Source organism: Vulpes lagopus, chromosome 5 (genome assembly GCF_018345385.1).
Source record: "Vulpes lagopus strain Blue_001 chromosome 5, ASM1834538v1, whole genome shotgun sequence".
NCBI classification, from domain to species: Eukaryota; Metazoa; Chordata; class Mammalia; order Carnivora; family Canidae; genus Vulpes; species Vulpes lagopus.
This window is the reverse complement of record NC_054828.1, coordinates 115,450,033-116,026,748: the sequence shown is the minus strand read 5'-3', so window position 1 is coordinate 116,026,748 and position 576,716 is coordinate 115,450,033. Positions and strand designations below refer to the sequence as shown.

At 47.2% G+C, this 576,716-nt stretch overlaps 1 protein-coding gene and 1 pseudogene across 6 annotated transcripts; both read left to right on the top strand.

Moving 5' to 3' along the window:
• Positions 1 to 236,762: 236,762 nt before the first annotated feature.
• Positions 236,763 to 237,163, top strand: LOC121490564 (annotated as a pseudogene).
• A 20,104-nt stretch (positions 237,164 to 257,267) lies between these two features.
• KLHL29 (kelch like family member 29) lies at positions 257,268 to 561,726 on the top strand. 6 transcript variants are annotated; one of them, XM_041756129.1, is made up of 15 exons: positions 257,268 to 257,623; positions 293,708 to 293,876; positions 340,129 to 340,236; positions 421,810 to 422,142; positions 499,327 to 499,468; positions 501,875 to 502,387; positions 538,620 to 538,758; positions 547,506 to 547,708; positions 548,402 to 548,661; positions 550,466 to 550,664; positions 550,809 to 550,991; positions 551,196 to 551,376; positions 556,685 to 556,878; positions 557,192 to 557,336; positions 559,539 to 561,726. In XM_041756129.1, exons 2-15 carry the CDS (start codon positions 293,826 to 293,828, stop codon positions 559,720 to 559,722), a joined length of 2,835 nt encoding a protein of 944 aa, XP_041612063.1. In that variant the 5' UTR covers positions 257,268 to 257,623; positions 293,708 to 293,825; the 3' UTR covers positions 559,723 to 561,726. The 6 variants fall into 6 exon arrangements, with proteins under 6 accessions (XP_041612063.1, XP_041612068.1, XP_041612064.1 ...); XM_041756130.1 differs by having other exon boundaries at positions 257,269 to 257,623; positions 421,813 to 422,142; XM_041756134.1 differs by lacking the exon at positions 293,708 to 293,876.
• Positions 561,727 to 576,716: the final 14,990 nt, after the last annotated feature.

The window sequence follows — 576,716 nt, the reverse complement described above, 5'->3', positions numbered from 1 at the left end:
AATCTATATTGTAAAGGATCTGGAATACTTCTCTGAGCCTGGCCATTGAGAGTTTGTAAATCTTTTCCAAACCCTACACCTCAAGCCACAAGTCTCTCCTTTCTTCCAAAATCTTCAAGTTGAAAATGGTGAAATAAGTGTGGCTTCCAATTAACAAGAATTATTCAAGCTAATACCTTTCAATTCTATAATTCCAAAGATTCCATTATCTGGGAATCAATGAAAAGTCAGCATGAGAAAGTCTATTTCATAAACATCAGCCCAGATCTACACAGAGTTCAAATAAAAAGGAATCAGAGATTAGAAACTCTCAAGTAGGTCTGAAGCCACGCCACTGGGCTAATGGAGGGTGCTGAGGCTGGTGCTGAGAACAAAGGCTAGAGACAGAGTATGTCTTTATATCTGGTAGAGAATTGATTTTCAAGCCATAAAAATGTTAGTTAAGGAAACACTGACATGAAGTAGGGCAGGGTTGGGGGGAAAAGAAGTTGGAAAATAGCAAGTGCAATTTCAGGCTTATGAGAAATGGAATTAAAGTTAAGAGAAGGAAGGCAATCTATTGTTGTCCAGAAACTGGCAAACAGCACAGCCACTGCATCATTATAGTGGCAACGACCTGCTGTGTTCATTTGTCTCTGAGCTGTCTGATCTAGAAGCTGGGTGATTTATCTACTTTCCACAGCTTCAGCTGGGCCAGGCCAAGAGGATAACTTGGAGAAAGAGGTGGGGGTGAGGGTGGTGACACTCAAGTACCAAGCCAACGAACTCCATATGTCTTGTGTTAGAGAGCACACTCATATATCAACCAATATCACACATTTATTTCACACCTACTATAAACAAATCTCTGTGCTGGAAAGATGCTGGTCATGCAAAGCTTGAAAAGGGCATTGGCCTTGGAAAGCTTACAATCTAGTGGCAAAGATTAAACATGCAGAAAACAAATTAATATATGCTGGACCATGGCTAGAGACAAGAGCAAACAGAATACAGAGAACAGCTGACTTTCATATCATGGAAGGCTTCTGAGAGGAAGTAGCACTTGGATCAAACTTAAAAAGTAAGTAGGATTTGCAAAGGCAGAACAAAAAATGAGAGTGAGCATTTGAGGACAAAGCAATTAGCAAAGCTTCAGAAGCAGGAATGGATCAATTATATTTTGAGAAGGGTAGCACTGTCCATCCAAGGCCAAATTCATGACCCAGAATGTAGATATGATGTGTACAGTCTTCAAGCTCTCCACATCAAGGGACAAAATCTAGACAACAATGAATGCTTAAGGCTCTGTACATTAGTACTGAGCTGAACAACTTTGTCAAAAATTGAATGACTTCCAGTATCAAAATTAAAGTTTTAGATTTCTGGCCACAGTAAAATATGCTGATAAAGTACATAGACATATCCAAACCAAACATTCTTTCACCCTATGACTCTCCCAGAAAGCTATCTATTAAGTTAACTAGGACAACACTTCTTTAAACTATTGTATTCTAATCCTGGTAAATAAGAAAATTTAGTGGTTAGTTCTGGCAGGAATAAAGATTCCTATGGATTCTTCAAAGTCAGACAAATAACATTTTGTTTACCTGTATTGGATTCAGTGACCTCACTGCCAACTTGTTATTCCAGCTAGGTGCATCACATTCTCATTACAAGTTAGGCTACCTCAGATAGCAACCACCACAGCACAACTTACAGAATCAGAAACAAATCAGAGGGTAAAAGGAAAGCCAGGGAACCCTCACAACTTGAGGGAAAAAACATTGTATTTCTAATTCTAGACATATTTCTAAAACATATCTAATTTTTATTTCTAACTCATGGAAGGAAGAACTAAAGGAAAGAAGTCAGGATAAATATTAAGATGCCACATCTCAGAGGCAGCCGTTCTACAATAATCTTTCTTGCATCACAACAAAAGGACCTTGGGTCTGCGGAAGAGAGGCAGGAGCAAACATGGAATTTGGTGTTGCAAACAACCTGCAACAGAAGACCCATCTTGAGGAAAGCTCCAGGGTAGTACATCTGCAAGCAGATAAAACTAAAACAAATGAAAGCAAAAAAGTAGTTAGCAAACTGGCAATATTTGGCTAGTGGAAATTCTAGAGGAAAAACAATACAAACTTCACTCAGAGAGTAGAGCTCATCTGGACACAGACCTCGCCACACCACTGAGAACACATTCTATAACTTGCTCAGTGATTCCCAATTGTCAATTGCTGAGCATTCACATGTAAGAAGCATTCATAAGTCATCTCACTTGATGACTTCAATTCTGAGTTTCCCTGATCCTCTGACTTCCTCCACCAGCACCTTCTTGGTTCCTCCTCAATATTTTCTAGCAGCCTCTCCTCCAAAGTCTTCAGGATGCTCTTTCTCCTTCTTGATTGAAGGTGGTCCCCTGAATGCAGCTCTCTCTTTACTCCCTTCCCTTGTTAAACTCGGTCCCTGAGACAGAATAGCAGAAGGCTTAGAATTGAATCACAGGGACCTCCAGTGACAAGCTTTGGCAATGTTAGGCAATGTACTTAACCACTTTCAATCTGTTTCCTTATCAATCAAATACAGATAATAATACCTTCTCAGCTTATGTCAGTTGACAATTTTGAAAATCATCTGAGATGATATAAGGGAGAGTGCTTTGAATACGGTAGAGACTTGTAAGCTGTTCGTCTCTAAGGTAAGATGGGATGATAAAAATTGTAGCAAATCCTCTTTCATCTAGACTACCTCCCCTTCCAGCTCCTTCACTGTTTCTCTTCCCCCTGACCTGGCTCCAAATGCAATCCCTGTGTATGATCTAAACATGCCCATCCCTCTTTTCCTCTCCCTTTACCTCCATTCTACCACTCTCAGACAACCATAAGAAACTCTTTACTGTAAGACATGGATTAAACAGATGTTCTGCTAAGTTCAGATAAGGCCAGAAGCTGGGCTAATTGTAAACCATACTGTTGTTCTACCGAGAAACATCTCAATCTTGTATTTAACCATGAGAGCTCTGAAGTCATACCTCATGAGTTCAAATTCCACCTTCCTTAGTATTACTTGCCTTTTGACTTCAGGTCAATTGCTTCACCTTCTTGTGTCACAAATTCAACTCTAAAATAGGCATGTTAACAGAAGTATCAATCTTATGGAGCTGTTGTGATGTTTACATAAAATAAGATGTAAATTATCTGAAACATTATAAATATGGAATATTTGGTATAATTTCACATAGAGGTAGTAACATGAACTCAATCATTCAACAAATATTCAAAAATTAATTAGAAATCTATTTGCTCCAGGAACTGGGGATACAGAGAGAATAAAGCAGAGATCTATTCAAGTTTATTAGAGTCTACTGTGGAATAAAAATAAGCAAATAAGAAGTTATAGAGTGGTAAGTGCCATGATAAGGAAAAAATGAAGGATGCTATGAAAACACATAGGAAGGACATCTTGGAAGGATGGGAAATGAAAAGGGAAAAAGTAATAAGGTATTATGGATTGAATTTTGTTAACCCAAAATTCATATGTTGAAGTTCTAAACCCCAATATCTCATAATGTGACTGTATTTGGAGATAGGGTCTTTAATGAGGTAATTCGGGTTAAATGAAGTTATTAGGTAAGCCTTTATCCAATACAACTGGTGTCTTCATAGGAAGAGGAAATTAGGACACATGTGAAGACACAAGGAGAAGGCATCCATCTACAAGTCAAGGAGTGAGACCCTCAGAAGAAACCAATCCTTTTTTTTTTTTTATTGAAGTTCAATTTGCCAACATATAGCATAACACCCAGTGCTCATCCCATCAAGTGCCCCCCTCAGTGCCCATCACCCAGTCACCTCCACCCCCCACCCACCTCCCTTTCCACCATCGCTTGTTCTGAAGAAACCAATCCTGCTGATACATTGATCTGGGACTTCCAGCCTACAGAACTATGAGAATATAAAATCTTGTTGTCTGAGGTACCTAGTCTGTGGTTGGTACCTTATTATGGTAGCCCTAGCAGACTAATACATGGGGGTATGACAGTGGAAGTCTTCAGAAACATATGGCCACACATCTGAACCTGAACCATGAAGACTGAAGTATGAGGGAAGATGGCAAAAGGCCAAAAGAGAAAGTCAATGCCACTACTTAATCATGATAAGATCTTATATTTGTATACATTCTAAGTTCTTTGGGAGAACACTATTAACTATTTTTGTCCTTACAACAGCCTTAAGGTGGTTGGATACATCTGATTTGTAACTATATTTTACAGAGATCAAAACTGAAGCCCAGACAGCTACACGAAAAAGAGTGGTATGGAGCTGAACTTGCCTTACCAAAGTTAGATTAGTGCAAGAGTGAAGATATTATTGAAGGAATAAAGCTAACCTTTGTATTTGATACTGAATATACTTTAGCTTTACTGATGTCATTGGAATGGGAAAAAATAAATTCTCAGGGTAATCTTTTAACATGCAGAAACAGCTAAACCATACAAGAAAATAAGTTTGGAGGCAGATGCAAGTGTACAATTTGAAAAAGACAGAAAGAATGGTTGTATGTGGGCTTACAGATGAGTTAGGCCAGTAGATAAAAATGGAAACTGGATATGACAAATGTTTTGGAGGGACTGCGGGTGGTAAGTGAATTTAGTAAAATCTGTGTGTTCTTTTCAAGGAAGGACAGAGAGGTGAACAGTGAATCAGTCCTCTCTCTTTAGTCCTCAAACGTCTTCACCAGCAATTTAAGCAGTCTGCATCCCACTCCCAGCACATCTTCCTTGAGTTTGACCCTGAGTTGAGTTCTTTGAGCTGAATCTCCACCACCTGAGAGCTTCCAACAAGTGACAAAGTAAAGTCAGCATGGTGTTGTCACTGTTCTGACACAATCTGGTGAGGGGACACTGGGTGAGTTAACTATGTAAGCATTCTTCAAGCATTACATCAGTCTTCTAATCTATGAGATAGGGCCTCATTGAATGTGAGAGTTAAAGAAATGATTTAGAGGAGGGGGTTAATGCCTGTTAAAGCGTTGTGCCCGGCACAGGGCAGGACCTGGATGAATGGTGGATTTTTGCCTCATGTTTTAGGTGGAAAGTTGCTGCTTAAAACTTGGAAGCTGCAGCACGGTTTAGATACCAGCAAGCTCCCTTACCACTCTGAACTTCACAGTATTCAAATGCATCAATAACAAATTCACATTTCCATGACTATGTGCTCCCCAGAGCAGACAAAGACAGCTGGCAGCACCCAGCATCACCCTCCTACTTTCTGAGATGAGCAAGCTAAAGTTAAAAGAACCTAGTAATGTCAAGTAAATATATTTGAGCCTGTCACTGGAAAGTTCCTAATAAGGTTTCCAAGTGATTCATTTGGTGATGGGAAGCATCTGACTCACCCAGTCTGCCCTTGTACACATCTGCAGATTTGATGGACAACTGGCCTCAGCTAATGCTTTTTCAGAGCAATCCAAGGTGTTCTTCACAGGGCATCAAAAACACAACAATGACTCCACTGAGAAATGATGAGAACCAAAAATAACAATTGTATCATCTTCACCAACACAAGAGCACTGGAAAGATGAGAACCAGTATTGCCCAGAAAGAAAGACATGCTATTTTTCAAGTCATTAAGGGGTAAACACCAGAACCACCAGATTCCCCCAGGAGTTCATGTCAGTGGGCTGCACTTGACTATACAGACATCGCGTGCCACATTACAGGGAAATGTCACTAAGCCAAAGGATCTCAGACAGGGCATCCAGTAAATTCTGAGCAAAGCTAGTGGCTGTATCTGGCTGGACTCCAAAAGCAAAGCATTTGGGAATGTGACCTTGCTACATGAAACCTCCAGATGGTGAATTAGAGACAGCCTGCCACTCACAGTTGAAAGGTTCTCCTGGACACCCTGTGCAAGTGTGGTATCTTCCAACTGCGCCCCCATCGCTTCCGTCTGCACCCATACGGGTTCCTATACCATTTGAGGCACTCCCTGATGTTGATGTATTATTTGATTTTTCCTAAAATAATGCTTTTAAGGTTATTCAAATGTTCTGCCTCCCTTCCTAAATTTTAAGTTTTTCTCCAAATCCTCATGTCCTTCTCTCCTCCAAACCCAAGTTTCAGCCCTAACCTCACCATAGGGCCCCACTCTAATGCCTGTGCTATGACTCAGAGAGAGGATTCCTGTTAGCTTTAATCTCAGAGCACATGGGATGCCCAGAAGTCTTCATATATGATATTGGTCAAGAGAACTGTCATGCACAGTGTCATCAAAGTGTTCACTCTTGCATATCAAACTCTTGCCTATTGCACAAATTTCTAAGTTCATTAAAATAGCATGCAACTTGCTTTCCAAAGTGTGATATGTTTGTGACAACTTGCAAGAAATGCAAAATGTGGAAAAGAAGACAACTGTTGTTAATAAGGGCCAACTATTGATGATGATGATGATGAATGCATAAATGTGTTTTGTGCACATTCCCCTTCTCACTTCATGCTGACTTTGCTAACAAAGAAGATTAAGAGACTCAAATAGGGAGACAGAGAGATCTTTGTAAAGATACAGAGCTTCCCTATCCACAGTTGGACCCTGGAAAAATTGCACGGTTCATACCTCTAAACCACAGACCCAGGATTTAAAGGCCTGCTTCAGTATAAGGCTGTGATTGCTGCTGCTAAAGGGTTTTCAGAATAGTGATATCCACAGGAAAGATCCTATAACCTGGGAACACTCCTTTGCACACTCCTAAACAGTCCTGGAGGACTTAGAGACACATAAAAAGAGAAAGGCTTTTCTACTCTCCTGCTTTCATCTTTTCTAGATCTTTCCTCCTTTCCAAATTCTACGTACATACTCATACTCAATGCACGCTCAAAAAGAACAGAAAATATCTCACCAACTCTGACCCTGTTCCTGAATTATTTGCCCAAAAGGAATAGAAGGTAGTAGAAACCTGAAATGTTTTGTTAACCAGAAAATTTGCATCTATTAGTTAACTATGATATCAGTAAGTATTCATCATAAAAAATTAAAACAATGCAAACTAGAAAGATAAAGTTTCCACAAATGATGGTTTATGAAGATTTTACAAATAGAATAGTCAACATTCTCCTTTACATATTGAGCTACAAGTTCTGATTTACCTCCTGAAAATAGTGTATGATTAGAGCATTTCTGGAAACTTATACCATAAATTGATAGCCATAATTGCTTCTTGGAATAAAGAAAAACGTACTTTTCCTAATCTTTTATACCATTCGAATTTATCACTATGAACATGCATTGTCTTCTAAAACCAAAGATAACAAATTAGACAGTTAATCAACTTGGCTAATTTTTTTAAATTCTTCTTATTAAGAAGACATCAAAATTCAGGCCTTCAAATTAAAGTTCTTTTTTAGTTTGAGGATCTGAAAACAGAGGCTTTGGTCCCAGATCTCTCCTTAATATGTCTCATGACACGTTTCCAAGTCATGAACACAGAATATCTTTTCTATTTTTTTCTAAAATATCTTTTCATATATCAAATTTTGTAGTTTTATATGGTTCTTGTACATATCTTGTTAGATTTATACCTAAGCATTTCATTTTGGGCCGTTATTGTAAATTATATTTTTAATCTGAATTTCAATTTTGTTAAGTTGAATTGGTATATAGGAAAACGTTTGACTTTTATATATTAACTTGTGTCCTATGACCTTGCCATACTCATTAGTTTAAGGAGATTTGGCTTGTTTATTAGCTTTTTGATTCTTTGGAACTTCTGTATAGACAATCATGTCATCTCTAAACAAAGACAATTTTATTTCTTCATGCCCAATCTTTAAAACTTTATTTCCTTTTCTTGTCTCATGGTATTAGTTTAGATTCCATATAATGTTGAGTAGGAGTGACGAGAGATATCCTTGACTTGTTCTGATCCTGGGGGGAAATTCTCTCACCATTAAATATAATACTGTCAATTGTCAGTTTTTTATAAATATTCTTTATCAAATTGAGGAAATTCCCCTCTAATCCCAGTTTGTTGAGCGTTTTTAACATGAATTGGCGTTACGCTTTGTCAAATGCTTTTTCTGTACAGTCAATACTATCATATGATTTTCTTCCTTACCTGTTAACATGATGGATTACATTGATTGATTTTTCTAATGTTGAGTTAGCCTTGCATACCTGAAATAAATACTATTTGCTTGTGGTGTATAACTCTTTTTATACAATGTTGATTCAATTAACTAAAATTTTATTGAGGACTTTTATTTCTATGTTGATATAGCTTTCCTTTCTTATAATATCCTTATCTAGTTTTGTTATTAGATTAATGCTGGCATCATAAAATGGTCAAGAAGTATTCTTTCTGTTTCTATTTTCCTGGAAAAGATTGTTGAAAAGTAGTGTCATGTCTTCCTTAAATGCATGGCACAATTTACCAATGAAAGCACCTGGAACTAGAACTGGTACTTTTTTCTTAAGTTATTAATTATTGATTTAATTTCTCTAAGAAATTTAAGGCTGTTCATACAATCTATCCTCATAAGAGTTTGGCAGTTTGTATCTTTCAAGGAATTGACCAATTAAACTAAATTATCAATGTTGTGAGCATAGAGTTACACATGGTATGTCTTTATTATCCTTTTAATGTCCATTAACTCAGTAGTGATAACTTTTATTTCTAATTTTGGAAATTTTGTGTCTTCTCTCTTTTTTCCTGGTTAGTATGACTAGATGTTATTCAATTTATTAACATTTCAAAGAACCAATTTTTGGTTCATTGATTTTTTTGCTATTGTTTTCCTATTTTCAATTGTATTGACATTTGCTCTTATTTTTATTAGTTATTTTTATGCTTATTTTAGGTTTAAATTGCTTTTTTTCCTCTAGTTTTCTAAGGTGATTTAAGATTTATTTAAGATTTTATTTTCTAATATATGCACTTAAAGCTATACATTTCCCTCTAAGCACTGCCTTCACTGCATCCTACAAATTTTGATTTTATTTTCATTTTCATTGAGTTCAAAACAATGTTTCATTTCTCCTGAGACTTTTTCTTTCATTCATGTGTTATTTAGAAGTGTTTTTATTTCATATCCAAATATTTGAGTATTTTCCAGTTATTTTGGTTATTGATCTCCAATTTAATTTCATTATGGTCTAAGAACATAATATGATTTCTATTATTTTAAATTTGCTAAGATGTATTTTGCATACCAGAAAGAAGTCTATTTTGGTGAATGATCCATGTAAGCTTGAAAAAAAATATGCATTCTATCATTATGGGATGGAATATTCTATAAATGTCAATTAGATCAAGTTGATTGATAGTGCTGTTCAGGTTGATTAGAGCCTAACTGATTTTCAGCCTGCTTTGTCTATCAATTACTGCAAGTCTCCAACTATAGTAATGTATTTTCCCATTTCTCCTTGAAGTTGTGTCAGTCTTGCCTCATGTATTTTGGCACTCTTTGGTTAGTTAAATATACATTAAGGATTGTTATGTCTTCTTAAAGAATTGACCCCTTTATTATTATATAATGTGCCTCTTCATTGCTAATAATTTTCCTTGTTCTGAAGTCTGGTTTGTCTGAAATTAATATAGCTACTCCAGCTAGCTTTTGATTAATGTTGGCATGGTATATTGTTCTCCATCTCTTTACTTTTAACATATCTGAGTCACTGCATTTAAAGTGGCTGTTTTGTAGACAAAATATAGTTGGGTCTTATTTTTTTTTTACTCATTCTGGCAATTTCTATTTGTTATTTAGTATAATTAGACCATTCACACTAAAGTGATTATTGATATAGTTCAATTAATATCTATTATATTTGTATCTGTTTTTATTCATTGCACTTGTTTATTTTTCACACCTCTTTTATGCTTTCTCTGGTTTTAACTGAGCATTTTACATGAATTCATATTCTCTCCTCTCTTTGCATATCAACTATTTTTAAAAACTTAATCTTTGTCCTAGAATTTGAAATACACACTTTTAATTAATCTAGGCCCACCCTCAAATAATAGTTGCATTGCTTCATGTTTAGTAAAAGTGCCTTATAAATATCAGAAATGCTGCTCTCTATCTCTTATGAGAATGTTGTTATTCATTTTACTTATCCATAAGCCAAATCATACAATCACATAGTTATACAAATAAATTATTACTACAATTACTTCAACAGCTATCTTCTAGATCAATTAAGGATAAGAAATATAAAGAATTTTATTTTACCTTTGTTCCAGGTAAGAATATTTCAGTGTGATTTTTCTGTATTTATCTGTCTCCCCAGATTTTGAAGTGATGGTTACTCTACAACATCATTCTCTAATGTTCTAAGAAAAGTCAGTGATATTTTTTTCCAGCTTTTTTCTTGTTGTAAGGATGGGAATGATTACTTCCAAGCTCTTTACATGTAGAAGCTAAAACTGGAAATCCCTTGACTTGTGTTTCAATAGTCTCATCTATAAAATGGAAAAGATCCTGTGCTAGAGGCTTCAAGAGCAATTAAATCATATAAGGAGAGGACTTTCAGGAGGATCATGAGCCAAGACCTTCTATATGATCTATTAGCCTGTCCTTCGTTTTATCAAAGTTGATTCCTTTTTCTTTTTTTTGAATAGGCTTTATTTTTACAGAAGTTTTAGATTCACAGTAAAATTGAGAAGGTACAGAGATTTCCCATACACCCCTGGCTCTACATGTCACAGCCTCCCCCACTATCAAAACCATGTGCCAGAGAATCAATGAACCTTCATTGATACATCATAGTCATGAAGAGTCCATAGCTTACAACAGGGTTCACTCTTGGTGGTGCACGTTCTATGGATCCAAACAAATGTGTAATGACATGTATCCATCATTATAAATCATACAGAGTATTTTCACTGCCCAAAAAATCTTTTTTCCTTTTCGTATTCATATTGTAATTTTTAAACATTATAAGCAGGAATCTCAAGATATTATATCCTGAATTTTATTTTTTTCATTCTATCCATACATAATCATACAGACTTATATACCTTTGCCCACAAGGATTTCTGAATTAAGTCATAAAAGTACTAGATTATGTATTCCTCTTGATCTCTATATCCTTGACATTTGCCTACTCTGCATTTTTACAGTACGGATTCTACCTAAAATATACCTAGGCTCAAATTAGGAATAACAATGGGGGTACTCAGGAATCAGATGAGTTATAGGTTATGGGATGAAAAGTGCAAGGTTCAAAAAAGGCTGGGGCAATAGAAACAGCATATTCAATGTTAGAATGAAGCAAAGCATAGATGAAGAAACAACATCGAAGGGTCTGTGACCCTCACTACCCTGGGATAACTGTCTTTCCTTGGGATTCCAACTGAACCTCTGGTTGTCAGCCTGCCTGCTTTCTCTCATGTTCAAAATTACCACTATTCTTAGAATTATAAAATACCCAAAATGTAATGAACATGAGAATTCATATAGTCTGGTCAATCATCCAAGGCAAGAATCTTTTCAAACTGAGTTATATTACTAAAACCATATCCAGTTTTGCCCTCAGCCAAACCTCATCTTACAATTTTCAAATCTTATTGTGTAAGACTTCACATTCTGAGGGAAATATGAGAATCCTTCAATTGAGAATCACCTGAAGGCTTCATTAACTTGAATGATTTACTCCTCACCCAACTACGAGCTGGATAAACTGCCATCTGCCCCCTCCTTTGCCTTGGTCTTCTGGCCACTCTCAATCCATGTGGCAAGGGCCCATACAGCCAACCTGCCCCAGGTTTGAAATAAATAATATGAACCCTGGTGCCAAATGCATGAGTAAAGTTCAAAGATTTATGCTATCTTTTAAAATTGGGCCAATTCCTGTGCACAAGAAAAAAATCGATTGTTGGGCCTGCTTTGTTCTTAAAAAAAATCAATCATGGTTCCTGCCAATGATCCCATTACCCTCTGGATGCCGGGGTCCCTCCTTCACAGGCCCCATTGCATGTTGACATCAGCTGTACTGAACTGCATTTCCATAAGACTTCTGTTTTGGTTTAAGATTGAAATCACCTTTTATATTCCCTTCTCTTCTTAGCATCTTTAGACCCTATCACTTTTCCCCAAAATAACTGTAAGTGTGTGAACTAATTAGCTTAGGAGCACAGGCTCCCTTAATGCCTTCGGAATCCTGCCATGTCACACTGCTTTTCCTATGTTCTGAGCTGCAAAATAGCCCCTCACTTGGTTTTGGTTTAATTATTCTTCAAGGTCATCCCTTTGCCACTTGTGTCCATGTTCCTTTTCTTCTCTGCTTCTGTTTTTAAGAGGATTTTTAAATAGGTTTGGCAGCTCAGCCGTTTTTGAGTCATTACTAGCTTCAATCCCCTTTCGCACTTATTACTTGGCCTATTTTTTCTCTAGCCTCGCCTCTTTCTCTGCTATATTTGCAAGAGTGTTTCTGATTCTAACTCCTTTGCCAGGTTGGAATTGTTCTGTGTTTTGGTGGCCTGTATTATTTCCCCACAGTTTGAACAAATCTTGCTTGGTCTTGATTTGGGAATTGGCCCTTTCCTTCTATTTACAGCACAGACAGACCTTTTACTTCAACATCCAATTGCTCCTCTAGGAAGCTGGGCTGAATGTTCCCTTGATCTTCAGGATGCTTACTGGACAGGTAAGAGCCCCAAGAAGACAGTTTCCCCATTCACAGGTGTTCCACAGCACCCTAGCCTTCCAGATTTCCAATCCACCTACTGATTCATTTCTATGTTCAACTTTGACAGAAACCAGAATTGTGGTTAAGAATAATAAAACAAATACAACAATTATAATAACAATGCCACCTCCCACCAGAGAGCACTGAAGTATTTTCAAGCACTTTCCTATAAATTATACAATCCATAACACATTATATGTATAACAGACTTTTTTTGCTTTCTTCCAATTATTATTCTAATTTTCTATTTGCTTCCAACCTTTTATTGTAATGTTCTTTCCCACTTTGCATTATCAAGCATCACCTTGTAGAGCTTTGGAAGACACTTCAGAGATTAATGTAGACTGAGGGGTTTTGAACTCCTTAAAGTAGCAGAACACAAAGTTAATCCTAAAACCAGGGCTCACATCCTATAAGGAATGTGGAGGGATAATCAGAAAACTGAGGATTAAGACCTCACAACTGAGCATGCCCAACAGAAACTGAGGAAATATCACAACTCAGAGGTACAAAGAAGACCCAAGAATCACTCAGTAATGCCAACAGCAGGCTCTAGGCAACACCTCATTCCAGACATTGCAGACAATGGAAATAGATTCTTAACTGAGATTTAGTATAATTTTCAGGTGGGACAAAGTCTGCCGAGTATGTGCCTCTTTGGGTAGAAGGTCTGGACATGCTATCAAAGTAGAGTGCCAAGTATAGAGGGAGGAAAATAGATACCCAATGATGAAGCAAGACAGAAGACTCAAAGGCCAGGGAAACACATCTTTGGAAGTGCACTGTTATGGTCTAAATTGGAGATAGAGCCTTTAAAGAGGTGATTCACTTAAAATGAAGAGACAGTTTGGGTGGGCTCTAAACCAGTTGACTGGTGTTATTATAAGAGAAGAAAATTTGGACAGACAATAAGATACCAGAGATGAGCATGCACATTGGAAAGATCACTTGAGGATACGGGAAGAAGGTGGCAGTCCATAAGCAAAGGACAGAAAAGAAACCAAATCTACCACCTGAATCTCGGAACTCTTGCCTTAAAAAATTGATTTCTGTTAAGCCACCCAAGCTGTGTTCTTTGTTACAGCAACCTAAGCAAATGAATATATTCACCCACAGGATAAATTAAGCAGAAAACTCTCAAGTCATTTGTCCTGAGTTGAACTCTCACATGATCTCTTACTTGCTATATGACCTTGGGTAAGTTATGTAACCAATCCATTCCTCGGCTTTTTCATGTTTAATGAGGAGGTATCTACAACACTGTCATGAGGATTAAATAAGTAAACCCTTGTAAACCAGTTGGAAAACATGATAACGTGCTATGTGTTAGTTGCTGCCATCATCATCATCATCATCATCATCATCATCATCATCATTTAACATGCAAGGATTTTTCATGGATTTCAGGAAAGGCAGAAGAAAATTGATGAGACTGGGGCAAACATGTAAATAGAAATGGATTTTTGAAGCAGAAAGTTTGTGACCGAAAGCTTCTACCAGGCAAACATCAATAGCTAATTCTGGGAAATGAAGACAGTCCTGGAAGATGGAGTATTTCTCTCCCCTTTAATTCACACACATTGTCTGAAGCATGGGCTTCCCAGAATTCAAAAGCATTTCAGCAATAAACATTAAGCACCCACATCCTCAGTAATATGGAGAAAAAGAATAAAGATAAATGCCATCATTGCATATGTGCTATGGGGCAGGCTTGATGCCACCACACCCAAAAACAGGAGAAAAAAATTCTGGAGTCACATCAATTTTTTATGTTAAATTTCTACATGTTCTTTTATGTTGTTGCATATGAGAAAACTATGAATGTTCCCTTTCCTTGAAGAGAAGCCCTCTTCCCACCCTACCATGACAGAGATAAAGTGGACAAGAGTTAGTGTTCAAATTGTTGGATAGGGTTGGAATGAATCCTTTTTTAAGCAATGATTTCCATATTTTTAGACAAAAGGGTTATTTGTCTAAAAAAGTAAGCACAGGCTCTATGATGTGGTAATAACATGGGGAACTATATATTTGACCCTTTGAGTTCTCCAGTCTTCATTTCAGCCTGCTTAGGAAAAAAAAGGAGATTGAAACCACATTCCTGGAAATGTCATATTTATCGACAGTGATAAATTTCCGAGTCCGAAGGACTCATCCGCACTTACTTTTGCAGCAAAGACTCAGAAAATGGGCAATTGCTTCCCCAACATGAAAAAAGCATCCTAGAGCCGAGTATTTGATTGGAAAAAATGAGACCAGCCTACCAAAGATGAGAGCTCTGGGAGATCGTTCACGTTCAGAAAAGAAACCAAGTGCGGCTAAGAAAGGCAAGCTGACTAGTCCAACAAGAGGAACTGAATAGAGTCTGCATATTACACATACAGGGAGTATGTCTCATTGTGACATTTTTTTTCCATCACTTAGAAGACTAGTATCAAAACACTTATCTCAAAATTCTACCGGTCTACAAATCTATCTCAGAATTCCTGGTTTTAGTCCTGTTTTTCTAAGGCTCAAGAAAGACCAATGTTGGTTTGAAAAAGAGATTATTTCAAACTATTTTATTCTGATCCCCTGAGAAATCAGATTTCTGAAAATACCTCAATTAGATTTGTACTTTTGTGACCCTTCAGCCCTAACAACAAAGTCTAGGAACTATGAGTTATGTGTCTGCCAAACAAGTTAAGGAAGGCTTTTAATAAGACCAAGAAGGGCAGAGCACTTGGTGAGGCAGGTAGGAATGGAATGTATACGCGGTTTGGTGGCTTAAAGAATTTTTGAGGATGTTTGCCTTCTGCAGCCATAAACTACCCCATGAGTGGCTCTACTCTATATCCTGTTTGATAGACTGGTTGATCTATCGTCCACTCCTACTCTACACAAACTGGCCAGGCTACATAGCTAACCCAAATTCTGCAAACACTGAGACCTGTTGGCATTACTTTTCCCCCCTTGTTTATTAGTATGTGTTGACATCCAGACAGATTCTCAGGCAGGTCCTGTAGACTTCAGATTTTCACAATATTACAATTTCAGCAGGCTGAATGTTAAAAAATGGAAATTGGACAGACTGTTATCAACTTTAATCGACCATTAGAGCATCAGAGCCTGAAGGCACAGTATTTAACGGTTGGAATGGGGTGGTCAAGTAAAATGCTGTCTCTTTCATTTGGAATCTGGGAATAAAGCCAACCCAGATAAAAAGGGAAAAAAAGCCATTACTCTGACAGCTGTGGCAGAGCACAAGGATCCGCGTTGCAAAGGAGGCCAAGATGCAAATATTGCAGTACACTTGGGTAAGGTTTGTCTGTGAGTTCTGGTTTGCAGATTTTGTACATAATGGAGATAAATAAGCCAAGGAATGAGATACTGACCTATCAGAATGAAGGCCATTATCTAATATCAAAAATGGATACTGTGACATCATATTATATTGCCAGCCTTGGCCTCAAAATGTCATCACCTTTCTGTGCAGCAATGGCTGTCTTCTTGGAGAGGCAAATAATTTGCTGCTCTGGTTAGGCTTCTCTGCCTCAGCCCTGGGTTTAGAGAATGATTCTGGAATTAAGGTTTTTAACGACACCGGTACTAGTGAGCGTTCACCTGTTGGCAGCCATCTTGTTCAGACCACCCATGAGAGGAAAGTTGCTTTACTGTAAGTGAAGTCCCCATTCTCCTTTATGCCTCTGTTGGCCATGCCAGATTCCTTCCCGACACCATTTACTCTGCTAATGTGGTTTTGCACATTATGAACTTTCAGAATGTGAAACTGAGCACAGTTTTCTTTTAAACAAAATATATTGTTTATGTAAAGAGTCTAATGGCCCATAGCAATCCAATTTACATGTAAAGTACAAGATTTCATATTGGATCAGTTTTATTACCTCACATATGAAAGATATTGAGCAGTGGTAGGTATATTGTATTTGTATCAGAAAAATACAAGGGCAGATTTATTAGGCTTGTGCTTAATAATATTAGAATCGATTATCCCAATGAGACGTGAGACATCTGTTCATGGTGGGGAGAGGCATCATTTCCACCCCTGCTGCTTTTCAGTGAACCCTGTCCCCTCAATCAAGTAACCATACCTAAAGGGTTAATAAAGCCTCCCAAAGTGAGGACATGAACTCTCTATAAGCAACAAGGGAATATTGTTGATATCATTTAAAATTTATTAAGCACATTTAGTTTGCTGGGCATTGTACCAAACCCATAAAACATAAGATATTTTATCACTGGTTGCTTTCGTATGCTAAATATGTTGATTTGCTTGACCTCTCAAAAACTGGATTTAATCTTTCCCATATTTCCTACATTATGAAACCCCAAATCTATTTTTCTTTATACTTTAGCTTTTCTTTCTGTGAAACTCCAGTCACTAGACAATCCCTTTACAGAGTAATCTGTATTCTCATAAACTATAAACTATTTGAAATACCTTAGGAGAGAATGCATCTTTTTTATTATTATTAACTTAGAATGTTGTTCTTTAGGCACTGTGGTTGAGACAGAAGAGCTAATCCTTTTGAGTACTACCAACAGATTTTCTTGATGCCCTCTCTCCGTTTGCCACAATAGTCATTCAATACAATTGAAAGTTCCAATCAATATCACTTAAATCATATGAGGATAAACCATATTCTTGATTTAACAAAAACTAAAACAAGGAGGCAACTTTGTAAGGGACACATAAATTTGAAATGAAACTACTACAAAGGTCAATTTACCCATAACATCCTGCTGGAAATTTTGTTATGTTTTTGGATAAATGATTTTGTTTTATGAATTTTCATCTCTAAACATTTTTTTTCTTTTTCATGTTTTCAAAGTTGGAAAAAGCTTTCTTTTCCAACCTAAGCTGCTTCTTGGAGTAAAAAAAATGTTCCCTAGGTGCCCATGTCTGAGTGGATGTGATTGTGCTTTTGGAGTTAGATACACAAGTTTTCCACGGCCTTCTAGCCTCTAGGCATGCAGGCAAAGTTCGAACACAACATCTCAAATAAACAAAACTAAACTGAACAGCTAAAGCCTTCTTTCAAGGAAAGACAAACCCATTAGCAAGCAAAGGCCAGACCACAATGTGACTCTTGCCTATGCCCCAAAGATAACTCACCCGTGCTCATCCTAGAGAGAAAATGTATTGTCTGTGCGTGCATTGAGTCCACACATAGCTTACACTTTCTGAGCCTTGAACAATGTGTCCTCTAGCATGGATTAGTTGTATAGTCATTACACTTGTGGATATTGGTTACATGAGTATTGTCTTGCCTTGTGCAGAAAAACAATGCTTAACTAAAATACTGAGTTTACATTAAAAACATTTCTTCCACAATAAATCTTCCTCTCTACACATTCCCAAGTCTAGGCTTAGTGCTAAGTCCAACCTTTGCCAGCACTGGTGCTCATCAGGAAGAGAGGGAGCTGAAGCAAGGGAACTACTCCCCAGACAGGAAGTGGCGCCTCCCAGCTGGGTCATAACTGCACAATGACTGGTCTCCGAAGGTCACTAATATGCATCCATCAAATTAAGGAGCTCTCAGGTGCTCCTTTCTCTTCAGATATCAGAGACTAGGATTCAAATGGGAGAGAAACACACATTTAATCAGTTGATAAACTTACTTCAAACGGGCTTGCCCCATGCCTTGACAAGGAATTTCTATTTCTCATGTGTTGCCACTTCTATTCTTAATGCATTAGATCTACCCTCTTTTGTTGATCTCCAACCCTTCAGGCAAGCATCCATGGCACCTTACTTGTCAGACACTAAAGCAGCTGTCTTAGTCTGTTCAGGTTACTGTAACAAAATACCACAGACTGGATGACTTATAACCAGTAGAAATTTATTTCTCACAGTTCTGGAGGCTGAAAGTCCAGTATCATGATGCCAGCATGGTCAGGTGAGGGCCCTCTCCAGAGTCCCATCACATCCTACATGGTGAAAGGAGCTGGGAGCTCTGTGGGACCTCTTTCCTCAGAGCACTAATCCCATTCATGAGGACTCCACCTTAGACCAAACTACCATCAAAGGCCACACCTACTAATGCCATTACCTTTGGGGGTCCAAATTTCAACATGAATGTGGGGAGGGCACAAACATTCATACCATAACAGGGAGATAAGATCCATAGTGATATAATTATTAAATAACACAAGGAGATGTGTGATTAAAACATCAAAATGCAAAGCTATTGAAGTTCAGGGAAACAAATATTCCATTATATCCATTATACTCTATCACCAAGGCAGAAAAGCAGATGAACATATTCTTGAAATATTTCCAATGGTAATTGAAATAATAAGAGTTTTCCTTTCCTTGCCCGTAAGCAGAAAATTCAAGTAATCACATCACGTTGGTACCTTGTCATTCCATTTACTAGATGAAGCAAAAGAAAAGCATCAATAATGCCCCCATTTTTATATGAATCTAAATGTCTTTGGTTTCCACCTTATTTCCTTTCCTAATGCAAAATGCATTTTCCCAAAGAAACAATGTTATACATGTGACAATTAGTACCCCTCTACTGCAGCCCTTTAAATGCATCTGACAAGCCCATGTCAGCTGTTAGAAGAAACTAGTAAAAAAAAAAAAAAAAAAACCAGACTCTTCCAAAATATATCTCCAGGTTCTCTCCAGCCTTTGTAAGAGCCAAAGATAAAAATATATAAAACACAAGATGCTGGAAGGAATCAGAGATCTCTCTGACTAGAAAACTTTCTGAGCAAGAGCAGTATTGTAAAATATCTGTTTATTTGCATATCTTCTCTATTGGTGGTAAGCTCTTCAAAGAAAGGGGCAAAGACTTCCCTATCTCATTCTTGTACAGTGCCCAGAAAAACAACCCACAAATGGTTGCTTAATTAATTAATTAATCCATGCTTCAAGGTTAATTAACTCCCCCAAACAAAACTTCTATTTATTCAGTTGTCTCAACCAAAGTTTAGAGGGAAAGCAATCTAATTGAATTAATTCACCCTAAGACATAAATTATTAAAAATACATCAGTTTGAAATAGGACTTGACAATGGTATTTCTTAAAATCTCAGGAGATTTTCATGAGCAGCCTAGCTTGAGATTTACTGGCATAAAATGTCCTCTGTGCTGTGGGCCCTGCTTCTCTCTGCCGCTTCTCCCATCATGTGCCCACACATAGACTGAAATAGATGTCCTTTTACATGCACACTGTACTTTGCCAGACCCCCAGGTCTCTTTCACCATAGTTGGAGAACCTGGAAGTTAGAGGGTTGTTACTGTCTCCCTCAATGTCTTCCTACCACTATTATTTGCCTTTTATGGTCTGAATGATTATGTCCCACCAAAAACCATGTTGAAATCTTAACCCGCAAAGATGACGACATTAAGAGATGAGGCCTTTGGAAGTTCTTAGTCATGAGAGAAGAATACTAATTGATGGGATTAGTGCCTTATCAAAGACTCCAGAGAAATCCCCAGCCCCTTCCACCATGGGAAGACACAGTGAGGAAGCACCACAGTGAGAGGCCCCAGGGAGGAGGGCCTTTACCAAATGAGGCCACCCTGGTGCCTTGATCTTGGACCTCCCAGCCCCTAGAACTCTAAGAAACAAATTTATGTTGTTTATAAGCTACCAAGTCTGTGGTATTTTGTTATAGCAGCCCAAACAGACTAAGACATTGCCTCCTAAATCAGAGTCTTTTATTCCTGGAAATGGATGTCAGAAATTATGTTGCATTATGCATATTATTAAATCTTATTCATTATACAAGAGCTGAATAAGAGTAAGAAAACTAAATCAGAGGCTACTCTGGAAATTAGGTGAATGTAAATGAGAAGGACAGACAGAGGTAAAGTTCTCTAGGATTCTGCAGCAGCAGCCCATCCCCGTGGTGGATAGATGATGCTGGTATTGAGTTTTCTTCATCTTCAGGGTAAAACTCATTGTCTAACTACAGAAAAGGATTTATTGGAGTTGCCAGAGGTTTGAAAGGGGGTCATAATTCCTGACACCTCTTCCCATTTTTTCTTCATCCTCTAGCATAAAATATCCAGACAATTTGGTTATGACTTAGTAGGTACTGATGGTAGAGCTTAGGGTTTCATTTTGATGGATTCCAACCTGACCCATCCTGCTGGATTTGTCATAACAGAGGAGGTCACAGAGACCAGAGTGAGTTCAGGGCAGTTTTAAGGTCCATAAAAATGGATGTTTCTCATGAAGTCAACAAAATTGTATTCTCTGATGATAGATCTGCTACACGCATTGCTCCATCTGAAATATTTAGGGCTTATTCTTTGAAGATTCTCCTGAAATACCCCCTCAGCCTGTCTTCCACAAACGTGCCTTCTTGAGCAATTTGGTTGCAGCAGGGGAAAAAAAAAAAAAGAGGTAGGGGGATTTATCAGGATTAATTAATACACAAGAGGAAAAGAGATGTAGGTGATTAAACTAGCCTCTCAGGTCCATCATAAATATTTTATTCATTTGTGTATCTGCAATCCTGTCTTAGCCATCTAGGAAATGGCCCTGAATGTGAAACCCAAAGCCTCATATGAGTGAAAACAGGGTGCAAGCACTCTTTTAGCCAGGACCACAGATGGAGAAATTTAGAGCAGTAGGATTTCATCAGAAGGGAGATAGGAGGGGTCACACCCTTACTGCATGCCCTGGATAGACTCTGAATGTCTGTAGACAATGAATTATAGGAAATACAGAGGAAAGTCTTGGTGGATGGAAGACAGCTCCCAGAGAAGCCAGTGAACTGGATTGGTACCCCTAAACTCTTCTTTACCTGGGCCTCTCCGCTGGCCTCTGGAGATGCACTCAGCTTTTCCTCTCTAGCACATTCACTATTGTTTCCACACACCATCCCTCTGCCCTCTACCATGTGATGCCTTCTCTTTACCCTCCACCTGTCTGCCTTTTCCAACCCAGCCTCAGAAATCAAGCTCCAGTGTATCTCCACAGTGAAGTCTTCCATAACAATACTGGTTCAGCATTATTCACATTACTTGTAACCAGAAGGTTTTGTCTCAGAGTGGGGCTGATTTCATGAAGGAACATTTCAACTGCCCAAAGTAATTAAAAAGGAATTTTATTCTCTACTCACATCTCTCAAAGGGCATGAAAAGGTCTTCCAACGCATAGTTTGTAGTAATATTTATTAAAACCCTCTTTTATCAATTGCCTTCCCATTACTTTTTTTTTTTTTTTCGCCTTCCCATTCCAAAGCTACTCCAGCATCATGCTCTTTGGCCCCTCCCCAGAAAGCTGCCCTTCCTCCCCCAGCCCATGAGGCTTTCTTTCTTCTTTTACTGCATGGGAAGAAGGGGTAGGGGTCCTAAGCGTGTGATTCTCTTTAGAGTTCTGGAAAGAATGTCTGCGAATATGCAGAAGTCATGAACTTGTATCCCATCATCTACTCATCCTATAGCCTCATTTTTTGACATTTTTTCCTGTGTCTTGATCTTGTCTTCCCAAATCAATTGTGGATTATTTAAGGCAAGAAGTATGGTTTATTCATTTTTGTATTTTAGCACAGTGTAGGTTCTCAATAATAGTTCGTGGAATGAATGAAAGAATTAAATTATATAAAAGTCAAAGATTACATTTTATATTTCATTAATTCCTTCTGCAAATATCACACATTACATACTCTGTTACTATTTGCTGATGATAATAAAATAGGAAGGCAAACCAATCTCAGTGAAGAGCTAGAGGGAAGGGAGAAGTTAATTTTATAAAGACTGGAAGAGGAAAAGATCTGAGGCCCTGTTCACAGAATAGTTATTGGTACTACCAGCCCACACTGCCCTCACTCCTTCTCTGTGCTCTCTTTTGGTCCAAGCCAGTAGTCCTGATATAAGTTATGGAATATATGACAAAACACCCAGTTTCCAGGAGCATTTTCAGTTGAAGAGGTAGCACTCTGAGACCAAAGATCCAAAATAATGTCTCTTAGCTGATGAATTTCTAAACATGAGGAATATCATTGACTTTCAAAAGTACATTACAAGAAGGACCTCAGGAGTTTTTTATTCCACTCTAAGAAAATTCCTTTCTAAATTATCTCTAGCATGCATGGACGAGCTGTCAATGCCTCTTGTTCAGAAGATAGGTAGAAACTCAAGAGATCCATAAAGAATTATGTCGCACCATGAACCCTCTTGATTTCCCTGACTCATTCCCATACACTCAAGTTGCACAATGCACTCTATACACGTGGCACCCTGAATTGAGTGCAACTTTCCAAGTGTGGCTTGACCAGTACAGACTACAAATAGGATAGGCATCATTCCAAGGTCTAAGCATGTACCCTTAGCAATGCCGCCAAAGGTCACGTTGTTACTTTTGAGACTTCATGACTTCCACAGGGTCTGGAAATCTTTCATTATAGAAAATATTTTCATTACTTGGGGTCTGCAGATTCATGGTTAGTCAAGGGAAAATGATTTAGGAAGGAAACATGTCAGGAATCCCATGACTTCAGTATCACTATATTGGCTTGGATAGAAGGGTTCAGGAGGAATGGATGGTCCAAAGGCAGTCTTTTACCCATAAGGAGTTTTTAGTCAACTAAACTTCTAGGGCTTCTTCACCCAAACAGTTATCATGTATTTAGGTACTTTTCCTTCTACCATGAATTTGCACAACTTGTTATATGAATCTTAAAAAAATAATAAAAATATGGGGATCCCTGGGTGGCTCAGCGGTTTAGCGCCTGCCTTTGGCCCAGGGCGCAATCCTGGAGCCCCAGGATGGAGTCCCGTGTCGGGCTCCCGGCATGGGGCCTGCTTCTCCCTCTGCCTGTGTCTCTGCCTCTCTCTATGTCTATCATGAATGAATAAATAAATAAATAATCTAAAAATAATAATAAAAATATTTTGCTTTGTTTTGCTTTTACCCGTGCTAAAATTGATCTTATCAGATGTGATCTGTCCTTTAAGTTCTTTGCAACCTATTTGGTTCCTGGGTTTGTTATACACCATCATCCCTATTCTCCAAAGACTTGATCAGCATTGCTCTACCTTTTTGTTTTTAGTTGCCTTCGTATTTTTTGTTACCAATAACATCACGAAAGAAACTTGCTCTAACCACAGGGAATTGAAGGTTGTAATATGAGTGACAGGTACATATATGCAAATGCATACATATGAGTATGTGCCCCCTCCTCCCACATAAAACAGGGGCACATGGCGTGCACTTCTCTGGACACACACCCAAATACACACCTCAGTACAACATCAAAATCAGTCCAGAGCACATGATAGCTATGAAGTAGTCTATATTAGGTGCTAGCTGGTAAGAACTGAGAACACTTGCTGGGACCAGAAAGAGAGGAAACATAAGCACACAGTCGGACAGGAAGGTGTAGCTTCTCAAGGCATGGCTTGAATAGCCTGGACCAGATATTGCTCTCATGGAGCCTCATGGACAAAAAGTTATCAGAAGGGAAAGCAGTAAAAAAAAAAAAAAGAAGAAGAAGAAGAAGAAAGAAGAAAGAAGGAAGAAGGAAGAAGGAAGAAGGAAGAAGGAAGAAGGAAGAAGAAGAAGAAGGGAAAGCAGTGCCAATTCATTGAGCTCCTATCACCTGACAGCACCTTCAGATGAATTTTCTCTTAACTGTCACCAAAACACAGTAGTATCAGCCTTACCACCTTCACTTTGTATATAAGAAAATCAAGGTCCATATAAGTTAGGCCATGTGTCCACATAACACATTGGTTAGTAAGCACCAAAACCAGGTATTTCCTTTGGGGCAATCTGATCCACGCTGCAACTGCCTTGAGGTTGCTGCTTTGACCCCAGATAACCTACTGGCAAACCCCAACTTGCTATAACCCAGACCTCAGCTGGCTCCTTCCCTTGACTGGCCACTGCACTTGTCCTGAAAGCAGCCCACAGCTTGTAGAATGACACCCATATGAGTCTTCTGTCCTCACTTGGACCACAGGGCAAAGCCACTACCTATCTACAGTCAGCTCCCACTTGCCTTCACAGCAACCCTGCTAGGTTTCCATCCTCCTCCTCCTCAGGTGAACCCTGCCTCACCCAGCACCTTTTCTACCAGATGAAGAACTCAACTTCAAATTCACTTGCTTTGCTTTTTGCCAGCAACTTAGCAAGAGGAGCCAGACTGTCTAAATCTTGACCCTCGACTTTCCAATGGTGTGACTTCAAGCAAGTTATTCAGCCTCAGGTTCCTTATCTGTAAAATGAGAATAAGAGCAGAGTCTCTCTATTGGAATTCCTAGATGATGTGAGTGATTTGATGCATGTAAAGATTTAGAGCAGTGCCTGGCATGACAAGCACAGGAGACATGCTAGTTCTTATGTGTGCTGCTCTGGGGTCCAGGAGGACAAGAAAGCACAGCTTCCCCCACTGAAATCTAAGACTGAGTAAAGGGGATGCTTAGCTCACAACCAAAAAATAACTAGAATTGAGATGAGTACTATGAAGGAAATGAGAACATCTACTAGGAGGGTCAGGATGAATAGGAATCAGCTAGATTGGGGTCAGTAAACCATGGTTGTGCTAGTTTTAATAAATACAATTTATTGGCACTTTTGTCTATGTATCATCTGTGGCTGCTTTTGCTTCACAACCCTAGAGTCCCAGCAGAGACCTGATGGTCCCCCAAGCAAAAGCTATTTACTATCTGGCCCTTGAAGACAATGTTTGGTGACCTCTGAGCTAGATGAAGAGGAAAAGGGAGATAATCACATAGAGGATGTAGGAAGGCTGGGCAAGGAACTGGGGAAATGTACATCCCTCAGACATGAGCTCCCCCAACTTCCTGAAACCATGAACCCACATCTAAAAGTGTATCTATATATATAGCCAGCTTTCACCTTCTTCCCCTGGCCTCTGAGGAAAAAGTGAACCCCCTAGACTCAAGATGGCAACTCGCTCTGTGCTCAAGCATTTCTCTAAGCGCTCGCTCTCCCATGAGCAATCTCTCTCTGGTGTTTCTAGTCTCTTGCTCTTTACTGGGCCCTTGCTCTCACCTCTCTCTAGTGGAGTCTCTCATCCTTCCCTTCACTCACCAGTCCACCCAGGCCAGAAACCTACAAGTCTTCCTTGAGAGCTTCTGCTTCACCTTCAAGAGCCCCATTCATCTCCTTTCCATAATGTCCCTCCTACTTCCTGCCTCACCATTTCTATCTCCACTGCCTCCTCTTCTTCCTCAGCTCTGACCAGAACCTCCTGCCATCCCTCTTCCCACACACCTGCTCTTTCTCTTTCCCCACCCTGCCTTCTGGGATAGCCTTCTAAAATGTAAATCTGACCCTGTCACACCCCTGCCTAAAACCCATTAGTGCCTCTTACCTGTTTATGGGGAAGGATCCAAACTTTTAAACAAGATAATACAAAAATCTGCATAATTTATCTCCAAGACATCTCCAACTTCATCCCCTGGCAAGCGAGAACCATCTGTGCTACTGTAACAATCATGCATCTTTCTTCTTTACCTTTTGAACACCCATCCATGTTCCACAAACTCCTCACCTCATGAATTCTTTGTAAGAACACCAACCAGATGCACACTTTCCCAGCTTCCCTTGCAGCTAGGGTACAGGATGCCTGATGTGACCTCAGTTTCCCCAGTCAGATGAACCCAAGTCAGATTCTGAACCTATGGCCAGCAGTATGAAGGATGCACAGCACAGAATTCATTCTGGTGGGGCTGAGGACAGCAATGTCCACGCTCTATGTCAGTGCCCAGGGCCCAGCACTGTGGTGTCAAGAATGAAAGCCACCATGACTATGTCCAGCAAAGGGGCAATGAATCTCCTCTAGACTACACAGTTCTGTTGTACAACTTTGAGAATGATTCCTGGATCCCACAGTGTCAAGCCTCATATTTCTGCACTCCTAGAAATTCTGTGAGGTCCCTATTTTTTAATAAATTCATTTGTGTGCTTCGAGAGTTAATTTCTATTGTCTAAAAGTAATCATTCTTGTTGATATACTTGTGAAGTCTTTTCTTATACCTTGTTCCCACTTAATAGAGAAAACCAACTTCTTTCTCTTTAGTAGTCCCACTGTGCCCTAATCTCACACATACACACATATACACACACAGAACTGCAAGACATGTATGACACTTATATTCATGTCTGCCTCCCTCTCTACTATAAACTCATTCATTCATTTATCAAACATCATTATGTTTCTACTAAATGCCAGACACTGATGTGGGTTCTGGGAATATAGCAGAGAGCAAGACATAAAAGGTCTCTATCTTAATTGGGCTTGGTTTTTAGAAAGCAGATGTATCTTATTTGTATTTAAGTGTCTAGTGTAGTGACTTTTGAGTTCCAAGCCATTCCTGTGTCTCTCTTCAATTTGACCTACTGGCTAAGATCGCATGGCACCAATGACCTTCATCCTGAGCATTGCTTTAACATCAACACATGACCATAAAAGCAGGGGTAGAATGTGCCCTGATCGTGTTTGCTAACTAAATCCCCAGAATAACTATCTTGCTCCTTTTAAGTAGCATGAAGATGAAAGATGACTGCATAGGTCTATTTATGTGTTACAGACGACCAAGGGTTTTGATTTACTTCCTTGTGTCCCTTTTAGCCTAACTCTTCCTAAGACTGGGAAAACAGTAGGTGTTTAATAAATTTAGGTTGAATTTGGCTTAGTTGTTTTATATATAGATATGGATATCCTCACAAACAGAGCTTGAGAAGTGAGTCACAGGGTCTAATTTTTGCAGAAAAATTCAGAACAGCTTCTGATTAGTGAGTTGGTTCCATTTCCCAAGAAATCACCTTAACCTTTAAACACAGAAGGTCAGCGTCTCCTCTCTCTGCTCATGCATAATTCCCCCTGCCCTCTGCTCTTCAGTGCCTCAGCAACCCACCCGAGAGAGAGACCGAGGGAGAGATGGAGTCAGCGGGAGGAAGAACACGGCCGCTCGGAGGCCCAGGCTGCCTCCCCGGGATTGACTCAGCCCTCAGAATATGTTGTCTCATTTGCTACATTATTAATAAAATTGCAAGAAGTTTGGGAGAAAACTTTTTTTCCCACCTAGAAAAATTAGCATTTACGCCACACACTGTGCAAACTTAGGAAGATGAACATCAATAAAATAGAAAATGTTCCCTTTGAATCTTATTCTGAAGCCAGTGCCAGCAGAGCACTTTGAAACAGTGAGGGAGTCAATAGCTCAGGCTGGGTAAGTCAGGGTCATCTGGGCACAGGGGGCAGCCCCAGTATGGGGGCTTGGGACAATCCAGCTAGCCCCCACTGTCTGCACCATTGTCTCAGATAGTGGGGTGCAGTGTTGGAAGTGATCCATGACAGACTTTGTTGTGGGGGCGGTGATAGCTCACAAGAGTAGAGAAGATGCAGATTTCCTGAAATGAGGCCAAGGTCAGGCAAGTTGGCTTGGTAATTTCCTGAAAGGCCCAGCTGGGCCTGCAGGGCCGAGCCTGCAGCTGGAGGGAGTCAGGTGAACTTAGGTGGGTAGAGGCGTCCAGGCAGGTCATTCTAATTAGTGGAACTAATTCATCATAGAACCCAGATTTCAGTAGCTTTTTTGCAGCCACATCAAACAGCTAATGGGCCAAATGTGACCTCCTCATACAATCTTCTCTGACTCCCCCATTTAAAATAGCACCCCATTACATTTCCCATTGCCTTTGCTCTTACCACCCATAGCCAGCTCATACCATAAACCCTACTTATTTGTCTTGCATAGTGTGTACTATATATCGCTTTGCATTACAGGACTAGAATGCAAGCTGCATAAAGATGATGTCACTTTATTCACTGCTGTGTCCCCAGCTCCTGGATCAGTGCCTGGCACCCAATTAATATTTACTGAACTTATAAATAAATATATCCTGAGCTAAAACTCCTAAGTCTTTCCATGTGAACTGCTCATACACCAGCTTCCACTCATCTGTGTTTGTGCAATTTTGAGTTTTTAACCAAAAATGCAGTATTTTATCTTTCAGGTTTTGATCCATTTAGCCAGTCTTTCAAGATTAGTAAGTCTTGATTCCAAGACAATTGTGGATCCTCTCACACTTGTTTCAATCCCCCAAAACCTTAACAGCATGCCATTATCCCTTATCCGAGCCGTGGATAAAATAATGACCATAATAATAAGTTTCCTGCCAGTAGATATGTCCTCACAAGGCCAGATTAATTGTTCTCAACCAGTTAAGCCAGGAATCAACGAGACAGAGACTCTCAGCCCTGGAATGGGACTACAAGACCAAGTTACCAGGCACACTGATTTTAAAGATAGTGCCACAATGGGGAAATGAGTGACAGTGACCTCTCTTTGACATCAAAGTATAGTGATGTTTTGTCACCCTTTCACTATTTTTTATACTCCCCTTTGAGTGAAACCATATAATGATTGTCCTTTTCTGATTGACTTGCTTCACTCATCATAATACCCTCAAGGTCCATCCACATCGAAGCAAATGGTGGGTATTCGTCATCTCTAACAGCTGAGTAATATTCCAGTGTATACATAGACCACATCTTCTTTATCCATTCATCTGTCGATGGACACCGAGGCTCCTTCTACAGTTTGGCTATTGTGGAAATTGCTGCTAGAAACTTTGGGGTGCAGGTATCTCGGTCTTTCACTGCATCCGTATCTTTGGGGTAAATCCCCAGCAGTGCACTTGCTGGGTCATAGGGTACCTCTATTTTTAATGCTTTGAGGCACCTCCACACACTTTTCTAGAGTGGCTATTCCAGTTCACATTCCCACCAACAGTACAGGAGGGTTCCCCTTTCTCCACATCCTTTCCAACATCTGTTGTTTCCTGTCTTGTTGATTTTCCCCATTCTCACTGGTGTGAGGTGGGATCTCATTGTGGTTTTGTATTGTATTTCCCTGATGGCAAGGGATGCGGAGATTTTTTTCATGTGCATGTTGGCCATGTCTATGTCTTCTTTGGTAAAATTTCTGTTCATGTCTTTTGCCCATTCATAATTGGATTGCTTGTTTCCTTACTGTTGAGTTTAATAAGTTCTTTATAGATCTTGGATACTAGCCCTTTATCTGATACGTCATTTGCAAATATCTTCTCCCATTCTGTAGGTTGTCTTTTAGTTCTGTTGACTGTTTCTTTTGCTGTGCAAAAGCTTCTTATCTTGATGAAGTCCCAATAGTTCATTTTTGATTTTTTCCCCCCTTGCCTTCATAGATGTATCTTGCAAGAACTTGCTGTGGCCAAGTTCAAAAAGGGTGTTGCCTGTGTTTCCCTCTAGGATTTTGATGGATTCTTGTCTCACAGTTAGATCTTTCATCCATTTTGAGTTTCTTTGTGTGTGTGGTGTAAGAGAATGGTCTAGTTTCATTCTTCTGCACATGGCTGTCCAATTTTCCCAGCACCATTTTTGAAGAGACTGTCTTTTTTCCAGTGGATAGTCTTTCCTGCTTTGTTGAATATTCGTCGACCATAGAGTTGAGGGCCCATTTCTGAATCCTCTATTCTGTTCCATCGATCTATGTGTCTGTTTTTGTGCCTGTACCACACTGTCTTGATGACCACAGCTTTGTTGTACAACCTGAAATCCAGCATTGTGATGCCTCCAGCTATGGTTTTCTTTTTCAATATTCCCCTGGCTATTCGGGGTTTTTTCTGATTCCACACAAATCTTAAGATTCTTTGTTCTAACTCTCTGAAGAAAGTCCATGGTATTTTGATAGGGATTGCATTGAACATGTAGATTGCCCTGAGTAGCATAAACATTTTCACAATATTAACTCTTCCAATCCATGAGCATGGAATATTTTTCCATCTTGTCTCAATTTCTTTCAAAAGTGTTCTGTAGTTTTTAGGGTATAGATCCTTTACCTCTTTGGTTAGGTTTATTCCTAGATATCTTATGCTTTGGGGTGCAATTATAAATGGGATTGGCTCCTTAATTTCTCTTTCTTCAGTCTCATTGTTAGTGTATAGAAATGCCCTGATTTCTTGGCATTGATTTTGTATCCTGCCATGTTGTCAAATTGCTGTATGAGTTCTAGCACTTTTGGGGTGGAGTCTTTTGAGTTTTCTACATACAGTATCATGTCATCTGTGGAGAGAGTTTGACTTCTTCTTTGCCAATTTAAATGCCTTTTATTTCTTTTTGTTGTCTGATTGCTGAGGCTAGGACTTCTAGTACTATGTTGAATAGCAGTGGTGAGAGTGGACATCCCTGTCATGTTCCTTATCTGAGGGGAAAGGCTCTCAGTTTTTGCCTACTGAGAATGATATTTGCTGTGGGCTTTTCATAGACGGTTTTTAAGATGCTAAGGAAATGTTCCCTCTATCCCTACACTCTGAAGAGTTTTGATTAGGAATGGATGCTGTATTTTGTCAAATGCTTTCTCTGCATCTATTGAGAGGATCATATGGTTCCTGATTTTTCTTTTGTTGATATGATCTATCACATTGATTGTTTTATGAGTGTTGAACCAACCTTGCATCCTGGGGATAAATATCACTTGGTCATGATGAATCGTCTTCTTAATGTACTGTTGGATCCTATTGGCTAGTATCTTGTTGAGAATTTTTGCATTTGTGTTCATCGGGGATATTTGTCTATAATTCTCCTTTTTTGTGGGGTCTTTGTCTGGTTTTGGAATTAAGGTGATGTTGGTCTCATAAAATGAGTTTGGAAGTATTCTATAACTTTCTATCCTTCAGAATAGCTTTAGTAGAATAGGTATTACAATCCAATCATGAAATGGGAAAAAGACATGAACAGAAATTTTACCAAAGAAGACATAGACATGGCCAACATGCACATGAAAAAAATCTCCGTATCCCTTGCCATCAGGGAAATACAATACAAAACCACAATGAGATCCCACCTCACACCAGTGAGAATGGGGAAAATCAACAAGACAGGAAACAACAGATGTTGGAAAGGATGTGGAGAAAGGGGAACCCTCCTGCACTGTTGGTGGGAATGTGAACTGGAATAGCCACTCTAGAAAAGTGTGTGGAGGTGCCTCAAAGCATTAAAAATAGAGGTACCCTATGACCCAGCAAGTGCACTGCTGGGGATTTACCCCAAAGATACGGATGCAGTGAAAGACCGAGATACCTGCACCCCAAAGTTTCTAGCAGCAATGTCCACAATAGCCAAACTGTGGAAGGAACCTCGGTGTCCATCGACAGATGAATGGATAAAGAAGATGTGGTCTACGTATACACTGGAATATTACTCAGCTGTTAGAAATGATGAATACCCACCATTTGCTTCAATGTGGATGGAACTGGAGGGTATTAGGCTGAGTGAAGTAAGTCAATCAGAGAAAGGCATTCATCACATGGTTTCACTCATATGGGGAATATGAAAAATAGTGAAAGGGATCATAGGGGAAAGTAGAGAAAATAAGTGGGAAAAATCAGTGAGGGAGACAGAACATTAGAGACTCCTAACTCTGGGAAATGAACAAGGGGTAGCAGAAGGGGAGATGGGTGTGGGGATGGAGTGACTGGGTGATGGGCACTGAGGGGGGCAGTTGACGGGATGAGCACTGGTGTTATGTTATATGTTGGCAAATTTAACCCCAATTTAAAAAAATATGCAAAAAATAAAAAATTTTAAAACTATAGTGATGAGTTCATAAAGCCTCAGCTTCTCAGTGATAAGTAGGAGCTTTCATAGCAACAAACTTCCAAGGTGGCCTGGGAGGAATCCTCCATCAACCATACCAGAAAGGTAGGTTCCATCCACAAAAGCAAGCTCTTCTGTCTCTTTTCCCATCTAGGTGTGGCCATGAGCAATAGCTGGCAAGACTGGGAAGCCTGCCCTAGACCCTTGGCCTTGCACTTCCTCATCCTATCCTTCTTCTCCTTCCTGAGTCTGCAGTGCTCTCCTGTTCTCTTCCTTCTCCACACCCAAGATGTGTAAACTTATTTAGATAGAGCGGAAAGCCAAGATACACAGCAATAAGCTAGGCCAACAGATACTTAAAGAAAAGAGAGGTTTCTTGATGCTCTTGAGAGCATATAATTCTTTGGCTATCAGTGACTAGTACAGTATTTAAGGAAAATGTGTCTGAAAAGCCAGAAATGTCAAGGTATAGGGAAGAGCCAGTCACAATATGTATTTGGTGAATGAGTGAATGAATGAATGAACGAATGACTTTGCTATATGAAACAAAGTAAATGGAAGTAATAATGGAAACTGTTGGTGTTCTCTTAGACTTATCTTGGTCTGTGTGGGGACACCAGGAGAAATAATGGCCACTGCCTCCATACTTCAAGGAAAGCATAGGCAAGGAAAGTCCAACATTGGGGTACAATTCACATTCCAGAGGTTGCTGTGGGGCAAAGGGAGCTGGCATGCAGCTGAGGCCACATCCTTCCTTACCCTTCTTACACTATTCTGCTTTCCTTGTACCCCCTGCTCCCGAGAGCACCTCCTCCATAAATCACATTCTGAAGGATCTTGTCTCAGGTTCTGCATCAAGAGGACCTGACCTGACCTGACACGGCATGCATCCACAACACAGGACCTAGTGCTTTGTACTAACTCTGGCCCCTGACCCCCCCATTAAAATTCCTCCCACCCTGCCCCCATCACTGATACCCAGAGCTCAGTGTCACCAGGCTTCTACTTCTGCCGACCTCCCAGGCTCCACAGCCACAATATGATGGCAGATGGACCATTCACTCACCATAACACAGAGACATTCAGAAGTAGCATCTGGAGCCATAGTCTCAAACCCAAGATGAGCAGCTTATCTCCTGAACCCAAGCAAGACATAAGACTTCCAGTTATAGGAGCAGAACCTGCTGTCCCAGTCATTAATTACTCATGGAACAAATTTGGGGAGGAGGGAGGGACAGGTGGTAAGACCAGAAATATGAAAATGAGACAAAAAGAAAGAGTCACACAAGCTTATCTTAAAAATTCCTGGGTGGGGGGATCCCTGGATGGCTCAGTGGTTTAGCGCCTGCCTAAGGCCTAAGGTGGGTATTCGTCATTTCTTAATTCCTGGAGATCCGGAATCAAGTCCCGCATCAGGTTCCCTGCATGGAGCCTGCGTCTCTACCTGTGTCTCTGTCTCTCTGTGTGTGTGTGTGTGTGTGTGTGTGTCTCATGAATGAATAAATAAAATCTTAAAAAAAAAAACTCCTGGGTGGGTCTCCTCCCCCCATTTCACCCGGGAAAGCATCAACTCAGACTGCCTCTGCCACTGCCACCTCCCCTGGATCCCCTCTGGAAGGCTGAGAAGGAAGCACATGCTCTGGGGTCAGAAGATCTGACCTTTACCCGTTCAGCTACAGATTCAAAACAACTTCAAATTACAGGCCCAATCAGACCACCCAATATGGTCTAGAATTATGCGTGCGACCCAAGCACCGAGACCCCTCAATGCTAGCGGCTCACCCCTTCCTCCTCCACCGAACACCCACCACTCACCCACCTGGTTTTCCACCACCTTCTTCATCCTCCCACTTCACAGAACTGTACAAGACAGCAGACGAACTCCTGAGTCTCCTGTTTGCATACACACACAGCACATCCACAGCCCCCACAAATAGACATACGACACACACACTCCCTACATCTCCACCCCTGTCTCCTCCTAAAAAGGTGGAAGGGGGCACACCCACCTTGCCTCCTGGCACACCCCCTTCAGGTGCCTGCCCTTCCCTCCCACACCTCCGACCCCTTCAGCTCTGCAGGCTCCATCCTGGGAGAATCTTACTGTGCCAGAGTTCTACCCCTTAAAAAAAATTGGAAAGACTCACAGGACTTGTACTCACCTGCTGCCTGCAGTGAGAACAGAAAGCGCCAGATGGGCGCCCTCACCTTCCTCCCCCACACACACACCTGGTGGATCCCCTCCGGCCGACACCACGAAGGGCACCTCCTGTGCTTCGGGTCTGCACCCCACCTCCTAAGCCAGGTCTCTTTTCTCTCTATTAATCCTCTCTGAATATTTAACTTTTTCCTTTGCCAGCTTCTCTTCCTCTCTGCCTCTTGAAGTCTGGTTCTTCAGCCTCTGGCTCCCTGGCTCCCAGCACGTGTACCCACAACCCCCCACACCTGGGTCTCCAGCCAAGCCTCAGGCCTGAGCACACCACAGGTGTGTCAACTTCCCCACAGACAGGGACCTTGAATAAAGCTTACCCAGAACTGAAATTCTCCCCCACACCTTGCTCTTTATCTGCAATGTCACATTTTAAGAAATTACCATTTCCAGCCAGCCCCTTGTCCAAACTAGAGACACCTGGACATGGTCTTTGCCCCTTGACCTTTAACCTCCTCCTCACTTAACCAATAAACCTTCAAGTCTTATTTCTAGGTCTCCAGATACACCTCTTCCTCTGCATTAGCTGAACACCCCCCCCCCCATCACACCCTCCAGCACTGAAAAAGCTTCTGTCCTAGCCTAGCCAGGGGCCCACCCCATTCCCACTGCAGCTAGATGGCTCTAAAATAGGAATCGCAGCTTTCTACTGTCTCCTTAAACCCTTTCCTGAGTATCTGCCCACACCCCCAACACACAGTCCTCCTCCCAGGAGAAACAGACTCAGAGAAGAGAAATTGAGCAGACTGCAGCAAATCCAGGGGCAGGAAAATTATTGATTCGTGCATTTGTTCGTTCATTAAATTATACCTTCAGAACTTGGAGTTAGTCCTTCTGGGAGGCTCCAGGCCCAAGCACTTAGTTTCCCTGTTGATTTCCTTCATAGCACTTACCTCCGTTTGTTATTGTTCTCTTTGATTCCCTGTTTTTGTGCTTTTTAAAAAATCTATCTCTCCTCTAAGAATGTAAGCTCCTTAAAAAAAAACAGGTACAGGCTGGGTATCTGATAAAGGTACCCACAGCCCCTAGAACAAAGCAAGGCATAAGGCAGTTCCCCAGTAAGTGTTCACAGAGTAAATAAAGGCATGCACGAATAACTAAACCGACACATGGCAGTTTCCGTGCACAGTCAGTTCTAACACCGTTTGCCATCATCTGTCGCCAATTATATATCAAGTACCTACCATGCTTGGAGCACAGGTGGCATGAGGTGGCACCAGCAACACAGATACAGAACATGTGATCTCCACACCCAAGTCTGTCTAGGGAGGGAGAAAACTGTGATGTAAAGGCTGGAGCACCAACATTGTGACCAGAACCCCCCAAGCCCAGGGGTTGGCCTCCCCTGGAGTATGCCCAACAGAGCGGCCAGCCTCAGGGAGTGAGCCACTGCAGCCCAAGGGAGCAGGGAGCAGGGAGCTGGGCCCTGGGACTGTTCCCACTCTCCTGCCTTACGTTTATCCAGACCCCAGATACTCATTCATGGGCCAGCCCCCAACAGCCCTTAGCCTCCTGTAAGGACAGAAGAACAGAAATGAGTTAAAAAAAGAAATAAAGAGGGGCGCATGCATGGATTGTGGCTCAGTTGGTTGAGTGTCCTACTCTTGGTTTCAGCTCAGGCCATGATCTCAGGGTCATGGGATCAAGCCCCATGTTGGGCTCCTTGCTCAGCAGAGTCTAGCAGAGTCTAGCAGAGTCTGCTTGAGATTCTCTCTCTCTCTCTCTCCCTCTCCCTTTGCACCTGCCCCTACTCACAATGGCTCACTAGCACTCTCTCTCTCTAAACTAAATAAATAAATAAAGACATTTTTTTTTTTTTTCAGTGCAGAAGTCACTCCTATGCTTAAAACCCTCCTCGGTTTCACTCAGATTGAAAATAAAATCCAAATGCCATGTTCAATCTCCAAAAGCCCTGGATGATTTGGTATCTGCCTCTGTAGACTGGCTTCAGCTACACATCTCTTTTTTTTGTACGTGAAAACACCAGTCTTTTATCCCCAGGGCCTTTGCCCTAGCTGTTCCCTCCACCTGGATGGCTTTGTCCTCTGATATTCACCAGGTTGGGTCCTTCTTAGCATTCCACTTACACGTCACCTCAGCAAAGGGTATGCCTCCTTGGCTCCCCATAGCATCCTCTATTACATTCTTGGGTTTTAGTCGACTTCTACATAATCCTTACCACCATCTGAATCTTTCATGTTCAATTTTTTTTTTCTGAATTCCCCTAATTAATAGTTTTCTATTGCTGCATCTCAAATCACCACAAACTCAGCTGCTTATTCTGTGCATCAGAAGTGACTGAGTTCTCTGGCAAGGTCTCACGAGAGATGTCAGCTGGGCTGCATCCTCATCTGGAGCCTAAGGTCCTCTTCCAGGCTCCTATGGTAGTGGCAGGATTTGCTCCCTGCAGGTGTGGGACTAGGGTTTCCATCTCCTAACTGGCTGTCCCTAGAGGCTGCCCTTAGATCCTAGGGACCGCCCACCTTCTTTGTCATGTGGTCCTTCTACCTTCAAAACCAGAAACAGAGAATCTTCATCACATCCAGCCCCCATCACACTTTGAATCTCTCCCACGAGGAAGAACTAAGTCCATTTGGAGGGATTACCTAATTATGTCAGACACACCCAGAACAACCACTTTTAAAATCAACTGTGCCATAAAATACAACCTAGTCACAAAACTGAAAGTCCCATCATATTCACAATCTACATCCACACTCAAGGGGACAAGGTTCTACCAGGCATGTACACCAGAGGTAAGAATCTTGATGGCCGTCACAGAATACCTGCCACACCTGCTAGAGTAGAACTTCACTTGCCTTGTTATCTATGCATCCCAAAGCCCAGGACAGTGCCCCCAACCATGCAGAGTAGGTGGGGAAAATGAGAATATTGCACAGCACAAAGTGGGAAACCAACAGAATTACTCATTGACTGGAGGTGACCAAGGCCCAGGAGCCTGACCAGCCCATGCTGTGTCTGTCCAGCCCAGGGACCAAGAGAATCAGAACGCACACACCAGAACCAGTCATGGTCCACCCATGTACTGCAGCATGTTATCAGCTGCCTCTGGCCTAGAATAGTTCCAACATGGAGAGGATGCTCATTAAGTATTTTTCACTTATGAATGGAATAAAAGGAGGAAAGTGATATCTTCTGGAAGCTAGAGATAGAAAGAGTTGGAAGGATTGGAGAAGGGGAGAAGAACCGTAGCTGTGAGCCAACCAAGTACCTCTCAGCTCTCACAGACTTCTCTTACAGAGTCTGTACAGGCCTAGGCAACACCTGCCTTCCAAGTACCAGCTGCCAGCCAACCCCACCTCCTCCAGGAAGCCTCTCTGACTGCTAGCCCAAGGTCCTCGCACAGAATGCCTACCTAACACACGTGGCCCTCTTCAGAGGGCTGCCTTTTGACATCTCTCTCCTATTGTGAACAGCAGGCCAAATCCCATGTGCTATTTGTGGTTTGCCAAGCCTGTGTCTCAAGCCTCTGCCTCATCCCCACCTTTCTTGGGAAAAGGGCGAACTCACCCAACTAACTATGTCTCTACCCAGGGCACAGTGAGTACATTCTGGATGGGCAGACTCTTTGGGACCCTCTTGGTGGCTTGGAATTGAGATCTGCCGCAAGCAGCAAGTAGGTACTGGGAGTTAGCCTGGCCTGGGGTAGTCATGGGGCTAAGTATGCTGGGCAGGGTGGTAGCGAGCAGTGAAGACCAGAAGATCAAAGAGGGCGTGGAGAAGGAGAAGGAAGAAGGCCACCAGACCAAGAGAGCTAGTTATTGTTAGAGCAGTGTGAGGACCCACATCCAATCAACTGGCCATCTCTGCTCATTGCTTTTGCCAAAACCTTTCAGAAGGGCCACAGGCACTCGGAATTCAAATAAGAAGGGATTCTCCTTCAAATAAGAAGGGATTCTCCTTATTTTCCAGTGGAAGTAGTGGTCAGTGTTGGAGACAAAATGTTGAAGATAAAATGATACAGTGATATTGCTGATGGGGGAGATTTATCTTGCCCTCAACATCCAAGGGAATAAAGGAAAATGATCTGATATGCTAGTAGGTTAAAAGGTGACTGTGAGCCTGTGAGTGAGAGTGTCACCAACACATAAGGCCCATGTGGCTGCCCGAGCAAGAAGGTAATGCTCATGCTGTGGGTTCAAGAAAGAACCTAAGATGGGTCAGAAATACACTGTACTCCCAAGTCTGATTCTGGGCTCCCACCAGGGACACTGGCACTTATAGAGAGGTCAGAAGGCAGCCTCAAAGGTGAGGAGCAGGTGGCAGCAGAGCCTGGGAGAAAAGGAGGCTGGGATTATTCATCAGGGGAAGACAGGCAGACCGGATTTAACACAATCTTCAGGTATCAGAAGAGCTCTCAGGCAGTGCAGGATAAGTCTGGGCAGTGGCTACTGAGGATGGAACAAGGAAAAAAACTTAATCCACAGCATAAGGGATTTAGGATAGAATTTCCTGATGGTGAAGGTTGTTAAAAGTTGCAATGAATGGTCTAGAGAGAGATTCAGGTCTGCTCTGGAAGCTTTTACAAGTAGAAGAGATTATCCTCTGGCAGGGCAGCTTATCTCTAATCCTGCCTGAAGGCAGGGGAATGGACACAATGACCTCAGGGTCTCCTTCAGACTTGGAAAGCAGGTCTTCTCCTCTGCAGACCAGCCAACACTGCTATGCAGGTGATGTACTGTAAGGAAGGCCCAGAGCATTCCCAGAAATAAAAGAGGAGCCGACCCATGTGAGATATTCTTTCCTTTTTCTATTTTGTAGCCACAGCTGCCTTGCAGCGATGACCAAGTTCCTCTATAATCTCAGCTCTGATCAAGGCAATTTAGACAAGAAAGCCAAAAGTAGCCACAAGACCATGCAGAGGCAGATTACACTGTGCTCTGCAAAGCACCCCAGACAACTGAGCCATGGTTGTGGTCTTCTCCATGGAGGGCTCTGCCTCTAACAGGCCACATGAAAAACATGCTGGCCCAGCCAGGTTGGAGCAAGAGGAAACCCGGGGAATTTCCAGCCTGAGGCAGCCAGCCTAGCTATGCTCCAATCCCACTTCCTGTGAGTCAAGTGACATGCCTTCTGAGAATCCCACCTGCACCCAGCTATTCAGCATGGGGGCTGGGGAAGAAAAGGAATGGTCGTATGCATGAGCTGGGAGACAGTGCTATGAGTCATGGCACAGATGGAGAGCACTAATGGATCTGCAGAGCACCAGCTGGATGCCCTCAGAAGGCTTCTGGGCTGGTACTGAGCTCAGAGGAAGGGTAAAAGTGAGGACAGAGAACACCAAGAATTTTCTGAAGTGGTTTTCAAAGATTCTGCACACATAACTGAACAACTCTAAGGGCCATGGCTGAGTCGATGTTTTCTGTAAACCAGAAAGACAAAGAAGGCACGTCCTTTGGCTTTCTGGAGCCTGGGGTCTGCCTCTGTGCAGTGTTCAACCAGACAAAGTTGCAAGAGGGCACATCTCTTATTTTCAAGTCTTACTTTCAAGTGAAGAAGCAATTGCCAAACCCCTAGCCCTTTATCTTCACTGAGCTGAATTCTTCATCCCTACTGTTTCTTTTTTAAAACTCAGCTGATGTCCTTCTGGTGCCTTTTCTTTGCCCTTCATGTCTAGGCTTCAAATCTTCTGCATGATTCCTACCAGCCCCACCATTGCTTTCCACCAGTCAGCACTTAAAGTCCACAACTCCATGCTTCCCTCCCCCATGACAAACTGGGCCTTGGGGCCAGTGCCCTCCCTTCAAGGGCACTTTTCCTTCTGGAGGCTTAAACACCAGTCTTCTGGACACGTCTATCAACTGCACCACCCTCAATTACCATAGGTTTGGGACTATAGTAAATGACCATGGATACATAGCAGAAAGAAGCACAGAAATGTATTATTCTGCCCATTGCAAATGCTAGGAACAGGCAGGAACTTGTTGCAAAAGCATATTAAGCATGCAATCAGCTGCATCTTTGTGCCCAAATAAAGCTATTTTCATTTCATAAAGCAAGAGAGAAAGTCAAGTCATTAGGGAAATAGAAATGGGGAACTTAACTGCCTAATTGGAAGCTCTATTGCACTTGCAAAGTACCTTTGGTTTTTCTAAAAATTCAAGGGAAACACATTGAGCTTATAATTGCAGATAGATCGATGCCACATTCCTTCCTGCATTAGCACACAAGGAAAGTCCCTTCCTGTGGGCTCATCCCAGCCCCTACTAGCCGTGTACACAGCAGTGTGGGCCCAGAAGGAAACAGGCTGGCTCATAAATGCAGGAAAAAGTGAGAGGAGAGCAAAAGTTGTCTTCCTTCCCACGGAAGGCAAAAGCCCATGGCCACAGTACTTTTCTAGCTGTTGTAGTGTTAACTCTTCTTCATCGTAATAAGAATTTTAGTGTGTCTGGTTTTTATATTAGACATTTCCTTTGTGCATGGTGCAACTCAAGGCTAAGCTATCTCTCCGAGCTTCAGTGACTTCATCTGTAAAATGCAAGGGTCAAGCATGCTCAGTGGTTACAGCCCTGGATTCCACAGAAGTGCCTTGGAAGCCACTGAGGGGTGGGGGCCACATGGGATATGGGACCAGGAAAGGGACCAAGTTGATCATATTCTAGTCCTTCCCTCCCTGCCCACTCCAGTAAGAATGCACCCCACCCTTTGTACCTGTGTAGTATTTTGGAATGCCTCATAAGATATTATTTGGTGGGGGCAGAAGGCAAGGTTGCTTAAATACACACATTACACACACAGGGAATCCACTGGACATGATAGCTTCTGTGGTCAACTCCAGGAGAAATTCAAGCTTGAGGTTCCTAATATCACTGAGTTGCTGAGAGAAGCCCTTGTTTAATGGCTTAGAAGCCTGTTTATAGAACCCATTTGCTGGTGGAATCTCTGAAGCACATATCGCAGGAGCTCAGAGAGTAGGAGGTATGCCTAGGAGTATGCTTCCTGAGAAGGTCAGGCTTGACCTGCTGGTTGATCCTGCACAAAGGGCTGTTTTGAGATAGAACAAGGCCATTTCCTGCATCACATACTTTTTCATGGAGAACTCTAAACTTTTTTCCCAATGCATTTAACATAAGTTGAGGAAATGAGAACATTCAGATTTACCTGGATGCTCATCTAAGCCGGTCCTCATACAGATAAGGTCTTTTTATCTAGGACATCTCTGTCTGAGAGATTGAGGGGCATTTATCAGCACAGGACCTTCCAATGAAGAAAAGCACATGGCATCAGCAGAAAGTACCAGATAAATATTCCTCTCAGAGTTAACATAATTTCTGAAAATCTCCAAACAGCTCCCAAACCCAAGGAATGGAACTCATTAACAGTTGAATATCGGGTACTCTGGGTGCACATGGGAGGGACATCTAAAGCCTCTGGGCACAATGAGCTGCCATGTCCCCTCAAAAAGCCAGCCTTGCAAACATAAAAGGGCTCAGCCTTGCCTCTGTCTTCTGATCCCCAGGGTGGCCTCACATTGCATGCTGATGGGCACCTCCCCACTCTGCAGCCACCTTTATTTTAGGAGAGGAACAGATAAGAAGATAAAGTTAAGAGGCCCTTTTTACCCTGCTCTCCAGGAATGACGCCCAAGCCTCAGGCCTGTGGTTGTAGGAACACACATTTCCACCAGAGTGAGGGAGGAAACCGGGCCAACAGGCACCTGTCATGCGACCCTAAGTGTGATGGTCCCTGACTGCATCAGAAACAGAACCATGGGCATATAATGAAGAACGTGAGGCCATCCCACCCAGTCCTCTCTGCAGCACACAAGCTGGGCACTCACTTTTTTTTTTTTCGGTATTTTTTTTTTATTGGAGTTCGATTTGCCAACATATAGTATGACACCCAGTGCTGATCCTGTCAAGTGCCCCCCTCTGGGCACTCACTTCTCCGTCCTTAAGCTCACCTGTAGGGAGCCCTGCATGGTCAGACGCTGGACTGCTCTCCCAGGTAGGAGACGGCTGCATTTGCACGGGCAGCAGGCACTGGTCTTATAACAACCAAAACCGTAGGTTCCCACAAAGATTCTAATCCGAACAGAGACAACACGTCCCCTGGAGAAATGAAGGACGTGGAGAGAGGAAGAGGAGAAAACCAGAAGGAACAGTGATGAATGGCCAGTCTTGCTTGCTGGGCTAGTTACTCCTGAGCCGTTTGCCGGTTGGCCCCATGTATTTTTAAAGCATACAGTTAAGGAGCATTTATTAAAATGTTTTCAAGTTGTCCTTCTAAAGAAGAGACCCTGACAGGCCACTCAGGATACTGCGAAGCTGGGTTAAACACTATTATCCCTGCAGCAACCATGGGGAGACAAGAGTATAATGGATTACCTTAATTTCCCAGAGACACGCGGTGAATTCATTACAGGGAGGAAGAAACGGAAAAGAAAAAGACAATCAGATTAAAGAGTCCTGAAGCTGGGCCGCCTTGCCAAGAAAGCCAACGAGTGTGAGGCAAGGAGAGCCGAGCCCCAAACCTCCGAGGGTACTGCTCCAAAACGCAGCCCTTAGAAACACAGACGCCTTTGGGAGCTCCAGATTCAAATGTGCAACAGAAACAAATGCACCACACACAAACCGTGAGGGCCCAGCAATCTGCCTCGCACCGCAGATTGGAAGAGGAGGGGGAAAATCATCCAGATCCTAATTTAGTTCAGGAGCTTGTTTTCTTACACTGACAAATCCTTCTAAAAATGATTTCCTGATTAGAGTCAAACGTCCAAGGCCAAAACTCTCGGAGACTGCGGTGCCGTCAGCATATTAATGGTGTTCCTTAGCAACTCTCTCCCCTCCACTTTTAGAAGAAACAACACCTCTGCCAGGACCCAGAAGCTGGAGAAGCCTCAGCACCTCTGATGATGCAGGCCTTGGAGGAAGGCACACCCGCTGGCTGGTGGTGGGACACAGGCAGGAACCACCAAGGCAGGTGCAGGGCTGTGCGGCCAGACGGCACAGGAGGACAGGTGAGGGGCCGCCTCATCTCTGACTCTCCACGCTTGCAACTGTCACCTGCAACCTACCAACTTGAAATGCAAATCCTGATCTCACACAGAGCTGATGTCTTTTTCTCATCACACCTAAAGATGTGGAAATCGCTAAAGGAGGTCAAGTCGGTGACGAGTAAAGGAAGAGATTTCCCTGAACTGATTTTGTTTTTATAATGAACTTTGGAATTTTCAGAATTCACTTGGAAGGAAATGAAAGTCAAGACTTTATTCGTCCATCAATGAAATACTTATTACACATGGGCAGGATGCCAGGTATTGCCTTTGTGTACTCTCAGTGATCACTGAGCACTACCAATAAACCAAAAGCTAGAAGGCACCATCAACTCCAACAATCTCATTTTCCAGATGAGCAAACTGAGGCCTCCTGAGGTTGACCTCCCGGAGACATGTGTGATGTATTGACAGATCTAGAGCACGAAGCCAAGTATTTCCACCATGACTACTAATGCTCAGACCAGATGCTACAAAACTGGACTTGGATAGTCTCACTTTGAGAAGGGGAGAAGTGAAATTCAATTTGCCAATATTCACATCCTTAGAGGAAGTGATATTCATCTTAAGCCAAAACATATTGGTAAATTCTCTAATTTAGTCAGATGATGTCTCACTTTACATGATAAATGTTTCTAAAAAGTTGCATGCAAATCAAATTTTGGTAAATTGAATTACTTTTTAAAAGCACAAGACAGATTGCTTTGTAAAGGAACCCTGGGCTGAAAATGAGAAATATTTCTGCAATTTAAATAATAACTACCTCCATAATTTATCTCTTCTGTAATTCATAATTTAATATTCTTTGGTTTTGTTTAGCATCACTTGTTTAAAACAAGAAAGATCTGTATTTATGCAGCTAGTGCCACCATGAAGTTTGAAGTACATTAATAATAGCTAATACTTTCCTTCTACATATCCTTAAGAACTAATAGGGAATTGGTATTCCCATTTGGCAGATGGAAAAAGTCAAGGCATAGAGTAAGGATAGATCCAAGATAGATCATGGAGAAGGTCAATAATACAGATAGGAAACCCATATGTTTTTGGTTATGAATCCTACATTTTAACCTACTGGGTTAGGACATTGTGGGCAGCTATTTTATTGTAATGCTCTAGAGAAACAGAACCAATAGGACACATGTAGCTATATGTAAGGGAAGATTTATTACAGGAATTGGCTCACGTGATTATGAAGGCTGAGATATGCATGATATGCCATCTGCAAGCTAGAGAACTGAGAAAGCCAGTGGTATAATTCAATCCAAGTCTGATAGCATGAAAAAGCTGGGGGGAGGAGCTTTGCAAGGGAGGCAGAAGATGGGCCACTAATGTAACTTCCAGAGTCTGAAGGTCAGAGAACCAGGAGCTCTGATGTTTGAAAACAGGAAAAGATGGATGTCCCAGCTTAAGAAAAGAAAGTAAATCCATCCTTCTTCCATCTTGTTATTCCATTTGGGCCCCCAGTGTATTGGATGATGCCCCACACTGGTGAGGGTTGGTCTCCTTTACTCAATCTACTGTTTCAAATACTAATCTCCTCTGGAAACATCTTCACAGACATACCCGAAATAATGTTTTACCAGCTATCTGAGCATCCCTCAGCCCAGTCAAGTTTAAAAATTAACCATCACAACTATTTTCTCCAAGGGAGACATTCCCCACATCCACAGATGTGGACTCCAAAGAAATTCATGAGCCATCTCAAAGGCGTATGTTTCAGAAATTCAAGACAATCTCATACTCTCCTCTCTGCTCAATTGCTTGACTCACTCAGGAACCATGGAGAGAAAAAAAAAAAAAAAACCTCTCAATCAATCCATGACAATGTATCTCTATTGATTCCCCATCACAAATCCAACCCTCTGATTGTAGAGAAGAAAAGGGAAGAATACAGGCTCTGCCCTCAAGGATCCTTTGTCCACTTAAAGAAGCAAGGTCCACACACAAAATTACATTACAGTCCACACTGGTCTTTCCCACTAGACTGTAGAACCTAAGCTAAAAGACTCTCCTCTTTTGGCAGATGGAAAAAGTTTTTGTCATATTAGCACCTTTCCTTGGAAAAAGTCAGTACCCAGAGAATTTTTTGTCATATTAAATTATGAAAATGTGGGGAGATTGGGAAGGATGTTATTTGCAAATATCTGGAGAGATGATTACAATATATAGAATAAACATATTACTTGTACCTCCAGAATGAAATGGTCTCCTCTGCAATCTAGGAAGAAAAAGAATGCCAACGTCACAGAGTTGTGTGGCTTAAGCGAACTAAAGCACTTAGCATGTCATTGGCACACAGTGAGCACTTAATAACTTTCATTTATGTTGCAAGGGTCACAGACTGTGGTCACAGAAGAACTGGTGATACATCAACATGAAAAAGAATTTTCCAGAAGTATTCAGAGCTGCTCAGTCATGGAAGTTACTACATGGGCAGTGAGCCCTGCACAGAGGCTGGATGTTCATCCCTCAGTGAAGAATGTCAGGAAAAGTCCTGCTCTAGGTAGTAGTTGGCTGATAGCGCCAGTTCACTAACCTGGCTGAGATTCAGAATCATATAGACAGTGTTTTAAAAATAGACAGGTCTGGGCCAATCCAGACTTCTTCAGCAATTGTGGCAAGGCCCAGAAATTTGTGTTTTAATAAGCCTTCCAAGTGATTTTTATGTAGCTGATCAAGCAGAGTTCTAATTACCTAAGTTTGAGAACCATGTGTATAGATAAAGTGCATGTTCTCTTCCAAACTCTGAGGCTCTACACATCCTTCCTCTATCCAGAATAGTGTCATCGAAAATTATACAAGTTGATAAAGTCAGAAAGATTGCATTCAAATCTCTGCTCTGCCAATTCCTATTTGTATGACTTAAAGCACCTTGATTATTGTCCCAAAGCCTCAGCTTTCCTCTCTATAAAATAGAGATAAAGAAGACTATCTAGTATGGAGGTTCTAGGGGGTTTTCTGGCCCATAATAAGTGCTCAATAAATATTTTATGAGCCTGATAGAAAAGTGCCTCTCAGAATTTGAGGAAAACAATAGGGATTTAACAAATGCCAGTTTCCTTTCTTCCTACCATCTCAGGCTTATGTATTATGTAGAGGAAAGTGAGTTCATCCAAACTAAGGAGATGGACAAAGATGAGAAAGTGAGACAGGAGAATTACGCATAGATGGAGATATCAGAAGAGCAGGAAAACAGATTGGAGAATTCCCAAAAAAGTCAAGAGGATTCCCAAAATTAAAAAAAAAAAAAAAAAAAAAAGAACAGGGATAGAAAAAACACAATGTATTAAATTTAAGTAAGAAAGTAAAGAAAAATGAAAGTATCATATATCTTTCTGGATTTCATTGGGTGTTCTCAATCATTAAATCTGCATTTAGAAATATTTATATTTGTTGAAAACCAAGAGCCTTGGCGCTCAGGGAGAATGAAAAGAGCAAGGGACGGGGTTTAATTAATCATCAACAGGCTGTCACTTTGACAACCAGAAGAATTGGAAAGTTACAAAGTACCAGCACCAAACAGCATCAATCACCCAACGATGGTAAATAAATTAATCAAAAATCATTGGGTACCAAAAGGTCTGGGGGAAAAATAAAAGGCAGAAGAGAAAAATGATCAGGAGCAGTAGGCAAGCAAAATAGCAGAGCTTGACCCTGTTAAAACAGAAGCCATGTACCCTGGCAGATGGCCAGCCCTCTGCCCGCAATGCCTCGCCCACTCCCAAGGAGAGGGCCAAACACAACTGGGTGCTAATGTTATAATGGGTGCTGCTGTCTTCACACTTATCACCCCTTCGTAGTGAATAGGAGATCCACTCAGTATCCCACACCCCAACAAAAAGGGAAAAACCATCATCCTTGACCCTTAGGTCATCCTAAATATTACTTGGCTCAAAACCATTCCCTGACACATTCTTAAGCAGCCATATTTGTGTGTGAGGCAAAACCCACCTAACCTTCTGAGAACCACTTATGAATAGCCCCAAGCCAGCATAGACTACAAAAATCTCTCCTCTGTGATGCTTAGGGCCCTCCCTGATCCAGAATTATAATACCTGGCCCTACCCTCCCCAACCTGGCCTATATTTCCCCAATTAATTCACTTTTTCTTTACCTGGCAAACAAGTGGCTGTAGAGGATATTAACCAGATCACTGACTTTTCCATTTTTTCCCAATCAGGATTTAGATATTTACGCTTCCAAGTTCATACAGGATTCACAGGGCATGACTATGAATTAAAAGAATTGAACACCTGGATTTTCTTTGGACCACTCAGGTCATGAAATATTCCAGGGCAGCTAAACATGTGCTAGGGCTTGTACCCCACATTTTTTAAAGATATTTTTGACATGCCAGATCACACATCCTTTACAATTCACCCACAACTGGTAATTTGCCATTTAATTCTACTTAACAGATACTCAGTGGGTACCCACAGGGTTCCGGGGATGATACAGAAATGAGTAGAACTATGTCCCTGTATTCTGAGAACTCATAAACTAGTAAGAGAGACAACGCCATCACCAATGACATGTTCTGGTCACTATGACTATGGTGACCACACAGAGACATAACAACGCACTATGGACCTAAGGACAGAAGCAACTCTCCTATGAGGCATCAGGAGAGGCTTGCTTGCTGGGGCGGGGCGGGGGGCAGTCGTTGTAGGTGATACAAGAATTTGACAGGACTTGGGACAAAGTCAAGACATAGGCGATGGAGATAGAAGGAAGGCATTTAAAACACAGAGATTGGGGGCACCTGGGTGGCTCAGTGGTTGAGCATCTGCCTTCAACTCAGGTTGTGATCCTGGCGTCCTAGTATTGAGCTCTGCATTGGGCTCCCAGCACGGAGCTTGCTTCTCCCTCTGCCTATATCTCTGCCTGTGTGTGTGTGTGTGTGTGTGTGTGTGTGTGTGTGTGTGTCTCATGAATAAGTAAATAAAATCTTTAAAAAGTAAAAAAATAAAAATAAATAAAACACAGAGACAGGCTCAAGCAAAGCCTCAGAGGTGGGCAAATACAGAATATAAACAGGAATTGTGAAAAGGCTGGCTTTGCAATACAAAGAAAGGAGGCTCATGACTGGGAAACAGTGAAGGGCAGATGGGAAGTGTTAGGGGAGTACTATAAATACAGAAGTGTCCCTCTGCCCCGAACAGTGCTGACCCTCTGGGTGCACTATACTCTCTCTTCTCTAGATACCCAGGGAAGTCATGTGGGGCAAGCTTCTAAGGTGCTGAGGAGCCTTTCCAGGTGTCTCCTAGAACTGCTCATGATCTGGAGTGTCCAAATGTGAGAGGAGCAGCAGTAAGCACCAGAGGCTGCACAGAACCAGTCCCCACAGAGTAGTGCCCATATCTGAGGCCTAGCAAGGGAAATACCACATGATATCTGAGCATACATGGGTTAGGCACAGGTCATGTACACCCAACCAGGTGATAGACAGGTAGGTATTGAAAAGATAATGCAGATGAATCTATTTCAGAAAGTGAGATACTATGTACATTTGACTGATTAATGAACGAACCAGACTTGACAGGTCCCAAGCAACAAGAACTGACTTCTCTGTCGCAGCTGCCCCCTTTCAACCTGTTTGTGGAATCATACCTCCCTGCTCCTGAATGAATAGCCAACAAATCTCATAACATTTTCTGTTCATGCTCAGATAAAAAGCAAATAACCTCCTCTGCAGAGCACATTAAGGAATCAAGTTCTATGTAATATTAAAATTCCAAAATCTCTTCCAGTTTACGATTGCACTGGTCAGGCCCAATGGTGGTCCTTGACATCTGGGGGAGAAGTTAGTTCTTTGGCTCTTTTGTTTTGCCCCACACCCTCCTACACACACACACAAATACACACACACACACACACTATACAGTGCTTACTTGTGAGTACAAGGGAGAGGAGGGAAAGAAATGGGCAGGAAAAGTCTTCCTGGAATGGTGCAGATATAATCCAGCATCAGTGCTCCTGGAACACAGGGAATTTCATCACAAGCTAAATTCTTTTATTTATGGGGTGCTTCTCTGGAGACCCCAATCTCGCAATCTCTTGCATAAACAATGCTTCCTGTGACCCTCAAGTCATGTGCATCTTGTAGTCTACCCCATTCCTAGGCCCCTGACCTCTCCATGGGGTCCCTGCGGCAGCTGGACCCTGTGTAGACCTCCTCAGAACTCCCTTTGTTCCATAGGAAATTCACACCCTGGAAGGGCAAGCTATCCCCAAGGTAATTCTGATTCTTTCCTCTCTGCTCTCTCCACTCAGGCTAACCAAGAGTCCATTTGCTGGGCCCTGCCATAGGCCAGAGAACACAGGAAAAGCTTCCTGAGCAGCCTCCTTGACTAAAGGAAAAGCCTCTACCCCTCCTTCCTACTTGGGATATGTGGGAGAAAAAAATCACTATGTACCAACAACTTTCCCCAAAGGCATCCTGTCCTTTCCTCCTATCTTCTACTCTTTTCCTTTATATCTTGGAGATGGGTGATGAGCTAATGCTGACAGAAGAGACACCTCTTTTTAGAGCCCTTTATAGATGGCCAGCATATCACTTTAAGTTGTAAGGGTACTTGGCATACCTTTTCATTGGATTTTGAGCATCAGCTGAAATTCAGCCAAAAAACTCTTCTTATTGTTCTGATACATGACTATAAATCACTGATTTATGGAGGTTCAAGAGCCCGTAGAGATAACTCAGTGACCTCCACTCATTTTGTATATTAGGAAACTAAGACATCTCCCCTGCCTCTCATATCTCCTGCAGAGGGGATACCAAAAGCTGGAGAAACACTGAACTGTTGCTGGCAGAAGGTTCCTCCCTAGCTGCTCAGGCAATGTCTCTCAAGCTCTGAAGGGAAAAGGGCCTTCGAGCAGAAAAGGCCATAGGTGGCTGGGACATGCAAGCCTATGTTAATCAGGAGAGGTCCATCTTTGCTGCTGTAAGGGATAATCCCTGAAATCTCAATGGCTTAACAACACAATGTCAGTTTATTGCTCACTCACTCCAAGTTCTATGTGGGTTGGTAGATCTCCCAAGCAGCCCTCCTCCAAGCAGTGGTTCTGGGGTCCAGGCTGTTCCTTTCCTTTGGTTCTGCCTTATCACATAGTTGTGGTTGCCCTTCAGGGTTGTTCAAAGGCCAGCAGATGGGGGAAAGGGAGCAGAGGAAATCACAGGATTACTTAGCCACTTTAGTCCATATTACCTGTGCCCCCAATTTCATTGGCCGGAACTAGATGTAGGGTGAACCTAAATCAAGTGAGGGCAGAAAAATAGAGAAGGCTAGAGAAATCCGAGTAGGATGAATTCTGCACCACCCACTAAACATGCATTTCATTCTACAGACAAACGTACCTCTCCTCCTTATTCTGCTACCAAAGTCTACCTTTTCTGATCTGAAGCCTCATTTCTCTCCATGTTATGATTTGGTAAGGAAGAGGAATTTTATATTCATAATCAGAGGCAATGTGGTATTGAGATTAAGAGCACAGGTTCTGGAGTCAGAATGCCAGGGTCTGAATCCATGTTCTGCACCTGTTAGCTAAGCGACTTGCAAAAATGTCCCAGTGCAATAAGTCACTAAGCTCTCTCATCTGTAACATAGAGATAATAATAGTACCTACCTGGAATGGTTGTTGCAAAGATTCAATAAGCTAATATACCTATGGAACCTAGAAGAGTGCCTGACTCATAGCAATCCCTATAAAGATGTTTATAAAGATGTTTGCTGTTAACATTATGGTTATTATTATTCTCCAAACCAAACTGTTAATTACAGTTGCTCTTGGCTCTACATAATTCCCCATTAGCAGACAGCACCTTGCTGAAAGATGCCAGAGCACTATAGCTCATTGCTTTAGGGAAGAGGACAGATCCCACTGTCTGCAAAGCTTCCAGGTCATTTTTCCAAAACAATTTTCTAGGACCAGGCACGGTCAGAATAAAGCCTTCACAGTCACGTTCCAGGGGGGGAGAAATGCTCCATGCTTCAATAGCTCAACGGCCTCACACCAGCTTTCAGTGGCCTGCAGCTCTCTGAAGAAGGAACTATGTCCTAAGGGTGAAAAGTTATTTAGTTTCCCCGCCTGACATTCTAGCTCCTGGCCTTCTAGAAACAGAGAAGCTGTTGTCACAGTGCCAAGACGTGACAAATGATGTGGAGGGAGTGTTATGATACAGCCATCCATCCGCTGTCAGAGGCCAGGACCACAAGGGGACGGAAATGAACGAGGAAACTGTTAATTGTATAGCTCTAAAGCTTTCCCAGAGAAACTTCAGAGGGAAGTATGTTTTGCCCTCACCCAGAAAGGGAGAATATGCTGAAAGCTGTTAGGGGACATGTCACCAGCTAATCAGAAGACAGGCAGAGCTGGGGGCCGGGGGGGAAGAAACCACCCCAGAGACAGCAAAAAGAGGAATACTGCAGGAAAGGAGTACTGTAGACAGAATCATTGCAAAATCAAGTGTCTGTTACACTTGGAAAGAGAACTGAGGTTACTCTTTACAAGACCCTGGGTAAGTCCTTTAATATTCATTATTGTCAGAATATGTAAAATGAAAATGATTATAAAGATGTAAGTAAGATTATATCTTACTTTCTTAGAGTCGGGGGTCTATTCTTGAGGACACTCCAGAGTCTAAGACTATGTGCTCTTTCAGCACGTGATGCCCTTTCTTCCAATTGTCTTTGCCTTTGGTGTAGAGTTGTTTATTTGATAAATGTGAAATAGGGATTTCATGGTCCTAGATTTAGTCTCATTCATAGAGCTGTGAGATGGAGAAAAAATACGCATATAACAAAAGCCCTCTGCACAAATCACCTCTTCTTTCTGAAGAATCTTTCTACCATCCTCTTTCTACCATTACACACAGACATCTGCCATGCCATGAGGTTCCAACATGTGGGATGGATCTTTCTGGAAGAAAAGACCTAATACATGCTTTCATTCTTTGTGATCATTCTCTATGATCCACAACAGAGACTCTATTGAAAGGATTAGTACTTTGACTCTAACATGAAGTTTACAGAATCCACATCAAAACAACAGTATGGAATTTCTTCTTCTGCCCATGATGGAGTAAGAGAACCAAATTTATCCTCCTACCTGAAACATACAAAACAGAGCAAACAAAAAGGCAACACATATGAAGCAATGGTTTTTAAGGCTTAGTACATCTGAGAATTAGGACAGTGGTCCCTGAAAGCAGAAGAACAAATGAGAAGAGCCTCCTGAATGTCCCAGTTACATCATGTCCTAAAGATAGGGACCTAGTCAAGACCAATACATAGCCTGAGCAAAGCAGGTGGACTTGAAAGTCCAAGGGACCTGGACTTTTTTTTTTTTTTTGTATATTTTTTTATTGGAGTTCGATTTGCCAACATATAATATAACAACCAGTGCTCATCCCGTCAAGTGCCCACCTCAGTGCCCATGAACCAGACACCCCCCGCCCACCTCCCCTTCAACTACCCCTTGTTCGTTTCCCAGAGTTAGGTGTGTCTCATGTTCTGTCGCCCTCACTGATATTTCCCCACTCATTTTCCCTCTTTTCTCCTGTAATCCCTTTCACTATTTTTTATATTCCCCAAATGTATGAGACCATATAATGTTTGTCCTTCTCTGACTGACTTACTTCACTCAGCATAATACCCTCTAGTTCCATCCATGTGGAAGCAAATGGTGGGTATTCGTCGTTTCTAACAGCTGAGTAATATTCCATCATGTATATAGACCACATCTTCTTTATCCATTAATCTGTCAATGGACACCGAGGCTCCTTCCACAGTTTGGCTATTGTGGACATTGCTGCTAGAAACTTTGGGGTGCAGGTATCTCGGTCTGTCACTGCATCAGTATCTTTGGGGTAAATCCCCGGCGGTGCAATTGCTGGGTCATAAGGTAGCTCTATTTGTAATGCTTTGAGGCACCTCCACACAGTTTTCTAGAGTGGCTGCACCAGTTCACATTCCCACTAGCAGTGCAGGAGGGTTCCCCTTTCTCCACATCCTCTCCAACATCTGTTGTTTCCTGCCTTGTTAATTTTCCCCATTCTCACTGGTGTGAGGTGGGATCTCATTGTGGTTTTGTATTGTATTTCCCTGATGGCAAGGGATGCGGAGCATTTTCTCATGTGCATGTTGGCCATGTCTATGTCTTCTTTGGTGAAATTTCTGTTCATATCTTTTGCCTGTTTCATGATTGGATTGTTTGTTTCCTTGCTGTTGAGTTTAATAAGTTCTTTATGGATTTTGGATACTAGCCCTTTATCTGATATGTCATTTGCAAATATCTTCTCCCATTCTGTAGGTTGTCTTTTAGTTCTGTTGACTGTTTCTTTTGCTGTGCAGAAGCTTTTTATCTTGATGAAGTCCCAATAGTTCATTTTTGCTTTTGTTTCTCTTGCCTTCATAGATGTATCTTGCAAGAAGTTGCTGTGGCCAAGTTAAAAAATGGTGCTGCCTGTGTTCTCCTCTAGGATTTTGATGGATTCTTATCTCACAGTTAGATCTTTCATCCATTTTGAGTTTATCTTTGTGTATGGTGAAAGAGAATGGTCCAGTTTCATTCTTCTGAATGTGGATGTCCAATTTTCCCAGCACCATTCATTGGAGACTGTCCTTTTTCCAGTGAATAGTCTTTCCTGCTTTGTCAAATATTCATTGACCATAGAGTTGAGGGACCATTTCTGGATTCTCTATTCTGTTCCATTGATCTATGTGTCTGTTTTTGTACCAGTACCACACTGTCTTGATGATCACAGGTTTGTAGTACAACCTGAAATCCAGCATTGTGATGCTCCCGGCTCCGGTTTTCTTTTTCAATATTCCCCTGGCTATTCGGGGTTTTTTCTGATTCCACACAAATCTTAAGATTCTTTGTTCCAACTCTCTGAAGAAAATCCATGGTATTTTGATAGGGATTGCATTGAACGTGTAGATTGCCCTGGGTAGCATAAACATTTCACAATATTAATTCTTCCAATCCATGAGCATGGAATATTTTTCCATCTCCTCTCAATTTCTTTCAGAAGTGTTCTGTAGTTCTTAGGGTCTAGATCCTTTACCTCTTTGGTTAGGTTTATTCCTAGGTATCTTATGCTTTTGTGTGCAATTATAAATGGGATTGGATCCTTAATTTCACTTTCTTCAGTCTCATTAGTGTATAGAAATGCCCTGATTTTCTTGGCATTGATTTTGTATCCTGCCATGTTGCCGAATTTCTGTATGAGTTCTGCAATTTTGGGGTGGAGTCTTTGGGTTTTCTATGTATAGTATCATGTCATCTGCAAAGAGGGAGAGTTTGACTTATTTACCAAATTGAATGTTTTCTATTTCTTTTTGTTGTCTAATTGCTGAGGGTAGGACTTCTAGTACTATGTTGAATAGCAGTGGTGAGAGTGGACATCTCTGTCGTATTCCTGATATTAGGGGAAAGGCTCTCAGTTTTTCCCCGTTGAGAATGTATTTGCTGTGGGCTTTTCGTAGATGGCTTTTAAGATGCTGAGGAATGTTCCCTCTATCCCTACACTCTGAAGAGTTTTTATCAGGAATAGATGCTCTATTTTGTCAAATGCTTTCTCTGCATCTATTAAGATGATGATATGGTTCTGTTTTTTCTCTTATTGATATAATCTATCATGTTGATTGTTTTATGAGTGTTGAGCCAACCTTGCATCCCAGGGATAAATCTCACTTGGTCATGGTGAATAATCTTCCTAATGTACTGTTGGATCCTATTGGCTACTATCTTGTTGAGAATTTTTGCATATGTGTTCATCAGGGATATTGGTCTATAATTCTCCTTTTAAGGGACCTGGACTTGACTATATTACATGTGAGATAATATAATATTATTTGAAAGTAGATAGTGATAACCTAAAGATGTATTCTATAATTTATAAAGAAAATTTTCTTTATATAATTTATAAAGATGCATCCTATAATTTATAAAGAAACAAGACAAAGAGATATAGCTATAAGTCAACCAACAAAGAAGACTAAATAGAAAAAAAGGTTAAGTGCTCCATTAATTGAAAATAAGGTAGAAAAAGAGGGAAAGGAGAACCCATAATAGATGGAACAAATAGAAAACATATAGCCAGATGATAGATTCAAACTTACCCATATCAATAGTCATATTAAATATAAATGATCTAAACACTCCAGTTGAAAGGCAGAGATTACCAAAACCAGACAAATAAAGTACAAAAAATAAAACTACACACCAATATTTCATGAATTTAGATACAAAAATCCTCAACAAAATATTAGCAAATTGACTCATGATGTACAAAAAGAATTACATCCCATGACTAAATGGGTTTTATTCCAAGTATGCAAGGCTGTCTCAACATTGAAAAATCAATAATTTATATCAACATGCTAAAGAAGAAAAGTCATAGGACTTCAAATGATGCAGAAAAAATGTTTGACAAAATCTAATATCTATTCACAATAAAAACTCTTAGCAAACTAGGAATTAAGGGGAATAACTTCAACCTAGTAAAGAGCATCTACCAAAAAAAGCCACAGCTAACATCATCATACTTATGGTTAAGACTGAATGTCTGAAATGGAGGACAGATTGGTAGTTGTTAGGGATTAAAAACAGGGGTAGGGTGGAGCAGAGGAAGGAGAAACATGAAAAATCTTGGTGTTGATTGGGGAACACACACACACACAGACAAATAAGTATAAGCAAAACAGGAAATCTGAACAAGTCTGGTGGACTGTATTAACATCAGTATCCTGATTTTAATATTATACTATAGTTTACAAGATATTATCAAAGGAAACTGAGCAAAGGGAGCAAAGGATTTGTCTATATCTACAATTATCTCAAAATAAAACTATTTTATAAAGCAGAAATTTTCAGATTGGAAAAAAAATCTAAGACCAAATTTATGGTGCCTATAAAAAGTATTTTAAGTATAAAAAACATAAATGGTTAAATGTAAGATAATGGAATATATATTACATGTACATTTACACATATGTGAGTATATATAAATGCTAATATTAATGAAAAGAAATCTGGAATAGCTATATTAACAACATATGAAATAGATTTCAGAGCACTGAATACTATCAAAGTTAAAGTCATGTCATAATGATAAAGGGGTCAATTCACCGGAGTCACAGAACAATCCTAAATGTTTATGCAACTTAGAGCTTTAAAATACATGAAACAATAACTGATAGAACATCAAGAAGAAATAGACAAATCCACAATTACAGTCAGAGTTGTCAGCATTCATCTCCCAAAAATTGATAGAACAACTACAAAAAGTAATTGGGAAAAAAATATAGAATACTTGAACAATGCTATCATATGTACAAGCAAAATTTGTCCACAAATGTTCATAACAGCTTTATTTATAAGAGCAAAAACTGTAAAAAAAAAAAAAAACAAACCAAAATTCCCATCAACTGGTAAATATATAAACAAATGATGGTTTATCCATACAATGGAACACTACTACTACTTAGCAATAAAAGAAATTAACTAGTTATACACATAAAACATGGCTGAATATCAAAATAAGTATGCTTTGTGAGGAAAAGCCCAAATAGTACTTAGTATCAGATTCCATTTATATGAAATATTCACAAATGCAAATTTATTGTGGCAGCAGGTCACCAATTACCAGGGAATAGGAGCAGACAATGGCAGGAGTGAGGGATTATAGAGAGGCTCCAAGGATCTTTTGTGGATGATAGATAGTTCATTGTCTTGATTATAGGAATAGTTTCATGAGTGTACATATCCATCAAGCCTTATCAAATTGTGTACTTCAAATATGTGAAGTTCATCATATGTCAGTTATACTCCAATAAAGTTGTTAAAAACACAGTGTGACCAGCACCCATCAAAGAGCATCAACCATTGTCCCCAGCAGTGATCTTGAGATCAGGAACCCTGACATCAGGGTCCCTCCTCTACCTGCATAGGTCTGGGCCCAAGAAGTCTCAGTTAAAACACTGCTCATTTTGTTGATGAATCTCCCACTGAGAGATCTCCCTCATGAGGCTACTCTTCACTCTGTAATGACATGTGATTAATTTTTTAAAAGAAGAGCGTCTTCTGTGTTTTGGCCTTTGTCTCTACCAGGGTCCGCTGTCAGAGCATGCCCCAGGAAATGTCCTGTGTGCCTGGAAGAACTATCTGCAGGTGGCTGCAGTGCAGTGCTCACTGCAGAAAACAAGGGACCAAGGACTGCTTTGGTCCTCTCTGTGCTTTGCATACCCCAGGGGTCCAGCAGCCTTGGCAGAGAAGCCACGTGCTGCCCTGTCATTACCAGAGCCTCAGAAGATAAGACAAGCTCTAGTGTCAAGTAACTCCTTGCCCAGATGAGTAAATCAAGGCTGAGGAGGTCATGTAGGCAGTTCTGGGTCACTCACTGAAACTTGCTTCTTCATTCTGACTTTCTTTGTGTTTTGGGCTTTTCTCAAGTGATGAGATCATAAGGTAAATAGAAAATACAGACCTCTCGCTGCCCCCAGCCCATCCCCACCTTCATTAGACTGAAAAAGGGTCATCGTAAGTTCTGAATGCTCTGCTACAGATGTTCCATGCTCAAATTTCCCATCATTTGGTTAAAAGTAATTTCCTCAGCATTTCACAATCCAATCAGCTGGGCTGGTTTTTTTGTTCTTTTTTTTTTTTTTTTTAAGTCAATAGGCTGACAGCCTAAGAAGTGGATAAAGATATTAGCAGGAGGCCTGCTGGTTCCAACAAGCAGCAGACAAATAATGATCAATAGTTTTTATCTTCTAATGACTGGATGGCGATTGGGTAGCCTCCAGCTAAGAACTTCATTGACAACCCCAGTGTTGCTTCAAGGAGGGAGGGGAAACCAATTTTTATGAGACCTGAGGAGAAGTATAGCCTTCAGAAACACCTGGATCCCAGTCACTATGATCCTAGCAGTTGACTTGATCTGGATTCTTCTCTCTGTCGTTTTTAATCACAAAGTTCTTATCCCAAATTGTCCCCACTCTCCATCCCTATAGTCTCCACACAGGCCAAGAATTACCTCAAACATGTCTGACAGCAGGCAAAGAGGCCCTGGTTCATGAAAATTATTTACATCCTAGCATGTCCTCCCCGGAGGTCTTTAAGGAGGTCCTGAACACTTTTCACAACTATTTCAAACCGTGCAGTGAGGATTGATTGTCTTCCATTAGCTGTCCTCTAAATTTGTTCCTCTATGGCAATGTTCTTTCTTCTTTGTCAATTCATCTCCCCCGTGCATCAGCCAAGACGTGGAACATGCTTGCTCTCCACCCTTCTTCCATTCATTAATATTTTTCTTCCTTGACATTGCCCAATTGGCTGCCTCCAGCTACCAAAATTTTCACTTCAAGTTCTACCAGAGGGCATTATGATGAACTCACTTCATTTTTAGACCTTCCCTCTCTGTCATTCCCTATTTCCCAAAAAAAACTACTGAACTCCATCTCACTCAGAGATCACATTTCTGTGGAGTTGGTGCCATTCCCTTTGGGATAAATTGTCCAATTAATTCCCCAACAAGAGGCAGGAGAATGTCTTTTGGACAGAAGAGGCACAGGATAGGCATTTGGTATGCTGAATACAATACATGAATACATACATGGAGCACACACATTCATAGCTACACCACATAGCTTAGTAAAGCACTTCCCAGAATGTGTCCAATGGAATGCTGATTTCCCAAGATATTAATGGGTACCTTAGTTTTCTTTTCCAGGGTTTTCTAGGCTGAATAAGCATGGTCAATGTTAAAAAAACAAAGTTAAAAATATTACTTTGCAAAAAGAAAAAAATATTACTTTGCTGCTGAAAATCTCACTGCCTTCCATATGGTCAGATTAAAAGTTTTCCCCAAGAAGGAGGCATATTATACATCACTTGCAAATAATATGATCATGGAGCCTCTTATTGACAAAAGTATCTCACAGGGTTATAGCATTCTATGAAGTATGCTTGCTTTGTGTAACATTTCCCTAAAAGATCCAGCACACAGATTCACTTAAGTACCTGAGTGAGAATCTATTCTTTGCATATCCCCAGTTTAGCAAATCACATCACGGTTTTTCTCAGCCTAATCATCACATGGTCCCAGTACACCATGTCAGTCAGTCTGCTTTCTTTTTTTTTAAGGAACACAATAGAAGTAAAAACAACTACTGGCAAACATTGAAATCAAAATTATCCCACAGTAAGATTACAGCATAAACATCTCCCAGCAACAAGCCAAAAGGCAAAAAATAGAATTATATCTAAAAATCAAACTGTACCCCTACCACCTGTTCAGCAATCAATACATTATTACCCTGTCTACAGAAGTGGTTTGTCAGCAGCCATTCCCAGGCTTCAAAAGGAATAAGGCAGGGTTGCAGAACTACTTGAATTGCTTGCCAATCCATAGTAGAAGCTCAAGATTGTGGACACATGCCTGGAGAAAGCATGGATTCCATGACCCAGGCAATAAGCAAATGCAATCATACCATCCAACTAACCCTTAAAGCCAGCCATGGAGCCAACTGAATCCTCTTCACAGCCAAGGGGAGCTGGAAACAAGATACCAAATGGGACCCTCCGCTCTCATCCTTTAAAAATTATAGCATTGCCTATTCCTTTGCATAAGCACTTAAGCCAGTCAAACGGTCAAGAAGCACACAACACTTATCAATGAGATGGCAACAGAATAATAAGGTATCTGAATTATAGGCAACAGTGCTAAAGGAAATAGGAGAATTTAGCCCAAAGGAGAAAACTCTGAATGTCTTCCTATATCTGAACAGCACCCACGCCAGGAGCATCATTATGGTAGCAGTTACAAGGAGGTCAATCTGGACTTGATAGTAAGAAAACTTTCTAACTCTGCAGATGTCAGCAAGGGTTATATTGCTCTTTAGGATCTATAAAGATTGCCTCGGGCAACCATTGCATAGGTTTTGAAAAATCCAATTGCCTTCCCTAGAATTACTAACATGTATGGCAGAATTACTAACATATGGCATGTATGGGGAGGGATGCTGGGTTTACACATCTCTGAGTTTCCTTCTAAAAGTAAGAATACATGTGTCAAGTATGCCCTTTATGTTCCACCGAGAGAGAAATAAACTGGGGTTTTTACACATGTGAACCACAATGAAAGGCACCTGTTGGCAGCCACTTGCCATGGAAAAGTCCCTGCACTGAAAGATAGGCATGGTCCAACTTAGCGATGCTTATTGGGAATCTCTACTCAGTGAAGGATGGGGAGAAACTCTCTCAATACTCTGACCTGAGAGTATGTGCCAGCAGCTTCTCTGAAGTTAAAAAGTATCCTCCTGGAATGTTACTTCTGCTTAATGGAAGCAAGAAACTTTCAATCCAAATAGCTCAGTAAATTTACATTTTGACATTACCAGTCTGGCTCCAAATATGTAGCAACGATCTGTTTAAAACAATAAAAAATATATAGCTGGGCTCAGAAACAAGTAAATATCTTAATGGACCAGAAATAAAACAGCAAATCCAAAACAAAAAGAGCTGGGAAATCACAGTCCCAGACAAAGACTGCGGGGACCCAGAGTTCAATTTCTCTGGGACAACAGGACGTGAGAAACAGGCTCAATGCTTAAAGTTTGGAGGTAGATCCTCCCAACCCCCCCACCCCCCACACACACACACAAAGAATATTTAAGAAAGGAAGCAGAAAAGAACTCCCATGTACTCTAGGAGGCATAGAAATACAAATCCAGCCCAAGGTCAGGAACAAAGCAAAGCACCCACATAGTTGAGGAACAGAGTTAATGATTTCTCTGATTACGTAATTGCGCTCTGGAAACTACTACCCCTGCAGGATCTGTTCAGGATCACCGATTGGGATTATGTAATGGCAACCACACAACCACTCAGATAGGAGTGAGCCTTCGCAGGAGAAAAGAGAGAGAATAACAAAGAACCAATAAGATCCCCCTTCTTCAAAATGAAGCCATAAATCAAAATTCCAAACCATGTAAAGAAATATTACTCTAGGAAGGCAAGCAAACAAAATGAGCAATTGAAACACAAAATCAATCTATATCCCTTTATTGAAGTGTGGAAATAAGCATGTTTAGGTGGATTAATGAAAGAATAACAGCCTTTCAATGAACTCTTGTTCTATGGTGAAAAGGCAAAAGTGAAACAAGAAAATGATATGAAAATGAATCAGTAAGAAGTGTTAAAAATGAAAATTATAGTAATGGATAGAAACAGGATTTTTAAATCGATAAATGAGAGAAACTCTAGCTCTGAAACAGAAGTAAAACCGAAATAGAAAAGGCAAAGGTGGTGTAGGAAAGTGCACCCAGAGGCTGCATTCACCGAGAGAAAAAGAGAAGAAATATGATAGATCCCTTAAGAAAGATGGAGTAAAGAGGAAAGCACAAACAGGTTGAATGAGCACTCCAGAAGAAGGAAATGGAGGTGATGGCACAGAAATAATATCTGGAAACTGAGAATTTTCCAGAAGTAAACAAAGACAACTTATTTCTAAAGATTGATTAATTGATTGATTGATTTTAGAGAGAGACAGAGGAAGGGAGAGAGAGAGAGTGAGGGGAGGGGCAGAGGGAGAGAATCTTAAAGCAGACTCCCTGCTGAACACAGAGCTGAGGAAGGTCTCCATCTCATGACCCGGGGTCGTGACCTGAGCTGAAACCAAAAGTCAGATGCTCAGCTGACTGCAGCACCCAGGTGCCCTGAGAAAGACAGAAATCTTGAGAATAAAGTGCCTTCAACATATCAGGAGGAGAGAAATAAAAATAAATCTATACCTAGACAAAGCGTAGTGCAACTACAGAACATTACAAGTAATGCAAAGAATCTTAAAACCTATATTTGAAAAGAAAGCTATCACATGTAGATTGAAAACAGGCTTCCCAAAGTCAAAACTAGATCCCAGAAGAGAAAGGAGTAACACACTCAAAATACAGAAGTAGAAACACTTTGCAGTGTTTATAGCCAGCTTAACTCTTATTCTAGGAAAAAGGCAAAATAAAGTCACTTTTCAGACAGAAAATTGAAACCAGATGGAAGATATGATATGTGAGAAACAATTTTGAGCACAGAAAAGAAAATTGATAAGAGTTATCATTAAAAATAAATACGTCTTAATATATATCATTATAAAGATAAACTGCCTGTTGGTTTGTAAGCTGGTCCCCGTCCTGGGAGGGCAAGGAGGGAGCAGAAAAAGAGGCAGGCTACTCCAGACTGGTAGGTAGCAGGTTTAATACCCAAAGGAATTTACCTAAGAGGTTTGTCTTAGGCACCATAATAGGAGGAGATCTCCAGGCCTGCAGGCCAGAATCTTCAAAGTTTATACCCAACGAACCCAGACATTAATTGGGTTCATTGGGTACACTGTTCAGATAGTCTCAACCATCTGAAGCTCTCTCGGGGTTGCATCCTTGACAGTGCTCTGGCTATGGGAACAATGGAAGGTACATTCCAAGACAGGGGAGGGAGGAAGGAGCCTCCTATTGCCTAGATTGGGCTCACATGTCCTCTGGACGACCTCCTCCAACACTGCACCATTTTCCTAAAATAAAATTTACAGGTAATCTAACCTTTCTTTTCCACACAACCTCAAAAATATCACTATAGGTAAACCTTCACATGGCATCAACCGGGGCTGGAGGAGGGAGAAATCTCTCAGCATGTGAGGAGCGGCGGGAGTTTGCAATGATCAGTCAAAGAGATGGCTCCTGTGGTTGAGAGATTAGTTACATACAAGGTGACTGAGAAAATAAGTAAATAAAGATACTCAAACCAGGTTTCTCTCTACTGAGAATAGGGGTACAAATATGGAAAGGAAAATGTTCAAATAATCCAAATGATGTTGGGTAGAGGGATACTAATGTGGACTTACGGTTCCTAGTAGATAGATAAAAATACACATCTAGAGAGAAACAGATATAGATATGCAGCTAGCTAGCTAGATAGCGAACTATTCTAGCTCTGTCTGAGAGGCCTGGAAGCAAGAGACACCAATAGCAATAGCACATCCAGTATCAGATCATAGTTTTTAGAGGAAATCAGGAATTCCTGGGGGCGGAAAATGGCTGATTCTAGGGCTGGGGAAGAGAATATACAAGCCTGGACCATCTTGTGCCAGAATGATGGGAACATACCCAAAAGATATGGATCCAGCTTGACAGCTGTCCCACTGGCCAAAGGGAAGACAACTTGAGCACCAAAATAAATGATGATGGTAAGGGATTATAACACACTGAATAACACAGAAACCCTTGAGTACACACATACATACATAAAGGTTCTACCTGACAGGAGACTGCCAAGTACACGTAGAAAACAGCCATTCGGGAACTGACTCAGGTAAGATTCACCAAAAGATACTCACGCGCCAGGGCAAAATTCAGTTAAGGAGTTAAGCTTATGTACATAGTCTCAAAGAACCACCTTTTAAAAATACCTGCCAATTCTATAGAATAATTTGACAGTCATATCTTAAATAAGTGGCAAAGCTCAGTGTTTTGTCTTTATCAGTAATGGGGACACCGACATCATGTGCCTTCCAAAATTATACACCCGGAAGAGCACAGCATCACTTCTGTGACACTGCTGCCCAAAATGCATGATCTGATGTAATGCACTCCATGCAGGGAGCCCGAGGCGGGACTCGATCCCAGGACCACAGGATCATGACCCAAGCCAAAGGCAGATGCTCAACCACTGAGCCACCCAGGAGCTCCAAAAGTTTTGCTTTTAATATATAATTATTATTTACGCCTTTACATATGTGTTTATATGTGTTTATTTCTCTGTTTATTGAAAACAACGGATAAAACTTTTTAAAGAAATAATGCTTTGCAAAGCCAAACTGATGTACTAATGTGCATCTAACCTATATTTCTCTATATTTACCGAGGAAGCATCATCGCACAATACCCATCTATGGAACCGTCTTCCAAGTAACTGATCTATCCTCTTAAAAACTGTCAAGGTGATAAAGACAAGGAAAATTGAGGAACTGCTACAGGTTGAAGGAGACTAGAGAGCCATGACAACTAAATGAAATGAGTGTTGCTGAACTGCACCTATAAAGAACGGTGTTGAAACGTGCAAGGTCTGTACATGGGACCCATGGCAGTACACGTGTGTGGTGGTATGATATCAATGTTAACTTCCTGATCATGCAAGGTGTAGTGTGGCTTTAGAGGAGAATGTCCTTGTTTTTTAGGAAATGCATACTAAAGTGCTTAGAGGGGTATCATTGTACACATAATCTCAAATGTATTAGAAAGAAAAGAAGTGTGTATGTGCATATATAGAGAGAGGGAGGGGGGAGAGAGAGAGAATGGTAAGGCAAATGTGGTAGTGTGTTTTAGGGAGAAAAAAAATGCAAAAAGGTTACAGAACACCCAAATGAAAAGTAAAACACTTGGTAGGAAGTTGAATTTTAGACCAACCGATCAATAGATAAATTTTCAACTGATATTTACCTAATTGACCTTGAGCCAAGTCATGCGGGTGTCTAAGGAAAAATAACGTGACAAAGAAAGCTGGATGCCCACGTTGACCCATGAAGGCTCGAAAGCAGATGAACTAGTGCTTTCTTCACTCCAGAGAACGCCTACACCAAGGCTTTTCCTCAATGCCTCCCCTCAGAGAGCCCTGTCAGAACCAATGTTCCTTTTATAACCAGCTTCCAGTCATGCTCCTCCTTTACTATCCCGAAACAAAAGTCATGGATAATATATCCTACCAATATAATTTTTAAAAAGGGAAATATATCGTCCTGACTATAAGTGGAGAGATTAAAGGAAATAATTTACAGTAAAATACATACGTAAGTGATCATGATTACACTAGAAGACATGAAGTCATCAGATGTTCACTCCTGTATCTGAAAGAATCATCATGAATGTGACACCTAAAAATGCTGGCAGATTCAAGTGTCTTCTATTTATGACTGAGATAACTGGAGACTGTTCCTATCAGTGAGCTCATTTTTCAAGATGGTGAAAAACTGGTAAAGTCCTGAGCACAACGAAGTACAACCTTACCTCATTTCACAAGAGACCTGCATTCTTAGGAGAAAAGATTTCTTTAAAACACGCAAAGACAATCACCAATAAAATGAACTTACTACAATGTAGTGGCGAAATAGATGGAAAACAACATACAAAATAACATGGTTTTCAAGCTGCAGACACACAGGAAGATTCCCTAACTAGGAGAAATAAAGAAGTGGGCAGATGCTTGTGTCTTTACATAGACTCACCAGGACTGAGACAGCTATGAGAACAGATTGCTCCAGGTATGTTGTAGCACAACTCTGATACCATGAGAGGCGTTGCCATTGGTGATAATGATTTTCCATGATCAGAATGATATGAACAATTCTTGGTAAATTTCTTGGTAAAATTCTTGCAATTCTGAAATTGCAATAAAATGCAATCTTTTCTCAATTTGCACAGTAGAAATAGTCCCCGAGAAAGTCAGTGCAGACCAGAATTGTGCACAAAACACACTTTATGCTAAATGTAGAACAGTTAAGATCTATGCTCAGCTAATTAACAAGAGTTTTTCCATATACATCAATATCCATCGAAACTCTGGAGATTCATGTAGGATGTAGGACAATTCCTATATATAGGACCCATCCCTACCCCTCCTGCCCACATCATGGGGTCAACCAAAGGCCCCTCATTTATTTCCAAATGCCCCTCAGGGGTGGAATGTCTCCAGAGATCAAGGGTACTCTGTAAACAACTGATTAGATTGAGAACAGAATCACGATCACATGGTCCACAGATCTGGGAACCCCAGACAGATAGCATTCAGTCCTACTCCAACAAACACCAATGCTAAAGAAGTTTGGACATTTCCACTCAGAACATTTGCTTGAAGCCCTTCTGCAATGATGCACCCACCACAGGCAACTGATAAAACTCTATGAATGAATGAGCAGGTCACTTTTCTGATTTGCTGTAACAAATAATAACAGATGTTGTCTGGAAGAGGTCAGCAAGATCAAGTAACACCAAGTGTAAATAAAAAAGGGAACACACCCTTAGATGCACAGTTACAAAGAGTCAAGAGTCGCAGCTGGGAAACAGAGCCAAGGTTCAAAGGCATCCGTGTGGCGGCGGCTGTGGTCACTTCTCAGCTATTAGGCAGGTCTGACTTTCTTGGGTTTGAGGGCCAGTGCCAGTTCTGCTGGCTTACTCGAAAGAGGTCCCCAGGAGCTGTCCTCTTCAGTTCCCTCCTGAGGTGTGGCCATGAATAAAAATGGAAAGACATTACAGGGTTCTCCTCAGAGCAAGAGGAGAGAGGGGGCAGGATCTTTCTGGAACTTCCCCTAGTTTGGCTGGATAGGCTTCGCAGAACACTGGGAGCAGTCATAAAGATCAAGACCTAGAAGTTACAGAGTTGCCAGAAGCAAAATCACAGATTCTTTCATTTTGTCTGTTGAACTTGATGTAAAATCCTGAGTGCTTAACATATCGTGGCTGTTCAAAAAATTTGTAACCATGATTGTTATTATTTCTATCACTTGCTATTTGTGGACAAGTGAAAAATCAACCACTTCTTATCTATTTCCTGGGCCTCCAAATTCAGTATTCACAAAATGAAACCGGGTCCACAAATCTGTGAAGATCTTCACCTGATAAACATTTTACTGTCAATCTTTCCTCATGTCTTTTACCAAATTTTTTAAAATGCAGCAAACCCACAGCAATTTAAGCAATTAAGAGCACTAAATAGAAGTAATTTCCCAAAGACAGAGCCAAACAGATTGTGTGCATGAATAAAAGATCACAAACTGGATACCCTAGAGAACCACCTCCCATTTGGGGAAGGGGGAAACACTCATCTTTCTTTGGATCCATCAAAAATGCAGCCACGCCATTGGCCTCTCTTCTTTCCTATTTTCCAAGTATCCTCCCACCCTCTGGGGGAGGATGAGGGCCCCAGGAAAGAGCACCTGAACAAAGTTTCTTTCGCCTGACCACCTGGTATAGATTTTACTCAGTCCTCTGAGTAAATCTCTCTTTCCTCACAACTCTCCCCACACCTGTTCGTATCCCTGCCAGGCACAGTTGTGGGCAGAATCGGGACCTCTTTCAGATCCTTCCAAGGTCTGAAGCCACTCAGCACTGAGTAAACACATCTACTGCTTTCATTTCAGACAAGAATATTTATTTGCAGTAAATGCATCTTTTGCAGCAAATGCATCTTTTTCTGGGCCAGAGCCCCAGAAACTCTAGGGTACATTCAAAAGGCATTCAACAAAGGCATGTCTGAGTCTTGCAACACTGATGCAAAACAGATGGACCCCTGCTTTCTCCATCCAGGATCCTGGTATTCAACATAAACAGAATATTCCTTTTCCTTCTTTGTGCTGATTTTGCTCAGCAGCTAGACTAGTTAGGCCTCTGAATGAACGTAGAGCTGAAGAGTGATCATGGCAGGATCCAGGGGGCAGCTGTCAAAATGGAACCCCCTCACTCCACCTAATGAGCATCCAGAGCTGCTTCTCCTCACTCAGGTCACTCTTGGGGGAGGGGGATGTGAGTATGTTGTGTGTTATCTGTGTGGGGGGTCTCCCCAGACTCAAGGGCAGAGATATCTTCTAAAAATCTGTCTTCTCTACCCCACCCCACACATAGCTCTCAAAACAAGGAAAGACACACATTAGCATCCTAAATCATGTTGAACAAAAGAATGAGTGAAATAAAGTACATTTGGCTCTATTCCCAACTCTGGAAAAATAACTCCAAGCATATGCCCTCCCAGCATACTTGCTGAAATGTCTCCGTGAGACTCAGATGTTCACTGCTGAGCTCACAACCCTTGTGCCTCTCCCTCTGTGCTGAACAGAAAGGAACCGGGTGTCCCCACCAATATCCTCCGGTGCCAGGACACAAGGGGTAACAGTCTTCACAGATGTGCCAACTGACCCTGAGAGAGGGGGAGGAGAAATTATTGAAATAAGTGTCAATTTTGGAAATCATCCCACCAATGCAAAAATGCTCTTGTGCTACCTTGTGAGCTGTAGCAGGTGGCAGACACCATAATTACTGCAGACCGTACATATACACACACACATGAATGATGTCAAGGCAAATGAAGGTATGGATGTACTTTATGAGCCCAAAATCTTTGAGTCATGAATAGACTGAGAGTCTGTACCTGGAATATGTCTTACTAAACATGTTAACTACTGCAAAGTAATCTAAACAGTTTGCTGTGACTGTTTCAGATGAATCTGTTATAAAGAAGTGACTCAATGGCCTACTTAGTGTTAAACTTCCCATCATAAGGAAGGTCAGCTCACAGCTTGATCAACAATCAGATGAAAGCCCAAGAAACACTCACGAGCAACATTTTCTTTTTCTGAGCATGAAGAGGAAAGTTCTCAGAGCTCTAAGTGCTCAGAGATCCCAAGGGAGGGTCATGATGACTTCCAGGAATAAGAGATAAGAAAAAGAGATGAATAAATCTTGGGGGGAAAGACAAGCCAAAAAGCATTTCAGCCAGTCAGCCAGCAGAGAGCCAACTAGTAAACCAAGAAGTACTTCTGTTTGGCCCACCACACCAGTCTACCAAGTATACAACATGTCGGAATTCCATTGGTGAACACCAGTCGGACTTAACTATGATCCCACTATATGCCATAGCGCAATATTCATTATTGGATACAGATTCAGTGTCCTCAAGAATCAGGCATTCAGTAGATAGAGAATCGTCCAGGTATGAACAAAGGTAAGACATTTGCAATGGGCACTATTGACTTTATAAAGTGCCTTAGTCACTGTTAACAATGGGCCTGTCAAGCCAAGCATACTATTGAGTTTATGCCAAATGACTGATTAGGAGTGAGATTTAAATGGTCAGTAGGTTAGGCTGGAAATGAAGTACAGTAGACAGTCTAAAGTTTTTGTATCTGTGAGAAGATACTCAGTGTTCAGCAGCAGCACAATACAATCAAGCATGTTTGTTTGTTTGTTTGTTTGTTTGTTTGTTTGTTTTCCACAGACCAAAGCATGGTTTCTCATGAAACAGGCACCAAAGAATAGATGTTTCCTGAAGCAAAATTGTGGAGTGCAACCCATAAATACCAGATGTGTCTTGAAGAGAACCTAAGCAGAGCACATAGTCAAGAAAACTCTAGAAAAGCAGAAGACCTAGTATAATGCTTAGAATTTGTCACAAATTCCAACATCATATAAAAGGAAAAAAAAAACAGAAATGAAATGAAGCATTCCACTTAAACTGCAGCTAACCTAAAGTTGCCCAGAGCGGATCAGTTTGAAAGAATTATTATAATTAGAAAACCCCTCTGCAGGAAAGGTGTACTTGAGTGGGCATGCAATCATTTACTTGCACAGTGATTGTCTAGGCGCATGTGCCTGAATGGTAAGGGAAATAAATAAATATACAACTGCATGCATCTGTTGAAAATAAGAATTTCATTCTTGAGTTCTAAGTGTTGCTCTCTTCCATGATTAGAACCATCCAATCTCCAAAAGGATGTGATAAACCGCCACATAGGATCCTGCTGGGATAGTGAGACCAGACATAAAGGAAGGCCACTGTGTACTATTTAATGAAGTGTGAACTATGGCAAATGTCACTAAAAGACATTTGTCTTAAGCACCCAGGCCTTGAACATATGTTTCTTTGAGATTTTCTTTTTTGCATGAAAATGCTTCACCATTGCCTTCTAAGGGTGGTTCTAGATGTTTAGTTCTAAATGCTTACTTCTGTTGATTCCTGACTCCCATGACCTCAAAAAATGGATCTCTCTCAAGAAGTAGATGGGTTCCTCATACAAATAAGATACTTGTGATACCGCTCATCTGTCAACCAAGCATACATGATGAATCTGAACGCTGTCGGTGAGCAAAGATTGGATTCAATCTATGGCCCTTCACACATTATTCACTAATGCTTGCTGAGTTCAGATTTGGGGGACAGGAAGAGTAAGCAGATAAATGTGTCCTGAAGCAAATTCACTAAGTACAACTCATAGAAACCAGAAGTGTCCTGGAGACACAAGGAGGACACAGAAGGAAGGAGAGGGTTGAAGAGATAGGACAGGGCCCCTGTACTACAAGGAATCCACAGAGCATTTGGGTGAAAAATGTACTGATGAAACAAGAGCAATTCAATGCTGAGTGTAAGATATAAACTAGGAGTTCTTTACCTTGGTCATACTTTAGAGTCACTGGAAACCTTTTCGAAAACACAGTTATCCTGGGCCCATCCCAAGAGATTTTCCCTCAGTTGTTCTAGGTTGAGATGCGGACAATGTCACTTAAAAGCTTTGAGTATTTCTAATGCGTAGCCATGGTTGAGACCAATTTCTTCCAACTGTAGAACCTGAAAAGCTCAGATGAGAGGGAGACTACTAAGGGCAGGAGAAGTCAGGAAGGCTTCCCAGAAGGACAGGCGGAGAAGAGAAAGTGAACCAGAGTTGGAGGGAGGAGAGATCTGGAACATGCCCAATGATAAAGCCTTGAACACCAAGCCCAATAACGCAAACCTGATCTGATAGGCCACAGGAAGAAATGACAGGTCCTACCACGGGAAGGCACACCTTCATATCCACATCACTTTTCAATTCACAGGGCACTTTTGCCTCCAGGATCTTATCTGATCCTTTTAGCAATGATATGAGGTAGGCAAGCAGGGAAAACATAAACATATCCATTTTAGCAATGAGGAAATGGAGGCTCAAAGGGTTTGACTGACTCAGTAAGAGTAGTGTTTTCAGAAAATTAGTCCAGTGATAGCATGCAGTGTGAATTACAGTGTGGGAGAGAGAATTCCAGGAGGTCCCTGAGAAGACTAGTGCCTTCCCATAAATGGGAGATAATATAAATCCATGGCATGACAGAAGCCTTGGGAAACACAGCGGAGAGAGGCCCTAAGAGCCGCCCTACTGCAAAGGCCCTCTATTTGCGTTTGGTGCATCGCACTAATTTTGAACACAGTAGGTTAAAGTTGGAACAACCATGTCTGTGCTAAGAACCAGGGAGGCTACAGAACGGAGAAGACAGAGCACACTTGAGCAGATGGGCCTGAGAACTTGGCCTGCCAGCCAGGGAGCCTTCTTACACAAGCTGATCTTAGAGGTAGACGAAGCTTTGTCTCCATTCCTGATGCTTCCTTGCAAGTGGCAGGAACTCTATCATAGACAGACTCTAGCCTCTATCTCCCACACCACATCACTCACTCATTTGATTGGTGAATCGAGCATTCAGGATGCTCAGCTGAACTCTAACTATATTATTTATGGGAACTAGCCAGTCCAAGGACAAGGAGATTTCCCAAAACTCTGGCCTGGGCGGCCCTCCCTCTGTGAAAAGCCCTGTCTCATTCAGAGCTACATGGGGTAGGTGGCTGAGCCTGCCTCCACTCTGGGGCTTAGAATTAACCAGTCCACGCGTTAACAGAACTATGCCTGTGATCTCCAACTCAGCTATTAGCAGTGGTGCATTTGGAATCCATCCCTACTCCTGGGTTCATAACTTCTTCAGAACCACAAAGACTGGAGGATTCCTACTCATAGGAATCTCCCTTAAAGAACCCAATAGATGACAACATTACAGATCAAGAAGACAAAGAGATTCTTGGCACGAACCCCATGGCACTGGCAGCTCCAGGTTGGGTTTTCACCCAATAGCCACACAAGGAAGAGATTGGTGACAATCCTCCTCCAAAGGAGCCCCAGCAGCTTCATTCGTGCCAGCCGCATGCCCACTGGGGGCACTATCTCTACTTAGGCTCTGGGACCCACTCTGGGAGAGTCCATCAGCTACAAGAACCCAAATTTTGCAGGCATTTTGTTTAGTTACAGACTGTTGCATCCATCAAGCTCATTCATTCAAGCAGCCAAATAAATGATTGACAGGCTCTATTCTGTGATTTTTATAGCACTGAGAAAGTGTCGAAGCCAAGACAAATATTTTAATATTCTTTACCTTGTTAAACAGCCTAACAAGCCTGCTGATTACACTTTTCTTTTAAAAGGCAAAGATGTAAAGGATCATTTTTTTTTTCGGAGATGAGATAATTTTGTAATTCTAGTTCTTTCAATAAGGCTAAAGTCTGTGCCTTTTAGGGAGCAAGGGTCGATATTTGTTCTCCATCTTCCACAGGTCTCAAGATTAAATGATTAAGTTTCAATTATATATATACTCTTTGAGGGACTTTTCACAAAGTCTTAGATCATCTAGAGGCTGTGGCTACCTCCTGGTACCTGGAAATGTGTCCTCTTCACATTGGTTCATGTGCTCATTTATCAATACCATCTTCTTTTACCCAAAGTTCTGAGATCACTTTCTGCCCTAAGGAAGATGTGGAATAAGTGTCCATCTTCAGCCCCAAATACAGTTATGTGATGTCATGGGTGCAAGAAAACAGAAATTCAAATTAGGGTTTATTGTGGGTTTTGTCATTTTCTTTTACAATTTTTATTTTAAACATTTGGTTTCAGTAACATGCTTTCAACTTACCCCAATTACGTGTTCAAGACCCCACCTTATTAGCTCACTTTGGTTGTGTATCTAAAGAAACTTGGCTGAGGTTCAAATTTATACCAATTTGTCAAGTTTGTGTCTTTTTCTCCCTTCCTATTCCTTCAGGCCGAAAGGGAGGTAGGCAAGGTAGGTGGAAGCAGGGTTTTGGAGACTTAAAAGATTAGAATTCAGGCAAGAATTAGTGCTCTCTACAAGCATATTCCCAGAAGTGTGGTGCCAGGAATGAGGTGGCTGCACATGTGAAGGGCCAGAGCTCATAGGAAGCCCAGTGCTATAGAGAGGGGACATGCTGTCCTAGCTCCTTGTTTCTTACACTTAACAAGGCCCTAGAGAGAGGATTTTCTTCCATTATAGGAAAGCTAGGAGGGAGCTGCCACCACTTGCAGGGTTCAGAGCCCTTTGCTGGCTCCTTGGTACTTAAATTTCCTCCTTTCCTCTCTACATTTACCCATCTGTCAGTGTCCAGTTCAAGACTTGCTTCCTCCAGAAACCCTCTCAACTACACCTGCTAGATGTAATCACCCATTCAAGGATAAAGTTCAATCTTCCAAGAAGCACGTATCACCTTACCTTCTTGGCCCTACAGGTGACACCAACATTAGATTTTAGCTATCTGAAGGATTTTTCCAGACACAAACAAGATAAAGCAGAAAAATTACAATTTAAAAAAGTGAAACAGCGAACAAGGAGCAACATGAGTTCAGACTATGATGCTTTCAGATGAAAAAGAGAGACTAGAAATAACTGAGAATCGTGGAGGAACATCATGATTCATCTAGTTCTGAAATAAATAAATCCTTCTAAAAAAAAAATGAAACAACATTTCTAACAAGCTTCCATGCTGGTCCTACTTGAAACCTTATGGAGACAGAGGAAGCACTTCCTTCCCCAGCTCACTTCTGGAACATCTCTGAAAGTCAATATCATTTCCATTGGTTGGCTTAGAGCTTCTTTCCTTATGTGATAATGGAACGATATTATTAAGCTGACCTCTTCCATTCATCCTTTCATACCATCTACCTCTGTACAATGTCAGTACAGAGTGCCTGTTTGCTGATTCTATCACTCGTCTATCTCCATCTAACTACTAGTACCTACTTAGTACCAATGTCCAACAAGATGGATGAAATTTCAACAGGCCACGTCCTCCTGAGCACCTGTAGCTTTTATTGCCTTACAACCAGACAGTGAAGTTATTTGTGTGTTTATTCATTCAATACTTTATCTGGGAATATCTGCAATAAACCAGGCATTGTTCTTGAAACTAGGGGCTCAATAGAAAACAAAAGAAGCAAAGTTCCTGTCCTTTTAAAGAGTCTGTTCTTTTTTTTTTTTTTTTGTAATATTTTTATTTATTTATTTGAGAGAGAGAGAGAGACAGAGATAGTGAGAAAGCAGGAGCAGGGAGGAGAGGAAGAAGCAGGCTCCCCACTGAGCAAGGAGCCCAACACGGGGCTCGATCCCAGAACCCCAAGATCATGACCTGAGCCAAAGGCAGAGCACCTTCCAGGCGCTCCTCAAAGAGTATCTGTTCTAATGAGACACACAGGAAATTATAGCCATTCATATATAATGTAGTGATAAGCGCTAGAGAGGAAAATAAGGTAGTATCAATGGATGGACAGTGACTGAGGATGTTGATTTCGGGTGGTAAAAGAAAGTTGAGAGGGGGACATTTGGAGAGAGATTTGATTCAGTGGAGAAATGAACTACGTGAATATCTGAAAGCAGCAGCTTTCAGTGGGAGGGAACACCTAGTGCCAAGGCTAAGGTAGAAAGTGTGTTAGATGAATAAAACTAAGGCCTATCCATCTGGAAAACAGTGCACAAGAAGGAGGCAGAGAAGAAATGAGGTCAGGAATGAGACAGGGTTCGATCAAGGATGTTAAGTGTATTGAGGCCACTGTTAGTGTGACAGGAAGCCATTGAAGAGTTTTGAGGAAAGTCACAGTCCAATGTGAGTCTCCAATGCTCACATTGGCTGCTCTGCAGTGAACAGAACAGATTGCTGAGGACCCAGAGTGGAGGCTGGGAGCCCAGGCAGGAGGTTCTCTTGCTTGTTCATGCTGCTTCCTGTGTTTCATCTTCCAAGCTCACTTGCAATCTGTTCCAGGGAAGACTGTTCTGGTCTGTCTGGAAACCCCACTGCTTGGCTCCAGGGAACCTTCTAGGGCCTAAAACAGCTTCCCTATAATCCCCTCACTGTGCTTTTCTTTCCTTTGTAATGCAAGCAAATATGCCCATTCCACTGTTTCCTGGATACCATACCCTTCCTGCAAATGTTAAGTCTGCCCTTACCCACAGTCATATCCCCCACATGGTGCTAATGGACTCTCTAACCTCACACACGGATTCTCACGAAGGTGCCTTAATGTCTGCCCAAGGGACATTTCTTCAGCTCCTATTCCCAAAGAACAGACCTCTAGCAATGTCATTTCAGAAACCACAATAGACTTTGCACAAATACGAAGACTGGCAGGATGATAAGCCCTTTGTAGCAGTACAAGAGAAAAAGTGATAGCATCTCTTTCAAATTTGAAATTTTCTCAAATTAGATGAAGAACATGGAATTCATCCAATGCCTAGGATGGCAAAGCCGTAAGAGGCTGTTTAATGGGGACAACCCATTTTATGGATGAGGGAGCAGAAATCTCCAAATTGGAAGGCATCAGCAGGAAACTTACAGGATTGGTTTGTCCTAACCTCTGAAAGTTGCAAAATGGATAGAACACTGCTGATAACTTTTGTCATCATTATTATGCTGCTAATTACACTCCAGGGAGCCTTTCACCATCTTCTCCAACATTTCCTTTCTGTGGAAACTAGTGATGCCTCAAAACTCACTTGGCTTCTAGAGCCAGGTCCTTGCAGCATGGGTAGATAAAATCCTACATATCTGCATTTTGACTCACCCCCTCCAGCATACCCCACCCACCCCTAAAAGAAAAGGTTATGTGACTTGGGAAAATATGCACTGGTCCCTAATACCAATCATTAAGCAGGTCATCCACGTTGGGTTACCTGGGACATTTAAGAAAACATAACATTTTCTCAAAAGCCAACAGAGACAAAGGGAAAGCCTCTTTCCTTGCCTTTCACTGGGGCTCAGTTTTAGTTTGGGTGCTGGGCTTTCAGAGGACCATGGTCACCTTAAAGAATTTTATTCTTCCACCCAGAGAAGGAAGGATCTCATGTTCTAGAGTCTGAGTGATGGTGACACCACTGAAGCAGTAGATTAAATATTTTTGTGATTCCATAAGCAGAAAACAAACTGCTCGATGAATGACAGGCGCTGCACAGATGCCACCTATTAAATAATTAAAATAAAGTAGAAATTAGAAATAAACAGTGGGAAATGATTTGAAATACATACAACCAAAGGAAGCAGAAAGAGTAACTTGGGAATGAAGAAGTGAGTAAAATTAGATTTGAGTTATTTCTAAATTCAATTGCATCTAGATTAACTGGCTGTCTTTTTCCCATTGTCAGCATGAAATAAACAATACCTTCAACTGAGAAATCCTAGAAGCAAGTGCAGAACTAATGCAGCAGCCATGGCATCTCTCTTGATGGGCAGGGAAGAGCCTAGATTTTGCTGATTAGGACAAGATGGGCCCACATAACATAAGATACAATGAAAGGAAAATGAAGACGGAATCTGTAATGGTCAGCAAATGCTGTGTAATGAATAACCACAGAATCTTAGTAACACAACAATAAACATTTACCTCTCTCATATTTTTGTGGGTCAGTTGTGAATTTGCTGATCTGTCCTGGGTTTGTCTGGGTGGCTCTGTTTTAAGCTGCCCATCGGGCTAGGACTGGTGTATCTCAACTGATGTCTGTGCTCTGGTCTATTCCATGAGTACTTATTCTGGGAGATAGGATGAAACAGCAACAGGAATGAAGAGGAGGCATCATTTGTGGTAATGACAGAAATCTCATAAAGACAGGCAGAAACCCATCAAGCCTCTGACGACTTAATCTGGAACTGGCACACTGCCACTCTTACCTTCATCCCAATAGCCAGTGCAAGTGCCATGATCAAGACCTTCACTGCACCCACTCTACTAACTGGTACCACAAAGTCACATGGGACAGGTTGTGACTATGGAATTCCAATGCAAGAGACCGGAAGAACCGCACATAGTAATTCATTCTACCACACGTTTGGTTTAACATGATACTTTTCAAAGCAAATTGTTTCTCAGGTCCTTCAGAATGACTTGGCAGACAATGGCCCACAAGTTACGTTTAGCATGTCACCTGTTTTTTATGTTCTGCAAACTAAAAATGGCTTTTAAATTTTAAATGATGGGGGGAAACAGTCAAAAGAATGATTTTAGAGGGAGAGATTAAAATGATGAGATATTCAAATATCAGTGTCTATAAATAAAGTTTTATTAAAACAGCCACTTTCATTTGTTTATGGATTAGCTATGCTGCTTTTATAATACAATGGCTGAGTAGTTACAGCAGACACCATGTGGCCTGCAAGGTCTAAAATATTTACCAGCTGATCCTTTTTTAAAAAAAAATATATTTTTTTAATTTATTCATGAGAGATACAGAGAGAGAGGCAGAGACATAGGCAGAGGGAAAAGCAGGCTCCCCATAGGGAGCCTGATGTGGGATTCGATCCTGGGACTCCAGGATCATGTCCTGAGCCAAAGGTAGATGCTCAACAACTGAGCCACCCAGGGGTCCTAACCAGCTGACCAAGAAAAAAAGAGAGCTTGCCATTTGCAACAACATAGATGGACCTAGAAAGTACAATGCTAAGTGAAATAAATCAGGTGGAGAAAGAAATAATCCCATATGACGTCATGCATAGGTGAAATTTAAGAAACAAATGAACAAAGGAAAAAAAGAGACAAATAAAAAAGCAGACTCTTAAATACAAACTAGTGGTTGCCAGAGGGGAGGCGAGTGAAATGTATACCTGAAACTAATATAACACTGTATGTTCATTATACTTTAATTTAAAAAAAAAAATGTTTGCTGACCCTGGTCTTGACCACTGCTGTCCAATAGAAAAATAATGTGAGCCACATATGTAACTTTCCATTTTCTAGTATGAATGCTGTGATACTGTAATTTAAAACAAGAAATGCATATTTGGTCTTCATCTCATTTCTGGCATACAGCTTCTAAAATTCTTGGAATTTTCACCAGCTGTGGTACAGAAATGTTGAATAACTATATTGTACATCTGAAACTAATATTATGCTGTATGTTAGCTAACTGGAAGTTAAACAAAAACTTAACAAAAAAAAATAATTCAACAAAACTCTTGCAATTTTCTAAATGATAAGAGCAATGAAGATGTCTGGATATTCCCCAGGCCCTTTCAACCACAGTGGAGTTTATGTTAATGAGGTGACTTTTAGACTGCTCCTAAAGATGGAAGCTGGTTGCCAGGGGAACTCACCCTGTGATCCTGTGATGGACAGTTGGAATTTCTCACACCCCCCGCCCCGTCCTCCAGGGAGGGGGTCAGGGCTAGCAACAGAATCAATTGCCAATAGCCAATGATTTAATCGATCACGCCTATGTAATGCAGTCTCCCTAAATACCCAAAGGAAGGGGTCCACATGGAGAACACATGGAAATTTGGGGAGAGTGGTGCCTTTCTCAGAAAGGACACAAAAGTTCCATGCCCTTTCCCACATACCTCGCCTTATGTGCCTCTTCTACCTGGCTGATCCTGAGTTACAGCCTTGTGTAGTAAATTGGCAATCTAACAAGGAAAATGTTTCTCTGGGTTTGGTGATCCCCTCTAGAAAATTAATCAAACCCAAGGAGGGAATGGTGGGAACCTCCGATCTGGCCAGGCAGTCAGAAGCACAGGTGATGAGCTGCACTTGTGATCCACATCCAAAGTGGAGGCCGTCTTGTGGGACTGAGCCCTTGACCTGTGCGATCTGATGCTATCCCTAAGTAGACAGTGTCAGAATTGGGTTAAATATGAGGAACACCGAGCTGGTGTCACAGAATTGTTTGGTGGTGTGGAAAAACCACACACACTGAAATTGGTGTCGAAATTGCACACACATTAAAAAAGGAAAAAGAAACAGGTGAAATTAATTGTGATCATCTATCTAATCAGATATATCCAAAATAGTACATTATAAAAAAAATTAATGAGATATTTTACATTCCTTTTTCACACTGAGTCTATAAAATCTGATGTGTATTTTATACTTACAGCACATCTCATTTCAGACTAATCACATTTCAAGTGATCAATAGCCATCTGTGGCTGATGAAAACCGTACAGGAAAGCAAATATGTAGACCGCGTTTATCTCCCCTTTGAGAAGCTGAATCCTAGTTTTTTTTTTTTTTTTTTGCCTCTTAAATCTCTTCTTAAATCAACACTTTCCAAAAATCTCTTATCTTGAATGACTAGAAGATGTATATCTATAGCCAACATTATGCTATCTTGTGCCTTGAAAAGAGCCCGACCCATCGCAGTTGCTCAAAATTGTTTTTTGGATAAATAAATACACAAATGTATGAGGTACCCATCCATATCATGTTTCTGGACTCATTCTTTGATTTCTCCCTGTGTTTGATTCCTGTCCCTCTAATTAAACAGTCTGCTCCTTAAGTATGATGCCCAGGTATTAAACCGGCCCTCCTGCAGATAATAACTATAAACTAGAAAAGATTTTCAAGACAGCTACATGAGGGGATCAAGAACAAGAAGAAACATAAAGGAGGACTACACTTGGAAGAAAGGAATAGCACTGGGTTAACTCTCCACTTTTACTTTTTTTTTTTTTTTTTTTTTTTTTTTTTTTTTGCCTGAAGGCAGACTTCTTACAGCAAGTAGAATGGCTAAAACTTGGTAGGAACCCCATAAACTTACCGACCTGAAGGACCAGAGGACAACATTCAGGGTGCCTGTAGCTGCTGGAGAAGGGGCTAAAGGAATCGTACAGGAAGTGAGCTGAGGAGGGGAAGTTCTATGTAGTACATGTAAATTCCATCCCATTCTCTGGCTGTCCCCTAAACAAGACAAATGTGGGACAGACGCCAAGACTAGAACAGAACAGTCATGCTGCTGCCTACACAAATGGAGATAGAGTTTAGAGTTTTAGTTCAGGAAGTTAAACTTTCTATTTAAGAAAAGAATATCTGAGGAATTAAACAGCATAATCCAGAGTGTCTCCCATGTATCATTTAGGAAGTCCGGGGTACAATCCAAAAGACTAGACACTCCAATCCTCCCTATCTTCCTGGAGGATTCCTTCAGGATCCGTGAAAATATCGGTTTTATTAAGAAGCGATTCCTGCCCTCACCCTTAATCATTCCCTCCTTTGCCCAATCTCCGAACCTAGGGTATTCCACTCTGTCATGATACATATCGCAATTTAGAATAATTTATTTCTTCATTAATTCTGTCCCTCATTACACCACGAGCTGTATGAAGGCATAAACCTAACCTAGTCCCTCTTGGCACCCCCAGTTCCAAGCCCCATAGTAAGTGTCCAGTCCATGTGTGTCTTGCATGGAGGAAGAGAACGAAGAAGAGAGACATTTTTTTTTTCTGAAAATTAAAGGTCTAAATAATTTTGCAAAATCCTTTTGACTCTGATGTGAGCTTTCCCTAATTCTTGTGAAACTAGAGTTTTAGGTAACAGTAATAGCTCACATTTCTATAACATTTATAATTTATACAGCACTGAACATAATTCTACTTAATCTTTTGACAACCCAATTATGTATTATTATCCCAATATTACAGTTGAGAAACCTAACCAAAAATGTTGATTTATACAAAATCACTGGCATATGGCTAAAAATGAACAGAACTTTGACCCGAACCTAGGTCTTTGGATTTAAGGTTTGTTTTGGTTTGTTCTTACAACATGTAGCATTACTGGAGGATAAATTAAGCTCATTGCCTCAGGGTGTGGGCAGAGCCTTAGTGCTTCACTCCCACAGATATGCCAGCCATTGTCAGCCCTGACCAGGGCCTACTAGACGTGGAAGCTTCTAGGGGCCCAGGTACCACGAGGTCTTGCCCTAAATCCAAGATCCCAGGATAGGACCCATCTTCCTCATCTCATGGGGCCAGCATTGTCCTCAGGCTTAGCTGTGCAGAGCTGGCTGTTAATTCTCCTCTGATTCTTACTACCATTCAGCTCTACACCTGACATGCTTGCATAGGAGGCTTCTGGGAGGATGGAATGTGAGATGAGTCTTCATGGATTGTTAAAAGCATACACAGAGGGGATTGTGAAAAGCGATGCAGAAAGATTTTGTAAAACAAAACTGCAAAGGTAGGAAAGTCCATAGTTTACTCTAGGAGTTTAAAGAAGTTGCACTACCACTATCATGACCTCCTCTGTGGCCTCTTTCCTTCCAACCATGTCTTCCACTCACCTTGGGCATGAATCTGAACATGGCTTTATGTCAGGCAGATAGCTCTGGGGGACAAGGGCAATGTCTCCAGGTACTGATGCAAAATCAGAGCAAGTCTCAGACACCATCCAGTCGGCTTCACACCCACCCCTAGCAAGGAGCTGCCTGCCGTACCTGTACACAGGCCTGGTCCATGGGGCTCTATCCCAAAAGGGAGCCCCCAAAACTTCATAGAGCATCTTGAAATGGCCTTTCTGGGCACTGGGAACTGCCTGCATCAGAATCACTGTAGACAATTTTTAAAAACTTTTCTCCTGTGATAATTCTGACTCCCTAGGTATAGAATGGGGCCTTTAAAAAAAAAAAAAAAACACAACTCCCAGGCTCTATACCAGATTCAAGCTCAATCACAATTACCTAGCTAGGCTGGTTGGGAATCCCAGAATTGGAGTATTCTATTTGCCAGCCTAAACCTCCATCTGGCCCCTCCGCCTGTCTCCCCTGGTTCTGTTCTCCACAGCCACCAAAGCTTCCAGGGCTTCCTCCTCAACACACCTGCTCAATGTTTGAAAAATAAAAGCCTCCATCTTCCCTAAGTCTTTTCATTTAAGACTAAAAGGAACATCACAGCAAGAAAAAGAATGATTTGTCTGCTAGGAGCCTCCCGAAATTAGTCTCAAAATAGTATTTGCTGCAGGGATTTTTTTTATTATTATTATTCAGAAACAAAGTGTTGAAAGTGTAGAGAGAAGTCAAACTGATTTGTTTTACCTATGTATCAATGTATTTGAAATGCTGAGGAATTTTTTATTTATTTATTTATTTATTTATTTATTTATTTATTTATTTTATTTTATTTTTGTCTCAGAGTCAGTTTCATTTTGGCAAGTGACTCTGTAAAACAAAAGGAAGTGGTTCAGGCAGATCCATGAACTGCCCTCAAGTGAGGCTTCATTTGAAGGGTTTGGAACCCTGGCTCTTCCCAGCAGGGAAGTGAAGGGGCACCCCCTTCAGAGGCAGCCTTCCCGGCAGAGCCACGGTAGGGCAAGGTGAGATGTTCAGCTTCAACAGGGTTGGGCTCTGGATATGGGAAAAGGAATCATCCCTCCTGGGAACCTAACTGGAGCAGAAGGCTGAGGACATCCACAGGTGGCAGTGTACAGATCACATCCCTCAGTCAGAGCCCTGGCACGTGAGGATTATCCAGTTCAGGGATGGAAGACTTGAAAGGCAGAGCTACCTGGATGCAGTGGTACAACATGAAACACAGGAGCTTACACCTTAGACTGGATTTCTCTCTCCACTGGTCAAGCGTAGGTCCAATTAATCCCAATGGGGTAGGAGGAGGGCAGGTTTCCCCAGTGGCGTCCCCACCGTGTGTTGATCACCTTTCTTCCCAACAAGTTTGATGTTTAGCAACAACTTAATACCAGATGCTGGAAAAATAAAGAAGGGTGTTAAGAGAAGTCATCAAACATAACAACGTTTATTTACCCTTGGTGGAGACAGTCAGTACAACATTCCTGGGATCTCAAAATTGTATTACTGCCTGAGAAACGGGGGCAGGGATAGATTAAGAATTCCTGCCATGAGGGGCACCTGGGTGGCTCAGTGGTTGAGCATCTGCCTTTAGCTCAGGGCATGATCCCAGAGTCACACACGATCCCAGGAATCGAGTCCCACATCGGGCTCTCTGCATGGAGCCTGCCTCTCCCTCTGCCTATGTCTCTGCCTCTCTCTCTGTCTCTAATGAATGAATAAATAATTTTTTTAAAAAAGAAAAAAAAGAATTCCTGCTGTGAATAGGGATACTTTTCCCCTAATATTTTCACAGTCCTCAAACCCTTTTTCATGCTTTCTACCAACTCAATGTCAGAAAATACAGTTCTATAGACAAGCTAACTACTATTACAGTAGTTTCCCCTTACCCGGGGGACATGTTCCCAGATCCCCAGTGGATGCCTAAAACCACAGGTAGTATTGAACCCTATATGTACTATATTTTCCCCATATATACACACCTATTATAAGGTTTAATTTATAAATTAGGCACAGCAAGAGATGAACAACAAAAATTGATAATAAAATAGAAAGATTATAAAAATATATTGTAATAAAAGTTATGTGAATGTGGATCTCTACGTCTCAGAATATGCGGCCCTGTCCTCATCCTTCCTCTTGTGATGATGTGAGATGATAAAATGCCTACACGATGAGATGAAGTGAGGGGAATGATGTAAGCACTGTGATGTAGTACCAAGCTACTATTGACTTAATGATGATACTTCAGAAGGAGAATCATCTGTTTCCAGACTCTGGTTGACTCTGTGTAGCTAAGACTATGAAAGGCAAAAATCCCAGATAAAATCAATTTTACAGGTAAGAACATTGAGGTCCAAAATTCATATCACTACCAAAAGTAGCAGAGGTAGAAAGTAATAGAGCTGGAACTCAGACTCTAGTTCCCTACCTCCTAGTCCAAGCTCTTTTCAAAAAATGACCTTCCTCATGAAGCCTAAAGGGACTATAAACTAGGGCACCCTGGAACCCAGGAGCCTCATGCCCTCCATATTCAAAAATGCCTGTTCTAAAAGTATTGCCTTTCCTGTGGTCAGCATGGCTTTGTTTCCAAGAACTGCCTGGGATCACAGCTTCGATGGATGAGCAAAATCCTGAGAAGAGAGAAACCAGCACCTCCTCTGGCCATCAGCAAATCTCATCCAAGACGTCTGGATTTGTAGGCTCAACAATAGGACTTACACATTATGAGGGCCTCCCCTCTGCAGTCAGGGGCAAGAGCTACTGTTATTCTACTGCCTATGAGGATGGGGAGAAGAAACACAGGTCCTTCAACCCCAGGAATATTTAACAAGCAAGACTGGACGGGCAGGAAGGAGCTTCAACTTAAGGAAATCAGAAAAAGGAGAGGTCAGAAATGAAAACAGTAAAGGAAGGAGCTCAGCCCCTGACTGACTCTGGGGAAAATAGCTATGGGCATGCTTTAAAGCTTCTGTAGCTATATGCTCTCCCCATGGCTGTTAATTTTGACCTGATTCCTACAATTACTAAGTGCAAATCTCAGGGTTAAACCAAGAGCGTGGGTGAGCGAGGATGAAGGATGTTCAGCACAGACCTGGAAAGGGGACACAGGAAGGGCTGGAGAACAGGTGGAGGTGGCCAAAGAGATCTTGAATCACAAGCCCCCTACTAGCCAATATGATGACTTTGTTTAAATTATAAAGAAATGGCCCTTGCTTTCTCAAGACACTTTATGGCCATCTGCTGGAAAATTGTCATAATGGTGATATAAACTTGGGATGACCAGGAACATGAATGGTGCTTCCTGCGTCCTTCAGGCATGGCACACAAATGCATGGGCCCCCTACCTCTGTGCCAGAGGGCTGTGTCATCCATTGGGGGGCAGCTCATGCAAGCTGGGGAAGCTCAGCCCCCCCTTTAGGGCCTCCTCCAGTCCACACTCAAAGACATCTTATCCCTACCACAAAGGGGAAGGTATAGGAAAACAAGGAGCCAAGAAATCCTGAGATTCTTGTCTATCTGGTTATATTAGTTCTTGCCAATGTCTTCCTCTCTCAAGCCTTGTCTGCTGTATCAGACACTTGCCTCCAAGTTCACGCTGACATTCTAGCCTCCATCCCAGCCTCCATTGCAAGGGCAGAGCAAGAGATGCTCAGAGGATAGGACACTTCATCCGGATATGATTCCCCAGGGCATACATCATTCATTCTTTTCTAAAAGTATATCTTTCTCAGGCAGCCCCTGTGGCTCAGCGGTTTAGCGCCACCTGCAGCCCAGGGTGTGATCCTGGAGACCCAGGGTCGAGTCCCACATCGGGCTCCCTGCATGGAGCCTGCTTCTCCCTCTGCCTGTGTCTCTGCTTCTCTCTCTGTTCTCTGTGTATTCTCATGAATAAATAAATTTTAAAAAATTGTTTTTTAAAGTGTATCTTTCTCTTCTAGAGGAATGGAAAAGAAGGGCTCTTTGGGGAATGGGGGCCGAGGAAAGTATAGAAAAGGGAGACCAGAGATGCATAAGAATTTAGAAATCAAGAAATCAACATGTGACAGATGGGGGTAGGTGGCATCTGGGACTCATCTGGTCCAGCTGCCTGATGAAACTAAGGCACATGGAGAGGAAAAGCCATGCCCCAGTCCCCAATTTTCTGCTTGTGAGGAGCCAGGATTAACTTATCTCTTAACTCCCTGACCAAAGCTCACCCCTGAAAACTGCATTTTGGGGCTTTAAGCTGCACCAGGCAGCTGAGTTCCAGGAGAGACATAAGTTGTGCTTGAAGGTTCACAGAAGCCATAAAGAGGACCCAACCAATTATGCCTCAGGCCTCCAGCCCACAGGCACCTGCCAACAGACACATGTGTCATCCTACAAATGCATACAAAACAGAAACATGCCACCCAGACACCAATAGCACACAGGCAGATGCATCCAACACATGTCTGCACAGGTGAGTTAAAATAACACAAGCTCCATTTATCAAGCTTCTTAAATGTGCCAGCCTCTATCCTGGGTAATTTATAGTCATTATCTCATTATCCTCCCACCAATCCCACCGCTTAGCCCCACTTCACAGACAAGGAGGCCGGAAGAGCCTAAGTGACTTACCAAAGATCACACCCATGCTAAGTGTCAGAGTGAAGTCTCAAACTGCCTGCCCCCAAAGCCCATGTCTTTTCAATTAGACCATGATTCCATATATAAATACATACGTACACATGCAACATATGTATTACAACATACATATAATAACGATAATACGTCATGGTACTCTCATGGCGATATATAATGGTGATATAATGTAATGATGGGGATGGTCATAATAACAGCTCACTTTCTAAGGTACTGTTCTAAGCCCCTCCCATGAATTAATGCATTTCATCTTCACAGTAAAACTCTGAATTAGGTACCATTTTATAGAGGAGAAACTATAGCCCAGAGAGGCTGAGTACATTTTCCAAGGTCCCCCAGCTGGTAACTGGGAGATCCTGGATGTGAACTCATTCACAGGGCTTCACGCACATGAGGAAGAGCAGCGATGGCCAGGCCATCCCAGGGCTCTGGATCTGGCCCTGAGGGCAACCCCTTCCATCCCTCCGGGCAGGCTCTCTTGGGAGGAATCCCTCCCACAAGCTCTCTGTCCCTGGCACCAGCTCACCTTCACTGAACTCGCAGCTGCAGCCGCCAGCTCAGAAGCAGAGCTTGGGCTCTCCTGGGAAGGGGGCAGCAAGTGAGGAAGCAAGGCCCCCCTGGAAGCTCCATGTCCCCACAGAAGGGGTCAGGCTGCTTGTTGGACAGCTGAGAGCTTTGGCACTCCAGAGCACAAAGGCGCGAGGCCACTCTCTGGGCAGCTGAGGGCTGTCCCTGTGCCGCACACGCTGCCCGCTGTCCCTGCACCTGGCCCCCCAGGCTGTCTGTCCCCACGTGCCCCTCTCTCAGCCCCTCTCTTTCAGTAGATCAATCCATTTTGCATGAGCACAAGAGTGAGGAAGAGATCAAGCTACAGAGACTGAATGCAAGGCCCGATAAGAGAAGCAAGAACCACCATCTGCGGCACAAGGGGGTGTGGAGGGGATAATAGCCCAGACCTGTGTTCTGTTCGGCCGCACAATGGGCCACATTGAGCAGTCGCCCTCCTGGTCTCTAATCTAGCGGGAAGGGCACATGTGTAGTCTATTAGCATTTATTTTCCCTTTCTGCATTGTACTGATAACCCAGTTTCTGACCCAACCTCTCGCTTTTCTTTTCACTCCACATTATAATTCTGCTTTCTTAAAATCCTATTCAGCTATATTTAAAAAAAAAAAAAAAAACTCTAACTCTCTCTACCTTTTCAAAGCACATCAGTAATTTTTTTTTCCAGCTGAACCAAGGTGACTCCTACAAAGGATTTGCCATTCTGGATCGTAATGATGGTTCAAGAGCTAAGGGACAGTAGCATTCTTCAGGCTGTATTTATAAATTCACTAATAGAAATCAACATAAAGGATGAACCTGGGCAGCAAAACACACAGCTGTCACAGAAACCAAATACTCAGGACAGGCAAAAGGTTCCCAACCAGCCCTGCCTTCCAAAGAACCTGAAACTGAATATATCACAGCCAGACCTGGGCTGGACTGTCCTATGAGCACCCAGTGGTCACCAGTTAGTCACCCTTTATTCATTTTTAACAGGCTTTTCCCAAAGTTAAACAAGAGTTTAATCAATGGTTAATGATTCTGAAAACAGACGTTTCATGAAACCCTCTTGTGCTCTTCGGAGAAAACTAGTAAATTGCTTATAAACATAGAAAGTGACATCCTCTGCCACTAATGCCTTTTGTTCATCACTGGAGCCTCCCAGACAAGAGTTAAACATACAGATCATGGGAATGATCTAAAATAACAACCGGGTAAATGAGGAGATGCCAGGCTATGACCATAGTGAAGGATGTAGAGATTGCCGTCTGAGCCCGAGTTTTATGCCATGCATGTGCTAGTTGGTGTTGTCTATTTATATTCCTTCTGTGATTTAAAAATAACCTACCAACAAAACAAAATGAATAGGCATTTTCAACCCAGGGGAAATCTCCTGGGCTCCATGGCTATGCTGTATGGTTGTGGAAACATTAAGAGAAATTCTGATTCACAACTTCATCTTAGGGAGTAATTTCTCACAGAAGTCTGACCTCCTGCCACCCTTGAGAAATATAAAAACATCCAGGAAATTGGCCACATATAAGAAAGAACAAGAACACAGGATGAGTGACGCCCTGATTCTGACCCATGCTGGCTATTTCTTCTCCTGGAAGGCCCCCAGCTTCCAAGCACAAAAGTGTGATGAGGCTGAAGAAGTAGATTTCAGAGGCCTTCCTGCCTAACACTAGCATCCTTTGGTCAAGGGAAGTGGAGGAGAAAATGTTCTGGTTGTGGTTGACAACAAAAAGCTTGACACTTGGGCCATGATTTCTTCCACGTAGTCAATGTAGCCCTGGGCAGATGACCCTAAAGGCCAAATCGTCAGGACTGACATGTTAAATCATTGCCTCAGGCATGAAGGCTATGGTTGACATTAGCATTCACCCTCTCTTCACCGAGCTCTTAGGAACCTGCCTGGGAAATAACCCAAGAATATACTGGGTTGTGGTATAACATGACCAGGCCCAAAAGGGGACCAGACACTGGCCATCAATTCTCCACAGGCTATTTAGAACTGGAGCTCGAGCCTAGGCTGGTGATAAGGGAAAGGTGCTGGGGAAGCGTCCTCGCCACATGCCAGCTCATAAGGATGGTCTGTAGAAATCCAAATTGGCCCAGGTCTCAAACTCAGAGGCCTACAGAGGCCAGGCAGGTAATGCAAATGAGTGAAATGGGCTGAGGAAGAACCTTCTGTGGCCAACCAGACAGCAGGGTCCTGGCTTAAGGGCAGCCGCTGCTCAGTACTGTTACCAGTGTGTCGCTAGACAGGATTACAAGTCCTGTGCTGCCAGACAACCAGACTTTCAAGAGACACAGAACATCTATTATGTTTTATGTTGTCAAATAATTCAAAAAATTTTAAACATTGTGCAGGCCAGATCTGGACTTCAGACTGATGGTGGGCAACTTTGTTCCAAAGAACTTTAAATCTGTGATTTTTATCATTACCAGGCATCTCCCCAGTATCTTTGGGCCCAGAACTTGTTTCTCCAATGAAATCAGGTAAATGATCCTATCTCTGTGGAGCTTGGTATCCCCTGTGTAGAAGACACTTAATTCCCAACTGCAATTCCAGATGTTTTCTTTCAGGATTTATTCAGGTATTCAGAGCGTCCTAAGCACTAGGGGTAAAACACTGGTAGTCAAGGGACTTGCTCTCATGCAACTCACATGTGAGTTGGGAGGGTGGGAAGAGACGCATAAAATATATCTCCATCCATCCGTATATACATACATATGCATACATAAGCACACATATATGTACATGCACAAGCATATCTCATACACGTACATATGCATTGACATGGTAGATGGATTGAGGTATGTGTTGTAAGAAAAGACAAGAGGATTTGCAAATGGTTTGGATGTAGGAGAATAAAAGAAAAAAATAACATCAAAAATGGAGCTTAGATTTGTGGCTTTTAAGTGGTAAATGAGGCAGGCTGAGGCATGAGCAGTTTTAGGGAAGAATCAAGAGTTCTATGTTGAACTTGCCAAGTCTGGGTTATGTATTGGATGCCCAGTGGCGACATGTACAGCTCTGCAGAATATGCCTATGAAAACAGAACCATGCTGGATGGTTTCCTCAGTGCCACCTAAAAAGTCAGTGGAAGTAGATCAAAAATCTATAAGATTACTTGCAGTAACATAAACACTTACCATACATAATGGCACAATTACCCAGGAGTCAGAGTTCATGCTCGATATCACCAGTTTCTCAATCATGAGATTGAGATGTTGTTGTCCTCACAGATCCAGACAATTATTCCTATGATTTTATGATATGGTTGTGGGAAACTTGCCTCTTTAAGATTTTATGGGTCTGTTTAGACATCTTACTAAAGAAAGTATTTCAGTCCTTCACTAGAAATCAGCCCTGGAGTTAGCCTTCCTCACTTCACCACCACAGGCCAAACCCAAGGCACAGGGGGTGACCTTGCCACCATGACCCAGGGAACAGGAAAATATAAAGAAGTGTCCTCTCCAGCCTGCCTGCCTGTCTCTAGATGCACACCTCCTACGTACACTGGGGTGCATGATTGCCTGTGAGCATGAGGAGCTATATGCTGATCATTAATTAAAATTATTATTACTATACTATGAAAAGTGCCTCATTTGCTCTGGCACTGTAACCATGCCCATGGTGCTTCCACATAACAGAGTCCAGGGATTTACAGCAACTGCAGTACTCCTTGCAGTAGCTGTGATTTTTGACAAAGCACACACTCACCTCCTCCTCCTGATTTACTGAGCCCTTCTGCCCTCCAAAGTACCCTGTCAATGTCTAGTGATTTCTCAGCTCTCTTCCCAAAGGGTATTATGGGATGTTAATATACCATGATCAGGAGTAGAAAGCCCTAAACCCAAACAAAGGCAAATTGAGCCTCCAGAAGAAGTGAGACCCCAATAGAGTAGAAGGTGCTCTTACATGAAATGGGTGGTAAATATTGGGGATCATTCAAACTAGTCATCCCTGATTACAGAATGAAAAATGAAGAGGACCCTCTATTTTGTGAAACTTGTCTCCCTCCCCTGACTGTCTCGCTCTAACAAAAATGTACAGGGGATGCCCTGGTCTCCATCATGCTGCAGACCTGGTTTGAACCATTGCTTAAAGTCAGAAAGAAAATATTTGTTTTATTAAACCCCCCTAACCAAAATCAGTCTATTCAGATTAATATTGCTTCCCGATATTGCTTCCCAAATGCTAGAAGCAATGACCTGAAAAAGTGAAAAGCTTTATTTAAGAATGTTGATGTCTGCATCTATATGGATGGATCTTTGGATGTCAGAAGACCAAAACAACCATTGGCTGGAGTTTAATAATCTTTCACTGTCCAGAGATGAAACCTGCTATTTCCCACAGCAAAGACTTCTAGAAAGCCACACTACAAAACACAGATATTGAGTTTAGAATGCGGAAAATCACAGAGGAGGGTCACTTCCGTGCTAAAGGTTGAAGAAGCCAGATAAGCTGTAAAACTGTAGTTTTTGAACCCATCAGAGAGCTGAAGATGTCAATTAATCTACATGAATTAAATTCCAGAAAGCAATGAGCACTTCCTTGGGGAATAGAGACCCAACATTTGCTCTCATCCTTGGCAGCATAGTAGGAGAAGAAGGAATTCAATATAGACAAAGGTAAGGAGAAAGCAGCCAAACATTTTAGAAGTCTCTCATGGCCATGTGTAAGAGCTAGTGAGATAGGAAGCCCATGGCATCCCTTCCAGAAGATCACTCTGCACCCATGTGCCATTTCTTTCTCATAGGCCCTCACCAAGTTTATGGGAGTAGTATATTAAAGGCTAGGGGCAGGGCAGAGACCAGAAAGAAAGCTCCCCTCCCAAAGCATAGGGGACCTTCCTTAAGCACAGGACAAGACCTATTGCAGAGGCCCAGCAAGACAGCTGAGAACATCTCTCTGAGACATCCTGGACCTACATCCAGTGCCCAAGTGCAGGCCACTGCAGGCTGAGACTAGGGAAGCCAGGAGAGCCAAGAGCAATCCCTACAAAGGCTCTGAGGAGCTTCACTTGGCTCACTGGAATAGCCCTCCAAAGCCTGAAAGCAGGGGAGCAGGATAGAAAGGACCTTCCCAAGGAACAGAAAAGCAGCAGGATTGGGAGAAAAAATAATTCTCAAATGACCAAAAAAATGGGCCAGTGGGCTACAAAATGGACAGATTCTCCTATTGTTCAGAAAGCTGTAAAGTTTAAAGAGAGCTCTTGAATCTCACTTCTTTTTTTTTTTTTTTCTTTAATTTTTTTTTGTTTTTTTTTTTTTGAATCTCACTTCTGTTCAGATTCCCAGCCCTGCTGAAGGGAGAGCCTTGATCACACCTCAAAGCATCAAATGCCAGAAGTGAACTAAATCTAACGAAAGCTGCCACAAGGCCAGGCCCAGCTCAACTGGATAGTGGATTTTCTCCTCATCCGACTCTACCAGCCCCACAGAAGGGGCTTCCCCTTTTCTAGATGTGCAGCTTACTTACTTCTTTATCTTCTGTCCCTCTATACATATGTCCTGGCAGAGAGTTAAAAAATTAGGTAACACACAAAGAAGCAAGAAAATGTGGCCCATGGCCTAAAGAAGAAAAAAGCAAAAGAATCAAACTGTAGAGAGAAGGCCCAGATGTTGGCTTTATCATACAGGGACTCTGAACGAAAGAAAATCTATGCTAAATAGGTTAAAGGATTTAAAAGAAATCATCAACAATATGTGTGAAAAGATGAGGAATTTGATCAGAGAAATGAAAGCTAAAAAATGGACATACGAGCATACACAATTGCCAAATCCCATCAAATTAAACCCCCTTTAATATCTATGCATTTTATCTTGTATGAATTAAATGTAAGATATGAATAGATGAAAATATGGATAGATAATATTCAACACATTTACTGATATCTGCAGGTGGCAGGTACTTCACTACAAGATGGGACTATAAATTGTTTCAAAGTATGTACACACACACACATATATACACACATATACACACATATGTATATTGTTTTTATAGAGCTTACATTTCTTAAAGGAATGAGTTAGCACCTGTCTGGGGAAAAATTTAGAACTTTGTTTCCTCATATGAAATTTTGAAAAAAAAAACTCATATAAGTGTATGAGTTGATGTGACACAGGGGAAAATATTTGGGGCCTACTTTATACATCTGCAAGGGTACACTAGGCCCCACATATCCCTCAGGCCTAAGCTATGAGGTGAACAGAGAACCTCAGCCACCATTTCCCCTATACCCTGAACATTTGGGGAGAAGATATGGCACTGGTAAGGCTTCCTGCTCATTCCCTGGGGCAGGATCCTCCAAAGATCCAGCAGTCGGGTCTGACTTGCCCTGCCTCTGTCAGGAAGGGTTGGATAACACAGTCCAGAAATTCTAGGGACCCAAGGTCCCGTGGAGTGAGTTTTGGCCAGAGGCAGGAGCTAGGAAAGGCCAACATATACATTTCCTTCCCTGCCCCCTCCTCTTACCACTCCATCAGCGACCCCCTGGATTGTTCTGAGACGCATCATTCCATATAGCCCCTGTGGGGACAAAGGGCTGTGTTCTTGTGAAACTGGGACATACTGAAAACCTCACAAAACTCCCGCCATCACAGACTGTCCTTCCTTCCACGCCCTACCTCCTCTTTTCCCTCACTCCTGCTACCTGGGGAGCAGTGTTCTAACCTCCCCCCTTTCCAATAAACCACCTCAGGAGCTTGGCCCTGGGTTCTGTTCTCTAGTATCCAGGCTTATACTAACACAACAGTGAGTCTGAAAAAATAGTACTCTAGTAATTATTGGATCTTTACTACATGTATTATTCAAAGTGCTTTCCCTCGCTTAACCCTCTGCAAGCCTCACCATAGTCCTAAGCACTGAACAGGAATTATACCTAGTTTACAGATGGGAAAGCAGAGGTATAGGTAGGTTAGTAACTTAGAAGCCTACAGAGTGAGAGGCAGAATGACTGCACTAAACCCAAGCAGCCTGGTGCACGAGCCCTCTTCTTAATCACCATGTCATCCCTCCTACTTAATATTCAATGAGATCAGAACAGTGAACACACATGGCATGATGCCTCTAGTTTATATGAGCTTAATAAAGAATCCAAATGTCCAAAAGGGAGCTAGAAACTCAAACTTGAAGCTCCAACCAGACCTGCATACTGCAGCCAAGGGCCTGGAAGTGTTTCCCCTCACTTCATGAGACCTTGTGTATAGTGAGTGTGTGCACACCACACACATTCTCACATGAGCAAGAGTCCCAGCGAAGCCCACCTACTACGCTGGATGTGGAAACACAGAACAGTTCTCTCTCTTTCTCTCTCTCCATCCTTCCCCCATTCCTGCAGTCCCTGCAAAGACGTTAAGAGACTTGTCACACGATAATGAAAAACTGAAATGTGACGGATTCAATTACAATTTATATTTTCACTTAACAATCAATTACCTTCTCCTTATTGAAGGAACATCATTAAGCTATGATACCAGCTCTGGAAAGATACTGTCTCAGGGAGGGGCGCAGCTGGGAGAGCTCAACTGGTCTTTTAGTCTCCCAGGAACCCAAAGAGGAAGAAAAGGAGAGGGAAGGCACCGAGCAGGAGCAGGAAGGGTGGATGAGGAAGGGCCAGCTTCCTGGGGCTGTGCAGGCGTGGGCAGGGAGCTACTCTCCGCCTGGCAGTGCCGAGAGAGAGGAATAAGGGGATTCCCTCCTTCCTCCTGGCCCTGTGCATGTATTTATGGGTGCTGCCCCACACTCTAAGACAAAAAAAGAAAACTGAAGCCCCCACTGCATGTCCCCTAGGAACAGCTGATGTCGAAAGTTAAATGTTTGCAAAGGAGAGGTGAAGGAGGTTGGCAGCAGTACTGAGCAAGACAGACATGTTGAGGACCAGGCAACAGTGCACAAGACAGAGATCACTTCCCGTGCGCAGCCTCTGAGGAGATCCTTCAAGAGGTCTGGGGTGACCTGTGTGCTCCTGCTCCCCAGGTGGCCTTTGTAGAATTCAAGAGGCTCTGGGGTTCTGTGTCTTGGAAGCAGCAGTGATAAGCCCTGCACAGATGAAGCGGCCTCCAAACAGTAGCCACACAGGGAGATGAAAACTGAAATCTCAGCTTTTCCTCCGGAGGACACAAAGAAGAGAGGGAATCCCAACGCAGTGCTCTCCCTCTGTCTTCTGCACATGCGTGGAGCATAGTGGAACAAGCCGCTCTGCTTCCAGCATCTCCCCTTCCAAACCTTTCCCACACTGCAGCCAGAATGCCTTTTCAAGCACACAAATCTGACCAGGCCACTTAAAGCTTAAAACCTCTCAGCCCATAAAATAAAGCCCAAACTTCCTAGCATGACATTTGAAGGGGATCAGAAGACACCGCCCCAGAACACACCACATTGTCATAAGGATTATTTTGAATGTAAGGCCACTGAGAATGAACAGATGTAGGAAGATTTCTCTGTCCTCCCCTTATTCACTTATAAATAGGACATATATTTCCCTTCATGAAAATGTTTAACAGCCCACCCCCACCACTACCTCCACCAATACCAGGAAGGGAAGAGCGACTCTTGTCACCAGAGATAGTCAACACTGAGATGGGTTTGCATAAACAGGCCTTACTAAAATAACCGTAACCTTTCATTAGTTCCTTTTTATATGTTCTAATTACTTCTTCATAATCTATTGTTCTTGGAGCCCAACCCCTCTTTCCCATATTAAAATGGAACATAGGCATCCAAATCTAACCACTTCAAGTTTCACTTCTTTTCTGTGAACTTCTAGGCACATAAATATTGATAAAAATTATTCATCTTTCCCCCTTCAATCTTTTCTTAATGTAATATGCAGTTCCCAGGTACTGAACCTAAAAGCGTAGAGGAAAAGTTTTTCCTCCTAACATATTCAAAGTCCTTCTCAATTTTGTCTCTATCATTTTACCTCTCAGCCCCATCCCAAATTTGGTCCAGTGGTACCTCTTAAGTGTCTCCTAGAATTTACACACACTCTTACAGCTTCTCCATTTGACCCAACCCCTATTAAACCTTTAAGGTCCCTTCAAATATTACCCTCTCCTGCGAGCTCCTTTCAACACCACCAGACAATAGATGGCTTGCCCCCAAAGCACATTACTCTATGTGCTCACACACTATTGTAATAATTATAGTGTAACGTACAGTGCGTAGTGAGGAAAAAAAACACAAGAGTTCTAGGAATGAAGGGGAAAGGAGAGAAAATGAGTGGGAAATATCAGTGAGGGTGACAAAACATGAGAGACTCCTAACTCTGGGAAACAAACAAGGGGTAGTGGAAGGGGAGGCAGACGGGGGGGTTTGGGGTGACTGGGTGATGGGCAGTGAGGGGGGCACTTGACAGATGAGCACTAGGTGTTATGCTATATGTTGGCAAATTGAACTCCAATAAAAAAAATATACAAAAAAAAAAAAGAAGTCCCAGTTTAGCCTTTCTCTAGCTATGTTTTGTCTATACTGTGTTTCCTCATCTGTAAAATGGGATTGATAGAAGCTACCTTATGTCAATAAGGTGGTTGCAAGGATTAAGGGAGTTGCTGCACGAAAACCACTTGGATCAATGTACAACACATAGTAAGTGCTCAATAAATGTTGGTCAATAGTTACTTGATTTTGCTAAGAGTTTTATGAAAATGTCAGTTAAATATTCATGATCTTTGAACCTGATGTCAAAAAGAGCCTATCATGAAGCCTGATGTTTCATTAGTTACACACACACACACACAAAAAAAAAAAAAAAAAAAAAGGAAAAGAAAAAGAAAAAAACATGTAGAATAAATGAGCAGTCACTACGCAGTAGCTGCACGGTGAATGCAGTAGCTGCTGGTATTCCAAACTGTGGATGTGTGGTTTGTGGAACATTTCAATGGCTGATCCTGTCAAATGTGCTTACATGTAAGTATTGTGAAAACACTTTAAGGGCTGATACTGTCAAACGTATTGAGGAACCACTGTGAATGTTGACATTGTCAAATGGGGTGTCAAATATGGTTATATGAAAACAATGTTACTGCAATGTATGTGACATGCAGATCTATATTAAAGATATTGTACCAAGAACAAGGTTAACGCAAAGCATGGTCCAAATAAAATACAAAGTCCTATGTTTTGGCTCATTATCTTAAAACCACTTGTGAAACAAGAAACTCGCCACATACTAATTCTTTTAAGAACACAATGTTGTCCTGAGTGGGGCAGTGAAGGGGGCCCTTAAGGATGGGATCCCAAAGGAGAAGCAAAGGCACGGACTCCACCCACAGCGAAGAAGGTCTCTCCTAAGCGAGGCTTCTGCACAACTTTCTAGCTGATTTCATGGAGCTGGAGGCAGTGTAGGCAATGAGTTAGGTGTGGCCCAGGTATTCAGATAACAGCCTGGGTCTTGGGTCATAAATGTTGGAGTCTTCCATTACTCAAGCCAGCCCCAGTGAGGGTCAGGGATGAGACACCTCCTGTCCCCGTAGAGCCCGACCTGGTAGTGACAGTGGGGCTCCTGTTTAAGAGTGTGGATGATATGACTCTAGCCCATATTTCGCCCAGAGCTCAACTGCACTGCTGTCACAAATTCTGGGACATGAGATTATGTCTTACACACTGTATCAGTTCTGTTCCTGAAAGAAAACCGTTACTTTCTAGCTTAAAATCAAATCAAACACAAAAAGATAAAAATACCCTTGTGTTTATACTGAGTTAACTGGTCTGTTGTATCCCAGAGAGAGAAATCATGATTTTGTTTTACATCTGCTGCTCTCATTAGATCTGAAATCCAGTGTCCAGATTAGGAGAGGGAATAATAGTATTACCTACAATTTCTGGTAATATATATCAAGAATCATAAAAATGTTTATGTCCTCCGCTCCACTAATTTCAAATCTGGGAATTACACGCAGTTTCTCACATTTTAACATTTTTGGAATTTGGTACACCCTTGCAATCAATATACACACGTAAGGAAGTGGGATTTTTTTCTTCCCCCACAAAGTACGATTAAACCGATGGTGTTTCTTAAATCAATTGTATTGGTGTGCTTGGCTGCCAAAATATCACAGATGGAGTGGTTTAAACAAATGAAATTTATTTTCTCACAGATCTGGAGGCTGGAAATCCAAGATCAAAGTGGGGGCAAGTTTAGCTTCTTCAAAGACCACTCTCCTTGGCTTGTAGACGGTTGCCTTCTTGCTGTGCCCTCATGTGGTCTTCCCTCTGTGTACTATTGAGGTCTTGGTGACTCTTCCTCTTCTTATAAGGATATCAATCATATTGGATTTGGGACCACTCTTATGTCCTTATTCATCCTTCAAATCTCTTATCTCTTCAAATGTCCTATCTCCAAATACAGTCACATTGGGAGATTCAGGCTTCAGCCTATGAATCTGAGGCAAACAATTCAGTCCCTAACATTAATGATGACTTAGAATCAAGGATATATAGTATAACCCTCATAATCAAATTTTAAAAATACATGTTTGTTGAAGAAAACAAGATATACATCATCACACCTTCCCTGACAGCCGCCATGCTATGGCAGCCTGGGTGACCCATTGTTGACCGCCTCTGAGCTCCAGACCCAGCCACCAGTGGGAAGTTAGAGACTCAGCTTTATTCTTCCCTCACACCCCTTGATTCAACAACTCCCCCAGAGGGCCCAAGGGCCACAGTTTACCCCTATTATAATTTAGTATTTTCTGAGTAAATTTTTTCTTTCCTTAATCATAGGGTAGCCTTCTCCTATCTAACTTCTATTCCCACTTAAAAACATAGCTTGTCATCTGCTCCTCTGGAAACTTTGACTGTACCCCCACAAACAAGTATGGGGTAGGTGTCCTTCTGAGAGCTCTCAGAGCCACTGGAGGTTTTGGCCTATCTACTTCCTGGTGTTTGTCACACACAGACTCACACACACATATGCTGGAGACTGAGTCTTAGTCAACTGTCCACCTCATGGTCCAATACGACCTCTTGTTAGCTATATGCCCTCAGTGCCTCAATTTCCTTCTCTGTAAAGAGGGACAATCACATAACTTAGATCAGAGGATGGCTGTGCAGACGAAATGAGATGATCAGGTGCAGGTGGTGCTTGGTTCAGAATTAGTGTGCCAGTGCGACCGGTGATGATTATCATTACGATAGAGCAGCACTCAGAGGATGGCAATGGGTGAAAGAAAGCTTCATCTAAGCAAGAGTCATGTGTTTTTCACCTGTCCCCTCCCCATGAGACCTATCCACACAGGTCTAGGTACAGGAACCATTTCCTCAACAAGATTTAACGTAAACAAATGACTTGCACTCCACCCTACCTGAAAGGTGGCAGGGCTTACTGTGGCAGACAGAAGTAGGCTCTCAAGAGTTTAACCATAACTGATCATGGGTATAATCAGTTAAAAGATGAATAGGCATAAAAGATGAATAAATGCCCTTTCTGCATAAGACTTTGAAAGCCAACTCAATTCCTTCATGACTCTTCATCCTGGTGGACAAGTTGCCTGCAAATAGCCAAGCATGGCCTTCTCCTGTGCAGTGTGGCTCTACCTGTGAGCTGTCCTCAGGGGGTAGTCCACCAGCACCTGCAGGGAGTACCCATTACACAGCGTGCAGTGTGCACATCAGGACCACTGACAGGAAAACATGGTCACGGCCAACAACAGCCACTCAGTCTGGCTCTGAAATCCCACCCTTGGGAATATATCTGCAGAACATTCTCCATAAGAAAACAACTACACAAATGAAGATGTTCACTACAGTAACATATATGATCTGAAAAACACAAAAAACCATATGAGGACAGTTTGGCTTGCCCTGACAGTTACAATAAAATATTCTGTAGCTATGAAGAGGAGTAACTGGAAGTCCATACTTACCTTTAAAGGAGAGACCAAAGCTGTATCAACACTATGATTTTAGCTATGTAAAAATATGTATAGATGCTGTGGCCAAAATACAAAACATGCCAAGAAAAAGCTAGTTATCCTGTTAGAAAGCAGGAGTTGGGGAATTAGGAACATGTCTTCCCTCTTTAAAAAAAGAAAAATCCTCAGTGCTTTAATAAGAAGGCTTACATATGAAGAAGATGCCCTTCATCAGCCAGTTCCCAGCTATTTGGGAACACTCCTCGTGACTCGTGAGGATTAAGAGTTCAGGCAGCCCCTGTGGCTGTCACTATTCCAAATAGTCCATAAAATTCACAATCAGAAAGAGTTGGCCAAGAACATTCTCCAGTGTGGATGAGGCTCATACCAGATGGTGGCTGCCTGCTGCCTCTTTGGGGTTTTCCCAATTATAAGATGCTTAGGAAAGTCTTCCTTTTGTCTCCTCCTTGTTTTACATACTTTTGCCATGAATTTAATCAGCCAGTGCTCTGTTTCCAAAGACCTTTTCCCCTTGTTTATGTGACATGGGTGACACTGGATGCTGCCCTTTGGCCAGAGGAACTGCAAGAGCTCAATGCAGTGCACTCACTGAGGGAACCCAGGAGGTGCCACTGGTGCTCACAGACTGGCTAGCTCAGTGCAGGGGTGGTTTGAGTCACTGGCTACTCTGGTGCCAGGCTGGGAGGAGAGTGGAAAGAGAATGCAAGCAAAGCTACCTAACTCAATGTTCGCTTGCGGTTCTCAACAGGGCACAGGTGGACCTCTTTGGAGCCACCCCCTTCCCTCCAAGCTTCCCTAAAATGGGAGGATGGAGGTCCATCTTGCAATAAGGATTGCACAATCTCTTTTTGTGCAAATGGATTGAATGTGTTCACCCCTCAAATTCCTTATGAATTGAAATCCTACCTCCTACCATCAAGCTATTAAGAGGTAGAGCCCTTGGGAGGTAATTAGGCCATGAGGGTGGAGCCACCTTGAAAGGATTAGTGTCAAAAAAAAAAAAAAAGAGTAGGATTAGTGTCATTACAAAAGAGGCCCCAGAAACCTCCTCCACCCCTCCCACCATCTGAGGACACAGCCAGAAGACTGCCATCTTTGAACCTAGAAGCAGATCCTCATCAAGCGCTTGATCTGATAGACTTGATCTTAGACTTCCCAGCCTCCAGAGGTACGAGAAATAAATGTTTCTTGTTTGAGCCCCCCAGGTGTATGGTAATTTTGCTGTAGTAGCACTTACTAAGATGCTGAGCCCCTGCACATTCTGGTCTACCATTGCTACAGTCCACCACCCATTGGGCAACAGGCATCACAGGCAGGATACGCAAGCCCAGCCATCACCACATTGTCTGCTAGACCCATGGAAAACACGTGCCCTCTTGAAACACCCAAAACATAGACATACAAACTCTTCCTTGCTCACCTCTGTGTTCACACTGCCCTCTCTCCCTGTTTTTCTATTCTTCTGCTCTTCCAAGAGAAAGGTCAGATCACAGAGCTGTCAGTCTAAGCAGACACTTAATCTGGAGTTAGAATATGAACTTTATCTTCTTGTTATAAGCATCCTCAATTCTCTTGATCCCCTTCACTTGACTGGGGGGCTGGAGTGGAAGGTAAGGTATGTGCCTCACAATGACCGTGTGCAATGATGACTTCCTCTCTCACATATAAACCGAGGAGGGGCTTGTGACAGAGTGGATGGCAGTGGGACTAGTGTTGGCCCCAGATGTCAGCAGCTATCTCTAGCATGCACAGCACTTAGCATCTCTTTATCCTCCATTTGAGCCCCACTCATCAATGCTGGGTCAACAGGAAAATCCACTCAGCTTCCTGTTACATGCACAAGTTTAGATTTGGGCCTTCTATTTCTTTGGGGCTTAGTACACATTTTAGGAAAGGATAGAATCTGATCTTATGCTGTCCAAGCTTTGGCTAAAGAGTGAAGCACAGGGGCAGCTAAAACTAAAGCAGAGCAAGAGGAGCCTGCTTGGTGCAGCATGGGCTGGGTAGGGGGTGCAGAAAGGAACAGGAAAGCCCCCCATTCCCCTATCCATGGAACCACCTGACATGAGAACATGCTGAGACTTCCAGAGCTCCCTAAAGGCTCCATTCTTCAGACACTTATGGCTGAGTCACAGCTGACCTCATCCAGGCAGAGCATTCAGCATCTTTCACTGGAACCAGAAACTGCCAAACCCTTTTCAATTTGGATGAGGATAAGGAGTTTAGTAGCAGTGGGGCACTCACTCCTGCCCTCCATAAGCTTTGAGCCAATTATTCATCTCTTTAGGTTTCAACTTCTTCTGGGAATTGGGGGAAAACCATATCTACCTCAGCAGGATGCCAGAGGACTAAGTGAAATGACCATGTCTGTGAAGCTCATGGGATTGTGCTTGGCACATGGTGGACAAAGTAAATCCCCAAACCATCCTGTCCCCCTCCCCCAGAGAGACCATAATGACCAGGAGATAAATGGTTCCTCTGCCTTCAAGTCCATCATTATCCAGCCACTTCTCATCATGGCCACCACATCACTCTAGTCCAAACCACTGTCATCTTCCCTGGCCCACTGCAGTGGCCTCCAGACTGAATCCCTGCTTCTACTGCTGCTCCCCACAGTCTACCAGAATGATCTTAATAAAAGGTAAGCAGATCATGATGCCGTTCAAAACCCTGCAATGGCTCCTGTCCTCGTCAGAGTGAATGCCAAAGTCCACAGAAGATCACCTGCAAGACCCTATATGTTCTGTCCCCAGTGGCTTTCCTGCCCTACTGCTTTCCCTTTCCCTGTAACCATCCCACTGGCCTGCTCTCTGTTTCTCAGACACAGCAGACCTATTCCTGCCTCAGGGCCTTTGCCCCAAACAGTCTTTCTGCCTAGAATGTTCTTGCCTGTGATAGCCACATTCTATCCCTCAGTGCTTTCAGGTCCTGCATCGAATGTCCTCCCCAGTGGTCTCCCCGACCACTCTATTTAACATCATGTCATCCCCCCACCTGCCTTACTGGCTATCCTAACCCAGTCCCTATAGCATTTGGTTCGTCTCCTTCTAACATACCACAGACTTTACTGATTTGTATTATTATCTGTCCCCTTTATCCCCACCCACACATTAGAATGTAAGTTCTATGAATGCAAGAATTTGTGTCTGCGTTCACTGCTGTATCCTCAGCATCCAGGACAGTGCCTGGCACACAAGCCTCCGTAAACAAGAATTGAATGGATGCCTAAATGAATAAAAGGCCATGAGGGCTCGTAGGCGGGAAGGGGTAAGACCCAGCTAACTGCTCAAAGCACTAGCTCTGGTCAGTTGTCAGTGTCGGGTGGTGCTAACAATGAGTCAGGAAGGATGAGATCATCTTAGATGAGTGTCCAGACTGAGTAACTGGTCCCCACCCCTGCCTCATCCCAGTTTGGACCCAACACTGCACATCCATTCAAAAGCACCTTCTTAGGCATTCTTACCACGTGTTTCCTACAAACTCAACTTGTCAAGGAGCCAAAGAGCAAAGCTCTTGTACACAGAAGCTACGCTGGACACAAGAGAAATTCGATGGCATTTCATCCATTTTGACTTTGGAGAGCAAATTCGCCTCAGACTCACAGGTACCTTCTGGCTCAGACCCTCCCTGCCCAAAATTTGATTCACACCTTGAACGGAAGAGACACAATTTTATCATGCGTGTGGATCTTTTCTCTTCACATGAACTGCAAGCAAAGCCAACACTGGGTGTGAGACAACTATGATTAGCTGGCAAGTGCTTGCTCCATCTAAAGGCTTTGAGGCATAAACAAACGAATGAATGAATGAATAAATAAATAGACCAGTGAAGTCAAAGAAAAACACTTAAGACCTGCAAACCGCAGGCTTGTCGGTCCAGTCTTGATTGCAAGCTGAGACCCTACAGCAATGTGGAAATATGGTAGACACTTAATAAACACCTGTTGGCTGGTGACTGACTGTTGGCGGCATAAAGTACCAAGTACCAGGTCACAGAAAGGAGCCGAGGCCAGTACAGAGTCCTGCTTCAGGGACTGAGTCTCCCACTTTGCAGACATGGTATGTGGAGTGCAGCTTCTCACCCCTCTCTCCCATGGTCTCATGTGGAGTATTGGGGAGGTGCTCATACTCTCTGGATGGAGGCAACAGTGAGCAAAGGGAGACAGAGCAGAGAGATGCAGGTGGGCAGGGAAGGGGCCGGGGTTCTCACTCTAGCAGAGCTTCTGTCCCATGTCGGGCTTTTTAATTGGTTTAAAACACTTCCCTCGAGTCTGTCCAGTCCATGCTTCCCAGCCACATATGCGGGTGCATGTGAGTGTGCATACATGTACATACACACCCCAGCAACCTCTCTGATTGGCCTTCGTCCTTTCCTTGGCTGGCTCCCACTTGTGCTTAACCTACTCAGTAGCCTTTAGACATGCTCAGGACATTCGCAGCACTGAAACAAGTGTATCTCCACTTTACTGCGCCTGTATTTCCTGTAAAGAGCAATTTCATTTTGTGTCTCCATTGTATTCAATCTGGCTTTTGCACTCAGAAACTTCTTCAAACAAAGCTCTCCTTGTAAGGCAAGAAACACAGCTGACAGCCTCCTGCTCTCCCAGTATTTTTTCAGAATGAGAAAAACGCACAGAGCTTGTGAGCTGGAGCTGCTGCAGCCCAGGGAAGAGAAGGGAAAGCACCTCTGCCAGCTGAGAGCAGCAGCTCCCCAGGCGCAGTGCCTGCTCCAACTCCACCTACTGCCTGTAAACACAGACCCATGAGCAGGAGAATATTTGCATTATTACAAGAGCCCCTTATGCATCCTCTGACCCTGATGTTACCTGCATCAGCATCATCCCCCACCCCAGCCTCCAGAGTGGTCACTCGTGCCTCTCATGGTTCTCACGCACAGGACCACCCAGTACCCTCGGGATACATCCAGGCTTAGCACAGACTTCACTCATGTGATGCCGAGTGTTTCCCCTTCTCTCATGCTCACTCCCCTTCATTCACCCTCCAGCCAGATCCACCTTCACTCATGTCAGGCACATGCCATAGTCATAGCTCCCTTGATGTTTTGGCCCTTTGTCTCTATACCCAGAACACACTCCCCTCCCCCACTTGCCCCCTTCCAGTCAGTCTTGTCCTTGGTTGAGTAAAGAAAGGGGTGAATAAATGGTCATGTGGAGATGTCCAGTCTGTGAGAAATATTTGGGTCATGGATTGAACTTGGGGGGTCATCATGTGACCCCTAAGACTTTTATTAGTCTATGACTAAAAGAGCAGCGTCAGTCGGTGGGTCAGGGAGACACAGAAGGTCCTCCAGGACCTAAACGGTGCACCTCTGAAAGAGCACCAATGAGAACCGCAGGAGCAGCATCCCAGGGCTAAGTGGCTTCTCCCTCTCCCCAGTCCCCACCTCTCCTGTGGCCCGTCCAGGTCCTCAGCTCACAATCAAGGCTCACCTTCCCTCCCTTCAGGAGCCACATCCCACCTAGGTCTGTGAAGGAGGGCTCATTCCACTGGTGGGAACAGCCATTTTCGGTGAGCTTCTAACCAATCACTGCTTCTAGTCCAATCAGCAGTGGCCAGTAGCTCAGCCAGAGTAAACCAAAGCCTTTCATCCCTGCTGCATGTTCCACTGGTGGGGCACAGAATATTCACATCAGAATCAAAATAAAGCCCATTAGAGAAAACTATGGGGTCTGAGAGGGAAATAGCTCAGACATCTGGAGAAGGAAAAGCATTACCCTTGCATGCAGTTTCACTACATCCAAGGGACAGGGTCTGGAGAAGTCCTTAGGGGGCCGAGGAAGACACTCCCAGATGGCCCAAGGAGGTGCTTTAAATATCTTTCGGAGAAAGGACTGGTGTAGGAGAGAGAACACTGTGGCTACTTCATTTTCATCAGAAGTTTCAGCACAAAAAATGTTTTATGACAAGAAATGGAAAGAACAAAGATTTTCCTTAAATAGTTTTTCTCAGCTTGAGAGCAAATACGAACACACTTGTTATGGGTTGAACTGTGTCTCCTCTAAATTCATAAGCTGAAGTCCTAACCCCCAGTAGGGCACCACAGCAGAATGTGACCTTATTTGGAAATAGGGTCACTAAAGAGATACCTAGTTAAGATGAGGCCATCAAGGTGGGCCCTAACCCAATATGACTGTGTCCTTACAAAATAGGGAATATGGACACAGAGAGAGACACATGCACAGGAGGATGCCATGTGTCGATGAAGGCAAAGATCTAGTTGATGCTTTACAAGCCAAGGACACCACAGATTACCAGCAAACCAGAAACTAGAAAGGAGACTGGAACCGATTCTCCCTCACAGCCCTCAGAAGGGCCCAAACCTGCCAAAACCTTGGTCCCAGGCTTCTGGCCTCCAGAACTGTGAGACAATAAATTTCAGTTGTCTAAACCGCCCAGTTTGGAGCCCCTTGTTATAGCAGCCCCAGCAAACCAGTACAAAAAGCAAGCAGTGTTTCTCAAAAACATTTTCCAACTCAACATCCATGCCAAACACAGTGAACCACCTCTGAAAAACGTGTATCAACACTGTAGCAGTCCTGGCCACTGAAGGCTTCCAGAACCTGTGGGTGCTGCACAGGTCAAAGGCCATGTCTCACTCCTGACCATTTGCAGCATGTCCTTGACCATTGCTGTGACAGAGGGACAGTGAATTAGAGTCATTGTGCATGGGGACTTTGAAGCCAACTATCTGATTTGGATCCCTCTCCTACCACTTCCTCATTTCATAGCTGGCACAGCTGGTTGCCATTCCTTTTTTTTTTTTTTTTTTTTTTTTATTTATTTTTTTTAAATTAACTTTTATTGGTGTTTAATTTACCAACATACAGAAAAACACCCAGTGCTCATCCCGTCAAGTGTCCACCTCAGTGCCCGTCACCCATTCCCCTCCAACACCCGCCCTCCTCCCCTTCCACCACCCCTAGTTCGTTTCCCCGAGTTAGGAGTCTTTATGTTCTGTCTCCCTTCCTGATATTTCCCAACATTTCTTTTCCCTTCCTTTATATTCCCTTTCACTATTATTCATATTCCCCAAATGAATGAGAACATACACTGTTTGTCCTTCTCCGATTGACTTATTTCACTCAGCATAATACCCTCCAGTTCCATCCACGTTGAAGCAAATGGTGGGTATTTGTCGTTTCTAATTGCTGAGTAATATTCCATTGTATACATAAACCACATCTTCTTTATCCATTCATCTTTCGATGGACACCGAGGCTCCTTCCACAGTTTGGCTATTGTGGACATTGCTGATAGAAACATCGGGGTGCTGGTTGCCATTCCTTGCCAGTGACACGGCGCTAGCAGCAAGGCCAGCTTCATAGTGCTTGGGGAAAGCACTTGAGAAAGTACAGGGTAAGTCATAGATCCTGCACACAGGGAGCACCAAGAGATGGGAGCTGGCTCAGGAAGATGAAGTGAAATTAGGAGTTATCCCTTAGATCAGCTAAGCCCTTAAAGGTACAAAAAAAAAAAAAAAAAAAAAACCCTGAAGACCTGAGATGCAACCACCTAATGCTGGGGACTGACACGGCGTAATGCGCGCCTCTACAGCATCTGCAGGCCCGACAGAGAGTCCACCCTCAGAGCTGGGAGGAGGAAGGAGCGGATGGCTGGCATGGCCTACAGGGCCCAGAAGGGAAGAGGAACATGAGGGGCTGCAGGTCAGAGCAGCTCAGCTTGTGGAATCACAGTGTCACCTCAAGGTAGACCAGACTCTTCCCTCGCCTAGGGGACACAGAATCCCTCCCCAGCAGGAGAGAACCACAACCTGCTGCACACCTGCTGGAACAGAGAGATGAAGGGACCTTGGGTCATGCCACCTCAGGAGAGAGGTTGCCTGGAAGTCACCAGAGGAAGTATGTCAGTCGTAGCAAACTCTGGGCATTTCTAGCAGAAAGCTAAGAAAACCCCACCGTCTGGGGAACTCTGTACGGATGTATGGGTGTATGTTTAACAACCGGGTGGGACCATTGCCAATTTTCATGGTGTAAATATTCCCACCACGGCCAATTAGACACTATCAAGAAGATATCAATCAGTTCACCAAGTTGCCAAAAATTTCATAGTTGGCTCTTGGGAGCTTAGATGCTGGCTACCACACACTTACCCCAAAGTGACATTAGGACAGCCCCTTCGCCCCCACTAATCAAGATGCTACTGGCTGCCCACCTTCCATGCCAGCGCTCTCTAGCCACAGCAGGGAGGGCCACCCCTGTGTGGGCTCCTGACCTGCTCTGCCACCTGTGTGTGCCGCCAACCAACTCTGCACTCTCTCCTCCTGGAAGGACTTGGTACCTTGGGATAAGGGACAGAGCCATTGCAGGTACAAAACTGGATCCCAGCCCTCGTTCCACAGGTGAGGAGCCATTCCTAGACACATCCATCCACTCTCAGTGCCTCAGGGAAAGCCTTGCTTGGTGCAGGGATGTGCTGGCTCTCCAGAAATGGGATGTCTGGAGGGTTGGACAAAAGAACCCTGGAGGGATCTTCAGCCCCACGCCCTGCATTCTTCAGGCTAGTTACCAGGATATGATGCGTGCTTTAGCTCCCTTCCATGCTGCCCCTTTGCTCAGGAATGAGCAGTGCTCTTTGGCCACCCCTGGTCCATCCCCTTGTCCGGATATACACTGACGTCCACCATGCTAACCACAGGCCGGAAGGTGCTTCTCTCTGGATTGATGAGAACCCAGCAGAGCCAATATTCTAGACCCACCCAGCCAGCATCAGGTCAGCCGCCTGGTACATCCACATCTGGATTTTTCCCTGCTAGGGCAAGACCCATCCTCAGTTTACACCTCCCTGCAGGCTACTTAAAGGGTAGTTCAAGGAATTGACAGGGAGCTGTTCTTTTCTTCTCGGGTAATTAGGTCCAGAGGCAAACTCGATCTCCTGCCAGCCTGCCCGGCCAGCAGGTGAGGTAAGCCTCCAGCTCGGACCGGACAATGTTCCTGAACGTGTGGCTGCCTGCAGCCTGCCCACTGGTCAGCGCTCATCAGACACGCAGGGGCAGAGAGCCAGGTCAGGAGAGCTTCTGAGCCTTGAGTTAAGTGAGAGGCACTGGAGACTATGCCACGCAGGGGCAAAGGCCCTGGGCCAGAAGCCGAGAGCCTGGGAGTCTATCTGTCCCCACACTAATTCACCAAGACCTTGGGCAAGTCACCTGAGTCCTCTGGGCTTCCGTGTCTTCACTGGCACGAAGACCCCTTCTTGCCTCTCATATAAAATTATCAGAAAAAACACGGGGTATGAGGGGCGTAAAGGTGCACCAGCGATGATTTACAATCAGCATTCCTTAAGATGCTGTTTACAAAGGCAAAGTAACGCAGGGAATTTGCTGGAGGCAAAAATGGAGTTTTATCTGAAATGCTTTATTGATCCTCCAACCATTGCTGACCTCAGTAAATCCCCAGCCTGCACAGATGCAGCCAAAATGTTGAGGCAGTGAACGCCTCCCCAAGTGCATCTCCCAGCTCGATAACACTGTTAGGGCTACTACAACTACCCCCCCGCCGAGTGCCCAACATATCCAAACAGAAACCAGTGGTGAGCAGGAACCGGGTGGTGATGCAGTCTAAGGGAAATCCTCCTGCCCAGCACCCTGCCCCCCAGCTCCACCACTAAAACAAAAATGGCCATTCTCTGTGCAAGTGGGGAAATGGGCTTGGCTAAGCAGGAACGAGGGCTGTTTAAGGGGAACCAGGAAGCCCTTAACTCCTTTGGTTTTAGGAGTGGGCTTAGCAAGGACCAGCTGCTGGGATGGTGACAGTGTCATGCTGGAACCTGAAAACGCCAAGGCAAGGCCATTGCATGACTTCCATGGACACTGCGTAGCTGAAGAATCCCACCCCCATCTCGCTGAGACCAGCTGTCCACCCAGTGCCTTGGTTTGGCACGGCCTGACCATCAGATGTTTGCATAGTGGGGACACTGCCTATGTCCATGGCCGGAAGCAACCCTCAAGCCTATGGATAGCCGAGGACCATTATGCAGGCCCAGCCCCACTACCCACCTGGATTTTCCTTAAATCAGAATACACAAGAGCTTTGCCTTGTAGCTGGATCCCAGATGGATCCCAGCAAGTCTCCATAAATCAGAAGGGGAAATTATTCTGAAGCAAAAGTCTTTTCCACATAACAGAGCTCAGGCAGATGGCAATTATTTATTCCAATTAGCAATAAGAATAGATAAGCTTAGCGAGCACATTCTATGAGCCAGACACTGTTCTAAGTGTTTTATGTGGATTGATCTCATTTGTCCATTATTTCAACCCTATGAGATAATGAAATAATGACTTCCAGGATACCCAGTCTATAGATAAAGAAACTGAGGCAAGAAAGGTTGATTTTCCCAACATTATACAGTTAAAGTAATTCCATTCATTAAGTAATGCTAGCTGCTGTAATAAACCCTGCAATCTTACAGGCATGACATGATAGAAACTTGTTATCTTACTCATGGAAAGTTTTGTTGGTAGAAAGATCAGATGCTCAGTCACACACAGTCATTCAGGACCCCACTGACAGGTGTAGCCTGTCATCCTCACCAGTGTTATTCTGGGAACCTACCTCCAGAACATATGAGAAGTGGGGGAACATGGAAGGTGCTTATGGGCCGTACGCAGAAGGGGCATATCACTTCCACTCACGTTCCAGAGGCCCAAGCTCAGTCACATATACCTACCTCGATGCAAGTAAAGACTGAGAAATATTGACCCAGGCTAAGTGGCCACTTCTGATCACCATTCTATACTATGAAAGGGAAACACAAGGCTCAGGTGGTCAGCAATCTCTGCCACAGTTTTGGAGCTGGGATCTAAACCCAAGCAGCCTGGCTCCAGAATCTGTCCTCCTCATTGTGCTACTTGGTCTGGGTTCAAGAGTGGTCATTGGGCTCAGCTGGAGTTGGGAATTTGAACAGGGCTAAGATTGAGAGGCAGGTGGCACTCAGCTCTCCAGTGCCTAGCACTAAACAGCCTTTCTCAATCTCCTCCACACACCTGTCATAGGACCTAAAATCCCACCATTAGCATGACTTACTTGGTCATAAGGCAACAAAATGTAGGAGTTCCTACAAAGTGGCAGCTACCTCTGAAAAGGGCCAAACTCCAAACCCTCTTTATTCTACAACTTCCCTGAATGAGCTTATCAGATGCTTTTCCAAAGGGGAGCCCTGGGTGAGTCCACTATCCAGTAGGAATTGGAGAGCCTAGAAGATGGAGGGAAGGTACTGTGGGTAGGAGAAGTGAGGGGTGTTCAAAATCTAGGACTAAGTTTCATATGGCCTCAACCCAGTGAGCAGCCCAGTGTATATAAGAAGACAGAGCCTTGTGCTGGGGGATATGATGGCTTTCCAATATGGCCCCAAATTCCCGGATACTCCTCTCTTTTAAGAAGTGGAAACCAATTCTCCTTCTCTTGAATATGGGCTGAACTTGGTGACTTGCTTCTAATGAAAGGAATAAAGTAGAAATGATGGTGCATGACCCTAGAGACCAGGTCATAAAGGACACTGAGGCTTCCTCCTGGTTTTCTCTTACCCTCTCAGAGCACTTGCTCTCAGGAAGTGATATGCCATGTTGTGATGATGGTTAAGCAGCCACGGAAAACCTACATGGTGAGGAATGGAGGCCTCCTGCCAACAACTGTGGGAGGGAGCTATCTTAGAAACAAATCCCCCAACCCCCACTCAAATTTTCAGATGACTATTCCCACACCAACACCCTGACTGCTACCACATAAGAGACCCTCAACTAGACCCACCCAACAAAGCTTATCCTGAATTCCTGGCCCACAGGAACTATGATATACTCAATTATTGTTGCTCAAAGCCACTACACTCTGGGGTAATTTGTTTTGCAGCTACAGATAACTAATATGGTATGGGAGAAGAAAGGAAACCAGTAGAGGCAACGGAGTCTTGAATGCCAAAAGCCAGCTTTGGTCTTTATGTATTACTGGGAAGCAAGGAATATTACAACACATGACATGAAGCAGAAAAATAAATAAGAAAACATTCCTTTGGCCACAGACTAGAAGGAAACTCAAGCTCCTAATGTCTCAGGCCAGTGATGTGCCTTCTCTAGCCCAGTGGTTCTTAACAAGAGTGACTTTTCTCCACAGGGACATGTAGCATCATCTTGAGATATTTTGGTTGCCACAACTATGGGGATACAATCACTAGTACCTGGTTGGGAGAAGCCAAGGATGTAAGCTTACTAAAATGCACAGGTCAGCTCCCACAACAAAGGACTATCTAACCCAACTGTTGACAGAGCCAAGAGAAAGCCTGCTCTAACCTTTGCCTTGAAACTACTGTCTCCCTTAAAGCATCTATGCCTCTGGGCCTCTCCACAGTTAGAATCACCATTCGGATTCTCACATTTAAATGCTTCCCAGTTTTGAAGACTCAAAATAGGAAAATAACCTTGGTCAATTAGAAAGACCTAGGCCAATTCCTGGAGGTCAGGACATAGCTGTGGGCTTAGGACTAACCTTTTCCACAGATTCTTAAAGCCAAGAAGTCACAATAGGATAGATTATACTGTATTAGCTAATTAACTCTGAAATCTCAGTATCTTGACACAAAAAAGGATGCATTTCTCATTCACATCATAGTCTACTAAAATGAGAGGAGTCTCTCCTCCATGCAGTGACTCAACCTCCAAGGCCACACCCATATCTGGTTATTCTATCTGCTTGCATTGGTCTTGTGCAATGGTAGGTGGTGGAAATAGAGAGAAAGGAAGATCATACATAGAAGATTCTGTGCCAGTCTTGGAAACGCCTACATTTCATTGGCCAGAATAAGTCACACGGTCCCATCTAGCTGCAAGAGGGGTTGAGAAATGTAGTCCAACTATGAGCCTGTGAAGATGAGAAAAATTGACATGGGTCAGCACCAGCAATATCTGTACTCTGGTATAGTCCCTCCCAGTCCTTATCACTGAGCCCCACACTCAGGATATAGGCCTGGACCAGAACCACTGGTACAATCCCAAGAGATTCCATCATTAAAGAATGAGGTATTAAGGTGCTTATGTGGCTCAATCAGTTAAGAATCCAACTCTTGGTTTCAGCTCATGGGTCATGAGACTGAGCCCCACATCAGGCTCCACATTCAGTGAGGAGTCTGCTTGAAGTTGCTCTCCTTCTGCTGCTCCCCCTACTTGTGTACATTCTCTCTCTAAAATAAATAACTCCTTAATAAGAAAAACAATGAGGTATTATCTGAGGTCATGACATGTCCTCATAAAGAAGATGGAAGGTGGCACAGGACTCCTATCTTTGCCTCCACTCCACAGCTATACAAGGGTCCTCATTACTCTTGATTCAGGAAAATAATGGGTGACCTACTCCCATCAACCCCCAACCATAGGCCAAAATCAAGTAAGCTCTGGTTACTGGAAGAACCCTCTTATCAGCCATATTTGATTATAATATTGTATCCTAGTTCTCAATTCCACATGAAAGATTTTTTAACTTCAAATCTGAAAGTTACTTCATGCAGTCTTCTCGAGTCCTTTAAACCTTTAGCACTAGAACATTGTGCAGTGCTTTACAACCAAGCTCAAGTAAAGGTATCATCTGAGCCCATGCAAACGCTGAAAGCTTAATAATTTGATAAAAAGGAGAGGCTCTTGGGGATCTCTGGGTGGTTTAGCACCTGCCTTCAGCCCAGGGTGTGATCCTGGAGTCCCGGGATCGAGTCCCACATCGGGCTTCCTGTATGGAGCCCGCTTCTCCCTCTGCCTGTGTCTCTGCCTCTCTTTCTCTCTCTGTGTGTGTCCCTCATGAATAAATAAATAAACTCTTTTAAAAAAGGAGAGGCTCTAAAGGTGGGGGTTAAAGAAAAAATGGAAATTCAACTGCACACCATATATATTCTTGTGAACATATATTTCATTAAAGATTTTTTTAAAGCCAATTCTGTATTCCCAATTTAATGTAGTCAATTGAATACAGCATTCTTGGGATAAAAATGATAGTAACTCCATTTGACATGTGTGCCCCAAATGGAATCAACTCACCCCAGCCCATTTCTTCTTAGCTTCTGTTCAGGAAGTTCGGGGCCCATTTATTCCTCTCTTTTCCTCCCAGGCCTGAGAAGCCACCACCCTCTCGGCTACCTGTCACCCATGTGAGTATGCTCTATAATCCTATAGAGCATCCTGGAATGCAGTTGGAATACAAGATGCTGCAGGTAATAAAGTTTATCAGAATGGCTTGTCATTATTTTTGCATCATTATACAATGACTTCAGCTTTGGAAGGTAATAAATCACTGCACAGGTAACAAATTGAGAAACTAAGAAGGACAGTTATTCTCACAGATAAAGCAACTGCTGTCACTAACGAGATGTGGTGACTTGGTGCTCAACCTTTTAAAAAAAAGTTCTATGGCCCTGCGAGGTGTCAATGAGAAAGTCATCCACATCTGAAAGCATGCCAGGTCTACTGTCAAGACTGCAAAGGAGCTTGAAATTCCAATGTCTCTAAAAATTAGTGCCCCAATTCACTCCTTAATGGCCCAGAGGGAGCATAGTAACACCAATAACCAAACTCCAGTGAGTCTTAACTTCGTGGGCTCAGCTGTAAATGCCAGGACAGCCCATTTCTCATTTATTCTGACACAGGGACATCTCCAAGGAAGCTTGTGTCATCCCCTGTACATCCTGCGTGTGTATGCACACAAATGTGATCTAAGGTGCCTAAGTACTAACCTGTCTCTGCATAATTCCTAATACACTAAATTTTGTCTTGTTTTATTTACACTTATGTAACAAAAATCGGCAGAGCATATTCTCTACACACTACAAAAATTAGATATCCAGGCTAAATCAAGCAGGAAATGTTTGAGTCTAAGAAACAATTATGAAGAATATGAGGGGTTTGGGAAAGGAGAACAGGTTCTAGTCCACTCTGATGCTGGTGGCTGCTGCTGGTCGAAGTGCTGCAGACTCTGTCCAAATTTATCAGTGGGTTCCAAGAGTACAGGAAATTGCTAAGAGGTAGAGAGAACCTCTTCCAGAAAGTAAAGTCATATATTTGGGACCAAACTGCGCCACTAAATAAGAAAGCATGTTTGGTTTTGATGAACAAGTCGGGGGCCTGGCAGTGGGAAATTCTGGGTCAGAGAATTATGCTCCAGAGAAGGGGATCTCAAAATGTGGTTCCCAGAGCAAGGGCATCAGCACCACTTCAGAACTTAGTAGAAATCCAAATTCTTGGGGCCTACTTCAGATCTAATAAACCAGAAACTATAACCTATTAATCAGAGACTACTAAATCAGAAAGGATTCCCAGGCTCATGCACTTCTCTGAAGCACTGGGTCAGCCTATTATCCTGAATTTTCCTTTTATGCAAGATTGCCACATCTGGATGTGCCAAATGAGTAATACAAAATTCTCCCCAACAACAAAACAATTAGGAGGTTAAAATATAAGCCATCGTTGCTCCTAAATCATTAGTTTAATACACTATACATGTCCTGAAAGTATGTAGGTTTTTTTCCTAATAAACACAAAGATATCACACAGCCTGTCAACTCATGTCATCTTCATCCCTTTATTCAAGTAGGTCTCAACCTTCAGGATGAAAGAAAATGAGCAGCAGGTAGAAATCAGAATCTTATCCTTCCAGATGGATGGATCAGCAACTCAACCAAAACTGGTGACTCCATTCTGTATAGTGACTTCAACTCATTAAAGCCAGGTTCTTATGGTCAGTCTCGACTGAAACTAAAAAGAATTACAAGACAAAACTCTGACGTTCATTCTCCAACCTACACCCATCATACACTTGGAGGTTGTCAAGTATTGAAGGAATTTGGGGCCCCTAGATAAGTCCAACACCAGGAAATCACCCCAGATGATAATGAGGCCATGTGGGGTTCCCACAGAGCCCACATAAAGAGGTCTTTTCTCACATGGCGAAAGGCAACAGGACATATTTTATAAGCCTCAGTGACTCTCAATATAAAGCATCAATCCTTTCATCCAAAAAACTTCCCAAGGTCCAGGCACCTCCCAAGATAGGCATAACCTCCTCTCCACATTAAGTGCACTGGAAAGCATTCTGTTCTTCCTCTGCAATCAACACTCCCAGGAAAAACAGGTCATTGGGAGGTGGCCCAATTTGAGCTTGCTCACTCCTATGACTCCATAACATCATTGGGAAAAACCCACCAGATTGGTGGGATTGGAGAGGGGAGTTACTTCGTTCCAATTGTTCACCACATGCAGAAAAATGATCATTTTGTATGTTACACACTGAGTAATCGATTCCAATCCCCTGGAGATTTCCGGGGTCTGCTGAGCACATTTAGTCTCCTGTTTCTAATCTATTCCTTTGATTTGCACAACTTGAACATACTGTCATCATTTTGAAGGAAGGGAGAGAAGAGGAAATGAGAAAGGAAGGGCAGAAGGGGCAGGGGAGAGGGAGGGAAAAGGAGCTTGATCCTGTCATTCCCCAGCTAGAAATTCCCCTTTCCTCTACAGGACACAACGCCTATGTCCCCCATTCAAGACCTTAACAGCCTATCCCCGGAACTTGCCTATAGGCGTCTGTGCTGAGTTTTCAAGGTTAAATGTAATGACAATGATAATATAACAGTATCATCATTATCATCAGAGCTGGGTTGGTCTAGACAAAACATAAGAGCGTGCCTGACACTCAGCTTCAAGACTCACAATAGTCATATGAGGTTAGTTACTATTATTATCATCACTATTTCATTAGCTTTGAAATGGGAAATCTAGGATTGGATCCCAGCAATCTGACGCCACATCCCCCCTGTTTCTAATTACTATGTTAAATGTTAAACTTTTCCTGACATGTAACTCCCACACCCTTCTGGGTCCTGGGCTCCCTGCACATCTCACAGTGAGAGATCAGATGGAGTCACAATTCAGGAATGAAATTCCATCCTTGAGCCATGACTGCCCCCTTTCTCAGCCTCAGCTTGGCGTGGAAGGGTGGGGGGTGGGGGAAGAGACCCTGTATGTACAGAAACTGGACATAAAGTAATCAAGAGACACAGGCAATCTCTTGTTCCAAGAACCTCCTGAATTCTGGCACCTAACACAAGGTTTCACAAACTAATTGCTCAGTAAATATTTGGTCAGATTCATGTTCAGTAAATTTTTGCATAATTATATAGCAGACAATGTGCTAGATGATTTCTTGAATGTTACCTCATCTAAGCCTTGCAGGAACTCAGGGAAGTATTTGTGCCATGTTTTCAGATGAGGGCCCGGGAGCTTAGAAAGAGAAATGGCTTCTGCTGTCTTGCCTGGAGGTTGTGACAATCTGTGGATTCATATGGGAGGAAACAAAGAATCTATGAAAAGCAGGAGCCACGTGGGGAAGCCAGACTCTTGGCCAAAGCAAATCTGACTACTTTATATCCCAGCTCATATCTTTCCCTCATTGCCCATATTTTTACCTCACTGCTGAATTCCATTCCTCACATGGAAACAGCTTAAATGGTGATATCTCCATAAGCTTTATGAGATGTTCTGGTAATACTGCTGCATAACAAATCCCCTCAAACTTAAAATACCTCTTTTATTTTACAGACCATTTTATGGGTCAATGATTTGGGAAGGGCTTGTCTGAGAGGTTCTTACTTATGGCCTCTCAGGATGTTCAAGTTTGGGGTTGTAGAGAGATGTCAGCTGGGGCTACAACTGGTTAAGACTTGACTGGACTGGATGTCCAAGATGGTGCACTCATATGGGGAGTAGTTGATGCTGGCTCTTGGCTGACAGCTTAGCTGAAGTGCAGACTGGAGCCCCTTTATGTGGTCTCTCCACCTGGATGATCAGATTTACATGGGCACCAGGCTTTCCCCTGAGCAAACATCTTGAGAGAACCAGGAAAAAGCTTCATGGCCCTTTTGATCTAGCCTTGAAAGTCACCAGACTTACTTCCACCACATTCTTTTAGTTAACCAACCACATGCCCACCCAGATCCAAGAGAAGACCATCTCTCTAGGAACGAATATCAAAGAATTTGCAGCCATTTTTTTAAAACCATACAAGGCTATTGACATTCACCCCAGGAAAAATTTAAGTCAGCTTGATTCCTTTGTGGGAAAGTCAGTCTCCAAGAATGGCCACCATTGACTTCTTCCCCCGCTGTTACACACATGTCACATCACTCATCAAAGGTACTACTCTTTCCCCCTCCCCTTGAATCTGGGCCAGCTTTATCAATACAGCATGTGGTAAAGTGGCTCTACAGTAATTGGTCTAGTCTTTCAAAGAGCCAGCAGCTTCCACTTACTCCAGGAGAAGTTGAATACCATGTACAATATCAAAATACTCTGAGTCCACCATGCTGTGAAGAAGCCTAAGCTGGGCTCATGAAAAAGCCACACGGAGGAAAACCAGAGAACCAACCAGCAGCCAGAAGCAGAATCCTAAATATATGATCCCATTGAGCTGCCCCAACCAGCCCCTGGCCATGTGAGCCTTTCCAGTCAAAATCAGACATCACAGATCACACATATACTGTCACCTGTCCCCATATCCTTTCTCCAAATTCCTGATCCACAGAAGCATGAGCAAATAAAATGATTATTGTCATTGAGCATCAGCAGATAATTTCCTTAACCACTTCCCAAGATTAGCCACAAGGTGGTTTTGAAAGGGGAGAACAGGAAGGCACAGTGTTCAAAGAGCTGAGTTGGGGTGTGGAGTTGTCACATTGGCTGAGGCAAGAGCTCCGTGAAGGTGCAGAAGGGAACGTGGAGGAAAGTCAAGGACATATGTACCTATGTACCTTGTTTGAAAGTTTTGTCCCCAAAAATAAGGGAAAGAGGATCCTCTTCCTTCTTTGGCTTCTCCATCATCTCCATTGGCCCACCTCCCAGGACATGGGGAGGTCAGAACATTATGCATTAAACTGAATTTTTAATCTATTTTATTTTTACTTATGAAATATTTCAAACATACTGGAAGAGAAAAAGGAAAATAATTTAACAAACGCCCTTGTACTTACCACCCAGCATTTAAATAGCCTTTTGAGGAGCAGTCGAGAATCATAATCAGTTTTCACAGAATTGCTATTTACAGGAAAATACGTTTTACATTCTAAAAAAAAAAAAAAATTCTTGCAGATGAATTCTTGGGATATCCCTGGCAATCAGGAATGGGGTTGAGTATCTGCCTCCCAAAGACCTCAAGGTCCGGTAGGCCCCAAAACAAAACCAGTGACTTCTGTTTTCCATATCCATGCCCACCTTCACCTGCCTCTCCCCTGGCATACAGAACAGTTACACACACAAAGGCCCCCAGGGGAGAGCTCACCCAGACTGTTTCTCACTGAATCACCTGAGCTTCACTCTTAGCTTCTCACTACTACTATTTCCACCTTACCAATAAAATGTCCTATCCTGTGTGCCACCCCTGAGGTAGCTAATAGCCAACCAATTTGATGGACATCTCAGACTGTTTACTAATGGCTAAGTTTATCACTTTCCCAAGGCTAGATGTTTATAAGTTAATAGGTACCTTCTAGAGGTTGTGCAGTGCAACATGCAGAAGTATCCTTACAAGAGGGGTAATGGGATGCACTGGCATCTTCCATTCGTAACTTCCAGATCTGTCTTCCACATTTCTCTCCCTGGGAGGCTGGCCTATGTTTATTATATCAGGGTCTCCCCTGCTCCGAGCTTTCTTTGGGTAACCCCAAAAGAAAAAAAAAAGTTATCTAGTGTTAATCACTAGATAAACATCCACAGGGGATGAGAAAAAAGGAAGAAAGTTCAGTTCAGGCATTTATCTTTCTGGTACCCTCCCCATGGAGTCACCACAGGCCATCTCCAACCAAAGCCTGAATTTCTGCTCAACAGACAGCCCATACTTGCTGTGTGGGTTGCCTGGGTTCCAGAAACTGCTCTCTACCCTTACTGTTTAAGGCATGAAAGAGGTAAGGAGCCCCACTGTTCCTGCTCTGGGAATCCGTACCATGCCCTGTGGGGAGGGCATCCTGCGTACCACTTCGCACAGAGTCTATAAAGTCCCCTCAAACCACTGATTTGAGTTGTCATCCAACTCTGCTGTGACTATAACAAAACAGGAGAGAAGTGAAACCACTCAGTACCTCTAAAACCCTGCCACATCCCCTCTCATGGATAGGTCACCCGGCCAGGAGTCACCAACGTCACAGGAGAAGTAGCCCTACCCCACGCACCATCAGGGAAATACAATCCTGATGCCTTTCTCGGCTCCAGTGCCCTGAGGTCTCTGCCCTTGGCTGCCCCAGGCATATGGCATAAGCACAGTGCTGCCAGTGAGAACACCTCCACACTCCTGCTCCCACTAAATGAAATCACCCCAAATTCAGAGCAGCTCTCTTATGCTTTATGCTTCTTCATAAAAGGATAGGACGTATTATAAGCAAAATAGGCTTGCTAAATATAGTCTATTCAGCCTGGGGAAGGCTAAATTATTCATAACCAGACCAGGATATACAATGCACGCTAAACACAAATCCATTTTTGATTTTGGTATTTTTTTCTGGGGCCTGTGTATTCAGCGCCCCTGCATTGATCTATAACTGCCCCCCTGATGCCAGCATTTGCTCAGGATGAAGATCTCAGCATCGGGGCCAATTACCAAGCTGTGAATAGCCCCAGTCTCGCCCTCTGCAGGACAGCAGCGACCACAAGGTCATCGATTGTCCATCCTGTGCAACACGGTCCTGGAGGCATGTGCATCTTGTGAAAGGATCATCAGCTCCCCACAGAGCCCCAAGGATAAACAAGCCCGAAAAAAGACATCACCGAAGCCAGGACAGTTCAGGATCCATTGTACCATGAAAGGCAAGATGGAACAGTGTGTTGGTGACAATTAAAGCTACTGAGTCCTCGATATGATCAATGCCTGGGAAAGAATGCACAGTCCTCTCTAGAATGGAGGTCTCAGACTGGGCTCGTGCGTTTCAAATTCTTTTCAATCCAAGCTCTCTTTACCTAGAAGCTGCTGCTTAGCTTCTTTTTGTTGTTGTTGTTGTTTGTTGGGGGTTTTTTGTTGTTGTTTGTTGGGGGTTTTTTGTTGTTGTTTTTTTTAGTAAGACTCATTGTCCAAAATACAGATGTCTCTGAGAAATTCTTCTTTTCACTACTAGTGTTTTCCAAATAAGACAAAGTAGAGCCATGAAATAAAATATAGATCTCAGCTATTCTTTTCTTTCTGAATGTCACTTTAGGAGCTCAAGACTTAGGCAACTGACCATGACCTACAGGCTTTGTTGGCACTGGATGTTCGGAGTGTTCCACGAGAAAATGAGGGAGGATAGTGGAACCAGCTATAATCGAGGGATCCCTAGATAATAATCTGCCAAAACAAGGCATTTCTGTCCTAAAAGATCAGAAAAATCTATCACAAATAGATTATCTCACTACGAAAATGGATACAGATTTTATGAACAGTAGTTCGAAAGAGGTTTTATCTGAGGACAGAATGTGATATTCAGGTGGAAATAAGCAGTGAGGTTGGTAATGTGCATATCAGGTACCCTACCATTACCTACGGCCCTTGAGATAAGGGAAACTTCTACTTCCTAGACATGCTCACAGGTTGTACAGATTCAAAAGGCAAACCCTTCTGCTGCTCAGCTCCTGTGAGTGATTTGCACAGCAGCTATAGGCTTTCTAGAACCTGAGGTCAGGGGAATGTCATTGGATAGATCCACCTGGATGGGGAGCAGTGAGCAATGGCCAAACTCAGTGCGCCTTTTCTCTCCTGACAATGTAGCTGCTACTAACAGCCCCGGAGATGGGCCCAGACCTCAGGCTGTGTGTCATCTTGCAAATTATTGCCTGTTTCCTTTCCAGTGTGAGAAGAGTATGCTTTATCGATCAAAGAAAAGAGCCCGTGATAACGGATTCTGCAGGACTCGTGGAGCAATCAACCCTCCTGGATGCTAGTGAACATTTTGTTCCACTGCCTACATCACTAGATAAAGAGCTCCCTGAAAATTCAAACCAGTAAAACAAGTCCCATCCAAAAAGGAAGTGTTGAGGGGTAGGGGCCCATGTGGGAGAGCCGGAGCTCCCCTGCTTGTCAACAGGGGTCCTGACCAAGCCACCCCACCTCTCTGCAGCTAGACAAGAATCAATAATACCTACCTTGTCTATTGCCTGGGAAGGTTGTAGAAGAATATATGAGAAAGTATTTTGTGAACCGTAACACATACACAACTCTAAGAGAGAACCAGCACTGTCACACGGGAATCCATCACAGCCTTGGAACTGTGACAGGCCTGTATGATGTTCCCTGAAACCAACTCTCAAAGTGCAGTCCTCGCACGTTGTTAATAATGCAAATGATCAAGACCCAGACCCACTGAATCAGAAATCCTGGTTGGGGGGTGGAGAGAGGAGGAAGGTGAGGAAATCAGGGTTTCACCAGCCTTGCAGGTGATTCTGATCAAGCGTCAGATCACTGCCCAAGGGAATTTGTGACCTGTCTGAAGCAGGTGTGTCTCCACCCCAAGATGAGCACTACTACCTGGCTTAGCCCACTGGCCCTCTTCCACCAGGACAGAGGAGGTGAGTGAGATCCAGGGAAGAGGAGGGCCCATCACTGTCCCAGCCTTGTGGGGAATTCAAGCTAAATGGAGCAAGAACTGCATCCATACACAACTGGCAAATGACCAAAGATCCCCAGACTGTGTGACCCACTTGCCTTGCAGAGACTGGCACTGCTACAGGGGCTGGGAGGGTATGGGGCGGATAGCAATGAGTCTCCAGGGATACTAATCGGCTGTGAAAAGGCAGAGATGAGGAAGGGCACTCTTGTGTGTGGTTGGGAGTCGGAGATCAGAGTAGGTGGGAGGGGGGATAGGAAGGAACCAGCTCTCTGGGTCCAGGTGATTCCCTTAAGGGCCCTTCTGAGCCAAAGCTGGTTTTCCTCATTCAGTTCAGATGCAGATCCTCTTAAATTAGTAAACGGCGAAGGCCCTTCCAAGTTACACACTGTGCTTAATCCTCAAGCCGCCCCTAAATCTATCTTTTCCCCCCTGCCAACTGCATCAGGCCTATAAATAGAGAAGCTTCAGGGGAAGGAGTGGCTGAAATTGCATGGTTTATTAGGATGATTATATATTATTTATGTAATAATTACATACGTGATTATATAGCATTATAATCATGCCTACATTCTAGCTTTATTAACCATAAAATATCATTTTTGCTTTTAAAGTTTTTTATGATTTTTTAAAAGATTTTAATTATTTGTAATTTTATTCGAATGCACCCTGAGGTTTTAGAATGAAGAATGCTGCTCTAAAAATCTAATAGATAAATATTTGGTATCTACTATTATTTCAAGAGATTTAGCCTAATATTAAAAGGTGTGTTGTCCCGATGTGTAGTTGAGAAGGATGCTGTATGGCTCAAAACCATCATGCATAAATTATTCATGTATTCATTAGTTCAATCAGCAAAAATGGAGTAAAGAAGCATCTCAGGATATGCTTTCCCTATACCTATGACAGCTTGAGAGGGGCTCTTGGAAATGTACCCAGCCCAAGGACTTTGGGTTCTAGTGACAACTCTGTCACAGGCTTTCAACAGATTGTATTATTTTGCTGCACTCTAAAACAAGGTAGACTGTAAGTCCTTGTCCTCTTTATGGGCACTATACTGGTAACAGGTATTCTAATGTAGGTCACTAGACACAGAATAGAAAAAAAAACATCCAATTGAGGGATTTGCCTCCCCAGATCCCTGACTTTTCAGGGACTGGAGCCCCGCCAGAAGTTCTGAAATGCAGGCCAATGACCCCAACCCAGGGGCTATAACTAAAGTTCTCATCGTCTCCTCTGGCCATTTTTTTCCCTCATACCTTTCTCCCAGTTCAGGGCCACAGCTCTAGTAGAGCACCCACTGGCCAGGACACTGGACACCATCAGGACACCAGAAAAACAGAAGCACCAAAATAGATGTTTGAACCAATTTGATATTTGAAATACTTTTAAAGACATCCAAATAGGGGATCTCTGGGTGGCTCAGTGGTTTAGCACCTACCTTTGGCCCAGGGCTTGATCCTGGAGTCCTGGGATGGAGTCCTGCATCGGTCTCCCGGCATGAAGCCTGCTTCTCGCTATTCCTGTGTCTCTGCCCCCTCTCTCTCCCTCTATGTCTTTCATGAATAAATAAATAAAATCTTTTTTAAAAATCCAAGTAATCATCACTGGGGAAAGAAGAATTTTGTTGGATCTTCCATTTTATGGTTTAGTGTTTAATTGCATACCAATACCAACAGTTCTTTTATCTATTTAGTGTTTGGTCCTCTACTGGTTGCCTTAGCAAAGGAAAGTAACCTAAGCCACACTACGGTGTTCATGACTCCCCCTAGCTTAAAACTCTGGGTATCTAAGGAGAATTCCACTCAATTCTAATACTATTTACCCAGAGATAACATCAGATTTCACAGGAGAAGAGTTCAGCCCTTGCAAGAGTTACCCTCATTTCCACTTCAGATGCCAGTTGCAAACCCAGGTTGCTACCCGTACTTCTGATCAACAAGCTATAAATCAGAGGTTCCCAAGACCCCTGCCTTAGGTTTGATTAATTTGGTAGAGTTGCTTACAGAACTCAGAGAAACATTTTACTTACCAGATTATCAGTTCATCATAAAAGGGTATGACTCAGGAATAGCCAGATGTAAGAGATGTAAAGAGCAATATATGTGGAAAGGACATGGAGCGTCCACACCCTCTCCAGGTACACTGCTTTCCCTGAATTTCCACATGTTGACCAGCCCAGAAGCTCCTAAACCCTGGCCTCTTGAGTTTTTATGGAGGCTTCACTACATAGACATGACTGATTAACCCATTGGCAACTGATTCAACCTCCAGGTCCTCTTCCCTCCTGGAGGTCTGGGGGTGGGAGTGGAGATTGAAAGTTCTAACCTTTTAATCACATGGTTGGCTCCCCAATTCATAGGTTCTTTCCAAAAATCACCTCATTAACATAGCAGAAGACATCTTTATCACTCACAAAACTTAGGAATTCCAAGGCTTTGAGGAGCTGTGGGCCAGAACTTGTTGACAAAGACCAAATACACATTTCTTATAAATCACAATACCACAGGGTTAATATCCAAAACATATAAGGAATTCACACAACTCAAAAGTATATATACACACACACATATATACATCCCAATTAAAAATTGGCAAATTATTTGAATAGACATTTCTCAAAAGAAGACCTATAAAAGGACAGCAGATATATGAAAAGATGTTCAACATTACTAATTATCAGGGAAAATGCAAATCGAAACCATATTAAGAAATCACCTCATACCTATCAGAATGGCTATAATCAAAAAGACAAAAGACAACAAATATTGGCAAGGATGTGGAGGAAAGGGAACCCTTGTTCAGTGTTGGCAGGAATGTAAATTAGTATAGTCATTATGGAAAATAATATGGAGGTTCCTCAAAAAAATTAAAAATAGAATTAGCATATGATCCAGCAATTCTGCTCCTGGGTATATATCCAAAGTAAATCAAATCAGTATCTCAAAGAGATGTCTGCACCCCCATGTTCACTGCAGCATTATTCACAATACTCAAGATACAGAACATTGTGAGTGTCCATAGATAGATAAATGGATAAAGGTATTATGACCATACTGGATATACATACACCATACTATATGTACATATATACATATATATATAGAGAGAGAGAGAGAGAGCTGTACCATACTATGGGATGTGCACACACACACACACACACACACACACTGGGATATTATTCAGTCTTTGAAAAGAAGGAAATCTGTCATCTGCAACAACATGGAGAACACTTAGAACATTACACTAAGTGAAATAAGCCAGACACAGAAAGAAGAATGCTGTACAATCTCACATACGGTATCCCAAAAGCAAAATTCATAGAAACAGAGCATAGACTGGTGATAGAGGGAAGGGGTAGGCGTTAAGTGAAATGGGGAGATGTTGGTCAAAGCTGCAAAGTTTCAGTTATGTAGGATAAATAAGTTCTAGAGATCTAATGTACAGCATGGTGACTCTAGTTAATCACATTGTATGTCTAAAACAGGATAAAAGAGTAAATCTTAAATGTTCTCGCCACACATACTCACAAAGGTAACCATGTGAAGTGACAGGTAGATTAACTACCTTGGATTCAGTCATTATTTCACAATGTATATGTATATCAAAACATCATGTTGTATACCTTAAATACATACAATTCTTATTTAAAAAAGGGAAAAACCCAAGTAGAGAAGCATAAAGATGAACCAGATGAAAGACGAGAAAGTACAGGGCTGCCTGAAACAATATCAAGTCTACTAATAATGACATGCTAAGTAAATGCACAAATTATTACTTTTTAATGGTTATGTGATATATTCCATAGAATTGGTGATACATGTTTTAACATCCCTTTTATCAAAAAACATTGAAACCATTTCTAATTCTCCTATTAAAACCAGTGTATCGTTAGTATAAATACACAAAGAATTGTATATGATTATAACAAGTTTATAGAGTGAACCTTGTAATAATAAAATATTCGATTTAAACATACATATGAATTACGTGTGTATGATATTTACAGATATTTAAAGATATGAATATCCCTGAGAAATCATATTTGATAAGGCCAAGAAGTCTAAAATGACTTTTGTAGCACAGACGAGCACAGAACACAGAAGAAGATGTCCTCGTTATATAGAAATAAAGCCCTGGCAGCAAAAGACAAGAGAATAAAGTGGAACCCTACGGGAGAGTTTTCCCCTAGTCAGATGTTCCCAAGATACTTACTGATACCACACCAAAAGACAATTGAAAGTTAAATCAGACCCAAAAATGTATAGTGAATAGAGTTACATATATGTACTCAGGCTTAGGATCACTGATTAGTAAGCTCTACCGAGACTTATTTCATAGTGTCCTCAGTTAGTCACTTGTGGTCATAAATCAGCTTGAGTTGAAGAACTGGTTTGGGAATTTTTGTGGATAGATTATCTCAATTAGGAAGCTCAACTGGCAAATGGAGTCACAATAACAAAGCCCCAAGTGGGCAGAGCTGGTCAACATCGTTCTCTCCCATAACGGGGTCAAAAGAAGAGCCAATTCTGTCCGAAATGTGCTTCATATTATACGTATTGTATGAGTTCCAGATCTGAAAAGGGAATCAATATTCCAGGGGAAACCTTACCTCCGTTGTCTTCAGGGCAAGTTAACAAAGGACATCTACCCCTAGAAGGTAAGTGGCATGTCTTCAGGTCCCTGGCCCCATCGGTTTCTCAGATTTGATGCTCACCAGGTCTTCCAACTCCCTCCACTATTCCTGGTCCTAAAGGACTTAGACCAGCACTTCCCAATAGAAAAAGAATGCAAACCACATATAATTTTAGATTTTTTTAGTAGCCACACAAAATTAATTTTAGTAGCATATTTTGTTTCACACAAAAAAATTCAAAATATTATCATTGCAACATGTAATCATCATAAAAACTTATTAAGAAGTGGGACAATCCTCATTCTTTTATACTAAGTCGTTGAATCTGGCGTGTATACGTACTATACACGTATAGCACACTTCAATTTGGACTGGCCACCTTTCATATGCCCAATCACCACATGTGGCTCCCAGGCTCCCTTTTGAGCAATGCAGGATCCATAGTTGCCTTTAAAAGTTCTCCACACTCAGCTGGGATGTCCTAGACCAGGGCCAAGGCAGAGGCCAGTGTGCCCCACCTGTGAGCCCGAAATGACCAAAGAAAGCCAGTCCCTGTGCCTGTAGGACCCAGTTGGGCAAGTCGAGGCTGACTCTGCCCTGGCCCAGCAAGCCAGACCTCACATCTTACCTAGGATCTGCTATCTGAGCTGCCCTTCTGAGTAATGATGAAACAGTTAAATTCTTTTTAAAAATTTCTGAGAGGATGTCTTATTTCTTCATGTGAATTAGGAAAGACTATTTTTAAAATCAAAGAACAGTCTTTAGGGGGAAGCAGCTTCCTCACCAGTGACCTGTGTGCGCACTTTGCACTTGTGAGCGCTGGTCTCCAGAAGGAAAGCTCATCACATCTCGGGAAGGTGAGTGTCAAGCCCTCTTGCAGCCAACTAGCCATCCACAGGTCGTGGGCAGCCGCCAGAGAGCAGGGAGATTAAAGCAGGTTCCTAGAGGGGTAAGTGGGAAAACGTGCTTGAGACATTTCTTTGAAAATCTAATCCAGGGTGTACAGGAAGCTCAGAACCTCCTGTACCCAGAAGCAATGACTAGATGATGCACAAAATGACTTAATGGCCCTGTGACCTCCTTACAGGGCTCAGCAATGCTACCATTAGCACCTCTGCCTGACACTTAAGGCAAGATAGCCCAGGAGGAGATACTCCTCGTCACCCCAGAGTAAAGAAGGCACCTAGATGCGGTTCTAAACAAGGGAAGTCAGGGGAAGAATATAGGAAGCAGATAGGACGTGTTGGGCAAATGTCACTTGGTACCCTCTCAGTGCGGGGCACAGCGCTCAGGGCTAGACCTGCAACAGAGGGGCACTTGAGGCTGAGGCAGCGATGCAGGCACAATCCACTCTTTGGGATCCTTTGGGCCCCTTCAGGGGCTGCAAGCCACCATCAGCCTGACTTCTCCACCACCTGCCTCCAGCCTGTACAAAGTGACCCAGTCTGACCTGGGGGAAGGCTGAGCAAATTCTAGGTTTATCAATCAGTCCACCTATTCACTTGTTCAACAGATGCGTACTAAACACCACAGTCCCAATCAGTTCCTTTAAAAGACCATTTACTCCCCAAACAGTTGTGTTTTAACTTGTCATTTGGTATCCTAAATCTGTGACCCTTCTTTCTCCCTCCCCCTCTTTTTGTTTACCTGGGCTGCTGAGTATGACAAAGTGGTGGGCACATGGGGGAATGAAGCCCTGTAGAGCTGTTGGCCAAAGCTTCTGAGCTGTGACACAAAAGCCAGGTCTTAAACATCAGGTGGGAGTTCGCCATGCAGAAAAATGGGGGAGGAATGACCTACGCAGAAGATGTGATGGTCGTAAAGAAAGGGAGCAGAGGGAAGGGTCGGTAGGAGGTAGGACAACTGCAAAGACTTCACACGCTGCCCCAGGCAAGCCCAGAGAATGGACCAACTCTGAGGGTCCCCCAGCTTCCGCAGGCTTCCTTGGGCATGTGCTAGAGTTGGGATATGTTTGGTCTCCTCCATGATTTCACCTACAAACATGTGGTTCCACACGACTTTTTTTTTCTAAACAGGCACAAAAATAATCCCCAAATTTGACATGCCCAGAATTTATCCCCAAATCTGTAAGCTCTTCTTCCAAACAACATAAGTGACTTCGACACTTCCCACCAACACAGCTGAAGCACTTTTAATGTTTACAGTCCTATGTCACCCTGGGTCTGAGATGCTCTTCCAATTAAACCCTGGTTACACTTCTCTTTCCAAGTGCGAAAGAATCCAATTAAAGTTAATGAAAGCAATCAGTCTGCAAGTCTCGGGGTGTCCTGCCCCATTTGTGAATACAGGTAATAATACCACTGACCTCATGGAGGGCAAGTAGGCACCATCGTTCTCTGCAAATGAGCCAGACCTGAGCCAACCAGGGAAACCCAGAATTAGGCGGTGGCCCTGTTTGGCTTCCCCACAAAGCTCAGGATCTCATTAAGCCTTAACTGTGGGGATCTGTTCTTTCAGGAGTTTCAGACTCATTTGATGGCCATACCGCTGGAGCTTAGCAGTGCCTCCCATAAGCCTAAAACCCTAGGATACCCTATACTCATTGTTTAGAAGCCATTCATTGCATTACCCTTGACTGTCTATCTGACTTTCGAGAAGCAGCTCTTGAACCCAAAGAATAATACCATTAGAGCACTAAAAGCCCCAGAGGTTGAATTTGCCAAGTCCCCTGAGTTCACCTGACATTCTCCAGCCCTTGGTGCTGACTCAGAGCCTCATTTGGACCTGCTGGGCTTTAGCCCAAAGGGTCAGCCTAGGACCCTTCAGAAAGCATCAGGAGGGTCCATATCCCCATGACAGGGAAGCTATGGGGACACACCCTCATACACTGTACACAGATGTCATGAGTCTTATCTATCACCATTCATTCCCAAGGGGACCTGTCCTCCCCCTGCCACTCCTGCTACCCAATTTCAGTTGAAAAGCCACACACCCATCTGAGTTGCCTTTGTTCCTCACTGTTCTCTGTTTATTTTGAAAGCTGATTCACTTGACAGTCATTTCTTGGCAGAATCGTGCAATTTTGACCTCAAAGCAATTGTCCCTTGGTTTCTCTTTCCTCAGCTCAGTGCCCTAAGATGTGAGAATCTGACCCTGGCCCCATCTGACACCAATAAATGAGCCTGTCCCTATTCTTGGGGAGCTACGGCCCTGGCTGGGGAAACAAAGCCGACACTTGCAAGCAGTTGGAAAACTGAACAAGGCAGTAAATAATTAAGTGCTACTCAATTACATAATTGATTAATTATAACTAATTGCTACTTAAATGAACTGCTCTAGCCCACATTGATCTTCCTCAGCTCTGACCTCATGGTCTGAACCACTCACTCTGCCACTTCCACATTGTCCAGAACATTCTTCTCATCATCTCATGGCTAAGTCTCCCCTCGTGTGACTGGGAGTGTCCCTAAGGCCAGGACCAGATCTTTTCAAGCCAAAGACAGGCCTTGGTTTCTTCTTCCACCTTCCCCCAGAGCAGAATCAGCCTATCAAAGCATAAGGCTCTTTGGATAATGAACACTCGCTGATTAATGTCAAAAACATAAACCAGTGTTCGTATAACCCAGCTTCACGCACCTATGCACATCAACTAGGATCATCATGAATTTTGCTTCACAACTTTAGCCCCCTTAGTATGTCCTTGGACGTGGCCCATGTGTGCTCTGTTGTTCTTCTGCTCTATCTTGTGAAGCCACTAAAATGGCATCCCCATGTCATAATCATGTGTCACAGGCCACACTGTCCTGCTAGGATCCATCCTTCAGCCACCACTCTGCTTATGCACATCCCTCCTCCCCTTAAATGTTGTCTGATAGATATGGTGAAAGAAGAGCAAGCCAGGGAATCGTCTACATACTCTTTCTGCCTCTACTCCTTTACAATTCCAGGTTGCTCACTAGGCTCTGAGTAACTGGAGGATTCTTTACTCATCACTGGGTTCCCATTGCAAGAGACCACTGTGTCACCTCAGGCTATCATAACAAAATACCACACACTGGGGGCTGACCCAACAGAAATCTATGCTCTCACAGTTCTGGAGGCTGAAAGTCTAAAATAAAGGTATCAGCAGAGATGCTTTCTTCTGAGGCTTTCCTTCTTCCTCCCTGGCCATCTTATTGCTGTATCTTCACGTTGGTCTTCCTTCTGTGTATGTCTGTCCTAATCTCCTCTTCTTAGAGGGACACCACTGAGATTGGGTTTGGGCCCATTCCTATGGCCTCATTTTACCCTAATTATCTCTTTAAAGGCTCTTTCTCCAAAAACAGTCATATTCTGAGCTACTGGGGATTGGGACTTCCACATATCAATTAGGGAGAGGGGTACATAATCCCACCCATCACAACTGCTAAATGCTTAATTAGTGTTGTGGGTTTGGGGCACCTGGGTGAGCATCCAACTCTTGATTTCTGCTCAGGTCATGATCTCAGGGCCATGGGATTGAGCCTGGAGTCAGACTCCACACTCAGCAGCAGGGTGGGAGTCGGGGGTGGGGGTCCTGCTTGGGATTCTCTCTCTCCCTCCTACCCCTTCCCCCAGCTTGGTCGAGCTCGCTCTCTCTCTCTCACTCTCTCGCTCTCTCTCTCAAATAGTGGATAAATCTTTTTTAAAAATAAATATAAATAAATAAAAGGGGGGTTGGTGGAATGTGGGGGTTGGATACAAAAAGACAGATGGATAGACAACAAAAGAGAATGGCTGCTAAACAGGTATCTGAGGAGACAGAGCCAAAGGCAGGAACAAGGAGCTGGGAAAGCTTGGCCCCTCTCTTCCCCCACTGCACCCCTGCCGAAGCACCTGCTTGATGATTCCCTGCTCCTTTCACAGGCCCAGGACATAGACACAATGTTGGGAAAAGGATGAAAGTAGTGATGAGGGATGAGACCCCAAGGTGAATGTGGACTGGGGGCGCCGCCTCGGGGGAGCAGCCTGGCTCTCTTTTGGGGAAGGGTGAAGATGCAGAATGGGCCATGCTTTCCCACGTGTCACGCAGAAATTCTAACTCGACACTGAAATGAAGACTTTGTAAATAACCAACATCTAAGAGGGAGACAAAGGCCTGGAATCATTGGGACCTTTTTCTCTTCCTATTCAGCAGAATCCTTACTGCTGGAGAACAGGACCTGACTCCCAGCGGCAGGAGAGGCCCGATGATTACGGCCGGGCTGGAGAGCGCTTGGGGTCAGCAAAACAAAGACGAGGAAATTGCCTGCACAGATTGGCTCAAATATCAGGTTCAACGAAGGAGAAAACACAATTTGTTCATTTGGAAGATGACTCCGGTGACGTGAACACCCTACACCTTGTTGGAATTCAGGGGGAAACAGGGCAACAGCCCCCAGGGAGGCAGCTTGCTGCTTTTAGACACAGAGACAATTCTGTGAGCCCAGCAAGTGGACCGCAGAGAGATCTCCTGCTGCATTTATGAGTTTAGAGTCTCTGCTCTTGAAGTCAGCACGTCTCTGAGGACTCGGAGCCTTTTTCTAGGGGCCGTGTCCTTGGGGGTGCCTGGCCTGAGCTCCCATGGGCATGAGCAGGGCACAGGACCCACTGAAGCAGAGCTGAGGGTGCTGCCAGTGGGGCTCCTTCTCATCAGTAAAGTGGGATGTGTGTGTGAGCTCACGGCTGCATCTGTATCTGTCAACCACCCCAGGACCTCTTGCAAATCTACATTTCCTCCTCTGCACAGAGGGACATATAAATTTGCAGGGACCCAGTACAGGGGAAATAGAGAGAGCCCTGAGCATCACGGAGACTGCCCTCTTGCTAGGTGGCTCCTGGATCAGACTACCCACTTAGTTCACCTGGGTTGGTCCAGGCTTGCACCTGTGGTCCCAGCATCATCATTTACATCCAAAGTGTCCACATTAGAATACTAAATGAAGTAGACACCTTAATCCTCTGGGTAGGAGAGGACATAATCCCATCTGTCCGTGACTTTTAGCCATGACGTCCCCGAGAGGTCCAAGCTCTGCCTGGAAAAGGCACTTGATTCAGATCAGGGGCTGCTGCACAGGGCCAGGGGTCCCGCCCTTGAAGGATTATGAATATAGGGCCAACTAGAAGATCAGTACAAGTATGAGACATCACCCAGCCCGGTGCTCAATGGCTCACACTGACCACATTCCGCTATTGTCAAGTGGCTGGCAACCCCACTGAACAACTCAGGCCTGCACCCTGTTCCAGGGCTGCTGAATTCCTTGAGATAAGTCCTCTCTCCACTCACTCCTCATGGTCTCAAGCACTGCTGCCACAAAGCCCCATCCTCAAATGTAATACAGACAGGGGAGGGTAATAGAATTGCTTTTGTGTAAATTATGTAGTCCAAATTTTTTTTAATCTTCGCCTTAATACTTGTTCTTTTTGTTTTATTTTGAATGGTCTGCCATCACGGCCCCTGTTTTTTGTCCCCCCAGTTAAAGATTTATGAAGGCTTTTGGTCTCCCTGGGAGTGGGGCTGAGGCATGGAGGCATCCAGGGCTTACCTGTACACTGACTTGAGACCAGTTCAATAAAGTGCACACCTGAAAGAAAAAAAAAATCCAGACATGCCTCTCTCTTTATATCCTGTCTGTGCTAAGATTTAACTGACCCTCCCCCAGATATGGAAACAAATAGCTATTTCCAAATTATAACTAGGGTTCCTGTCATCACTAGGGATGGGCAATGATCAGAGAATTGGAGACAGCTGTGGATAAAGGCACTGGAGTTGGAACCTAAGGAATAGGGAGGCTTTTAATCTATAAGAAGGACTTGGGGTGGGGAGTGAACACAATGGCAAGGATGGGGAAAGATGAGGAACCCAGCCAACAGGAGCAACTGAGCTGGAGAGGCCCTGGGGAAGGGGATCTGAGTCCAGGCCCGGCCACAGCCCCAAGGAGCCAAGGCACCGCAAGCTCGCTCGCAAGCCCCCATGGATGCTGCCAGCTGCACTCTTCCATTTAATGATGTTGCCCAGGGATGCCTGGGTGACTCAGGGGTTGAACATCTGTCTTCAGCCCAGGGTGTGATCCTAGGGTCCTGGGATTGAGTCCCACATCGGGCTCCCTGCAGGGAGCCTGCTTCTCCCTCTGCCTATGCCTCTGCCTCTCTCTGTCTCTCATAAATAAATAAATAAAAATAAAATCTTTTTTAAAAAAATAACAATACCACCCAGCATTTAATTGACTCTTAAACATAATGCTGCTATTGTGAACAAAGTTTAGTTGTCACTAATGAAGTCATTGAAAATTAAAGAGCAAAGACTGAACTACTTGCAATCATTCAGGGAAATAGAATGACCTCATAATCTGTACAAAACAAAACATGGGACACGCTAAGTCTCCTCCCAGGAGTCTCCAACCAGGCCGATTGGCTAATGTGTGAGTGGGCTCAGCAGACCAAGGGAGGCTCGTGGGATCTGCTCCCTTTAGCATTTCAATTTTTATTTTAAATCCAGTTGTGTTTGTGAAAGGGCACTCAGCAGCATAGGATGAAGTTGGTAAAGACAGTATTTCCTTAGACCACCTGAAGAAAGCACCGCAAAGTGGGTAATACCTACCACTTTAGAAACAGAAAGAAATCGTAAAGGATCTCTTTTTAATCTCAGCAGCTATTTAAAAGATAAACAGTAAATACGAGTGGAATTATACCAACTAACCGTATTACTACCAGTCAATTGCTGTGGAATAAACATTCTTATTTCCGGGGCATTCTAATATATTCAAAGACATGGAGAATGGCACCAGAAGAATTTATCACTGACATTTGCTAAATTAGATATTCCCGAGGTTTGCCTATATGGATGACAACATTTTTAGCACTTCAAGGTCCTTGCAAGAAAAAGTCTCTATAAAAATTCAGGACAGTATTGTTATCATCAACACTTTAAAATTGACTGTGATTGTTACAGTAGTTTTAAAATCAAAGAGACCTAAAAAGAAGGGGAAAATTATATGTGTATTCTATGTTTGAATTTTGATACATGAGATTTAAAGCATAATATTGTGGTGTTTATTTCAGATAAATTCATTTTTACCAAAGACTTTTTCCTGCACCAAAGTCAATGCACAGTTTAGCAAAGACACACCAGCCAGAAAATACCCATCAACAACCCACCAATTAACCAGGGCACCAGGTTTGACAGTTGGGTTCTCTTCTTATTCAACCATGCATTCCATTTTGGCTGCTGTCCTAATTAATGACTAATCTATAAAACAGGGAGAGTAATACATACCTCATACATGCCACATACATAATTACAAGGACTGAATCAGATCACATGTGGTACCAGGTGTGGTAAGTGCTTTGTAAATGTTTGGATTTTATATTTCTCTTTATTTTTCCTGGACATTCCGTAAATGCTTATGGTCTTGACTCTTCTGTTTCCAATGCTTTTGAGAAATAAATAATAACAAGATTAAAAGATTTTTGGGTATGATAACATCTTCTAATGTGGACATTTTCCAAAAGCCATGGAAAGGGATCAGAGGTCTTGACTATCAGTCAGTGGCTCTTTGGCTGGGGGGCCCGCCCCACAATGGCTCAAGACCGAACTCCTACCACCTCTGTGGCCCATCTCTATCCCAAAGGACAATCAGATTAAAGTCTAGAAATGGACTGACTTTGCAAACATTTTTGAAACCATTTTCCTAGAAATGTATTGGTGTTCCCACATCATTTTTGTTTCTTTCCTTAACTTGGATTCTCAATATTCCACTTTAGGAAAATCCTCAAAATTATGATGAATTCCCCAGCCTCCCCTTAGCAGCAGATCTGGGCTTCCTGATTATCTGTTCCCCAATCTTTCTCTCCCTCTCCCTCCTCCAGTGATCCATCAGCTGGACTTATCCCTCTACTCAGTCTGTTAACTAAAACAACGTAGTATGTTTTTGTAATTACAAACAACCTCCAGAATTCACAAAAAACTAAATTCCTTAGGGCAGAGGCTACAACCTGCATTTGTTTAAGACCTTCTATAGATGCTGTCATAGCTGGTTCTCAGCTAATAATCTTTGAAAGGAATTTAATCTTGTTTTTAATGCAGTGCTGCCAACAGATAGTAACAATGCCTAGACTTGGGTCTAGGTATTTTGTTGGTGTCTCAAGTCAAGCTTACTTTCTGAAAGATGAGCCTTATGTAGACCACCTCAGCTCCAGGCACACCTGTCCCTTCCACAGTGCCATATGCAAACATGAGCCTGGGGCAATGGATATGCCAGTTTAGCCAATGATACAACCCTCCAACTATCAAAGATAGCTGTTAAGAGGGCCACCCTGAAATTTGTAAACTTTATATAAAGCTTAAGTAATAATTAACTTTGTTATTATTTGAAGGTTTTATCCCTCAAATTTTTATTGTATTTATACTTACATGTATACATGTAAGTATGTATATGTGTATACATGTATATATGCGTATACGTGTATACATGAATATATGAATATATACACATATATAACTGATATGTGTATACATGTATACATATATAACTGATATTACCCAACACTTTATGGACACATGGAATCAGCTTATATATCATTTTTTATTTACAACATTCAATATGAGCCACAAACTTGGCCTTACAATGATGCAATAAAACACATCACTCTGCAGCTATATCCCTCAAAGTCCCATTCCGCTCCCAGAGCAGGACACATAGGGATTTGAATCTTCAGTTAATGTTCTGATCTGTGGGTCATTTCCAACCACAATTTAAGTTTAACCACCATAACTTCTTTGGCTTTCTTCAGCAGATGACCCACAATGCATAAAAAATAAAGGATTTCATCTTGGTTTTTCTCTCTAGGGTATGTCTTTATGCGAGGAGATATTATATGCACAGACCCATGAAAAGGGCTAGGATTAGATTTCTGTGATTGTTTCATGGGTTGAGGACATGTATGCATCCTGAGAGGCCAAACCTGGCAGAAACCTGAGCCCGGACTGCATTTGTCACAGCAGGTTCTTGTCTTCGACCTCTTCCATCTTTCATGTTGGGACATCGTTCCACCTGCTGACCAGGCATGGAGTATGAAGCTCTCCGTATGCCATGGGCACCTGCTCCAGAGTGTACCTTCTTAGCTTTCATTTACAAACGAGACCTTCCAATGAAAACAAAATCACAAATCTCAGAAACCTCACCACACAATAGTCTCTCTGGATTTTTAACTCTAAGCTGTAGCCATTACACTAAAGTAACATGCAATCCACCATGAATGAAAAATCAGAATAGGAGACCTCAATTATGTTTTTGTGTGTCACAAATATTATGCCTAGAAGTGACTTTGAAGATCTCCCCAGTCAACTCCCTCGTTTAACAAATGAAGACACTAAGGCATGAGGTACTAGTCAAGAGTTCTACTCAGTAAGACCTTTATACTCCAGTCCTGCTCTCCAGACACGTCACCATGAGTTCTTCCGCCCCTCTCCAGTGCCAATCACCTACTTAATCAATTTGCTCTAATGTGCCAAAGTGATTTTTCAACCCTGAGTCTGTATTCTGTTATGTTGTAAATATACTAACTTCCCACCTCCCTTGATGAGCATACATAGGTTAGAATTCTATGGCATTGACTGTCTTATAAATTAATGGTTTTGTTAGATCCTTCCAAATAGGTGCTGGCAAAATAAGCATGAGTAACCCTCCACGTTAGGCAGTCCTCTGCATTTTATAAAACATTTATCTCACTTGACCAAGTAAGTAAACAAAAGCTTTCTCTGTTTAAGGAAGAGAGGAATGTAAGAGGCAGAGAAAGATGAATAACAGAGGGGCCATCAGGAAAAAGAGAGAGAGAGAGATTCAAAAACTATGGGTGGGGGATCCCTGGGTGGCGCAGCGGTTTGGCGCCTGCCTTTGGCCCAGGGCGCGATCCTGGAGACCCGGGATCGAATCCCACATCAGGCTCCCGGTGCATGGAGCCTGCTTCTCCCTCTGCCTGTGTCTCTGCCTCTCTCTCTCTCTGTGTGGCTGTCATAAATAAATAAAAATTAAAAAAAAAAAAAAACTATGGGTGGGACAAAAAGGAAAAAAATATATATATATATAGTTTTATATATATCTATATAAAAAATATATATATAAACTTACTATATATATGTATATACATATATATAGTATATATATATACCATATCTATGTCTATATCGATATAGATATAGATATGGTAACTGGGGAGGTAAAAACTCCCTGGTCATTTCCCTATCATGGCCTCCCTTTTGAGGAGTTCAAGCTTGAGCATCTGTCTGAAATAGAAACTATAGAAATTAACCTGACCTGTCCTTCAGTTATTGATCTCAGAGCCTCAGAATCCCCCATGCTAGAGTTTGCAAATCAAGCTCCCCAGAACCCTCAACACTCCTAGGAGGTCTGGCAAGGTAGAGGGTATATTCAGGCCAAAAGTAGAGATTCTGATCACAAAGGCTGGAATCCAAGAGGCTGACCAAGGCAGATGAATTGCTCACTCAGGGCCCATTGGAATTTGTGTGTCCAAAGATCAAGGTATCTTTTTGTCATTTATGATGAGAAAATGTTTATATGTCAGGAGAAATATGATGCACAAACTCCCACTATCTAATCACATCAAATTTACATTTCTCCATAATCTCTGGTCTTTCTTAACCACATACACATGTGTTTTTTTCACAGCCACAAGAAGAGTCCAAGTAAAATTGTGTATCCTTCTTTCTCATGGTATTATTATCTGTTTTGTATTTTTTCCAAGTTCTACAGTTTCCATGTCATATGGTCCTGATTTTTATAATCTTCATAATTTAAGGGGAGAGATTTGAGATAATCCCTAGATTTATAAATAAAGGGAACTTCCAGGTATAAAACTAGTAAATTGGGTTCACAGGGAAGAGCTAAGCCAGCCACAAAGGAAGCCAGGATCTGAGTTGCTGAAGACCACCAGCATGACCAATATAGCCTCAGGGAGCCAGGGCTATAAAACAACAGCTTGAAGATTCAGGATGTATGTCCAGCAGTACCTGAGAGAAATGCCCAGCACTGGGGACAGAGACATTTGGCCACCAGAGAGCTGGCCTCCTCCATGAGCTGGGAGTGATTCATCAAACTCCACCAGGGCTCTTGGCTCTAACTCCTGGGTCACCAAGCAGTTTGAGGTGACAATCCATCCTTCCAGAAATTCTGTCCAGAGATGGGACTGCCCTGGGTGATGAGATGAAGCTTCCTAATCATCATCTAGGAGTCTGCGATGGTAAATGTATGACCTTGTGCCCACTTACACATCAGGCTCACAATGGCATGGTTAGTGTCTTCATCTCTGAAGGGATGGATCTGGCCACCTCTGTCTATGAAGACAACATTGGGTTTCTGGGCATGCAGAACTGAACAGCTACATCAAGCTGCATGACACCAATAAGTCTCTGGTTAAGGGCAAAATGGCATCCCTCCAGGGCTTGGCTTTTTCTCTATATATAACATATGACACTCCCTGGAGTAATGTAATCAGGATATGGTTACTGTTCTCTGGGCCTGGTCATATTGCTTATTCATAGCTTTATGTTCTTCTAGATATGATGGACATAAATACCCTTGTGCCTTTTGATTTAAAGGATTGTAAGGATGACTGAAGATCATGTTCCCACATCTCAAGGGGGGTTTGCCCACAAAGCTAAAAATTACAGAATGGTGATTTACAGAGTGTCAGAAGAATCCAAGAGTGAAAACAGTTTTCATTTTTAGTTCAAACACTCAAACTCTGACACATGGAAGTCTCTGAGTCCCATGGGCAGTGTCTATGGTACCGTGACATTGCACCAGCACCCCCACCTGGAATGTCATTCAGCTAAACTCCCATATGCTGTCCCTCTGCCCTCACATAGGCCTGGGCCTAACCCACAAGAAAGTGTGAGCTCCTCCAGACCCAGACTGGGGCAATGCCCCTCTCATCTTAAAACCTCCATCCCTATGAAATTTAAATTTGAGTTATACATTTTGCCTTCCCTCCAAATAACATTGTCATCTGCAATATGAAATTAGATTGAAGTGAGAGGAATGATTGCTGAGCTGTTTGAATTTTGATCATGAGACTCAAAGAAGAAATGGTATCTCAACTAATTCTTCATCAAAAGTACTATATTTCATCCAAAACAGAACATATCAGAATAAAATGTTCTTGAGCACATTTTTATGGTACATGTTCTTTAAACAGTGTAAAATTCAAATTTTCTGAAGTATATTTTACCTTTTAATAAGATTAAAACTAATGTGGCTGATTGTCTTGAGAAAAAAGTCATCCTTTTATATATCAGAGGCCAGCAGCCCATGACCAGCCTGTCAAAGGTGACCTGCATGGGGATTCAGAGACATGCCAGGGAACTCACACTGCATTGATTTTCCTGACTTGACTCTCAGCATTACTAAGGACTTTGGCTTAGGCTCATTGCTCTGGCTCTTTTTCCTCCTGGCTAACTCACAGAGAATCCCTAAGGACCAAGTCTGTCCACAACTCCCTTGGCTACAGTCTGAACCATGTCTGCTCTGGCCCACGGTGGGGGTTTGGACTGCATGTGCCTCCAATGTAACACATCCAAAAGGGAATGCATCATCTCCACCATCCCTTCTGCACAAGCACACATAACACGTGCACAGAACAAACACATTTATGCAACACATACACACTCCTGTCCCTATATTCACTATCTCTATGACCTCACTATGCTCCTAGTTAGTTGCTAGAGCCAAAATCTAGATAATTCTAGAATCTTCTCTCTTCTATTCCCCAATAGCCATGAACTCTAAGCACTATCTGTGCTAACCCTTGAAAACCTTATTCTATGCCCCATGACTAGAGTTCTTATGATCTCTCACCTGAACTACTGCAGTGTCAGGAGACACTATAACTAAATGAAAGAGATTCCACAACACCTTAAAATTTTCAAGCAATTGAGTAATTATCACGAGTACCATGCTGTGCATCATAGGAGCATTCCTGACTCAAGTAGTTCACAGTCTACTTAGATGTGTGTTGCCTAACCATGAAGAAAAGAGAGAAGGAAGCAATGTAATGACAACCAAATATAATCAATCCCCAAATGAGTTCTCTGGAGGGGCAAAGACTGATGGGGCAGTATTATCAGGAAGGCTTCCTGGAGAACACAGGAATTTGAGCTAAGCCACCATAAAAGAGCAGAACTTGAATCTGTGAAGTAGTAGGAACAGTGGAGCAAAATCTTGAGAGCCAGAAGAACCATGGGCTACACAGAGACAGAGGAGAGTTGACTCCATGTTGGGGGTGGAAAGAAATGGGAGAAAACAGAATGGATCAGAATAAGGAGGTTCTGAGCATGGGTCTTGGCTTCTGAGCATGGTCTTGGCAATTATGAAGACCAGGAAGATAAAGCAGAGGCCGAAGTTCCTGGAGAAAGGTGAATGAGTAGGTAGGTGGTCTCCCCTTGCTGAGTTCAGAAAAAGAAAGTAAGTGAGTATGCAGTAGACTAGGCCTGGAATCAAAACTACTGTCTCTGGCTAAAGCCACCTCTTTGGTTGAGGACCCTGTGTCTTATTTTGTCTGCTGCCAGCCTGCCCAATCTACCGGGGAAAGTGTCAGGAGCATACATCGCTTCCCCCAACCAGTGGCCAATTTCTCCTAGGATCCGGAAAAGCATCCACTCAGAGCTCTAAAATCTATAAATTCAATAAGGTCAATGTGTGCCACGTGGACATGTATGGGGTTAACAATGAGGAGTCCAGGAAGAAATTTCCAATAGAAAAAACACTTTATTCATTAAGAAGAAGAAAAGGTGCCTCACTTGGCCCATGGAAGCAAACACTTGAGCTGCACATCCCTTCCAGCTTGGAAACCAACAGAAACAGGCCCAGGGCATTCAAATTAGTACCCAAGCAGTGGGAGAGGGAAATTAAGAATTTACTTCCTGGGGCCTGGGGGAATGAGCCAATAATAGAGGCAATGTTTATTTTTCAAAAGCAGGTGTTTTCCAAACCACTGGGCAGATAATCCATGGGGAAGCACTGATGGCCTCCAGGGTCATGTGTGTACCTCCAAGTCAGAGAAAGCAGCCAAAGGCAGCCAGGGCAAGAGGCTGAAATGAGACAAAATGAAGGGGGGATGAGGGCACTCAGACTTGGAATTAGGGCTTCATTACTATTCCCCCAGCCTGTGACAGCACAGATAGAACCATGGTTGGCACTTGGGACACCTGTATTTTAATGCCTTTTCTGCTAGTTACTTGTTGTGGTATTCAGTGAGGTTGCTTCCCCAATATAGGCTTCAGTATACTTCCTTGTAAAAAAGGGGTTACAAGACCCCCACACACACACGCAATCACCAGCACTGCAGAGGGCTACTAAAGAGTGGAATGAGCCAAAAGCCAAGGAAGCAGGTTTTCACTGTGTGGTCCTAATATGCTCAGAGGGTGTGTTCTCATCACGATGTGCTCACCATGACCCCAGCCCAGAGAAGGGGACACAGGATCATGCAGAGTGTGGCACTGCCCTCCAGGAGTTTGTAACCAGACTTGGAAGAGAGGAACATCACTGAGAGACAATCATCAGACTGGTTAAACTGTCCCTTCCATGCTATTACGTGCTGTGGGAAAATGGTGGTAGGTGTAACCACAGAAGATATTCCTGAAGAGCTTAAACAGAAGCTGAGCTACAAAGGATGGAGTAAAATTTGGAAAAAGGGAAAAGATGAGAATGGAAAAGAAAAGGGAGCCTACAAGCATCAGAAATGTGGGCCAAAGCCCAACTTTTTAGAACTCATTCATGGCTAATGGACATGGAACCACCCAGAGCTGTCATCCTTTTTATGTATTTATTTTCTCTATGAGCAAAGTCCAAAAATCTGAAAATTCTAAGGGAGGAAAAAGAACAAGAAAATTAAGATTATCTATGATTTCGTCACTTGGGATAACCAGTATTATGTTATTACATATCCTTAAAGTTTTTTTCAAATATTCTCCTATAGGATCATTTTTAAGTGACTGTATAAATTTGATTACAGAAATGTAAAACAGTGAACTCATTCCCCTATTGTTTATATTTCTAAATCATATAAACAATATTTCGAAGTTTGGGAATGTGGATTCTAAAAAGTAAGAGTGACAGGGCACCTGGGTGGCTCAGTTGGTAAAGCATCTGACTCTTGATCTCAGCTCAGGTCTTTTTTTTTTTTTTTTTAAGATTTTATTTATTTATTCATGAGAGACACAGAGAGAGAGGCAGAGACACAGGCAGGGGGAGAAGCAGGCTCCCTAGAGGGATCCTGATGCAGAACTCCATCCCAGGACCCCAGGATCATGCCCTGAGCCAAAGGCAGATGCTCAACCGCTGAGCCACCCAAGCGGCCCTCTCAACTCAGGTCTTAATCTTAGAATCATGAGTTCAAGACTCACACTGGGCTCTACCCAGTGTGGAACCTACTTAAAAAAATAGTGTCTGGATTCAAATTTTGTCTCCATTGTTTATTATCTGGGTTACTTTGGATGAATTTACCTCTATCAACTCAGTTTCCTATTCTTAAAAACTGGGACAAAAACAATACCTAATATACAGAATTGAAAAAAGTTGTAGTAATATTTACACAATATGATACTACTCAGCTATTTTAAAAAATGAACTACAGATACATGAATAAATCTCAAATAAATTATAGTGAATGAAAGAAGCCAGATAAAATAGAGGGTACATATAGTATGTCTCTACTCGCATAAAATCCTAGAAAATATCATCTGTAATGACTGAGAACACATCAGTGGATGCCTGGGATGGGGCTGGGACATGCAGGGGCAGGAGAAAACTTGGAGGGGAGTTGGGCGTGTTCAGTATCATGACTGTTGTGATGGTTTCATTAGTGTATATGTATGTTAGATGTTATCAAATTGTACACTTTAAGTGGTATATGCCTTTATGACGCCATGCACAGTGTACAGTGTGCAGTTTCTTGTGCTAATTATACCCCAATAAAGTTGTAAACAATATATGTTTTTTAAAATTTGTGCTAAAATAAATCACCATCAGGAACATAATGGCATACCTTTTGTCTTCTCCGTCCCTAACACTGAGGATTCCTTTATTTTAAACACTTTTGCCAAATTGATCAAAATAAAAGTATCTCATTATTATCTTAAATTACCTTCTGTAATCACAAATAAAGCATAAAATATTCACTTTTCTGTGTATTTGCATTTCTTTTTTATGAGTTATATGTTTGTATGCTTTGCTCATTTTTTTTATGTGTTTATCCTTTTTCCTTATTTACTTCTCATTGTGATTATGCAAGTATATCTCTAGACTCTTCCCATGCAAATACATATACTTTTTTTAAAAAATAGATTCATCTTTTACATCCTATTTTGTAACCCACGTTTTATACTAACGTAATACGACTATCTATCCATGTCGATAAATGTGACACTATATCATAGTTGTAATGGCTAGAACAGCAATTCTTAATGCTGCTCCTTAAATTATTTTTCAGTTTCAGAAAACGGAATGAGGTTCTCCCTCATTTCAAACAGAGTTGAGAATAACTTCACAAATCACATTTTATTTGCTACAGCATCATAGAAACTACAGCAGATTCTTCAATGAAATGACAACCAAGAATCCTCCTCACCCTGAAAGGAAACTTTATGAAACTGACTTTTGCTAACTTTTTTTTATAGTTTTCCTACAAGTGCTGATAATGAAATTTTCAGCTAGCCAGTCTTCACTGGACATGTTGTAAAGAGATCAATTTGTCCCCATTAGCTTCCACTTCATTAGTATCCAAAATGAGGTCCACTCTAGTAAACAGTGAACAACCTTTGGCTCAAGTAGAGATGTCTCTTTGTCAAGGTCTTAAGAGAAGTAAATCAGCAGCCTTTCCTTAAAGTTCAAAAGGAAATACTTTGATTAAAATTAAAAAGCTTTTCCTCTTAAAGGTCAGACAAAAAATTGGTGGTGTCCTGTGAGAAATACAATTATTATTCAATGCAATGCACATTGCGATGACATTGGGGTTGAGAATTTAAAAGTGACACAGTTTAGGAATGAAAAGTTACGGTTTATCCAGCAACAGTAATCTATCTGCTTGCAAGTTACCTCTGAGTGACACTTAACATCCAGGCTCCGACATTCAATGGGCTGAAAGACTTTGTCAAATTGGGATCAGTGGAATCTCACTTAAAAGTCATCATTCCATTCCCTTTTGGACTGTGTTTCAAACAAGTCAACCATACAAATGAGGAAATATTCAGTCTGAAGGTCAGATTGACTGACCACGCTGGCTGAGATTTTTATGTTTTGAAACCACTAGTCAGAAACAAAGCATCATTTTTGAAAAGAGAAAACCAGAAGTGGGTTGCAGTAACCAGTCCGTGGCAGCCCAGGCATTTCAAAAGGCTTTTTTCCCCTCCTGATGATTAGAAAGCCACAGAGCATTCAGCAAACACTGGAGCCTCCCCGGAGCCCTACATATTTCTGGGCACTGTAAAGAATGTGAAATTAAGCACACGTGTCCAGCATCATCAGCTAAGTGGATGAAGAGATGGACCCGTAAACAGCTGTCTTCCTGACAAGGCCAATGGACTTGGGTATAATCAGAAAGAAACAAGTTCGCTGCGAGCAAAAAAAAAAAAAAAAGAAAAAAAAAAAAAACCAGTGATGGAGACTGGTCCAATATGGGCTAAGGCTTTTTGCAAGAGATGGCATTTCCATCTAAGGAGAGAAAGAAACATGACAATCCAAGCCCACCCATCTTACTACCTTTGGATGCATACAACCAACACTGGAAATAACTTTTGTGAGCGATATTTTTAAAATCTCAATGATCCTTAAAATAAATCAAGGGGGGGGGGGAGTGCGTTTCACGTAGCTAGGCTAACTTTTTCCATTAAAAGTGATAAAAGCAATTACACCCTAACAGAAAAGCTCTTCATCCCTGAATGTTTCCTCCCCGAACTTAACACTTTATCAAGCTCCATACAAATATTAGATGTTTCCAATAAACTGGAAACACACAGTTCATTTGAGAGTGAAAGGAATCTTCTGCACAGCAGGAGCTACCTGAGTGGAAGAACCCTGAGGAGTGAGGAGCTGGGCACCCTTCAGAGCTGGAGCCAACATGAGTGTGCAGGTGGGAGACACAGCAGCACTCCTGAAGCACCCCCACCCTGGATGACAAAGACAGTCATGACACAGAAATCAGGGTTGAGACTGGAGATATGACACTCATAGGCTGTGAGGGACTCTGGCAGACGCGTCTTTTCGATCATCCAATACATGGGTGCAGTCAGGGTGGCCAGAAAGACCCCTCAACTCCCTACATTGTGCCCTGCTGTCTGTAAACCCAGGGAAGGGTCTGGGATTAGGGAATGAGAAACCCAGCTTGGGAGAGGAGGCTTGGGGGTCAATTTAGGACCCTTTTCTGCGATCTGAGTTTGGCGTGAAGGTGGATGGAACATGAACTGAAGGACTGAGGGACAGAAGAAATACTGACAACCCCACAGGGAGGCTGTTGCTGCAGGAAGGCTAGCCTTGGAGCTTGAGCAGACTCCACAAGGCAGGGGCCACACATGCCCTTGCAAATATGGTTATGCCTGGGCCAAATCCTGTCATTCTATGCTATCAACAAGGCCTCTCATCAGAGGCAGGAGAGAGAATGCTATGGGAGAGGGGCGGAGAGCTGGCCCATGTGTACTTAAGATAACTACATTAAAATAATTGCAAGATAATAGATATCATCCAATGATGATAATGGAACAAAGGACAAAGGATAACTGGTATCTCTGAAGTAGAGACACAATAAAATGATAGAAAACGAATTCAAGAGATAATAAGGAAAAAATCTTTCCTTAAATGAAGGAAGAACTGAATCTACATAACTGAAAGACCATTCCAAGTAGACCATGTTGTAGGAAATCTGAGACAGAATGAGCACTACCGAGACCCATCCTGGTAAATTACTGAACATAAAAAGTATTGAGAGAATCCCTTAGGCATTTGAAAAGAAGAAACAACAACAACAACCAAAAGTACCTAAAAGGCTAATGAATAAGACTAGCCTCATAATTCTTTACAGCAACATTAAAATACAGAGGGGAAGATGGAACAATATATGTGAGTTTCTAAAGGAAAAAAGTGTGATCCAAAAGTTGTAGGCCCAACAAGGTGTTGTTCGGGTAAAAAGGTGTCAGACATGCATTCACAGATTTGCAGGAACTCAGGAAAAACAGCACTCATTAGTCCCTTAAGTAAAATATTTTGACGTCAAAATCTAGCCATTCAAGAACAAATGAAGAAGTTGTGGTCAAAGGACCTGTAATGAGCATTGAACCCCCCACTTAAATGGAAGCTATATATATATATGTATATATATATATATATATATATTCACAAATTGGAAAAGTGCTATAAGGGAAATAAAGAATATGAGGTATATGGTTAATGCTAGCTATCTCTGAAGGCAGAGGCAGTCAAAGGGGATAGGGAGAGACAATTATAGTTTTTTTCTCCCTTATCTTGTTTTTTTTTTTTTTTTTTTTTTTTTTTTTTTTTAAGATTCCACTTATTTATTCATGAGAGACACAGAGAGAGAGGCAGAGACATAGGCAGAGGGAGAGGGAGAAGCAGGCTTCTTGCACGGAGCCCAACGTGAGACTTGATCCCGGGACTCTGGGATCAAGCCCCAAATCACACCTTAAGCCAAAGGCAGACAGACACTCAACCGCTGAGCCACCCAGGCGTCCTTCCCATACTCTGGTTTAATTGAGGTGTAATTTACATGTAACAAAATGCATAAATTTTAAGCATACAGTTTGACTAATTTTCACAATTTTCTGGAATAGTTGCAGAATTGCTCTTATTTTTTCCTTAAATATTTCTAGGATTCAAGAATGAAGCCATTTGGACCTAGAGTTTATTTGTGGGAATTTTTTTTTTACCTACAAATTCAATTTTTTAATATATTATTCAGGTTATCTATTTCTTTTAGAATAAACTTCAGTACTTTGTGTCTTTTGAGGAGTCTATCCATTTTATTAAAATTGTCAAACTCATAGGCATAAAAATGTTCATAATACCTCTGTATTTACTTGTGAAGTTTGTAGGATGTTGTTGGGGCGGAGGAATTTCCTCTGCCCTTCAAGATCCTTGATCCTAGCTGGACTTAAAGTCAGATTGACAAGAGACAGATCAAGAGGAGAAAATCTAATTTAATAGGATATGTACAGCGAACCCACACAGACATGGAAGTTCCAAAGTCAGTCAGACAACCTGAGGCTCCTAAGAGCTAAGGAGAAGAGGTAGACTCAGAGGATACAAAAAAGGGAAGACTACTAGCAGGAGGGTGGAAAGGGATGTTTGGAAAACAAAAGTTGCTCTGTTATGTAGATGAGTTGGCAGTTGAGGGCAGCTAAATTTTCTGGGGTTGATTGCTTTTAACTCAAAACAATGTTCATGCTGAGGTGGCCCATCTTGGGATGGCTCCTATAATCTTTATGATGTTTCCTCTCTCACTTCTGATACCAACAACTTGTATTTTTTCTCTTTTTTTCCTGCTCTATGTGTCTTGAAGTTTGTCAATTTTATTGATCTTCTCAAAGGACCATATTTTAATTTCATTGATTATGCTAATTTTTTGTTTTTTCTATTTCCTTGGTTTCTGCTCTTCATAATTTCCTTCTTTCTGCTTACTTTGTGTTCATTTGTTCTTTTTCTAGTTTCTACTGTGGAAGCTTAGGACAGGGGTGGCAAAATTTTTTCATAAGGGAAAGTAATTATTTTAGTCTTTGAGATTCATATGATCTCTGTTACAACTGATCAACTCTGTTGTAGCATGAAAGCAGCCATAGACAATGCATAAATGAATGAACATGGCTGTGTTCCAATTATTTACAAAAATAAGTAGTGGATTCAATTTTACACATCTGCCATAGTTTGACAATTCCCAGTTTATATCATCAATTTAGGCTTTTTATCTTTTCCAATACAAGCACTTGGTACTATACATTTCCCTCTAACTACTGTTTTAGATGCATCCCACAAATTTTGATCTGTCATATTTTCATTTTCACTGAGCATGGAGAAATTTTGGTCATTGACAATGAATCTGATCTTACTGTCGATCACCACCACTTTCATGAGCTCAAAGTTAACCCTCACTGTATTGTTACTAATTGAACACAGACCAGCCATGGTAACTTCCACTGCTGCTATCAAGGCTTCTGTACCCTCCCTTCCCTGGGCCCTCCATAAGAGGCGGTGTCACGTTCCACATTTTGGATTTTTCTTTTTTTTTTAAGATTTTATTTATGTATTTGAGAGAGAGAGAGAGAGAATGAGAAACTGAGCACAAGCAGGAGGAGGAACAGAAGGAGAGGGAGAAGCAGACTCCCCACTGAGCAGAGAGCCTAACTGGGGGCTCCATCCCAGGACCCTGGGTTCATGACCTGACCTAAAGGGAGATGCTTAACTGGCTGAGACACCCAGGTGCCCAGGTTCCACATTTTTCAAAGACACCAAAATCCCAGGCACCTTTCCAGTCTCCTTTCACCAATTAGGATCTCCACTACTTCTTAAATAAATAACTTGATCCCTAGCATCAACAAACCCCATTAGCAAAAAGTATTGTGAGTTTACTTATCTCTGAAGATGGATAGATAGAGGAAAGGACTACATTCACTTAGAGCCCTGAGAAGAAGACATCAAAAGGGGATTAAACATAAAAGAGATTGGATGACAGAGCAGGAGAACGAAAGGTGCATCTTCTGATTATGATGGAGCTCTGACAATTCTAAAAGGAAAGAAGAAAAGAAAGAGGATTCTGGGAGGAAGAATCTTGGACTGCAGCACAGTTTCAAGAAAGATTCAGCCAGGGTTTTGGAGTACTTAAGCCAAATTCGTTACTTGGAGCAGTCCCACATCACTCTTCCTTAGCACCCATGCTATGGTTAGTTGTTGGTTGGGAGACGGCTTTAGGAAGTATGACCTTAAAATTAATGCAATGGTAGATCCCATAAAGACCTTAGAAAGAACTTTCAAATTGTCCATAGCATCTGAATTCTATCTCCTGTTAGTAAAGAAAGTGGATGGAAAAAAAAAAAAAAAAGCCAATGCCTTTATTACTTGTTGGTTTATGACTGCTGCAAACACCAAGAAGCAGAGCTCATTCCTCTCATCATGTCACTGTGCCAACGGAACCACCCATCATTGAAAGACCTTCCACATCCCAACCATGCTTGCCTTCTTTAGCAATGACAACTGTCAAAACAATACTTGACAGACATAACTTGCCTTGTTCTGAACTGCATGAACCACAGAAAATTATACTTGCTCCAATAAAACATCCAATGTTATTATAAAGGCCACTACGTGTACTTCTTGGTACTTTATCAGCAGAATGCACCTACAATAGTGTGTGCTGTTATTGGCATCGCAGCTATGAATTTCTTGACTGTTGCTCAATGTAAGAGCCACTGAAGCATTAGAGGATGTGGCCAAGGCAGTGATGGGTGAGCACAAATTCTGTGCCTGCTTAGATGGGAACTCAGATTAGGAAAAGGCAAAGCAGATTCAGCTCACTGGACCTTTTAGTCTTCACTGAGGATCAGTGAATCCAGAGTAGCAGAGACTAAACCAGCCAGAACACAGGCAACCTTACATAACTTCAGGAGCAGTTTTCTCATACACTACAGCAAACTTCCTAGAGACGAAGAGAGAAAATGCCTCACTGACTAACCCAAGCACCACTCTCTCAATCCCTCCTTCCCTTCGAATGTAAGCTATGGGGCCACATCCCTGCCCCCGTTCAGCAGAGCTATTACTATTTGGATGTGGCCTCCCATGATCACTGAGAATCTAACAGGTCTTGGTTTCTGATTATAAACTCTGCCCCCCGGTCATTCAAATGCCTCAAAAACAGCTTTCAATCTTGGAAGGCTCTGTAGTTTCCCATCTGTTGCCTAAAGCTGGGCTCTCTGAAGGTGAAGGGGAAGGTAGTAACTATCTGCACGGATCAGCCCAGGGCTCTGACCAGCTCCTGGCAGAGGCCAGAGTACAAAATTGAATAAACAATTCCCAGGGACATTTATTAATGGTATACCTGGGAGGCACTTTAACAAAGCACTTGAGCCTGCGGAACTGACAACATGCTATTTTAAAGAGTATTTTCCTCTTTATTTAATCCTTTCATGTATGCATCATATGCCTACTGAGGTCCTTCCTGCTCTGTACAAACCCTCCACTAGGTGCCTGGGACACAGGGATGAACAAAGAGCTGACGCAATAGTTCAAGGAGCGACTTGGACCTGGATGAGGGTCAGGGAAGCTGAAGGGAAGGGATGTGGGTGCATTAGAGAGATATTTAAGAAGACTAAGACCCAGCCACCCCTGAGCACCTACCATGTGCCAGACCTATAGCTTGTCTTCAGCAAACTACAATCTGTAGGGCATTTGTGACACGAAAACATAGTAAATGCAGGGCCACTTGTTCCAAAGCAGGAAACAAGTGCCACTTATTCCTCCTTTCTACCTCTCTAGAGACCATAACACCATTCCAGAAAGGCTCAGCAAGGCTAAGCAGAGTCTCAAGCCAACACAGTATATGGGAGGAAACTTGATCTACTAGAACGGGCTTGCCCTATCGATACTCATGAGGCAAATGCAGTCCATCACAGGGGCCCGTCTTGTGACTCACACCCTCTCCCAGGTCCCCAATGGGGGCTGACAGTGGCAGATGTTCCTGGGTTGAGGCAGGAACTGAGCAGCTGAGACAATGCCTGGGTGATGCAGTGGAAGGGAGGGACCTCCAATGAGTGCTCCATTGTTCCACTGGACTTCACTTACAAAACACAAGTTCAAAGATGATATTACTAAGACATTCAAGTTGCCTGACATAGAACATGAAACCTCAAGCACAGGGCTCTTCTGAGCACAGGGTCTTTGGCAGCTGCACTACTCACACACCCATGGAGCCAGGCCCAGTGTCAACCACCACATTACACTCTGTGATAGAAGAATGAGTCAGATGCAATCCCTAGCCCACCCCCACTGGGACAGGGAAGAGAACCACAGGATACTCTTGGGACTTAAGGGAGATTTGACAGAGGAGGTGAGGTCTAATTGAAGTGTGAACTATAACTGGCTGCTGGGAGAAAGGGGAAGTGGAGGGGAGGAACCTCCCAGTAGCAGGAGCAGCAAGGGCAAAGGTCTCGAGACAGAGCAAGAGAAAGCAAGGTGAATCTGGGGATCTACTGCAGAAGCACGCAGTATCCAAAATGAAAGGGGAGTGGGACAGAATGAGACTGGAGAGGAAATGGGACAGACTATAAAGAGCCATGAAAAAAGATGCTCGGAATTTTAAAAAATTTCTCCTAAAAGTCAGGAGGAAACCCTAAAAAGTTTCAAGTTGAGGAATGACTGAATTATATCTACGCTTCAGAAATCTCATTCTGGAGAGCATAGTGGAGCTCCTTCTAACTGTAGGAGCATGAAGCCCAGCAGTATGGCATGAGAAGTTCACGCAGGAGGAAGTGGTGTCATGAAAGTGGAAGAGAGGAGCCATAGGTTAGAAGATCTGGAAGCCATGCCTAGCCTGCCTCCTGAGAAATGAACCAAGGCTTGTAGGTAAATGGGACTAGGGTGGGGGGAAATGGTTCCAGGCAGAGGAGTCTGTAGAGGTGGGGGGTGGAGAAATGATGTCTTCTGGGAACTAACTCTTCCACACGGCCGGAGCTGGGGGGTGAAAAGCAAGACCAGCCAGAGATGAAGATGGACAAATGTGCCACTGTCAGAAGCAATGATTGAGAAGACTGGTCTCTGTGCTGAAGACAAGAAGAGACCAAAGACAAAAGCAAATTTCACCCCAGATTGGTTGCTTTGTCATATGTGCAGACACTGGACTGCAGCTGGGCCAGACTGGAGACAAGAAGCCCAGCTGGGAAACTGGTGCAATAATCCAGATCGAACATCCTGGTAGCCTGAAGAGGAATGTAGCTATGGGTTTGGAGAGGTGTTAAGAGAGTGGAACTGCAGGGCCTGGTAGACAAGAGACTATAACAGATGGGAGTCAAGAGGAGGGGGTCGCACAGGATGTCCCCATTCCCAGAGTCTGTGTGGACAGTGGTGTCATTCCCTGAGCTAGGGACCACAGGGGTGGAAGGTATGGAAGAAGAGGAGAGGAAGAGCTGATCTTTGCTGGGTTCTGCTCATTAGACATCTAGGTGGGATGTTTGGTAGACAGGACATACAGGGATCTGGCATCAAGTGAGGATTCTGGACGTGGCTATGAGGTTAAACGTTTTCCACATATTCTTGGTAATGAAACCACAAGGCAGTATATGGTCTTCCCAGCAATTCTAACCCCAATCAGGGGAAAAGCAGTCTCTCTGGGTGAGAAGAAGCACCATCACTCCTGGTTTCAAGTAGGTACTGGCATCACATGGGCTGAGGTGAGATTGGACTTCAAGGCCTCAAAATCCACTCAGTTTAACCTCTACCTCAGAGCTTTTCCCACTCTCTAACATTTATTTTCCTTTCCAGATCATAGGAAATTTCAATACAACTTCAGACTCAGGTTTTCGAATGCTATGGCATCAAAATTACACTTCTGTAAAGACTGTGTGCTGTCTCATGCTATCTTCCAAGCTTCTCCTCTTCTGGGGGAAACCCACCTTCTCCTCTCACTTTTTTCTTCTTTGTACCCCAAAACTCTGATCTTCTAGCTGCTACCTCCCTTCCCCACTAGCCTGCCTGACTCCTTTCTGCCTGCCCTGGTAATTCCCATCATATATCTCTGTGACTGATGAACAGGGAGTTAATCAGAGTGCAGTCAACTGTACCCTCGAATCATGGACTCATTTTGAGTTGTCTTAATTGAACCATCTCCCTGGGAAAGATGAACTGCAGATAACAATAAGGAAGGCTTGTGCAAAGGGTAAAGAGATGGGTCTTCTAAAATGAATATATGTCACAGTCAGATGACAAGAACCTTAGGTTCACCTAAAATCATTCAGCCCGCCAATCATCACTCAGCAAACGTTTACTTTGTGCCCCATGCCCTGTTGGGATCTCCAGGACTTCAGGTTTCTGGCTGTCTCTGCCCTCAAACTATTTTTTGTGCCTTTGCCTAGCTTGAAGGTGTAAAAGCTTGAAGACTCTTCAGGGAAGGATGAGTTTGGAGGTGACTCCCTCATGACACCGAAGAAACAGGTGATGGGCTGAAAAAGTGGCCTAGGTATGAAAAACCTCTCAATGCAGCTTAGTTTCCTCAGCAAGAAAGAAGCCAAGGAGGTTATAGCAGACACTGGCCATTTTCCAAATGGTTTCCCATGCTTTGCCAGGCATAACTATGTTCCCCATCCTGCTTTGCCTTCAGTGTAGGAGAATTCTGGCCACGCAATTTCTCTGGTGTCAGGTACACTCAGGCCAACACTTCCCCAGGTAGTGCACAGCTGTGACCTGTCCAGAGAGTACTTCAAAAAGCAAGGTCTTTCTCTCATAGGCAGAATCTGTGTCCAGGTGAAGCCAGACTCTGCAAAGTCCATTCCCACTATTTCAAGGACCAAATGGGCCCATTCTACCTCCCACATAAAGGAAAATTTAAAAAGTGGAATCTGTAGGCAGGAGAGCCAGGGTACTTCTTAGACTCTTGAGGTCTTGCTCAGTCTCTGATAGTTCAAAATCAGAAGGGACAGAGGGCAAATTCAACTAAAACTAAATTCTGGCCAACGTCTGCACTCGGAAGGAGTAATTAGTGAAGGCAATCAGGTTCTGTTTATCCTTCTATTGCAAGGAAAAATCATTGGTTACCTTCAGCAAGCCTTTGTATCACCATTCTAGATGCCAGTCCCAGAGAATGCTAATTTGGCTTGGGCCCCTGCTATGAAATGCAACCCAGCTGATACTCAAACATGCATAAACATCGTCATTTGCTAATAGTGGCTAATGGCTTTAATCATAGAATAAAACAAATCAATAATTAACCTTAGCAGTAGAAGTGCAACTTGGATTCAAAAATAATGAATTCACTAATGGTTTTTGTTGCCATTAGTACATATACGTCAGGGTAAATATGCAGAAACATGCCCATTTCTAAGTAGCTAATCTATTCATAAATTATCAGATTATAACTCCAATTTGGACATGAAGGGGAGCAGTAAGCAATACAGCTATCAAGGTATCTCTAATTTATTAAGAAAACGATAAGCTTACATGTGAAACCACTTATTTACCACTGTTACTCACATTATATGTTGGGTCTGTGCCAGAAGCAGGTGGCAGAGAGTAGCAAAGTGACCCCTCTGGCTCAGGGAGCCCACATCCCAGTAGAATAGGTAACTACAGCTATGTGATAAAGGCTGCTTTAACGTTGGGGCTGCACACAAGCAGACGCACGTGAACTGCCTGGCAAAGCCTGGAAAAGATAGTGATTATAAGAACAACAATTGAGTTAGGTCTTGAAGGATGAACGGAGGTTGCCAGAATGACAACAATGAAAGGTCAAAAAATAAAAATAATAAAGAAAGGGAAAAGAGCATCTCTAAGACACTGCAAGTATATCTGGGTGGCTACAAAGTTAGGGACTCATAAGGATGCCATAGGTAGTGGAGCTGGGGAGTTAATAGCAAGCCTGCTCACAGAGGGTCTGGGATATCTTGCTGAGGTTTTTAGTTTTTTCCTAACAGGCAATGAGAACCACAAGAAAAAAAAAAGAAGAAAAAACCTGATCTGCAAGTAATTAGAAATAAGATACACAAGCACTGAGAATTTTGTTCATATGCTTTTTATAGATAGTAGAAATAGATTTTATGTGAGGAAATGTATGTTTATCTTGTTTGTCTCAAATCATAAGCAGTTTTCCTAAAGGCTCAAATTATTGAATAATTCTCAGGATTTAGAAGTGCTGAGCTGGACAACCCCCATGACAAATGCAAAGATTTCTACCCAAAGGCTAGCCTGGACTTGGATAATTTTCAGTTTTATTTACATCTGACTATGATTTGTTTTGTGATGTTTTGTTTTTAAGATAAGATTTGAATAAGTCCAGAATCTTTTAAGATAATCTGGCAGAGTCTATCTCCCTTTTATGAAGGGTCATATGGCAGATATCTTTGTTTAGCTACCCAGAGGCCAATTCCCCCTTCTTAAGAGCCCATCAGAGCTGGGAGGGCTCTGATGTTTCTGTGTCTTCTGCTCCCCTTCTGACTGGAGTAAATGCCAATCAGTAAAAGCCAATCAAGAAGATGTCATTCTCCTTGCCAGTGATTGACCTATGACCAAAGTGTGGGCAATGATATGTACAAAGATACCTGCTGGTGCTTCTCAGGAAAAATCATTCTTTCTGATAAAAAGGATTATACCCTTTCTTGTTTTGTCTCAGGAATTATCAGGAAGCTATCAGTTATTGTAAGGGGAAACAGCCTAAAGACAATACCAGTTCTGGAAGATAGTAGAGCAAAAAAGATGAAAAGAGAGAGCCTGAATCTTCCATTATGCAGCTGAGTTACTAAAGTAACCGACTAGGAGCCACCTAACCTCCAGGCTTCTTATCTGAAATAATAAATTTCTTGTTTAAGCCACTGTCCCATCACATTCCTGCTGTCATAGGTGGTCTACAGCAGGCCTAGCTCAGCTAGTACACACCGATGCCACCATCTTGGTTGCTATGACTGGCGCTCATCAGACAGGTCAGAGCCTGTGCTGATAAATATTTCATTACTCTTTATCTAGGGGACCAGCCCTAAGTCACAAAGAAAGAGTTTTGAAAACAGCAAAAGAAAAGGGACTTCTCACATACAAGAGAGCCAATAAGATTATAGGCAGATTGCTCAGCAGAAACCTTGCGGGCCAGGAGAGGGTAGGGATGATATATCAAAAATACTAAAAGAAGAAAACCATCAACTAAGAACACTATACCCAGCAGAGCTGTCCTTCAGAAATGAAGGAGTGATAAAGGCTTTCCCAAACAAATAAAAGCTAAGGGAATTCATTACCACCACACTTGACTTACAAAAAAAAAAAAAAAATGCTAAAGGGATTTCTTCAAGCTGAAATGAAAGAATGCTAATTACCAATGTAAAAACATATGACTGTATAAAACTTACCAATAAAGGTAAATATGTAGTCAGAGTCAGACTCTCTAATATTATAATGGTGGTATGTAAATCATTTTCAATGCAATTTTAAAAGTTAAAAAACAAATGTATTGAAAACAACTATAATTTGTTATTGGGTACACAATATAAAAAAGATATAAGTTATAACATTAATAGCCTAATATGTGAGAAGAAAAGGCATAGTTTTCATATGTTATCAAAGTTAAGTTGTTATCAGCTTAAAACAGGATGTTATAACCATAAGATATTTTATGTAAGCCTCATGGTAAACACAAAGGACAAAGCCATAGAAGATACATAGGAAAATGAGATAAAGGTATCAAAGTATACCACAACAAAAGTCATTAAATCACAAAAGAAGACCCCAAAAGAGAAAGAAAGGAACAACAAACCAGTGAGAAAACAATTAATAAAATGGTAACAGTAAGTTCTTACTTTCAACAATTACTTTAAATGTAAACAGATTAAATTCTCCAGAGACACAAAAAAATCGGTTTTTAAAAGAAAGATCGAACGATATGCTGCCTGTAACAGACTCATTTTAACTTTAAGGACACACATAGGCTAAAACTGAGGGACAGAAAAAAATACATTACAAGTTTAAATGGTAACCAAGAAAAATTTAAAGAGCAGAGGTAGCTATACTTAGACAAAGTAGTCTTTAAGCTAAAAATGGTCATAAAAGACAAGTTCATTGTATAATGACTAAGGGATAAATTCATCAAGAAATTATAACAATTATAAATATTTATGTACCTAACATCAGAATACCTAAATATTTAAAGCAAATATTATCAGAACTAAAAGGAGAAATAAACAAAAATACAATAACAATAGGGGATTTTAGTGCCTACATACAATAATAGATAGATCATCTAGACAGAAAATTAATAAGGAAAGAGAGAATTTGAACAACACTATAGACCAAATGGACTTAGCAGACATACATAGAACATTCCATCCAACAGCAACAGAAAACACATTCTTCACACATGCACACAGAACATTATCCAAGAGGTATCATGTGCTTTAAGTGACAAAACAAGTCCTGACAAATTCAAGATGATAGAAATTACGTCAAGTATCTTTTCTTAACACACGGCATGAAACTAGAAATCAATAACAGGAGGAAAATTGGGAAAATCACAAACAATGGACATTAAACAACACACTCCTGCAGAACTAAAGGATAAAAGAAGAAATCAAAAGGGAAATCAGAAAATATCTTGAGACAAATGAAAATGAAAATACAACATACCAAAGCTTAGGGGATGTAGCAATAGCAGTTCTAAGAGGAAAGTCTATAGCTATAAATGCCTACATTAAGAAAAAAGAAATATCTCAAATAAACAACCTAATGTTACACCTCAAGGACTGTAAAAAGAAAAACAAAATAAGCCTGAAGTTAGTAGAAGGAAATAATAAAGATTAGAACAGAAACAAATCAAACAGAGTACAGAAAACCAATAGAAAAGATCAACAAAACCAAGAGCTGATTTTTTTGAAAGGATAAACAAAATTGACAAACCTTTATCTAAGCTAACCAAGAAAAAGAAAGTGGGGGCTCAGGTAAATAAATGAGTGATGAGTCATTATAACTGATAACACAGAAATACAAAGGATCCTAAGAGCCTACTATAAACAGTTATATGGCAGCAAATTAGACAACCTAGACAGAATGGATAAATTCCTAGAAACACACAATTTAGCAAGACTAACTCATGAAGAAGTATAAAATCTGAACAGACTAATAATAAGTAAGGTAATTGAATCAGTAATCAAAAATATCCCAACAAAGAGAAATTCAGGACCAGATAGTTTCACTGATAAATTCTACTGTATATTTAAAGGTTTTTTTTTTTTAATTTATTCATGAGAGACACAGAGAGAGAGGCAGAGACACAGGCAGAGGGAGAAGCAGGCTCCATGCAGGGAGCCCGACATGGGACCTGATTCCAGGACTCCAGGATCACACTCTGGGCCGAAGGCAGACGCCAAACTGCTGAGCCACCCAGGGATCCCCAAATTCTACCATATATTTAAAGAAAATTAATGCCAATCTTTCTCAAAAGCTTTCAAAAAATTGGAAAGGAAGGACACTCCCAAACTCACTCTATAAGGCCATTACCCTGTTAACAAAGCTTGATGAGGATATTACAAGATAACTGCAGGTCAATATCCCTGATGAATACAGATGAGAAAATTCTCAACAAAATATTAGCAAATGGAATTTAATATAATGGAATATTATTCAGCCATTAAAAAGTAGGAAAATCTACCATTTGCAACAGTATAGATGGATCTTAAGGGCATTACACTAAGTGAAATAAATCACACAAAGACATATAAATACTGGATGATCTCAGGTCTAGGTGAAGTCTTTAAAAATTAAGTTATAGAAACAGAAAATGGATTGGTGGTGGCCAGAGGCTAGGGGATAGGAAAAATGGGGAGATGTCGGTCAAAGGGTACAAACTTCCTATGGTAAGATGAATAAGTTCTAAGAATCTAACATGCAGCATGGTAACTATAGTTAACAATACTGTACTATACCTGAAATTTGCTAATAGCAACATACCACAAAAAAAGTCGGGTGGATAACTATGTGAGGTGACAGGTGTGTTAACTAACCTTATTGTGGTAATCATTTGACAAAATATACAGATATAAAATCATCACATTTTTATACCATAAACTTACTCAATGTCATATGTCTGGGGGAGGGATGGGTTAAAGAAGTGGTTGGAGCCAAATCCCAGAAGACCTACAATGAAAATATGATATTATATTTCAATAAATTATATTTCAATAAAGCTGGGGGAGGTAAAGAAGTGGTTGGAGCCAAATCCCAGAAGACCTACAATGAAAGTATGAGATTTACTTGTATTTTGAAAACACAAAGTGCCATTGCCAATTTGCAGCTGTCCCATGGTTTCCTTGGAGCTAACTAACAGACAACACATTTGGACTCAATGGCCAGCTTTGGCCCCAACAGCCCCTACCAGACATGACTCATCATACTGACACTTCTACTCCATGTCTCACCCAGTGGAACCTAAGGATCTGGTCAGGGCCAATACCTGATCTCTGCCTCATCTTAAGAGAGGCAAATAAGATAGGTAGGAAGATCCTTAGAATCATGGAGAGCCCCCAAAGATTGTCTAACACCCAACAGTGCAATTGAGATATAAGAGGCCAAAGGGAAAATAACTTGCCTGGGCCACATTGGGATAAAAACCAGAACCAGACCTGAAGCCTACCCATTCCCAGGCCGGGGCTTTGTTCCAACATAGCACTAGTTTTACAAACCTGGTCTTGCAAAATAGCCAACCACAATCCTCAGGCCATCTACCTCTCGAGGGTCCCAGAAGTGTCTATGCCTGTATCTCTGTGTGTGCACGCATATACAGGACAAAGGCATGAAAAAGGACTTTCAGAGGACATTTACAGGGACATAACACAAATATCCCTCCAGCCTGGCAATTTCCCACCTACTCAGATCATTCGTGGGAAGAAGTGAAAATATGACAGCCCGCTTCTAGACATAGGGACAACAAAGCTATTCTGACTGAAAAAAACAATTAAAAAAAAAAAAAACACTCCCAATGCTGATTCCTAAAGTTCTTTCCTTCCTCCTTCAGACTGTGCCTCTTGTCCTGTCGCCACCCCACCCTCCAGCATTACTCCAGTGGCCAGGCGGGTGAGGACTAGTGGTTAATGCCTAGCGAGCTAAGGTGAAAATCTGTCATGCCCTTTTCTCCAGTGTCTCTGCACTTATTTAAAAGCCATTTCATTACACTGAAAGCCCCAAGACACTTGTAACTATATTGAAAATCAAAGCCACTAAGGAACCTGGATAGCAGAGATGGCTAGATTCTGGTTTGGAGTAAGGTACAAGGATGGGAAGTGGTCACCAAAGTTCAGGTCATTCATTGCCAGCTTGTCCTGGGCATGGCTGCCAGGACATGGAAATGAAGCTGGAAATGGAGACACAAGTCTCTCCAGAATGACCGTAAATTTCAGGCCATCTGCTCACCATGCAGTAAGGAGAACAAATGACAAGGACTAACTGGGCATTGACAGCCAGCCGCGGCTCAGTCTCAAGAATGTGCCTCTCCCTGGACAAGCATTCACAGTGTGCTGCATGAGCCTCCTCTCCCCAAGATGTTGACTGTGAGTTCTTTAACCCTGCAGATAGGGAAGGACTCCTCTCTGGGCCCTTTTCAGGCCCTGCAGAAGCTTTACCAGTGCTCAAGACACACAGTTTACCATGCTTGTTTTGGTTTTTTTGTTTTGTTTTTTTGTTTTTTGTTTTTTGTTTTGTTTTGTTTTGTTTTTTTAACCATGCTTGTTTCATTCCCAACCATGCCTGCTTCTCCCTCCTGAGAACCCAGAGACTTTGCTTGTGATATCTTCATCCTACTGGGATATCACTTTGCTGTATGTACATCTTATCTCATCTTAAGTCCCCCCAAACCCCTAAAAGGTAAACCAGCAATCCTCACCCCTCGCAGACTGACTACTGTTATGCTGGGACACAGAACCCTCAGGCAAATGAATGAACAAAAGAGGCTTTTATATAAATTGGGGCTCCACTTTCTCTGCAGTGGTCTTATCAGACCACTCTTGAGTGTCTTTCACAAGTAGGTATCCAATGAGTGTTTGTCTATTGAAACAGAAAGCCACCAGACTGATCACTGTGTCTGCCTCTGAAAATCCAGGACAGGGGTGAACAAAGCCAGTTAGAGGCCCCTTGTCTGTGGGAGTCACAGTGTGTTTTTCCAACTGCAAGGAAAGGGAAGAAGTAATGTCTGGTCAATTCTAAACTAATGTTAGGCAATTAAACCCAGAGGGCCTGTTGTAAGGTCAGAAGTCAGTGAAACCAAATTTCCAAACAAACTTGGAATACATTTAAAGAAGCTTAAAATCTCCAAAGACGAAAATAGCTGAAGAATGATGTTTGAGGAATTCAGATTTAACTCAGCAAGTGACAGTTCAGCAAGAGGAGCTGTGAGCTGGGCAGTGAGACAAGCTGATGAGCTCATCCTCAGGCCACCCACAATCTGACCCAACCTGCTGCGGGCAAGAGAGGTGGAGGCCCATATTGGCTTCTTAAAAGGTGGAGAGAAATGGATGTGACTCATCTGACCCCAGGGTCCGGAGCAAAGGCTTACTGGGACATCTAATGCCGCTGGTTCCGGATAAGATGTGGTTTTGAGACAGGGGTGGTGGGGGAGGAAGTCAAAAAGGAAGGATAGAAATGCAATTTGTAAAATCCTTGAATTGTGATAAAAATCCAATACAGTTGAAATTTCATCAGTTCTAGGAACCATCCCCAGAGTGGAGGGGAAGGGGCTGGGTTTTATCATGTCAAAAAGTCAGCAATAAAGGAACTGTCCTGCGGTCAGGGCAGAGCCAAGCTGACATTTCAGCACAAGATGCATTCCTTTTAAGCGCCAGGATTTTAAAGAATGTGCTTTTCAGCCTCTCCCACAAGCTCACACAGGCACTGTGTCCAGGCAGAAGGAGCAGCGAGATGTGTTTTTCTCATTACCCTTAGATGCCTTTCAAGGCGTGCTCCCTGACTCCTCCCTCCTGGCACCTCTTCCAGACAGAGTGGGCTCGGCTGCAGGGTTGTGAAAGGAACACACTTGGGGAGGGGGGCGAGAGAAAATGTTTGCAGGTCTAGCTATGCCGGGGACTCACGGAGTGTCATCTGGTCACGTTATGGCGAATGTGTAAGTCAAGGGGAGAATACTGTCCTGCTCAGAAATCCACAGATTTGCCCTCTGATGTGTACAAAGCTCAAGTCTGAACATTGCTGAAGGCAACCTGGCATGCATGCATGCATTCATTCATTCATTCATTCATTTATTTAACACACACTTCTCAAAAGCCTCCTCTTCACCCAAATACACGCAAAAGAAGTCATGTCAGCCCTGAAGCCACGTCTCAAATGATCACAAAGCAACCACTTATCATGTTTTTCTGGTCATGGGCTGCAATGCTTTTTGCTAAACTCTGCTATGGTCTATCTGTAGAGTAAAGGGAAGGGACTGGGGACTGGGAAGACTAGGGATGACCAGAGCCATATTTTAGTTGTCTCAGCCAATCAATCGACCAATCAGTATAAATTGAACATTGCCTGTGAGTCTATGAATCAGAATATATATCTGATTAAATTGAAAATACGGGTTTGGTATATGAGATTTCACTTTGTAGACACGTTTGATAGGGATGGCCTAATCCTGGACACTGGTGACCAAAAAGCAAGTCATTTTAAACCTTCTGGACACAATAGAATCTTCAGGATAAGTTTATTGGTGAACATTTATTTCTATTGCTCAGTTAAAACTAAACTTTTTCATTATAACAATAGAGGTCCTTTTGCTTTGAGCTTTCCATATTCAGCCACCGAGATGAAAAAAATCTCCAGGTAATTTGACAAGTGATTTCTGCATTCGTACCAAAATTACATATCAAACTAAGTCCAAGAAAACATTGCAACTAATCAGAATGTCTTAAAATCTCTTATTATTCAGAAATACTAAGGACAATGTCTAAAGCGTACACATTTTTCCAATCTCCAAATTAGTTCATTAACATTATTTGCATTTTTAGTGTAATTAACAGTTGTTATCAATAGTACATACCTGCACAAAGTTACACAGCTTTTGAGGCAGAAGCCATATATTTTTTGGTCTTTGCTAAAAGAATTCTGGACACTAAAAGGCACAAACCATGCTTATGAACACATACATTCACATATAACAAATACCAATTATTTGTGAGAACTCTAAGAACAGTAGAAATTCATCATTATTGGAAAGTATATCCAGTGCTCATTGCCTTCAGATAAGTCCCCATCCAAATTATCATCAGTCATGTTTCCTACACTATAATGTATAGATATTAATAGGTATGAGATATTATCAGGTATTAAAATTTAAAATATTAATAGGTGTTCCACCACAGAAAGGTGCCATGGTCAACTAAGTTTGGAAAAATGGTAAATTAAACCAAATAAGCTGGCATTTTGTTTGTTGTTTGTTTTCATTGCTGATCATGAAGGAGTTTTAATGCATTCACACACACTGTGAATTCAAGATGGGGACAAAGTATGCTCCATTTTCTCAAATTCATTAGCCACAGAACCCTTTTTGTCAGGAGATACCAGTCTTCCATAGAGGACAATTAACTCTGTCATGATCATAAATACCTTAAAAATCATCTTGGCCCCGTGGAATTTCCTTTGACTCATCCATATAAAAATCCCTCCTCTGCTCCCCCCACAGCAGTCTGAATAGAATACACAGGATCCCAAATATTTTCCTATTTTACATATACCTTATATATTTACATATCCAAAGTTACATATCCACACATGTAATCTCCTACATATGCATCCACGTGTCTTCAATGCTTGGTCTGTGGCTATCGTATTAATCTTAATAGAATGAATAAATGAATGAATGAATGAATGAATGTTACTATTTAAAAATAACTACTTTACTAATGAATTTCAGTTTCTCTACTTAAACAACCTCACCTGATAAATGGTTAATACTCACCCCTGTCCTGGATTTTCAGAGGCACAGGGATCAGTCTATATGTATTTTTAATACCTGTTAATATCTCATACCTATTAATACTGACCAATTTCACCACACGTGCTGTCATTTTAACACAACATGTGTGTTGGATTACACGCGGGTGCTCTCAAATAGTCTTTGTCAGGTTCCATGCAGCCAAACTATCTTCCTCCTGCTGATAGCTCTCCAGTGCCAGCCTACCCTCCTGCTCCGACTTTCCACTGTTTCCTGTCACACACCCTCCATCTCAAACAGCAAGACCCCATCTTCTCTAAATCTGGCTGACATTTCCCTGCCCCTGAACATTTCCTGCTCCATTCTTTCCATCATCAGTCTTTTGGCAAATGTTCACCCCAAGTCGACAAAAGCCTAGGTGTTGCACTATGCACTGGGTTACAAAGATAAATAGATACGGTTGCTGCTCTCAAGATCACAATGGCCACATACACAGAGATATGCCACACAGCATGGAACATGAAACAGTATGGGCAATTATGTCATCACAGCAAGGGTACTGGAGCTGGACTTCCTGAGCAGGCGCTGTCTGAGCTGGATCATTCCTTGAGTTCCATGTGACTAGTGAGTGTAGTCACTGATCCTCAAAAGCAAGAATCTTGGCCCCACCCTCTCTCTTCAACTTCTTAATCCCATGTAATAAACATACATGGCTTGGCCACTGAGAACATCAGGCACTCTCATCCATGCACTGAATTGGATAAGTTATACCTGAGACTCTACAAATAATGGCTATCTGAGATTAGGGAAGAAGGAAATAGGAACTAGGAGGCAGCTTAGCAGGGTAGCCCTCGTGGTGTTGGTGGTGGCATCTTACAGTTGTTGTCAAGCAAGATGAGTTATAGCATTGTCACTGACCACACATGAGCACACTTTGTTGTCCTGATTGAAAGATTACATAATGAGAAACTTTGATCTTTTAATCCACAAGCCATTTAAGGAGCATTTGAGAGGGAAAAAAGTGAGTCCTGGACTCTTATCTTCTGGTAAGATCAAGAAAGCACCAGCTCTAGAACTTATGAATGTGTGTCAGGGTCTAGAAAGAAAACTCCAGATCGATGGTGGAGTGCTCTGGGAAGAAATGCTCATAATCACTACTCTTAATGTCACAGAGGGAGGCGTTGCCTGGAAAACCACAGACACCAGCAACTCTAAGTCAGAGTCCATGAGAAGAACTCATCTTGTGAAGATAGTTTAGGAATATTGCAACCAACAGATTTTGCTTGTATTTTCATTTTAATGTATGCACAAGTATCTACACCGACCTTAAAGAGCTCTTTCCATAAGGCAGAATTACAATTCGAAGCTATAAAGCATTGTGGTCATAGTCTAATTGGCAGTACTTTTTTCCTCAGAGGTACGTAAAATAATGGTGCATCTTAAAATCAATAGTGTCTTAGATGCTATGAAATATGGAGACTGCTTGCTTACCCAGTTAACCCACTGAATCCTAACTGTAATTAAGTTTTCTCTTTATGTATCGCTCCAGTTGAGTTGAAAGCTCCTCCAGTCCATTAGCTATCCACCTGAGCTCCAGAAATATGTCAGTGCTCTTTACGTTCTCTGGAAGACAACAGCAAAATGTGAAAAACTTTAATATTTAATACTGGCCTGTTATCCTCATTTCTGGTTTCAGGAATTAGATGGGGATGACTTCATTGCTCTGCAGGCAACTGTATTGATGGAATGGGCCTCACTCTGTGCAACAGATGTGCTCCTGGAGAAGATGTGCTTAATTTAGATTTTTAAAAATTCAATTGTGCTCCCACAGAAAACCAGTTTGCTTAAGACATCACACACACACACACATACACACACACACACACACACAGGTATATACACATAAACAATTTCACTTGAGAATCCTACAAACAAGGATCATAAGACTAGTTGGGAGCAGAGCCCAGGTCAGCATGCCGAGTTTCCTGACCCTAGTGGCTACCACCACTCCTTTGAAGGATAATCATCTCTTTAAATTTATAAGCCCAGAAAAATTGAAAACTCTTTCCATGTTTCCTCTTTAAACATGGGGCAACATGGTGTTACTAACAAGTATGTAATTCATGTATCCACGAGCCTTTACTGTAGGCTTTGTGCCAAGAAATAGGAAAGTAAAAACCAGATGCTCAGCCTTGAGGAGGGGATTGCAATTGATGGGATTTTCAAAATGAGAAAACGGTCCAGGTCTAAGGAAATGGTGTTCGGTCACAGTATCCTAAGAGTGTTCACTAGAAGGATTTTCTCCTCCTGTCATTCTGAAATCTTAATGGGTTTGAATTGATTCACTGAGCCATACCACTGAAAGGGAAGGGAAATGTCAAGTCTCCATGTTTCCAGTCATGCATTTGGGGGCCAGACTAAAATGCACTTCAGAACTTCTAGTTTTGAATGTGTTTCCACCATGAAAAAAAAAATCACTGCACAAGTCTTCCAAGCACCCAAAATGTCCCCTGCCTTGTACTGGGTCCCTATCCATGCAGCAGATGGTGGAAACTGCCTGGTCTTCACTCTCTGAGATGACTGTAGGGATATGGAGGTCTGCCCCACATCTATGGATAAGGGAAAGCCACCTAAGCAGCTTTATTATTCCAAGGGACCTGGGCTGTAGTTGCCAAGGGAACAATATTTCTGATACCATCACACCAGTCTACAAACACCTTTACCATGGTGCATAGATGGGAGAAAAACTGTCAGCAGAATATGCCTAGAGGCCGGTAATGGTAATAACACATCCAGCACACCATGCAGAAGACAGGAAGACCTCTTTAGAGCAGCTCAGACTGGCACCTGGAAGCTGCAGGACACACCTTCCTGGAAACTTACTGTTGCTTGGCAGGTATGACCTCCCTCACTTAACTACACAAATTGCCACTAGTCTGGAGGCCTCAGACTGCCCCTAGGTGTCTCTCCAAACCAGGGAAAAACTACCAAAAGGAAATCAGAGAAGTGGGTAGAGAAGGGTATTGATACAGGATGAGATGTTGCATCACTGAGAACTCACAACTCGAAAGGAAATGCAAAATGGTGTCATTACCTGTTCTAGAATTGAGGTCAACGGACCATCAATTAAACTATGTACCTTGACACAAAGCCAGATAAGGGCACTCTGCCTGTACATCCTTATGTACAGTTCTAAGATCTTCCCTTCTTTGTCCTTATGCAACTTTTTATCTAAATAACCACAAGAATCTCAGTGCCTGGAGGAAAACACACCCTTAAGGAGAGGAGAGATGCTAGTGATTTAGTGGGGTAGGGACCACATGTGTGTGGGTGGTTGGGGTGTGGAAACAGTGAGGCATTCTTCCAAGGACTGGGGACATAAGCCTAAGTTCCCACCAATTAAAAAGGATGTCACTTTCCCATCTGCCCCAGAACAGGAGTTGCTCCCACTACCGAGCAGTGCTGCTCAAAAACCACCTTATCAACAAGAGTAGAGAGGTGCAGAGAGGGGTAGGATACCAGGCACGAAGGTGTCTAACCCCCATCCACTCCTCCGAGGAGTTGTTTAAATATGAGTTTCAAGTAGACTACCTTGCTGAGAGCTCAGCACTAGACTCGCCCCTGAACCATACAGATCTCCAAGCCAGAGACAGCCTGTGTCAGTGCTGGCAGAGGATAAAGTGGAGGTCATCACTCACATTCCTGATTTACAGGTTTCCCAAGAACTGTCCCAAAGCTGGAAGGCTGTATTCCATTAACTGGTTCCTTGGTCTGAAGCCAAACTATCAGGCAACACTTCCTGCTAACATGTTGGATTTTCCAACATAAAATTATTTATTCATGAAGTAATTTAGACCTAAATACTATTCAAGCTTTTTCATTTTCTTACCACCTCTAATAATCTATCATTGGAATTATACATTTGATTCCCAATTACAAGCCAAGACTTACCTCCAGGGTCCTGATATTGTCTTAGAAATGCAGAGTTGAACCCAAAACAAAGCCAATAAAGAAGGCATCTAAAATTCCTTGGCACCACCATGCAGTTTGAGTCTTATTTAAAACAACTATTCATTTTAATGACTGTTCAAGTTTATTTTCATAAAAATGTGTTTTACATAAGCCCCAAAGTTTCATATACAATTAATTCCCTTCACAAAGAAACTGTGTTTCAAACTCAGAATGGTCATGCTGGTCTCCATGACGGTAGAGCTTGTTTCTTTCAAGTTGTAGTTGCCTTTTTAACACTGTAATTAAGCTTGAGGGAAAAAAATCATAATACAAACCAAATAAATCCTGCCCTTCATACAATTATGTATGGTATGTGGTGAGAAAAAAAAATGATCTACGCTTTGTTCATCTTAAAATACACTTGGCAGCCACTTCACTTAATAAGCTCCTTTCTCTTTCTGAGAGCAAGTCATGAAGTCCAAGCAATAATGGAGGAACACCAGCATCTCGGGAGGGAAGTGACAACGTCCTACAGCAGAGACCCGTACCCGGGGCTCAGAATGCTGCTCTGATCCAGCTTTTTCATGAGTTTCTTTTTAAGTATCTTTCTTGGGTCTTGCTTTCCATATTATTTCTGCCTTTGGTGGACCCTAAAATTTACATAATGAGACAAAGCCCAAGAGTTAGGACATGTAACACTTATGCTCCTACAAAATCCCACAGACCTCACTGAGTCCCAGCCCATCTCCTGGGTCTACTCTCTACCACCATCCCCCAGTGATATAGGACCTGACATGAGAGCCTGTCCCATTGGACCCTACAGTATTCTCTCACTGGGGCCTGTACTCCACACACATATGAGCTTCCTCTGAGTCTACCTCGACCGGTCCCAATCATGAGTAAGCTGCCCTCCTTTCTTCTTCCCCTTAGGTATTCACAGGCTGGGGCACAGTGGGGCACTGCTGGGGAAGCCACAGAACGGGCAACCCCTCAAATCTGCCCACATACTCCACCCTCATTTCTGCTGCTGACAATCAGAACTTCCAACTTGGACTATTCCTTTCCAATATCTCTACCATCTCTGAGTTCTGTTCCCTCCTACCCAAAGAGCACTGCAAGGGGCATGAGTGTTCTAAACACCCATATAATCATGTCATGCTTCCTACTCAGCAAGCTTCATCAGCGCTGTTGATCAAAGTGTGGTGTGGGCAGACCCTTTTGCTGACTTTCAAGAGTCTGGGTCCCACTTCTTCAAAGTTGATGTTTCCAACCTCTTCCTTCCTATACAGTATAGAAGATGCACTGACTACTCACTGATCCCTGCAAATACCATCCTTTGATGGCCTCCATGGCTTTGCTGATGCTGTTCTTTCTACTAGGAAGTTTAAGACTAATCTGTTTATACCCTACTCAACATTCAAGGCATGGCTCAAACACCACCTCCACCCCTTAATGAGAACTTTCTTTTTCCCCAAATGAGCCCCATAAAACTCTTGTGTAGCACACTCAGAGCTCTTGCTTTGTTTCAACAACAAGCAACCAATGCTCCAAGCCCTGCGCTGTGTGTCTCCTTCTATGAGGATGTCTTACTCAGCATATAGTCCAAATGCTCCTGGAAGGCAGAAGCCACATCCAATTAATCTATTTCTCCTGCCAGGTAAAGTAGCTTGCATTTAATAAACATTAAATATATATTTGTTGACAGAATAACTGAATAAGACACTTCCCCAGAGTTTTGTTTTATAAAGAAGAAGGTTAGAGAGAGAGAAGTAAATTTGCATACTTTGTTCTGAATTTTGTCTGACACTGTATCACGTCAAGGTAAGTAACAATCCTGTGTGTCTCAGATTAGATGTCACTTCCTACATTAGGTGAGGTTAGGTTCTTCCCATGTACTGCCACACCCTCACACACACACACACACACACACACACACACACACACACATCCCTGCTGTGAGTGCTGGTGCAGGGCAGAGGATGTGGGGAGCTACTTCTCCAGTCTTGGTGTGTTCCTCCGTTGGAGGTGAGCTTCCACTAGCATCATACTCCTAGCCTCTCTCTCTACCCCCTCATTCATCCATGCTGAGTTTATACTGACTCTTACAAAGGGGAAGAAGGGGAACCTGACCTGAGGAACCCAGCCCTCCTCCTCTTTGGGAGCAAGGAGGAAGCACATTCCATGCCTGCTTGCTTGGCCCCTGGGGCTTTTACTGGGATGTAGGATCTCTTACTACAAATGGGAGCTTTGCCCTGGCCTAGGCTGCTAGGACTGGTGGACCAGCCGGATAAACTCTGAGATTCAGTGTCAGGCAGACCATTTGCCTGAAGGTATCAGCTACATTCCCAATAACAGCTTCCTCTGAATTCCAGTGCCACTTTGATTTGCCATCTGCCTTACCCTGTCATCTTGTATCTTGGTTGGCTCAGCTCTTGGGTGAGGAAGAGGAGAGCTATTCAATGGACCTTCTAAAACCCTAACTTTGTCTTATAATAATTTCTTATTTAATCATCAATGTTGGGACCCCTGGGTGGCTCAGTGGTTTAGCACCTGCCTTCAGCCCCGGGCATGATCCTGGAGTCTTGGGATCGAGTCCCACACCAGGCTCCCTGCATGGAGCCTGCTTCTCCCTCTGCCTGTGTCTCTGCCTCTCTCTCTGTGTCTCTCATGAATAATAAATTTTAAAAATCTTTAAAAATAAATAAATAAATAAATAATCATCAGTGTTCACTCTGGACCCTCAACTCTGTGAAGACTGGCTCTTCTCTACTTTTCAGCATGTCCAGGATGCCTGGTCATGACTGATGTGCTCTGAATGCTAAACTCCAATGAAGGTTAGTTTTTAAGAGTTATTATTAACACTACTGAGAAAAAAACCAAAAGAAAGGGGGAAAGAAAAGAGGGACAGAAGGAAGAGGAAGGGGAAGGAGTTCTACAAGAAAGAGACTGGAGAGGAAGAAAAGGCCGTTGGAAACAAGAATGTGATGAAAGAAGGCAGGAAGGCAAGCAGAGCAGGACTCCAGAGGGGAAGACAGAAATAGAGAAACAAGGGTAAGCCAAATGGGGGATAAAAAAGATAGTGCCGGAACCCGCATCCCGCATGCACATCCCGGGCACCACAGGGATCCAAGCAGGTGCCTGCCTCTCCCTGCCCTTTCCTCTTCCGCACCTCTGGGGCTGCCAGTCCCATCCCCTTCCCAACTTCCAGCCCCAAAGGGAGCATCCATTTCCCTGCCTCTGTCCATCACGAGCTGCTGGAAGGAAGAACTGGGATGCGCAAGGTGAAAGCACCTGGCAAGGAGGGAATGCACCAAGAGGAGGGGTCGTTACCACTCAGAGGCGGCCCCAGAATCCCCCAACCCTGCCCCGACAGGTCCCTCCCTGGAAGCTCATAGAATGGCCTCCAATAGGTCAATATCACAGGCTCCTCCCACCGCACCTCCCCAGCCCCGCCCCCCGCCTCCCCTGCCCCTCCCTTGCTGCTCCCTTCTCATTATCCTTCTGCTAATCGAGTACAGCTGGGCACTTGATCAAAGCTATTGGTTCTGTAACTCACCCAAACGCATCACAAGCGGAGACTTTTATGACCGTCCCGGGATATATATCTCTGTGATATATCCCCTCTGTGAGCGCTCTGGCTGCCCCTGGAGTCTAGACACATCTCATTTCAAAGGATGTTTGAGAAAAGGAACCTGAGGCCTCTTATAGGTCTTCCTTCCTGCAGACCACCCCCCACCTCCCACCCTCACAGACACCTAAGGGACACAAGCCTTTCTCAGAAAATAGGCAAGAAAATTAAGGTTAATTATTTTGTATTTATCTCATCTATAGATGAACTAGCTGAATACTCCCCCTGCACAGTAGGGATTTTACCAAAAAAAATCCTGCTTTATTAAGAAACATGTTGTCCTGTTTATACCCATGTGATGTCACGCACAAAATGGCCTTTCAGTACAAAATGGCCATGCAGTGTACATTGACAATGATTATTAACATTGGATTGTTGTTATTAAAACCTTAAGTTTGCCTCTCTGAGCTTCAGATAACTTGATGACACCCCCTATTCATCTGCTGGGCTGTACCGACAAAGTCTCATGGACTGTGGCTTACACAACACAGATTTATCTTCTCATAGTCACAGAGTCTGAACATCTGAGATCCAGCTATCAGCAGGTTTGGTTTCTTCCAAGGCCTCTCTCCTTGGCTAGCAGATGGTTGTCTACCATCTGGGTTGTCTACCCTGGGTCTTCGTATGGTCTTTCCTCTGTGCGTGTCTGAGTCCCAGGCTCCTTTTCTTCTTCTTCTTTTTTTAAATATTTTATTTATGTATTCATGACAGACACAAAGAGAGAGGCAGAGACACAGGCAGAGGGAGAAGCAGACTCCCTGTGGGGAGCCTGATGCGGGACTCGACCCCAGGACCCCAGATCACGACCTGAGCCAAAGGCAGATGCTCAACCACTGAGCCACCCAGGTACCCCCTAGCCTCCTCTTCTTATAAGGACATGTGTCATACAGGATTAGGGCTGCCCTAATGTCATTTTAACTTAACTGCCTCCTAAAAGACCCTGTCTCCAAGTATAGTGACACTCTGAGGTACTGGTGGTTAGGGCTTCCACACATGAACCGGGGGGGAAACAATTCAGCCCATAACACACAGTGCCCCAAATTCTCTCAGCAGACCACAGCAGCCAGGAGATCAAAATAAAGACCACAGCAGCCAGGAGATCAAAATAAAGACCCAACTCCCAGTCTCTACCAAGAGCATGGAAATTTTTCACACACATCTCAGGAGTATCCCCAGCCCACAATTCCTTTAGGGCCACCTGATTGGAACCAAATATCCATCCAAGTATTAGGCTGCCCAGTTCTGAGGAATTGAGAAGGGATAAATAGCTGCCACCAGAGATGCTAGCTCAGCTGCCCAGGGGTTGTGAGGCAATGTATTGGATCTCATCCTCTCCAAAAGGAAAAGTAAACCCTGGGGGAATGGCTATAGAATCTCAGCCTGGTTAATTAACTTCCCTAAACCTTGGCCTCTTCATCTGTAAATGGAGGAGAGAATTGGATCCACTTCATTTAACCATGTGAAGATTAAATGAGAACATCTATGTTCTATTTAACAGTGTCTGGCACACAGTAAATGCTCAAAACACAGTAGCCAGAGTGGCAGTGGTAGGAATCAGGAGTTGGATTTTGTCATCCCCCAAATCTGCACTAGTGTTCCTACTTCCAGCATGGCCTTGGCTTTCTCCCCACTTTCTCCCAGATAGTTTTCTAGAACCCCCTGGTACCAGAACCTCTTTGCCTCTGGGCTCCAACAGCTCAAGCCAGCAGTGTTCTCCTTTGGCCCTATGTACTGTCTTGTGCCGCGGACTTGTGGGTTCTTCCTTCCTAGCTGCCACAGAAGGCCCGCAGGTGTAAGGACTCCACAGCGACCCCTCTTGGTAATCTCCTCAGGACTGCCTGTCCAACATGCCCTGCATTTTCAGACCTCTGAGTCTTTGCTCACAGGATGCTTTCCCCCAGGGCACCTTTGATTACAGCGCAATCCACTCCACAAGCCTCACTAAGACTTACCTGACGTCCTGCATGTAAAGAGAGCTTTCAGCCTCTGCACACCCATGGCAACAAACACATGACTCTTTCATCTCTTCATAATCTTCATTGCCAGCTACTGAATGCCTATTGTGTGCCAGGTACTGTATCAGGGACCTCACACTGTAAGTACAGAGACCCCCTCCATTCCACAAGTGAGAAAACCAAGATACCAACTGAAGTGACTTGCTCTGAGTCACACAGAAAAGAAGGAAAAGAAGTTGTGACTTTCTATGTCTGGCTGCAAACACGGCTCTTTTTACACCACACCGGTGAGTCTCAAAGGAGTTGCATGTATACATAAATCACGTAGGGGTCATGTAATGGAATAGTACCCAGCAATGAAAAAGAATATACTACTGCTCATGCAACATGGAACATGAGTGAAGGAACCAGACACCAATTATAAATGTACAATTGTATTTATATGAAGTTCAGGAAAAGGCAAAACTCATTTACATTGATAGAAATTACAATAGTAGTTATCTCTGGGTGAGTTGGGTGGGGGATTACACTTGGAAGGGACATGAAGGAGCCTTGTGGAGTGCTGGAAATACTCCATATATATCTGAGTGGTATTCATACCAATGCATATGTATGTAAAAATTCATATACTATATACTATATATGCATGTTACACCTCAATAAAAAATTTTGAAAAACATCTCAGGGAGGACATGTGTAGTTTTTTTAAATATATTCAATATTATAATTTCATATTTGGAAACCAAAAAAAAAAAAAAACCCCACTCTATTGCTTTTGAAACACAAACTTTAAAGGAATTTTCAAGATTTATGTTTCTCCACAGGAGACATATGTTGAAAAGACTGAGCACACTGCACTACACTGTTCACATTCTGCCTCAGATCCATGTGTACCTCTGGCTCCCTCACTAGACTTAGGGCATCCTTGAGGGAAGGCACCATCTTGGTACAGTAATAGCAAACAACACAGAGACTGCGGGGCACACACGGAAGGGTAAGTGAGTGATTGCTGACTGGGTCCCAGAAAATGACTGGCTGGCCATCCCTGCCCTGTGGAACCCACAACATGCTGAAGCATCAAAGAATCCAGGCCCACAACCACTACTCCCAATCCTTTCCATCATTCAGACACATTTTGCAATTCGAAAGAAAGAGGAGAAAACAACTGCTGTGGAAAGCCTTGCTCTGAACCAAGGGGTGGCTGCTCAGTGGGCCTGGCGGGGCGTTGAACTGCTGAGGGTCTGACTCCACCCCACTAATCATATAAAATTTCCCCATCCAATGCCTCTGCCCCCTGTGGGCAGTTTGCTTCACACGCAGACTCTTGGCACCGAGAAGCTGCTGGAAGTTGCTCTTGCAGGCAGTGACTTTGCTGTTCTTAGAACAAAGCCTCTAATTTGTGTGTCAAGAAGCTTAGTGTATTTCACACTTTCGTTCTCATCGTGAACTCCCAGGGGAGGAGGGTGAGCATGAACCTTCCTATATTGAGCGGCTGGCATGTCAAGTCCCTGGTGCAGCCCCAGGATGTGGTCTCAGTACATTCAGGTAAGTTCACTACCCGCTTCTTTGGGCATTCATGGTGAGAAGGATAGCATTCAGGACATCAGCATTGTCAGCCAAGCAAAGCACAGATTTTTCTCAAGAACCCACCCTATGCCATAGGGGTTGTCAAGAAAATGAAGTGTCTTTGGTGGCTGATACTGCCAAATCCCTTGATTGGTCGGGCCATGCTGAGCCCTGGAGAGAAAAATGAAGAAGCTACTTTGTTGTCTTTAATGTGGCAAAGTGTGAGTCTGTGACACCTTCCTGCAGTCTTGACTCTCTGTCAGATCTCACAAAAATTCCTGGAAAGTTCCTGCCCGGCTGTCAGCTTTGAATTACAAGTAGATGACAAGGCATCCTCAGGTTCAGTGAGGCCCTGGACCTTACAGGCTCTTGCCTTTATCATAAATGTATCTCCTCATCTTTGTCATATTCTGGAACAATATCAGGCTCTTCTACTCACTGCTTTTGTGTCACTCTTTTGGAGAAGTTTGAGAAACTCTAGGAACTGATTATAGGCTCATGAATGTCTAGCCTCTTGGTCATTCTTAATTAGGATGAGGTGGACAGATTAATTGGCAGGTCCTCTCTGAATACCACAAAAGGAACCAAATGCAGTCCAGCTATCAAGCAATAGGAAGAAAGGGAGACAGAAGACAAAGAAAGTCTTGTCTGGAGCGGCTCCAGATACTATCAGAGTAAAACATCCCTTAGAGACACTCTAGTCCACTCCTTGCTCCTCCATGTTTATAGATTCCTTAAAGAAGGGCAGTAGCCAAACTCACCCTCCCAGAGACCTTGAAGCAGGAGTGGACCTTGGGGTGGGTCATGTCTCCCTAGTTACTAAAGTGAGGGGGGCTCCTCTCCCTTGCTATGAAGCCACAGCGTGTTATCCTAATAAAGTCTCTCAGTCCTCTGCTACCCAAGTTTGCAGAATGAGTTATATGGCCCCTCCATATATAAGAGCTGAGTGGGAAGCCCAACACAAGGCCACTTCTGCCCTCTGGCTCAAAGACACTCTACAGTTGTCCCATCTGCCACAAAACTTGAAGGCCACCCAGCTAGCAGATAGATCTCATAATACTTGGCAATAGTTTTCATACTGATGTAAATAAAAATCCCTTTTACATTCATTTATGACTATTGGGGGGCATCTCTAATTATGAAGTATACTGAAAATTAGAGAGGGAAACTTAGGCATGTTTTCTGCCCTCATAAGTTCTTAGTCTGGTAAAAAAGAAAAGAAAAAAGAAAAAAGAAAAAAACTTGTATTTAATAACAACACAAGGTAGGCAGTGAGGAAGAGCCCAAGGCTCTATGGAGACATAGGTGGAAGAATTAAGGAAGGGGAAGCACAGAATAGGAGCACTATGTGTTGGACACTGAAAGAGAGATATCTGAATAGATGATAAAATGGGAAGGAACTAGCCTGACAAGGTGAGAGGGCTCAGGACCAAAACTGAGGAGATGAGATATGTAGAGCATGTCCAAAAAGCAGCAAGCTGACTAATCTCACTAGGCAGAGTAAGTGAAAAGGAGAAATGAGAGATAAGACCATTTAAGAAGTGGTCTAATTTAAGAAAAGTCTAAATCTCAGAGGACCTTGAATGTCATTTTAGAAGCTTAGACTTTTTTCATTAAGCAAAAAAAAGTTATTGAAGAACATGATCAGGGTCAAGGACAGCATGGGACATTCAGAGTGACTTGCATGAACTTTGCCTTCAGCAGAAAGATCTGAAAGCTTAAGAATCAAAGACAGAAAATATAGAATCCCAATATCAGAGGAAGAAAAGTTCTGCTCACTTTTCAAGCTTTCCACAATCCCTGTTCACCAGCTTTCCCTTCTTGCCTCATCTCTTCAGATTCTCCTCTCTTTTGGTTCATTCTTCACAGATCACTAATTGTCAAGCCTATCTCTTACATTTAGAAAATTAAATGTATACAAACTGCCCCCTACATCCTTTTCCTCACAGGCAAGCTTCAAGAGATGATAGCAAGCCTCTTAAAATAGATAATTCTGTGCACACCCCACTTTTAAAAACTGCAAGGTATTCACAAGATGATTCATTAAGGAATGGAAATAAAATACTAGAATCTCAACTTTTATTTATCTAAAAATACACAAGTAAAATTATGTGTTACTTATCCAGTAGAACTGTGCCATAATTCAATAAGAAGTCCAAAAGACTTCTAATCATATAAAATTCAGGGTAATGTTCTTGGAAAGTAAACAACAAATACATTCCAGGGTCAGTTTGTATTGTCACCAAAGACAGTACCAGATAGAGAAAAAAAAAAAAAAAAGACTGCACCAGATAAAAAGGACACATTACCTGCAAAGACTATCAGCAAATGTCTCAATAGTCCCAAAAGGAGACAGAAGACAACAGAATATTATTTTCAAAAAGCTGAGAAAAAAGGTAACTGTCCACTTGGATTTCTATACCCTGCTAAGTTATCACTGCAGAATAAGAGTAAGGACAAAAAAAAATTACCACTAACAGATTCCTGCTGAAAGAATAATTTTCTTCCTCCAAATATAAAGGATGAAAATTAGTGAAATGGAAACAGAAGCCAGAGGAGTGAGATGTAAGAAGGAACGGGGAAATGAGTAAACACGTGCATAAATGTAAACAACAACATAAATGATTTTTAAAATCATGACTAATTTGAGGACCATAAAAATCAAGATGTAACAAAAAATACTGGATGAAAGAAATTTATTATAAGGACGGTTGTAATCATAGTTAAAACTTTCTAAATTATTTCTATTTTTCAGGAGAATGACTGAGCTATTGATGAACTCTGATGTTAGGTAAAGTACATGAAATTATATCTAAAGTGACCATCGGAAAATAGAAAAAGAATACAACTTCCAAATAAGTAGCAGGGATAAGGAATAATAAAGAAAATGCTATCTATCCAAAGAAGGCAAGAAAGGAGAGGAGAAATGTGAGCAAAGAAAAAAACAGAATGTATCCAAATATATCAGTAATCACAAGAAATGAGGTGGATGAAACTCAATCCATTAAAGCCCAGACTGTCAGACTGGATAGGAAAAAGAAATCTAGTCATATGCTGTTTACAAGAAACATGTTCAAAACAGAAGACAGCTATTGTATGTAAGAAGATGGAAAAATATATATATACCAGATAAAGACCAACCAAAGTGAGCCTGACAAAAGAGAGCTTCAGGGAAAAATCATTATTAGAGACAAAGATGTTTGCTACCCAATGATAAAAAGAATGATTTTCCAGGAAGAGATCACAGTTCTAACATTGTTCACACTTAAGAATTCAATTGCAAAATATATAAAGGTTGTCAAAACTACCATGTAAAGTTGACAAATCAGCAATGACCATGGGAAATTTTAGCACCTCTCTCAATAATGAATACATTAAAGAGAACAAAAATTAGCAAAGATATATAATATCTAAATAACATAATTAAAAGTTTGATCTAATGAACACCTATAAAGACAACTCTCTGGCTACATCCTCTGTCCACGTGTCCTCACTTCCTATTCACTCTTCAACCAACTGCTTCCACTCCTAACACTTTTCTCAAGCAACAGCCCTAGGAAGCACCTAAGACCTACTTGCCAAATGCTTACTCTTCTACTTTTAAAACTATTGGTTCCTCTCTCCTCAAAACTGTCTGATAACCACACTTCCAAGATTCTAGGTTCCTCTCTTTCTGCTCATTTATCATTGCCTTTGTGTGCTTAGCTTCATCTGCTGATATTCCCCCAGAGTTCTGTCTTCATCTTCTCTCATCCCATTCCATAAGACCTCCCTAACAATCTTATTTCATGCCATGGATTCATGTCAGAAATGCAAGTTTAGGAGTGAGTCAAGGGTTTAGTTCAGGAGCCAGCAAAGATACCGGTGCAGCCCACAGGCTCCCTTAGTGAAACCGTGTTAAATGCCAGTGTTTGGGTGTGGACAGGGGTTAGGGGGCCTGACATGGTGACAGTCTCCCCCCTAAATTCAGAACAGGGTCCATGTGGGGTAAATTCCCCTTTACAACTAGCTCAGTGCCTAGCTTTGATCGATATTTGATAAAAGTTTATTACTTGATTGAGGACACAGTGAGTTTTGCATGTTTTTTAGATAGCTCCAGAAATAGTCTGTTGAGGTCTGGAAAGCTATCCTCAATCCTTAGCTTCCTCAAGGGCTCTGACTCAGGCCAGGAGCTATAGCCCAACAATAGCCAAGGTTCTGGTTAAGAGGTCAATCGAAGCCATCCCCCAGGGAAGCCACTCCTTGGAACTACTCTGGCTTGCTTTGTAAAAACCAGAGCACTGCCTTAAATCCATTGTGTTCCTGCTATTCCTTCCTGGCCCTCTTTTTTCCCCCTCCCTCTTACACAAACCTCCCTCCCTCCACCATCCACACAGCTGTGAGTGTGCCCGCAGTCCCTGGGAAAGACAGGACATGGGCACCCTTTGCATTAGTGACTGGAGACCAGGGAAAGCAGTCTTCTGGCAAAGCGAAGTGGCCATTTTCACAGACATTTCATAAGCACAGAAGCCAAACCCCAAGCTGCTGAAAAATCGGTCTCCTGTCCTTTCACATTCCTGCGGCAATAGAAGTTCATTTTCTCATCATATACTGTAAATTACAGGCTGAAAAGGTGGGTCACGTCTGACTTCAGCCTATAAATAGCTGATCTTCCTTTGCTTCCTCAGAGGGGCCATTCTCAACAGTGGCTTAGCTCAATGCATCCCCAGCAGAGGGACAAAAAAGCAGGAACAGAAATCAAATCTCCCTCCAGTGAGCCCAGGGTCAGAACCCAGAGTTTTTCATGCCTCTGAACCAGAGAAGACCCTGCCCAGTGCACACATATTTTTCTATGAGGCAACATCTAGGTAAATCCACTCTCTCTTCATTTCTCTTACACACCCCTTCTGCAAATAGCTCCCAGCTCTGCCCAGAATCTTGTAAAATAAAAATCAAAGCTAAGCAAATAATTTAAGACTCGTGTTTAAACTTTTCCCAGGTCCCTGAATTCATTGCCTCTTAAAGTGAAAATGACTTTGCCACAGGCTCCTAAAGCCAGTCAAGGATGACGGCAGCCTTCCACCCCCACGGAAGAGGTATTTTGCTTAGCATTTAAGGAGCTCCTCTCACAGCACACAGAAAGCAGTTTTCAACCAATCAACAATATTATTTATCACCAGCTGCATGCCTGACATGAAATAGATGCAAAGGCAAATGAAAAACATGAGTTTGGTCCTCAAGGAGCACAGAGTAAAGTTGAATAGACACAACATGCTCTATAAAACAAGAAAGAACAGAAGAAAACTGGGATTAAGTGTTCAGTCTCATGAAACAGATGGAAAGCATGACAGATGTGCATGGAGAGCAGTATGTGAGGACCAAAGGCTCCCTGGTGGACATGGGGACAGAGCTCAGGTCTCTGGACATAGAGATAAAGGGAATTACCTACAACCAGGAGAACAACAGGAGCAAAGGCAAGAGAGCAAAACAAAAATCATGTTTGGGGAGACATGTCACAGGTAGAAAAATGTATCATTTAGCATTTCAGGTTGAAGCTTGTGTCCTTGCCTTAAATTCCTATGTTGGTGCTGCTAACCACCAGCACCTCAGAATATTGACTGTATTTGGAGATAAGGTCTGCAAAAAAGGTGATTAGGGTCAAATGGTGTCACATGAGTGGGCTGTAATCATAATATGGCTAATATTGATAAGAAGAAGAGATTAGGGCACCTATGCACAACTACACAAGGACTCACAAAGCAGGCAGCCATCTACAAGCCAAGGAGAGAGGCCTCAGAGGGCACCAACTTTGCCAACCCCTTGATTTTAGACTTCCGGCCTCCAGAGAGACCCCAGGCCAGAGTACTTTGTTATAGTGGCCCTAGCAAACTAATACAGTCAGGTTCTCTTGGAGAGAGCTCTCTGGAAGCAGCTTGTGGCTATTCCAAAGGTCCAGGCACAAGGCAGAGACTGCAAGAATGGATGTAAGACAATTAGAACATAATACAGACCAGTCTTGGCCGCTGGCTGCACGTGGGGATAAAGGAGTGTAGGATGTCTTTGAAACCTAAAGGAGGACTCTGGGGAAGCAGGCTGTCATCACAGTTCCCACAGTGACCTTCTCCACAGAAGCCTGGTGCCCTCACCTGCCCCTGCCCAGTCCCAATACCTGTGCAACAGGAGACACCTGGATGGTACAGACTGCACCTAATGCTGACTCGAGTGTGCGGCATCCTAGGAAGAAAAGCCCTAAATCATAACTTAGCACCTGGTCCAGCACTTCCCTGCCCATCTCTTAGTGGGAGCCAGGTAGGTAGTCAGAGGAGAAATCCCTCCGGGGGAACCAGTCATTAAGAGATTCTGGGAAGCAAAGTGTCTGTCTCATCATTCAGTCACCAGGGATCCTGGACTCCTCAATCACTCAGTTCCAAGAATCTTGGCTGCAATCACTGACAACTTCAAAGCCCAGACACCACAGCTTATGCTGAAAGAGGGGAGTCAGGAAAAGTGTACTGTGACTTCTTGAAGGGAGGTGGCGCCTGGGGACATCCCTCACCTCCCAAGATGCCTGAGCTTGGACAAACGATGACACAGGCTCACTCTGCAGGCACTAGCTGCTTTTCATACATCAGTGTAACTAATTATCCAAATGACCTCGTGGTGTGCAAACTGTACCTCCAACACAGCACCACCGTGCACCCCCCAGAAGGGCTACAATGAAAAGGAAAACCTCATGTGTTAATATGGACATGGGGCAGCCGAGAATCTCCCTCACTGTTGGTTGTACAAGTGCCGCGGAAAAGTGTTCAGCATATCGACTAAAGCTGAACACACGTATATTTTATGACCCAGCCATTCCACTCCTAGGTATGTACCCAACAGAAATGTATGCATACGTGCACCGGAGGACATGGACCATAGCAGCACTGTGGTCCTGGAACCTTCCTGTAAATGGGAATTATTAAATAATTAAGTGGAAATGAATAACTACAATCACATATAACAATATAGAGGAATCTCACAAACATGATGTTGGGAAAAAGACACTAACCACCAAAGACCACCTTTCGTATGATTCTGTGTAAAGTTCACAAACGGGCACAACTCATTACCCTATGGAGTTAGAAGTGAGGTTTGTGGCTATCCTTGGGGTGGGGAGTAGTGAATCTTCTCCTGCTCTAAGGAGGCATGAGGGAGGTTTCTGAGGCACTGCAGACATTTTGGGTGCTGGCATTCTGAGTGTGTTCACTCTGAAAATCCAATCAGCCATACACTTGAATTTGTACACATGTCTATATGCATGTTGTATTTCAATAAAATTTTTAAAAACTAAAACGCAGGATGCCTGGGTGGCTCAGCAGTTGAGCGATTGTCTTCAGCCCAGGGAGTGATCCTGGAGTCCCAGGATCAAGTCCCACACCAGGCTCCCTGCATGGAGCCTGCTTCTCCTTCTGCCTGTGTCTCTGGCTCTCTCTCTCTATGTCTATCATAAATAAATAAAATATTTTTTTAAAAAAAAGAGGAATAGAAATTTGGCCATTTGGGGGATGCCTGGGTGGCTCAGCGGTTGGGCATCTGCCTTCGGCCCAGGGCGTGATCCTGGAGACCGGATAGAGTCCCATGTCGGGCTCCCTGCATGAAGCCTGCTTCTCCTTCTGCCTGTGTCTCTGCTTCTCTGTCTCTGTGTCTCTCATGAATAAATAAATAAAATCTTTTTAAAAAATAAATAATTAATAAATAAATAATAAAAATAAATAAAACCCCATATGGTATGAAAATGGCTCTGTATTGATGGAGACAAGGCACAGAGGATGCAATTTTCCCAAGGCCAGATGGCCTGCACAGGTCGGAAGCAGGACTTGAACCCGAGCATCCTGGCTCCTGAGTCCTGTTATTCTATGCCTCCTCTTAGGAGAAGAGGGTATCGTAGCACATGTCCCGCATTGACTTGTCTTGTGTAAACCCTGTAAACCTTAACCACAGTGCTTGGTACTTATGGGGTGTCCAGGCTAGTATTGAATAAATGAAAGGGGTTTCTACAAGCCACAGCATGGCCATTCTACAGAGCATAAGAACAGATAAAGATAACTTTATACCATGATCATGAACATTAGAAATGGTTCTTTAGACCTGGAAGCCATTCCTTACCCCATCCCTAAAGACCTCAGAGAATGGACAAGCTGAGGCCGGGATTTCCTCTAGGTTGAATACTTTTGTCAACAGTTGATGACAGACTCTCCTTCCAGGAGTTCTGGAAAATCTACTTCATCTTGGCATTTAGAAAGATCTCTCCAGACCTCAGGGCCAATTCATAGGTCAGGAGGCTGCTTGAATGATTCAGAACATAGAATATGAGATGTAAAACCAGTAGAAACCAAGTTGGACAATGTTTTCTCTAGAGAAGGGCTAGTGCCTGACTTCAGTCCACGTGCTCTCACACTCAATCACTGAACAAGCAAGCGGCTTCATGCCCCAGTATGTAAAGGTGAAAAAGACACGGCCGACACCTGCGTGGGCTCCCAGTGGCACAAATGAAACAAATATAAAACAGTGAACCTGACCTCTGTAAGCCTCTGTTCTGACCTCATAGCATGGCTGTGGGAGCTAAATAAGGCAGAAGAGGTTGGCACATAGTGAGCACTTTATCAGCAATTATTATTATTTACAATAACATGTTGTGGAAGCATTTGTGGGCTTCAGTGAGGAATCAAAGAAGAAAGTGGCCAATGAACTGGTGCAAGGTGACCGGGGAAGCTTCAAAGATGTGGCACAGCAGTCTGCTTCTTAGTGGGCATGTCAAGAGGGCCTTTCTGCCTGAGGAACCCCCCCTTCCCTGCCTGCTCCAGGCCTCACATGTGCTCATTCCACAGGAAACCAGGCCCAGGATATTCAGGACAGCCCATGTAGACAGCCGAGGTTCCAGCCTTAACCTGCAGTTTTTCAGAGCGTGCTGGTGCCCCCTGACCTCACTACCCACCATCAACTTGTTCTTCTCATGTCTCCACACAGGACCTGCCATGGCCACCCCTCACTCGGCTCATGGATTCCCTCTTTCTCTGGTGACTGTGACTTGCGTTTCTGCCAAGAGGTTGATCCTGACGACTCCACGTCCCAAGAGCCCACCTCTGCCTCCTCCGAGAGCTCACTCCCTGCTTGCCCCTTCACAGGAGCTGTGTCCTCACTCCTGGGGTCCCCAGTATCTGGGACTGGCTTCTTGGAAGCTCCCCCATGACCCCACAAGGCTTCACGCATGGATGTCACCCTGAGCCTAAGTAGAGCATCTGAGAAGCCCGTCTCCCCACTCCTGATATCCCAGGGGAGAAAAAAGTAGTGCCTGTCAGAAATGTGATAGAACTGTCAAAAGTACATCAAAACAGCTATATACATTGTGATCTCCAAGTCACAGCTCCATTTGTTCTGTGACAGCGTAAAAATAACAAAATTTCCATCAAGATGGAAAATAAAAACGAAGAAACCACTTCAACGGTACTTGAAAACAATGTCTAAAGACAAGTCCTTCTCTTTCTCCCCGGCAATCTCTCAGTGGCGGCCTCAGTCTCATCTCTCCTGCCCCCACTGTCCCTCCTTCTCGGCTCAGTCCATTCTTCCTCCTCTACCTGGCCCTTTACCCCACACCTGGGACACACAGCAAGCGAGAGTCTGCAACTATCTGGATCATCTGAGGGCAGTGCCCCAGAGCGGCCCCCAGCTCAGTTCCTCCAGTGACAATTCACAAGACACCAGACAGGAAAACACCACAGGACTGTCATATCTGGGGTGCCTCAATGAAGACTGGGGGTAGGAGCACTCTTCCAGAAGCCACCAAGGGAAGATTCCCCAGAACTGGGCGCTCCGTTCTCAGTGCTTGTATCGGATACAGCACTGATCATCCCAGGTTGTCTGTACTCCAGTTAAGCCCCAAACTGCACGAAGGTGAGAGACCATGATCCTTCACCTTCCATCCCCTGTATCCAGCCCAACGTCTGGCCCAGAGGAGAAAGGAGCTCAAGAAATATTTATTGAATGTCTGAACAAATGAATAAAGGCTGGCACGAGTGCGTGAGTAAATGATGCCCAGATCACAGAGAAGAGGTGATTATATTTGTTTTCAACTAATGCTTACTTGTATCAAAATACTATATAGACATGACATGAATAAAACTCACATAGAACTAACACTTGAGAGGGAGACAGCAATCTCCTTCTGCATCTCCCCCCCCCCACCAGTCCTGATCTCAAGAGGCCACTCCCCCATCTTTTTTACCTGTTTTTCCCTGATATGTACCTTCATCTATCTTGACTTACCACTCTGTTCAAGGGAAGGGGAAAGATGTCATGTGACATTTACAGCAAACTCTGACAGAAGAGTCCCAGCATAGTTACTTGGAGCTCTGGAGCAAGACTATGCCACCTGCAGCAGAGGAGTAAACACCACTCAAAAAGTACTTTCTGGAGTGACACTGGGCCATAGCAGAGACAGAAAATCTGCTCCTGTGGCCTCCAGAAGACCATGCAGGAGGAATCACCCACTATAAACCGATCCGCAGGTCACATGGGCATAGTAGCGATCCACACAGTAAGATCTAAGTGGTACATCTGGAAACACAAGCAGCCATGAGCACAAGGAAGCCTGCAGGAGCAGATGGCTCAAGCACCTGCCACCCACTACTACCGCACCGGTACCTCCCCTCCAGCGCACATCTACAGCCATAGGAGGAGACCCTTACACCCTTCAGATGGAAGCAGAAACAGACTGAGCTCTGTTTACAGGTGGGCCAGCTTTAGGGGGGTGGAGGGGGAACCAACCAAAAATGGATGGCTTCACTAGAAGCCATCCTTATCCAGAACCTACCTAACCACTCCTCTCTCAGACTCCACACATGTTTAGATGATAGAAAATTAGGGAAATGTCTTTTAAGTGTGGTAAGATACATATAACATCACATTTACCATTTTTGAGTGTACACTTCAAAGGATTGAGGACATTCATATTAGGGTGGAATCATCCCACTGTCCATCTCCAGAACTTTTTCATCTTCCTCAGTTGAGACCCTATATCCCACTAACACTAAACTCTCCATTCCCCCTCCCCCATCCCTGGCACTCACTATGCTACTTTCTGTATGAATTTGACTGCTCTAAGCACCTCATATCAGTGGTATCATACAGTATTTGTCTTTTTATGACTGGCTTATTTCACTCAGCACAATGTCTTCACAGTTCATCCACGCTACATCCTGTGTCAGACATTCCTCCTTTTTGGGGAGCCTGGATAGTTCAGTTGGTTAAGCATCTGGTCATGATCCCAGGGTCCTGGGATAGAGCCCCACATCAGGCTCCCTGCTCAGAGGGAAACCTTTTTCTCTCCCTCTCCCTCTGCTCCTCCCTCTGCTTATGTGTACTCTCTCTCTCTCTCTCTCTCTCTCTCTCTCTGCCAAATAATAAATAAAATCTTTAAAAAATAAGAATAGCCCTTATTGTTAAGGCTGAATAACATTGCATTGTATGCATATGCCACATTTTGTTTATCCTTTGATCTGCAATGGATATGCAGGTCACTTCCTCCTTGTAACTATTGTGAATTTCTGCTACGAACATAGGTGTATGAATATCTGTTCGAGTCCCTGTTTTCATTTCTTTTGGGTATAAACTCAAAAGTAGAATTGCTATATCATATGGTAATTATATTTTTAATTTTTTGAGGAATTTTCATGCCATTTTCCATAGAGACCACACCATTTTACATTCCTACCAGCAGTACCTAAGGATTCCATTTTTTCCACATCTTCCCCAACACTTGTTGTTTTCATATATATATATGTTTTATATAAATATATATATATTATATATATGTATTTTTATAATAGCCATCCCAATGTGTACAGCATGGTATCTCACTGTAATTTTTATTTTCATTTCCCTAATGATTTCCCTAGTGATGTGGAGCATCTTTTCGTGTGTTTATTGGCTAAATATCCTTTTAGTTACCAGAAGGACTCAAGTTCATCAACTAATAACCAATAGCCCCATTTCCACTTGAGAACACTCTGTACAGGCATTCACAATGCACTCACCTTAGAAAATAAACAGGAATATGTTTAAGGGAAGTGGAGGAAATCTTAATCTTGCTATAGGCAAACAAATAGAACCTATCTACCTCTATATTGTCATGGCTGTGGGGCCGCCATTTGGCAGGCTCAAAATGGTGTCAGTATGTGAAAGACCAATTTTTCATGATGGATAAAACTAAAACTGGGGACAGGGGAGAGACAGGAGCAAGGGTTTATACGCAATAGACTCTTGTATCTCTTTCCCACTCCAGTCAAAATCAGCCCTCTACCTTTCTCTCAGAAGCTCAGCACAAAGCAGGAATTCCCACATCCAACATGAAGTCAGTCCTACAGCCAGTCCATTTATGACATGGTCCATCCCCCTCCCAGTTCCCTTGGCCTTGTTACCTCTCCCCACATTACATTTACAGGGATGCCATTATGATTCTAAAGCAGAAACTGGCTTAGGGCTCATCTCATTTCCCTTTCCTCTACCCATGGGAAGCCTACATTTTCCAGACTTCCATGCAGTTACATTGGGGCCAGGTGATGTGGGTTGTGAGCAGAAATTATGTTTAAGATTTTCGGTGTTGGCCATAAAACTCCAGAACAATTGTGCATGCCCTCTCCTTCTCCACTGTAAGTGGGGGGCCATGCACTGGAATTGGCAGCATGATAAGGAGGAAGTCCAGCTACCTCAGTCACTGCCTGAGGCAGAGCTGCCAGTCTAGCCTCCCAACCCACGTCAGACAGTGATGTGAGTGAAAAATTACCTTTTCTAGGTCAGCTCACTGAGAGTTGAGGGTAGTACTCGTGGCTGCAGCATAACACAGCCCATCCTGACCAATACAGGTCTCTCCAACTTACCTGGGTACCATGAATCACTGACAAAAATTCTACCCCAGCTGTCTCTGCACATTGGCTGGCTCAACTAAGTGGGACTCCAGGAACACACAAAGTTCTACCATAAAACTAGATTTCACTAAATATCTTCCTGGCCTAACTATAAAATGTGAACACAGCTGAACTCAGAGAAACAGAGTAAAACAGTGGTTGCCAGGTATTGAGGGGTGAGGATAAAGGGGAGATGTCAGCCAAAGTTTACAAACTTAAGATGACTGAGTTCTGGGGATCTAATGTCCATTCTGGTGACTAGAGTTAATATAATACAATTATTATATATATGTATTGTATATTTGACATTTGCTAAGAGAATAGATCTTGTTTTCTCACCACATGCACATACAAGGTAACTAAGCAAGATGATGGATGTGTTAATTAGCTTAATTGTGGTAATCAGTTCACAATGTATATCAAAACATCATGCCACACATCTCCAATATATACAAGTTACCAAAAGCTGGACTACAATAAACACAGAATATAAATGTTTTATGTTCAGTGGAATTTTCTCCATTGAACTGGACATACTCAGTTATTTATTTTCTAACATTAAAATGCTAGAAAAACATTTTAATCCTAGTGTGTACTACATGACATAGAAAATGGGCACCACCTGATTTCACTACACCAACGGTGGCTGCAACCTGTCCCCTTATGAATGTGCTTCCCCTACTGATGTTAAAATCAATCCGTCCCCATGGAAATTCAACCAGTCAGAATTGAGCCGTCATGAGAAGCTCACACTCGGAGTCTGTCTCCATTCATTTTCAGAATGCCACAGCTTAGCTATAGTGTTAATTAATGACACACTTTGTAAGCAGAAAAGATCAATTGAAAAATTACCCATAATTTGTGACTAATAATCAAATGAAACTCATCACAAAAATGCCAAGAGCATTTGAAAGACCACAACAAGCCCCAAAACTTGGGTTCAGACAGAGTGTGGCCTAGAATGGATGGTGACACAGAGAAAGAAGGCCAACTGAGCAGAACAAGTGGTGAGCCACAGTAACAAAAATATAAAGTATGTGCTGTCCCCCTAGTGGTGGGGCAGCAGGAAGTAAAGCTATAGATCCTAGAGGCTGGAAAGATGGAAACCCACAGTGTGCATGGCAAAACACCCAAAACTTATTGCTGCCTTCCTACTTGGAAGGCAGACCAAGTGCCCACTATGTTTATGGCGTAAGGGAAATGGTTGGAAAGAGCCACAATGTTACTGTGTGTTGGTTGCTCCTTCCTGCATTAAAAAAGGATAACAAAAAGGTAGGAGCTGAGGAAAAATATTGGCTGGTTTGCAAACAAAAAATTAAAAGGAATAGTAAGAACCCAGAAATCAGGGCCCACCTGCATCACCCCAAACAATAGCTGATATAAGACTAAAGCAAGCTATCAGTCCCTAAGGTCCATTAGAATCTCTCAGGTAAGCAGGAGAACTCAATCCTGTGGCAAAGAATAAATTAAGGATGCTGTCATCCCACGCACGCCTATTGTTTTGGATGGTCTCAAGGTAGCTGCCATCATGCTGAGACAGAAACACGAAGAAAAATGTGCATATAAATAAGGCTGGCTTAACAATTATATCTAGCAAGGAACTTTGGGTGAAGTTATGAGCACATGAAACCGTAAATAAGCAAGAAGATCAAAAGCCTGTTGAGTTTTTGACAAAATTATATTACCAAGAAAACTATAATCCCGGCCTTAAGAAAAAGCTGGTGATTGATTATTAAGGAATCCTCAATCCCCTCACTCAGCTCGCACCAGGAAGAAGCAAGGAAGGAACACTGCCCAGTTAACACATCATCTGTGCTCAGATAAAGGGTGATGGGCAAAGAGAAACCTTCCAGAGAATGGAGGGGGCCACGGGAAGAGTTGACAAGAGAGTTCCTCCTTGAGCAAGTAGAACAAGGGCTCACCAAGGGACTTCCCCACAGCTGGCCAGGACCTTCCACAATGGTCCACCGTGTGCTGTGTCCTCCACTCTCCCTCTTGTGAATGGTAACATTTGCTGTGCATATGCTGCCTCTGCTCCACCGTCTACGCTGAGGGGTGGGGGGCAGATCGCCTTGTCTTTTGGTCCACTGGTTTCTAGGTCACAATGAGCCACACACAGGCTTAATTGTTCAAATTCCAGGGACTTGAGCTGGATGCATTGGGAGAAGTGAGGGTGGTTAGAATATGAGAAGGGTGTGCACAGACTTCAAGCATCCGGGGGACAGATTGTGGTAGTGAAAACTACCTGTCCACTAGATCATGCTGCCCCTTCTACTGTAAGAATGTCACTGGGAGGTGGCTGTCAAGACCCAGACTGCACTTCCCAGCACCTCCCTCCCTTTCATTTAAATATGTCCCCACTCTTTCCAAAGGAATGTGCATGGAAGAGATGTACACTGCTTTCAGGTTGGGGTTTCTTAGAAGTGGGTATTTTCTTTTTGTAAAAAAAGATTTTATTTATTTATGAAAGACAGAGAGAGAGAGACAGAGAGAGAGAGACAGAGAGAGGCAGAGACATAGGCAGAGGGAGAAGCAGACTCCCCACAAGGAGCCTGATGTGGGACTTGATCCCAGATCCCAGGATCATGCCCTGAGCTGAAGGCAGACGCTCAACCGCTGAGCCACCCAGGCATCGCAGAAGTAGGTATTTTCATCTCCACTTTCCTCTTCCCCTTCTGCCAGCTGGAAGCAGAACTCTGAGGTCTTAGGGAATGATGGAGTCTAAACATGGACAATGTCTGACTCCCTGAACCACCATTTGGAGATACATCACCTGCCAACCAGGAGCACCCAAAGTGGACTGTGGCTTGAGAGAGAAATAAACCTTTATTGTGTTGAGCCATTGCAGGTGGGACAGTATATGTCAAGAACTAGGTTAACCTAACTAATATGTTAACAGACTGTTTGAAGCAGCATTCTCTAATTTTCGTGTTTACAGCATACTTTCAAATGTCAGAATTTTTGCCCGTGCAATTGAAGGGACTACGTTCCACGCAAATTGTCACACTATTCATTTCAGCATTGTGTCACTGCGTGACTAGATCAATTTACTTGCTCTTTTACATATAAAGGAGGCAAATTACTTGCTTTTTGCAGTGTACATGTGATCACTCTATGGCACAGATGTGTTAGGATGCTATCACTCTGGCATCAAGTTCTACTCTCTCTCTGCACTGTGTCCCACCACAGTGGGTTGTTACAAGTTAATTTTATACCTTATTCACTATGCTGGCTGCTTCCCTGTAAGGGTTCACAATTGTCTTTCTAGCGCACCAAGGCACACTGACTGAGACCACTGGTTCAAAGGTTGGAAGACTCCTAACTCTGGGAAACGAACGAGGTAGGGGTGATGGAAGGGGAGGTGGGCAGGGGCTGGGGGTGACTCGGTGATGGGCACTGAGGTAGGCACTTGACGGGATGAGCCCTGGGTGTTATTCTATATGTTGGCAAATTGAACACCAATAAAAAATAAATTTATAAAAATAATTAAAAAATACTCTAGCCCAAGTATCCCCCACGAGTCTCTCCAAGTCCAGGGAGACAGGGTCTCAATGAGTAATTTCACCTAGAGTACCTCTGGCTTTCTCTTGCACAGGGTAGTATTTCTGGGAATGTCAACTCTGACTGGATGGCTCAAGGTCAAGAGGGGCTGCAATTTTGTTTCCATTTCAAAGTGTTCAGTATCTCTGGGGTAGGGGAGGGAACAGCCAGGGCTAAGCTCACAGCTAATATAAAATAGCCAGTAGCCTGGTGATATAAGTACAAAGTCAACAAACATCTCATCATGAGATATTACTAAAGATGCGTAAAAAAATCACTAAATGAATAAATAAATACCCTACATAGTAAAGCAAAATCAAACCATCCATGCAATTCACTATCTAGCTTAAGATGACTTTAGTTTTCCAGGACATTCTTACTCAGAAGGTAAAAGTCGTTCAAACCAGGAACTTTCTGAAAGACTCCGCTCTTGAATGGAAAGCATCAGTGGCAGTTAAATACCCCAAGACCCTTTGAATCCCTCTCTTCAAACTCCTCACCTTGGTGTGTTCACCAATCCTAACCTATTAAATCATGATTCTTACCTAATCCTAACCAAGCTTCTGCATTTAAAGATCTACCTTAAGCTAGACTTGAAAGTTTCATTAAATATTCCAAGTCTGCTCTTAACCCAGCAAGATGCAACTAAACTCTGTACAGCTGGCACTCTCTTGTCATGGTAAGCAACAGCCTCAGCTTTGCTTATCTACAGGTTGTGGTGGTGATAGTCTGGGATTCAACACTTGGCAACCCACACATATGTCCACCGTGGCCATGTTTCCATGACTGATTCACTGGGTATCTCTGGGCAGGTGTTTTAACCTTTCTGTTCATTTACGGAGGTGCTAAATAAACACATCCTTTAGTTATTCCAGACAAGGCTAAGCATGATCTACTGTGGCCTGAGGCAAAAAAATAACCCATCAACAACACTGACATTTGTATCAGAGATGAATCACTGAATCCTTTGAGGATTCTTGTAAACATCATTACAAAACAGACACATGCATTCACTCAGGGCAATTAGGAAACAAAAGCCATTTAAACAGAGAAAGTCAAAACTGGGAAGAGATTTGGAGAAAAGGAAATAAAAAATTAAGAATTATATTAGGATGAGAAATCTAGAATATTAGAGCTAGAGCGGAAGAATTTTTTTCAACAGCTTTGTAAACTGTGCAATCATTTTTCTTCCCCATGGCCAACATACTGAAGCTAATGGTAAAAGCATTAATTTATCATGAGATTTTAAAGATCTCTCTTGTCAGTAATGAAATAAACACGTGATAGGGTAGCCAGACAGTTATTGTTTATAGGAAGGTTATTATAATAATTAAGATTAATAGCAATTACTTGTTGTGTTTGTGGATTTTTTTTCCTTGGGAAATAACTGTAGCCATATTAAATAACTAATTAACATATCTCCATGTCAGGCTACGCTTGCATGGATTCACAAGGCCCCCCTGATTCTCCAGTGTGCCACAACAAAATAAATATATAAATAAGCACCGTAAAAAAAAAAAAAAATACAGCTCTCATTTTAAAAGGAAACTTCACAACTGAACCAGTCACTGGATTGTTGTCAGGGCCTAAGATGGAATCAAGGCCTTCTGCTTACTGGTCGCATGCTTTAGGATCTGTTGAGCCTGCTGATGGCTAACACAACGTACATACATTCTGGACCTCAGTGACTCTTTGTGTGTTTCTATGTATGTATACAAATAAATATATAACCATACTGTTATATATTTTATAGAATAACTTGGATCATTTTATCTTCATGCAAAATGGGATTTTTTTTAATTTGGTCACAGCACTATAAGAGAAATCTTAAAGCGTTAAGTATTAAAGCCTTAAAGCTATTTTTATTGAACGTCTTCCAGAGCAGCATGGAAATGGATAGGAACGTTTCCTATTAGAACCTTTTCTTTTTAAGGGGCGGGCCTTGGCATTTACACAGCTCAGTGCTGAGCAGGGAGGAGGGGTTGTGGAAGCCACCATCCTTACCTGCAGAATGCAGCAGCTCCCTCCAGGAAACACTTGAGGTCACACAGCTGGGGTCTTTATGACGGACACAAAGAGGAGGGCAGGGCCACAGGTGAGACAGCCTGTTGTTGAATAGAAACAAAACGTGCTGGTTAACGAAGAAAGATTTGGCGGACATGGGGAGAGGAAGCACCTGCTCCCTCCCAAATGAACCCCTCCTCATGCCTGCAGCCCCTCAGCTGCATCAGGATCACAGGCCAGAAAAGCAGACTCTGGCCAAGGGCTGGACAATGTCTCAAGGACAGAGACAAACTAGACGGTGAAGATAGATGGCTGTTGTCCAGGGCGGGCGCTCACTGCTCCTCCCCACCTGGTCATGAAACTTGCCCCCAGGCACCTGTTTTCTAGTTTCCCTGCTTCCTACACACCAACATACACACGTGCACACTCACACACAATGCACATGGATACACGCTCACATACCAGTACGCACACACTCGCACATCAACACACACGAGCACAGAACCATCAACAACAGAAGTGCACAGACTTTCATTTCTCCCTGCATCTTCACTTTCAAACTGATAAATTATATTCATCCCACAATCAGTGTGTTTCTGTGGATGGGAGAAAGAGGCGAGGGAAGAAAGATGAGAAGAAAATAAAAGGTATTTATTGAGCCAGCTCTGAGAGAGGCTCAGTGCTTGGGCTCTGGGCTCAAGTAAGATGACATAGACACAGCTCCTGATCTTCAAGAAGCCACATTGATTCTGCTGTAAGGGAATCACCTTTTTCAGTAAAACAACACCTGGCACTTTGCAAGTTCTTCTCTGAGAAGGGATCTTGGGAGAGGGCTGGTGACAGAGATCCGGGCCACCTGCCAACTCTGCCCGCCTCAGGGATGCCTCACCCTGCTGCTCGGGTGACACCCTGCACCCAGCCCAGGAGCTTCTGGTGTCACCCGAGCAGCAGACACCACCACCACCCCGCCCCGACCTCCTTAAGTTCAGCTGAAATGACTTCTTCACAAAGTCTCTACTGCACACTGAGAGAATCAAGTGGGTAAACATGGAGGGAGAGATTGGGAAATCCAAGGCCACAAAGTTCACACTCCCAGGAATCCCACCCATCCTGGCCAGCTCCCTCCTGGGAAACAGCCTGTCACGCCGAGAGCCACCTAGGGGTCTCATTTGTTTTGAGGGTCTTGCCTCATAGAATCATGATGAGCAGGAGAAGGTATGACCCCCATTTACAGTGACACCCACCTCTTATATTCAGGGGAGAGCCAGGTCCCCTGAAGGGCCACACAGTCACAGAGCCTTAACCCACACGCACCCTGGAGAGATGAGAGGCATATACCCTGCCACCCCCCACCCAACTGAAACACAGCAAGTGAAAGGTCATGGAGATCACAGAGGAGAGCAGCTGACTTGTGAATATGATGGGGGTCCCGGACGGATTTCTACAGGCAGAGGTAAAAGGGAAGGACGGCATGCAAGGGACATAAAGACTATGAACCCAGGGATGGTGGCAGAAATGCAGGCGATGTTAACAAGTTTGGAGATCCAAGAAGAAGGGGCAAGTGCAAGCATGGTGCAAAGAACGCAGAAGGAGCAGGGACCAGGCATCCTCTGAAGTCGGGGGAAGTTGGCCGTAGAACCAAGTTCTGAGCCTTCCAGGGTGGTTCACAGGTGCAGATAGCACAGCCCTGTCGTTGTGGCGGGGACAGCAGCACCAGAAGCAGTGCCGACTAAGAAGGATAGTCCCCAGAGGCCAGCACGCTGGAACACCAAGGGGCAGGCTGTGCAGATGAAGGAGGAGGAGGCCAAGTGGCCGCTGCAGGAAGAAACACAGCAGCAGAGGCGCAGAGACGAGGGAGGCGGAAAACTCATGGCAAGAACGTCGCTGGCCTTGGCGGGTGCGGTGTCCCCCTCCAGCGGATCCTCCAACCTGCTGCCACATTAATCCTCGGCAAGTGCAGTCATGACTATGACACCGGCTTGCTTAGAACCCCTCAAAAAGACTCTCCACTTAGACTGGCTTTAGGGTTCCCTGAGAGCAGGTTCTTGCAAAACTCTCCACTTTCCTCCTGTAACGGCTCCTCTTAACCTTAAAAAAATAAACCACCAGTTATTCCACCAGCAAAAAATATATATATAATTTAAAAATAACAGGTTTATTCAGGAATAGCAGAGAATTACAACCCAAGATAAGGAAGCTATGCCAAAAACCATTGGACAGGTGTGTCCAACCCAGGACAGGAGCGCTCTTTTGTAGAGCAGCGCCCTGGGCGGGCTGTTATAAACTAAAAGCCCATTGGCGCAAACTGGGAGTTCAAAGTAAAGTTTCATTGGCTTTTCATTGGCTAGGTTATGGCAGCCTCTCATTGGCTGGGCTGTTGCTGGGGCAGGAGGAAACCTTTCTTCCACCTGCTGTGACAGCAAAGTAGTAGCTAAAGCAGTAGGGACTTGCGAGGTCCCTCTCTTCCTGTTGGATTTGCAATTGAGGTAGGGCAGGTAGCGTGTGAGAGCTCCCGCTGCCAAGCCTCCAGACCCAGCTTCAGTGAGGATTCCCTTTACTGATATCACGCTCCCGTACAGAAACCCTGTTCTAGCTACATCACATCCCCTACTTGCCCCTTTCTTCTCAGCACCATTTTATTTATTTTTTTTAAATCTTTTATTATTTTTTATTTATTTACTTATGATAGTCACAGAGAGAGAGAGAGAGGCAGAGACATAGGCAGAGGGAGAAGCAGGCTCATGCACCGGGAGCCCGACGTGGGATTCGATCCCGGGTCTCCAGGATCGCACCCTGGGCCAAAGGCAGGCGCCAAACCGCTGCGCCACCCAGGGATCCCCCTCAGCACCATTTTATTAATGCTGTTCCACCTTCTAGAATGCCTTTCCTGCCTTGACTCTCTCGCCTGCCAGAAAAGTTAGTGGACACGCTCCCTAAGTCTATTTCATAACTCCATTAACCGTAAGTCACCCAGAGGCTAACTTACGCCCCTTAAACCACGTAGTGGACAGGCTGAGCCAGCCTTTCCTCGGGTCACGGTTGGATAGACATTGGCCAGCTGATTGTCAATTGCCGTGACATGCAATAGCACACTCTCCTGGACATCTAGAAGTGAGTGTGTAAGAGCTCGTGCCCTAGAACTTTGAGAACCTGTGTGTTCAACTAAAAGCCCCAGAGCGGCTCAAAAATCCCGTTGCTTTCTTCTCTGGGTGTCCAATGTCTGTCTGGGGAGGGGACGGCTAGCTGGCATAGACTGGCTCCTCCGGCTCCCTCCTGGAGAAATCCGAGCGCTCCTACAGAGCTCCTGGAGATCTCCCAAGGTGAGACCCAGTATCAGAATTAATAAAAAGCAAGTATGACTGTGTTGCTCTCGGCTCTGACACGGGCTGGGAATCCTTATCAAACAAACACCAGCCTGGGAGGAGAGGTCACCGTGGATATTCCAGCGCTAACATTCAAACGTTAATAACTTTACCGCGTAGATTAATTTTAAATGTCAGCCCACGTTGCTGTGTAAAGCTAAGGCGCTCAGGAAAAACGTACATTCTCAGGCTTCCTGACAGCACCAGCACATGCCGTGTTTGATCACGAGCGGGGTGGGCAGGATCAGAGGAGAAGAGGGTGTTTCTTTTAACAGTCGCTGCCCCTGCAATGCAAACATGACAAATAAACGGCATCGGAGCCAGCCGACCGCCTAGTTTCTCAAGCGGGAAGAATGGCCCAACTGACAGTAATGAGATTTCGCCCAGAACCACAGGCAGTGTGAGGGCCGGGACCTCGCCCAGGATGCCGGCTTCCAAGCCCAGACAAATGTGCGCGACTTGGTTAAGAGCCCCCTGGAAAATAGCATTTGTAGTAGAGACGGAGGCAATGCGTGGCTGCGGGGCCCGCGCTGGGGCAGGAAGGGAGTCTGCTGCCCAGGGAAGGCCTGCACCGGCCCTGGTGCCAGGAAAACCCAGGGATAGCCCCAGCCCAGGAAAAAAGGCTTGAAAGGAAAAGAGAAGGGAGGCAGAGGCTGCAGGAGGAGCACGGAGGAAGGAACAGATGCTGCACACAAAACCCACCCAGGGCTGCCAGGCTTGCAATTAAAAATTCACATATTTTGGACTGAAATTCTCATATTTTAAGAGAACTTGGGCAAAATCCTCCTCCCATCAATATTAGCAATGCAAAACCGGCAGTCAAGACAGACCCAAATTATCATCCATTTTGCAAAAAGGATGAAAATTGTATAGTGCGGAGTCCAAAATTCTTCAGCGAAAACAATCATTAGAGCACACCTGGCAGCCCTGGGTCCCGCCCCCACCTCCAGGCTCCAGGGGACACAGGACAATGCGCCCACCCTCTCCCTACAGGGAGCCCCAGGTTGCAGATCTGGGACTGTCACAGCCACCACCAGTCACCAGGGACTCTGGGATTCTCTTTCAGTTTGAAAAGGCACCCTTATTTGGATAAACGTGCATGCTGAATTCAAGAGGCATTAATACTGTAGCAGGATGCAGCAAAGGGGCAAACACAAAGCACACCAGGAATGCCAACACAAACAGTGTCCCTGGCCTGATGCACCTGGATTGGACTTCTCCTGCTTAAGCCAACAAATGGGGTGGGAGAGAGGGAAAGAGAGGACCCTGATGGAAAACTGTAGGCTCCCAGAATCCAAAGTAAAGTGAAATCTTCAATGAGCAAGGCATAGAGCTGAGCACACATGACAGTCAATAAGTCTCTGACTAAAATCTTTAAGGTTCTACCTCCAAAATAAATGGCAAACACATCTCCCTGCTTTCTTCTCCATTGCCTCCAGAGTGATCTTCCACACACACACTGATCTCTTTATGTCAAGTGACCACTGCTGCAAACAGGACCAACTTTCAGCTCCAGCCAGGCTCTCTGGGGGCTGGTTCAAGGCAGCTGCCACTACGGGGCAGCCTGGAACGCAGAAGGTAGGGAGACAAGAAGCATAATGAGGGGGAACGAGTCTCACCAAGAAATAAAAATATGTTTCTACATGTAAATATTATATTTAGTAAAGTCTATAAATGCAAATATAATATAAATGTAAATGGATTCTGAATTCCAGCAGCACATTGCAAGGGCTAGCTGGAGTCCCAATTACAGGATCCAGGATAGGACGGATCTTTGCAATGTTCACGGACCTCACGCAGAAGCAGGAGCTGTTGGGTTAGCAATAGGATTCGCAGCAAGTGCTGCCTCTCTTACCAGGTTAGCAGGGCCCCCGAAGAGCAGCTGAAGAGGCAGGAGAGTGGAGGGCCTTAGAAGGTGGCTCTACACTCATACATCTTAGGTTCAAACCTAGACTATGGCTTCCCAGCAGTAAGAACTCAGGCAAGTCACATAATCTCTCTCACCTTCGGTATCAGCGCCTTGGTATAGTAACAGTATGTACTTCGTAGGTTTGTGGGGAGATTTCAATGAGATAATTCACATAATGTATTTAGCCCACCGTCCCATGACTCAATAAATGTTCTTTATTATTTTTAGAATTAGGACACTAAGACCAAGGCGGAGGAAAATCCTACCCAGGGTCATGCGGTAAACTGGCAACAAAGCTAGAGCCACAACTCTGGTCCCCACGTTCCCCATCCTGGTTCCTTCCCCCCACCAGGCTCCTTTCCCTTGCTGCAGTCTGCAGCAGAAACATTACATCAAGAGCCAGAAGATAATAAACCTAATTGGGCCATTAGGACCAGTCACTTCCCTCTACATCGAGCCTTTGGGGATGTTATAGGTGATCAATATAATAAATAATGTTGCATAGCCTGGGGCACCTCTCAAGGGAGCATCTTGGAAACCAAGAAGAGCAGGAGATTGAGATCATGGCAAGAGATTCAAAAAGAAAGCAAGATCTCTGAGCACTGCTGTGTCTCTCTCTTGCCTACCTTGCCTTTGCTCTGTGCCAGACCCGGTGGCAGGGGCAAGGGATGGAATGCCAAAGGTGGACAGGTAACCCAAGGTTTTGCAGTTTGGGTTTTTGTTATCCCAGGTGTATGTCCCAGTCATGCCAGCAATGCACAGACACGGTTCACAGATAATAATGGTAAGGCCTTGGTGATCTCAGCCACGAGCAAAGGCTTCCTTCTTTCTAAGCAGGACTGCCTGAGGAAATCTCACAGTGCCCTGCCACACCTTCAGTGGCAGCCCTCCCTCTCAAGGGTATTCACTGGCTCGCCGACATTCAGAATCATCCAGACACAACGGTCCTGGATAAATGGTTCTCTGGTTCCCTAAAATAACTTTGGATTCAAAGGGCAACATTTAGACTTACAGAACCAGTTTTGGGGGGAAAAGAAAGCCCTCTGGGAATCCCTAGCAAATCATTAGGAGCTAACCAATATACCAGAAAATCAGAAATCTCCACACATTTCCCTGGATTTCACTACAAGTCATGGCCATGACCTAATGGCACAAGGTTCCGAGAAGCTGGTGTCACAGATCCACAAGCAACCCCAGTGGGTTACTTCCAGATATTACTGGAAGTAAAATGGTTGAACTGGAACCCTTTGAGTGTTTCATGCTAATGAAGATATTCACTGGTGTGCACGAGAACTGATACCACGACGATGTCTGCAGGAGGAGGAATATATTGTAAGCTTGGACTTTAATCAGAATGGAATCGTTCATCCAGTGAACGCAGAGCCTTCAGGTGTGAGGCATTGCAATATCGAGCCAACAGACAGAGAAGCCACCGTCTGTTACCAAAGAGGGCAGGTCACATCCATGTGCAGAGGAGACTCAAGGGATGCACAGCTTCTCAGCAACATAATAACAAAGATTTAGTTCATAAAGGACCTCTGAGCAAGTGCAGAAGCAGGAACAGAGAATTTTCTCCAGGTCAAAACTCGAAAATCCAGAGCGGATCTGATGAGAACAGCACAAAACACCCAGGAGGAATGAAAACCTCTGCTCTGCACCAGAGCAGAGGTTATTACCTGAGAGAGAAGGAATAAGAAAAATCAGTCACCAAACCCAATACAATATCACTTGTTGTACTGATCATGCTTGTATTTCCCATCTGGTAACCGTTTTTCTAGATCTTTTCACTACACTCTTCTCGACTCATCTCTATTAATATGGTCATTGAAAGAACTCCTCACATACTGCTGTTGACAAACAGGTGGCCTGGGGGAGCCCTGACATCACTGCAGGACACTGTTCCCCGATGGGGCAAAACCAGGGACTGGGCCTGCTTAGAGAAAGCCACTTGAGCACCGTGGCTCTCTGAGAGTGTCACCCACTCACCAGGAGCCTGCTCACTCACACACGACAGATGATACCCACAGGCTGAAATCCTCTCCCACATCATATCTTGGCCCCCTGACCCTCCACAGAGAGCCTGCTACCCATGACCAGGTACCTCTGAAATCTCCAGGCCAGATTTCCTGGACGAAACACGAAACTAGATGGCCTCCCCACAAAGGGATGAACCCCAGGGAGCCAGGAACAAAAGGCAGATCTTTGAAGTGCTGGGATTCTTTTGTTATTTTCCAGAATATAAAAAGACTCATCCCTCTGAGATGCCATCTCCCCAGAGCATCAGGCAGAGAAGGTCTAGGGCGTTTGGTTTCTGTGTCTGAGACCGTCTGTGCCTGTGCGGCTTCTCATTTGAGGTTTGGTTCGTGCTGCTCTGCCATGACCCATCCGTGCAACCCGTCCCAGCCCCAATCTGGGCCTTTCTGCTTCACATCTCTGGGTCTGAGCCAGAACTATCCAAGACTGACCAAATCTCTGATCCTTCCCATGCCTTTCCAGGTCTAGAGCTGTGTCGATGCCTAATTATTGCCCATTCCTAAAATTATGATGATTTTATTATACCTGTGGTCATTTCAGATTGTAACTATCTTGTTCAGTGTCTCCTGCCATTGTGATTACACCTGTCTATGGGGGTAATATTCAGAATATTTAATGACTGATCCAGAAAGAGCCAATGAGAACAGATGCCCACCGGGAACAACTGGCAAGGCTACACCAAGGCTCTCGGGCTGGTTCGTACAGGGTTTATCGAGCAGTCTCAGGTCAGTGACGGAAAATCCTGAAAGTGCTGTATTGTTTTCCCCGTTGCTGCTTTCGACCATGCTCTGTCAAAATTCTGTCCTGTCATTTAATGACATCTTGAGCAGATCCCACTGGTCTCTGGTCTTTCTTAGTTATTGGAGGTCTCGTCTAGCCCACAGGGTACACCTGACTTCCACCCAGAGCAGGCAGGCTGCCTGGATGGGGAGAGAGGGCACTGGCCTGTCTCTCTCCTCCTCTCTGCTCTCTTCTGGAAATAGAAGTCAGGGAGCGGGGTGGGAGAGATGTCAGATGTGCTCTGTCATGACTGGTCACCTGTGGCAGTGAGGAGGTGTCCCTGGTCTTACCCCAGCACCATCTGGCTTCATTGGCTACTGGTTATGGCTTTAATGTGTGTTGGGTGGATGGTGCCTGTGGCTTCTTTGGAGCACACAGCTCCCTCCATCACTGAGGATAGCTCCCTTTGGCCCCATCAGCAGTCCATAGCCCAACTTCTCCTCAGAGGGCATCACTGAGCCACAACAGCAGGCACATGGGCAGCCCCAGGGGCCCCTGGGTTCTAATCCCCATGCCCTTGCCCAGAGAATCACAGCAATCTCCTTTACTGTCCTCAGAAGATGCCAGGAAACAGCCCTCTTGATCTCATCCTCTTCTACCAAGACCCTCCCCCAAGTCCCTCTTTTTAACCCCCTACTTCAGAAATCTCCAGGGGACAAGCAGGCACCAAACCCTGCTCTAAGGCAGTTCTCTGTCCTTGGCTACATTTTCCATCTCACCACCCTCCCTCCAGCATCTCCCCAACCCCAGGCAGCCCAACCAACAACTCCTAACCCCAGGAACACAGCCACTGCAGGTGGGTGCATGCGTATGCATGTAACATGTAGATATACATGTATGGACAGAGGCACATGTTTATTGGGTGACTTTCCCATAAGTCCTGTGTGTCAGTGTCACTTTGGAACCCAAGGCCTATGCGCGCCTTGGAAGTGTTTGGTCAACGCTTGTCAGTAGGTAGGATCTGCGATGACTCTATACCAACGGCTCTGATCCGTTCAGGCCTTTTGGCAGGGACAGCTCACATGAACAGGAAGGACAGAAGTGAGCTGCCACACAGTGACCAGGTCAGGATGGGGATCAAAGGCAGCCCTCTGAACCCCCAGTACAGAAGGTGCTTCTTGCCCATTTACCTCTCTGGTCTCTAACTGCATGGACCAAAGAAAAAGCTTGGGAAAAATCATCTCAATAAGTCGATTTCCTCTCCCCTTTCACTGCTCTTCTTCTTTTAAGAACAGGTAATCTGGCCTTTCCTTTAGTTTACAAAGATTTTATTCCTAAATGAATTATGAATAATTAAAACTCCACTCCATTTGTTCTCTATTGTTGTTAATTGAAAAAATTAAAGATGTATGTGCTGCAGCCCCCGGGGTGGCCCTGGGAGAAGCTGGTGAGCAGCTCAGAGGGAGATGAGCCAGCACCTCGGTGGCCTGAAGCCATCACGGCCTCTGCGCGGGCACCTGGTCGACCACCGTAAACGCTCCCTGGCCTGTCCTCACCACTTTCAGCCAAACATGCTGAGGGAATAGTGTTATCTCTTTCCTTAATGCATATTTCTCTTTGCCCGCGTAAAGCCGGGGATGAACAGAGTGCATTTATCGTTCCAAAAGTGGGGAAAGCTGTACTCTTTTCTCTTGACTGGCTCTCAGGGTGATCCAGGCCCCAGGGGCCAAGGGTGACCTGCTAGTTGTAGGATGTGACATCCTCCAAAGACACCAGCTAAAGCCTGAAGTCTGGTGGCCAGACGAATCACACTGCTCAGCCAGCCCCTGCCACCCACAGCAGACAGGTATGGCCCTGGAGATGAACAAATCAAGGTCAATGTCTTTCACCAGGAACCTGAGCCCAACTTGGTAGGACTTTGCTCTTATCCTCATGACCTTCCTCTGTTACTCTGAAGTTTTCTCTATCGCCGTCTGCTTGGGCTTATCTGCCCACCCGCCCTGCCTGCTCAGCACATGTTCGGCGCTCCAAAGTGCTTGTTGAATGAACGAGTCATGTCTGTAGTGCTGGGCTGACGCTCTGAAGTCCGAAGCTGAGTTAACATTGTGCTAGCCAAGACAAACCAATGAGGGTAACAAATAGCCCCAAATTCCAGTGATTCAACACAACAAACATGTGTTTCTCAATGACCCCTTGTGCAGTCTGCTGCTCTCCCAAGTGACTCTCCTGAAGCAGCAAAATTCAGAGCCCCAGGGCCCTTCCCTGTTGCAGCCTGCCCCAATCCCTGAGAGCTCCTTGGAGCATTCACTCTATGGTGAATATAGCAAGAGTAAAGAAATGGCCTGCTACGCCTTACCATCATTCCTGCCCTCTCCTCCCTCATCAAGACTCCAGAGGCTCTGTCCTCTAGGTCTTCCCCACGTGGTCTGTAGAGCATGAGCTTTTGCATGTTTAGTCTCCTTGTCCTTAATAACCTCCTGTGGGATGCCTGGGTGGCTCAGCAGTTGAGTGTCTATCTTTGACTCAGGGCATGATCCCAGAGTCCCAGGATCAAGTCCCACATTGGGCTTTCTGCATGGAGCTTGCTTATCCCTCTGCCTGTGTCTCTGCCTCTCTCTCTCTCTCTCTCTCTCTCTTTCTGTCTCATGAATGAATAAATAAAATCTTAAAAAAAAAAAAAGAATAACCTCCCATTGCTTCAGGCCCTCTCTGGGGAGGCTTCCCCAGCATGCTCCATTGTAATAGGCTGCCCTTGACACAAGATGAGCAGCTGTGGCTGAAGCAATGAGGCTGAGGGCAGAAATTGGGTGGGGCCCACGTTGCACCTCTGGCTGAGGCTCTCCCCTCCCCTTGATAGGTGCTCTTTATTTGGTGGGCAGAAGGGCCTTCCCCAGCCTCCCACCCCATAAGGCCACGCTGAAGTAAAACTATCCAGGAGAACAAGCCCTTCCCAGGCAGGCAGGTAACAGGGGAGGCCAGAGAACACGGCCGGTTCCTCGGGACCACTGCCCAATTTGAGCTCTGTTTCCCTTCCTTTACAGGCAGTCCCACAAGAAGGCCGGAGCCTTTGCATCCAGGAACCCAGGGACGAACCACATTCTAATGAGCTACTTCCCTCCTTGCTTCGTGAGCAGTGCTTGCTCAAACTTGTGCCTTGCTGTGAGTTCTGCTTTCCGCTTTGCTTTCGCTTCCCACTTTTAATGTTCCCCTGATCCAATTTCCCTTGCAATAAATAAAAAAATAAAATAAAATGTTTTCCTTGAATACAAACCTACTCACTGCAAGAGGCCTGGGTGGCACATAAACTCAGAAAGATCCGTTCTCTTCGTTAAAGCAGTCAGTTCTTAATCCCCACATTTTCTTCCTCCCCACTGTCCGCCTTGATAGCATGGAAGTAAAACCACAGTCTCCTCTCCCTCGGGAAGCTCACTCCCAGAGGTTCACACACTAATAAACCTCAGGCCAAAGGATCCCACAGGCATCACAAGTGTTTGAGCCAGCCCAGGGCCTGGAGAAAAACAGGCAGCAGGAGACCGAAGGGGAAGAAGCAGTGGTCCAGGCAGCTTCCCCCTGCAGTTTCAATTTCTGTGTGTCTCGGCAGCCCAGGAAGGCACCATTGAGATGCTCCACAGTGAACATGGTGCCACAGAAGAGGAGCCGGAAGCAGGTACCCTCTAACCACTGATTAGAGGTGCCCTTGGCACCCTGCACCTGTTTCTGATGAGATCCCACATGGCCCGGTGGTGCTGCAGTGGGCGATGCTCTCCACTCACCCTGCCCCCACCATTAACTCCACAGCGCTCCCTGCACTTCCCATTCCCAACCCACTTCAGCAGGGTGGGGGGAGCTGGCTACATCCCGAAGTCCTCCCCTGGCTCTTAGACTGGCAGTGCCATCACCTGCTGCCGGGCTAACTCATGGGATGGATCCCTCAGTTTTGGATGCAGTGCTCTTTAAAACGGTATGTGGAATGTCCCCACCTCCTTCAGGGGATTGAGCTCTACTCTTTCACAACTATTTCTTTTGAAGTAAGCTCTGTGACCAACATGGAGCTCGAACTCACACCCTGAGATCAAGAGTCCTAAGCTCTACTGACTGAACCAATCAGGCACTCCTTGAGCTCTATTTCTGTGCCCTTTCAGAGCCATGTACAGAGAGAAGAGGTGATTTGGGGATTAATTACTATCCCATTCAGTGCAAATCCACCAGGCTTGGTTAGTCAACATTGAATCTGAACTATGTGCAACTTTTGTTTAATTCAAATACCTACAGAGCAGATGTTTTCCTATTGGTTTGAATCAGTCAACTACCCCCTGACAAGCATGTATGGTGCACCCACCCCTGCCAGTGGAGTAGAGATAGAGATAAAGATGTTGCCCTATCCTCCAAGAGCTCGGTCTAGTTGACTGGATCAAGACACAGATCTGAAAATGAGATGAAATCAGAGCAGTTTAAGGCCAAACCAGCCATTTAAGGGAAGCAGAAAGTAAAATTGTAACAAGAGCTACTATTCCTGGAATGCACACCCACTCTGTGTCTCGAAGATCTTTAATCTTCACAACTACCCCTGAAATAGGTATTATTATTAGCCCTGTTTGCCATGAGAAAACTCATGCTTAGGAAGGTTAAGTGATTTTTCCTGAGGTCACACAGCCAGAAAATAAGGTGGCTGAAATTCAAAGTCCACTCTATTGATTCCAAAGTCTGTGCCTCTACCCACCATGCAGCCTCAGAGGACATGTGCCAGTGCAGAGAAGATTCTGAGGCAGACCTCAACTCAAAATGAAGACACTTGCTAATCGCCCAGTATGGAATAGACTGTGTCAAGTAAATGAGTCCCCTCCCACAGAGAGCTTCAGAGGCTGGAAGGTCCTCAAGCAAGTGAAAGAAGCATCTGGTTCTGACAGGAGGTTGGGCAAATACATCCCAGATGGGAAATGCTATCATTGCTGTGGAAGTGGGATTTGGAAGGGCTAGAATTTGAGTAGAAAGGTCAGGAAGGTGGCAGATGTGTTGGCCAAGATGCAGACATAGGGATCAGAGGAGTGCCAGGGGGTAGCAAGTAAACCTGATGGGCTGAAGCAGAGACTCTGTATCGGCCAAGTCTCCACTTGCAATGGGCAAGGCCTGGCAAGGGCTGATTATTGAATGTGGCCAGGAAGATTCAAAGACATGGAAAAGATGGGGAGGAATGAATGCCACATTCTCAGAAGAGCCATGCCACAAATATAGAAAATTCAACTTCTGCCTTCAAGAGCAAGGAGCCAGCCATCTGCAACCAAAAACTGGGTGGCTCAGCCGGTTAGGCGTCCAACTCTTGATTTCAGCTCAGGTCATGATATTGGGGCTATGAGACCGAGCCCCAAGTCAGGCTTAGCACTCAGAGCAGAGTCTGCTTGAGACTCTCTCTCTCTCCCTCTGCCCTGCCCCTGCTCACTTGCTCTCTCTTTCTCAAATAAATAAATAAACCTTAAAAAAAAAAAAAAGAGGTCAGGCCACACACACTCAGGAACAGACTGGGGGACCTTGGAAATGATTCTGATTACAGTGTCAATGTCAGAAGTGTCTTTCCTGCAGCCCATACGGGTTAGAGGAGCAGGGAGTTGGGGAGCAAACAGGGTTAAGAGTGGTGGGCTCACATCTCCCCAAGGGGGCTGGCCTCACAGCCACAAGGAGAATTACCCCCAGAAGTATCCCCCACCCACAGCACAGCAAAGCCCTTAGAGGATGAAGAGAAAATCAGACCCTGAAACCAGAATGCCCAGACCAGTCCAGAGCACGGTGACATGGCACCTGTCCCAGAACATCCATCTGGGCAGAGATGAGGAAATTGCAGGCCTGAATCTGCTCTTTGCCATTTTCTGGAAATGGCTTCACTGGTTTACTTGTTTAAAAAAAGAGAAAAAAAGGAAGGAAAGGAAGGAATGTGGGCCAATTCTGAGGGCTAATTGCCTTTGCTCTCAACTAGAGCCCATGCTTTTTCCAGCAAACATGCTCTCCTGTTGCTGTGCTGCCAGACCCACTCTCCATTTCCAATCAGCCCTGAAAATAGCCCTTGATAGAGATAATAGGAAGAACAAAGAGAAATTTAGAGGAGCAGGGAGAGGGAAGAAAAGTCATGTCTAACTGGCAGCACAGACGCTGTTTTCATAAAGAGCCCTTCAGCTGGTCCTGATTTGTCTCCAACAGCAAGGTGTTAAACAAATCCCAAGAAACACACTTGGACCAAGACCAAGGGTTCTTTGACTTTTTTAGGCCATAGACCCCCTGGAGAATCTGGAAAAACATGGACCCTTTCTCACTAGGAAAATGCATATAAACACATATTCCATGTTTTAATTCAGGGGCTCATAGACTCCACTGGAAACCCCAATCACAGACGCTGGTTAAGAACCCATTAAAGAAGCAACCCCCTTTTTTTTGGCAGCCTCTTTTTTTAAAGACTTCCCTACTTGTTTCTTTTTCTCTCTCTCTCTCTGTCTCTCTCTCTCTGTCTCCTCTCTTTTCTCTCTCTTAGTGAGTGTGTGTGTGTGTGTGTGTGTGTGTGTGTGTGTGTGTGTTTAGGGAAAGGTTGAACTGAATTTCTTCAGACATAGTCTAAGGGATTTTTTTCCTAAGGGATTTTTAAAATTTGTTCAACCTGAAATCCTAGAAGCCTTTCTGCAAATAAGTGAGTGTGGGGGTCCAAAAAGGGGGGTGGTTCCATGTGAACCGTTCTCAGCAAAGACAGATGCCAATGGAGTCAGTGCTCAGCCCTGGCACTCTCAGAAGAGCCGCAGACAGGAGTCTCTCACTTGCAGGGCTCAGTGAGAGCAAGTGTACACCTAAAAAGCTAATAAGGACCACGGGCTATGGAGGGGTTGTTGGAGCCCTGGGCTTCATGCCTGGGGAGCATGGTCTATGCCAGGGCATCCCCAACTTTACTGAGGATCCAAATCCCCTGAGGTCTTGTTAAAATGCGGATTCTGATTCAGTCCACAGTGGGGGGTGGAGATCCTGCATTTCTAGCAAGCTCCCAGGTGATGCTGGTGCTGCTTTAAGCAACAGGAGCCCTTGCAATTACCTCCTCCTGGCTGAAGCCCTCTCAAAGACCTTGAAAATATGCTCTGGAAGATGGGGTACTATCAGGATGCCCCAGGACATAAATGTCTCCTGAACATAAATGTCCCACAGAACCAAGGGCTGAGCCTTCCTCCTGGGCTTCCCAGGGATAGTGAATGGCAAGGTGCCCCTTCCAGCCCTGCATCCACTGCCCAACTGGCCCAGGACCATGGACACAGTAGGCATCCTTAAGTGAGTAAGTAATTAAGCCCCGTACATGGACATGGTCCATTTTCTAGCAGGGCAGAGAATGTGCCCTACCATCCTGGATCTCTAGGAGGCAGAAAATAAGTCTGAGGGACCATTGCACTCAGAGATCTGGGCTGCAGTGCATCATGCTAGCCAGTGAGCATTTATCAAGCAACAACTGTGTGATCAATACCACCCTGGGTTCTGGAAGCAGGAACAGGACAAAACTGAGGAATAAGAATCAACTAGAACATCAAAGACAGAAGAACTCATAGAAATTTTACTATCCAATCCTCTTATTTACAGATGGGGACTTGAGGCCCAGAAAGACTAGTTCGAGACCAAATTGCCGGTTGACAGCAGGGCCAGATCTAGAATGCAGGGCTTCTGACCCCCTGCTTGTCCCCACTTTGTCCTGGGTCTGGCAAGAGTGCACACAGTGGTGCTTAATGTAGGCTGACTGACAGCTTGAGCAGAGCAAGCAAAAGGTACCTGGGAGCTGTCCAGGCTAGCCTGGGCAGGTAGCCTGGACTAAGAGAGCTCAGCTGCCCCGTGATATGCAGAAGGACTTCCATTCATCAGAGAGCCCCCTGCTTAGGGTCAGCTATGCCAGGCTTCCTCTCTGGATTCTGAGGTCATCGAGGGCAGCCCTCTGCCTCAGTCCAGCCCTCCAGGCAGCCCCCACTCAGCCTGGCACAGGGCCCAGCACACGCAGGTGGCAGGGAGCGTCTGTGATACAGCCCAGGAAGGCAGAGAGAGGCCTACCTGGGAGCCACGCTAACTCGGCCTCTCCCAGCACATTACAGACTGTCAGCCTAATAGGCCTGCACCGAGCGCCTGGGGGAAAGTCAGTTCCAATCAGGCCGTGATCTGTGGCCAGCAGACAAACACAGGGCGAAGGCCGATCTGGCCTCGGAAGGAAGCCAGCCTCGCCCTCCTGCTCCCTCAAACAAGCTCGCTCCTGGGGAAGAGGGAAAAATCAAGCCTGGGTTTCCCCCCACAGCCAGCAAAAGGGCCTGTCTTCTGCCTTTTTTGTCCAAAAACAACATCAAGAAGATACTGCAGCTCTGGCTCTCTTGAGACCCTGAACTACAGATGCTCGGAGCAGGAGCAAATCTTTAGGCAATATGGCCCAGCCTCACTCTCCTGGCCTGTCCCCAGCGCTCAAGGGCCTCAGATCTGTGGTCATAGCCTCTGAGTAAATTAGACAGGTCCCTTCTGAAGATAGCTGCCTGCTGATCCCGGGTCACAAACGCCCCCCACGAGCAGGAACGCAGGAGACTCTGCAGACAGCGTGCCCGCATGAGATAACAGGAGAGCTGCTACCTCCCGCAGGAACACACACACGAGGGCAGGTGTCCAGTAATAACCAGTGACTCAAATTAATCCCACAGATAACAAATAAGCACCTACTGTGTGCTGCTCTGCATTCTCTGGAGCTGCAGGGCTAGGACAGCTGGCCTGAGCTGGTCTTCTCTCATATGAGCTGAAACACAACCTTCTCTGTCCCACTTTCTACATCCCAAACACACTGCGGGGACTTGGGGATGATGTGGCTAAATTTAAAAGCAAGCGCCTTCATCGGCCTTTTAAAAAATGTGCGAGAACCGTTTGGAGCTCTTCAGTTTGCCCTCTCCCCCTGGAAACCATCCCCACCACCTCCTCTGGCTCCCAACTCTGAGGCTATGAAAAAAAATCGGCACCCAGCCCACAGTTCACAGGATCAGACCTCTCGGCTCCCTGCCCCAGCAAGCATGCAGAGGCGGCTAATCCCCATCTGAGTCTTGGAGAAGCTCAGCTCCTCTGGTGTAAGTTCTACCTTCGGCTCAGGACCCGAGATCATCCGGATAAAGCACTCAGACACACAGTAGGCCCTCAACCAATGGCAGCTATGGCAACCACGGCCCTGACGGCGGGAGCAGAAGGGGGACTCAGGGGCCCAGTTTCCCCTGTCTGTGTCCCCTCTGGTCTCCCCTCCCCAGGCACAGGAGAGGGTCATAATCAACCAGGAACTGGATGCCACCCGGTTCCCGAACTCCATGCTGAACCAAAGCCACCCTTGTTTCGGGACTCTACCATCCTGAAGATGACCGCTGAGCCCGTGGACTATCCTGGGCAGGAGGCCTGGAGACGGGGCCCAGGTGATTTCATCAGGCTGCAAGGCTGCTGGTGTGCCTGGTACGCTCTGGTTTGGGAGAGCACAGCAGAAAATTACTTTGTCAATCACCTCTGAGGGAAGAGGGTCTGGCCCAAGCTTAGGATTTCATTGGTGCCTGCCACGGGAGCCTCATCTTCTGTACGGACTATTTTTAGCATAATGTACACTCTGTTACATTGTCAAAACTGACAGATGAGCATTCTTGTGGCACCCACAGACCACTCATTCACTTGGGAAAATGTTAGAAAATGTTAAATGAGCTTCTCCCAGCCACGGCGCAAAGAGCTGCTACATACCATGTACCATGACCTGCATGACAGGTGCCTCTGCCCTCTGACTCCTGTCGTAACTGTCCCGGCCTCTGACCTCTGCAGCCAGGATTCAGACTCAAGTCCAAGGCAGGTGCCATCTTAATCAAAGACTTGGCCAGGGGTAGCTGAGTCCAGGGAGTTTACAGTTTGACCAAGCATTTGCAAAACTGTATATTCTAAGGTAAGAGGTGATGGGATGAGAACTCCATCGTTCCCTGGAGGCCTGGAAAACCACCTGTGATTTTTTCTATCACCCTTTCTCATAGCCCTGGCCCCCTCCCTGCTCAGTGTCCCCCAGGAGAGCCACTGTTTGGGTCCAGCTAAAGGGCAAGAAACTCACTGTGCCTATCACCCAGGACGACCCCAATCAGCCTATTTCTCAGGTCTTCCCGAGATTGAGGAACTCATTGTTTTGTGAGTTGGTTTGACGTTTTGTTTTTGCTGTGTCTTCTCCTCCACTGACCGTGCTCCTCTGACCCATACCCTTGCATGATAGCTAGCACCCAGCATGCTATATTCGGCCCAGCGTGCTTTCTCCCTCTCATCACCCAGCTGGTTTGGCTCACTCTTTAGGGCTCTGCAGGGATGTCACTTCCATAGCCAGGCCATTTCTGGTCACCCGACTTCAGGCAGACCATCTTATTTCTCTGCTCTCAGAGCACCCTGCATTTTTCCTGCAGAGCATGATAACAGTTTGCATTTATTGCTTATTTGCCTCCCTCGTTTGCTTGCAAGTTCCTCAAGAGTAGGGACATGCCTGTTTTGTTTGTTGCTATTTACCAGCACCCAGCACAAGGCCTGGCCCAAGAGTCCAGCACAGAGTAGAGAGTTCATTAAATAATACCCACTGAGTCAATTGAATGAATGAATGAACAAATGAATCAGTGGATGGCGGGAAGGATGGATGAAGGGTTGAATGAATAAATGCTAAGAGGAAACCAAGAATACTCTAAACCGAAAGCCTCCAGAATTCTTCACATTCCTTAATCCATTCCATTCATCCATTAAAGAGGGAGAATCTTTTTTTTTTACATTTGTTTTTATTTAAGTTCAATTTGCCAACATATTGTATCACACACAGTGCTCATCCCATCAAGGGCCCTCCTCAGTGCCCGTCACCCAGTTACCCCAACCCCCAACCACCTTCCCTTCCACAAACCTTTGTTTCCCAGAATTAGAAGTGTCTCACATGGTTTGTCTCCCTCTCTAATTTTTCCCATTCAGTTCCCTTCCTTTCCCTTCTAATCCTTTTCACTATTTCTTATATTCCATGTATGAGTGAAACCATATGATGATCGTCCTTCTCTAATTGACTTATTTCACTCAGCATAATAAGAGGGAGAATCTTCTATCACCTAGAACAAGTGAAATGCATGGCTCTTTGTGGGGAAAAAAAACTGAGCCAATGCAATTGCCTGCCCTTTGGGACGACCAAGGAAGAACTCAGGGGAGGGGAACACCCAAAAATATCTTTCTGGACACTGAAAAAGGTGCAAGGAGATCTATGCAAAACCACCATAAGTCTTGCCTCCCTTAAAAAGTAAATGTGCTAAATTCTGGGATTTCCAGTCTGCTACAGATGAATGCTGAGGGCTTGATGCACCCCCACATAAACCTCCTTCTCCTAGGAAGCATCTCCTGCCCTCCCCAGTCTGCTCATCTCTCTGCCGCACTCCCCTCATGCACCTTGTGAGTCATTGTGTGTGGCTTCTTGCACCTTCTCCCCATTTTCCCCTAAGAGGTGGACTCTGAGTTCTATGTAGCATAATCATGACCGGACCCTTGGCAGGACATGCTCATCAAGGCTAATTGGTCTATTGCTTGATCATGATTATAGGAGCAGTATTTTTCGATAGGAAGAGCAAATTAAGAAAGGTACTACAGCATGACATAGTTTGAAGAATGAAGATGTAGGGTACAAAGAGAGAAAAAAGAGAGAGAGGTACAGTGACTTCGAATCGGGTTCAATTCCAGCTGTTCAGCTGAGCCACTGTGCGTCCCCACAGAGGTAGGTACCAGGTAGTGAAGGGGGAAGCCAGAGGGAGGTGCACAGAATAGTAGAACCCAGGCCCTGCCTGGCAGAGGCTCCCAGGGCTTCACACCAAAGATAGGCACTCACCTTCCGGCAACCCGAGGCAAGCCATGAAGAGACCCCAGGGAAGACTGTGGGCACACCTCACCCAGGTTTGTCCAGCAAGTCTGCCCTCCAAGCCGGCATCCCTGGAACACTCTTCTCTCCCTGACAGTGGGGAAATTACCAAAACAGAAATTACCAAACAAGAGGTGTTGCCAGTCATATGGACAAGTGGACCATCGAGGCCTGGATAAAAGAAGAGGCACCAGGCTACACCTGCAGGAGAAAGGGCAGGGTAGAAGAGGGCAGGAGTCAAGCCAGAAGCCTCAACACCAACTGCTCCTTGTAGAGCAGAGGATGTCAGAGCTTGGTGGAGCCCAGATATCTCTCCCCAGGGAGAAAGGAGAGGGAAAATCTCCTGCCATCTCACCAGGCACAAAGATGCAAAAAATCCTAATGGGGAAGGTTCAGGGCAGGCCAGGAGAGAGGCAGAGAGAGAGCAAGAGCTGTCTGAAAAAGTTGCTGCCCAGATCATTATCAGGCATGGCACTGGCCTCCTATGAGTGGACACCGCCTCGCCCCCAGCCCTGGACAGTCACTGGTGACAAATTCACTATCAAGAGCTCTGGAGGGTCCCAGGTTTTATCCTACTTGCATGCTAACAAGTCAGCCTGTCACAGTTTTCTGGATGCTGGTAGAAGGTATGAGACTCTGGGCCAGAAACAAAGCACTGTATTCCTCAGGGTTCAGCAAGCAGCATGAGCATCAGGTTTGCTGTGGTTGTTCGTGCCTGCCCAGATCCCGGAGGGGGCGATGTGGAGGGGCCCAGGCCAATGCCGCACGCACAGTCGGGTTTGCTTCACAGCTAGACGGGTCCAAACTTAAGAAACCCAACCTTTTAAAATGGGCATAAGGCTGCCTGACTTTCATCCTGGTGGGAGACACCACCAGGTGTCTGTTTTTACTGTACTGGACAGTAAAAATACCTGCTACTCTTTTTGACCCCAGAGGGAGACATAGTCTGTATCTTCCAAGGCTGTTTGCTCTACAAATATCTCAGAGGACAGTCAAGACAAAAGCCATCAGAGCCTCTGCTCCCAGCATGTGCAAAAATGCAAGGATGGGGGGTGGGGGAAGGGAGGGGGGACAATTGTCTTGCAACATTCACACACTACAGAAGGAGAGAGTCCTACCTCATCCCTGGAGGGAGCAGAGCAGGGGGTGCAGGCAAGCAATGCCTCATGCAGGGAGTCTTCCAGTCTGATCTGGAAGGATGGTAATGACAACCTCACACTGTGGGATGGCTTTTTCTGAGGAAAGGCCTCCTCCAGATTCCACTCTAAAACTTGGGTCAACCAGGCAGCCCGGATGGCTCAGAGGTTTAGCGCCGCCTTCAGCCTACAGCAGTCAAGTGGTGATCCTGGAGATCTAGGATCAAGTCCCGAGTCGGGCTCCCTGCCTGAGCCTGCTTCTCCCTCTGCCTGTGTCTCTGCCTCTCTCTCTCTCTCTCTCTCTCTCATGAATAAATAAATAAAATCTTAAAAAAAAAAAAAAAAAAACTTGGGTCATTCAAGGCACAAAGAAGCAAGGTGATACCTGGGCAAACAGAATTCCCTCTGCCCTCCCCCAGGGGAAAAGGATGGTGTAGGGTTTTTTCAGGATTTCCTAGCACCTGAATCACATTGGAGGCCATTCTCTGGCCACAGAATGAGCATTCCTTATTGACCTCAACATCTTTTCATTTGCCTGTGGCACACCCCACTCCCCCCTCACAGTAATGGCACCCCCTAAACTCATCCAAATAAACCTTCAAGGATCCTGCCCAACCCTCCCCTCCCACATTCATACTTCGAAGCAGCCAGAGGGGAAAGGTGCCCGCAAACACGCCTTTCTCTTCACAGCAGTCAAGTGGTGAGAAATTTCACTTTACCTTGTACACTCATTGACATGACTCACAAATCTTGCACTTAGAAGACCGGTCAGATGGCCATTTCTGTGACTCCTCTGATCATTTTGCTTTTACTTCAGGGATCACTCAGGGTCACTCTCTGACCCATATACTCCTAGCCATAAGTCACAACCCTGAACCCCACCCTGTCCTTTCTCACAGAATTTATAGCGATGAGTGCCCACACCATGTCACAGGACCCCCATCTGAGCAGCCCTCTTCTGGGGTCTGTCTAGAGGTTTCCACAAGCCCTTAATCTTCTCCCCCTCTCCCCAGGATCTCTTAAACAAATGTTACATGATCAATTACTGCATTGCGCTATTTAATTGATTTATATGCACTTTAAGAAGCTTTACACTGAACAGGAAACACATCTATCATAATACTTGATGGAATTGGAGAAAGGAGAAGAGAGAAAGGGAATTAAAATGTATTGAGCACTTATTATGTGCCAGGTAACACACAAGGTACTTTCCATACATAACTGAGTTTAACCCTCACAGCTGCCAGGTGAAGGTGGTATTGACCCCCTCTTTAGTGAGGAAACAGACCTACAGAGGTTAAGGGACTTGCCCAATACTCCAAAGCTTCTGGAAGAAACAGAATTCAAGTGTAGCTCTGATTTCTAGCCAACATATACTTCAGGATTTAAATATCAAGTGCTTCTATAAAAATTGTGAATAAGGAATATAACCCTTATTGTAGCATTGTTTCATTGAGAAAATCAGATTCCATTTGCATTCTTTCCTTGCACTACATCTCACGCTATAATGGACTGTGCCATGTGCACCATTTCATACCAACCGGTACTAAGTAGCATTGGGACAGGTGAAGAAGGGTGCTGGGGGATAAGGTAAGCAGTTTAGAAAGTCTGAGAATTTTCTCTCTAAACATTAACACTTTTAAAAAAAATAAAATTAGCTACTAAAAAATTCTTAAGCTATTTCTATTCAATACCATTGTGGGAGGGTATAGAGAACATTCATTTATTCCACAGTGTTTGTGGGAGACAACTCACTGCGTGTGGGCCAGAAAGGCAGCAAAAAACAAGCTGCTCAGAGTCCCTTGGAACTTATATTCTGGAAGCTGGAGTGACAATCAAATCCATAACCACCCATTAGGTATGAACTTGATCAAACAGAGTAGACATGGGTCTCAGTGCTGGGCAGAGTCCAGAGGCAGACACAGCTGATCTGAGACTTGAGTGGCAAGTAGGACAAGGTCTGGAGCTTCCCTTGATAACACAGGGTGGGCATTGTCATTGAATCACATGTCCACATGGACCAAAGCAAGGCTTGGCGTGTTAGTCTGGGTTCTCCAGACAGAACCAGGATGAGAGAGAGAGAGAAAAAGGAGAGAGAGTGAGGTGTTATAAGGAATTATAAGGAATTGGCTCATGAAGTTAGAGAGGCTAAATCCCAAGATCTGTAGGTTGATAAGCTGGAGACTCAGGATATCCAGTGGTGTAGTTCCACTCCAAGCCCAAAAGCTGGAGAACCAGGAGAACAGATGGTATAAGTTCCCGTCTGAGTCCAAGTCCAAACATAGGAGAAGGCCAATGTCCCAGTTCAAAGACAGCGGAAAGAAAAGAGTTCCTCTTTCTTCAAGGGGAGGTCAGGCTTTTTGTCCTATTCAGGCCTTCAACTGATTATATGAGGCCCACCCATGTTGAAGAAGGCAATCTGCTTTACTCAGTCTACTGATTCAAATGTTAATCTCATCCAAAAACCCTCACGTGCCCAGAATACATCCAGAATAATATATGACCAAATAACTGGGCATCCCATATTCTATCAAGTTGACACATAAAATTGACCATCACACTTGGGAGAGAATTTATCCCTTTTCTAAATCAAGCCAAACTGCTGAGTTCTGTGGGTTTGTGTCTCTTTTATACTATTTCTGTCTCTTATTACCAGACAGGCTACTGTCATCTCTGGTAGTCATGATCCCTGCCCGTAGAAGGACCTCTCTTCACTTCTAATTCACTCTGGGTTTTAAAACCAGCCTGCTGCTCTTGCTACAATTTAAGAATCTTGAATGAGTCCAGAGACCTATGGTAAAATGCTCGAGATGTAGAGCAACCACAGTGACATCTCTTTTATCTTCTCAGGGGAACTTGATACTTCTGATTCTCGGAACTGTGATCTAGATAAGGAAGTTACTAGATAATACGAAGACTTCCTGGATCATGATGAATCAAAAAAAAATTGAAATAATTATTTGAGGGCAAGTCATAGTTTCCACAGCCTCAGGAGGTAATTTGGAATTCAGGAATTACAAAACACAACAAATGAGAAAACAGGTAGCTAAGCAGAACTGATCCTCCCAAATTTTTAGTCTATGTAAAGTATCCTAGGAAGAAATAATTTCCTCTAAAGTCAACAGAATGAGTTTTCACTGTGATTTCCCATGCAATCAGCTAGTCAGGTCCCACTAAAGAGTTTCCAAACACAATAGGTTTTTCCTTTTAAGAGTGATCAGAACATTCAGTACTTAACACAAAAAAGTAGCAACCATCCTGCTTGGCACTATTATACCAAGTATGAGTGTCAAATTTTTTATAGCTCAAATTAACAACAAGGATCTGTAATTTTTGTGTTTGTTTGTTTAAAAGACCAGCAGAGATTTTTCTTTTTGCTGTTTAAGCTTCATTTAATTCAAGCTCCAATCTGCCCTTCTTTGATTGCATTTCCAAATCCTAAATAAAAGTGATAACTCTTTCTGCCAATTGTAACAAACTGCTGGTGCCAGTTATTGCTTTTTGAAAAAAAAAAAACAAAAAAACAAAAAGCAAAAAAAAAAAAAAAAAAAAAGAGAAAATCTTTTAATACTTAGCTGACAGCTTTATCCAAAAGCAGGGAGAAAACCCTGGCCTTTCAAAACCACCCGATATATTTGTAACAACCTCTTTACTGAGTTCATGTATCTTCTTTATTGTTCTTCATAAACAGGCTATTGGATGTCTCCAGCTTGCAATGTGAAAAATGAAAGAATTTCCTCCCATCCATGCCTCTCTTATCTCATAATTGTTTTGTTCTGAGAGGTAGGGGAGACCCGTATAAATGTCTCTGCTATTTTATTTGTCCTCTCCAAGCCCATTCATGCTTTTCTCCAGGGTTTTTGACTCCTGTTCTGTTTCTGCCTGAACCTCTATCTGCTTACTGTTCTTTGCATCAAACCCCACTAAAGTGTTTGAGATTTCATTTCAGAGCATGATGCAAGAGAGATAAGAGTCAAAGGCATTTTAAAAGCCACTTTCAGCATGTCTGTGCTCTGTACGTTGGAGGTAGAGGCACTTAGGTTGCTGCTCACCTGACATCACAGAGAACATTTTGGTTTGGGTCTGCGACATCCCCGTGTTGTGTGAGTGCTCAGCTGCATGCCTCCTCCAATCTTTCCTGAGGGCCCTGTTGGTGGCTCCTTCTTTCCTGCTGCTGCAGCTTCAGAGGCCCCTCTGTCTCTCTGAGCTTCATCCTCTCCATCTTCCCTGTAAAGCTGAGGGCCTCCCACAACAGAATTAGCCCTTGTCAGAGATAGACAGTTCTGAGAGCCAGCAGAGGTGGCTTGCAGGGGAGAAGGAGGTTGAATTTTGTAAATGTGGTTAATTGTCCTATTTACATGGGACATATACACATGAGGAAGACGCCTGGGAAAGGAGTCTAAAGGGGAAAGGAAAGTGTTTACTAAACCCTAATTCCTCAATGATGCACCACAGATTCCAGACCTGAAGTCCTCTGTGAAAAGGGGTGAGTATTGGAGTACTTCCCTATAAAGAATAACACAAACACCCATTAGTTAGGTTTTCTGTGATAATTCTGTGTAACAAATAATCCCCAAATCTCAGTGGCTTACAGTAGACAGTTATTTCTCTTCAGTAGAGGGTCTGTAGGTTGGCTGGACTCAATTGCACTTGGGTTGGGTCTGCTCTCCCCATGTCTCTTCATCCTGGAACTGTGGCTACCCAAGGTATACTTACATCATGGAGGAGGCAGGAGCACCAGAATGCAAACAGACATTCAGGGCCTTGGCATGCTCCCCCTTCTGTGCCCTGGTTACAAGGCCATGCCCAAAGTGAGTGAGGCAGGTAAGGACATGCCAGCCTGTGGAGGAAGAGAGAGTGAATATTGAGTGAATATTCGTTCAACAAGAATCCAATCCAGCACAAATATACACAGACATACACACAGACTTAGAGGGCCAGAAACCACTTCAGGAATCAAGAAGAAATAGGAATAGTCTGCTTTTCCTCCCTGCCCCAGGCTGGTTAGAGCAGCCCAACAAAAACATTTCAAAATCATGATAGATAGGTGGACACTTTCAGATTTAAAGCAACTGTACATGTCATCTAGTCCTACATCCTCACCAAGGGAAGCTTCTAGTAACAACTCCAGTGAGGAGAGATCCCCATCTTCAAGGCAGTCCACTCCAAGCACACAGGATGGGTCCCCTCATCTATGCATCTGTATGACAATGCCTCGGATACCTGTGCACAGCTTGTAGGTGTCCCTACGCCCTCCCTTCCCCCAATGAAAGGCCCTGAGTTTATTTTCCTCAATGCCCATGGTTCCAAGTCACAATTTCCTCCAGGGATGAGCCATTTTGTTCACATGTTACTTATGCTTCTAAACTCAGCACTGCGCTCAGAGCTCCAGAACGACATTTGTGTAAGCAGAGTGGGGCAGTCCTCTCCCTCGTTCCAAGCAAGCATCAACCAGAGAATGACAGGTCATATGTCTTACTCAGATTGAGCTTAAAGTCACCTAGAGTCAAGACATTCTTACATGTGTTGCTAAACCGTTCATCAATCAACTATTTACGGAATACTTATTACATGCCTTGTATCCTGCTAGGTGCTGGGGCTACCGTGATAAACAAAATTGACATCCATGGTCCTGGCTCTCCTGGAGACTCCTTGAAGAGACAGATAATAAGTAAATAAAGAGACCCAAAAATAAGAAAATTGAAATACATACTATTTTTTAAAAAGCATAGATAACATGAGGAGGGAAAAGAGAAAGCCACTTCAGAGAGTGGCCTCAAAGCTTCTCTGAAGAGGTGGGTTCCTAAAGCAGGGGAGGGTTGGCCCAGAAGGGAGGGGCAGGCCGGAGGCAGTTGCATGGTGAGCAGGGAAGAAGGGGCACAGGTTGAAGGTGAAGGACCAGCAGCTCTGGTTAGGAGGAGAGGAACACAAGCTTACTAGGAGTGCAGCAGGAAGATATGCTTCGAGCAGAGAAGAGTGTGATGGAACATGTACCCTGGGTAGCGTGTCCAGCCATCCATGTACATGTAGCCACACAGTCCTTAGGAGAGGGAAGGCCTAACCAGAGGCCTCTACATTTGTGCCGACCGAGTTTCTCTTCACTAATGGAGGCCCCTTGATCCAGCCTTTAAGCCAACGAGCCAGCTTTCCCTCGCAGCTCCCTGCCACCAACACGGGCCAAGCCAGGAGGAAGTGTGACAATAACGTGGTGAGCGATAGAGCCCTCGGGCACATCACCTGAGCTAGAAAAAAGCATACCATCTCAGAGAGAAACTTTAAGAGCAGAGCCTTCAGGAGGCATGATATTCAGGAACAAACAGCTCATCTTCCTAAACAGCCCCCTCGATGGCTGGGAAGAGATCCTGGGGGATGAACAACAGGTGTGCAAAGCCACACCCTCCGAGGAAAGGCAAGGCGTGCGTCCTAGTGGGAGCCGGGAGCCTGTCTGCAATCAGACACCCCCGGGGTCCCGTCTGACCCGGGAGGAAAAGGTCTGGTGCCCGGCTTCTGTGCTCATGGCATTGTGACCGCCTGCTTGGCCGGCTGGTGCTCCGCGAGGAGAGCGCTGCTTCTCCTTCTCCCGCAGCCGTCATCGTGAGCCGCGTGTGGGTCTGGACCATGCAGATAGGATGTGCGAGGCCAGAGGCCTAGTGAGGGAGTAAGAGAGTCCTTCAAGCACAGCGCCGTGGTCAAGGAGCCTCAGGATCCAGACCCTCAGAGATAAAGGAGAAGCTGTCAGCACAGATAAGACAGGCAGAGGGAGCGCTGCGGACAGTTAGAGACTCAGAGTTATCGGGAACTCTCTCCCCAGCTCACATGCAGGAAGGTCCTCAGACACACGAGGGGACACCTGCTAATCCGCTGGGAATGCAGAAAGCCCTGGGAGGCTCCCCCCGACTAACATACACATATATACCCACCCCAGCTGGGGTCTTTTTTTCTGGTGAGTGATCTCCTTCAAGGAGCAAGGAACTCTGGAGAAGGAAGTGATGATAAGAAGCACACCTGGGGGCCCAGCACAGCCACATCTCCGAGGGACTTTCTGTCCCACCCCTGGCCTTTCTGTGCCTCTGTCTGCCCCAGTCTCCTAGGGACGCTCTCCTTCCTAGCGTCCTATCCTTCTCCTTCCTTATTTCAGCCTCGTTGACCTTGTCCGAATGGGACCTCAACAGACGGGTCCAAATCATTAAGAAGGGAGTGTTCCATACTTCTCATCCCCATTTCATTTTTCAGACGGGAAGCAAGTTTCCCATCAGTGTGGATGGTATAATCCTATCTTGAAAAACATATATATTAATACAACAGGGGAGGGAGTGTTTCGATGTGCATACATCCAGAGGAGGAAATGTCTGATGGATGGAGCATAGAGAATTTTTAGGGCAGTGAAAATACTCTGTATGATACTCTAATGGTGGATCCATGTCATTATGCATTTGTCCAAATCCATAGATTGTACAACAGCAAAGTGAATGCTAATGTAATCCCCGGGCTTTGAGTGATAATGATGTGTCAGTGGAGGAGGTTCATTGATGGTACAAATGTGCCACTCTAGCGGGGGAGGTTGATAACAGGGGAAGCTATGAGTAGGCGCTGGAGGTATACCGGACCCTTCTGTACCTTCCGCTTGATATTGCTGTGAACCTAAAACATCTCTGAAAAAAAAAAATCTTTATTCTTAAAAAGTCTGCAGGTATCTATCAGGCAGTGTACAGTCATCTGAGTTCATTCATTCCCTTAGAAGCTTGCAAAGACCTTCAACATGATACACTTTACCAGAACCAAGTATCAGAATTTAATTAATTTAACATAAATGATTTAACTTTCTTTCTTCGTTCTTGCTCTCTTTCTTTTTACATATCTGTATTTTCTCGTTTTTAAAATGAACATATAATGATAATGAAGCGAAGAAAAAGAGCTTCAAAGCAGGCCTCCTCCACCCAACTGCTCCTGCTTCCTTTTCCCCAGCTCACAGCCCAGGCTAGGCACCCTGCTTGAAAGCCTTCAAGCTTCTTATGGAGCACATGGACCTGGAGTTTGAGCTCTGCTCCCGGTCCTGCTGTCTGCTCCAAGCTCAGAGGAAGCCCCACCTGGCCTCTCTCGGCCCCTGGGAACCCCCAGGGGCAGGATTCGGGCAGCTGTGCAGGCCCCACCATCTCACTGAGGTAATATGGTTCTCAGTTCATGCAGCACTAGAGAGGCAGCAAAGGAGATAAATGGAATTTCCGCTCAATGAGTTGATGATAATAATAAATAAGGACTTTTCTCCAAAGACTTGAAATCTGTTGTCTCATTTCAATGCACAAAAATTGTTCATTTAAAAAAATCCTCCCTACAGAGTTGGAGGAGGTGGGGATTAGTAATCATTAACCCCATTTTGCAGATGGGGAAAGCAGGACCCAGCAAGAGGTGGCCCTCCCAACCACCGGCAGAGCAGGTGTCCTGACTCCCCCGGCCAGCACCCTCATTGGACAGGGTGCGAGCCCGGCCTCGGGCTGGCACAGGAAGCACAGGCCCCAAGGGTCATCGCCGGATCCTCAAGAGCCTATGCTGAATTCTCCACCCGTCCCTCCAACTGCTTCCTTCCTCTGACTCTGACCTCCCTGAGCACTTGGTCTCCTAAGATGAGAAACTGAGGACACCTCCTTTGCCTCCCTCACAGGGAATGTGCTCAGGACAGGGCCTCCCAGTGCTGGTGACTGATGATGCACAAATCAGCTGAACCACAGAACTTCTTTGGTTCGGGCTCTTATATTTGCTGGGAGACTCCTTCCCAGAGAGGCAGAGGCAACCATGTGGCTCAGAGCAGGGAGAGGACATCCTTCTCCTGCTCTGCCTTTGACTGTCAGAGCTTCCAGCCTCGGGTAACCATGGTAATCACCAGCATTAACCACAGCAGTGACAGGAGCCTCAGCAGGCCAGCTCTGACCTGCTCCTGCTGCAGATGGTACACCAGCTTCCTGCAGCACACAGCCCCCTGGTTTGTGCTCTTGCACCCCTGCTGCCTGGGCCCAGGGACTGCAAAGGATGACCCAGGAATCCATGCAGGAGAGAGAAAATGGACTCCAAGCACTCCTGCACCCTCAGCAGGGCTTGGGTCAGAAGAGGTTTAGGATGTGGTCCAAAATTTTAGAGACCATGTCAGTGGTGGCCAAGGATGAGGGTTTATTCTTGGGGCACCCTGTTCATTCAGTCCCAGCCCTACTTTTAGAGGTAGCAACCATCAGCCAGTCACTGTAGGAAGCCAGCCCCGTCTAGACCTGTAGGAGTTTCTCATGCCAGGGTGTAGGGGCATCCACAAGCAATCTTCTGCTGCCCTTTACCTAAGGGCCATGCCAAGAAAGCCACGGCAGGGCTGTTCTTGCCCAGACTGGGGTCTCCCCGGTGCCTACCAGTTCCACAAGCCCCATGTTTGAGATACTGGGAGCCAGCTCTTCTGTCTCGGGGCTCTAACACCAGCTGCAAGTCCTGCCAGCCTGGCCTCACCTCATTCCCCATCCTTTTTCCTCCCCATCAGGCACTAAACTACTTTTCCAGGTGGCACAGAGCGGAGCCACTGGCCAGAACCCACGGGCCTCCCCTTTGCAGCTCTGAGGGCCAGCCCAGACACCTCACAGGGAAGCAGAACGGGCTCCCCCTGCTTTTCTCAGGTGCTCAAGGGCTGGGAGCAAAGGACAGCTTCTCCCGGGGACCAGGATCCCTGCCCAAGCCGCCCAGGGTTTGCAAGAGGCCCGAGGCTACATCCCCAGTGAAGGGCTCTGCAAACCTCTGCCACACAGCGCTGAGGATTCTCGAGTCCGGCTGCTTCTGGAGAATCTTTAAATGGAGAAGGGCAAAGGCGCTTCCCCGGAGCCCCGAAGCCCCAAGCCCTGGCCCCACCCCGGCGCCCGCCCGGAGCCCCGCGCGGAAGGGAAACGATGCGGCGCTCCCTCTAGTGGCCAACGGCCCGCGCCGCGCCCGGCGCCCAGCCCGTGTCACCTGTGCCCCAGGGACCTTGCCGGCCGGGGGAGCCCGTGCAGCCTCAAGGCCACTCCCCCACAGCCCCATCCCCGGGTCACGACAGGCCGCCGGCGGGCCAGAGCCCGTTCAGGGAGGCTGTGCGCCCCAACCTGAGCTCTCTGCAAAACCCAGGCCCCGAGCTGCTCCACCAAGCCAAGGGGTCTCGTCCTTCGCAGGAAGCCTGGCAGGTGCCCCTGAACAGCCCCGGTGGGGCCTCCCATGGTGACCCTACCTGCTGGGCCACCGCCCCACGCACCCCTCGGGGACACGCTCTCTTACTCATCTCTGTGTCCCCAGCACCGTGCACAAGAATGAAGACATACAACGGTATTCCCTGTGGCAAAAAGAAGTGTTGGTGGGGATGTGAACTGGTGCAGCCACTCTGGAAAGCTGTGGAGGTACCTCAAAGAGTTAAAAATAGATCTGCCCTACGACCGGGCAATTGCACTGCTGGGGATTTACCCCAAAGATACAAATGCAATGAAACGGCGGGACACCTGCACCCGGATGTTTCTAGCAGTAATGTCCACAATAGCCAAACTGTGGAAGGAGCCTTGGTGTCCATCGAAAGATGATGGATAAAGAAGATGTGGTCTATGTATACAATGGAATATTCCTCAGCTATTAGAAACGACAAACACCCACCATTTGCTTCAACGTGGATGGAACTGGAAGGTATTATGCTGAGTGAAGTCAGTCGGAGAAGACAAACATTATATGCTCTTCTTCACTTGGGGATTATAAAAAGTAGTGAAAGGGAATAAAGGGGAAAGGAGAAAAAATGAGTGGGAAACGTCAGAGAGGGCGACAGATCATGAGAGACTCCTAACTCTGGGAAATGAACAAGAGGTGGTGGAAAGGGAGGTGGGCGGGGGGATGGGGTGACTGGGTGACGGGCACTGAGGGGGGCACTTGATGGGATGAGCACTGGGTGATATACTATATGTTGGCAAATTGAACTCCAATTTAAAAAAAAGTAAAAAATTTAAATTAAAAAAAAAGATGTTTCTCCACAGAGATGATTTCTCTTGCCAGATCCCCACAATACCCTCTCTGTGCCCGAGATATGCTGGGTCTTGACTTTGCAAAATCTTTCCATATTCCACCCTGCTCTGCTCCCAACAAAACCTAGCTCCTTGAGGATAAAGGGCAAGTCCAACTTGCCTCTGGGTCAAGGTCCCCAGAAGAATGCTTAAAAATATTCAAGTGGGGGAAGGACGGAGGGGAGGCACGGAGGAGGAGGAGGGAAGAGCTATTATCTAGGTCCAATCAAAGCTGCCCTTTGATAGGAACCTGCTCTGATTGGCCTGCTCAGCCTTGCACTCGAAGAGCCAGGGTCGCTCTTACTATAATTTAAGTAATCTTAACGGCTTTATTGACATATAATTCACATACCATACAATTCACCATTTAAAGTAAGATTCAATGGTCTTTGTTATATTCAAAGAGCTGGTCATAGACACCACCATCAATTTTAGAACATTTTTCGACCCCCAAATTTTCATTATTCCACACCCGTGAGCAGCCACTCTTGGTTGCCTCCAACCACCCAGCCCTAACAACCACTAATCTACTTCCTGTCCCCATACATTTGCCTATCCTGGACACTTCACATAAATGAAACGGCACAATATGTGGTCTTTAGTGACTGGCTTCTTTCACTTACCACCGTGTTTCACAGGTTCATCCATGTCCTAGCTCATATCAGCACTTCCTTAGTTTTTATTGCTTAATAATACTTCACGGTATGGATAGACAACATTGTATTTATCCATTTGTCAGTTGATGGACATTTGATCTGCTTCCATTTTAAGCTACTCTGAATAATTTTGGTTTTAAAGCAATAAAAAATAAAACCGCTTGATGCTTTCCCTGCTTCCAAAGAGGATTTGAGATCGTTTACAATAAAAATGGCAAAGATATAATAAAACAAGACTATTCACATGGACGTCACTGTTGAATTTTGAGCTTCCTCTGTGTGCCAGGCAGGGTGCTAGGTACTCTCACAAAGCATTATCTGTTTTTAACAGAGAAGTTTGAGCTAATTGTTGCATGACAGTTGGAACCCAAATTGAACTTTAGTCTTCTCAGTAGCCAAGGCAAAAGAGGAAGTGTAAAAAAATACACTTCATGAAGTTGCCCCACAGTCATTCACTGCTGGGTTGGAAACAGCTCTCCAATTGACTCTAGACTTAGGAAAGCAGAGTTGGTTTTGGTTTTCAAGCAAGGAGTCTTTTTTCCCCTATTCTTGTTTCTCCCACTGTATACAGTTGACCATTGATGTCATTCATACCAGTCTCTGGTTTACACAGCACTTCCATACCCACGCTCTCTCTAAAGCAGGGTTACCCAGGCAGTACCACCAGCCCTCTTTGTAGATCTTTGGTATTTCTTCAACAAATACTTGTTACAAGTTGAATACTATACCAGGCCTGCGGTATGTGGTAAACAAGAGAGATATGACATTATCCTCCCCAAATTCATGGCCCAGGGAGGCAACCAGACAGTAAATAAACAGAAAACTAAGCAATTAGAGAAGGTGAAGTGCTGGAATAAAACTGGGAGGGAGCTATGACCAAGAAGGTCAAAGCGGTTGGAGAACATACTCCCCTAGATTGCTCAGAAGAGTCTTCCCGACACAGGGGCCTTTTCAGCTGGACATTAAGAGGTAGCCAGCCATGTGGTCAGAAAGAAGATGGTGTTTGCTGTAGAGGGAATGGTGTGAGCAAGAGCTTTGGGGTGAAAAAGAGGTGATCCAGGAATGGGGGAAGCCATCACAGCTGGACCATGGGGTAAAAAGAAGAAGCACCAGACAGGGATTGTAGAGCTAACCAAAGGTGGATCAGGAACTGCTTTACTAATCAAGATAAGGAGCTGGGGCTGGGGGGCAAAGGGGGTGCCTGGGTGGCTCAGTCACTTAAGCATCCGACCCTTGATTTTGGCTAAGGTCATGATCTCAAGGTTGTGAGATCAATCCCTGTGTTGGGCTCCCTGTTTGGCACAGAATCTGCTTCTCTCTCTCCCCCTCTCCCTATGCCCCTCCCCCTCTTCTCTCTCTCTCTCTTTCTCATAAATAAATAAATGGTTTTAAAAAACAGATAAGGAGTTCTGATTTTATTCTCAGTGCAACAGGTTCAGTGAAAAGTTTTGGAAAAGAGAGTGATGGGATCCAACTTAAGTTTTGAAAAGACTGCTGTTTGCACAATGATTGGCGAGCAAGAGAAGAAGCAAGAAGCCCCGGTAGGAGGCATTAGTGGACATGAGGGAAGGGATGCCTGCCACAGACTAGGTGACGTGAGTCACACTGGAGAGAAGGGAGGAGATTCACTTAAAGTCTGGAAGTAGAATCAACCGGCCTCGCTGATGAAGGCATAAAGAAGAGGAGGAATCACAGATGGCTCCCAGATTTGGTTTGTGGAACTAGGTAAATGACGCTGCCAATTTCTGACGTGGGAAAGAGTGGAGAAGAAATGAATGTGGGGGAACAGCGAGAGCTCAGTTAGAGACACGGATGGTTTAAGATGCTTGTGTAACACCCACCTGGAGAGAGGAGACAGTCCTTCCTAGAGATGTAAACAGGGACTGGCACAATAGAGGTGGCATTTAAAGGCACTGGGTATGGATGAGATCACCTGGGGAGATCTTTGAAGCTTCTGAAGCATTTCTTTATCCCTGTGCCTCCACCAGGTGCCAAAACAATAGGCCAATTCTGTCGGTATAGAGGAGTAAAAGAACTCGCAGATGATTCTGGACATTTGGTGCCATGTAAATAAAACGGTTTGGTGGAGCAACCTTTTCTCCAGTCAATCATGGCTGTGTTTCCACCTGCGCATATGCAGAACACAAACCGTTCCTATCTCTGCGACCAGAGGAGAGCAAAGGGGCTGCCGGCCAGACTCAGGGTAGCAAGTGGGCTAGCCCCCACCATGGGGGAAAATGTTCCTAACAAGCAGCCAGTTTGCATATCAATAAATTCCACTGCAGCAGAAATGATGTGACAACTCAACCATTACCAGCCAGCAACACAGACCAGACTGACCCTCTCTGGGCTTCAGGAAATCAGGAGACTGGAGCTCCGTGGGTCCATACTGAGTTACAAAGGGAAGGAAGAAGCTTGGCCAGTTCTGACCATCCACATTTCACCCCCAGCATACATCACCACCACCTCCACCAGCATCATCACTCTGCTAATGGAAGACACTGGCTTTGCCCAAGCAAAATCTTCGGAAGCCTTCCTAAGTTTTATTCTTCTTAAAAAAAAAATCAGCATTTACTTAAAAAAAAATGCCTGTTGAGGAGAGGTGGTATATTTCTAGATCTCTGAGACACAATCACAGTGTTTTCATGATTTTACCAGAAAACCGAGGTGAAAAGGGAAAACTTCTCAAGACTTCCATTCCAGAGGCAAAGACAATTCCAGCTCTCACACTGTTGACGAACGCAATGACTCAGCCTCTTCTCTCTGCCACAGGGCCCCAGCCTTGGGGGAAAGTGTGGGCGGCAGACACAGGATACAGAGAAGGAATTAACAGAATTTGTTCACATACAGCTTTGTCCAATCATTTCTGGATGATGGGGGTGATTCGGATATAAACAAACTAGTGTCAGTTGGGGTTTAGTTTATGGAGGAAAAGAAAGACGTTATCATTACCCAGTTATCAGTTACTGATCATGACGATGAGCCGAGACCCAAGGTGGATGACACCAGAACCGAGGAGAGGAACAAATACCCGGTCCTTGTCTCAGGGGCAGCAAAGAGCAAAGAAGGCTAAAACGAGGGCAGGTGCAAAGTTAACAGCAAAGCCAGCCCGCTCATGTGAAAGGCCAAGTAATTCGGAATCTGACGTCGCAGGGGTTCATAGGGAGACAGTGCTATGCAGGGCTGTGAGGGCAAGCCACAGAGGGCAAGCTGCAAGGGTCCTGGAGGATCCAGAAGAGGACAGAGGATGCACCACACCAGCAGGGAATGGGCCTGAGCAAAACTCCAGCAGGGAGAGCGGGGAGACAGGTGTAGATAAGACGCAGAATGGAAGGGTGAGGATCCAGCAGGCAGAGCAATAAGGTAGGCACCAGGGGGATCCAATCTGACCTAAAGCCATATAGATACATTTTTCCCACCCTGTGATCCCACCCGAAACCCCTCAATGGGACCAACTGAACCCTGTCCTGACTCCACATCCACACTGCAAACACTCGGACAGGCTGCCTTAAAGTGGTAATGTGTTTTGTTAGAACACAAACCTTGTTCTCCTTTGCCAAGCTTCGAAACACGTAGACCTTCTGGGGGAAAGAGAGAGCAGTTTAACAAATTGCGTGGTTCTATCCCCAAATAAAGCCCAGGCCCCCTCCCCCACTCCAATTTCCCAAGATAATTGACTCATAAAGCCATGGCATTTACTGCCCATGATTCGTCCTTATTTTGCAAGATTACAGGAGGTGCACAAATTGCAGGCTGCAGACCACCTCTGGTTCTATCTGTTTGGTGAAAGGTTTGCCCCCCAAATAACAAAAACCTGTTATTTTATTTTAAAATATATATATATACATCCAAAGGGGGCACGTTCCAGATTCCCAGTTTGAGTGCATGTAAAGAGAGAGTCAGAAATTTAGTAAATGTGAAACCTTATCCACTTGCCAAAATTCTATTCAGAGTACTCACCAGCCCAGTTTTTGGCAGCCTTCTGTGTTAGGTGGGCGGGGCCCATAAGGAAAGCTGCGAGTGGGAAAGTGCCCGAAGGCTTGCGGGTCACACAGTGGCTTGGCGGGGAGGCAGTGGTGGCCACATGCAGAGGCGAGGAGGCCTGGCCGGCAGGGCCGGGACTGCAGTGACCTGACCCAAAGACAGTGACCGAATTACTATGTCCAAGGGGCTCGTCAATACATGCTGGCACTGATTTTTGGGGGGAGTTGGGGGGAGAATGGCTCCCAATGTGATTCCATGAATCCAGTTTTCTTTTTCTTTTCCCTGCACCCCACCTGCCCAGCTAGACAATGAGGCCTGTTTTCCAGAGAAGGTGGAAAAAAGCATCAAAAAAGGTCACAAGCAGAGAAGCAGGGTACAACACAAAGAAGCTGAAAATGAAGTAAATATGAACAATGAAGTAAACGTCACCCAATGCTGGTGGAGGGGCTGGAAGAGAGAGGGAGAAGTGTGGTGAGGAGGTCAGACACGAATTTCTGGCTCTCTCCAGTGGTGGAAACTTCTGTGGGCAGACGAGAGGCTGGTGGGGTCAGCCTGCCAGGTATGCAGGGAAATCCCAGCACACTGCAGCTTACTCCCGACTTCCCAGATGTATCTCAGAAAAACCAGAGTGCCCACGGGAAAGCTGACCCTTGGGCAAGGTGCTCACCACGGCACCAGGCGGTAAGCCTCAGGTGGCTGAGGACATGGCCAGGAGGCCCAAGATGGCACTCCCTCCTCCTCACCTCAGGAGTGAGGAGCTTCCTCCAGCCAAGCCCCAGGGTCCACAGCCATGCTCTCGCTGAGCCAAGAGCACAGGCGACAAGTCTCCCTCCCAGCAGTGGGCACCTCAGCAGAGGAGCAGGTGAGGCCAGAGGCTGCCCCAAGACAAGTGGGCGAGCATGTCAGCAGGTGAACCAGCAAGCCCCTCAAGGCCGGGGATGTGAGGACATCCTGTGCCCAGGCACCCTCCTAGGAAAGTGAGCAAAAGGAGGAAGGGGAGAAGAGCCCATCGGGAGGAAGTCACATACCTGAGGGAGACTATGCACTTGCGCTGATTTATCTTACTGGGGTGCAGAGAAGGGACACCTTTAGACTAGGAGAAATTATGCTACCTTCATGCTGGTGGTAGCATTTGTGTTTTTGTTACCATTGCTGTTTTTTCTGCCACCAGAAAGCAAGAAGATGAGACTAGTTCTGGAAAAAAAATGTTAATGCTACGTTTTCCTGCACGTGCTACTATTTGGCATTTCAGCCCCTTGGCCACCTCCAGCCTCTAAAGGGCCTATTGCAGATGGGCATGCATGGCAGCAGAAATCTCAGGACCGTGCCACCTGGCAAAGTCCCATCTGTGGTAGCACTTTTTCCTAGCTTGAGCCCCGCTGTGTGGAAGGAGGACTCTACCAGCAGCCACGGGCACAAGCACGGGGCCCAGCCCTTCCCAGAGCAGCCTGCAAGGGCCACGAAGGATGTCCAGCACCAGCCAAGCGAGGAGCTCAAGGAGAAGTGAAAACTAGAACAGACTCCAGTTTGTAATCTGGAGAAACTTGCCTAAGTTTCTATGGGAAAATAGCAACTCGGGGGTCATCTCCAACGGGACACTCACCTCAAGATGACTTCAGCAGTAGCGCCCACCCACTGTGTCAGGCGGATTCTCTGGAGGTGCCACCCCCTTGCTCTCCCCTTCCCCAGTCTCCCACTGATGCAATGAGATAACATAATGCATTCAAAAGCACGTCGTCAACTGCAAAGTGCTGTACAAAAGCTGGCATAATTATTAATATTAGCACTGGGTTTTGTTTTTTCTTTTTAAGAAAGAGAGATGCCAGTATTTGTGCATTGATAAGTCATAAAAGACTTCCTGCCTGAGCCTCTTCCCTTATTTCTTTGCCTGTGAACCACTCAATTCTACCAAATGAGTCCTTTTATTGGAGATGTTGCTCGTTAAAATGGACAAACAGCTCCTGCCTGTCTCAGTACTCGGGCCATAGGAGGCCTCTGTCAATACCTGCCTTGTGGGACTGCACGGGACCGGAAGAGATGTCACCCTTGCACTCACGTGGAAAAGACAGGGCAAGCAGCGCAACCACAAGCCAGCGTTTAAGGAGACTACAGTTCATCGTTGGCATGTGAGCCTCACCCCTGGAGGATTTTTTCAGTCTTCCAGAGAGCAGCACTCATTTCTTCTGCATCTCTTAAACCTGCTGGTGTCCATCCCGGGGCTCCAGACTTGTTCAGTGAAAGAGTGCTTGGCTGATCAGTTAGTAGTAATTGCTCAAGAGCCGATACGCTCATCAAATCCATAAATCAGTGCCTGGACTCAAAGCCCAGCTCTTGTAGGGGAGACACTAGCCCAAGGGGCAGGAGGCCCGAGTTCTGGTTCTTAATAGCCACAAGTTTCAGGCTGGACTTTTGGAAAGTCCCCTCCCTTGTTTGGACTATAGTTTCTTCATTTGTAAACTCCAGAAAGTGCACAAAAGAATTTTTGAGTGTGTGAACCCACAGTTTATGATTCCATCTATCCCCCTGCTCTCTTGGACAATGCAAACAAAACAAAATCAAATAAAACAATCTCTAACAATTTAGCAACAGGAACAGCCCTATTCTTAATGAGATTCCAACGAAGTTAAGACTGATTTTTATTAGATTTTGCAGTTATTTAATGCTATTAGAATATCGTTGGTAGGATGATTAAAAATTTTCAGTGAAATGTAAGTAAATGATTCATTTAAATCTGGATCTGTGGTGGTAATAGAGCCAACAAAAGGACCCAGAATATGGTCAGGCAGGGGAGCCAACAGGGTGGCAGGAAAATGGGTCCAGAACCAGATACTGCACCATGAGACTTCCACATGCCGCCTCAAGAATGAGAACGAAGACTAAGTGATAAAACTGAGCCTCTGAACTGTGTCGATAACCAATACACGTGGACCTCTAACTTATGTGGAAATGAAATTGCAACTTGCAGTTCAATAATTTGCAACACAATTAATACTAAAATCATAATCTGCCTAGCTTAACTTTGAATCTTTAATGGTTTGAAATGTCCTGCCTTGACTTTATTATGGTACGTGCAGATTTACACCACACACACACACACACACACACACACACACCTGAATAATGATAGCATAGGACTGAGCTACTTTTCATACTCTGCCATGAGAAGTCATAGTATAATGTTCAGAACATGGCAGGTTGGTTGGGGTTGGGGGTCTCAGCTCTATAAGCATTAGCAATGATATGATGATGATGATGATGATGATGATGATGACGACGACGATGATGGCTGTCATCACAATAATAACAAGAAAAATACAGAGGACATGTCACTGGGAGACCTAGCCCAGGCTGGAAGTCAGTGAGACCCTCCTGGAGGGAGTGACATCTTGGCAAGCAAAGAGGAAAGAAGGGCCCCATTTCCACTTGCAGGCCCAGTGTGGGTACCGTATTGGCTATCAGCAGAAACTATTGTGGGTGCCAATCTAAGTTTGTTGGGTGCCCCTCCCAGCAGCTGTCTCTATCCAAGCTTTGGATGTTACCCTGTCTTGTCACATTTCTAGTCTCACCTCACCTCTCCAACCTGAATCTCAGCAGTGCTGAATGTGTGCTCCCCTAGAAGCTGCTTTTAAAAATAAATCTTTGATGCAAGTTTGTTTCCGGGGCATCAGTCTCTTTCTTTAATAGCAACACATTTAATCATGGGCAGTCCTATTAAGTTAGCAGCATCAGCATCCTCAACTGAACATGGAAAGACACTGAGGCAGGCATGAACTGGATCCCGAGTGCTCTTTTAAAAAGAGGAAACCGAGGCATGGGATGACAAAGAACCTTGCCCACATTCATATGACCTAGTAGGTCATATGAAGCAAGTGGTAGGGCTGATATAAAGCCAGTTCTGTTTGTCCCCTAAGGCTGTGTGTGACGATAGTGACTCATTCTCAACACCCTTTATTTTAAGGGTTGGAGGCTCGGCCACAAAGCTGTGGGCTCTTCAAGGTCAGCGACATTACCGGTTTCCCTCACTGCCCTATCCCTTCGCACAGTACTTGGCGAGGGGACGGAACAGTGCCTCACCAAATATTTATTGACTGAATGAATAAAAGAGCGAGTGAATTCTGTCTACTTCAGGAGGTGCTAAAGGAAATGAAGGCAAATGTGTTTTCGGTGATGCTTATATTATACACAGAGGAAGGGAAAAGACGTTTGAAGTACGGTTTTTAGCAACTCAGTTAGTTGGGATGTAAACAAGAAACGGCAAGCCCTCCAAGTATTCGTACACAAGGTATTTCATAACACTTGCTGGTGTCCCACATGACAGAAGAGGCTGGAAAGACAACAGCGGATGGTAAGGTGCCCGAGAGACGAGTGCGACAGGAAGCCACTGCCATCCAGAGAAGAGCCACAGAGGACCTGAGGGGGGCCTGAGGTCACTCAGCAGAGGCTGCGAACCACAGGAAGTTAATGGCTGAGATGCGGGGGCCATGGAATTTGCAGGGTCTTCCAAGGACTCAGTCAACTCAAGGCAAAGGGAAGGGAAGAGAAATGTGCCAGCTTATCCCTTCTTTTTGCCTTCGTTCTCCCTCCAGTGCCTCTCTTTGACCAAACCCAAGAGGAGCTCTCTGGCAGGGGAGCCTGGAAAAGCAACCAGCATGGGTCAGCATCCACTGATACCACTCTGGGCAAGGAAGGGAGGAAACAGGCTCTGGGGCTGCACAGGGACTAATCCTACACTGAAGATGTTAAAACTATCTCTGGGCAAAGGAGAGGTTGATCTTTTTTATATATTTCTTACAAGATGGCAGATTCAGGAAGAAGAAGAGGGAGACATTTGGAACAAACCTGAGAGTCAATCACCTCTGGATGTGGAATTCCTGGATGAGATGGTTGAACAGTGCAGCACTAGGGGTGCTGGGTGTAATGTGAGATGTTTTCTCTCTTTGGGTCATTCACACCAAGGTGTGGCTCCCTGGAAAGCCCACCGCCCAGGGCCTCAGCTTGTCCATTCAGGTCCCAGGCCCCAGAGAAAATGGCTCCTCAACCAAGTGACTAACTGACTTAGGAGAGTGAGCTCTGTGGTCTAAGGATCCACTGTTCTGATCAGCTAAGTGTCCAACTATTTCACAAAGGATTCCCCAAACCAAAGCATAGAAGACACATTGACCACCAGAGCTGCAAGGACCCTGTGAGCCTACCTGGTCCTACCTGATTCCCTGCCCCTACCTCTATTCTAAATAAAATAATTGAAGGCCAGGGGTTGAAGGACGCTTCACTCTGGTAATATTGCAACATAACAACAGAGTCAGAATGTCAGCTCAGGTCAGGGTTGCCAGAGGGGCCAAAAGAGGCATGATATATGGTGAGTATGTGCGTGTAAGTTTGAAATGAAATGCCTCACAACAATATAAAATGGAAGATGGTAAACTTTATTTCATAGAGAATCAGTGTTGAGGTAAACTGAGTGATCTGATTGAGAATGATCATACTTGGCACATTAATCTTAATTTTAAAATACAAAATAGTTTGGGGCACCTGGGTGGCTCAGTCGGTTAAGTGTTCAGCTTCGGATTTCGGCTCAGGTTGTGGTCTCAGGGTCATGAGATCAAGCTCTGCCTAAGGCTCTGCATCCACCTTGGGCTCCATGCTCAGCTGGGAGTCTGGGAGTCTCTCTCCCTCTGCTCCTCTCTCACTCTCTCTCTCAAACAAATAAAATCTTTTAAAAAAAAACACAAAATAGTTAATACTTACAAATTATATTCAATAGAGTTTAATAATTTACTGTCAAAGATGTTGAAGAAGCCAGAAGACCTTGGCAGCCCTCAGTTGAGGATGTCTCAAAAAGGTGCAGGAGACAGAGCTAAATGTGCAATGGCCCTGGGACATGTCCTGGAAACCACTTTTAAAAATAAATCTCTAGAGGAGTTTCCAGCAGATCTGGGCTGCTGACAGCTGGGACAGACATACTGTTCCTGGTCCTGGTTCCTATTGGGGTCCTGCCCAGGCAGCGACTGCAGAGGAAGGAAAGAGGTATTGGTCATGCTGGCCCACTACTGCTATACACTGCAGCCCTATCTCAGCTCAGAATGAACTATATGCCCACCATGGCCAGCCTCACCAAGGGCATAGATAAAAAGCACTTGGTCCTGATTCAAATTGGAAGGACATTTACCGGTTTTATAAGAATCATTGATCAAGTTGCTAATTTAGTGCTACATCAGGCTGTGGAGCATATTCATGTGGACGAAAAATACAGTGATATTCCTCAAGGCATTTTTGTGGACAGAGGAGAAAATGTGGTCCTACTAGAAGAAATATCATTGGAAAAGACAGTGACACACCCCACCAAGTGTCTGTTGAAGGAATCCTAGAAAAACAAAGCATAGAACAGCACACCAAGATGGAAGCTGAGAAGCTGAAAGTTCAAGCTCTGAAGGATGAGAGTCTCTCCATTCCAAATTAAGCAGATACCCTTGATGAGTATTAGGTCAACAACTCAGAGACTATTGGTTGTGGGAAGCAGAGGCTGTCACTGCATAAAAGTGACATCCTGGTTACCACACACATTTGACTAGAGACTGTAGAGTTTTGAAAAGTCATTTTTACTTTGAATTCTTTCACATGTGCAATGTGAAGAAATCACATCTTTTTTCCCCTTATTAATGGCAAAATCATTGTTCAAAACAAACAAACAAACAGTGGCATAGCCTCCTTTCACACATCACTGTGAAACCAGCAACTACTTTATACTGCTCTTCTTGTCCCAAATTAGCATTTACAGGAGATGTTCTTCATTTACCTATAAATAAAATATGAAACTCAAAACTCAAAAATGAATAAACAAACAAACAAATCTCTGGAGACTTTGGCCAAGAGCAACTATAAAAGTTAAATATATTGCATAAAGTAGCTGTTAAAAGTCATTGGAGAGTAAAAGTAGCTGGGACTTTAGAGGCCAAGATTCTGGAGAAAAGAGAAATACAGTGAGTAAAATCTAAATTTCCTTCATGTTTTCCCTTCTAGGCATTTTCCAGTTCTCGAGAGGTATCAATGAAATAGAGGAGAGACATTGGTCTAGAACTGTAGTAGCCTAGGTGGTCTGAGAAGCCAAAAATTGAAGTGCAAATCTACCAAATTACTCAGAACATAAGGAACTCTTATCCTGGAGAAAAAGCCTAAATAGAAATAAGTCAGGCATTCTGCACTTGATTTTCCCTCAAGGAATTTTTTCATTCCTAAGCTTTCCACATGATAGGCAAGCGGCCAAGAAACTAAGCAGTAAACAGCTTCTAAGAGGTTGAAAAACCAGTCAGAGTTTCAGTAGTCTCAAAATGCTAGGGAGAAAAAATATTGATGTTCAGGGCCCATCAAGGAGGAGAAATTTCAGTAAATAACCTAGGCTTTTATTGAGACAGATGAAGGATCATATCCTAAGAGATGAGACAAGCCAGGCAGAGACCAGCGCTCACAAAGCCTAAAATCCTACTTCAAAATATCTCAATTCCTGATAGGATCAAGGTATACTGCCTTCTAGGAAAAAAAATATATATATCCTCTCCAAAGGAAGGCAAAATTATTCAGAGCCTCAATAATTCTTCATTCCCAATTTCCAGTATTCAGTCAAAACTTACACAACATGCTAGGAAATAAAACCAAACTTTTTAAAAAAGAGAGAGACTATAGAAAAACATATAGTAACCTACATACTGTGGTTATCAAAGACTATAAACCTAAGATTAATATGCTCAAATAGATGGAAAGATAGAAACCTGGAATCTTTCTTAAAAGAAGTAAACAAAAATTCCAGGACTCAGAAATATGATAACTAAAATTAAGGATTCAATAAACAGGTAATAGATAGGTTTAACAGCAGATTAGACACAACAGAAAAGAGGATTAGTAAATTGGAAAATAGGACAGTAGAAAAATCATCAAATTGAAACAGAAGAAGAAAAGATTAAACACACATATACATATCTACACAAAATGAGACACAGAGAAATAAAAAAATGTAAAATAACATGAGAGACACAGTAAAAAGAATCAACATATGTGGAATTTGAATCCTAGAAGAGAGGAAACAGACCAGAATCAGTATTCAAAGAGATAAAGACTGAGAGTATACAGATTCAAGTAGTACCAACAAACCCAAAGACACAAAATCAAAGTACACAAAGGCACGTTATACTTCAGAAAAAAATATAAAAAGAAAAATCTTAAAATAACAGAGGAGGGAAAAAAATTCAGCAGAAGTAATAAGACCCACTCTACACAAACAATAGAAGCCAACAGAATGACAGAGCTAAAAGGCTGAGGGCAGAGGGAAGAAACTGCCAGTCTAGAATTCTACATCCAGCAGAAATACCCTTAAAAATGAATACAAAAAAAATTTCAAGCAAATAAAAAATTAGAAAATGTATTGCCAACAGATACACATTAAAAGAAATACCAGACAAAGTAACTCTGATAAAATGATCCTACTTGGAAGAAGAGTAATGCAGAAAGAGCACCAGATGGCAAATAGAAGAGCAAATCAAAATGACTATTAACTATTTAAAGCAGTAAAAATAATAATGTCTTGTGAGATTTCAAATACATAGAGACATAAAATACATGACCAAAATAGCATAAAAGGAAGAAAAGAATTGAGCAAATGGAATTAGGGTGATGTGTGGTCCATATATTATCCAGGAAGTAGTAAAATTATTAATTGGAGAGTAGATCCTGTGAAGGCATATGGTATATCTTTCGCAGAGTTTGACAAACTAACACCCACATCAAATCCAGCCCACAGCCTATTTTATATAGCTTGGGACCTAAGAATGGTTTTGCATTTTTAGAGAATAGTTGAAGAAGGAGGAGGGAGAGGAGACAGAGGGAAGAGGGAGTCAGAGGCTGTGTATGTCCCTCTATACCTAAAATATTTACTATCTGTCTCTGCACAGATAAAAAAGTATGCCAACCCCTGCCCTAGGGTAACACTGAATAAATAATAAAAGAATTCATAACTAACACACTAATAGAGGAATGAATTAGAATAATGAAAAACACTTTATTAAAAGAAGGCAGTGGGAAAGAAAAGAAGAACAAAAACCAGATCAAGCAAATTTAAAACAGATAATAAGATGATAGAACTAATACAAAAAAATCAGGAATTTGTTAGATTGAAAATGGACTCAATTGTCTAATTAAAATTAAAAGACTGTCAGACTGGAAAAAACAACACAAAATAGCAAGACCCAACAATACGTTGTGTACGGCAGATGGACACCTACACGTTGAAAGTCAAATATGCCACAGAAACACTAACCAAAAGAAAGCTGGCTTATCTATACTGTTATCAGACAAAGCAAGACTTTAAGGCCAGAAGTATTCCTGGAAAATAAAGTGGAGCATTTCACAACAAATATTTGGTTCAGCAGAAAGATTTAATAATCTAAAACGTGTATGCATCTAAAAACAAAACATGCAGAGCACAGACAGACAGAGCTAAAAGGAAAAATAAGTAAATCCAGTAGCATAGTTGAAGATTTCATATCCATTTTCTGCAAATGATAGGCTAATCAGACAATGAATCAGTAAAGATAAAGGGGATTTCAACAACATGAGAAACCAACTTGACCTTGTTGGCCTATGCAGAATGCTTAACCCAGCAAGAGCAGGATTACATTATTTTCAAGTGTGCATGGGATATTTAACAAAATAAACCATATTCTAAATCATAATGCAGATTTCAATAGATTGCAAAGGATTTAAATTAAATGGAGTATGTCCTCTTAGTAGAGTAGGAAAAAAATCCTTGAGGTCAATGAAACACTTTAAAATCCTCAAATGCTTAGAAGTTACTAAATAACACTTCAAAATAACCCATGATTCAAGAACCAAATCAGAAATTAGAAATCTCCATGGAAATTAGAAAATACTCTGAACTGGATAATAATGATGAAGCAACATGTCAGAAATGTGTAACATAGCACTTCAACTAGGCTTAAGGGAATAATTTATACCCTTAAATGTATATTTTAGCAAAAAAGAATAGCAAAAAATCAATGATCTAATGACTACCTCAAGGAGTTAGAAAAGAACACCAAATTTAAGGCAAATAAACTAGAAGGAAAGAAATAGTAAAGATGTAAGCAAAAATGAAATAGAAAAAATATAGAAGAGAGAAAAACCAACTAAGTCCAAAATTAGTTCTTCAAAAAGACTAATAAAATTTACAAATTCCTAGAAAGATTGATCAAAGAAAAAAAAGGAACGCATGAATAAGATCATTAATGAAAAAAGGTGTCATCACTAGAAATTCATACAGATATCAAACGGGCAATGAGAAAATGTTATGAAGAATCCTGTGCCAATAAATTAGATAATTTAGATGAAATGGACAAATTCTTTTTTAAAAAATCACAACCTGAAAGTATTGACTCCAGAAGAATTAAAAAGTCTTAATTATCCTATCTACTAAAACTAAACATTGCACTCCCATGACCTAGCAATTCTACTCTATTAGACATACCTACATAGGCGCACAAACAGAGGTGTAAAAAATGTTCGTAGGGACACTACCCCACTAGATAAAAACTAGAAACTACCCAAGTGTCCCTCAACAGTAGAAAGGCTAACTATGACATAGTATAGTCATACAATGGAATATTAAATGCAACAAACAGTATAAAAACTGAACGACTGCTATAGGCAACAGCATGAATGAATTTCACAGACACTAATGCTGAGTGAAAAAAAAGTCATACAAAAATATACATACAGTAGTCCCCCTTTATCTGCAGAGGATATATTCCAAGATCCCCAGTGGATGCCTGAAACCATGGACAGTACCAAACCTACATATAGTATGGTTTTTTTTCTATACATACATAATGAAAAGTAATGGGAATATGGACTCTCTCTCTCTCTCTCTCTCTTTCTCTTTCTATCTCTCACACAATACAACATAGCTAATTATATTGTACTCACCTTTCTTTTTGTGATGATAAAATACTATGTGATAAGACGAAGTGAGGCGGGGATGTAGGGGTTATGACATAACATTCAGCTATTATTGGCCTTCTAACGATATGTCAAAAGGATTATCTGCTTCCAGACCCCAGTTGACCAGGGGTAACTGAAACCAAAGAAGTAAATCCTCGGAAAGCAAAACCATAGAAGGGGGGGTGGGGCAGGGATCTAGTAAACTGTGTGGTTCCATTTATATGGTAACACAAATCTATTTTCAATAGAAGACAGATGTTGACTACTCTGTGGAGATAAGGCTGAGTGGGGCATACAGGAGGCTTTAGGAGTATATGCAATGTTCTCTACCTTGATCAGAGTATGTTCACTACGTAAAAATGTGTCAGGGGGCATCCTCAATACTGTGCACTTCTCTGAATGTATAATGACTTCATTTTCTAAACTTACAAATAAATACTAAGTAAGTCTCTGATGTAATTTTGTTTCTGGGCATTTGTCTCTTTTTAACAAAAAGCAGACAGCAGTATAACATTTAACCCCCAATATACTCTTACAAATGGAACTTGAGAGCATTTTAAGAGCTTCCATCTTAAGGCACACTTTTCCTATACCTTTACTGGAAGAATGATTTCTTCTTCTGCTTGGGAATAAGCAATTTTCTATAGCTGAAGGATATACAGCTTAAAGACGACAGAATATAAGAATAGAAGAAAAGGAAATAAAATTAAAAAAAAAAAAGGAAAAGGAGTTATCCCATCCTATAAACCCTGATCAGAGGGATCAGCCCATGAAAGGAAAGGCATACCTAACAGAGAAGCCAGCAACTGATTCGGAACTTTCTAACTGGGGCTTTCAGAAATGGGGTACATACAATGGAGCCATCTGAGCATTCATGATTCAGTGTACTCTTCACCCTCAAAGGACTGGGTGACTGAATGGTGTCGTTCATGCCAGAGGGGTGGCCACTTCTGCAAAGCAATGGGATGGGACTCACCAGACAAGTCTTTCCACAAAACAAAGATTACTGGAGAGGAAAGAAAATCTCACTGGAAACAAATTAAAAAGGTAAAAAGATAAAGCTGTTTTTGCCATGGTAACTAAGGTTTGCCCATACCTAGATTTATTTTGTTGACTGAAGTGGTTTTGTGGGTGTAAGTGATTTTTGAAGACCAAATTAAAAAGACTTTTTATAAGTCCCAGTAGACAACAACAAAGTATTAACTAATGGTACTTGCCATCTCTAAAATAATTACTTTTGTAATAATCTGTTTATTAATGAAGTGATCTGCAAAGTGGATAATGGTTTCTTAAGATTTCAGGCACAGGAATTCTTCCTTCCAGTTCATTTTGCTTTTTTTGCAAAAGTATACCAGGAAGTAACTCAAAATTTGCTGACAGATTTTAAGCACAATAATTTCAGAAATGCATGTTCAAGCAGGTTGAATAAACCCATATTTCTTGTATTGTGCCCTTAAACTATTCCCTCTGGTGATGGAAATGTTCTAAAATTGCCAGTGGTGGTGGTTGCACATCTCTGTAAATTTACTAAAATTGATTGAATCGCATACTTAAAATGGGTAAATGTTATGTTCTATAAATTATAATTCAATAAAGCTGTTTGGGGGGGAAGGAAAAATAAAATCAGTTGAACATTTACAAAATTATTTCCTCTGTTTCCACCTTTTTGTTATTGGAATATTGAGTGTTGAGAAGGAACAGCCCAGGGAAAGATGGCAAACTATACAAAAGATAGATGCTGCTATATAAAAGGTAGATGCAAGATGGAGAAAAGAAGATCGAAGAGCCCTAGTGGACCACAAGGTAAACAAAGAACACAAGTCAGCAGCAGAACGTTAGTTTTAAGAAATCAAGCCTCCTATTCGGAAATGTTCTAAAAGCAGCACTCTCTTGTCCTAAGGCCAGAGTTCTGGCAGAAAAACAAATCCTGGGTACTCTGAAACTCAGCACTTCCTCACTGCTACTCCTGCTAATTTCTCTTATCTTCATTAATTACCACTCTGTTTAGTCCTTTGGTTACTACTCCTGCTACTTCCTTTTATCTTCATTAATTACCACCTTGTTTATTCCTTCTGTTGTCTGGCAAAGGTTAGCACCCACAGGCATGTGGACTTTGACCTCTCTGAGGACAGGAATTGTGCTGTATTCCTCACCAACTGAAGTCAGTGAAAACGTCAGCCCGTGCCAGACACAAAATAGGTACTTAGTAAGGGCACTTTCTGCCTTTCCAGCCCAGTGCATAAACAAGTTGTCCAAAACCTTTCCTTCTAGACTTTAAGGTGCCCGATCAATACTACTATTATAGCATAAGCTTGATGAAAGTTGCCATGGCATTGCCATGTGAACAATCTAGAAATGACCTGCCCGGAGAGCCAGCTGGGTTCCAGCAGTTGAGTAGGAGCGCTGAACTGCACAGACTCCAGGCCCTTCCCTCCTCTTCAGCCATCTAGCCACTGCTCAGCATCCCCATCAGTTCACGACCTCCACTCCCAGCCATGCCCTTCCTGCACCCTGTGCACTCTCTTGCTGAGAAACAGTTCCTGGTGTCATCAGGGATCCCCACCCAAGAGGTGCCCAAGGCTTCTCTCTAGTGAGGCTGGACTCAGCTAACACCCAACCCAGTTCTGAGCCAGGGCCCAGGCCAGCCCAGGTGTGCTCAGTGAGACCTGGGCTACAGGTGGAGTCAGGACTGGGCTACAGGTGGAGTTCCTAATGGTCAACAGGGAGCATCCCGGAAGGATGACCAGAGAAAAGACATAACATGCCCATTGCCACACTCATTGTCCTAGAGCAGCAGCTAGTGGCAGAGCTAGGAGGAGAACCCAGGGCCCTCCACTTTGAGTCTCTGCCATGAGTTTATTGGGTGACCTGGATGGAGCACAGCTCTGAGTCTCGAGGTCTCATCTGTAAATAGGGCACCAGCTTGTCTCTCTCTCAGCTTCACAGTACTATAGACAAGGCTATGGACGTTCAGATGCTGGAAAAAACATTCCAGCACACAAGGCCTGAGCAGGAGACTCCTCCACTGCCTGCCTCTGCAGGGCCTGAGCTCCAGTTTTGGGGGGAGCAGGCTTCAGCCAGACGCTGTCACGTTTATGCCTGTCATGGGACCTAAATGCCACCGCCGTAATGCTGCTCCTGCCACTTTGCTGAATCACTAGGTTTTTAACCTGCATTTCTGGGAATCTCTTTACACTCTCCCTGACAACGCTGTTCCTTTGGGTTAAAAACAAACTTTTGCAGCTGTGTAACCTTTAGTCTACAAAGATTGTCAGATCCGAATTCAGAAAATAACACTGTTCCAAACTCCTGTAGCTGAGAAAGCCCAAGGTGACAAAATCCAGGAGGAATTGCGGTGAGCTGGGGATGCTGAAGGGAAAGTAAGAGAGACCAGTTAAATTTCATACTAGCTGGAAATGTCTGACTTCTGTGACATTTTAGAAAAACAAGCTGCAATAATGTCACTAAATTAACACAACACCATTAAAGAGAAGTGATTATTTGTGCTTAAAATTACGGGCTCTAAGAGTAATAATACTATGTGCAGTGCAGCATCAGAGTGGTTAAATCCCTGTTTTTAGAGTCAGCACCCAGTTTGAATACCAGCCACCCTATTTTGCCATGGCACAGTGTGGCTGGTAAACCTTCCTGCGGCCCTGATTCTCCATCTGTTAAGTGGAAATAAGGCCCAAATCATCAAGATAGTGATGGATCAAATTAAATGAGACAATATATAAAGGGCTTATAGTCAATAGAATAACAAACCCCCATCTCCCCCAGATGTCATCATCCCACTCCCCCAAACCCATGAATATGGTACCTTACATGGCAAAAAGGAACTTTACAGATGTAATAAGCCATGGAGATGGGGAGTTGAATTTAGATCATCTGGATGAGCCCGATATAATGTAACCACAAGGGTCCTTCAGAGAGGGAGGTAAGAGGATCAAGGTTAGGAGAGATGTGATACCAGAGCAGAGAGAAAAATATATAGAAGGGTAGACAGAGATTTGAAGATGCTACACTGACTTTGAAGATGCAGAAAAGAGCCAAAAGCCAAGGAAGGCAGAGAGACTCTTGAAGCCAAAAAGGGCAAGAGGAAGGATTCTCCCCTGGAGCCTTCAGAAGGAACATAACCCTATAGACACCTTCATTTCTGACCTCCAGAACTGAGAGGGAATACATTTGTATTGTTTTAAGCCACTCATTTTATAGTAATTTGTTACAGCAGCAAAAGGAAACTCATACAGGCCTTCTGAGCCCACTTAGCACTGGGCCTGGCACATCTTAAGTTCTTGAAAAATGACAGCCCGTAATAGCAGCTACTAATATTTGGAGGGATTTCAATGATTTGGGGGGCAGGGAGGCAAACACCCTTCATGCCTTCCGTGATGTCCCAATGACTTTTCTCTCTGCACTTGGTCATGTCCATTGACAGGTGCTCCTACCTCCCATCAGCCTGTCCCTTGGGACAGCTGTGGGATGGTTGTAGGGAGTTTACTCTCACATGGACCTGAAATCTGCCCATCAGACCCTGTGAAATCTGCCTGGGCCCCTCTGCTCCTGTTGCCCTTCCACATACAGGTCTCAGCTATGCCAGAGGCGTGGCGGCTGAATTCTGAGTCCATTCTGGGCTGCAAGCAGGTGAACCACACCACTGCTTCTTGCCACATGTCTTCATTTCTTTCTCAAATGCAGCTTCTGCATCTTTTAGCTCCAAACTGGAGCAGAGGACTGTTTAAACCCACATGCTCAATCCTACCATTTGTCTGGTTCATCTCTTATCTTGGTACTCAAGCCTATTTTGGGGCCTTGTTATGCAACTAACGTGTTCTCTACATGTCATCTAAAGATCGGCAAAGTATTCACTAAGTCATCTACATCTGCATCACTAGTAAAAATATCAGATGAGACCATGACTGTGGCCTTTCACTAGAAATTTACTTTCACACCAATGTAAATCAGCATCTTTGGGTATGGCTATAAAACAATTTTAAGTTCACCTACTATGCATACCAGTCTGAAGTTACAATTACTTTGTCTTGTGCAAAGATTTCTCGTGAGATTCCTTGACAAATACTGAGCTGACGTATGCTTTGCTTTCTGCCATAACTAACACAATTCCTTGACATGATAATCTAGCAAGCTTATCACAAAACTGGGAATATCGTTACCTTGTTGTGACCTGCTCTTAAAGAAGTCACATTGGCTTCTTGAGAGGTCCCCATTTTTCATGTGATCACAAATCAAGCTTAAATCATCAGCTGAATGAGGTGGATAGGATATCCCCGCTTTTGTAACTTGCAGAATCATTCCCTCTCCCCAGTAAGAAAAGCTACGTTTTCCCATCTCACCTGTTCCATTTTCTCTCCCAGTCTCCACGTTTCTTAAAGATTATCAGCAGAGGCTCTACAGCGTTGGTGGGTGAGTTCTCTACTCCCAGGAGTATCATTTGTCCTGGCCAAGAGACTTGAGCTCATTTACAGCAGGTTGGTGCTTTGTTATAATCTCTTTACTCATCTTGAACTTCAATTTTCTCTTACCACAGTTTTCTTTTTCTTTCCCATCAGGAGATCGCTCGCCTTGGCAAAGAAGGAGGAGGTAAAATTCTGCTCTCTCACTGCCATTTTAAAATGCAAATATCATCACATTACTTAGTCTACCACTCATGAGTGGTGGATTCCTCTTGGCCCCTACAGCAGTGACTCTCAAACTTCTCTGGAGTACTTGTTCAAAAGGCAGATTCTCCAGAGAATTCTTGTCTCAGAAGCCAAGTCAATTGCTGTATTAGTAAGTGTAACACTTGTTGCAAAAACAAACAAACCCCCAAATTTACAACTGCTCGGACATGATAGAATTTTATTTCTTATCCTCTTGTTTCACCTCAGTGGGTGGCCCTCTCTGAACAGTACTGCAAAGACCCAGGGATTCCTCAAGGTAGTTGCTCCACCATCCTCAACATGTGACTTCCAGGATCCCTGTGCTCACATGGAGAAGAGGACAAGGTAACAGAGAACATTCAGGGCACATCTTAATGGGTCAGGTCTGGAAATGGCACGTATTACTTCCATTCATATTCCACTGACATGAGTGCACCAAACTGTAAAGACTGAGAAATAGAGTCTCAATGCAAAGGAGGCTGGGAAATGTAGTCCAACTGCAAAGGAGGCTGGGAAATGTAGTTTGTGACTGCAAGGAAGCTGGGAAATGTAGTCTAGGAAGCAGAGAAAATGATTAAGGTGGACAGTCTGCTGGTGTGGACATAGGATTGGGCTTGAGGGGCTCTGCATTTTCACAAACCTCCCAAGTGATCCTGATACAGGACCCCACTTAGAGCAACACTGCCCCGTGCACACCCAGTGCAGAGCCTCTTTACCCTCATCTGTACTCTCCTCCCTGCTCTAGTTTTATGAAGCACCAGCAGCTTCCCCAGCCTGCCCTGCTCCCACACCTCTGTGTTCTCCTTCCTGCCCTTCCCCCTATTGTTCATTTGGCAAAATCCTGCTCATCCTTCAAGACTCAGCTCAAGTGTAATCTCTTCTGTACAGCCTTCCCTGACCCGCCTGCCCCCAAGTAGCACTGGCAGTATTTCTCCTAATGTCCCTGCTCTACCTGTACTGAATCTCATTAAAGTACTGATCCCGCTGAATGGGTTTGTTTATATGTGTGTCTTCCTGTTAGACTGGGAGATCCTCGAAGGCAGCGACCTTTTCTTAATTATCTTTGTATCCTCAGCACCTGGCACTTTGCCTGGTACATAGTGACAGTGAGTAAGAGTTTGCTTTACAGAAATTTTTAGTATTAGACAGCTTCCCACAATCCCCGGTCAGGTCCTTTCTTGATTTTCTGCTCACGTCAAATAAGAAAAGCTTTTTGTGTTATCCTTACGATTTTGCTGCCCTCAGTAATTAGACTTAACTAGGTCTGCGTGACTCTACTACACTGATGCCCCCTCTCTCCTTTGCCAGCTGTACTCGGAGGTAAGCTTTCCAACAGCCACTCTGCTTTCATCAACATCTGTTCCCACCTTACCATTTCTCTTCAAGAACACTTGCAATTATACATTAAGAATTCTATCAATAAGCATTCTTGAGCTATCTTCCCTTTTGGAGTCTCATGTCATGCCCCCTGATTTTGTGGGGACCCTCAGAAGCCTGAGTTCCTGAAATCCAGTAAAATACATCCTGCCATCCCCACTCATCCCCTCCATGGAAATCATGAAAGCTTAAATGATTGCTATGGTAGTCAGCCTCCAAGATGGCTCCTGGTGATCCTACCTCTCAGGAGTCACAGCCTTTGTCCCTTCTTACGTTAAACTTCTGTTTGTCTCTATTGTTCATCCAAGATTGTTTTAAAAGACGTTACAGTAAAAAAAAAAAAAAGACATTACGGTTTCTGCCTTGTGCTGTCTCATACACTCTCTCTCCCTTCTTTTCTTCCTTCCTTCCTTCCTTCCTTCCTTCCTTCCTTCCTTCCTTCTTTCCTTCCTTTCTCTCTCTCTCTCTCTCATCACTTGCTATTCAAGGAGAAACTGGCTGCCATGTCTTGAGGCAGCCCTATAAAGAGATCCACATGGCGAGGAGCTGAGGCCCCCAGCCAACAGCCATGCCTGTGAGCTTGGAAGCATATCCTCCAGCCTAAGCAGAGCCTTGAGATAACTGTAGCTCCAAATGACATCTTCCTGAGGCCTCATGAGAAAGCCTGAGCCAGTACCATCCAGTTATACTGCTCCTGGATCCCTGACCCACAGACACCGGGCGAGGTAATGGATGTTGTTTAAGCTGTTAAGTTTGGGGGAAATTTGTATTTCCATAGATACCTGATACAGTTGGGCTTCTCTCTCTCATTTTAATTGATCTTCTAGTCTCCTTTAGATCAGACTTCACCTACATGAGAGACAGCCGGGGATGTCCAGAGCTTACGAGGGCCAGTAGCTGGTATATGCTTAGGTAGTGAAGAGACACCACACAACATCCAACATTGATTCTAGTTTTGAGACGTGTGTCCAGAATGAGCCAGCTGTATCGTCCATCTAGTCATGGATGATATGCAGATCCCCTACTGCAGATAGAGCACCTGCCCCTCTCTCTCTGAGTCTGCATTAAAATGTTTAGACTCAAGATCCACCAATTTTCACATCCTTTGGTGTAAAGAATATAAGAAACAATTTTAAGAGGAAAGTTAAAGGCTGAGAACAGCATCTGGCACACAGTGAGTGCTAAACTAATACCAGATATTGGTGATATTTTCGTCAGCAGTGTGTCATCATTTTATATACTGTCACCCCAGCTAACATCTCTGTTGCTTTTGAACAGTGCGTACATGTCTACAACCACATGTCGATCTTGATTCCCAGGAAAAAGAGCCTTGATTATGGTGGTGAGGCCATATCTGCAAGCCTTTTAAAACCCTAAGTTCAGTTTAGTAGGATTCGTTGCAGATTGGTACGTAAATATATCAGGTCCCAGATATTGTTCTGACTCTCTTGAAGCCCTCCTAGGTTTCTCTAACCCGCCTCTTCTAGTGTCTAAGTTCTAGCTGTTTTTAGTAAAATTTTACATTAGCCAGAACTCTCTGGCTAATTTTGAAATTGACCTAAAGCTACATTGACATTATCAAAGGTTTAGAGTTAGCCAGAAGATACTTGTTGCTTTCCAGGAAAATCCACAGCCACCTAAAGGAAACATGTCTGATTTGCAGTCCTTTTCCTGAATCGGCAATAAGTAAATCTATAAAGGATTGAAATGTTTTTTTAATGAAATCGTCGGGTAAATATTTTTCAAAGGTTTAGAAGTAGTGAAAAATGTTAACATAACAGGCCTGTACTGTTATACTTTTCCACGTTTGTCTCCAAAAGTCTAGAGGAGAAACCTTTTATCTCAACAATACTACATTCTTCAATTTATAACAGTCTCTGATTTTTAAGTAGTTTCTATTCAAAACATCTTTTATTACCTGATACAAATGTGCCTTCCTTTATACAATCAGGTAACATAGCGCATGTGCCCTTTTTTTCCTTAGAGAACCTAATTGTAGAACCCATTCATCTTGCATGCTTGATGCCTCTAACCCCAACTCCTCCCTTTGGGTTTTGTCTGTTCTAGGCCTTTCCTAAATGTCTCCCTTTGCCCCGTGGTTTAACCTGTAAGTTACTCAAGACCTCTTCAAAGCAAGTAGGTGACAAGTCTTAAATAAATAAAAATAAATGAATGTGTCTCTGACCAGTTGGGTATGAACGGAATTTCTAATAAATCAGCCACAGATTAAATATCAAAGGGGAAAGATTCACTTAGGGAAGCCCATGCATCCTTTTTGTAATGCAAACTGGCAAGTCCTTCTGTTATATCATTTTAAATTTTCAAATATAATATTTTCTTATAGCAAGATGCACCTGGACCAGATGGTGATTTTTATCACAGACTCTGGGTTATATTTAAGGCCCCTAGTAAATATTCAGTAGGTCCCCTGAGTTCAGGCCCTCTTGCCTCTGGTTCCCTGAGGACAGAGCCTCTGGAGCCAATCTGTTGACAATCATGTTTCCACCAGGCAAGGCCTCATGAATTCTTCTTCCCGGACTCACTTCACAGGAAGTGTGTACAGCCTCACAGATTCGAGTAGAGATAAGCACAAAGGTGAAAAACGTAGTCACATATTCCAAAGTGGCTGAAAACATTAGATATCTCAAATATCTCAGACTCCCATAGTGTGTGGAGCATCATTCCCAACAGCTCTGTCTTTGGGAAGAAGAGTGAATTTGTCCCCACCCCCACCCCACCCCAGGGAGAAGGGGTGGCCTTTTGCTCATAAACATGACAGGCAGCCTCAGCTTTGGGGATGTGAGAGTAAATGGTAACTCCCAAGGACAGAGCCCTGGACCTGACCACATTCATTAATTAGCTGATGAAAATGGGTTCTGCTGCCAAAGGCTCTGCAGTGTGCTCCCTCTGCCTCCATCTGTGCTCCCCCCACAGCCCGTGTGGACTGTGACACCCTCTCAGGCAGCCTGAGTCCTGGCAGAGGGCAGAGAGCGCGAGGGTGTGTCCTGGAGATAGTCAAAGCAGGGCAGTCACCTGCCCTGGATGGTCACTGTCCTGCCTCAGGGCTTCAAAGTGACCACACTAATGACATGGTCCTGGTCCTAAGTTCCACTGAAAAGTCAGAGGCAGATAAAAGACAGTGGCACCAGTGGATTCTGGAGTCAAACAGGGAGCAAGCAGGCCCTTTACCTCTTTATTCTCAAAAACAGCTCAAAAATATGTGTACGCAAAGAGCTACCAAAATTCCACCCTCTCTCAAAAGTCTCCTGAATTTTCCCTTTAGTGAACCTGCTTCAGCGAGTGAAAGAACCCTCCAACACTCAAACAAAATAAATGCTCCTTACAACCTATCCTACCAATCATTCGGGTTTTCTTTTTTGTACTCTCCCGTGGGGAAACACTGGCCCTTTCTCAAATATGGAAAAAGTTAAGTGAACAATTCACCACTCAATAAATATGTATGGAGCCACTATTAAATCCATTTCTTTGACCACTGTGTTTGCAGAATCACTTATCAATGGGGAGAGTAGAATCCTTCTTCTCTTAAGAAGCCCAAGCAGTGTTTCCTGTCAGTTTTGGAGTCGGAACCACCCAGGAAAATTGTTAGTGGCTAATTAGCGCTCTGCCACCTGCAAAAACGGGTACTAAAAAAAGGTGCTGAATTCCTGCCATTGAGAATGAAAAGAGAGAGAGAGAGAGAGACAGATCACTGGTTTTATTCCGAATCTTAGAATCTAATAGTCCATTGATTTGGGCAGAGAAGGAAAATACACTTGCATTTCCACCCGAAGGAAATGATTGTTAAGGAGTCATGTTTCAGAAGCTATTCAGACGGCAAGTCCCCCAGTCTGGGGATCTTACCTCCTCTGCCCTCTTGGCTGGTCTGGGCTCCTCAGCCTCCCATGAAAACCTCCTCACCCCACAAGTCCCCTCCGAGACTGGCCTCCTCCAGGAAGCCATCCTGACCAGCCCAGCTCCTCCAGACCATCCCCTGGACCCCACAACACTCAGAGTCTTTTCCCCTCAACTGAGCCCTGAGTTCTATTTCTTGGTAACAACCACTGTTACCTTAAACTCTATCAAAAACCAGAACCAAGTATTGTGTTTGGCTGCCTTGACCCCTTTTGGGAAACAAACTATCTTATACCTTCCCTATATTTTGGAGCGCCCAGCACAGAGCCCCACTCAGCGTGCAGGAGGTCCTCAGCAAACGGCTGACTGAAGGATGAGCATGTGCCTTTGTGACGCATCAAAGAGCAGGGTGGCTACAGCGAACATTCAGCAGCTGTGACTTCTTGCTTCCTGCTTTAATCAACACCATGGGCTTCAAATGTTGGACACACAGTAGGTGCTAAATACACTTTTGTGGATTGATTAACCACTGGGGCAACGACTTATAGAAGATTTATTAATGCTTTTGATGGGAAATGAGGGTGGTTTTAGTGGAGCATCACGTTAGAAAAACAAAACAGCAAATACAAAACCCCAACCAGCAGAGGGGCTGGCTCCTGCTCTGTTTACACCCACTACACTCCCAGAAACAGATGTCCTCTCAGACCTGAGGGTTTCTGATGAGGCATCCACTCTTCCAAGTGACCTGCACGTTCAGTAATCAAAGAGCTGTTTTTCCCTCTTCTTCAGCAGTCCCCTGTATCCCAAGACTGATTTCCAGTTCTGGGTCCAGGACCAGATGCCGAAAAAGGCAAAATCAGCATCCACTGTGTCTACTCGAAGGGAAAAATCACCAGGCTAATGACAAAAGAAATTGCGTTCATGTGTTGAGTGTGGTGACAAGAACAGAGGCTTTGGAACCAACCAACCAGGCTCAAATTCCAGCGTGGCTATGTCCTGGATATGTGATTTCAGGAGATCACCTACCCTCTCCATGACTCAGCTTTTGGGGCTGGCAACACTAATTCCACAGGTTGCCGTGATGACTAACAAGATGTCATGGGTAGAGTACCTGATACAATGCTTGCCATGTAGGAGCCACTGAGTCAAAGATGTTTTGTTGTTGCTATTATTACAAATGTCCATAAGGAGAGAAGCCCATCTCAGCCACAGTGGGCACTCCAGGCACTCCCGACGTGGGTTCCTCTGGTGCCTGTTTAGTGACCGGTAGTAGCCTTTCTAGCACAAAGCCCTGGTCTGATCACACAAATAGCAGGGGAATGAATGCTCTAGAACATTCCAGTGCACTTCCCTGTGCACCACCAAGTCCACTCCTTCACATTAGGACAGAGAGGGCTGCCTTGCTGCCTTTTTTTAATTATTATTATTTATTCATGAGACACACACACACACACACACACACACACACACAGAGAGAGAGAGAGAGAGAGAGAGGCAGAGACACAGGCAGAGGGAGAAGCAGGCTCCATGCAGGGAGCCCGACACGGGACCCAATCCTGGGACTCCAGGATCACGCCCTGGGCCGAAGGCAGGCGCTAAACCGCTGAGCCACCCAGGGATCCCATGAGCCACCCAGGGATCCCGAGAGGGCTGACTTTAAAAGCACATTTCATGGTGCTCATCTTGTGCTTTGTGGAGAAATGCTGGACGAGGGCAGAAGTTCCTATGTGCAACCACCAACAAATCCCACTTGCCATGAGAGCGATCCTTGCCAACCGTGGGACATTTTCCACACACTAGAGAGCAGGGCAGTGAATAACCCAGAACGGATCGCAGACACCAGCAAGATCTGTGGAGAAAGAGAGGAGTTCCCTTATACAACACAAAGCAGATCCAGTGTAGGTCGCCAAGGCCCATGGGGGAATTGGGGCAGATGACAAGGGCAACAATGCTCCAGATGAAATGGAGCTCATGTCTAGATGAGAGCAGATCCTTCAGAGGCAGCTATGTCCAACTCCTAACAGCTTCCAGCAGGGCAGAGCCCCACTGCAGAGGAAGATCTTGGCTTCAGACCGTGGAAATCCTTATTTGCATTCAGGCTCTGGGGATGGAACATGGGTGGGTTGGAGAGAGGGTAGACAAGCCCTCTGTGATTCTAATTTGCACAGCTTTTTCCACTCTACTGGCAAGCCAGGCACCCCCAGCGAGCTGTTATCCAGCTTGAACCCTGGAGGCACTGCGACACTTTGAGACTGGCACCCTTGGCAGCACACAGGCCAAAGGAAGTCTTCTTCAGTGTAGACTGGAATACAGCCAGGCTTCTCTCCTCTGATAAGGCCTATAGGGAAACGGGGAGAATCCCCATACCTTCACTTAGAGATGTAGCCGAGGAAGGATTCTCGGCTTGTTCTCGGTGTGTTTTTCCTTCTTTCATTTGAGGCTCATTCAAAATGATCTGGCCTCAAATTGCCAGAACTTAACCTACCCCAGACCCCGCAAACCTTAGCTACACTTCCATGATGCCTGCAGCTGTCCTGGATGGTGCTGCCCCAGAACGAACAGAGCAGAGTGGATTCTTACACGCTTACATGGCACCCAGGGTGGGGGGGGGGGGTCCCTGTAGATCAATCCTGAGAGTGGCTTCCTAGACACAAATGGACACCCACTCACCCTGTGTATTTAATTGTCCTCCTCTTTGCCTCAAGTTGCTTGTGGTGTTACCTGTTGTTACCTGTTGCCTACCTTTTTAAAATCCTGAATAATCCCTTTTCTCCATTTTCCCATCCACAGTACTCTTCCATCACTTTTTATACACCATTTTAACAACTTAGCATTCAAGCCCTATCTTCCCCTTCAGGTATTGTTGAGGACCCTGGGGGCTCTCCTGCCTCTACTCCCCCACTGCCTCCCCTTGCAGGCACCCTGTGTCACTCCCTCCAAGACATACCACTTTCCCCCAGCTGCCCCCTCCATCCAGGGTGGATTCCTCCCCTCTCCCCAGGCTTCACACACCCAAAACTTCATTCCATTTTTTTTTTTCTTTTTCCAGGAAATGCAGTTACTCTTTCACCGATGTGCCATTTCCCTGGTGTCCTCGTTCCCTGTCACTGAAAGTCCTCCTGCTACCCTCAGTAGATTATTATTATTTATTATTTATCAGCCGCCACACTGTACTCTGCTTCCTACAAGATATTAAAGAAGACACAATCCCTGCACCGAGTTTACAGCCAAGGAGAGCAGAGGCCTGGATTCAGACATCACAGGAGGGAGCCGAGCGCGGGGGATTTGCGGACCGAGGGCTCCAGCTGCCCTCGCGGCCCGGGAGGAGGAGGGCGGGGCCCGGCCCAGCTCTTCTCGGTTCCAGCCCGCAGCTCCCTACTTTACCGCACCCCCTCCCCAGTTGCTACCCCGGGCCTCCGGCCTCGGCAGCTCGGTCAGGGAGGGGCGGAGGGGTGTGGGGGCGAGGGGAGGAGGTTGAAACCCACGAACCTTTACATTCAGGCTGGGGGTAGGAGATACATTTCCTCTGAAATGCAAAACCAGACGGGGGGGGGGGGGGGGAGGAGAGGTCAGGGAGTAAACACCAGAACTGGAAGAGTTACCAGGGAAGACTGGTGCTGAGATGGAATGTTCTGGCATCATGGAAAATCCCGCACTGGGGGCTGCCACGGGCCTCCAGCCAGACCTTCCCAATTAGGGTTGCTGGTAGGGTCTGTGCAGCCGGCAAGTGTAGACGGAGAGGCGAGGGGAGTATAGGCCACGGGGGGGGGGTGCAGTGTTGGGGAGGGGGTGTCCGTGTAGACACGCAAGGCTGGTGTGGCCTGTGTGCGGGCTGAGTCGACGGAGAGGTCGGGTGGATTCGGGTGGGCGGGTGTGCACGGGAGAGCCCGCGTGCCGCGGGGAGGGCCGAGTCCGGGGGGGGGGGGGGCTGACTCGGAGCGCCCGGGCGAGGCGCCGTTCTCCGGAGACTCCGATTCCTGCTCCCTGCCGCGGCTGGAGCGTCCTAGGGAGGGCGGAAGCTGCAAGACGATCGGACTTTTCGTTCTCAAACTTTTCCGCCAGTTTCCTCAGGTGTTGAGAGCAGCCGGGGAGCCCGCCTCGGCCGCGTCCCCCAGCCCTGGGCCGGCGGGGCCGGGAGGCCGGGGCCGAGCAGCCGGGGCCACGCGCCGCGCATCCACCGGGCGCGGCCGCCGAGCGGGGCGAGCCGGGAGCCGCCGCGGGGGGGGGGGGGGGAGGGGGAGGGGCGGCGGACGGACCGACAGACACACCCGCCGGCGCTCCGGCCCGGGCCGCGCGCGGGGCAGGGGATCCCTCGGGCCGGGGAGCGGCGCCGGGTGCCCTGCCGGGGGCGCCCCGCCTCCCCCGCCGTCCGCCCCCGCCCACTCGGGCGCCCGTGATTGGCTCCGCCCGCCCCTGGCTGCGCGCCGGAGCCCGCCTCCCTCGCAGCTAAAGAAGACGGTCCCCGGAGCGGAGCGAGCCAGAAGGGAGCATGGTCCCCGCGCCGCGGCCGCGCCAGCCCCCGCGCCGCCGCCGTCCCCGCCGCCGCGGACCCCGCTGCAGCTCCCGCCCCGGCCCCGGCCCCGGCCCCGGCCCCGGCCCCGCAGCGCCCGCCCGCAGCCCCCGCGGCCGCCGCGCCTGAGCGCAGCCCCCGCCCGGAGCCCGAGCCCGAGCCCGGAGCAGCCCCAGCCCCGCGGCCGCCGCGGCTGCGGGGAGAGGGCGGGGGCGATGCTGCCGGAGCCGCCGCCGCCGCCGCCGCCTCGGTGAGAGCCGCGCCGCGCGCAGCCGCCCCGGCCGACAGGCGGAAGCACCGGCTTCCTCTCGCGGGCACCCTCCCTGGGCTGCCGGGAGGCGGCGGCGGCGGCGGCGGCGGCGGCGGCGGAGGAGGAGGAGGCGGAGGAGAGCCGCGGCGCCCGGAGGTGGACCTGGATCCGGTTCTCCCGGCCGGGACCCGGGCGGCCCCGGCCACCGCTACCCGCCGGCGCCGTCCCTCGTCCATCAGCCCCCCTGCGCCCACCCGCGACCCCCGGCTCTCTGCGCGTCGGGCCGGGGCCGGAGCGGCGCGGCCGCAGGTAAGAGCCGGGCTAGGGCGCCAAGGCTGCGGCGCGGGGCCCCGGGTCCTGGCGGATGCGCGGGGCCGGGCCGGGCTTGGGCGCGGGGCCCGAGAACCCGGAACGCGGGGCTCGGCTCCCGCGGCGGCGGCGGCGGCGGCGGCGGCGGCGGCGGCGGCGGCGGGAGCCTCCCGCGTCTGCACTTGCACGGCCGCAGGGGCCGCTGCGCCTGCGCTGCTCTGGGGTGAAGGGGGAAAAACTTCCTGCCCCCGGCCCTGCGCGCCCGGGTCTGCCCGGAGCCCGCACCGCGGCGGCCGGGGGCGCTGGGGGCGACTGCGACCCCGGCCCGGGCGCCCGCGCGCTGGGCCCGAGGGTGCGCGCTCCTCCCCAGGCCGCCTCCCCGGGGTGGCCCAGGGCCCGCGCCCGGCCGGGGGCCCCAGGAGGCACCGAAGGGCTGGACCCCGGGGGCGGCCGCGCGCCCTGCCGCTTGCGGGGAGGCGCGCGCCTCTGTGCGGCGGGAGCCGGCTCGAGGTTTCGCCCCCTCCCGTCCCCAGACCCTGCATTCGGGGAGCGGGTCCCCTCACTCGATCCCAAGTAACTTTCGAGGCGGAGGAGCTCGTAGCCCTGCGGGGGGAACCCGCACAGACCCCGGGGTGACCCCCCGCCCCGTGCCTCAGCGCCGTTGGGGGGCGCGGAAGGGAGAGCCCACGGGGATGGCGAGGGACCGGGTGCGGCTGGGGCGCGGGGGGCTTGTTGGTGTGCGGACGTGGCCCCCGGGACGCGCAGCGGGGAGTGTGGACGTGCGCCGACCCGGGGGTGCGCGGCGGCGGAGGGCCCACGGCCGGGGCCCCGGGGCCTGGCGCCGGCCCGGAGCGCGAGGCTTCTCCGCGGTCGCGGCGCGGGAGCGGGCGCCCGGCAGCGCCGGCCCCGGGGCCCCGAGGGAGAGGCGCGCTCGCCCCGGGCCGGGGAGCGGGGCGGGGGCCGGGGGCCGGGGCCGGTCCGAGGCAGCTCCCGGGGCAGGTCGGCTGCGCGTTCGCTGGGGAGGGCGGGGACGCGCTGCCTGCCTGCGGCCGGCCGCCTCGGAGGAGGGGTGGGCGCCGAGCGCGAGTCCGGGTGCCCGGGTCCGCCAGCCGACCAGCCGGTGGTCGTTCCTGGGCTCTGGAACCCGAAGGGGCCAGTTAGCTGGTCCCCCCGCGGGCCCCTGGGGATGCTGATGGGTCAGGAGCCGCCGCCTCGGCCGTCCCTGCCGCTCTGCGAACCCTCTGCCCCGCGGCGCGCGCCCCGGGCGGACGGCGGACCAGGTATTCGCGCAGCATCAGGCAAGACCTCGGCGCGGGAGGGGCCTGGAGGGGCCTGGAGGGGCCTGGAGGGGCCTGGAGGGGCCGGACGGTTGAGGACGCCTTGCTGCTGCCGCCCGCCAAACTTCCACTTCGTCAGCTCAGGGACAGTCAGGCTCCGGTGATGCAGGCTCCATCCTCTCATCAGCCGAGCTACGCTGGGCTTCGCCGGGATTCGGACTCCTCTTGCAGTGACAGATCTGTCCTGGTTACCGCTGTATTGAGCCTCATTTCTTAGGTCTCTTTAAAGTCATCTGTCTGGTCCCTACAGAGTTCCTCCCCCTGCCATATGGTCTCATGTCCAGCCCAGCCCTGGGAGAGCATGTTTAAGGAATTATTTCCGTGTGGGGTGAATGGCAGATTTAATTAGCTCACTTCATTCCTGATGTTTTTGAAAAATTACATTGGGCGAGCATAGAGCTAACTTTTTCCCTCTTAGGGGGGTGATGAACAATTTTATGGAATGCTCATCCCTGCACTTGGCTCGGTAGTTGCCCTGTAATGCTCAGGTGAACACTTTAAGGCTGCTTGGTATGCATGTATTGGAATAGTCATATCTTCTGGGTGTTTATACAGGTATGGAACTGTGTGCCACTGATGAATAGAGTCTCTGTCCCATGCATTGTTCTGAGTGCACTTGATTTATCATCCTACTATAAATCAGGGAATTACTAGCATATGTGTCCTCAAACTCTATATGAATTTAATGACATTTAGATTGGCTTATGGGCTGATGCATTTAACGAATTTTAATAACTTTTCTGTGCAAGCATTTTATAAACCATATTTGTCCATGATTAAGAGAAAAACATTTTCTTCTGCTCAGTCTCCCCATATCTGCACAGTTAACAGAAATTTATAGGTCTCCAACTTTCATTTGCAAGCAACAGCCTACAAACGAAATACCTAGAGTTATACTGAAATTTTTTTTAAAAAATCCTATGGTAGCTATGGTAACAAATAGATGAAGGGTTATTGGTTTTCATCTGTATGTGCTTGGGGGGGGGGGTGGATCTAGTGTTGTGTCTTTTTAATTATGTTTCTAATGAGTGGTGGTCATACTTCAAGTACTCAGTGTTGGGAGATAAGCCAGACCGAAAATTCAGTTTTGTGAAAGGTTGATTGGAACAAAGACTAGTAGAGCCCAAGAGAATGACTTCTGCTAACTGCAGCTCCTCATATCCAGAAAGCAAATAGATAAAACCTTTTTTTGTTTTTCAAGTAGATGAGAATTGAGTTAGTCCCTTTAAGATTAGAAAATGTATTTTTCTTATAAGCTCTTACCAGAGGAACCTTTAGATCGGCTCTTGTTTTCTAGGAATAAACATGTTAGAAGTGTGGATGTTGGTGTGGATTGAGTGTCAGAGTTGTTATCAACACCTGTCAGTCTAAGTGAGGCATATCATTAGTCTATTCAAATCTTGCCTGTTTCAATATTCATGCATTTCCATGGTAATCCATTCCATTTTTGTTTACTTAGTCAACCTTATAAATCTTTGGCATCAATTTCAGTTGTGCTGTCTTTTTTTTCCTTTTATTTATCAATTGATTGGGCTACATATCATTCCCAGTTTAAAGCTTTTCTGTTTTTTCCCCGCTAGTTTCCAAAAGTTTACACTATTACTGGTTACACACAGATATAGAGGGGTTAAATTTTTAAAATAGACTCCAGTAACACCATTGATGCTAATGCAGTTTTTTAGCATCTCATTTGATAATGTGTGTGTGCCTCAGTATTTTTTTTTTTCTTCCAGCAGGCTTACCGTAAAGCTTCCTTGCTTTATGGCCCGGGGACGTCAGTGCAATCCAGCAGAATTGACTAAAGATTTTCCTTCCTCCCTTCCTCTTTCCCTTCTTTCCTTCCTTCCTTCCTTCCTTCCTTCCTTCCTTCCTTCCTTCCTTCCTCCCTTCCTCCTTTTGCTCCTTCCTTCCTTTCTAAGTTTTATTTTTTTTCCTGCCCTATTGTGGTTCAGGGATTCTGTATGTCTTCAGATATATCTGCCTAAACAGACTTTGGAACTTCGTGTCTCGGAACAGGCCTATCCTTCTAGGATCTTTTCTAGTAGTAGCAAAAGACAGAAGGTTCTGGAGCATCAGAGGATTTTGCAGATACAATATACATTTAGTCACAGCGTACAGTGTCCCTAGGATCATTGTAATATTGTAAGTTCACTGAACAGGCAGCTTCGCTTAAATGCAAGCCATGATGTTGCTCACCCGCTTTCATTTTCCTTTCTAATGATGCAGTCCCATGCTAATCACACCCTGTATATTTCAGAAATATCAAGGCAAGCATTAGCACGCTACTGACTTATTAGGATCAAGCAGAGTAATTGGAACACTTAAGTTCAAAGTCAGATGGAGAAACGGAATTATAACCAACCTTGTGATTCTATAATCAGTCAACTAAATGCCTGTGTTGGGGGTAGGGGGAAGAAGAAATACTGTAACTAAGAGATTCAGCAACGGGTTGTGGAAGGGGAAGGTAAACCAAGGCAGAAACCATGTGGATGACCAGAGAACAAGAAATCTCTTTGTAGACACATAAATCACACGGAGACCCAAATGTTTAGAAACTGGAAGGATATTTGTATTTTGTGCAGAAGAGGCTCATTTGCTATTTATTACTCAGGAAATTGAGGGCCATTTCCCAATATGCTAGAGAAATTGGGTAACATAGTCACCGGAGAGTACTTTCATCTGTAGTAAATTTTGCCATAGAAGTGGTCTTAATAATTTTGGTTAAGAGGGAAAAGTGAGTCAGGATTCTTTATATATGCCTGTCATATCAAAAATGATCAGAGATCAGGACCACTCTGAAAGCAGATTCTGTGGCAGATTCTGTGGTTCTTCCCGTAACAGCTACAGGCTTACTTTCCCAACACCCTAGGCCAGGAAAGTAGTCTGTACTTTCTTCAAAGACATCACTTGAAAACAGGGAAATTGGAGCTGCAAATTAAGGTGAGGCAAGTTGATCATTAGCAACACAGCTATTTGTGGAATGAACTTAATTGTCTTGGGGGCATTTCTACCTTTAGGGTGGGAAGGGGAAGATTTCTCATTTCCCTTAAGAGAGGATATCTGCTTGAGGCTCAGATGGTTTGTAGACTCTCAACAGCAGCTTCTGATGATTCAGAAGCTAAAACAGAACAGTTGAGCACTGTTATGGCAGGGGATCGCGTTTGGGCCAAGAGATCAGTTCCCCAGACATTCAGAAGCTGCTATTGGCCCCACAGGTATCAATTTTTATAATTATTTTATAGAGTTTTGAAAATTTTTTAAAGGTTGATTTATTTGAGGGAGAGAGAGCACATTCACATGAGCAGAGGTGGGGGCAGAGGGCAGAGGGAGAGAATCTCAAGCAGACTCCTTGCTGAGCACATGGGGCTCCATCTCAAGAATCTGAAATCATGACCCGAGCCGAAATCAAGAGTCAGATGCTTAACTGAGTGAGCCACCCAGGTGCCCCTAGAGTTTTGAAATTTTTAAACCATTAACTCTTAAGGCTACACACACATACATAAATATGTATAAAAACATATACACACACACATAAATACAAATATATAATCTGCTTTTTTTAAATTGTGGTTTAAAAACACATAATATTTACCACCTTTACCATTTCAAATGTATATAATTCTGTAGTATTAATATTCACATGATTGTGGATACCCACGTAAAACTGAAACCTTGTTCCCAGTAAACATCAACTGCCCATTTCCTCCTTCCGCAGCCCCTGGCAACTACCATTCTACTCTCTTTTTCTGTAAATTTGACTCCTTTGGGTAGCTCACATACGTGGAATCCTCCAGCTCGTGTCAATGAACATGGGTGTACAAATACCTCTTTGAGACCCTGCTTTCAGTTCTTTTGGAGACATACCTAGAAGAGGGATTGCCTCTACTCTATCACTTTCTACACTAATATATATTACATTGATCTTCTGTTCAAGAGACTTGGCGAAAATGCAGTCAACAGAATACAGTCAAACAAAAAATGCAATAGGTGGGACTGACATTTGTTCTTCCTTTCCTCTGTGTACATTTCCTGGCAAGTCTCTCGAATCTCTTCTCTTTTGCTTTTAGGGCTGGTCTGAGTTGCAGCGATATTGAAGAGCAGGTAAAGACGAGGGCTTAGTGTCAGAGTTGAAGTCCATTCCCTGGTGCCTCCTAGCTGTGTGACCTTGGAACGATCCTTAATCCCAGTAAGCTTCAGTTCTCTTTTATGAAGATGGAGGGAATAATCATGCCCGATAGAACCCCAGTAAAACATGCATTCCCGGTGTCTGGCCTAGAGAGGTGTTCTAGAAAGGAGAAGTTAAGTGAAGTAGTAATGACAGAATTGGCAGCAACAACCCCGGGAGATCTCAAACTGTAGACACCTATCCTGCTAAATTTGATCATAAATGTTTTCACGGTACACCACAGTGTATATGTATATTCTGTGAGTCTCATTATCAGTACTTACTCTGAAAAGCGTAAGAGATTTGCATCACAATTACAATAGTTAAAAATATCCTTAAGTGGATTTGGTATGTGAACTTTTAATTCTATTTTTTAGCATCATAATTTTAGAGTTGATAGGGATTTTAGAGGTCAGCTAGTTTAGCTATTATTCAATCATCAAACCTGTAACAAATGCCAATAATATGATAATAATAGCTTCCAAGCTTCCAGTTTTGATTGCCCACTATATTTTAGTACTTTACATATATTATTTCTAATCCCCATATCAGCACTGCAAGGTAGGGATTATCCACATTTTACAAATGAAGATGAGGCTCAGAGAGGTAATCAGCTGACCCAAGACCACAAATCTAGCCACATTGTACAGCTGTTTGAACCCAGATCCATCAGCTACCAGTTGGTCTGTCTTGTCTTTTCTGTGTGTGTGGATGTGTTTCTTCTACTCTAGACAGGGTCTTAGGGCATTTGCATTTCTTCACAATGCCTTTTATTTGCCAGGGACTGTGTTGTCTGTGCTAATGAACATTTTAAATAAAGTAATTCTATTAGAGGGAATATGAGCTCAAGTAAGAATTATTCAGCAGGTTTGATTAGTGTTCACTGTACTTTTAGATTTGCCCACTTGCTTCCATTTACTCTGGTCCTGGAAGGCTAATGAGAAAATCTTTTAGATGCTTTTTTAATGCTTCTGTTCCTGTAGGAAGACCATGTAATAAATAAAAAGGAGATTGAAGAGTAGAAGTGGTGTGCAGACAATTAAGGATACACCAGAAGAACTAAAGACTAACCTAAGTTTGTTCACTTGTGAATTTTAGTGCCTAGCACAGTGCTAAGCACAGAAACTCCTTAGTGAAAATGTTTGCCTGCATTAATTTATGCCCAGAGAAGGTGTCAGGTAATAGACATCAAAGACTACTTTTTGGATTTTCTTTTTATTCAGTGGCTATGTAGTTATATCTTCACGGTTTTTTATTGTGTGGAATTTTAGATACTATATTTGGGCACATATCTATAAAATATGCTTGTTGATGAATTCTAACTAATCTAAATGGAATCTTCTAGGATTTATGACTTGAGACTTTGAAGACTAATTTTCTTGGAGCTTCTTCATTCCACTGATAACTTGAATCTATTTGGCACTTTGAGAGTCAACACAAAGTCCATCCTTCGTATCACACTACTTGCAGGGCGTTGTCCCCACCAGATTTTTTAATTTGCGGCACTTCACAAAAGCATTGTTTTGGAAGGAAATAAAATACCCAGGAATTTTTGTATTTCTTCTTTAGATTAGTTTTTTGTGGGGGGAGACAGGTAGAGGGTGTGAAGAGAGCTGTGGCAGACACCACAAAGATATGTTGGCTCCCTGTTTTAACTCTTCCAGACCTCGTTCAGCTGAGGAAGACTTTTCCAGTCTGAGATCCACCACCAGAAAAGCATGATTACCGGTACCCATGATCACCTGTAACTAAGTAACAGCACAGGAAGCGCCAGGCAAGGGCCGGACCACAGAGGGCACCGGCCTGTCCAGCCCCGCCACCTCCCCCTTCCTTACTCCCGGGCTGGTTTTTGACCCTAAAAGTAAAATCAGGCACGAGGCTTTCTTTTTCTTCAAGTCCACAAAGCTCTCAGAAGCAGGGTCAGGGGTGAGGCAGTGAGGCAAGAACAGACAAGAGGACTTTCTCTGTCTTGTAAAAAGGAAAAACTAGTTGTAGGCTTAGGGCAAATTAGAGACCTAACAGTTGCCAGATCATCCCTGTTTTCCTTTTGGACACTTAGAGACGTTGAGATGTGGTAGGGAACAGTGAAACCGGGATTTAAATAAACTTTCCTTTCGTTTTACCTTCTCTTTTCAAATTGCCGGCTTTTGAGCATTTGCTTTTGGATCAAAACTGCCACTAAACTTAGCCTCTCAAGGAACTTGAATGATAAGATATTCAGCTCCTGGAACTTCGAAATGAGTGTAGACTCAGCAACTGTTCACTGAGTAGGCACGGTGCAGAGGACAGCTCCTTTCGTGTGGCATCTCATTTGTTGCTCACCCAGTGACATGGGCGGAGTTACTCCCATTTCTCAGATGAGTTCTAGAGCGAGAAAGCATTTGCCAGCAGTCAGATCGACAAACACGGTGCTGGATGGGTTAAAGGGATGAACAAGCCTGGCCTCCAGACAACTGCCAACCTATGAGAAAGGGAGAGAGCCAATACCCCTTTTTCATACAGAATATAAATTGCTTATTAAAATAACACAGTAATTACACATTTAGCCACATTGCTCGCTGATTACCACAGTTGCTATAATAAGCTGAGGGTCCAGCTAATTTTATTTTAAGGCCTGAAATAAACTCCAAGAAATAGAGACCTTACCCGTATGATTTCAGATACCTCCACACTTAAACGGCTGTCATCACCATTTGTAAACTGAGCAAAAGTGTGATTCCGAATTCTCTTGAAGGCTTAGGTCAAACTGCCTCCCTTCTTCATGGTCAAAGGCTACTTAAGGGGCATGGACTTAAACTTACGTATGAGGAGTGAAGATCTGACAGTGATGTGAATTCCCGCTTACAAAGTGCCCAGAACGGGGCCAGGCATGTCACAAGTGTGTCTCTGGATGGGTTGGGTTCTCCAAATCACGTGAACAAGTGGTTATTTCTGGACTCATCTTGGGAATCGTGGCCTCCCTGAAGACAAAGACCATCTCTGTCTTTAAGCCTTGGACCTGGCCCATCTCGGGTTCTCACTGTTGGACACCCTGAGACAAGATCCCAACCAGGAGAGTTCTCAGTCTAGCTCAAAGCCCATGGCTCCTCATGAAGTCTATGGAAAGCCGGTGGAGTATGATCGATGTTCTGATCCAGGGATTTCCCGGGAAGTGCTGAGACCAGAGGGGGAATAACCTGATCATGAATGCTGCTGTGAGGGTCCATTCACAGCACATAAGTTCGATCCTACTGCCATTGACCAAGCTCTCCAAGCCAGTAGAGAGGAGTTAAAAACAGTGCTACTGGGATCCCTGGGTGGCGCAGCGGTTTGGCGCCTGCCTTTGGCCCAGGGCGCGATCCTGGAGACCCGGGATCGAATCCCACATCGGGCTCCCGGTGCATGGAGCCTGCTTCTCCCTCTGCCTGTATCTCTGCCTCTCTCTCTCTCTCTGTGACTATAATACATAAATAAAAAAATTAAAAAAAAAAAAAAAACAGTGCTACTCTAGGTGTAGTCCTCAGACTGGTGCCAGGCCACAAATTGTCACTAGTCCTTGATAAGATACGTTGGAAGTTAGCATTTAGAAACTTCTGTTGCAGTTGACATTGCCTTGACAGCCAAGAGCGTGATCCTTAGGCTTCTCCAACGAGGTATAGACGAGTTTGGGCCACGTCAGGCTCTCACATGTGTTGTCCACAGAGTGCCATACAGTGTGAGCTGTGGTCTAGCCACGCATGGTAGGACCACAGTTTGGTTTTAATGGATTGGAGATACCAACAAAACCCTAGAACCTGGTCCTTTGTCACAGATGGGTGTAGGGTGCAGCATGGAAGCTTAGATACGGTTGTCTTGCCAAAGCCTGTGCAGTGATTTTCTAAAGCTCCTATCTAGAGTCTCTCATCAGTAAGGCCAACTTTGCCACCATTAGGATAACAAGCAGACTGAATTCTGGCCAATCCAGTAGTGCTCACCTTAGCGGGGACAGCTCCTGGGTCTGCCCTGTCCAGAACACGATTGCCATTTTGGGTGGGCCATGATGATGGGCACCTGCCCGGTGTTGACGTGCATCCCCAGTCCATCTCCCAGATGCCGAGTGAGAGCTCATACTCACGCTTCTCTTGAGGCCGTTTGTTGCATTTCTGCAACAGGCTATTTTGCATTTCTGCAACAACTGTTTTGACCTCTTGAGATGATGGGTCAGGTTTATTTTGCCATTGGATTAGCTTATTTGGTTGATGTGAAGAAATAGAAGATGACCAAGCTCTGATTCTGGTTTTCTGAACCCAAAGCAAAGGCCACAGAATTTGAGAAGTATAAGTACTGCATTTGGAAGCCAAGCTGCTGAGACCTGAAGGCTGTGTGCCATGTGTGTGGCTGATCTTCCTAGAGAAGAGCCTGCTGTAAATAGAGTGCTGTAATCTATTCGGTTCATGCTGTTCCAACCAGCTTTAATCATCAAAACTTGAATAATATTCAAACTGTGAAAGGAACATACTTCTTGCTGAAGCCTAGGTGTGCCAAGTGGAAGAGCCAGAGCATCTCAATCTATCAATCGACAGCAACACGTTGCAAAAAAAAGGGAGCACCTGGATTGCTTCATGAGACATGGGGAACCTGCCTTTCTCCACAATCAAATGACGTTAAGATTTAAAATTTCCTCCCTTCCCCCTGGAGGAGAAGAACTATTTTCATGAGAACCAGGCTTCATGGAAGTCACTTTTTTCCTCTCTGTGACATCACCAGCTTCCTCATGACCTGAAGGGACGTTTCCTCCCTGGCCCCTGGTATCTGACATGGGTGCTCTGAGACCCCTGGGGGAGAAAGCTGGCAGTGCAGAAATCATAGGGCTTGCTGGAGGGAGGGGCTTGGTTGTACAGCCTGGAGGGCACCCATGACTGGGACATAAGGGGAAGACTGCAGGCAACCGTGGAGAGACCACTAGGAAAGCATCTGGGAACACTGTCTTGCTGGGATAGACCGTACAAATCATCATCCTGTGGCAAGGGCTCCAGCACTGGGTTTCTAGATGACAGCTCCTGCCTCTCCTTATGCTGTGTCCCTCACATCCCTGAGTGGGAAGGACATTCCCACCTTGCTCAGGTTCTCAGCTATAGATTGAAGCCTTCTCTACTAGATTCTGCAGAAATCACAAAAAGCTATCTTTATTGGTGCAGGCTCTTAGGGAAGGCTGCCGGGCTGGGGTAGGCACCCCAGTGGGTGGGCACCCACTGAACTGTGAAGTCATAGTTTGAGAGCTAGCTGTGATTGTCAGCTGTTTTTTATTCCATGTGTGCCTCTCCCAGAAGGTCTGGTCTTCAGAAACATGTTTTGATATCTGGAATAGACACCTGGGCTAATGATAGTCTCCTCAGTCTTAGCAAGAGGGGAGGCAAGTTGCCTATCCTAACTCTTGGCTCCTGTGCTCCACACGACCACACCAGGAGTGAGACAGGTACAGGGGATGTGAGATTGACATCTAAGGACTGAGCTTGTGGCAGTGGGGAGGATGAGACTGGGTTCTCAGCCGGTGCAGAGTTACAATGTAATCTTACCTATGTTGAGCTCAACAACAAACAGCCTGATTAAAAAATAGGCAAAGGCGGGGGCACCTGGGTGGCTCAAGTGGTTAAGCATCCAACTCTTGATTTCAGCTCATGTCATGATCTCAAGATCTTGAGATCAAGCCCCACATTAGGCTCCATGCTGAGCGTGGATCCTGCTTAAGATCCTTTCTCCCTCTCCCATCCCCATACTGCACTTGTGCTCTCCTCTCTCTCCAAAAAAAAAAAAAAAAAAAGCAAAAAGATTGAATAGACATTTCTCCAAAGAAGATAGACCAGTAGCCAAATGAGCACATGAAAAGATAGTCAACATCACTGATAATTAGGAAAATGCAAATCAAAATCATGATGAGATACCACTTCATGCCCATTAGGATGGCTATTTTAAAAAAGTTTTTAAAAGCAGAAAATAGCAGTTGCTGGGGAGATTGTGGAGAAATTGGAAATCTTATGCACTGTTGGTGGGAATACAAAATTGTCAAACAGCTCTGGAAACCATGTGGGATTGCCTCAAAAAATTAAACCTACAATTACCATATAATCAATCCAGCAATTCTTGTGGGTATATCCCCAAAAGAAGTGAAAACAAGGACTCAGGTCTTTATACCTCCATGTTCGTAGCAGCATTATTTGCAATAGCCAAAAGGAAGAAGCAACCCAAGTGCTCATCCACAGATGAACGGCTACATGAATTGCGGTTTCTACCTACATCGGAATAGTATGCAACCTTCAAAAGGAAGGAGGTTCTGACACATGCTACAACGTGGATGAATTTGAAGATGTTATTATGAAATAAGCCAGTCACAAAAAGACAAATATTGTAGGAATCCATATATATGAAGTACCTAAAGTAGTCAGGCTCATCCAGCTGGAAAGTAGAATGATGGGTACAGGGGCTGGGAGGGGAGCAGAATGGGCAGTTCCTGTCTGATGCATACAATTTTAGTTTGGAAAAATGAAAAAGTTCTGGAGATGAGCGGTGGTTGATGATTGCACAACAGTGTGAAGATCCTTACTGATAATGAACTGTACACTTAATAAGATGGTAAGTTTTATGCATTTTTACCACAATAAAAAATAACAGACTTCTAAAAAGACATTGCAAATTGGTTCTCCTGATAAATTCTTTAAATAATTGGCTGGGGGCGTCAGGGGGAAGCATTTGCTTTGACAGTTTACCAACTCTTAGCATTCGCTGTGTCCCCAGGCCTTTGATAGGCATTGTATTTATTTTATTTGAGATATAATAATTAAGGCAAATAAGATAAAATCCACAGCTCTTAAATGTTCAGTTCTGTGAGTTTTCGATAATCGTATCTACCTGTGTAGCTACCATTCGAAACAAGAATAAAAGCATTTCCATCACCAGCCAAGTTCTCTGTACCCCAATCCAAGCCATCCCCCTTCTGGTCTCCTCCTGCCTTCTGATGGCAGTCACCATAGATTAGCTTTGCCTGCTGTTGATTTCTTAGAAATACACAGCGTGTACTCCCTTGCTGTCCAGCTGGTTTCATTCAGCATACCATGTATGCCATTTGTCCTTGTTGACATGTGTCCCTATAGGTCATTCTTTATTGTTAAGTAGTATTCCGTGGTGGTACCAGTTTGTGTGTCCATTCTCCTGTGGATGTACATTGGGTGGCACTGTTTGGAGACACCCACCAGCAAGTGAGGATGTTACTTGGCCAATTGGGGGTGTCCACACAGGTTGGGGCTGCCATACAGTTCTCTATGCTTGGGGTATTCCCATTTGACTGGCAGCACACCCAGAGTTGAATGGTCTCCAGATAATGGCATTTTGGTGACTTACTTACACTGGAAATAGGATATCCCATGGACCAGACCCATAAGTTGCCACTGAACAGATTTCTTCCCCAAAGGCACATCACAGGGGAAGCTAAATATCAAGAGGCTGCTTGGTGACTGCAATGGGGGCCAGGGGTTGGTGGGTGGTCTTAAAATGTCAGTGTCCCTGAGTTATGACTGTACCATCCCCAGCTGGGGGTGGCCACCTGCAGAAGTGACCAGATGCCTGTGGGGCAGAGTGTGGGGACAGGAGGGGGCAAAGCCCTCTCCTTGGGGAGTACTGGGGTGGCCAGTTCCCGGCTTGTTCCCTTCCTCCCTAGTTTGGAGCCTCCAGGCTGGTTAACATATTCTTTCAGTGGCCATGTTAACACCTTTGGTCTGAGACTCATGCATGAGCTACTCTCTCCTTACAGTAATTTTGCCTTCTCTGTTGTGACCCATCCTCCAGTGAATCTATAGTCTGACTCTGGGGTCAGCGTCCCCTTTTTACGGAGTTCTGGGCAGCGGCTCCTGTCATGAAGTGGTGAGGCCTCATGCTGAAGAGCCACGGCCTTCGCTGCCAGGTCGATCTGGGCTCAGCAGCCTAGCAGGGCCTCCTACAAATGGTGGGATCTTACTTCATCTCTTGGAACCTAGCTACCTCCTATAATGACACTAATAATAGCTTTGCTGCCCTCTGTTCTGCCTGTCACGGGCTTATAGGAAATTAGAGGTGGGAGGGAAATTCTTGCCTTCCAGGAACTCCAGCAAAATTCATCTGTGTGAAAGCTCAGTTTCGTTGTTTCCCTCATTCCCACAGTTCTGGGCAGTGCCTCATTGCAGGATGCAGACAGTGCAAGTAGAGAGTGTGGGGGTACAGTCTGAACTGTTGCTCTTTGGTGCAGAGCTGTGGAGACATGGGAGACATGGGGGAGGATATAGTCACAGAGCAAGGAGAATTTGGAAGACCTACAAGGGCAAGTATATTACTGTGGTCTCCCTCCCTCATCCTGGAGCCTCAGGCCATATATCCCTGGCCCCCAGTCCAAGACCCAAAGCTCACAAGTCCAGTACAGCTAACAAATCTGCTTCCCTTGTGAAAGGTAGGCTTAGAAGCCCGGGCTTGGCTTTGCATAGGATATAGAGGGTGCATTGCGTGGAGTTCACCTCTGAGAGATAATTGGTGGCACAGCTGGGTGTGGATGAGCCCTGTGATGCTCATAGGGATGATGGAGTGTGGAGCCCATCCCAGCAAGTCAGGGCATAGAGAGTCCTGCCTGCCCCTGGGTTGGCACAGGGGACCTGGGACAGGAAGAAGGATCTGCTCTTTGAGAGAACTGAGTCCCTGAAGTAGCTGCAGGAGCAGGAAGTATGCACTGTTGACAGAGTGACTATCAGCTGGTTCCAAGGAGCTACTCTCTGGCCTGGCCAAGGCCACCTGCAGTTTCCTCCCCTTATTCCTAATCTAGAAGCCTTGCCTATGTCTCTGCCCAGTTCACAGCCTCCATGTCCTGTATGGCTTCCTCGGGAGAAACCACTTGTCCATGGGGATTACCTGACCCAGGTTCCCCATGTAACTGGTGCATAGGAGCCCCAGCTGACCAGGTGCCTCTGGGGGATTGATTGCCTCATCTTTGTTGATTTTCCCCTAAGGGCCTAAACCAATGCTGGATGCATCGTACAGTTTGAACAAGCAAAGCAGAGAGATGGGAAATGCCATCTAAGATTTGCCAGTCAGGAGCAGAGCAGGAACTGGAATCCCAAAATCTAGAATGTGGGAAGAACATGAACTGGTGCAGGGAGGGGCAGGAGAGACAGGTCTGGGTGAGGAGTCCTTTCCTGTGGTTCTAGTGCTGATTTGTGCCCTCCTGGGTGCAAAAGTCCAAACCCTGTAGAATATTCTCTGTGTTGGCCATTATCACCTGGAAGTGGGGATTATTCTCTAAGATGTGTGGCTCAATAAGCATTCCCTTCACCAGGATGTGAAAAAACCATGCATTCAAATCTGAGCCATAGTAGATGATCTTTGCTCCATTTTTTCCCTACACATCAGGCACAAATTTTTCCAGGACACTAAGCCATGTGTTCTTCAATCCTTGGTCTCCCATGAAAGCCCAACCTGTATCTCATTCCCCAGTGTTGCCAGTGCCTCCCCAGTTCTCTTCCCTGTCTCTCCCCCACCCTGGGTTTATGTCTCCCTTCTGCCCACCTCTAAACCTCGCCGGCTTGTCTTGGGGAACCTATCCTTGGAGTATGTGTTTGGGCACTGGCGTGGGGTTGACAAAATGGTGGCATGAAAACTGTTCTTATTTTCTTCTGATCAGGAAGCCAAAAAGAAAAATACAAAACACTTCTTTGGGGATTGAGAACGAAGTTTCTAAAGTGACTCTATTGTGAGTTTGGGTATTTGAGGGAATTGTTTTTAATTAAGAGGGAAATTTTGTTAATTAAAGGAAATCAAGCACATATTGTGTAAGTTACTATGACATCAAGTAGGTAAAAACAAAAGAGCATAGAAAAAAAGGCTGAAAATGTACCATAACATCATAAGTGATCATCTTTCTACTTTAAAATTCTTCAGATTAAAAAAAGATCATATTTTTCAAAGTGGGAAAAATAAAATTTTATATAGCAAGGGAAAGAGATCTAACTGTACTAATAAGGTTAATTTTTACCTCCCACTGCCCCTGTAGTGAGCAGTGTGTGTTTGTGTATATACATGCCCACACTAACTGATGAAAACATGAAAAAGACAAACTATCATGTGGAAGAAATTTTTAAACAACCGGTTTTACAGGGAGGAAGGAATAGAATCATTTCATCTAATTCCACGTAAGATCTCCCTCATAGTGCACCTCAGAATCACCTTAAATGAACAACTCTGTCAGGGTTATGTTCCATCCTAGGGCTCCTGCAGGCTCCAAGATTGGGGGGCTTTCTTAAAGGGAGCTGAAAGGGGCTTCAAATCAGAAAAGCCTGCCTCCTCGAATGCGGTGCCAGCTTTCTCCACTAACTGTGCCCCCAAGTGGTCACTTGTACCTGTAAATCACATCCAGCAGAAAGGTTGCAATTGCCAGGTCTTGGTCCACACGTTTTACAGTTTGATGATGATGATGGTGGTGGTGGTGGTGGTACACGACAAAAAGCAGTGAGAAAGGGAAGAAGAAACCCGAAGTGTATGTGTGTGTGTGTGTGTGTGTGTGTGTGTGTGTGTTTGGAAAGCAAAAGATAGGGAAGGAATTTCTGAATGTTTACCTTCCCCATACCCACCCCTCCCAGAAAGTGGGGGTGGGTGTGTTTCTGGAAGGGAGGGGGTGGACTGTGAGCATAGCCCTCCCATGAATTTGGAGACTTCGCTCTCCTTCCCTAGGAGCGCACCTCCGTGTCTTGCACGGCCTGCTTCTCTGCAGCGGTAGCTCTATGATAGTCTCCTTGGCAGTCTGCCAGAGACTGTGAGTGTACAGAGAATTGTGTTTTAATAGAAGGCTTTACCTCTGATACAGATTTAAAATGAGAAAGAAACTTTCTGTTCCTCCGTCAGAGCGAAATGCATTTTGCTTCTTGCGAAATGCTGGTGATTACAAGCTCATCTTACATAATTTTATTATTTTCAATTGCTGCCTGTCAATCTCAGGTGATGGTTTCCTGGGAGCAGAAAAGGAGGCAGATTCTGGGCGATGATAAAAAAAAAAAAGTCACCCAGTCATTAGCAAATCGTACAGAAGTTTAGAAAGGAGAATAATTTTCTTTGTGATGATGCTGTTTAAGACATTCAGAACTTGCATACCTAAGTTAGACATGCAGAAGTGAATTGAGTACTCTTTAATGGCCTCCCAGAAAATTTATTTTCACTTTAACAAAGGGTTGCTGTTTGAGATTTAAAAAAAAAAAATCATTAAATCTAATGAAGGAATTCTCCTGAATAATGACATTTTCAGAAATCTTTGACACTGTTGAGGTGGTCCACTGTCACGCCCACAAGAGGGCATTTTCTCATCAACTTCTGGAAAAAACGATTTGGTTCCCAAAGAGAAGCTGAGAGCCTAGGGGGGAGGAGAGTGTTAATCAGAAGCAGGGGATGGAGAGGAGCTTGCAATTGAGTTGTATGTACGCTTCCACTTTGTCCTGCCAGCCTGCGAGCCAGTGCTCCTGGCCAGGAATCCTGCTCACTGTGTTTACTCACTGTGGTGCTAATGTCTTATTCCCAGAATGACTGGGACCCAGAGGAAACCTTTACAAGAGTTTCCGCCAGATACAAGATTCCATGTGCTAGCACAGAGCTGGGATTAATTCCTAGAACTGGTGTTACCCCTGAACTACTGAATTTCATTTTCTATTTTTTTTTTTAAGACTCTGGCCAAAGTCCCCCAGTACCATGACCCTGCACCTTCCCTAGCTTCAAGTTCTTTCCTTGGCTTATTATTGAACATTCATTTATTGGGCACCTACTTTGTGTCAACATGGAGCCTGGCTAAGACCCCACATACGTTCTTGATAGGAAACTTAGCATAAAAAAACAAAAATAAAATACTGGAGCATTATCTAGGTAATTATAAATGCTATGAGGGAAGATCATTGGGAGAAGGTAGCTATTCTGAATTGGGTAGTTAGGAATACTTCTCTGAAGAGTAACAGTTTTTAGTTTGTTAAACAGCACTTTAAAATTACCATCTTCTCTTTTTTTATTCTTTATTTAAATTCAATTTAATTGACATATACTGTATTATTAGTTTCAGGGGTAGAATTTAGTGATTCATCAGTTGTGTGTAACACCCAGTGCTTATTACATCAAGTGCCCTCCTTAATGCCCATCGCCAAGTTACCCCATTCCCCCCACCCACCTCCCCTCCAGCAGCCCTCAGTTTGTTTCCTAGAGTTCAGTGTGTCTGATGGTTTGCCTGCTTCTCTGTTTTCATCCTATTTTGTTTTTCCTTCCCTTCCCCTATGTTTGTTCTGTTCCTTAAAGTCTAGATAGAAGTGAAATCATCTGGTATTTGTCTTTCTCTGACTGATTTATTTCTCTTAACATAACACCCTCTAGTTCCATCCATGTCATTGCAGATGGCAGGATTTTATTCTTTTTTGAAGGCTGAGTAATATCCCACTGTATATACATATATTTGTACCACATCCTCTTTATTCATTCATTTGTTGATGGACATCTGGGTTCTTTCCATGTGTTGGCTATTTTGGACATTGCTGCTATAAACATTGGGGTGCCATCTACCCTTCATCCCATTGCTGTGATAAAATAACTAGTGTTTTAACACCAAAGAGTAGGAAGGACATAATCCCAGAACATGGGAGAGTTGAATAAACTTAATATTTTGGAAAATTTGCTACATACTCCTGAGTTTTCTCACTTTCTATGGACTTCATCATGGCCTAGTCCCACTCATAAATAATCATCCACTCTTTCCCCAACCATGAGGGCCAAACCACAGAAGATACAGTGATGGCAGCTCTTTTGACACCAATTCCACAAGACTGCTCAGCTCACAGCCACACACATAAGGCATGAATAGATTACCTGCTCCCCACCCTCGTGGTTCTGGGACACTGGGTGGGGAGTCCAGCCAGTCTCTCTAAGAGCTATGATGCCCTTAGAGATGCATATGACCATTTCTGAAGCCACAAAGTCAAAACTCTACTTTGAGCACATATTTTAGAAGGTCAGAGCTATATGCGCTGGGCAAATCAAGGAGAGCTTCATAGAAGAGGTGAGTCTTCAATTTGGCCTTAAAGAGTAGGTAGGTGTAAGAAAGGGGGTAATGGGATTATAATGGATGGGTCATTTTTTTGAGTGGAAAAAAAAGCAATACCCATTGTGTAATATTTTCAAGCCTAAAGACATAAGTAATAATCTATAATGACCTATTGCCTAGAGGTGTGCCTGGGTGGCTGAGTCCATTAAGTATCTGACTCTTGATTTCAGCTCGGGTCATGAGCTCAGGGTCCTGAGATTACAGCTCAGCTTGAGTCAGGCTCCCTGCTCAGCAGGGAGTCTGCTTGAGATTCTTTCCCTCTGTCCCTCCCCCTGCGCACGCTCTCTCTGTCTCTCTGTCCTCTCAAATAAATAAATCTTTAAAAACAAAGACCTATTGCCTAGAGATGGCTCTTGTTAATATTATATTTTCTTCTAGTGTTCTTTTTTTGCATTTGCACAATAGCTGGAGCCATTGTTGCATATGAAATTTTGCATCTTGGTTTTTTTACATTAGAACATTTTCCCATGCCATTAAAAATGGTTTTTGGGTTCCTGAGAAGCTCCATTGGTTAAGCATCTGCCTCTTGATTTCGGTTTAGGTCATGATCTCTGGGTTGTAATATCAAGCCCCAAGTCCAGCTCTACCCATAGAGTAGATTCTCTCTCTCTCTCTCTCTCTCTCCTGCCCCTCCCCTCCTCTAAAATAATGATTCCTAAACATCACTTCTTAATGCCTACATGGTATGCCATCCTGCCTGCAATCTTGTTTACTCAGCCAGTGCCATTGAGTGTGGTTTTTTCCTACTATAACACTCTGGTAGCTATTCTTCTGTATCATTTTGGTTCATAATTTTGGTGTCAGACATATCTGACAGGACCCAGATCTGAGGGTAACATAGACCATTCACATTATCCACCCGGGCCTCTATCACATGGAGCTAATACTACCAGTCTCATGGGGTGGCTATAAGAAATACATGAGAGAATGTTTTGGATAGAGTTCTAGAAATAGAATTACCAGGTTTGAGCTTTAAAAAATTATATAACTTTCCAATTACAAGAATAATGTTCTTTATGGAAATTTTTAACAGAAAGAAAAACCATGGCTAATCTCATCACTAAGACATAAAAACAATTAACATTTTAGAATCTATTATTTATCACTTTTAGCAGAACTTCTATCATACTATATATATAAGTATATATGTATCTATATACACAAACACACATATATATAATTTTATCTCCTACTTTTTTCCCTCTTAACCTTGTACTGGTTTTTTTTCTTGTCATTACATATTCAGAAACATGATCTTAAAAGGCTCCATTTCATTGCATTCCATTATAGTACTATGCCATATTTTATGTAACTAACTTCCTATTGTCAGATATTTAGATAATTCTGTTACTATTTGATATTATAAATATCACTGCAATCGAATATTGTTGAACATAAAGATCTGCAGACATTTTGGATTATTTCTCTAGGATTAATTCCTGGAACTGGTATTATCACATCAGAGATAGGAACATACAGAACACATTGATCTGTATTGCTACATTGCCCCGAGAAAGCCTGTGCTGCTTTGCTTTCCCATAAATAGCACGTGAACACCCATTTTACCCAAGTCTTACCTATTAGAATTTTTAAAAATATCTTTGTCTGTTGGATAGGTGAGTCATGGTATCCCATGGTCTCAATCTGCACTCCCTTAATTACCAGTGGGCTGGAGCATTTGTTTCTATGTTTATTGACATTCCTGTCCTTTGCCTGTTTTTCTATTTATATTCATCTTTCTCTTATTGATTTGCAAGAGCTCTTTATGCATAAGAGGATATTAACCTTTTGGTGTAATGTTAGAAATATTTTTTCCAGTGTGTCATTTGTCTTTTAAATTCATTTATGGTTTCTTGGTTGTATAGAAGCCTTTAATTTGCTTGTCATCCTATTTATAGGCCTTTTTCACTTTGATGTTTATTCTCGTTTATATGCTTAGAAAATCCTTCCCTATGCTGGCTTTCCCCGTCTATTCATTTACATTTTCTTCTTTTTATTTCATGATTTCATTTTACAGATTCAAGTTTTTATCCAGTTCTAAGTTATCTTGTTGTAAGATAGAAGATAGGAACTTAACTTTTTTTTTAGTGGTTACATAATTCTTGCAGTTCTGTTTATTGAATGATCTCCCCCACCCCCCAACCCTCAACTTAAAATGCTACCTCTCTCATACACTGAATTCTGGTATAGGCTAAAATGTTTCCAGGCTACTTATTCCCTTCTGTATTTTTTTCTATCTAGCCGAATGCTATATCACATTACTTTAACTATGGAAGCTTTTATATTATGCTTAAAAACTGGTAGTATGGATCATCTGCATTAGTGTTATTTTCCAAAATATTTTTAGGTACTGTCTCTGACATATCTTATAGCCCAGGTGAACTTTAGAATCATTTCTACCAAGCTAAAAACAAAACAAAACAAAAAAATCTGTTCTTGACTTTATATATGCTATCCATATGAATTAGATGATATCCATAAATTGATTTATAAAGAATTGACATCTGACTGCAATATTGAGTCGTCTCATTCAGGAACGTGCTATTCCATTTACTCTGTGTATGTTTATTTAAGTTTACATTCATATCTCTCTGTAAACATTGCTTCATAGGAGCACTATTCTAGAAACTTCATTCTTAGATGCTACATATAGTTAGACTAAGATCTTTCTGTCTGGTTGTATTTTCTAATGAGTTACTACTAACAAATAAGAAAGCTCTTGGTTCTTATGTATTTTGTATCTTGCAAGCTTATTGAATTTTCTTATGAATGGAACTTTTTGAAGGCTTTCAAAACACACTAATCATTTTACCAAATGTATGTAAAACCAGTAGTGTCTGGGAGAGCTTATATTATCATGGTTAAGAATCTATATTAATTTGGAGGAAAAAGGCATCTCATTGTGTTTTATACGCCATTACAGAGAAATTTCTTTCTGGCTCCAATTCTGAATCCTTGTAATATCATTTATTTGGGGCATAGAGTCAGCACACCAGCCTCTCCTGCTACAATAGGCAGCTATGGTGGCTCCGATGTGGCTCATGGCACATTCCTCAGACGGGACTTGGGGGATCCTAGCCCTGCCTTGTGGGGAGGGTTGGCAGGGTTGCCATAAAGAATCATTGAGGAGAGTCTGCTTCTCCCTCTCCCTCTGCCCCTCCCCCCAGCTCATTCTCTCTCTCTTTCTCTCTGTCAAATAAATAAATAAATAAATAAATAAATAAATAAATTCTTAAAAAAAAAAAAGCAATTGAGAAGCCAGCTCTGGACATTTGTCCTAGATTGATTGGTAGAATTGGCTATTGCTCATATTAGGTTTAATTTTACCCAGATGCATGCTCACGGCTAGACATGCTTGAAGGTGAGGAAGCAGCCAGACACACTTGGCCCACTGTTGAGCCTTGAAGGATGCTCAAGACTTATATTCACCACGCAGACAACCCCTCAAAGTGAGCAAGAGAGGGAGAGGCTGACCAGATACATAACTGTAGTATCTAGGCACTTTGTTCTTAGCAGCTGTGCTGAGCTCACATTACATTGCCATCTTCCCAAATTAAGGCCTCTATCAGTTATGGGGAAGGAAGGATTTCTCCTACCCTGATTCTCCCTAGCATATGGCTGTGATGGGGGCGGAATCTCCCCACGTCCCCACACAGACGGCTTGTGAATGTACCGCCGGTGTGCGTTTCCTCCGTTGGACGAAAGACTCATCTTTTACTCTTTGATTTGTATGCCAGTTTAGGGAGGTTGTTTTTCACCCACTTGAAAATCTTCCTCAGAAGGAATATGTTGCCATCAGCAAGTCCTCTCTGTTGTAACTTGTCTCCTATGAAACCAGACTGTAAGGCAATACATCTTCCCTCAATAAAACCGAAACCCATTATTCATAGTTCAACAAATATCTGAGTGCCGTCTATGTGCCAGGCATTGTGCTGGGTGTGGGAGCTCAGCAGTGAGCAGAGACAGGCCTGCTGGTTTCCCGCAAGGAGCTTACGGTCTAGTGGGGGACACATGGTTATCAGAGAGTTCAGACCACGGCCATACTGTGCTGCTATAGGGAGCCTTACCTCATCTGGGATTCCGGGGTTTCAGGTAAGAGTCGACATGAATATTTAAAGGGAGACTGAGCTGGAGTGGGGATGATGCATGGCACACAGAGGACACAGGCGTCCCGTAGCCCTGTGTAGGAGAGAGTGTGGCCTGTTCAAGGAACGGAGAGAAGGCCGGGGAAGCTGGGGCTGGGAAAGCAGGAGGGAGCATGGTCCCAGAGGAGACCAGAAAATTGGGCAGGGGAAGACCGTGCAGGGATTTGCAGGCCACAGGTAGAATCTTTATCTGGATTGCAAGAGCACTGAGTGACTTGGAGAGTTTAAAATTAGGGGAATGACATTTTGAAGTGATGGCACAGGCCGCCATGCGGGACCTACTGGAGAGTACCAAGGAAGAATATGGGGCACAGTTACAAGGGGATCGCCAGCATCCAGGTGGGATTTGGTGGCAGCAGCTGGGACTGCCATGATGTTGCTCATGGAGGGAGGTAAGTGAGTTTGAGACATTTAAAAGGTGGAGTCAGGGATCCCTGGGTGGCTCAGCGGTTTAGTGCCTACCTTTGACCGAGGCATGATCCTGGAGTCCCAGGATCGAGTCCCACATCGGGCTCCCTGTGTGGAGCCTGCTTCTCCCTCTGCCTGCGTCTCTGCCTCTCTCTCTGTGTCTTTCATGAATAAATAAACAAAATCTTTAAAAAAAAAAAAATGGTGGAGTCTTCAGGCCTTGGTGGTGGGTTGGCCTTGGGGAAGTAAAGCAGAGGGGTGGCCCGAAATTTCTGACCTGAGGCGTGGCTGGATGGTGGCACTGTCAATGTGGTCTTAGGGAACACTGGAATGCTCAGGGGTACTGGAGAAGATTGAATTTTGTTCAGAACCAGGTGGGAGGGTTCCTGAGATATGGCAGTGGTGGCAGGTAGGCAATTAAATGTCTGGACCTGGCTCTTGCTCAGAGGGGACATACATTTGGAGGAATTGCCCAGGCTGGGTTGAGTAAGAAGGGGCTTAGAGCTAAGGGATAAACCATTGGGCCAGCCAGCTGGACGCAGTCTTCCTGGGACCTCTTGCTGATTCTCACTACTGTTGCTCTGGCTTCCAGAGGTAACATTTTCCTAGGTGTGGAGATTTCCTGTGTGCCCTCTACCACGTGCTGGCTGTGTCAGTGCTAGGGGCAGTGAAAGGGTCACAAGCACATAGAAAGCACACATGTCAACAGTCCTGTCTATAAACTCTTGCTTGCCTTTTGGGCTTATAAGTCCCATGTGTTGGAGTAAGTGTCAGGGTAGTTTGATGGAGCCAGGGTCTGTCCTGTTCCTGCCTCCTCTTTCCTGAGCCTTTCCTTCCTCCTTACAGATCCTCATTTTTGAATGATGGGCCTTAAAATACATTGCCTGATCATTTAGTTGCATGAGGCAAGAACATGAAATTTGCATCAATTCAAGATCATTTCTATAATTATACATTCAGTGGTTATTTATTGAATACCTACTGTGTGCCAGGCTCAGAAACATGGATAAAAATAGTGAAAAAACATGATTGGGGGTCACGTAGGTGGCTCAGTGGTTGAGCATCTGCCTTTGGCTCAGATCATGATCCCAGTGTCCTGGGATAGAGCCCCACATCATGGTCCCTGCAAGAGCCTGCTTCTCCCTCTGCCTCTGTCTCTGCCTCTCTCTGTGTGTTTCTCATGAATAAATAAATAAAATCTTTAAAAAACAAACAAACAAACAAAAAACATCATTGGTCATACCCCTCCCAAGGAACTCTCAGTCTAGGAGAAGAGACAAACAGAAGAGATGGGATTATTGTGTTGATGCGACTGTGCTAAAATAGGACATCCCAAGTCCCATGAGGCTGGGCAAGGGAGGAGCCTATTCAGAAGAGTTAGGGGAGGACTAGGGTGAGTGGCATTGTGACATACAGGGCATTGGGGGCAGAAGAAACAAGTAAGAGAAGGTATTTGGGGACTGTGAAGTGGTACCCATGCCTGGAGTATACTGTATGTGTGTTGGGGAAATGTGTGTGTGATTGGGATAGACAGGCCCAGGTAACGGGACTAGATCCAGGGAGATGGGGTGTGACATCTATGCTGTCTGGGTGGGCACGTCCAGATAGGGCAGGGTTGTGAGGTTGGCCAGACTTCCTTTTGTTGCATGTGCCAGAGACTTTTTCTCAGCCTCATTCATTCCTGCTGTCAGGAGATGAGAGGAGACAAAAATATCCTGTTTTTTCTTCTTTCATTGAGAAATGAAAGCCTGGACTGGAATCTTAACAGGTGCTGCTGGTTTTGCCTTCTCGACTTCCCAGATGTGAACACAGCAGCTCCTGACATCAGTAGTCTAGGGTAATTTGTTCTGAGGGGCTCCTTGGGCTCTTTTGGCAAAACTAAGGAAGTTAAGTTTCTCTCTGATCACTTAGGCCCTGTGCATGGGCCCACTCTAGTACGTAATAACCTTCTGGAAGAGCCAGAATTTAAGTCATGGATGTTTTCCAACTCACATTCTCATTAGAATGACCTTTAGTTCCCATTAGATCTTAACTCCCAGGCTTCTTAGGAAATGTCATAGGGCTCTGACCTAAGGCAGCTGGGGCTCACTTCCTCCAGCACCTCTGAACAGATCCAAGACTGGGGTATTTTGAGGTCATGTAGTAACCAGCTCACACATGGATCTGCTTGGAGTTTGTCAGTAGTTGAGGAATTTCAGAGAAGGAATAAAGACAAATTCGTGCATTGTTCTGACTTTGGGTCCCATGCAGTGTTCATGATTTCCTTATCAGCTCTTTATTGAATTCCCAATCCTGTTGTCGGTTGTAGGTGTTGAGGGGAGAAGGGGAGGAGAGGAGTCGAGAAGCTTGTTGGCGATCAGGCAGTGAGGTCAGCATCACTGGCCTGTGGACTCACATGCAAAGCTTGTCCCATATATACAAATGGTGCCACACCAGTCAAATCCGAATTGCCTTCCAAGGCTGGAGAGAGACTGCAGGACTGCATCACTGTCTTGAGGGAAGGAGGCTGGCGACCACAAGAGCTGGGATGAGAGAGGGAGTGAAGATCGTGTGGACCAGAAGCATCTGGGAAGGCCTTCCGAGCACCTGGGCCTGGATGACAGAGGTTTGTAGGTTCTTTTGGAAGATAAACCATCCTGCATATGGTGAAGGGAGAAGATGGTGCATACCAGGCCCAGGCCACAGCATGATCACACGCCCAGGTCTCTTCTGCTCGAGGGCCAAAGGCAATGCTGCAGAGCTCTTCTGGTGGCCGGATGAGGCTGACGCCACCCCTCCGCAATGGTCCCAGGATCACGTCCCTGTGCCTCTAGATGCTCCCAGCAGGAGTGCCCTTTGACCAACCGAGAAATGGCCGGTGGTGGGCCTGTCAGGGGGAAGACTGGTTGGGGCTGGCTCGGACTTCCTTCTGCTTCTGCCTCTGACTATTTGACTGCTTCCAAATCACCTTTAATGTTGTAAACCACTGCTTGTCACTTTGCCAAATTCCTCTACTCTTACTTAAGCGTGATTCACGCACTGGATGTTTCTGACATTTGAAGATTACTTGGTTCTTTGGGCAATTTTCTTGTTTGCCTTCAAGAAAATGCCTGCAGTTCTCCATTTTATTTGGGAGAAGGTGAAGCCTGGGATGCATATAATGAACTGGTTGAACTACGGAGTGTGGGGCCTGGTGAACTGCGAGGTGTGGCAGAGTGGTACCACTTTCACCACTAAATGGATCGAGCAGCTCCTTGGCCTCGTGCTGGGGAATCCCTGGTAAGGAAAGATCATCCATCTGCAGAATCACATTGGCACCGACTTGGTCAGATGAGGTCATCTCTGTGCCAAAGCCAGCCAGGGGACCAGCATGGGAAGGTGGCATTCAGGGCCCTCAGTGTGTCCCTAGCCATCCTTCTTCCCTTCCTCATAGGTTCGAGGTGAGGATTGGGTGCCCAGCTGTGGGTGAGCCAGCATCAGCCAGAGATAGATTGAATTGGAGGCGGGCTCGGTGAACAGCCAGGTAGTTTCACTTCACAAGTGATCGGAGAAGAGGCTGCTGTTCTCACAGGCGCCTGCGAGCCCCTCGGCCCTTCCAGCTGTGGTGTTCCTCGGATGGAGTCCACTCCATTAAAGCACCGGAAAACAGGACTCTTGAAGACGGGAGAAAGGATTAGGGATAATTTCATTTCAGAAGAAATAGGCTGAGGAGGGACTTAATTGTCTTTGAAGGATGCTCCTGAGGAGCACAGAGATGAGTCGTTCTCCATCTCACCGAGAGAGAGAGAAGACAGAGTGGATCTCGGAGGAGCAAGCAAAGTTGCCAGTTAGCCCCCTGCCTGCAGGGTGTGGGGAGACAGGGCAGGCAGGGTGGGTGGCTCTGGAGGGTCCTGCCGGCAGACGTGTTTGTTCTGGTGATGCTGTGGGGCGAGGTGTTACCTGAGCCTTCCCTTCGAAAGAAAATCCTAAAAAGCAAGGAATTAACAGAGACCATAAGACTGAGAGACCTCAGGAGGCAGAGAGCTCTCTGAGGGCTGGGGAAACTGGGCAGCAGGAGGGCTGGAGAGATGAGCCCAACTTTTATTTTTATTTTTATTTTTTTGAGCCCAACTTTTAAATGCAGAAAAGAAGAGGCAAGGAGTGGATAGCAGTATGAATAAAGATGAGAAGTGGGGATATGCTGTCTGCATCCTGCAGATGGGGGTGGGGGGACCATCTTAGCTAAAGTCCAGAGTTCCTGGAGGGAGAGCAGAGCAGAGATGGGATTGGAGAGGTTGGTTTTAAACTTTACCAGGGGGCAGCAGGGACCTACTGGCGATGCTTCAGCAGAGGGTACAACCCACAGCGGGCTCCAGGTTCTGGTTTCTAACCCCTGGAGGTAGGGAAGTGGAATAGTGCAGTCTCCAGCTCCAGCGTCTGAGTCCCTCCCTGCCCGACACAGACTGGTCTGCAACAAAAGGAGGAAAGGGAGGATGCTGTGTGGTGAGATTTTCATAGAACTAAATATATTCCATGTAAAGTGCCGCCCTTTATTCTAAGATTATGTTCTATCAGTCACCATTCTAAGTAGCAAGCAACAGAAACCAATTTTGGCTAATTGAAGCAGAAAAGGATTTTATTAAAAGTATGTAAGGCAGCCCAGAGCCTCCAGGAGAATAGAGAACCAGGCTCAGAGGCCACACCGCCAGAAAGGACAACCAGTCATGCCCAGACCTGACCCAGCAAGGACCCCACTGCTGCCCCACCAGGCCAGACCCCAGCTTGTGCCACCACCACCACCAGCCTCAGACGGGCGCTGCTCCTGCTCTGACGCTGCACCATCTGCACTTTGGGGCCTCGCTGGTTTCTAACTGACAGTGTGTGTCCAGTTCTGGTTGGTGCAGTGAGGCAGGTTGAGTGTGTCTGCCCTTTCCCAGACACAGAACAAGGGTTCAGGTGTGGCAGACAAACGGAACGACGAGATTTTCTTCCATGTCTCTTTCCTCCTCGAGTGTAGGTGTATGGCTGCGTGTGCATGTGTGTCTCAGTAACCGTGTTTTTCCTTTTGTGGACTGAAGGTGTTGGTGTTTAAAACATTATTGTTAATTGGAAAAATATGAAGTTGGCAGCCTATTATTTGTCCCCAAATGTTCGGGAAGTTCAGTTGTCCGTGAAACCCACAAAACTGGGAACCATGGGTTTTTACAATGCACTTAGGCGCCAGACAGCTGGGTCCAAATCCCACACCTGCCACTTACTGGCTGAGGTTTGAGGGAGTGACGTAAAGATTTCTAGGCTCCGTTTTCTTATAGGTACAATAAAGATAATGATCTTCCCTTCTCCTGGTGCTGGAGAGCAGTGACTAAGAAAGCATGGATAAGGTGCATAATCAATGGCCAATAAGGAATTGGTGATATGACTAGGTTGACCTGAACAGCTTTCTAGATGCAGATCCGAAATAACCCAGGACACCTGAGAACCTGCTCTTGTGGCTGCTGGAGGTACACCATCACGGTAATAGGTATCTGGGGACATCCTTAACCCCCCAGGTAGCCTCATTTATTTCTTCTCTGCTCACACCTGGAGGCTGGAAAGAAGCTGTTGTGTCACAGACATTGATGGACCCCAGGTTGAGAAGCACACAGAGCCCCACTACTGCCAACACACCCAGGCAACCCAGGCCTTACCCTGGGGGGTGGGATTTGGTGCCTGTCCCTCCTCCTCAGGCCCTTGTTGGGATGGACAGGACAGGCTGTGTTACCCTCTCCAGCTGCATGCCTCAGTTTCTTCTTTTGGCAAAAGGCCAGTGAGTTGGTGGCAGACCCCAGACTCGAGTCTAGGCTCTAGTCATACAAATGTAGGAGGTGCTTCATGGACTCTCCATCATGGCCTGGAAGAACTGACGTCCTCTTCTGCCCATGAGGCTCATGTCACCCTGTCCTTTGAGTTGTTCCCGGCCCTCAGTAATACCTCGTAGATCGGTTGGCTATGCATTTATTGAAACTCTTCCTGAGTTTGCTTTTTTTAATCTACTGTGGTCTGTCAGGAGTCACAAGTATCTCAGTACATTGCCAGCAATATGCATAGTCAGAGTCCTGTCCAGGTTCACTTTTCTCCCCACTCTTGGGGCTCCATTTTTGTTCTTGCTATACATATTCTTAAGCAATGTTCTGGACTCCCCAAAATAATGGTTTCTAAATCCATATCTTCAGCACAGCTCCTATGGCTGGCCGGGAGGTCCATGAAACCAGCCCTGTGAGGGTCATCTGCTCTGGACATCTCTATTACCACCCTCGGACCACAGCCCCTCTGGTCTTTGTGGCCACGGCCCCAGCCTGGGACAGAGTGGGGACGGGCTCTGTTAGGACCTCCTTGGGAGGACGCATCCCACACCTGGTGCTCCCCAGTTGGGCCCTGGGGCACATCCTTCCTACAAGTCACCCATGGCCCTGTGGAAGGACCCGGGAAGCTCCGAGGTGGGCCAGCAGATCCGGTGCTTCCATTTGGAAATGTTAGATTTCAGCATGATTTAGTGCCCTGGCATTTCTGAGCTAGTTTACAGTAATCAAGCATTTGTTACTATTCACTTTCTCCTCCACGGACTGTTGCTGACACAGGAACTTTCTTTGTTGATTAGATTTTAGCCTGTGCTAAACAGGAACCAGTGTGGGGTACTGGGGATGGCTGAACTCCGGGAACTACTTTCACACCTTCAGCGGACACCTGTGCTGTCGCTTACTGACTGTGTTAGCAGCGGCTCCTCTGCCTCTCAGCCTGTGAAATAAGGCTAACCATACCTTCCTTTTCAGTGCTCTTACAAAGATCACAAGAGAAAGAATACAAAACACTGTGCTCGATTCATAGTACGTGCTTAATAAACACTTACCCCTTCGAATTGTCCCGTAGAATCCATGCTAAGCTGGCTCGTTGGAACGTGTATTTCCCAGTGTGCCTGATGATAACTTTCCACGGTAAAGGAGGAGAGAGGAGTGGGTCCCTTTTCTAAGGTTGAAAGACTACTGTTTTGCCTCCTTCCCTGCCATATTACACATCAGTATTTTTAGAACCTAGCACCGTAGGCTTACAAATCCTAGTAAATTGTCCTCCAAACCGAATTACAATGGGTGGAGTCAGAAACGAGGCTTCTAGATTCTCAGGCCAGTGTTACCCACAAAGAAGAGATTCCATGAAGTGTAATGTGTGACTTGAAATTGTGAATTCTGCCTATCCTGGCCTCATCCTTGAACCACCTCGGAACAAGCTCTCTTCCTTTATTCTGGCTTTCTCTTTTTCTGCTGTGTCTGGAGCAAGGGAAGGCCAAGGCCAGGCGAAAACCCCTGACCTTCCAGGTGCTTCCCTTGGCACAGGCCCCGGCTGGTGTGCTTGCCCACACTGTCTGGGGAAGCCCAGCCTCGGCCTGTAGCTGGATCGTTGGCACCAGTGTGACCATGTGGCATCGGCACCCCCACCCCCACCCCCGGCCCTGTTGCACTGTGCATGATGGGAGCCAAGAAGCCAGCTCTGGGTATGGGAGTAAGGGGGCTGGCAGTGTCCCAGGCGGGCCCCCTGAGGCTGTTCTTCCTGTGGCTCTGGGGAATGGCCCAGCGCTGGGACTCCTTAGAGCACACAGCTGATTTATGTCCTTTTAATCATTGTGGACTTGGACGTTTTATGTTATTTTCAGGGAGTCTTCTCCATCTCATTCTAAAAATATGTCTTCATTCCATTCAGGATAGATTTTTAATTGCCCTTTCCCTGAAAAAATGTTGAGCAAAATTAGTCTTCAGGATACGAATGGCTTTAATGAGGAGCTTTCGGTTCGGTGCCCAAGGCGGCGCATTTGAGCAGAGTTGAGGTGGTCCCCCTGGTCGGGCTGCACTTTGGGAGGCGGCCAGCTTTTGCATGTTGACGTTTTCTTATTCAGAATGTTCTCATACTGGCTCATGAGTCTTCCATGGAGAGGAAAGGATTTGAGGCCTGTCCGTTATTCCAGGATTGGGTTCCTCATCCCGGCTGGCTCTTGACGGACTGGGCAACTTTCCACAGCTCCCTTCTCTGTGAGCCTCAGGGGCCTTATATAAAACAGGTCACAGAGGCTAGATCAGCACTTTCCCCTTTTGTTCACCTCATGGAACACGGGCAGAAGAAAATATTTTTCCACACGCAGAGATTCAGGCTACTCTTGGTGACCTGTATGGCAGCACAGGTTAGCCATTGCCTTGGCCCACCATTGGGGTGCTCTGGGCCAGACAACTATGTCCCCTCCTGTCTGCTCCCACCCACTGACCCTCATGGACTCCCCCACACTCTATGAAATGAAAGCCAACTGAGCCATTCGGACCTGTCCAGGATTGGAACTCACCCAGCATTTTGGTTGCCCCTCAACACCTGGTATCCTGCCTTCCTTGCTCCCCCCAAACTGTGTTATAGCTATCTCTCCCCCTTCTGGCTACGAGGATCAGAGGCTCACTTAGGCGAGTCAGAATCCCACAGGAAGTCAAGACTGGCTGGCTCCAAGGACCAGATCATCCGTTGGCATCCTCCCTGGCACCAAGAGGGCATTCATGTGCCTTCATCCCAGGCGCTGCCCAGAGAGTGACTGCTACCCTCTGAGTGCCCACCTTGCCTTTCCGATCTTGGTTTCCTTCCTGCAATCTGCTGATGCATCATGGGTGTTTTCTGGTGAGAATGCTACAGGATGGGGGTCCAATGGGCTTTGCTAGTTGGGCAGAGCAGTTTGTGCCTGGGCATCTCCATAGAGAGCCTGTTGGACTGTGTATTGACTGCCTTTCGGTCACTGCCATCTAGAGTCCTGTCTGTGTCCACCTGTTCCTCCAGGAACGGCTTCTGGGGCCAAATCCCCCAGCAGGGTGGAGCAGGCTCCATGGGTGGCATGTATAGAACTCCTGCTCTGGCCATCTGCCCACCTAAACCGTAGCCAGCCTTCACATCCCAGCATGGACCCCAGGCCTTATGAAGCCCATCAGTTCCTCATTCTCTTCTAGTCCTTGACAAAGACCATGCAGAGGCTGGACCAGGCCCTGATATGGGGGCTTTCATTAGCGTTCCCTCACCTAATCCAGCCCTCACAGTACTTCCCTTTGGGAATTAGGTAGCCCTGTGTTCCCCCACTGCAGAGAGGGAAACAGGCTCTGAAAAGTTCAATGCCTCCCTCTGTGGGGCAGCCGAGGTGCGAGTCCACCCCAGGACCCTTGGCCAATGTTCTTTCCATCCTACCCCAGAGTCTCTGAACTCCTAGAAACCTTGATGTCTGTTGTATACCAGACAACTGTTGGGGCCTGTTCTTTGCCATCTTTTGGGGTGGCCTGCATTGTGGTGATCTCTGCTTGGTCCACTGCTGAAGGCACATTTGCTTCTCTCCCAATTAAATAGTTGGTCGGCACAGGGAGGGCAGGTAAACCGAGGTCAGATTCTCGTCATTCCAAAAAAAAAAAAAAAAAAGATTCTCGCCATTCACCACCTCTCTTCTTGACCTCTGCCTAAACTGCCTTCTCCTTGGGGGAGGAAGTGAAGGGTTCCTGGTCCAAAGTACATTCTGCTTGCCCTGAGTGTTAGGAAGAAAGTTCTAGAAGAGTGTGAATGTGTGTGTCTCTATATAGTGACGCCTATCTCTGTGTGAGTCTGTGTGTGTCTGTAAGCATGGCAGTATGTGTGTTTGTGTGTCTCTGTGTTTCTCTGTATATGAATGTGTCTATCTGTGTTTCTCTATGGCTGTGTGTCTGTAAGGATGTGTCAGTATCTGGTGTCTGTGTGTGTCTCTGCATCTGTGTGTGTGTGTATATTTCTGTGTCTGTTGTGTGTGTTGTGTGTATCTTTGTGTCTGTGTTGTATGTGGTATATGTCTCTGTGTCTGTGTGTGTTATGTGTGTCTCTTCCTTTGTGTCTGTATGTTTGTCTGCCTCTGTGTTGTATGTATGTGTGTTGTGTGTCTGTGTCTTTGTGTGCTTCTGTGTCTGTGTATGTCTCTCTCTGTGTTGCGTGTCTCTCCATGTCTCTGTTTCTGTGTATGGTGTGTTTGTGTATGTCTCTGTATGTGTCTGTGTTGTGCGTGCATGTATGTGTGTCTCTGTGTTGTGTGTGTGGGGTCTGTGTATGTCTGTGTATTGTGTATGTGTGTATTGTGTGTATGTCTCTGTGTTGTATGTATTGTGTGTGTGTCTGCGTCTGTGTGCGTGTGTTGTATGTGTGTGTGGTCTGTGCATGTCTCTCTGTGTCTGTGTGTTTCTGTATGTGTCTGTGTGTCTGTGTGTGTATGCACGTGCCCGCGGGTAGGCAGGCAGCAGGCAGGGGTGCCCCTGGAGGCCCTGACACGTGTCGCCTGCTCCCTCCCGCAGGCCCCTGGTTCCCGCTCAGCGCCAAGCCTGCGAGGGATCCAGGCACTCGCCCACACTCCGTCGGTAAAATGCCAACAAGCCATTTATGTCCCTGTTTCTTAGAAAATGAAAAACTCAAGTCATTCAACAAAAGCAGCCCATGAATGGGTGCTGAGGTTTTTCTTCCAGGACGCGGGGGGCTGGCCTCGGGGACCTGGAGGCTGGGCCAGAGGCCGCCGTGGCCTGGGGCTCGTGGGGCTCGCTCAGCAATGAGGGGGTGTCGCTCTCCCCAGGACCCGGCCGCACCCGCTGAGCGGGGTGGGGGAGGACCAGGGAGCTCCCCCCTGAATCAAGCCACGCGTGGGAGGAGGACCCCACGCCCGAGCCCGGGGTGTCTGAGGTTGCTCTGGGAGGGGTGTCTGGGGGAGCCGCAGGCCCAGCCGAGGTGGAGCTTTTGGCTGGCTTCACAGGTGTTCCCCCAGAAGCTGCGTCGGGAGAAGTGGTTTTCGCCCACCTGCTCATTGTTTCTCTTCTCTCTGGGAATGTGAAAGCCCCTGTGACTCCCCTTAACTACGGGGCTGGGGCTGGGGCTGGGTGGGCCTGTTCTGGGGCCTGCTGTCCAGGTGGTGTGTGCTGAGCGAGGAGCCTCACCTCAGTCCCCTGGGGGCCTCCAGGACTCCTGCCCCGCTGGCTGTGCTCCGGGGCTCTGTTGGCCCTTGCATTCAATCCTCTTTGAGAATTTCTTAAGCAGCTGCAGAGTCACTGCTTTTTCCTCTCAAATTCCCAAGCAGCTTAAAGAAGGAGTCTAGACGCCTGTTCCCCTGAAGGAGAATGGCGTCAGGGATTTCTGGAGTGTTTGATTCCACCACAGCTTGGTGGGTCTATTACTGGCAGTGGGGTCAGTCAGGAGAGGCCTTGCCTGGGACAGGGAGGGGGAGCTCATGGGAACCTCATCCAACTTTTCACTAATCGGCGTGTGGTGCACAGGGAGTGTCAGGTTGGAACATCTCTACCTCCTGGGTAGTGGCTTGTGCTCAGAGGCACCCCCTGAGCTCTTTCTCCAGCCTGGAATATCCTAGGCAGGTAACCCAAGCCGCCTAGGCTCCCCCCTCCTATATGGCCCCAGTCTATAGCAGTGATGCACAGAAAACAACAGCACATCTCTCTCCTGAAGAATCATGGGAGCTTGGTTACGGGCTTCCTCAGAAGGGTTGCCAGGGATCCCACATATCACATCCCCAAGATGCATTCCCCAAGTCTCCTGGAGCCTCTTACGTCCTGCAAGTTTCCTGGTCTAGACCACCGCTCAGATCTCTCCCCTCCCACTCACCATATATAGTGCCTTTACTGATGTGACCCTCATGCTACACTCACCTCCTTCCCAGCCCTCCACCCTTCCCACCCCCACAGGCCTGACTTGCTGGCCCTTCCATGCACAGCTCCCTACAGGACAGGCTGTATCTTCTGGTAATAAAAGCACCGCCCACCTATCTTTTTCCAGCCCAAAATGGGTAGAGCCAAGAGACTTCTAGAATGAATGCTTGGGGCTTGTCATTGTTAAACGTGGTAAATGCATTTGTTTCGAATTACATATTTTAAAAGCCAGTAAATGGTTATTTACATAGTTTTCCCTAAAATGGAGCTTCGAGACCTCTGAGCGTGTGTGTGCATGTGCGTGAGTGTGCATGCACGCACAGTGTGTGTGTGTCACATGAAAATGTGCCTGGCGGGGACTAGGCAGCTGTGTTCATTACTCTGTCACCGATCGGTTTATCAATTTGGTTCACTTTGACTGCTATATACTTTTAAATTGTTTTTATTATTTGTCATATATGGTTTCATTTATAGCCAAAGTGGATCTCTTTGGCTATAAAAAGTGACAAAGACAGGAAACATAAAGAACATTTATGTCGAACCTCCCCAAGCTAATGAGGAGTCGAAGAATGATAATTCTGCAAATTTGCCTCAAAGGCATTTTTTCTAGATACATAAGTTGTGCTCATCTGATCCGAGTTCTTATTTAGGTCATCTAACTGTCTTCAGTACATTAAATGAGAGGAAGAGAGAAGGAAATTGGTGGGGGGGGGGGGGGGGGGCGGGTACAGAAAACACAGAGATAATTTCACTAGCTTGTCTTTTCATTGATTGGAAAAAATTATTGCCAGCAATGTGTTATTTTGAAGAACTTACAGCTCTGTCTGAATCCTCCTTTACCTTATCATTTAGATAGCATGAACATCACAAAAATAATGCAGTTGATTTTTCTTAAGCTCAAAATGCAAGAATTCTAAAGATCAGGTCACCGCAACAGTTTCTATCTATTTCTGAAGCTGACGCACATAATTAAGTTTCAATTATGTTTTAAATATATGTTGGTCCCAGAACCAAAATGTCGTTTTTTATTTGTCAACAAATCAGTCTTGCCTTCCACAACTAATTTAAAGGAAATGAAATGTTGTGTATAACTTGTTAAATGGGAAAATGCTGAAATGTGTCCTTATATATAATGGACGTTATTAAAAATCGTCTTTTAATGTTCATTTAATATAATCTTTGAATAATATACGCATATAAAATATTTAACTAAAAGTCTTTTTTACTGTAAGCCATGCAAAAATGATAAAATGATTTTTTTTAATTGTAGGGAGTTTGTGAAATTACAGATTACTGTGAACGGAGTTCATTAGTCAAAAACAGGATTGGAAATGGCTGATCTAGAGGCATAAAACCCAGGAGCTCCCGGCAGGGTGGACGAGCCAGGGATGAGAGGCCAGCTGCGGGCCATGAGGCTGGGGAGGGACCAGCCCTGTGAGGTATGGAGTATGTAGTTTCTCCTGAGTTTTGACAAATGCCTGCCCACTTTGCACCTGCCCGGGCCCGGAGCCTGACCCCACTGCAAATGCCAAAAGCTAGCCAGAGGCCAGGGCACTTTTCAGTGTTGACTTTACCTCTTCTCTCCTGAAACTAAGTCTCATAGTGAAAAGTGCATTCTTCAAAGAGGAAAACCCCAGGCAGGCAGCAGGACCAAGCCCCATTTCTGTAGCCACTGATGAAGTGTGTCTCCCCAACAGCAACCCCAAAAGGTGCATCCTGAGGCTAATCCCCAGTTAAGCTGCTTTGCCAGCTTGCCTTAGATTAGACCAGGTGGACAGGAGGCAGGCGACGTCATTTCCAAGAACTGGCTGTCACATGACTTGGCGCAGGACATTTGCAGCCTGGCAGGATTCGCACCGTTTGTGAGAGCTGGAAGGACCCCGGGGCCCCGGTCATCCAAGCCAGCTCTCTTTTTGTATAGGGGAAAAGACAGGAGTCCAGAGGTGGGAAGAGCTAGCCCAGGGCCTTGTGGTGGCCCAAGAGGGTCTCCTGTGTGCAGGGAATCTTCAAGAGTATGTGCCATGTAGAAGGTACCAATCACAGGATGGTAGTGCCCTTCCTGTTCCCTGGGAGATGGCCTCAGGCTCATGGCAAGAGGCTCTCGAGGGAGGGGCGCATGGGCTGGGGAGGAGGGGATGTTCAGGAGAGAGGATTCACCTCGGGAACAGCAGAGACCATTTCACTGTGGTCTGGCTCTGTAGGTATTTTGTGACCCATCCTGCGGGGACATTTATTTGTATCTATTCCAGTTGGTTGACCTGCCACAGCCCATCCTCAAATGTATCAATCCAAGGTACTATTATTTATAGAATCATTGACTCTCAGGCTCCCCAAGGGCTCCCTTGGCAAGTGACTTCCCAGCCGCTGCTGGTCTTGTCCGGGGGCAGGAGCGTGCTGCCCACACGGCTGTCCGTTCCTTCAGACGAAGCCTCCTCTGCTAGCTTGTCCACTCTGGTTTCTGGTCTCTCTACACCCCCTGGGGTCACTCAGAGCACACCTGGCCCCCATGCCACAGGACACATCCTTTCAGATGTGCACAGAGATGAGACCCTCCCCGATGCTGCAAATAACCACTAAGCCAGCAACAACCTCTCCTTCTCCTGCTCTTCACTCAGATTCTTCATGACCTCTTAGCATCCTGGTCACCTGTCACTTTGTGGGCAATAGTTTATCCGCATCCTACAGAAAGCATGGCCCGAGAACCAAATGCAGTGCTTGGAGTGATAACCAGGACAGAAAAGGGCAGAGATGCCAGCTCTTTGTGCCAGGATCTCGATGAACAGCTGGGCCTAGTTACAGCTGACAGCTCTTCTCGAAGCTTCTGTGTTCCAGTGGGGGCGATGCAGCTTGGCATGGGGGTGAGGTGCACGTGAGAATCTGACCTCTGAAAGGACTGTGTGTGTTGTCCAGAAAGAATATTACTTTCCAAGGCCTGTTTCTGTTCTAACCAGAAAAGTAATGTCACCCTTTTACAGGGAGACACAGACTTGGGGTGTTAAGTGATTTATCTAATGATACCCAGGCCTCTTGATTAGGTACCTCAAGGGCGAGGTGACTGCTGGAGGGGCCTCTGAAGGTCCCTACTCTTTCCCAAACTCAAGGACCTAGCTGGAGTTCAGGGTCCCCTGAAATTTCACAAAAAGGTGTCAGCTAATTACACAGCAGGCTAATCATGAGAGAGCCTCTTCTACGAAGGGCGTCACGTCCTGTTGAACATTCTGGGCCAGATACTTTGACGGTTTTCTATATTTACACCAAAATGGAGGCAAATGTCACAATATGGCTTCTCACAGGAAATGAATGAATCTGTCAAAAATTACTCTTTACTGGGTAACTTCTTTAACCTGGGCTGCCAGGAAGTCTCTGGTAGGGGGAAACTGTGCTCTGGATGATGTATCCCGATGAAAAATTGGTATTGGCGGGAATACCATTTTTTCAACTTGTAGGCATTCATGATAACTTTGTGTTCTGTGTGAGGCATGGGTGGGGGTTGGCATGTCCCTTATGTCCACATGCATGTTTATGAGCTTGTAACCTTCTGTGGCAGCATTCCATCATCACAGCAAAATTGCAGCCTGTCAGCGCCTGTGGACAGTCACGTTAAAAATGGCTTTGAGGGAGAGATGGCTCATGCGGTCAGGCATTTTGGTGTCACACTCAATTGGCTAAACATAGTCATTTTGGGTTCTATTATTGACTAATTTGGGTAATTCACCTACTGGGAAATATTTAAAGATAAAAACGTAAAATCCTGTTGGTTCACACGTGAGGTCTTTGATGTCAGTTTTGTGACATATTTTTAAACACTGGAAGCTGTTCTGCAGGAATAGTCTGGCGTGTTGTAGTTAAGTAAAACAATGTTGGAAGCCCATCAGCTGTCCACCTGCCCATCTTCCTGTGCTCATGGAGGCTCCTATCAGGGCAGCTATTTTATACCTGGGCGGTTCCAGTTTAATAGAGAATGCCATTAACAAGCGTGCCCGAGTGCGTCCCTGTCTGGAGCCTTGATTAGCCATCAGCATGCTCGCAGGCTCATTTCTTGATTGGTGTTGAAATGTGTCACACCCCGATGGAGCGTTGCAGGCCGTCGCCGCTGATGGATTAATGACAAAGCACCTGCCGCTCGGCCTCCCCCATGACAGCAGCTATCCAGAGGAAGGAGTTTTTGGCTGTGTCTGCAGGAGGCCTTGGCATGGTGAGGTGCACGGCGTCTGGGGGAGTCTGCGTGGGCAGAAGTGGCAAGGAACAAGTCGCTCTGGGACGGGTTGTTGCATCTTTCTCTGTCCCTTGCATGTGAGCTTTGGGACTTGAGGCCCATGCTGCTCTAGAAATGTTTTTGAGGTGTTTAGGGTCTGACATGGGCAGAGGATTTTTCTGGTTTTACCCAGTGTCCATCCGATTTTCCTTGGATTCGATGATCACTTCAGCCTGTCTTATGTTTTGAGGGGTACGTGCATCTCCTCTCCTCTTATGTCCCCACACCAACAATGACCACACACCTGCTGTGTGTAACTGCCATCGCCAGAGCGCATCTGGGTTATAATTGTCCTGGGTTCAAGAAGGGCAATCTGCTCTGCCTCCCACACCCCTCACACATATTATGTTACGTTACCTGGGCTGAGATCTGTACTCAGTGTAAGCAAGAATGTATGGCTGAATTAGGAAGAAGGGTCCCCTCTTACACCCAATCCCAGGAGCCCAGCATACCCTGAAGAGTTCACAAGATGCAAGGCATGGTCTGAGGGCTTTGGCTCCCCCGACGGAACCAGCAAAGCTTCCACAAATGCTTCAGTATTCACTTCCCGGATACCCCACTTTCCCATCAAGGCACCTTTCCAGGTAATACATGGAAAGTTCTGTGCTCCCCCTCCGAGCCCAGGCTTGAGTCTCTCCCTGACTCTGCTGTTCACTCAAGGTATAATCTTGCTTGGGCAAGTTCTTCTCTTCGGGCCTCAGCTTCCACATATGCACAACAAGGGGGCTTGGAACAAATGACCAACTCATTGAGTTAACGGTTGTGGACATTTACTGCTCACCAACTTAAGCCTGCACTTGGGCACATGTATGCATACACACACACCCAGCTGGATCCTGGTCCCTCACTGATGAGCTCAAGATCTATCCTCTCCACGTGAGCCCAGGGAATGGTGGCTGCCGGTGTTTGAGCCCCCCCCCCCCCCCCCCCCGTCCCAAGTCTTGGGAGAGGCTGTAGCGTGCAGCCGAGGTGTGCTCCTCACCCTGCAAACAGCCATCCAGTCCTGAAGACTCCAAATGTGGACTCTTACTCCACAATGTCAATGGGGTTTTTTGCTTTGCTAGTATCATAACTGCCCCCATGAACAGCTTAGGAAATAGAGATGAGGAGAAAGGAATCAGCAGCCACCCATCGCCATCACTTTGTTAAGCTTCCTTCTCATGATTTTTCCCATGTGAATTTTATCATTGTTTTACGCGTGCTGTTATCCTAGCCACTTTATATATATTAACCATGTGCATCTTTGCATCAGTCCTTCCGGGAAGGAATTAACAGACCCCATTTTAGAGAAGGGAAAACTGACTGGAGGTTGAGTGGATTGCAGAGGAAACCCAGTGGCTAGGGCTGGGATTCGAACCCTGGCCTTCTGATCCCAGAATTTTCCTGCCTTCCACTAGTGCGCTGGTTCTCAAACATCACCTATATGAGAATCACCTGGAAGACTTGTAAGAATGCAGATCAGTAGATTCACCTCGAGAGTTTGGGATTCAGTAGGTCTGAGCCTGAGATTCTGCTGCTAACAGACTCCCAAGTGATGCTGGCCTACTTTGAGAACCACTGTACTGCTCTACACTTCTTCCTTGCATAGACCTAGCTCCTGATTTCCCTCCTGATTCAGAAGGCATCACCCTCTGTGGCTGTTCAGCTTTGCAAACATCACTTTCTGGGGCTGCATGGTAGGGTGTATGTTCTTAAAAAGAAACCTATTGAGCCCTGGAAACCCTTCCTCCCCCAGTTATGTCCCTCTCCTGAGAAGGGCTCTTGGGGCCCTCGGGCTGGTCCAGAGTGACAGTACCTTGGATCAATCACTGTGTGAGGCCATTTCCAGTTTGTAAATCTGACCCATTCTTCAAAGCACAATTCAGCTTTCACCTCCACCAGGAAGACCACCCTGCCTATACCATTCCCCTATGGAGAATCTCTTCCTTGCTGAGAACAGTAACAGGGGCACTGCTCTAGTTGATGGGCCTCCTTTAGAGCCTGGGGATGAATTTTGTCTCTTCTAAAGAGGGACCCTCAAATCCCAGAGCCACAGACCATCAGCCCTGCAGGGCCCTTGGAGGATGTTTGGTCTGGCCTCCTACTTGTATAGATGATAAAACTGAAGCCCAGAGCTCTGGCAAAGAGAATTGTCCCTGGTCATGCACAGCACTGTCCCTATAAAATTTCATTTTGAATTAATTCACGAGAACTATAGATTGGTTTTTTGACCTTACCACTGATTTATAATTACCGCTTAAAATGCCTTGCTAGCTACGGCTACACCAAAAGCTTTCAGACTTGAGACAGAATGGGTATAGCATCTATCCCTCCCTCCTTGCATGCAGCCTGGGGATGCTTCTGGAGCCACTGCCACAGTATTGTCCGAAGGCTTTCTAGCACCTGTGTGGGCAGCTGCTGGAGAAGGCATCAGATTTTGGATCCTCTTCCAAGCATTTCCAAGGGGTCTGCTGGAGCCAGTGCCCCCTTGGCTCTTCTGACTCCCCAGGGGCTAGAGCTGAGTTTACAGGTGTCCAGAGTTTGCAGATGGGTCCTTTATGCAAACGTGTGTGTGTGATCTGTGTGCAGAGCCCAGGGTGGAAGGCAGCAATGGGGTGAATAATGTGGAAGAGAGCCACAGCTGGTCTTTCTCTGTGGGAGGGAAATATGCCTGGAGGCTTCTGTTTTTATTATCTAACAAGTGTATTTTCTCTGAAGCAGGCTCAAAATGGGGTGAGAATAATTATTCCCTGCAGCCCCACCTCTGCCTCCCCCCCCCCCCCGCCCCCCGCCTGCCCCGGGGGACCATGATGACAGGCTCCTGGCCGGTCTGGCTCCCTCAGCCCCTCCAGTAGTAGCTTCTTCTCGGTGGCTGCCGTGAATACGGATGGCGGAAGATTATTCTTCATTTCAAATCCACCCTTATTTCTTTCTTATTACAAAAGCAATATATGTTCATTATTTAAAAATCAAAAAATATGAGCCAAAAAAGAAGTGTATGAAAATACCTCATTATACCACCTACCCCAAAGATAACAGTCTAAAACTATAGGTATCGATTCCAGATGATCTTTTCTCTTTTCCCTCATTCCCTCTTTCATTTAAGATTTTTATGTACATATAAACATGGTATTTAGTGTTACAGGTTTTCTTGGTTGTTTTGTTTTTTTTTTTACCATAAATGAAATCATGCTTATGCATATCATAACCTGCTTTTTTCACTTAGAGTATCTTGGGCACCTTTCCATGTCAATGCTTGGAATATCTAACTCATCCTTGTTAAACAGCATTCAATAATTCATAATGCTGAAGCATTGATTTATGCAATCCTCTTTTGTTGGCTATTTAAATTATTTTCAAACTTTCCTGGTGAACAACACACACATCTTTGTGTACCGCCCAGTTACCTGGTTAGTTCATGGGCTATTGTTTCAAATGGTGAAGCTTATTTATTCATCCATTCAAACAGATATTTACCAAACTCCTGCTAGGGGTAGCCTGCTGTGGTGCCACACGCTGGGACAACAGTAATGCACCGGGTGACAAGGTCCCTATCTTTGCACTTCCAGAAAGGGGACATGGTTCGTAAACAAGCAACAAGCAAATTTAAAAAATCAGTGCAGCTTGTGGGAACTGCTGTACAAAACCAACAAGGCGACGTGATAGGGGGATTGAGGGAGGAGGCAGGGCAGCGAGCGTGGACAGGAGGTCAGAGGAAGCCTCTCTGAGGAGGCGTGCTTGAAGGAGACCTGCAAGAGAAGAAGCCAGGGCTGAGCCAGATGAGGCAGGAGGGGCTGACGTGGCTGAGGAATGGGAAGGAGGCAGAACACAGGAGGCCGGGGGACACGTGGCCTAAGATGAGAGACTGGAGACATGTGAGGGACTGGACCGCCTGGGACCCCATGGGCTGGGGTGACCATGTCAGTTTCATTCCAGGAACAGTGTGACATGACCATGGTGGGGGGTGAAGGGACAGGAAAGGCATAGAGAGTTATTCGGAACTAGAACCTACAGGATGTCGAGGTGGGCCTGGGGGGATGGGGCAGGGAAAGAGAAGAATCAAAGGAGACCTCTGGGTTCATCCCAGGAGCCTGGTTCTGCCTCTTTGCTGATTTCCCAAGCGAGTGTCCTGAGTTGTCCCCGTGATGGCAAGGGAAAGCCTCCCACCCGCTGGCCCACACTCACAGCAGGGAGAATGCCCTCCGGTCAGCCCATATTTGCATCTTTTGCAGGGTCCCTCTAAGCCCCTCCAAGGATGGACATCTGTGCTTGTCCTGAGTCTCCAACAGCAAAAGGGTTAGCTCTATGACAAGGAAATCCTACAAAGCATGTACTGAAATCCCTTTACAAAGTTGCCAGGGCACCTGAGTTATGAGAGCTAGAGACCCATTAGGATGTTGCTGGGATCCTGTTGTTCCAAGACTTTGCTGCACAGCCGGCCCTAAGAGGGAGCATGGGGTCGGGTAGGGTGGGGGGCAAAGCAGTGGTCAGAGGCCACTTGCAGTGCTGTCCAGGTGCTCTGGCTACCTGGGGGATCTAGGACTGGGAATAACCTGCATCCCCTGCAGTAGCTGGAAGGAGAAGGGTGCCCAAAGGAGGCACATCACATAGGCAGGCAGATTCCCAATCTGATTTCACAAAGTAATAATGGTATCTTTTTAAAAGATGAAAAAATGCAACTGTTGCACAGTAAAGTGCCCTCTCTCTTGGAGGGGGTATGTGTGGTGGGGTGGGTGTGAGTGTATAGTCCTTAAAAACAAAGCTAGGCCATGGGTCATGGTCCAAAGCCAGGAACTCTTTGCTTTGACAAGGCAAAAAGGATGGTTTTGTTCTATGGGAGAGAGGCCTTGTTGAAACCCTCCACTCGGGTAAGGGCACCAATCAAGAATACAACCCTAATTGAAACTTCATTCATAACATATAGTTCCAGAGTGGGCTGAAGTTCTCCTGACTTCATGCTTGGGCCTTTTAGACAGAAAGGAAGAAAGAAAGAAATGGAGAGATTTGAGATTCCTCCCCCCAGGCCATTTCTGGTGAACCAGTTACTGGGGTTTTATACACATTTTTACAAAAGGACAAATATGTGGGTCAGATGAAGTAGCTTTGCAGGGGGCTGGGTTTTGACATGCTGTAAATAGTTGACCATAATGGGGTGAGACTAGCTACGCTGAGCTATTACTGTGATTAAATCCTCAACCTCCTCAGGGCCCATTGGCTACCGGTCCAGCTGTGAGCTGCACACAAACGCTCTGTCATCATGTGGTCTGGCACCCTGTGCCTGCCGAGGCCTGGGGCAGGGGTAGGGAGTGTCCCTGGACATGGGCTGAAGGAGGATCTGGGAAGCAGAGAGGAGGCATGGGCTGGTGCTGGCTGAAGGAACTAGTGGTCTTGCCATAGAAAACCCCACCCCCTGCCTTCTCATCATCCCATAGCTTGATGCCCTGGGGGCTAGTGTGAGGCAGAAGCTGAGTGTGGTGGAGGGGTGGAGAGGCCATGATTCATTCACTAGGAAAGGCACCCTAAAAGTGGCAGCATTTCAGTGTGGCCTTTGGAATGGGGCATGTCAGCAGCTATGGTGAGACCACCGGTGAGGTGCGTTCTGGGTAGTGGGAGCTGCATGCCCAATGGCATAGGGGTGTGAAAATGCGGTGTGAACACTTGAAGGCACAAAATGCAGTGTTGGTAGATAAGGTGTATTGGGAGACTGCACTGGGGAAGTAGACTAGGTCATGTTGTGAATGATCTTGAAGGCCATCCTGAGGTATACCTCCTTCAGGCTCGCTGGAGGGTTTTATGCATGAGTGACAGCATCACATTACAAAGACGGCGCCACCAAGTGAAGGCCATGGCGAGGCTGGATGGAAGAGAAGTTACAGGCCATTGAGAGCCATCGCGTCCAGGTAGACATGACAATCCTGAGCAGGACAGTCCTAGTGGCCATGGCAAAGAATTGACAGGGCTTGGGAATCTGTTTGGGTGATATGGTGAAGGAGAAGCCAAGTTTACCTCCCGAGTTTGGGAAATAAGCTGCTGTTGCACGTAAATCAATTTTCTACTCCACTAAGTTTATTCATTTAAGTGCCCAAACTTAAATTAACTCTTTTTGGAAGAAAGCTTTCTAACTAGTGACCACTGAACATCACCCTCTGCCTTTTTAAGCACAGGAAGTAGAACATAATGTAACTACAGCTTGATGAGAGGATGGCTATGAATAGTTGTAACTGTCCTCATTGTCACATGCCTCAAGGCCTGTTGACGTGTTTGGGACCCTTTGCCCCAGCACTGAAAAGCCCCAGGCTATTGTACTTAGTGAGTTCTGGGTCTTCTCTTTAAAAAGAAAAAAAAAAGCTATTGCTTCCTCCCCGTTCTTCCCTTCTTTGCTTCCAGCTGTCATTTCTCAGTTGTAGAGCTTTTAGGACACTCATTCTCCTGCTATTTCTAATCTTCTGCCCCAAGCTTTTCCAATCTACAACTCTTCTTAAAATAAAGTATATGGCCATTGTGATGGTTGTTTCCCTCGTTAACTGGCGGGCTCCTTCCATTACTTCCACTTCCATAGCTTTACTGCAGATAACTGAGCTCTGAGTACACAGGGATGTTTCCTATTCCTTTGGTCTTACCCACAGTGCCTAGCACTGAGCTGAGCACATTGTCTGTACTGGGTAAACATCGATGGATTTAAGAGATGTAAATAGCCTTCTGTGTATTCTTTTTCCCCCCATCATCAAAGGAGTCTACCTTTAGTCCCCTTGTAACTGATGTTACAAAGCCATTTGGAGAGCCGATTTTTCTTCCCTTTAGATGTGGTGTTAATTGTTTGGCTATTGCCTGCAGCACCGTGGAAGTCTGTGCTTCAGGAGCAGAATAGCGCTGCCTCTCCTCTTTGTCTGTGGATTTAGGTACCAAGTGCAGCCAGAAGAAAAGCAGATGAGTCACAGGTGTGGATCTGCTGGGCGGCTCTTGTTGTTAGCGGTACAAAGCCACAGGTGTGCATTGAGTGCTGCAAAGCAGGAAGAGGAGCCTTGATGATTTTGAGGGTCTCAGGTCAAGTTAGTTACGTGTGGACTTGAAAATGCTTTGAAGATGCAGCCAGCCCTCCACAGCCATGGAAACAACAAGAATGATTTCTGCTGTTTGCTGTTGGGGCACCATTTAAGCCCATGTCTTGCTAGGTCAACATGTTCATGCCCAGAGCTATAAATTAAAAATATGCCTCAGATTTGGGCACCATTTCTCTGACTAGAAGCTGGGTCTGTTTATTCCCTTGCGGTTGCTAGGAGCATTGTAGACCAGAAGGAAGGGAATGGAGGATGAATGATTTTAAGCATATTTTCCAAGAGGAATGAAACTGTAAACACAAATTCTCACACACCAGAAAGTAACTGGTTTCCACCCACTGTAGCAAAAGCTCATTGCAAGATCAAGACTCTCTGAAAATCAATCCCCCGCGCTACGGCTTAGCTGGGTCGCTGGCTTGATTGAAAGTCCTAGTTCAGCGGAATGTGTGGGCAAGGTGTAGTAACTAGGCCAAGTCTATGCAAACCAGCCTCTGAATCGGTTATTTAAAACAACAGACTTGGGTGACATCAACAATCATCCTAATCTAGTTATCTGGGAGCAGCAGTGTGTCTCAGAATCTCATTTAATGCCACAATTGAGGTTGGTTTCAGATTGCTATCACAGTTGTGAAGATTCTGCAGTACTCTGGCCCTCTTTTATTTTGACATGGTCCTTAACATGGATAAGTTGGCATCCCTCTTGTTAGAAAGAGTAGGGGAGAAGGCACTGTCTTTTATGTGGGTGACATGGTTTTATTTTCACAGATTCAGAAAGAGCTTAATAGAGCACAGGCTCTGCTACCCAGTTATTACCATAAAGACGGCTGCTGAATTCAAAACCCAGAGTCAACACTTTTGACATATGTTCTCTGGCATTTAACTGGCTTATAGCAAACATCCTGTTTCAGTTTATATATCACTAGGCAAAAATCCACACTAAAATCTAGTGGCTTAAAAGAACAACAGTCATTATTTGCTCAGGACCCTGCAGTTTGGGCAGGGCCCAGCCAGGATGGTTCATCTCTGCTCTTCATGATGTCGGCTAACTTGCCTTGACCAAGGTGGAAGGTGCATTTTTAAGATGGCTCATTCATGGGGCAGCCCGGGTGGCTCAGTGGTTTAGTGCTACCTTCAGCCCAGGGCGTGATCCTGGAGACCTGGGATCGAGTCCCACATCAGTCTCCCTACATGGAGCCTGCTTCTCCCTCTGTGTCTCTGCCTCTCTCTCTCTCTCTCTGTGTCTCCCATGAATAAGTAAAATCATTAAAACAAAACAAAACAAAAAAGGTGGCTCATTCATATTGGCTGACAAGTTGTTGCTGGCTGTTGGACTGGAGTTCAACTGAGGCTATTGACCAGAGCCTACTTCCTTTCCCTGTGGCCTCTCTGTGTGGCTAGGTTGGATTTTTCTCAGTACAGTGGTTGGGTTGTAAGTATAAGTATCCATAGGAAGACAAGCACATATCAAGCTTCTGCTCATATCATACTTGCTTGTATCTCATTGGCTAAAACCAGTCACACAGTGTGGCGAGGAGCATAATGGCCCCCTAAAGATATCCACATCCTAGTCCCTGAAAACTGTAAATATGGTATCTTTCACTTGGCAGTAGAGATTTTGCAGATGCTAAGGATCTTGAGATGGAGATTATTCTGGATTATTTATGAGTGAGCCCAATGTTATAACAATGTTACTTAGGAGTGAAAGACGTAGATAGAGGAATCAGTGTCAGAGAAAAAGATGTGGAGACAGAAGCAGAGTTTGGAGTAATGCAGAGGTTGGCTTTGTAGTTGGAAGAAGGGGCCGCAAACAAAGGAATGCAGGCAGCCACTCAAAGCTGGAAAAGGCAAGGAAACGATTCACACCTAGATCCCCCAGAAGGCACATTCTTACTGACACCTTGATTTTAGCCCAATGAGACTCCTTTTGGGCTCCTGACTTCCAAACCCACTAAATAATAAATTTATGTTGTTTTAAGCCACTAAGTTCATGGTAATTTGTTACAGCCACAATAGGAAATGAATGTACAAGGCCCAGCACAGAGTCAATGTGGGGCAGATGTACACAAAGTGAATACAGGGGCCCTGGTTCATGGGGGCGGTCACCGGTTACTAAGGTGTAAGAGACTACCATTGAAAACAGGGCACTTCCTGCAAAACCAGAATATCATGGGGTTTTCATCAGGAAGTTACTTTGCTCAGAGTTAAATATTTTATGGGTTCCTTATCATTTAGGTTTCTATGCTTTGTATTCCAACCTAAAATTGTTACTGCCTCCCTGATTGCAATACCACCTTTGGGCCTTTTGCTGGAACAAAGCTAAGATTCTTTTTCCTGTCCCCAATTTTTATTATGAGAAATTTCAGATATAGAAAAGAGTGGAAGGAACAATAAAATAAATTTCCGGATACCACCAGATTCAGTCATTGTTGACATTCTGACATATTTGCTTAATTTATAATTGTGTGCATATTATCTAATGTATGTATACATACATACTTTTTGTTTGTTGCAGAACCTTTTGAAAGTTGCAAATACCCAGACCCTTCATCCCTAAATACTTTAGTATATGTTCCTAACTAGAGGAATATTCTCCTATATTACCACATTGCTATTATCACATCTAAGAAAATCTAATAGTAATTCCCTGCTATCATCTAACATCTGTTCTACATTCAAATTTCCCCAGTGGCCAAAAAAACTTTTTATTCATTCCTACATTACATTTAGTTGTAAATGTCTCTCTATTCTTTTATTCTAAAACAACCCCACACCTTTTCTCTCTTTTCATGACATTGAAGAGACCAGCTAATTTTTATAGAACATTTCACATCTTAGATTTGCCCAGTTATTTCCTTGCAATGGTGCCTGAGTTGTCCTTCCATTCCCTGCATCTCCTATAAATTGGAAGTTAGGTTTAAAGTCTTGAGTGGCTTTGGATTTTACACTTTTGTCAATAATACTTCATAAATGGTGCTGTTCCCTTCCTATAGCAAGACACACAGAGCGGTACATAATGTCAGGTGTCCCCCATCCCTTAAAGTTAAGTTTAATCGCTGGATTACAAGTGGTGAAAGCTATTTCCCTCTGTGATCGCAAGTAACCTGTGGGGTGATATTTCAACACTGGGCAAATATGCTGTTTCCAATGACTTTTCATCCCTGAGAACCTTTACTCAAACCAGTTATTTCAGGTACACATGGTGATTTTCTTTTCCTTTTTTTTTTTAAGATTTATTTATTTCTTCATGAGAGACACAGAGAGAGAGGCAGAGACACAGGCAGAGGGAGAAGCAGGCTCCATGTGGGGAGCCCAACGCAGGACTCGATCCCAGGACCCCAGGATCATGACCTGAGCCGAAGGCAGATGCTCAACCACTGAGCCAACCAGGCACCCATAGATAGTGATATTCTAATTTTATTATTCTTTCTATATTTATTAGGTGAAAGTTTTTGTAGCGAAGACCTTGCGTCCCTCTTTGAGCCCTTCCTTGCTTTTAGGCACAGTATGTCCCAGATAGGCCTTGAATTTTCACTGTTCCAGACCTAGATTCAGCCATTTTCCTGAGTGATCCTGGTTCTTTTTAGTGGGAAATTTAAAACCAAGATCTGGGCACCAAGGATGCTCACTCTAGGACCATTTAGTGGAGAAAACCAAGAAACACATTTATTTAATAAATGTGTTCAAATTGATATTTCTGACTCAAATTTAATATTCAGGGTATTTTTCTTAACTTGTTAGTTTCTAAAAAATATATTTGCATCTCTCTTCCCAAACTGAAAATTTGATTGCTATACTTTAACATATGTACCTATCTATCCATAATAATATATAGACACATAAAATCGTCTCAAATTTACAACACCAATATTATTACTAAACTACTGAGTGCAGTTTTTCTTTGCATTTCTTTTTGACCTTAGAATATATCTCCTTGATGAGCACTAGGTTTTATATGCTGGTAAATTGAATTGAAATAAAATTAAAATAAATAAAAGAATATATCTCATTATGAAAGTATAGAGTACCGTGTCTAAAAGTTGTTCTTTGTGTGATTATGTTATCAATTCAATAAATCGGTTTATTTGTTGACATTTGTTTTATTTTTTTTTTAAGATTTTATTTATTCACGAGAGACACAGAGAGAGAGAGAGAGGCAGAGACACAGGCAGAGGGAGAAGCAGTCTCCATGCAGGGAGACTGATGTGGGACTCGATCCCGGGTCTCCAGGATCACGCCCTGGGCTGAAGGTGGCGCTAAACCGCTGAGCCACCTGGGCTGCCCTAACATTTGTTTTATTTTTATTTTTTTATTTTTTTAAAAAAACTTTTTTCTGATATTTGTTTTAAATTGTAAAGTTTACTTGTCCTTTTTAAATTAATTTTTGTGGGTGTTTTGGAAAATGAAAAACATTCACGTGGTTTCTAAAAGTGAAAACTGTATAATACAGCAACCTCATCCCAGTCTTGACTCCATACCTGTCTTTTCCATCACATGCCCTACATAGGTAACCATTTTGTTAGCTCTTTATTTCTTTCCACTGTATCTTTTTGTAAAAATAAACAGATTTTATATTCAGTCTTACTTCTACTTGTTTCCTAGACAAGAGTAGCCTAGTGCATATGCTTTTCTTCATCTTGCCTTACCCACTTTTTAGCATCATGCGGACACGTCTCCATGTGAGCCCACCAAGGCTGTCCTCCCTCATGCCTGGGATGCTCCTCCATACCAAGTGGCAGCCCTGCAGTGATTCATCCAGCCCCTGCCCAGTGGCCTGTGGGATAGTTTCTGATCTCTTCTTTTGCCAACAGTGCCGCAATGAGTAACCTCTAGCATGTTTTTTTCATACATGTGAAGGTATGTCTTCAAGTGGAATTCACAGGTCACAGATAAAAACATACATAATTTCATTTGGTATTGCTAAATTCCCTTCTCTGGGGCCATGCCGCCTTGCATTCCCCCACTGGTAAGTGGGTCTCCACAGCCTTACCACAAACTTTTGGATTTTGCCAATATCAGGAGGAAGAGGTGCTATATCAGCTTAGTTGTGATTGATATTTATCTTATGTTGAATAAGGGTAATAAGCATTTTTTCTTAGGTCTACGGGCCATCTTCCTTTCTCTTCTGTGATCGGTAAACCTCTTTTGTTAATTCTCTGTCTTGCTCTTGGTCATTTTCTTCTCAAGTTTAAGAGCTTTTTCTGGTATTAGAGAGATTAGGCCTTTGTCTCTGATAGAAGTTATAACTGTTGTCCTTTGTCTTTTGACTTTACTTATATGTATTTTGCCATGCATTTACTTTTTTCCATAGACAAACTTACCAATCTTGTATTATATGTTAAAATTGTATGTTAAAATTGGAAAGACTTTTCATCCCCCAGGTTATCAAGGAATTCACCAAATTTTTATTTCTAGGACACATATAATTTCATTGTCCATTTAGATCATCTAATCCATGTGGAGTTTATTCTGGTGAATACTGTGAGATAGGGAGCTAGTGGTGTTGTTCCAAAAGGCCATGCGTCTTTCCCCTAAAGGTCTGAGATGTCACCTTTATCATATGGCAAATTTCCACAGGTACGTGGGTCTACTTGCCAGTTTTCTGTTCTGTTCACTGATCTGTCAGACCTGAGATTCGTGAAGATCACCTTGACCCATCTCTGAGTGGAGGGCCACTGTGTCTCTGTCATTGCCTCCGTAGTCCAGAGTCAGCCCAACCTCAGAAGGCAAAAGCGTATGACAAAGCACTTAACCTCAGCAGAGAGCAGCTGTGGTCCACATGCTTGGACTGTTACTGACATCACAGCTGACTCTCTGCAGCCCACATCATACCAACAGCTTTGTTAAGGGCAGCAGTATTTACAGAGCAGGTCTGGGGGACAGCCAGCACATCTAGTCCTCAGGGGGAGATGCTCTAAAAGTTCTTCCTGGGTCATGCTGGACTATTAGGTACCATGTACCAACCTCTACTGTTTGGCTCTCTGTGGAATTGCTTTTGATGAAGAACACTTCAGTGACAGGTCATGGTCCTGTATTTGAGGGATGTGCTAAGAAAAAAACCCAGTGAAAACTCGTGAGTGTTGTGGAGCACTCACTCTGCCACTCTGTCATTTCTGCTCTTATCTTACCTTTCCTGACATTATTTTACTTACTTTTTATTTTAATGCAGCTTTGGAAGCCATTTTTGGAGTAGGGGACTATGTTTTCGAAGGAGAAGGGAGGGAAGGAAGGGTCATACATGAAGAGCACCTGGGTGGCTTAGTGGTTGAGCTTCTGCCTTTGGCTCAGGTCGTGATCCTGTGGTCCTGGGATCGAGTCCTGCTTTGGGTTCCCTGCAGGGAGTCTGCTTCTCCTCCTATGTCTCTGCCTCTCTCTGTGTGTCTCTCCTGAAGAAATAAATAAAATCTTTAAAAAAAAAAAAAAAGGAAGGGTCATACATGAGACCAATGGCTTTGTACTGCTGAAATACGTAAAGTGTGCAATCCTTGATTTCAGGCTAGATTTACAGCACTTTCCAAACGAACTTCTCTTCAGTGGGTTTACCTAATGCAGAAAAGTACCTTTGCTTCCAGGTCAAGCAGTTTCACCCTTGAAATCCTATCATTTGAGATCAGGGAGAAATAAATGCAGAAGGATTTTAAAAGCTGGTGCAGGTTCAGACAAGTATTTTTAGTGACCCAAGTCAGCCTGAGATGTTGATGTTTGACTTCGTCAGATGCATCTGCACCCCGATGCCCCTTTGCCATCGGGGTCCATGCTGGAGTGAAGGCTGCAGTATCCTGTGGACCAAATGCAGACCTTGCTGCAGGCATTCATCACCGTGCAGGCAATGTCTGCCTCACTTCCTAGCTCTTCTTTGGTCCAGTAGCCCCTTAAACCATGTCCAGAGCATACCACCTCTAGGATGCCATGGCTGCCTTTTTCCTTCTAAATTCCATTTGCTCCAGCCTTCCCAGCCCCAGGGCCCTGCTTGCACCTGAGTTGGCTACACCAACCTTACTTTCTCACTTGATAAATTCGTTTGCACCTTTGTTGCACGTGTGTGCACAGAATCCCAAAGCCAGAATGGCATGGCCTGAGTGCCCTATGTGGTCAGTCCTGTGGTGAGGGAAACAGATGGGTAGGACAGGGACCCTGCCCTAGATGGGCACCAAGAAAGACAGCCTGGGTGCAGGCTCTGCAGGGGGTGGGTGCAGTGAGTGGGAGTCGTGGTCCTGAGACAACTCCATGGGGAAGCCTGGAGCTGTAGGTACAGTATACCTCAGAATTAAACTCCCCCCACCAGAGTGGTTCTTAGACTGCTGGTTCTCATTGTTCTCCCAAAGTGATGGCACTGCCCTTTGTGCTCCTAGATAGGTCTTTCTTGGGTGTCTTGTCCTCCTCTTCTCTTCAGTGTTTGAAGAAAGGACACAGTTTTGCTGAAGTCATTGCTTGGCGGGTGCCTGCTTTTGTTGCATTTGATCAAGCACCCTTGCAAGTATTAAAAGTTGCCCATTGGCCCCATGTGTTTTCTGAACCCTGCTAACTGCCTTGACTTGGACCGAGCTAGTCCTTCATGGCTGACCCTCAGCCTCAGGACCACAGTCATTGTCATGTCATCACGTCTTACGCAGAGGCCTGTATCCCTTATTCACAAAACTGAAACAGAAAAAGCTATGGAAACAAGAAATCATTTGACAGCAAAACCTAGCCTAAGCTGACATGAGGCCTTTGGATTCCTCATTTCTCCCAGTAAATGTAAATATTCACACCTTTTGCTATAGAAATACTAATATGTCTGATTCAGGAGTGCTGTTGTAGATCCTCCTGGGAGTATCATGAAATGTAGCTTTTGTATTCTGAATTCCAAAGCAGGTTCAGCCCCAAGGACATAGACTCAGGGATTATGGACCTAGATAAAACCAGAAGCTCCAGATGCCTATGATTTCACTCCATGTGACTGACAAGACAGCTTATGCACAGAAGTGACCCAGGCCACAAAGAATGAAATGATGCGATGCCCAAGCCTTTGCAAATATCCAAACCCAATCAGTATACCAAGAACCTCCTCATTCCTGGAAGATCCACACCAAACACGCAAGAAGCCTAGAAAAAGGTCCCCACATCAGCATGTCACTGGATGTCTTACAGTCCCCATAATTTGTCAACTCTGGGTGCCCTGACACCAGCAATTTTCCAAAACCTAATGATGATAAGATTTTAAATGTTTTCCGTATGTCAGGCACCGCTCCAATTGCCTAACTGGATTATCTAATCAAATCCTTGTGACAACTCTTTGAGGCATAAAGTATGGGTATCCCTTTATAGGCGAGGAAACTGAGGTCCAGAGAGATTAAGTGTATCCATTACAGTTTAGAAGCCAGAAAACAGACACTTCTCTGGCTATTTAAGGAAAGATTAATGGAGGGGATTAAGAGTTTCCAAAATCATTGGATAGCCAGGATCTTGGCTCAGCCTCCAGGAATGATTCCTGACACAACACTGCAGAGTTATGCTTCTGTGGGTAGAAAGCCTGGAAATTGGGGACCCCATTATGGGAACTACAAACCTTAGGAACACCCACTGATGCTGCACCCAGGGACCAGGAGGGATCCCTGCAATTGTTGGATTCAGAGTCGCAGCTACTGCATGGGTACTCTGCTTTCCAACACATCCATAAAGCCGGGGGCTGGTCTCCTCACCTCTGCTTGGCAGGGGAATAGCAGAATCTATAGCCATATGGCCCCACCTCATTTCCTTAGCCTCTCAGATCATATGCAGGCACATCTTCTTGGTAGAACCTTAAACACATCTAGATCCCTAGAGCTGCAAAGGAGTGTGCCATTTTAGCTTTCTTGACTTTGAAATACAGGAAGACACACAGGAGTAGGATTAAGTGGGTGTTGACCAGACCAATGTATGGGTATATACATTAAGTTCACAAAGATGACACAGAATGTGGTGGAACCAGGATTTGAAACCAGGCTATCTGGTTCCAGAGACTAAGCTGCGTACATCCTACTGCCTTTCCTACCCCATGAGTTCTATCTGGCCTGGTCAACCCCCATGACATGTCTTCTCCACGCTCTCTTCCTTCAAGAGATCTTCAGTTAGCTGGTCCATGTATCTATATGTCCAAAGGGGTCTCTAGAACTAGACTCTGAATCCCTTAGTGGCTGGCATTAATGATCTCCATCTACTGTGGATTATCTCCATCTACCATGTACTGGCTGGATATGTCAGTAACCTGTTGACCCAATAGGGCTCTGCAACAAGCCATCCTAAAAGTCAGTGACTTAAGATAAAATCTAGGGGCACCTGGGTAACTCAGTCAGTTAGGCTTCTAACTCTTAATTTCAGCTCAGGTCATGATCTCAGGGTCATGAGATCAAGTCCTGCATCAGGCTCTATACTGGGCATGGAGCCTGCGTAAGATTCTCTTTCTTGGGCAGCCCGGGTGGCTCAGTGGTTTAGCACCACCTTCAGCCCAGGGTGTGATCCTGGAGACCCGGGATTGAGTCTCATGTCAGGCTCCCTGAATGGAGTCTCTCTCTCTCTCTCTCTCTCTCTCTCTCTCTCTCTTTCTGTGTGTGTGTGTCTCATGAATAAATGGATAGAATCTTAAAAAAAAAAAAAAAAGATTCTCTTTCTCCTTCTCCCTCTGCACCCCACCCCCCTGTCCCAGCTTATGCATGTGCTTGGTCTCTCTGTCTCTGAAAAAAAAAAAAAAATGAACATCTAGTATTGCTCATCTAGTCTATAGGTTGATTGGTTCTTTTGACTTAGCTGGGTTTATCCATGCCTCTGGGCAACTGCAGATAACTTAAGTGGCTATGTTATCTTGGCTGGGCTCTGTCAGACTTGAGTTCAGCTCACAAATCTCTGGCTGGGTAGGCTTGTCTCTCATCTTCCAGCAAATCTGGCCAGCATGTTCTTACAGCCATTGCTGAGAAGTGAGAGAGGAAGTAAAAATGCACATGTACTTTTCCAAACCAAGTCACATGATCTTGCTCAGGGTCAAGGTGGAAAGGTTACTACAAAGTGACAGGGCAAAGAGCGTGAATTCAAGGACCATCAACCTCAGAGCACAACATTTAACCTCTCAGACAAGCCCATCCACCTGGTGCCTTGGAAAGCTGGGCTTGGATTGGGGCAGGGACATGGAAGGCCAAACTTTCTGGAACCCTATAGGGCCCAGTCTAATGCAGAATTCAGCCCCCCTGGGGGTGTTCTCTAGCAAAGGTCTGCATAAACTAAATCCTCCATTCTTTTGGCTGGGTCTTGGCCGGTTCTGTGCTCAAGTCAGGCTCCCCAGCTGACTCGGGGACACAGCCATTAACTCGCCTGCTCCTGCATCAGGGAGTCGCGTCTCAACAAAGACAGTCTTTTGACATCTCAAGCTGCATGTCTGCTCGCTCGCCAATTAAAAGGCTCATGTCTTCAATGTGACAAATACCAAGGAAAACAATCCCACGATTCAGAACACAAGTGGGGAGAACGCAAGCGAGTTAATCACGGATCAGACGCTGGCCTTGCTGTCCAGCTCCCGTCTGGCTTCTCTGTGACACAGAGCAGGACTCTCCCGAGGTTTCCGTGCGGCCACTCTGCCTGGGCCAGACATGCCACCGGCCGGAGACAGTTCGCCCACCCCGCAGGATCATGTGAAGGGTCAGGGTTGTTTTTCCACAGCTTAGATTTCGGCAGGCAGATCTTACATTTTCTTAATTCATATTTAATAACCTGCCCATGCTGTCTTGCGGCGGTGCTGTGGGGACAGAGCGGAGGCCGAGGTCCCCTGTGCAGCCGATCCTTGGGCTCCCCTTCCCTGCAGCCCCAGCCCCGGGCCTGAGGGTTCAGTTAGCAGCTTCGATATTGGAAGACACTAAAGAAAAGACACATTCCTCCCATTTTTTTCATTTGGCTCCCTTTGAAGCAAAGCCAAGTTGTCTCCCCAGGCCCCCAGTGAAAGCAGAGTTGTGTATTCTTAGTTTGTTCCTCAAGAAACGAATTGTAACTAAGCAAAAAATAAAATGAAAGGAAAATTAACAGCTTTATTAAGCTATAACTCCCATTCCATACAATTTGCCTGGTTGAGGTGTACAGCTTAATGGTTTTTTAATATATTCACACGTATGTGCAGCCATCACCATGGTCAGCACATTCATAAACCTCAAAAAGAAACCCATACCCGTTAGCACTCATTCCCCATTCCCATTTTGCTGAGAAGCAAGAGAGGAAGTAGAAATGCACATGTACTTTTCCAACTCAACCACTAATCTACCTTCTGTCTCTGCAGATTTCCTTATTATGGACATGTCAAATGAATGGAATCATAATAATGTGGTCTTTAGGGACCAGATTCTTTCACTTAGCATAAACTAAGTAAGTTTTCCAGTCTTTGAAGGCAAATAAGTGGGTTTGAATCCTGACTCCACATCCAAGTGGGTGTGGGGCTTTCGCAAATGGCTTAATATCTCTGTGCCTTGGTTTCCCCATCTTAAGATGAGAGATCCAGTGCTCAGTCCCATAAAGTTCACTGGGTTAACACATATAAAGGCTTTGAGCTGAGCCTGGGACACAGCTCAGTAAATGTGAGCTCCTGCTGTCTTTCTTGTCCTGGCCTCCCCTGAAGATCTATCTGGCTCTGCTTGATCCTCCCTGTCTCTCTGCGTTCAGTCCCTCAGCAAATGTTTACTGCAGTTGGCCCACTTCTTCCCTTAAGGGCTGCCCCCGTGTTCTGGGGTCTGGGTAGCCCTGCACATACATGGCTTGCAAGTTCTCAGCCAGGTCTGCAGCCTCCTGCACCCACCCTGTTTTTCCAAGGCAGTCTTATGGCCCCTCTTGGGGCTTTGAGGGTCAGAATAGTTAAACAGTTCTCAGAATGTCAGCTGGAGGGTGACTACCTGGTTTACTCACACTATCACCCTCCTCCATATCAATATTTTTACTCTAAAGTTGGGAGAGAGTCAGTCTTGTCAGAGCCCTCGTTGAAAGGAGCCACCCCCTTTGTATTTACCAATGTGTGGTACGTGAATGTTATTAACTATAAAAATGATACAAACACATTTACAAAATTCATGGGATAAAATAAAATATATCCCCCAAGCCTGAGATACTTACTGACTTCTTTTCGGAAGATTCTTCTTTCCATCTCCAGGTGGGTAGCACTTTCTGAGATCAAGGAGGCTCTGTTCCGTAGACTCTAAGAAGACAGACTCCCTCGCCCCCGAGCACTGGAGCTGCACTTCTGTGTAACCACCCCATTTGTACTGGGACTGTGGTTTCTTTGTGCATTTTTATGTCTTCCCATGTCTGGGTTGGTCTCCCCGGAGAGATCGTAAACTTCTAAAGAACAAGAACGGCGTTGTCTCCTTTTATAAATTGTGTGTATCACAAAAAATAAGTAAAAGTAAAATGTTTGAAATGTTTCTTATCTATTTCTTCAATGTTCTTTTACTGACATGAGGGTCCGTCCTGCGTCTCTGGAAGTTGTGTGGCAGACACTCCCTCGCCCCACCATTATCAGCTGGTTACTATAACCCAGCCATGGCTTAGTCCTCATATACTTCTGGCTGTGTCTTTTGCCTCCAGAACTACCTATGCTGTATAAGGTGACAGAGAATGCAGCAGTGGCCAGCATAGAGCCAAAAGGTAGGATTTCTCTGAAGCTTTAGAATTCTGTTGGCTTATAGTACATCTCCCATATTGAGACTTTCCGGAAATAGTATTGAAAATAAAACTGGGGGGTATAGCATTTTTCCTCCCTGCCTTATAAGAACTCTGGAAAAGGATCCACCCCCTATTTCTAGGCCTTTGTTTCATTTCCGACACTTGGAGGATGAAAGAGGAAACATTAGTGAAGTAACCAAGGCATTGTCATGGCCTGAGATGAGGCCACAATAAACAATAAAAGTGGCTGCATTATGGAATGCTCAGTATGTGCCAGGCTGTTTTAAACATTCGTGTGTAGTATTACCTTATCTTCTCCTTAGAAAACTCTGAAAAAGAAGCCTAGGGGATGGGGTAACTGGGTGACGGGCATTAAGGTGATGGGTGTTATATGCAACTGATGAATCACTCAAGTCTACCTCCGAATCTAGAAAAAAGAGAGAGAGATGCCCATTTGCCAATAAGGAAATGGACACAGAAAAGAATATGACCCTTAAAGTCCCACAGCTGGTAATGGCGGAACCAGGAGTCCAGCCCACACTGGCTGCACCTGAAAACGCAGAATAATGGTATTCCCAAGTGGCAGTCCTTCTGGTTGGAACAGTGCTTCACGGTGGGCAAAGCACACCACCGCACTTCCTTACCAGAGTCTCAGAAGTGTCCTTGTAAGGAGCATGTTACAAGAGCCTGAATGACCATGGGGTATCGGTCGAGGCCTTAGATTCATCCGCTCCTGATCTCTTCATTTATTGTTTCTTTCTTAAACACTCACAAATAAGGAAAGGAACTTCTCGTTAAATCTTCACAACAGCGCCACGGTGTCGGAGCAGCAGTGTTCCCAGAAAGTTTAAGAGCAGTGCTCTGTGATTAAATAGGTTTGAGCAATAGCATCCCCACCTTAGAGCATTACATGGCACATTTATTGGGTTAATTGTTTTCTCTACTTGGTCTAGCACAGGAAGTCTGTGAATATGAATGGGGGGGGGGGAATGTGTCTTTTCTTTCCAAATGAAAGTTAGCATCTTCTTCGATTTATGAATGTAGGCTGTGAACCATGGTAGTATGAGCAGGACCCGTGACTTTGTCACAAGTGGGATCACAGACATTTTCATCCTTGTTGCGCATGTTTCAAAATATCATTTGCACTCATCACTGCTCTGAACTTATGGTAGTTTTAAACGTGACACTAGATTTCATTATTTAATGCACTAATAAAGAAAGACATTTACTACTACGTTAACATTTTGCTTTTTAGCAATTTGAAAACTATACTTAAACATAGTTGGTGTCTTTCATCATCCTATGTCCTTTACTTTATACATTTAAAAGCATTATTCTGGAAAGGTGACCACAGGCTTCACCAGGCTGCCAAACATGCCCATGGTCCCTAGGTACCATCCATTAACAGTTCCCAGGAAAGCACTTCGGAGGATTCAGAGATGAGAAATGCAGGAGGGGGGTCCTGCACATACACATGACCCTAATTGTGAGTGTGAGGTGGGTTCAGGGCACAAGTCCTAGTAGCCCCATGATGCCTCACTGACTCTCCTTCTCTGAGCACCCTGAGAAATGAAAACGAGTGCCCCTGACTCGTGGCAAAGACACTGTTTCAATTAAGCCAGAGAAACACAATTTATTATGAGCATGTTTTCAGTTCCAGGCGATGCCTTGAAAAGGTCAGCTTATATGAATATTTAGAAAAAGCAGGCTCATAAAATGAGAAAGACTTGGTATTCTAGGGTGTTTTTTTTTCCCCTTTGATGAAGAAAATTCAGGTTTACTCTTAGGATTGGCAAACTGTGGCATTTTTTTACTTGTCCTGCATTTACTCTTTAAAAAGGAAGATGTTTTAGCACAGCGTTTGAGGGGAATTTATGTTGCAGGGAATTTATAGTGTTTGAAACCAGGACAGTGAGCCCTAAACATAAGACCAATGGCTCACTGTCTGCTGGTCATTGAAGATAGCAAATCAGGAGAATTTGCCTGCTTTGAAGACCCTGTCCAATGCCTAATTGTTTTATATGTGTTTCAGCTGATGGCCACTATTTTCATTAGGGACTTTTAACTGGCAAGTCATCTTTTGAAAAATACAAATTTGAGATGGTCACTCCTTTAAAATGTCTGTTGTCTCCCCCTTGCTGGAGGAGAAAATACAAAATCCTTAATATCATGCCCAAGCCCTTTAGGCTCAGGCTGCAACATTCCTTTTCTTTTCTTTTCTTTTCTTTTCTTTTCTTTTCTTTTCTTTTCTTTTCTTTTCTTTTCTTTCTTTTTTCTTTTCATTTTTCTTTTCTCTTTTCTCTTTTCTTTTCTTTTCTTTTCAGACTTAATTTATTTATTCATGAGAAATACGCAGAGAGAGAGGCAGAGACATAGGTAGAGGGAGAAGCAGACTCCCTCCAGGGAGCCTGATGCGGGACTCTATCCCAGGACCCGGGATCACCACCTGAGCCAAAGGCTCAACCACTGAGCACCAAGGCGTCCCTGCAACATTTCTTCTTAGCCTCACATGCCAGCCTCTTCCTGCCTCTGCTTTCCTCTCATCCCACTCACATGGTGATGGAGATTCCCTGAATTGTAGGATGAGCCCAGTAAAAGAACAAGCTAGTATGGTTATTCTTTATTTCACAGAGTAATTGGTTTAAAAATAATTTTGTTTTTATGCTTAGTAGGCTGGATTTTATTTAAACCCCCACCCCAGATTTTAAATTGGTCTATAAGATATATAGTCTTGATGTCTTCTATTACTTTGATGTACACTCCTTACGAAATCTGGAGTTCATTTTTGAAAAGATGCAGATGACGCATTTTAAAGCAGTTATTTATTCCACTTTATTCCGCTTCCTTTTATAATCATATCAGAAAATGGAATGATGATCTATTTCCTTTGCACAGTTGCTGGTGATCGGTAGAGTGCTCTGCTCGGAGTTTCTCTGCAAGTTTTCCCCTCCCTACATTCCTGCATTTGCCTGCAGTCTTCCCCTTGCTCAGGTCTCTCCTGCAAGTAATGTTTTTTTTCATTCCATACAAGTATTTCTGGGTGCCTCCTGCCTGCCAGACTCCAAGCTAACTGCCCAGTGTAGAAAGTGGATGACCAGCCAGCCACCCCCCCACCCCACCCCCCGCCTCAGTGCCTAGGGCACCATGTTCCATGGACACTCCTGCTGAAAGTCAGGAGCTAAGGATGTTATGCTGAGTCTGACCACTTGTAGAAATAGGAGACAGAGGCACATTTATTTTTTCCTCACGTCCACACCCTGTGTTCGATCAGCTTGTAGTCTCTGGAGACAGATTTACTGTGAATTAAATAAGACCACCCAGTGGTGCTTCCAGAACAAACTCCTCTCTCCTCGGGTCTGGCTCCTTTTGGTAGAATTGTTGTCTATTAGTCTCTTAAATAATCGGTGAGAAAGTTTTGGTTTGTTGTAAAATTGGACCACATATATATAGTCCATGGTCTCTTGTGATGGACTTACAACACTCTCTAAAAAAGTTAACTAATTTGTTTTATAAATGCTAGGTATTGTAGCTCAGAGTTACTTTCTTGTCAACTTTAAGCTATTTTAGGTTAAATGCGTTTGTGGCTTTGCTTGGTATGGTTGGCTGTTGGTTGGTCTACTATTATTGTTACTGCTATCGTCATTATTAATTTGTTTTTACTGAAGCCCGTTGTAAAATAAATAAATAAATGGGAATCCAGTTAACGGAAGATATTTTGGTTAAGAATTTTATTTGTTAAAAAAAAAAAAGAATTTTATTTGTCTTTCTACTCAAAACCTTCCTCCGAGGGCAGTCAAGTGTGCCATTGGGTGACCTGTCTACAAAAGAGTAGCTTCCCATTTTCCTTAATTCTCCTAGAATGAGATAAAGCATACTGTTCTATCCACTTGTTAGCCACTATTATACACTGAATTGTGCACCCCCACAAAACTGATGTATTGAAGCCCTAACCCCCAGTACACCAAAATGTGATGGTATTTGGAGACAGACATTTAAAGAAGTAATTGAGGCTAAATGAGGTTATGTGGGCAGCCCCTCACCCAATCTGACTGGTGTCCTTATAAAAAGAGGAAATTTAGACTCACGGAGACACAGCAAGGATGTGGACACATAAAGGAAAGACTATGTGAAGACACGGCAAGAAGGCAGCCATCTGTAAGCCAAGGCGAGAGGCCCCTGGAGAAACCAGAACTGCCCACACCTTGATATTTGGACTTCCAGCCTCCAGAACTGTGAAAAGTAAAGTTCTGTTGTTTGAACCACCTAGTCAATGGTATTTTGTATTGACAGCGCTAGGCAACTAATACAGCCACCAAGACTGTTTCAAAGACTTTACTGAGCAGATTCCTGCATGATGGATGACAGGAGCCACCATCCTCTCTGTTTTTGTAAGTGGAGAAACCAAGGCAGAGAAGACTTTGAACCCTGAGCCCTTGATGCAGTGGGGGCAGTGGCAGAGACAGGATTGAGAGGGAGCTGCCTCCACAGAACCCCCAGGGGGGTCCCTTTAGTGCCCCAGTGTTCCAAGAGCCGTACCTGGGACCCAGAAAGATGCAGTTGGAAGAGGATGTTCTAGAATATCTGGAGCAGTGCTTTGAGCTTTGCTCAGGAGTATTCGTTCTCTTTTCTGTGGCTCTTTACAAAACATCTGAGAACTAAATGTGAAACTCTTTCTCTAGTAAAGCCACGTGATGCATGCGTCTAGCACCCATGAGTGAAGAGCCGGAAACATTCTCCCGCACCAACTCTGCAGGTTTCTGGCTATTTGTGCTTTGGTGTAAATGCTCACATTGCATTTTTTGTTCCTGCCACATTTAACGCTTCAGCCTGAATCCAGCTTTATCACTGCTTTGGGAATTTGTTACAACTTATTTATGAGTATTAAAATTCTGGAATCTTCCCCCATCAAAAAAAAAGAAAGAAAGAAAAGAAAAGAACATAGCTACTTTTTGACTTTGAAATTTTACCAGGATGGCAGCTCCAAGAAGATCCCTGCCTGGAGTCCAATAAACCTACAGGACTGGGCAGTCGATGCACCCAGGCTGGTTTGAAATGTGCTGACAGGGCCCAGCTGGGACCGTGCTGAGCAGAGGAGGAGGGAGGCAGGGTCACTCCAGGTCAGGCCTGCCATAGAAGAAGCAGAAGGGAGCTGGGTGGTGGCGATTAGCCTCTCAGGTGTCAGAGGCAGTGCTGTATGGATCCAGTGCATTCCGAAGCCAGTTTGCCTTTCCTAGGTGTTTGACCAGACCCTCCTGTGTGCCTTACTCTGTGCCTTCCTGATCCAGGTGTTGGAGCTGGAAGGGGCGTGACAGAGGCAAGAGAAGCATAGAGCAGGCCCTGCTCTGAGATCATGCAGGGTATCGAGGCAGAGACCCTGGTTCAAACACAGGGTTGGCTATAGGATGACGTTTGACCAAAGGCTGAACTCAGAATGGGCTCTGGACAAGGAATGGCCAGGTCTTTGGGGGCCGGAGTGACTAAGGCAGTCTTTTCCTATGGGTTGTAAGAGCACTGAGTCGTAGGATCCTGAGGTTTGGACTAGTTGGAGAGAGTGTCAGTTCTCTCTTTTGGTTCTCTGCTTTGGTTCTGTTCCCTTAAGGGTTTTGATATACTTCTGGACTCCTTACCCCACCAGGGTGCCCACCGTGTTTGAGACTTCCTTGGACCCCTACAGTCCTCCCCCATCACCATCCCATGTCCCTGAGGTGAGAGTGGCTCTGGAATTCCCTTTTCTCCCTTTAGGGTGTCATAGGATTGTGACAGGGTCTGGCTGGTGTGGGATAGCCAATGAGAGTTTCCCAGGCTTTGAAGCACCAAGAGCAGAGGCCCTGCAGTCAGATGAAAGGCCCCCTCCTTGCCTGTTGGCAAGGAATCCAAAGAAAATTTAAGGAATCCTGCTCCTAAAGAGAATGAGGGTCGGCACATGAATACCAGCCCCCATGGGCCCCAGTGGAGGTCTGTAGGTGGCCAGCATTGCCCTAGAGAGGGCTTATTTGAGACACTCCCTCAGCAGACACCAAAGCATATATCAGAAGCTCATTTTTTCCAGCTTGCCCATTTATTCATTCTTTTAACAAATTTGTATTGAATTTTTGCTTTCTGCTAGGAGCTGATGTTCTGACTAGAGCAGGGGCTGGCAGATGTTTTCCGTAAATATTTTAGGCTTTGAGAGCCATACTGCCTTTGTCACAACCTACCCAACTCTTGTTGGGTGAAAGCGACCACAGACAATACATAAATGCATGGGTGTAGTTTTGTTCCAATAAAACTTTATTGACAAAAACAGGTAAGGGGCTGGATTTGGCCCAAAGACCATTGTTTGCCAACCCCTGGGCTAGAAACACAGAGGTGAACAAAAGTGAACATAGTCTCTACCTGCTGGGGCTTACACTGTAGGCTAAGAAGACAAATTAATCATATAATCACAAACATGAACACTGGTGCTCGAAGGAAAGATATATTCTCAAAGCTCCAGAAATAGGGATGTGATAGAGTCTCAGATCAATGAAGCCTTGATGCTTGATTTAGGCTTTGAAAAAGCATAACCAGGTGAAGAGAGGAAACAGCACATCGAAAGGCCCTATGGCAGGAGCCTGGAACATTCCAGAAACTTAAGACCAGTGTGGTGGAGTATAGAGGAGAGCAGCGGGGAGGAGTTAAATGAGGCCATAACCAGTCCACACACAGCCTTGGGGCCATGCGGGAGCTCCAGTCTATCTGGGACTAATGAGGAAGGCTTGAAGCAGATGAGAGAAAGAATCAGATTTGCATTTTGAGAAAAATCTCTCTGGCTGCCACGTGAGAAGAGATCAGAGCAAAACAAGTGAAGATCCAGAGAGGCCAAAGAAAAAGCCTGTTGCAAGACAGGAAAGTGGTAATGGAGGTAAAGAGAAGCAGATGGAGATAAGAGATCTTTCAGAAGGATGGGTAGGGCAGGAGAGAGCCTGTAGGACGGCTGCGTGTCAAGTTTGTACAATGAGTTAGAGGTGCTGTCTACTAAGATCCGCAGTCCTGGGGAAGTCCCCTGGCTTTTTTGTTTTGCTTGGTTTTGTTTGTTTTGTTTTGTTTTGGTCAGAGGAAGGAGCATGATAGGTTGAGTTGCCTTTGAGACATCAAATTAGAGGTGTCAGGTAAGCAGATCAGAGATGGAGCCCAGAGGAAAGGTGGGGACTGCAAGTAGATGTGCTTTGGGGAGTTGTACCATGGAGGGTACCTGAAGCCTTGAGCATAGCTTAGATCATCTGGGGGAAGAGAACGAAGTCAGAAGAAGGGAGCCTAGGGAAAATCCTCAGGAACTCCCATACTTAATAACCAGAGGGAGGTGGGTGAGCTGCAACACAGACAGACCGTGTCATGGGGAGGAAATGGGAGATTGCTGTGGCCTGGAGCTAAGGGAGATGGTGTCTCAAGCGAGGCTTTTCTGTTCAGCCTGTAGCCACGGCACAGTTGACCTGGCTGCTCATATCCTATGGACGTTTGGACTGGTCAGTGCATGCACTATGATGGGTTGGTGCCCACACCGTGCAGTTATTAAATATCAGACTGTCAAGCCTGCGTCCCAGGAATGGCCATCAGGGTAGAAGGCTTCTGAGGGAGCAAACTAGTTGGGAAAGTGGAAACATTCCACCCGATTTAGCAACAAGGAAATGGTTGGTGCCTTTAGCAAGAGAGCTTGAGATGGAGCGATGGGCTACAAAGGGAATGGTGGGTAAGGAAGCAGACAGAAGGTCCAGGCAGCTCCTGCCCAAGTTTCGCTGGGATGCAGAGCAGCCAAATAGGACAGATAGTGGGGAAACCGGAGGCGATGGGGGGTTGACATTTTTCTTTAAGATATTGAAATGATGAGAGGCACTTGTTTGTTCAATACTCACACTGTGTGTTTAGTGACTTATCAAATGCTGTCATGTTCATTTATTCATTATTTGATCCCACATGCCTATCTCATCCTGGGTGTTGTGGGGGGCAGGTATTTACTATGTTATGAGCATAAATTCATTGTATTTCCTTCTTTCCTTTTCAGTGGACATTTATTGAGCGCTTACTATTTGCCAACTACTGGACCAGGTCCCCGTGATACAGAAATGAGTACATTAAAAGCCTATGTGTCCAAGGGGCTTATAGTCAAGTACAGTGGTTATCAGCCAGGGGTAATTTTATCCCCTTTTCTACCTTGGGGACAGGAGGTGATGTCTGGAGTTATTCGTGATTGTCACAACTTGGGGGCAAGGGAGAGAAGAGATGCTACTGGCATCTAGTGGGTAGAGGCCAGGAATGCTGCTAATCAGCCAACATTGCACCAGATAGCCCTTTCAACAAGAATTATCTGGCCCAAAATTTGGATAGAGTACAAGGTGCCTCAATAAATGTGTGCATATGGGACACCTGGGTGGCTCAGTGGTTGAGCGTCTGCCTTTGGCTCAGTGCGTGATCCACGGTTCCAGGATCGAGTCCCGCATCAGGCTCCTGCAAAGAGCCTATTTCTCCCTCTGCCTTTGTCTCTGCCTGTGTGTGTGTGTGTGTGTGTGTGTGTGTGTGTGTGTGTCATGAATAAATAAATAAGTCTTTAAAAAAAATAAATGTGTGCATATGGAAACTACAGGAGCTCAGAGGATGGGCACTTAGGCACGCACAGTGGAGCTGGCCAAGCAGAAGATGAGGGACAGACAGGACAGGTGGACACAGCACCTGTGGAAAGGCACGAAGGTCAGGAAGAACATGGTGCATACTCAGGAGCTTCCAGAAGCTCAGAGCCGAGGCACCGCGGGCAATAAGGGCAGAAGTCTCCAGAGTAGGGCCAGGGCCATAGATACCATGCCAAGCATTTTGGATTTTGTCTATTCAATGGGAGGATTCCAAATGAGAGCAAAGCAGATTTGTGTCTCAGGAAGATCATTCTGGTGGCAGATGAGAACAACCAAAAATCACTAACCTTTATTGAGAACATACTATGTGCGTCAGGCACGTTTCTGCATACTTTATTGAATTACCTTATTTGATCTTCCAACAACTCTCTGGAGGAAGTGCTCTTGTCATCCCATTTTACAGCTGAGGAGACAGAGGCAGAGAAGTCATGAAGCTTGCTCAGCACCAGAGAACTAGTCAGTGGAGGAGCCAGGATAGACCGAGCAAGCATGAGATGTGGTTCTTCCCGTCTCCCCTTGGAATCTGGAACCAGACTTGAGCATCCGCAGGGTCTCAATTCATAATTCATGTGCTCCGGTGCTTTCTGCAGCTGCTCCAGGAATCCCATGCCTGCAGCTCTGAGGAGTGTGGCCTTGGGCTAGCCAGCTTAATCCTTCCTGATTAGGAGTTCTCATGTCGCTGTTAATTTTTAGGCACTTTGTGGCTGCAATGCCCCATCGAAAGACAAACACTAGAGAGAAGCGTGCTTCTGGGAACTCAGAATTGTTCTCTGCTGCCTGGGACTTTCCAGAGGACCCCAGGAACCTCTGTAACTGCTTCAGCAGGACACCACACCCATTGTCAGATGCACCCTTCCTCCTCTTATCTTTGCTGCAGGGGGAAGAAGTGGGTCTGCATAACTGATAAAATTTAAAGCATGTCTCAGCACCCAAAGCTTCATCACAAGCCAGTGTAGATCCGGCTGCCTCACCTAGTAACAGCAGCCGCTCCTTCTATCAGGATGGGTGGTCCAGTGGCCCAGCACCAACAGGCATGAAGAGCGGGATCCCAGGGATTGGAAGTGGAAGGGACTGCTCCAGGCTAGAGGGGAGAAGAGATTTTGCCACTGGGGGAGGCCAAGGGTGATGGACAGAGTTAGGACTGGAGGATCGCTCCTGCCTGGCACCTTACGGTTTCCTCCCATTTGAAAAGACCAGACGTACATTTTCATATTTAGATAGGCTTTTCAATAAATGTGTCTTCATTTTTTTTTTTTCTTTTTAAGGCAGTTGGTAGGTTCTGGAGAGCTTCGGAAATGCAGACTGGTCTGTGTTCCAGAAGGAAAGCCTCCTGAAGAAAAGGCAAACACTGCAGTGCTCTAGAATAACCCACTACAGGTAGATTCTTTGAGGTTAGCCCCAAATTACTCCCACCGGCCAGATGAAGAGCCTTAGGCCGAACCACTGCTGCATGGCGTATCCATGGGAGAAGCCATGGTCAGATGTCTAGATTTTCTTACACATTTCACTTTGTCATTTAAAGATTCCTTGGCAGGACAGAGAGTTCTCTGGGCTTCAGTTTTCGCTTCTGTACAATGAAGGAGTTGTTGAATTAAAGATTGTCTAGTGTGGCTTTGATTTGTAGATTAAATTGGGCCTTTGCCAGGATGGTGACCACCTCTCTACAGCGCCAAGAAAACTAACTTTCCACCCAAATATAAAATATTCCCCCACTTTCCCAAAGAAAGGGTCTGAAAAAACCTTTTCAGCCACACTGAATATATGAATTTTGGAGAATATAGATGTACGTATCTATAGTATTACACACAGACATAGAGCATATTGTTGTAGTACAGATAACTTATCGTTTACTTAGAATATGTAATTAATTGCCTTAGTTACACATCTTTAGAATTAGAACATCTGTAGCATGCTAACTTTAAAATATGACTTTTTTCACTGGTAGGTTTCACGAATCATCATTCAAGCCTGTCGTGTGCAGTTTCAACTCCAGTGGGTGTTTTGTTCCCAGTGTACTCTTTATCACTAGAGCAGCTTTGTTTGTTAAGTAGGCTCCATGCCCAACATGGGGCTTGAACTCATGATCTTAAGATCAAGAGTCACGTGCCCTACGGACTGAGCCTGCCAGGCACCCCACTAGAATAGCTTTTTTGAGTCCCCTGACGGTTTTCCAGAGGTCGCGATTCTTACTTCCATCCAAGTTTTCAGGAGAAGCCACTTTTGAATCTAGGAATTACACCTTCCTTTAAAATTGTGTCCCAAGCCACCAGACCCAGTTCCTATCACGTGTAACCATTGTTGTGCCGTTTCCATTTGCCTCACAGGTGCATGTTCATGATTTCTTGCAGCATTTAGCTGTTGTCAGGCATCTTTTTAAAGTGACCTTTTAGTCTTATTTACAACAATATCCAAATCCTAAAATTATGAAGTCATAATCCCAAGAACAACTACACATCTGTTTTTGCTAAATTAGGCAAGAGAGTGCACTGTGAGATATCTTTTTATGGATAAAGAATTTATCAGTCAATCTATTGGGTATATTGAAGAGAAGGCAATCTCCTTTTTCGGATAATGAGAGATGAAGGGAAAAACGATCATGTATCTGAGCATAAACAAACATTTTTTAACTTGCCAAATTCTCCTTTAAAACCTATCCACTAAAATAAATAAATAAATAAATAAATAAATAAATAAATAAATAAATAAATAAAATATATCTGCTTACTACATCGTACCTACAGGCACTCTTCATGGCTGCTCAGCAGAGAGGTCTCGGCTGGAGCCGGATCACAGAGGATGGTGCTGGGGCTACTGAGCCCACTAAGAACTCTGACCACCATCTTTTCTCACTTTCCAAGCACCAGGAACCACAAGCACCTTCAAGCCACCTTTCTGCCAACCTGCTGCTGGGCTTTTGTGTCTTTTAATGAGCATAGAGTCGTTTGGAAATATGCACTGTGCTCCACAAAAGGAAATAGTAATATAATCAGAAATGATTATATTCCAGCACTTCAGCACTATTGCTACTATTAATGTCCATTATCACTATATTACCTGAAATGTGTTTAACAGTTACAGCTACCAATCAAGGTGCCTGTCCTGGAAAATGTGTATTCTTTCCGCCTGGATCACACTATGTATTGTGCTGTTACTGTTTTAAATTTTTTTTCAGATAATTGGAACCTGCTACTTCATACTTTGAAAAGTAATGTAGCAGGCGAAGCCCTGAGAGTTGCAGAGCCTGTGCCTCCATCAGGGAAATAATGCAATTTCCACCCAAAATGATTATAATATTATTCAGTGATTACATGGGAGGGGGGGTAGTCTGTTTTTGTTAGACTTTTGAAAGTGGCAAATTGAATTCCATCCAAGTAATCAGAGCTTATAAGGTTCCAACATAGTGTGTTTGCACATGTTGGAAGTTCATTTTCCCAGGGTCCTCCCCAGCTATGAACCCCCAGTGCTTTTGCTGACCACTTAGGGCAGACCTGAAATGCCAGGGGGTTAATTCTCTGGCAGCCTCTCTTGGCCTAGGACAAAGGGGGAGTCAGTGCAAAATGCTCCAGCTGCATTTGCACACACCATGGGGTGTGAGGGATGCCTCTGAGACCTGCCCCTCTCTGTCCCCCAGAGGTTCACAGTGAGATTGGCCTGGGTGCCCACAGCAGTGGCCTGCTCATTTAGGACCATCTGTGTTGGCTTTCTTCACTTACCTGCGTCATTTCCCACTTGCCAAGCTCTCTGAAATCACTCCCCAAAGAAATCAGTTGCCTCAAATCTTTATCTGGGTCCTGCTCCACAGGGAGAGGCATATCTGGCCTCCATGCATTTTCTTCCCATTTTAAGGGCACCCAGGGGCTGCTCTGGATCCCACTGTCCTATAATCCATTTCACAGAGGATTCTTGGCAGCACCCAGAAGTCTTGCTGTGTGAAGGCATCCTTATCCTGAAAAACAAAAAATCTTAACTTTTTTTTTTTTTTGGTTGTGAAGGTGATGAGTATAATTGATTTCTCCTACCTCTTCTCTTAATTATTATTACCCCATTCAAGGAAGACAAGATGACTTAATCCGGGTTGTATTTAAAATGCCCATAATCAAAGTCCTCATTCTGAACATGTTCTCTGTGTGCTTTTAGATAATTTATGTATAATTTTCATAGATTTGTCAACAGCAGCCCTTCCTCATCTAAACAGGCTGCTTGTAGACAGATCACTTAATTTACTCCTCAATGTTATTTTTCATACATGGTTGCTGCACGGCCGACAGATAGCAGATGATCCTGCTACAGACACGTTTGACATGGCATGTGCTGTGAGCATGAGCAAACTCAAGGTCTCCTACTGTGGCAAGCAGTGTGTGTCTCCCTGTAATGCCAGAAGCGGGGGAGGGGTCCCGGAGAGCATGCAACAGAGCAGGTGCTGAGGCTGCAGTCCCTGGCAGGACTGAGGTTTAGAAGAGCCTCCCCTTACCTGCGGTAAAGGAGGCTGCCCCAGCCCTTCCCCAGCCTGGGTGGGGGTCACCTGCTGACACTTTCTGGCTCCTGCCTCTCTCATCGTGAGGGCAGGCTATAGGTGTGGGGGTCGCTGAATCACCCTGCAGGTCTCCATGCTGACTCTGCAGGTTCTCTCACCCTTTAGAACCTAGAGTACATCCTGACATAGAGCCTTCCTGCAGCCTGGGGCCTCCCTCTGCTGATCACCTTCAGTCCCAGGAGTGTTATTAACTTGGCCCTTAGCATCCGCAGCCTTGTGACATCCTGTAATTCTGCATATGGCTGCGTGACCGGGTAGATGCCAACTCTGCCAGCTTCTAGCTGACCTGAGCATCTGTCTGGGAGGCGATGGTGCTGCAGCCACATCCTCACTTTGGAGGATGGGGTACCTAGACGAGGCCAAGAGTGCACACTCCGGGGTGAGTGGGCAGGAGTACAGAAACCCTTCCCTTCAAAGACTAAGTGAGTGCTGATGGATTATTTGTGTCACTTTCGTCTGCTGGGGTAACGGCAAGCAAGTGCATTGTGTTCCAACGGAAGAATGTTCTCTAGACGCGGTAGTCTTCACCATGCCAGCTTGTGACAGAGTGAACCACATCAACTTCTAAATTTTCTCAATGGAGTGTGATGTGTGTAATGTGTAATAAAATATAAATAAGCCTTTAAGAAGCATCTATGTGTTTCTTTTTATCAACCTTTAGATGCGTTCAAGCCAACTACAATTTTATATGAATTCTAGATGATATGTAGTATTTTTATTTGCTACTTCATTGCTAAATGTTTCATATAAAACTGAAGAGGGAAAAAAAATACACAGTCCCACATATAAAAGAAGAAGCAGATGGCTAAATGTGACCGTGGGAGAGAAGCAGTGAATGGAGTGCTCAGAATGGAGGCTCCCCACTCCTGGGTGCAGCCCGAGATGGAGTGGAGGGAGATTCGTGTATGTGGTTACCTGTGCTCGTTAGCCATTTGCTCCCACTGTGTTTTAAATAGGCCATTAGTATTCAGAAGAATCTACAGGTATCTTTGTTATGGCTTTTTTTTAATCTTTTAAATGTACATATAAATGAGTATGTATTATTTATAGATGTCTTTGGATTTAGAAACATCGAGCTTGAAAAGTAATGCAGCAAGGAATATTTGATTTACTGCTCGCTGGAGAGGAGAGAGGAAGACGGGGGCTTTCTGCAGGAAGGAAGACTGGGTTTGATAAGTTGTTTAACCTTTCTAGGGGACTTTCCTGGAATCTTCACGTCCAGTTAAACCGCAGAGAGATGAGGGGGGAGAAAGAGACCAGCGGGGGAATTAGGAAGCCAGCACTGCCATCATCCTGCCCCTCCTGCTGATCAGCTGTGTCACCTTGAGCTTGTCACTCACCCACTCTTGCCTTTGGTTTCTTGCCTCTATCTGGATATCAAGCCGTACCAGGCCGCAGCTCAGCGATTCCGTGCATTTGTATCAACTGTTCTGGGCTCTGGCCTGGCTCCTCGGTTGCTGGTTGAGATCACAGATGTGCCGTGAGGTTGGTGAGCAATGGCTCCATGGTTTTTTGGGTTTTTTTTTTTTTTTTTTTTTTCAGATGGAACGTGAAGCCATGGTGCGATCAAGCCACTTGCCTGCACACGTTGGTAGAGATCAGGAAAACAGAATTAGCTCCTAATTCTATTTTCAGTTCCTAGGCTGTTTCTATATTGGCCAAGAAAAGCAGAGAACTTAGAGAAATTCCTGGTAATGACTGCTTTCTGCCTGGGTACGGAGAAACATGCCTGTCTATGGTTTATTTTTAAATGGATAACTCATCATATCTGGGTAAAAAGTACTGTAATCTCCAAAGGCTTTTCTTTCACAATTTTTTTTCTCTGAGAGTATAGAAACAGCCTCACATCTACTCAAATAAAACAGCTTTTTACTGGGCAAGGAAGCAGTGGTTTTCAGATGTTGGCCCTGTAGGCTTGGGTTCAGAACAGAGGTGGAAAGAGGGAATAGGAGCCTTAGCGGCATCTTCCCTCAGGCCTGGAGTCTAGTTTACCAATTGCTGGGCAGGGAAGCAGGGGAGAGGCTGAAGCTGCCCCCTCAGAGGACATTCAGGATCATAGCTGGAGGAGACAAGGAGTGGCAGCTGACCAGTGTCAGATGGCCAGGGCTCCTGTACCCATGGTCAGCCCACTGCTTTGACTACCTCCCAAGGAAGATCCCTGCCTGTGCATTTGTCCCTGCATGCTCACTTCTGTGGAGAGTTCCTGAGAGAAAGCATCACCTCGTGTGATTCCCAGCCCTCCCCATGGCACTGTAGGTATTTTAGGGGCACCTCCTGTGTGCTTCATTTAGCAGGTATGGCTAAATAATGGTTAGAGCCACCCGTTATGTGTGCCATGGGCTATGCTGAGTGCCTTTCCTACATGCTCCTGACCACACACAGGCCTAGCCAGCCCCAGAACCCATGCAACAGGGAATAGGATGTAAATCCAGAAGGAAGCTCCAACCATGCCATTCAGGCCATGGGGATTCAGATTTGGGAGAAAGGGTTGTCTCATCTCTCTGCATCTCCCAGAACTGACCAGAAACACACTGAGTCTAAAAGCCCAACAGTTTTACTCTGTGAAGTCACTTTTGCCTATCGCTTCTTTCTAAAGCTGTGGGTAGGGAGTGTCAAGGGGGCAGGGGATGCTGGGACCACTGTGTGCTCGCTAGCAAGTGTCCGCCAGACTGGCTCCTTCCAGACCCTGGCAGTGAGCAGACGCCACATCCAGTGAATGGGTTTGGTGATTACTTCCCCGGTCACCACAACTCTCTCCTGCCCCCTGGCATGGATGGCTGTGGCCCAGATAGAGGACTTGGGTGTTTTCTGCTGTGGTTGACTACTTGAGGGCTTAAGGTACAGTCAACGGCTCCCAAAGAACTAAAACAAACAACTCCAGGGCCAATGACAAGGAAGGCGGCAGGCCTCAGACAAGAAGCTGGAACAGGAAAGTTGGAAAGAAAGAGGGAATCCCTTGGGCAGCCCAGGTGGCTCAGCAGTTTAGCACCTGCCTTTGGTCCAGGGCGTGATCCTGGAGACCCGGGATCGAGTCCCACATCAGGCTACCTGCATGGAGCCTGCTTCTCCCTCCGCCTGTATCTCTGCCTCTCTCTCCCTTGTGTGTCTCTCATGAACAAATAAAATCTTTTAAAAAAGAAAAGAAAGAGGGAATCCCTACTCTCTCGGGCTCTGCTGTGTGGTCCAGACTTGAAGTGGTCTCTTCCCTGAGTGTGAGTTCCTCCATGGTTGATGCTAAGATGGGGTCCACCCCGTGGAGCTGGGATGAACATGACTGGGACCGTAGAGCCTACTGGAGATAGCAGGGGAGCCAACTCATCTGACCACGCACTACTTCCTCTGTGCACTGCTACCACCCACCAGTTGGCCTACTGTTCTGTGTTACTCCAAGATTCTAGACAATTCTTATTGAAATGTTACAGCCTCACAGTAGTGTTAGGGAGAACCCAGAGAAGAGACTTGCTCACATGGAGTCAGAGTTTTAAGTGGCACAGCTCCACTGAGGCCAACATGGTGGAGGTGAGCCTCTCTACATGCTCCACTGCACATGGAGACCTGGCAGGTGCTGAAAAGGAAGGTACTGCATGTCTCAACAGCAGGAAGGAGAGGGGAACCCATTCACACTGCGGTCCAGCTTGGCAGTATCGGCAGCTGGCCTCCCTGTCAGTGAATTAGAGATGCGGGTGCCTGTCCTGCCTCTCCCAGAGTCCGTGTGGCGGTCTAATGAAGGAGAGAAGATGCACAAGCACTCCAAAGAGCCCACAGCACCAGGCGAATGTGAAGCGTCATCATGAAAAGCTTAAATTTATGGGTCTGAAGGAGAAGCAACATCTGGGAAGGAATTATTGCAATTTAAAGGGAGGATGCAGGCCTGTTTATAAGAACGAAATCTGGAAGCAATGTCTGATTTTTTTTATTTTTAGCTGGTTTGTATTCCAGTCATGAAACCATGGTGTGAACCTCCAGATGTGTGAAGCAAAATTGTAGAAAATGAGTTGAGTCTGGTAGGCACTTTCCTTCCTTCAACAGAGCCTTACTGAGCATCTACTACGTGCCAGGTGCTATACACGCCACCATGGGCAAGTCAGGCTGTTGGGTCCCCTGGTACCTCCACCCCGGTCCTCACCTTGTGGTCTTCAGAAAATGCAAAAGTCATGCCAGTTCCAGTTCCATTGATCAGGAAATCTGTATTAACTGGGGGTGGAGGAGGGTCTGCGTGCCGGCACCGAGTGGTGGGGCCGAGTTAGGGGATTCCTAGTTAATGCAAGTGCTGAATGGCCTGCTGGGTGATAAGACGACAGAGTGGGGTATAGGGGAGGGGGTTGATTTCAACTTTATTTTCTGAACTGTTCCAGTTGCATGTCTGGCAGAGCACTGATGTGACATAATTTAGGATCCGATCAGTCTATGGACACCCCCTCTTCCTTCTCTGCCCATTCTCCTTGCCCAGACCAGCCAAAGGGGACCTGGGGACTGGCTGTCAAGAAATTTCATTGGGTGATGCACATGCTTGATATTTGCCAGCAGTTTCCGTAAGAGTATCTGTACTGTAAAGAGAAGTCTTCAGTAGGAGAAGGGGTGAAGGCAGGTGGGAGGAGATTCAGGGAGGAGAGCAGGTGTGTGGTCAGGGAAGGGGGGGCCGGTGCTGGGGGCCGGTGGCCCAGGCAGTGGAGGCTGGACAGTGTGGAACATGGAAAGAATCAGGATTTGCCTGGGTATCCCGGGGCCCCTGCCATGGAGGGATTTGGGGCAGGAATGCCATGACTATTCTGGGATTGAGCACAATCCCTGTGGCGGCAGCCGGGCCACTTGGGGGCTGTTGCTGTGATCCTGGTGAGAGGCGGGGAGGCCTGGCAGCTCAGCAGTGGTGGAGATCAGAGAGATCAGGTGACCTGAAGACACATCTTTAAGGACAATGCTGTGGGGAAGGGGAACAGGCAGGGAGCAAGAGAGAGGAGGAACAACTGGGATTTTTAAGGCAGAGGAGGTGGCAGTGCTGGGTCCTGACATATAAGTCTAGAAGTGGCAGGTCTGGAGAAAGTCAGTTAATGCAAGGGCTAGGGAGGAGGGAGGAGGTTGTAAATCGATTCCAGGAGTGAAGGAAGGCATAAACACTCGCGGATACTATAATGGCTCATCCCCCTCTGCAGCTCCACCCTCCCAGACAAAATCATACTCCTTAGAGTTGAATGCCTAAGAAAGACATTAGAAAGAACTTAAATAGAATTGAATTGAATTTTTCTCTTGGTGGGGGGAGTGATAATAATAATTAAAGAGAAAAGGTTGAGAAACACTGAGTTCAGTGTTTCAATGGAGAATCCGGTAAGCTACCTTAGTGCGGACTGGTTTTGTGGTAGGCGTGTGGGGGCCAGTCTGTGGCTTCTGTGTTGTGAGAGGGGGTCACCTGGAAACCTGAGCATCACCGGGGCATGAGGGGCTGCGGAGAAGTGGGTGAGGGGGCGAGGGGCAGCAGCCGAATTGGGTCATAGGGTTGGTTTGGGCTCACCAGGACCAGACTGGAGTGAGGATACCCCCTGCTGCCTGTCCTTTTATCCAGCCCAGGGGTGGTGACTGCAGAGTGAACTCAGGACAGCTCTAATCTTACCACCGATTGGGGTCCCTGGGATGAGGCAGTTGAAGAATTTGGAACAAAGCATGGGATGGAAGGCACAAATCAAGAGTTCCAGTTCTGGCTTGGAACCTCCCTTACGTACTTGCCGTGTAACTTGAGGCAGTTCTTATTTTCTGTCTATAAAATAGGAATCATAATAGTAATCAGCTCATTTACTTTTCTGAGCAAAAGTAAATCAGAAAATGTGAATGAGCAAGGCTTTGTAAACTTGAGGCATTTTGAAAATTTCATGATTCCATCTCAGTCAGGAGTCATGGCCTCTGAAGATCCTGTCTTTCTTTGAAGAGCACATGCCCACACAAAGGCTGGCCAGGCGGTGCATTCCGGCATTGAGAATAAGTAATGGGTCTCATCAGTGGCCGGTTCTGGCTCCTTAATGGAAAGAGGAAACCTCTGCATCGTGTTGGGTGGGTTCTTGCAAGGCACTCCATCTCTGCGTGTCCATTCTCTTCTGTAAAAGCAGAGCCTTCCGGATCCCTCAGCCCATGAACTGTCGCCAACCTGATGGATAAACCTTTTGAGAGTGTTTATTTCGGGGTTGGCAAGATGCCTGCAGGCTTTGGTGAACCCATGGTTGATGTTATTAATGGATGGGTTGTTTTTTCCCCCTTCTCAAGAGAATGTGAATGAGAGTTCCCCTTACAGGATACATTCAGAGCAGGCCTGTAACCCCCATGCCAGGGGTGCTCCAGGGTCCTGAGCCTGGACTGACAGGAAGGTGGGTGTGGGAGCTGGGTTGTTTTTTTTTTCCATAGTTTGCAGCCTCTAGTTGTTTTGCTTTTTCCTTCCAAAGAAGAAAGAATCCTGGCTTCCCAGTTGGCTGAGGGCTGGTAGCTGCCCAGGCGCTGGAGCAATAATTGGGTAGCCTGGTCAAGACCCAGGCAGGGTCCTGCATCAAATGGGAGACTCCCTAATTGGCTTATCCTCTCTTAAGGGCAGTTTCTCTCCAAAAATTGGTATCTTTTATAGGGAAGGAAAAAAATCCTGGGGCCTTTATTTGTAATTCTCTTGGCTATCAATTTGGTTCATGTCAGGAGCCATCTTTATTTATAGGCTTAGAGTGAGAAGGGTCTCAAACATTTTTGGGAGGGGTTAATTTTAAAGATCTCGCATCATTCTGCAGTTATTTGACCCAAAGACCCCATTGGAGGGTCCCTCATATTGGCCTTTATGCCCTGCCAAACTCAATTAGCATCTCTTAAGTGCCTGGACAAAGTGGGAACATGTAAGACCCTTTTCACAGGCATTGACTTACTACCCACTGTATTTTTAAAACGAAAGGTAAAAGTCCCTTATCCCTTGGCTTTTTTATTTTATTTTCCTTAACCCTGGAAGCTGGCCTTTGATGATGAAATTAGTGGAAGAGAAAGGGGTCAGTTTGACCATAGATGTCAAAGTCAAACCCGCAGATAGTGCCTTCACCTCAACCTGAAGATGGAAAACCATACCTGTCTCCCTGTCATCTCCTGGGTTCATTCTTGAACCCCTCTCCCCCAGGCCACAGTCTTTGGAAAATTAAAGTTTTCGTATGTTTACATGGGAACAAAATTATTACTAGGAATCAGTTTCTAGTAATTTATTTTAAAAGCACTTCGACCGCCATACATCTCGTTAGAGTAGAATGTGCTTAGGTGCATGGATGTAGCTTGTAGGCCTCCTAAAAAGACAAGCTAACGAATTAGAGGGTCTGGTCTTTGGCACCATGTGATGGGTGCTGTGGGCCAGAATTTCAAATATTAAGATAATGTCTGTTCTCCAGATGCCCAGGATTTGACTGCAAGGAATAGAGGTGGGGTGTATAGAAGAGCAAGAGGAAATAAGTGAAATCACTGAGACATGAACTACTGCCAGATAGGAGCTGAGAAGAGCTAGAAACCCCTGGAGGGAGGAGTTTCTGGTTGGGGTGCGCCCAGATGTCAGCCAGGAGGTGCTCCTTGCCCTGGGCGGTGGAGTAGGTGGTGGAAGTGCGGAGGCAGTGATCTTGCTGCTGCTGTTGCTAATTATGCATCAGTTTCTCTAGTTCCAAGAGTGAGAAAGGAAGGCATTGAATGCCTTGGCCTGTGTCACAAAACTAAGGGGCAGTGTTAGGCTTCCATCTGATCCCTGATTCCAAAGCCCTGCTCTCAACTGCCTCTGAGAACATACCCTCTAGGGTCTTAACGGGAAACTGGCACACTGAAGTGTGTGTTTGGAAGAGAGCTGGTGGACAGGGCTGTTCATAAAAATGAGGTGCGGGTGCAGAGACCCCGCCAGGGCCGACCCCAGCCCTCAATGGGGTAGGGCAGTTTCCAGCTGAAAGCCGGGGCACAGAGAGGATGTTCTGTGAAGCCCGCAGTGGAGAGTTACAGCCAGCCCGTGAAGTCACTGCAAAGAGGCAGACAAGTAGGGGAATAAACACCCAACCCCACGCCAGTCTCCAGTCTCCCGCTGGGGTCCACACTGCTTGCACCTAACTAGGAATCACAGGGTCTCCGAGCTCCGATGATGCCTTCCATGCAGATCAAGTGAGCCCCCCTGGGGACAGACAGCGTGGAAAGCAGACATGGAGAGTACACCCAGCACAACCTGTAATGTCTAATGCATCAGCTCCCATCACCTTCATAAGCACGTTAGGGAAAAGTCCCAGAGAACTCGGCCTTGCGTGCAGTGCAGTGTATTCTTGTTCAAGACTTTGTTTCAGTTACCTCTTCTAAACGTGGCTCTGGGGACACAAAGGAGGGAAGACAAGGCTGTGGTTATCAGAAGATGCTAGGCATCCCTGGTGGCTCATCCCCCCTCCACTGCCCCTCTGGGCCCCAGTCTGACCTATGCCCTGTTCATCTAGCACAGCCTGGAGAACTGAGCTACCTGGTTTAAGGGATGGTGAGCAGATGAAGTTGACAAAGCTGGGGGTCTGTCTCAAGAGAATGAGAGCTCCTTCTAAAGTTGGGTGGCCATGGGAAGCCTAAGTGGCTCAGTGGTTGAGCATCTGCCTTCAGCTCAGGTTGTGATCCAGGAGTCCAGGGATCGAGTCCCACATCAGGCTTCCTGCATGGAGCCTGCTTCTCCCTCTGCCTATGTCTCTGCCTCTCTATGTGTCTCCCATGAAGAAATAAATTATTTAAAAAAAATAAAAAATAAAAAATAAATAAAGCTGGGTGGCCAGAATCTTGGACTCTCAGTTAGTAGCCTTTCCAGTGGCCTACAAGGCCTTAACACTATCTAGATGCTCACCACTCCAGCTGAATGGCCTACTAGACTCTCCCCATCCAGCCACAGTGGGCTTCTTGCTGGGCCAGGAACACGAGAGGTATGCACCCCCCTCCTTCTCACACCCCAGGACACTTGCACTGGCTCTTCTCTTTGCTGAACACTCAACCCCTGATGCCCGCATGGCCCACTCCCTCATCGACTTCCCATGAGTTCAAATGTCATATCTCTTACCCAGACCACCTTCTTTAAATTGATACTTCTCTTCTGTTCTGTCTTCTTTGATGCATAGCACTGCCTTCCTTTTAATATACCGTACAATTTGTACTTCCTTCTTAAGCTTATTGTTGATTCTGTGTTTTCCTCCAGTAGAAGATGAGCTCCATTAGGTCAGGAATTTTTTTTTCCTTCTCCTTTGTTCACTTATGTATCCTCAGTGCCTAGAACATTGCCTGACACACAGGAGGCGCTCAATAAATATTTAGGGAATGAATGAATGAATAAAATTCTCAAGGATCTAAAAACAATCTGACTGCTGTCTCCCAGGCTTTTCTCTTCACCAACACATATCTGCCAAGGATCTTTCCCAGAAATACATCGATCGTTTATTATCACCAGTACTGTCAATACTTCGTGGCCAAAGCAATTGATTTATCCGTGTGCTTCACATAGGCTTGGTAGAGGAAATGTACTCACGACTTTGGCTCTGTGTCAAAATTAAATGGTGACCTTGGCTTACTTTGCTTCCCCACAGAGGTTATTTCTTAATCGTAAAGGGAACACTCTCTCCTTGGGAAAAATAATATTTTTGCCACCTTCAGCTTGAAAATGGCTATTTGATATGGCTCACGTGTGTTTCTGTCAGTGGCAGCTGGAAAAGCTTGGGCTGAAAGAGGCTCGGAGAAAGACCCGTTGCGTTGTTGGGAGAGAAGCTCGTTGCAAGGTGGAATTAGTTTACAATAACTTATTTACCTGTCCAAATCCCTCATATCACATTAAAGCTTTCCCCTACTATCCCGGACTCTGGAGTGCTAAGAGGAAACAGAAAAATCAATTGATAATGATATATTCAGTTTAGAAAAATATATCGATTCCCAGGTAATGACAGCCGTGCATTTTTGCAGTGGAGGATGCCATTTCTTGTCGTGAAGATGGCTTTCACATATATTACATTTGAAAGAGGGAACTGGGAATAGCCCTGCCTCACCATAATAGATAGGCTCTTTCTACTAGGTTTTAAATCTATATTAAAAAAAAATTGTTTCCAGGGAACCCATCCTTTGCCTCCTCAAGGTCTCCTTGCCCATTATCTAAAAGAAGTAATGATTTGTTTTTGTAAATCTAGAATTTGTGTCCTGTTCTCTTTTCAGCATTAGATTAAAGACTTAAGTTTCTCATTTTTCCCGTCTCTGGAGTTCCTGGGTTTGAATCAAATGGAAGGCAATGCCATTATTCTCCCTTATCCACGGTTAATGGCTGTGATGTGGGGATTAGGGCTTTGTGTGTTTGGGAGACAAGGGAGAGACATCGAGGGTCTGCGCCACGGGGTTCTCTGCTGCCCGCTTGGCCCCCTTGTCTGGGAGTGCCCGTGGCAGCATTTGGGCACGCCCCGTGGGAGATGGTCCACACTCAGAAACTCAGCACAGGGACAGGCTTCCACTTAGGGTGGGGACTAAGATACTGGAACTCTAAAAAGACTTCTACAGAAGATGATAGCTTTTCTCACACCACCCCCACCTTTCTCCTTCTCTTTCTAGACCGCCTGGCCTCCTGGTGATGCTCACGCTGTGCTAAGTGTTGGTGGCCATAGAGGTTTTTGCATCCTGGGGACGAATCCTGAGCTGGCCAGAGACGGACATCGAAAGGTAAGACTCTGCTCAGCTCGCTTGCAAATAAGAAAGGCAAAAAACCCGGGCCCTGCCAGAGGGAGTATAGCTGGTCCTCTCAGCCCTTTGGTCAGGGGGATTTTTACATGATGTGGGATTAGCATCTAGCAAAGCCACCGAGCCCCAATCCTCCAGGAATCAATCTATGAGCAGGATGGTAGCTCTTCTGGCTCCCCAAGGGGCTGGGGGGTGCAGAGATCTGGGGGCAGCCAGCAGCTGGGTGACCATTAATCTCCTCAAGACCTGAATTACTTCTTTGGTCATTTAACTTTTCTTGTTATTAAAGTAGTATTATTCAATATCAGTAAAAGACTATTTGTTCATTGTAAAAATATTTTAAAAGGTAGCACCTAAAATTATATAAATTACTTACAGTCATAATCCCAAGAAATAACCATTTTAGTGTCCCTTTCCAGACTTTCTTTCTATACATATACATAAAGTGTATGCACATATGTATATACACATGCACACATACATGGGATCACACTGTATGTACTGCTTAGTGATGCGTTCTTTTGACTTTACAATAGTCACATGTACATTTTTTACCTCAGTAAATACAGATCTGTAGCATTTTTAGACTCTTCATATCATCTGGATATGATAATCTACACAATTTACTTAACCAGTGCCCTAATGGTGGGCATTTAGTATATTTTTAAATTTCACTCCTACAAATAAAAACACAACAAACATTTTTGGGTATATATATATATATATACACATCTTTGCATAGTGATTTGGTAATTTACATGGATTAGATTTATAGAGGTCTGGCCTAAACTTTTGATTCAGGATTTTCAAACCTAGATTGTAAAAACCAGGTAGCCAGGAGAGTTGGGAGGAACGTGGCCTAAAGGGCACAAAATCTGATGAAAAGATCGATAAGATTGCTTGAGCACCCACCCAGCAGGCCAGAACTGCATGTGCAGAAGTAGGAGAGCCTGGAGATGGAGTTGCCAGCACCTGTTTACTATTGCTCAAGGGACAGGAGGATAGACCTGGGATGAAGGTTGGAGGAGGGAAGTATGGGTGCTGGGGTTCAGGACACGAGGCTCAGCTGGCCCAGCCTAGCGTGTCTTGATGGCACTTGATGCTTTAGAAGTCCATGGGCCAGAGTCATCTCTGTGTAGCACATTGTGCCTGGTGCTGGGTGAGCACAAGCCATAGCAGCCCCAGGTGTCCTTAGACACCACACCCTGGTGCCCTCTGGCCAGGAACTTCATGGCCTCTACCCGGACCCCCTTGTGTGGTCTGAACTCCAGCTTTCTTCTGCATCAGGGCCCAGAGCAGCAGACTAGCAAATTTCCTGCCATGTCCAGGTTCCCTATGGACTCAGAAACAGCCAGGTTGGGGATGGTCCTCCACTCCCAGAGCCTTGGCATACAGAGAAAAAACTGCAGCTCTAGGATTCTGAATTGTAGGTAGCCATGGTTGTCAGCAAGAAGCAGAAGGAAGCTCCAGGCTGGGCTTGGATCAGCTGCCACAATGGAAGAAACATTCACTGGGCATCCAGCCTGCTGCCACTGTTCCCACCTAGCAGCCCAAGAGGACAGCCAGTGGGGGCAGATGGGTTTCTGGCCTCGGGAGCTGGTAGGCTGTTGGCGTGCATTTCATGGCACCCCTGAGCCACTGAGCAGCTGGACAGCCATCCTGGTTAGTTGTCCCAGACCCTAGGTAGCGTTTTGCTTCTGTGACTATCAGGTGAGAGGAGGGGAGTTGGAAAACTAGACAGATCTGGTGACAGTGGCATCTTGGATCTGGTGATGGTGGCATTTCTAGCTCCTAGAAGTGGAGGTGACTGTCTGAGAAGAGAATAAGGATTGCTCTTCACAGAAGTCAGCTTTCCAAGGGTAATCCTCCAAGTTTTAGGTGATTCGAGTGTGGCGGGAGTGAAAGGGATCCAGAGACCCAAGGGAATGGGTTCGACGGCCTTTATTTTAGGATCTTCTGTTCCTCCCCATTGACAAAGAGTGGCACATGGCTCTTTATCCTGATCTTCAAGAAGCATATATTTTAGGGTAGGGAGGGACCTTCATAGGATACCTGGTCGATCCACCGGTAGACTGGTATCCCCACTGTGAACTCACATCAGTCTTCCCTACCACCTGGCCAGCTCCTGGAGGATGGGAATCACATCTGATTCATCTCCATATCCCCTTCCACCACCCCCACGTAGCACCTGCTGGGGCTCTCAGTGAATACATCACTGCTTGCACAGCCACAACGGCTCCTGGGAACACCGTAGCACGTGGCCCGGTGCCCGGGTGTGCTTTTCGCTTTTCCCTCACGTGCAGAGCTCCATTGATTCCCAAGAAGATAGGAAGTCTGCACAGCCCAGTCTGTCCCCTGGTGACCAGTGGAAGAAGCTATCACCTTCCTCTGGAAACTGGGCCAGATCGCTGGGCTGTGTGGATCCTGCTGCAAAACGGAGCCTGCTCCCATGCAAAGCAGGGAAGGCTGCGCTGTGCTGGTCAGTGACCAAGAGTGTGGTGCGCATCCAGCCAGCAGGAGGGAAACCTGATCCCTGTCCTGCAGTGAGGGACTTGGGCAGGGGTGGAGCTCAGGGGAGGTAAAACTCAAGACCTGGTTTGTGCAGGACCTAATGCTGAGCCAAGAATGACATTGACAGATGCCTAGACTTTGGAGGTGGTGAAGGGCAGACTTGGATCCCCATCAGTGCTGAGGAGCGCCCCTCTGCGGCCTCCCCTGTCTCGATCCCTGCCTCAGCACTCCTCAACCAGGCCCCTCGACTCCCCTGCATGCCCTGCATCCTCAGAGGACATTGCAGATGTCTCCCCGAGCTGATGGGACTTGGAACTCCTCCATTAGAGAACACCGTATGCCCTGCCCTGCCCTGGACTTGCGCGCTCACCACAGCTTCAGCTGGCAAAGCCAATCTGAAGGTGCCCTTGCTGACCACACCCTTCTCACTCCCTCACTCTCAACAGCCTTGCTTCATTCCCTCCCCCTTCTTCTCTTTCTCATCCCTCTGCCTTTGGCTTCCATGGTTCCCACCCAAAGACAGACCTATGGGCAGACGTTTCAGTGCTGCCTTCACCAACACATCCACTCTCTCCCCCACTTGTCCTTTGTCCTTGCTTCCTCTCCCAGCCCCACCCCAGGAACCTTCTGGGAAACTTCTGGGCACTCAGCCCACCGAGGAGTCCATGAAACCACACCAGCCACCCCAGCACAGATCCTTCCGCAGAGCCCCACCTTTGCCATCATCCCCAAGACCTCTGGCCTGACCTCTCCACCTAAGTAAGGATCAGCAAGTGACCTCCCTGCTAGCTTCAAGGAGACCATAGGCCTCTCTCCCCCTTGGCTTGGTGGGCCATGTCCATCTTTGTGGCCACTCTAGCCCCTCTTCCTCCTCCTGCTGTGAGTAAGGGCATTGGAGCTGTAAGGTTTTCCTCAGCTTTCCTTTCTCTCAGCAGGTCCCTCTACTCCCTCTGCTCCAGCTGTCTCTGGGGCTTCATTCTCAGGTGGCACCTCTCTCCTAAGGTCCCGACCACCTCCAGAGTCCTGAGAGTCGGTCACAACCTGTCTGATTTGCATCCCAGACTCAGCCTGGCTAACACAAAGCCGCCTCACCGCTAGGCAGCCTTTGGGGACTTTGGTACTCACTCCTCCCTGCGCTGCATTTCTCATCTTCTTTCCTGGACCACAGGCTCCTTAAAGATAGGCACTGTCCTCTTGTCTCCACATTGTGAGATCAGACCATCTTAGTTCTAAAACGCAGCAGAAAGCAGCCACACAGACAGCAGATGGATAGGACCTTAGACTGGGAAGCAGCCACTGGGCTCTGGTCCCAACTCCAGCATTAACTGAGCAAAACTGCCCTATGGAGCTGCTGAGTTCATCTCCTCCGCATAGGCTGAGGGCAACCCCTGTCCTGCCTAACTCCCAGGAGAAGACTGGCAAGTCTTCCTGGGCCAGAAGTATCAGCTCTCGGTGAATGCTGGAATCACCCAGAGAGCTTTAAAACCCACAGATCCCTGGGTCCTGTAGGACCCAGTCTTCCTAATGTCATTGTTCTTCTAAGGATGGGTGTCCGTGTACTTTAGATCCTTCACACTGCTCTCAACTCCCAGGTGTTACCAAATTCCTGGACTCTGAGCCCTGAGGAATGGACATGGAAGTTATGGAGATTTAGCAAAACAAAGTTCCTGGGTGATATGTCATTAATGTACTCCTCACATACTCTAAAATCTACGCCCCCCCCTGCCCCGCTCCCCACTTCCCTGATCAAACCATCCAAAAGCCGGGTACTTTGGCTTTCACATTGTCAACCCTGTTCCTCTCACCCCACCCCCCGAATGCTTTCACATGAACCCTATGGGCTCTTAGAAGATCTTCTTTTCCTATCGATCATACTGAGGTGCCCACATTCAGGATTCTGTGGCAGTTAATGTTTATCCTGTCACTGTGATCCCTTTGCTGGGCCCCTTGGGAGAAGTGCCTCTGATTTCAGCACCGACATATTCTTCTCGCCAGCCTTGTCATACTGCCTCATATTGAATCATGTTGTAACATCGGCTTCTTGTTTGCCTCTTCCAAGTCAAGACAGTGGCTCTCAACTCTGGCTGCATATTAAAATCAACTGGGGACATTTAAAAAATTCTTATATCCAGGGTAGATACACCAGATCATTTAGATCAAAATCTCTCGGGATGGGACCCAGGCATTAGTCATTAGTATTTTGTGAGGCTCCCCCAGCAATTCCTGTGAGAGGCCACAGTCAGAAGCACCTCCCAGCCTCAAGGCAAATCTGTGACCCACCTGTAACACACATAGGGAACTTTCTAGATCTGGTTTCAGGGAGGCAGCAGTGCCTGTGCCATTTCCTGCTCTTAATTTGTCAGTCCCTGCCCTGCTTTGGACTGACCTCATCTTCTTACAGGCATCCCTGGAAGTTACCTTCCATCCTTCCTGAAACCGGGTCAGGTGAAAACACAATAGAAAGCCTCCTGCTTGTCCCTGGCTGGGCCCTGGCACGGTTCCCATCCCCCCTTCAGGCCTCTGAGGACAGAGGGTCAGAGACCCCTTTCCCGCCCATGAGGGCCGGGTCAGTGCCCTCCCTTCTGGTAAATCCCACAACAGGGTCAGTGCCCCCAGTTCTGCAGAGAACTCTGCGAGGCCCCAGAAGAAAATCATCTGTGTGCTGGTTGGAAGGGGGCAGAGAAGGGACTGACGGGGATGGCGTCACTGTGTCCAGAACAGTGGTTGGGCCGCCCTTGTCTGCTCTCGTCAGCCTGCAAGACTCAGCCCCTTGATGAACGACATACTGAGGTCATGGGCCAAAGGCAAGAGATTCCCCGGAGTGGAATCTTTCCCCATTTCTGGAAGCAAAGTTGTTCAGGAACAGCAAATACCCAGAGCAGTTCCTGTTAGTTAACAGGGCTGGGGTGGGGCGCACACAGCAGTTCACTCTAGCTGCAAAACCTCATTTGGCACCTGGGCTAGAAATAGCTTATCTGCAAACCTCAGAGTTTATTTTTGTGGCCAAGTTTGATTTTCCAAGCGACCTGTCTTCTTCCTTACCTTGAATGCGCCCCAGTGGCTGGGGCTGCTGGGAACAGTTGTGAGTTTGTCCCCTACAGGAGGGCACCTGGCCCTGGGGGTGTCGAGACTGACCCAGCCTACACCTTACAAGCTTTGCTGTGTACTGTGAGCGCCCAGAGGGAGGCACGCCTAATTTGCACAGAATTTTAATTTGCGCAGAAATACCAAATAGGCTAGTAGTGGCCCTGCCACCAGAGCCCTGCTCAGGGAAAGCACCATGCATACATCTGTCCAGTGACCATGCAAGGATGCTCCTAAACTACTGGACTTCTGTCCCTTCTTGAAGATCTCATGTATGCACAGTCCACTCAAAAGAACTTTGAAGTTTTTGCCTTCAATCATAAATTGCTCTCTCTCTCTTTCCCTTTCTCTCTCTCTCTCTCTCTCTCTCTCTCGCTTGCGTGCACACAGCATGACACTGCAGGAGTACTGGAGCTGTAGAGGAACAGCCTGTACGTGGTGAAACGAAGGGCATTTCAGCATTCATTCCTTTATCCCTTCAAGCACTTAGTAGCAACCACATTGCATATTGTTCTAGGGCCAGAGTCCAGAAAGGTCAGACAAAAGCCCTCTCCTCAAGCAGCTGGCAGCCCAGAGAGACCAGAGAGTGAATATATTCTTATAAGCAGAGGTGATAAATGCAACGATAGGAATTGGTATTATGGAAGTGCTATGAAAGAACAATTCATTTACTGAACAAATATTTCTTGAGCACCTACTATATGCCATGCATCATCCTAGGCAGTGACCATGCGAGACCAAATCCCTGACCCAGAGCTTCTATGTGAGTGGAGGAGAGTACTCAACTAACTTAGTTCGGTCAAAACTAACAGGCTTCCAAGAAGAGGTGGCTTTAAACTAGAAATGAAGTCTGTGTGTGTGCGTCTGTGTCTGTGTGTTTGTGTGTGTCTGTGTGCATGTGCGCATGTGCATGCACCCAGGGAATGTTCCAAGCAATGGGAACAGCTTGTGCAAAAGTCTCAAGACATAAAAAGACAAGAGAGGTCAGAGCCTAAGGACTAAGAGAAACCTATGGGTGGGAAATGCAGCAAGAAAGGTAACGAGGTCTTGGCCCTGGTGGCCACTGAATGCTGTGCTAAGCCTCTGAAAGTCACCCTCTCAGATAATGGAGACATAGCTGCAGGCTCATAGAGCCCTCTCACAGCCAAGCTCCCCATGCACTTTCTGACCCCAAAACAGAGACTTTCTGGCAGCCTGTGCTCTGGGCAACCACTGCCCCAACCCCAATTTGTTAGACCATCCAAGGCTTAGATTGTAGGACTTCTTTTATCTCCTCCCCTGACCTACTGCTTTTTGTTTGCAACACATTTTTACACAGTTCCTTCTCCTCGGTCATGAGGGAGACCCGAGGAGGTAGAAAGAGAGAAATTACTGTTGTCCTTTATTACACCAAGCAGCAAGCTGAAGCCCAGAGAGGGCCAATGTCTTGCCCAAGCTCACACAGCCAGTCAGAGCAGAAGGGGATCTGGAGTCCTTGTGCCCTGGTTCCTAATCCAGAGGCCCCTCCTGCCTTCATGTCAACTGCCACTCTTTATACTGAAGCCTAAAGAGCTCTGAGCAAGTGTCAATGGTGTGCCAGCCTGTCTTCCACAAACATTAATTGAGCACCTATTATGTATCAAGCCAGTAATGGAATGATCATCCTCTGGGCCTCAGTGTACTCCAGAAGCAACCCAGAAAGGAAACTGTCCTTCCTCCCATCCACCATGACCCAAGAGGCCTAAAGGCTACAGGTCAGCCAGACCTATGCTGTCACCCACCAGCACCAAGCTCCAGCACCACTTGAACAGGCAGTAACATCACCATCACTGGCCAGAGACCACTCCACTGCCTCACTAGGTCCTCTCCTCCAGCCATTTGGAGGCACGCTAATTATAGCCGATACATATTTCCCTCTGACCTGTAAGTGAGCCAGGGGCTGAAAAACTAGGGGGCTTATGCCTCATTCGCAGAGCAACAGTTCGCTGGAGTAAGGCAGACGCAGCCTAGCAACCCTCATGGGTTGAGGGGAGTTTTTTTATTATTAATATTTGTAGCAACTCATTTAGATAAAAGCATCTGGTTCATAAGAAAGCAACAACAACAACAAAAAATCATTTAAAGCATATTTCTGCTTTTACAAAGTAACCTAGTAACAGTGCAGGAGATAACAATTAGCCCAGCCCCCCTTCTCCAGGTAGTCAGACAGGTGCTTTAAGTGGGAAATGAAAGTCCGACACAGAGAGGGTCTACCCAGAGTCTCTCAGATCAGCGCTCACAGAACGGCACAACGCGGCCCCAGCCAGCCAGCCAGCCAGCCTCACCCTCCCATTAGCGTGTACAGGAGGCATCCTGCCTCTCCATCCCAGAATGAGCAGTATGATTATTTATTTAGCACCAGATCAGGGCTTTCTGAAATGCACTCAAAGTGCTCTGCTGTCTTGCTCAGGGGTACACTGAGCCGCACTTCTGGCTCTGTGAACCAGCTAAGGTAAATCAGGCCCCGCACCAGCTAGCCAAGCTCACCGTCCCGTGACACCCCCCCCCCCCCCGCCACCGATGTGTACACACACACAGCCTCTGTTCCCATGCAGACAGACCCTCGTGCTCCTAATAGACTCTACATGTGTGCATCACACCTCTAGGCACTCATCCTGCAAGCCTGAATATCCCGGAAAGGCCTCTCCCATCCCACCCATCTCCTGGCAAAGAGCTCCCAGCCACCCACTCACGGGAATCTTCTCTCCTCGGATTTCCTGATGCTGTTACTCTCCCTGGCAGCCATTCCCTCGCTTCTTCTTGGGTCAGATGTGGTCCCTTCGCTGTCCAGTGTGCTTGACGCTCATCCCTCTACCATTGTGAGCTCTCAACATAGGGGTAGGGGGTGTAGGTGATCTCTGCACCTAATAAACCCTGATGATAGAAAAAGCTACCTCACATGGTCTCTAGGTATGCTCATGTTCTCCTGAGTCCTTCAGTCGCTCTGCCTCCTTTCCATCATGGGACCCTCAACACTTGACACGTGGCTCTTGTCTCTTCTGCCCTGGGAGACAGCTGGCAGTGCCCGGAGGGCAAGGCCTCTGTATTAGCCTCTGGGTCCCTCCTCAAAGCCTGGCACAGAGAAGGCCTCAAATGTATGGATGAGTGAGGGCCATTCAGCCTATCTCACCTGTGAGCTCAAGGACCAGCCGCAGCTCACAGTGCTTACCTTAAGGGGAGTGAGGGCAAGGCACTGACCTTGTCCTTGCAAGGCCACTGTCCCCTGGGGGATACCACACAACCCCAGGCCAGAGCTCTCCTTCCTGCTGTTCCAGGCACAGTCCACACTCTACAATCCAGGAGGAAATAGGCCTCCCTGGGCCCCCTTCTGGGAAGCAGGGTCTCCATATGCTCAATTTCACATTCAAGCCACATTTAGAAAGGTGTGTCCCGCATCCAAAGGAGCCTCACAGCCTTGCATTCATGCACTTGGGAAACATTTCTAGTAAGCAACATGGCATAATGGTTGAGCCCAGATGGTGGACCCAGACTGCCTGGTCCTGCTCCCAGCCCTGCCTCTTACCTGCTGTGCAACCTCCAGCATATTACTGAGCCTCCCTATGCTTCAGTTTCTTCATCTGAAAAACAGGGATTAGAATAATACCTACATCATACGGTGGTTGTAAGGATTAAATGAGTTAACATAACACAGCGCCTAGAATAGCACCTCTACAAACATAGTCCTCTACAAACATTTGCTATTATTCTCAGGGGCTAGGACTCCAACTGAGTCATGAACTTAATTCATCCTCTCTTCAGGACCAAATGCACTTTCAAGGAAGGTACTGGTGTGCCCACCCCTTGCCCCCACCCTTCCCCCCTTCCCCGTCAGTCATCCTGCAGCTCTGCATTGCTGAATGCGGCTAATCAGCAGAGGACTTCTGCTCCCAGGGAGGTGGCCCTCCTTAGCTCACAGGGACCCCCAAGCAGCTATAGAGCTACATCCTGATTCTCCGTGGACAACAGGGCACCCTGGGGCCCCTCCTGCTCACTTCGGGCGTGGGGGAGAGGGGATCTCTCAGCACCCATCACAGACTCATTTTCTTCCCCACCCCCATACCTGTGACCTCCTGAAGACAGGCCCTAACCTCGTGTTACGCCTGCCCCAGCAGCCTATACCCAGACAGTGGAGAAATGATCACCAGAAACACTAGGGCTTGACCCACCCCAGGTTACACTGGCTGGCTCTGGGACCTGGAAGCATATCCTCACCCCTCCTTGGATCTCAGTTTCCTCATCTGTATCATGAGGGATTGGAGTTATGATGGATTCCCAAGAGCCAGTCAGGCTCTGTCCCCCTGAGTGACACTCTGGATGTGGCCACATGGGGGCTTCTGGGACTACACCACAATTAGCACTGTGGCTTCAGAAGGTATGTCAGCATGTCCTTGGGGCAGCTGTCATTAACAATTATGAAGTCATTATCTGGTAAATAATTCATAACCCGAGAGATGGGATAAGCCGCCAATAAACAATAATCCATTTAGAAGGAGGCTTGGCAAGGGCTAGTGCTGCCAGGATGGTGTGGATCCATCCCTGCCTCCGGTACCAGCACAGCCCATAGCTAGAGCCTCTCTACAGCCCTCCCTTCTCACCCTTGACCAAAGGCATCACCCTTCCTCCAGGCTCAGGCAGGAGTTGGTTTCTAGAGTAACAATATTGAGTGATGACCAAGTGCCAAGGACTATACTGAACGACTGGCATACAGCTTCTCCTTGAATCCTCCCAAGTGCCCTGTGCACATGGGTGTGGTCACTGTCCCCCTTTGCAGGGCAGCATGCTGAGGTTCAGGGGAATTCACATTTTACCCAAAGTCTGAGCCAAGATCTGAAAGCGCTGGGCTGGGATTCAGGTCCGCTTGGCGTGAGAGCTCTCCTTCTTGGCCAGTATATGGCCACTCTAACCACCTGTGACCCTCGACCTCCCGTCATTGGTCTGGCCTTTGTCTCCATGTGACCTATGCCCTCCCAGGTGAACTGGGAGTCCTAGGAGCTTATGTTCCCCTCCCCAGTCTTTCTTACCAAGGATAGGGCCTTGGAGGTGTTTCATAGGGTTTCAGACCACACTCACTGGGCTGGCTGCCTGGTTAATGGTGCGGGCAGGCTTGGCAGCCAATCCAAGGGCGCTTGAGAAGGGGAGCAGGAGGGCATGTTTTCAGGACACCCATCTTCTCACAGGCCTGGTGCACTTTTTCCCTGTCACGAAGACTTTGCATCCTTCTGGCCACACTCCCACAGAGAACTCTTATCTTGTGGAAGGAGCTTTTGCCTGGATGGAGTAAACCTATGCTGTGTGGTTGGTCTTTAAGACTAGGTTGGCTTCTTCTAGGTAGAGGCACATCATCAGTACCTGTACAGTGAGCTCCCTAAGGCCTGGTCGTGAAAGGTCTTAGTTACACTTCTCAGACTACCGGAGCTCCTCTGAGTTGGGAGCTTCAAGGAGCAGGGTGGAGTTACTGAATGCTAGGCCCTGTAGTTGTCACACATCTGGAATGTTGCACAAACCTCCAGGGCCAGGCTGCGTGGTAGAGGAAGCCACAGTGGTTCCCAGGCATGCAAATTTCTCAATAATTGTGGTGGCCAGCTCAAGGAGCCTTCTGACCGCCCCTACTGTGGCCAGTGGGGTGGTTAAGACTGGCAGATACAAAGGCCAGGAGAAGGGGTCACCTTGCTACGTCCTAGAACAGCTTGAAACAACTAGAACCTTCCCATCTCTGTTGGATGGAATCTCCTCAGGGGAGGTGCTGGTCCTGTCCTGAGTTCCTTTGCTTCCAGAAATGGGGAAAGATTCCACTCCGGGGACATCTCTTGCCTTTGACCCATGACCTCAGCATGTCGTTCATCAAGGGGCTGAGTCTTGCAGGCTGATGAGAGCAGACAAGGGCGGCCCAGCCACTGTTCTGGACACAGTGACTCCATCCCCGTCAGTCCCTTCTCTGCCCCCTCCCAACCAGCACACAGATGATTTTCTTCCGGGGCCTCGCAGAGCTCTCTGCAGAACTGGGGGCACTGACCCTGTTGTGGGATTTACCAGAAGGGAGGGCACTGACCCGGCCCTCATGGGCGGGAAAGGGGTCTCTGACCCTCTGTCCTCAGAGGCCTGAAGTGGGGATGGGAACCGTGCCAGGGCCCAGCCAGGGACAAGCAGGAGGCTTTCTATTGTGTTTTCACCTGACCCGGTTTCAGGAAGGATGGAAGGTAACTTCCAGGGATGCCTGTAAGACCATGAGGTCGGTCCAAAGCAGGGCAGGGACTGACAAATGTAAGAGCAGGAAATGGCACAGGCACTGCTGCCTCCCTGAAACCAGATCTAGAAAGTTCCCTATGTGTGTTACAGGTGGGTCACAGATTTGCCTTGAGGCTGGGCGGTGCTTTTGACTGTGGCCTCTCACTGGAATTGCCGAGGGCTTTTGGTGACTACTGTGACACCATCCACCCCAAAAAAAGAGGGGCCCATATCCACCTGTGCTCAGAGCCCTATTCATGGGGCTCACACCTGTCACTGGTGGCGGCTATGGCCTGAGGCTCCGCCGTGCTGCTTCCAGGGCACCAGGCCAGCTCCTTAGGCCTCTAAGACAGGACTTTCCAGGCCCGCCCAGTTGTGGATGGATTGACAGAAAACCAAACTCTCATTGAGGGAAGGATGGAGGGTGGGAGGGGGAGTTTCCAGCCCTGGCAGTCAAAGGAGTGAGAGAAATTGTTTTTTGTCGTGAGGCAGAGCGTGGCTTGTCCGTGGACTATAACAGAAAGGACATCTTTCCGATGGCCCCAAGAAACGATGCTGTTCCGTGCGCTCACATGTCGTTCGTCCTCCTGTTCTCAGTGAGGAGGTGTCGTGGAGGAGGAGGGCCCCCAGGGCCCGCCGTCCTGGTCCTCCTCCCGCATCATCTGTGGGGATGGATGGATCTGGCCCGAAAGCCTGCTGGCTGAGGTCTCCAGGGAAGGAAATTCCATCAGCCCCCAGAGTCCCTATTCCGGTGGCTCTGGCAGGCTCCTCTTCTATCTGACCTAAATCTCCCTTGCTGCAATTTAAGCCCATTTTCCCTGGTTTTGTTTTGAGTGGAAATGGAGAACAGCTAGTCCCCAGCTGCCTCCTCCAAAAGCCGGCTGACTCACAGGCCTTCATGCCTCCTGCCGCGCTGAAGCAGTCTCCGAAACCTGCCCTGTTGAATCCCTCCCCGCTGAAGGCTCCATTAGTGCAGGAGATGAGGCTCCCCCGAGGGACACAGAGGTGTCCTGCAGGCACAGCACAGAGGTGCCCCCCACTGGGGATGCTGAGGGGAAAGGGGGGTAGATGGCACATGAGTCAGTGCAAGGCTGCCGTCTGGCCAGGGAGCTGGGGGAGCTTCTTTCAGGAGGTGACACCCCCGTGAAGTCCTGAAGCAGGGGAGAAACAGGGCCCGACAAAAGGAGGCCTCGCAGGCAGGTATCAGGGGGACTGTCAGTCTCTCCCTGTCCCTGTCCCACGTTTGGGTGTGAAAAGCTAGTTCTCTTAGTGATAACCTCTTTGACCCTAGGGTTTAAGTGGAATTAGGAGTTCCACATCTTCACCCATTCATTCTCTTCTTCGTGAGCATCTGATGGGTGAGGCCGCCAGGAGCCAGGTACGTGCCTCATGTGTCCCGTGGGCCCCTCTGTTGGCCTGTTGATAATCTCCTGAGCTGCTGGGTTTGTCTTCATTTTGTGCCTTTTTACTTCTGGGAACAAAGAACCCCCACATGTTTCTGCTAAACGTTAGCTATTTTGTGGGCCATTGAAGCCAATTCCTGGAAGAGTTGGGGGCTCATGGCTAAAAAAAAAAAAAAAAAAAGAAAGAAAGAAAGAAAATAAATAAATAAATAGAATTTGATTGGAAAGCCGTAGATGGCCGCTAAGGCTGAGTTTAAAAAGCAGTGACGCTGAGTGTCCCTGACAGCGCTCAGGCAGGGCGCGGTGAATGCAAGAGAAGAATTTTTATTTTTCCTCCGCCCCTGGAATTAAAGCCTTCCTCCTCTGTAGGATAAATGGACAGAAATGGAAACCTTTTCCCTAAGCAGTTATCTTACCAAAATACTGAGATGTGAGCAAGGTCATTGGACTATTTTTTTCCCCATTGCTTGGTCAAAAGCACCCTCCACACTACTTGGCTTCAACACAAAGGAACCAAAAAAAAAAAAAAAGCTGGAAAAAAAAAAGCCCCAACATTGATTGGATTTAAATAATGGAATTGCCATTAATATCTTCCATAAAAGATGATTGATTCTGACTTGGATTTATGGGAAGTTGGGGCTTGTAAAAGTAAACAGAGTGGCAGTCGTTCAATATTAATGCTGGTTTATGCACTGCACCCCCCACACCCACCCCACCCCCCAGGGCTGGTTAAATGGACGGGCTCCCAGCGGCTAAGTCGAGAGAGTTACCCCCTGTGCCAGTTTAGGAAGCCAGCCTGCACCCAACCCCTCTTTCCCTCCCATGAGATCCTATTATTAAAATTACTGGGGAGACCAGCAACTTGCTCCTCTGCCCTGTGGAAGCCCACAGCCTCCAATAGGCCCAAGGACTCCCAGGTGGCCTGGAAAAGTCTCTCCCTCTGCCTGCACCCAAGCTTCAGTGGGCTTGCTCTGAGCTTCTGCAGGCCAGGGGTTATGTGAGCCGATGCAGCCTCTAGCTTTGCTGTTCTTACAGAACAGCTCAGTAGAGGGGCCTTTAGTGCAGGGACACGAGGACTGAGGGTTTCAGAACAATTTCTCCACTGATTCTTTACTCCTGCTCAGGGAAAGACAGAAATGAGCTCTAGGTTTCCCAGAAAAGTGGGGGTAGACCCTAAGTAGCCTAGGACTTTTCTTAGGAAGGGCTGGTGATTGAGGGTGATGGGGGCTGCCCACCTGCCATAGTGCCCACACCTGCCAGCATCCACCCAGCTGGGCCATCAGCCCCACTCTTGACCCTCTCACCCCTGGGTAGCTGCCTCTTTCATCCCCAAATGGGCAACTTGAACCCTTATGACTGTCTCCCAGCCTTCTAGGCACTGTTGATCCCCTGTCATCCAGGTATAAACTGGTGACTCCAAGACCTGCCTCCAGGGTCTGTCCACATGGCCCCCTCCCCCTCCCCAGGATATCTCTCAGGGGCCACAAGACCTCACAGAATTCCTTGGCTCTCCAGCCGGCTCCTCAACCTGTGCTTCCCACCTCTGGGAATGGCCGTACCACCTACCCAGATCCCAAGTCAAAATTGTGGGAGCTCCGCTCCCCCATTACTCTCTACCCCCACATCCTAGGCCCCTGGCTCCATCTCCCAGCCTCTCCCCTAGCCTCCCTTCCATTCCCACTGCTCTTTCCCAGCTCAAAGGTCTTCATCAGTGCTAAACCCATTTCTCTCCCTACCTCCCTCTTGCCCCCTTCTGATTCCCCTTCTGAAGCCCCGGAGGGCCTTCTCCGGGGAACAAGCCACACTCAGCTGCCAGTCCCTATAGGATAAAGTCCAGGCATCTGCCTCTGAAAGCACCACTGCCCCGCCCATGCTGAAAGCACCACCTGTGGTCCCACTCTGGTACTTTCTACCACAGTGCCTTTCCCGTGCTGTTTGCTCCACCTGCAATGCCCCAGCTGCAATGCTCTACCTACAATGCCCCACTTGCAGTGTCTCACCTGAAATGCTCCACCTGCAGTGCCCCCCTGCAATGTCATTCCCACCCCACCCAGGCCTCCTCCCAAGGCAGAGGCAGCCATTCACATTTGTGCTCTTCTGACATGTTGTCCATGCATTTATGCAAGGAAGGGATAGAACCTTTGAGGGCCTCCCATATCAAATGTGTTTGGAGCTACCTGCCTAGCACACACCACCTTCTGGAAACATCTGTACCCACGCACAATCCCTGCTGCTGACAGCAGGTAGTGCAGCATCCCTGCCTTCAGCCTCATTTACTGGACTAGGAGCAGATTCCTGATTGCAAGAGTGGCCTTCCACTGGCCGGCCAGCAACATAGGACTGATTGCTCTTGACCTCAAAAATCAACTAGACCAATAGGATCTCTCGATTCTAGAATGAGAAGTAAGGGAACCAGAGACAGTTCCAATTTGGGATCATGCACTTTAGCCAAATGGTATCCCACATGCAAGACAGAAGTTATTCTGGGGTTCTGTGAGTAACAAAGTTGAGTCTTAAAGGCAATGATTAGGAGGAAAGAGAAGGGAGATGAGGGAGAAGGTGAACCATGGACAAGAGGCTGTGCTCACCGTGACTGGTCCCCAAAGCTCTTGTCTGCCCATTTGCTGGCTCCCCTGAAGCCTTACCATTGCCTCACAACATTAACATGAGCTGGTGTGGGCAGGCTCTTTTTAGTGAGACCAGAATCCTAACCAGAATAACTACTTTTGAGCATCTTGAAGTCATGCTACGAGTAGGAATCATTATTGCCAATTTTACGGATAAGTCTGTTGCTCACACCATGTTAGGTGACATGCTCAACGCTACAGAGCAAGGAGGAATAGAGCCGAGACATGCTCAGTGCTTGCCACCACCATGTCACATCCCGTTAGCTGTGATCACGTCCCCCTTCTCTCCCACTCTGGGTTCCTTGAAGATGGGGCTGTGCCTCATTAGCCACCGAGCCCCCACTGCTGACGACAGGCTCTGGCACGAAGGCCTTGTGTATGCCTGATGGGTATGACTGAATTTCCATGCAGCCCATGGAAAGAGCATTGGATTCTGAGCCCCAAAGCCAGAGTTCGAGTGTGCCTGTGTCCCTTAAGGTTGTAAAACCTCTCCCGTGCCAGCAACAGTGGGAATAGCCCAAGATGTAATTGGTGGTTGGAAGAAATGGTTTCTGAGGTCCTTGCCCACTCTGAGATCTCATGGCTGTGTCACCTCTGCCCCACGTGCCTCACAGGAATGGTGGAGAATGGAGGAGCATGGCACATGCTTGGCCCACTGGCAGTTGCCCCAACCTGTTCCTACACATAGGGCTCCCCTTTCACACAGGTCCCTGGGGCCCCCCCCCGCCACCCTGTGGAGGGTTCTTCCTTTCACCGCCGCTAGTGATTTAGGAGGGATTTGTGCTGAGGCCAGGCGGGCCACAATTTTCCAGGCATCCCTGATAGCAGCTTTGCCTAATGAGGACGCAATGCTTACACATATTTTCATTCTTTACAAAAAAATCGGCTATTAATTTGTCAGAATTATTCATATTTTACTGATGATATTTTCCATGTATCTAATCAGGGAGCTCATGAATAGAAATGAAACTATTTAAATACAGAGATGGTGTACATTGTAAGATCTTGTTTTCTCAAGCTGTTTCAGAATGCAGTGCATACATTTATTTCTTCTAAAAACAGGTTTTTGCAACCGTCAAAAAAAGTTTTTTAGATCTTTGATTAAATATGACTCTATTCAAATATGCTAAATTGGTGAGAGTGGCCTCTGTGTGTGTGTGTGTGTGTGTGTGTGTGTGTACACGTGTGTGCCTGTCTGTGTGGTCACAGACTGTGACTTGAAGCCTGTTTTCTGGACAGGAAACTGTTCGGGGAGAAAAAGTGAAAAACACATTTGGATAAAATCTTTTGGATGGATGGATGACATAATAAAAGTACAAATTGAAATTGGGCTGAATAATATCCCAGATAATTATTTGTACAATGTAGACTTTTAAACTGCTCAAAATTCCAGCAGCACTTACCTACATTGAAAGTGGCTTGGAATCATTAAACAAAGCCAGATATTAAATATACTACTGCTATCTCTCGAAACATTAGCAAGTAATGTAAAACACATGGCATCTACTCAATGGAAAATCTGAGAATACAAATTATAATAGTTGTCTTATAAGACCTCTGGGAAGCTTGAACTGAATTGCTTAATTCCATTAATAACAAACTATTACTCTAGCTATTAAAGCAACATAAGGTAATAGAGATCATGTCGAGAGATTGCACTGAGGCTCTTTCTTCACCTAGCACAAATTTATTCAGGGGCATTGATAGATTTTAATTGACTATGGCAACTGAATAGTAACAAAGGAAATTGAATGTCTTTTGAAAAGCTCCACATTTTGTAGAGGCAAATAGCAACACCAAAATGAGGGTTTGGGGGAGCTGGGAGAGGCAGGGAAGGACATTGAGGAACATCTGTACCAGCAGCATCTCCACAGAAAGGCTTTCCTGTGACCTTAACAGGAAGTTCCTTGGGAACAAGCACACCACAGGCCCGAGCATCTTTTTCATCTCCATGCGGTCCAAATTGAAATGAAACTACTCCAGGCTGCTGTAAAGACACGTGCTTTGCCATGAATATCCATGGGGCGTGCTTCCAAGATTAGGACTGGAGGGACCTTCATGCAGGCTGCTGAGTCTTCTCTGGAGAGTTCTGAGAACAGGGTTTGTTTCAGCCTGAGGGCCTACCAGGGGCATGAGTGACCTCTTACGATGGCCTAGCAGTGGCATGATTGACTCCTCATCCGAGACTGGCAGTGCGTGAGTGACCTCTCATTGTGGCCTGGTGATGACCTGAGTGACCCCTCATCCTAGAGTGGCAGTGGCGTGAATGACCCCTCATCCTGGCTCTGAACCTGAGGACCCCTAAGGACTCCCTCAGCTCTTATCTTGTCCAGGGTGGATTCTGGTGACCTGTCACCTACTTTTTCTTGCATTTTTTTGGTCCTCTGCCCACTACTCATGGCCCCCTGTCTTGTTTTCACACCCTATGAGCATCGGGTATCTGTCCTGCCTCTCATATGGGCCTCACTTTGTAGAAGTCAGTTTTTACACTAGTCTGCTCAGGCTGCCCCAACAAAATGCCACAGGTGTTTAAACAACAGAAACTTTGTTTCTTGCAGTTCTGGAGGCTAGAAGTTCAAGATCAGAGTGCCAGCAGGTCCGGTTCTGGTGAGCACTCTCTTCCTGGCTGGTGGATGGCCACCTTTTTTGCTATGTCCTCATATTCATACTGTAGAATCTGAGGGAGGGAAGGAGGAAGGAGAGAAAAGGAGAGCTCTCTCTGGTGTCTCTTCGTATAAAAGGACTAATCCTATTGGATCAGGGTTCCACCTTGTGACCTCACTAAACCTTAATACCTCTATAAAGACTCTACTTCCAAGTATGGTCGCATTGTGGTTTAGGGCTTTAACACAGGAATTTGGGAGGGACATGATTCAGCCTACACCTGTTTTGAAGTCCTCTTTACATCTTGTTGGGCTAATCTCTTTCCCCACTCACACCCAACCCCAAGAACCCAAGTGCCTTAGTTCCTCTGAAGGGAAACCCATCTTTAAAGGAAACTATACCCAGATATGAGGGGCTGCCAGAAGCATCCCTCTAGTGGCAATTCTGGGAGGTGGTAAGGAGCCTGTGGGCAGCAGAGGAAGTAGCAAGGTCACAAGGCACCCCCCCAGTCACCTCCACACTGTGCTTATTGGTGGGTTGGGTCCAGATTATCGTGCCGCCTAGCCCAGGGCAATCATATTGCTGCAGAGGTGTTGGAAGGTCATGTCTTCTAATGTCTGGCCCTGCCACTGACTTGAGGGATGGGTCCTGAACATCATCTCATTTCAGTCTATAGGGTTATTTTCTCACCATTTTTCTGCCCAGGGTGGCAACAGGTATAACGTTCAACCTGCTGTGTGTCCATTGGGATTGGGGACCCTCCCTTTCTCCCCACCTGTTGGTCCCAGCTTCTCTCCAGGACATCACAGAGGAGCTTCAGAGGGCTGGCCTGCAGCACACAGTACCCCTCCGTGTCATGCCCCAGCGAGGGCACTTGGCCCTTCTGGAGTCTCGTCAGAGCCAGGCTCTGGGTGCGACCCAGGAAGGGGCTGTGGCTCACAGCAGTGGGCGCCTGCTTGCTGGCGATGGGAGAACCTAATACCACCGCGACTGCAGCATACGCATGTGTTTGAAAACCTCCTTGGCAGGCAGGACCTCCTAATTTTTTCCACTTCTTGTGATTAGCGTTGCAGACTAATCCTAGCACCAGACTCAACACCAGCTGTTCTTCCTCCACTGCTTGTTTTTGCTTATAGACCAAATCCTGGAGCTGCTGCTGCATCTGCTGGCTGCACTCCTCCCCTGCAGCCAGTCACCTGCAGCATGACCCCAGGCGAGTTCTCTTTCGACCTGGCCGCCCGCGTGCTTTTCACCGCCCGATAGCCTCAGTTCCCAGAGCCAGACTGACCCTAGCAATTGGACTGACCCTAGCAAATTCCGCATTTGCGTTCCAAAACATCAGACATCCCTGGGTACCACATGCAATTTTTGATGTAATGTGACCTACTCAAAACAATACATGCAGCGTTTAGGTAAGTTTTACAATTTGACAATAAAATGAGCACACTCGGCCCCACCTCTGAACTTAAGAACTAGAATAGTGCCAGACTATTGAAATGACCTGTTTTGCTCAATTCTTTCCAACACCCCTTACATTTAATTTAGAAAGAGGTCTGCAGGAAGAGCTCTGGCCTTGGCCCCTCTCTCCTCCCCAGCCCCACCTTGTGGCCATTTGGAGGGCAAGGAACCCCTCCCCAGGAGCCCCCAGTTTGCAGCAACGGCATCTCCATCCTTCAGCAGGGCCCTGGCCAAGAAGCAAGGCATCAGTAGCCTCCAGCCCAGCAGGAGTGGCCAGAGCCATCCTGTGGAGTCCGGAGAGGGTGACAAGACAGGAGCTCTCTCAGTTTTGTGAATTTCCCCGGCTTCCCCCCTTCTTCCAGTGACTGCCATGGCAGTGCTTGGAGGAAGGTTATTTACAGCATGAAGACACAGGAGCTCAGACTTCTGCATCCTTAGATGCCATCAATTTGCATTTCTATGAGAGTTTCTCACATACCTGGAAGGCCCTAAAAACAAATCAGGGAGTGTGGCATATGGGACATTTGCCCTCCAAACACTCCAGCGTCAAGAAGAATTGTGATTGTCAGAAATATCATATTCCTGTCGAAAGCACATGAAATCAGCTCTGTAAATTGGGAAACATAAGTCATGGTTATATTTGTTTTGCCGCCATGTAAGAATCACAAATGTCTCATAGAATAGGAAGCAAAACAAAACAAAACTATGAGCCCTTTTAGAATGACTTAATGTAATGTCCAACCGTGCTATTTCTCTGTATGAAATTCCTGGCTCCCCTCGGTCCTCACATATTTTGGGCCAGTTGGTTTCTTTCTTGGCAACTGCAGTTTCTTAAAAACAGGATTAAAGTGATCACTCTTGTCTCTTCGGCAACCTCTCCATGGTTTTGTCCCTCCCACGGCCACTGGCTGTTGGGTTCTCTCTCCTTCCACTTCTCTCTTCATTCCTCCCTCCCCTCCTTGGTCCCGAATTCCTGAATCACAGGATCACACGGGGAGCTGATGGTTTCCTGGAGTAGAGCGATGCTGAGCACTCCCGGGCAGTGTACCTGTGCACATACCCCCCCAATATCACCACCCCAAAAAACATTTTCCTTAAGCAAGCCTGCGGGCATAGGGGGACAGTGGGACAGTGAGTCAACCAAGGTAAACAGAGATGGCAGAAATAGAACTCACCTCTGCCTGGAGAGAGAGGGCCAGGGGGAAGGTACTATAAGGGTCTCAGACAGAATAAATGGCTGGAAGAGTCTGGGAAGGATTTCTATCCCTCAAGCATCTATCACTGGATCCTAAAGCAGTGTGGACTTGAGATCTATGGAGAAGAGCAAAAATGCCAGCTGGGAGAGAGAGAGAAGGTTGGCCTGATGCTGGAGTGTGTGAATGTGTGCGCAGGTGTGCAAGACTCTGTGAGCTCTCAATCTCAAATGCTGCCATGATAGTTTTGTTTGTGTGAGTGTGTTTGTTTGAACCCAAAAGTCATCGCTTGAAAAGCAGGCAAGGATTTCCCTGACTATCCGGAAGTCTGGGATTTGGGCAGCAGTAAGTCTCATTTCTCTGAAATCCCCAGGTACTCTCCCTTCTTGCATTACTACCTTGGCCTCAATGCCAAGTGGGCTGGGGCTGGCATGCCAACGAGTGCCTTGACATCCAGGTGAATGTGGCAAATCAAAACAAATGCCCAGCCAGGCAGGGAGCTCCAGGCCTCTAGATGGAGAGAAGCCCCTCTGGATGGAGTCAGAAAGCAATGAGGGGAAGGAGAGCAAGCCAACTGGAAGGAGAATTTGGCCCTGCTCTAGCGCCTAAGTCAACACCCAACCACACCACTGCTTTCTTGGCACCTCCATCAGGAAATTCAGCAAGGTCAAGGACTTTCTGGAACAGTACTGTCCGCAGTCCAGAACCTTCTGCAGTCATGGAGATATTCTACATTATGTTGTCTACTACTATTGAGCACTTCAAATGTAATTCGTGTGAGTGGGGAACTGAATTTTTAATTATCTTCAAGTTAAGTTAGTTTTAATTGAAATAGCCACATGGACTAGTAGCCACAGTATCATTAGCAGAAGCCCCACAGCAGAGCCTGGGTGAGGCTGCTCTATGCCTCCCAAAACTCCAGAAGATCTTGTCCCTTTCTACACCTCAAAGTGGCAAAGCATTCAGAGCTCTCAGTGAGAAATTATCCTGAAAATCAGAATGGGCTGGATGCTTACAGAGGTCCCCGCAACCAGGCACGTTCCATTTAGTAGTCAGAAGAATTGTGCTTGGCCTAGGAGAAGAAGCTCCACATCCCCCCAAAGCCATTTTCTTTCTTGCCACACAAAGTTTCCTCTGCTTCAGCTGTCCGAGGAAGTGGTTTTGCAAGGCTTCATTATTATTATTTATATTTCTTTGGCACATTCACTGAAACTGTACCTGGGTTGACGCTCTCTGTTTCATTTCTGGCTGTTCAGGATTCACTCCTGGCCAGGGTGGTGAGGTTTTCCTATAGAACAGTTCAGAATGGCCACCACATCTCTCTTCCTTAGGGTGTTTGGAGAGGACATCCAGGGGCTGATTGCCACCCCTCGTAGGAAATGGGCAGATGGAGGCAGTCGGATGACCCTCCCACTGCAAATGTGTGCCTTCTTTGGGTGTAAGTTAGGAACGCCTAGATAGATATTTATTTTCTTGCTCCAGAACTGCCAGGCCCAAGCAGTGGCTGGATTTGGGATGCTCTGGTGAAGTGGCTCTGGGGCTCTGGGGTAACTGATGGAAAAGTCAGAATCCCTTCCTGCTTTCAACAATCATACTTCCTGGAGCGGGCAGGGGTACTAGGGAAAGAAGGGAGCCAGTCAGAACCCCAGGATGAGGAGAAACCTTTGGGGAAGTGGAGGTAGCACCTGGTCTGTGCCTACCCCCACCAGCCCCCCAAGAGGGTAAATGTTATGGGGGTAGGGGGTCAGGTGGGACAGCACTTAGAGATCCAGAATCTCTCAGACCCCTGTATGGACTCAGGGAATAATGAAGAGTGAGGGAAATAGCTCAACAGTCTCATTGTGTTTATGGCACAGATTTTCTGCATAGGCTGCTTAGGATTCTAGAACCTTAATCTAGAAATAGAGCCCTTGTCCGCTGGCTGAAAAGGGTGGAAACAGATGAGTAGGGGGTGTTTGCTTTTCCTAGGATAGAAGGCTTAATGGTTCTTTAAGAGCATTTGCTGTGGGTTTAGCATTGTAAGAATAATTAACTTATATGAGGACTCTCCTTAAACCCACAGATATGTATTGATGCCAGCTGTCCAGCAGGCCCTGTGCTGTCCCCCAGCAAGGGAACAGTGAATGCCATCATCTCTGCCCTAAAGGAGAGACTCTTCCCAGCATAGTCTGGGCGGGAGGTACAAGTTACTCAGACAGTGTTAGCAAGGAAGGACGCAAGGTGGTGCAGTCATGCCAGACACCAGTGTACAGAAAGCGAATCCAGGAAAGCTTCCTGGAAGAGGGAGACATGAGCTGAGCCTCGATGTGAGTAGCAGACTTCAGGTGTCTGAAAAGAGTGAGGGGGTCTCTTCAATAGTACAGGCGGGAGAAAGAAACGGTAAGTGAAGGGAAGCCGTGGAGAAAGCTTTATTAGTATAATTTGTTATTTGGGGTATTTACCTGCTATGTTTAAACCTTACAAATCAGCAAACCACCTGGTATCATGTGTTAGATCCTGGTTTGTGGATTTAGAGACCCCCTGACCATCACCCACCTCCCCCCAGGCCAGAAAGGTAGAGAAACAGACAAGACTCTGCGAATGGGGACATGATTTTTATGTGATGGCCGATCAGCTGTGACTTTGAAGCCACTCTTCACACATTTCCTCTGGTTTAAAACACAGTTTGGGAAGTTGATTTCTAGGTTTATAAAAAAAAAAAAAAAGAAAAAAAGAAAACACCCCGTCTATTTTGAGTTTGGAAACATAATTAATTATTTCCTAGAAAAGAGTTTGAAAACCTGATTACTTTCCGCAACTCCACATCTTGAGGCCATTCTAAAAAAAAATCAGATTTCATCTCACGCCCGCGGCGTGAGAAGCTTTTTTGAGTTCAGTTGACGAGGTTGCACTTTGACATGCTTTTCAAGATTTGAATATTTTTATAAATCATGATTATGCTACTGTTTAATGAGAACAAAAGTGGAAATAGCATCTGCTTGTCTGCCGCGGAGCCTCTCCCGGCCCGTGTGTGCTGTCTGGAAAAGTTGTGGCCCAGTCTGGAGAGCTGATGAGCGTCTTGATTAGCTGAAATTGCTTCCTGCGGTAGTTCGGGGGCGTCGGCGCTGTGATGAACTGGGTCATTTCAGGGATCGGGGACGCAGGAGCTGCTCTGAGAGGCGCGTGGCTGGCAGTCTAGCTCAAGCCAGACACCCCCAGCAGGGACAGGGGGCCAGTCTCCCTTCCAGTCCTGGCTCGGGTCCCCGGTCCATTCTTGTCTAGACCCTGAGCTTCGCCAAGGCAGGAGCAGGGGCTGAGACAGGTTGAACCGACTCTAAGTGAGATGCAGGTGTGCGGCAGGAGGCGGGACAGGTGCGGCCACAGTCACTGGGGGTGAGAACGGAGCCGGCTCCAGCGGCGGTGGAAACGGCTCGGGAGCGTGGCCGAGGAGGGCACTTAGCAGCGTAATGCCCTTACCGTGAAGCGCGAACATTGGTGTTCAGGTTGAAGAAACTATGTCAGCAAGAGCGTTTAAATACGGTGCTTTGTTTTCTGAGTTTTCCAGTGTTGGGACATGTTAGTTTTCTTTCAAAATAGTGAACCTAAAAATGGTTTTGATTTTTAAACTGTTACCATTTTTATCTGGAAAACTCATCGTTCCAGAATTCCTTAACCACCCCCACCCCCCCCTGAAGCTCCTCTCTAAATAACAGTGTTTAATGTAACTTCTCTGTAAGGAAATGCTGAGCTCTTAGGGGGAGGGTTCCATCGTTGAGGTGCCAACAAATGCAGACATCACTGTAACCCAGTGTCCCTATCAAGAAAACAAATGTTTACATCAGGAAGTCCCCCCCCCCGCCCCTTCCCAGGCAACCCCCTACTCCAGAAGCAACCGCTGAATGGTTGGTTTGTCACGTGCATTTTAATTCATGGCTTTAATTTAAAACATCACCTGCATTTTGAAACCGAGAAAGGACCCCCTCTGAGAAAGGTCTGCGGCTGGCTCCTGGGAGCCCCTGTGGTGGCCAAGCCTGAGGGACCTGCTCCAGAGGTTGCCAGCCCCCTGGCTCAGACTTGGAGGTCGTCTGAAGTCTCATCAGCCGCACACCTCCACACCTGGAATCTCAGACGTTCGCAATACCTCGAGAACAATGGATGGCAAGAAAATTCATTCTGTGCTTTTTCCAGGATTGCTTGCATGCAATTGTGCCTGCTGAGCAGGAGGGCTCCAGATTAGAGAGAGAGAGAGGCCTGCTCGTCGGCCTGCATAATCAGCATCGAACATATTTCTGCCCCAACAAAGAGAACAGTGTGTTCCTGAGATGCTGCTATGCGGCTTGGAAGCTCACTGGTGGGCGGTTCTCTTGGGAGGGAGTCACACTTTTCAGCAGTACCCCAGGCCCACCTCACCCACCCCAACTCTTTTTTTTTCTTTGGCCCCAGACTCTCTGGCTTCTGAGGAGCGGACAGCTCTCAGGGGCTCTAGCAGAGGGCAGGGATGGCTGTGGCTTCTGTATGCCTCCATCCCTCTGATCCTTACAAAATAAAATGCCTGCAAACCCACCTGACTGCCCAGTTGATTCTCCGTCTCATGCTACTGTAGCCACTTTGCTTGCCTCTTGAGATGCCATGTGTGTCTCATTCCACGATGTTGATGGCAACTCCATCTTCTCACAGGAGCTGCCGTGGGTTCCCTGTCAAACTCTCCGATCTGTCCCTCTGTCTAGTGCGTCGGCAGCAGCACTGTGCTAGGCACCATGGGTGTTCTCAGAGAGAAGCATTCAGGCGGTCAGCTACAACAAGATAGAAGTGAACAAAGCGCCAGGCTGAGGTGTGGCCAAGCCCCTTCTAGGTCAGGTCTCTCCCCTGTGACCTCCTGCAGTTGACTTCATTGGTTTGCTCCCTAACACTCCATCAGGACTCAAGTCTTTGAGGGGTGGCCAAGATTGGAAGAACGACTTCTTTTTTTTTTTTTTCAATTTTAATTTTTTTGACTCTTTCCTATAATTATATTCTCCTATTTAATCATAAGGATTTATATCAAGGAAAATAACCTAAGAATATGTGTGCTTTGTTTGAATGTCACAATCATGCCCTTTATAAAATTACCCTGAGGCAGGAGAGTTAAAGGTATAAATGATTAAGATGCTAAGATGGGTGGGCTTGTAGCAAGTGGAGGGGGTGGCCTGGGACTGGCACACCCAGCCCTGGACTGGGATGCCTCTGTCATCCCCCTGACCGTTGACAGGTCCCTCCCTGGCCTATGACCCAATCGCCCCATCCAGGTGAAGTTTGGAACAAAGGTCAGAGGTCACCTCAGCATGACCCTCTGTGGCTTCACAATTCCTTTGTTATCACTGGTCACTTAAATGTCTGCTGTGATCACTGCAGATAACATTGGTGAAAGTTTAGTAGGTTTTAGAGACTCAGACTGGGAACTACAGAAATGGCCATGGGTAGTGCTTGTGCCATCAATGGCTTATGCTTCATGCAGAAGGCTCATGTCTGCCGTCACCACACGACAGCCCTGCTAGCCCAGCTCAGACTGCGCGACCTCACTTATCCAGAAAGAAGACAGCAAAAGGGAGTCTCAGGGCCCACGGCCAAGAGGCACCTGTGCCTTCTTTCTTTTTTTTTTTTTTTTAATTTTTAAAGATTTTATTTATTTATTAACGAGAGGCACAGAGAGAGAGAGAGAGAGAGAGAGGCAGAGACACAGGCAGAGGGAGAAGCAGGCTCCATGCAGGGAGCCCGACGTGGGACTCAATCCTGGGTCTCCAGGATCACGCCCTGGGCTGAAGGCGGCGCTAAACTGCCGAGCCACCCAGGCTACCCCTGTGCCTTCTTTCAGAGGAGCTGCCCTGTCCATGCTCTGGCTCTCACCCAGATCCCCAGGAATGAAGTAAGGCCACAGGTGAGAAAGGAGGGCCCTGACCCCCAGAGGCAGCTGCTATGAGGAAGGAAGAAGAAGAAGAGGCACGCAGACCTCAGAGTGCAGCATCTCTGTCCTCACACATGGTCTTGCAACTTATTGCTTTCCCTGTTTCAGTGGAGAACAGGCCGGCCCTCCAGGCCCTGTAAATTACCAAATGCTTCTATGTACCTGAATCCTTCCTCCTCCTCCACTGGGAGCCTCTCGTTCCAGCCCAAAGGAGTCCACTGGGCTGGGAACATCTCAGAAAAGAACTCTCTGAATCAACCAGTGAGCTCCACAAAACGGGCCACACCGTGTTCTTCTGGATGCTCCATGAGGGCCTTAGGGCTCCAGGGCTTCAGGACACGTGGGAGCTCTACCAGCGACAGCTCAGGCCAGAAATGGGTCTTCCTGAGAACAATTCCCGGTCACGAAGGGAAGAGAATATGTGTTCTATGTGTTATGTGCAGGGCCCGACAAATTTATAATACATTTCAAAAGTGTTTTCTGCCCCCCCAAAAAAAATATTTTTAAAAAATTAATATTTAGTGCTTAAAGTGACAAATGTCAATTCCCTGGAAAATCCACTCATTTGGAAAGCGTTCAGAGCATAAGTGATACCCCACCAGCCTGAGCTTTCTGCAACAGGGGTGTGAGAGGCACCGCAGAGGGTGCTGGTGAGTGAGTGGCAGGCGCGGGGACACGTGTGCTGGTGCACCCGCTTCTCCTGGCAGGGGAGAGGCTAGGGATCCTGCTGCTGTCCTAGGCCTAGAGCTACAGGTGAGGACTCAGCTCTGTTCCACTGGGCAGCGTGCCCTCTGGAGCCCAGCGGCAGTCCCTAGGGTTGTCATCAAGGGAGACTTGGGGCCAGGCTCAGGGCCCTCCCCGAAATGGGGTCCTAGCTCCTATTGCAGCTGGGACTGGTGGGGTGGGGGGAGTGGGGGATGAGCATAAGTTGGGCCCGAAGAAGGGGCTGGGCCACAGATTTGGTCTGGTTCTAGTGCCGGGGCTGGGCACCACTGATTCGGCCTGTAGTGTGATGCTCCCTGGGGGAGCTGGCATGTGCTGCCCACAGTGTGGGGCCTGCGGCCAGGCAGCTGTGTCCCTGAGGCCCCTGGCCTGTGGTCTGAAGCCCTGCCTGCCAGTGGGTGAGCCCCGGGCCCCCCCCGCCCCAGTCTCCATCAGTGGTCCAGTGGCCTCGTCTCCCAGGCAGCCGTCTCAAACCTCCACTGGTGGGCGCGTCGTGGCTTTGATCTGCCAACCTGCCCCCAAGAGGCAGTCTTTTTCAGAAGGTCTTTCTGCCTTTAATCTTCGCGCAGGGAATAAACACCCTTAGTTTCTCTCCTCCCTTCTGCTGGAACACTTAGTCTGCTGCCATGCCGGCCTTTCAGACACCGTTCTTGACATTTTCTCACTTGGGGAGATGCATTGTTCACCCTACCTCTCTCTTGCTTTCCAAGTTAGGAAACTGAGGGCCAGGTGCTGACAAGAGAGCTAGGGTGGAGAGCCCTGTGACCAGGAGTTGGGAGGGTGGGGAGCAGAGGTGTCAGAGGAGACTAACCTTGTCCTGGCAGGTGGGTCCCTGAGCATCTCTGGGCCTCAGTGACTGCTGCCCCCAAACTCCCACCACACAGGGGCGGGGTCTCCTCCCAAAGTGTGCACAGTGTGCTAGGAGGCTCTCTTCCAGGTGAGATAAGGCCATGATGGGCACTGGCTCAGCCACTTGGGCACTCCTACCAGCTCTCTCCTCTCCTGCAAAGTTGACACTGCACCCCTGCTTTCCGAACCCACCATCCTGGTCACTCTCTGTCCACCCCTTTTAGTGAACACTCCAGTTGCATTGTCTGCTGACCCTTGAGAGACCTCCTACACTCTGACTTTGGTTGCCACCGTGCCTGTTCTGCTCCATCTCTGCCTCCTGAACAAGCTTTCAAAACCCTGGCCCTGTCTGTTCCCCCTCAGCCCCATCATCCAGGAGGTTGTAGAACCTCCAACAGGCAGGTGGACAGAACCTGGTGCTCTGGGTGACCAGAAGAGGTATTTTCAGGGGTGGTGCACAGGCCCTCCCAGATGCTGACTTGTGAGTAAACGCCCCTTTTGTTGCTGGGAAGAGAATGGGGACATGGCCTGGTGCGTGGACTGGATTGATGTTACAGACACCTGGAGGGTGGGCTTCGGAGGACACCTGACCCAGTTTGGAAACCACCTCTGGACCCCTGGGGTCTCTAACAAGGACCTTCCACCTGTCACTTGCCAGGCAGGTCCCAGCCAAGCTAATCAGGTCAGCCCGGTGGCTGACCACAGGGCAGCTCTCAGGGGAACCGGCTTCATCGCTCAGCCTCACGCCAGCCTCCACAGCAACCAGAGCACTTTGCTGGTGAACACCTGACACCTTTCGTCTTCTCAAGAAAATGAGGAGAAACATGCAAACTTCCCCAGGAATGGTAGGCATTGTCCAGACATACTCCAGATGGGCATGACTTGGAGCCCGTTCCTGCCCCTAGTGGTTCATTTTCCAACAGGCTGGGCAGCTGGCCTCGTTAACAGGTCATTCGTTAGGAAACAGAGCTGCTTATCTTCATGCAGTTGAAGGAATGGAAGGCGCATGTCCTGACTGACCCTTCCCCACATGTGGCCTGCAGACACATTGTCCTGCTGCCTGTGCCGTGAAATTCTGCCTTCCTTGGCAAAATCAGCCCTGACCCTCCAGAGTGGTGCTCAGGAGTCTCAAACCGATTCTTATCCCCCAAGGGTCACTTCTCCTGCAGGCCATGTCCTAGGTCAAGGACAAGGACTCCCACTGCTCTTTGGCCTAAGTATGGGTATTCAGGGCCATTACCTTCTTCCCTGTGGCTGCTGAGATCAGGCTAGAACATATGAAGGGGCTCTACCCAGGGCCATGAGAGAGCACGAGGGAAGTAAAGACAAAGAGTATTACACCAGTAGGCCATCTGGCTCCCCAGCACTTGCCTCTCCTCCAGGGTTCACCAGCTCCTTTTCTGGGTCCAGCTCAGAAAAGGTGTGGTGGGACACCATCACAGCACCCAAGAGCCCAAACCTCAACAGACTGGCTCCTCAAAGGACCAGGGGAGCAGGCGAGTTGGAAGCAGAGCCCCCTTGAAGCCTACCTTCTGCACCTGGCCCCAGTGCTCACTGTACCGCTGGCACCTGCAGAGCAGGGCAGAAGTGTTCTTGGACAACTGGATGTTGAGTTAATGCCAGAAAACCTCCCAGATTCAGGTGGTTCAGATTCATTTTATGCAATGCAGAAAAACCACTCCAAACCATTCCAAAGCCAGAATGGAGCCCACCCTGGAGTTCTGAGCAGAGCCGTGACTGCATCTCCCACAGGCTTCCCATCACTGCCCTGTGTGGGGCTGCATGGAGTGCCCTGCTGTCTGTGCACCTGCTGGCACTCCTGAGAGCCTGTGAGCACCACAAGTGTCAGGATCCTATAGAGAAGGGGCAGGAAAATAACAAAAGACTTGCAGAACATTTAAGACAAAAGATAAAAAACTGGAGAGGGAGAAGTGCCCATTGTAGAGATGAGTCTGTATGTTCTGACCTGCCAGATAATAGGATTACACATGTCTTATCTCTGCCACAAACTGGCTCCATGCCAGCCCAATTCCAAGCAGTGTGACAGTGGGACATACATCCTTCCCCTCCTGCTCCACATCCTATGATCACGGCAGCTCGCTTTTGGGGATCAAATATCTCCAGGGATTCAGCTTCCTGAGTTAGTAGAGCCTCTAGAAAGAGGTGACTTTCTTTGGTCTAAATTTTTGGCATCTGCTCTGGTGTGTCTTAACCCATGTCTTGATTCAAGAAACCCAGACCGATGTGTGTACTGTAGGCAGTTCAGTAGGCCCTTGTTCGGGCCTGGCCTTTGGAAGTTCAACCAGAGCAGCACATTTGCTCCTGCCATCTTATTTGTCCACTGTCCCTCAGACCCTCCTTTCAGCTCCCCAGCGGGGGTCTGGGCCCAGCCTCCAAGGGCCTGATGCTGAGCACAAGGATGGAGTGGTGAAAAGCAGGCACCAGGGAGACCATGTGAACTGTCATTGTTGCTGTATAACCAGCCCCTCCAAACCTAGGTGTGCGGACAACCATTTTTGTTAAGTCTGGGTCAGGGCAGCCCCAGTGGCTCAGCGGTTTAGCACCGCCTTCGGCCCAGGGCATGATCCTGGAGAACGGGGATCGAGTCCCATGTCAGGCTCCCTGCATGGAGCCTGCTTCTCCCTCTGCCTGGGTCTCTACCTCTCTCTCTCTCTCTCTCTCTCTCTCTCTCTCTCTCTCTGGTATATATATATCTGTCTCTCATGAATAAATAAAATCTTTAAAAAAGAGAGAGAGAGAGTCTGGGTCAAGACTCTAGATCAGGCACAGCAGGGAGAGCTTGCCTGGAATCATCCAGAGGCATCCTCTCTCTTATGGCTAGTGTGGACAGGCTGTGAATGGGAACGTCTCTCTGTCTCTCCTCTGGGCCTGCCTGGGATTCCTCACACTGTAGCCGCCTCAAGGCAGGTACACTTCTTATATGGAAGCTCGGTGCTGGGGGACCAGGTGTGTCCCAAAGGCAGCACATTGCCTTTGATGCTTAGCCTTGAAAAGCACACCTTGTCTCTTCTGCTCTGTTCTGTTGGTTACAAGCAAATCACATGTCCTCTTAGATTCAAGAAGAGGGAATTTAGACTCTACTTCTTGGTGGGTGAGGGATGAGGTTTTAAAAGAGTGTGAGATTACAATCTGCCACAACATCCCTGCTGTGGGGTTCCTCCACTTTGCAGATAAAAACCCAAAGCCTTGATGTGGTGCCCTGTCCCAAGCAGATTCGTCAGGCCTGCCCACGTATGGAATTCCCACCTGGGGGTCCCATGGCCCGTGACTTAGTACGAGCAATGTGGTAAGCCAATTCCCAATCACATTGACTTTTTGTGGGGACATTTAACGTAAAGCACAACCTAATATAGCAAAAGTCAGCTTCCATGATTCGAAAGCAGAGACTGGAGCTAGACCTCTGGTCCCAGGGGCTGGCTCTGCCACTTGCAATGTGACCTTGGGCAAGTGTCTTCGGTTCTCTGCTTCTGCTTCCTCACCCATAGGGGTGATACAATGGTACCACCTGCATTAGCCAGCTCAGGCTGCTGTAACCCAATACCAGACTGGGTGTCTGAGACAAGAGAAATGTATTTGCCCACTGTTCTAGAGGCTGGAGGTCTGAGACCAAGGTGCTGGCCCAGCCACTTTCTGGTGAATGCCCTCTTCTTGGCTCACAGCTGGCTGCCTTCTCACCTTCTCCTCCCATGGCAGCCTCACCTGGCTGTCTGGCATCCTTTCTTAAAGAGACACTAATCCTGTTGTCTCATTCCATGAGGCTCCACCCTCATGACCTCATCTAAAGCTAATCGCCTCCCCCAAGGCCCCACCTCCACATAACTATCACATTGGGGTTGGGACTACAATATATGAATGGGGTGGGGGGACCCACTTCAGTGCACTAAAAGCACCTCCTTGTAAGGCCTCTGTGAAGATCACATGAGTTACTGCTTGGCACGTGCCTAGAATGCTGCCTGGCTTGAGGCTGCCACTACAAAATAAAATGAAAAATCAAGAGAGGAGCTCAGAACAGGAAGCAGCTGCTCTGCTGTCCAGAAGGCTGTGGCTGATGGAGTCCTAGAGACATGGGGTGATTTCTGCTCCTGTATTGCAAGGGCTCACATCTTTGATGAGAATGGCAACTGATGCCCACGTGGGCTGGGAAGCACTGCACAGGGTGCTGGGGCTGGCCGCCAAGTCCAGGGTCTTGCATTTATACTGCAGTATAGAAATTCCCCTTTCCCTTTCCTTTGCACATGCATGGTTTTTTCAAGTTCATAACTTATTCTCCTCCTTGGATTTGGGAGAGTAGGGGAGAGGAGGCGAAGATGTGTTTAATTAAATATTGCCACTCCCTCCTCCTTAAGGTCATTTATAGTCAATAAGGGGAAGGAGAAATATCTCTTTAGAAGGCCTTGCAAATGAAAAAAAAAAAAAAAAACCAGAAAAACCAAACTACTGAATGCAAAACCATTCTTATCTCGCCAGCATCCTTCCTTCGGTTGTGATTTAATATGTGCATGGTGCTATATAGAAATACAAAGCAGCTTGGGAAAAAGTCTCAGCCCTAAGAATCTTACAGTATTAAAACTCAAGTAATCCCACACAAGAGAAAAATTCAGCAAAGCCTGAGCTTGGCCCCTACAAACCGGTGTGCTCCACCCCCTGCGACCCGGGGGCTGTGGGACATCCCCGGAGAGCCTGCGCAGGCTGCTTTTGACAGCTGAATTTTATTAACTGTTTTTTCATTACTCCTGATGGGTCTGGCAATGAACTCTTATCAGTGTATTGTGGCGAGTACAAGTCAATTAATTTCTTTTAAATAACTTCAACTGAAATCCTATTTGATTTATATTCCAAAAATGATTTCCATTCCATTCCTTCCTGAGATTATAGTCCCGGCTGAGTTAATCACACTGGCTGCACAGACACCCATACCCCAGGGAGAAAACAGGATCAAGGAGAGAAGGAAATGAGAAGAAGGTGGATCTGAGCATTCTAAAGACCCTTTATTCAGTGTGAGGCCATGTGCTCGGTGACAGGAGAGCTCGTTTAAATCTTGCCTGCAGAAAAGCTTATTTCTAGTCGTTGTGGCGAGGGATGAATTGAGAAACACACAAGATGTCCAGAGGGTGGAGGAGTCCTTACCAAGAAGTGTGACCGGTGGCCACTGTGGCTGCTGTGGTTTGGTGGTGAGCCACCCCCTCGTCTGGCATGCAGAGTTTACTGCAATTTCTGGGGCTGGTGTCCTAGGAGCCCCTTTTTAAACTCTGCCCTGGCTGTGAGCACAGCTTGATACACCACCCCAGGCGTGGTGGGGGTGGCAGGCACCATGAGAGGAGTCCCAACAAGCTTTGCTGCTGGCCTGCCTGTCTCCCAAACAGACACAGGCACAAATAGAGGTGCCACCTTCCCAAGGTCTGCGCATAGAGTCCCTGTTTGTCACTGGCCAGGCCTTCCAGGTGATAATGCCTGGCTTATCTGGGAGGCAGAGTGGCAGTCACACCCTTTCGGAGGAGGCGACATGAGCTGGTGGCCCCTAGCCCTGGAGAGCAGAGTTAAGTGCCCGGCTGGTGGCAGTGACGAGAAGCTGGAGCTCCGGGGGAGGCTGGCTCCTGCTGACCATGGGGAGAAGCACCGTGGCGGGATCCCAAGGCCCGGCAGGTGTGCAGCTAGTGAGAGATGCCTTCCCAAGCCATCATCTGCCCTGACGCCAGGATGCTGAGCCGGGCCTGGCAGACTTTTGGGTGACAACAGGTCACAGCCCTGGGGGAGGAATACCCAGTGAAGAATTCAGGGCAGTGAAAAAGTTTGGCAAAGATGAGTTTGGACCAAAAAAACAAAAAAAGAAAGAAAAAGAAAATTGCAAAATATCTGCTGTGGATGCGGCATTAGTTTGCAGGGACTGCCACGACAAAGTAGCACTGCCTGGTGGCTTAAACAATGGACCTCTATTTCTCACAATTCTGGAGGTAGAGTCAAGGTATCAGCAGGGTCCGTTTCTTCTGAGGGCCATGAGGGAGTGATCTGTGCCAGGCCTTTCTCCTGGGTTTGCAGATGACCGTTTTCTCCCAAAGCCTTTATGTCGGCTTTCAGATTTCCTCTTCCTATAGGGACACCGGTTGTGTTGAGTGAGGGTCCACCCTAATGACCTCATTGTAATTAATTACCTTTGTAGAGACCCTGTCTCCGAATAGGGAGACAATCTGAGCCACTGGGGATTAGAGCGTCGGTGTATGAATTTGGTGGGGGGACACAGTTCTGCCCAGGCGGATGCTCTCCTGGAGAGGTATGCTAGCAAGGTTTCCTAGAACATGAACCTGAGACTGCCAACATCAGAGGCATCTAGGACACTACATAAAAATGTGGATTCCTGAGGTACACACCAAATCCACTGAGGCAAAATCTCTAGGGGTGTGGCTTTAGGATTTGACATTTAAATAAACTAAATTAGCTCCCCAGGTGATTCTGAGGACTTCTGAAGTTCTGCTATTGGGGGGGGGGGGGGGGGTTGGAGGGGTGGCCATGGGGATGACAGAGTTCTCCACCTTCAAGGACATTCCCAGTCGAAGAAACAAGATCTGTTTGAACAATCATAGAACACAGAATACAGGGTATAATCCAGTGACCAATTGCACAACACAGACCAAAGTGCCATGGTAACTTGGAAGGAAGGAGACTTCCGGGAAGTCGGAAGCATGGGGAAGCAGTCCTAGAGGGCGAGATTGCTCACATCTCCCTCTGCATAGAAACGATTCAAGGCCAAGGACTGGAAATACGTTAGGATAGAGAAGCTTGAAGATGTGAGGCTCTGTATTAAAACTTATCTTGGTGTTAAGAGTATCTCTGAACAGTGTACCACCTTTGTCGTTACCTACCAAAAAGCAAATTTTATTATTTTTTTTTTCTGAAATTCCCGTTTTGCGGTCTTGGAATGGGGTATTGGTGCCTGACGCATCAACACTCAGCAAAGGTCTACTGACTTGGAGGTTTGGGACGTTTGGTGAGGTGTGTGGCCATGGTGGCTCTCTCTCTGTCTCTCTGTCTCTGGCTCTCTCTCTCTCTCTGTCTCTCTCTCTCTCTCTCTCTCTCTCTGGGAGAGAGATGTGCAGCAGGAAGGAGGCTCGGTGGCCCACAGCAGATGGGACGGGTTTGGGCACTGTTGGTGACTTCTGACTCCAGCTGGTGAGTGTTGTTGTGGTTGTCTTCACTGACAGCCATCCCACCTATCTTCCCATACGCATATCGATCGCAGCCAGCGGAGACTTGACAGGAGACCACACAGAACTGTGCAAGCCTCTTGATGGGAAAAGACATGCATAGAAATGGGCAGGAAGTGCCGTGAGGCCCGTGGACTCGGGAACTGTGTTCACACCTACCGGCTGCGTGAGCTTGGCAAGTTACTCTCCTACCTATGGCATGGTCGTGCATTGAACATTAAATAAGTTAATCATGAAAGGGGTTTACAGTAGTGCCTGGAATATAAGTCTGCAATAAATGTTCGTGATCAATATATTTTTTTCCACCTGGGTGAGTGATGTTCTGAGAATCACTTCAAACAAGAGATCATGGCTGTTCCCTAGGGACTGGGTAGTCACTAACATCCATTCTCCTTACCGTGCTCTGTATAGCTCAGTGATTTTTCTGCTCTCTGCTCCAAACTAAGGCAAGAAAGCTTCGCACCTGCACCCCCCCCCAGACTAAATGAAGCATCAGCCAGCGTGGGGTCTCAGCCTTCCTGCAAGGGGCAGGGCTGAGGATGTGCATGCGTGGGTGCATGTGGGTGCACATGTGCAAACTCCTTCAGTCCCAAGGGTACTACAGGTTGGGTAGAGAGTGTCTCTTCCAGCTCCTGGAGATTCTGGAGCAAACTCTTCTGTTTGTGCAGTGGAAATGGTGCTTCCTGCGAGGCAGTGTCCCGAATGCACACTAGTCACTCCGTTTCCCTCAGAACCAAGTCCCAGTTCACGGGCCACGCAGTATGGGAGCACGCTTCCTCTCAGAGGTTCTCACTGTCCCCTGGCCTGGCAGTGAGCCAGGCTTCCCTTTACTTTTGCTTTAAAATCATGGCAAAATGGTGGATTCAAAGAGAGGAGGAGAAAGATCAAAGAGGCAGAAGGCACTGACTCCTATTTGGGGATTAGTTCTCTAATCCAATTTTTTTTTTCTAACAATCGTGTAGAAATCCATTAGAGACAATTAATAAAAGCAGAGCTCCCTGGTTGAATCAGGGGGGACCTCCTCCAGGAGCCCCTGAAATTCCCACAGGGGATCCTAGGATGCCTCTGAACCCACTTTGAAAGCTCTTGCTCCAAGCTGGGTGGGCATTCTCCTTATTGTCAGCCCATCCCAGCCTCCGCTGCCAGCCTCTGTTCATGACAGTATCCATAGCACCTTCCCTGCAGAGTGGACGAGACGGGGTCCAGGAGAGAAGAGAGGAGATTGATCCTTCTAGAACGGAGTCGATTTCCTTCTGGATAATCACTGCAGACTTCTTGGCCCAGTTGCACTGTTTGAACTTGACTTTTCTGTACTCACCTCGTATCTGACTACCAGAGCTAACTGAGGCCTAAGCCGAGCAGCTGAACAGCTTGATGTGTTAATCCGAACTGTCAGTTGGCCCACTCTGGTTACTGATCTCCTCCCCCTCCCTCCCACGTCACTCAGGGGACAGGAGGACAGTGGGAGGGATCGGAAGCCCTGGGCATCAGGAAGTGAGGGTGAGCCTCATTCGGGACCTACTGAGGATGCATGGGCTTTAGCAGGGGAGCCTTCAAACTCCCAGTGGCTCTGTCTTTAGACTTCCACATCAGCCTACAGCCACTCCAATTTTTCTATTATTATTATTTTAACACCACATTGGCCCTATTTTTAAAAATCTGCTGCGCTTGAGCAATTTTTTCTGACGTCAGCTGGCTGCCGGCAACTCTGCTTGAAAACAAGAATAACCAAATCTTCTAAGGAGTAATGCTGAACCTGCTTCAAACGCAATAAATCACAAAAACCATTGTTTACGATAAGTGGTATCTGATTGCTGTTAGAACCTGTGTTTATTGCTTTTGTGCATTATGGTCTCTTGTAATTTGGACAGCCAGAAATTGTATTCCTTTATGCGGTGCGTAGGAAGGGTTTGTAAGGAGGGAGGCATCTGTAATTATGCTGCCAAGGAGTGGGGCTGGGGAGCCTCCGAGGAGCATGAAATGCAATTGCCGGGTTTTCATCTGAGGAGCTGTGTATCGGGCTTCCCACTTTTCCTATTCTTGGAACCCTCCGAGCTCCTTTGGAGCCCTGGGCAGAGGAGTAGAAACAAGGAGAAGCCGTGGTACCCCTGATCGGAGCACCCTTAAGTGGCCTCTGGGAGAGGAGCATGGGGTGGGTGGGCAGCCACGGCCTCGCAGGAAGCCCAGGCAGATGGAAATTGCTTTAGATGCCCCTGTACGTTTCTTCCTTCTTTCTCATCCTGACAAGTACCCACTCGGCTTCCTCTTCCTCTTCCTCGGTGTGGGCTGACAGCAGGGGTCCGAGGACAGCCAGTGGGAGAATTACTGGCGCCACCATCTGCTAAATTGGGGAAGAAGCTCCTTGGCCACAGAGCCTGGATCTGATCACTGATCATCAACAGTCAGTGAGTCATTGATGTGGCTCGATTCCTTTGAGGTGAGGTTGCAAAGAGGGACCGCGTCTGGGGCCCGATGGACAGCTCTGGGTCTCATAACTCGAACGTCTGGACTCAGGGAAGAGGGTCGAGTCTCATGTTTATTCCCTCTGTCTGTCCCTGCAGCATTTCCTTCTGTCTCCTTCCCGACCTGGAAGGCTCCATCCCGCCCCCTCCACCTGGGTGGACACCCCACCACCACCACCCCGCCAGCCTTCCCATCCCTCCACTTCCACCAGAGTCATCCCTGGACTTGTTCCTCCTCCAGCGTTCCCAATCCCAGAGGATTTCACCACCCCTCAGTGTCTCAAGCCTGAAATCTGGGGTGCTTCCCAGACGCCCCTCTTTTTCCCCTACCCCACTGCTAGCCCAGCACAGGGAAGGCGCTTAATGCACTCGGTAGCTAGCCAACTGCCAGGTCTCACCCAAACTCCCTCCTGACTGCTCCCCACGTGTCCTCCTTCCCATCCCTGCCATCACTGCCCTAGCCCCGGCCCTTGGCTATTCTTGGGGGGACCCCCTGCCAGACCCCCAACATGCCAGACCTGGCTAGTGCTTGGGGCCATGTCTCAGCCTCTGCCTTCTCCCCTATATTCCCCATCTTTTCATCTCCCCCATGCCCCTCTCACCTGTCTTTGCTTCACTTACCCCAAGCTCCTTTCAATTCCTGAACATTCCATATAGTTTCCTGACTCTGTTTCCATGACTAAGGCAATTTCTCTGTCTAGAATGTCCTTCCTCTCTTCTTCACCTGACTTGCCCACTTTGGAGAAGATTCAGGCACATGTCCTCCAGAAGCCTTCTCCAGCCAAGCCTGAGGGCCCTGGAGCCTCCATCCCTGCTCACACCACCCCCTAAGTTCTTCTCTGTAACTCTTACCACAATTAATCAACCACAAATGTCTCCCCTTAAAGGCAGGAATGCTGAGTTCCCCGTTTGAACATGGCCAGCACCCAGCATAGCACCCAACCCACAGAAGAAAAAACAGTTGATAATAGTGTGTTAGAGCATCACAGACAGCTCTCCAGTGAAGCCATACCGCTGCACAGTCAGGGACAAGGCCCTTGCCCAACTCCAGGCCATCCTGTCTCCCCTGAGGGCCTGAGCGCTGACAAAGCCTCAGCCTGAGAAGTCCCAGCCCTCACTGTATCTGAGCACAGAGCGGATGTTCCTCAGTGGAAGCTCCATGAGTGAGCAAATGAAGAACATAGGGGAAGCCTGCCCTCGCGTTTTAACTGGCATTTATCCCCCACAAAAGGATGGGACTGGTAAAGCATCCTTTATTGAAGGAATGAATGATCAATGGCAATGCTTAAGCTATGAGTTCTGGTTGGACTGTCCAAGCCCTGACCTTAATAGACACTAAGCTTGGAGAGTCTCTCTAAAGTTCTTGGGCTTGGCTTCAGGGTAACGTTCAGGTCCCTCCTGCCCCTGCCCAGGGCGGCCATCAGAGCAGTAGAGGAGATGGGAAGAGAAGCCAAGGCAGGGTGCCACTTCCAGAAGACCCTCGTTTCTGGTGCCGTGGGCACGTACTGGGTTGACTAGGAGCAACTGGTGGGACGGCACCCTACGCGCAGCTCAGGAATTGTACTCATCAAAGCCAACGGTCTTGGTTTCCAGATTTGTTGATTTAAATACTCAGCCAGCCTCCCCTTAATTCACACACACACACACACACACACACACACGAGAATGCTTAACTGGCCGAACACAGGCTCTAGCACCAAGAAACAGAAGGGACCCATTCCCTCTCCTCTTCCTCCTACTCACCTTGCAGACCTTGCAGACCTTCCAGCGGCAATGCACGTAATTTGAGCTTTTGTACCACGATGCAACAAGCTAGATTATGAAGTTGGCCTCTGTGGTCTAGCCACACAGACCCATGACCATCAATGGCTTTGTTTCTACGGGGAATTACAGTCTGAGTCACAAAGAGCCGACTTCCTGGCAGACTTTTCAGAATTTGAGCTGCTCACCAGCAAGGGTCTGGGAAGTAGACCCTCAGGCCAGTTGGCCAATCAGCAAATCCACCAGGACCCCGGTCTGGGCTTGCTCTGTGCCCTAGGGAGGCCAAGAAGGAATCGGGGTACAGAAACCCTGCTTCCAAAGCTCCCATGGTCTGGTCTGGTGTGGGGTAGCAGCGTCCTGAGCACGGAACAAGCCTCCCCAACCTGTGTACATCCACGCCAGTGGCTCTGAGGGAAGGGGAGGCAGAGCAGAATGGGGAAGGCCAATGACTGGCGTGCCTCCACCTGGAGCACAGAGCACGGAGCTGGTGCCTTCATCAGCTGCCTCCTGGAGCTCCCCACAGGGTCTGCGGAGAGGATGCATGCGGAGAGCTATGTGCCGAGCACGCTTCCCACATCCCCAGGTCCAAGGGCAAGGCCGAGTAGTAGCATTTTTTAGCCTCTTTTCTGGCCCAGGGGCCTATCATCTGTGAACTTCTTTTTTCTTAAAACTTAGACATGTAAGCAATTTGACAGAAATTTTTTAAAGAACCCAATTAACATAAAATTTGAAATTATCAGCCTTTCCAAGTACTCCTTTCATCTTCTTAACGTGCAGACACAGAGGGATACCAAACTCTCACGGTTTCCACTTCTCTCGTGATGGGGTTCCTCGTCCTCATCTCTGGCCACACTAGGTGGCTGGAAGCTGCTCCAGGGACCCTGCTGCCCATGCTGAGTTTTGCTCACCAGCTCCCACCCTTAGAAAAATTCACTAGTGCACCGTCTTCTTGCCTCACATACACTGGACTTTCTGCTCTTTGAGCCTTGCGAGGTTAATGACATGGGCCAAGGAAGTAGATGTTTCTGTTTGCATCAGCTACTACAGGGACAAGTCATCTTCCACCTCTAATGACTCAGTTTTCTCATCTATAAAATGGGCATGATAAGAATACCTATCTCAGAGGGCTCTTGTGAGGAATTAATGAGATAACGTGTGGTTCATAATAAATACTCAGAAAAGGGTGGGATAGAAGTAGGAATTTTAGTAAATACTGCTACCACTGTTGTTACCAGGGGGCAGGCAGGTGTGATGAGCTGGGGCTTAGATCACCAGCATACCGCTAGATCCCAGTTCACTAGTGCAGTGGCAGTCTTCAGGCCAGGAGCTCCCTTCCTCTGGCCCCTGGGGGATCTAGAATGGAGGCGACATGAGAGGTGCTGTCTGACACCTTAGCCCACATCACCGTGCCCCTTTAAGATTTGCATGAAATGTTGGGGGGTTTACTATGACACATTTTTCTTACCTAGAAAGAAAGATAAGAATGTTGGGGTCCACCCAGTTGACTCGTGAGTGAGGTGTTGGTCCTCTGGGGAAGAGTGAGCATCCAGGCCACCGGGTTAGGGAATCAAATCCCCTCCCTTATCCTGCCTCTATATCATGAATCCAGTGACTGCCCCCCCCCCCCAAAAAAACAAGTGAGTGACTCTGGATTGTGAATGGAGCTCAAGCTCCCAGATCAGCTCAGGAAGCAGCCAAAGTGACCTATCTCATTTGAACAATCAATACTTTCTTTTTATTCGTGACTCCCTGGGAGCAGGGAAGGGGCCTGGTCTGTGAGCCCAGCAAGGGCCAGGGCTGCCAGGCAGCTGTGGAGAAGGAGCTTGTTTCTGGGAGTCCTGCACACAGTGCCCTGAGATGCACTTTCCAGGCCCAGGGCTGTTTAGTGGCCCTCTGACAGCCTGTGCTCAGAGGCTCTGTTGGAAGCTGCAGCCGCCAGCTGGGGATGGATCTCCCTGGGTAAACTGACCCTGTGCCGTGCTCCTCCCTCGCTGTCAACCTGGCCTGGCCACTCCACAGTCTTCTATCCAGGACACTTTATCTAGCCCGCTGCAACCATCACCTCCTCAGGCTTTGGGTTCCGCAGGGCTCCTGCCCTCTTCCTCCCCACCTCTTCCTCCTTCTGGACATCCTTACCTGCTAACTGAGCCCCAGAATATGCCTTCTGTGTTATCCGTTGACTCCTCTGCTGGCCAGTGCGTCATGGCCTCTAGACAGCACCCAGCCAGCCGGGCCAGCCCCACATCAGGACCGGGCTCTGGCCCAGGACCAGGTGTCACCCTGCCTCAGGGCTGTCAGCAGGATGGGTGTCAGCATAAACCATCTTTGAGGATTATTGCCTGCCCAGGAGAGAAGCTAGGTAAGGGAGACTCAGGGAGAGCAGAATGGGACTAAAGTCTTCCTCATCTCATTGAGAAATATCAGTGGCCAGTCCTGGGGAGGGTGAAGCCCTCAGCCAAACAGACTCCAGCTCAAGCAGAGCCAGATCCCCCTTGAGATGAGGTCCTAGGTGGGGGTGAGCATCATTAATTTTCTTAGGCTTGATGTCTGCAGTTTCATGGGATCCAGGGCAAGTGCGGGTACTTCCCAGGACCTCAGTTTCCTAGTCTGTATAATGGGAGGGCTGGAGAGAGAGAGGAGCCTGCAGGAGCCTTTCAGTCTGGACTTCTGTGATTCACTGACTACTTAAAAACAAAGACTTGCAGCTGGGCTGGGTGGTGGGGAGAGAACAAAGCATGCCTTGTCTGTTTGTATTGGAATCCAGGGAATGGACTCACTGGGATTTCCCACCCCTTGCTGGGAGGTCGAGGCCGGGTCACTGCCCTGACTCCTGTTCCCTGGATCCCAAGACCGTGAGATCACCAGAACTCACTGGGAAGGGTCGATAGCAGTGATTAATTACACAAGTCTTTTCTTTCAGTGGACTATTTACACACCCCCAACTCTTCAGGGGGAAACAAACTTCCGCATTATAGCACATCAAAGTTTTCCCATGCTTTAAGGCTGCTTTTTCATACATTTTTTCTTAGGACAGCACAAATCCTCATTATAGATATTTCTGTATTTTAGCAAAAGGAACCATACTCCTAGTAATGAGATCCCTGAATAAAGTTCAGTTCATTTTCATTTCTTTCCTCCCCGAATATTATTGCTCGAAATGTTACATTATCATAAACCAGAGTTCAGGTTGCATATAGGGTTTTAACAATTGTCATCTTTCTCTGGGTACAAATTCTGATTACTGCCCACCCTTTACAAAGACCCTCTTCCTCACTCTGGTGTTTTCTTTGTAAGTATTTTTCTTTGCTGGGTTCACGATCCAGACAATGAGAATTAGGAGGGTTTATGATGGAGTGTTCCCCTGTGTCCTCTCTGTGTCTTCTCTGCGTCTTCTCTGCTGGCCACCCGAGGCATGGAGCCTGGGGCTGGGTATATGTGGGAGGTAACGTGAGAGAGGGTGATACAGGGGGCTCCCCCAGAATACTCTCCTTTTGACAATCCAGAGGAACTCCTGGAGAAGGCTCTGGGCACTGCCTGCTGCGTAGGAGACCCCTTGGACATGATGTTCATGTGCTGGAAGCTTCCCCCTCAACCATGTCACAGACCATTGGCAGAACTGATGCCCGACTCTTGATTTTGGCTCAGGTCATGATCTCAGGGTTGTGAGATTGAGCCCATGTTAGGCTCCATGCTGACCTGGAGTTGGCTTGAGATTCTCTCTCTCCCTCTCCATCTGCCCCCTCCCACCCCCTTGCTTGCTCTCTCTCTCTCTAAAAAAAGAAAGAAAAAAAACTGTCTTTGGACTTCAATAACTGTATTTGAATCCCACTTGTGAGGTATGTAACCTTAGGAAAGTGTCTTCGTCTTCATTCCTGTGTAAGATTCTTCACCTATAAAACAGTTTTGTGGATGTCTGGGTGCCTCAGTGGTTGGGCATCTGCCTTTGGCTCAGGGCATGATCCCAGAGTCGCAGGGTCAAGTCCCACATCGGGCTTCCTACGTGGAGCCTGCTTCTCCCTCTGCCTGTGTCTCTGCCTCTTTCTCTCTGTCTCTCATGAATAAATAAATAAATAAAATCTTAAAAAAAAAAAAAAACAGGAGTTTTCTAATAACCACAGCTAAGTTGGGAGGATGGAAATTAGATAAATTACATCAAGTACCTTAAGCGGTGCCTGGTACCCAGAGGTGTCCCCACAGGTGATGAGGGGGCCGCGCCTTTTTTATTCCCATCCACACTTCTCTAGCTTTTCATCTGGGTCTTCTTTCCACTGTCACTTCTATCCGCAGCCAAGCCCAAACTCTGTTTTATTTTAACCATGTTGGGTATGTCCTCTCGAAGGGACTGTCACCCACTTCCCTCTTCCACAGCAGTGCTCACCAGGGGGATGCTCTCTACATGACACAAGCACTGTCCACCTTACAGACAACCTCAATCCCCCAGCAAAAAGTGGGGATCACTTGTGTCCCCGTTTCCTCTGAGGAAACAGAGGTTCAAAAAGTTCAAGCCAGTTGCTCAAGGACACACAGTGATAAATATCAGAGCCGGGGCACAAGGCTCTGCCAAATTCCCAAGCCTGTTCTCCTGACTATCTGTGGCCTTAAGAGCATCAGTTCTTACACAGCGATGCCGGGGGGGGCCTGGGCATCCCACGGAGGTAGTTACGATGTTAGACTCTGAACCCAATGACCAAAAGCTGTCCTGCTTGCTGAGGCTGTGCTCCTGCTTTTCACGGTCTTTCTGCATCTTTTCTCATCCTCATCCATGAAACTTACCATGGTCATTGTGTCGCCGGAAGCAACTGCACCCTCTCACCTGCTGCCGACCTACTTGTTAACAACAGTGTGCCGAGGAAGCATTCATAGGCCACCAACAAGGATGCTGGGGTTCCCTGTGCACAGGGAGCTTCTGCCCGGGGTTGCCATCTGCTTTGCTTGTTCTAAGGCTCTGTTTGATTGCTTCTGGACCTGTGGCTACATTTGGGATAAAGGAAAGGTAGCTCTTCCTTATTTCGGGGATGACTGGAGACCTTTTGCCTTTTGAAATCTGATCGAAAAAAAAAAAAAAAAAGACTTTTTGAAGGTTGAGGTGTCCTCCGAGTGGGATGGGAAGATGAGGCAGGCCTTTTGGGTTCTCCTCATGCAAAGTGGGCCAGTTGCCCCAAGAGGACCCAAGGTCTAGGGCTTTAAGAGAAGACACCTACAGCCCAGGCCCTGGGGAGGAGGTTTGGTCTCATCCAACCCCAACCCTAGGTCCAGACTCTCAGTCTCATTCCCGCCTCCAGCGTTAGGTCTCTCTAGATGGTGCCATGTCACCCACCATCTCTAGGGGCCAGGCTGCACACCTGCTGCACACCAGTCCCCCACTCCCACAGGGTCTGCACAGAGGAAACTCGGCAGAGTTGTATGTATTGTGTGGGACCGAGCTTGTCGTTGCATGCCCTGATCACAGTCCCCGAAGAGCTGCCCCCATGGGCAGACATGAGAGCGGTCTTTGTGGAACGGAGTATTAGAGCCTGTGCACCTGTCTCTCAGGGGTGGTTACGGGCACCGGGTGGTTGGGCTGGGGGGCATGTTCCAGAGCCTCAGATGGATGGGAAAGAAGGGCAGAGGTGTTCTAAACTACTTGGCATTCCAGCTTCCAGAGATTCCTTTCAGAGCCCCAATTTGCATTTTGTTCAGCAAACTCCGGACTGGGAAAGCTTGCCGCCGGGATACCAGTGAGTAATAGTGCAGCGTGTCTGGGGCAGGCCGGGGGCCAAGAGCCCGAGTTCCATGAGGAAAGCGAAAGGGGTGCAGAGGTGTTCTCCCATAGTGAGTTTTCAAATTCCTCTTATGATCTGTCTTGCATTCTAAAGCAAAGGACATAAATGCTAAACTATGGTTCTTGCCAGTGCTGATAAGGAAACCAGTGAATGCAGGAGTCTCATTAAGAAAATCCTAAAATTTTAGTCTTATCACTGCTGCAACATAATACGTAAGTATGTAAATTCTAACCCCGCTCGGCTCCTCCACTCCCTGAAATCCCTTTTAGCTACGGCTGGAGGCCCGTGCTGCAGCCTCAAGTGCTGTCTGATTCGGATTTGTCCCTCTGCCTTGGCCTTTAGGGAGTGAATCTCCAGTTGGAGTGGACAGGGCTTCCTTTGCCCCTTGCCACGTCCGGCTGCTGCTGCAGTGCCCTGGGTCAGCGAACACCGGCTGAGTCCCTACTGTGTGCAGGGGCGGTGGTGGGAATTGTGAAATACCCGAGTCGGGCTGAGTTCATCTCCCAGGGAGAGCCAATGAGATGAGGAGGGAGCACAGATTTATAGGCCAAGCCTTTGGCCGACCTTGTCCCCAGCAAAGGCTCATTTCAACAGGCTTCTCATCCAAGTGATTATTTGCTGTTTGTACGGCTTGGACTTGGCAACGATCCTACAGTTCCTGCTAGCAAAGAGGGAACCTTGAAGTAAGTGCTTATCTCATAAAGAGACGATTCATGGCGGAAGGCTGGTACCTCTCTTGGGACTGGCCTGGACCCTCCAGCCCGGCTCTGTTGATAATGACTCTTTTTTTTTTTTTTTTTTTTTTTTTTTTACTAGCGGGTTTTCCTCTTCCAAATTCCTTCTGCATCTGGGGTTTCTTGTCCTCCCCCACAATACCCCCACGAGGTAGGTAGAGTAGACCTGAGGATTCCCATTTCCCCGAGCAGGGAGCCGACGCTGGACAAGGGAGGTGCCTTGCTCAGCCACAGTGGGGAGCAGCCAAGGCCGCGGGGCGCTGGCTTCTCATCCGCATCCCTTTCCGCCCCACCGACGCTGAGCTGGCCCCGCGGTGGCCCAGGCACCAGGCGCTCGGGCCAGAAGTGCTCAGGAGGGGCTCAGAGGGGCTCAGGAGAGCCGGGAGATGCCCCATCCCCGGGGACCAGTAAGAGGTGGCAGGGGAGAAGCCAGGCGGCGCAGAGGCACACCGATTCGTGTCCACAGCTACCGGGTGGGTGGCTTCCGCGCCCGGGCCAGGGCGGCCGCGCTGCTGGCAGGCTGCTGGGCCAGGCGTCGCATTTCAGCAACGCGATCCTGCTCCTGCTCCGGCTCCAGCTCCGGCTCCCGGCAGGGCACAGGGCGAGTGGGTGGGAGCAGGCCGCCAGCCCTCCCTGCTTCGTGGTCTTCTGCTCAGAGGGAGGCGGGGGGCTGGGTGGGGCCCGGGCCATGTCGGGGTGCTCCTTGCTTCTATCTGTTCTATTTCTTGGCCCACCGTGCCAGCTTTCTCAGAGTAAGCAGTGCCATGCGTCCCCCCACCCAAGACCCAGGACAAATCACCGCGTCTAAAAGCCAGAGTTTCTGAAGGGCTTCGCCGAGAGAGAGAGGAGCACATTTGGTCTGAAAACGTTCCAGGAAAACAAAAGCCTCCCAGTCTCCCTGCCTCTCGGCAAAAGAATTGGAAAAGCCTTTTCCAAGTGCATGTGTGTAGGGAGATTGGAGAGGAGGCAATTTATATTTGCTAAGGATCTTATTTGAAAGTAATTTTGCCCCCTCTAATTTTTTTTTGAAGATTTTATTTATTCATGAGAGACACAGAGAGAGAGAGAGAGGCAGAGACACAGGCAGAGGGAGAAGCAGGCTCCATGCAGGGAGCCCGATGTGGGACTCGATCCCCGGGCTCCAGGATCACGCCCTGGGCCGAAGGCAGGCGCTAAACCACTGAGCCACCCAGGGATCCCCAGCCCCCTCTAATTTTTTATTCAAACCCTCTCGGACTTTGGTTCTCAGCTGGGTGGCAGTGATCTCCAAAATTTGCTGACATTCTGGCCCCATAAGAATAGATCTAACTTATAATGACTGTGATTTGTTTTCAAAACATTTCCCTGAGTCAGCAGGGCACCCAGGTGCAGCCACAGGGCTGATTCTGGGGATGGGAGGCCAAAATGCACCACTTAAGGGTGCTGGGAGCAAAATATTCCCGTCTAGACATGGAGGAGGGAGGAGGAAACCAGAGGAAACTGGCCCCGCCTGCCCCTGAAAGAGAAGAACTCTCCCTTTGTTCACTGCCCACTGCTTATTCCTGAGCCTGGCCCCACAGGAGGGCAGAGGAGACTTTCTTGGGCTTGGCCTGGGGAATTCCTTTCCTTTCTTGCTTCCTCCTACGCCACGTGGCTTCAGAGCATGACATTTCTGTTCAATGCTGTCAGTGCCTTGGTTTGAGGAGAATGTCTGTGTACCCAGGTCCCTTGGCCAAAAAGAACTGGTGCCCAGAGCCTGCTGGCATCTGCTGCTCCATCTCCCTTCCCCTCCCATGTGACAGCCGAAGAGGAACTGTGCCTAACCCGAGGTGTTGGGGCAGAGCTAAGCAGGAGGTGATGCAGGCCAGGTCCGGTCCTTAGCTTTGCGTGCCTGGCTGAGGTCTTGCTGAAGCTCTGGGCAGGAAGGGCAAGGTATAGAACCAGTTGTGACTTGCCTCACTCCTCTGAAACTTAATGACCCAACAGCTCCAGTCCCTGCCCCTACCCATAGGGAAGCCTGCAGAGGCAGGACCCACCAGCTATTTTTAGAAAGCTATCAGGTGCACAGGGTAGCCAGTTGCCTTTTTCCACCTGCTTGGGGTCATTATAGGGATCCTATGACTGTGCCACAGGCCCTGCCTGTCTGGCATAAGAGTCTCACTGGGTCTGGGGCAGCCACTAAGCTCCCTCCCAGTGTAACCAAGCCATCTCTCCAGGCTTGCCTGGCCATGGCAAGTGAGCCATTGACATCCTTGGCCCATGGTCATTTTGTCCTTGGAATTACAAATGTTGGACCCTCATGCTTGTCGTCCTCTGCATCCTTGAGAGGAAGTTTTCAAAGGTCAGAAAGTACAGTCAGGTTAGGAAGAGTCTTGAATTGGGAGCCCACCATGGGGAGTGTCAATTCACTGAGCAGAAGGTCCCAGAGCCTTTGTTCTACCAGGAAGCTGCACAGCGTGTGCAGTCAAGCAGGAGCATGCCTGTGTGCACCGTGCACTTCATTCCCCAACAGATGCAGGGGGCTGTGGGCTTTCTGAGAAAGCTTTGTACAGATGTGGTGCATCAGGAAGGGTTGATCAGGGAATGCAGGAGGAAAGGTGTCAGGAGACTCCTAAGGAGTGCTCTTGGCCTGGAAGTGGGGATAGCTCAGGGTATGACTAGGAACCATGAGGAGACAGTAAGGCTGGCACAGCGGGCTCTGCAGGGACAGCACGAGAAGAGCCTGGGGAGAACAAGAGGTGGCACCAGGTGTGAAAAGCCTTGAATGCCAAATGAGGTGTTTGGACTCAATCTAGTGGATCAGAGCCACTGAGGGTCAGAGCAGGAAGAGATGGAGGAGGGTGGGGGTATGGTGGCCAGCTCTGCTTCCTGCTTCCAGGTCGCTGTGGGTCTTCCTGGCCCCAGGGCAGCAGCCACAGCTTCCCTGGCAGCATCTTCATGAGCCCACCCTCCGACTGCGTTCCCAAGTCCCATGAGGGTGGTGTGCTGGACTGGCTTGGCGGCTCCCAAGAGCCCATTGTTGACATCTCTTCCCAGCTCCGTGGTCACTGACATCCTATTGGTAGCTTGAAATCGAACCGGGAGTGTTTATACAACAGAGACTGGCAAACGCTACACATCAGGGTCTAGCTGTTTTGTTTGTTTTGTCTCCCCCACCCCACCACCACGAGAGCCAGCTGGCAAACATTTCCCAGCACAGCCCTGGGTGACAGTGGCTCCCGGAAGAATCCATGCTGAGGAGTAAGAGCAGGATCAGCAGTGACCACATTCGTGGACAGGAGACATGCCCCCTGCCCCAGGGAGGAGGCCAAGGATGGAAGCGGGGAGGGAGCCTCTGCCAGGACAGTCGTTAGACCTTAGTTGAGCAGTCCCAACGTTATTGGCCGATCCTGAAACCAGACTCCTTAACATGGACCAGAGGAGCTGGGATGCTCCTCACCTGGAGGAAACATGCTCTTCCTGCCTTTCTGCTTCCTCACCAGAGCCCAGCTACACTGAACTACTTTCAGCTCCTGAAATGCAACCTGCGTCTCCTCCTTCCAAGCTTAGCACATGCTGTCCCTCCCCGAGAAGTCTCTCAGCTCACCCCATCTCGTGCTTCCCAGCTTTGGGCACTGAAACGCTGGGCCCAGGACCACACTCAGTAAATACCCGGCTGGCCGTAGCTCTCCTCCTGCATGCTGGCAGAGCGTGAGAGCCAGGATGGGGAGGGATGCCTTTCCTCGGATGGGCAGAGGAGCTTGCCAGCAGAGAAAGCATTGTGCAGGACTTTTTTTCTTTTTTTTTTTTTTTTTTAATTTTTATTTATTTATGATAGTCACAGAGAGATAGAGAGAGAGGCAGAGACACAGGCAGAGGGAGAAGCAGGCTCCATGCACTGGGAGCCCGACGTGGGATTCGATCCCGGGTCTCCAGGATCGCGCCCTGGGCCAAAGGCAGGCACCAAACCGCTGCGCCACCCAGGGATCCCGACTTTTTTTCTTAATAGTGAGTCTGGTTAGTCTTGACTACACGGTGGAAGCAGCAGGGTTTGTTCAATGCTTTAGAGTCACAAAGCCCATAGAATCCTCCCAGCAACCTGGTGAAATGAGTAGCACTCCCATCTTAGGCATGAGGAAACTGAGGGCCAGCTGGTAGACCCCAGGCCTTGACCCTGGCTCCTGGGACCATCCATCCAGAGCTCGCTTCCTGAACCGAGGGCTTCAGATCCTCCATCCTGAGTGAGCTCAGACATCAGGAGCCCACCTTGTCCAGGAGATCAGAGTATAAGGCCTAACTCCAGAGACAGGTCTGCAAACCCCATCACCACCACCTGTCAAGGACTTGCCTCCTAAAAACGGGCATTAGTGGTGGCAATGAATATACTGTTGCATTTGTTGCTCTTTTGGGAAAAGAAAAAACCTGGCTTCTTAGAGCTGTTGTATTTTATTTTTCTGTAAAGAGGAAATTAATTTTAGTCTTTCTTTTTGGTTTAAAATGTTGTTCTTTGCTTTTTCCGCCCTACAATTTAAAAGGAAACATTTGTCTGTTGAGAAAAGAAATGATAATTATAGACTAAAAATTGTTTCTATTCTGATTTGAAAAAGTGACAAAAAAAAAAAAAATTCCATCGCACAGATGGGGCCCTGCTGACGGAGGGTGTTTAACAATGAAGCTCTAGGCCGGTTCAGGGCTCAGAGTAGCATTCGAGGTGGATTTGGGCTCCCATATAGTTCGGGGAGGGGCTCTTCCCGAAGCTAGTCCCCATTTCTGATTCTAGTAGGTCGTCACCGTGAGGTATGGACCCTGCTCCCTCCCAGTGGCTCACCAGTGGGAGGGAGGAAATGTGACTGGACGACCTGTGGATTGTGTGGCCCGTTAGGTGAGCTGTGTGGACAAAGCCAGGCACTCCCTTGCATGGCCCCAGAGATCCAGAGCCGCCCAGCTTTATTCCTTTAGTCGAGAATTTTACTTTTCAGCTTCACCAAATTACAGTTGCTCCAAGTCCTTTGATCAATAAAGCAGGAAAGTGATTAGACTGTGAAATTAAACTAATAATGCCACGCTATTAACCCTTGATCAGTGGGGAAAGAGCTCCAAGTAAAGGCTATTTCCTAAATCCATATTACCCTTTGGATACATGTATTTACTTTTTGGAAGAACTCCTGGGAGCACATGCACACCCTAGATTCCTTTCTTTCCCGCCAAGGCAGCATGATTGGCCGTGCAATACCCCGGCGTGTGTCATGGCAGGCCAGGATGGGTCGAGGGAACCGAGTCTGCAAGATAGCTGAGGGCAGCCCATTGTGTCTTGGGGTGGCTGAGGATGATGGGCTCAGTGCTTCAGCTGCACGTGTGAGCCCCACAATCCCCCCTCCCCGCCCCCTGAACTGATCCTCTGGCCTGTGGATCTGGTCACAATGCAACAAAGGCTCTCTTGTCACAGAGTCAGGGATCACGTCTCAGGTGTGGCCAAGTCCTTGAGAGGCTTATCACTTGCCAAAGAGGTGAACATGGACCAGGCTGGGCCACAAACATAAGCATCAAAACCAGTTCAACTATAGCACTTCCGTCCTTCCAGCCCTTCTGCCCTGCACCGCATAATCTCAGCGCTACAGAGCAGGAAGGCATATGTTATTACCCCTATTTAAGGGATGAACAAACTGAGTCTGATTGAAGCCCTCTGGTCACACAGCTAAAGATACAAGCCCAGCTCTAGAACCCTGGTCCAGAGCCCTTTGGTCATCTGAGCAGTCTCCACAGGGCTGTCCTGGAATCAGCAGTCTTTGTCCTTCCCTGGCCTCACCACCGAGGAGGAGGAGCTAGCACACCCTTCCCACTGGCCCTCCCACCGCTTGTCCTCCACCGGGACCTGTCAGCTCCATCACTGTGGAATGTTGCCAAGGATCAGACCCCCTCTCTAAAAGTGGTGATGGTATTTAATAACTAATTACTCTAATGATCCTGCAGAAATGCTGGAGACCTGTTTTAGGAGAGATGTCAATTAGAGCCATCTGCACGGTGAATAAAGGAGCCCTACCCCAGCTGTACTGTTGAAACATGTTAGCGTTTTCCTACCAGCGGCCATATGGTACTTAACGAAAGTGAATTGTTCACACTGCACAACCCGCGCCTCCTGATGAATACCAGCATTTTGTTTTGGAAAATAGTTCTTCAATCGTGTGGAATATTTTTCAATGCAATAAGTAGCAAGTTGGAAGCCGGCAAGCCCTTGAATGCAAAAAGACTTCCATCACCTCAAGATGTTCTTCCTCCATCCCAGCCCGTGCCCTTCTCCCGCCGCCTGCCAGGCCCAGCCCCGGCCCGGCTACCACATCCCACCTGTGCCCGGGCCTGAGCATCTGTCTCCAAATCTGCTCAGTGTGGCCGAGGCCACACAGGGATCTCGCCCCACCCCACCTTTGTGTTTTTAATTTGTGTGAAATTAGAAGCAGGAGGTTCAAAGCTATGTAGAGCGAGAGCCCTGAGCTCCATCTGGAAGGGCACAAGACATTGGGCACAAATCCCCCAAGAGTTGAAAAGTAGCACAGGGTGTTTAATTGGGTGTGTGGCTTCAGGGAAGGGTTAACTCTCTATTTGTGTCTGTTCTTTTTAAGAAGTACAAGTCTCAAGTCGATACCTGGTTGCTCAGTGAGGTGGAGGTGGTCTATTTCTGGGGCTCAGCAGAAGCCTGCGTGAAGCCCCTCTTCTCTGGTCACCAGCACAACACCACCAATCAGTAGTGACTACCAGCCACCTGGTGGCCACTCCCTGACCTGTGGCCAGACAGCTGGGGCCCAGGGGTAGAGCCGCCCTGTGGATTCCATCCACTGAGAACAGATATGTTTCAGAAGCAGATCAGTGCCAACAGGAGGCCTTTGTTTGCCGAGGAGAGCTGGCGATCATGCTCTGATGGTTATGCCCCCATATTCCACCCACTGCCAGGTCGTGCTCGGCGAGGGGACCCTGTACTTCCTCTCGGGGCTCTGTGATCTCAGTGAGCTGAACGCTCTGCTGTCAGAGCCACCAGGAGGACACTATTTTATTGTAATCTGCTCTGGGACCAGTACAGTTTCACTTGCCGGCACTGTCTATTCTGGAACTTTCCCTAGAAGCGAAGTCACTTATTAAGGCTTAATAAAAGGCGAGATTGACTGCAGTTACTGATACCGAAGATCTGCTGCAAGTCCTGATACCCGAGATGTTCTTCACAAAACCGTGGTCCCATAAATCTCACTCATTTCCAATTCAGCAGCAACTGATCCCAACTTACAATAATGATCCTAAGTTCAGCTGAACATGTCCTTAAAGGAGATCCTTCTGGGTGAAAAATAGCAGAAATTGTGCTCACATCTGTCCCTGATCAGCAGACTGCACGACTGCTTTCCACATCTATGCCCTGGGTATTTGCTCATTCTCATTGACACCTGTACCCTAACAGACACGTGTCTGAAAGAATTGTGTCACGGTCACTCCCAGGTGGCCTTCTCAATGAGGTGACCAAGGCCAAGGGCAGCCTCTATTGCCCCTGCTCATGAAAGGTGCCCAGAGCATCTCGGCTAAGTCACCAGCCTTTCCCTTAGACCAATTCCAGAAAGGCCCAGGCCTACCCTGCTGCCATTCTCGCCCCAAGTGGGGCCATGCCTGACAGTTACCCTAAAGAGTTAACTTTTCCTCATTTGGGGGAAGTGGAGTGGGGGGAAGGCTGGGGCCACTTTGACATATGCTGCCTCGTCTGAACGTGAATGCTGTGCTCAGACACTGAATTTGATGAATTGCATTATAAAATTTAAAAACAAATTTAAAACTCTATTAACTCCCCGTAATGGCCTCCTCCTGGAGTACACACACAGCGAGGGCTCGCTGGCAAGGAGAGATACTCTGGTCTGCAGTGTGCTCCACTTGCAGCTGAATGGAGACGGGTGGGAGCTGGTGAGGCGTGTAGTGGGCTCACACCCCCTCTGCTCCTTGCACCACCACCCCCTCCTGGGCCAAGAGCGAGGCCCCTGCAAACAGGCCATCACCGGATTTGTATCTCCAAGGTTAGACTTTTGTCTGGGATCCTTGGTTAAAACCTAAATTCTGCTTTCTTTCAAAGCTAAAGCACTTCTTTCGAAGCTAAAACGTTTCTTTCAAGACTAGACCATGGGAGTGGTGAGCTTATAAGATGTGGCTGAAGCCCGGGGTGTGGGGAGCTCATCCACACTTAGAGGCCTGTGGTTTATGGGTCAGCATGTCGGTGTTGGGCAGGAGGAGGTGCATTCCCAGCATCATCCTCCCACCCTCTGCACCAGGAGAAAGGTCAGGGCACTGAGGTTTGTTGTTCACTGTAGGCCTCTGCAAATCAAGGAGCATTCTGGGGAAGGAGGGGCATTGGCCTGGCTCCAGACTGCCAACTGGAGGGAGATGAACTTTTGTTGAGATCGGAGCCAGCCCTGCAGCTGTGTGTGCACATGGGCAGAGAGTAGGAGCTCTGCTGGCAGTGAGAAGTCCTGGGGGCCAAGGAAGAGCTCCCTCGTGTCTCAGATACCCCAGCTGAGAGCATGAGGGGCTGTGTGGACTGGTCTTTGGGGAGCTCACAGGTTTTCTGCCACGAAGTAGCTTCTCTGAGAAGCAGTTCTCCCTTCCTCTGTGCACATAAAGTAGTTTGGAGATATTTGGGGAGGAAGAAGGGTGGCGTACATATATGGCAGGCCTGGGTGACCAAAGGCAGTGGAGAACGTGTGTGTTTGTGAGTGTGAGTGTGAGTGTGTGTGTGTGTGTGTGTAAAATAAGCCGTGCCTTGTAATGTGGCTACCCATTGCCCATTCCTGGGGCTGCAGGATTAATGTGGACTTGGGTCAGGGATGTCTGTCTTTCTGAGCGCACCCTTCTGAGCTGGTGTTCCACACTTTGGGGAGGAGGCTGGGACAGTCTGGGCTGGGGTGCTAAAGAGATTCATGGCGTTTGATGTTAAAAGAATATCTGAGCCTCTCTCAGGAGTAATGCAGCTGATGCCACAGCAGGAGCTCCTGGTCTCTGACACAACTTCTGTGTCACTTCTAAGGATCCTTGACCCTGGCTAACAGGTAAAAGTCAGGTGCAGTAGAAGCTCCCAGAAAGCTCCAGGTGGAGCGGGGCGTTTGGGGTAAAGGGAAGGGAAATGACTTTGTAGTCATTTTAGGACTACCCCCCCCCACTTCTCTCAGGACTAACAGCGTAAGCAAGAATTAGGGGCATCTATAGCAATGAAGAAAAGCGAATTTCCTCATGCTAGCATACTCTAGAAGGTCTATTCCTGGGCAGTTGTGCTAATTACAAGGCCCCCTCTGCTTCCAACCTTCTGAGCCTGCTTTGGACCATTTTGTATAATTAAGACTGCTTTTAGAAAAAATAATTGTACTTAAATTAGCCCCCGTTACTTTAAATAAATAAGATTTTCCTATGACATTAAAAAAATAACAGATATATGCTTACATAAAGTGGAGTTTACAGAGCTCCTTTTGTGAATGCGGTATTGCCCCAGCCATCTTCAGTGAAATTTGAACTAGGCGAGGAAGCACTGAGCTTTGAAAGTCCTCAGTTGTTTGACTGCCTCTCGGCCTTGGCTCCTCAGTGCAGCAGGCTGAAGCTTTGGTTTTAGTGAATGTCTTCCCACAGCACAGCAGGCCGCAGAACGTGGGCTTCAGAAACATCCAGAGCCAAGGTTGAATCCCAGAGCAGTGCTTTGTGAACCTGGGAAGTCACTTAGCCACATTGCACCTCTTATGATCTATCTTGTAGGGCCCCTGTCATCATGATGATTTTATGATGTGAAATCATGAGGTGAAGCATCTAACCTAATGCCTGCTACGTAACAGGGTAACCGGCCTTCAGTAAGTGCTCTCAGTGCCTGGAATTTCCTCTCTCTGGCCTTGTGTTGAAATCCTATGCATCCCTTAAAGGGCTAGCCTGACTGCCCCCTGCCTCCAAAAAGCCTTCCCGTGGGCCTCAGCCAGAATGATGGATGTCTCTGCAGCGTCGCAAGGTTTGACCTTGGGCTCCAGCCCAGATGCCAGTCTTCTTCCTATACGGCTGGGCATCCCCTACCTGCCACAGCAGCGCCCAGTCCCATGCCCTGAACAGAGCAAGTGCTTGAGACAGGTTTGTACAGTGAATGGGACTCAAGTGACACTTGGGTCCCACGGTCTACTCTGGGCTCCAGGGATGCAAAACTTCCCTTACCAGACCACTGTGGATGGCTAATGGCCTGCAAAATTATAAAAACAAAACAAAACAAAAAACCTAAAACTGCCTTTTGTGGTGACTCAGGGCTGAGGACATCTTGGGTTTCACAGCCTAGAACCCCCAACAGGTTTTTTATAAGCCCCCTAACCCTGTTGATGTTGCAGCAATATCGACTGGCTCTAGAAGAAGCTGCCAAAATGCAGTCTGGCACAAAGGAATGTTCTGGGCAGATGGCAATGGCCTGCATCTTGATTGGGGTAGGGGTTATGCAGGCACATGCATTTGTCACAACTTGTCAAACTGCATGCTTAAGATCTGACGGGTTACTTTATGGAAATTGCATCTCCATAAAATTACTTAAAAAAAAATTGCAACCTGCCTAGGCAGACCAGGCTGAGGAGCCTCTTCTGGTCCTCCTGTCTTCTTCTTCCTCTGTGGGTGAGTTGGCATTGAGAAGTGTGGCTAAAGCCAGCATGTCACAGGGTTGCTCCAGAAGGAAAGGGACAGAACAGCCTATGTGCTTGTGGAATTATCCTTTCGACCCTGAGCCTGGTCCGGCTGCATAGGAGACCCCCACTCACTCCCCCACACCCTTTCCTTAGCCTGCCTCTGCAGAGCTGCCAAGTACCGGCTTTCAGCTTTGCAGCCTCACTCAGCCACAAGCTGGAGGCCACCTGTCACCAGAGGGCAGAGGGTTAACATTAATGCAAATCCCAAGGCTCCTCTAATATTTGTGCGCCCATGTTCATAACAGCATTATTCATAATAGCCAAAGGGTGGAAGCAACTCAGGGCCCTCTCGATGACTGGATGGATGGATAAACCAAATCCAATGCAGTATTATTCAGCCTTAAAAAGGAAGGAACTACTACAGTCATGGGTAGATACTACAACACAGATGAACGTTGAAGATATTGTACTAGAATAAGCCAGACACAAAAGGACACATACGGTATGATTCCACTCCTACGAGGTCCCCAGAGGAGTCAGAGTCATAGAGGCAGAAGGTAGAAGGGTAGTTACTATGGGCTCTGGGGAAGGAAGAATAGGGAGTGTTAATGTTTAATGAGTACAAAGCTGAAGATGAGAAAGTTTTGGAGATGGATGGTAGTGATGGTCACACAACAACGCCACTGACATCTATGCTTAAAATGACAAAAATGGTCAGCTTTGTATTCTGTATATCACAATTTTAAAATTTTTTAAGAAAAAGAACCCCCCCAAAAAACAAAGCCCGAGCCTACCTTGTACCCTCCATAAATTGTGACATCTCCTATTTCAGAGGCAATGTTTGCCTGGAGATGCACTTTCTGTACTGAAAACCCAGATGTAGAAAACATAGACCCTCTCTGACCGCCTACCTCTTTTCTTTCCTTTTTTTTTTTTTTTTTTTTTTTTTTTTGCCTACCTCTTTTCTTAAAAACAGAGTGGAGGCCCTTTCAGAGTGACAAGTGTCCCTCCTTAATGCTGATCTTTTTCTCAAGACAGACACAGTCACACCTCTGGTTTCTCTTGATTTTCTCATGTTGACTCTCTCAGGTGACATGCAGCCTCCACCTGACAGCCAAGGGGTGAATTTTCCTTTATTGCTCTGGAAACTCCTAGCATCATAATTGGGATGACCCCATCTGCAAGACCCAAGGGAGCCCCAGCTGCAGAAATTACAGCACACTCTGTAGAAGGGGCCTGGCTGTCAGGGTGGATTGGCTCATGGCCTCTAATGCAGAGTGACACCCAGCACTTGTCACAGCGGGGAGCCAGGCTCCCAGACAGGCACATGGCAGAGGACTTAAGGAGGCCAACTCTCCCACCTTTGCCCCAGGATCAGATTGGATTTGCCCCGGAATGTCATAACGCTGCACCCATCACCATCTCAAACTCACAGCAAACACGCAGAGGAGAGAATGTCTTGGCACAGCAGCATTCCGCAAGGGGCTGCTGACCTTTTTTGTTTGCAAAACAAGCCTGGAATGTTGAGTTCCTGCTATCTTTCCACAAAGGTCTGTTGCATTTGGGTCTTGAGGGGAAATGGAAAGAGGATCCATTGAGAGATCCTGAGCCCATGCTGTGGAAAGAAGTCATATACTGTTGACTCTAGAGTGGCTGTCAAAAAATACATGGCACACGTTATAAACAAGGACAGTGACATTCTAAGACGAACTTCTGGTTTCTCCTTCTATCTAATGAATAGGGAAAAACAAAACACAACGCGCGCCCACCCTTCTTCAGGCACAGTGGAAGACTGTTCTGTTCTGGACTGGCTGGCATCTCCCTCGTGTCTGTTGTGTTCTTGTTGTCTGTGGAGCCTGGATGAGGGTACGTGGCTCTTGCCCCACACCAGCCCACCTCTGGTTACCAGCTGCCTACGGTCTGGCGCTCTGTCTCTGCTTCTGCATTTGTTCTGAGTCCCCTCCCAGTGCCATCCGTGGTCCTCAGGTGATTGCCTGCCTCCCTCCTTGTGGACAGCCTGCCTGCAGCCCCACTGGACACTCTGTGCTCTGGGGCCAGGGGGCTGGTTTCCCCACTGGGCCTCCTCTGTTTAGCTCCTGTGAGAGGAAGGGCAGTTAAAGTCCTTTAGAAAGAAAGAGTAAATTTTCTGCTGATTTTGAGCTATAGATCCTTGCACTGAGCAGAAACATGAGCTCCATGACACCCTATGTAACACAGTTACACACACACCCCTCTCCAGCAGATCGAGAGGAGGCATCCTGTTTAACCACTCATGACCAATATTATGTCAGCTGCATTAGTGCTTGGAATGCAGAGTTGTTTTAACTATAAAATATACCAGGATTCATCTGTTGGCAGATTTAGAGCCCAAAACCACAAGGACGAAAGGAAGCCGGAGGCCCCATCTGGGCACTTGGGAAGGGGTAGTCCGTGGGCTCTTTACTAAGATTCTGGGAGTGTGGGGCTTGGCCACCTCCAAGAAGCTGCATGCTAAGAGGTGCTGGAGAGGCAGGTCTTGGGCCAGCGCAGCACCTCCATATAGGCCAGCCAAGAAGGAAGGGGTGGATTCTCATGACACTCACTTGGTTTGATTCTGGGCTGCTGGAGGCTTTGGAATGCATCCAGAGGATGTCAGGATTCATGCCGCAGCTTATGTGAGGGTAGGAAATGTTTCTGAAATCCCACGGTGATTTGTCCCTGAGGAGAAAAGGAGGCTCTGGTCTGCAAAGAAAAGCGGCTCTGTTGATACCAAATGTACCTGCAGACCTCGTTTCGAGGATTAGCACTTAGGCACATCATTGAACCCATTGGGCTGGGCCCCAGTTAGCATTTGGGAAAACAGAGGCCAAAAGCGAGGAGGACATAGCCAAATCACCCCCATAGTGAAAGCAGAATTAGGACCGGGGCTCCCAACTGCCAGGACAAGGAGAAACTTTGAGCACCTAAATGGACCATGAACTGGGTAGGGCAGCACTTCTCAATGTGCACCCAGTTTCCCTGAAGATATGTTAAAATTCGGATTCTGATCCCATAGGCTGGGGTGGGACCTGGGATTCTGCATGTCTGACAAGCTCCCAAGGAACCACTCTTTGAGAAACAAAGATGCCTAAAGTCAGCTTCACTGGCAAGGAAGCCAGATGGTCCTTGGTGTAAAGCTGGAATTTATGATTCTACATCAGATCCACTTGGCTCTGTTCTTGCTGTTTTATTTTTATACCAAGATGTCTAAAAGCTTTTGGCCTAAACCCCCACCAAGGGGGTTGATCTGTCACCCTTGGTCAGCTTCCTGCTGCCCCTACATCCAGCGTCCCCTGACATGCCAGAAACTGCATCCAGCCTGAAAAGTGCATCACAGACACCAGGAGGAGTGTGCCTGTGGCTTTGTGGGGGTAAACGTGAGAAATGATCTCTGGTTATGGGGAGGAACACTTTGTGGAATGTGTCACTCTGTTAGCTTTCTGGGCTATAACTTGGCTAACTCTAGTGTACAGTGTCTGTCCTCGACATTTGTGACGATGTGACAATGTGAGCTGTTGATCTTTTTTAGAATAAGAGGTCCTGGGTGGCAAGACTGTCAGGGCATCTGCTTTTTCCACCAATTCTCACTTACCTGGAAACCTCTCCCAGCCCAGAGCCTAGATTGAGAAAAGACAGGAAAGCATCTCTGAGGAGCTAACAGAACAAATAGGCATCACCAAATGTGTGCACCCAGAATCTGTTCTTTCTCTGTCATCCATCCCATGGGCTTTAACTCAGAAGCGTTTTTAAAAAAAACAAAGCAAAACAAAACAAAATACAAATTGACTATAAGATTGATTACCTAGATTCTGAATTCAAAGCAAATTTTGCAAACACTCGATCTGGCAAGAGAGGAGTTGGAAAGATAACAGAAGCAAGCAATGTTTGGTAAAAGCTAATGGGAAATGAAGCAGCCGCAAGCTCTAGTATGCAGTGTGCACGGGAGGGAGGCACTGCCTGGCCCCGGGGGAGCACCCAGACCTGCCCCCTGCCTCCTGCCTCCTGCCTCCTGCCCCGCCCCTTCGGTCCCTGCGTCCTTGGCGTGACGCTGCTTTCCAGCCCGGTGTCCCTGTGATGTTACATTCTGTTCAGCATGTTGGGAAGTAAGCACTGTATTTCAAGACATTTTGTCTTTAAAATGGCTAAAATGCTTTGTTCTTGTTTAAGAGTGGGTATTTTAAAGGAATCAATTTCAGTTATCTCAAAAATACGTCTGTAGGTAAGAAAAATGAGCCTTTCACTGATAATCCCAGCAGACTGGGATGATGCTCGACTGCTTGTTCTACCTCCTTTGGTTACTTCATATGCCCCCTGTCTTCGTTCTCTCTTTCTTCCACCTCGTGCTGGGAATCTTCTTCACAGTTCTAGCCTTGCTATACATTTCTGTAAGTTTGACCAGTGACCCCGATGGCTCTGAAACCTTGTGTCTCCAGCTTCTAGCTTTCTATTAAATGACCTATATCCTGACGTCCTCCCACCTCAGATCCCGGAGATCCAAACACAAAGTCCTCCACTTCCCTTGCGCACCTGTATTGTCTTCTGCATTCCTCACTTTGGTGAATGGCCACACCAGCCCCCGGTCGGCATCTCGTTGTAACTGCTCCTGTCGGCCTCCTCCCTGTCTCCTCCGCCACAGTCAGACCCTTCCCAGGCTACGTGCATGTTTCCCCAGTGATGTCCGTGTTTCCAGTTGTCCATGCTCAATCTGTCTCCCTCATGCCTGCCTCTGATCCTGTGGAAGGGCCCCCTATTCCTCACACCATCTCCCCAGGGGCCTTTGTTCCAACCTGTGCTGTCCAGTACAGAAGCCACCAGCCACATGTACTATTTAAACTAATTAAAAATTAAATATAGATCTAGATCTTCCTCAACAATATAGCATGGCTACGTCTTGATAAACCCATCATAAGTTGAAAATAGGGACACCTGGGTGGCTCAGTGGTTGAGCGTCTGCCTTTGGCTCCGGTCATGATCCCAGCCTGGGGATCGAGTCCTGCACTGGGTTCCCTGCAAGGAGCCTACTTCTCCCTATGTCTATGTTTCTGCCTCTCTGTGTCTCTCATGAATAAATAAAATTTTTTAAAATCTTTATAAGTTAAAAATACAGTTAGGTCGAAAAGGCCTTCCCTACACCGACCTACTGAACATCCTAGTGTAGCCTCACCCACCTTAGACATGCTCAGAACACTGCCATTTGCCTACAGTTGGGCAAAATCCTCTCACACAAAGCCCATTGGAGAACATCCGCATTATCGCAGAAAATTCTGTTGGGCAGTGCCGCCCACACTGTTCTTTCATCTTGAACATCTTTCTTTCCTCTCCCTCTCTCAGAATCCTTCCTGTTTCCTGGAGAGTCACAGAGAAGTTTCCTTCCATCTTAAGACTTCATCTGAAACAGCACAGAACTTAGCTCTTCTGAGAGTATTAGAACATACTAGAACTCTTGTGATTGCAGCAGACAGGAACCCAACCCAGGCTAATTTAAGCAAAAAAGAGCATGTGTTAGCTCTTGTAACTGAAAGTTTCAGCAACAGCTTCCGACACAGCTAGACCCAAGGGTTCCTAGAATATCAGAACTCTTGTCAGGCTCTCATCTCTGCCTCTCTAGCTGGCTTCATTCTCTGCTCTGCAGATTGCTTCCTCCTCACAATCAGGGAAGATGGCCAGGAGCAGCTCCAGCTTACAACACCCATACTGTTCATGATTCTGAGGGAAGAGAGACCTTTGTTTTCTGAGTTCTTCTATTGATTTAAGGCATTTGGGTATGTCTGGGCCAAGAACCTTGAATGAGTAAATTTTTCTTATTTTTAAAGATTTTATTTATTTATTTGAGAAACAGAGACTGAGATGGCAACAGAGGTAGCAAGAGAGAGAGCATGAGCAGAGAGAAGAGGGAGAAGCAGGTGCCCTGCTGAGCAGGAAGCCCAATGGGAGGCTCCATCCTGGGATCATGACTGGAGCCAAAGGCAGACACCTAACCGACTGAGCCACCCAGGCGCCCCCAACCTTGAATGAGTAATTATGGCCCGGGGGCTAGAGCACACTGATTTGCTTAACTTGGTTGCGTGCTCACCCCAGGGGTGGGTCAGAACACACAAAACATATCTAATAGGCCACATGCACATAGGAAGAAGTCATTCTATTATCAGATGAAGCAGGAATGGATATCAGCACAAATTTTGCTGTTGAATTTGGTTCAGACCTTTCTCACTCTATAGTAATTTTCCTCCTTGCCTGGCAAAGTGTATCTGAATAGTTGATACACTAATGCGTGGAGAAATGAATCGATGAGTGCGTGGATGGATGGGTGGGTGAGAGGAGGAGTGAATGGTTGGACAAAGGATGGGTAGCCATATGCCTAGCTAACACCGCGGGGTGCTATGGGGAAGGCAAGGGCAGAGATCCAGGTCTCAGAACTCAGGGAGCTCACAGGCATGCTCCCACCTGCTGTCTGATGGTCTCCGATGCCCTTGAGGATTGGCCCAGCCCAGGCAGACAGTGGACCTCTTGAGCAAGCCCTTTGACAGACTCATCTCTGCTGCCCCTCACAACCCCTGGCATGGTGCTAAGTGCTGGCCAGAGCTGGCCGATGTGCTGTTAGTCTGGCAGCAGCTCCATGCGTCTTTTGTTTTAGCGGGATGGTAAGACAAGCTGACCAGCATGCAGGGTTACTCTAGGTGTCTGAGGCAGCTACTGTCCCTGGATTCCTGGTCTCAGACACAGCATGCTCACTGTTCTTACTCAAGCCCTTCACAATTGAAAACATGTTTTTTTTGTTTGTTTTTTAAGTCTAAGCCAAAAACTCACACAATTGATGCTCCCAGGTGGGCAGGAGCAGGGCTAGTGCCTTCTTCTTGTGCAAGAGGATGTGTGGGTTTTGGCCCAAAGTCCAGCTCCCAGGAACCAGTAGGTATGCCTTCCACCCAGGAGCTCTTGTTTCTGGCCATGGCGGTACGGCTGTTGGAACTGTCTAGTAAACTGAAGAATTAATCCTGGGTAGTAATTGGCACCCCAGGGAGTGGTTGGAGTGCCGGCCACGTGTCGTCGTCCCCAGCGTCGGCGCCGGTGGCCTTGGGAAGCAGTGTTAATGAGAGTAAAGGGCTCACCCAGGCAACCAGGGTGGTGTGGTGCTTTGTTTTGGTCTGTTTTCATTTCCATCCCTTTAATCTGTTGTTTAAAATAGCCTCTCAGCATTTGGCAATCGTATTCCTTCCCTGGCAAGTGTGTGCTTTTCCCACCCTTTCTTCCATCGGATCTTCTCCTGTGCACATGTTCATTAAGGAGCAGAAATTCATGAGGCGTCTAGAGGACTTACTGCAGCCTCAACAGAGCTGTCTGGAAGCTGCACACCCTGGACGCTCCCGCCCAGAGAGGCCCCGTCTGAGCAGGGATTAGCCGTGGGCCGTAAGGGGTCTGTCGGGGGGAGGCGCTCCCCCTCTGTCCCTCTCTTGTTCCCGCTCCACATGGCACGTGCACTCAGGGGCGGCCTGTGCTCAGGGTCTGGCTATTTGGGGATTTGCTGAGTCTCCTGCTTTCTGGAGTTGACCTTTTCCACAAAGCACGTGCCATCCACAGGGCTTGTCGGGCATTGGAAGAAGACAATCCCCCCGAGAGCCAGGGTCCAGCATCTCCCCTTCCTGCATTCACTCTCCACGCCAGAGGCCACCGGCGACCATCCCACAGGGCCAGTCTCCTGCCTGGGACCTCAGGGAGTCAGCCTTTGCATTGCTCGGCTCCGGGGAGCTGAATCTGGAAGATAGGCTCACAACAGCTGCCTTTCACCTAGGACCGAGTCAGGTCTCGCTAACACACAGCTTGTCTGTGGTGGGCTCTGGGCTCTTGGTGACCCTCGAAAAATCACTTTCGATTCCCTCATCCTGTGTCTCCCATGTGTAAAATTAAGATCACATTAGTCATGGCAGGATACCTGCTAAACAAGCAACCTCAAAATGCAGTGGCTCAGTGCAATAGAAGGTTGTTTCTTTTCCAAGTTCCAGGTTAATGGGGGGAGGAGGTCAGTGGATCTGCTCTGTGACCCTGATAAGAACCAGAGCTCCTTCCTTGGTGGGTCTTGGGCACCTGGGCCCCTCCCCTCCTGCAGGGAACAGGGAAAGAGAGAGGGTGAAGAAGACAATCCTGCTGTAACCACGTAGACCTAGAGGGACCCATGTGACTTGCACACTCGATGTGCACACACCAACAAACACCAGTCACACAGCCCCAGCTAGAATCAAGCGGGACCAGGGAGTGTTGTCCCACCGTGGTCCCCAAGAAAGAGGGGGACACAGACGTGGGGAGCACCAGTGGCCTCTGCCGGAGAGCCAGCAGTGAAATGTCCCTCCCAGGGCCCCCCGTGAGCGCTAAATGTCAGACGCAGGTGTTCTGCAAGCACGGTGCCGGGCCCCAGAGACACCGTCGTGTTCTTTCTCTTCTCTTTCCTCTATTGGTTATTCCCTTGAGGTTTATGCAAATAGCAGACCAAGGCAAGAAATTAAATATATGTCCCTCACCTCCGAAGCTGCTTATTTCCTGGTTTCCTCACAGTGTAGCATTTCATTAGCCCTTCCAGATGGGGAAAGAGCAGATGAAAAGTCAGATAGTGCCTAGGAGCCTGCCTCATCGGTTTCGGGGACGGCTGGAGCTTCAAAGCTATTTGGTATTTCCACTGCCGAAAGGCCTCCTCAGGAGCAGTTGTGTTTTAATAAATGGCTGCCTGAATAATTTTCCTCGAAGGAATTGCATCGTAGATGTGCCTGCTCCTGGGGGAGCGCCGGCTGTTCCCTCCGACTGCTCCTGGGGCTGTGCATTATGAGTCAGTCGGATGCTCAGGCCGGAGGAGCCCATCAAGTCCACCCACCCCAGGCTCATGAGGTTACCCCTATGCCCACATGTGGGGCCTTCAGCCTGACCTGGCCCTTCCCCCACGGCCACAGGCAGAGGGAACCACTTCAAGCCTCAGGGCACCTTCATTCCCTTAACATACCTGGAGTGACACTGCCCCCCTTAGGTGTGGGCAGCCTGGGAGGCAGGGCCGTGTAGGAGGGGACAGCAGGGGTCCTCAATCTGTAGGGGGAGAGGACCTCACAGGCCCCTGTGCTGTGGGCTTACAGGATTCACACGTTCATTCATTTGCTCAGTGTTTGCTGAGCACTGACAAGAGGCCAGGCAGTGTCAGAGTCAAGAATCAGCAGCGAACAGAACTGGTGGTCAGAGGGTGATGACTAAGAGCCACATTGCCCGGGTTAGAATCCTGGTTCTGCCATTTCCGAGCTGGATGACTTTGGGCTGGATGACTGTTGTTTGACCTTTCTATGCCTTTGTTTCCTGATCGGGAAGATAGAGCCATCATAACAGTGGAGTGGTGTGTGGTTTAAATGAATCGATACTTACAAAGTGCTACCTTTACAGAACTTACATTTCAGTGAGAGGGAGACAGAGAAATTTAAGGAAACTGATAGAAGGAATAAGAACTATCAAAAAATAAAGCAGGGGAAGAGCTGGTCATCTTAAAATAAGATGATCAGAGAAAGTCACTGAGAAGGTAACATTTAAGAAGAGACTTGAAGGAAATGAGGGCACTAGCCCTGTGGATAACCTGGGAAGGGTGGGCAGTTGGGGGGGGAGCAGCTGGAGCAGCATGTGCAAAGGTCCTGAGGTAGGAAGGGGCTTAAGCTGCTGGATAAGCTGCAAGGAGGCCAGTGTGCTAGGGCTGAGTGGTTAGAGGAGAGTGTGAGTGAGAGAGGGAAGTGGGCATGAGGGCCACATGGACCTTTAAGGGTTTGGCTTTTTCTCAAGACGACATAGGAAGCATTGGAGGGATTTGGTTGAAGAGTACGATGGTCTGACTTGCATTTTCTCAGAGTCACTCTGGCTGCTGCATGGAGAATACACTACATGAGGGCAGGGCAGTTCGGAGGCTCCAACAGAAACTCAGGTGAGAGAATGGGGGCTTCATACCAGGCTGGCCAGGAGGGAGGTGGAGGGAGATGGAGAGAACAGCCGTGAGTCACAGCAGTTGGACCTATAAGAAGCATCGTGAGTTTGAGGTGAAGGCTCACAGGGCTGGGGCTGTCGAGAGTCCAAGCCCAAAAGGGAAATGGGAAGAGCAATGGCCTCAAAGCCAGAAGAAAGAGCACGCACCTAACCTGTGAGTCTCAGTCCCCTCCACCCTCTTAAATGGAGGCGGTGACTTTCACAGCCTCAGTGACTTTCAGAATGGCAGGCATGCTGGAGGTGCTCAGGAAATGCTCCTTGCGTCTCTTCCCCACCGTCCCCTTGCAGCCCAATGAGGAAGGCTTAACTCCACAGAGAGGATCCCCAGGTCGGGAGGCCAATGCAAGCGAAAGCTCAGGTGTGGGAGTGATGCCCGCACCACCTCACGCCCATATGGGCAAGCAAAGGGGGTGTTGGCATTTCTTCCTCTGACTTTGTGATGAGTTCACCACATACTGCCCTTAGGTGGGAGGCTCCGGGGGGTGTGGAGAGGGGGCACCCCCTACATGCTGCTTCCGTGGACGGTCATTTCCTGGGCAGCCAGGGAAGGGGTGCCAGGCCAGTCCTCCTCCTGGCATGGGGAATACTGAGCTCCTTTCATTCTGGCTCCGGAAGTCCACCCCGATGGTGCCAGGCTGCCTGCTGACGCCAGAGTCCCCCAGCAGGGACTCCCTTCCTACCCCTCCGGCCCATATTCAAGCCCAGACCTCTGTAGCATCCTTTGTTGAACCCCAGACATTGGGGTGTCAGCCCTGCTCTGGGTGCCTGCTGCAGGCTGGTCCCTTGTAAATGGGCTTCTTGTGCCTGCAGCCTGGACCCAGCTGGGCTGAGAACAGATAGGCATCTCACTCCCTCTCCTGGGGCTGCTGCAGCTGAGATCTGGCCTGTGGACAGCTGTCCAGCACCCATTCGATGACCCTGACTCGGTCATCCCCAATTGTCCTCAGGCTGACCACTCCCTTGTCCTCAGTAGACCCTGGGGCTGAGCTCGGTGCAGCCAGCGTCTACACAAATGTGACTGCAGACCGAGGATAAGTAGGGTTTTCACCCAGGCAACCAGTGGCGGAGGGCACTGCTGTGTATTTTCAGAGCTCAGCGCATGATCATGTACGTGGGACTCTGCAGAGCAAGGGCTAGAAGGCAGCGCAGTCAAAGGATAAGGTAGGAAAGTAACTGGGCGTCATCATGAAGGCTTCCTGGAGGAGGTGAGAACTGAGCTAGAGCAGGACTGAATCATCTGTAGCAGCATGTTAAATTAGACTGCTCCTGTTGTCTTGGAGACTCGGATGAGGCTCAAGGCCAAGCATGAAAGGTGTCCCGTATTGCCACATTAAAAACAGAAACTAGACAGTCCCGAATCCCCTCTAGGCCTCCCCCAGTCCCTAAGTTAGGAAGGTTTTGAGATTGCAGGAGAGAACGCCCCTGAGCAGAGTTGTGCTAGGAGGAGTGCTGAGGCTTTTTTCTCTTCCTCCTGGGGAGATGCCCCTGCTGTGCCCCCCCCCCATTGATTTAAGACAATCCTCCTGATGCTCCCTGAGCCTGGAACACCGGGAGGGCTATGACCTGGGTTCCCTCAAGCTGGGAGCCCTGAGACTGTGCGTGACTGCCCCTTATGCAGCACAGAAGCCACCGCAGTGCCCACAGGCAGAGGAGCCACCGCTGCAGGTTGGTGATGCTCCAGACACACGTTGGCCTTGTCCTCTCCGCCTTTCTCCTGGCTGCTCCATGGAAGCCAGAAGACGGTTCGTGAGTGTGGAGGAGGCAGGACCTGGAGCTCACCACACGTCCCTGCCCCACTACCAGATTCTGAGCCTGGGTCAGCGCGGTGGGGAGCTGTGGATCCAATATGAGGTCGGAGTTGCAGGAAAGCTCTGCTGTGGAGAGAGGCAAGGATGGGATTGTTTTCAGAGCTGACTTTGCTGGTGACTAGCTGTGTGGCCACTAGGTCACTTCAACCTGTCAGCTGCTTAAACCCCCACCCCCACCATCACAGGTTTCTCGCAAGGACTGGAAGAGCTGGTGTGTGGACAGCCCTGTGCCGTGCCAGGCACACAGGAAACGCTCGAAGGTGACAGCCTGTGGTAGTAGAAGTCCGAGCAGCAGCAGTAGTAATAACAGGAGTCATACCCAAAAGTGCCCCCCACCAAATAAAGCTGTCTGGGTCTGACAGTGGGATTTAAAGGAAAGAAGTGGGAGAAAAAGAAATCTGTTTGCTGTTGCTCTCCCACTGAGCTCAGCCTGTTTAATAAACCTGCCATACAACTATCATTTCGTGGGATCTAGAATGAGAAGAGAGTGGCACATCAGTGGCCCCAAGCTGCCCAACAGGGATGGAAGTGGTAGCCTGGAAGCCAAGTATCCCTGCTTGGTTAATCTAAAAAGAGGAGGCCCGAGTGGGCTGTTCCTGCTGCCTGAGAAACTCCAGGAGGGCTTCCAGGAAGAGGTGGCACAGAGTACAGGTGGAGATACTCCATAGGAGAAGAAAATGACTTGAAGATGCTTGTGCATGGTCATGTCCTTCTTACTCACACCCCTGCCCTTAGGACAGTTCTGCTCAGTAAACGTCAGAGGCGCCCCTGCGATATGCCCAGCCTGGCAGAGAGACAAGGAAGAGGCAGGTTCTGCCTTCAGAATGTGGTTAAAGGGATGCTGCAGGGTCTGGAGAAGGACAACCCAGCCCACCGGGGGCTCCGCTCTGTACACATGCACACACCCTTCCCTCATTGTCTTTTCCCCCACAACCATTTCTCCTTCTGGGTACCTGATACTTGCACTTCCCCACCCACTTAAAGTTAGAGATGGCCATGTGGCTTGAGACATGAGAGCAGAAAGGACGGTTTCCCTTTGCGGGAGTGGGCAGCAAAGCCCAGGTGAGGCTCAGTCTCTGAGCAGGGATCCTGGGAAGGACAGCCTGGTGCAGGGCCCCAGGTGACCAGCAAGGAGTGTGCAGCAGGAGCGAGAAGCACACGTTATAGCTTAAACCCCTGAGATCTGGGGCTGTCATCGTAGCATCACCCACCCATCCAGACTGATGCGATCATAATTTTTTTTTAAGTGGCCCAAATAGAAAACTGACCCTGAGAGAATCTTTGCTGAGCCATGTGACTCTTCTGTGGGAGTCCCCTAGTCCCAGGAAGGTCTGGATTCTAGTTCCATCCCTGCCTTCATGCTCTCTGCCTCGGTTCCTCTGTCGTCAAAGGAGGTAGCTGACTCCAGAGCTTCTGAGACAGTTTAGTGTAGTTAGAAGACAGCCAGCGGGCATCGTGTGTTCATCAGCTTCCCAGCCTTGGGCCCTGGGGAACACAATAAAGGGCAAAACCAGAATCAGGTGTGGGACAAACCCAGGATGGTTCTGGGAGAGAGCTCAGGGGGCACATGGTGGTCCTTGCTGCTGGTGCTCATGGGGCCAGTGGTCCCAAGCTGCCCAACAGGGATGGAAGTGGCAGCCTGGAAGCCAAGTATCCCTGCTTGGTTAATCTAAAAATAAACAGAAAGGCAACAAAAATCTATGTTTCAATTACTGCACACAAGCTGTTCAAACAGCCAGCTCTGCACTGGAGATGTGAACTTGTCAACAGAGGCTGCCTCGTTTGCATGCTTGGGTGGTGATAAAACACACAACCTCGCAACAGGCTGCCCTCTGGTCTGGGTGGTTGGGTTGTTTCTTTTTTTTTTTTTTTAATTAAATTAAATTAAGAACACGGACATAGAATAAAGACAGTGAAAATCTAAAGCAAGTACATAAAGATAGAGTAGCAGCTCCCAAAACTGAAGGGGGCTGAAGGGGCTCTGAGCTCGAAGACAAGCCTGGCCCCTGGTAGAGAGGTGAGCAGGAGAGCGGCCAAGACAAAGGTTCAGTGGTCCAGGCCAGGGGACAAAAGCATCTCCCAAGTGGCCCCCCCACACACACTCCTCTCCTCCCCTGCTGATCCCTGGAGGAAGCCCCAGTGCGCAGCGTGGGCCTTTGGGGCGCCTGTCCCTCTTGAGAGATGTGTTAGAGCCCACATCTGGTGTGAGCTCTGCAGGCCGGATGCATGGCAGGCGGAGCTGGCATTTCCATCCCGGGCCACGCTGCATTTATTTCCTCCCCCACGTGCCTGCCCTCGCGCTGTCCTAGCTCAAGTCCCGTCTGTCCTCTGTAGCGAACGCAGCCCCGGGAGGCAGAGCTCCTCTGGGCTCCAGGGCCATCCTGACCTACCCCGTGTCTGGCCGCCTAGACAGGCCGCTGCCTCCCCCGGGCCCTGGTGTGTTCATGCTTTTCTGTTGGCCCACGCACGGCATGCTCGTCCCTGGAGGGGCCCCACTTTCCTCACCGGCTTTCAGGAGCTTGCACGGAGCCAGGCACGAGGGGCAGAGGGGTGGTCAGTGTATCTGATGCAATTCCACGGGGACCGGGAGGCACGTCTTAACCCAAGGGCTTGCCTAGCAGGGGTTGCTTGGGAGGGAAGGGGGGACACGGAGTCCTGACTCCCAGAAGTGGGGATGGTCCCAGGAAGGCATTCCGGAGAGGCAGCACCCCCACTCCCCCCGGTCCCACCAGAGGTGGAGACAAGGAAGCCGGGTGCCTGCCCGAGAAGGTTCCAGGAATGCCGCCCGCGGACGAGGCTGTGGGCCCGCACTCACTCTGGACAGGGATTCTGATGTCCCCAGCCCTCGGAGCAATCCCGCAGCCATCAGACGCTACTTACTCGGGGAAATCAAAGCGTGGTGGAGTCTCTCCCAAGGAAGATAATATCCTGTCACAGGCAGTATGATCTGCTGGCCATGTGACGGCCGTTCCCTAATGTTTCCAAATAGACTTTTGAATAGACTCTTGTCTAGAAGAAAGCAAATTGCAAGAGCATTTTTGGCAGCCAAATAGAGAGAGTGCATCGGTCTTTCTTCTCTGCGGCTCTTGCTGCTGGGTCTGGCTCCAGGCACCGAGTGGGATTTATTCATCAGCTCGGGTCACTGATGAACACCATTTGCTGTGAAGAGAGATCTCGTTGAATTAGTCAATTCTGCAAGATTCGGAATAATCAGGCATGCCCGAGAGGCGGCCTGTGAGACAGCAGAAGGCCCGCTCGGAGAAGGGAGGTGCCTGCAACATCTAGCTCCCGGTGCTGCAGGCGTGTGTCTGCAGCCTCCCGATTGCAGTGACCCCCGCTGCCCGTGGAGCCCCCCAAAACAAGGAGTCAGAGGAACACAGATGGCTCCTGGTCATGATAACTGTGGTTAACCCCCCTCTAAACGATCACACCGTGCCCGCCACAGCAGCCTCATTGATCCTGATGTTTACGAGCCCCTAATTTATACACGCCTCCCTTCTTCCCCCAGTTTATGCTGATATTATGTTGCCAACTGTCATTTCCAATATCTTTTTTATTTTTCATTATCACCATTATAATGATTTACACCAGTAGCAATAGCACAAATGCCTAGTCAATTAGTCCCAGGAGAAAAGTCTCTGAATCATGTGCGCCTCTTCAAAAAAAAAAATCACTACATCAAAACCCACAGCCAGATTTCTCAAAGCAAAGGTGCACATGGGAAGGGAGGGAAATGAGAGGCTTGTTCCTTTAATACTGTTCATCTAAAACGGGCACTGGATCCCACCTTCCCGAGGCAGAGAGATTGCTTTTTTGCGTGAGCAATTGTGCCCAGAAAAGGAATCGGTGGCATTTTTCCTGAAACCTATCATCAGAAAAGCATTTTGAAACATTTGTCCTTTTTGGGTCATGTATTAAGGCCTGTAATTATGGAATATGGCTTTTCCCCAAAATACCTCTGTCCCCCCACACTCCTCCATGCCTTCCGAGGACCATGGTGCAGTGGTGAGCGTTGCTGAGAGTCAGGATGCCTGGGTCCTAGGGCCGACCGACCCTGGTTCGGCTAAGAAGCGGACCTTAGGCTGGCACATCTGGGGCTGTAACCTGCAGCTGAGTCCCCCCGACTCCTGGGGATACTGCAAAAAATGCAAATTCCTCCTCAATAGTGCTGGGACCTCAACAAGCACCTAGGGTGATGCTGCAGACCATAAACCATGCTGTGGGTGAGGGGGCACAAGCCACTGTCCCAGCCCTGGTCTTCTCTTCTTTTTTCTCATTTATGAAATGAGTGTCAGTGCATCTCTGCCTACACCGCTGACACCGCCGGGATGCCGTGAGAAGCAAATGTTGTGGTGGCTTTCAAAGAACCAAGTGAAGGGTCGCAAGAGTGAGATAACCCTATAAAAGCCATATAGTTGTTGCTGTGATCGCTACTGGACCTTTCATGCCACTCCCCCACCCCACTCCATCCTCCCCTGGGGCCAGTCCACCCACTAGTCTAGGGTCTGCTGGGTTGTGTCTCCACCAAAACTTCGGATGTGCCAAGACCTGGGAAATTAAGCAGGTGCCCAGTTTTCTTTAAAGAGAGAGAGACACCCTCAAGCCCTCTGTTACAGAGATTGATGCCACCTGGGAAGAAGAAGCAGAGGTCAGAGGTCCAATCTGAGTTCTCACATCCCTGAGTCCTCCCCCGCCGCCTGTGGTGCCTGGTAGAGGTTGCTTGTGGGTCCAGACCTTGGAGCTAGCTATAGCAGGTCTTGGTGGAACTTTCCAGCAACTACACTAGAGGGCCGAGATGAGCCACTCCAGCCTGGCACCTGGGCTGGACAATCTCCACACTTGCCCTGCTGAGTGAGCCACTGATGGTGGTGGTGGGAGGAGAGGGTTCACAAGAGCATCCTCATGGCTGGCCAGGGTAAACTCCTATCTTACCTTGCCTGGGAAAAAGCCCTTTCAGAGCAGAGGGAAAGTGTGACAGTGACTGTGTCCAGCCTACTGGGGCTTTGGGCTTTTAAGAGAAAAAGCTAGCAATAAAATCACACCTCCGGCCACTCATCCTACAGAGAACCAGGCAGAGGCTGCTGTTAGCCTGTGAATGTTCCAGAGCTTTTTTAGCTTCTGATCAGATCCAAAGGATTTGAAACAGGGCTTGGGCCCAGGCTGGTACCTCTGTGTGCACCCACTAGCCACACATTTCATATCTACCTGGAGGTGCTGAACCCCTGCACACACCCTAAGGACTCCCTCTCCCTCGGGGGCCGGGCCAGGCCCCAGCTGAGGTGGGTCGGGTAAATGTGAGGAGCTTTTGGGGTTGAGCAAGTGTAGGGTGGACCCTGATACATCCTCCTTGCCCCCTAGGCACCTCTCGCCTCACCTGGTCTCCACCCTGAGGTGTGGAGCTGGAAAGGACTTGCCACCTTGATCCCAGTGCCCACCCTGTGCCCAGACAGCCCCATGGAGGATACGGAGTGGGGGGGTCCTGCCTTTAGGGAGCACATCCTTGCAGGAGCAGCAGTCACATGGGGAGCAGGACACGCCAGTCCATCGCTGGGCTACAGGCCTGCCTCTGTGCGCTTCAAGGAGAGAGGGCCGGTGAGAGAGTGCTTCCTGCAGCCTCAGCCAAAAGCGAGTCTTCAGAGTTAGTGGGGGTTTGGCAAGGATGGGTGTCAGTGGGAGCTGAAGCAACCCCAGGAAGCAGCGAGGCATTTCTGAGGGCACCCCAACTCCCACTAGCATCCGTGCCAACTCATGGCCAAGCCGGATTCTCCAGAAGCACCTGGAGTATTTCTTTGTGTTGCATTTGCCAAGATGGTCTTTCGGCTGCTATTTATTATTTTGCTTCAGAAGAAAGGCTAAAAGATGCAGAGAGGGAGAAGAAAATAAGAAAGATGGGCACGGCCTGTTCCAACCGACTTGGCAGCACGTCTCCCCCAAATGAGGCAATCATACATTTTCCAATCGGGCTGGACAGGCCGTGGCTCATTCCTCAGCTCCCTGTCTGGAGGCAGTGCGGGCTCCCCTACCTTCTGTGGATTAATCACGCCTTCAGGGCCCTCACAGCCAGCGCCCGCTCCTGCACGTGCCTTCATGACATGAGCGAGAGGAGGGTCATTAGCCACCTGTGATCTTGGGTACAGCATGTGCACACAGGCATGTCAATATGTGTGGCCACGAGCGGCCTCCAGAGCACATCGCGGGGGTCCCCGGACACAGAGCACAAGCGTCCTGGTGTGTTCTCAGATGTGCACAGTGTGCCTGTCTGTGTGGCCAGCACTGTGGGCTCCTGGACAGTGGTCCCTGTGCCCCAGCCCAGCATGGATAATAACACTAACAACTATGGCACATGCAACTCTTAATTATTTACTCATGAATTATTCATATGGATGCAAATCTCGGGGGCAGGGCTGCTGATCTGGGACCCAGCAAGGGTCCAGGAGACCAAATTACAGAGACACAGCCTAGGCAGTGGGGCTGAGCCCGGGTGTCAGCTGAGTCCCCTCCTCCAGGCTGTCCTCAGGCTGCCCGGATGGCCCAGGCCTGAGTCTGTCATGGCACCCTGAGCTACAGAGAGAAGGCTTTCAGACAAAGCAGGACGTGGGATTCCTGGCACAAGATCCTCAGGTCACAGGTATTCAGCTGAGGATGACCTCTGTCTCACCCAAGTCTGTTCCCTCCCAGGGGCCCTGAGTAACAGAGCCCCCTACAAGGTCCCATCCACCTAGCATGGGGCTCTCAGGGAGTCTGTAGCTGTGTGTTTCAGACACCACACCACGCACAACCTCATAGTTGATGTTCTCCTTCATCCTCATCCTGGAAATCTGGTTCCTGTTGACCTGTGACTTTAGGGTCTGATCATTGCCCAGTGATAAGTCTTTGCCTCTTGCAGAGGGCTTGCAAGGAGTCACGTTGGATCCTCTCATGGTCCTGCGGGCAGTAGGGCTGTCCCTCCCTACTTTGCAGATGAACAACCTGAGACAACCCTGAGTTCCTGGAGCTAGTAAGGGGTCGTGCTGGGGCTCAGACTTGGCCCTCTTGACCCCCGACTCAGCTCTCTTTCCTCTGCCTGGGGACCCAGGTCTGATTCCTGGAGTGGTCAGGAGAGCTCTGGGCTTGTAGAGCAGACAGGACAGTCCCAGCACTCAGACTCTGGCACCCAGTGGGATGTGGCTTTACCAAACAGGGCAGGAAGCCTAGATCCCTTTGCTGAGAGGCTCTAAAATCCAACAATTCAATGACCAGGCTGGGTGGTAGCCAGAGAGGTGCCCGAACACCTGGGGCCTGGTCAGGTTTCAGGATCTGACAGGAGCAGGAGCAGAAGGCGGTCCAGCTCTGTGGGGTTTCCAGAGTCCAAACGGGGCCTTAAACCAGGCACTTACTGGGGCGGACCCCCCATTTCTTGGCAGGGAAGATGCATAGAGTAGGTTCCATAGCCCCAGACTATTTCTTACAGGACTCCAAAGTACTGACGAAAACTATTTTCATTTCACATTACCTCTTCTACCATTCTAGAGGTAATTAAACATGTTTTAGAAAATGTAAGAACAAAAGAAACAACACCTAAAACTTCGGATCAAATTCTTAGTTTCTTCTAAGCAGGGGATGGCTCCTCTTCAGAGGGTGTGCAAAACCGAAGAAAGGGAAGTTGTGGTTCAGAGTAGAGGCCGGGCATGTTTCAGATCTGGGCATCAGGTGCGCAGAAAGGGGAGCGACAGGGAGCTCAGGGATCTAGAGACAGGTGGTGGACGAAGGTCCGGGACAGGAGCTAGAAGCACACCCAGCAGTGGGGAATGGCTGCTGCTCAGACTCCCCCCCATCCCTCAGTAAAAGGCCCCACGCCAGGCTCGCCAGCTTCCCAGCAGCCCGCCAGGGATAGGTCCTCACCTTGACAAGGAAGCACATCTGTGTGTTTTGTGTGTAATTGCTTGACCGGGCTTGTCTGAGGTGCCCTGTCCATGTGGGGCCTCCTCCTGCCCCGACGTGCACTTCCTGCCACTTCCCCCACCACCACCTTGGGCGCACGTGTGGGCACACGGGACCTTTTTGACACACTGGCTCTGCGCCCAGCAGGAAACCCTAAAGTTGCCACCGCTGGAGCTGGCACTCTGCCGTCTCACCCAGGGTAAACTGTGCAACACATTTCTTTCATTCCATTTGAAAGGGGAAATTAAACTGAGGAATGAAGTCTAACCCGAATCTGGCGTGCAAAGAGTTGACCTTTGTTTTGAATACACTTAATGAGGCTCAAACCAGACTGTGTGGCCTCCAGCTGCCTGAGTCCCCTCCAGCTCCTCTCTAGTGTGATACAGAGCCTTGAAGAGATGAGCAGCGGAGCAGGGTGGCGGGAGGTGCAGGCTGCTGGGACCATGGGTGCAATGGAGCCACAGTGCGCAGCAGCAGGTGCTCCCTAAGCAGCGAGCTGACAGGCTCTGTTGCCATCAGAGGTGTCCTTGGGCCTCAGGAGGCCCATTGACCTGCTCCCAAGCATGCTCTGCCCTCCTGGGGGTACATCTCAAGTCTGCCCTCCTCATATCCATCCTCACTCACCAGCTAGAAGGAGATGATTTCCTTGACAATGTGTGAAGTTGTGTTGTTTTGTGGGAATGTAAGTGTTGACTTAGTGTATCAGGCTAGGCTAGGCTGTACTAACAAATAACCTTGCAATCTCATCTTAACATGATGAAGATTTATGTCCCATTCGTGCCAAGTCCAGTGCTGGTGGGGCAACCCTCTTGCACCTCCAAGGTTGCCGTGGCAGGTAAAGGGAGATGAGGTTAATATAAGATGCTCTTAAAGGGTCAGTTCTGGGAATGTTCTCCATCTCCTTCCAACTCACTCTAGCTGTCTGAATTCAGAAGTGTGACTTCTAACCTAACTGTAAGGGAGGCAATGGGGAGGTCTTCCTAGGTGGTTGGAGAGAGGACATGCTGTGGTGAACTTTGTCATCTCATCTCTGCCATACTTAGGATCCAGCCTAGGGAAACTCCCCTGAGACACTAGTAGTTAGGAAGAGCCTTGCAGGTGAATGTTGGTGAAAAGGAGCCTAAGCTGTGGGGTCCAGCTGACCCTGGACATGCAGAGATTCTGTTCTCCTTTGGAGCCATCCTTGGAGTCAGCCAGAGCTGACTTGCCAGGAAGATAAGACATTTCCTTACCTTGGCATCTACATGGAACTTCCAGTTGGAAGACTTGGGTTTTTGTCTCTGAGCTTCTTTCACACAAATGTGTTCATCTTTTCTGGAAACATTCAGCAATTAGGAATAAATTGTTCTAAAGGTAGCAAATGTACCACAGCCATTGATGCTGGGATGATGGTGGGTGCCAAGTGTCCAGGGAGATAGAGGAGGGCCTCTTGCCTGATCCGGAGGAGGTGGGTCCATGCAACCTCCTAGAAGAGTCAGTGCCTGAGCTGAGTAAGAACAGACACACAGGGCTTGGGTGTGGAAAGAGTGAGAATCCATTCCTGGCAAAGGAGCAACATGGACTTGAACCCCAAGCTGAGAGAGGGCATGATGCCTTTAGAAACTAGCAAGGTATTTGGAATGGCGGGCATTGCCTCAGGGGCGGAAAGAGTGATCAGTGGCCTAGAATCCTCAGATGTCTCTTGGGCCACACTGAGAAGTCTGGACCTTATTCTGAAGGACGGGATTCAAAACAGAAGAGTAAAGTATGGCAATCAGATTTGTGCCTTAAAAACAAAAGTCACAAGGCAGGGTGCCTGAGTGGCTCAGTTGGTAGGACATCCAGCTCTTGGTTTCAGCTCAGGTTATGATCTCAGGATTGTGGGATTGAGCCCCACGTCATGCTCCATGCTCAGCACGGAGTCTACTTAAGATTCTCTCTCCCTCTGCGTCTGCCGCCCAACCACTGGCACTCTCTCGTTCTCTCTCTGTCTGTCTCTCTGTCTCTCTCTCTCTGTCTGTCTCTCTCTCTCTCGTGCTCTCTCTCTCAAATAAATAAATCTTTAAAAAATAAAAAAGTCACAAAGGCAGTTGGGTGGAGAATGGGTAAGAAGGGCAAAGCTGGAGCAAGGATACTGGGACAAGTAATCTATGCGGGACACAAGGAGTTGGGGTGGTGGATGCGCAGGGGGAGAGGGAACAGATTTGAGAAGCAGCTGGGGTGACAGAATCAAAGACCCCACTGTTGAATATGTGAATAGAGATGGGAAAATGGGCTTGCTGAGCAGACGAGACTTCCTGTCTTCTCAAGGGAATTCCTGAGAATGACTGGACAAAGGAGCACTGAGTCGATTCTGGGACATACCGTATGGAGGTACCTGTAGGGCAGCCAGGTAAGGTGTACTTCAGAGTCTAGGACAGAGGGTGTGGGGCTTAGGAGGGAGAGGGAGCTAGAGATGTAGCCTTGAGAGCATCAGGGAAAGAGGTGACAGCTCATGAGATTGTCCAAGGAGAGTGTGTAGGGTGAGAAAAGAAGAGGAGGAAATAACAGATCCCCAAGGATGAGCTTGCCAAGGAGACTACAAAGGAATAGCAGAGACGTAGGAGAACAAAACAAGGAGAGAGAGCAATGTCTCAGAAACCACAGAGAAGAGGTTTCTAGAAAGAGAGAGAGATCAACCATGCCAAATGTGAGGGAAGAAGGTGTGAGTGTCCCGTGGAATTTCACAAGCAGATCATTCATGACTTCAATGAGACCAGCTCCCAAGGAGTGGTCAGAGCAAAAGCCACATCAGGGCAGGTTATGGCGTGGGCAGGAGGCATAAAAGTGACAAGAGCTAAACTAAAGAAGTCTCTCAAGAGAAGTCTGCAAGGAGGTGACCAAAGGGCGATTCATTTTTATTTTTTATTATTGGATAGATGAAAAAATAATATGGCATTGTGAAGGCTGTGAAGCATAATGGCAAAGTAAACAATGAGCCCACCATCCCCCTTAAGAGGTCACGGTCAGGGATCCCTGGGTGGCGCAGCGGTTTGGCGCCTGCCTTTGGCCCAGGGCGCGATCCTGGAGACCCGGGATCAAATCCCACGTCAGGCTCCCGGTGCATGGAGCCTGCTTCTCCCTCTGCCTGTGTCTCTGCCTCTCTCTCTCTCTCTCTCTCTGTGTGACTATCATAAATAAATAAAAATTAAAAAAAAAAAAGAGGTCACGGTCAGCTCCGCTTTCGTGTGCTGCTTGTGCCTGGTGGAGGGGACGGTGCCAAGGGAGGGGTCGGTGGCTGCCAGGGCCCACCAAACACACAAGTGGGCCGTAGATAGCAGTCACTAGGAGTAGGCCCAGGCTCTGATTCTGTAGCACTAGAAGTTGGCAACTAGATCTGGTGTGCGAAGATCAGAGTAGGGTCAGGATTGATAGAAATTTTTAAATAGGTGACCTGTCTACCACTAAGCTAGTAACTCCAGAGCCCCCCACCATGATTTGCAGGCTAAGAAAATGAGCCAGGGGCTATCCCCAACGTCCAGAAGCTCACACCCCGGACAGGAAGTGGTTGCAGAGTGGAAGAAAGTCTAAGAAAAGTGTGCCTGCGCAGTGCCTAGAGCTGAGGATGTGATGGGCGGGACAGACCCCACCCCGACCTGCCAACCGTGCCCTGGCTCTACCATTCGCCCTCCCCTGTGCCTCAGGCCTGCTGTGGCCTCTCCAGCCGAGTCAGCCTCTCCTGTATCTTTACATCCTTCATGCCTGAGGGTGACATCACACCCAGGCTGGGCAAGAAGCCAGGCAAGTCACTGTAATTCTGAGCAAAGCCCAGTCCTCATGATGCAGGAGGCCCTCAGCGCACCCTGGGGTGTCTAGGTCTCCATGACAACGCTGAGGGCCTTACATTCAGGTATTCAGGAAAGTCGCATGGGAGATGTCTGGTTCACAGGGAGCGTGGCGGCGGGGGGTGGGGGGGGCTGTCTTGTGCCAGTGACTAAACCATAGGGTTATAAAGAACTTTTAACACCCAGGAGCTAAGCGCCTTTTCAGATGGAGTCCTACGTTGAGCTTCAGTCTGAAGGCCAGAGGTCCTGGCCACCTTCTCCCTTCCTACTCCTCTGACCTCACGGGAGTCACTTATTCTCCACCAGCTCCCTGGTCCACAAACTGAGGCTGAGCCATCCCTGGTCGGCAATGGGCTCCCGGAAGGATAAAATGAGGTTTGTGTGATGGGCCTTGTCCACCCAGAAGGGGGTCTACAGATGTGGCTGCTCTCACCATCATAGGGCTGAGGGGAGCGTGGCCTGAGGAGTCTCCAGGATCTTTTTTTCACAGTGGAGACGGTGGGATAAAATCCCAACCATCATTAAAATGAGCACAAGCACATCGTTCAGGGCAACATGACACTGCCGAACAAAAAGCATCACTCTTAAGCTGAGGCTGGGTTCAAATCTTGTCTCCTCCACTTTTGCCACGTGATCCTGGACAAATCATTCATTCCCCCTCTGTGACGGGGGGCTAATGATCCGTGCATCGTGGGCTTGCTGTGAATATGAAATCAGCTGTCGTTTGAAAGCCTTTTTTGCACACAGAGAAGGTGCTTAATAGATGCCGACAGTTGTTGCTGCCTTCCTGGCATCCGAGCAGCGTGGCTGTTTGTCTAAATCGCCCTCCTCTCCGCTCTGTGCCAGCAGGTCCGGCCTCTGTTTCCCTGTGAGGAGCAGCCACGGCCCGGCAAGATGTCCCGGCACCACAGCCGCTTCGAAAGAGATTACCGGGTGGGCTGGGACCGGCGCGAGTGGAGTGCCAACGGGACGCATGGGACCACCAGCATCTGCAGTGCCACCGCCGGGGCCGGTGGCGGCACGGCCAGTAACCTCGGTGCCCGGCCCGGCCTCCTGCCGCTGCCCGTGGTGCCCTCCCGGCTGCCCACGCCTGCCACGGCTCCGGCTCCCTGCACTACGGGCAGCGGTGAGGCCATCACCAGCCTCGTGGCCAGCTCTGCCTCCGCCGTCACCACCAAGGTAAGACCGGTGTCCTCTCTGAGCAGGAGCTGGGCACAGGGGCCCTGCTTCCCCTGAAGGCCCGGGGCCACTCCGCAGGCTCCCGGCCTGTGCACGGGCCCCCGTGCTCTCCAGAGGACTGGCGTCTCTGGAGCTGGGCCGGCCAACTGTTGAAGGCTCACATGGTTTTATTTGCCATAAAGTCTCTCTCTGCGACTCACCTGAAGCTACTCGTCCTATGCCGTGTTGAGTAAATGCTATTTCATGGGTGTAGGGACAGCCAATGCCAGGTTGGCAAGAAAAATCCCTTACATAGGTGACCTTAGACCACGCGAGTCTTCCTGGGGTACCAGTGACTTGGGTTTGCAAGAAGACAGTGACCAGCGGTCAGGCAGAAATGGTCGTAAATCTAATACTTATGAATAACTCAATCAAGAATTCTCCTGCTGTGAGGTCTTCCAAGCCTCAGACAACCACGAGAATCAGTACTTTTGTCCCCGACCTGATGGTTGGGGATACTGAGTCACACCAAGTCTGTGAGAGCGGGTCCGAGGCTGGACCTTCCTTGGGGACCCAGGCCTTGGGCCCCAGCTGTCAGTTTCAGGGGCCTTCGCTCCAGGTCACTCCCTCTCTTCTGGAGGCGGCTCCAGCCTTGGAAATGACAGCATGAACCAGGCCGTGATACTAACAGAGACGCTGAAATGAAAATGTCACCGAGGCTCTTGTCCAGCTCAGGCCTGGCTGGTCCCCGTCACGCTGCTCCGAGCCCCTGGGGCAGCCGGAGCCCTCCAGGGACGGGCCCACGCAGGCGGCAGGAAGCCCGCTTACAGCTGTCCTGTTTCCTTGGCCGAGCAGGGGCTCTGCAGGCCGCATTCGGCTCTGCCAGCCATTCAGAGCGGCCTCCAGGAGCCCTCTCAGAGGCAGCATGTACGTGTGCATGCGTGCGTGCACCTGTGTGTGTGTGTAGCTAGTGTTTTCTTCCCTGCTTTCATAAAAGTTGCGGGAGAAGTGAAAGGCGGGGGAGGCCCGGCGTAGCCATTGTGAGGTGGCCGTGGTGTGGGAAAGCCGAGCTCCAGGTGTGCTGCGCCTTTGTCTCCGTGATTTTCAAAACTCCCTTTCAGCCCCGCTTCCCATTAATAACGGAGCGCGGCCGGCCCGGAGCCCAGCGGAGGCCCGAGACAATGGAGCTATTGGAGGCCAGCTCGGAGCACGCTGACATCTTGCTGCAGTGCCTTATTGATTTTATTTTCCTGTTATGAAAATACCTCCCCACTGAGGTGGGGAGGGAAGGAATGTTGGACGGGGGAGAGGAGTTGGAGGGTTATGTGGGCGCGACGCACCCCCCAGACCGGCCAAACGCAGCCCTCCCCTGGGCACCAGCCCCCAGGACTGGCCCGCTGCAGGGACCTCTGCCTGGTGGAGCCAGCCGGCCGCCCCGCCAGCCACATCTGGCAGCCACTCAGGAAGGCCAGCTGTTGGCCATCTGGTCAATAGCAGCTTCTGGAACTGACCGCCGAGTGGGGGCAGAGGGGCTAGCTCCACCAGGTCGGGAGAGGGAAGCTGGACCTGAGAGCCCACTTGATGATTTCGGCCCTCTCTGGATGGAGGCCCTTTTAGGGATGCTGTGGGGCTGCACCTGGGGCAGGGGTTTGGCCCTCCAGGCAAGGGTGCTGGACGGGAACTTGGCAGTGAGGGCCCGTCACACAGGGCTGCCCTGCCCACACGGCTCCTGCTTTGCTCCCAAACCACTTGATATTCAGCATCCCTCACTGGCGGGGCCCCAAACCACAGCACATGGGAGGAAAGAAACCCAGCCTCTGACAGAAAACAGCATCTGGGGAGGATTGTGCTGGGTGCTGGGAGGGGAGAGGGGGCAAAAGTTCATGCCGGTGGGACAGCCAGCTCCTCGGCATGCGTAACCAGCTCCAGCCCAGCTTCAGACCTGCAGGAGCTTGTCCAATCAGACAAAGGTGCCTGGGTTTGTCGAGGTGCTCAGGAGGTGGGGTGTACAGGGCAGACGGAAGTCAGCAGCCAGTAGCAGCTTCTGTCCAGGACACTGTCACTGAATTTGGGCTGTGGTGCCTCTCTGCCATCTGGCCAAGCTGCTGCTCACCACCCCAGATGCCTGTCCCCCAGCCTGTTTGTCCAACCCCATGCCAGCACCACATCAGTGGACAGGCAGGCCCAAACCGAGGACGCTGTGGTTTCCCTGGTCAGCAAGCTGCGTCTTTACTGAGTAGCCAAAGGCTAGCTCTGGCCCTCAGGGAACACACAGGTCAGGACGTGACAGGCCTGTGGCCTGGACAGTGTGACCATATTACCCAAGATGGTCACTCCCGTTGAGGTTATTGGCAGAGGCAGCTTAGTGTTGTGGATAAAGACAGACTATGGAGCCAGAATGGATTTGAATTCTGCTCTATCCCTTACCAGCTGAGCAACCCTGGACAAGTTACCTAACCTCTCTGGGCCTCACTTCTGTAAAATGGGAATAGGTAGTGGCACCTGGCTACCAGAGTTGTTGTGAGGATCGCGTGAGTTCAAACATATATAAAGTGCTCAGGACAGAGCCGGGCCTGGCACGTGGTGAGTGAGGAAAGCCCAGTGTGTATACAGAGCCGAGACCTTGCTCTGGTAGGAAGGGGCTGCATAGAAGCCAGGAGCAGAGCCGTGTGTTCCTGCCACCCTGCAGTGTGGCGATGGCTGCTTGAACGTACTGCCAGCCTTCTTCAGTGAATTGTCTGGTGCCACATGTGGGCCAGTCACACTGGAGGACTCAGTGTTAGCACTGTCAGGCCTCAGCATCCCCCCTGGGCTGGGCATGGAGCAGGGTATCACATCTCTCTGAGGGCTGGGGGTGACCCCCAACACCCTATGCCATCACCAGCAACGCAGAAACAGTCTGCCCCTCTCCTGCCCTTAGTCCCACAGGCCTGGTCACCTGCTCACTCGGTGCTGGGGCTGCTTCTGCCAAGCCGTCGGGGACGGTCCCGGGTCCCCGAGGTAGGGAAGGCTGGCTGTGTTCCCTGCGGCTGCTTAGTGAGCTGGTGACAGTTCTTTCTGTCACTGCTGCCTTAGGCCTGAGTGGATTTTTATGTTTCTTCATTTTTCTGTGGCCTGAGGATTTCTTGCTGGTCTTTGATGAAAGGCCAGTTGGACAAGCACAGATTCTTGGGCCACTGAGGCAGGAGGAGGGCGTGATTAGATGCATCAGACACTCACACACACACAGTCCCCAGAGCCTGAGAGGAGCAGAGTGACCGTGGCCTCCGGCCCCTCTGTTTTGCTAGTCAGAAGAGTGAGACCCACAGGAAACCAGACTTGCCGAGGGCCCCTGGTGAGTGAGAAACGGACCGCCCGGGCTGGCTCCTTGCCTCTCCCCGGGCCGCCTGGCACAGTGAGTTCTCCATGGTAACCGTTAGTGCAGCGCTGTGACGATAACTTTTCCCATCCCTTCATCCACCTACCTGACAGCAAATGCCAGTCTGCAACAACATGGGCATATTTACCTCTTGGCTGAGGTGGGGAAGTGTAGCCCAAAGGTTCTGTCAACTTTATGTCGTACAGCTAGGGAGAGCTTCAGGCTGTCCAGTCAGACAGAGCTGGGTTTGAATCTGACCTCTGCCTCTTAGCAGCTGAGTACACCTCTGAGCCTCATTGTCTATAAAATGGGAATAATAATAGTATCTTCCTCGTGGAGATGTTGTGGGATTGGTCAAATTAGGTTCTATGGGAAAGCTTAGAACAGTACCTGCTACCCATTAAGCCCTCCATACAAGTTCGTTTTACTCATTCTTATTTTTTTTAAGATTTTTATTTTTTCATTTACATTTGATTACTTATTTATTTTTATCTATCTATTTATTTATGTGAGAGAAAGAGAGTGAGCATGAGAGCAAGGGAGCACAAGTGGGGAGCAGGGGCAGAGGGAGAAGCAGACTCCCCACTGAGCAAGGAACCCAGTGTGGGGCTCAATCCCAAGACCCCACTGGGATCATGACCTGAGCCAAAGGCAGATGCTTAATTGACTGAGCCACTCAGGCGACCCTAAAAGTTAATTTTATGGCCTATGGATTTTTTTAAAGATTTTTTATTTATTTATTCATGAAAGACACAGAGAGAAAGAGGCAGAGACACAGGCAGAGGGAGAAGCAGGCTCCATGCAGGGAGCCTGATGTGGGACTCGATCCGGGGACTCCAGGATCAGGCCCTGGGCCAAAGGCAGGCACTAAGCCCCTGAGCCACCCAGGGATCCCTCTAAAAGTTAATTTTAAAAGCTAAATCAGAGATTGGGTCAGACCAGGTGTCCATACCGCTTGGTCCAACCTCTGACGGTTGGTGCTGGTGGGGGCCCTCCTTGGACGGTCCCCTCCCCTGACTCGTGTGGCCTGAGGATACTGAGAGCTGGGACAGCCCTGTGCCTGGCCCACGCTGCCACTCTGGGCTGCCGGCTGTCAAACGCCGGGGAGGAGGGTAGCCCTGAGAAGCAGAAACGTGACTCTGCGGCCAGGCCCGTTTGCGGGACCGGAGGGGAAGCACTGCTGCCCTACAGTTGCTGCTGCATGAAATTTAAATTATTCTCAGCAAACCTGCCTGACAGATGAAACAGAAAAGGGACGGCTTCATAAAATGCAATTTTGTTCTTGAAAGAATGGACTTTGCAGAATCCTGGCTGATGTCTGTGAAATGTGTTCGGGGCTTTTTTCCTTGTGGTCAGGAGCACTCATGCTGAAACATTCCCATCGTTCCTCAGAGCTAAGCCCTTGAAAATAAATCTGGGCTGGGAAGAGAGAGACTTAGCCTGTGTCGGAAGCCAAGGAAAACCAAAAGGGGCCGTGAAACCTGTAGGCTCCATCCTCAGAGCACCAAGCACCCAGGTTTTTTACGTTTATGAGCATGTGGGGTTTTCAAGGTGGGTGTCAGAGAGATGGCATGGGCCACCGTGGCTGCCCCATACACTCGAAATTCTCTGCAGAGCCGCCCCTCCCGAGGGAGATGATCCGGGCTGTCCATGGGGAATCGTGTGAATGACCGCGAGGCCCCGCCGCGGGGGGTTCCGAGGCCCGGGAACGGATGAGGAATGCTTTGGCACAGTCACAGAATACGAAGCAGACCTCCCTTCCCTCTTGTGCTCACACTGAAAATGAAAGGCTACTGAGTGGGCTCGGTGGGGAGAATCGCTCAAGTCCCTTTTGTGGTGAATTTCCAGACTGTGCGTGATTTTATCCAGAAGACTGTTCCTGCTCCGTGAATGAGAATTTGTGATTTCCCTTGTGATAAATTATCAGGCACTGATCATGCGCCGTGAGACAGCTTGTGCATGTTCGTGCCGAGCTAATGGGTTTTGCCTGCACTTTGAGTCGCAGCCACGGTTTGGATTCTATCTTCATTGACTTAAAACCCATCTGTCAGTCACGAAATGCGTACAATTGAAAAATGTCACGATTACCAAAGCACCCATTTCAAAACCTACGGCTTATGGGGGGCAGACCTGAGTGGCTTGACCTTAAATTTGTGGCAGGGGCCGGGGGGGGCGGGGTGGGAGACGGGAGAGGACTATGTATCCTTCCACATTTGTCAGGGGTGAGCCACAGGCTAGCTTCCAGAAGAAAGCTGCCAGGAGATCTCGTGGACTAGAGCCAGGTGTGTAGATAAGTTAGCTTTTGCTATGGAGAAATCATCTCAAAACTTAGTGGCTCGCACCTTCACAGTTCTGTGGGTTGGCTGACAGTTCTGGTCTGGGCCGGCTCCCTCATTTGTCTGTGGCCAGCGGCAGGTTGGCTGAGGGCAGCTGATCTAGGTGGCTTCCCTACCATACCTGTGCTTAGCGGACTGGCCAGCCAGCGTGCATCCGTGCCACCCTCCATCCGGCGGGCTCGGGCTTGTGTACACGGCCTTCTCAGGCTTCCAAGAGGAGCAAGAGGACAAGGCTCAGCACACAAGGGCTTTTGTAATCTCTGCTTGAGACATATTTGCTAAAATCCCACTGGTATAGAAGTCCCCTGGCCAAGCCAGATTGAAGGAGTGGGAAGAGAGACCCTGCTTCTTGATAGGAGCCACCCAGGCTCCCTAAAAGTTAATTTTAAAGGCTAAACCAGAGATTGGGTCTGCCCAATCTATTGCTGAGGGGCGGGCATATAAGGAGGGGAAGATTTGTGGTCATTTTTGCAACATACCCCCAGGCTGTCCAGCACGCTGGCTTAAAACCAAGGCTCTCATGCCTCTAGCAGAAAGGAGGGGGTCAATCTCCTACTGTCCTCTACGTGGCCTGGTGTAGGAAATTAATACGGGACCCATATGACACATACACAGCAGGGTTACACACCTCCCATCTGCACCAAGTGCTGCCTCTTGAGATCAGAAAGAAGGTGCCCAGCAAGGATTCTGTTGCCAGAGAGAAGGAGGGACAGCTGGCCCCCAGGGAACCCTGCTTGGTACCTTTACCTTGAGAATCCACTGCTGGCCAGGACTTGGCCCCCACGTGATCCTGTCCAGAGTTGGTGGGACTGGGACACTACTATTCCCAGGACATTCTCATGTACAGATGCTAACCTATGGTTCAGAATTTTAAAAATCCACCCCTATGGATTTTGGCCAGTGGATTTCTCCCTGTGAGAATCTGCGCGGGAAGACTTTCTGACAAGCCTGAAATCAGGAAAGGGAGCCAGTTATGTGGTGCAAATGTTCAGTAGCCGAAAATTGGACAGCCCAACGGCTCTTTCTCCCTAATAGGCTAAATCCCATGCAATTTCCCAAAAAGCCCTTGGAAAGGCCTCTTCTTAAATTAAATTAGGTTTTCTGCAAACAGCATCATTCAAGATGAACATAAATCTACTTCTTATTCACTTTTAATGGTTTTCCCTGTTTTACTTAATTACTCATGTTGCAATTAAACAATTTTTTTCATCGCAAAAGGACAGTATTTTAGCTACATTATGGGTTAAATAGGCTTTGGAGAACTAGCCTGGGAGTCTCATCACCATTTATAACACAGTTTTTTATAGGGAAAGTATGTTCCAAAATCTAAACAGCCAAATTACAAATGAACTTTCAGAACCCAACCCGTTTGCTAACTGGGAACTGTCTGTAATGCTAAAAATAACTCGAGGGAAATAAACATAAAAAGGAGAGCTGAATACCCCTTGGTATAATGTGTTCACCATCAGCATCTACAGATTTCCTCTAATTTCAGGGAAGAGAATTCTCTCCAAACCCAGGCTGACCCTGTCCCTGTTTCACTCACTTTCATGACACAGGCCGCCAAATTGGCCTGAGCCCTCCCAAAGCATAATGCCACCAAGAAGAGTCACTGTGAAGTCCCCGCAGAGCTGAACTGATGTAATGCAGCCGATTATCAATCAGTTTCAGCGTCCTGGTCGCTGCCCTGAAATGAAGGCTCTGGAGGACTCTGTGCTGCTCCAGCTACCAGCTCCACCAGTCGTGTTCATTTGCATCATGCATTTGCCTCTGTAGAAACTGTAGGCAAGAAACCTCATTTTACCCTGAAAAATAAGGGCCTTACGCACTCAACAGAGCATCAGCGTGCACACGCCTTTCCTTTTGACAGGGTGGGACCCTTACTGTTCCAGCCTCCTCTCTTGGGCCTTTTATTGGTCCAACATGTTGGACCCTCTGGCACAGTGAGGGGAGTCCTTATGGCTGGGGATGGAGCAAAGTGCACACCGAGAGCAGAAGGCCAGTGGTCAGCACCTCCCTCCCTGGACTCACACTCTTGGCTGCTGGCTGTCACGGTCCCCTAAGGAACACACTCCTCCATCCCCACACACTGTCCTCATTACACCTGCTTCAGAGGCCAAGGCATTTTGGTTAAGCTTGCTAACCCCCACCCCAGACCTCCCCCCAGTGACCTGGCTTCCCCACAGGCCACTCCTTGGATTGTCAGCGAGCAAGGCTCCTTGCCCTACCCAGACAGAGCTGGGGTGCTAGAGGGAGTCCCTCACACCTGGAGGGGAAAACAATCAAAGCCCACAGGACTCCCCTTGGCTGAGAGGCTGGTCTCGAGATGCTGGGGAGAGTTGGAAGGATCCCAATCACTCATTCTTTCACAGTTGGCTTCTTTATTTTAAAAACATGGATTTAAATGATTGAGAGTAGCTGGGGCAAAAGGACAAACTCGTGAGCCCAGCTTCGTCGATGGCTGTCCCAGGTTGGTCTGCTTCCTGTTGGCTGTCAGATGCAGGCCTGGGACTCCCACCCTAAAGATTTCTTCTCTCCCTAGACAAGAGCAGATTTTCCCAACTCTCCCGGCACACTGGCTAGCCCTGGGCCCCAGCTTTGACTCGTCTGTGATCCTCTTTGTGATCCTAGAACAGTGTCTGCCTTAAGGTTACCCTGGGGAAGCTCCTCTGGCAGCAGAGAAACCTTCTGAGCACAGGGTAGCCTTTTTCTAGGTTAAAGGATACCCAGCCCAGCACTAGACTGGCTCCTGAACATTATTTCACATTCCTGACATACTACTTGAAGAATTCCTTCATCAGGTTAGAAGTGGCCCTGAAGCTGGCAGGTTGGGTGTAGGGGCAAGAATAGGAAGTTGGAATGACCAAGCCTGCAGATGAGTCAGGGCGCTCTCACTGTGGGAGCAGAGAAGCTGGAGAACTCCAGGCCTGATGAAACAACCTTCGAGGTCTGTAGGGGTGTTGCTGGCTGTCTACCAGATGTGCATTTTCTCTCCCTCTTCCTAACAGGATCTCCGTTCTGGCCAGGTACCCACCACCCCTTCTCATGCTTTGGGGAAGTTAAACCCCAGCCCCTGCTGGGATTATGGTGGTTCTAAGCCAGGTGTTGGTGATCCCCACCCCCTTAGCCGTTGTTGGTTTAGGAAGGGTCCTGTGACCAAGTCCAGCCGTGGAACATGAGGGTAATACTGTCTGAGGACTTTGGGGAAAGGTTTTATTCCCTGTAAGGAAGAGTCACAAGAAAAAGGTGGTCTTTCTTCCTCTGTACTGTCCTATATGGACATGATGTCTTGGACCATCATGCTACAAACCTGAGGATGAACCCAACACGTGAGGAATAGGAAAAACACAACAGAGTTCCAGAAATACGGAACCAGAGCCCTCATGTGCATTCCTTCCTGCCTCTGGGCTTCTTGATACATGAGCTAATATATTTCCTCCATTTTGTATGTTGTATAAAAAATAAACAAAACACAACTGCCTTCATTGTGTGGATGGCTCCCTAATGACAACATGGGTGCCTTCGTGCATTTTCCAGACCTTGCCTGGCACATTGGTTTGCCAAAAACAGCTACAGTGACCTTTGTGAGTACAGTCTACCTGTTATTTATTCATTTCAGCACTCACTGCTATATACAGGGATTTTGCTATCAGTGGCTTTGCTAAATGCCAACAGCAGAACATAGATTACTATTTCCACACTCCTGTGTTTTCATGGGACTGTGTTTCTGGCCGAGGGAAATCCACCAAAACACTGGGTGCCTGAGTTCACCCTTACCAGCCATTTCAGCCACAGTTCCCCAGACATAAGAAGAATTCTCATGCCCCAGGACCTTTGCACTTGCCACTCACTCTTGCCCACCCAAAGCCGCTGTTCATCCAACAATTGGCAGCCTACATGTTACTACATCTGTGGTGGAAAAAAAATTGCTATTATTTCTCTTGTCCCCATAACACCTTTGCTTATGTTCCTGTGTAATGCCTATACTATAGGGTACTTATCCATCTATTCATTTGTATCCTTATTAGGCAGTGAACTCTGTAGGAATAGGCTCCATGTGATGCCCAGCAGATAGAGGTTCTCAGCAAGTGTGTATGGACAGAATAAATGGATTTATGCATATAAATATTTATTGAGCTTCTATTGCTGGGGTGGAGAGGGTGAATGCCTTTGACATCACCTCTCCTTACATGATGGATCAGCCTTCAAAGAATGAGTAATTTCTGTGGATGCCCATGAGGAGGAGGATGAAGACGGGACCCATGTGGGGAGCCAGAAAGGAGCCTTCACAGGCTTGCAGATGGGACCCGTGTCCAGACAATGAAGCCTGGATGGCAGTATGGACTTTACACATCAAGGCCTTTGCCTTTGGTCCTGCATCCCTTCCCATCTCTCCCAAAGTATTTGGATTCATGGGATCACAAATATTACTATTTATCCAGCATTAGGACTTTCCTCTCCAGTATTAGTACCTTCTTGGGACTTTTTCCCATTCGCCTGCAATTCTTGGCAGCCGTTTGCATTTGGTTATTTTATTTAAGGCGCTTGTGTGGTAATTCTTTTGTGCCATGCACTGTTCTAACCACTTCCCCAACATTAAGTTTTAAAATCCTCATCATAGGGGCACCTGTTTGAGCATCTGCCTTTGGCTCAGGTCGTGATCCCAGGGCCCTGGGATCGAGTCCCACATCAGGATCCCCACAGGGAGTCTGCTTCTTCCTCTGCCTATGTTTCTGCCTCTCTGTCTGTGTCTCTTATTAATAAATAAATAAAATCTTTTAAAAAACAAAAATATTAAAATAAAATCCCCATCAGGCCCTCTGAGGTACCTGGTATTAGCACTGTTAGAGATGAGAAAGACTAGTGGACTCGGCCAAGATCACTCAGCAGCCGGAGACTCGGCCTGGGCAGTCTAGCTCCAGAGCTGGTCATGGGGATCTCTATGGGCCCTGCCCAGAATCATCCTCAGTGAAATCTGTTGAATGAGCAACTGGCTGAACATCTTGACATTAACATCTTTCCCCGGCGCTCACGGTACCTCCTAAAGAGAGAGCTGCAGGCTTCCCACTGGAGCAGTTTTGTTCATCAGCAATTTGAAACAACCACGAAGGCTAGCACCAAAGCACGTGTAGGTTTTTGTGGTCCGGCCCCATCCCTCCTAGAGGGCCAACTGCAGTTCTGCTCATTTTTTCTCTGATCACCTGACTCTCTTTCCTTAACATCCAAACCTTGTGTGCAGTACAGACTCTGCTCAGATGCAGGACACTGGGGACTGGTGAGCCTTGAGGCCACAACCTCTTTCTCAGGATTTCTTGTTTTGGTCCACGGCAGAGTACAAGGCTGGCGTCCATGTCAGTGACTGCTTTCAGACTGCTTTGGCCTGTTTCATTCCAGAAGGGCATTCTGGGTCATCACAGCTGACCACAGGTCTGGCTCAGGTGGGCTTGGGGCAGGACCCAAGCTCAAGGGGGCAGGTCCATCATCTTGGTGGATTTACACCTGGGCTGTGGACTGGAGATGCCGTGGAGTCATGAGCTGACCGCTAACTGGACAAGGTTGGAGCAGCCACGACTGGCCACTATCTTCTCTGTGAGCCTAGCACTGCCCTGGGGGAACAGAGAGAAGATAGGCTACTATTTGCTCTGGGTTTCATGATTGTGAAAATGGCAAATGGTATATCCTATATATTTTACAATGAAAAAATATGAAAATGAATAAATACCCTGCCATCAAAAGATAGAGGCAATGTCTGTTTAAATTCGGGAAAAGCTGGGGCATCGAGTGATTTCCCGTGTTGAGAGAAATGGGATTGCTGACCCCAGTGGCCAGAATGGAGGTCAAATGCATCCAGGCAGGGTCTTGACTGGAATGTGAGGAGGAGCCCCTGGGAATGGGTAGGGGCTACGTGGGGGGCTGAGGGATTGGCCTCACTGGGGGATCCCCACCGTAGATACACGCCGCAGCCTGACCTCCTTGGGAAGATATGTTGGGGCTGCTGGAGCCGTTGGTGGGCCTGTGTGCTCCCTTTCTCTGCCATCCCCATGAGCTGGGGCTGCAGGTAGAACCTCAGCTGCGCAGTTCAGTCTCATCAGCAGTGAGGGTACTCTAAGGTAGAGACCTGGGCTGCCAGCCAGCTGAGACCCTAGATAGGTCCTTGGACTTGCCACCACCACCACCACCACCACCAGCAGCACCACCGACGCTAATGTTCACTGAGTCCTCGCTATGAGCCAGCCAGGGCTCTACATGTCTTTGCCTGTGTTAACCCACTGCATCCCACGAGTGTATGTGGCAGGTGCTGCACATGTCCTCCTCATATGGCTCAGCGAGGTGATGTAGGCTCTAGGCTTACACTGTCCAGCCCCACACAGGGGAGAAGAAGGCAGGGAGGAGGAAGGATTCAAGCCACCACAGCTCCCCCCACCGACTGAGCTCCAGGGCCTTGCCACCCGTCTGCCCAGCATGGGAGCCTCACCCCAGGCAGGAGCAGAGCCAATGGACTCGCACTGCTGTCCCCTCCCATGTCAAGAATATGCTGAGGGTGTGATTTTATTCCCCCACAATATTAGGCAGAGGAGAGGATATTGGGCAAAATATATTGCACCCATAATTCATATTAATGGGAATTCAATGGTGGCAACTTGTCATCTGCTAGATTAGAAGGGAATATTGTGAATATTGTGTTATAAAGGCATTAAAAAGGCGTTATGAATCGGGTTCCATTGCACCACATCGTGTTCCTTGTAAATAATTGAGGAAGAAGCCGGTGCTCAGCATTTGGGATTATCCGTTTCTGAGATCCCAGCAGTTCCCCTCACCCGGCTGATGGGGCCCCACTGATCCAACAGCTCACACAGCTACAGGGAAAGTTTGCACCTGGCAGGTCCAAACGTTCCATAAAAGGAGCTTTATGCTTCCAGACTCTTCCTCCCCGAAGAAATTAGTAACTGCCACATCCAACACTAGGCTCTAGGTGTTTCTTGGAAAACCTTCCCAAGTCCAGATATCCTGTGTCCCTTGCCCCAGGTGGGCCGTGGTGACATGACTGAGTCGGCATCGGCCTTCCCACCACCAGTGAAGCCCATCTCTGCTTCCTGCGGTGGCAAAGACTGGAGCGCCAGTAACACCTGCACGCAGGCAGCTGGCCAAGCATCAGCAGCTTCGATCCTGGTGGAATGAGCCCTGCTTGGCCATCACCCATCTCCAGTGGGCTTCTCGGTCCTGCTGTGCCACCTGAAGGATCCTTCGTCACCTGCTGCCATGCCGTGCCTTCCCCCTTAGCTCAGACCCCCGGTGTCTCCATATGGTCCTATGAAAAATACACAGGGCTTCCTGGCTGGAGTCCAGTTCTATCTTTTGTTATCAATCATGAGAATCTGGCTCAGAACAGAGGAGTGGCTGCCCCCTCACTCCCCGGAAAAATCTAAAAAGGATAGTTAGGGAGGAAGCTCCACGTCCTTTCCCCATGCGTGGATCAGAGCAGGGCCGGTGAACATTCGTCCTGCTTCTGTGGCATGGACTATTCAGAAGGCCCTCTACCTGACCTGGTCCTGTGTAGGGACTCTGGCGGCTGAAGAAATTCTGTGACCATTTCTAAGTTTGTGGGCAGTTCTGAAGCAGCTGGTCATTGGTAAATGAGTGACTCCCCTTGTCATCAGAGGTATTGTTCCTGGATTTCAAATGTGATCCGTCAGGAACCAGGGCAAGAGGGAGTAGAGAGAGGAGGAGGGGCTGTAGCTTGTGGCGCAGTCGGGGCCAAAGGTTTGGTGGTCATGCGGAGGGCAAAAACAATCATTGGTTGGCCAACCCCAGTCATCAATCCTAGTTGGGATACCCATGGCACATCAGATGTAAGTACTTAACACACATCTTTGCCTGCACCATGATGGGACTGGGAGCCCAGACTCCAGATTTGAGCCGGCCGGATCAAATCCTGACTCTTCTACTTTCTCGCTGTGTGACCATTAGCCAGTTACTTACCCTCTCAGAACCTAATTTCCTCCTCTATAAGAGGGGACAATAATACCATCTATTAATTGGGTTGTGGGGGAGAGTAAACAAATTAATAATACAAAGCACTTCCAGCAGTATGTGGTGTCGAGGAGACTCTCTGTAAGTGTGATCTGCTATTATTATTATTATTACGTGGCCTTCATTGTGTGGTCTTTGCTTCTCTGTCTCCCTCCCTGTGCAAAGTGGGTCCTTGAGACATAAGATCCTGCCTCAGGTTTCACATTACAGGCACCTCACACTTGCCTGCTATGTGCTTAGGAAGTAAGTGTTGAATTATCAAATTGTATTGTGGGTAGAAGGTGTAGTCATGGAAATCACTTGCTTTACTTAAAAAAAAAAAATAGCTGTGCACTTCTAAAAATCATATTCCACTTTTCCATGGTCATATATTCTCATTTCAGTAGAGGTTCCGTGACTGCTTCTGGTTCTTCGTGTGGCATCTCAGTGACAGTAGTCAAGAGCCTACAAATACATTAAATATGTATTTGAAAGGCATGCAGCTCCTCACTGATTAAAAGGATCCCAAAGTAAGGCACTTTGCAAAGCAATTACTGTGCTTCCTTGAAATGAAAAATCATCTCCTGTATTTGATGATCTCAAATCCAGAGCCCGTGCCTTGAACAGCCCTGGGCTCCAAGCCACATTCTTTCTGTCAGTGGCTGTAGTGATAGTTGTCTTCTTCTGCGGCTTTTATTTTGTTTTGCTTTTTAAACCACTTGTGGAGGTCCAGGCACTGAGCCAAGAGCTTTACATGTTTCGTCTCAGTTCTTACAATAGCCCCATCTAGAAAGCCTACAATTATCCCCATTTTGCACATGAGGAAACTGAGTTTCAGAAAGCCCAGGGAGTTTGCTCAGTGCACCAGTTCGTAAGTGGCAGAAGAGGGATTTGAACTCAGCCCTTTCTTATAGGTCTAAGCCCATGCTTCTCACTCTTGTCTTTCTCCTGGATACCTGCTTCCTCTGGGAGTCTCGAATATAATGTGCCCAGAATCAAACTCCCAATCCTCAGTCTCCACTCTGCTCCTCCCCTGCACACCCAGATCCAGGCCAAGTCCACTACCTGCCCAGCTGCACAGCCTCCTGGAACCCCCTCTCCTTCCCTATCCCCACCACTGCCACCAGGTTCACCTATTTCCCTCCATTTCCACTTCCACTGCCATAGTAACGGAAGGACACCATCAGATCTCACCTAGGGGACAGAGATAGCCTCCACACTCATCTCCCCACTCCAGTCTGTCCCCCTCCTTCCCATCCATTCCCCCATCACAAAATCTGCTCTTTCATGCAGCTGCCTTAACAAAAGAAAAAAGTGCAGGGATACCTGAGTGGCTCAGTTGGCTAAGCATCTAACTCTTTTTTTTTAAGATTTTATTTATTTATTCATGAGAGACACACAGAGAGGCAGAGACACAGGCAGAGGGAGAAGCAGGCTCCCCGGGGGGGAGCCTGATGCCGGACTCGATCCCAGGACCTTGGGATCATGACCTCAGCCAACGGCAGATTCTCAACCACTGAGCCACCCAGGTGTCCCAAGCATCTGACTCTTGATCTCAACGCAGGTCTTAATCTCAGGATGATGAGTCCAGGCCCTGCAATGGACTCCACACTGGGCATGGAGCCTACTTTAAAAAAAAAAAAAAAAGTAAAAGTGCAAATACCCGAAATTTAGCCTGAAGATAAAGAGGCTTCAGACCCTTAAGCCTCCCCTGCTAACCTCTTCTCTCTGCCCTCTGTACCTCTGCACCTCTCGTGCCCCACATTTCAGCCAGACATCAGCTGCAAGCCCACCTCTGATGCAGGTGAGTCCGGCTGGAGCAAGGGAGTGAGCCCACAGTACCACACAAGGCAGAGCGTGAACTGGAAAGAGCACAGGCGTTAAAAGCAGGCAGCCCTTGGGCTCATATCATTGGTAAGATGCTTAATCATTCTGTGGTCTCATTTTCCTCATCTGTAGAATGGGAACAACAATAATACTACTTTACAGGACTCATGTATGAATTAGGAAAATTCCAGATCAAAAACCTAGCCCATCACTGAGCAAGCAAGAAGTGCTCAGAAAATCCTGGGGATGTGGGCAACAGTATATGCAACACAAGTTTTGTTACATAGATAAATTCCTGGAGGCTGATTTTTTTTTTTAAAGAAACAGATGCTTGTCTGAAAAAATACAAAGTATGAGCGTTTTTACAATGACATCTCACTGGTTTCTACCGTGTTCCTCCAAGGATGTCAGGCACCTCCTGTCTGTGGCACAGCCTGGAGAAAGGCCTGGCCTTCCAGGGAACCTGGCTGCGCCTCTCCTTCTAGTCCTCAGGACCCCACCCAGCATTTTGCACATCCCTCAGGTCCTGTCTCATTTATTCATTCAGCAAATGTGTACACTTTGTTTACCAAGAAGGTTCTGCTGGCCCAGGTGGTTTGGCAGGGGCTTCTGTGAGCGCTGCTTCCCTACGGGAGAATAACCCTCCTGGGCACCCCATTTGTGATGAAGGACGATGGGCCTCACATTGCTGCCACACACACCTCGCTCAGCGCTGTGGTGGTGTGTTTAAGGACCACTGTATACAGGGCTGCCTGGGTGGCTCAGTGGTTGAGCATCTGCCTTCAGCTTACAGTGTGATCCCAGGGTCCTGGGATCGAATCCTGCCTCGGGCTCCCTGCAGAGAGCCTGCTTCTTCCTCTGTCTATGAATCTGCCTCTCTCTGTGTGTCTCTCATGAATAAATAAATAAAATCTTTAAAAAAAAAACACTGTAGACACTGGGTATTATACTATATGTTGGCAAATTGAATTAAAAAAAAAAAACACTGTATATATAAACACTGGAGTGCACCCTACAAGCTCAGCCCTGGACACCTCTCCCAAGACACAAGCATTCATGAAGTGGATTGGATTCTGATGTCCCTCAGGGTAGCATGCGGCCCTGGCCTTACTTCCCCTGGATGCCACGCCTGCATTGGGCAGCACCACTGCCCCCAGGCACCCCCGGTCTCGTGCCTCCCCGCCTGTAGCAGTCTGCTCATCAGGGCAGGCCACGAAACGAGGAAGAAAAATCTTTTTAGACTGGAAAAATAGGGCTGCTGCTGTTTTATGGTGGTGTGGTTTATGGTTTTCAAACATTTTAATTAGTTTCATTTTTAATATAAATGCACCCTGATGTTTTGTGCAGGAAGGGCACAGTTCTTAAAATCTCAGAAATAAAGTAGGAAAGTGACAGATTGGCTATTAAAGCGTCATACTCCGATGTGTTATTATTATTATTGTTATTTAACATTGCTAAGCCCCAACGCTGAGCCAGGAGGGATGGTGCGGGGTGGAGTGCAGAAAGGTCTTAGGGGTGCCTACCATTCAGGGTGGTCGTGTCAGGGGCCCCTGGGAGGCTGGCAGCTGCCTTTTCAGTTGCTGGAGGTCTCTCTGCCCCGCAGAGACTTCTCAGGGGGCCAGTCAGCCATCTGGTTAGTGGACTGAGGACAGAGTTGGGAGGCCCAGGCTCTGTGTCCCAACCCCGTCCTATGCTCACCTGTGAACTCGCTAAGAATTCCTGGCACTCCCCGGGTAGAGATCTGAGCTGTTTTAACATAGGCATCCTCCAAAGAAACTCATCTCTTCTTTAAAACATCTGAGTCCATGAGAAAGCAGGGTTAGACAGACAGGATTTTATTTCAGGGGCACTCCTTGTAGGGGGTCAAATATTGCCCCCCTCTAAAATATAGGTCCACCCGGCGCCTCTAGAGATGACCTCGTTCGGAAGTATGGGCTTCACAGACGTCACTAAGGTAAGATTCTCCAGATGAGGTCGCCCTGGATCAGAGCAGGCCCTCAGTCCAACGACGAGGATCCTTTGAAGAAGAAGCAGAGGGAAGGTTGACACGCAGAGATCAGAGTGACGCAGCCACAAACTGGGAACGCCCGCGGCCACCAGGAGCCGGCGGAGATGAGAAAGGACTCTTCCCTAGAGCCTTCAGAGAGAGCGCGGCCTGCCGGCACCTTGATTTGGGACTCCTGGCCTCCAGAACTGAGAGAGAATAAATTCCTGTCATTTAAGCCCCCCTCTGTGTGGTGATTTGTTGTGATGTCCCAGGGAACCGCGATGCTCCACCAAAGGATCTCATCCTGGTACCTCCTTAAAGGAGGCCCCCTGAGGGGGGCTGGTTTTCACAAAGGATGCCCTTGACGCTCTGAGTTGAATCCAGGAGCAGGAGGGCCTGCTGACCTCTCCGCTGAGTTGAAATGAAATCCCATCTCACCTTTTTCCTCCACGTCAAAAGCTGCTTCCCAGGCTTTCTAATGACCACATGCCTGCCTCCTGTGCCACAGGGACTCCGATTGGGAAAACTTTCAAAGGGCGAGTAAGGTGAGAAGCCAGGTGCTCCCAGATCCCTCCCCCATCCTATAGCAGCGGCCCCTAGTGTGCGAGGGCACCTGGTACCGCATCTCCACGTGCTGGTGTCTGCAGACACAGATGGACTTAGGAGTTTGGGGCAAGACTTTTACTGTGGCTGGAGTGAGAAAATGGGAGTGGACAGATTCTGCTGGTTATTCCTCTGGCAGAAGGCTCTTGATCAAATGCAGAGAGCTATCAAGGAAATTCTTTAAATCCAACGACCACGCAAGACAAATAAAAGCTCCACGCCCGAACCACCCTCTCCTCTCACTGACTTTCACTCAGAGGGAAATTCTCTCGGCTGCCATGTCTGTTCCTCTTTGACTCACTGTATATGAAAGGAGAAAAACCTGCTGGAGCTGTGGTCTTGGCAACACCTCATCCTCAAAGATGCCACATTGACCGTGTGATTGGCAACGGGTCATTTTACAGAGTTCCAGCGCAAGCACTGGGCAAGGAGAGGACTTCTACAAACACACACACACACACACACACACACACACACACACCAAGACAAAACTACCCGAGTGTAAGCCAAGGCTTAGGGCCTATTTCGGGAGACGAGTGATCCCCAGGGAAGCTCAGGTCAGCCGACTGGACCTACCCTGTGTCTTTTCCCCAGTTGCTCCCTGGAGTCTGGGTATGAAGTTAGATCTCATCCTAACTGTGTACCCAGCTGTCACTGGTGGCCCAAAGCCCATCCTGGGGCAGGCGTCAGTGCTGCTCAGAGGATATTTATTCTTTAACCACTTAGAAGTTGGGAACACAGTTGTGTACTGTGCTCCTGGAGAAAGCACACTCCTCCCAGATTTGCCCTTTGGGGATTAAAACAGCAGAAACTGGGAGCAGAGAATCTAAATTTGGGGAGTATTGGTTCTGCCCAGTGGAGTTTAGGCTGGTACCTAGATCACTTGGAAGTGATTTAACAACTTGGGTTTAATTTCTTTGGAGAAACAAATCAACTATTTGGGCTAATCATACCCTTCCAAGCCTTTGGCCACACTGTAGGCCCAAGTGGGCTGTGCCAGAACAGCTCCTTGGGCACAGAGATTTGGGAGGTGACCGGCGGCAGAGAAAGTCAAGGGCAACTATACCAAACAAGGAGATAAAATGGAAGACTCAGACCATAGTACCTACTAGACCCCACAGCAGGAACTGCCGCAAGAGAGGTGCACAGAGAGACCCCGAGGGGACCCCCCCAGAAGGCCAAACAGTGAATGGATTGGTTCGGTTGGCCTGGCCGGCAAGAGACTGCTCCAAGAAACAGCACCGTTAAAGGCCGGGGTGGTTCTCCCAAGCCCTCGGCAACATGGTAGCTGCAATCGGTGTAAGAAAGGAGATAGATTACAGGAGGTGGAATCCGTTACTGAAAGATTCTTGGAGTCTAGCAGTGATAGCTGCAGCTCACTGCTAACCGGGAGATTTATGTGACAAGATTATCGATGGTATTAAGCACATTTAGAAGAGAGGATTATACCTACTTCTGGGTCAGTTCCGTGCCACCAGGCCCCAGACTGGCCAGCGTGTTAACAGATGGACTGCCCGCTGCACGGAGGTGAAGCTGAATATCTGCACAGTCACGGGAAGGGGGGGCAAACACAGACGTTGAGTTTAATGCTTGGTGGCTAAGTTCAGATCCAAGGGAAGGATCTGGCTCAGGGTCACTGCCAAATCTGGGGAAGGCTCCATCTCTACCTCCTCCCTTCTCTCCCCCCACCCCGCCCTGCCACCAGGGCCACCCTCTCCCAGATCTTTGCCAGGTAAGCGTTCTTCTCAAGAGGAGGGGAGCCACATGTACCTAGAAACAAGAGGGTGGAGCCGGGAGGGATCGAGGGGTGACAGGAAGGAGACTGTGCTCAGGCCACGGCCACCTTCCCAGAAATGAACTTCTGGGAATAGCAGACTCTTCTCAAGAGGAGTAGCACTGTCATCGCTCTGCCACAGGAGAGCTTAAAACTAGACTAGGCAAAGCTCCAGAAGACATACTGCTGGGAGCGGTACTTAGTGGCCTTTCAGAGGGTGGCTGTGATGTGGCCTGGTGGGGCCCTGTCATCTCCAATGCTTAAGCTCAGCCAAGAGCTGGCCCTGAGCAGAAGGGGACCGAGTGGCAAGTCTCTGGGCAGGTTTCACTATCTGGGGATGCCCCCGACCCCCAACTCAGGCCTAGTTGGGCGACCCTTGAAGCTGTGAGCCGAACTAAAATTGAATGTGACCCCAGAAAACGTTACTTCTTAAAAATAGTAGTAGGAAACATAGAATTCACCATTTTCAAGTGCACAGTTCAGTGGCATCTCATACACTCACGAGGTCTGGCAACCATCATCGCTCTGCGGTTCCAACACATCCTCATCATCCCCAAAGGAAACCCAGACCCATTCCGCAGTCACTCCCCATACCCTGCTCCCTGAAAGCATTACTTTTTTACAGGAAGGGTAATAGAGGGCTCTTCTGGAATGTCTTCTTTGCCCACAAGGAGGGAGGGAGAAGGGTCATCTGCCCCTCCTCTGGAGGCCACGCGCCCCACCGCCTGGGCACACGCCACACTGCATTTGACTTGTCTGAACTCTGTCTCTTTCCCCCACCGGCTCCGCCAGCATCTTACTCCCTCTGTGACCTCAGCTCCTAGCAAAGCAGCTGGCACGTATAAAGCTTCAGCCACATTTGTTGGACAGACAGACATAAAAACCAGTAATTCAGTAGCCAATATGCTACTTCTCATTGTTTGGGGACATAACTCTTTGTCCTCGACTTGTCAATACTTTTGAACTCTGCACAGAAAGAAGCCTAACCCAGAGTAGGAAGAAAAGACCCTTCGTGTCGCTCCTTTTAATTAGGCGTCCTGTTAAATTGCAGCAATTTTGTACTGTGATCCCCTCAGTGTGTCTAGAAGCTCTGAAGCTCTTAACCAAGAAAGCCAGGAGTTCATTTTATTCTCTTCCTCATTTTCTTCTGAAAGCCAATTTACTTTTTTTAGACATTTTGCTGCTTTTTTTTTTTTTTTTTTTTTTTTTTTTGCCTGTTCCATTCGTTGGGATTTGTGTATATAACAATGCTCCTTTCACAAAGGGGGTTAGTGTGGTGGAGTGGAATCCCTGGGACCCCCCACTAATGACTTTTGATGGAGTAGGACGTGGAGAATCAATTATTTTGCCTCATGGTCTGAAGGCATTCACTGTTCTCTCGCCTGCTTACATGGAAATATAAGCCACCAGGAGAGCTCAGCTCTCCCCACGCGCCCCCCCCACCGCAGGCTGGGCCCCAAGTCCCCACTCTCCTCCCAGGCGGGACCAGGAAAGATCAAAGGGACAGATGACAGTGCTTGGCGCCCATTTGTCACTCTATTGGAGGAAACCAGTTGCAGTGTTAACAGTCAGGCCTGGTCCCGTGTTTCATGAATATTTTAGAATGTTTGCTGGCTGAATTCTAACTGTGCTGTGTCCTCCTCGCTCTACGTGTCACCCATACTCCGGAGCTTAATGGAGACTTTGGGGGAAGGAAGCACCTCTTCTCCATTAGTCTCTTTTATTACCTTAAAACATGCCGGCTAAGCTGTTCCGTGTTGAGGGTCTAAAGTCCCTGTGGTCCTTCTCATCCCTGCTGCGCACCGAACCCCGACACGGGGACAGGAAAGCCGGCTTAGTTTCTATGGACTGAAAATTTAGGGCCTTGAGGAGAAACAAGCTTGTGTGCTGGCCCCGTCGTGACCCTCCTCTCGGGGGTTTGCAGCCTGTCCTGTGGCAGTTGGCTTCTGAAAAGCCCTGTCGCATGCCCTCCACCCACCCCAACCCACCCTGTCGTCCAGACCCCGTCTGCACCCCACCCCCCTGGTCAGCCCTCACAGAAACCTCTGACAGTTCCGACATCCTGATCCCCGCCATGCAGTTTGGGCTTGACCTGTCCCCTCCATACATTTCCCAATGACCCCGTGGCAAGGGCTCCTCTTGGCCTCCGCATCCCTGAGGCTGGCGCGAAGCTGGGCAGCAGTGGGCCTTAGGAGGGAGGCCCAGGCCTCTCCTTTTCCTGGTGGGAGAGCACCCTCGCTTACTTGGGAGCAGGCCAGACAAGGAGGCAGCATCATGGGGCCTCAGCACCCCTCGCCTCCTCACCCCCCCTCCCACCGGCTCCACAGGGTGCTCCCAACAAGGGCCTTCCCAGGACTCCCTCGGGCGCCCAGGCCTTGGAGACACGTGGCCTGGCCACAAGTGACTGTTTTCCCACGTATGTGGTTTTTCTCTAGGCTGTGATAGTAGTACCTCTGGGCTTCTCACTCCCCGTGATATTTGTGACCAGTCCTGCTTCAGCTCCCTGGGGACAGAGGCTGTCGTCACAGAGCTGTTTTTAGGAGAGATGGAGCAATTGACACAATCCTTTGCTGAATGGTCACATGGAACAAAAATGAGACCGTGTGTGCCGAATGTCTCCAGAACCCTTGCAGTGGAGAAATGCTCTGAATCCCATGTCCCTGCCTGGCTGCTTTTGACTGGCTCCACCTTTCTATGCCTCTGTCTCACGCCAGGTGGCACACCGTTTGTGAGGCCGCCACACACAGAGGCAGGCTCTGGAGCAGCCAGGGAGGGAACAGCCCAGGGCCTGGAGACTTGGGGACCTGGAGTTGGTCAGCCAGAGATGTTCACTGAGGGCCACACCGTGCCTGGCCTGGGCCCAGCCCTCTATAGGACTCGGCACTGGGCATAGCAGGGGTGAGGCCAGGGTGGCCCCTGCCCGCGGTGGAACCTAGTGGAGAGTCAGGACAAGCCAGCCGGCCAGCAAGCCACACAACACGCAGAACATGAGAGAGTCTGCAAGGGAGCACGTGGCCACTGATCTGGGGGCCATGGTGCCCCTCACCCTCAGATGTCTTGGCACACCTGAGTAAGGTGTAGTGGGGGGTGTAGTACATATAGTGGGGGGAGGGCGGTGTTGTGTTCACATCTTTTGAGAATGTGGAATTTGGACTTTTCCTGGAGCCAGCATCCTGATAAAACACACGGAACACACAGAGCTCGAGACTCTGAGGTCTGTTAAGCGCCGAGCTGGGAAAGAGCCCCCTGGCTGGAATGGCAGGGGGTCCCCTGGCAGCCAGGCCTGGGCCTGCAGATCTGTGGTGTGGAGAAACAAGCCCTAGAGGTCGGGGGGCCTGAGGTCAGCTCTGTACTCCTCTTTTTCCCACTCTGAGAGAACCATCCAGCAAACAGATCACTCGCCAGATGCTGACGGGCAGTGGCGCTGTGGGTGGGGGGTCATGCGGAGGTCCAAGTGGGGGGGGGGGGCAGGGGACCTGAGTCTCCGGGGCTTTGCCCTGCGGGCCCGTGGCCAGGGCAGTGCTTCTCGGAGCGTGACCGGAGGGCTCCCTGCTCAGAATCCCCCGGGTCCTGTCTAACGGCCGGGTTCCCACGTGCCACGTCTCCCCCAGCCAAAGTTTTTGGATTCCAAATCTCTGGGGGCTGCAGCCTGGATTTACATTCTTACCAAGCTCCCCCCAGACATTGTAGGGGTTGTTTCAGGCTGTCCTAGCAGGACGATGGACACTGGTACGAGGCCCAGGCAGGTGTCCCTGCAGCCCCTGGGAGACCCAGGTCCCCACGCTCACGCTGTGTGTGCTGTGGGGTGTGTGAGTTGGCTTCCTCTTTGTGTCATGCACAGACTGAAGGATTTCAGACCCCAGTTGCCTGGCCTCACCCTGTCTGCCGGTGACACATCGCCCCATAACCTTCATTTATGTGTCTGTCTCCTGCAACACATATGCTCCTCCAAGCTCAGGATCTTAGTCATTCTTCTCTCCCTCGTACCCGGTGGGCTTTGACACATGGAAGGTGCTCAATAAATGTCTGTTCATTTAATGCAATCTGCTGAATTGAGGCAGAAAAGGACCTCGTGCTGGAGGCCCCGTCTCCATGGACCCGGGAGCAGGAGTGGAGAGAGGGCCAGGCCTGCCATCTGAAGACCCTGCACCTCCCCGCCTGGTGAAGGAAATATTGATTCTGCTGTTTGTTTTGCAAGGAAGCTGTCCCCACTGGGAGAGCCAGATCTAGTACAAGTGAAATGGAAACTGGGGAGGAGGCAGGGTTCTTGCCGCTGGTCTATTAATAGGGCGGCCTGGGCGTGCCTGGGCAGAGGGAGCGTCCCCGGGGGGCTACTCTGGAACCCCCGCTCATCTTCCCTGCCCGCCTCCGCACTGCTGCAGATGGAGGTGGAAGACGGCGGCAGGTGTCAATCCAGGTCACCTTTTAAGCAGGAGCCAAGTTGAGCAGCCGTGGCCCAAGATTCCAGAGAAGAACTCCTAAAACCGCTCCTGGACACAGCACAAGGGTCAGCAGACAGACAGCACATTTGGGACCTGCAGGGAAACAAGGTTTTCCTTTCTGCTTCAGAGGAAAATTTGAGTTGCATGAAGCAGAGCCAACCCAGCAGCCATCTGGATGCTACACAGTCTAGAAGCTAAATCCAGTACCCCTGTTTACCAGAACAGTTCTCAGAGGAGCCTTCCCAAATATTGGGGTGTTATAGCTTTAAAAAGGGTACTAATGCCTACAGTGCCAGGCAGATGAGACTGCCATGTACAGCTGCACAGGCTGCGCACTGAGAAACTGCGAACTTCCATTCGGTGTTCCACTGTATTGTAATAACTTGCAAGGGCACACAGCTGGCATCTTGGGAGAGCCCAGCTGGCTGTTCTGAAGGAGGCTGTTTAAATATCAAGAAATGGAGCAGCTAGCTGGAAGGCCCAGTGTTCAAACCCCTCACTTGACAGACAAAAACAGAGGCCTAGAGAGGGAAGAAATATATCACACAGCATCTGTGGCAGAGCCAAGTGTATGGCTGAGCCTCCTAGTCCCCGGGCTTCTCCTGCCTTTTGTCACCTTTACGGTTAGCTTCCTCTTGTATCTTACCTTCCCTGGTACCAGTGAGAGATGTAGCCTCGAAGAAAGATCACATTCTGGAGTCTTCTGCTTCTTCCCAAGCAGTTTTCTAAATTGTGATTTTTTTCGAAGGCCCTAGACTGGGCTGCCCCTTCCTCTCGCTCTGTTTGTTCAGACTTTGGCACATATGTTTCATCCATTTCATGCTTCCCCTCCAGCTCTCCCCAGATTGTTTCCTTTAGGTTTGGGGTTTTATATTTTGGAACTGCCCCACCCCCCTTCAAAGTATGTGGGTTAATATTCAAAACCTTGAGACTCAGGGAGTCTTTGGAATAATAAATTGCATCCAACTCCAGGCGTCCTGCCCAGGCGCTGCATTCCTCTCCAGACCTATGTGAGGCCCAGGGTGGCCAAGCACTTGCTGAGATCACCACCGGCAGGGAGGCTGCGTTTCAGTTTCCAGACTGCAGGGGCCATGTCTGAAGTCACAGCTGCCCAGAACCCACGGTCCCCAGTAGCCCTTCTGGGACCTGACACTTTCAATGCGCACACCCGGGGCTGGGTGATGAGAGCTCCACTCTGAGTTAGCAGCCAATCAGGGCATCCTTTATTCAGTGGAGGTGGGGGGTGGGGGCCAACCAGAGGACGTTCATGCGTTCATTCATTCACTAAATAAATCCTTATTTAGCACCTACTTGTGTGCCTAATCAAAGCAAACATCCCTGCCTTTTTGGAGCTTACATGTTAAGGGACAGAGACAGATAATAAAATAAAATAATATTTTATTATAATTATATTATATTTATTTATATAATATATATAATTACATTATAATTATATTATAATAATAAAATAAAATGTCAAGTGGTGTCCTGTGTCCCAAAGAAATTAAGCAGAGGAGGAAGTGTGAGTGTGCCAGGGTAGAAAGCAGGGTATGCCTGTTTAGGCCACGTTTGTGCAGACACCTGGAGAAGGTGGGGAGCCCCCTGGGTATCTGGGCAGGAGCATTCCAGACAGAGGGATGAAATAGTGCAGAGGCCCTGAGGGAGGAGCGTGCCTGGCCTTACAAGGAGCTGGGAGAGGGCGGTGCCCCTGGGGCTTCCAAGCTGGACCCCTCTGTCTGCCGCACTGAGGAGTGGGCTGAAAGGGGCAAGAGGATGGCACTGGCCCTCCTCAGGATTTGTCTGCATTCCACACCCTTCCAAACTGCCCAGCACCACCTGAGGAGCAGTCTGGCTTCCTTTCGCCAATTCAGCTTTGCCTCCACTCCTTCTATCGCCCCTTCCGACCAAGGAACATTCAGCCCTCACTCAAAGCCTGGCCCTGTCATCTTCTCCCCTCCCAGCCTCTCAAGGTGGAATGACCTTTACGTCCCCATCCCTTGCCCCCCACACTGAGTCTGGCATACGTAGGTTCTTGGGGAGTGCTGAGTGGGAAATGAAGACTCTTGACTGCCCCCAGACTCCTTCCTCTGACTGCTTTAGCCTCTGAGCTGTCCTTGGGCCTGCTGGGCTGGGAGCAAGGAAGGCTTTCTGTAAACATTTGGTGAACGAGTGGGCATTTTTTGAGCACCGATTTGAGTCAGCCTGTGCCCACTCACTGCCATTGAAGGAGAAGCGTCAGGGAAGCTCCCTGTGGGGTCCCATCGTCATCAGGGGAAAGTGGGCCCAGCTGACGGCTGTGGGCTTCACAAAAGGGGACACAGCTAGGGGCTTAGGAGGTTTTGAGGGGCCCAAGGCATTAGGCTACACGTGGCAGCTCCTAGCTGGTGGCAGAAGGTGGGGGGGGTCTCTTTAGTTCCAGGGGAATTGATCCCCGGGTTGAGCCCTAAGCAGCCCATGCAGAGCTCCAGGTCACTTTGACCCAAAGACCCAGGAGTCAGCCTCCCGGAGCTGTTGCTGGCATCCTAGAGCAGCCATCCAGGACCTGGGGCACAGGGAAGGGGCCACCCCAGAGAGAAGCCTGGGTTCCACATGGTGGCAGTCCCATGGAATCTTGGGGAGCAGAGAGATCCTACCAGACCAGCTACTGTCCAGTTTTGTCCTGAGGTCAAGCCCCTGCTTTGAGGTCACATAGGCTTTTTAACAGAAATAATCAGTCCCCTTTCCAGAATGGACATGCCAAGGATGTGGCTCATCTGCCCCAAAGAGAGGGGAGAACAGTGACCTCGAGAACAGTCACTAGGAGAAGGCTTTGTAAATCTGATGGGAGCAAAGGGACTTGTCTTCTGGCCCTAAAAGGGCCGTGGGAGCCTCCCTGACCTCCTGCAGGTGCGCTGGTGCCCTGCAGTCAGGAACTTACTGCCTGACCTGGAATCCTTTGTTAGGGGACTTACAGCACTTGGTTTTATAGATTTTTCAGGCTCTTCCTCCCAACCAGCCCACTGGTCCTCCCAGGGGCTTTGTCTTTGCGCCCATGGCAGGGTCACACAGGAACAAGCAAGCAGGAGTCGAGGGGGATCTTGACCGCCAGGCTGACCTGGAGCGGGCCACGATTTCCTGTGTGGGGCGCTCCCCAGCTCCCAGGAGTAGTTGGGCGGATTGTCTCTCCAGCGGGAGAAAGAACATCCCAGGTCATCAGGGAACCTTGTCCAGTGGCTTGTTGACGGTTCAGCAAGTTCTTAGGTCTGCGATTCAGAAGAGGAGAAAATCAGTCATTTGTCCTGGTGCTTTGTTTACAAAACCTGGATGGTTTGGAGCTGTGCAGACACTGGGCTTGAGTTGGATTTTTCCCATCTTTTCCACCCGCACAAGCAGGGGGTTGAATCAGAGTAGTGAACATGGGGGTCTGCGTTCAGTAATCCCACAGGCCTTTTACTCCCCCTGAGGCCCTGTCTCCCCAGGATGCTGGTGATCCTAGGTGTCCTGGAAGAGCAGAGAGCGTGCATGGGTCCCTCCTTCCCGTGGGGTGGCCCCCTCCACCTCTCCTTTGGGGCAGTGGTGAGGGGGAGAAGGGATGGGAGGATGTCAGGCACCAGCCTAAGAGCAGGATCCTGATCCTTTCCCTGCCACCCACATACTGCGAGCTCCTGTGCCTCAGTTTCCCTGCCGGTCCAGGTGGAAAGCACAACCCCGCCCCCACGCACCCCACAAGGTAGCTGTGAACGTGAAAAGGGAGGTGGGGTGTGGCAGGCCTAGCAGGAGGGGGCCAAATGAAGAGCGTGCCCCTACGGTCATGGTACAGCAGGCTCCGATCTTCCCGCCTGGCCCCTCGCCTGGGGTTTCCTGGGCCGCCCTATCGCAGGAGCCTGGGCAGCCGCAGGCCCCGTGGAACATTCCATGATTTCATGGTAAAGCCGGGCGCTGGGCTGCCAGGCTGTCGGGGGCGGCGTGCACCATCTGGAACTGATCTGTGTTTTCCCGAAGTCAGAGGCCAATCGCAGACTTCCTGCCCGGCTTCTCCGGGCCCCACAGTGGGGCCCACCTGAACCCAAGACCAGGGACACTTCATTCCCCTGATGATTTGTGGCCCAGGCCCTTGGGAACTCCCCTCCCCGGGCTCGACAGCACCAGAGCCATTCTTTGTTGGCTTCTCTTCGGCGTCTCTCTCTCTCTGTAAACATGTTAAAAATTGCCTTCCGGCTCGAGTTCCCCACCTCTCCTGCAATTTTCTGGCCTCCCCTGATTTCAGCCTCCAGGATTGAAATTCTTTCTCCTGGTCTCCATGAGGAATTGGTGAAACAGAAAAAGCAGGAAATTAATGTCCCAGCCTCAAGGCTCCACACAGCATTAGATGGAATTAAAGTAGAATAATGAGTCAATACACACACAACTCTGTTGTTCTTTGATTTTCCTTTCAAAATTCATGTAGTGAACGCTTCCTCTGTCCCACACCGTCTTAGGCTGGGAGACTCGATAGCGTCCTGAATGAATTTACATACCAAATGGGTTTTAATTTTATATTTTCGCTTAAGGTCAGGACATTTATTTATTATCATTATTTATTACTGAAGCACGAGTGGTTTTAATTATTTTAGTGTTCCTCCCACAAAGCAGGATCACTGCTAGCTACAGAACATTTTCCGTTTCCGCTCACATAAATAATATAGTTTTTAATTTCATGAAGATTTAGTATTCATCTGCTTTGTAAATTAAAGTCATCGTTTACCACAACAGAGACAGAGTGTTCCGAACATCCCGGTGGACTTTCTCGGCGTGCCCCTCGGTGATCACTTTTCCCCCACTTTGGTCTTCTTACGCAGGTGCCCAGAAGGACGGCCCCGGGACGGAGGGGGACACTGGGTGTGGAAAGTGGGGGATGCGAGTAGGGGAGGAGAAGCCCTGCTGTCATAAGGCATCCCTCTGTTCCCCCCACCCAACCCTTCCCAATCCAGATGTTTTTGTCTCTGCTATGCACATAAGAAAGCAGAGGTCCCTGCTCAATGACTGGCCCAAGGCCACTTCCATCCAGGCAACAGGTTCAGATCCAAATACGTCGGACTCCGAAGCACAGCCCCTGCCCCTCCCTCCCACTTTCTCTGGGCCGCAGCCTGGGAAGGTGGGCACAGGCGTCTATACCCGGGGCTGAGTGGAGTCTGGCGGCGAGGCTACGGCAACCCGAGCAAGAACAGAAACCCAGAGCAGGGTTGGGTGGAGGCGACGGCCACTGCCCAGGCCAGGAGCAGGACTGTGTGTATCCGAGGAGAGACAGAGGAGAAGCCTCCTGACTGTCAGGGACAGAAGTCTTCGGTCGTCCTGAAGGGACAGCGGCCTGCGCACAGCCAGGAGGCTCAGTCCAGCTACCCTAGAGCCACCAAGTCTTATGGAACCGCCCTGCCCGGGGCCTCCCCTCCCGCCCACGTCTTCTTTCCACCTGAATCCTCACCCCTTTCAGGGAGGCTGCCAGGGCGGTCTGTTCGAGCTCCCATAAATCCTGATTCCAGGTCTGTAAGTCACTCTCCCCTGCCTCCCCATGGCCATCTCAGCTCAGCCATCTCTGGCCGGCATCATCCTCGGAAGCATTCCCAGAAGGCAGCTGGTGGTCAGCGGGAACCGTTTGCACACTTCCCATTGTCTGTCACGAGGACACCATTCCATGGCACCACTTTTGCTGCCAGCGTAGCCTCTGGAATGAACGGGCTGTTTGGGGTTGCCATGGAGAAGCTGGGCCCTTTGGTGGTTTGAGCACACAGGGCAGGGCAGGGCAGCAGCCTCGCACCCTGGGGCCCTCGCCGGGCCGCAGTGCCCTCTGCTGGGACCCAGCCAGCCAGTTCATCCCTACATCCCCATCCCCACCCCTTCGGGCTAGTAGCAGGTTAAAAACATGTTCATTTAAAGGATGAAGCCAGCTTCATTCCACAGGGGTGTTCTGGAGTTCTCATACAGTCTCCAGCAGAAGATCAGCCCCTGCGAGAGAGACTCCGTCTCCAAGCAGAGGCCTTGGTGTCCTGGTGACTCTGTCCCGGGGGAGAGGAAAGAGCCCGTTTCATAACCAGTTAGAGCCACTCGGACATTCACCATGATTAAACAGAAGCCGTGCCACACTGTCCTTGCGCACAACATGGCTTAAATTTGAGCAAAAAATAGAGCTCACACTGAGTCATCCTTCTCCATGACGGAAGAGGAGATTGTATTAGCAGGAATACAGCGTGTTAGGGGAAGTCCCCTGCCGGAGCAGGAATGTACCTCTTTAGTGCATTTTTAATTCCTCTCCTGTGAGCATCTCTCTCTAAATAAGGGAGCCAGAAAGACTTCGATGCTGGGGCAAAGCCATCTCTTACCTAGAATGGCAAAATCCTTGTCTCCATCTCAGACACAGGCTCCCCCAGGAGGACATAAATAAATAGAAGATTCCTGGTGCATACTTTGCCCATTTTTCAGATTTTTCTTCCTTCTTATTCATGGCACTAACTAACTGGTACTTTCTGGATTGGTACCAGCCCCCCCAGATAGGTGCCCGGGGGAGGCAGGAAGTCCCAGGGCTGCATTTAGACTCAAAGAGAGAGCTAATGGCAAAGTCTCTTGCCCCTGGAAAGAGAAATAAAATAGCTTTCAGAGTCGTATCTCTTGCTGTTTTATACAGGGGAGCCTGCTTTTGTTAGGTGGGCTCCCACTGAAATCCAGACCCACACATTAAAAAGGCATTTTTAAGGGAGGCTTCCTTGTAAAAAGTGCAATTAGGCATGTGTTTACCATTTCCCCTGTTTTATAGAAAAGAAGATGGAAGCCTGGAGATTCAGGAAACCCGCCTGAGGTCGCATAGCTGGGAAGACATAGCACATCTTACTCCAAAATCTGCATGCCCCTCTGTGTGTTCAGAGACCCTGTCTTTTCTGAGGATCCATGCAGGTCCCGGCCTCTGATGGACATATTATTTCCTCTGCTCAGCCAGCACCTGCCTCCAGTGGCCCTTGGTCTGGCTGCAGAGGCAGAACTAGGCAAGGAGAAGGTCAGGACTGAGGTCAGGCAGCTGGTAATTAGCCTTCTGGCTACGCAGACAGGGCGGCCACTGGAAGCAGACATGGTGGTCATCTGGAGCCTGATGGCTTTGGGTGGAGACTGGAAAGGGCAGGGAGTGGCTCAGAAGTCACCAGTGTGGCAGAAGAAGGTGGGACCAGCAGAGAACAAGGAGAATAAGGCTGCAGAAGAGGAAAGGAGAAGGAGCAGAGGCTCAAAGACCTGGATGATAGTTAGGGCTTGACCTCACAGCCGGGGCGGGGGGGGGGGGCGGGCTCACTAGGGAGAAGCAGTCCTAGACTCGGGATCCAAAGCCCTGGACCTCCTCCAGGCTCTGCTGCAAAGCCGCCGTGTGTCCCTTCATCTGCCCCTAACACAAGCATCTGTAAGGTCCCTTCTGGCTCTGACATACCACCTATCCAGGACGGTGCCCTTGCAGATCCTTCTAGAGAAAAGAGACAAGGGCTTCCACTACCTCTGGGCCCAGTGCCAGGAGCAAGGTTCCCTTATGCTACAGGGAACTCTCACTTCTGCAGGACTTGGAGGCATCAGGAAATCAGCTGGGTGGCTCTGCAGGGCGCACGGGACAAGGCATCCTGTCTTGGGGACAGTGATAACCAGACTGAGCACACTCAGGGTTGACAATAAGAACAAGGCTGATGATGGTTGGCACTTATGGATCTTACTGTCTGCTGGACATGGGTAAATGCCTTGCATACATTTTGCATCAAACCCAGGTATGAGTATCCCCATTTTAAGATGAAAAACTAAGGTTTAGGGAAGTTCATTTGCCAAAATCATTTGCAAAGTAAGTGACCGTCCAAAGTTTTGACCCCAGGTTCACCTGACTCCAAGGAAGAGTGCAAGAGTTTAACATTCTTGTGTTTTACCTCAGGCAAAAATGCAAATTAAAATTCAGGTGGCTTTCACTGAAGGGCTTGCACCCACATGTACACACTCATACATAGGCTATGCATGGGACACACAGCCCTGTCCTGTTTGCACCCACATTCCCTGACGCACAGCTCCCCCTGCAGCCACAGATGGCTGCGTGGGACCTATCACTACACAGTCCCAGAAAGAACTGCCTGCCTCTCTCCAAGGACAGATCACATACTCACGGAGCATAGCAGGGTCTGCAACAGAGAAGAGTCCCAGAGCGCCTGCGTGCGGCCCCGGGGTGGCCCAGGGGAAGGCTCCAGCAGAGGTCTGGGCTGTGGTGCACTTGGCTTATGATTGGGAGTCTTCATCATGCCGGGTCCCTGGGCTGTGCTCCCTCCAATACCGGCACAGGGAGCTGATGGCTCAAAACGGCCAAAATTGAAATTAGGCCTGAGAGCACAGAGCTTCAGTGCCTGTGCTTGCCAGATCACAGATGCAGCCATCTTCAGATCTAGAAGGCTGGGAAATGGGGGGAGGCATGGGAAAGCCAGACCCTGCACGGAGCCCCTTGGGAGCTGGCCACAGCTCAGGCCAGCTTGCCTGGGGAGGGGTCACAGAAACCCCCAGATTCCTAGCCTAGCATTCCTTCCTATTTAAGGAGCGTTTAGGACTTAAGCAGCTCCACTGGGGCAGGCAGGGGCAAGAGAAGGAGGGAATGTTACCCTTCTCAGAGAATAGAGGAGAAAAAAATGCATCCCGCAGAATCGTCTGAAGCTGGTGCAAGGATGCTAGCAGAGCTTTGAGCCCTGGGTTCGAGGCCCAGGTGTCCCCTGGACCTTCAGCATATCCCCATTTCTTCCTCTGGGGAAAATACAGTACCCCTGAAAACCTCACAGGCAGCTGGAGAAAATGTCAAGGAGTTCTCCAAATGCAGAAGCCAGAGCTTTTCCCACCAGTAATAATAAGAGAAGGTGTGGGAAGAAATGTCCGTTTCTTCAGCCAGGGCTTTAACCGTCGGCATCTTCTGCAGTGGTGACAAATCTTTAAGTACTTGTAAATGTGTATTATGTGATATATACATCTAATCTAGAAAATATAAATTTTTGTATGCAAATATAAGCATTGTCATATGTGTGCACACACGTGTAAGTCTATACAAACACATACTCATATGTATTTTGGAAATGTGAGAAGAGGTTTAAATGCGAATACTGGTACCCATTCTGAAGACTACCCATAATTTTTTTTTTTCTCTAGCACTTTCTGCTGCGGGCAGGAAATGTGTAGAATACTTTTTGTAATTGGAAAACTAAGGGAAGGGGCACCTGGTTGGCTCAGTCTGTTAAGTGTCAAAAACGATTTCAGCTCAGGTCATGATCTCAGGGTCCTGAGATCGAGCCCCATGTCAGGCTCTGTGCTGCACATGAAGCCTGCTTGAGATTCTCTCTCTCCCTCTCCCTCTGCCCCTCCTCCCTGCTCATGCTCTCTCTGTCCCATAAATAGATAAATAAATAGGGAAAATGAGCTCAGCCTCTTTGCAAGTTGCCACTGGGAGCCATGTCCCTTCTCTGTGCTTCCTTCCACACGTTGGTTACACAGAGCTCCTGTGGGTCCAGCACAGCTTTTGCCATCCCATCACCTTCCCGAGGGTGTCCCCCGGAGGTCCTGGCCCTCCCTCATGTTCCCTGCTGTGGCACATGTCTACCACTTGAGAGGATATGCCACATGAAACACAAGGTTTCTTCATATTTTCAGTAGGGGGCCAGGATAGGAGCAAAGAGGGAATTTGTCCCCGCATATTAGCTGGAACGCAGCCTGAGCTGGAGGTCGGTGACACTGAAATAATTGGAGGTAAGAGCTGTGAGGCCATTAAGATAAATTTTTGACATAAAAATGTAGGCTGGTTCATAAAAGGTTGCAGTGACAATAGGTTATAGTGACAGCTTTTCAACAACTGTATAAGCCTCCAGATGGAAGGGAATTCAGCATAATGAATTATGGGCAATCTGGACAACACAGTATCCTTTTATGGGCGTAGATCTAAGGGAAGAATAAAGTTACTCAGACTGGCCCATATTAAATAGCATGTTGTTAGAACATGGATCGGAGAGAGCGTGAGAGGTTGGAGGGGCTGAAGACATAGCCCTGAGACAGAAAGGCCTTGGTCTCCCCACCCCGGCACCAGGCCCTCACGGCTCTGTCTGTGGTCTAATGAGCACCCTTGCCCACGGGACCCCAAGTGGAACATGCACTGCACGTTCATCTGGCAGGGCTCCCCCGGCCTTCCTTTGAAGGGAATCGTGTTCCTCTACCAGCTATTTTTGCTCCATTTTGCCCTTTTGGTGAAATTGCCCCCATTGTACTCCTGGATGAGACATGTGGAACCTTCTTCAGTGGGAGATTCCCTGGGTGAGAGAATCTGCTCGAAAGAGGGGAGCGCAGGGAAGGATGGGGCTCCATCGGGCTGGAAGACTGAGAAAGGCCTGGACGTCCCCTCCCTGCCAGAGTCTGTCCTTGGCTTCTGATCACCATCTTGTCTGAGCCACAGAGCAGAAGGGGCCACCCTCACCCCTGTGCCCCTTCACTTAGGGAAGGATAGTAGCAGCCACAGTGACCTCCGTCCTTTACTGAACACCTGCGTGTATCTGACACTGTGTGGAACACCCGGCTCCATCTCATTTACACCTCGAAACAACCCCCACGACACAAGTATTGTTATTCCCATTTTGCAAACAAGAACGCTGAAGCCTTCGGGAGCTCATCTGCAGCTAGCTAATGTTCAAACTGTTTGGAGTTTAAATTTGGATGTGTCTGCCCCCCGCCCCCCCACTCCTCCCGCCAAGTCTGGGCTCCCGACCACTGCACGATACTGCTCCAACTTATAGACACCCACGCACTTGAAAACTGAACAAAAAGCTTCAAAAGGGAAAAAGAGCTTGTAAATGCCTTCCAGGGCTATCAGGGGCTCAGCAAGTGGGGACGCGGGCTCTGCTCGGCTGAAAAAAAAAAATCACACACCTTTTAATGGGCTTTGGTTGGGTGGAAAGTCCTTGATAGTAAAATGTCTGAGTTCAGTGATTTCACTCTGGAAGCATGAATTTATATTAATAATTTGCTCACGGCAGTTAAATGAGATGAAGTAATTTACGTGGCTGTAAGGGAGCAAACGTCCACAGTGGAACAGGTACGTATGTGATGCCCGCACGTCCCATGGTTTGCCACAGGGACGCATGGGCAGGTGTGGGGTCTTATTAAACCCAACCTGTGCTTGTAAATGCTGCCCTCCGGGTCTCTGCCCTCAGATAAGGGCAGACCCTGGAGGGACCACCTCGGTCCCCAGGGAACACGAGGCCAAGCCAGGGTCTGCGAGAGCTGAGCTCAGCCACCCACCTGTGATCTCCTTGCAGATGCTACAGATTCCTCTAGGTGAGCCCACTGGAATGGGGGCGAATGCACGTTAGCTCTGAGCTGCCCAGTGAAGAACATGAGGCTCCCCCGTCTTAGGCATTTCTGGCTGCTCTAAGAAATGTCACAGTGACTTGTAAACATCAGAAATTTATTTCTGACCGTTCGCCAGGCTGAAATTCTAAGATCAGGGTGCCAGGCTGAGAGGGTCCTAATGACGGCCGTCTTCCTGTTGTATCTCACATGGCAGAAAGAGCTCTAGAGAGCTCCCACCCCAGGGAGCTGGGGTGAGGACACCCCAGTCCTTGATCAGGGCACTAATCCCATTCCTACCGATGATCTAATCACCTCACAAAGGCCCCCACCTCCTAATACCATCATATCTAAGGGTCAGGATTTCAACATATGACTTTGGGGGAATACAAACATTCGATGCCTAACAACCTAACAAATGGTGCGTCTCTGGTTGGTAGGTTCTCCAGCTAGCATACCGCGTGATCTTGCCTGATGGCGTTTCTGAGTCATTTCCAGAGATTTCCACCCCTTATCCTAGCATGCCATTTGTTTATGCCCCAGCCTCTCACAGGCCACGCCAGATGCACACCTGAGCCTCCTCAGTGTCGGGTACAGGTGAGGCCCAGTTTGCAGCCCCTACTCCCATGTCATGCATGAATAATGCTTTAGGGTCCTTCGGTCCAGAGGAGGCCAAATGGCCAGGTTGAGGCAGGGTGGAGGGAGAGTCCAGTGGCCATGGCAGTGACAGTCCTGGAGAAACCCTCTCGTCAAGGCTAAGGGTAAGAGCAAAGATCCCCGAGTGCACCCCTGGTCTTCTGCACCTTTGCCAGGATGCCCACAGCCTGGAGGCTCACGAGGCCTGCCAAGCCATGCCTAGTTTCTGCAGAATTTGGAGGCAATGGGAGCTCAGAGCCCCTTCACCCTAACAGACAAGGAGACAGCCGTGCCGGACAGTTAGACGTGACATTGTCCCTGTGCCTCCCGGAGCATCTCCTGAGTCATCCATGCCCCTCCCCCTGCTGCAGGGCCAGTCCAAGGCGGACGTGTTGTGTTACCCTTTCTCCTTGGGCTTTTCTTAGTAACAGCACTGGCTGTGGCCGCTGCACAGGGGCCTCCTGGAGACATTCTGTCCTGGTCAGCCCCAAGGCTGAGCCTGAGTCAGCATATCCACCTCATCTGGGAAGCCTCCTCCTCACCTTGCCCGGCCCTGGGTGAGGTCAGTGGGATACCTTTGGGAAGCCACAAAGGGGTTCAGGAAAGCCACGGGCAGTGGCAAATACACAGGTAACTGCCACTCCCCCCCCCACACCCACACCCCTGCCACCCCCCTACCCCGGCCTACGGAGAGATCTAGACAGCTGCTCTCAGGGCAAATTCTCTTTCATACTCTGGGCCCTCTACCCCAGGATCTGATTCCTGGGTGGGTGGGAGGGAATGACATGGAGGTGTGCAAGGCTGGATCTCAGGTGCTCCCAGGCCTGGCCCCTGGGGGCCATATCCCATTGGCTCAGAAACATCAGAAGGAAAAAAAAAAAAAAAGAAACATCAGAAGGTGGGAGACGGTCTGCCATCCCGGGCCTTCTCAGACTTGCCGGTGATTCTGCGGCCTGTGCACCCCTCTGATTTCTCAGGAAACAACATCATGGCTCTTGCCAATCAGCAAGTAAGATACTGAATATGGAGTGAGCAGAGTTCTGTGCCGGGCTGGGTGTGAGGTCACAGGGCTAGATGGTGCCTCTTCTCCAGGTAGGTCAAGGTCAGGGCAGGGGTCCCCACTCCAGGACAAGCAAGGGCAGGATTCTCAGGAAAGCAGGTCAGTGGTCGGAGGTAAAGGTGGGCAGGATTCTCAGAACCTGAAACAGTGGCGAATTTCCAGCTGGTGGGAATTCTGGTATCTGCTGCTCTGGTCTTGCATGCCTGGGAGTGATTTGGGCCAGAAAAGTCACCCAGCAGGATTGACCAGACCCCCATCTCCAAGTAGCAGTCAAGGAGTTTCCTGAGTTGGGCTTTGAGGCTGGACAGAGGGGGTCCGGACAGGGGCCTGTGCCCCAGAGAAGTCAGCCAGGCCCTGGGCTGTTGGATTCTTGGGAGACCTCTGGGTGGTCCTGAGCTCTGTGTCTCAGGACAAAAATCAGAGATTTCAGAGCTGGCACAGCCTCAAGGTCTCCCATCCAGCGCTCATTTACAGCTGGGCTCTGAGGCATTTGTAGAAGCAATGTGGCTGGGAAAGAATGTCCTCTGTCTGGTGCTGGAGTCCAGGAAAGCCAAATGAACACATTTGAGCCCGCACCCCACACCCCTCCCCAGGCTTGTCTAACATCTGTCTGGCCCTGGTGAGCAGCCTCCCGACTGCAGAGCCCCAGCAGACTCATTAGCAGAGGCCTTGATGCAGCGGTAGAGCAAAGAGGAGTCTGTACTCAGCTCATCATGGAGCTCAGGGCAGGAACGGATCTTGTGGGGCAACCTCGGGTCACCCGACACTATCCCCATCTCCTCCTGGGGGACTGTGCCCAAGCAGGTGCCTGGATTTATGGTGAGGTGGCCAAGGCACCATGAAGTCAACTCCATGGGCTCAGGCCTGGATGCCTGGTAGACAGTCTTACTGTGGGCTTGGTCATCAGTGCCCAGGGGCTGGGGCTGCCCCAATGGGACCCCTGGTGCCATCCAGCATGAGACATCTGGACCCAGAACCATTGGACAGCTGGAAGATCATTTCTCCTCTCTGTAACTGAGGCACTTGCTGCTGGTTACAAGGCCTGCTGATAAGTGGTCCCATTGGGATGCAGGTGTCACCAGAGGAAAGAATTGACAATGATGAAAGTGGCAGATTTCCTGGGAGACAGCGTCCCTTCCAGGCAGCAGCAGGAGCCCTGGAGGTGGACACTGAGAACTTTTCCTTCTTGTTCTGACACTGAACGTGCCCTGAGGACTCAGGCCCCTGGAGCACTGGGTGCCCATCTGCAAAATGGAAAGACCAGTCACTCCAGGTCATTTCAGTCCATGTACTTATATGTATATATAATAGCAAGAACGGGCAGAGGATCAGAAAGGAGAACTTAAAATATGTATGAATTCCACCCCAATCCTCTGAATTTGGAGAGGACCCCTTCCTTGAAGCCTATCTCCTTCTGCTCCTCTCCAGGCCTCCTCTTCTCTGCTCCTTGGCTAACTGTTGGCATGAGGTCCCCATCCTGACTGGTGTCTCTGCCCCCACCCAGGGCTGCAACCAAGGCGTGGTTGTCCTCTGGCCATCTGCAGACCCAAGGCCAGGCCTCTCTGATGGTGAAGCAGGAAAGTCCTAGAGGACTGTCAGCTGAGAGGTGGCACCCTGCCTGCTGGAGTCAGACCTGATCCAGCCAGACCTGACCTCCTTAGTAAGATGTAGTGTGAGTCCTCCAGCACTTGAAGGACAATCTGGCCCTGTTTCTCACTGGTGACTTCCATGCTGCACTGTCACCCCGAGGGGTTCCACCAGGCCCTCTAGAGAACATGGTCCCCAGCCCCCCAGCTGCCTAGTGAAAGACACCCTTCATCTTCTCTCCATTTTTGTTAAGGTATAAAGTAAATTTTGGTCATGTTTTCAGAACATGCGAATTCTTGCTAATTAAAGTGTCCTTGTACATTGACACATATCCTAGCTTCTGGACCTGAAAAAAGAACAACCAGAAAAGAAGCCAAAAAAAAAAAAAAAAAGATCCAGAACCTCCTCCTCAGGTCCTTCACCATGAAATTCTACGAAGTCTTTAGGAACTGGGGAGACTTTTCCTGAAGGACAAGTTAGAGTATGTAGAGGGTGAGGGTCAGAGTCAACCTGTAAGTGTGTGTCTGAAAGGAAGGGGACAGAGAGAGAGATTCCAGAACATTCTTTTTAAAAAAAAAAAAAAAAGATTATTTGAGAGTGAGAGAGAAAGAGAGAACACGGGGGGAGGAGGGACTAGAGCAGGGGAAAGTCAAGCAGACTCCACGCTGAGCATGGAGCCTGACATGGGGCTCAATCCCACAACCCTGAAATCACAACCTGAGCTGAAACCAAGAGTCAGACGCTTAACCGACTATGCCACCTGGGTGCCCCTCCAGAACATTCTTTAGATGCTCAGGAAGGTGGCACAGATAGAAGCTGTGTTCCAGCTGCAAAGCCAGACCTTGCACACAGTAGGGTCTCAGGAAGGCTGGAGGCCTCTTCACCAGGCAGACTCCTCTGCGAGGTACAGAGGCCCCGTGGCCTCATCTGTTTAGGAGTCCCCCACGCCCCGTGGGGGACTGCCGTCTCTATGACTTGCTCCCTTAGCTGACTCTCTGTTCCCTCCAGCTGCTAGACCTAAGGCACCGTGTTAAACATTGCCTGAAAGCATCTTAAGGGATCTGCCCAAAATTCTGTGTTCAGCCTAACCGATTTAACAATTAAAAGTTCACGTTATGAAATTTCTTTTCTTATAAAACAGAATTAGTACTTTCAAGCCCCTGAGGGAACAAATCATTCACTGCATGGTGTGAGTTGATTTTACCCATTTTTCTTTTAAAGCTAAACCAAAGGAAGAGCAGAAGGCAGTGGGGGGAGTCCCTCATGCCGGTCTGGACACCCGGGAAGTGGGCACCTGTTGGGCACATCAAGGAGGGAGAGAGGGAGCCAGGGACCTGCTGAGCCTGCAGCAAGTGGCAGACGCTGCCCTGGACCCCAGCCGCCCACAGCGTAGTGAGGGCAGAAGAGGAGATGTGACTCAGCAGCCGGCCAGTCTCCCAGAGCACATGGGGAGGCAGACATGGGCGGGGGGCCTGAGAGGGGGTCCTTCTGACACCAGAGAAGAGTCTCTTCCTGCTGGCCTGTGCAGAGGGGGGGGGGGTGCTAAGAGGGGTGGGGCGGGCTGGAGAAAGGACTGAAAAATGCAGAGGGGGTACAGAAAGGCAGGTGGAGACTTCCAGTGATCCACTTTGGTTTTCTAGTCTTGGACCAAAGGGGAAAGTTATTTTTAACTGAATATCTAAAAATCAAATCCTATCTAATTATGCGTAGACTTGGTGTTTCATTCTTTAAAGGGCCCTGGCCTTGCTCCTTTTGTGAGCAAGGCTCTGTCGTGGCCTGCACTGCCATCCCCGGTTCATCGGTTCGAGCAGTCGAGATTCTCACATGGCCCTCTCTTTCTAAGGACCCTGAACAAACTCAGGATGGGGAGGGCAGGGCGGTGAGTGGTCAGGTCACCAGTAGAGGTCATCCGTCGTTGGCCAGAAATGTCACCTCTTGGAGTCCACACACACACACACACACCCTGGCTGTCTCCATTCCTGCTACAAGGGTGGGAGGGGTGGGCAATGCACAGAAATAATTTGGGAGGTGTTACAGAGGGACCTAAAACTGTGTCCATAAACATTAAAATGGCAGGATCTGCTATGAAGTTCTAGTCTTTGATTTGTTTCCTCCTGAACGCATCTAGTTTGTTGTCTGCACCAAGATCTCCCAGGCGCCCTGCAAGCTCTCTCGCCTGCTGCCCTGCATCACACTCGAACGTTTCGGTCTGTGTACGTCCTGTCTCCTCGGAGGTGGGGCCCGGGCTGCTGCTTCTTTGTCTTATCTTCAATGCCTGCAATATCATAGGAGCTCAGAAAGTGTTTGTTGTTTTGTGTTTATTCAAAGTTAGAACTATAATTCACAAAATACACACCGCACATTTACTCTGGTAAATTCTTCCTTTAATTGAAATGCATTCATTTGGAGAAAGCGATGCTGATAGGAACCAGATAACCAGAGAACTGATGAATTTTCTAAGTGCTGCGGGCCCCTCAGGATGGAAATTACAATATGGAGCATTTAGATACCAAACCCGTTGGGGGAGGCACTGAGGATTATCCATGCTCACACAGAGCACTCAATACAAACCCCAACTCTTATTAATTAAAAATTCTAAATCACCCAATTGTTTTTTTGCTGGAAATACTTTTGTGCACTGTTTTATTTATCACCATTAATAATAACGATAATGGTAACAATAATAATAAAACTACTATGTGATTAAGGTGCAGATAAGCAATTAGGAAACAAAATATTTACAGGTTTTAGTGAGCCTTGCGCTAGGAACAGGAATTGAATAATTACGAGGAGGTTTGTGTAAAAGCCGCTTCCAGAAGACTCTTCAGTTGGGAGGTGAGGTCGGTCCCAGGGTTCTCTTCCATCTGTGATTCCGTTAACCTATTCTCCTGATACCGTTTAATCATTTGTTTGACAAATATGTATTAAGAGAGCCTGCTCTCCAGGTCCAGGAGTGGTTATAGACAGGTGTGTGACCTTTATAGCAAGGTGCGACAGAGCCAGGAACGTCCTTGGTGGGTACTGGGAGCTAAGTTTGGACCTGCAAGATAAGGTGGAAATATCCAGGTGAGAGTGGCCAGAGAGGGAAAGACTGTGATAGGAAATAGCTTGGTCCTTTGGAGGATGGTCCTTTCCACCCTTTACTGAAAGGGTAGAAGTCAGACATGAGCTGGAGATGTCAGTGTGGACCATATCCTGAGAGCAGTGGGGAGCCACTGAAGGGTCTATTGTCATAGTGTTCCACTGCGTACTTCCGAATGTTCTCTCTGGCTGCATTGTGGAGTGATGAGACAGGAAGCAGGGACACTGGCTATAGAGCCAGATGCAGAAATTCATGGTGATGGTGGCCTATGTATCAGTAATAGCACTGGGGGAAAGAGAAACGGGGGCGGGGGAGTTGAGAGATTCAGGACAAGTGAAAATAACAACGATAAGTATTTAATGAGCTCTCGCTGTATGCCAGACTCTGTAGTAGGCACTGTATCTGTTCCTTTGGTGTAATATTAAAAAAAAAAAAAAAAAAAACCTATGATGCAGTGTTTATTATTCCACATTTTATGGGAGAGAAAACTGAGACACAAAGTGGAATAAGTGCCCCAAGACCACACCAGTAACCAAAGCCACACTTGTAAACCAGACTCCTGTTGAGATTTGAATTCATACCCTTGTGTGATTCCAGAGTCCTGTGGGCCTAACTATTACATGCAGTGGCTTGGTGATGGGAGGCCTATCACCCAGGTGGGAAGGGTGGGCTGAGCAGGTAAGTGCTGGTGTGACAAACAGATGGGACACTCCTCAGGGCTCATGTGGTGCCAGAAGCAGCAGAGAGCTCTCATCCTCTGGTTGGCCTTCTCCCTGCCACAAAGTCCTTTCTCCCCATGTTTGACTCCCCATGTTCACCTGGGTGTTAGGGTAGGCATGGGGTGGGCATGGGGTAGGGTATGTCCTCACCCTGCCCTCGCTGGACCTCCTAGACCAGTGGCTTGGCCTAGGCTCCTCACTTGACTCTTGCTGCCCTCCTGCTGTCAAAGGCACCCTGATATATTTATTCTGGTGTGGCTTGGAAAACCAACTGATTTTCTAGCTCCTTATCTCATCACCATCTGAGTGAGCTTTTGTGGAGAATCTGCTACTGTGAGCAGTTTAATGGACATTTTCTTCATTTTTTTTTTTTGGCCTGGAATAAAGTTCATAAATTTGGGGTGTTGGGGGGGGTGCAGTAAAGAATGAGCTGCATGGAATGGCAAGCTTTAAAAAAAGTCATCTCCCTGATTTTGCACTTCCCCACAGGCCCTCTGTTTGCCTTTGCCCTGTAGGGGCTTGTGTGGCTTCTGAACCTGAAATCCTCAGTGTCATTGGTTATCCGAGAGGCAGGTCACAACTTGTCCCAACTCCAGTCCTATCCTTGGTTCTAGGATAGCAAAGAAGCTCTGTGCACTGGGCAAGTGTCCAAAAATGCTACTCAAAAGCCCCGGGTTCTGACTATCTCAACTCACTACAGAAACTTGGCCCATGTCACCTTACTTTCTGGACCTCATATGCCTCTACAACATAGAAATGCAGATTCTTGCTTGTTGGGTAAATCTTTGTGACTGTAGAGTCAGGTAATAGATTCATGCATCCATTCACCAACGATGTGCCAAGCACAGTTTCAAGTGCTTTGAATAGAGCAAACAGACAAAAATTACTACCCTCATAGAGCTTACCTTCTGGTGAATGAGAAGATAGCAAGAAAATTAGTAGCAAAAATATATAATACACTACATAGTAACAAGTGCTAATGAGTTCCATGTTTAAAATGGTTGACTAGGGGGCACCTGGGTGGCTCAGTGGTTGAGCGTCTGCTTTTGGCTCAGGTCGCAATCCCAGCATCCTGGGATTGGGTCCTATATCCAGCTCCCCACAGGGAGCCTGCTTCTGCCTCTGTCTATGTCTCTGCCTCTCGCTCTGTGTCTCTCATGAATAAATAAATGTTTAAAAATCTTTAAAGTGGTTGACTAGGAACTTCTGACCAATCCTTCTGCTGCACACAACTAGAAAAGCAGGCAATGAGTCTTGAAGGCTCTAGAGAGCTAAGAAGATAGTCAGGAATTGCCAGATCGAAGTCCAAGGAGAAACAGAGGCCCATGCTGGTTTCAGCAGAGCTGAGCATCTTGGGCTAATTTTTCCCCAGGACTCTTTGCCAGCTCTGAAGGAACAGCTGAGGACTGAGCAAGACTTTTGACAGCCTTGTGGGATCAGAGGACCAGGCTTGGAGTCCAGAATCTGCAGAGGAAGCAGTGGGAACCAGTAACCCCTTCACTTGCTTTGGATTGGAACTCCATAGGGCTGCACCCTGGGCCTCTCAGCTTCAAATTAAATTAAAGCAATCTTGGACTGCTAGTGCACCCAGGTGCCCAGGAGAAGCAAACAAACAATCTTGGAAGGAAGATAACAGCATCCAAGGCCTCAAATTATCTTTAAAAGTAATATGCAAGGACAGAATCTAGCACATGATAAAAAGAAAAAGGAAATAACCAGACACAAGGAGACAACATGAACAAATACCAGTAGAAACAAACGAATGAACAAACAAACAAACAAAATAGAAACAGGCCCACAAGGGTTCCAGATATATTGGAGTTATCAGAAACAAATTTTAAAATTACTATACCTTACCATAATCAAAGTGTTAAAAACCAAAATGAGTTTTTGACACAGAACCAGAAACTATATATTTTTTAAACCAAGTATAAATAAATAACTTCATAACACCCCAAATTAAGAACTTATAGTGACTTAACAGGTGCAGCCTAAGAGAATATATATGGACTAAAAGATTGGTTAGAATAAAAATATCCAGAATTGAATACAGAGAGGCAAGAGAAAAAATAATAACAATATTAATTTAAAAATAAGAGATATTTGGGTTTTGATGAAAAGGTTTGACACATGTATGATTGGAATTCCAGAGAGAGAGGAGAGAAAACATGAGCCAGAAGCAATTATTCAAGAGATAATGGCTGATAGAAAAAGAAAAACAAACAAAACCTAAAACAAGCAGAAGGAATGAAATAATAGATTACAGCAGAAATATTGATATAAAAACTAAAAAAACAATAGAATAGATCAATGAAACCAGGAACTGGCTCTTCAAAAAGATCAACAAAATTGATAAACCTCTAGCCAGACTCATAGAGAGAGAGAGAAAGAGAGAGAGAGAGAGAGGACTCAAATAAAATCACTAATGAAAAGGAGAAAAAAAACAACAACACAGATATATGAACAATTGTAAGAAAATAAGATGAAAAATTGTATGCCAACAAGTTGGACAATCTAGAATAAATGGATAAATTCCTAGAAACACATAACCTCCCAAAACAGAAGCAGGAAGAAATTGAATATTTGCATAGACCACTTACCAATGATGAAATTGAATCAGTAAGCAAAAACTTTCCACAAACAAAAGTCCAGGACCAAACAGCTTCACAGGTAAATTCTACCAAACATTTAAAGAAGAGGCAAGGGGCACCTGGGTGGCTCTGTTAATCAAGTGTCTGCCTTCGGCTCAGGTCATGATCCCATGGTTCTGGGATCTCACCCCACATAGGGCTCCCTGCTCAGCGGGGAGCCTGTTAGAAACCTCTGTCTCTCTCTCAGATAAATAAATAAAATCTTTAAACACAAATTCTTTTTACATAAAGAAGAGGTAATACCTATTCTCAAAGTTTTCCAAAAACAGAAAAAGGAAAACTTCCAAATTCATTCTATGAAGCCAGCATTACCCTGATATCAAAACCAGGTAAAGACACGACAAAAAGAAGTACAGGCCAATATCTCTGATAAACATAGATGCAAAAATCCTCAACAAAATATTAGCAAACCAAATCCAACAATACATTTTTAAAAATCACACTACAATCAATTAGGATTTATTCCCAGGATGCAAAGGTGGTTCAATATTTACAAATAAATCAACATGATACATCATATCAACAAGAGAAAGGATAAAAAACATATGATTAATTCAATATGCAGAAAAAGCATTTGAGAAAGTACATCCATTCATGATAAAAGCCCTCAACAAAGTAGGTTTAGAGGAAACACACCTCAACATAACAAAGGTCTTTTATGAAGAAATTCACAGCTAACATCATACTCAGTGGAGAAAAACTGAGAGGTTTTCCCCTATGTTCAGAAACTAGACAAGGATGTCTACTCTCACCACTTTTATTCAACATAGTACTGGAAGTCCTAGCCACAGCAATCAGAAAACAAAAAGAAATAAAAGGCATCCAGGGGCACCTGGGTGTCTCAGTCAGTTAAGTGTCTGACTCTTAATTTGGGCTCAAGTCATGATCTCAGTCTTGAGACCGAGTCCTTGTCTTAAGCCCATGAACTTAAGATTCTCTCTGTACCCTCCCTGCCCACCATTCACATGCTCACACACACTCCCTCTCTATATATATTTTTTTTTTCAAGGAAAGAAAAGAAATAAAAGGAATCCAGATCGGTAAGGAAGAAGTAAAACTTTCACTATTTACAGAAAATGTGACACTGTATATTGAAAACCCTAAGGACTCCACCAAAAAGCTACTAGAACTGATAAAGTTGCAGGATACAAAATCAATGTACAGAAATCCATTGTATTTCTATGCACTAATAATGAAGCAGCAGAAAGAGAAATTAAGAAAACAACTCCATTTATAATTACAACTAAAATAATAGGGGCCCCTGGCTGGCAGGGTCAGTAAACATGCAACTCCTGATCACAGGGTGATGAGTTGAGCCCCACATGTGGTGTAGAGTTTACTTAAAATAAGAAAAAAAATAATAAAATAATAATAATAAAATACCTAAGAATAAACTTAACCAAAGAGGTGAAAGACCTTACTGTGAAAACTATAAAACATCGATGAAAAAAAATTGAAGATGACACAAAGAAATGAAAAGACATTCCAAGCCCATGGGTTAGAAGAACAAATATTGTTAAAATGTCTATACTATCCAAAACAATCTACACATTTAATGGAATCCCTATCAAAATACCAGCAGCGTTTTACACGGAAGTAGAATAAACAGTTCTAATCCTGTATGAAACCACAAAAGATCCCAAATAGCCAAAGCAATCTTGAAAAGAAAAGCAAAACTGGAGATGTCACAGTTCCAGACTTCAAGTTGTTTACAAAGCTATAGCAATCAAAACAGTGTGGTACTGGTATGAAAATAGACACATAGATCAATGGAAAAGAATAGAAAGCCCAGATAAACCCACAATTATGTGGTCAATTAATCTTTGACAAAGGAAGCAAGAATATACAATGGGAAAAAGACAATATTTTCAACCAATGGTACTGGGAATGCTGGACAGCTACAAGCAAAAGAATGAAAGTGGACCACTTTCTTATATCATACACAAAAATAAACTCAAAATGGATTAAGGACCTAAATGTGAGACCTTAAACCATAAAAATCCTACTAGAGAGAACAGGCAGTAATTTCTCTGATATTGACCATAGCAACATCTTTCTGGACATGTCTCCTGAGACAAGGGAAATGAGCAAAAATAAACTATTGAGACTACATATAAATGAAAAACTTCTGCACTGCAAAGGAAGCAACCAATAAAACTAAATAACCTATGGAATGAAAGAAGATATTTGCAAATGACATATCCAATAAAGGGTTGGTATCCAAAAGGATATATAAGGAACTTATAAATCAACAGTAGAACCCAAAATAATCCAATTTTTTAAATGGAGATAAGAAATATGCAGATATTTCTCCAAAGAAGACAACCAGATGGCCAAGAGACACATGAAAAGATGCTCAACATCATTCATCAGAGAAATGCAAATCAAAACCACAACGAGATACCACCTTATATCTGTCAAAATGGCTAAAATAAAAAACTCAAGAAACAAGTGTTGGTGAGGATATGGAGGAAAAGGAACCCTTATGCTCTGTCGGTGGGAAAGTAAACTGTTGCAACCACTGTGGAAAACAGTATGGAGGGTCCTCAAAAAATGTAAAATAGAACTACCCAACAATCCAGTAATCATACTATTGAAAATTTACCCAAAGACTACAAAAACACTAATTTGAAGGAATACATGCACCTCTATGTTTATTGGGGTGCATATATTATTATTTGGCTATTATTTACAATAGCTAAACTATGGAAGTAATCCAAGTGCCCATCCATATATGTGATATATATCACATCTTCATATATATATTTGAGATATATATAACTGAATATAATTCAGCCATAAAACCAAATGAAATCTTGCCATATGAAATACATAGATAGATCTAGAGAGTATAATGCTAAGTGAAATAAGCCAGAGAAAGACAAATACCATATGATTTCACTTATAAGTGGACTTTAAGAAAACAAATAACAAAGGGAAAAAAGAGAGATAGAGACCAACCAAAAAACAGACCCTTTAACTACAGAAAACAAACTAATGGCTGCCAGAGGGGAGGTGGGTGGAAGGAAGGATGAAAAAGGCTCTTATCTTAATGAGCACTGAGTAATATATGGAAGCATTGAATCACTATATTGTACACCTGAAACTAAACTGTATGTTAACTATACAGGAATTAAAATTTAAAAGAATAAAAAATGAAATAAAAAAAGAGATAATGGCTGAGAACATCCCCAAATAGTTGAAAAGACGCTGTCACAGATACAAGAATCACTACAAACTCCAAGCAGGATAAAGAAAAAGAAATCCACTGAGGCACTCATGATACAACTGTGAAAAACAAAAGACAAAGAAAAAATTATAAAAAGCAAGAAAAAGCAGATTACTTTCAAGATATAGTAATTAAACATGTAACTTTGGAAGTCAGAGGATATCTTTAAAGTGCTGAAAGAAGCTGCCAGCTTACAATATTATACCCAGTGAAAATACTCTTCAAGAACAAAAGGGTTTTTTTTTTTTTTTAATGTCTAGACAGGCAAAAGCTGAGACAGTTTGTCCCCAGAAAATGCACACTACAGAATATACGAAAGCATGTTCTTCAAGCAGAAGAAAATTTATTCAAAATTAAAAGTTGGAATTTCAGGTGATGATGAAATGGAGAAAAAAATCAAAAATGTGTATCTAAATGAATGTTGGCTTATAAAACAATAAAAAAAATTTCTTATATGGACCTTAACACATACAGGGAAATCAAATAGATGCAAAACTGGTGGGGAGTGGGGAATGGAGCTAAATTATTTTAAGGCCTTTGAATTGACAAAGAAGAGAGTGTAAATATCAATTGATATTAGACTTCAGTAAGTCAAGGATGCAGATGGTAGCATCTATGGATATTACAACGAAATAATATAAAACAGTTAATCCAAAAGAAAGCAAAGGGAAAAGAGGGAGAATGTAGAACAAGTGAAACCAATAGAAAAACACTTCATAAAATGATAAATTTAAAAACCTAAATGCATCAAATGGATATGCTCCAACTAAAAGAACAAAGCATTCCAAATTGAATCTGAGAATTCTTACTATGTGCTTTTTATAAAAAACACATTAAAGGATAAAAGATGCAGAAAGATTAAAAGTTAAAAGTCTACTTAGTCTAGTATTGGTGTAGCTACACCAGCTCCTTGCATGATGTATCTTCTCTTTCTCTAAGTAGACTTTAAGATAAAAAGCAATACCAGAGCTAAAGGATATAATTAATGTAAGTGCTAAAGGACATAATGTAAAAACAAACCCTCAGTTCACTAGGAAGATGCAACAACTGTATGCACCTGAGAACAGAGCCTCAAAATGCATAAGGCCAAAATTGATAGACCCACAAAGGAAAAAACCCCAGAAAATCCACAACCACAATGGAAGATTTTTAACACATTCTCTAAATAACAGAACAAGTAGACCAAACAAAAGAAAGAAAAAAAGTAAGGGTTTGGAAGATTTAACACAATTAATAAATATGACTTAACAGGTGCAGTATACTGTACACAAAAGCTAGAGCATACACATTCTTTTGAATCACATACATAATATTTATGAGTACAATGAAGAAAAATAAATAGGGAGTATTGGATATGCAATTCTAAATAAGAGGGTCAGGACGAACCTCACTGAAGTGGCATCTGAGCAGAGACGCCAAGGAGATAAGAATGGGTGACACGGAGGCCTGAGGGAAGAACGTGACAGGCTCAGGCAGGAGGTTGCATATGTGGCCTGTTCAGGAAATAGCAAGGAGTCCACGTGGCTAGAGTAGCCTGCCAAGGGTGCCTTGGGTGGGTGTACAGTTCCCACAGGGAAGTGGCACCTGTGCCCCGGATGTGGCTGACAGGAATTCAGGCCTACTGTTCCCCCCAGATCCAGACCAGCACTGCCTCTGTCAAAACAAGGCTCCACCAAAATTCTACCCAAGACATCAGGTTACTTCTGTCTATGTCTGCTGAGCCCACCAGGCCCCCATCGGCTCTGGAACTGCACACCTTCCAGAGCTCAGCCCCTGCTCAGTGTCTCATTTAGCTAACATTCCAGGGAAGCCAGGGAACCTGGTGTCCATGGGACATGTACTGTGGCTCTGCAGCACACAGTCCTCCTCAGGTACTTTATCTGATCCTCACAAGCCTGGAGGTAAGAATTATTATTATTCCCATTTGACAGAGGAGAAAACTGTCTCTGGGCCTTTTGCTCTTTTGTAAACTTAGCCTCCTCACAGATGTTCACATTACTCTCCATCTGAATTGTCACCAGGTTCTGCTGGTAGCCAGCTTCCAGGGCAGCCACCTCCAGGGGGTCACTGCTCTTTATCCCACTTTGTACTTATTTCTGAGCCCCAAGAACAAGGTGGGACCCTCAGAGCTTCCTATAGGCTCTTCCAATTGCCTCTGATGGCTCTATAGTCTTTCCCAGGACAGACTTCAGCACCCAGCCCCATTCTCTTCTGCAAGTCTTGTCCTAATCCTGGTCATGCCAAGGGTGGCCCCAGCTTCCAGTCTAGGGAAGGCAGAGGAGAGCTTCCCTCTTCCTCCATCCAGATCTCCTGACTCAGAGACCCCATACCTGGGGGATGTGTGGCCCACACTGCTCAGTTTCTCACCTGTCACTCAAGGCCTCCTTCTAACCTCTGCTCTTGCTGCATGTGAGTCTTATCTTTCTAACAAGCGCGAGGCTCTGATGGCTTCTATTCCCAAGTCCCAAGGAGGAAGAGAAAACTCTGTTCAGGAGTCTGAGGTTGGGTGAGGTTCTAGCCCCATTGCGAACACCTTCATCTTCATCTCAACCCCTTAGCACCCACCAACATTTTATAGTTTATCGTGTGTTCACTGACCTTCTTCCACCTGTGTCTCACAAGAATGCTCCTCCCTGATGCTCAAGCTGGAAATCACATCATTGTCGACTCTCATATCCCAGCAAATCCAATGGGTTCTCCCTTCAGTGCAGCTCTCAAATCCAAGGACTTCATCCTGTCTCCACTGCTGCCATCTTGTCCAGGCTGCCATCTTATCAGGGCCACCTTCTCTCTACCTAGGCCACTGGTATTGCCTCCCAACTAGTCTTCATTATCTTACTTAAAATCTTTCAAAAGCCTATGTCACGCAAAAAAAAAAAAAAACAAAAAAACAAAACAAAACAAAAAACAACCAAACTCCTTCCCTTGACTACAAGATTTGGCCCTGGCTACTCCTCCATGTTCATCTGTCATCCGGAGTCTTTCTCCAGGTGCCTCAGCCTCCCTGGTTTCTTGACTAGCCTTCTCACATGCTGAGGATGCATTCACCACCTGAGCCCTGTCCTGACAGGGTCTTGGCAAGAAACCTGTGGACATTTCCACTGGCCAGACTCACCAGGAGCCAGGGGGCAAGGGAGCCCACAGAGAATGTCCCTTTCTCCACACCCCAGAATGAGGAGGCACAATGGCCAGAGCAGGTTATCTGGTGCTTTGGACACCACTCTGGGCACAGAGCATCCTTCTTGGCCCTTCCATATCCATGGGCTTCACTCAACGTCTCTTGCACTGTGTAGGTTTATTCAAAGTCCAGCATGGTTTAAAATCCTCTTATGCCTTAATAAAATTAGCAGATAAGTCAAAGTATTTTTCTGTCCTTCGTGTTTGCTGCTAATAATGCTTTCCTGGTGGCCCTTGCTTAGAGAACATACTCGCCCATTCCCCCAGTCCTGCCTTTGATTTCAGAGTCATTAGGAGCTCACAGAGCTCACCGGTGTCAGCACACCCTCAGACAAGGCCATGCTCATGGCCCAAGGCCAGGAGCCTACATGCCCAGCAGCCTCTCTCTACTGCATCCTGCTTCGAGAATTGTCTTGTTAAAAGGGGCATCATGCCAGCAAGGAGGTCCTGGGTTCCAAGGAACCAGGCTTCATCTGCAGTGTGCACCCCTCTCGCGGACGCTGCAGAGCATCTGGGCGAGTGCACTGGGTGGGAAGGAACATTGCTGACGCTGCACCTCGCATGGGCTTCCCGCCCCCGCTCCCCAGCTCCTCGGAGAAAACCCATTATTCCGGTCTAGGTGGCTTCACACCCGCAGGCGCCCGCACGCTCCGCATTTGCAGCCAGATGATTAGGCACCTGTTGGGGTCACTGTGCGGACGTGGCTGGCGCTGAGGGTTTGGGATTAAAATGAAGTGGCCACATCAGTCTGGTTCAGCTGCAGTGGCCTTTAGCAAAGCGATGTCATTGTCCCCTCATTCAGCATAAGCCTCTGCTCATTTCCATCTCCTGTCAGAGAACATTCTTGCCTCTGCTTCAGGGCCTGCAAGTCTCGCCTATGCTTTTCTTTGGGGAACCAGGCTCCCTGCGGCTCCTGGCCTTCCAGGCCTCGATCCTCCTGGTGAGGGATCCCAAGGTCAGTCCCCTCAGACTCAGGGAGATGATGTCGCCGGGGCTGTGAGTCCCAGCAGAGAATGTGGACCTGTCTTCCCCATCTGCTGAGCCAGGCCCACTCTGGCCATGCATCCCCAGAGGCAGCCCAACCTGACCTCATCCCCCTGCAGCCCCACAGGCTCCCCTGCTGATCCCCTGCCCCAGGCACCCCTACCGAGCAACTGGCCTTCTTTTCTGACCAGCTTCTTCCACTGAACCCTACAGAAAGCTCACACCCAGCTTGGGTTCACCTTATTCTAATAGGAGCCTCATAGCTCTCATTTCACCTAATCTAACCTTTCTTCAACTGGGAGGCAAAGGGAAAGACAGAAAGAGAACAGAGCGTAGCAGGTCAGAGTGAGGCATGTGCCGAGCGTCTAAATGTCCTCCTTGCCACACTCCCTGCCCTGCTGAATAAAGAAGACAGAGGTGCCTTTGGGCTTTTTGCAAATCAAGATTTTATTAAAAAGAAACACGGTTTCAATCACCAAGCAAACAATTCTCAAAGACATTTTCTAGAATAATGAGAATAATACTAAGCTCTTGTTTTGGAGGGACGTGATCTGTGCCAGGCCCAGGCTGCAGGTTCGGCATCCATCACTCTTGCCACCCCATGGACTCTGAAACTGCCCCCACCCACCCAGAAAAACAGGAAACAGGTTGGGAGAAATCTGGTGGCCTGTCCAAGGACACAGAGGATGTGAAAGGCGGTGCTGTGGTTTGGACTGAGTCCAGAGGTTTCTGGCACTGGTCCCCAGGTGGCTCACGATGGATCCTCACTCAGACCAAGGCAGGCAGAAGGTGGGAGAGCCTCCTTGGGCCTCCATTACAGGCAGAAGCTGTTCTGACTTGTGAGGCTAAGGGAGAACCATGGGGGATCCCTACATTGGGGTCTCTATTTTCCATTTTTCCCTGGATCAGAGCTGGGACCAAATCACAGGGTGTTTGTCCAGCCCCACTTGAGTAGCAAGCTGGCGAAATAGAAATATCTTTGTGAAAATATGAACACACTTTGATTTACCAAAAGTAAACGAAACCCTTTCCTGGCTTGAAGGTTTCCATTCTTCTGCCTCTCCGTCTCCTCCTCTCAGCCCATTATGATTGCCCATAACATTAACCTTCAGAAAGAAACGAGGGTAAACAACCTGGCAAATCTAAGTATCTGATTTCCTGGCCCCATCCTCCTGGGGCTCGACAGGGGCACCTGCCGCAGACCCTCACCAGGGTCGCTGACAGAGAGGCCTTGGTGGGCCCACCACCCACCCCGCACTTGTCCCCTGACTTTTGGGGGCAGAGAGCTCCTTGCTGGCTTTGGGTCAATGTGAAGCTTGCATATATAGCAATTCGTTGAGCTTTCCCTCTGTCTGGCTGCCTTGGCAAGGTTCCCTCAGAGCTCTGTGCTCTCGCTCGCTCCTGGCTCTGGGATGGGATGAAAAGGAAGAGAAAGGTCTTCCATGCAGGACTTGTGTTTGCTGTACAAACGCCCAGCATTATTTTCGGGAATGCTGTGTTAATAGGGGATGGCTGCTTTTTGGAAAATACCGCCTTCAAGTACTGTGACTCTTTTTTAGGTCATATAAAAGGGCATTAGGCAAACACTCGGAAAATCGGCAGCTCCCTTTCTTGGGAGCACAAACAGTGGGTGGACAGGCTACCGTGCCCCTCCGGCAGCAGCCTCGCAGAATACGAATTGGCTGCTGTTCCCTGGCTAATCAGCCCTCCGTCTGGATTATATCAACCATACTAAAGGTTACAGCTTTTTCTGTGATATATTGCTTCTTCAGAGAGTATTAAAGATGTTTTGAATCTATTTTTTAGGAATCTTGAAACCACCAGTGGAACATTTTTGATGTTGTGGGTAATGCATGAAGCAGCAGCTTGGGAAGGCTGGACCAGCAGGAGTACCCAAGGGTGTTGGACGCACAGAAGACACTGCCCATTATAGTTTGAACAGTTAAGAAGCAAGCTAAGCAGAGCATATGCTGAGATGTGGGAGCAGATGTGGCTGGGAAGCGGCTTATTTATTTTATTTGCTGGGGGCGGGGGCGGAGGAGAGGCAGACCTTGCCTCTCCTGGGAGTGGGCAATATTTACTGGCAAGGCAGAGCCAGAGGAAATGTTCCATAATCATGGAAGGAATTCTCAAACCCTGCTTAGTATTTTTATTGTTTTGGCTTTTTTTTTCTGCCTGGACTCTCCTTACCCCAAACACAGATTCATACAAAAATTGCAACAAGAGGTGATGTAATTGTGAAAGTTGTAGTAGATCGTATAATGGTTAATTTTATGTGTCAACTGGACTGGGTCAAGGGAGGCCAAGAGATTTGGCCAAATATTATTCTGGATGTGTCTAGGAGGGTGTTTCTGGCTGAGATTAACATTTGAATCAGAGGAATGAGGAAAGCAGATTGCTCTCCCCAGTGTGGGTGGGCCTTATATAATCAGTTGAAGGTCTAAATAGAACAGAAAGGCTAACCCTCTCACGGATAAGAAGGAACTCCTCCTGCCTGACAGTTTGAGCTGGAACATTGATTTTTTTCCTGCCTTCAGACTGAAACATTGGCTCTTCGTGGGCCGAGCCTGCCAGCTTTTGGACTAGATCTTACACTATTGGTTCTCCTGGGTCTCCAGCTTGCCAACTACAGATTTGGGACTTCTTAGCTTCCATAATCACGTGAGCCAGTTCCTTTTAATAAATCTCTTTACATATATATATCCCATTGGTAGTGCTTCTCTAGAGAACCCTGAAAATATAGAGAACATTAATAAGTCAGGGAGTGAAATATTATAGTTTTTCCTGAATCCATAACCTGACCAAATCAGCTATGTTTTCTATAAGAGAGTCACTGAATCTCCAAATTGTTCAAAATATGGCCAGTGGCTCTAGAAAGCTCTGTGGTCATACCTCTCTGTTGAGAAATCAGAGGTTATGAATGGAAATGAGGAGAGGGTGACATGAGGTACAGGGAAATGAGCCTAGCCCCAGCCTCTGCCACCTGCCTCTCTCACCTGGCCCCTCCTGGCTCCTCCTACTCAGAATGGCCCTTGGAAGAGCAAAGGACTCAGGCCCAACTCCATGTCCCCTCTTCCCAGTTTGGCCTGGGTCTGCCCCCAAGGTCCTGCTGAGCTCCTAAGAGTAAAACCTGACATCATCTGAGTGCTGTCGACACCCTTTCACTGTGATTGTAGCCCAGATCCCCAGAAGAGTCCCTCCCGTACCCTCCAAAATGCTTTGGTAAAAAACCAGAAAACCCTCTAGCAGCCTCACAGCTGCCCTCCCATTAACTACATTTCCCAAGGTGGACTCAGCCACAGCGAGGTCTCCTTTGTACATGGCTCCTTTGTACCTGCACAGCCTCTGTTTTTGCCCAGGCAGTGGGGTCCTGGGGCTGACAGGAGGGGCAGGGAGGGGCCACAAGGCCGAGAACCAAGCCTGAACTGAAAGGAGCTGAGATTCCTGCCCGAGAGACTGGGTATCACCTAGCATCCACAACCAATGGCCAGCCATGTCTGGGGGTTCCTTTTGAGGTCCATGTTCAAATTGATGATCATTTAATGATTTAAATGTTAATCTCAGCACACACCCAAATGGACCAGCTGGTACAGATTATATAGCCCACTTAGGCTCTATAACCAAGAATTAAAACAATCTTAGGCTTTGAAGCTCAGCAGCTAAATACACAGGTTTTCCTTTCCTAGCTCCACGTTGTTTGTTAGCTGTGCAGCTTTGAGTGAGTTAAATAACCTTTCTGAGGCTTACCTAGTGAACCTAGTTATGAGAAATAGATTAGATTAGATAGTAAAAAGCTTAGCTCAGTGCTTAATAGAGTTAATGCTCAATAAAATTTTGTTATCATTTTCCTATTTAAATCAGTAGCACTTTTCACCAAGTAGAGCAATACCCATGAGCTGACACATGACTTTAGGGCCTTGGTAATAACATTACCCTGTCCATGAAAATGGTACAAAAATGACACACCAGACACACCAGAGCATTTCAACTGGGAAAAACCCAAGGGAAGTCATATGAAGTGACCATTTCATTTGTACTCTTATTCATTCAACAAAAACTTATTATGCCAAATCTGTCCCAGCCCAGGCCCTCAAGGAACTCACAGCCTACATGAAGAAACAGACAGTACTCTGTGAAGAGCCCCAAGATCAAGATCAACCCTGAACCCTATCATAGCACAGAGGAGGAAAATATAGCCTGGATTTGGGCATAAAGAATGGTCAGGGAAGGCTTCCTGGAGGAGGTAACATCTCTGCTGAAGTTTAAGTTCCAGTTAGGCAAGCAAAGAGGTAGTGGCCGAACACTCCAGTGTGAACTGGAAACACAAAGGCAGAAAGGCCAGAAAAGAATGGGTGGGGGTGGAGAGGGAGGGCTCAAGAGCATGTGAGGAGTGTGGTGTGTGCCATGAAGCTAGAAATCAGACAAGATCTGTCTGGTTTGGGGGCTAGTCATGGGCTGTGTGGCAGGGCTCAAGCTTTGCTGTGAAGACAGTATAGAGCCCCTGAGGAGCTTGAAACAGGAGTGGCAGGGCCAGGTTTGCAGTTTTTGAAAACCTGGGGGCCATTAGGCTTTCTGCCTTGAAAAGTCACAACCTGGGATGTAGTAGTGATTCTTCCCCTACAAAAACATCACTCCTTTCACCAGGAGCCATTTCACCAGGATCTGGGACCCTTCAAGTCAAACTTTTAAAGGAGATGCAGTACACATACGAGTCACACATCTCCCTACCAGGATGCCCACTAGTCCTTATACAAGAAAGTTGCAGTTTTGATAAATGAGACTTATTAGTCAGAGTTTCCCAAAGAGAGAGAACCAATAGGATGCATATAGAGACCGGATATTTATTTTACAGAACTGGCTCATGTGATTCTGGAAGCTGGCAAGGGTGGCCCATCAGGCTGGAGACCCAGGAAAAAGTCAGTGTTACAGTTCAAGTCCAAAGGCTGTCTGCTGGCAAAATCTCCTCTTGCTCAGGGGAGGTCCATTTGTTGTTCTATTTAGGCCTTCAACTGATTGGATGAGGCCCACCTCCTTGAGGAAGAGCCATCTGCTTATTCAAAGTCCACTGATTTAAATGTTCATCTCAGCACACCCAAAACTGAGATTACACTGTATGTTAACTAACTGGAATGTAAGTAAAACAAATAAATAAAAAAATAAATGTTAATCTTGCCGAGAATAGCCTCACTGAGACATCCAGAATCATGTATAACCACATTTCTGGTCACCATGGCCTAGCCAAGTTGACAAAGAATATTAACCATCACAGACATCCCTCCAGGTGTGCATGTCCCTTTGCCAAGGCATCCGGCCTAGGCAAGCAGAGAAGGGCACTGCACAAGCACATATATATGGTGACTTGGCCACACCTGCTGTGTCCACAGCCCTCAGCCCTCTAACCTCTCACTTGCTACCTGTCCCTGGACCAAAACTGTGCCTGGCTACTGGGAGACGGAGCAGCCAGACCTACAGTCAGCAGCTGCAACCACTCAAGCAGGGGGGCTTCTCAGTTGCAGGCGGCAGTTCCAGCCACAGCCCCTGCTCCTTGACCCCCAGACTCAGTGACTATTCCTCTGCTCATCCCCTGCTAGAAGGGAGAGGAAACTATGAAGGAAATGTTGTAAAGCAATGGGCCTGAGATTGTCCTTGCTGCAGATGAGGCTCCAAGCCGAAGGTGTCACACTTGGGGGCATCTCCTGAGCTAAGCTGAGAGCGAGGGCTCACTTCTCCTGCAGCATTTAGTGTCTGGTCCCAGCCTAGGCCAGTGAAATATTTTGAGGGTAGTGGGTGCTCCCAGAGGGCCCGGGGCCTCAAAGTGACTGGGGGTGGGATGAAATGGATTAAGGGACTGGGTCCATTTGTGCAGGCCTTAGCTGTGGCTCCTCTAGAAATCCAAACATCCCAGTGTCAGGAACTCTGACACTTGTTTTAGAAAACCAGGCCCCAGTGGCACAGAAGCAGACATGGTCTGTGAGGACAGAAGAGATTAGGGTCTAAAAATATGAACTGACTGCCAGGATGCAGAATTCAGAGGGGGAGCTGCCTCTGCCTCCCCTTTGGCGAAAAATCAATGTCTGGTGTCAGGACTCCCTATTGACAGCTTGATTAGAAAGGACTCAAAACACACTTCGCCCTGGAATCAAACCAGAAAGAGAGATGGGGCCTCTCTGGGACCCTGTCTGGGGCCTTGGTAAAGCCAACAACTGCATAAAGTCCAGCCCAGCCTGCCCCATCCTCTCAGAGCATCATGGAGAAGCTTCCTTCATAAGGCTTAATTCGTACCTTGAACCTTTACTGAGCATCTGCTATGTCCCAGACCCTTTCCAAAGGTAAAGCACAGTCTTTGACTTCAAGGAATTCGTGGTCTAGTGGGGGACAGACAAGCAAACAGGAACCCAGGGGCTCCGTCCTCATGGGTGTGCTGGGAGGCCAGAGGTGATACATGTGACCCAGGGAGCCACATGCGAGAAAGGGAGCTATTCAGGGAACACTTCTCAGAAGAAGACTCCGAGCTGAGTCATCAAGGGGAAGATGATGTGAGCCTTGCTGAAGGGGAGGTCAGTGCACACACCTGGGCCAAGGTGTGGAGACATGAAGCTGCAGACTGTGCGCCAGGAAGTGCTGGCAAGGATGAAGGACTAGGCTAGGAGGGACCAGAGATGGGGCCCAGGGGGCCCGCAGGGCTTTGGGAACCACACAGGGAGTTTGGACTTGACCCCTCAGATAGTGTGGCTGGAGGGTTGTAGAGGAAAGAGTGACGTGGGCATCCTTAACATTTTAGAAAAAAAAAAAAAAAACAGGCTGCAACACAGCAAACAGATGGGGGCAGTCCCCCTGGGTGACAGGGAAGCCGGGTGGAAGTAGACTAAGGGGCAGGGTGGTCCAAGCTGCTGGGAGAGGCCTGAGAAGAACCTCCACAAGGCTGACGGTGGGTGAGGAACACAGTGGGGTGGGAGTGAGGGGTTACAGCTCAGTCCCTGCTCCCGCCTGCACAACAGTGAGACCAGCTCTGGAACGCAGCCAACAGCAGAAGGAGCAGATCTGGGGAGGAGGACAGGCTGGGTCTGAGGTGTCGGCGGACATCCTAGTGGAGCTATCTGCTAGGCATTTGAACGAGTGGGATCTTGAATTTATAAGTGATGAAGATTTGACAGTTGGGCAATAATTAGGTCCAGAAATGCAAGCAGGGTCCCGTGCAGGTGTAGGAGAGGGGGCATGAGAATACTATGGCACCCTGAGAAACACCAACACTTAGAAAGGAGGCCAAGCCCACAGAGATAGAAGTGTAAGCCGGGGCCATCGTATACCCTGTACGGGGTACAGGGATCCCCACGGGGGCAAACTTGCACGGGAAGCCAGGTCCCCGGGAACGGGACCGGCGTTAAGAGAAGGAAGGTGCACGGCCTAGCAGCTCGGGTCATACATTAAGGTTCGAGACCCTCTGCTATTTCCCAGCTGAGCGTATGAGGCCCAGAGGAGAGAAGCGTCTTGTCCAGGTTACCCAGAGGGCTACTGAAGAAGGAACAGCAGTGGGTGCCTGGAGCAAACGGGAGGAGAGGAGCGTGCTGGCCCCTGGTGCAAACAGGACCACCTCCTCCGGGCCAGGAAAAGGACAGAAAAGAATTTGAAGATGCTGAGCCCCCCAGGAGAACAAGCGGGGATGTCAATATGTTTTAAAATAGAAACAGCGGCCAAAATAGCGTGTGTGGCCGGGAGAGTCTCCCCTCTTTATTTTGGGATGCTTGACAGAGGCTGTCTGATGCGCATTTGTAAGGAACAGGCCCTGGGAGGGGGCGAGAGGGAATAGAATATACCGTCCTCCCCCGCAGCCCGGAGCCCCCACAGCCTGCTGCCGCCTGACACAGTGAGCGTGGAAGGATCTCTGTGTGGCGGTGAAGTGCAGCCCCCACCCCCGACCCAGGGCCCTGCAGCGGGCAGCCACAGACCTCCCACAGGCTGGAGGCTCAGCAGAGTCCGGGGGCGGGAGGGGACCAGATGGAAGCAAGGGGGGAGACAAGGCATATACAGTGTGAGCCAACGGTGTCGCCTTGTACCCTCGCGTGTGAACACATAGGCGGGTGCATGTATTATCCACCTCAGGCTGCCGGAACAAGGTACCATGACCTGGGGGGCTTCTCGACAACAGAAATTGATCTCCCACCGTTCAGGAGGCTGGAAGGCAGAGGTCGGGATGTCAGCACGGGCAGGTTCTGGCGGGAGCCTCTTTGGGCTTGCAGCCTGCTGACCGACCCTGTTTCCTCCCTGGAGAGCAGCAGAAAGGGAAGCAGTCCCTTTCATGAGGGCTCCACCTCTGAGATCTGATCACCTCCCAAAGCCCCCGCCCCCCACCATCACATGGGGGTTAGGATTGGAACATGAATTCTGCAGGCACGGACTTCAGGCCCTAGCAGTGTGTGAGGACACGTGTGATCGCCGGTGTGCCAGGGAGCCTTCATCCTGCCTGAGAGCCTGTGTGTGTAAATGTGTCTAAGACAGGACCCATGGGAGAAAGTCCTATCCAAATGGCAGGTTCACAGGGGTCCCCTGTGGTGGACACCTCACGCGCTAGGCGTCAACCAGGCATTTTTGATACACGTTCTTACTTCTATCCCTCACATGAGGCTTGGGAAGGAGGGGACTATAATTCTCATCCAGCAGCTCAGAGACATTAGATCTTTGCCTGGGGCACCCCTCACTCTCGATGCGCTGCTAGTCTAACCCCCCACAGTCATGATGCCCCCTGTGCCCAGAATGGCGCATTACCCATCCTTCCATCCCCCCACAACCCCTGCTCCTGCCACTCAGGACTCAGCCTCCCTCCAGGCAGCTTTCTCGGGCCCACAGGGCTGGGGTTGGGTGCCCCCTTCTCAGTCACATCACTTGATCTCTCTGGGATGCACCTGCTTCCTTGCCTGTCTCCACCAGTCTGACCTGCTAGAGGGCAGAGCCCTTGTCCTGCTAAAAACACGCAGGATGGAGAAATGACAGCCGACTCCAGCTCAGGACGCTGGCCCAGGCCATGTGCTGCTCCAGGCCCTCAGGCATCCTGCCTCAACAGCAGGGCTCATCCTCTCAGCCCTGCCTTCAGCGTGGCTTCCCCCGCTTGGAATGCCCTCCACTCGGCAGGCCTTTACCGATGCTGAGCGCCAGACAAGAAGCTGGCTGTCTGCGTGGGTCATAACAAGACAGCTTCCACATGTCACATCCATGTGTGCTAGGCATGGTTCTCAGTCCTTTGCACATATTAATTCATACTTCTATGGCATAGGTTCCAGGATTTTCTCTATTTTAGGGGTGAGGAAATGATGGCACAGAGAGGTCTGTTAGCTTGGCCCAGCTCACCCCACTTGAAAGTCGCAGGATTTGCATTTGAACCAGGCAGCCTGGCAGTCACCACCACCCACAGTGAGAGACCCCATCCTGCTGACAGGGGCCCTGCCAGGTGAGAGAGGCTGCTGCAGTCGTGAAGGGACAGCCCGAGCCAGAGCCAGTCGCAGCAGGGAGGAAGCATCCCACCCACATCTCCAGTCTTAGACAGGACATCAGAGGTGGTGAGGTAGCCTGGAATGTGCTGGAACAGCCAACCTCCCTCTCTGGAGCACGGGCCGCTGCCAGGGTCAGTGGGCCTTGTCCTGTGGTACTCAGAGGCCTTCGTGCCCCTCCTGTGCTGGTCTGTCCCCATGGTGGGGACAGACCGGGGAGCCCGGCACCCAGACTCACACAGTGGTAGCTGGGGGCACGATGCACTGCCTGGGGACAATATGTTTGCCTGCCCCTTGTAGAGAGAACGGCTCTGTTTTCTCCCTCCTGTAATTGTTACCATCTGTTTCCTTCCATCGTGTTTGTTGATGTTTTCTTGTTTTAAAACTGAAATGAGTCAGATTGGAAGCTGATTTAGGAAAAAGTGTCTGGGAGAGAAGCTCAAAGTGGCCATGGGGGACTCCGTGTTTCAGAGCTGTGGGAGAAAAAAAGATTCTGTGGGGCAAGCAGGGGATGTCTGCCAGCGTCTCCTGCCCCGTGGGGGCTGGAGTTCCCCCCAAGCCTGAGCAGGCTGGGGCTGTGTGGGTTTGTGCGGGAGTGGAGAAGGTACGTGTGTGGGCTTGGTGCGTCAGGAGGCAAGGGTGTGTGTGTGTGTGTGTGTGTGTGTGTGTGTGTGCACTTGTGCGTCTTTGTGAACGTGCAGGCATGTGTAAACCTGTGTGTCATCCAGGGGCGCGGTGGTAGATTGCATACCCTGTGGGAGGTTGGAGTCTTACATTCACGAGGACACAGATGCAGACGAGGAGAGCTACAGGCTGGCTGTGACCAAGGTCTAGGTTTGGAGAGTCCCCTATCTCTGCTCTCAACTTATATGTGACCTCAAGTGGATCTAGAAATTACCCCTGCCTGAGCAATGTAAGTTGTGATGTCAGGGCCTGACCCTGGTTGCAGATGAGTGAGGGCATGGACTTATTTGGGGCGATTTATAGAAGTGAACAGCCCCCAGAGGTGATTCTCGGGAGCAGTGGTTGGCGTTGAGGGTGAGCGGCAGGTGGCTGCCTGAAGCATCCCTCTTCTGGGGCATATCTGGCTGAGAAAGTGTATTGCCCTGCCCACCTCCAGCCCAACCCCAGAGCTAAGCTTGGGGTTGCTCTGTAGGACCAGGAGCCTTCCATGTCCTGCTGAGCATCACAGGGTAAGCATTGGCTTCCTGAGCTACCATTCTATCAAGAATTTGAAAGAACTATTGTTATTTAAGAAAAAGAAGGGTGCCCCGTGACTCTGCCCCTGGCAGTCTGGGTCTACAAGCCTACCGCGGCTCTAAGACCTTGACCTGGAATTCAGATTAGCTGCCACCAGAGCCTGTGGTGCCCTGGCATTGGTCTTGTGGCCAAACAACAGGGTTTCCCACAGGTGTGGTGTGTAAATTCAGATTCAGCCTGCTTTCCTCTCCCTTGTCCTTTCTTGATAATCCACAGCCTGCGGGGAATTTTCTGACCCTAGTCACCCAGAGCAAAATGATGTAGAAGAAAGACTGCCTGGGGCACAGCGTCCTTCTTGCATTCTTGGGTCCCCTCATAGTAATTATAGTGCCATTTTCTGAATGTTGTGTGCCGTTTGTTTTGTCCCAGCTTCCGCATTAGGCCCTGAAATCAGTCTCTGAAGCAGGATTATCATGCAGGCTTTATAGTGAAAAAGAAGGAACTCTGAGGGGTGACCTGATTCGTGCAAGGTCATAGGGCAAGTTAGAGGTGGAGCAGGCCTCGAACCCAGAGCCCTGATCATTCTGGAGAGGGGAGGCACTTCAGGAGACCTGTGTGCTGTCAGCCTGACAATGCAATGTGTGGCGTCCAGGCTGGTTGGGTTTCCCCTAGAAATTCTTGGATCCTGTTTCTCCCCTCGCACCTTTCATTCCAAGCTTCTCCTTCCTGGGAAGCCACCTGGCGTGTGCTCAGCCTAACTGCATGAGGCAGGGTATGCAACTCACTCCACTTACTGTGATATTTAGGAGCAAGCAAAGGAAACTTCTCGTGTCTGCATATTTAAGCGCTTTTATTAAGTGGAACAAGCTATTTCTGAACACAAGAGTGGCCAACAGCCTTAGAGGAAATTAAAATGAACCATGACAATGGAAAATTGCACAGGGGCACGGCGGATTCTCCGGAGATAAATACAACAAGCCTTTCGACAGCATTCAGGAAAGACTAGAGATCATGGAGATTATGTTGTGAGAGGAAAAAAGCAAACCATCAGAAAATTAGAGCTCAGGCTGCTGGGCAGCCCCACCGTATGCTGGTCGGGCCCATGGGTGTCCCTCTATTAAATATCCACCCCCCGGGTCTAGTGGACAAGGTGGAGCCCAGAAACGATCAGCAGACGGAGCTTCACTCTATTCAGCCAGCATTTTCCAAACCCTCCTTGTGTGCGTGCTGTGTAGTTGCAATCAACTGAACTGTATCCCACCCCAGAATTCATATATCGAATCTCTAAACCTCATCATGATGGTATTTGGAGATGGGGACTTTAGGAGATAATTAGATTAAGATGAGATCACGAGAGTGGGGCCCCCATAAAGAGATTGGTGTCTTCATAAGAGAGACTAGAATTTTCTCTCTCTTTCTGCTGTGTGAGGACACAGCAAGAAGGCAGCCATCTGCAAACCAAGAAGAGCTCTTACCAGAGCCCAACCACACTGACACCCTGATCTTGGACTTCCAGCCTCCAAAAGCATGAGAAATAAATTCTCTTGTTACGGCAGCCAGTCTATAGTATTTGTTATGGCAGTCTGAGCTGACTCAGTAGGGAACAGAGATGGACAGCCAGACCTTGGGCTCAGAGAACTCCCAGGCTTTGAGGGCTGTCAACTGGCACATCTAAGGGTTCAGCAGCTATTGGCTGTTACCATTATGATCCTGGTTCCTCCATTTGTCTGTGTGCTCTCCTAGGCCATACATTATTCATCACTGTGCGTCCTACACTGGATAGTTTCTCAGTAAGTGTGGGGTGAATGAATGAATGAATGAATGAATGCATGCATGATACAGCAGAAGCCAAGGAGCCCCGGCACAGAATGGAGGAAGCTATGCCAGGCAGCCGTGCGTGGCAGGGAAGACGTCTCGCTCAGCGGTGAAGGCAGCCTTGGACCAGGCAGTCTGGACCCCTGCTGAGGAAGGGGCATCAGTGGAGGGGGCTTGTGTGGGACCCCTCTCCCCGACCCAGGGGTGCACAGCAAGCAGCCGCAGGTGGCAAGCCCTGTGAGCCATCTCTCAGACGTCTCCGTGGTGAGCCAGGTCCAAGCGCTCCAGGATACGGCACAGCCATCACGCCATCCTCCTACAGAGCCTGGCCAGGGCCTTCCACTGCTCTGGTCACCCAGGACTCGGCTCCTCCGCCACCATCACTCATGAGGAGGAGGGACCATCTGTGCCAAGGGGGCTGCTTCCCTGTGACTCCCACCGCCGCCTACCACCACTTCCCTCTTGCACCTGGGCCTCCAGTGAGCCGGCATAGAATCTGCCCTACCCAGCGAGCTTTCTGAAGACATGGACTGGTGCTGAATGATGCCATCTCCTTTAAAAAACAGAATCACTCAAACCACCTCAATTCTGAACTAAGGGAGCTGAGCTGGACCGTGGCCAGAGGGCACTCCTCTCCCTCAGGACTCCGCCAGGCTGCGAGTTGTTCTCATGACAGAGAGCCTGAGCGAGCAGAAAGCAGAGAGAGAGAGAGAGAGAGAGGGCCAGGGAGCGGGGAAGATGTCCACTGGGTCCCTCGTGGCGTGCTTCTGGAATATTCCACCGCAGAGCTGGTCGGTCCCGTACTGCGTGGGAATCGGGCTGCGGTCCTGAGACGCACACGCTCGGGTGCTGACTTGCTTCAGGGAAGTCTTGAAGTCCCCGCAGTAAACCTGTGTCAGCTCCTTCATCCGTGCCCCCCCACACACACACCCCCGTCTGAGTTGCTGCCTCACAGGGACATTTGTGCTGCCTTGTTTGCCTCATTGTCCTGCCTGACCTTGGGGTGACCCTGCCACAGTCCCCTCGCCTGTGAAGGCTCTAATGAGGTCGCTAAAGATGTCTGTGTCGGGACCCCCTTGCCGGCTCGCAGTTCACTTCCCGCTCAGAGAGTGGGCGGCGAGTCCCACGGCCGAGCGCTTCAGAGCTCCGACGGCCCCTCTCCCTGCCAAGCCTTTGTCTGTGTGAAAAACTAAGGAATCCTCTGCCGAGGCCCACGAGGGTAGAGCACAGGAGTTTTAAAAGGAGTGTTAGGTGTTTGTTGAGGAAAGTTCCCCTGGGGGAGCTGCGGACCGCCTGCCAGTTCTCATTCTGGGGTTCTTGCTGGCTCCGGGGTGAGGCCTGCACCCCAGGAGGCCGGGCTTCACCCGAGAATGCCCTCTAGGGAGAGCCCGGCAGGGTCTCGAGGGGCAGAGTGGCCAGGCCGGTCCCCGGCCGAGATGGACAAATGACCCCACTGCTCCCTGGGGTGGTTGGGAACCAGTTCTGGAAGGCCCGGGAGCCTGGTTCACAATTAATCTTGGGGGCTCAGAGTCCAGGTCTCTGAGGCCCAGGCTGGAACAGCACATAGTTCAGTCAGGGACACACGTGTGTCCCCACACCAGCTCCTAGCTCAGCGGTCCTGCATGGAGCACTTCTCACCCGATTCACTGAGGATTTCATCTTTTTTTTTTTTTTTTTAAGATTTTATTTATTTATTCATGATAGAGAGAAAGAGAGAGAGAGAAGCAGAGACACAGGCAGAGGGAGAAGCAGGCTCCATGCAGGGAGCCCGACGCAGGACTCGAACCCGGGTCTCCAGGATCACGCACTGGGCTGAAGGCAGCGCTAAGCCGCTGAGCCACCCGAGCTGCCCTCACTGAGGATTTCAAATCTGAGAATGACAGAGGCCCCAAAATTGCTACTGTGTGATGTGTGTCTGTGAGTCTGGAGCTGCTCCTGGGGAGGATGGGCGTGTCACAGGCTCTGAGGCTGGGAGGTCGAGGGGTGGTCCCGGGAGTGTCACTGCCTGCAGGGTCCGCATTTGGGAACCGTCCCATCAAAGGCCAGAGAGAGGCTGCTCGTGCCATGCCTCCCTTCCCGCCCACTTCGCCGCTGAGAATGAAGACAGGTCGCCTTGCTCCAGAGGGAGCTGCGTTGTCACCAGTGCCAAGGTGAGCGGGAACACGCAGGGCAGCTGGGCCTCGGAGCGGGCCGGGCAGGCTACAAGGAGCCACGGCCGTCAGGGGGACGATGAAAGGCCCAGCCCGGCTCTGCGCGCAGGTGCCCCGCGTGCTCCTCCTCGGCCCCGTCTGTCCGTCTGGGCCACTGGCTCCCGCCACATCACAGGCGTCCGCTGAGGGCCAGGCCTGCCCTGCACCTTTCAGCAGAATGAAAGGGAGACCGATATCACAGGGAACTGAAGCACAGAAAAGAGCCTCTTTCTTTTCAAAGACTTTCATTTGTGATGGGCTTTTTTTTTTTTTTCTAGGTGATCTTATTTCAAAGCCCCTTTGAAAATTTTGTGGGTTTTGTAATGGATGAAAAGTAACTTGGAAATGGGACTAAGAAGTTTTCAGTTGAAAGTTGTTAGAGGAAAGTTGAAAGCTTTGAGTTGTACGGTTCTACCAGATTTATCATGTCTTTTGTCCACGAGGCCCATCCGTGGGGGCGGGGGCAGGCCCGAGGAAGGGGCCGGGGGCCTAGACAGGGCACGCACCAGAACAGGCCCAGCCACGGCTGTTTCACGTCCGCGAGGGGAGCCATCTGAGCTGCACTTTTAGCAGAAATGTCTCCAAGGTATAGACTTTGATGTGGGGAAAAGAAAAAGCAAATGTACTTCCAGAATACTATAGGAAGCCGGGTTCTATCAAAAACAATGGCTACCTCGCAGATGCTTCCTATCAGAAAAATCATCATGAAAGACGTTAAGGCCCAGACAGACCTGAGAGAGGGAGAGGAGGGCGTGGCCTGGCATGAGCCCTGGGGCAGGTCTATGCTGACGAGAGGAAGAGCCAGTGATCAGCCCAGAAGAGTTCTTAGGTAGAAAACCAGGAAAAGCATTGTTCCAGAAAATGGAAGGGAAGGGAGGAAGGAGGAAATCTGAGGAAGAGGATGGCTACAGTGGAGCACAAAGGTGGGCAGAGTTACAGAGGGGAGCCGGGGCATCCAGAACGCCATGCAGGGTGTGGCCATGAAAGAAAAAGGCAGGTGGGTTCTAGAATAGCAGGTAGCATGGTCAGGCAATGCGTTTTCAAGTTTTTGCTCCCTGTGTTGGAAAGCCAAGGGAAAGGGGCTGAGGATGAGAGGGTGGGAGGGCGAGACGGGGGAGAGAAGTGGAGACAGAAGAGACTCGAAGGTGAGCCCTGCAGCACATGTTGGCTTTGGAGGTGGGGGGTGTCTGTACTGCCCTGCTCTGAAGCTGAAGAATTGGCCCCACTGGAGAGTGTCACGACCACACTAGCAGGGTTTGAGGGAACACATCTGTGGTGGCTTAGGGTCTAGAGGGTCTGCGGAAGTGGGAGACATGAGGGAAGCTCAGCATGCTGTCAGGGTCAGAGCAGGAGGTTCAACTGGGCTGGACACAGTGGGGGACCGGGAGGCCATGGCTGGTACTCAGAGCACCAGGGAAGAGATCCAAGTGTCACTCCACCAGGGTTGAGTGTGGATGCAGCTTTGACATGGCTGAACCAGTCTATGGGGCTGTCAGCCACAGCAGGGGTAGGCTGGAGGGAGGTGGCCTGGGAATGTTCCAGCCAACCCAGATCTCTTCGGAGGGTCAAAGGATAGAATAGACGTGGGTTAGAGCCCCACATGTGGCCCACTGTAGCCATTATCAAACTTCTCCAGGCCCTATTACTCTCATCTATACAGTACAGGTGAGATCACCTCCAGAATTCTTCATGGAGGGAAATCACATCATGCCTGTGCTTGCCATGTAGGAGGCGCCCAATAAATGTGCGCCGTTGGGATGGCAGCAGTCCCGGCAGCCCCATCTCATCTGTTCCTGGCATGTGCTTATGGCTGGGCCTGCTGGATCTTTGTGGTGACCCATGAGAGAAAAGGCAAGGAAGTGGTCAGTGGTTGCAGGTGATTCTCAGGGCAGGACACAAAGCCTAGGATCACAAGGCCAGGTTAGGGGCTGACTGACCACTGGCCTCCCATTCTGTCTCCCACCCTTGCACATGGCTGTCCTCGGCGAGCTGTGCCTTAGGGTCACTCCCTCCTTCCTGGGCTCTCTTACACTGCTCCCATCACATCCTCTTCCCCCACCCAGGTTCCCGGCAGGAACACCTGCCCCCTAGAGACATCATCATATTCTGTAATCTGATTGGAATCTGAATATATATTTAAAATGACAAGATTGAAATTAAAATTTAAATAAAGAATTACTTTTCTGTAAGTTGCTCCGAAAGCAGTAATTTAGCAGCAAATTGATAGAGAAAGGTAAGCACTGGTCCTTTAAACCATCATGCAGTTTCCGGCATTCGAGCCAGAAGTGTCTCAATTTAACACATCATTGGTTAGTATTATTAGAAATTTCAGCGGTCTCCGGAGCACATTATGGCGGTGCTCTGAAGGGGAGGCCGAGGGCGCCGGCCTGGGTCCAGGGGGCCAGAGAGGGCAGCCTCATTAATGAGAGCAGGAGGGGCTCCAGAGAGCCTCCCCTAGCCCCAAGTGGGGATTTAACTGTGATTATTCTCTTGTTTGTAGTTCAGTGGCAATCATGAAACAAGAACTGAGAGACCCATAAATGTCATTTGCTCTTCCCAGAGGACACAAATTTATAGCTTTAGCATCTGACAAAACATCCTTCTGACCCCTTGAAACCTAGGCTGAGACCAGGGCTCCATGAACACGGAGTCACCATGTAGCTGGCTCCTGTGAGCCACATGAGCAACACCCAAAAACCTGTCCCGTTCAGGACCTGCCTGGCAGCTTCAGCTCCTGGCTTCCCCACATTCAGGCACACAGGCCTGCAAACTTGAACGTCAAGACTGTGAGGTCCGTGGGCTACCTATATTACCTGGTAGGCTTGTTAAACCACCACATTTAGGAGTCTCTGTCCCAGACCTACTGAATCAGAAGCTCTGGCGTGGAAACCTACATTCCCAACACACACGTACACCCACCCCCAGATACTTATGTGAACTCACACTGGAGAACCCCTAGATTAGAGGTGGTCAACGCTCTACGTGCATGACCTTGGAATCAGTGCTCTCACTGACAACCCGCGGGTCCTAGAAAGCCAACAGTCTAGTATAGCATAAGCTGTAATCTAAAAATCCCAGACACCAAAATAGCTCCTCCCCAAACCTGGATTTCCAATATTAGAATACCATTCTTTAAGTAAAAAATTGCCTTCCTAGGGCCTCAGCTTTGTGGTGCAAGAGCCCCAGGGAGATTCGTACAATCAGGCCCAATATACCAGTCTGAATAAGTTTAAATTGGCTTCCATCAGCCCCCACAGGTTAGGACTAGACACCATAAAGAGCCTCAGTGCCTTGCAGGGGGAGGGAGGCTGGAAAGGAGATGAAACATCCACCTCTTCCCGGGAGTGGCCTGCCTGCTGTGCGCAGTCCTGGAGCTAGCAGCCTCTGCAGTGTGATTCCCCAGCAGGACCCAGGGCCTGGTGATCAGAGGTGCTTGAGCATAGTCGCTTCTGCTAGGAGCTGTGTGGGAACCTACTCTTGCTGTTCTCAGAGTTGCCCGGAGTAAAAAGGGAAAGGAAACAACAGCTTTCATAGTCGATGCTATGCCTGGGACACCCAGGGCCTCCACCATCTGTGTGCTCCCAAATCTGTGGGTCTCTGCCACCACCCTCTGCAGACTATGACTTTGGGGCTCTGCTGGCTTTCTCATGTTGCCGAATCGCCAGACCAAAACCTCACCCACGTATGTCTGAGCCACAGGGCACATGTACCTGGAATCTAGCTGCAAGGGAAGCTGGCAGAGAAAGTTTTCTGGCTTCCACCTCAAGATGGGGGATGTTGCCAGGGTGCCAGGCAGTCAGAGAAGATGCCAAAAGTCCACCGTGGGGCTCAGGCTGGATCAGCAGTGGTCTTTCATCAGAAGGCACCCTCAAGACACAAGGCGAAAGATTGTAAGGGTGTCACACCAATGCTTGTCTTTTCCAAATTAGGTGGAAATTGTGGGGAGTCATGAGACAAAACTGAGGCTGCAGGTCAAGCTCAGAGTACAATCAGCCCCAGATTATCCACCATGTTGCCCTCCCCGTGGCTTGTCAGTTTCCACCCAAGATCCCTTCACACCCCCATCCAGTGGTGCCTGGGGCAGGGGGGATATACCAGCTTTAGCTAAAGCATTTATGTACAGTTCCCACTATAGTTGTGCTGCTGGCATCCTCTCTGGAACACAAAGGATACAAATAAAACTGTTGCATTTATATGTCAAGAGCAACACCCACATGACTCTTTGGTCTTTTGCTATTTTGCAATATACACAGTAGATTGTGTATCTTTTTTTTTTTTTTAGTGGCTTTAAACAATATTTCAAAGTATCTCACAAATTTGTGCACAGAAACTCTAAGACTCTAAGAGGTCTGGGCTGGACCATCTGTTGCTTCCATGGTGCTGAATAGAGTCACTTGGTGGTATTCATCTGATTGGGAGATTTGAGGGACTCAGGCAGAGACTGTGAGAACTCTCAGAAGGCTTGGCCCTGAGCTGGCATAGTGTCATAGCATCAAGGGTCTGTTTCCTGCAGTAGCTCTCCTGGCCCCTGTCATCCTCATGGGTCCCTGGCACAGGCATATCCTGTCCTGCTGGTGTAGATTCATCGAGGGCAGCAGCCAAGCTTGACTATCACTATGACCCAGTGTCCAGTGGTGCTTCTGGCCCACAGTGAGCAGGGAAGCATTGTGTGACCGATTTAACCGAGGTGAGGGCTGGGGGACTCCAGGGTACCTTGAGGGGAGGAGAGGAGGAGGCTCCCTGCTGTGAGGGAGGGGTCCAGCTGTGCCTAGTGACACCCAGTGGAAGGCAGTCCCTGCCAGCTCTGTCAGCACCACACAGTGACAAGAATGTCAAGGCTCACAGGTTCTCGTCTGTGGGGGCAGGTTTATTAGCATTAGCAGGAGACAGACATGGGTGCTAGCATTGTCACCCTTCCCAGAGGAGGCCACTTGAACTCCAAAAGTGGACTCTGGAGCCTGACTCTGTCAAACGTATGTAGGCTGGAAACATAGTAGTCGTTGGTGGCGACTTCAGCCCAAATCCATCTCCCTTAGTGAATCTTGCCTAGCTTTTGCGGCCTGACCCCCACCCCCATTCCTCTGGATGCTCTCCCTGACTTCCAGGCTCCACTGATTCACCATCTTCTGATCTCCCTGGGCAAACAGTGGAGGAGGCTGAGCGCTGGTTTCTCCAGGAGATCCCCCAGCCCCACGGAGGCAAGCATCAACCTCAGCATCCCACATCTTCCCTCCCACTCAGCCACATGGGAGGGGGCCAGTGGAGCCAGGCACTAGGCCTCCGAGCAGCCTCTGGCAGCATTCAGGGCAATGACATTTGCCCAACATACAGTGTCCCCACAGTCTGAAACCTCATCTCCCTCAGTACGGGGAGCTCATTGCCTCCCATTTTCCAAGTACACCAAGCTATTTCACATCCCTGTTCCATTACAGGGTCCGCTCTTCTGAAGTGCCCCCCACGCATCCCTGTGTCCATTGCACCAACAGTGATGAATGCTCCTACTGTTGGCCAACACTGCAGCTCAGAGATGTTGCCGATTCATTCATTCCCTGGGCACCTATAACAGGCCGGGCACTGCCCCGGCTCCCTGTCCTCATGGAGCTGGCCCACCAGTACGGGGGTCCATACAGACCCTGCAAGGCTGTGTGTGGAGACTGTGGTCATCGCATGCAGTGTGTGGGTCCAAGAACAAGTGGGCATGTGAGGGCCCCAGGCAAGCTCCGTCCCACCATCTTTCAAACCTTCCTGACCACCTGGGATCCTGCTCACCTGCATGGCACCTTTGTGCAGAGTAGAAGAAGCTAATCCCTCTGGATGGACAGCTTAGCAAAAAGTAGCCCCCCTGGGCGGTCGCAGTGTCCTGGATGAACCGCCTGGTGAGCACGAGGTGCCCCGTGGAAGGAAAAGTGCCCCCGAACCGTCTCCACTCCACTGGGCATCTTTGTACTGTGCACTACCTTTGGCCCCTCACACGTCCCCCAGACAGAGCAGCACCCCCCACCCAGTGCAGCTCGGTGGGGGTTGTGTAACTGGTTCTCCCCAGGCTGGTAGAGCACAACCCAGGGGCCCTGTGAGGCTTGCCTCAGGGTGGAGGTTCCCAGCCCCCGAACCAGCAGGCGCTTTGGCTCATTGCTGCCATCTCACAGAGAGCTGCACCCGTGAAGGATCGGGGTCTTTAGTGTTCTTCAGTCTCGGAAGGAAGCAGGATGCTGTCAGCTGCCGTAAAAATGTGACCTTTGAAAATTTACAAGAGCTCCGGGTTTAAAAGCTGCTGTGTTAATGATGCATCCTATTAGCATCTCATTAAAGGGAAGCAGAGAAAAGCCTGCCCAGCCCGATGATGGGCAGAGAGGGCCACTCCACAGAACCAGGCAGGAGGAGGGCTCTCCTCACCTGCCTCTCTCTGCTCAGTGTCATCGTGTCAGGGGAGCAGAAGCATGGCCAGGAACACTGGCAAAAGGCCCGATGTCTAGGTGCCAGATGATGCCGGGGGAGGGGGCCGGAGGAGGCTCCCCCGGCCTGGGCTGCTCTCTTGGTTGGCTTCTGTGGCGTTTTTGTACTGGCAACCCCCTGGCAGGGAGATGTGGAACTTAAGAGACCTGGAGAGCCTTTGGTGGGGTCACAGATCACAGACCTTTGGGGACTCTGGACCGAGGGAGAAGGTATTAGCAGGAGCTTAGTTCAGAGCTGGAGCCATGGACCCCCCACACGGTGCCTCCGAAACCTCCAGAACATGGGGACCATGTTCCTTTGGGCCTGGAGCCCTTTGCAGTGCCTCACGTCACCAGCTGCAACATCCCTCACCCACCTGGGTGCCCAGGCTCCTGGCAGAGCACACGACCGTATCCAGTTTTTTTCCAGACCGAGGGGAGAAAGGAATGTTCATTTCATTGTTTTATAAAAACAAATAGAAATTTCTGAGCTGTGATTTGCCTGCAGCGTCAGAAGTTGCTGGTGCGCGTGGAGTGAGTGGCCTGATTTATCTTTCCAAAAGGAGAAAAATGAAAGACCCTGTCTCCCTTCTCCCAGCAGAACGGCGTTCTTGTACGTAAGAACTCGCTTGTGATATTCATGAAAGACACAGCCAAGCAGCAGGCCTGTTGTAGCCACACCCAGTAGTGCCAGCCACCCCGCAGCCCACCCCTGGGTGCCCAGCTTCCCCTGGGAGGCTGAGGTGCCTAGTTTGCAGAGCTCAGCGCTCCCAGCGGAGCTCCCAAGCAGCTGCTTGAGGGCGGGCCTGAGTGCCTGTGCCCGGGGCAGGGCCTGGCAAGGGGCAGGGGCCTGGTGCTTGTTCCTGAACAAACCACCTCACCAACAACCACTCAAGTGAATGACCTGGCAGGAGTGTTTGGAGCCAAGGGACTAAGCCCTTGGGAAAGTGTGCAGTTTTCCAAGTGCAGAAACTCTGCAATTTTAGAGCAAAAATAGGAACTCCTAAAGTTTTAGAGTTCAGAAGCTGATTATTCACCGTGGAGCAGGAGACCCCGACCCGCACTATATGGTGGTGGTAACTGCACAAGGTCCAGAGTCTCCCAAGCGCCCAGAGCCCTTCCCTTCCCTGTCAAAGTACCAGGTGGAGGCACGCATGCTGATTCAGAGGGGTACAAATGGCAGGGTGGGAGGGCCCTGAAAACCAGGCCTGCCTCAGACCTGAGAGGCCTCCGGGAACCCTGGGCTGCAGAGAGGGGCTGCAGCACCCCCTACTGGCAGTGGGCTCTCTGTACTGTCCGTGAAGGAAGATGCTGGGATGAGGCTGGAGTGTCATCCTTCAGACCTCACCCCAAGACAGGATCCCGAATGGGACATCCCACAAGCTCCTTCCCCTTCACATGCCTCTGGTTATGGGAAGAGACCTCTGCACCCCCCAGCCCATGAGCACCCAGGGGAACCTGGGAATGCAGAGGTGGCTGCAGACAGGGCACTCTGGAAAGCCCTCTAGAGAACACTATAGAAGCCACGCTTTTGTTCCATAAATTTCATAGGACTATTGGTGAGTGTGGCCAAATCCCCAGCCCCCTTCTCCAACACCCCCTCCACACCACCACCACCTCCACCACCACAGCCAACCCCAAGCTCCCATCTGTCCGACAGACAGAAATGGGGCAGCAGCCTCTGAGAAGAAAGCTTGTCCCTCGAATTGTTCTTTCCTCCGGAGATTCACTCTTTCCCTTTTGTCTCCTGCTCTGTTCACAGAAGTGCAGCATCTGAAATGCAGGCCAGAGATAAAGTGCAGCCTAATGTAATTAGTTCTGTGCAGCCTACAGGTCCTAATGGGATACGGCTCCGCTCCTCCCAGTCGGCCCTAATGCAGGCGCTGTTTGTCATCTGCATTATGCATCAAAGCCCCAATAAGTGCTGTCCGCCATCCTCTCCACCTGCTCCTACCCAGCCGTTCCTGCTGCTCAGAGGGGCCCACTGGGGATGCTGCTCCCACCAACTGGCTCACTGGGTTAGCTTCCATGAGAAGTCAGGAGAACCAAGGCCCTCACCTGAGAGAAGCCTGCCGATGCCCCTTGAGGCCCCTTTGGCCTTCTGTGGCTGTCCCTGGTGGACAGCCATCTCTGCCCCTAACCCCACTTCCTCCTTCACCCCAAACCTGGTTGGGTTCTGGTTGCATGCCTGGGAACTGCAGAAACTTCCTGAAACCACCTCTACTGAGACCCCTCCCTCCACCCCCACCACATCCCAGTTATCTGGGTCCCAGGCTCTCCACATGCTTTTGGATTTCTTCTTCTTTCTTTTCTTTTTTTCTTATTATAATGGTAATGGCCATAGTAAAAAATTTGGCAAATACAGAAAAGTATAGACAAGAGGATAGAAGTTATCCCTATTTGTCTCACCACATATTACCCCTGCTAGCATTTGGGGTTTTTTCTCTCCTGCACATACTGTTTTACATGTGAGCTTATGTTTGTGTCATTTTATGTCCTGCTTTTCTCATTTAACATTATAGTGTAAGCATTTTGCCATCTCATTTCAGTAAACATGATTTTTAATGACCATATAATATTCCATCAAGGCTGTAGCTCAGAGACCAATGTTGTGCTAATGTTTGTTTTCAGCCTGGGGTTAATTTTCTCATTAATCTAAATATCTGAATTAGAGAATGAGATCCTGAAACAGAGAGCCTTCCTCCTTCCCAGAAGGGGGCCAGGACCCTCCCAGGAGGAGCCGAGGGTCCCAGGGATGATGTTCCCTGCTCTGAGAGGGAACATTCCGTCCTCCCATGAGTCTCAGCCCCCACCCTCCCACACCGCCTCTGTGGAGTGACACACTGGGGGCCTCAGAGGCTGTATGGGACCCTACAGTGGTGCTTTGGAGAGCCGTCTTCTCACGTGTCAAAGGGCCAGGCCCGTGGTGGCATTGAGCCTAGGCTGAGGACACAGCTGGTCTTCAGCACATGCCCATAAATGTTGCAATTTATTAACGACCTGAGAGCCCAGGGAGCTTCACTTCTCACAGCCCAGAAAGCTTTCTATCCTAATAGTTGAGGTGGAGTGAGTGGCTGCAGAGGACGACCGGAGAGGCACCAGGTTGGGTCTTCCTAGGGGTGAGAGGGTAGCAGAAGCCTACAAGGGCTAAGCCAAAATGCTCTGCAATTCCCTGGTGGCGCTGGGTGCAGGGCCCAGTCTTTGCCGCTGACCCCATGGCACTGCTCAGGGGATGGGCCCCCAGGCAGTCCTCTTTCCCAGGCTGTGTTCATCCTTCCTCTCTGCTTCTCCCCAGGCCCCTGGAATCTCCAAAGCGGACAATCAGACCCAGGGACTCACGACCAGCATCCGGTGGGGGCAGACGCCCATCAATCAGTCCACGCCCTGGGACACTGATGAGCCGCCCTCCAAACAGATGAGGGAGAGCGACAATCCAGGTGCGTACTTCATCGGCAGCCAGAGACCCCCACGCCAGGGCTGGGAGAGGCGTCAGAGGTCCCCTGGGTGCTCAGCTCTTCGGCAGGTCCTGGTCCCCGGGCCTGCAGCAGCCCAGGCCTCAGGCTGCCTGGGGGTAGGGGCCACATGTGTCCTGGGCAGCAGCTGCATCTCTGCCCCTTTCTCTGCTACTCAAGAAAGCTTTTGGGAGGCCGAGGAAGCAAGAATGACATCACAGCAGTGACTTTGAGTCTGCTTTGTGGTGTTGTGAATAGCCCTTCCCAAACTTTAGTACTCTGGTTCCTACATTTCTCAAGCCACACCTGCCAGTGAGGTTTCACCTTGCCGACGTTCATATGAGAACCGGGATGGTCCACCCCTCCCCGCCACTGGGACTGGGGGCTCCTACAACACCCCAGGCCTTCTTGGGTTGGCTCTGACCAAAACAAACACCTTCTCTGTCACTACTGCATGTTGGACCCAGACCTCCCCTTAGGATATGCAAAACACGTCTCCTCACTACAGCCCTACAGCTATGTGGACACCTCACTCAGCCTCCCCTCCAAGTCTTCTGCAGGATAAACACCCCAGGTCCCTCAGCCACACTCTGGAGCCTGGGGCTGCTGGTTCCTTTACCCTCCAGAGAATTACTTCTCCCTCTGCGTCCCCAGATACCCAGAACCCAACGCAAAGGACCTGCACATGCTATGCCCACACCTCCTTCTTTCAGCCCCTCTACTTTGACCATTGCAGCCTTAGATCACTTCTGATTTGTTGCTAGCCCCAGACATGCACTGTCACCAGTGAGCCCCCAAGACTGTCGTGGTAGCAACTCTGACCCCTGTCCGTGTCCTCTCTCAACCGGCCTTAGGCAGCGGGATGTGGGGACTCACAGGCAAGTCCTTGTCAGTATCTTCCCGTAGGACTCTTAAGATCTCTTCGATTCCAGCTTTTTATTGCTGACCTGTGCCTAACCCTCCCGATGTAATGTCACCTGCAGATTGGGTGGTGAGCCAATCCTCCCTATCATTATCCAAACCATTGATAAAAATGGTGAGTGGGACTCGGTGCACATCCCTGGAGACCTCCTCTAGGTCCCCAGGACCCTCTGGGTCAGTCGCCCTCTCATAGATCAGCGGCTTCCTTGGCCCGGCGTCTCTGTACCTTCACCAGAGTCATCGGGGAAGCCACCAGCTGTGCTCCAGAGTTCTGGTGCATTGTTCCAGGCTCCCTGGCTAATCCCAGAGAAAAATGAGCTTAGGAAGGCAAGCCTTGTCTTAAGACACCAGGCTGGCTCACAGTGATACCACCTCCTCTGCTTCAGGCTTGGGGACAATCCCCCTTGGCATCCATTCTAGAATCTTTCTGGTACTGCTTCACCAGTATTTGCCAGTCTTCACTGCCACTCCAGCAGCATCATGAAAAACAAGGCGGCCTTTGGTGATGGAGACCGAGCCCCACACTCATTCACTCAGAGGCAACCCCAGACTGCCCTTCCCTGTCACAGTATCTTCTGGCTTCACTCACAAGCACGTTTGGGTCACCTTAATGTCACCTCACCTCAGGGGGACCTAGCCTGGCTTTGCCTGACCTGGGCACAGCTGGCCTCGAACCTTATATCAAGACTCAGGAGGTGTGCTGGGCCAACCTTGTTCAGTCAAAATTTCCTTAGGGGCCAAATGCACTTCTGCTGTTTCCCCCAGGGCCGGCCGTGCAGGGGTTGCTTAGGAAAAAGCCCGGCCCCCCAGCAGGGCAGTGAAGAGCAGCCCCTGCCAGCCTTCCCCTAGTGCCCGTACCTCCTGCTCTCCCTTCATGCACCACAGGGCTCTTGCACGGCTCCAGGCTCTGGTGCTCTCACCTTGCCCAGCAAACACCTACTATCTTCACAATCCACCTTTCTCCCCACCTCCTCCAGACAGCTCTTCTCCAGAAAGGAAGGAAAAACATCAACATTTATGGAGCATTTAACACATGCAAAACACTCTGCTAGCTTTTCTTTTTTTTTTTTTTTTCCTTCCCCAAATATATTTTCCTCATTCCGTTCTTCCCAGGAGACCTCTGAGGTAGGTGTTGCTAGTTCCATTTAACAGATGGGAAGATGAGGCTCAGAGAAGATAAGCAACTTGCCCAGGGCTGCTGGCTAATAAATGGCTGAGTCAAGATTTGAACCCAGAACTCTTTGAAGGTCTCTGCCTTTTTTTCTCTCTGTTTTGTTGTCTCCTGAGCTCTCCCAAGCAGACTGTGCTCCCCCTCTGAGCCTCCATGGCCATCTGCTCACATACCCCCAAAGCACTTATCCTATGCTACCAACTCTGTGACCCCAGCACCCAGCCCAGGGCCTGGGGCAGTCAGTGTTTACTGAGTGAATATGTATCCGGCAGATGACATCTCTTCTGTCTCCCTTGCAGGCACAGGGCCATGGGTGACCACGGTGGCCGCCGGGAGCCAGCCCGCCCTGATCGCACACTCCTATGGAGTGGCCCAGCCTCCCACCTTCAGCCCGGCTGTGAACGTCCAGGCCCCGGTCATTGGGGTGACCCCCTCACTGCCTCCCCACGTGGGGCCCCAGCTCCCGCTGATGCCAGGCCACTACTCGCTCCCACAGCCACCCTCTCAGCCACTAAGCAGCGTGGTGGTCAACATGCCCGCCCAGGCCCTGTATGCCAGCCCGCAGCCCCTGGCCATGTCCACACTGCCTGGCGTGGGGCAGGTGGCCCGCCCGGGACCCACTGCCGTGGGCAACGGCCACATGGCAGGGCCCCTGCTGCCTCCACCACCACCAGCCCAGCCGTCCGCCACCCTCCCCAGCGGTGCCCCTGCCACCAATGGGCCCCCTACGACTGACTCGGCCCACGGGCTGCAGATGCTACGGACCATTGGCGTGGGGAAGTATGAGTTCACCGACCCCGGGCACCCCAAAGGTAAGTTCTGCTGCCCGCATACTCCCAGGTGCCCGCACCTAGGCTTCCCCGAGTGGTCACGATGCAGCGCGGACAGGAGTATGGTTCCCGGCACCCTGTGCTCTCCAGCAGCTCCCTCACTGGCCTTGCCCAGCCCAGAAGTAGACGTGGGGCCTCCCCTGCCCGAGACAGCCGGGCCCAGACAGAGGAGGCAGAGAGAAAGGTGGAGGAGGGAAGGACAGGCGAGATGAGGACATGTGAGCAGGCAAAGAGAGGAAGGGAAGGGAGAGCCTGCACAGTCCGGGGTCCTTCTGCCTCCAGCCCAAGCCCTAGGCCATTCTCACCTCTGACCCCGAGGCCAGGCCAGGTAGGAAATGAGCAGGAATCATCTGCTCCTCTAAGGGCTCCATGGAACCTTCTCCATTTTCCACCCATGAGAACAGAAGACAAATTGTGTCCTTGCCCAGATAACCACCCCCTGCTGTGCCACTGGATGAGACCAGCTCCCCAGACATTAGGTGAGAGGGATGTCTCCCCAGGAGATACTCCCAGACCATCCTGAGCCACTTGGGATTTTTTGTTTCAAGGACCCAAGGGTGGCTCTGTGAGGCTCCAGGAAGGAGCACCTCTACCCTCGGCCTTCAGTTAACCCATTTCCCCCAGCCCCAGGGCAGTGTTCAGGCAGATCCTTGAGAACAGAGCCTGCAAGCTGAGCCTCCCAGCCTTAGGGTTTAGGACTAAGTGCATCAGCAAACAGGCCTCACTCCCAACATCTGTCTGAGGGGTCTATCCAGCTGGAATGCAGAAGGAGGCAGAGGATTGGGGGCCACAGATGTTAGACTGGTGGGTGGGGTTCATCTGCCCCAGACTGACTTGCTATGCCTTAGAGCTCCAGACAGCCAGTGGAGGAGGGAGGCAGACGCGCCTGGACCCAGGTGCCGGCAGGAGGGCCCCTGGTAGGCAGTCTGCCTGCTGGGGTACCCTGGCCTCCTCTGGAAGGAGAGAGTAGATGGTCCTAGAGGTGTGGCCCTCTGGGTACCGCTGGGTACCGCTTCCCAGCCTTCGCACTCGCAGTCCCCGGGAGGTGGCTTCTCCAGGGGCCCTGCCTCTCCGCACAGCAACGACTCCCACTAGCCATTCTTTCCTGCCTGCTCTCGTGCATCTCTATCTTTATCCTTTCGAGCAATTTTCAGACCTCGTCAAGCATCCCAACAACAAAGCCGTGTCTAGATCTCCACTGGGTTTCATTCCCTATCTGATTGCGCCCCAACTGCCTTTGTTTTGGAAATTAGCACTAGTTTTAAATGACAAAATTATAGAAAATTACATCTAAATTCTGGTAAACTCTTGCTTTGTTTAAGATCTTTTTTTAAAAAAAAAATTGACTAAATTGATTTTTTTGTTTGAATTGTTTTGGTTAAGCTCTCTTTCCCTTAAAAAGAAAAAAAAAAAAAAAAACAGCTTCCTCCCAGTTTATACGCTGCCAGCTGTGACACAGTGGGAGCTGGATGTCCTGGCTGCTCCCCAGGCTGTGCCAAAGCCTGGGACATTGGGAGGGCTTCCCTCCCCCCTCATGGGCATATCTTCCCCCACCCCCAGAGGCCTCCTGGGGCTGCTGACAAAGGGTCTTGCTGATTTGCCGAGTCTCAGACAGGTACCTGGGAAAAGGACTTATTCTGGGCAGAGAGGTAACTGGCCCAGTTGGGCCTGGAGTCCCTGGTTTGGGGCTTAGCACAGAACCAGGGGCTGCCTCCCCAAAGGCACAGGTGTATCCCATCGTCAGGCAACTGAGCCCATAAGCTCAGGGAGCTACAGGTGGTAGAGACACACCGGACCAGCGGACCATTGCAGAGCCACACCTGTGACATCTTTCTGGGGCCAGAGGGTGTGACCCATCCTCCGTGGTGAGCCCAAGCCCACAGACAGGAGGGAAGGAGAGGCCCCTGATGGAATTTTTTCTGTCTGCCCCTAAAGGGCAGATCCAGTGCGAGGTGAGGGCCGCGCCTGGGGTAAGCCCAGGAAGTGTCCACAGCCCTGCCTTCTGGTAAACCATTGCAAGCCCTCCAGCTCCAGCCAGTGACAACCAGTGGCCCGTCGTCACATTGATTTCCACAGTTGGCCAGGGAGCTAGCTGTTCCCCCAGAGACTACATTTAACTCACTTCTCTATTTACCACCCTCATCAGTTGATTTATCCCCTTATATTTGTGGTGAAGACAGTGAAGCATGAACATACAAATGCCTCCAAACTCAAGCCTGTGTGGGTTTTTTGGGGTTTTTTTTTAAGTAATTTCTCCTTTCATTTCTAATCTTAAAAGCCTTTATTGCTAAAGCTATAATTTGTCTGTCAGATCTAATGTCAAACAACTGCATATTTTTTTAAAATAAGAAACCCAGATTTTGAAACCAAATCTTTGAAACTTACCATGTGAGAATCATATTCCTGACAAGACTATGTGGGTTTGGATTTGGGTCACTTTTAATTTTGCCCCTAGGGATTTTACATCTCCAAAACCCAATTGATTTCGCACTCCTAAATGACAGACGGCTGACTCCAAGTGGGAACCAGGAGGCACCGTGTGATGGCATCAACACCAGTCAGAATTCCACTTAAGGAAAAAAAAGGAACTTTCCTTTTCTCCTGTTTGAAAGCTTGCCCGGCATTATAATAAGATTCACCATAGAGCTCCTTAAGATCTAGCTCATTAAAGTCCCGCGATTTTTCCTCTATTGTTTGACATGACAACCTGGCCTCTCACGGGGTTGAGTAATTATGGAGAGATCCCCTCCATGAAGAACAGGTCTTGCCAGCCAGAGGGATGGGCCACTGGTATTTTTAGACTTCATTAGTGCCCTGATTTAAAATTTCACATTTTGTTTCTTGTAATTATCTTCCAATCGACTGAGCTGAAATTTCTGTTGGGGCTATGTTAGTCTGCTTTCCCAAAAAGGGCGTTGGGACTCTAATTTAAAACTTAACCAATTGAAAAATAAAGGTGGTGCAGAAATGCTTTTTGATTGCAATAGGTCAAGCGATTGTCTCTCATCTGTGACTAGAGAAGTCAGCTTGCATGCAGTTCACTTTAATGAGTGTTATTTAAATGCATTGAGCACATATAGATTTTCTTAAGAAACTTATAAGATAAATCTTTCTTTCTCTAAGAACAATTTGGGGGTAGGGTTTCATTCTTTAAAAAAAAAAAGATTATGTATTGAAAGCTAATTAAAATAGATTTTGTGTGTGCAAAGTGATAAGGGAAGAAAAAAGAATTAGTTCCATTTGAATCCTGTTATCATCTACCTGAGGCCTTTGTCTTGTTGGACTGGAAACTGTGAAGCAATCCACGGGCAGAGGTGGTGGCCAACGTCAGGCCTTTTGAGATGAAGGAGAGAAGTCTAGTGTCACTGCCCTGGTACCTCAGGAGCCCAGCTGTGTCAGGGTAGAGGTCCAAGCTCTTGGTGTCATTTTTCTATCCTCTATCTTTTTCCACAAATGATTCTTGGTGGCTAAGAGGGTCGCCAGAGCCCTTTTAAAGCCCCAGACTAATAGTGAGCTGCAGAAAGTTTGTATTTTTACCTGCATGTCCAGGGAGAGAGCCAAATCCAAGTTGACCAAAAATGATGAGCCTTGCCTTTTCTGGCTTTAGATTTTGTAGGCCCAGGGTAGGGGGCTATGAGGATTCCCACGGCCAGGCAGCTGTGTTGTAGGGTGTGCTCAGCCCCTTCTCTGTAGTTTCACCTCATCCTTCTCATCTTTGCCCCAGAACCCACCCCCACCCCACCCCCGGGTGTCATCTTCTGCTTGGACAACAGCCACTTTTTCTCCGTGAGTGGCAAAGACAGGATCTGGTAAAGATTCTTTGAGGCATAGTGAATAGCTGTGTGGTGTGGACAAGTCTCCTCACCTCTCTGGGCCTCCTTTTCTTCATCTTTAAAATGGGATGACAGGGCAGCCCAGGTGGCTCAGCAGTTTAGCACCGCCTTCAGCCTGGGCGTGATCCTAGAGAGCCAGGATCAAGTCCCACATCGGGCTTCCTGCATGGAGCCTGCTTCTCCCTCTGCCTGTCTCTCTCTCTCTCTCTCTCTCTCTCTCTCTCTCTCTCTCTCATGAATAAATAAAATCTTTTAAAAATATAAAAAATAAAATGGGATGACAGTAGCATCCTCACCGGGCATAGAGGAGGTTTGAATGAGATTGTGGACATGAACATACATAGTACTTTGTCCTCTGAAAACCAGTGTTCCTGTCAACACTGACCCCAGGTCTAGAGATTTCAGCAGAGACAGAAGCTAGTGAAGGAGCGGGAAACAGAGCCCCTCCATGGTGCCGAGGCGGTGGCAGCAGCCCAAGCTTGTTCCTACGGTTGGCAGCCCCTGGTCAAGCAGCTTCATGGGACCGCCATGTCCCCATCCATAAAGGGAGGGGATGTGTCATCTTCCTGGCAGGAGGATTTTGGACTGCTCTCTCCAGCGTGGAGCCCAGCACAGATCCCATCCATCCCTGCCCCACCCTCTGACATGCCAGGGCACTCTGCTCAGTACATATTCTGGAAGCAGCTGGGAATTCATGATAAAGCTGTTTGCCCACGCATGGCTAGCCCAGAGGCACAAAATGTCCAAACTGAAATCAGCTTCCCACACCTGCTCTTCTTGTGCCTCTGTCTCAGAAGTGACATCGTGAAACCATCCAGGAGTCCAGAGTCAAAGCCCGTGGTTGTCCTTGACCTGCCCTTATCTCCCTTATGCCCTGAGTCTGAAAACTCCTCTGACTGAGCCCTCTCTGCACCTCTCCTCTCTCTGTCCCCAGCACCATTCTCGTCAGGCCACCAACGCCTCTTGCCTGCGTTGGTGGCCTCCAGGCTCACGGTGCATCCCCTCCCACCCGGATCCGTGGGGCACCCACATGGTCTTTGCTGAACATAAGTCCCATACTGTCACTCCCCGGCACCTGCCTTTAGCAGCCCCTGTACTTTCAGGACAGTGCCCAGCCCCTCACATGGGGCCTCAGGGTCTGCCTCCACCTTCATCTCTGCTGTTTAGCTCACAGGCTGTCCTGAAGCCACTCCAGGACCAGGGTCGTCTCCCTTCCAGCTGTGCTCGGTGCCTGGCCACGCACCTGCAATACAGTCCCCCTGCTCCTGTGTCACTCTCCCCGCTAGACTGAGAGGCACTGGGGTAGCGGTAGGCAAGACTCCCTCCCATTCGCATTGCACCCCCAGTATCCCCAGAACAAGGTTGCCCAGTGCTGAGAGATGCTCAAGAAGAATTAGATGAAGGAAGGCACAGAGCACTAGGTCGAGAGTCACCACTGAGGTTCTGTGACTCCTCACGGGCCACCTCCCCTTTGTGTGCAGAGAGCAGGCTGGTGCCCAGGCACACAGCAGAGTCCCCACAGGAGAGTTCACCCTGCGGCCAGCCACTCTCCCACACATATACCTGTCCCACACTGCTGGGAACAGAAAACCATCTATTTCAGAGTCCCTCCTATACCCAGGCACCTCCACCCAAATACTTGCCCCAGAGTACCAGGGATCTGAAACTCTGCCTCAGTTTCCTTGTCTATAAGAGAGGACATAATAGAACGTGCTTCCTAAAGTCATTGTGAGAACTGAGTGAGGTCTTTTACATAAAGCCCTTGGGATAATGCCCAGCATGTCATAATCACTACAAAAGTCTTTGCTATTACTATCTTCATTACCACCGCCCAGAGCCACCTTTCAGTGTCCATGGCCCTTTGGGGCCCCAGGGTAACATGAAAAAGCCAAAGGCCTGTTTATCTTGAGAGTCTTGAAAGATTGTGTCCACATGGTGTTGTCTGAAGCACCTTGTTCCCAGGGGTCCACTCTGAACAGAAGAACTTGCCTTCCCTCCTTGTAACTCTTTCCACCCCTTCACATCACCCCAACAACCAGAAGGAACCAGGCTGTTGCGGAGACCCTCCCCCTAATTGCAGGAGCTCTCTGTGGGAGGAGGGCTCCTCCTATCTACCCTCAGGGGATCCCAGCATCCTACTAGATTCAGCTTGATGCCAGGGTGCCAAACTCACTGCGTGGGGCCTCCTCCAGGGCCATATCAGTAGATGGGACAAATGGAATTCTGTTGCTCCTGCAGACGGATCAACCAAGGATGGAAGCAGAGGGAGTGGGTTAGGAGCATGTGGCCAGCAGCATGGAAGGTGGCGGGGAGCCCACTTCCACACCAGACTCCTTGCATAGAACTCCACCTCCACTGTCTGCTAACCCGGTGGACCTGTGCTAGAACACTGGTGTCTGAGCCTCGGTTTCCTTAGTGGTCACATGGAAAGAATATTATTAGTGCTATAGTCCTAGACAAAGACATGTTTTAAGGCCTTGATATTATATGCAAAGTCTTAAAACAGTGCATGGCGCATAGTAAGCCCACAATAATGTTAGCCGTTGTTATTACTACCACTACTATAAAGAATCCTGGAGAAGAGATATTGTCTGGAGCACCTTTGACTCGGGCCCACCATTGTTTCTAGAACAAGGTTGCCCAAAATAATCTCCCAGATGCAACTGACACAACCCTCACTACAGATCTGGAACCAAATGCACAGATCCACTGTTACCCTAACTTTCCCTTTCCAGCCTGCACCCCCCAACATACACACCCTCACCCAAGAAATATGTGTCTTAGAGCCTGTGGAATGTGACACTTCATCAACACAAGGTGTTTGGTCCTGGCCTGAGCAGTACCTGCCCCAGCAGCGCCTCACAAAGCCCTCCTCCCCTTCCCAGGGCTCTGTTCTCCTGGGGTTTGTTAATCATTAATTGGAGGGTTGTCCAGGGCTTAACTGTCATGTTAACAGATCATTTGATGATGAGTGAACCAGGCAAGTGGAAAGATGCAGCAAAGGCCACTAGACCACCTAGTGACCATATTGTTCTCAGAGCAGGGGCTTACCCCAGTACCCCGGGCCTCTGTACAACCTTCTCAGGGGCCCTCTGCTCAACAGGGCATCCAGGGGCCCCTCCTCACTGAGCCGAGTACATGCAACTGGGAATAGCATATGGGCTTTCAGCCCCAAATCTCTGCTGAGCATTTGTGAGATCAGAAATCACACTCTGGCTCTAACTATTGACAGGCGGGGAGCCAGCAGAGTCAAGACACCATGGGAATGAGATGGGCCTTCAGATTAGAGCAGAGGGAGGGAACATTTGCTTTCCGGGGGCTTCAGGAAGTGGTGCTGACCCACAGCAGGAAGCCAGCTGTCCTGGTCTCAAGCCCACGCAGATACCAGCAGGGATAACCACTAGGTTCCAGATCACCGACCCTCAAAGGCCACTGGAGGGCTTGAGTCATGTCACCTCCTTCCCTGGTGCCCATCAAACATTTATTGACGAAGTAATGTGTGTAGTATTAGTCACCTGCTGTGTGCAAGGCCCACACTTAGCTTCTCCTACTCAGAAGATCCTGCAGAATGTGCTAGCTGCATGCCCAGTAATATTCTTGGCTCCTACTGAATATGAGGCCCTGGGGGGGATACCTACAATGTTCCAGACACTGTGCCAGGTGCTGGGAGAAATGGCAGTCTCCCTGAAGGAGCTTGCACCCCACTTGGGGAGTCCAAGGGGAGCCAGCAATAAAAGCCACAGGGGCTAGAGAAAAGAGATCAGTATGGACTGGGCCTTCAAAGGCAGTCAGAATGCTGGAGGGGAACTGAGCAGAAGGGAGATGGTCCTACAGAGGCAAGATCTTAGGGAAGAATGTTTGAAATAAGAGCCAGTGACATAGAATTATGACTCTCAGTAGAGAAATCATGATTTCTGTCATACACACACACACACACACACACACACACACACACACACATACACACACTTCTATTTAAATGGTTTATATGACCTGTCCTAAGTTGAGACAGGTTCAGCTAGTGATTTACATCTAAGGGCCCCAGAAATCTGTTTCCTGACCTCTTGGTACACAAAGTTCAGGAAGCCTGGACTTTCCTCCAGCTTCTTGGCTTCACCTGCCAAGGTAGTGATGATAGCCAGATAAGGATCCATGATCTTGGGCAAGAGTCTATTTTATTAGCTATTTTGGTCTTGCAAGATGAGGTCATTCTGGCCAAGGTGAAGTCATTCTGGCCAACGTCAAGTCATTCTGGTCAAGGTCAAGTTGTTCTAGTTTTAGAAGGCCACTCTGGCTTGCTCTGTGTCTGGCTTGCAAGACCCCATGGTCTTCAGGGGCTTTGATCTGGGTGGAAAACCCTTGAGGGCCATTTACCCCTGACTGGGAAATTGGTACACACCCAGGGACCAGATACTCTGTGTAAACCTTTCTCTCTCCTATTGTGACAGGTTAATGGCAAGTTTCCTGTTGCCTAATCACTAGGCAGGCATCTAATGGCACGCTGTCTTTGCTAGGAAGGGCATGCCCTGTCAGGCTGATCCCTAACATTTTTCAGTTTGTGAGGTTGGGAATGAGTTGTGAAAGTGGAAGAGCTGGGCAAAGCTGTGGCGTGCCTGCTGCCTGTCCCTATGTGGTGGGAGATAATGGTACCTACCCCAAACCATGAAACCAACTGGAGGAAACGTGGCACAACACCAGCTTTGGTTGAAATTACATCCCATTCAAGAGCATGCTCACTATTCTAGAAACAAGAAAGATCAAAATAGCACAAGCATGGTTAGGAACCCAAAACATTGTGTAAATTGCTTAAAGGGAAAAAATGGCCAAAAGTTTGCTATCTGATGAAAATAGTTAACCATTGCCTGTTTTCATAGCATAACTCTCTTTCTTAAAAAAAGGAAAAAAAAACGTATCTTAGAAGGAAGCCCAAGTGTTCATCAATGCATCACCAGGAAAATACTTTTTTACTTTCTAGCTCTCCCAGCAGCCTTTTGGATGACCTAGCACAGCACTGTGAACTGTCTGGTTTTGCCCAGTGGCCTCTCACTGCCTTTTCTTCCTCTCTTCCAAGTGACTTCGCAGTGTTGTCATTGCTCTGTGTCTCAGACCCAGGTCTGCACACATCCTGTTTTCCACCACTCTCTGTGGGACCAATGTCATGGGCTATTGTGTTAGTGTGTTGGGGCTTCCATAACATAATGTCACCCACTGGGCAGCTTCAACAACAGACATTTGTGTCTTCATAGTTCTGGAGGCTGGAAGTCCAAGATCAGGGTGCCAGCAAGGTTGGTTTCTCATGTGGCCTCTCTCCTTGGCTGACAGATGGCCATCTTCTTGCTGTGCTCTCACGTGGCCTCTCCTTTGTGCAAGCACTCCTGGTGTCTCTTTTTTGTCTTATATGCATTTGAGTCATAGTGGATTAGAGTCCCACCCTTGTGACTTCATTTAACTTTAATAAATTCTTAGAGGCACTACCCCTAAATACAGTTGTTTTGAGAGTTAGGGCTTCAACATATGAATGGGGTGGGAGGACACAATTCAGTCCATAACACTCTGCATGTCAGTCTAGTTGGCAAATGGAGTTAGAGTTTGTCCTTGTCATCTTGCCATCTTCTTTCTGGACAATGTCTCCTCCCCAGTCAGACCACACTCCTAGCGCCTTCACTGACCTTGCCTACATGGTACCATTTATGACTAGACCCCAATAAGTGTGTGAGTGTCTGGTCCTACTCTTCCTCCCATTCGTGCCTTGGGGAGCTGCTGGCAGTGAGCACAGTGCTTCTGTGGGATGTGCCACTCTGATCACAGCAGCATGGCCTGGAGAGGCCCAGTGAGCAGGCCCAGAGCAACCTGGCATGATGGGCCTGTCTCTTTGTGGCTGTCAGTCTGCAGGGACAAATGTTTCCAGGCAAAGAGCTCCTAGCAGCAGATGAAGTAATTGCTTAAGGAGTGGGGATGGTTTCACAGGGGATTCCCTAGAGACAATTTCTGAGGACTATGTGATATCTTGGTGAGATCTCTGAATGTCACTTTCCCCACCTATAAAATGGGGCGGGGGGGGTCTAAATAACCTTTACAGTAATACTCCACTCTCATATTCACTGTAGTGGTGTGGAAGGGGTGAGAGGGGTAGAAATGAGGGGGATGGGTTGTTGCTTAGGAGTAAATTCTCATCAACAGGGGAAGGTGATGAATTGCCTGAGAGAGCACAGCTGGGGAGTAGGGACGGCAGTCAATGGTGGTAGATGCAGCCCTGTCTTTTGGAAGGGCACAGAGTGGATGTTTTGTATTCATTATACATTCACTCTGCGTTTATGTAATCCTTGCAGCTGCCCTATGAGTGGATTCACAGAGGGAAAACCAAGGCTTGGATGAGACACCCATCCAGATCTAAGTGGTAGAATGGGAATGAGAGTCAGGATGAAAACCACCTGCCTCTAAAACTGATTCCCTTTCCACCATACTACACCTTAATGCTTCCCTAGCTTGTCACTCAGCGTATCCAGGCTAAATATGGGTCACGATGGCTGTCTTTCATCTAGGGTCATGTGTCTGATACCTCTCAACATAAATTGGTGATTCTTGGGTTCTTTCTTCATCTCTTAAAATTACTGTGTGATGGGTGGATGGGTGAGTGAATGGATATAATTCCTCAAGTAAACCCATGAGGGACTTTGGACCGTTGGAGGAAGGTGCAGACAGGGCACTGGCCACCACAGAAGCCACTGGAGCTTGGGAGTCAGGCAGCCCTGGAGATTCTTTCCCACCATGGCATCTCTCACACCTTATACAAAGTATTACCAATGCAATAAAGTTAATGGAGCCAGTCATCCAATGAAGGAGCCAATTCCGTGCAAAGATGATGCATCTTTGGAGTTAATGAGGTCTATTGAGCTTATGCCCTTTTAAATGAATACAATTCTTGAAATCCACCAAACAGCAGCACATCCACTTAGAAGTAGTTAACTAAGTCTTGTACCACTGTCACCGATGGATAAGGAGAGATTCCCAGAACCGGCTTCCTACTGACATCTGGAGAGCCTTCAGCTCTTGGGAGCTCAACAGATGTCATGCCTGGCCAGCCATCCTTGTCCTTTGCGAAGTCCTCAGATCAACCCAGTTACAACCATGGGGACTGGACAACCCAAGGAAGAAAGTGATCAAATGGAGCCATGACTCTCCTGAATGGTGTCCAGCCCAGCCTACAGCCTGAGGCCCAGCCTTAGGGTTAGTTGGAAGAGACGCACAAGAACAGCTAGACTGTCAGCCCTACAAAACTGGCCACTGCCAAGGGAGAACTGCTGCCCAGTGGTCCCTGAGCTGGGGGAAAGTAAGCAGTTTGTAGGAGGTATAGACCTGGCACTGGCTGAGGAGAAACACGAGTCAGCCCGAACTTCAGACTGAATAAGGACCATTAGGCCATGGCCCCTGGGCCCACTGACTATGCTCTACCAGTGCTCTGCCCAATTCCAGTCTCCTCTCCAGTTAACACTGCTCACAGTTGCTGAAGAACACAAAGTGGTATTTGTTGTGCCCACAGAACATCTGCTGAAGGCAAAACTTGTGTTCATAGCTCTTCACTTCAAAAGACTTGCTGTGTTATAAAAAGAAAGGGACCATCTGTCCCTCTTCTGGACCCCAGCACCTCTTGGAAAAGATTTCTGTGCAAGAAGGCAGTGAGAAGTCAGCATTGACTTCAGGGAACTATTCTGAGGCCGGAAAAGAAGGTGCCTCCCCACTGAGGGGAAGTTGAGGCGGCAGATGGAAGCCGCTCTGTGGAAGCCATGAGATGGTAGACGCTGGCAGGAAGGACACAGCTGTGGGTCTGGGGAGATGCTCCAGCTGTGCAAAGGCCCAACTGGGAGGATGAGAGATGTGAGGGCAGCCCAAGAGGAAAGACCGGGAGGATCAGGGGCCCCCAGGAGAAGGTGTGTAAGATGGCATTGCCAGTTTGGACATACCTGTTGCACAAAGTCCGACATCATCCATTTGCATTCCTCTGCTCAGCTTGTCTGGCCTTTCTTATCCAAAAAGCCCTTTAGGACAGTTCTGCATCTTGGGGACCACCACCCGCTCAATGATTCCCCTCCAGGGGCTGATAATTGGGGTGATCTTCCAGAGTGTGTGGGAGTCTAGTGTGAGGCCCATTCAGGGTTTGTCTGTCTCTCAGCACCAAGATAGAAAAGTCTGGAGGAGCTGGCTTGGGCATGCAGGTGGAGCCTAGCTGAGCACAGGTGGGACTTTCAGCCAGGAGGCATTCCCCCAGCTTCCCGACCACGCTTTCTCAGGCAGGGCACCCACTGATTGCGACTCCACAAAAGGCCCTTCCTTCCTGGCCTTCACGTTGGCTGTTCCAGTTCTTTGGTTCTGAGACAGCCCTGTTCCTTCCACCTCTCCCACACATATCCATGAAAAAGTTGGATTTCTACCAGAATCCAAGCAGATTCCAGAGAGCCTTGGTCTGTGAACCTCTAAGCTTAAGGCTTATTTTGTTTCAGATCAAAACCTGCCTCTCTTCTGAGCTTCTGTCCTGGCCTAGAAATGGGGGGTGGGGGGATGCTGGAGGTTCTGAAGTGGGGTCTTCTGAGGACACCCCTCGCTCCCATTTTCTGCTTGTCTCTGATGGGAGTGAATGAATTGAGAGCTTTGCCTCTGTCCTGGGGAGTGTGTGCAAGTTTTCATCCACAGTCTAAAATGTACAGAACTCCCCTCACCCCCCGCCACTCGGGTGCATGCATTTAGATTCTGAGAACGAAGGCAGTTCCTGGAGTAGCATATTCAAGGCTCCCAGAATCCTAAAAGGTCACACTCCTTTTATTCTTGCCTCTTTTCACTTCTGTTCTATTCTTATTGATTTCTTTGGGCCCACAAGAAAACACAGTAGGCAAAGCCTGCTACTTCCATTGAAATAAAATATTCTGCAGTCAAACCACACACCATAAAGAAATAATTGCAGTCTGTATATATTGCTAATGGACATCTCTCAGCAATTCCCTGTCTCATAAGCTTTAAACACAGACATTAGTATAAATATGCAGAAACCCCCATTCGGGCAAATTACTCTGCATTTCTGAACAGAAGGAAGATTAACCATGTGCTGATATCTTTGAAGGAGCTCAGCAGAGCAGGAAAAATTCACTGGCCCTCTCTGGGAGGGAGCTCAGGACTCTGTGAGGCCTGGAGGACAGAGCTGAAGCCCCAGCTGGCATCTTCTCCCCTGGGCCTGCGGCTCTCCTGGAGTACTCAGGCTGGGCCTCGGGAGGAGGGGACTGGCCTCCACTCTGGCCAGATCAGCCTCATCTGAGTTGACTTGTCACTTGGGTGTCCTGCTTCTAGAGCCTTCCAAGCTCCCAAGGTGCTAGCAGGTACAGGAACAGAGAGGTTGAAGCATTTTTTCCCCTGGCCTCTCATCTGCCTGATAAAAAGCCCCTCTAGGGTCACCAGATTTCAGAAGTAAAGGCTCATGAGGAGCCCTGGGGACTTCTAGAGGCAGCATCACCATCTGAAGTCGGCCCTACAATCTCCCTTTCTCTGGAGCTCCTCTTCTCAGCCCTCCTCCCCTACCCTGCACACCCCCACTGACAGTCCCACACTTCCCACAAAGCCCCTGCCCTTCAGGAATCAGCCCGGACCCCTGGGACCCCTGTCACCAGGGTGGAGAAGACACCTCCGTGAGCACAGGGTGCTGAGCCTGGGGGTGACTGGGTCTGGCCTCCATGGCCTGCTGGTTAGACAGGAGGCAGCAGAGGCCGGAGAGGGCTCCGCATGAAGCTCACAAAAGTCCCCTCCACGTGCTTGGCACAGGCCACCACGTCCCCTTTAAAGACAGAACTCGAGGCTTGGTTTTCCGGGGGCTGGAGCAGCCAGTCAATGGAACAGGGGGAGGTGGCCAGAGGGTTGCTGAATATGCTACAGGCCTGCCTTGTTGTCAACACGGGAGGTGAACTATGAGCTAGTCAGGAGTCACCAAGGGGTGAGAGAGCCTGAGCGCAGAGGTCTTCTGGTTATTTATTTTGTGTTCGCCTGCCTTTGCCACAGTGGAGTTGCATGCAGAGGAGAGCACTCAACATTTACATTCTGAGGCAGAAGGAAGGCACTTGGGCTTCTCAGAGCTGGAGCCGCAGCCTCGCAGCCTCGCCTGTTGTAGTGAGGTTGGGACAGAAGAGTCGGGGAGCCTGGCGGGAGGCCCTCCCCGGCCCCCAGACCACCTGTGAGGCCGGGGTTTCTGTAACACCCCAGTTTCCAAGGCAGGGCTCTGGGGCAGCAGCCTTAGCCAGAAGCAGAGGAGCGCAGGAGGATTAGAGCCTCTCCTCAGCTCACCCCAGCGTGCGTGCAGACTTCACTCACCCGTCTCACCAGCGAGCATCTTGATGGTCTATTTTCATGACTGTCTCCCCCACTCGACTGTGAATGACTTTAGAACACCCCCGCCGCTGGCCAATTTAGCAACCTTCTGCAAAATTTTAAGATACCCTTTTCTCAAGACCCTTGCTTGCCATCTACCAGAAAATTGTCACAATAATGAAAGAAATGTTGGTGAGCGTGAGGTGAATGGCGACCCCTGGAGTTGTACAGTGTGCAAGTGAGCAGGTTGAGAGTGACTCATTGAGGGTATTGTATTCCAAATGCTCGTGGAAGGGTAGCACGTGCACTGACACGTGTAATCCTTACAACGGCTACGGTTATAACCCCCATGCCACAGAGAGACGGGCTCGGAAACATGAAGGAACCTTCTCGTGTTTACCCAGCTGGTCAGGGACGCAGTCAGGGGTGGATTCTGGGCCATCGGGCCCCAGAGCCTTGCCCTTCGCCTTCTATGCTCCATGATAGCCTCAGTACCTAGTTCTGGGCCTGGCCCTGAGGATGCCCACAAACGTGTGTTTGCTGTAACAGCACAAAAAGGGTCTGGCTTCCAGCCCAGTTCAGCCCTGCTCCTGCCACCCCACACACTGAATCTCTCCCTCTCCATTTATAAAATGAGGGGCTGGATGCAGAGTGTCAGAGGCTCAGGGGACCCTGGGTCCCCACAGACCCGTGCAGGTTGCCATGCAAGTTGCCATGCAGCCTGGCCTGGAGGAGGTGCCCTTGCATGGACCCAAGCTGTGCCCATGGCTGGGGAGCCCCACACCCACACAAGGACTTGGGGCCTGTCAGCTCATCTCCACCAGAGCCTTTCAGACTCAGCCCACCTGACTGGCCTCCAGGGCTCACCTGCCCTCCCTCATCCAGGCCCTCCTTCCCTCCTGCTCGGCCCCCCAGGACTCGCTCCTCAGCCTCTCCTGCCTCTAGAAGGCCTGGCCTCTCACGGGCACCCTCCACTCTGCTGTCAGAGCAGATTTTCTAAAGCACCATGTGACCGGGCCTTAGTCAAACCTTCAGTGGTCTTCATTTTTCATGGAGCTCCTTCACCTGTCACTCAAGGCTACTGACTCCTCCAGCCTCTCCCCCGCTTCAGCCCCACAGGTCTGGCCCCTCAGGGCTTCTACCCAGCAACACACTCACTTCAGCGTCTGCACATTGCTCACAATGCCCACCCCTATTCAGACCTGCCTTTAGTCTTGTTGCTTCTCCAGAAAACCTTCCCAGGCCCCCTAGACCACACAGAACCCCCAGGCCCCAGTGGCAGGCCTAGGGTTGACAAGACTGTGCTCTCCTGTGACTCACTCTTCTCCCTAAGCTGGGGGATCTTGGGTCAGGATCTGGGCCAGAGCCCAGCCAAGTGGGGGCCCAGCAGCAAACAGGCCCCTGACTGGAAAAACAGGTAGTAGAGTCACATCTAATTCCACCCAAGTTGTAGCTCTGTCTAGCCCCAGCTCCTGGCCACCTCCTCCCTTAGCTGACACTGGCCTCTGATCCCCAAATTGCTGAGGCATCTTGTCCTCCTCAGGTAAAATGAGGTGTGACCTCATCAGGGTTTCCCAGGGCCACCCCCCAGGCCTCTTGTGACTGCCACCACACAGAAACCAGAGAGCCCTGCTAAGGAGCTATAGAAAATAGTCATGCATGTGCCCGTCAGAGAGTTCCAGAAAAGTACAACATTCCAACCCAGTAAGAGCTAGTTCTCACAGCCAAAAAGGGGAGAGGGACTCAGGAAACTGTCCTCCCAGCCCCCAGCCCTTAAGAATTGAGCTCCTTCTCTGGAGACAGGAAGCAGCTGGGGATAGATCAGGTGTCCACAGAGCCTCTGGCCCAGTCAGTAAGGAGAGAAACCAAAGCTCTGAAAATTCCATTCATCCAGGAGACCCTCCTGTGTAGACTCCAACTGTATCCCAGCCCCTAGGCAGCACCTGCACACCTGTGCACAGCCTCCCTCTGTATTCATCAGAGGGCCAGCTCCCCACCCTGCTAAGCTCTAGTTGGGGCTTGGCTTGGAGCCCTCCTCGCACTGGGGCAGATGGTGGGAATGGGAGTGTATAATCCCCCTCCTGGGATGAGCTCACTGACCTGGAAGGAGAAATCCCCCCACTGACCCTTGTCCTGGGCAGGAACTCCAAAACATACGAGCAACCCCCAGGTGCACTCGAAAGAAGGGAAGAGAGATGATGAGTCATGAGGCCTGAGACTCTGAAGAGCCATTTGCAGAGAGAGCTTTGGGACCTAGTACAGCCAAACGCATGACTGACCAGCCCTCATGAGCCAGCTGAACCACGCCTGCCCTTGAGAGGAGGAAACAGGTCACCAAACATGCCCCAGAACCAGTGCTCCACGGGGCAGGCCTTTTGGTCTTTTTGGTTCATCAATGTCTCCCCAGTTCCTGGCACATAGTAGGTGCTCAGTAAATATTGGCTGACTGTATGAGTGAATAAATGAATGAAGGACGATAGCCCTAAGCGCTCAATTCTGCCCATGGTTCTGAACCCCACAGGATTGTGGGTACAGAACACGGAGGTGGGAGTCTGAGGACATGGGACTACTTGAGCAAGGACACAGAGGCAGCTGCAGAGTGAGGGCATCTGTAGGCAAAAGCCATCTTGAAGACAGAATGTCTGTCTTCTTTCTGTCATCAGCTTCCATGATTTTGCGCGACTTCATTCAAAGGTTTCCAGCCCTTTGGTACATTTTTCTCTTGTCCAGACACTTTTGCAGGGTTTAACTTTATTATCTTTTTTTTAATATAGTTTTTTTTAAGATTTTATTTATTTATTTATTTATTTTTTTTTTTTTTTTCATGAGAGACACCGAGAGAGAGGCAGAGACACAGGCAGAGGGAGAAGCAGGGCCCCGCGGGAGCCCGATGTGGGACTGGATCCCGGGACTCCAGGACCATGCCCTGTGCCAAAGGCAGACACCCAACTACTGAGCCACCCAGCCGTCCCTAACTTCATTATCTTATTGTTGCCCACTGACCATAGGTAACTGACTTTTTGTGCGGTTGCTCCGGCTATGCAGGATCACATCATGCTCCTGGGCAATGAGCAGGGTTCCCCCTTTCTCCTGAGGGATTGTTCTGATCTCAGGAGCTTTGGGCCATACATATAAGCTCTCAGCTATTGGCGGCTCTGTAGATTTCTAGGGTTGTCCAGGATAGTGCAACTGCCGGACTATGGCCACTGAGTTCACCAGCCCTGCCTGAGGTCCAAGCCCCTCGCAGAGGGTTCACCCTGCCTTGCCTCCCTTCCTGAAAGCCTGAGGTCCCTCAAGACCAGAGCCGAAGCCCCAAAGCTGGCTCCAGACCCCAGGCTCTGCCTTAGCTCCTTCCACCCAGCCAGCCTGCGGGCCATCCCAGGATCTCACCGCCCTCTGGCTTGCCTTCTGCGCCAATCCTACCCAGCCCCAACCACCCGCATCGCCTTCCTCTGTGTACATCACAGCTCTTTATGATGCTCCTCGGACCCTGGGCATCCCCTTCCCAAGTGGCCTGCCCTGCCCTGAGGAAGGCAGCTAGGGCAGGCAGGAAGCAGCAAGATACGGTGGTTTAAAACTTTTAAAACCCAAAGCCGGATTTTTAACTAAGCAGAGCTCGATTCAAACCTTGCTTCTGCCGCTCTTTGGCAAAGGGACAAGTTACTCTCCCTGAGCCTCACTTTCCTCATCTGTAAAATGGGGACCACCTGTCCTGGGATTACCGGCCGGGGATAAAGGCGATCACGTCATCAGGGGGCTTCAGAGGGGGTTGGCAGGATGCGTGCACCCCGGGGGGGTGCCCCCCGCCCCCGCCCCTGCCACCCACTCTCCCCAGCAGGTGGAGAGGAGGGAAGAGGGCCCCGGGCGTCTGCGACAGGTATGGGGTCCGACAGGTATGGCTGAGGGCGGCGGATGTAATTAAAGTGCCCCGTGGTCCGGCAACTGGGGCCAGGTTCTTCTGTCCGTTGCGTTTTCCCGCCGGGGTCCCCGTCCTCGCCGGCCGTAGAGCCCAGCCCGCGCCCCACACCCCACACCCCGCACCCCTGCGGGGCTCAGGCTCCTGCTCCCGCGCGCAGCTCGCGCGGGCGGGGGCGGGGGCGGGGGCGGGGCCGGCGGGCTGGAGAGCGGAGGCCCCGCCCCCGGTGACGTGTAGGCCCCGCCCCCGCGCCGCAGCACGTGCGGCGGGGAGGGGAGGGGCGGGGCGGGGCGGGGAGGGGGCGGGGCGCGGCGGGAGGGGGCGGGGCGCGGCGGCCGGGGTTCCCGGGCGCGCGGCGGCGGAGGCGCGTCTGCGAGCGCTCATTTGCATATGCGCAGGTTGGCTATTTATAACCTCGCTGCAGCCAGTTCCAAGTTATTGATGTCTTAAAGTGACTTTAATCTGAGCCTTCTTTTCTTCAAATGGGCTTTTGATTTCCGGAGTGATATTATACATGGCTGTAAGCTATTGACTGAGCGATCGCCCTTGTGTTCTCAATGTGCTGATGCTGAGAATCTGCGATATAAATAAACTTCCTCTGGTAGAATCATTATAAAGCACAAGCAGCAGAAATTTATGGAAAGAACAGATTAAATGCTTAGACTTAAATTCTTCAGTGTGCTGCTTGCCCTAAACTGCTGTGTCTGGAGTTTGGGCTGCTGATTCAGGTGGAAAAAATCAAACGGACACATCGCTTGTCGGTGCATTTTTACTATGATCTATTGTGTTGCCAAAAGAGAAAGCTCAAAAGCTGCCATTGATAATCCTGGTTAAAACTTGGAGCATAAATTATTAAGACATGTAGTTTCTTTTCGGAGTGGTTGGGGACCAGGGCGTGCAGCACAGTAAAGAAATATAACATCAATATGTGCTTATGCATTGTAATGTGGGACATTTTTATGCCCTTAATAAAACATTCCGCCTACAACTATGTTTATGAAAGCAACAGATAGGAAGATCCATAATGCCACTTAATAGAGTTAATCACCTCCCATCGGAATGGTTTAAAAGGCTTTTTATTGCATGTTGAAAATCTCTGACCATAATTAATACACTACACGCTGTCAGGTGCCAATCAGAGGGCTGGAAGCAGCAAAGGGAACTTTCTAGCACACTAGGGCTGGGACCGTTCTCAGGACTCCATCCAGTTGTCTGAATGCCAGGTTTTTAAATCAGAATTGTAGCCGTTATGTCAAACATTGGGCTCTGTCTGGGGCTTTAGGTTCTAAATGTTGGGCTCTAGGCTCTAGATGTAAATTCCGAGTTTGTTCTGGGCTCTAGATTGGTTGGTTCCAGGCTCTCAAATCTAGACTCTGGGTTACCAGCCCTGGGTCCACAGGTCCTGAGTGAGTTGCTCCCGCATTACATCTGTACCCAGAGCCAGGAGGGGGATGGGGCTCTTTCCTAACAATGTTGGTTTAGCTCGCTGTAAGCTCAGTGGATCCCACTAACCACAGAAATTTATCCCATGTACCTTCTTCTTACCTTTGACCTTTCTAGCCAGTTTCCAACTAAGAGGAGGGAAGTCTCAGGATGCCCATGGCCAGCCTCCCCCAGGGTCAGCATATGGGCAAAGGCTGGTCCCTCCAGACCACAGTCTGACACAGAACAGACCCAGACTCAATGGCCAGGCCCACAGCCAACCAGCCATGGAAGCTCCAGAACTAATCACTTCCCTTTCCTCCAAAGGAGAAGCCTTTATCTCCTTTGTCCCTTATCACATAGTCGCAGAGTGACTGGAGCCACAGGGAATCTCCCAAACAGCCTGGAAGAGCTGAAGAGGTGAAGGGTCAGCCTGAAATAATTAAAGAATAGAATCATCCTTTAGAAGCTCAATTCAAGCCAGCAAGAATGAAGCAGGCAGCCGGGAGATAGTGCTTTCAGGGGGCTGGACCTCTGTCACATGCCTGGGTGGCAATTCTGGGAACACTGGTAGCTGAGCGGGAGCTAGCTGGTGGTACTTTGCTGGAGATCTTTGAACGTGAAAGCTCTTTCTCCTCTTGGAAAGTTGGGCCAACAAAAACTAAGAATGACCCCTGGGGGCACTGAGTGGACACCGGTGGCCAGTGAAGCCAAGCTGTTATATCCCAATATAATATGGTGGACTTCTCTCCACTAGACTGGATTCCAGGGCTCATTAGGGCTTGGATGGGTGGGTTGTCACCAGGAGCTGAGAGATTTCGGTGCTGGATGGAGAAGTTGCCGTAACTCGTCTTTGTTGAGACAGAATCATCCCCCACCTGACTCCCGGTACCCACCTGTAACAGCAGACACTGGATTTCCTTCACGACCTGAAGCGATTGATTCCCCTCTGCCATCTCCCTGCCACCGGCACCACCCAAAGGGAGAGCTGTGCCCAGGGGAACATTGTCTACAGCTGCCCTCCCAGAGGTGAGCTCCCTCATGGGGACAAGCCACAGCTCCTCCACCCCACATTGTACAGGAAGTGACAAGGACAACTGGGGAAGATAGCGTCGCATGTGTGTGGTGGAGGAAATGCTCCCTCCTTCGGGCGGCCGGCAACAATGCAGTGAGCACCGGCCTACCTACCTACCTACCTACCTACCTACCATATAACGAACAAAGCTCTCCGCACTCACGGAGTTCATACTCTGACTCCCCAGAGCCTCCCACATGGTATGTCCTCCATCTCCTGAATGCAGCAACTAGAGAAATAAGAAACTGAAAGTGGGACTTTCGCAGGTCTGTCCACAGCAGGCCGAGCTAGGATCCCGAATGCCAGGGCCCCAGTTGGTAGATGGGTCTTCACTCATATCCCAGCGCCCTTGACAAACTTCCTCCGCCCACTGAGGGTGTGTGCACAGCCCAGGAGGACCCCCTGGGAGTGCTGAGCCTGTGGGAAAGAAGCAGTGAGGGAACAGAGCCAGGGGCCAAAAGGGTTACAGGACTGGCTCGTCCTTGAGGCAACAAGACAAGGGTGTCCTGAAGTTATGGAGGCTATGGCTGGGAAAATAGGTTGCAAACTGGCATTGGGGCCACCCTGAGCATCTTTGAGGGCATGTGGGTGTTTGTGCCAATCTCTCATCTTGACTAGGCAAGTTTTCTTCTGAGGTCCAGTGTCTCCCACTGGGTTTATGTAAATGAGCCATAGGACCTGGTCAGGCAAACGGCACACATGGGACACTCTGTGTGAGTGGGGCTGAGTGCCCAGCTGACGCAGACTGGGCCAGAGCAAAAGGCAGGCCAGCTAGGCCCTTGGGGATACGAGCTGTCCTCCGGCAGCCATCAGGCCCCTGGCAATTACCAGGCCCCCGTTGTCTTTGCCCACAGGCATGGTGGCCTTGAAACACCCGCTGAGCAGCTGTTCCCGGTCCCTCCCTGGCCTGTGGGCTTGAGGAACTCTTGAGGCCTGGACATGTAGGCGAAGAAGTTTTGGTGCACAGAGCTGGGCTCAGTGAGCAGCTCCCTGGAGGACGTTTGGGATGAGTTGACTAATAGAGATGTCTGTTCTGGGAGGTCGTGATATCACCTGTCATTAACCCGGGCACCCTGCCCAGGGCTCTCACCAAGAAATCATAGGCAGCTGCTTGCAGGCGGGTGAGTGATTTGCAAGGACCACAAGAATATTTGCATAAACATATGTATGGAGTGTGTATTTATTTGCATTCATTTGCATAAATTGCTGGCTCTTTGAGCTGTTGTTCCTTAATTTTATTTTATTTTTTTCAGTAAATTTATTTGAGCTCTGAGCACATAGATCTGGACACTTTAGGAATGAGAACAAAAAGGCCAAAAACAACAGCACTGGGGCATGAGATCAGAGATTCTCAAACTTTGCTGCACATTAAAATTTTCTAGGAAGGTTTTAGGAGTTCTGGTGCCCAGATTGTCCCCCATTCTATTGGCTACAAGGCTAGGGGTGAGGCCCAAGCGTCAGCGTCTTGGTGAATGCTTTGGTCGCATACACAGGTTGAGGACTGATGCCTGAGCCAGGGTCAGGCATACATCAACTTAAAACAGCCTGGGTCTCCAGCTGGAGACACCGGGTGCCCACCTCACCTCCCTCATATGTACCAGACACTCCCAAACTTAAGCACAGCGAGGTATGTGAAGGGCCAGGGCCGCACCAGCACTCCACCGCACCCTTCTTCACCAGCACCATCACCTTACCATGTCATCCCGTGCACAGCCAGAGCATCTGGAGACCCGGCGGCTCCTCCTGGCCCGCCCCCCCACCCCACCCCCAGTCCGCCCTGGACTCCACCTCGAGCATCAGTCAGCCTCTAGGAGACATGGGTGCTTCAGGTGGGGCCCAGGGCCTGTTCTGTCTCAGGCACATGGTTCTTTCTCCTTCCAGATGACTTCCAGATGCCCAGGAAGTGAGTGCCTATGAGAGGGAGGCCATGTGTTCCCGAACAAGCCCTCCTGTCGCCACCCGCCTGTTCCCTTCGTCTCCCCAGGCTGGGAGAGAGCCAGGCCGTGGGGCTTGCGGGCCTTTTCCCTCCCCGAGGGGTGCTGCTTGGGCAAAGAAAAATGCTGGAGGTCTGGAAACGTCTCACAGCCTTCCCTGTGGCTGTTCCCCAGTTTCTGCCACTCGGCTGCTTCCTGCTCTCCCTGCTTGATGCCACCACCCCACCCGTCCAGCTGTCCCACCTCCCTCCAGAGTCCCTGGTCGCTGCTTCTGTGCCTTTGCTTCACTCTGGGGGCAGCCCTTTCTCCACGGCTGTTGGCTCATATCCGACCCATTCAAGACCCAGCTCAGTGCATCCTATTCCACAACACCTTCTCCAATCCAGCAACAATTCAACAATTCATTCGTTCACCCCATCACTCACTCCACTCTCTACCTGAAACCTGTTCCAGGCCAGACACCATGCCAAGCACTGGGGTACAGAGACCAGCCAGATGCAGGCTCTGCTTGTGAGAGCTTTTCTGAGTGATGGTCAAAGTCTGTTATGTTCCCATCTCCAGCGCCTATCAGGGCAATGGGAGGCCCTGTGTCCTGCTGCCACGCAAATGGACCATGTTGCTAGATGCTGCTTGGGGTAGATGATGCAGGCCTTGCTAACAGGAGACAGGCACAGCCGTACCTCCGCCCGCAGGGGTGAGTGAGGAGGGAAGTGTTGGTTTCAGAACCTCCAGGGGACAGGTGGGAGCAGAGAGAGCAGCTTCTGGGGGCAGTCCGGGTGGCCCTGCCCACTCCTCTCCTGGATCTACCTTTGCTGGAACACATGGGGTCGTTCCTGGGGCCTTGCAGAGCCCCATGGCTTGGTGTGTCGACCTTTCTTAGCCCTAGGTCAGTTGTGCTGGGGAAAGTTCCTCCCCACCTGCCCTGGGCCCTAGTTGCAGCCCCCAGGGGTCAGGGCTGTAGCTACCCACCCAGACCCTCACCTCCACTGACCAGATGTAATACCCACCCCAAGTGGGAGCCAGCGTGGGCCACCACAGTAGAGTCATAGAAGCTCCAGGGAGCCTGGAGATGCCTTCTGTTCCTAAAAGGAGCTGTGGTGCCAAGTGGACACTGTTATTTATCAGAAAGACAGAACTGGGCAGGCGGGCCACAGCCCACAGGTGGCAGGGCCAGCTCCCAGGTCAGGCCTGGCATTGCCCACCCCGGGCCTGGAGCTGGAGCTGGAGTCGAGGGGAGGGCTCTCCTTTGGACTCTGTGCCATCACGGAGGACTGCAGATCCACCTGGTGCCTTCTGTGGGCCACCCCAACATGGGTTCCGTGAGTACCAGAGGCTGCGTGAAGCTCTGGGAGTCCGGGGAATGAAAGGCGGTATCTCTACCACACCAGAGCTGTCTGTCTAACCACAGACTTCTCAGGCAAGGATCACAGACCTAGGAGGGAGGGATTAGCAGGGAAGAGGCCTGAGCTGGCAGACAGGAGACAGGAAGGGAGATGTCAGAAGAGACCACCTGTTGACCCTTCCAGGAACCTCCTAGGAGCAAGCCTAGGGTGCCTCCTCCACAAGCCGGTGAGTGCCAAGGACCTTGCCAGCCAGTATGACAGGCAGGTGTGCAGGACACCATGACAGCTAGACAAGGATACCAACCATGAACCAGGGGCTGGCTCCTCCCTGGTGGCCAGGGTTTCTCCATGGGTATGACACCTGCCTGGCTTTAAGGCAGACCTGACCCTCTGACTCTGTTCCAGGGCCTGAAGCTGGCACCTGGTCGGCTGGAGGACAAACCACTTTCTTCTTTTTTTGCTAATTTTTATCCTAAAATGATCATGACGATTGTTGTATGATCATTAAAGACCATTAGCAATATGAAAAACTGAAATGACTCCCAGGCTTTCACCTCCCCTGAAATGACAGAAAGCGAGGTGTTGCCCCAGAACTGACCCTGGCCAGGCCCAGCAGGAGGGGTGGACACAGATGGACTCAGGGGCAAACAGCCAGAGACATCCCTTCCCAGACACCCCAGAGGGCACAAGTGGGGTCCCCATCCCCTACAAACACACGCACAGGGGCTTATGCACTCCTGCCCTGCATCCTTACCCCAGGACCTCTCTGGCCACGAATTCTCTTCTCCAGTGATGTGATTCAAAGTGCTCTGAGTTGCCATTAGCCCCTGGCATCTGGGCTTTCCGTTTCATTTCCCTCTTTACCCGAGTAACTGAACTGATCATGCTCCCAGCTCTGGTTCACTAATTCTTGCAAATCCTTTAAAACTATTGATTTATTTGCTGGGATCTGTGCTCTCGAGATTCTTGGGAAACACTGGTTTTTGCTAAGGCAGTTCAAGGGAGGGGTGCTGTTTCCCCCACTTCTTGTATCTCTCAGCTGCCTGCCCCCCATCACCTCCTCCCCAGCACCTCCTGCCACCCCTTCTCTGTGCCATCCTGTCTCCTCCTGGAGCAGGTGGCTGACTTTACCAAAGCCCTAGCCACCTGGGCCTGTAGGGATTCAGTCTTCAGGATGTTTGCAACAACAAAGCAAGGTTCTATAGAACATCACACATGAGAATTGAGGCTTTGAAGGTATGTCTGGTTGTTGAGATGTTCACCCTTTATTTGAGATATTATTTTCTCCTCTGGGTTCTTGTTGCTCTTCTGTTTCCCTGGGCCTGGGGTGGTGGGTGAAGAAGCTCTGGGGTCCCTCACTCGGCCTATTCCCCAGCCAGCCCCTCTGCTATCCACACAGACAGCTGTCTCTCTTTTTTTTTTTAAGATTTTATTTATTTATTCATAGAGACAGAGAGAGAGAGAGAGAGAGAGAGAGAGAGAGAGAGGGAGACACAGGCAGAGGGAGAAGCAGGCTCCATGGAGAGAGCCTGATGTGGGACTCGATCCAGGGTCTCCAGGATCATGCCCTGGGCTGCAGGTGGCGCTAAACCGCTGCGCCACCGGGGCTGCCCCAGACAGCTGTCTCACCCAGACTTCTCAGGAACCTGGGGGGAAGGCAGGTCAACCAGGGCCTCTGGATGGAAAGAGGATGGGGTGGCAGTGGTGGCCAATGAAGGTGAAGAGCCCAGCTCCTCTGGGAATCCAGGACAGTAAAGGAGGGAAGCAGCCCCAGTAGGGGGCCTCTCCTGCCTCCCTGCCTGCTGGCCAGGAATGGAGGGTAGCAAACACTCTCTGCTTTCGCCCCGGATGAAGAAACCAGATGTATGTGATGAACGTTCAGGCTAGGCGCCTAGAGCCCCAACCCTCCAACCTGGGGGCTGGGCTGTGTTGCAGGGTGTGGCGGTGACTATTAGCTCCCCAGCTGCCTTAGCTGAGCTCTGTCTTCCGGGTAAAGATGTCTAGAGTTTATCCCTATCTGGGGGCACATGCAGTACTGCTCCATTCAACACACATCTTTATTCAATTCTCCAGCAGGGGCCAGCTACAGACTCTCGTATGTATTTGGAAATCTGACGTCTTGCCCCTAAAATAGTGAGTGGTAAAATAGGAAGCTGTAAAATGGTAACAGCCAAGGATAGACCACAGGCTGGTGACTGCTCATCGTAGAGGGGCCTCTGTACTCACAGCCTACGAGGCAGAGCGTGGGGACCCATCAGCTTGAGAGGCACATCCACGATGCTGAAGGGAAGAGAAGCAGCAACCAGCGCCTGCTCTCTGAATGCCATGCCCCAGGCCCAGCCGGGAGGTAGTCTGGCCTGAAGATGGAGACGGTGCTAGGAAAATCCCTCCCTCAGCCTCAGCCCCAGCCCCGCATGGACACTTAAAAACCTGTGCTTCCCCATCAGAGCTCAGAGCCCCATCAAGCTCAGGGCCCCTTCCACTGTTCACCAGGCTAAAGGCCAGGCCTCATCCTCACTGCCCAGCATCCTAACACAGCAGCCCCTCGGGGCAGGGGTCTGGCTTTCTCCAGACACTGGCCCTCCATCCATCCCACCCTTCTACGCTCCAGATGATCTAGGTGACTTTCTCAGTTTTCCTCCCAGCTCCCAGTCTATGGTTCCTGCCCCTGTCAAGGGGCTTTGCTGGTGTTCCAGCTTCTGTTCCACCCAGCCACCCCCACTCCGGCCCTTCTCACTGCCCTTGCAGTGTGCTGATGTGCAACTTGGGCCTTTGCACAGGCAAACTGCTAACAAAAATGCCCTCCTGTCCACCTTTAACAAGGCCCACTCTCCTCCCAAGACCACGCAAGTCCCCCATCCCCGTGGGCCTTCCCCCTTCCACCTCCACGCTCCCCTCTACCCCAAGTAGGCTCTGCTACGAGTGCTGTTTATATACCTTTGGTATACACGACACAGTGTAACACAGATGCATTGTGTCTGTGCCACTGAGGGTCGTGGGACACCAACCATAGGCCACAGCTCTCAGAGTTAAACAGAACAGGTATCTGAGGCTGGGGAGTAGGGCAGCACCCACAGATCCATCACAGGGTCAGGACGCATGAGCACTGTCTCCCCCCACCCCCACCCTGGGTTACTCAAGCACCTCTGGGCCACCAGCTCCGCCAGTTCACCACAACCACTGTGGCCATCGATGGCTGGCTCTACTCTCCACCCTAGGACTTCATCAGACTCCTGATCCCAGGTCTCATGGCTTCTTGCCAGCTGCCAGGAAGCTGCCCACTCTGGACTCACCTCACAGGACCCAGTCCTTGCCCACCTTGGAGTTCTCCCCAGTAGAAGGGGATCCTGGTGCCAAGCAACCCAACTGACCTTTGTCCACTGCAGCATCTACCTCCCCCATCAGACTGTGAGCTCCTTGAGGATGGAAACCAGTGTCATATTCATGGTCCAGGTCCTAACACACAGTAGGCCCTCAGTAAATGTGTATTTAGTGTTAGACTACGAACTAGTAAGTTAAGAATGATACTCCTTGTTATGTCCATTTGGTTCTCCACCAGTGACATAGCTAGCTGCCACTGAAGTGCCACCTGCACTTCCTGGTCACCCCACCCTGACCCTCCCTCCCTGGGCCACTTGTCTCTCCTCCTCAGAAGGCCTTCATCACCACCACTGATGTAGCTCCTGTGTCTACACCAAGCTGCACTATTCCCTGGGACAGGGACGGTCTTGCTCATCATCTGCTGCCCCCGCTCCTCTGTATCTCCCACCCCGACCCGAGTTCTGGGCCCAGGGCCCTGTACTTGGTAAACTCAGAAGAGGGGCAGCAGAATGGGTTGGAATAAGAGAAAGGCAGGGCTTGATGGTGTAGAAAGACCAGGGGTGGGGGCAGAGTGTGAGAGGTATGGGGGTGAAGCCACTGATGGTTAACTCTGAGCAGACTTTCTGAGTTTAAGAGACAAACCTGACTCTCAGCCTCTCATAAAATTCACTAATGGCCCTCAGTCTTCTGGGTGTTTCTTCCACAATCTAATATGGGCCTGCCTCTTACACCGCGCGCACACACACACACACATGCATGCACACATGCACACACACATGCTTGTAAATGTACATGCATGCTCATATACAACCACACATTCACACACACCATATGTTCTTGCCCACATGCTTACATACACCACACGCTCAGACACACACATACATATGCATGTGGTCACACCTTGCCCCCCAACCCACCTGGTGAGCTGTTACACATCTTCACCATCCCCCCACAAGTCTTCCCTGTGCTCCACAAGCCAGCCAGCAGGCCCTCCTCTGAGCCTCCTCTACCCAGCGCCTGCCCCGTAAAATTCCCCTCACTTGGCACCACAGTCATTTAGTGTGTCCCCTGTTAAACCATAAGCTCCTCGGGTCTGTGAATGTGTTCATTCATATGTGTCCCTGGGACCCTCACCCCACCCCCTTGCCCAGCGCACCTGTTTAGTGAGGAAGCAAGTGGGTGGGACAGATGCAAGACCAGACAGAAAGGGGATGTCCATGCCTCAGCCTTATCCAGCTGTGGTCTCGGCACCCCTAACCTCTCTAGAGCCCTCCGCACCTTCTGCCCTGACCCCGGGTGCTTGGAGCTCTCCGAGGTGCTGAATTTGGGTCTCAACATGGCCGCACTATCCTTCCTGGCCTCTGGACTCTGTAGTCCCTCTAGCAGAGAACCAGCCGCCACCCCACCTTCCACAATCTACCCTCCAATGAACAGAAGCAGTGTCTCTAAATATGCTGTAGGCAGAATTTAGGGATTTTCACGGGGCACAGGTGGAGGGGTGAGCTCCCCAGCCCCACCCCATCAACAGATTCAGCTCTCTCCCTGGGGCCAGATAGAAGTCTCATCCTCCCCTAGTCCTAAGGACCAAGGCTCCTCAGGGCACCCACCTCCTTGGGGCCAAGTTCTAGAGGAGGACTTCTGCCTCAGAGGGACTGTCTGACCACCTTCCTTCCAAACCTCTGACTTCCTAGCTGCTCCCAGCCCATCTGCTATGGCCTTCCTGGCACTTACAAACCCCACCTTCAGGCTTCTGGTCCCCACAAAGTTCTTCAGTGTCCTGACTTGACTTGCCAGGATGCTTCATTCACTGCATATCCCTCTATCCAAGCTTCAGAATGTTAGCCTAGCGTCCCTAGCTCCTGCAGAGCTGTCTGCATACTGTTAACTCTCCTGAGCCCTGGACTTCCCATGAGGCCTTGTAGCCCAGACCCCTACAACATTTTCATCCTCTATTATTCAGAGTGTGCCCATCACCTCTAGGTCTTCATCCTCAAAGCAGCAGAAGAAGCCAAGTGAAAACTACTTTTCTGAGAGGAGGAAGGACTAACAGTTGCCAATGGCCACCCAATCCAGGGCACTTCCCTCTGACCGCAGCTTTGGGGTTTGCCCACTGGCCTTCCTTGTTCAGCCACAGGTCTGCCCCTACCTCTGCAGCTTAATGAAGTTTTTTTTTAAGATTTATTTATTTATGAGAGACACAGAGAGAGAGAGGCAGAGACACAGGCAGAGGGAGCAGCAGGCTCCATGCAGGGAGCCTGACATGGGACTTGATCTTGGGTCTCCAGGATCAGGCCCTGAGCTGAAGTTGGCACTAAACTGCTGAGCTACCTGGGCTGCCCTTAATGAAGATTTTTTAAAATTTTAATGACTTTTGTATCATCTTGGAGGGCCTGAGAATGTTCCAACTGGAAGGTAACCCTCAATTCTGCCCAGCACATGCATATCAAGCACCCCCTAGTGTACAACCTTGGGGCAGGGGTTCTAGGGACGGAACAGCCCTTCAGTGCCAAATTTAACTGCCTGAGAAATAGGTCTTGTCATCCAGCATTGGACTTGGAAAAGGCAGGCTGGTGAGAGGTGGTGACTGTCCTTAGGACTTTTTTCCTTTCAGATAAATGGCAGGAATTTCCATTTGGACAACAGGACAACCAGAAGGTCTCCTCACAAAACTCTAAGTCAGGCAAGAAATCTGAGTCTTTCATGCTTCTCTTCTCTAGAAGCACCCATTTCCAGGGAGAACTTGCCTGTGTGAGGCTGTCAGGCCCTCGGCTGGGGCTGGTATGACTTCCCGGGAGAGGACTGGCCCTCCAACTCAGGCTGGGCATGCAGTCTGCAGGTGGTTTTATCCTGTCTTACCCAGAAGCTAGAGCCCAGCTGGCACACAAGGTCAATTCTGAGCTGTTCTTTGGAAAAGGGGATGTGTACATCTGATCAGTTAGGGAGGAAGGGGCAGGAGCCTGTCCCCAACCGTCTGTGGCCTGACTGAACAGCAGCAGCAGGAAGCTCTGTTTGTGTAAAACCACCAGTTGTCCCCACGGTGTCTGCACATGCTGAGCTCCTCCACTTCTGGGTGAATTATTCTCTGGGCATGCATGACACAGTCTTTGCTGGGCTTTCTCAGTACATTTCACAACTGCTCTGAGTTTATAATTTTTTCAAGTCCTTTATCAAATATGTGTTATAAATACCATTGGAATCAGGAGCATTTATCACCTAGCTGGGTTCTTTCTTGAGCTCTGAAAAAAAATTATTTGGCTGTACAACCTTTCTCGGGGCTCTGATTTAATGGACTTCTCTGCTGCAAAGCCACTGAAATGCGTTGCCTTTTAATATTTGACATCTCTTCCTCTTTATTACCACCTCAGACAGCCCTTCTAGTCCAGCTGGAATGAGCCCATTAGTCTCTGACAAATAACTCGTGTCGTTTGGTGAAAAATATGCAGAAGCTTGGCTGCAGCAATGTCATTTCTAGGCTTGGTTCTGTTTGTGGCCTCCCTCTTCTCTAAATACAGCATCCAGGTCCAGCCAACACCCCCCAGTGTCCTCTTTCTCTCAGATGCCACTTGGTGCTGGGTCCACAGAGCCAGCTTCCCTTGCCACTTAAAATGGGGTTTGAGATGGGGTATTTACAGATGTCCATCAGAGAGTGTCAAGAATTGGCCTCATGGCAGCACTGTTCACAATAGGCAAAAGGCGGAAGCAACCCAAGCATCCATCACAAATGAATAGGTTAACAAACTGTGGTACATACATATGACAGAATTGCATTCAGCTTTCAAAAGAAAGGAATTTCTGACACATGCAACAACATGGATGAACCTTGAGGATGTTATACTAAGTTAAATAAGCTAGCCCCAAGAAGACAAATACTGCATGATTCCACTTATTTGAGCTGCCTAGAGTACTCAGATTCAGAGACAGAAAATAGAAGGGTCAATCCCAAGAGCTGGGGAAGAGGGGAGTGGATACAGAGTTTCACTTTTGCAAGATGAAGTATTCTAGGGATTGACCGAACAACGTTGTCAATGTGCTTAATACTACTGAATTGTGCACTTAAAAATAGTTATGATAATAAATTTTACTGCAACAACAACAACAACAACAACAACAAAAACAGAATTAGCTTTGAACGCTACCATAAAGGAGAGACTGACACAGGGGAAGTTCCATGAGCACTTGAGCCCTCTCATTTATTTGTGCTTCCTATATCAGTTAGCTCTTGCTGCATAACAGGCAACTCTAAGATTTTTATGGCTTAAAACAATGACCATTGATTTAGATTATGATTCTGGTCTGCACTTTGGGCTGAACTCAGCTGATCTAAGTCAGGCTCAGCCGATGTTGGTGGGGGCTGGCAGGTGTAAATGGCTCATCTCTGCTCTATGTGGCCTCTTCGCCTCCAAAAGACTCACTCAGGCTTGTTCATAGGGTGGTAGTGGCAGGGATCCCAAGAGAGTGAGCAAAATCAAGCAGATTTTCTTGAGGCTGTGGCTCACATGCGCAGTGTCCCTTCAATCACATTCTGTGGTCAAAGCAAATCACAAGGGCAGTCAAGAAGCAAAGAATGGGAAAATTAACTCCGCCCCATGATGGGAGGGGAGACAAAGAATTTTTGCCATCTACCACACCAGTCGTATATATACACCAGGCCCTGTGCTAAATGTTAAAGATAGAAATATAAATAAATCACAGTCAAGTCCGGAGACATACACATAAATAAGTCATTACAACATACAGTATGCTCTAAAGAAGAAAACATGGGTGCTGTGGGAGGATGGAGGAGTGTGAAGGGTGGTGGGATATGAGAGGAGGAGGGGGAGGAGGCAGAGGCTTGGGGATACAGTGACACCTTAACTGGTATTGCAGGACAAAATTGTAATTAGCCAGAAGAAGAAGGGAGGAGGAGAGATTGGGGCAGAGGGCAGGGAGAAAGGTGAAGGCTGGCAGCCTGGGGTACAGGGAGGCTTCAGTGGGGAGTGGAGGAGACTTGCTCCCCCTGCTTGGCTTTAAAGGGTTTATTTAAGCAGAGATGGATGGCCATGTTGTTGGATGGTGTAGGGGCAGAAACAAAGAGACATCTTTGGAGGCTGCTGCCCTGACTCAGGTGAAGAGTGTGGTGGCTCAGAAGGGGGCCTGGGTGTTCCTGAGGCCAAAAGAGAATGGAAGGCAGAGATTTCTAGGCTGTTAAAGAGGCAGGGCTTGGTGTGGGGAGGAGAGGAATCAGCGGGGAGATTCAGTGTCCCTGGGCCTGTGCTTTCTGCCCAGCAGTCTGAGCAGCAGAGAGTTCCCATGGTGCGGCCAGGTAAGGGGGAGGGGTCCTACAGGCACAGGTGGGGCATCCCACCCAAAACCCCAGAGGCCAGAAAACAATACCCTGATATCAGCCAACAAGGAAAGACCCTGAGATCAAGACTTCTCCTCCTCCACAAGCCTGAAGCGGTCAGATTCTGAGGGTGCAGGGGTGCTACTGAAGTCTTCCCCCAAGGCTCAGCCCCCCCAGGCTCCACCTCAAAGCCCCCAAACTGCCCAAACTGGGCACAGCATGGCTGGTTGAAAAGTTTCCCCAGGACCCCACATTCCTCCAAGCCCCTCACACATCTCAGTCCTTGGCTGAGACAGAGGGGGTAGGTAGGGGTGCAGACAGGAGATCAGCTTGTGCCTGGAGCCGGTGCTGACCTCCCGTGGATCCTGGGTCGCGATGCCCCGAGACACTGTCCCTCTCCAGCTGGGCACTCAGCCGGCAGCAGTAAGCACAAACAGCCTGATCAATACTCTGAATGCACTTGGGGCCCTGCTGTGAAAAAGGAATCCCCTGGTGAGCACTTTCATAAATTGAACATTTTTTCCGAAACTGAGTAATCCTGCCCAGCTATTAAATCCAGATTTCCGCAAAGTCAGAGTAGAAAGTGCTCGCATTTAGACGGTGACCTGGATCTCCAAGCACCTCCCAGTTCTGACCAGAAGTCCCGGGGCGGCAGGCAGTAGGGCCGGGCTGAGGCTGCACACATCATCGTTGCTGGGACCTTGGTTGGAAGTCAGAGCTTTCAAAGACAATCAGAACACTTTGGGCCCAGGAGGAGTGGTATTTTGTAACCACTGTGTTTTCCTGGCCCCCTGGGCATGGTTAAGGCAGCGGGCGTGCAGCTGCATCCGTCACTCACTGCAGCGAGACGGCTGGGAGGCAACAGAGCAGGTGCCTCTTGATGCTCCAGGGGATCAAGCACCTAGAGCTGGGGCAACTTGCCCAGGGTCACGCAGCCAATTAGTGGCCAAGCTGGAACCAGAACCTGGATCCAGCTCTTTGGAATTCCAGCCTGGAACTCTTTAACCCCCTCATGACTTCACTCAAAAAGCTGACATCACCACCTGGCTCCTGTTTCAGGAGTGAATTCAGTTGGTGGCTCAAGTCTTGGAGCTGCTGTGTGGGTGCAGCAAGCCGTTAGCCTCCACCCAGCTGGACCCTGCACGTCTCCCCCAATCACCCCGCATCGTATCCTTGCTCAGGCCACAAGCTCAGGCTGCAGGTCCCACTGGCCTCGCCTCCGGCCCAGGCCCCAGCCACCACCTCCCGCACCTCTCCCTACAGTGTCCCCTAGGTCCGCACCCCAACCCCAGACTGAACTCACCATTCCCTCTCTTGCCGGCGTGCCCCCAGAAACCTAGAAGTAGTTCTCGCACCTGTGGCTTCCACGATCCCTCCAGCGCTGAGGGCCATAGTTTCACGGTCTAAATACTCGTCTTTCTCTGTCCTTCTGTCACCATTGATGCTCAGGCCTTTGTCACTTCTCACTTAGATCGTGAAGCGATCACTGCCATCGACGAGGACATGGTGCCTGCCGCCCGTTGAGCACCTACTGTGTGCCCCGGCCACAGCTCACAGTTTACCATGGGCTAGCTCATTTAACTTTCAACAAAGGAGAAACAGGCTTCAGGGACACCTTCCCGAGGTCACACAGCAGATAGGAGGCAGAGTTGAGGTTCCCCCACCAGGCCTGGATGTGAGGCCCAGTGCTTTCCCATCTCCCATCTGGTCTCCAGCTTCCATCATTCCTCACCATCCCACCTCTATCGCGGTTGCCAGAGGGGTGTGTCTGGCCTCCAGGTCCAAACCTGTCACTCCCCTGAACAGAATCCCAGGTTTCCCTGGTGCACACAAAACCAAGCTGGAGCCCCTGGCAAGGCTCTTGAGGTCTGACCCTGCCTGGTTCCCCCACACACACACACACACAATCACCTTGCTTTGCTCCCTATCTGCCCCACAGGCACCCTCCACACCCTCCACCTAGGGCTTTGGGCCTGCTGGTCTCCCTTGTCCAGGTCTTAGCACACCCACTGGGAGCCTTCCGGAGGCCCCAGCCTGCGGCCCACACACACCCCTGCAGGTGCTTGGCCTGATGTGGGGTCAGTGGTGATTCAGCACTGCCACACAACTCAGACCCCTGTTCTCACTGTCTGCCTTGGTCCTCGGTGGAGCCAGAACCCGGCGCGTCCTCAAAAAGAAAGGCTGGCCTGACTGCAAAGCCCACAAGCCCCTTCTCAGGCTCAGGGATTTTCACCAGGCTCTGGGAAGAAAGCAGGGAGCCTCTGTCCTCATTTTGCAGATATAGAAACAGAGGCTCAGAGAGCACAGGGGCTTGTCCAGAGACAGAGCTGGGCTCAAGAGGGAATCTTGACAGGCAGCCAGTGTAGGCCTATGTGGACAGAGATGACTAGTCAGGCTGAGCAGGGCATGCGGAGGGTAATTCTGGAACACCAGCCCGGGTGCAGTATAGACCTGGAGGGCTCAGGGTGACGGCGAGTGGCTTGGAAGCAGGGCTCAGTTCTGCAGACACCCCACCCCCATTTACCTGCCAAAGGACAAAACTCAGCCTGACAACAGTCCAGGTCATCCTGGCCCAAGAATCTGGGCCTCTGATGTCCACTACCAGCCACTAGGGGTTCCAGGGGGCAGGCAGGCAAGGCGAGGCTAGTGGGAGCATTGGTCATCTGAAGGCCCTAACTTTTGTTAATGAGAGTTTATACCAACGAACCGGGGTAGCTGTCAGGCTCTCCTCCCCCCTTCTGAGTCTTGAGGTGGGTCTAGGAGGCATCCCCAGGCTTGGAGCCCACAGGCCTGGGATACTCTGTGCCAGCCTCAGGTGGCCAAGACACCAGGCAAAGGTAGGTGTGCGTCAGGGTGGGAAAGCCCTAGAGGGCACTTCCTGGGACCTGCTGGGGCTACAAACCGGGCTCTCCCATGCTGAAGCCCCAGCTGAGGGTGGGAGCCCCAAGAGGATGACCCAGGGAAATGGGAGGAGGCGCGCGCAGCCCCTGCTTCTCTCCAGCCTTCCCCAACAGCCCCAGAGGTGTGCGATGGAAGGAGGGGCTCTCCGGGCTCCCCTTCCACCCCGTCCTTCCTCGGGGGCCCCTCTCTGAGAAGCTCACCCCATGCCATGGCTTGAGTGTTTAACATAAGGGACGCTGTTTTTGCAGGTTTTGTGGTTTTTATTCCTTTGAACCATATCCAGCCCATCTGACATCACAATGCCATGCTTTACTTGGTATCAGACCCATCAGCACTCATTGGCATTTGGAGAAGTTGTGCTGTAATTATACAATAGTTTTTAGTTGTCTGTGATAATGTATTCTCTATGTTTCCAATTGTCGGTATGGGAATCTTTTCCCCCAGCCTTTCAATTTCTGGGTTTGATTTTTTTTTTGTATTGTTTTGGTTTGGGGGTTTTTTTGTTTGTTTGTTTGTTTGTTTGGGGGTTTTCTGGTTTTGGTTTTGGTTGTTTTTGTTTTTGTTTTTGCTTTGAAAAGTTGTGGTTCCTTTGGTTCCGTGGCTCCTCCTGTTGCTGCTCGTTGACGCATTGTTTGTGACTTCTTTTGACAATCTGTGTTGAGCCAGTCTTGCCAAGAAACAGTATCAAGTATTTTCCTATTTCTCTACTTCTTGAAAGAAAAATTTTTGGTTAAAAAAAAACAAAACAAGAAAAAAACCTCTTAATGGGAACCTGGCCCTGTCTGTCTTCTCTGTTCTGCAGAAATGTTGAAGGAATTGAACCAGCAGCGCAGAGCGAAAGCGTTTACAGACCTGAAAATTGTTGTTGAAGGCAGAGAGTTTGAAGTCCACCAAAATGTTCTAGCTTCCTGCAGCTTGTATTTCAAGGACCTGATTCAAAGGTTTGCCTTCCTTCCAGCTGTGGTCGGGTCTGTTCCTTTGTAGGACGCTTTTGTGTCTTTTCTCCTTCCCTCTCTTGCAGGTTCCTGAAGCGTGACTCCCTGTCACAGAGCCAGTAGCCATCTCTCCTCCCCCCCCTCCTCCCGAGTGCCCTCTCACACACAGCCTCAGAGCAGCCACTGCCCCCAGCCCTCCCCACGCAGCTTTGCTGGTCACCAGGGGCCTCTGCCAGCAGTAGACAACACCCCTGCCCTGCCCCGAGGATCCCGAGTTCTCAGTGGCTCACAAGCCCTCCCTGGGATTAGGAGAACTTTAGACTCCACTTTAAGGGACCACTGCACACCGTCCCCATTGGCTCAGCACAGGGTCCCAGGCACCATCATCACTGCTGTCGATAGTGAACTTAATGCCAGGAAAGCACATCGACCAGACTGCCCCCCAACCCCCTGCTGAGGAGCACAAGGCGCCCCCCGGGGCCGCTTTTCCACAGCTTGAGTCGGGGAGAAGAGACTTGTAGCCGAATCCTCGTTCACGCTGCATGCCTTGATACTTGTACACTGAGCCGAAAGCGGCGTTGTCTGAGCACAGACCAGGTGTGTCCTAAACACGGTCTCTCTCAGCCTTTGCGCCCTCCCCTCCGCCCTCTGCCCCGGCTATTTCTACCTGAATGAGTTTAATGGTGCATGAGCATCTTTTTTTTTCTTTTTTCCATTTTGTTGATTTTTTTTTTAATTTGTCTGCTTCATACCCTCGCAAACAAGTCAGGGGCCACCTTCTAGCTCCTTAGTGAGGGAGAGCAGCCGAGGGGGCCGGCCCAGGGTAACGCTCCTGTTTCTCTCACCCATCAGCAGATTAATGCCGCTGCTCATTTTGCCTTGCAGCCTCTCCGGGGCGGACGCTGAGCTGGGACTCGGCTCAGAGTGGGAGGACAGGACCTCTGCTTGCTTCCCAATGCTGTGTTTGGACTTGCCAACTAACCCCAGAGTGACTGTGTTTTGTTTCAGGATGGCACACTGGCTGGCATCTCCTTTCCAATCTCTTGTGCCCGGCGTGCAAGCCCCACCCAGCCGCGCTGGCCCCAGCCGTGCAGGAAGGGGCAGGCTCTTTGTGACTTCCAGCCTCATGGACAGCTTGGGTCTCCCACCCCCAGTGCTTGGGTCCTCTCTGTCCAAGCACAGGGGTCAGGGGCATGAGCTCTGGGGTAAAGGGGCATGTCCAGTGGCTTCTTCAGGCCAAGGGAGGTCTTTGTGCTACCACTCTTGGCAAATTTTGGTGCTGGCAGTGACCAGCATCCTAGGGCCTTGGTCCCTGCTACAGACCAGCTGGAGAGCACAGAGCGGGCAGGATGCAGGGGCAGGTTGGTACTCAGTGATGGCCCAGCCCTGGGCTAGAGAGATGTGGGCCAGAGGAGCACAGGAGTCCTTTGACTGTCTTTAGATACCTTACGTGTAAAACCAAACTTTTTCACAACAGAGGACACCACTTGGTGGGAACCCAAAAGTCGTGAAGGCTTCTTAGGCCAAAAAAGAAGGAGGAAGAACATTCCAGGCAAAGGGTGGGTTGCCTGGAATGTTCTAGAATACAAAGAATGTTCTGGAATGTTCTAGAACGCTCCAGACAAGGCATGGGTTGCCTGGAATGAAAAGTTGGGACAGAGACCATCATAAGCAGTGTGGAGGGGAAGAGAGCCTTCCCAGAGATGGGTGTGAGCTGGGGTGAGATAGGCAGGCAAGTCCAATCCCTGGGCTACAGCCCTGGGCTTGGTCTGAGGATGTGGGGACCATTGAGAGCAGTGGGAACAGGATGGCCACCTGAAGGTGAAAGAACTGTACGATGTGCCTCAGTGACCCTACCTGGAAAGGATGGGGGCACTGGAGCTAAGAGGCAGTCCCTGGAAGGGAGAGGGCACCCCCCACCCCGGGAGCTAAGAGACCTGGGTTCTACACCGGACTCTGCCACTTGTCCTATGACCCTAGGCAAGTCACGTCCTCTCTCTCAGGCCTCAGGTTTTCTCATCTGTAAAACAGGAGGTTGGTTCCAACGACATCCAGGTTTCCTTCAGGCTCCAGCATCCCCGAGTGGCAGTGTCGGGGGGTGGGCACGGCCAGCCCTGCAGAGGCTTCCCATGTACCAGCCCCAGGATGTGAGAAAGGTGAGGTCACAAGGTAGGACGTGGGTCCGAGGACCACTGTCAGGGCAGAGCTAGCGGGGATGGTGAATTGAGCGTCTGGCCTGGCAGGCTTGTGGCTGACAGATGCCCAAGCAGAGATGCCTGGTAGGCAGCCAGATGGATGGATCTGAGCCCAGAGAGGTCTGAGGTCTGGGGAGGCTCCATGGGCGTACAGGAGGGGCACTCACGGAGGAGGGGAGGCTGAGGCCGGGCCCAGGGGCGCCCCTGTGGTTGAAGGTCCCAAGGTTAATTTGCAGCCATTTTAAATTCTACTTTCCTTGTCCTAACCTTGGCGTACGTACATCATCGTTCCTGCCCATAGCTGCAAACAAATTCCTCCTGTGGGGAGGAAAGTAGACTCTGCAGTGAGATGATGTCCTCTCTGGCCATGTAAAATCCTGGAGAAGTGCACACTCTCAGGAGCAGCTGGTGCTACCACGTGATTTCAGTCTGCGTGTGACCCTGGAGACGGCGCAGCGGCCAGGGTGGCCCAGGAGGAGAGGTGGGGCCCTGCCCGCTGAGCCCGAAGCAGGCGCTGCCCGCTCCGGCGGCTGCACTAGGGAACCAGAGAGAGTAGGGGCAGTCTGTGTCCACGTGGTGTCCCGGTCCTTACTCTCATGAGGGCCGTAGGGAGACTGTCAGGGGCAGGGTGACGCCTCCCTGCCGCCCCAGGACCCGCACCCCTGGGGGCTCAGGCTGGACTCCTGCCCACCCCCGTCCTGGGACCCGGCACACAGTCACCACTCCAGCCCCAGTGAGGACGCTGTCCCAGCCCCCAGCCAGTGGAGACCCCAGTGTGGACACCCCCTCACCCGGGGCCATGGGGCAGACATGGGGAAACCAAGTCATTCAGCGAACGAGGAGCCCCCTGGGTGCCAGGTCTCACAGGAAACACCAGATGAGGCAGGTCTGTGCCCTCAGCCGGGCAGGGGAAGGGGGTGGAAAGAAGTAAGAGCAGGACAGCAGACTGAGCACAGTCAGGGGGATAGAGGCTCACTGGCAAAGCGCTGAGCTGTGGGAAGAGGGGTGTTCAGGGACGGCCCCCGGATGTGGTGGTATCTGGCATGGGTATTGAACAGAGGATGGGAATTGCCCAGGCTGACAAGGGGGACAGAGCACGGCTGACAGACAGGAGCCAGCTCGGGACAGCAGGGTGTCCAGGCACAGCAAGGAATTCAGTGTCACCACAGTGCCGGGTGCAAGGTGGCGATGGAGGGAATGAGGCCAGCATAGGGGCCGGACCCCAGCCTTGGCCGAGCCTGGAGGTGTCACGGTCAGCTGTGTGTTCCATACGGATGACAGGCAGTGAGCGGGACAGCCAGGTGTCACGGTGTCCTCTCCCGACTAGCTCGGCTGCCCAGGAGCCCCGGGCCCGCCCCCCCCACTTTGCCCACAGGCTCTCTCCTCACGTGTGTATGTCCCTTTGGTGTGGCTGCAACAGCTTCTTTCCATAGTCTTCCCTTATTTTGTTTCAGACTCTTGTCTTTTTTCCCTGACAAGGCCACGACCCAGCCCACAGGGAGACGTGTAGAGATGTCTGATGTCATCCTGAAAATCCCCCCACTAACCCTCAGAAGCAGGTACCATTAATATGCCCACTTTGCAGATGAGGAAGTTGAGGCCCAGAGGATTTTAAGTAACCAGTAGGTCTGGGATGGGAATTGAGGTCTGACTCCAAAGCTCATGCTCTTACTGTCCATTTGCTAGCCCAGAGAGGAACAAAATTGTAGTCTTGTGCATGAAGCCTATAAGGAAAGAAAATAAAATTCAGGGTTGACAGTGTGGACAGATAGGCCAGGAGAAAGGATGCAGAGTGTGTGTGTGTGTGTGTGTGTGTGTGCGCGCGCACGCGTGTGTGCACCCACATGCGCCCCTGTGTATCTGTTGGAAACATTTGTAAACTGGCCACTGGATCTGTGCAAGAGAAGACACAATCCTCACCTGAAACAGGTACCTAGGCTGTGGCCACTTGCCCCCGTCCCCGGGAGCAGGCCGTGTCCTCTGGAGTGAGGAGCACGGGAGGGGCTCTGGGTGGCCACGGAGAAGAGCACATGAGGCCGTCAGGAGGCGCAGAGCAAAGCGGTGCTGAGACCCCCCACTGCCTCCACACCCCATTGTCATCCCATTGAGTCCCTGTGACAATCAGAGGTGAAAGCACAGCAGGAAGAGGAGCCTCGGCTTTGTCCTCGGACAATGTGTGGAATAGGGCTGCGCCATCACCACACCTCGCTTGCGTCCAGGCCGGAGGGGCCCCCACCAGGATTCTGTGGACTGAGCCCCAGGCTTCAGGAAGGGGGAAGGCCATTTTGAGTGGCCATTAGAGTTAGTGGCGTTCTGGGGTTACAGCCTCCCAAGTCCAGAGGCACTTCTCAACCCCTCTGAACAGGGCCTGAATCTGCCCTGGCTGTTTTGGGGAGCCCATGAAGAAGTCCCTTCACTTATCCCCAGGAGCCAAGGAGCCCTCAGGCATGGTTGGTGCCACTGGAGGCATTGGCTAGACTCCCTGGCCCGGCAGGCTGCAGGCCCCATCCCAGAGGACAGGGATAGTCCTTCAGAGATCACAGACGTACGGCCCTCCCTGCCAGCACCTGCGAACATGGCGCCCAAGCCTGGGTGGGACAACATGTGGAGCCCGGAGAAGAGCTGCCCCCATCACACCAAGCGGGCCAGAGACCCGGCACTACCTTCCAGCCGAAACCCTCTTCTCACCAAGTCTGTTGGAGCCAATGGCACATTTGAACTCTATTTTCTTTTTGTATTAAATGAAAATGGATGGACACACTGATTGGGCCAAGCTGATTTTCACAAGCCCCATGGGTAGGCACTGGGCTTCTCCCTCCATCCTTCTCTCCAGGGAAACTTAAAGGGATCTACCTAATTGAGTGACACAGATGTTGGAGGTAGGGTTGCCCAACAAACGTTAACACAATAGTCAAGCCATATGCTGCCTTTCCCCTCCTTCCCTGTGAAGTTGGGTGTTTGTGGGTGGCAGTCTGCACCCCTTTCCTGGTAGAACAGACAGGTGTGGCTGGAAGAGCAGATCAGAAAAAGAGAGACTCACACATCTCGGAGACCAGCAGAACAATGTGAGTCAGATGCATCGCCAAATCACCACGGGTGGGCCAGAGCCCGCCTGAGCTCTGAAGGTCCCCGGGACCCAGTGAGGCTAGTGTGGGCCGGGTTGGTGCCCTGGAGCTGGCGACGTGCCTGAGCTCCTACACACACAGCGGGGTGGGAATTGCATTGGAAGAGTGGAGTCATCCTCCTGAGCAGGTCGGGGTGCCATCCATATTCACCACCTGCTCCATGACTGCCCCCCCATCCATCGCTGCCCCACAGATCTCCCCCCATTATTCCATATCTAACTTGTAAAATGAAAGCATCTGCTCCCTGAGGTGTGTGAGGGGTAGACAAAGGACCAAAGTCTGGAGAAGGCAATGCTTAACCACATGAGCAAATTGCTGATGGAGGGATCTCAAACGCTCTAATATTTGGGATGAGGCATTCCTGGTACATCCACAGACCCAGGCCTGCCAAGCAGAGGCTGTGTCACTACCCTGTGAGAAGGTGAGCCTGGGGGCTTTTGGTCTTAGGGCAGAGCCCCAGATCCTGTGCAGGCTGGACAGCACCAGCCTGCCCCATACTCCCACCCCTAGTGTTAGGTTCATGGCCCAACCTGACAAAGCTATCACTGACCATTCCTACCCTGTTCCACCCCCCGCAAGGCCATGTCATGCCACACTAACCAGCAGCTCCCCGTACCCCATTGCTGCTGAGTGGAACAGGATGCTTGGACCTCAAGAGCCAGCTAAGACAGGGACAGAAAAGTCAATTATGAAGGACATGGCTCCCCACCGGTGACCAGGGCCACCCCTCAGGGGCACTGCCTCCCAGGGGATCCCTGCTCATGGGGAAGAGACCTGAGGACCAGTCCCAAGACCATCTGATGACCAGCAATGGAGAGTCACCACCAGCCTCTCTCAGTACCACAGAGGTCTTGCGTAGACCATGGACTCACATGTGCAGATGAGCCACACAAGGCCTTAGTGCCTGGGGTCTCACCCCCTATAGATCTTGAACTCAGCTCCCCACCAAAGCCTCCATTACATTCCCAAGTATTCCTCTGTAGTCAAGTGGAATGGTCATTCTGCCCATGACATCTGGTATCTGGCCCCAGGGGCCTCCAGCAACTCCCCAAAGCTCCTTTGTCCAGCAGCCCCCTGCTTTCCACAGGCAACTCACAGAGGTCCTGAAGGAGCAGCTACAGCTAACCCTGGACAGCACCCATGATGATCAACGCCCCACGTGCCTCCTCATGTCATCCCTGTGCTCGTTAGCCATCCAGGCACCACCCTGTCCACAGGACCCTCCCCGTGGCTCAGACTCTGGGCAGGACAAGCATCTCCCACGAGCATGACCACAGTTGTTCCATCAAACTCTGCACTCAGGACTTGCCTGGCCTTCCATCTGCCCAACACACCTCCCCACACTGGGAGTTCTCAGGGTCATGTGTCGTATGCACTCCTGGGTGTGTGTGTGTGTGTGTGTGTACACAGCTGAAGTCCACCCCAGCCCTTCACAGAATTGGAACTCTGCTAAGGAACCGTAGGTGGCGGGAAGGCCAGCCCGAGTGGAGGCAGCAGTGGCTGGGGTGACTTGGGAGAAGGGGAGCAGCCCGGCTTTGGCCCAGCCCGCAGAGCAGGAAGGCTGTGAGGAGGGGAGGCCAGACAGCAGCATGTAGGAATGAAGGCAGAGGCCGCAAAGCCGGAGTAAGAGGTCGACCAGATGGCCTCTGAGACCTGGGGTGTTAGATTTCTGTGCTTTCAAATGATCACATAATGAACTATTTTTATGCTTAACAAAGTTACCCGAGCATGAAAATCTATCCCGACAGCAGAGGACTCGGTGTGTTAAGTCACTTTAAAAGTCACACACACCGTGTATACGTGTGGGCTCGAGAAGGGGCTCTGCTCAGACCCTCGGCTTAGGCAGCACCGTCCCCTGCGAGCCTGGAGGCAGTGTCCCCACAGGGCCCGGTGCCATGAGCCATTCTGTGGGGAGGGGAGCCCCAAATGAAGTCACAGCTTCCTCTGTCCCCCGCCCCATTGTATCGGTGCCTTAACAGCCCTTGGTGGCCAGACTGGAGAGAATGTTGCTCTCCTGGTGGCATTTGCGGTTCTGTTGTGTAGAGCAGTCTCCTGGGCAAGGTGTTTCCAGCCTCTGTCACGTAAACTCCACGGGACTCTAGACTTCCTCCAATTCAAGCCTCTTGTTTTGCAGAAGGGGAGCCTGAGGGCCAGAGAGGCCAGGCCCGCCTGCCGTGGCAGGGCTGGGGCACACAGGCCCTCCGGCTGCCTGCCCACGCAGGAATCAGCCTCCCTCGGGGGGCTCCAGCTGCTGGACACCTCCCCACCCCCACAGCCCGCCACCAGGGCGCCCCGGGGACCGGTCAGGAGGGTCTGGGCCCCTGGCCTCCTCAGGAGGGGAGACGCCAGCGGTCACTTCCCAGCCACGTGGCAAGCGCGGCCTCGGGCAGGAGCAGGACCCGTGGTCAGAGTGGCCGAGACGGGGTGCCAACCAGCCACCTCTGACAACCTGCCTCCTGACTCTCAACGCTCGGGGTGTCTTTCCTCCTGGTCACTTCTGTACCCGTGTGATCTCTGCTTCATCTTGTCTGTTTCCTTCCAGGTCCGGCTGTAGGGCGCGGCTGCCAGGCCTTAGGAGCCTTTGCAATGGTTTTGTATTTCTATAGACACCAGATACGAACATATTTATATATTTGTGTCCCTCCCCCGCTCCCCCAGTTCCCAAGCCCGATGCACACTCTACACGCAGGCCACCCTGACCTCTGACCCCGTGTTCCATGTGGCAGGAGGGCCCCCCCCGGGCCAGGTCCCAGGTCATGGCTGCTGGCTGTCTGTGGCGGAAGTCCTTGGTTGTTCCCTTCCCCTCCCCCGGCTCTAACCATTCTGTCCGTCTATCTCGTCTCGTCCTCAGTTTCAAAGCAATGTCATGAGGGCTCCCTTTCCATGCCTAAAAGGAAACAATATGTTTTTGGAAGTAGGCGGGGTTGGAGTCCGGGTTCCGGGACAGCTTGGGGCGATCGAGGGGCATCTCCGGATCGGCTGTGTCCTCGGCCGGTTGGGAGCCTGGGTCACGTTGGCGGCCCTCCGCTTGGAGGCAGCTGGACCCCCCCACTTCCCCGGGGCCGGGACCTGCTGGCCCCGGGTGGCGGAGCCCCGGGAGCCAGCAGCGGGGCAGAACCGTATTGTTTCCCTTTGAGGCCAGTCCTGGTCCTCGTCCCCATCCACAGCTCATGCTTTTTGATTTGCATCTTTTTTTGCATGGACATGCCAAGTAGTGATAAGCAGGGTTTTCTGTTCTTTTGGGCGTCTCTGGTCAGACTCTTCTCTTTCAGATCCTGTGTCAGGTCGTTAGGTTCAGGTGTGTCATTGCCGTGTCCCTTGAGTCCTAAAATGAAGGGCGTGACCGAGGCGAGCAGGGAGATCTAGCCCTGTGAGGAGGCGGCGCCGTGGCCGCAGGGTGGCAGGTAAGGGACACCCTGGTCTCTGTGCCTAGGTCGGTGCAAGATGGCAGCCAGTGCGGCCGGGAGAAGCTGGAGCTGGTCCTGTCCAACCTGCAGGCCGACGTCCTCGAGCTGCTGCTGGAGTTCGTCTACACGGGCTCCCTGGTCATCGACTCGGCCAACGCCAAGACGCTGCTGGAGGCGGCCAGCAAGTTCCAGTTCCACACCTTCTGCAAAGTCTGCGTGTCCTTCCTCGGTGAGTCTGTGGAGGGTGCGCCCAGGTCGCCTGGAAGGGGTGGTGTGGATGGGCACGAAATTTGAAATTCGCCAGGCGTTAGAGGGAAGAGCTGTGTGTCCAGCTCGGGGTGCAGCTGGATGTCACAAGGCCGTTTGGAGATGAAAATTCGGACAACTGTATGCACCGGCACTGACCCAGACACATCCAGGCAAAAATAACCATTAGCCAGACCTCAGGAGAGCCGACTAGACTGATGCCAGGCCCAGAGGCCAGGTTGGTGAGGCTGAGGCCTGCAGGAGGCGGCAGGTGGGCATATGAGGGGTGTTACTGCTGGTGCCATCCTCAAGTGGGAGCCTGTCACAGTTTTAGAAGACGCTGTAAGTCTCAGCATGACCCCTGCCCTCAGCCCAGGCCCCAGCTCTGAAGCCACAGCAGTGAGGAAGCTGACGCTCCACACCTCACATCCTCAGTCCTCCTGCTGGGACCTGAGGTAGGGAGGCCCCAGGGTAGGCAGCCTGAGACGGGGCCCAGGAAAACCCGAAGGTAGGTCCACAGCCCAGGGACACCAGAGTGGTCTTGTGGGGACCCCGGATGCTGAAGGCAGGTCCCAAGGACGCGGGTTCTGAGACAGATCCAGAGTATCGGGTGATAGGAACAGATGGCCACTGTTCTAGGGCCCTGTGGTCAGTGGCCCTGTGCTCTTGTCCCCAGAGAAGCAGCTGACGGCCAGCAACTGCCTAGGGGTACTGGCCATGGCTGAGGCCATGCAGTGCAGTGAGCTCTACCACATGGCCAAGGCCTTCGCGCTGCAGATCTTCCCTGAGGTGGCGGCCCAGGAGGAGATCCTCAGCATCTCCAAGGATGACTTCATCGCCTACATCTCCAATGACAGCCTCAACACCAAGGCCGAGGAGCTAGTCTATGAGACTGTCATCAAGTGGATCAAGAAGGACCCCGTGTCCCGTGCGCAGGTAGCCCCCCGCCCTGCCCCTTCTCCCCTCCCCCACCCCCGGCTCTAGGGCACAGTGTGGGGATGGCGTCTGGAGCAGGGGTGAAGGAAGGTGGCCGAGGCAGGACTGCCTGGCCTGACCATCAGTGGAAGCACACAGGAGCCTCCGGGAGCCCAGGGGCAGAGAGAACTGCCCCGTGGCCGCAGAGAGATGAACGGAGGGATGAGAGATGGGAGGTCAGTCGCCAGAGGGTTGCAAGTGTTGGCCTCCCACCCAAAGGAGACACAGGCCAGCCAGAGGCCACGGGGCCCACAGGCCGAAGCTCCCGTGACCTCAGACCGGCAGGAGGAGCCCCACCCATGCTGTGCTTATTGCGGGGGTGGGGAGCACCCAGACCAAATGGAAACCGTGCTGGAGATGACAAACCACGGCATACACCACACAGCAGGGAAGGCTAGTCCCTCAGAGGGGGCAGCTGGAGAAATCGGAGGCAGGTTCCAGGGCAGAAGGAAAGGAGGGCAGGGTCCCCAGGAGGGGCTTCTGGGTCACCGGACATCAGTCGCACCCCATTGGATCTCCGAGCCAGAAAGCACCGGCCGAGGGCCTTGCTCAGGATGGAACTGCCTTGGTTCTAACATGTGAGGGGCCCCCAGGAGCTAGGGCAGACCCAGGTAGCTCTTGGGAGAGCTCAGAGGCCACCTGCCGAGCAGCAGAGGAGAGGCCAGAGCCAGGGCAGCTGGGGCCCAGGAACGCCTCAAGGCAGCTGAGCGTGGACGACAAGGGTAGTTCGTTGCATGGGGAGCGGGAAGTGGCGCAAGGGAGGGAGGGATGGGCCAGGCGCTGGGATGGGCAGCTGGGATGGGCAGCATGGGGCTCTCCACCCTGGCCCAGCCACTGCACCCAAGAGAAGGGGGTTCTCCGATCAGGCGGGGAGGGGCAGGATTCCTTCCTGGAGAAAGTCCAGCAGGTTGGGCAGCTGGAATAGTGACTGCCTCGGGCATCCTCCCCGCTCTCCACCTGAGGCCTGGAGAAATCTGCAGCCCTTCTGCGCCCAGCTCAGACGTCATCCTCTCCAGGAAGCCTCCTATCCTGCACCCAAAACTCCTCTTTGGAGGCCCACTAGACTCCTCTTGGAGGCCCACTAGTGCCCTCTATGTAATGACCCCCTTCCCCCACCTGTCATTTTACTGCGAACCCCCGAAGCTCAGAGACCGGGTCTTATGGGTGTTGGTGACACTCCCACAATTGGTGTTGGTGACACTCCCACAATCAGGACTGTCACCAATTGTTTGTTGCATGAAACTAAAGCCAAGTGGTGAGCAAAGAGATTGCCAGGCAGGAAGGGATTGAGTCGGTTCATGAAAAGCCTCCGCTGCAGGTGAAGGGGTCCCGGTGCCAGTCTGAGGCCATGGGATGCCACTCCGGGAGCCTGTTGGGGCTGGGGATTCGCAGGCTCTGACAGGGGTGCCTTCCTATCAGCCTTCCCGGGCCCTCCCGCCTGTTCCTGACTTCCTGCCCCATGAACACCTCTTCAGGGCTCAGGATCCTCATTCCATTCCCCCTGCAGCCTGGGGTGAAGCAGAAGCCCAGGACCTGGGAGGGGGCAGGGAGGAATGTGGCGAAGAGGCAGGTGGCTGGTTAGCCCCAGGGCGGGGGGGTGGGGGGGCAGCACACCTGACCTCCTGCATTCTTCACCTCTGGCTGATGGGAGCCCCCACTGCCACTGCCTGGGCTGCAGCAAGCCGTGTCTATACTCAGTATGACTCACCAGAGCTGGCTCCACCTGTATGACCCCCCTTCCACCCTGTGTCTCTCGCCCCCGCAGTACGCGGCGGAGCTCCTGGCCGTGGTCCGCCTCCCCTTCATCCACCCCAGCTACCTGCTCAACGTGGTTGACAACGAGGAACTCATCAAGTCGTCCGAAGCGTGCCGGGACCTGGTCAACGAAGCCAAACGCTACCACATGCTGCCCCACGCCCGCCAGGAGATGCAGACACCCCGAACCCGGCCCCGCCTCTCGGCAGGTATGGAGGGACGTGCCCTGAGCACCCCAAACACAGGAGCCGTGGGGTCAGCCCAGAACTCTGGGCGGTCCCCCCGGAAAGGCGCCAGGTGGCAATGCTCACATTGTTGAGGTGTATCCGAAAGCTGTGCGTCTGTCCCTGCAGGTGTGGCGGAGGTCATCGTCCTGGTGGGGGGCCGTCAGATGGTGGGGATGACCCAGCGCTCACTGGTGGCCGTCACCTGCTGGAACCCACAGAACAACAAGTGGTACCCCCTGGCCTCACTGCCTTTCTATGACCGAGAGTTCTTCAGTGTCGTGAGTGCTGGGGACAACATCTACCTCTCAGGTGAGGCCCCTCGGGGCTGGGCTGGGGACTGGGCACAGACTTCCTAAGGGCTCCTCTCCCCACACCAGGGCTAAAGAAAGCCAAGGCCCAGAAGTGTCCACTCTGCAGGTGCAACCTTCTTTTCTGCCCCTGGGGCTGGGCCCACCTGGCCGTGGGCCTCCCTCACTCCCTGCCTGCTCTCTGGACCTCCCATACTGCCCACAGGTGGGATGGAATCAGGGGTGACGCTGGCCGATGTCTGGTGCTACATGTCCCTGCTCGATAACTGGAACCTCGTCTCCAGAATGACGGTCCCCCGCTGTCGGCACAATAGCCTTGTCTACGATGGGAAGATTTACACCCTCGGGGGACTTGGTGTGGCAGGCAACGTGGACCACGTGGAGAGGTAATGAAGCCACAGTCACGAAAGCTAAAATCATTTTGCTCCTCCTACCCAGCACCGACCTGGCTGAGGCCAACCGGAGACGGGACATTTAGAAGGCGATAGTCCCGGGCTCTCCAAATGCGGCAAAGATTGAGGACTGAGAATGGTGAGGGGGCGGCAGGAAAATAACAGCTGCCCACTTCTGGGATGGGACACTCTTGTCCCACTCAGGGGTCAGATAAGCTGGAGGCCAGAGACCCAGCTGTGGGCTTGGCCGACCTGCCTGCGCAGCTAGGAGGCACATGGGGCCTGGAAGTACCAGCCCAGAGCCTCCCAGGGATGTAGGGCAAGGCTGGAACCCATGGCCCAAAGGTGTCCTGCGTTCGTGGTTGTGCCTCCATGTCCCTGCTGAGCGGGGAGGCTCCACACCGGGGGGAGCCCCTTCCTCCCTATTTTCCACACATCCCAGGAAAGCTGCTTGCAACTCGGGGAACAGTCACTGCATGTGGGTCTGGCCAAACGTCTGGAATTCTCCAGAAGAGAATACAAAGCGATGGGCCAGAGACCAGGTGTGTAAGCCTGCCCTCTGCTGGAAGGCCAGGCTGGCTTCCTCGCTGAGGCCCATTTACAACAGGCCAGAGTGTGGAATCGGATGTAGGCAGAAGGGGCATAGGCTGGAGGTGGGCACCTCTCGGGGTGCAAATACTCCAAGTTTCCCTTGGAGCTGGAGACCATTCTTGCCGAGAACCGACACCTGGGGGAGAAGCCGCAGAAAGAAGTCAGGAAGGCTCATGAGTCAGCAGCAAACGGGGGAGGCCTCAGCACTGTCCCGCTTTTGGAGAAACTAGTGCGTCTGAGAGTAGCAGGTTAGGCCGAGCTGGCCCCAGGTGCCAACCCAGGAGGGCACAGCTCAAATCACCAGAGCCTTCACTCCATGTGCCTCCCTCATGCTTGCCCACCACCACCCTCTGCCCACGTCATCAGCTGTCACGAAAAGCACGTCTTCCCAGGTGACAACATCTCGCCTGTGGACCCGCACATACCCCTCAATTTGTATTTTTCCCTCGGTGGCTAATTGGACACTTGACAAATGTTACAGCAAAGATAGTTTCAGAGTGAGACAAGCTCTGGATGTTCACTGTGGGCTTTTAACTCCCCCAAGTGGAGCCCAGAGATGGCTCAGTAACGACATTTAATTGTCATATTGATTTGGAGTTAATGGGGAATCCCTGTGTGATTATGAGGATATTAACACTGCTGCTGAACCAGGGTCAGCCCTGTTGCTGACAGCCTTCTGTGGGGCCCACCGCACGGCCCGCACGGCCCAAGGCTTCCAGAAGCACCAGCTTCCGACCGTTCGTCATCCAATAATAAACACATGAAAAAGGAGACATTTTCTATGTAGGAGTAAAGTGAGCTAGATCTGTCATCCTGTCTTGCTTTTGTCAGCTATTTTTAATCTCCTAAGATGCTGATTACTCATTTTGCAAACTTATACTTGTTGATAAATACAGGGATTTGTTCGAGGATCAAATGCACCAAGGAGGGGGGGACAAGCTCCACTCCCCTTGGGCTCCAGAGCGGTTCTCCAAGGCTGGGTAGCAGCCTCGACCGGCCTGCCTGGGGGCCAGGGCAGGGCCTTTGTTCCGCTGTGAGATAGCACCTAGGGCACCGTGTGAGCAAGACCACCCTGGGAACCTCAGTAATAACAGGTGCCCTGAGCCCTGCCTCAGCCCTTTTGGTGTCCTGTGGCTGTCCTTGCAGGGACAGGATCTCTGGGTGGTGTGCATACAGGTGGGGTTCAGTATGCCGGCAGAGGGGACGCCCACTGCTTCCTGAGGAACCTAGCCGGAGCTCCTTTGGGCAAGTAATTTCTGTGCCACATGGCGGCAATGATGAGAATCCAGGGTGACAAGAAGGTCAGGGTAATGGGGACAGACACGAAGGTGCTTTGTTCCCCAGGAAGCACTAATGGTACAAATTGCTCTTATATTGATAATGAATGAGATATATGGTACATTATAATTATATTACATTACTGTATTACAGGAATAGAGCAAGATTATATAATTATAGATTAAAACAACAGTGCAATAGACAAACCTGTATTATATCATTATATAAATAACTAGGTCTAATACTTCATAGCAATATATTGCACTAGCTGTGGTTACCGGATAAATGATAGCAGAGTGCTCACTCCACAGGGTCATTTGCATGTCATTAGCATATCCTTCTCAAGCAGGAAGCTGACAGATTGAGCTGAAGGAGGGCTTGTGGCTTGGCAATCAGCCACCTGGAATAACAAGCTCTCGGGAAATTCGCATTTGGCGGAATGTGCCATTATACCGAAAGCCTGAAGACTAACAGCCACATAATCTTCCACTGTCACCCAGCTCCTTCTGCAGGAGCTCGTTGGATCTCTGCCATATTGGCTTAAGAAACAGATATCTGAACTTCTGACACTGTCCAAAAAGACACTTACTCCATTGCCTATTAGCCACATATCATTCGTCTGGGGCTTAATTGAATCAGCCCCTGCTGCCCTGTAAGGTACTTCAGCCTCTCCTCAAATCCTGAGTCTTCGCAGGCACAGAGCTGGACATCTCACCACTGTCCCCTCACCCCTGTCTCAGAGCCAGGGGCACCGGCTGAGAGAGGCCATCTTCTGGATCACTGAGGTTGGGCCCCAAGGAGGCTCCTGGGGAAAAGTTGACCCCCCGCGTCCTTCCCAGGAAAGGTGTGCTGGGACAAACCCAGCCCACCGTAGAGGCCCCAACTTGGCTCCAGGACACTCGAAAGAGCCATGTGGTGAGTGGTAGATGGGCCACCAAGTAGAAGGTCCAGAGTGAGTGCTTGTGAGAGCACCCCTGCAGGAACGATTGACAGAGACACCCAGAATGGATATCCAAAAGCTGCCCCGGAAGACCTCAGATATCCCAGTTGCTTGACCGGTCAGTTAGATCCCAAGTCTCTCCCCGTAAGGTGCTTCCTGTTGTCACTTTTGTCCTCGCTTTGTCTGGGATTCACATTCCATCACTTCTCTGTGCTCTTACTTTGCCACTTTGTCCTGCGATACACATGCCACAGATCTGTTCGATCCTGTAACTCTTCCCCTTCTCCATGCCCACCCCCAGAGGCGGAAGGCTGGTGGAGAAAATCCCACCATTTTGTAGATTGGCCCCCCTACAAATGGAAGTCCTCCAACGTCTACCAAGTCCTTCGTGCTGCATGCCCCTGTCAGCAATTTCTCCCACTCTCAAGCGCATGTGTTTCCCATCTCCTCCTTCCCCATCAAGGCTCTTATCCCATGGACTCCACTACCCCACCAACGCGGACTCCTGCTTCACAGGTGGAGCCATCAATCCAGAACACTGTCCTCTCCCTGCCATCAGTCCTGCATATGTACTGACACTCATGCCATCGTTGCCTTCCTCTCTCATGCCCATGTGGATGCCCCTTCCCTCACCACTGTGGATCCAACCTACATCCCCCTACCAAGAGCCTCTCTTTATCAGCTCTTCCCTCTCTTTTCATATGTAGTGAAGCTTTCCTTATCCATTTGGGCTCCTTCCTATCAGCATGTAAACACAAGTAAACGTTTCCCCTAAAATTAAAACAAAACCCATGGTGTGCTAGAGTTCATTTATACTGGCTCCTGAGAGCTGATTATTACCTTTTTTAGGAATTCTGCAAGCTAGTCATTAGTTATAGGTATTAACTAAAAATTAAGTCATTTAAATTAGAATTAAATACATTATACTGAAAAAACAAAGAAAATCCATACTCAAAACTCCTCACTATCATTTTTTAAATACTATATATTTTGTACTGTCTATGTTCTGGGGGTCGGATCTGTCTGTGTGTCTGTATACGGTGGGGATTCTGTCCAGCAGTACGCTGTTGTGCATCTCTTCCCAGTGGCATGTTCAGCTATGTACCACTGGTAGCTTGAAATCGGCCAAGATTTCGAGCTACCAATTTCACATCACAAATCAGCAGGTGCTATATATCAGGACTTTTGGTCTCAGGAACTTGTTTTGAAACATTCGTCAGCGTGCCACCGGTAAAAGCCAGCTCTTACCTCCATATGCTTTTCTAGGTCCCACCTTCTCTGCCCCTTTCCCAGCTAAGTTTCATGCAAGAGAAGTCTCTCCCTGTCACATCCACTGCCTTCCTTCCCATTCACTCCTCGATACACAAATAGCTCAGCACCTCCCATTCTGTATCAAGTACCCTTGATAAGACCCCCAGGAACCTGTTTGGGACTTCTTGTCCTCCCACCACATCCCCCACCCATGGAGCTGTGTCCTTTGTACTACCAGCCCTCCAAGGACCCCAGCTCCGCTCTTCAAAGCCAGCATTTCCCCCAGAGTGTCCTCAGCCTCGTTCTCATCCACACACTCCCTGTGAACGCCCTTACCTCTGTGCCAGTGATCCCAAAGCTGAAGATGTAGGTCGCACACGAGCCGCCCACTGCACATCCTCAGATCCACAGATGCTTTAAACTCCCCACGAAGGGACGCCTGGGTGGCTCAGTGGTTGAACGTCTGCCTTTGGCTCAGGGTGTGATCCCGGGGTCCCGGGATCAAGTTCCACATTGAGCTCCCCACAGGGAGCCCGCTTCTCCCTCTACCTGTGTCTCTGCCTCTCTCTGTGTCTCTAATGAATAAATAAATACAATCTTTAAAAATAATAATAAAAATAAACTTCCTATGAATGAAACTGAAATCATCTCTCTCCCTTAAACTCCCAACCTCAATTCCCTGTCCGCTGAGTGGTGCCCCCTCCTTCCGATTTCCCAAGCCAGAGCCCGGGAGTCATCCTAGGTAGCCCTGCCTTCCGCAACGGCAGCATCAGTTCATGACCAGCTCCCACTGGTCCCCGCTCCTGTTCCCACCTCCTCTTCCCCCTCCCATGGTCCAGCTCGCTGTTCCCCAGGTTCCAGACCAGAGCTCGGGTGTCCGGGAGATGCTCATTGCAGCCCTGTTGGCGAAAGGGTAAGAATGAGCTGGATAGAGAGGAATGAAGGGGCCTAGGAGCCGGCAGCCGTAGTGAGCAAGGGAAAGGAGCCGAGACTCTGCACCGAGGTGGCTCCCCGAGGCTCAGGGGGCAGGCCGGCCGCGAGGGCAAGGCTGGGCCGGATCCCAGGCGGCCTCGAGCCACTGCTCCGAGGCACCCCCAGCCACGTGTGGTCAGGGGCCGTGCGGTGACGCCAAGGGCGGGAAGCAGATGTTGGTGGCTGCCCACGCCCGCTGCCTTGGTTGTCACCCCTGCCCCGCACGCGGCCCATCCTTGACGTGGGGCCCTTGGTCTTTCTCCTCGGCAGGTACGACACCATCACCAACCAGTGGGAGGCTGTGGCTCCTCTGCCCAAGGCCGTGCACTCGGCCGCAGCCACGGTGTGTGGCGGCAAGATCTACGTGTTCGGCGGCGTGAACGAGGCGGGCAGAGCTGCCGGCGTCCTACAGTCTTACGTTCCTCAGACCAACACGTGGAGCTTTATCGAGTCCCCGATGATTGGTGAGAAGCGGCCTCGCAGCCTCCCCGCCTCACTGTTAGATCCGCAGTGTCCCAAGGCCAGAGGCCCCCGCGCCCAGTGGTCGCACAGACCTGGGGGGTGGTAGGAGGGGGAGGCCGACCCCACCTCCCGGACAAAGGGCCAGCTAGGGCGCCTGCCTGGTGCCCCCTGGCCCTGGGCCTCGTCCTCAGGCTAACCCGTGACCCTGGAGGGCCTGCCGGAGCCCATCCTCTGAGGGCCCACTGGCGAAGGAGAGGGTGGGAGGGGGAGGCCAGGGAGAGGTGCCCTGACCCGCCGGCCCTGCTCTCCTCACAGACAACAAGTATGCTCCTGCTGTCACCCTCAATGGCTTCGTTTTCATCCTGGGCGGGGCTTACGCCAGAGCCACCACCATCTACGACCCTGAGAAAGGGAACATTAAGGCCGGCCCAAACATGAATCACTCTCGCCAGTTCTGCAGGTGAGGGGCTCGGGAGGGGAAGACAACAGGAGAGGTTGGAGCACAATAGCGATTGCCCCCATGTGGCGAGCAGAACAATCCCAGGCCCAGAGCAGGAGCCCCTCCAACCACAGGTCTGGACATTAGTGCCAGGGCAGAACAGGAAGTGCCCAAGGGCAGCCCGAGGCCCCCAGGCCCAACCCTGTGGCCCCAGCTGACCCATCTCAAAGCCAGCGATGGAGGGCTTCTTACAGGCACCAGCCCCGGGTCTCTGGAGGCCACACCTTCTCTCGGGACCTCTCACCCAGGACCACCTGCCCCATTGCAGACAAGCGGTAGTGCCAGGCCCACACCAGTGCAATGCCCTACATGGGACAAGTGACCACCCAATCCAGGAGCCATATGAGGCACATCTGCCATGGAGTCTGACGGGGCAGTCCCCACAGGAGGAGAGAGGTAGGGATCAGAGTGTGGCTGGGCTCCCGGTCGGCTTGGCCCTGTGGCCCAGAAAAATAGTAACTACCTTGGGCAGTGAGACAGCAGATCCTGCTCTTCTAGCTCCACCCTTTCCTGGATTGAGAGGAACAAGGAAATAAAAAAAAAAGACGTCCCAGAAACCCCCTTGTCAGCATTTACATAGCAGATCTCTGCTGAAGACATCTTGAACCCATGCAGAGGTGATCACCAAACCCTCAGTCTGAACATTCGCTGTTGGCACAGCAAAACTAGAAAAGCTATAACCTACTACTCACGTGTCTTGTGACCTTGGACATGCAACTTCCACTCTCTGGGGCAGTTCTCCTATTTTCGAAGCAGGCCAGATAACCGCGGAGTTCCTAATAGCATGAAGATTCTTGGGCCTTACTTTCCTGTCACATACTCCAAATGGTGGCAGGGTGCAAGCCACTCTGAATACACTGTTCACAATAAAGGCAACTGGAGTCTGAGCACCACTTGTAGGGAGGACTTCTGTGTTTCAGCTGAGACTAACAGTGGGCACAGAAAGACTTAATGCCTATGAGGAGATTTAAGCTGGGTCTTGCAAAAGAAACAGGGGAAAGATATGCCACCAAGGGAGCATTCTGAGGGCCCCTGTAGCATGCAGCTACAAGCGATAAAGCTAGAACTCCAGGTAAGATGTCTAGACCGACATGTTCTATATCAGGCTCAGGATTTCAGAAAGAGGTGATGACTTTGCAAGGATATCTCTTCAGTTTCAGGGGACGGTCAAGAAGACAGGTCATTAGCTGAAATGAGGGAGAAACTGGGGCTGGATGCATGGGTCTCACTGTAGGTGTGATGGGGTCACTGAAATGCTCTAAGACAGTAGGTGCAGGCAGGAGCAGGCTGTGGTGCTCTCAGTGGGAACAGCTGGCTGAGACGACAGGATGGTGCCAGTGTCTCGTGGTATGGGAAGGTGCCCCAGGCTGCCACAGTAACCACCCTGCAGAGAGCACACCAGGCCCTCGCAGTCATGGGCGGGCAGCAGCACGGGGTCACTCATGCTCAGAAATCACAGTGGGAAGTTGTGACTCTGAGCGCCTTCGCAAGTGTGAATCTCCCAGTCAAGTAGTCAGTGTTCAGTTATGACTTAGCTCCTTATTATCCTGTCTGCCATCATCCTTGAGAGTCATGTTCTCCACTTGATTGGAGGGGTATGAAGCCTCTGTATGGGCCACGCAGAATGACGTTCAGTAAACAGCCAGTGAAGTGAGTCAGGTGCCTGTACACAAGGCTGTTCTCCTAGCCACCTTCCATCGTCCAGTAGGGCCTGGGATGCCCAGTATATGAGCATCACCCACAGTTTGGAGGGTAGTAGAAGCACCACATCCTTACTGGCCCTAGAGGCAAGGTATTCTTCTTATGCCAGCTTGGGTCACAGGACAGAGAAAAGCAGTGAGATCCCCTACAACTTTTGCAAAGGGGGAGAGGCAGCTTGCACCAGGACAGGGTATTAAGAATCCATCTCCAGGGGCACCTGGGTGGCTCGGGGGTTGAGCATCTCCCTTTGGCTCACGACGTGATCCCAGAGTCCTGGGATCCAGTTCTGCATCGGGCTCCCCATGGGGAACCTGCTTCTCCCTCTGCCAGTGTCACTGCCTTTCTCTGTGTGTCTCTCATGAATAAATACAATCTTAAAAAAATAACAAAAACAAAAAGAATCCATCTCCAGGCCCAAGCTGGAAGTTAAGTGGCTAATTCTCTCCCCACTTTCCCCGGCAGCGCCGTGGTGCTTGATGGCAAGATTTATGCAACTGGAGGCATTGTTAGCAGTGAGGGGCCTGCCCTGGGCAACATGGAAGCCTACGAGCCCGCGACCAACACATGGACGCTACTACCCCACATGCCCTGCCCTGTGTTCAGACACGGCTGCGTCGTGATAAAGAAATATATTCAAAGCGGCTGACGTCAGCAGAAAGCCCGCGACGAGACTGGACGAGTCTGGTGAGGCAGATGCTACTCACAATGATCAATGTTCAGCAACATCAATAAGAGGCTGATAGACACAATCAAGGGAATCACTGCGCTAAACATTTTGAATACTCTCTACATTGAATGTAGAAAATCATCCTCGCCTTTGGGGGAAACGGGAGCACAGTGCTCCGAGCAGCAGGAACCACAACCATCCGAGGAGCTGGGCCTGGGGGCTCCTGCAAAGGCACTTGCTCTGAATGGAGGCGCTCACTCTGCCCGGTGCAATAGAGTTTCACATATTTTTCGACTGGGAGAGAGAAGCTGATTTTTCCTTCCTGCAGAGCAAGCCTGATCCCTAAAGAACCGTAGATCAGTTATCCTATGACAATATTAGGTGTCAGGCTCTCTTGGAATAAGATCAAAGTGTCCTTATCACTTTGATTCCTACTTTTGTTTTTAACCAATCTACACTTTTCCGTGGCCGAGAGAAGAGAAGGGACAATACTGGGCGGCACAAGGCCTAGGAGGCTCCTGGTCCCCGCCGGGCCGAAGAGAAGTCCAGCCACCCATGCAGAGCCAGATGTGTGTGGCTGGAGTGGCAGTGCAGGGGCAGCCTAGGGACAGCTGGGAGAACCTTTTGTCCTTCACAGGTTTTTCTACCACATTTTTGCTGGAGGACAGGTGACTGTGCTAGTTTTCTCTTGTCCGATATGAATTATTTAGATTTCCAAGGCATTTTCTTGATAAACAAAAAGGCTATTTTTAAGTACTGAGAGAAGGAGGAGGCCATGAGAGAATAATGCGGGAATTCCCAAAGCTCTTTGTAGGTAGTGCCAGAGAGGGGCATTTGCTCTCATTTTTTCTATGTGCAGAATAGAGGATCTCTCCTGGGTGGGGGCTGAATGCCCTCATTTTATTTTTTAAAAAATGTAACTCCCAGACAGCCCCCATAAGAGCTGTGCCTCATGGAGGCATTGTCAAAGAAGATTCTGTTCTAGAAGGAAACCAGTTCTGGCTCATGACACCAGTCCAGCTCCCTCCATGAGGTAAAGCTGAGGACCCAGGCCGGGTGGGAAGGGAAGAAGGGAGGGAGGGAGAATAAATGTCTACAAAGCACAGGAGACTATTTTTGATATTTATAGCTATATATTAAGGCACCTGCCACAAGAGCTCTCAGGATGGGGACAGCCTTCGTAGACGAGCCATGACAGCCAAGGCCTGAGGGGCATGAGCAGAATCACTCTTCCTGTAGCATATTAACCAGAGAAAGGGAAGCCAGGAGGAAAGTCACACCGTGGCTCATGACAGAAAGGCCTTCCTGCCAGTCCTCAGACCCTCAAACCTCACGCGGTGATCAGTTTCCATTCCAGGCAAGAAGAGAGCCGCCGCCACTGCGCTGTTTAGTTGAAGTTGGTACCAAATACACATTTACCATTTTTATATCTGGGAAGTCAACTTGCCGTCATTTCATGATAAAAACCATTTCTAAGGAGAAAAGGACAGGACATGCTTTCCATCTTTCGGTATTTAATGACACAAAATTCCGATTCTAATGTCGGGCATCAACTTCTAGCACTACAAGTGTGACTCCCACTTGGACAAGATACCGAGCTTCGTTATGCAGTTTTTAATATTATTTATTCTTTTAAAAAGTAATAAGCACAAAACTACATACATTGTATGTCATTTAAAGTATTTATGTCAAACAGGGTGCAAGTGTGAACCCAAGGACCGGAGCACAAAATTCTAACTGCCTGGGGCAGGGCTAATGTTAGCGTTTGGTGTGCATCTGCCTCCAAAGGAGGTGTTAGTGGTCAGCAAGACTCAACACAGATGACATTGAAATTCCGTTTCTCTCCTCATTTATCACACTGGAGCAAAACTGGCTATTTCTGTGAATGATATAAAACAGGGTTCTCTGTAATGGTATTGTACATAGTATATGTTTATTGTTAAGTTCTTGTTATATTATAATAAATATATTTATAGATCTAGACTCAGAAGCCAATGGAATGCCTTTGTGTGCCACCACCCTGGCCACAGTGAGGAGAAACCCCATGGAGGCCTGCTCCTGCTCTCACACATCAGCCATCTGGGCTCTATTATTGACATTAGTGCAGATCTTGATGAGAAAGGACAGCACTCCTTAGCAAGGGAACATACAGACCCAATTTGTTCTCCTAAGGATATCCACACAAGGCTTTCCTGGGTGCCAGGTAGGATTGCTCACTCTCTTACAGGGAAAGAAGTTTAAATTTAACAGGGTAGTAGGAGAAGGTAGATTCACCAGCATTTCATCCATGTGAAGAGCCCCGTGCCCTCAGTCCCCAAATGTCATTACGACCTAGCATCTTCTTGCAAGAAAAGATGTGAAGAAGGTGGATCAGGGTAGGTGGGAGTCCTCTTCAGAGGACTCAGCTGAAGCCTATGATGGGTAGACCATATACTTACTTGCCAAATAAATATCTGCAATAGTATCCTCAGAAACACCAATCCTAGAGGAAAGGATGGAGAATGTTTGAAGATTCCAATCATGAAGAGTTGAAACATAACCTGTTATTAAAACCAAGCAATAGTTGTTAGCTCCTTTCTTCTGTTTCCCCAAATCAAGGGAAAAGTGTTCTCTGGGCCTATGAAGAGTCTGTGTACTTTCACCATAAAAGACATGTGTGACCACTGTATCAGGAGCCCGTGTAACTATGGGAGGAGTCTCTTGTTGGACTCAAGGTACTACCATCAGGCCTGGCAAGGGTCAGGCACATAGGAGATGGATCACATTATGTGTATGTGTGTGTGTGCGTCTGTGTATGTGCATGTATGAATTTAAAAAAATCATAGCCAAAATAAGAAGAAAGCAGTCAAGAAAAATATTTGCAGTCCATATGACAAAGGATTAATATCTTTATTAAAGAGCCTACATAATTCAATAAGAAAACGTTAAGTGATTCCAATTGTTAAATAGGTCATAGACTCTACAAGAGGAAAACATTAGCTAGTAAATGTAAGACAAGTTCAACATTGGTAGTTATGAAATAATGACACTTAAATAACAAGGTATTATCTTTACCTACTAAATTACCTTCCCAAACCTAAAAACAAAGTGGGGAGGTACTGGGGGAGCTCCAAGTGCTGACGAGGAGTGACGAGACTTTTTAATGCCAAGCGCTTTATAAACTGAAATGGCTTCTAGAAAGCAATGTGTAAGGTGACATTATCAAGAGTGTAAAAAGTATCTGACCCAGTAAATCCACTTTTGGGCACCCATCAGAAAAATGTCATATAATAACTAATTCCAACCTATTGACACTAACTTTATGCCAGACACTGTGGTAAGCACTTAGAGCACTGAATCCTTATAATTCTATGGGTTAGGTGCTAAAGACAAGCAGCAATATAAACAACATTGTAAGATTCATATTTGTATATGATTGCGATTATGTAAGATATGTACAAAGATATATAAACTACAAAAATATACATAAAATATGTACATAAAAATAACCAGATATATAGTCATAAAACTATTAATTGTACTGATGCAATTGTGGGCAATTTTCCTTCCCTCTTCTCCAAAATGTATATAAAGAAATGTTACTTTTATAATAAAAGATATAGATATTTTAACGAGGAATTGAGGATAGAAAGTAAACTTCCCTCTATATTTTAGTCTGAGAAATTCTCAAAGATCATTTCTTATTTTGGCTGTCAGAAGCAATGGAAAAGTTAGAGAGTTTAGAATAAAACAACAAAGAATTACAGATAAGAAAATTTACAGTAATAATATTTTTTTTAAACCTAAAGGTTAAAGGCAAATGGAATATATCTTTCAGTGCATGAAGATTTTCATGAAACAAATGAACTCTTTTGTGTTCTTAGAAGGCCAAGTGAGATGAAAAGGATAATAACAAAGAAGGAAAAATTCTAGTTCAACATAAGGATAAATGTACTAGCACTAAAACTCTGGAATGGGTTACCAAGATTCTTGAAGGGCTACTCTAATTAAATCTCAATCACGTATTGGTATAGCATAATTGCATACATTATCTCATTTTATCCTCTCAACTACCCTAAAAGTCACAGGGCATCATCTTCACTCCTGAGGAAGAAACAATCTTAGAAAAGTTAAGTGACCTGTATGCAGTAATAGTTGTGCCATACCCCAAGTATTTTCCATACATTACCGCATCCAATCCTCCCAACAATATTGCAGATGGCTATCCCTGCTGCACAGGTTCCAGACATGAAACAGAGTTGGTCTAAGGCACATTGGCACTCAAACCCCACTCAGTGAGACTCCAGAGAGCCTGTGCTACATCACATGGCAGACGAGACTTATGTAGCTCTTAAGACTCCAAGACTAAGATTCCATCTCCCCCCCACCCCAAGCTACCTCAGAAATCTCTACTAAGAAGAACTCCGTTAATAGAACAGACATGCTGCTCTGTGTTAGACATGGTCCTCTTGGGAAGCAATTTTCCCTTTGCCTAGTAAGAATCTCAGCAACACACTGTGGCTCCTCCACTGAAGGCTTTGACTTTATGCAGGAAATGGTTCTAGGGAAAGGAAAAGAGTCCACTGATATATTAGACATCCATTGCTGCCTCATTTGAACCTCCTCCTGCGAGCCTTCACTCTGTAAAGGACTCTTTAAGGTGTTCCTAACATTCTTACCCACCACAATCTCAGCCTGGGAGAGTTAAGAAAAGGGAAAAACAGCCCACTGTTGGCTGCACCATCCTCGGCTATAAAGGGCATAATCATGACCTTGGCATTCAAGAGGTAGGTTAAAGTGTTCCCCCCCACCTAGGTGAAGGGGCTAAAATGTGAAGTCAACTCCAAAAAGTCTGCCTTTACCACATGATGGCAAAAACTAGACAATCCAAAAATCTATGCTTACCATCCCAAATCTCAAATGTATGTGCTCTGTTGCCCTCTATATAGTATTTGGCAGGTCACTTCAGTGTCTTTCCTCATGAAAGGTGAGGAGAGCCTTTGAGTGGATCATACTAGGTCAGTAAGACTATGTCCTCAGCAGGCAAGGGCCACGGCCTCTTACCTTGCTCGGAGCACCTCACCCTGACGAGCAGAGACAGCCAGATTACTCAACCTCTACTGGCAGCATGAAAAATATTTTGAGTTATGGAAAGTATAAAGGCAAGGCTATGATTCTGTGCACTGCTTTGACCATCCCTTTTGTCTACAGATGACTAAAGAAGCAACAGTTTTTGTCCACGCATTTTCATTTACCACATGTGTGGAACTCCATCATTCTCGGGGAAGCTAGCCACTGATAGTGAAAGCCTGTGCGCCAGGGGACCCATCAGCCTGCCTCCTCAGAGTTTCGGCCTGGAGACTTTGCATCCTCGTTGGTAGAAATCAGTCTTTGGAGCTTTACAGGTCACCCCTCCACTCTCTCTCCCCTACCTCTCCATCCCACTACCTTATTTTAAGCCCTCCTGACTTCTTACCTAGTTGTTGGTGTAGACTCTTTCTTATGGTTATTCATCAAATAACAGCCTTTTGACATAACTTAGCTATGATAACATTCACCCTTTTAAAGCATACAATTCAGTGGCTTTTCGTATATTCAGAGTTGAGCTACCATCACCACTACCTAACGGCAGAACATTTTCAGCTTAGCAAAATGAAACCCCAATCCCTTAGCAGTCACTCTTCACCAGTTCATGGCAACCACTGATCTACTTTGTTTCTAGGAATTAGTCTATTATGGACACATGATACAATTGTTATAATGTGATGTATGGTCTCCTGTCTCTGGCTTCTCTCACTTAGCATAGTGTTCTTCAGATTCCCCTATGTTATAGTGTGTATCAGTATTTCATTCCTTTTTATGGCCAAATAATACTCCACTGAGTATATTAAATGGACATATATAAAAATATGGATACATTTTGGGGCACCTGGCTAGTTCAGTTGGTAGAGAACATGATTCTTGATCTCAGGGTCATGCATTCAAGCCAAACATTGGGCAGAGAGATTACCTAAAATTTTTTTTAAATGGATACATTTTGTCTATCCATTCATCAGCCAATGGACATTTGACTTGCTTCCACATTTTAATCATTACAAATAATGCTGCTATAAACTTTTGTATACTGTACAAGGTTTTGAGACTAAATACATTTGGGAAATGCTAGATTAAACAAGGTTAAACAGGTTTCTTTACTAAGGAACTTCTCAGAGTCAAAAACAGACTAACATTCATTCCAACTTTACGAAAGTGGATACACAAAGCAGTGTTTTCCAAATGTATTTGGCTACAAATTGCCCCCCACCCCCCCACCCCCAAATCTAGAAAAATTCTCTTCTAAAATTATGACACAAGGGGCACCTAGGAGGCTCAGTTGGTTAAGCATCTGACTCTTGATTTCGTCTCAGGTCATGATCTCAGGGTCCTGAGATCAAGACCTATATCAGGTTCCCTGCTGGATGTGGAGACTGCTTGGGGTTCTCTCTCTCCCTCTGCCCCTCCCCACCCCTGGGCACTCACATAGTCACATGGAATCCTGGGGTCAATACATTTGACCCTCACCTTTGAAAGATGCACAGAGTAAAGGTAATATTGTGAAAGATTCAGAAGCAAATTGATTTCGAATTCTCAAAGTATTTCTTAAAATTGATACATTTTTATAAATTAGCAGATCAGTATTCTTTAAACTCAACAAATCCTTTTTCTGAATACTGCAAAATATGTTTCACTGAAATTTTCTAAGCACCAAAAAGACTTCAGCATCTCTCATGCTGGAATATAAAAAGATTAAAGTAAACAATCACACTATAACCTCTCTACCCAACGAAAATACCCAACCACATATCCACACAACTAGATAGTTGCAAATGTGTGACCTGACAATTTCTGGAAAAGATTCTCGGGCATTTTGTACCTCATTAATTTATTTTGAACAACATGACAGTGTTCTCAACAAGGGGACTGACTGCATCAGAGATCAGGGAACAGAGAAATCATCACTTGTCCCATCAACACTGAAAATTAAAAACTTTCACATTAATTCCAATATTCTTATTAAAATCTATTAAAACAAAAATTCTATTAAGTATGTTTTTATATTAACATTTGTGTTAATAGTGAGATAAATTTCCATCCAATTCCAGCTATAAAATCTTAAGCATGTGGGAAAAAATGCTTTTTGATGATTTTTTGCTTTTTTGATTCTTTGTATACATATTTAAGTTCAAACGATGTGGAAATTAGTGTAAAGAAACATTCCAAACATGTGAAACTGATTTTTTATAGTGTGATAGGCAATTACTCCTTTCTTTGCAACCAACTCCATTTTAAACATTATCTTATTAAAGAAATTTCCTTATTAAACTCTGGTAAACGACAAAACTGACAGCTTACTGATGTTTCTTCTAAATATGTGAAGTAATTTCTTCCCACCACCAATAACCTTTATTTCAGTAACGTATTAAGTACGATGCTACTTGTGGATTGTCACTTTTCTTTTTAAAGGGATATTTTGTTGCAAAGTCTGTTAAAATACTTTGCACTCATTAAAATGCTAAAATAGAAATTTGTAATTAATTTCCAACACTTTCCCAAGGAATTTTATGCTATAAGCAAAGTAACTATATGCAATGTTTAGAAATAATGTTATTTCATATCAAAATTAATTTTGCTTTGTTGTCATAATGAGAACGTTAGAAAAGCTCTGTGCTCTGTGTAGATAGCCACAGACACATGATTCAGACTATTCATGTGTTTTTATTAATAGTTCTAAAGTTTTTTTTTAAGCCTGTGGTTTTACTTGTGGCTCTCAAGCTCCTATGACAATTGTAGAGTAATGCCAACTGATTCACCATTTGTTGAGAAATTGGAAATTCCAGAGCATTTGATAACTTATAGGGATCAAATATATGAAATTGCACCTGATTCTAGACTCTTCTCTTTTTTTTAACCTGTATCTGTCCTATGAAATCTTCCAACTCCAGCTCTAACAACAGTCTCCATCGAGCAACATTCACATGATTCCCCTTTTGTATTTGCTCTTTAGTTTCATTATAGATTTTCAGTTCCTAGATCCTTTCCCTTGTCCAAGCTCACAGCCCTACCCTGGTTACCCTGATCTCACGTCCACCCATACCCAGGAACAAAATTCCCCTCCCAAAAGTTATCTCAACCACTTGATGTTCCAGTCCTTGGACCAGACCAACAAGGCAAAACTACAATCCTAACTGTAATCCTAATCCAGGTGTCAGCCTCCCCTGAGGCTTCATTTGGGGTGATACCTACCAGAGAAAAAAAGCCCACATTCACATGGGCTGGTACCATGACTTGAACATGCTCCCCACTCTCACCTGTGAGTTTACCTTATTCTCATCGTTCCTGAAGAGCTCCCTATTTCCATCAGTGACTACTGCAAACCTCCAGCAGCTCTCCTCCCCCTTGCATTTCATACATAGAACCCCTCATTCTTAGCACATGAGCATGACTCTGCACAAAAACAACTGAGGTGGAGGATGGTGCAATGGCAGTACCGTTGTTTGAATCTTTCTGAACAGCCCATTAAAAACAGAGAAATCATGATGGAAAATTCATAGACTCATGGATAACATCTAAAAACAAAACTAGGTGACAAGGAAGGTCTGGAACTCCCAATCCCAAGTGTGTAGAATCAAACCACTAACACCTTTGAGACTGTGGTCCATATGTGAAGAGAGCCTGGGGCAACTAATAGAATTAGGAACCCCTACAGACACTCACTGGAGAGGTGGGGGCAGAGCTCAGAGCATCTCAGTCCAAGAAGCCTTGCAAACTCTAGTCTTCAGGTGAGGGGAAGGTAATGGGAGCCTTGTGAATCCTCAAAGGCAATGCCAGCCCCCTTTCAGGACCACATCCCATATGGACAAAGCTACTAGGGATAGAGTCTAAACTGAACAGCACAGGGACAAAAGAGAGACCCAGATAAAAGTAGGGGAGAGGAACAAAGTCAAGAGATTTCAGAAAGTAAGCAGTCCTGTATTTAAACACTTCACAAACATAACAGAAGAGAGAGCTCTAACACTGTGAAATTCAGGCTTCCTTCTAAAAGTTCAAGAAAATTTCATATAAAAGTGAGCAACAAAAGGCTTGAGGGAAAATCCCATATATTATAAGAAAAAGCTTTAAAAGGAGAAGGCTACCCCCTATAGGTAATAAAAGCCCTCCAGAAAGACATACCAAAGAATACAAGAAAACTATGACCTACTATTTCAAAACAAGCTAAAGGACACAAAACAATAATGGAAGAATGAAAGAACAATATAAACCAGAATTAGAAAAACTCACAAAGGATATGAAATAACTCAGGAAGAATTAGAGTACTTCAGCAGCACATATACTAAAATTGGAATCCTACAGAGAAGATTAGAATTAGAAGGGATAAAAAGATCACGTTAGAAATGTACACTAAAGTAGGAAGAACTTACGAGTTAATAAAAAACATTACGTAATGCCTTATGACAAACAGAAGGTAAAAAAAAAAGCAATTTCTTAAAGTAATAAAGAAATGGAAGAATTTCTGGTTCTGGTTAAGATTCAGTGACCACACTCTACCCCCCTCCCCTCCTTGCGTCCCCTCTTTCTCACTGATTACACCCAGAAGTCCTGGAAAAGCAATTACCTAAGGACTCTGCAAAATACATAAAGCGGGTGAACTGGGCAGGAAATGCAGCACTCACACAATGACCCAAACAGTGCTGAGTTCCTGGGTTTGCCTTTTATTTCCTGTGTGTCCTGGATCACACTCCAGGGCATCCACTCCAGGGAATCACAGAAGAAAAATGCTCTCTCTGGACTCTCCAGACCTAAACCCATGGCAGCAATGACAAAGATAATGGGCATATCCCTGAAGCTTCTTTTCTCTCTTTCCAGCCAGACCACCAGGAAAGGGGGCTCTTAGGAACCCAAAAGTGTGGGAGAAGATCTCAAAGAAAAAGGAGCAGGAGGGATCCCTGGGTGGCGCAGCGGTTTAGCGCCTGCCTTTGGCCCAGGGTGTGATCCTGGAGACCCGGGATCGAATCCCACGTCGGGTTCCCGGTGCATGGAGCCTGCTTCTCCCTCTGCCTGTGTCTCTGCCTCTCTCTCTGTGTGTGACTATCATAAATTAAAAAAAGAAAAGAAAAGAAAGAAAGGAGGAGAATGAGGCCCTTTAAATTGCTGTATGAAATCCCGAGTTGGGACAGCCCAGGTGCTCAGGGGTTTAGCGTCGCAAGTTGCACACACTCAGGAACTAACCCAAATCAACAGAGAGCAAACTATGATGTGGATCACCCCCACATCCTCCTAGACCAGCTTCTGAATGGTGCATATGTGGAACTATATCATTTTCCTATTGCTGCTGTTAAGAAATTATTGTAAATTTAGTGGATTAGGATAACACAAATGTACTATCCTATGACTCCGGAGGCCAGAAGTAAACAATGGTCCTTAATGACCTAAAATCAAGGTGTCAAAGACTTGTGTTCCTTCCTGGAGCTCCAGGGAAGAACGTTTTTTCCTTGCATCTGCAAAGTCTGTCTTACCAACAGATACATTAAAATGATATACTAAAAATAAATAAAATTATATACTAAACTGTATTTAAATAGTCCAAAAGACTCCAAGAAAGAGGAAGTAGAGAAATAAAAAAAGAGGAGACAAAAAGAAAAGATAAAAATAAAATGACAGAGTTAAACCCAAACACATCCACAATTACATTGAGTATAAACTACCTCACACTCATTAGGATGGCAGCTATCAAAAATGCAGAAAACAACAAGGGTTGAGGAGAATGGGAAGGAATTAGACCTTCTTGCACTGTTGGGGGGGAATGGAAAATGGTGCAACCACGATATTAAACAGAATGGTGGTTCTTCATAAAACTAAAAATAGAACTACTATATGACCCAGCAATTCCACTTCTCAGGATATACCAAAAAGAATTAAAAGCAGAGACTCAAAAGAGATATTTGTACACCCCCATTCATAGCATTAATCACAACAGCCAAAAGGTGGAAGCAACCCAGGAAACCATCAATGTATTAATGGATTTTTTTTAAATTTTTTTTTTATTATTTATTTATGATAGTCATACAGAGAGAGAGAGAGAGAGGCAGAGACATAGGCAGAGGGAGAAGCAGGCTCCATGCACTGGGAGCCCGATGTGGGATTCGATCCCGGGTCTCCAGGATCGCGCCCTGGGCCAAAGGCAGGCGCCAAACCGCTGCGCCACCCAGGGATCCCTGTATTAATGGATTTTTTAAAAGGGATATGTACATACAATGAAATAGTATTCAACCTCAGAAAGAAAGGAAATTCTGGCTAAGTGAAATAAGCCAGTTACAAAAGACAAATAGAGTACAATTCCACTTATATGAGGTGCCTAGCGTAGTCAAATTCAGAGATAGAAAGTTAAATGGCAGTTGCCAGAGGCTGTCAAAAGGAGGGAAATGAGGAGTTGTTCCTTAATAAGTAGAGTTTCAGTTTTCCGAGATAAAGAGTTCCGGAGGGGTGTCTCAGTCAGTTAAGTGTCTGACTCTTGATTTCAGCTAAGGTCATGATCTCAGAGTCATGAGATCAAGCCCCAATTGGCTCTGTGCTCAGCATGGAGTCTGCTTGAGATTCTCTCTCTCTCTGACCCTCCCCTACTCACACTTGCTTACACACTCTCTTTCCCTAAAATAAATAAGTAAATAAAATATTTTCTTAAAAAAAGTTCTGGAGGTGGATAATAATGATAGCTGCACAGTACTGTGAATATACTGAATACCATTAATTGTATACCTAAAAATGGTTAAGATGATAAATTTTATGTGTATTTTACAATTTTAAAAAATTACATTAAGTGTAAATAAATATCCCAATTTAAAAACAGATATTGTGAGATTTTTGGAAAAAAAAAAAAAGTAAAAAGATACAGCTTTCTAAAAGAAACTTACTAAAAACATAATAATACCGAGAAATTCAAAGTAAAGTGACAGAGACACAGTTAAGAGAATGAAAAGATAAGCCACAGACTGGGATGAAATTTTTGCAAAATACACCTCTGATAAAGGATTGCTATCCAAAGTATACAATGAACTCTTAAAACTCAACAATATAGGCTCAGTTGGCTTAGTTGGTGAGCATGCCACTCTTGATCTTGGGGTTGTAGATTTGAATCTCATGATGGGTGTACAGTAGAGATGACTTAACAATAAGGTATTTTAAAAGACAAACTCAGGGGCACTTGGGTGTCTTAGTTGCTTAAGCGTCTGCCTTTAGCACAGGTCATGATTTCAGGGTCCTGGGATCAAGCCCCCACATTGGGCACCCCGCTCAGTGGACTGAAGGTGAGTCTGCTTCTCCCTCTCCCTCCGCCTCCTCCCCACATGCTCTCCCTCTCAATCTCTCTCTTTCAAATAGATAAATAAAATTTAAAAAAAAATTAAAAACCTAACAATACGGAAACAACTCATTTTAAAAAGAGAAAAAATTTAAACCAACATTTTCCCATATAAAGATGATAAATAAACATATAAAAAGATGCTCAACACCACAGCATTAGGGAACTGCAAATCAAAATCTGGATGGCTCAGTTGGTAAGTTTCTGATTTTTATTTCATCTCAGGTCATGACCTCAGTGTGGTGAGTTTGAGCCTCACCTCAGCCCAGCATGGAACATTCTTAAGATTCTCTGTATGTGTCTCTCTCTCTCCCCTACTACTCTATCCCTCTTCCCCTGCTCCTCCCCACCAACCCTATGCTTTTTCTCTCTCTCTAAAAAGAAGAAAGAAAAAGAAAGAAAGAAAGAAAGAAAGAAAGAAAGAAAGAAAGAAAGAAAGAAAGAAAGAAAGGAAAAAAGAAAGGAAAAAGAAAAAGAAAGAAAACAACAAGATACTACTACACACCTGTTAGGCCAAAACACGGTATCAAATTCTAGGGAGGTTATGGAACATCAGGTATTCACTCTCATTTGTTGCTGGTGTGAATGTAAAATAGCACAGTCATTTTTGGAAGACAGTTTGGCAGTTTCTTACAAAACTAAACATACTCTTTCCATATAATCCAGCAATCACAATATTTGGTATTTACCCAATGAATTGCCAACTTATGTTCACACAGAAACCTGCACATGAATATTTATAGCAGCTTTATTCAAAACTGCCAAAACTTGGAAGCAACCAAGATGTCCTTCAATAGGCTAACGGATAACATACTGTTATCCATTCAATGGTACATCCATACAATGGATGTTATTGTGTTTAAAAAAAAGGGGGGGGGGGAGTTATCAAGCCACGAAAAGACATGAGAGATCTTTAAGTGCATATTGCTGAGTAAAAGAAGAAGCCCATCTGAAAAGGCTACATACTACATGATTTTCACTCCACGACATTCTAGAAAAGAAAACACTATGGAGACCATAAAAAGATCAGTGGTTGCCACGGAGGGAGCAAAGAATTAATAGGTGGAGCACAGGAGGTTTTCAGGGCAGTGAAATGATTCTTAATGATGCTGTAGTGATGAATATATGTCATACATCTGTCAAAACCTATGCATAGAATGTACAGTACAAAGAATTGAGCCTTAATGTAAACTATGGACTTTAGTTAATATGTATAATACGTATCAGGGGGCACCTGAGTGGTTCAGTCGGTACATCTCACAACTCTTGATCTGGGGTCCTGAATTCAAGTTCAAGCCCCACGTTGAATGTAGAGATAGACAGAGAGATAGGTACAGAAATAGAGAGATAGGAAGAGAGAGAGAAAGATACATGTGCATCTTTAAAAAAAAAAAAAAAAACCGGGACACCTGGGTGGCTCAGCAGTTGAGTATCTGCCTTTGGTCCAGGGCGTGATCCTGGAGACCTGGGATCGAGTCCCACATCGGGCTCCCTGCATGGAGCCTGCTTCTCCCTCTGCCTGTGTCTCTGCCTCTCTCTCTGTGTGTCTCTCATGAATAAATAAATAAAAATTTAAAAAAATAAAATAAAATAAAAATAAAAAATAAAAATAAAAAACCAAGATAGATCAGACGCTAGATAACCAAAAAAATCAGAATAAATGTAAAAGAATTAAAATAATACAAAGTATGTTCTTTAACCACAACAGAATTAAATGAGAAACCAACACAAAATCTGGGAAATCCCAAATACTTGAAAATTAAACAACATACACTTAAATAACCCAGGAGTCAAAGAGGAAGTTTCAAAGTAGAAAATATTTTTAAATGAATGAAAAAGAAAATACAACATATCAAAATGTGTTGGATGCCACTAAAACATTGCTTATAAATTTTTAACAGTACATCTTTATATTTTAAAAAACCTCAAACCAATAATCTAAACTCCCCATTTAAGAAACTACATAAAACAGAAGAAAGGAAATTAAGAAATCAGAAAACTAAAAAAGAAAATGAAAAAAATAGGAAAAAGTCCATGAAACCAAAAACTAGTTTTTTGAAAAGATGAGTAAAAACAGGTTGATCAATAAAAAGAGAGAAGATACAAACTGTCAATTTCAGGTACCAAAAAAGGGTATCACTACAGATAAAGTTGAATCTAAAAGTAAACAAAGACTAGTAGGGTTGTGTCAAAAGGGCTCAGGAACCAACTTGTAAAGGTTCCCACAGGCCATTTTAGCAATAAGCCTAATAAGGGCAATGCACTAAACTATATCAAATATGTTCAAAGCTATGAATTCATAATTATACAAAGAAAACTAATTCATTACTTTTGAGTAGGAAGATCATTCATTTTTAAAACTGGTTAATAAAGATAATGAATCAACCATTAATCCTACCTGGATAACCAGATAATAGATAAGGCAATAATAAATGAGTAGGGAGTGATTTCATTAGAACTCAGAATTTCTCAAACTAATGAATTAAGATATCTAAGCATTTAGTATCAATCACTACTGATATCACAAGAAAGACAATAACCAGATACTATGTGCCTCCTAACAAAAGAACACACTCTTATTTATGAAGTAGTCTTGAAAAAATAATAAAACTGGAATCTGAATAAGCCTCTAGATCAGTGCTGCCCAACAGAAACACAATATAGACCACATATGTATTTAAATTTTCTAGGGATCCCTGGGTGGCGCAGCGGTTTGGCGCCTGCCTTTGGCCCGGGGCGCGATCCTGGAGACTCGGGATCGAATCCCACGTCAGGCTCCCAGTGCATGGAGCCTGCTTCTCTCTCTGCCTGTGTCTCTGCCTCTCTCTCTCTCTCTCTCTCTGTGACTATCATAAATAAATTTAAAAAAAATTTAATAAAAAAAAATAAATAAATTTTCTAGTTAACCACATTACAGAGTAAAATGAACTAGGTGGAAATTTAACCCAATATATCCAAAATATCATTTCAATATTGTCAATATAAAATTATTAGTGATATTTCATATTTTTTATAATAAATCTTTAAGGTAGGTATGCATTTTACACTTATAGCCAACATCTCAATTTGGAGTAGCCATATTTCAAGTGTTCAATAGGCACATGTGGCTAGGGGCTACCTTATTAGCACAACTCTAGATCCAGGTACCAGTTTACAGGAAATTAAAAAAAAAAAAAAAAAAAAAAAAAGAAAACCCAAGTGAACATGTGAGCCTCACCATAGCTATTCAATCAGCAAAATCCAGACTTGGAAATTCAAAGGTCAAAACCTGGTTTCTTTATCATATTAATGGCAAGGAAAAATAGAGATTGAGGAGGAATCTGTAGGTTAAGATTTAAAAGACAAAGGAGTAAAAAGGCAGGAAAAACTTAAATGCAGAACTTAACAACAGGTGCTAAAACTGTTAGGAAAACCAAAAACATTACCGTGTTAAGATACTGGTAACACTTTGGGAGAAAAAGAGGGTTTTAATTGGAATGGAGCACAAAGTTTCTGGATTGGCTGACAATTTCTTTCACTTGGATGGTGTTTACATCTTAATAATAGTTCATGATAAGCTATCCATTTGTTTTCAGCAGTTTTCCTTATCTGTATTATGTTTTATAATAAAAAGGTATAAGTCTAATGATAAATATGTATTTGAGAGGGAAAAGTTTGATGTGATTAAATTCCTAAACTTCACAATTCCTGGACCCTCATACCCCCAAACTTACCACCTCCACCTGTAGCCCTGGTTTCTGGTCTTCAAGAATAAAATATCCTTACTCTTGTTCAAGGCCAATACTCCCACCTATGTTCCTGTCTTTATCCCCTCCAGTCTTTTCTGATCTTGATCCATTAAGATCACTCCTCTTCTCCATATCTACAAACTCCACCATTCTACAGAGACAGTGGTAAATAATGGAGTTATGTGTCAGAATTCCAGGGTTCAAATTCTCATTCTGCTCTTTTACCAGTTGTTAGTCATGTAACCATTTCTCTGTGGTTAACTCTCCTCAGTAAAATGAGGAAAACAGTATCTACTTCATAGGGTTGCTGTGTGGAGCAAATGAGTTAATATATGGAAAGCCCTTGGAAGAAGGCCTAGAATCCAGAACATTTTCAGGAAGGGTTAGCTGCTTTCATCACCTTCAGTATATAAATATCAAAATCCGTCCCTCAACTCTGTGTACCTCTCTGGTTACTCTCTCACTCCTTCCCTTTTTCCTGACACCAAAGATCACCAAATTGTCATATCTACTGGTAAGGTTTTAGTACATATTTAAATAGCCTTCACTGAAGCATTAGATATTGTTAATTTTTAACATAAATTCTCTCTTCCTTGAGTTCTGTGAGATTACTCTTGGCTGTCTAACCTTTGAGAAGTTATGATCAATCTCCTTTGTAAGACATTCTCTACTGCAGCTTAAATATTACTGTTCCTCTATGAACCACTTTCATTTTGCTTCAAAGAAGCACCCAGGTCTGATGCACACTTGTGTTTGGAACAACACTTACAGCAGCTAACCCCAAAAAGTCTGTAGCTCTGAACTCTCCTATGCTTCAGATATATTTATCTAAATGTCTGCTGGACCTAGATGTCAAACTGTCCCATACTGCC

Excerpts from the sequence above, each read along its gene's own strand:
- KLHL29 (XM_041756129.1), top strand. The coding sequence starts at position 293,826 with ATGAGAGGCCAGCTGCGGGCCATGAGGCTGGGGAGGGACCAGCCCTGT. Across the intron at positions 340,237-421,809 it reads CCAGAGACGGACATCGAAAG|CAGGTCCGGCCTCTGTTTCC; the intron begins GTAAGACTCTGC and ends GCTCTGTGCCAG. Across the intron at positions 422,143-499,326 it reads CCTCCGCCGTCACCACCAAG|GCCCCTGGAATCTCCAAAGC; the intron begins GTAAGACCGGTG and ends GCTTCTCCCCAG.